General features: G+C 44.4%; 1 protein-coding gene across 1 annotated transcript; it reads left to right on the top strand.

Annotated features, from left to right (window-relative positions):
- The first annotated feature begins 146,264 nt into the window (after positions 1-146,264).
- LOC144505331 (follistatin-related protein 5-like) lies at positions 146,265-507,400 on the top strand. The gene is made up of 14 exons (XM_078231451.1): positions 146,265-146,364; positions 146,818-147,066; positions 297,659-297,849; positions 303,334-303,454; positions 448,949-449,115; positions 452,536-452,656; positions 464,429-464,590; positions 467,388-467,522; positions 475,613-475,639; positions 480,427-480,545; positions 481,944-482,093; positions 483,964-484,071; positions 493,977-494,101; positions 506,698-507,400. The coding sequence occupies exons 1-14, from the start codon at positions 146,265-146,267 to the stop codon at positions 507,398-507,400; spliced, it is 2,478 nt and encodes an 825-aa protein (XP_078087577.1).
- The last annotated feature ends 69,316 nt before the right edge of the window (positions 507,401-576,716 follow it).

Genomic DNA, 576,716 nt, shown 5'->3' with positions numbered 1-576,716 from the left:
TTTTACGAAGCCTTCTTCTGGTTCAGCGTAGCATCTATTGGGTTTTTAAAGCTTTGGCTTCTCAGCACAGAAGCCTGCTTTCAAGAGAGCTTCTGTTTCTAGCTGGGTGTGGCTATGATCTTAGTTGCTCATCAGCTGTGCTTCTCTCTGCAGTAGCTCTCCCTGCCACTGATATAGAGTCATAGAGGTTTACAGCATGGAAACAGGTCCTGCAGCCCAACTTGTCCATGCTGCCCTTCGTTTATCTCGCTTATCTCTTTTGGTCTTATCCTATCCAAATCACTCATCTCAGAAGTCATGATTCAGCATGTAAGTGTGACATGCATTCTTATATTTACACTTTAAATTCCCACCTTCTATAGTTTTAACATCTATGATTCTATATTCTATTGTTCCCTACTTCACTTAAGTGAATATCTGTTACCTTGCTGCTAAACTACTTCAATATTTCCTTTTATCCAATTCTTTAATCTTTATTTTATCCAAGGTCTTGACACTCAGTTAACTTGACAAATTGCAGTATAATGTGGATAAATGTGAGGTTATCCACTTTGGTAGCAATAATAGGAAGGCAGATTATTACTTGAATGGGTGTAAATTGAGAGAGGTGGATACTCAGCAAGACCTTGGTGTCCTTGTGTACCAGTGGATGAAAGTAAGCGTGCAAGTACAACAGGCAGTAAAGACAAATGGTATGTTGGCCTTCATAGCGAGATGATTTTAGTATATGGATATTGATGTTTTGCTGTAATTGTATAGGGCATTGGTGAGGCCAGACTTGGAGTATTGTGTACAGTTTTGGTGCCCTTATCTGAGGATGGATGTCCTTGCTATAGAGGGAATACAGCTAAGGTTTACCAGGCTGATTCCTGGGATGGCAGGTCTGTCATATGAGGAGAAACTAAGTCGGTTAGGATTATATTCACTGGAGTTTAGAAGAGTGAGAGGGGATCTCATAGAAACCCATAAAATTCTCACAGGGTTAGACAGAGTAGATTCAGAAAGAATGTTCCCAATGGTGGGGGAATCCAGAACTAGGGGTCATAGTTTGAGGATAAGAGTTGAATCTTTTAGAACCGAGGTGAGGAGAAATTTCTTCACCCAGAGAGTGGTGAATGTGTGGAATTCACTACCACAGAATGTAGTTGAGGCCAAAACATTGTCTGATTTCAAGAAGAAATTAGCTATAGCTCTTGAGGCTAAAGGGATGAAGGGATATGAGGGGAAAGGGGGGATCACAATATTGAATTTGATGATCAGCCATGACCAAAATGAATGGCGGAGCAGGGCTTGAAGGGCTGAATGGCCTACTCCTGTTTCTAATTTCTATGCTTCAGTTGGAGAGGAAATATCCAGAATGAGGGACAAGTATATTAAAGACAGTGTTATGATCGATTTGAATATGTTTTTGGCCTCAACTACTTTCTGTAATAGTGAATTCCACACAATCTCCTCAGGATGAAACCTACCACAGGTTCATAGAATCATAGAAACCCTACAGTACAGAAAGAGGCCATTCGGCCCATCGAGTCTGCACCGACCACAATCCCACCCCGGCCCTACCCCCATATCCACCCACTAATTCCTCTAACCTATGCATCTCAGGACACTAAGGGCAATTTTTTTTTTAGCATGGCCAACCAACCTAACCCGCACATCTTTGGACTGTGGGAGGAAACCGGAGTACCCGGAGGAAACCCACGCAGACACGAGGAGAATGTGCAAATTCCACACAGACAGTGACCCAAGCCGGGAATCGAACCCAGGTCCCTGGAGCTGTGAAGTAGTAGTGCTAACCACTGTGCTACCGTGCCGCCCGGTTCTTCCCAAGGAGCAGTTCCACTCCGCCCACATCACACAATTCCTTTAGGAGCCAGTGGTACATTGAGAGTGGCCTCTGTCGAAGTACAGCCTCTTGATTCCAAGTCATTCATTAACATGTCTACGTTTTGTATTTTGTGTTCATCTCAACAGCAGCAGTCAGCATAGAAAGGTAAATGAGAGCCTTGGGAATGAAACCCCAAGCCACGAATACAAGAGAAAAGATGAAAGAACTTAGTTAATGGCAACTCTTAAAATCTGTCTATTTGCTGCCTTATTTATTTTTGTTGTTCATTGTGTTCGATATCCTTGAAGTTAAGATTAGTTTGAAGGTTTACAAGTGAGATTAATCATAGCCTGTTGTTAAATCAAAGCTCTGTCACAATTTGCATTGACACATAATACGTATCTTCAAGAGGCTGAACAGTTGGCTCACAATTTGAAAACTGGCACGTCAGTAATTATCTACCTTTTGGGTGGACAAAATCTGTCATCCAATGTGCTACTGTTATTTTTACATTTAGCACGTATCATTTTTACGCTGTGAAAAATGTCTAAAACCAAGCTCACATTTTCAGACAATATGTGCCTTTGTTTCACCCAAACTCTCCCCAAAACATTAAAGTGCTGAATTTGCATAAAAACTGGAGTAATTCCTGCTGTTTTTTTAAGCGGGATTTTCAAAATGTATCTCCCACATTCTGAGCACTGCAGAGCGCCCTAGCAAAATTCACGTTGAAAATCTGTGGGCGGGGCTTGTTCCTGCTGGAGAGGCCGGCAGCATAGCGCAGAGTGGGCCACTGCGCATGCACCCGATCTGTCAGAACGGAGATCGACACACGTGCAATGGTCCACACTGCTGGCCTCCCGATCGCTGGCCAGCTCAATTGCTGGTCAGCATGGCAACCCCACATCACAACCCCACAGTGCCAGGGGGCCAGACTGGCATTGCCAGTGTGGCAGTGCCCAGGGGCACCCCCCCGCCCCTTACCCCTGAGCTCCTGGAGGGCCTCCATGGCCTCTGTTCACTCCAGCAGGGAGCTGTTGTAAATCTTGCTGGAGTGAACCATTCCTGGCCGGGGGGAGGGGTGGGAGGTAGGAGATGCTAGCGAACCCGGAGACACTTGTCCTGGGCCCACTAATTGGATTCAAAATCAAATTTTAATATTTAAAAAACTTGGAGCCGGAGAGGCGCGGAGGCCATGGCGCCCAGCAGTGAGCCTGTTAACCGGCCTCCACTAGAGCAGCGCAGTGGGCTGGGAGAATCGCCCCCATGATTTTTCATTAGGGGTAGGCTATTTAAGAGTGTGACGGTGGCAAATTTCTTCACTTAGAAGATGATGAACCTTTGGAATTCTCTGCCTCAGTGGGCTGTGGAAGCTCAATCATTGAACATGTTCAAAACTGAAATCAATAAATTTCTGGAGACTAATGATATCAAGCAATGTGGGGAAAGCACGGGAAAGTGATGTTGAGTTGGATGATCAGCCAAGATCTAATTGAATGTTGGAGCAGGCTCGGTAGGTTGAGTGGTCTAGTCCCATTCCTATATTCCTTTTGTTCTCATCAAGCATGCATTTGGAGCACTTCTTTTTTCTTTTAAACTTCTGAAATAATTTAAGATATTTTGTAGTTCACCTCTGAAGTTCAGTGAAATGTCACCAGTGAAACAAAAGCTATCTTTGTCTCTAGTTTCTCTCCTTTTCTTTTATACTACGCAGAAAGTGATGATTCGTACCTGACTGTGATTCCACCCAAATTGCTATTATGGGTCCAGACAGTACTGGGGTAACTTTACTTAACTGCTGGCTGAGAACCCTGTGGAATTGGGTGGAGTGCTGATTGCACAGTCTGCCCAACATTACTTCGATGGAGAGTAAAATTGGACAAGGTGTTGAACCAGAAGTGCACTGGATGTCTCCGATTCCTGTTGGGTGGTGGATTTGGTTCAAATAGCTCCAATAGATGACAGTCCGTCATTGATCACGGAAAAGCTTGATCTTCAGATATCAACACCTTTGCTTTCCTGTGAAATGTATTTTCCAACATCAATTGAGCCTAATGACAATTTCTTACTCTCAGGCGCATATGTCCACCCCAACTTCAGCTCATGCCTTTGATAGACAATAGAGTGGTTTGCATTTTATACATTGAGGAAACTATGGAATGCATTATATTATCTCATATTATAATAGTGATTGTGATAATAGAGTGGTTAAGGATTTAAACCAATGAGGACCCCATGGTAATCATGCTGTCCTACGTTATACATTGTTTCCATCAGCCATTCAGCCTGAGCTGTCCTATCAAGTTGACTGCTTGTTTTTATTTGTCAGTTAGGTAGCGTCTAATGTGACCCATCTATCCAGTTTTGTTTTAATACTCTGGTCAAATTGGATGTTCAAACTCTATACAGCCTTCTGGGTTTCCTTTCTTAAACTGATTAACTCCTGAATTGTGTACCCCTGTAGCATTGTGGACATTGTGGGGGCCAGGTTCAAACTTGTAATGATGCTAAACTAAGTTCACTATTGTTACACAGTATCACTCTGTCCCTGCGTGTCTGTACCATGCTCATCTGATTTCTGGTAATTATTAGGGGAGCTAATCTTGGGTGGACACTGTTCTGAGTGACACATACTGACACATCCATGCTCCTTTGATCTGAGCGTAGCAAGATCAATTTCACGCTACCCAGGTTTCACCATCCTTTGCCAAAATCTCTGGAGCATTAACCACTTCTTTACGTATGCCAGCTGCTGCCACTTTGAAGACCTCTATCGGCCTCTGATTGAGTGGAAGGTGTTGAGTTGCAAATAGTCGCAGCAAAATATTATCCTTCTTCCCATCCTTCACAGGAAATTTTATCATAGAATCCCTACAGCGCAGAAAGAGGACATTCAGCCCATTGAACCTGCACCAAAAACGATCCCGCCCAGGCCCTATCCCTGTAACCCACGTATTTACCCTGTTAATCCCCCTAACACTAAGGGATAATTTAACATAGTCAATCCACCTAACGCGCACATTTTGGACTGTGGAAGGAGGCCGGAGCACCCGGAGGAAACCCACGCAGACACGGGGAGAATGTACAGGCACATAATATTGCAATAATTTCCTCCACCAGCCAATTTTATCATGTTCCCACTTGCATTCTATATCTATTCCAAGTGGTTCTCCCTGATGTAGCCCCTATACAGTACAACAGTGAAAGAATTAAGGGTTATGGTGAGCGGGTGGGTAAATGGAGCTGAGTCCACAAAAAGATCAACCATTCTTATTGAATAGCAGAGCAGGCTCGAGGGGCAAGATGACCTACTCCTGCTCCTTGTTCTTATACACAACCATTCAGTCACTTTCTGTGTTCTCTCTGTATAATTGAGTATGTGGTGATAGTCTTTGGAATTGCATCTGTATCTTGACCTGAATTTCTCTCCATAAACTGAGTTTTTCAGACAACATTTGTTGGTGGAGCCTCTCCAGTTTTATTTCACCCAACATGACAGCAAAGCAATTACTTGACCTCTTATCAGACCTGCCCGAGGTCTACATGTTCTCACAACTTCACCCTTATCTTGAAACTTGAAATGTAAGCAGCTTTCTGCCATCGTTCTTGATTCTGAGTCATTTTAACTTAGCTATTTCTTACCTTTAGCTATTATCTTATGGTTCCTAGCTAGCCTGTGTTTATAAACAAGTGCCCTTTGTGTATTAGGATGCCTAATCTAAATCTGAGTTGATTATAATTTCAAAATTAAAAACATCTAATCTAAATGCAAGTTTTATATGCAGGGGTAAATAATTTTTGACCCCTCATCCTTTAATCAAAGCATGCAATCCTACATTCAGCATCTTCTATAACACTCTCAAATGAGTCATCTGAACATTTGAACTAATGCACTGCTCCAATTAAAATATTAGGAATATTATCTGGACTATGACAAAGCTCCCCTATTCTAGTTTATACGTACTGAGCTGTGTAGTAAACCATCTCCAACCATGCATAATTTCAAAGGGTAGACCTCCCCACTTTTTAATGTCAGCATTACTTTAAATAATAGGGTATTTAAACTACAAAAGTAATTAAAGAACATGGTTTCCTTTATTACTTCATGGTCTTACTCTCAAAAGGATTTTTAAAGTTTATTTGTGTCACAAGTAGGTTTACATTAACACTGCAATGAAGTTGCTTTGAAAACCCTCTACGGCGCCTGTTCAGGTACACTGAGGGAGAATTTAGCATGGCCAATGCACCTAACCAACACGTCTTTAGATTGTGGGAGGAAACCGGAGCACCCACAGGAAACCCACGCAGACACTGGGCAAATGTGCACACTCCTCATAGACGGTGACCCAAAGCTGGGAATCAAACCCGGGTCCCTGGCTCTGTGAGGCAGCAGTGCTAACCACTGTGCCACCATGCCGCCCAATCTCTGGTTACCCTGCATGGTAAGAAATCATAGAAATCATAGAAACCCGACAGTACAGAAAGAGGCCATTCGGCCCATCGAGTCTGCACCGACCACAATCCCACCCAGGCCCTACCCCCATATCTACCCACTAATCCCTCCAACCTACGCATCTCAGGACACTAAGGGCAATTTTTAGCATGGCCAATCAACCTAACCCGCACATCTTTGGACTGTGGGAGGAAACCGGAGCACCCGGAGGAAACCCACGCTATCCACTCCATCTGACAAAGGAGCAGCGCTCCGAAAGCTAATGGCATTTGCTACCAAATAAACCTGTTGGACTTTAACCTGGTGTTGTTAAAACTCTTACTGTGTTTACCCCAGTCCAACGCCGGCATCTCCACATCATGACTACCCTGCATGGACATACCTAACTTGTTAGGACATACCTTTCTTGAACCATTCGGTTTTTCAGTCTGAATTAATTTAATTAATGTTATGATGTAGACATAAGAAAATCGTAATATGTTTAAGTTGCAATGCACCATATTATCAAGAAATCATGGACATGAAGAGAGAGCTGGAGAATATTTTACCATCATCCATCTTGTGGATAATTCATGCTGAGTATTCTCCTTTGGCTGTTCCAATTTCATTGTTAGCTCAAACGAAATGAAACCTAAATTTTGGAAACCCAAATTCTCTGTCCCTCTTTTTAATTGGCCACTCTCTCTGTAGAGGATGTTTTAGTGTGTTGATTTGAAAGATTTCAACACTCTCCGTAGCCCCACATCGACCATTTTATCTTGTGCTGTCAAGAAACTAAGCATATCTAAGACTGAATCTACAGTCCATCTTCAGTCCATTTCTGCATGCGACTTGCCATATAGCTAACTGGCAATATTGTTACATGCATTATTATACAAAGGAGTGCAGTGTAAATAACTGACAAATTTGTGTGCATACCAATTTCCCAAGATCATGCCACACTTCACATCAAATACGAGTTACTCCTGGGCTTTCAAGCTATCTTGTCAGGGTTGTAAGTAGATCTTTGCAATCTTCCTTTGTATGGTGCAGATGTCTTGGTTAGTGGCCAGGCTGTCAAATGCAATTTTCATGTTGGTCAATACAGGCAAAGATACAAACATCTCCATGGGGAAACCATCAATTAACTATTCTCAACTACATTTCTTTGGCTTACACTAGAATCTATTCATGACGGCATTAACACATCTTTCAGACACCTAGGGTAAATGACTCTATACCTTATTTGGTAGTGCTTCCATCACATACCTTGAATCACTTCCTGTTATGCTATTACATAAATTTAATTCATGGTAATTAAAGCATGTCATTCACTAGCTCTGGAGGAACATTATTTTCCAATCCAATACTATGAATAACCTTTTAAAATATACGCAATGCGCCAAACTGTTTGCTCCTCAGGCTGCTGGCTCGAGTTGAAAAATTTCCAATCCCAGGGGAACACGCTAATAACAACAAAACCGCATTTGTCCAGATTAAACCAAACATTGCAGCAATTAAGGTCAATTATGTTACTGCAGTAACAATAGAAGATGCCAGTCACAGACAAAACGGCACTGATAATAACTAGAACAGATCCTGCACCAGAAACATGACAAGCACATTTCTTAAAGGCACAGTATCATCACAGCGGATATGGACTAGGTATGGGGCAGTGGAAATGGAGTGGGTATGGTGGGGGTGAGGGAGAGTGGGAGTGTATGCGGTTTAGGGGTGAGGATTAGGGGGCCTCACTCATTTACAGAACTGGCTGAATGTCTAGTGAACAGAAACAGGCTTTGTAATCTGCTCATCTTGGCATATGCCTTCCTGTATTTCCACCTTAGGCTTGTTTCCAAAGACAGCAGTCATGATTCCACCTGATCACCACCACCCCATTCTACCCTGCTATGAAGATAGTGTGGGTGGGCACAGCTGTGCAGGAGATACGATCACAATGTTGGAAAATGGCTTCACTTCCAGTTCTCGTCTCCAGCATGAACATCCAGCTCAGAGTGTCTTATGACATGAACACAACATTATAATAATTTATTAAGTTAACTGAGGGAAGAAATATTCAACGGAAGGCCATTTTCTACAGACAACTTGCTTTTCTTATAATCGAGGGAATCAAATCAAGGGGTGCAGCTTACTATGAGATGCAACCCTAGGGATCATCATAAGTCATGGGAAGAGGGTGGAAAGGTTTTGGTCGTAAACTGCTCTCCCTTCATATGGACTGAAGACATTTGATCTTTTTAGGTCTTGGTCTTTCAGAAACACTCTGTGTTTCCTGCTCACCCTCCCCCTTTAACTATTGAGTGTTCTCTCCTGATGCTGCTGTGGTAGTCCTGCTACAGTATTACCAGATATCTGTGGCCTTGCACCAACAGGCTCACTTTCGATCTTGGGGCTCCTATGCAGCAAATTATCTAAATCCAGGGATACTCATTGAATTCCCTTTCCATTCACTACACTGTCAAGTGGAAAATCTAGCCCAAAGTCGTAAATTAGGATTATGTGTGGAAAATGGACTGCGTGCAGTGATAATGGAGTCAGACACTTTAGGAACATTTAAGCAGTTATTGGATAGGCACATGGAGCACACCAGGATAATAGGGAGTGGGATAGCTTGACCTTGGTTTCAAATAAAGCTCGGCGCAACATCGTGGGCTGAAGGGCCTGTTCTGTGCTGTACTGTTCTATGTTCTATGTTCTATGATTATGGGGCTTCAGGATCAGCTACGTAAGGATGAGGAATGCACAATGATTATTATAGGCATTTAGAGCAAACGATTCATTCATAGTCAATTACCAAATGCCTATAATTTCACATTGGGAGAGTGACTAGCTATCCATGAAGAGGAGCAGTTAATCATTGGTGAAGCAGAGAGTGGAATGTGCAAAAAACTAAGACAATATAATTTGATTTGATTTGATTTTTGATTTGATTTGATTTATTATTGTCACAGGCATTAACATACAGTGAAAAGTATTGTTTCTTGCATGTTGTACAGACAAAATATACCTTTCATAAAGAAGGAAACGAGAGGGTGCAGAATATAGTGTTACAGTCATAGCTAGGATGTAGAGAAAGACAACTTAATGCAAGGTAAGTCCATTCAAAAGTCTGACAGCAGCAGGGGAGAAGCTGTTCTTGAGTCGGTTGAAAAGCGACCTCAGACTTTTGTATCTTTTCCCCGACGGAGGATGGTGGAAGAGAAGAATGTCCGGGGTACGTGGGGTCCTTAATTATGCTGGCTGCTTTGCCGAGGCAGCGGGAAGTGTAGACAGAATCAATAGATGGGAGGCTGGTTTACGTGATGGATTGGGCTACATTCATGACCTTTTGTAGTTCCTTGCAGTCTTGGGCAGAGCAGGAGCCATACCAAGCTGTGATACAGCCAGAAAGAATTGAAGCTATTGGGATTGAAAGAGGTTTCAAAAGCTGAACTGAAGGGATTTGAAATACTAAAGAGCAGTTGGAAAGCTCAGTTGGCTAGATGGCTAGAGTGTGGTGCAGAATAATGCCAACAGTGTGGGTTTAATCTGCGTAGTGGCACTTCTCAGGCCCACATCCTTGCGCCACCCCTATAGTGATATCATGGCTTAAGCTGAGCTATCCTGAAACAATGAGGATGCTACATGGAGAGGGAGAAAGCATCAAGTCATGTACAGAGACAGTTAGCTGCAATAAGAAAGGAGAAAGTGACGTGAATAAAATTAATGCAATCTCAAAGTAAGAGGAAGTGGAGAATGGGAGGTGTGGGTTTTGGAGCACATGTGGACAGTTCAAGGTGACTGTGGCACACACCTGTGTAGAGGTACTATGAATTTAATGTATTGTTCCTTGTCCCAATTAAATTTCAAGATTCCTACTTCCAGGCTCCACTCATTAACTAGTTTCATTATCTCAGCTGGGATGGTGGGGCTGCTGAACTTCAAACTCGTTGGCGTTGTAATCTTGGTGTTTATTACCTGACTGTGAGGAAATCTATCAAGCAGTGTGTTTGTTTTACAAGGTGGGAAAAAATAATTAGCAAACAGCTGTCTTGAAAGCTTATGGGTAACTGCACAATATGCTGTAAGCCATAAAGACTTTAATATTCATTTGTTCAGTTCTGGTCTATGCTGAATTTGCTGAACTGGTAGACGGGTGGATGTGCTTCAGACTGGATTCCCACTACACACTTATTCAAGACTCGATACTCACTGTCTAGGTTTAAATATGTAGAATGGACATTCAAAGGAGTTTCTAGAGGGATTAAATGTTATGGGGAGAAAGCAGGATTAGGCTGTTGAGTTGGACGATCAGCCATGATTGTAATGAATGGTGGAGCAGGCTTGAAGGGCCAAATGGCCTCCTCCTGCTTCTATCTTCTATGTTTCTATGGAGAGGTTGCTGATGACCAAGGAACTGCTTTGAGAGAATTATAAGTACTTGCAAAAATAATTGCTTATTTACTTCTAACAAGTAAGCAGAATTTCAGCTTTTAATTAGAGAAAACGACCATATGAATTAACCATTTTAACCATGAGCAAAAGAAGCTTAGCATTCAAGCAGTCTTCTGCAGTCTTCTAATTAATTTCTAAAACTTGTGACAAGGAAGGATAGAGTTCACAACAGAGTGCTGATGTGCCTGTGACAATATCACACTAATAAAATAATGGTCATGACAGTAGTGGATAAGTTAATGTATGTACAATTATATATGCCAAAAATCATCAGCTTTATTTTATAGCATGGAATCCAAGTCTATTCAAATCGCCTTTTGTGTTGGTATGCTGCTGTCTAGTCAGTCAGTGATTACAGCAATAACATATGTTTTATTGTAGCTTCACCCAGATAAGGTAAAGTCATCATAGTTCTAGATGACCAGAGGCTGCTCTCCACTTTGAGGGGGAGAGCTGACTGGTGTTGATTTAAGCTGAGGATCACCACACCTCAGGCGAGGGACAAGGTTGAGAAGGCAGGGCCTTCCTGAATAGCCTCAGCCAGTATGGGAATTGAACCCACGCTGTTGGCCTCATTCTGCATCATGAACCAGCCACCCAGCCAACTGATAAACCACCAGAGCCAATGTGGCTCATCACGGATGGGGAACCGGTCAGCAGGGCTTTGTGTGGTACAGCATGGGGGCAGCAGAGTTTTTGATAAAGCAGAAGCTCAATGAGGTGAAAGCTGAGGACACCTACTCGAGGTGTATTGAAATAGTCAAGTCTGAAGATGACAAAAGAACAGATGAGCGTTTCAACAGGAGTTGGGCTTAGGCAGGGCAGCAGTGAACAATGTTATAGTTATTTTTCAGAGAGAGGATATAGGAAGCTCAGCACAAAGTTGAATAGGGTGCAGATATTATGGAGGTTCAGCCTGCGATTGTGGCCCAAAGAAGAGACTGGTGGTAACAATATAGTGTTAATGGCTAGGGAGCCGAAGAAAATAGCTTCAATCTCAGCAGTGTTTACCTTACACTAGCTGAATGTCAGACAATTCGTGGGATATCAGAAACTGTGGAGTCGAGAGAAATCCCTGGAGCTTGATGTTGTCAGCATGCCTGTGGAAGATGACTCCCACAGTTACAGGTATCACAAAGGGGAGGTTATGGATGGGAGAGGGTTGTCAGAATTTTAACTTGACACAATTGTTTGCAATAAGCCTCTTTAATTGTCACATAGCAGAGATCACCACATTACGGTCTTTAGGTGGTAATTTGCAGCTCCAAGTAGATCATATATTATTCATTTGGTTTCTTGACAGAATAGTACACACTGTTCCTTACTTTTCCTCTTTTATCTTCTTCCTTTACCTTCTTACTTTTAGGTAGATGTTGGTCCCCAGCCAGCAATTTCTCCGCATTTCCATTCATGGGATATGGAGCAGGACAACTCACTCATAATTGACTTGGGAATGTGATGAGATGCCTGCTTGAATTGCTGCAGTCCATATGATGTAGCTACACTCATAGTCCTTTTAGATCGGGGTTCCAGGATATCATCCCAGCAAATGCAAAGGAACAGCAATGTAGTTCCAAGTTAGAATGATGTGTGGAATGGAGAGGAACTTACAGATGGCAGTGTTCCCATGTGCATGCTGCCTTTTCTTCTTCTACTGGTAGAGATACATCTAGATGCACCTGCAACAGGAAGATCAGTGAGCATAAGAACAAATAGATTCTTCCCTCTTGTTAGTTCTTTCACCACCTTCTGCAGGCCCAGTCCTTCAGGACTCAGCCAGTACTGGTGCTATGGAGACATTTGGTGATGGGCATCCATTATCAATGGGATCCTCCACCCAGAGTACATTCTGTGCCATTGCTACTGTTAGGGACCAGATTAGGAACTCAGAGGTATCTTATGCAGTTAGCCTAGACCCTAACTTTTACTTTTGATTTTGACATTAGGGTGAGCATAAGATGTTTTGCTCCAGGTATGATTCAATTGACCCACTAAGAAGCTTTTATCAAGACAACCTTTATATAAGAACACAATTAGAATATAACAAAAATAATTAGCATACCTTTTACCAAACAAACTACTTAAACATGACAAGTATGATTCTGAACAGCTATCGTCTCTGTTGTTCCAACTTAAACAGTACCCCATAGACACAAATCCATTTTTGAGAGTCAGTTAACACCAAAACCAGATATACTCACATGGATGCTAGATTTCCAGCCTTTCAATACTTCTGGACAGAGATCCAGGCCGCAGTTTCCAGAGAAGGATATATCCTCAAACATCAGATTTTCAGAGAAATAAACCTCATCTCTGGCAGGTTCCAGTCTGCAGACTTCAGAGAGAAAAAGAGAGGCACTGCTCTCTAAGAGTTGCTAGAGCACAGTGCCACTCTTTTTTTCTCTGAAGTCTGCAGACTTCATGTAAGCTTGATTTCTCTGCGTAGGCCTAGCTCCACCCAGTCATATGACCTTACCTATCAATCAACCCAATCAAGTCCTGCTCTGCAAAACCCCAAAGGAAAACACTAAAAACAACAGAACAGCATTAGTATGGATTAAAACAAACGCTTTAGCAACTAGAAGCAATTATGCTGCTGCAGTAACAATACAGGGCTGCCAGGCACAGACCCAGTGACACCAGTAATAAAGAAACTGCTAAAACAGATCCAGTACAAGAAACATGACAAATACATTTCTTAAAGGCACAGTATCGTCACACTACCGTCATTACTTCTTTTTCAGTACTGTTTCTTCAGCTGAAGGAGTGTAGAAATTGGTAATCAGTGAAAATTTCCTTTCCTATCCATTCAGCGTTCTTCTGACTGCCTTCTAATTCTGCCCTGTTTATCAAAAATACCCGCTCCTTTACATACCATTTTCCTTGGCCATGTGATGCTATGGGTAAAACCATTTTCTCCTACTTAGGGTATTTTGCAGTGTGAAACCTTCCCTGCATAAATGTTTTTCCCACTTCTCTGTTGCTTGTCTCACATCTTGCAGTGATCTTCTGCCTTCTTTTTAGCCTTGGCTTATGTGGTCCAAGTATCGTCCATTGTGACAGTTAGGAGCTTAAGTTGGCAATTTGATATAAACAGTGGCAATTCCTAATGAGGTTTAGAAGTTGAGGTTCGTTATTAATCATAAATACTTCACTAAATATAACAGCTTGCCTGGATAGTGAGCTTAAATGGGTCATTATCCAAATGTGTCATTTATATTTCTAAGATTACTCAGATTACTTTTCCATTAGAGCCACAGTCCTCTCCATATGTCTGAATATTGGTAAATGAATCAATAAAACAACTATTAGTAAATGAATTCATCCACAATAATCTTACAGCGGTCAGGGATGCATCTGAGTAGGGACTTGCTTTCATTTGATCTTCACTTGTTGAGAGTTGATAAGAATAAAATATAACATTGTTAGAGATTCCCTGAGTAAGGCTCTTTATTATTCATTATTTATTTCAATGTCCCATTTGTAAGGGGCGGCATGGTGGCACAGTGGTTAGCACTGCTACCTCACAGCACCAGGGACCTGGGTTTCGATTCCCAGCTTGGGTCACTGTCTGTGTGGAGTCGGCACTTTCTCTCTGTGTCTGCGTGGGTTTCCCCCAGGTGCTCTGGCTTCCTCCCACAGTCCAAAGATGTTAGGTGAATTGGCCATGTTAAATTCTCCCTCAATGTACCCGAACAGGCGCTGGAGTGTGGCGACGAGGGCATCTTCACAGTAACTTAATTGCATGTGAATGTAAGCCTACTTGTGACTAATAAATAAACTTTACTTTTACTTTAAATATAGGAGCAGCCTCCTTTGCTGCCTCTTTGAATGAGGAGATAAAGAAGAGTACCCCCAGGATGATTTTACATTGAAGTCCTGGCTTCCCTGGAGAGCATCAGAGTGTTCCTGTCTGCATTTCCCTATTACCGCGGCAACCAGGGACTCAATGTGTGAGAACCTTAACTTCTTACTTTCTCCTGGTTGGAGCCGAGGTATACGAGAGTTCAATAAATCTCTTCCTGGTTGATGAATGCTGGAGAGATTGATGCTGGATCTAAATTTAATCATTCTGGACAGCTGTTCTGAATGCCACAAAGACGACAACCAATGTTTTGATTTACACAGTTCCAAGCCAGTTTTGCTGGGGTTACTTCAGAAGGACACTCATACAAGCTGTGGCCTCACTCAATTTTCACCATTAGAATTGAGAAGGAACACTCTGTTGCTGTAAGGATTATATATCTCTGGTATATTGAAAAATATATTGACCTTGGAGAGAGTGTAGCACAGATTAACTAGAATGATATCAGGGCTTAATGCATTAAATTATGAAGGCAGGTTGAATACATTGTATTCCCTTAAGTTTAGAAGATTGATGGGTGATCTAATTGAGATGTTTAGAAAATATCAAAAAGATTTGATAGGGTAAAAAAAACAGGATGTTTTTTTTCACTGCTGTCATCAGGAGTGAAATTAAAAAACAATATTGAACATAAAGAGTAGTTGAAATCTGGAGCACACTCCCATGGCTGTACCCCCGTAAAAGGCTGCGGATACTGAGACATGTGGACCAAACCTTTATGCTGCCCTTCCCCCATGCAGGTTCCGAGGTGGGGGAGGGGGGTTGGTGGGGTGTGTTGGCTGGGGGGTGTAAAATTGCATGGATGAGATTCTCTCCCGGATCCCACCTGTCCCGACCTAAATGCAATGTCATGGTAGGGTGGAAAGGACCTCAGATGGGAAGCCTCCCCATCCAGCCCCTGTTAAGGCCCTTAAATTGTCACTTCCCGCTCAGCCTCAATATTTCAGCTGGTGGGCACCAGAGTGGGAGAGTGGTGGGGTGGGGCACTTAGAATTTTGGGTGCCCTCACCTCAGGGACCTTGGAGCTCCATCCCCCCCATCTCTCTCCAGCCTAACCCCTGACACCGAGATCGCGCCAAACCCCCAACCCCACAGGGCATCCCTACCCTTCCCACCCCCAGGATTCTGGGAACTTACCTGAAGTGTGGTCTTGGAACTGAAGCTCAGGCACAGCATTGCAGTATCTCTTCTGGCCACCATTGAGCATAAAATGGCTTCCCGCTGACTGAGAGAGATTTTGAGTAAGGTATCAAGGGATATGGAGCAAACACATTGTAAGTGGAGTTGACGTACAAATCAGTCAAGATCCAATTGAAATCGTTCTACAATGATAACACTGTCCTCAGTTCCAGAACAAAACCAATACAGTGAGTAGAACAATAGAGAAGCTGAATGCCAAGCACTACAGAAATAATGACAAAATCTAAGGATACGCTGAGATAAAGTATGGTTGTCCTGGTGTGTATAAAAATATTGCCATTAGACTCATTGGCCCAATTAAGTAGATAGGTCAGAAGGGTGTTGGTAGCTGAGGAACAGTGCGAAGAGGGGGCTTTGGTTACTCATTATGGGTTTCCCTAAAATCCTGATAAATCAAGTAACAGGACCTAATTCTTTTACAAATTCTCTGCGTTTTTTATTCATTCATGGGATGTGGGAGTCACTGGCTCGCCAGCATTTATTGTTCATCCCTAATTACCCTTCTGAAGGTGGTAGTGAGCTGCCTTCTTGAATCGCTGTAGTCCATGTAGGTACACTCACAGTGCTGTTAGGGAGGGAATTCTAGAATTTTGATCCAGTGACAGGGAAGGAACAATGATATATTTCCAAGTCAGGATGGTGAGTGACTTGGAACTCACCTCCAGGTGGTGGTTCCCATGCATCTGCTGCCTTTGTCCTACTTGGAAGCGGTCGTGGGTTTTAAAGGTGCTGTCAAAGGAATCTTGCTGAGTTCCTGCAGTGCATCTTGTAGATTGTACACATGGTTGTCGCTATGCATCGGTTATGGAGGGATGTTTATGGATGGGGTGCCAATCAAGAGGGCTGTTTTGTCCTGAATGATGTCAGTTTCTTGAGTGTTGTCGGAGCTGCACTCATCCAGGCAAGTGGAGAGTATTCCATTACGCTCCTGATTTGCACCTTGTAAATGGTGGACAGGCTTTGGGGAGTCAGGAGGTGAGTTTTTGTCACAGGATTCCTAGCCTCTGACCTGCTCTTGTAGCTACAGTATTATATGGCTACATTAGTTCAATTTCTGGTCAATAACAAGTCCCAGAATGTTGATGGTGAGGATTCAATGATGGCAAGGCCATTGAATGTCAAGGACGATGGTTAGATTCTCTCTTGTTGGAGATGGCCCTTGCGAGGCAGATGTGTGGCACGAATGTTACTTGCCACTCGTCAGCCCAAAGCCTGGGTATTGTCCATGTCTTGCTGCATTTTTACATGGATTGCTTCAGTGTCTAAGGAGTCACGAATGGTGCTGAACATTGTGCCATCACTAACAAACATCCCCACATCTGACCTTACGATGGAAGGAAGTTAATGAATGAAGCAGCTGAAGATGCTTGTTGTCTGGCTGTAACAAACATATTGAATGTTGGCTGTCTGGGTGGTTAGAGCTGTTGCTCTAGGCCACACCTGGGGAACAAGCATCAGCTAAAGGGTTGACATTGGACGGGGTTCTGTCAGATTATTAGGGGAGATGTCAATGTCCAGTCAGACTATTGGGGTGCTCAGGGGTTAGTCAGATCTTGGGCAAGTTCACATGGAGACCTGTCCTACAGGTGTTCCAAATAAAAGTGATGTTAGAATGTGGGCACACAGCCTCACTCGAATATTTTAAGGAGTGACTGGCGTCCTGGGAATGAATTGGTTACTCACCCAGGTCCCAGCTCTTTTAAAGCTGTCTGTGGATAGTTTGGGGTCCGTCTGCCCACATTTTTATTTCCACTCCTCCCAACCGTTCTGGGGGTTAAAATTACCCCCACTGTGACACCTAAAGCCCAGCACCTGTGAATATTACGCAAACAAAATTCACAATAACTACAGCAACGTGTAAGCCATTAACAAATAATTCTAAAAATTCACAGCGAGATAAAGAGAAATACGAGGAAGACAGCACCGTGTGGTGTGTGAGGGATCAGCAAATACTGTCCAGTAAAAACTAGACAAAGTAGTGAAGGACTAAAATTTCAACAATTTGATTTACATTGTGCCTCAAAAATAGTCTGCATTAATTTTCACACAGATCTAATCATTAACAATTTGCTAATTTGATTAATTCACATGAGCTTGGCATTTAACTAACAGTTACTTAGGATGGACTTTATCTGGAATATAAATAATGTTCAAAGACAACCTTTGTCCACGACTTGAGTTACCTCCTCAAAGAAATGAATCAGGTTTGTCAGACAAGACTTATCCTTCATAAATCCATGCTGCCTCATACTGAGGAGTGAACATTTTCAAGGTGATCAGATCTTCTATCCTTAATTTCCCCAACTATTAGGTTAACTGGTCTCTTTCACCTATCTTATGCAGCAGAGTAACATGCACAGTTTTCCAATCTAAAAGAATTGTTTCTGAATCAAAAGAACTTTGGAATATTATAGTTTGGGCATCTGCAATGTTCTTCCATAGTACATTTAAAGATATGGTATGGAAACCATTTGGTCCTGAGGACTTTTTATTCTTTGGTGCAGTCATTTTCTTCATTGCTATTGGTTTTCTTACGTTAATTCCTTTGAGACCCTGTCCCTGATTCAACATTAGGTTCCTTGGGACGTCTGGGATTCTAGGATTTGAGGTGTCGATTCTAGGATTTGGCAGGATTCGCCATGCTCATTTCCACAACTCCACCCCTTGCTCCACCCCCTCCTCCCCCACCCCCCCACTCTCCCTCACCGCTGTCCAGCAGGAGCCCCTCCAAGTTCCCGTTCTCAGCACCAGACCTGGATCTGGAATGGAAAATCCCAGCCAATATTACCGTCATCACTGGGGGCTTACATTGCTTCTGATTAACCTCCTTTTCCTAATAAAATTGTAAAACTTGCGTTGACCCTAATACATCTTCCAAGTTCCTTTTCATATTCTCTTTTTGTAGTTCTTACTGCCTGTTTCGCCACCCTTTGATGTTGCTTTTGTATTTTCCCATTCACGAGCATCTGTACTTGTTTTTACATTTTTGTATGTGTTTTCTTTTATATTACCGCTTCGTTTTTCAATGGCTGTTCTTTTGGCTAGGAAAGCTCTTGCCCCTTAGGAGTATGAATTGGCTCTGTATCACATTAAATATATTTTTCAACTTCCACTGATCGTCTGTCATTTTACCCAGGAACAGATTTGCCCGGTTTACTGTGGGTAGTCTCCATCTCATCAATAGAAATCAACTGTATGTAAATGTAGAAATTTAGTAGCTGTTTTGCATTTGTTGCACAGTACGCTCCATCATAACATGATCATCTTTAGACAAATGTTCATGAATTCAAGGTTGCTAACTAACTCCGGCGCATTCTTCATTATTAAATCTAATATGGTGTCCACCTTATTGTTTTTTTCTTGGCATTATCCTTTCCCTTGAATATTGGTGCTACTTTGATGCCAGTGGAATAGATGAACTTTCTTTTATAACCTCTGTGCAGTACTTAAATCGTACATTACAAAAAAGGTTTCAAGACAACAATAGGAATTGTATATCGATCCTCAGTAACAGCTGTAAACTGGTAGCATGTACAGATAGGACAGAAAACTGTCCTGAACTCACTCAAAAACCCCTGACATGGTGATCTGAATTTTCAGTCCGGATTTGGGAATCCAATTTTGGCGCCATGTCTGGGTCCTGTCCCCACTACAGCACTGAGTCATACAATGAGATTTTGATGGAAAAATGCCCTAATTGGTTTTGAGGCGGGTTTAGCGGCTAATTAGGGGTGGTGAGTGAAGGGGGGGAAGCAGGAGCTACTTTTAGAGGGTAAATTTAAAAGGCAAGGAGCCATTATGGGCTTGTCGTTGCTAGGAAGCATGGAATACACCGAAGAGCAGAGAACCAGCAGCCTGATGGCCCACACGAGGGTCCCTCACTTCTCAGAAACTCAAGCCGTCCAGCTTAAGCAACGACAACTTTGAGCCACTGCATCAGCACCCCAGTTTGGTTAACCTTTTCATAGAATCATAAAATCCCTACAGTTCAGAAGGAGACTATTCATCCCATTGAGTTTGTAGTGACCACAATCTCACCCAGGCCCTATTCCCATAACCCCACACATTTATCCTGCTAATCCCCCTGACACTAAGGGTCAATTTTAGCATGGCCAATCAACCTAACCTGCACATCTTTGGACTGTGAGAGGAAACCAGAGCCCCCGGAGGAAGCCCACTCGGACACAGGGAGAATGTGCAAACTCCACACAGACAGTGATCCGAGGCCGGAATTGAACCTGGGTCCCTGGTGCTGTGAGGCAGCAGTGCTAACCACTGTGCCACCGTGCCGCCCTATACAGGATTTCTCATCAGCAGCCACAATCAGTCTTGGCTCCTGATAGCTATGCACTAGCATGTCTCAGACCCTTCACTCTTCCTGTTATTAACTTTGAAGATTTAATTTGGTCCCTCACCAGCCTGTCAACACACTCTTCAACAAGCTTAGCAGCAAGTTAATTGGAGGCATGCAGCATGTGGCTACCCTGCTCCCCATCCCCTTAAAAACCCCAGCATGTTACAGAGACACCGGAAAAATAATGCCATCCTAGTGCGCTATTTTTAGAGAATATCCGGATCCAATCTCACCTTTGTGGAAGGTTGAAAATGCTGCCCTTGTCTATATGAAAGTTAAAATTCATCATTACTAGAACTCTGCCTTCATGTCATGCTTGTCTAATCTATGCATTAATACATGCTACCAGCTTACAGCTGCTATTGAAGAGCCTATATACCATTCCCACAATAGTCCTGAAACCTTTTTGGAATGCGCGATTTAAGTACATGGACAGCACAGTGGTTATAAAACAAGGTTCATTCATTCCACTGGCACCAAAGCAGTATCAGCACTCGAGGGAAAGGATAACGCCAAGAAACAAATTATTTACAGAGAATGTTTATTGTCAATATTCCAGATCGCTATCCTATTTGGGACTTTGGCGTCTCAATGCAGTCACTCACCAGGTGCTTTCAGGCTGTCCTACTGTCCTGCTCTCTCATTCGTTCTTTCATGAGGCTTGGCAGCTGACTCAGGGATGCTGCCAGCCAGCCTGACCAGGTTTCCAATACCCTTCCTGCCTCCTTAGCCTCCCTCAGAAGCTTCAAGCTGCTCCAGGCTCCTGCTGCACTGCCACTCACAAGCCCTGGCTTTCACCTGGCTAGTTCCACCTTCGCCCCATGGCATCTGGCGCAGTCCCTCAGCTTGTCAAAGGCACTGCTTCCTGCAACGAGGGGCACATAGGGGCTGGCCAATTTTCCTGCTTGATGCTCCACCAACATCACCACCTCTTGCTAAAGGCCCCACTACATTTTCTTAATTCTATCTATAAGGTCTCCACACCTTATCTCTCATTATATACGCTCTCATTATTAAAATAATTCCATTGTTAATCACTTGGACTTCTTCTCCTCCTCTACCATTTTCCCACTCTTTCCTTTCGATCTTACAACTTGGTACATTTATTTCCCAGTCCTAGCTGTGTTGCAGTTATATCTTATGAATGGAATTCATTCAATCTGTTCCTTCATATGCCACACATTTTAAAAAGATATTGGGCGATATTTTACGACCGCATCGTGCCCGTTTTCGGCCACACGATTATGGGAGGAGGGAAGGGGTCCGCGATCGGTCTGGGCAGTAGGGCCAGGTGGCAGGGCCTGCATCTCAGGCCGAGGGCCCCCGCAATTGTGTGGGGGGGGGGGGGGGGGGAGACTTGAGGCAGCCTGCAGTAGCAGGGGCCTGACAGCGCTCTTGGTCAGTCAGACCCCTGCTACTGTTCATGCGCATGTGCAGCATGTGCAGCATGTGCAGGCTTTCAGGCGTGTTAAGCTCCGCCCACCAGCTTCTGCAACGAGCAACAGGCTCGCTCAAAATATTGCAGCCAAGTCCGTGTAGGGGAGCCTAAAAAGGTGCCCGAAAAACGGATCTGGAACTCACTCAGTTCCATGCTGACCCGGCACTTAGACTAAATGTGGTAAAATCCCAACCATTGTGCTTGTTGGATAGGATCCGTTTCTGGGGATCTTCATTCTTGAGCTCACCTGGTTCCCCCTTTGTCTGTACGCTACCGTCCGTGTTAACCCTGGCTATAATACTGCATCTCTTCATGAGGTGTTACTGAGCTCTGGAGAAAGCAGTCTGGATTCTTCTCACCCTCTTTTAAGTGTCAAAGTGTCTCCAACTCGCAATTTAGCTCAACAGCTCCAAGCTGGAGAGATCCAAGATAGAGCCATCTAGCGCAGATATGTTCCCTCGAGACAGTCTTGCTGGCCACAAACCCCCAAATTACACTGCAATTATTTTGGCAGAGGGTTCAGACTCACTATCAGGCTGAGATTGCTCAGTGACATATAGAGAGCTGCAGGCATGGGAACAAGGAGAAGGATGGCAATTGCTTGTTGATAATAAGAAAAGAGCTTGAGCCCAAGCATCTTTCGCCTTTGTCGCCCGCTAAGGTTATTAAATGAAGGGAGACCGAAAATGTTAAATACAATATACTGCTGCAATTTGTTGTGCACTTGGCAGGAGCCTGTACTTAAACAATGAACCACCCGTGGGATTTATTTTTCAGAAATCAATTGAAATTAGACGGTAAAGTTGTGTTAAAGCATCACAGGAAGGAAATCGTGTGAACAAAGTGATGGCTGCCCTGAAAACAGTAGACACGAGGAAAAAGAACTTCATTCAGGCTGAAAAGAATTACCACGATTCTGAAAGCCTTTTCTTTGTATCCAATTCTGTGAAGTTTTGACTATTTATTGCACTGTTTAACACTGAAGACTGGAAGAAACAGCTTGAAGGATGTGGTGCTAATGTTTTTGTGGATCACAATTACCATTAACATAAATATTAACTTGGAAATTACTGTTGACGATCAGTATATGAATGCTCAATATGCTCTTACAAATTTGTTAATTTCAGCTGAGGTCTAAACCATCTAAAATCGCCTGCGTTCAAATTACAGCCCTCTGGTATCAGGAAAAAGTAATTTTTCAGCTGGAATCTGAAGCCCAGCAAGAATTATTAAGGCATCAGTTGTGCACGCTCCTTTAACACCCTCACAAAGTTAGAGCTCAGTAGATTAATGAAGCCGGTACAAGCATGATTTTTTAAAAATTAGCTGCTCCCACACCACCTCTGTGACTTTGCCAGAGGTGTTTCAGAAACCCTGGGCTGGATTGGCTGGTGAGGGAGGGAATGAGTACAGACTCGAGTTCAAAACTGTGTTCCGGAATATGGCACCAGATCCCACCAGCTCTGGAATACGATGTGATTTTTGAAGGGCGGGGGGGGGGGGGTTTCTGAAATCTGCACGCTTTCAATTAAGTCCTTGTTGAGCTCATTGACAAGGCTCAGGGGAGCGGTTTTAAACTTTCTACTGCTGGGCACGGGGAACATGTCGGCCTGAATTTTCGCCACAATGGAGGGGGTTCCCGGATTATTTAGAAATAGCGCTGGAGACCCAAATCCAGAAGACCCATCCCAAACCTGTTCCCCCATTTTCCCAGGGGGTTGAACATGGCCCAAGTCACACTTTGGACAGGCACGTTTCATGGAGACTGCTGTATATAAAAACCTGTAGCTGCCTTCAGTCAGATCTGATTTTCACAAGGAAGGAGCCAGGAACTGACTTATTCGCTTTAAGGCTATTCGGACAATAGATCAAGTTTTGGGGAGTTCTTTGACGAGATAGGGTATCCTGTTGGATAGGTCAAGGGACTTCTTTGGGTAATGCTGGAATGGCGCAGCAGCTGCCAAAGATGTGGCAAGGAAAAACATTCACAGAGTATAGGAGAGCGGAGCTACAGGATCTGTAAGGGCAACATTTTTTGTCTGTGCTGACTTGGGCACCCAGGTGACAGGAAGGAGGGCGTGCCAGAGAAGGGAGCATTGCATATTGTGCCAAAGAAGAGACGGAATGGGGATCTTCACCCATTAGTGCCAAAGAGGCCAATGAACATGACCTCAGAAGTCATATTTCATTATGACTGAAATGCAAAAAGTAGCTGAAGTTAAGGGCAGCACGGTGGCACAGTGGTTAGCACTGCTGCCTCACAGCGCCAGGGGCTCGTGTTCAATTCCCAGCTTGGGCCACTCTCTGTGTGGAGTTTGCACGTTCTCCCCGTGTCTGCATGGGTTTCGTCCGGATGCTCCGGTTTCCTCCCACAGTCCAAAAATGTGTGGGTTAGGTGGATTGGCCATGCTATATTGCCCCTTAGTGTCAGGGAGACTAGCTAGGGTAAATGCATAGGGTTATGGGGATAGGGCTTGGGTGGGGTTGTGTTCGGTGCAGATTCGATGGGCCGAATGGCCTCCTTCTGCACTGTAGGATTCTATGATTCTAAGCTGAGATATGCTCACCAACATATGTGGCATGGTCCATGGTCCATGTGAATCACAGTCTGTCGATTCTCATGAAACATCCCCAAAACATCCAGAGCACTTTTTCCTGAATTGGGTGTGTGGAATCAGGGATTTTCCCAACTGTGCAGGCCTGACTTTGGAGTGAGAATTCAGGCTGTAGTGTCCAGATTCTGGCACGCACACCGTGGGCGAATGGATACCCTGCTCAACTCATTTGAAACAGGTAGAATAAAGCCGACTGCTGAATCAGTGGCACAGAGTTACCATCACGTGGTTACCCTGGGCCAGCTGACCTTGTTCTTCAGCGTGATAGTGACTGTGTGTTTGGAAGGTGCTGTCAAAGAAGCCTTTGCAAATTGCTGCACTGCATCTTTTAGGTATAAATTGCCACCATTGTTACCCAGACTACTAATAAGACCATAAGACCATAAGACATAGGAGCGGAAGTAAGGCCATTCGGCCCATCGAGTCCACTCCACCATTCAATCATGGTTGATTTCAACTCCATTTACCCGCTCTCTCCCCATAGCCCTTAATTCCTCGAGAAATCAAGAATTTATCAATTTCTGTCTTGAAGACGCTCAACGTCTCGGCCTCCACAGCCCTCTGTGGCAATGAATTCCACAGACCCACCACTCTCTGGCTGAAGAAATTTCTCCTCATCTCTGTTCTAAAGTGACTCCCTTTTATTCTAAGGCTGTGCCCCCGCGTCCTAGTCTCCCCTGTTAATGGAAACAACTTCCCTACGTCCATCCTATCTAAGCCGTTCATTATCTTGTAAGTTTCTATCAGATCTCCCCTCAACCTCCTAAACTCCAATGAATATAATCCCACGATCCTCAGACGTTCATCGTATGTCAGGCCTACCATTCCTGGGATCATCCGTGTGAATCTCCGCTGGACCCGCTCCAGTGCCAGTATGTCCTTCCTGAGGTGTGGGGCCCAAAATTGCTCACAGTACTCCAAATGGGGCCTAACCTAATGGTGGGGGGAGTGAATGTTTGTGGTGGTGGAAGGGTTTACAATCAAAGGGGTCACTCTTGGATTCTTTCCAGCTGTTTTTGGAGCTAGACTCACCCAGGCAAGTGGGGTGTATTTTACACACCCCTGACTTGTGTCTTGTAGATAGTGACTGAGGCATCAGATTGAGTCACTTGCCACGGAATGCCCAGCCTTTGACCTGCTCTTAGAGCCACATATTTATAAGGCTGGTTTCTGGTCAATGGTGGATGCTTCAGCAATGAGAAAGGCATTGAATATCACGGGGAAGCAGTTAGACACTTTGTTTTGTATCAGGGCATTGCCTGGCACTTGTGTGTCATGAATGTTATTTGTCACTTATCAGCTCAAGCCTGAATTCTCTGAAGCTTGCGAAAGGAAGTGAACACTGAGGTAGAAGCAAGCTGTTCAGTTCCCGGCACTGACTGCTGAGATGCCCCTGGCCATGATCCTGGATGGAGCCAGTGAGACCCTGCCAAAGACTGCTCCAGCTGTGCAGAGCAGACTTGGTCATTGGGTAATGAGGCAGCATGTTAGATACTGTCGGAGTCAGAGATGGCAGGGGCACAGGTGCATAGAGGGAGCACTTTGTATGTAATTCTCAGTTCCATGTTCCCTTTCACCATCATTTTTATCCTGGACCAGTGCCACATTATTCCTACTGTACTGCTGCAGACAGGATGGGGGATGGTAACTGATGGAGATAAACTATGGACTTGACATCTGCCATCCTGATCAAGGCCGCACACAGTATGGTATCTGAAGTCTGCATGGCTGCAGTCATGTCCTGCATGGACTGATTTGAGAATCTTGCTTGAAGCTCCATGAAGACAGTCTATATGTGGCAGAAATTTTCATAATTCCCTGCACCACCAATCCTCTAATGACCAGTTGGACTCCCCAGTCATCTCTGCGAATGTGGAAAGTGTGCGTGGTGCATCTGTCAGTATCTGCCTACCTTGCTGATGCACTTTCCAGTATTTTCCTCCTCACCCGTAGCCCCTGGAGGTCAGTGTCTGTGAACAACTGAGTCGAGATTGGAAGGGATTGCACCTCCCAGCGTGTACTCTCCACAGCAATCTCTGCTGCCAATGACTACTCCTGCTCAGTTTCTATATTTAGGAATAACCAAATCCCCTGTAACAACAGATGCTCTTGAAGTTTATTTTTAAAACTTTGATATTTATTTACTTGTGGTGGTGTGACTTTAAGTTACTCAGAAATATACCCTTCACAATTTCACTGTTGGCTTTTCTGCATATGGCTCTGAGCCCTGCTTATAATGGTTAAATTGCTTATCCATCTGCCCTGGGGGAAATATTAAGTGAGTTGAACGGTGTGGCTGTTGCTCTGCTTTCCTTCTGCTGCGTTGCGTTGACTCTTGTTTGCTCCCAAATTATGGCGAGTATTGGGATGATTTTAATTTGTTTGAATTTGATGGGGGTTAACAAACTTCTTTCTGTAAGCGTGCAAACGCACAGAGCCATCTTTGGAGGTAAGTGAAAGCAGTGGTGTCCAGATTGTGATAGCAGTTACGAAAATTGCTGTCTCGAAACAGATGTTTTGCAGCTGGTCCTGAGCAGATCTGGTGACCCAGATGAGCTGAATGCCGCAATCCAGTGATTTGATGAAGGACTATTTTCCCTGCCAGCATATGACTTGACAGATGTGATGATTATAGCCGTTACTATTTTGTGGTTAATGAGGCTGAAAGAATCACCGGCCAATAGTAATAATGGTTACAATGCTCGCTGCAAAGCATCCATCATTAGTAAAATAGTGAAACTATTTATGGTGAGTGGCAATAAGTAAATACTGGCAGACTGAAAATGTGGAAGTGTTTGCTAATTGTTCTCTGCATCTGATTGGCAGAGCTGGGTATGTTAGTTAAAAGCTTCCACCATATCTGCAGTGCACACATTCCATAAACGGCCCTTGTAACTCATCTAGATGGATGACCTGCCAGGCAAGGTCGTCTTCATACATCAAAGAAATGTAGCTTCCGTACATCCTGTAGGGATAGGGAATAGCTGATAGATTCTGGAGAAGTGATGTATCCCCATATCTCCACCATTGCACTTGTTTGTTTTGACCATCGGCTGCACTGAAATTAATTGACGATTTAACGCTAACTTTCAAAAGAACAAAGAAAATTACAGCACAGGAACAGGCCTTTCGGCCCTCCAAGCCTGCACCGACCATGCTGCCTGACTTAACTAAAACCCCCTACCCTTCTGGGGGCCATATCCCTCTATTCCCATCCTATTCATGTACTTGTCAAGACGCCCCTTAAAAGTCACGACCGTATCCGCTTCCACAACCTCCCCGGCAATGAGTTCCAGGTACCCACTACTCTCTGTGTAAAAAATCTGCCTCGTACATCTCCTTTAAACCTTGCCCCTCACACCTTAAACCTGTGCCCCTCCAGTAATTGACTCTTCCAACCTGGGAAAAAGCTTCTGACTATCCACTCTGTCCATGCCTCTCATAATCTTGTAGACTTCTATCAGGTCTCCCTTCAACCTCCGTCGTTCCAGTGAGAGTTCCTTCGTAAATGCCCTGCCGTGACAGATAAGGGCGATTGCGCCAAGCATTCTGCGTTCTACACACATTATAGTTGTCAGCTTGCGTCACCGGACTGACCCTAGGTGGTCGACAAGGAGATTCAGAAGGTTGCGGGAGGCTAATCCTGAGGGAATGTGTAACAGTTGCTGAGATTGTTTTCTGTGAGAAACACATAATGGAACGGCTTTTTCAAATTGCAGCATTACTCTTAAACACGGTGGGTTGGGCGGGGGGGGGGGGGGCGGGGAGGGGAGGGGAGGTGGGGGTGGAGGGGGGGGAGGTGGGGGGGGAGGTGGGGGGTGCCGCGAAGAGCCTGCCAACTGCAGCTATGTCATATTTTATTTGCTCCTCACTGACCCTGTATTGTGTGTTATTTGCCACCAAGTCTCCATACTTTGCTTCTATAATTGTTGCACTGTTGGGTTGTGCTGTGCTTTTAGCTTACTGATGTAAAATGGCTGCTAGGTCAGCCGCATTCTGACCATTCATGAAGTAGTTTTCTGGAGGGTGATTGAAAAGGGCTTGAACAAGAATTGGCAACCATATTTGGCAATGCAGTCGACACAGGAGGTGCACTCCAGTTCCATATTCATGGAAGTCCTCTTTCAAACTTATCTTTTTAATGGCATTCCCAATTATCCCTTGAAGGAACGCAAGTTAGCCTGCCTATAGGCTACAGCCGGAATTTTCTGGCCCTGCCCACAAGCAGAATTTCCATTCCCGCCAAAGTCAATGGACTTTTGGCTGACTCGTTGCACGCACTGTGGAGCAGCCCACCCTGGCGGGACTGGAAAATCCCACCCCACCATTTACTGAATTCAGCTGGTCTGCCTGCACCCATACCAGTGCCTAGGCACCTGTTTCACAGGTGAAGTGAGTGGATGTTTAAGCTGGTGATTGAGTGCCAATCAAGCAGGCTCCCTTATCCTGGATGTTGTCAATTTCTTGGGTATTGAGCTGCACTCATTCAGGCAAGTGGAGAGTAGTTCATTGCACTCGTGACTTGTGTCTTCTGGATGGTGGACAAGTTTTTGAAGAGTCAAGAGCCTCTCACCACGGAATAAAATTGTAGAATCTCAACAGTGTAGAAGGAGGCCGTTTGGCCCATCGAGCCTGAACTAACAACAATCCTACCCAAGCCCTATCCCTGTAACCCCACATATATACCCTGCTAATCCCCCATTTACCATGGCTAGTCAAACTAACCCGCACATCTCTAGAGTGTGAGAAGAAACCGGAGCACCCGAAGGAAACTCACGCGGACACAGGGAAAATGTGCAAACTCCGCACAGACAATGACCCAAGGCCGGAATTGAACCTGGGTCCCTGGCGCTGTGAGGCAGCAGTGCTAACCATTGTGCCAACTTGCCACTCAGCCTCTGATCTGCTCTTATAGCCATTGTATTTATATGGCTGCTACAGGTACATTTTTATCAATGGTGATTTCCAGGATGTTGATGGTTGGGGATTCAGCGATGGTAATGCCACTGAAACTCAAGGGGAGGTAGGGATGGGCAGTAACTGCTGGCTTTTCTATTGAAGTTAATATCCCAAGAAGGAATAAAAAAGTTTGCTTTACATTGTCAATTTCTGTTTCTCTCTCAATTTTATTTGACAGTGTGAGGAGTGAGCTTGTGGTGGAACGATAGCGCATCTGACTTCAGAGCAGAAAGCTGCATGTTCAAATCACGTCAGGCTCACGGAGCTTTTAGTTGGTGCAGATTTGGAGGGCCGAAGGGCCTGTTCCTGCACTGTAATTTTCTTTGTTCTTTGTTCTTTGATTCCCTGGAGACCATAAACTTTTTAAATAAACATGAATTTCCAGTGACTGACAGACAGCATAGTATGGCAAGGATACACGTTTTACTGTAACAAAATAAAATCAACATTGACTAAACACTGGGGATGATTTTCTGGCCCTGTTCGATGAAGGTGCAAATCTCGTTATGGCCAGGAACTCTCAGGAATGAGATTTTCCCCACCGCCCCATTGGCAACATAATCAGGCTCCTGCCCAGTGAGGGTGTGAAAGTGATACCATCCACTTAAATATATATAAATATATATATTATATACAAAATTGGCTTAATGTCATATCTCCCAGGAATGTCATATGTTCCCACCCACCAGAGTGGCGTAACACCATCAGGAATCACTCCTGGTCTCCAAAAATGGAGATCAGACAGGATGACCATGCTGGGAGTTGGGGCACCCTAGCACCCCAGCAATGCCAACTGATTTGATTTATTATTGTCACATATATCAGTATACAGTGAAAGGTATTGCTTCCAGCGCGCTACACAGAAAAAGCATACTGTACGTAGGGAAGGAAAGGAGAGAGTGCAGATTGTAGTGTTACAGTCATAGCTAGGGTGTAGAGAAAGATCAACTTAATGCGAGGTAAGTCCATTCAAAAGTTTGATGGCAGCAGGGAAGAAGCTGTTCTTGAGTCGGTTGGTATGTGTCCTCAGACTTCTGCATCTTTTTCCCGACAGGATGAAGGTGGAAGAGAGCATGTCTGGGGTGCGTGGGGTCCTTAATTATGCGGACTGCTTTTCCGAGGCAGCAGGAAGTGTAGACAGTGTGAATGGGTTTGAGTGTTGGACTGGACTTCGTTCATGACTCTTTGCGTTTTCTTGTGGTCTTGGACAGAGCAGGAGCCATACCAAGCTATGAAACAACCAGACAAAAAGAACTGGGCAGTGACAGGGTCAGGGCCTACACGGGGAGGGGCCTGCACGTGACCCAATATCAGGGATTCACTTAACATGGGGGAGAAGGGAGGGTACTCTTGCCCTGAAGGCCTGATGCTCATGATTAGAGAGGGCGGGGTCTGGAACAATGCCGGTGATGCCAGCGGTAATGGGGGAAGGGGGATCTTTAATATGGCACCTTGACCTCTGTAGAGCTGGACTTGCTTGCGTGTTAAGCCCCCACCCCTCACAAAGACGGTGCAAAACACACCCCTCCCCCTCACTTTAAAATGTCAAAGTATGGGAGGATCTGGATGGAAAACCTGACTATCTCTGGGAGAAACACACCACTTCTCAGTCTGAAGCTGGCACTTAGCCATTTTCTGAGAAAAAGCCACTCAGAGTAAGCAACTATTACACAACAAAAAAGTACTTCCCCCATTAACTAATTAACACAACTGAAAACCCCCACACCCCACTTATATATCATGCTACACTGTCAGCAAGTATGTCAGTCACAGCCTTCCAGCCAGTCCCACTGACGGCGAAACCCTGCCGTGGTTTTCCCATCACCAGCCAATAGTGGGCTGGCTTCACCGCCGCATGGGCATGGGGAAAACTCCTGCCCTGGGTGTTGTGGATAAATCTTTTCCAGGATATCAACAGGCTCCCCTCTCCCTGTCATGTCAGTGTCCTTTTGAAAGTCACTTCCCACTCTGCCTTCCAGGGTTATCAGCAGCAAGGCGCCCCTTAGTGACTCCTTGGTTCTTAAATCACCACAAGTTCTGTCTCTTCAATCTGAGTACCATTTTCCACTCACATTCTGCTTGGTGCTAACTCCAAGATAACAATCTTTGTTGTCCTTTGTTGCTCACAGCAGCATCGTTCTCTTTATCTCTCTCTCTCTCTCTCTCACTCTTTTACTCTCTGTCTCTCTCTCCTCAAGTCTCAGACTGAATCTGACTGAGACCCTGCGAGCCTTTGACCAACAAACCCAGTTGCCCCTCTTGTGTCAAGGTGTGAAAACTGGCCCTTCGGTTGAAATGACTTCTAACTTGGGCCTCTGTCCCATGACAAGCAAAACACGTGGTCCTGTCTCAGGGCAGAGTTCAGTTCGATCTCAGGACATTCTGTTTCACCTTAAATTAAAGGAGACATTTGAAAACACGACCGCCTGAAGACAGCCAGCCTTTAAATATTAAGTGCTGGTGACCTCCCTGGGCAAGCATTTGCTGAAATGAGTTATTGATACTGGAGGGTCTGTGAGTTGAAATAACATCAGTGGAGATACAGTTAATAACATGAGTGTTTCAGCATCCTCTCTTTATGTGAATCTAGCTCTCAGCCAGGCTTTTTCAAGCTGGTAACCACTCCAAACCTTATAATGCCACCAAGTAATCATCATTTAAACAAAAGCATCCAACAAAATAAAAACAAATGTTGCAATTAATCAGTATTCTTTAAATTGTTTGGTTGCTGGAGGCTTATCTTCCTTTCTTATTCCCCCTGTGTTTGCTTGTTAGTGTTCCTGTTTTCTCTGTTTGATTTAGTTTACATGACTTAAATTAGATTCTGTGAAACAAAATGTAGGATGCTCTTCGTAACTCAAGCTGATAATTTCTTAACTGGACTAGATTGGCAATTTTGAACGAGAAATCCACACAGGACTCTACACCAAGGTGACCAAAATGAATATCCTTTCACCTATTTCAGTAATGTTTACCCGTATATAAATTGCCTGGGTGATTGCAGATTACACAGCATGTATATCTGATTTGAAGGTGTACTATTAAGCAAGAATGAAGACTGTAATTTTCTGCCACAGACTTTTTCTTTGCCAAATTAGAACTTGGCAGAAAGAGAAAGTGAGTCGCTCTGAGGTAATGTTCAAAGCTGAATTGAATTTAAATCTAGGATCCTAAAGTCGGAATCCATTCAGTATCATCGACCCTAGGAATAATATTGCATCCCAAGTATCTCAGAGTGCAATGGTGATTTACCCCATATGACTTTGTAACGGCTATTATGAATACAAAATGTATCTCTGTATTTTTGTTTCATTATGCTGTAAATGTTTTTTTTCTTTCATTAACCAGATGTCCATGGTGGAATCATGTCTTCTCTCTATAATATCCCATTGGAATGCCAGATGTTCATTGGATACTAGAATGCTTTGGCAGTCATTTAATGCGAATAACCTCACAATAATTTGTTGTAACGTGCAAATCAAGTTTTTATACAAACCATTTGAAGGGAAATTGCCTTCTGGCTTTCAGCAATTCTCAGTGAAGAGCATTTCTTTAAAATTTTGGAGTCAAACGTCACTCATCTAAATGCTACAGTTTTGATGTTGAATTTTCTAATGGCATTGTTACACTGCACCGAATGATGTACTATGGATTGGTCATTTCAGTCCAATAGAGCTCTGGCTATATTAGCTGATTCCATTGCAGTTGGGTGAGGGAAAATAAATCTGTGCACAGAATACTAATTCTCAGCTTCACACTGCCAGCAAGATTTTTCACGATCTGAAAAGATTTGATAGGACAAGTGTTTTGTTTCAAAGATTAGAAATTGAAAAAGTGGTCATTTAAAACAAAATGGTTAAGAACTCGGCTGCAAATCTATCACTCATTTATTATGCACCTCATTCAGGTGAACTTAATAATTGCAGCGCAATGACAGAAACATTTAAAAGGAGCTGATAGTATGATAGCAGGTGACTGATGCAATAAAACACCTATCAGATTATCTGTACGGTGGCACAGTGGTTAGCACTGCTGCTTCACAGCGGCAGGGACCTGGGTTCGATTCCCGGCTTGGGTCACTGTCTGTGTGGAGTTTATACCTTCTCCCCGTGTCTGCGTGGGTTTCCTCCGGGTGCTCCGGTTTTCTCCCACAGTCCAAAAGACGTGCCGGTTAGGTGCATTGGCCATATTAAATTCTCCCTCAGTGTTCCCGAACAGGTGCCGGAATGTGGCTACCAGGGGATTTTCACAGTAACTTCATTACAGTGTTAATGTAAGCCTACTTGCGACTAATAAATAAACTTCACTTTCTTTACTTTGTTACGGAGGCCAACTTACCTAAATTCCCTGGTGTGGCCGTCCAGCACTATGTACACAGTTCATTAGAGTTCAATTAAGAAGCTTCTTAATGTGATTAAAGATTCCTGCATTTGGAATTGATGCAGGGTACAAGGTCCTAATCGATCAATGTTTTATATTTCCCTGGCTTCCCTTGCCTTTGCCACTTTTCCCCATTGCAAGCCTGCCCCTGTATCCTATGTGCACCCATGCCGATGCTTGAAGATTTGATCACACAACAAGTGCTTCCAGTATATCATGTGTTACATGCTCGGAGTGCCATACAATATTAATGAGCTGACCATACGTTATCGAGTGATGTCAGCTTATTCCTGTGGAAGCAAGGAAAGTGCCTAACCAGCGTGATCATCGGTGGCATTGTGTGGGAACCACACTAATGCAGCTCACCAGGCCCCCCATTCTCCCACCCATCAACAATATGAGGCCATACTTTTGGTATTACGATGGGAAAATTTGTGATGCATCACAGTCAAATGTCTAGTAAATGACTATATTATTGTTTGACATTCTAGATGTTTCCCTCTCCTCAGCTCCCTGTTTTTTCCTTCAATTAAGCATTGGAAATCAAAAACATGTATCGGAATTTTCCCATCCTGTCAATCACGGGAATCAAGGAGGGTGGGCCATGCAAAGATCCGTTGAGCTCGGGTGGGATTTTCGGGTTTTGGGGTGAGCGTGGTGGGAAAATCCCACCCATAATATTCAGTTCCTGCCACAAACTCCAATTCCTTTGATATCCATTCGTCGCCGACCCTAATACTGTCCTCAGCTCAACCAGGTTGCTTATGATCTCATGGGCAGCATGGTGGCACAGTGGTTAGCACTGCTGCCTCACAGCGCCAGGGACCCGGGTTAGATTCTCGGCTTGGGTCATAGTCTGTGCGGAGTCTGCACTTTCTCCCCATGTCTGTGTGGGTTTCCTCCGGCTGCTCCGGTTTCCTCCCACAGTCCAGAAGACTTGCTGGTTAGGTGCATTGGCCATGCCAAATTCTCCCTCAGTGTACCCGAACAGGCACCGGAGTGTGGCAACTAGGGGATTTTCACAGTAACTTCATTGCAGTGTTAATGTAAGCCTACTTGTGACACTAATAAATAAACTTAAACCTTGGCGTCCACATTGACTCCAAGCTAAGCTTTGAACACATTTCATCTCCATCACCAAGAATGCCCACTTCTAAATCTGTAACATGGCCTGTCTCTTCCACGATCTTAGTCACCAGCTGTAACCCTCATCCACATTCTTGTCAATTCCAGACGATACTATTTCATTACTTTTCCAATCAACCTTCGATCCACTGCTTGCATGAAATTTTAAGTCAATCAAAATTCCACTGCCCATATCATATCCTGCACAATATCTAATCCACTTGTTACCACTGCCTTTACTGATCGATATTGGTTACTGGTCCCTGGTGCCTCCAATTTAAGATACTTATCTTCATTTTTTAGATCCCTTTAAAGGCCACATTTCTCCCTATTTCTGCGTCCTCCTCCAGCCCTACAACCTCCCATTCTCTGAGTGGAATTTTCCAATTTTTCTGCGGAGTGGTACAGCCACAAGCTCTAAAAGCGGCTTTCACCACCATATTGTTTGGCTGATAGCTGACAAATAGTGAGGGGTGGGTCCCACAATGTAATGATTGCGCCCACCCCAGCAGCAAGTTGGGTTTTAGCTTGGGGCGCTGTTTTTAAAGTGTTCTCGATACAAAAACTTAAAAAATGGAACCCCATTCCCGAATACCACCTGCACATGGAAAATCACCTCTGAACCCCGACCCTCCACAAGGAACAGAACCCCCCCCTGTCCCCCTTCCCCCAACAGAACCCCCCACCAATCCCTGGCACTGTGTCCTGACGCTGTGTCCTGGGGCAGTGCCAGGGGGCAGTGCCCGGGCATGATCCTCCTCTTCCCCCCCCCCCCAAGCAATGCGCTAATCTAAACTCCTCTGGTAGGTTCTGCTTGCCAGGTGCACGCCATGGGAGATCTGTCACCATTCACACTGGTGTACCCTCATGCTGACGTGTATGGATTATATAATGGCACAGAGGATTATTAGGTGTAGAGGTGTGATAACGAGATGACAATCGCAACAGGAAATCGCACCGGCATAGATAGCATTTTGGGTCTTTCATGCTATCTTGCATTCCAGTCACTATTCATGGCCACTGTGAGCGGGAGCGCAAAATCCCAGCCTCTGTCCTTGCAATTATGACATTTTCTTCACCTCTTCATTCCACTTCCCCTGTGCCTGGGTCCTGTGCTTTTAAATTCCCTCTTCTAGCTCTCCAACTCCATGTATATATCCCATCACACTGATTAACCTTTTAATCACTCTCCCAATTACCAATCCTTTGACTTGGCTTCCCTGTTTGATTATACACCACAAAATGTTTTTCTACATTAGAGACACATTTTAAGGAGCATGATAACAGCCATCCCTGAGGAGAGTAGAACATGTCAGGCTTCCAAATGTCCGCTGAGGTTTCTAACTCTGGACGTATTCTTGGAGATTTCATCAAAGGCTGATCAGCCGTGCCCTCACACTCCCAACATCTCAATTCTGTTAACCTTCCCACGCTAATTAGAATGTAAAAGTCCCTGCATTGCCCAATCCGTTGATTCCCGACCTTCAGTCAAACAGACTTTTTTTTCTCCATCTTCAATATCTTTATAATAAGGAAAATATATAAAACACACTTTTGATATCATGCCTCTATGATTTTGCCCCAGGGTAGCCTGCAGCGGTTCTGTGGAGACTCCTGGAGATGCTAAATCAATCAGAGAGGAATGGAAATTCTGCTGTCCCCTTTAGGGCACTGTGTAGGATGTGGGACCAAGCTCCTGGGAGCACCCCTCAGGGATAGCATCAGCAGCGGCTGCAGCACAGAAGCCAGCCTCCATAGGACGAAGTTCACCTCAGCCCCAGCACTTTCCTTAGTCGGATGAGGGAAAAAACCCACCAATGGCAGCTGGATCCCTAATCCTCCAATGGCATTTGGAACACAGATACAATAAGGTGCTCATAGGGATGCCACATCTGCTCCTGAATATCCTTGCTGCAGGGTGCTGCATGATGTGCGTAGGTGGCGGTTCAAACATCTGACCCCTGCAAAGCACTTGAGAGCAAGTGCAGATGCTTGCGGGCAGAAAACAAAAAAGAGAATTCTTTAAAAAAGGAAGGTTTCCAATCTTAAAGAACTTCAGTAAAGGTTCTGCATGCTCTTCGAAACTCAATTGCATTTTTAGCGGTTAATCCTGACAGTTACCGTGTCCAACTAAATGTTTACCCATAGTGGCCAAATCCAGGAGACTGCCAGCCACAATGCCTCTGGCTCTCAAGCAACATAGGCTTATTAAGCTGTGGCTGTGCTCTGAAACAGCCCAAAAACTACCAGCAAACTTGGGTGGTACAAGCATTGGAAAGTATTCTACAAGTATATTCTCCAGCTTCCTGGTGTAAATAAAGGAATTTCCCCACTATCTCATTGCTGTTTGGGGGAACACCTCAACAATATTGACTTCACTTTTAAAGCATTTTATTGATCTACAAGTGCTTTGTGGAATCTTGGGGACATGAAAGGTACTCAACCAATGAAAGTTAATTCTTTAATGGTGTTAGTTATATACGGGAATTGGGAAATTGCTTTTTTTTTCAAGTCCATGATGTTTTATGAAGAATTGCACATTTACAGGACATTGATTGATGTTCTGGAGTGTTCATCACTCAAGGGTTATGGGGAAAAGGCAGGAGAATGGGGATGAGAAAAAAATCAGCCATGGTTGAATGCCGGAGCAGACTCGATGGGCCGAGTGGCCTAATTCTGATCCTATGTCTTATGGTCTTATGGTCATTAGCTGGGGGACTGGTGGCACGTTTAGGCGTGAGTTTTACTGATTAGTGGCAAGTTCTGCTATTGGGGCTAAAAGTATGAAGCAACCCCTGTTTGACAAGCAGAGGGACTCAAGGTGGCATGTTACCACTGGTGGCCAGTTCAGAGGCTGGAGCCATTGTCCAAATAAGGGTGGCTGCATTTCCAAGAGTATTAACCTAAGCGGCACCACCACTTAGGATGGCCATTTCTGAGGCTGCAGCTCCAGAGAGAGAGAGACTGCCTTAACAGAATTGAGGTAGGCAGGGAAAAACCAGGGTGATCGTAGGAGTCATGAAGTAATGGCTGCCCAGGAAGCCCCCTCACTGAAGCATGGCATGTACATAATGCTTCCCCCCACCACCACCTCAGCCCAAAATTGCCAATGCCTGTGGAAGCAGGAATGGTCCTTAATTGGCAGCCTGACAGGCATCTGCTGCCAGATTTGCAGTTGCCATCCCCTTTTGCCAGCATAGGAATGGCATCGGGTCCTTTCCCGATGCCTTCCCCCACCATTTTACCAGAGCACCCCCTCCCCACACACACAGCCTGTCCCCATGCAACCTGAAAGATTCAGCCTTATTTTGCAGTGCTTGTATATGGATATTTTGCTGTGTGTGTGTGTGCACCTGTTTTGTTACTGTCCTGTTTTAGTACACTGGCATCATGTTCTGCGATTAAGTATGCACAGATGTTAAGCAGATGTGGATGTTAAATAACGGTTTATATTTGGTGCAGGAGTAGTTTCATAAATTATTAAATTAACTTTCATCTTCCAGCTTAAGGGTGACATGATGGCACAGCAGTTAGCACTGCTGCCTCAGAGCGCCAGGCACCCGGGTCCCACCTTGGGTGACTGTCTGCGTGGAGTCTGCACATTCTCACCATGTCTGCTTGGGTTTAGTCCGGGTGCTCTGGTTTCTTCCCAGAGTCCAAAGATGTGCGGGTTAAGTGGACTGGCCATGCTAAATTGCCCCTTCGTGTCAGGGGGATTAGCAGGTAAATACGTGGGGTTACGGGGATAGGGCCTGGTTGGGATTGTTGTCGGTGCAGACTCAATGGGCCTCGAGTCCTATGATTATCTTCACCAAACACCTTCGTAGCAGCATTATTCTGTGCTGCCCAAAAAATCCGGTATATAACATGCCTAAACTTAAGAATATTTCGAGGCAGAGATCCCCAACATCTCACTCATTGAAGTTAATCCTCTTCATACTGTTCATCTGCTTGTGCTGTCTCTCCGAAACACGAACAGTCATATACACCTATGAGATTTTATCACTGTAAACCAACTGAACACATCACAAAGCAAACAAAAATGGCAACATTTCAAGTGCAAATCTTTCCTTATATGAATTCAGTTTTGTGAGTTAGGATGAGCAGTAATCACTCCGGTATTTCTGCTTAATGCAATCAAATTCCTTTGTTTGTGGGGGGAGATTCTCCGACCTTGCCGTGCCGTTAGTAGATTGCACCTGTCCCGGAGAATAGCATCTGAGCCTAAAAATCCGTTTCGCGCCCGGCGCAAAATAGTTTGCAATTCTCCTGGCTCCTTTCCAATGGCGGGCACCGTTCCACGCTCATTCTCACCCAGAAAGAGCGTGAAGCTGATTAGCACACGATTGGCTGCATTTCAATCTCATTAGCGAGTTTGTCAGGTGGCCCGCCGTGCTCCCAGAATGCACCGACCTCACTGGCATTGGCGTCACATGGACACAGATCACTCCTGCTCCTGTGAAGTGTGGTTCCGGCACAGCAGTTGTGAGGCAGAGTGAGGAGGTGAGTACCGCTGTGCACCAACCTCCAGGGTGTAGGAGAATGGGTCAGCTGCTGCCATGGTGCGGATTGAGGTGGGAGCCCCCATGGGGCTCGGAGGGGGGGGGGGGCGGGGGGGGGGGGGCCTGGGCTGATCCATGGGACCTCAGGTCAGGTTGGAATCGTGTGGCAAGCATTCTCCCTGCCTGCTGAAAGACCCCCGAAGGGTTGCAGAGGGTGAGGTCAAATCCCACTAATGTTGCACCCTCCATGCTGCCACCTCTTGGCTGGGCAGGCCCCGTGGTTTAATACAGACATCCCATCCCAGGCCCCACTAACAGTCACATGCACCTGGCAACTGTCACCCCAATCGGAAGGTGTTAACACAGCTCTGCACACTGCATGGGCTCTGCGGTGCTCCCTGCAATGATCACCCATCTCATGGAAGTCAGGAGGGTGCTTCCCTACTATCTGTATGAACTGAATGCCATTCCGGGAAGTTAGTTTGCACTGAATGTCCAGGTGGATACACACAGGTTTATACTGCATGGATTCCCCATTGAGGACCTTCCCATAGCCACCCTTATGCCCTATGTGAGTGCCAGAGCACTGAGCGCAGTCTGCCGTCTGCCTCATGCTGCCGCCACTGGCCTATGGTATCAGGGGATTGTATCCAGGGAAGCCGGCCATCCGGGGTTGTGGGCAGCTCTGCGCCGCGCAACATTGATCACGCAACTACACTAGGGGTAGAGAAGGCATCGTCATGGGAAGGGAGTGTACAGCCATGTGGGAGGCTATTGGTGACTGTGTGGCGGCATGGGCAGTGCCTATAGCCATTGAAGCTAATCCCAGCCACCCAGGTGTATGTCTCTGCGCTGATGGATGATGCTGATGATGCCTCTGCCGGTGGTTTCCTCGGTGCTTTCCTCCTCAGTGCTGGTGGGGGTCGCGGGGGTGTCAGGGGCCTATATGGGATGCGTGGGGGGGGCACCAACTCCTGAGGGCCTAGCCTAATGCAAAGTTGCGCCTGCAATAGAAGACACATGGGTAAGTGCTTTGGGGGGATGAGTATCTGTGCAAATTGGCACTTCAGAAAGTTCTAAATGGATGAAGGATTTGTGGATCTTCACTTCTGTGGCACACTCCGACATCACAGTCACTCACAGCCCTCTCAGATGGCTCTCCTGTAAGCTCCTCCATGCGTTCTTCGAAGGGAGCCAGGAGATGCAACTCAGGGTTCCACCCGCTCTCTGAGAGTATGCGCCATCTTCTCCTGTAGAGACATAAGGGGATGATTGAGAGCTAGGTATGTGGTGGGCATTGGTTGGGTGTGGGGAGCGGGGGGGGGGGGGTTGGGGGCAGAGGAAAATGGGTGGTGTAGCTTGCCCCTGTGCCTCACCAGGCAGAGGTTGTGACTGAGGTTGCCAGAGAGATTGGAGGAGGATAATTGGTGGTGGGGTGCTGGACGTTCACAAGACGTCAGGGAGTGGGTCAAGATGGACATTCCAGGTGTGATGGACGGGACTGATGCCAGGATGAGATGGGTGGGCACTCACCTTTGCAGCTTGAATTAGATCATTCATCTTCTTCCGGCATTGGGCACCGGTCCTCAGTGTCAGACCACAGGCACTGACTGCTGCGGCCACTGCCTCCCAGACTGCATTGGAGTCCCTGCTCCTGAGGGGGGGTACAGGATAGCCCGCCTCTCCTCCATGCTGTCTAGCAGTCATCAACCTCTCCCTCGGTGAACCATGGGGCTGATCTCCACGCTGCCATCTTCCTGGTGTGACTGGCTGTGAGGACAGTGGGAGTATTTAAATGCAGCTCCCACTTGTTAACGGCGCAGATCTGCGGCCACTCCGGGTGAGCCACGCACCCGGAGACTCCACAACGGCGTCTTTCACATGGCGGCTCTTTCAGTGCACTAAGTGTCAGTGGATTGTGCTGTGGGGTGCACCAAAGAGACCGGCACCGATCACTCCACTATTCTCGCTGCTGTGACACTTAGACGTTTTGGGGGGAATTCCACCCTACGTGTTGATTGTCTAGGGGCTGATAAAGAAAAAAAAATTATCTTTATAGATATAAATATACATATATATCGTGTGTTCTTTGTCTTGAGCTTCTACCTTATCCTGAAGCTGCAGCAGGTTAGCTGTAATTACTTACACACCTAATCTGATCATCAAATCCTTCCATTCTGTAGTCCTAAAATTAACTCCAAACAGGTCTTTTTACAGGGATTGTCAATCTATTAAATCTCAAATTTTCCCATATTGTAAAAATCCAGCTGCTGTCATCAACTTCCTAAAATTTAATTTCTGGAAGTAAAGTTTTGACACTTTATTTTCTGACCTGTAATATGTATCAGTAACAGTGCGATACAAAAATGCTGTTTTCCTTATCTCTCTCCCTCCTCCCATCCCTTTTTGAAAAGGTTGGTTTGCTTGAGCTAATATAATTCTAATCTACTCAATCCTTGTACTCTAATGGAATCTTAATCAATGCACGCACAATGAAAATGTGCCCCGACAGGTTGATGTGATGCGTCTAGTGTGTGCGTGAAGTGAGGTAGCCTGCTTTCCACTTTTTATATGCTAGTTTGCTTCACATTTTCAGCCTCCACCACAGTCTAGCAGCAATGTCTCTGTCAGTTTACAGTTCCTCAACTGTGCCTCTTTGTGCTAATTCATGGAAATTGCCCTCTTAAGGCCCAGACTAAAGCTTCAGAGTAACTTGGAGGAGCGTTGGCCTCCAAATATGCAGATTGAAGGCCCATTGGTATGTGGACATGCCTGGGCATTTGTGAACCAAATTGCCAGCTATGGATGAATAACTCCACTGCCTTGTGGATATTTCGGGAGAGTTGAAGGCTTAGGGAATGAACCCTGACAAAAGAAAGCCTGCAGTGGAACCGAAAGGCAGACTGAGAGTCTAAATATGTCAGCTTTCCAGCAACAATTGCAAAAGAACCACTGCTAAAAATAGTGCTTTGCATTCCATTAAACCGAACCAGGGAGGTTAATGGGGGGGAACACTGACGTATAGTCCGCCCAGGGTCTCCTTGAGTTGTTCCCAGGCTGGCACCCTGGAGAGGACATTCCAGTTTCACTGCAGAATATTAACACAACATGAGAGACAGCAGTTATCACAAGAGTTGACCACCAGGACGCAAACAGTCACCTCACAAGACAGAAGGCTGTCCGACTGAACAGATTGAAAACTTATTGGGCAAGATTTAATGGTCCTGCCCACTGTGGGAATGGTAACACAGTAAGAAGTTTAACAACACCAGGTTAAAGTCCAACAGGTTTATTTGGTAGCAAAAGCCACACAAGCTTTCGGAGCTCTAAGCCCCTTCTTCAGGTGAGTGGGAATTCTGTTCACAAACAGAGCTTATAAAGACACAGACTCAATTTACATGAATAATGGTTGGAATGCGAATACTTACAACTAATCCAGTCTTTAAGAAACAAAACAATGTGAGTGGAGAGAGCATCAAGACAGGCTAAAAAGATGTGTATTGTCTCCAGACAAGACAGCCAGTGAAACTCTGCAGGTCCACGCAACTGTGGGAGTTACAAATAGTGTGACATGAACTCAATATCCCGGTTGAGGCCATCCTCGTGTGTGCGGAACTTGGCTATCAGTTTCTGCTCAGCGACTCTGCGCCGTCGTGTGTCGCGAAGGCCGCCTTGGAGAACGCTTACCCGAATATCAGAGGCCGAATGCCCATGACCGCTGAAGTGCTCCCCAACAGGAAGAGAACAGTCTTGCCTGGTGATTGTCGAGCGGTGTTCATTCATCCGTTGTCGCAGCATCTGGTAACAGGCAGGACAGAAAGTTCGGCAGACCATGTAAAGGTTTATTGACCATAGGGAGGGCAGGGGGAAACTGGGACGTGTGTGGCCAGAAAATCCCACCTCCTGTGTTTCATGGATGGGAGGGGGATCTAGAATCTCGGTTGATCTTTGATACATTCTCTCAGCGTGTTCACTTGTTCGCTGTCCCCTAACAGGAAACTGAGTAATGTTGCAACCTCCTGTCATACTTGGCTCAGTTTTATCATTTTTCAAATGATCTGTATATAAAATATACAAAGATACGATGGCCACACATTGTAATAAAGACCATTCAGAAGCTAAAACCTAACCATGAATAACAGTCCAATGGCTAAAAGAATTGCTGTTGCTTCCAATATGTATAATTTCAATGGTTGAACTGCTTTCCTCTTCAGTGCATTTGTACAGGACCCCTGATCTAAGTGTTGCAACAGGTTTTAAATGTTCAGTAAAATCCTGTCAATCGCCTTGTAATTTTCACTAAACAGCAGGTTTTATATGTGAAATCAATTGCGTCTGTGTTAATTGTTTTCTGCTGGTTTTGTTTAAGTCAGTGAGCTGCATTCTGTCAGAATTTTATGGCACTCTTGGAGTAAGTAGAGTGTTGCTTGGTGAATAAATGGTGTATTTCCATTGCAGAGAGCCATTCGGAACTTCGGCAGATTGGAGAATGGTGAAAAGGGAATAACTGTAGACTTAATTGATTCAATGACTCAGTTCCCTTAAATTGCTACGAAAATTGAACATCTTTCCTGTCCAAAACAATGATATTTTTCTTCATGCTGGGAGGTTGGAAACTGGGTAGCATAGTGGGTTAGAATCTGCCCTTTCAGCTCTGCGACCAGGAGGGAGATGATAATCTTTGTGTGCTCCTCATGTTAAAGTAGGTTTTCCAACCTCTAAACTTGTGGGCTAATGCTGTCGAAAAAGGCAAATGAAGTGCAGCCACTGGGCTCCCAGTCCAACTGGTAAAAACCCACAGGAAAATGGTTTCTGTCAGAGACAACAGAGGTGAGAAACAGGACCAGCAACAAGAACATAGCAGCTCAGCACCAAAAGCCTATCCGGGATAAAACAGGAGCCACTTGCAAAATAATTCTCTGATAGAAATGTGGACATAGCTCACTGTGAGGTGAGAAATCAACCTCACAGCCCACTCCAGCCGTCGAGTCCACATTCCTGGGTACCGATTCCTTCCCAGCAGGGATAACAAGGTGTATGGCCTCAACACCTGCATCAAGATAACAAGGTGTATGGCCTCAACACCTGCATCAAAGATGCAGAAATCCTAAAATCTGATGGCTTCTATTCCATCTCCATTAAAGTAGGTAAGCCGAACATCACAAATGTCTTCAAGCCACCAAATGACCTGTGGCCTCACATCATAACACAACCTATAGCACACCTAGCCATTGACACTGACAACTTCAACAGCCAACACCACATGTACGGGTTGTTAAAAATACCATGCTGCATATTGAAAATTAGTTTATTTAGTTACTGGGCTGAAACCACCAATTGAAATTTTAAAAACTGAAACAGCATTCCAAAGACTTAAACCAACAGGTTCTAACATTTGCGTGACTGTACCTTACACTTTCCAAAGTCATTTAAATGGAGTCAGCCAGTCTTGAAGAACCCATCAAAGACAATCACCTCACAGGAAGGTGAATCAGCCATCGCTCCTGATCTATTCACTAAACATCCAGACAGCACATAGGTCTTCAGTTTGGTGCAGAACAAGCCATTAGATGTTTGGACAATGAACTCTGGCTCAGAAAGGAACTCATCCAGCCATAATCTAATCATATCTAATCTCTGGACCTAGAATCAACTTGCTATGACTATGTTTGGATAACTGGGGTCAGTTGATGAGAGGGGATCATGTGATACAAAAACCCTCTTTTGTACTTTAAGAAATTGCGTTTCTCCATGTTATAGAACAGAAGCTGAAGCGATGCTAAATAAGTAAGAACCTGAGTGGGATTCTCTCTCTCTCCATCCAGCCAGCAAACTTGAGCCCTGCCTGCTATTTTGAACCTGTAGATTCAGCAGGCAGTGTTTAAAGAATCAACATTATTTTTTTCTATCTTTCCATTTTGCGTGTGCGTGTGTGTGTGTGAATGCACCCTTGAATGCATCTGTGTGAGAGTTGGAATTTAAAAAATTTTAAAATTGGGCTGGGTGTCAAGTTTAATAAGTAATATTCTCTTTTTCAAAAAACACCTACAAGGAAACCTGTAGGTGTGTGTGTTTTGTTACAGTAAAAGCACGTACAAAGTTAAACACTCACTAAATTTGTGAACCATATCCTTTAAAAAAATAACCGTGGTCAAACATGCAGTCGGCAAAGCCATTCTCATCCTCCTCGCCTGTGACATGGTGGCACAGTGATTAGCACTGCTGCCTCATAGCGACAGGGACCCGGGTTCGATTCCCAGCTTGGGTCACTGTCTGTGTGGACTTTGCACATTCTCCTGTGTCTGCATGGGTTTCCTCCAGGTGCTCTGGTTTCCTCCCACAGTCAAAAGACATGTGGGTTAGGTGTATTGGCCTTGCTAAATTGCCCTTTAGTGTCAGGGGGACTAGCTAAGGTAAATAAATGGGGTTATGGGGATTGGGCCTGGGTGGGATTGTGGTTGGTGCAGACTCGATGGGCCGATTGGCCTCCTTCTGCATTGTAGGATTCTATGATTCTATATCGTGGTACCTCAACAACAGCACTGCGGGAGAACAAGTGTCAGAACAACCATCCATAAACTCAAAGCAAAGTGCATGCAGGAGGGCAGCGGGAATGCTTTTAGCAGATACTTAGAAACCACCATTAGCCAGATTCCACACCTCCTTGAAAACTACAATTGCTTTACTTAATCACTTTACTCAACTTCCCAAGAGCTTCAGCAAAAACTTTCAACCCCTTCTGGACCCTGGAAAGTAAATGTGTCCCAGAAGAATACAGGGAAAATGAAGACCCCAATTTAGCAACAGCACTTCTCGAGTTCCCTGATGAAGAACACCGCATAAGATGACAGGAAACAGCAGAGAAGATTGACTTCAGGCACTCAAGCCCAAAAGGCATGGAAACCTCTATATGGGCCACAGGGGAGCATCTGATAAGGAAAACATCCTCAAAGAACATCACTGGCAGAAGTACTCCCATTGGCGCGGGACTTGAAAAAAATACCTACGCTTTCACCTGAAGTCCTGTAATCCCTACAGGAACACACTGCACACCTGACTAACTTGATGGTAACAGCCCCACTCTCGATGGCTCACCGTCTGGTTGACTGCAAATATCAACAAGCACAACCTGGTAACTGACCTGAGTGGTGAAGTGCCTAGCTTCAACTTTCCATGGCAAATGGGGACAACCCTCAACTGCATGTGGACAGGCCGGGGAAGATGTATCCCACTTGATCTACAAGTGGGACATGAAGAATATTTGAAATTGCGGCTGTGGCCATCTAAGTCAGACCATTGTTCACATACTGAACTTCTGCCCTGAGAGGTCCATTCTTGGTGGCATCATAGCCATTAACACTGCGTCAGCTAAAGCTGTTGAACGTATTGTTTCCTCAACATTGAACTATAAAACTGTTAGATCAGCCATACAAATGAAAAAATGACCTCTGGGACCTGAATTTAAATCCAGCCCAGACCTCTGGGACCTGAATTTAAACACAGTAAGAAGTTTCACAACTTCAGGTTAAAGTCCAACAGGTTTATTTGGTAGCACAAGCCACAAGCCACTAGCTTTCGGAGCGCTGCCCCTTCATCAGGTAAGTGGGAGTTCTGTTCAGCGACTCCGTGTTGTCGTGTGTCGTGAAGGCAGCCTTGGAGAACGCTTACCCGGAGATCAGAGGCCAAATGCCCATGACCGTTGAAGTGTTCCCGAATCACGACACACGACAACACGGAGTCGCTGAACAGAGACTGATGGCCAAGTTCCGCACACATGAGGATGGCCTCAACCAGGATCTTGGGTTCATGTCACACTATCTGTGGCCCCCACGACTTGCCTGGCTTGCAAAATCTCTCTAACTGGCCTGGATGGACACAATACACATCTCTTTAACCTGTGCTTAACCCTTTCTCCACTCACATTGTCTGTACCTTTACGACTTGATTACCTGTAAAGTCTCGCATTCCAACCATTATTTTGTAAATTGAGTTTGTGTCTTTATATGCCCTGTTTATGAACAGAACTCCCACTCACCTGATGAAGGGGCAGCGCTCCGAAAGCCAGTGGCTTGTGGCTTGTGCTACCAAATAAATCTGTTGGACTTTAACCTGGTGTTGTGAGACTTCTTACTGTGTTTACCCCAGTCCAACGTCGACATCTCCACAACCTGAATTTAAATCCAGTCCAGACCTGTGGGACGAATGTCTCCTCTATCTATGTACCCTATAGGGCATCTTAAGTGAATTTCGAATGAGCAAGAATCATGCAACACCAAAATCATTTGGCACTAGTTGGTATTGTCCCTTAAGTCGGTGGTTGGTGCAGGAAATGGAAAATAAGCCATGTTACAGTTATCTGGAGATTAGGGGTCAGAATATATTGTCAGAGAAGGGGACAAAGTTTTGTGTGTTGTATCAATTCTGGGAACACTAAATGCTGATAATGGGTGCCTGAAATGTAAAGTAACCCATCCCTGATCTCTGACACTCCTCACCTTGATGAGTACAAAATAGTGGTGGCCAGCAAAAACAGAGAAGAAAACACATAGGCAGCAAATGCATTTTAAAGCATTCGCTCAGCTTAGAATTAGCATTTTATGACCTTTATCTTTTAACTACTGCTGATGCTGATCATCTCTCCTTTTAGCATCTCGTACAGTTTCAAATTGAATGGCAGGAAAGACTTTAGAGATTGCCTTTGGAAAATTATAATGTTTTTATCCCAGCCTCTGCGCAAATAGCAACTAGATTTAAAAACACAGTCACTGAGTTTATAATACTTCTGCGTGTATAATGTTTATCATTGGGACCTTTGAACAAAAGATTGTGATCTGGAATGCTGAAGGCTATTGCCACTGCCACACTGAGGTTAATCAATGTGGTGCAATTGACCAAAATATTTTTCATCCAGACAAGAAAGCAATATATAAGATGTGCTGTTCAGAACCATCTGGAAGCTAGACTAACATTTCTTTAAAATGGGTTGAGTTTTGACTATGTTTACTTGTTTAAATATTTAACGAATCACATCCCTGAGATGATTGTTGGTAATTCTGATGGTTCATTGATTTAAATAGTGAAATGGAGCTGGACTTATATATTTAATACTCAGTTAGCCCTGTGTAGAATTTCCTGAAACCTGTACTGAAATAACGGCAAAATGCCATTTGTTTCAGCGCAAAAGATTGAAGAAATTTGGGCACAAGTCATTTATGTAGATATTCATTAGGTAAGGGTATCTAGGGAAATGGATCAAAGGCAGTTAAATGGAATTGAGCTACAGTTAGCCATGATATGAATGAATGATAGAAGTGGCTCGCAGAGTTCCAGCACTTTTTATTATTCATTCGTGGGACCTGAGTGTCACTGGCCGGCCAGCATTTATTGCCCGTCCCCAGTTGCTCTTGGAGGGCAGTTGATTTGATTTATTTTTTTGATTTGATTTATTGTTGTTGCATTTATTAGAATACAGTGAAAAGTATTGCTTCTTGCAACAGACAAAGCATACTGTACTTAGAGAAGGAAAGGAGAAGACACAGTCATAGTTAAGGTATAGAGAAAGATCAACTTAATTTGAGATAGGCCCATTCAAAAGGCTGATGGCAGCAGGGAAGAAGCTGTTCTAGAGTCGGTTGGTACGTGACCTTATGTGGTACGTGCATGAGAGTCAATCACATTGCTGTGGCTCTGGAGTCACATGTAGGCCAGACCAGGTAAGGACGGCAGATTTTCTTCCTTGAAGTACATCAGTGACCAGGTGGATTTTTCCGACAAACGACAATGGTTTCATGGTCGTCATTAGTTTCTTAATTCGAACCCAGGTCCCCAGAACATTAGCCGAGTTTCTGGCTTAATAGTCTAGTGATAATACCACTAGGCCATCGCCTCCTCTGGCCTAGTCTAGTTCCTGATGCTTTGACTGGAGTTAAGGTACCTCGATCTTGACTCCTGGTGGAATAGATCAAGGGAAGTGACTTATAAGATTGCCGGAAAAAGTGGTAAGTACAATTTGGAGCAATTTAGAATCCAGTAAAGGGGGATCACAAAACTGATAAAGAAAGAGAAAAGAACATATCAGAGCAAACTAATGAGAAATATAAAGGCGGACTGTAAAGGGCTCTCCCGGTATGTGAAAAGGAAAAGTTTAGCAAGGATAAATATGGGTCTATCATAGGCTGAGCCAGAAGAATTTACAATGGAGAATAGGGAAAAGGCAGAGAAACTAAGCAATTACTTTGGGTGGAATTTTCCCTAAAATATGCAGATTGTCACAGAGGGTGGGAAAATCGGCATTGAAGCCACCAGCACCAAGGTGGCTTTCTCTGCCGTACTGTTAGCCTGATGGAGAAATAAAAGGCGAGGGACGTGTCCCACAGGTAACTTAGCTTTTTACTGGTCTTGTCCAAGGTGCTGCACCATTGAATTTGTTAGAGATCAAAGGGTTCTGTTGGAATGGAGAAGGTTTAAAAGAATTCAGCTTGCGAGGAAGCCTCAGCAACTTCAAATCAAAGCTGTGTGCATACATTGGGGCTGACTGCACAACAGTGAAAACTAGAACTCCACCCTACCGTGCCCCACCTCCCCCGCCAGGTGAAATTGACATCTCTCTGTCAAAGGTTTCAAAGGGGGGTCTGCTCACACGTGCAGCTTCTGAGAGGGAGAAAGGGAAATCTCTGCTGCAGATTGGGGTGCTGCAATGATATGAGAGCCTGTCGGATAATTGGGTTAGGTTGCATGGAGGTTAAAGTTACCAGGCCACTTAAGAACTTTCATAGCTGACAGGCAGGAATGCAGATGTTAATCACAGGCTGGCTGAAATCACCATGATGTGGAGATGCCAGCGTTGGACTGGGGTAAGCACAGTAAGAAGTCTCACAACACCAGGTTAAAGTCCAACAGGTTTATTTGGCAGCACAAGCTTTCGGAGTCTCGCTCCTTCATCAGGTGAGTGAGGACTTGTGTTCACTAACAGGGCATATACAGACATATAAAAATCCACTTCTCCAGCTTCCACCCTAAACACATTAAAGAAGCCATCCCCTACGGACAAGCCCTCCGTACACACAGGATCTGCTCAGATGAGGAGGATCGCAACAGACACCTACAGACGCTGAAAGATGCCCTCATAAGAACAGGATATGGCGCTCGACTCATCGATCGATAGTTCCAACGTGCCACAGCAAAAAACCGCACCGACTTCCTCAGAAGACAAACACGGGACACGGCGGACAGAGTATCCTTTGTCGTCCAGTACTTCCCCGGAGCGGAGAAGCTACGACATTTTCTCCGGAGCCTTCAACATGTCATTGATGAAGATGAAGATCTCGCCAAGGCCATCCCCACACCCCCACTTCTTGCCTTCAAACAACCGCACAACCTGAAACAGACCATTGTCCGCAGCAAACTACCCAGCCTTCAGGAGAACAGTGACCACGACACCACACAACCCTGCCACAGCAACCTCTGCAAGATGTGCGGATTATCGACACAGATGCCATTATCTCACGTGAGAACACCATTCACCAGGTACATGGTACGTACTCTTGCGACTCGGCCAACGTTGTCTACCTGATACTCTACAGGAAAGGATGTCCCAAGGCATGGTACATTGGGGAGACCATGCAGACACTACGACAACGGATGAATGAACACCGCTCGACAATCACCAGGCAGGAGTGTTCCCTTTCAGTCGGGGAACACTTCAGCAGTCACGGGCATTCAGCCTCTGATCTTCGGGTAAGTGTTCCCTAAGGCGGCCTTCATGACACACAACAACGCAGAGTCGCTGAGCAGAGACTGATAGCCAAGTTCTGCACACATGAGGACGGCCCCAACCGGGATCTTGGGTTCATGTCACGCTATCTGTAACCCCCATGACTTCCTGGGCTTGCAAAATCTCACTAACTGTCCTGGCTGGAGACAATACACATCTCTTTAACCTGTGTTTAACCCTCTCTCCACTCATATTGTCTGTACCTTTAAGACTTGATTACCTGTAAAGACTCGCATTCCAACCATTATCTTGTAAATTGAGTTTGTGTCTGTATATGCCCTGTTTGTGAACACAAATCCTCACTCAGCTGATGAAGGAGCGAGACTCTGAAAGATTGTGCTGCCAAATAAACCTGTTGATCTTTAACCTGGTGTTGTGAGACTTCTTAATGAAATCACCATGTCAGGGGTGATCTTCAGGTCTGCCAGGGCTGGAAGGATTAATCCAACCATGACAACCCCATCCCAGGGGAGAGTGGCAAGGTCAGGCCCTTGCACCCAGCCCGAGCCCACCCAACGCCTAGGACACCTCAGGGACCCTTTCTCTGAAGCCCAGCAGCAGCAGCAGCAGCAGAGGGCGCGAGCCCTCTTGAAGCCCAAGGAGTTTGGTCAGGGTGTCAGTGCCAGAGGACTGGCGAGGGGGGGGGGGCTGAGTAGAATGTCTGAGTGAGGAGGGGTCTGAGTGGAGAGGTCTGAGGGAGAAGTGGGGGGGGGGGCCTGAATGGAGGGTCTGAGGGGGAGGGGGAGGGGGCTGAGTAGGGAGATCTGAGCAGGAAGGGGGCCTGAGGGGGTAGGAGAGCTGATGGGTGGGAGCCTGAGTGGGGGGAAGGAGGTGGGTCAGGTTACCCTCATGCCTGCATGGTGTGGTGGAGGGTTGGTGGGGGGGTGGGCAGTTACCCATTATTTGTGGGTGGGTGGGGCAGGATGCTCCTCTTTGGTGATGGGTTGGTGATGCTCCCCTGGTCAGTGTGGGAGGAAGCACCATTTCATTTCTGGAGGAGGGGGGTGGATTCCTGTTTCCCAGGACAGAGGTCAGGCTGCTGTTACAAAAGGCGGCCCAGATTCAGAACAGTGAGGCTGGCTGGCGGGTTGCTCGAAATGAGTTTATTAGCATCTTTCAGCTGGGTTAATCCACATCACCAATGGCAGCGGAAAAGACTCTTGTTTTCCCACCTGCGTGGTCACTTAGGCCCAATTCTCCTGTTTTGAGGCTGCATCATTTTGGATGAGAAACTCGGTATGATTCACGCTGGCATGTCCGACACAAATCAGATTGCAATTTTCCCACACTTCGTCATTTTTTGGGAGAAGGGCAAGTTTTGCATGAGTTCAGAGGGACAGGGCCTAAACACGCCGATAAGTCTGGCTTCACAGAGATTAGGCACCAGAAGGGCATCCAAATCGCAAAGTGAAATTAATCCCCCTTCCTCCCCCCCTCGGGTATCAGAGATCTTCCCCTCATTGAAGGCATCTTTCCCCACCCCTTCCCCAACAAAGATTGCCAGTATCGGGGAATTGGGGCTCTCCCAATGGGTCCCCCTTCATGCATTCCCCCTTCATGCCCTCCCTCATGATCCTCTTCATACCCCTGCTCCATGGCACCCACTTCATGAAACCCTTCAGGCGCCCCTCCTTCATGCCCTCCCTTCATATCCCCCCTTCATGACCCCCTACATGCCCACTCATCTCACGCCCCACTGCCACTCAGGCCCCATCCACCTCAGGCCCATCCACTTGAAACTGCCCCCGACAACCAGATACTGCTCACCTGGCAGTGACAACTTGGTACTGCCCACCTGGCACTGCCAGAGTGCCAGCTGGCACTGCCAGATGGGCACTTCCTAATGGGTACTGTCCAGCCATGTCCCCGACCATCCAGAGGCTTTAGTGGTTCAATGGCCTATGAACCGCCCCCCCGCCCCCCCCCCCCCCACCCTGCCCTCCACAGTGAGAGCGTCACTACTGATCTCTGTTTGAGGAGAGCAGTAGTGATTCTCTCACCAGGTTCCTGTCCCGCTGCACCTAAGGGTCGGAGAATCCCGGGAGCAGGGAGAATCCAGCCTCAGATGGACTCGACATATTTAAATGAATGTTTAAATATGCTAATCTGGTTCCTGCCCTCACTGAGCAGGAACGAGTTTATGTCCGGGCTTGATGGCTGGGAGAATTCCAATGGAGTTTTGCGCTGGCATTGAATGCGCTAGACCCCTCACCCGCGATTCTCTGACCCTGCTTCGCTTCAACATCATCTGCCCTGCACAACACGGCCAGAAAATCACAGCTACACTCTCAGAATAAAGGGTAGGCCATTTAAACTGCGAGGTGGAGGAATCTCTTCACTTAGAGGGTGGTGAATCCTTGGAATTCTCTATCCCAGTGGGCTGTGGAAGCTCAATCATTCAGCATGTTCAAAACGGAAATCAATAGATTTCTGGAGACGAATGACATTGAGGCATATGGGGATAGAATGGGAAAGTGGTGTTGAAGGAGATTATTAGCCATGATCTAACTGAATAGCAGAGCAATATCAATGGGTCAAATAGCCCAGACCTGCTCCTATGTCCCTCAGCCTCTTTGCAATAGATTTACTCTGACTCACAATAAGCAATATCATTGGGTATCTATTAGAGACACATGAACATTAGAAAGCTTGACTCCAATCCTTTGAAATCAATGAGTAATGCTGTGAAATATAGAAGTACTGCTAATACACTACAATCCCACTCAACCTTTTATGATACATTCATTAAAACATCATACCTATTAATTGTGGGCATGACAGTGGAGATGTCCCAATGAGAAACATCTTAAAATTACTGCCACAGGGTCCAACCGTGCTGAGTTTGTCTTCTATACACATTATTTACCGGCACCTACCTGAAGCAGCTGCTGAAGATATTAAAAGTATGTGAGGCCTTGACATTGGTGCCTGTGGCCAGAAAAGCCTTGCTGAGTTTCATTCTGCGGTGACCTTGGCACAGTGTGAATGGTCAAAATATTTAAGAATGAATCAAAACACTTCAAGCTGAGGATTGGCAAGTATTTAGCAAAGCTCTCCTGGTAATAGCCTCGCTCCAAGCTGCTGCCTGCTATTTCAATGCTATTTTGTTCAGTTACTCTTTTGGCACATTCAGGAGGAATTATAGAAACAGTTTATCATCAGTAAAATTCGGACGTTTGGACAGTATCGCTGAACTGCTGCTGATTGCATTACATATAAACAGTTAGAATCAATGTCATAACTTAAATGCCAGGTTAGAGCAGCCCCAGGAGTCAGCGCAATGGGTTCAAGGTGGGTGGGAGATTGGAGGTTTGCCAAGAGAATATTATAGTAGCCAAGGGGGAACTTTGGTCACTTTCAGTAACACATGACCAAGGACATCCTGCTCCCTTTGGACATCAACACTTCCCAACCTCTCACCACTTAAGAAATACTCTGGCAAGAACCACCTCACCCGCCACGCAATTGGAGCGGGCAGGGGTCCGACAGCGGAGACCTCCATTGACCTCGGGTGGGAATTTCCAGTCTCGCCCGAGCAAGGCTGTAAAATCCCGTCCTCTGTCTTTCTGTTTTCTCCACCAAAGTGGATAACTTCACACTTGATCACATTATTTTCCATCGGCCATGTTCTTGCCCATTCACTTTGCCTGTGCAGGTCCCAAAGAAGCCTCCTTGCATCTTCCTCAAAACTCACATTCCCATCAGCAAATTGCCAAATATTACATTTGGTCCCCACATCCTAATCATTGGCAGATAAGCTTGAGCAATGGTGGAGTTGGGCAATGTCATGGAATTGCAAGTGAGCAGTCTTGGTGATGGTGTAGGTACGTGATTGGAAGCTCATCCAAGAATCAAATAAAATATCAAGGTTGTGAGCAGCTTGGTTCAGCCCAGGATAGTGATGAGGGAGAGGAATGGAACCAATAGTTAGAGAATTAAGTTTGTAATAGGGACCAAAGCCATTGAGCTCAGACTTCCCAATGTTTTATTGAAGGAAATTTCTGCCCATCAAGCACTGGATGTCAGGCAAACAGTGTGACAAATAAAACAGGAGACAAGACAGATGGTGGTGAGGTGGAGCCGCATGTTATCTGTGTAGCATGACATTATGTTTGCAGATGATACCACATGACACAATAGAGCACATAGTTGGGAAATAAGCGAGAGCCAAGGACAGACCCTTGGGAATACCAGAAGTAAGATTGATGCAGTGGAAAGTAATGCCAGTGTAGGCAATTCTCTGGTATGACTGGACATATAAAAATGGAACAAGGTGAGGACAGTGCCCACAGCTGAAAACAGGTGGAGTGGCATTGGAAGAAGATAGTGTGGTTAACTGTGTCAAAGGCGGCAGACAGATCCAGACGATTGAGGAGTTATAGATCAACGTGGTCACAGTCACATCGGATGTGCTTTGTACCTTTGATAAGAACCATTTCAGTGCTGTGGCAGGATAAAAATGGTCCTATGGCACAAGTTGAGAAAGAGCAGAGCTGTTATTCCGGTGTCATGGTCAACATTTGTTTCTCAACCAACACTGAAAAACAGATTAATTGATTATTTAATTTGTTTGTGCTCAGCACATATTGATTCCCACATTTCCCTGCATTTCGACAGTAGCTGCACTTCAAAAATACTTCATTGCTTGCTGAAGCCGTTTAGTGATGTCTTGAGACCATGAAAGGTATTATAAAAATGCAAGTTCTCTCCTATTGCCTTTATTTCTATTGTGGGTTTTTTTTGGGTGTGCTTTTCAGTGTATTGTACAGTTTTACTTGGAGCTGGTGTACTTAGTTGCTGCCTTTGTCCCTTCCGACATAGCATGCTTGGCCAGTTCCCTGGGCAGTACCTGGCACATGGTGGTCTGGATCTCCCAGGAGCCGATGGTGCTGCGCTTGTCATAATGGGCCAGGTGGGAAGCCTCGCCTGCAATACGCTCGAAGATGTCATTGACGAGCAAGTTAATGATGCTCATGGCCTTGGAGGAGATGCCAGTGTTGGGGTGAACCTGCTTCGTCACTTTGTAGATGTGGATGAAGTTACTCACCTTCTAGGACTTCCTCCTCTATTTGCCGCTTTTTATGGTGGCTTTGTCTGGGCTTTCTTGATGCCCTTTTTGGAAGCTCATACTTTCTTGTCATTGGGCATGGTGAATGCAGATGGTGGGATGGCAAAAAGCAAAGCACTAGTAATGTAACATAATGAAAACAGGAGCTGGTGGAAACACTCAGCAGGTCAGGCAGCATCTGTGGGGAGAGAAACAGAATTAAAGTTGATGATCTTTTATCAGGTTGTTACATGATTGGCTATTCCAACTACTTTTATCATTACCTACATTGGTTAATAAATCTTTCAAATCTATGAGAAAGCTTAAAAGAGTTACAGGCATTACACATTTGTATCTAGGTTTCTGTTCTTTTAAGCAAAACGACAATTTAAATACGTTAATCAAAAGGAATTGGAGTAGATACTTTTTTAAATTTGCTCGGTGGATGTGGGTGCCGCTGAGAGCATTTATGAGTCAACCACATTGACTCTTGTCAGTCTAGAGTCATAAGTAGGCTGGACCAGGTAAAGACAGCAGATTTCTTTCCCTACAGGACATTAGTGAACCTGATGGGTTTACAACAACCAACAATGGTTTCATGGTTATAATTAGACTTTCAATTCCAGATTTCTATTGCATTCAAATTTCACACATCTGCCATGGTGGGATTTGAACCCAGATCCCCAGAAAATTACCCTGGGTTCTCTGGATTATTAGTCTAGCGACAATGTTGGGGGTGTACTACAGGCCCCCCAACAGCCCAAGGGAAGTGGAAGAATGGATATGTCAGGAGATACTGGATAGGTGCAGGAAAAATAGGGTTGTTGTAGTGGGAGACTTCAATTTCCCTGGTGTAGACTGGAAATCGCTGAGGGCAGGGACTCTGGATGGGGAGGAATTTGTAAAATGTGTACAGGAGGGTTCGTTGGAACAATATGTAGACAGCCCGACTAGAGAGGGGGCTATACTGGACCTGGTACTGGGGAATGAGCCCGGTCAGGTCTTCAAAGTTTTGGTAGGGGAACATGTGGCAAATAGTGACCACAATTCTGTTAGCTTTAGGATAGTGATGGAAAAGGATGAGTGGTGTCCCAAGGGTAAGGTGTTGGATTGGGGGAAGGCTAACTTTAATGGGATCAGGCAGAAATTGGCAGCTCTTGATTGGGAGAGGCTGTTTGAGGGTAAATCCACATCTGGTATGTGGCAGTCTTTTAAGGAACAGTTGTTAGGGCAACAGGACAAGCATGTGCCTGTAAAAAGAAGGATAGGAAGGGTAGGATTAGAGAACCGTGGATAACCAGGGAAATTGAGGGACTGGTCAAAAAGAAAAGAGAGGCGTATGTTAGGTCCAAGCAGCTAAAAACGGAGGGAGCTCTGGAGGAGTACAAAGAAAGTAGGAAAGTACTCAAATGGGGAATTAGAAGAACAAAAAGGGGTCACGAAATGTTCTTGGCAGACAGGACTAAGGAGAATCCCAAGGCATTTTATTCATACGTTAGGAACAAAAGGGTTGTTAGGGAAAAAATCGGACCTCTCAGGGACAAAAGTGGGGACTTATGCTTGGAGCCCAAAGAAGTAGGGGAGATCCTAAATGAATACTTTGCGTCAGTATTCACAAAGGAGAGGGATGTGTTGACTGGGAGTGTCTCGGAGGGGAGTGTTGAACCGTTGGAGAAAATCTCCATTACAAAAGAGGAAGTGTTAGGTTTGTTAGAGAATATAAAGACTGACAAATCCCCAGGGCCTGATGGAATCTATCCAAGGCTGCTCAGGGAGACGAGAGGTGAAATCGTTGGGCCTCTGACGCAAATCTTTGTCTCGTCACTGGACGCAGGTGAGGTCCCAGAGGATTGGAGGATAGCTAATGTGGTCCCGTTATTTAAGAAGGGTAGGAAGGATAACCCGGGTAATTATAGGCCGGTGAGCTTGACGTCCGTGGTGGGGAAGTTGTTGGAGAAGATTCTTAGAGATAGGATGTATGCGCATTTAGAAAGGAATAAACTCATTAACGATAGTCAGCATGGTTTTGTGAGAGGGAGGTCATGCCTCACTAACCTGGTGGTGTTTTTTGAAGAAGTGACCAGAATGGTTGACGAAGGAAGGGCCATGGATGTTGTCTATATGGACTTTAGTAAAGCGTTTGACAAAGTCCCTCATGGTAGGCTAGTGAAAAAGGTTGGATCTCATGGGATAAAGGGGGAGGTGGCTCGATGGGTGGAGAACTGGCTTGGTCATAGAAGACAGAGGGTGGTAGTGGAAGGGTCTTTTTCCGGCTGGAGGCCTGTGACTAGTGGTGTTCCGCAGGGCTCTGTATTGGGACCTCTGCTGTTTGTGATTTATATAAATGATCTGGAAGAAGGAGTAACTGGGGTGATCAGTAAGTTTGCGGACGACACAAAACTGGCAGGACTTGCAGATAGTGAGGAACATTGTCAGAGGCTACAGAAGGATATAGATAGGCTGGAAATTTGGGCAAAGAAATGGCAGATGGAGTTCAATCCTGATAAATGCCAAGTGATGCATTTTGGTGGGAATAATGTAGGGAGGAGCTACACGATAAATGGAAGAACCATAAAGGGTGTAGAGACGCAGAGGGACCTGGGTGTGCAAGTCCACAGATCTTTGAAGGTGACGTCACAGGTGGAGAAGGTGGTGAAGAAGGCATATGGCATGCTTGCCTTTATAGGACGGGGCATAGAGTATAAAAGTTGGGGTCTGATGTTGCAGATGTATAGAACGTTGGTTCGGCCGCATTTGGAATACTGCGTCCAGTTCTGGTCGCCACACTACCAGAAGGACGTGGAGGCTTTGGAGAGAGTACAAAGGAGGTTTACCAGGATGTTGCCTGGTATGGAGGGGCTTGGTTATGAGGAGAGATTGGGGAAACTGGGGTTGTTCTCCTTGGAAAGACGGAGGATGAGGGGAGACTTAATAGAGGTGTATAAAATTATGAAAGGCAAAGATAGGGTGAACGGTGGGAAGCTTTTCCCCGGGTCGGTGGTGACGTTCACGAGGGGTCATAGGTTCAAGGTGAAGGGGGGGAAGTTTAACACAGATATCAGAAGGACATATTTTACACAGAGGGTCGTGGGGGCCTGGAATATGTTGCCGGGCAAGGTGGTGGAGGCGGACACACTGGGAACGTTTAAGACTTATCTAGACAGCTATATGAACGGAGTGGGAATGGAGGGATACAAAAGAGTGGTCTAGTTTGGACCAGGGAGCGGCGCGGGCTAATTGTTCTTTGTTTCTCGTTTCAAGGCTTCATTCTATGATCATCTTGCTGGTGCCAGTACAGAGCGAGACTGCGGATAGTTGGGAACCTGTCTCGGGGGCAGGGAATTCAGATGGTGTTCGTAAAGCAGAAGTGGAAATGAATAGGGTTGGGAAGCATTTTCTGATCAGGGCCAGTGTGATCTCCTGGACTCGTTTCAATCGCCTCAGGGGGTCGGAGAGGAATTTCCCAGATTTTCTTTCCCCATATTGGCCCTAGGGTCTTCACTCTGGGTTTTCGCCTCTCCCTGGAGATCACATGGTCTGGAATGGGGGGGTGGGGGTGAGTTAATAGGTTGTGATGAACAAAGCATCGTAGCTGTGAGGGACAGCTCGGTGGATAGGATATTAGGATGTAGATAGGCTGGAAAATTGGGCGGGGATCCTGGATTCAGGATTCAATCCTGGACCGGGGAGCGGCGCGGGCTTGGAGGGCCGAAGGGCCTGTTCCTGTGCTGTATTGTTCTTTGTTCTAATACCACTGCGCCACTGCCTCCTTCACTACTGAAGGAAGTAAATTAATACAGGTTGAATTACAGTCCAAATACGGCTGGCTCAGAAGATCTCACCACTTCGACCGTGCAATTTTAATACAGGGCCTATTTCATCGGCAAAGTCCAATTTTAACAACACTGACTTAAAAATGAATTTTTAAAGATTACGACAAATGGCACTTTAATTGGGAAATTTGGGGAAAGGGCTGATGGTGCAAAGAATCACAGTCGCAACTTGAGTTCTTGTGCTAGCGATGGCAGAAGTGCCGAATATAATTTTAAAACATTAATTGTGATAAGATTGGCAGTAATAAAATTGCAGTAAACATAAATTATTGGCATGCAAAATTTTGACTACTCTGTTTCTTTTTTTTTGCAGCAGAGTGGACCTTCAGACATGGTGAAGAGGAAAGGTAAGGCACTCTAATTTAAATATGCGGTATACAACTTGCAGTCAAGGTCCGATCATCAGAGCTAGAACCTTGATTCAAACATGCAAAATGCCTCACTGCTATTTCAGTTGGGGTGCCCTGTATACCTGAGGTTTCTAATTTTGCAACCAATTCCCCCAGAATTTATTCCCCTTTCATTCATTTCTCATCCAGAGAGTGGGCAAATCGATGTTGAGTTCCTGTCCTCGGTTGTATTTAACCTTTACTCAGCACTCAGACACGAGAGACCTGACTTCAATCCAACCTGTCTGACTGGAACAAGATTGAAAGCAGGCAATGATTTGCCTCACTTTGGGTGACTGATAGATTGAATGGGAATCCTATTGTTCCTATTGAAATAATAACTTGGCATTAAGGGCCTATGCTAGTGACACCTTTTGTGGGGGGGGGGGCGGCGGCGGGGTTGGGGGGGGGGAGAGGATGGAGGAGGGGGGGGAGAGGATGGAGGAGGGGGGGGAGAGGATGGAGGAGGGGGGGGGTGGTGCAGTGCCACTTGCCCCGTGCCATTCCTATTCTATACTTGCCCTGGGTTCAATTTGGCACGTAGAGATCAACCTTGAGATCCCATTTTATATTGCTTCTTGCCATAAATGTTTCTCCTGTGTCTCGGTGACCAGAATTGAATGTGCTATTCAAGAGCATTGGATATTATATCAGTGCGGCTTTTTCCATTCACACCAGTTTTATTTGAGGCTTCTCTGAGTGTGGCAGGCAACTTAGCACCAATTGTGATAAAGCAAGAATTAATACACGCTGTAAATTTATGCGCTTAAGAACTGAGTTGGCGATACCTTCAGCTTGATTGGCTTGCAGCCATTAAAACCATCAGGTTAAAACTTCTGTGCTTTCATTCTCGATTAGGTTTAAATCACAGTGCCAGAGGTGAAAGGTCCAATGACCAGCCACGCCAGCTAGTCATTGATTTTCCACAGGTATTGTCTGGAAATCTTTCACTTTTTAAACAGGTGGAAAGTCAGTACTAATAGGGGATTGGAAACAATTTGCTTTGGCAACAAAATCTTTTTCGGTGTGTGAATCCTATTTTTAATGCTTTTACTTGACGAACCATTGCAGATATAAGGTTATCACAAGTTAAGCTGACAGAATCATTCACTTCTCATCCTGGATTTGTATTGAGCGTGGATATGGTACTTCTGACTTTTCTGTGCACACTTGAAAGGCAAAATACTTCAGATGCTGAAAATTTTCAATACTTTAAGTCGATGATTGTTAATAATGTCAGTTATGTTTAGTGTTTATCTAGCTGCATTTCTTTCTCTCTCTGTCCATCATTCCACCTATTTATTGGCCTATTTCTCTCCCCTACTTACCTATCTCTATCAGCCACAGCATCTCTTTCTTGTGTCTTTTTACATTTTCACAATCACCTTATAAAGTACTTATAACAAAGAAAATGAAATGGTTACAAGGTGCTTCACAGAATGTTCAACTGTTAGTCAAACTCTTTCCTGCTATGGTTTAAGAGAGTTTGCAATACTTGATGGTGGAGTTGTTGATATAGACGATAGGTGATCTGTAATGACTTCAATCAGGCCATTGAGGTTGGCCTAATGGAGTATGAACTCCCTGATTAAAGATCCAATTGATGGGCCAATCAGGGAGTTTTTGCCTTATACTTACCCAGGAGTGGCAGTTCCTCTGACACCCCCAGAGGTAGACAGCTAACTACTAGCACTCTGTGTACTGCTGTTAGAGTTGTAAATAAAATGACAAATAAAGTGATTTGGGTGAATCATAGAATCCCTACAGTGCAGAAGGAGGCCATTCGGCCCATCGAGTCTGCACCAACCATAATCCCACCCAGGCCCTATTCCTGTAACCTCACATATTTACCCTGCTAATCCCCTTGACACTAAGATCAATTTAGCATAGCCAATCAACCTAACCTGCACATCTTTGGAGTGTGGGAGGAAACTGGAGCACCCGGAGGAAACCCACGCAGATACGGGGAGAACGTGCAACTTTACACAGGACAGTGACCCGAGGCCAGAATTGAACCTGGGTCTCTGGCTCTGTGAGCCAGCAGTGCTAACTACTGTGCCACCCACGTGAAGAGACTTCTGCCTCTGCAGACTTATTACATGATCAATCTATACTTTAAAAAATGTTTTACTCCATTCTTAAAGTTACAAAGCCAATGGGCAGAGTGAACTGGGCAAACTCAAATCCATTCCTTGCTTGCTCCAAAAACAAATTCGAAATCCAATTGGATCCAATTCATTGTCCCCACAAGAGAGACACACAAGATCCAAGCTGACAGGATGAGGCACTGTGCCTCATCTGGTCTTGATCTGATGCTTGACCTGAGCCAAAAGGCCGAGAAGTGATCAATCCATACAGCAAGTCCCTTTTTAACTTTGCCCCATTTAACATTGTTTCATTTTAACGTTGGTGGGGTTTGTGTTCTTGTTTATTGTCACGAGATTTGTTTTAACATTGTTTCTCATCGCCTGTGTAACCCCATGAATGCCATTTTGAAATGGCCTCTCTTGCTCACTGACTTACCCTCCTGCTGCTGACCCTCAAACCTGCAGCCTCTCCCTCTTCCTGACTCAACTTCTCACTGCTGACCCCAGACCTGTGGCCTCCCCTGACTCAACTTCTCACTGCCAACCCCAGACCTGCGACCTCTCCCTGACTCAACTTCTCACTGCCAACCCCAGACCTGCGACCTCTCCCTGACTCAACTTCTTACTGCTGACCCCCAGACCTGCGACCTCTCCCTCTTCCTGACTCAACTTCTCACTGCCGAACCTTCGACCTGTTACCTCCCCCACTTTCTAACCCACTCTCTCCTGATGCATCCTCTGGCTGATCCTCCTGCTCCCTGCTTCCCTCTCCTGAACCCTCACTGTGAGGGAAATGAGCGGCAAGAGGCAAGAGAGATAAGTTCTCTTCAAGTAGGGTTCTGATCAGCTTCACCCCTTTAGATCAGAAATTTCCCTTCCTGTGTTTGCCTGGATTTTAAACCCCCCGGGAGTGGCTCCCTCATCCACTGAGCAGGCGGAGATGGTGTAATGTGAAGCAGCTGCCCCACAGCTTTTACCACAGTGGAGAGGAACAGTGTTCCTGCTGTTCCTGAATATATGCAATCCATCGTTGAGTAACTTGTCTGATTGTTGGGATCAGGGATCAGTTACCGGGAGATTTCTGATCAAAACCTGTGGGCAGCATTGTGGCACGGTGGTTAGGTGGCATGATGGTATGGTGGTTAGGTGGCACGATGGCATGGTGGTTAGGTGGCACGGTGGCACGGTGGTTAGGTGGCACGATGGCACGGTGGTTAGGTGGCATGATGGTATGGTGGTTAGGTGGCACGATGGCATGGTGGTTAGGTGGCACGATGGCACGGTGGTTAGGTGGCACGATGGCACGGTGGTTAGGTAGCACGATGGCATGATGGTTAGGTGGCACGATGGCACAGTGGTTAGGTGGCACCATAGAACATAGAACATAGAACAGTACAGCACAGAACAGGCCCTTCGGCCCACGATGTTGTGCCGAGCTTTATCTGAAACCAAGATCAAGCTATCCCACTCCCTATCATCCTGGTGTGCTCCATGTGCCTATCCAATAACCGCTTAAATGTTTCTAAAGTGTCTGACTCCACTATCACTGCAGGCAGTCCATTCCACACCCCAACCACTCTCTGCGTAAAGAACCTACCTCTGATATCCGTCCTGTATCTCCCACCACGAACCCTATAGTTATGCCCCCTTGTAATAGCTCCATCCACCCGAGGAAATAGTCTTTGAACGTTCACTCTATCTATCCCCTTCATCATTTTATACACCTCTATTAAGTCTCCCCTCAGCCTCCTCCGCTCCAGAGAGAACAGCCCTAGCTCCCTCAACCTTTCCTCATATGACCTACCCTCCAAACCAGGCAGCATCCTGGTAAATCTCCTCTGCACTCTTTCCAGCGCTTCCACATCCTTCTTATAGTGAGGTGACCAGAACTGCACACAATATTCCAAATGTGGTCTCACCAAGGTCCTGTACAGTTGCAGCATAACCCCACGGCTCTTAAACTCCAACCCCCTGTTAATAAAAGCTAACACACTATAGGCCTTCTTCACAGCTCTATCCACTTGACTGGCAACCTTTAGAGATCTGTGGATATGGACCCCAAGATCTCTCTGTTCCTCCACAGTCTTCAGAACCCTACCTTTGACCCTGTAATCCACATTTAAATTAGTCCTACCAAAATGAATCACCTCACATTTATCAGGGTTAAACTCCATTTGCCATTTTTCAGCCCAGCTTTGCATCCTATCTATGTCTCTTTGCAGCCTACAACAGCCCTCCACCTCATCCACTACTCCACCAATCTTGGTGTCATCAGCAAATTTACTGATCCACCCTTCAGCCCCCTCCTCTAAGTCATTAATAAAAATCACAAAGAGCAGAGGACCAAGCACTGATCCCTGCGGCACACCGCTAGCAACCTGCCTCCAATCCGAAAATTTTCCATCGACCACCACCCTCTGTCTTCGGTCAGACAGCCAGTTACCTATCCAATCGGCCAACTTTCCCTCTATCCCACACCTCCTCACTTTCATCATAAGCCGACCATGGGGGACCTTATCAAACGCCTTACTAAAATCCATGTATATGACATCAACTGTCCTACCTTCATCAACACACTTAGTTACCTCCTCAAAAAATTCTATCAAATTTGTGAGGCACGACTTGCCCTTCACGAATCCGTGCTGACTATCTCGGATTAATCCGCATCTTTCTAAATGGTCGTAAATCCCATCCCTAAGGACCCTTTCCATCAATTTACCAACCACCGAAGTAAGACTAACCGGTCTATAATTATGGCACGGTGATTAGGTGGCACGGTGGTTAGGTGGCATGATGGTATGGTGGTTAGGTGGCACGATGGCACGGTGGTTAGGTGGCACGATGGCATGGTGATTGGGCGGCGTGGTGGTTAGCACTGCTGCCTCATTGCATCAATGACGTGTTCAATTCTGACCTTGGGTGACTTTCTGTGTAGAGTTTGAACATTCTCCCTGTGTCTGTGTGGGTTTCCTCTGGGCGCTCTGGGGGTTTCCACTCACACTCCAAAGATGTACAGATTAGGTTGATTGGCCATGCTAAATTGACCTTAGTTTCAGGAGTGGGGGATAGCAGGGTAAATATGTGGGGCTACTGGGTGGGATTGTTATTGGTGCAGGCTCGATGGACCAAATGGCCTCCTTCTGTACTGTAGGGATTCTCTGAAAAAGGGGTGAAGCTGATCACAAACCCACTTGAAGAGCATTTACCTCCTGTAAGTCAAAGCTGCTCCTCCTGTCACTCGCTGCTCACCTCCAGAGCCCACGCTCAGAGTGAGGGTTCAGGAGGGAGAAGCGGCACGAGGGAGAGTCAGGGAGCAGGAAGGTTGATAAGAGGATGATTCAGGGCCTGCCAGAGGCCGCGAATTGCAAGGTCAGCAGGAGGAAGTGTCAGCAGCAACCGGGGGGGATCAAGAGAATGGAAGGAGAATGTGGCCACCAGGATTGAGAAGAGAGTGGGAGGAAAAGGAGAAGTTTCGTAAGGAGAAGGTAACCAAATTTCTTTTATAGTTTTAAGTCTATTATATTTTTGAAGTTATTTCATTTACAAATGTAGGGGGGAGGATTCATCGGCCCCGTTCATCGCTGACGGGAATCCTGATGTCCTGCCGAATTAGGAGCCAGGATTAAAACGGGATTACTGAGGTGCATCAATTCCATCGGCATTCACCTGGCTCACCTTGCCGGCCCTGATCAGTTTCCCGCTGAACCATTGATTATTCTAAGCAGTTTATTAGTGGGTGTGAAGCCCGATTCAAAGCCCTCCCACCATTCACCCACCTCCCCAGCGGGATCTGCATTGGGTGGGTTTGGTGCAGCCCATGAGCATCGTGGATCTGGCATATTGGACTCCCAGGGGGGTCAGCGCAGTACCCATATGCCCCTCTGCCACTGCCAGGCTTGCAGAGAGAGGGTCCCCCAAGGGTCCAGATGGCTGGGTGCGCTTGGGCTGGAGGAAAGGGGCTGAACTCGGCACTCTCCCCTGGTTAAAAGGCTCACCTCAGTTCTCTGGAACTACTTTCCAGTTGTTTTGTTCAATATTCGGCTCTCACTACCCACAAGCCCTCAGCCCTGCACCACCCCTATGTCCCACCCATGCCATCTCATACCAACTCACACCCAATAGCCCCTGATATCCTCCATGCCTAACCCATGCCTCCCACAAAGCCCTGAAGGTCCTTCATACCTTCCATGCCAACACACTGACCGATTCTATGCCCCTTACAGAATCAACGAATCCTAATGTAACAATGACATGCGTGGAAACACTTAAAAAACACCATTCTTTTAAAAAACCTACTGTTATTGCAAACCCGTGAAAGAATCAATCAACCGATCGCTAAAGTTTCACAAGCAGAAACTATGAGCACATGACATCCCTTATTTGGGACCATTGACAAAATAGATCTGAGAAAACAAAACTGCCAATTGAGTAGTTTTTACCCGAGTGTGCACTTCCCTGCCGTACTGTACTTTATCCAAATCGCTACACTGCTCTTTTGCCGAGACCTGAATGAATCCTCGCCTTCCCTTTTTAGTTTAAAGCCTTGTCAGCAGCCCTAGTTCAGTTTTTAAAAATTTTTTTGTTCATTTATTAGTGTCACAAGTAGGCTTACATTAACACTGCAATTAAGTTACTGTGAAAATTCCCGAGTCACCACATTCCGGCGCCTGTTCGGGTACACTGAGGGAGAATTTAGCATGGCCACAGCACCTAACCAGCACATCTTTCAGACTGTGGGTGGAAACTGGAGCACCCGGAGGAAACCCAGCAGACATGGGGAGAATGTGCAGACTCTGCACAGACAGTGACCCAAATCTGGAATCAAACCTGGGTCCCCGGCGCTGTGAGGCAGCAGTGCTAACCACTGTGCCATCCTATCAATTTGCTTGGACAACCTGATATAAATGGAGGCCGGTTCCAGTGAAACAGCTCCCTCTTTTCCAAATACAGGTGCCAGTTGGCCTCATGAATCAAACCCCCTGATTCCCATATTACTCTTTGAGGCACACATTCAACTCTAACCTGTTTGACACTCTGCCAATTCTCACGCAGCTGAGGAATTAATCCAGCATTAATATGTTTTTGATGTTCTCTTTAATACTTTGGATACTAGCCTCTCAAACTCACTCCCTCAGTGGAACCTCGTTCACTGATCTGCCTATGTTGTTGGTGCCTCTATGGATCATGAGAATTAGACCCAGTGTCCTTTTAAACAAAGTCACCTTCGCTCAATCTTTTGAGCGTAATTGAATCGTATTTTGTCCTTTAGCTCACCGCAAACTTTGATTCTTCAAACTGGAAATCCATCCTCACCAGCACTCTGCTTGGTGATTAACCCAGAAACAAACCTTCTGTTGTCATAGCAGTGCCTGCTGTGGATTTTCTCCCCCAGCTCTCTGTCTGGCTGACTCTGATCATCTGTACACAGCAAGGCCAGCTGCCTGGTGTTAAAATTGCACCTTACCTTCAATAAGCTTTGATTTGAGTTTCTGCCTCCATAACAAAAAGGTCACATGGGCTTGTCTCCAGGCATATTTAGTATGAGGCCACATGTGCTTGTACCTGTGCAGATTCCTTTGGAGGTGACAACCTCCTCTTCAGATTACTCTATTTTACCTGATATTGAATGATGTAATTTAAAACATAACAGCCTTATAAGGTCCAGCATTTGTAACAGTGTAAATTGCTCTCCAGCTGGCTTGGGACCACTTCCTGCTGTTCCCTGGATTTAGATAGCATTTGAATATTCATATTTCAAGTGTAACAAAATAAAGTTGGCAAGACATGCAATGAAGGTACTTGGGAGAGAAATGAAAAACCTAGCAATGTCTCAGCTTTAGCTTCTTGCTGCCTTATGTCTGCAGAATAACAGAGGCATAAAGTTCTATTTAAAAAGCCCAGCAGAAATTCCCTGCTGCTTCAGCTGCTTACACAGTTGTTCCCCAGTTTCACACCAATGTTTGAAGTAATCGATTTGCACATAAGCCTACTTAGGAAACTTGTTTGTCTCTCCTTCTGGAGTCCAACAACGGGCCTAACAATTTTATCTAAAGGTGCTATGCCAGTGCAAAATTACACTGAGGAACTTCCAGATTATATGCCTTCCTGATGTCTTTCACAGATTTCCTCCGTGTTTATCTCCTTATTCAGAGAGTGGTTAGAATGCGGAACTTCCCTCATGTACTTTTTTAACATCATTGTCTCAACTGGACTCGCCATATAAATACTGTTGCTACCAGAGCAGGTCAAAGGCTAGGGATCCTGCAGTGAGTAACTCACCTCCTGACTCCCCAAAGCCTGTCTACCATCTACAAGGCACAAGTCATGAGTGTCATGAAATATTCTCTACTTACCTGGAACAAGGCAGCTCCAACAACACTGAAGAAGCTTGGCATCACTCAGGACAAAGTAGCCCGCTTGATTGGCATCCCTTCCCCAAGCATTCACTTCCTCTACCACCAATGAAGTGTGTACCATCTACAAGATGCACTGCAGGAACTCACCAAGGCTCTTTAGGTAGCACATTCCAAACCCATGACTACCAGCATCTAGAGGACAAGGGCACCTGGAAATACCGCCACCTGGATGTTCCCCACCAAACCACTCACCACCCTGACTTGGAAATGTATCGCTGTTCCTTCACAGGCGCTGGGTCAAAATCCTGGAACTACCTCCCTAACAGCACTGTGAGTATAGCTACACTACAGGGACTGCAGTGGTTAATGAAGAAAGCTCATCAACACCTTCTCAAGGGCAATTAGGGATGGGCAATAAATGCTGGCCTAACCAGTGATGTTCACATTCCTAAATAAATCCAATGAAAACAATGCTGCCTGTCATTTCTGTGGGGAATTTTCCAATCTTCCTCAATATAACCAACATTTTTTAACTGCAAGTTTTCTTTACTTTTTGCCTTGGAAGCCACAGGAAAATCACACAGCCACCAAACCGATTCATGTTAATTGCAAACGGATGCTACCAAAAGATCCTTTTACATGATTTAAACCATGGTCAGCAATTTCTTGGAAGTTCCTCCTGTTTTAGTCAGAACTTCACCAGAAACTCCGCACAGACAGTTGCTGCTGGCAATCAGGGTGATGTTTTGACAGTGAAATGGGAAGCCCCCAGGAAATTCCCAGCCCATGTGTTGTGTTTATCTGAGAATTTGTTTATTGCAATTACTCTTGAAAGGAAACAACAAAAGCAGTTCATTGGAGTCAGAATTTTTTTCCAGATCGCTCCAGTCACTTAGCAACTGAGACAAATGGCATTTAACATTGAGAAATGGTAGGGAATTAATTTCAGTCCTAAACTAGTGCATGTAATTACACAGCCAGGGGTATATCATTAAACAAAGTTCACCAGGTCAAAAGATTTACCTTAGAATCCCTACAGAAGGAGGCCATTCAGACCATTGAGCCTGCACCAAATCTCCTAAAGAGCATCTTACCCAGGATCCCCCCTCCCCTATCACCCCACGCATTTCTATGGCTAATCCACCAAACTGATACATCTTTGGACACTAAAGGGCAATTTAGCATGGCCAATCCATCTAACCTGCACATTTTTGGGCTGTGGGTGGAAACCAAAGTACTCGGAGAAAATGCATGCAGACATGGGGAGAAAGTGCAGACTCCACACAGTCAACCAAGGCTGGGATTGAACCCAGGTCCCTGACACTGTGAGGCAGCAGTGCTAACCACTGTGCCACCATGCCGCCCGTGCCTCGTGTGTCTCAATGTTCAACATCACTTCACCATAAATTATCAATTATCAAGGTGGATTGAATATTAGGTTACCATTTTTTGGACGCAGTCAATGAACTGGTTGGGTTGTAATGCGAAGATTAAAGCTTGACTGTGGTCACACTTAAATGTTATCCATTCCTGGACACTACAATTATAAAATGACATGTTTGCGTCAAAAGTTCAAAAGTTGTTAACCTAAGAAAGTGTTGAATGAGACGAGCACATTGATCCCACCAAACACATTCTTCTAAAGGCCACAATTGATAATCACCAATGTTAACTCCATCCATTTAATCTCATGATTACACAGGTTGATTATCCTACAAACTTTCTTTCTGGTCTCCACAGGTGAAGGTCCAGAATACTCATCTAATATTACATCTATGGCTGTTTGTCTTTCTTGGTATAATATTTGCACAGATCAGGACTCAAAGAAGAGCAATTAATGTAAACGTGTTTCAAGGAATGCTGACAGAGATTTAGTAAACCTTTTCCTGAGGTTATTCCAGATCCACCACCTTAAAATGAAAATCACAATGAAACATCCATTTTAAATCATTTTGAAATCATGCAAAAAAAAATGAACGACTTTTTTCCCTGCCAACATTAACATCATACCTTAGACTTATAATATGGCTAGTTTCACTTATGGAGACATTGCCTCTTTGTTGCAATACAACCCAATCTTAAATAGCAGTTTAGTTGGATTTGTGCAGTCTTCTTCTTGAAAGGCAGTACCTCGGAGTCAAGGATGACTTGCTTCCAAACTAAAAATGAATTCTCAGATGATTGAGGAGTCCAATGTTGACATAAAGTCTCTGTCACAGGGGGGGCAGACAGTGTTTGGAGGAGTGGGTGGGAGGGGTGATGGGTTGCCACGCGCTCCTTCCTCTGTCAATGCTTGGCTCCAACTTGCTCTTGGCGATGAAACTCAAGGCGTTCAGTTCCATCCTGATGCTTTTTCTCCATTTCAGGCAGTCTCCGGCCAGGGATTCCCAGATATTAGTGAGGATGTTGCACTTTTTCAAGGAGGCTTTGAGGGTGTCCATGAAGTGTTTCCCCTGCCTTCCTCGGGCTCACTTGCCGTGTCGAAGTTCCAAGTAAAGCGTTTGTTTTGAGAGTGTCATGTCAGGCATATGGACAATGTGTCCCGCCTAGCGGAACTGATTGAGTGTGGTCAATGCTTCAATGCTCAGGATGTTGGCCTGAGCGAGAACAGTGATGTTGGTGTGTCTATCCTGCTATTGGATTTGCCGCATCTTGTGGAGGCAGCGCTGGTGGTACTTCTCCAAGGCTTGGAGGTGCCTGCTGTACATAGTCCACATCTCTGAGCCATATAGGAGGGTGGCTATCACTACTGCGCTGTTGAGCATGAGCTTGTTGCTGGGTCTGCTCTCCTGGTATTTAAACACTCTCTTCCTCAGGCAACTGAAGGCCACCCTGGTTCACTGAAGGTGATGTTGATGTCTGGCATTGTTGACAGTTGGTTTCCAAGGTACGGAAAGTGGTCCATGTTGTTCAAGGCTTTGCCATGGATTTTGATATTTTGGGGCAGTGCTGTGTGACAGGGGCAAGTTGGTAGAGGACCTTAATCTTACGGATGGCCTCGGTGAAGGTGTTGACGATGGCTTGGAGTCCAGCCTCTCAGTGTGCACAGACGCAGGCCTAGTCCGCATCCTGTAGTTCGACGTCAGAGGAAGGGATGACCTTGGATCTGGCCTGCCGGCATGGGAGGTTGAACAGATCCCCATTTGTTTGTTGTTCAGGCCCACTCCAGAGGAGAGTTTGCTGTGGATGGAATGGAGCATTACAGCAAGGAAGATCGAGAAGATCGGTGCGATGACACAGCCTTGTTTGACCCCACTCTGAGCATGAATGGGGCCTGTGGTGGATCAGTTGGGCCAGGATTTGCAATGGATCCATGGCAAAGCATTAGAGCTGGCATGAAATGGGTGCACACAAATAGAACAAAGAAGAATCGAATGAGCAATGGGCAGGTAGGTAAGGTGTGGCAGTGAGACACAAGGAGGAAAAAACAAGAAATTTGCATTTATTTAGCACTTTTCAAGATCACTGGGCATCTCAAAGTGCTTTATAGTCAAATAAATGCTTTTGAAGTATTGTAATTGTGAAATGTAGAAAGCAGAACAGCCTGTTTGTACACAGTAAACTCCCACAAACGGCAATATCATAATGAGAAGATGATCTGTTTCTGTGATATTGAGGAATAAAATATTGGTCAGGGATAATACCCCTGCACTTCTCATGAAATACCCTCTTAGTGCAATGTGATCTTTGACAGCCCACATCATCTTTGACATCCACCAGAGAAGGCAGATCGTACCTCACTTTAATGTTTCACCCAAAAGATGAAATGTGTGACATTACAACACCCTCTCATTATTGTACTGGAAAGCAGCATTGATTCTTGTGCCTAGGACTGGAGGAGGACCTGAACCCAGAACCTTGTAATTCAAAATCAGAGTGTTACCAACTCTGGCAGCCAATGACTGAATTTCATTGCAGGCAATAAAAAGGGACAGTACGAAGTCTCACAACACCAGGTTAAAGTCCAACAGGTTTATTTGGAATCACTAGCTTTTGGAGCACTGCTCCTTCATTAGGTGCCTGTTGGACCTGTTGGACTTTAACCTAGTGTTGTGAGTCACCTTATGAAGGAGCAGTGTTCCAAAAGCTCGTGATTCCAAATAAACCTGTTGGATTTTAACCTGGTATTGTGAGACTTCTTAATGTGCCCACCCTAGTCCAATGCCGGCATCTCCACATCAATAAAAGGGGAGGTAATGCAATTTAACACAGCATATAGCTCAGAATGGATGTCACTTACTGGATGATCTTGCTGAAGAAATGTCAGGTATTATTTTCCAAGTACCAGGCAATGATCATCTCCAACCAGAAAGAGTCTAAACAAATCTCCTTGACATTCAATGGCAGTACCATTGCTGAATCCCCCACTATCAACATCATAGGCTTGTGATTGACCAGAAACTGAACTGGACCAGCCATAAAAGCCATATAAAAACTGTGACCAAAAGAGCGGGTAAGAGGCTAGGAATTCTGTGGCGAATAACTCACGTCCTGACTCCCTAAAGCCTGCCACCATCTATAAGTCATAAGTCAGGGGTGTGATGGAATGCTCTCCACTTCCTTAGCGGAGTGTAGCTTCAACAACACTCAAGAAGTCCAACCCTTCCACCACTTTTAATATCCGGCGGCATGGTAGCGCAGTGGTTAGCACTGCTGCTTCACAGCTCCAGGGTCCCGGGTTCGATTCCCGGCTCGGGTCACTGTCTGTGTGGAGTTTACACGTTCTCCTCGTGTCTGCGTGGGTTTCCTCCGGGTGCTCCGGTTTCCTCCCACAGTCCAAAGATGTGCAGGTTAGGTTGATTGGCCAGGTTAAAAATTGCCCCTTAGAATCCTAAAATGTGTAGGTTAGAGGGATTAGCAGGTAAATATGTGGGGGTAGGGCCTGGGTGGGATTGTGGTCGGTGCAGACTCGATGGGCCGAATGGCCTCCTTCTGCACTGTAGGGTTTCTATGATTTCTATGATCCGCTCCCTCCACCACCAATGCACAGTGCCAGCTGTGTGTGCCATCTACAAGTTGTAGTGCAGCAACTCATCAAGCCGCCTTCGACAGCACCTTCCAAACTCGTGACCTCTACTACCTAGAAGAACAAGGGCAACAGTCACCTACAAGTTCCTCTCCAAGTCACTCACCATCCTGACCTGGAAATATATCACCGTTCCTTCACTGCCACTGGGTCAAACTCCTGGAACTCATTCCCTAACAGCACCGTGGGTGTATCTACACCACAGGTACTGCCTCGGTTTAAGAAGACGGCTCATCAGCACCTTCTCAAGGGCAGTTAGGAATGGGCAGTAAATGCTGGCCCTGTCAATGACGCCCACATGCTGTGAAAGAATTTTTTAAAAATGAATCAAGTGATCAGTTGGGAATATGTGGGTAGTAGTTCACTGCAGTGCTCATTTATGAGAGCATGAAGAGAAGGTAATTTCTGTCAGCAAGTAAATAGATTGGCTGTACTCCTTTCTGTGGCACTTTAGATGGTGGGCTAGTGTGTAGGCTGCGAAAAAAACCTTTACTCCAACATCAAGCAACATTGTGGTCATCTTGGAGATGGAATATTTTAATCAAACAGCTATTGACACCTGCAGAAATTCAGTATTAAAATCCATAATAAGTATAATCAGGGCATAAAGCATGTAATTTGTGCTTCCTTTACAAATCAAAATACTATGTTAAGAAGGAATTCAACTGTGACAGATTATATTTAATATGAGTAATCTAATCATAGACTTTTCCATTACTTCTTGTCTGGATGCTCATCTTCCTGGTTAATGTGTTTGCATTCTGCATATGCAAGCAGTAGGATATAATAAATGTGGATTGTAATTCTGAAAAATATCTCCATTATAATGTATTGTGAGCTTGATTCAGTGTCATATCTGTGGAGCACCAATGCAAAGGCAATTACTTTCATTGTGTTATGGTAAGTCCTCACTATAAGTTCCCCATTTTCATTTGAATGTTGTGTTTTTAATGAGACCTGATTCATGTTGTGTTGTGTATTCACACTAACCTTGTTTCGCACCGGGTATAAAATAGGGCTGTATGCCCGATCGCTTCCATTTTTGTGCAACCTCACCCGCTCCCTGGCCCTCTGGCTTCCCGATCCTTCTGCTGGCTGCTGCCATCCTGATCCTGAAATTCCTGCTCCCGACTTTCTCGCTCGTCATCCTCCTCCCGGTGTTTAACCTGGTGTTGTGAGAATACTTGCTGTGCCTATCCCAGTCCAATGCCGACAACTCCACATCATGGCTCCTCTTGGTCATCACCTCTCCAGCTTACTTCCGCGACACTGCAACTTGAAACTGCTCTCACTCCATAAGGTTGCTTTCTGCCTCTCATCCCTCGAGCCTTCACTCAGAGGGTCGGCGAGCAGGAGGGTCAGGAGCAGGAGGGTTGGCCAACGGGTGGGTGGTGAGTGGCGAGGTGGCTGGCAGAAGCATTGAGATGGGAGAGGTGGGCAGAGGGAGGGTTGCTGGGGAGTGGACAGGTTGAGGAGTTGGAAGATTGGGGAGCAAGATAGGTGTGAGTCAGTGAGTCAGGGAGTGGGGGAGAGGGAGTCAGTGGGAAGTAAATAGAAACTATTCGCATATTTCTTTCTATTTTTAATTTATTTTATTTTAAATGTTACTTCATTTGGAAATATAGTAATTTTGCAATATAGAGTATTTCATCTTACAGTGTTTGATGTTTTCAGGTTTTTTTTTATGGGAAAAGACATACAGAACCAATCCAAAGCTTTTACATTGGTTGTAGTGGGAAAATCTGATTCACTCAACATTGGTTCATTTAAAGTTGCACTTTTCAGGAACACAATTACAATGTTAAGCGAGGAAGTACTCAAAGTACTGTTGCATACGCTGGGATTGTGGGCAGAGGATTTAAACTTGGGAAGAACACAGGCATGAAGATAAGCCTTGTTTGTGCACATCCACGTATGTGTGCTTCCAAATCAGCAGCAGGAATCTGGAATACTTCCTTCTGCCTTGGGAGCTGAGGCTAATTGCAGCACCCTGGTTGCTGCTGTCTCTGTTGAGACCAGGTAGCGCAGCTCTCTGACCTGAATCCTTCATTTATCCAATGGATAAACTCCCTTACCCTTACCTGGATGGCGCGGCCAATGGTAGAGCCCTTACAGATGCCCCAATTAAGATCAGATAACTCTGCATCAAATGGGAGTCAAACCAGGGAATGTTCAGACTGTTGTGGCTCAGATGGCCACTTTAGCTTAGATTTGCCAATTGGTGAAAGCAATATAACATATAGTAGAAAATCTCTCAAATCATTTCAAACCTTTGTGAAGGGTCATTAATGTAAAATACCAACCTGTATCTTATATAACCAACTGTTATTGTTCCCTCATTTCTGTTTCCCTATGAGCTCTGGAAGCTAGATTTTGAGTATGTCTATTCTTGGGATGTGGGCATCGCTGGCCACTTGAGGGTGATGGTGAGTCACCTTCTTGAACCATGGTAGCCCAGTTAATGTAGGCACACCCATGGTGCTGCTCGGGAGAAAGTCCAGGATTATGATCCAGTGACAGTGAAAGCGCGGCAATATAGTTCCAAGTCAGGATGGTGTTTGAGGGGAATTTGCAGCTGGTGGTGTCCCCATGCCTCTGATGCCCTTGTCCTTCTAAGTGGTGGAGGTTAGGATTAGAGTGCTTATCAAGCAAGCTACTTTGTCCTGGATAGTGTTGAGCTTTTTGAATGTTGTTGAAGCTGCACTCATCCAGACAATTGAGTCACGAGTATTCCATTATATTCCTGGCTTATGTCTTGTATATGGTGGACAGGCTTTGGGGAGTCAAGGGGCGAATTACTCGCTGCAGAATTCCAAGCCTCTGACCTGTTCTTGTAGCCAGCAGATTTACATGGCGAGTCTAGTACAGTTTCTGACCATAGTTACCCCTGGGGGTGTATTTGATGGGGGTTTCAATGATGGTAATGCCATTGCGTGCAGAGGAGAGATGTTGGATCTTCTCATGTTGGAGATGGTCATTAGCTGGCATTTGTGTGGCATGAATATTACCTGTCACTTACCAGCCCAAGCTTGAATGTTGTTCAGGTCTTGCTGCAAGCAGACATGGATTGCTTCAACACCTGAGGAGTTGGGAATGGTACTGAACATGGTTTAATCATCAACAAACAACCCCTACCTCTGACTCATGATGGAGGAAAAGTCATGTATGTACAGCTGAAGGTGGTTGGGCCGAGGACACTACCAAGTGAATGAGATTCCCTTGCTCAAGACCACGACAAGAAATAATTCCTCTCTTTCAATATGCAGCCCGTTTGTGCAGGTAGCTCTGGATAATGCAAGTAAATGCTTGGTTTGCTGACAACCGGCACTCTTTCTTCACTTAATGCAGTTCAATGTGCCAGCACCCTGTGACCCAGGGGAGCCAGTTTCAAGTCGGTGCCCATCTTCTGCAGCAGCATTTCAAGGCATAAGCTGTATATTGGTGTGGGGTACATTAATTCACCCATGTAATCATTGAGCGAACCTCTGAAATACTGAAGGAATTAAAGTGCAGGCTTAAGGGGCCAAATGGTCTACTCCTGCCCCTAACTCATATGTATGTTTGTTTGTAAGAATATGGATTGATTTGGGGCAAACTGCAATATAGTCTGGCTGGGGCCTTAAAAATCATAGTACTATTGTTGCATTCAGTTGAAATATTTTTGTCACTAGTCAACAATCTTTTCAGGTTTCATGTTTTAATGTTATGCTGAGGTTGAGTAGAGACAGTGCTTTATACGACACCTCTGTTTTTAAATTAACTTTATTTGGATCAAGATACTTGAGACCTATAAATCTGTGGTACAATCAATGTGAATCTCTGTGAAGCGCCAGAGTCTCCTTTCTTTCACCCATTTGAAATGTCATTTCTGCAAATTGGATCGTGTTTCAGTCAGCAAATCATTTCGTACTCAGAGAAACAGCTAAAGAAAATGACTGAGAGAATGTTGTCAGCACAGGTCTGCTCTGGGTCGGCCATTGGAAGTAGAACATTTTATTCCACAATATGACTAAGTTTTCACTACAGCGCTATGCAATCCTGTGGAGTAATGGAATACATGTCGCTAATCTTGATTAACCTATTGAGCTATGACAGCAAGCGCATGGATTTGCCACGTGGAATCAGGGAGGTTGATTCCCAGCCTGGCTAGTAATGGCCTGGGGACTGAATCACTGACTGTCTTCTCATCAGTGGTTGCTGAGTGACATTGAGCAAGAAGAACTAGGGGAGGAAAAATTAACAAATTGTCCATAACCCCACAAAGGGGATGGGTTGGGGAAATGAGTATTTGGTTGTCTTACTGAAATTCTTGTGCCGGACAATTGGTAAATTCTGACTTCTCACATTTTGTCACATTTATTGTCTTCAGTCGACACAAAGCATTCGTCCTTTGGCTGGGCATTGCTCTTTTGGGGACATTTGTTTACATGTCCATTGGGAATTAATTGTTTTTGAAAACCATTTGTTTAAAACCATTTCTAACATACATAATGAAGAAACATTAATGTCATAAAACATCTCTTTTCATATCACAGCCTTGTTGTCCACGGGTTGCTGATCATGGCTAATGCCATGATATCACTATGAGGCCAGGAGAAGAGGCAGGCCCCAATAACTATCTCAGCTAATACAGGGATTGAATAAAAGTTGTCGTTATTCATGCTCTAGCCATCCAGCTAACTGAGCAATCCGACCGCACCCCTTCTCCATAAAGTATGATGGGGATAAATAAAACTAAAGAAGCGGCACAGTGGTTAGCACTGTTGCCTCATTGCGCCAGCAACACTGTTCAATTCCAGCCTTGGGTGACTATCTGTGTGGAGTTTGTACATTCTACCCATATCTGCGTGGGTTTCCTCTGGGTGTTCCGATTTCCTCCCATAGTTCAAATGTGTGCGGATAATGTGGATTGGCCATGCTAAATTGTCCCTTAGTGTCTCAAGAAGGATAGGTAACAATACCTCCTCCACGATCATCTTCAACACCGGTGCCCCCACAGGTTATGTCCTCAGCCCCTTATTCTTTATGCAACTTTGACTGTGTGGCCAAATTTCCCTCCAACTCGATTTTCAAGTTTGCTGATGACACCACTGTAGGGGGTCAGATCTCAAACAATGGTGAGACAGAGTACAGAAATGAGATAGAGAATCTGGTGAACTGGTGCAACGACAATAACCTCTCCCTCAATATCAACAAAACAAAGGAGATAGTCATCAACTTCAGGAAGCATAGTGGAGGACATGCCCCTGTCTACAGCAATGGGGATGAAGTAGAAATGGTCGAGAGCTTCAAGTTTTTCGGTGTCCAGATCACCAACATCTTGTCCTGGTCCCCCTCATGCTGACACTATAGTTAAGAAAGCCCACCAACACCTCTACTTTCTCAGAAGACTAAGGAAATTTGACATGTCTGCTACGACTCTCACCAATGTTTACAGATGCACCATAGAAAGCATTCTTTCTGGTTGTATCACAGCTTGGTATGGCTCCTGTTCTGTCCAAGACCATAAGAAACTACAAAGGGTAGTGAATGAAGCCCAATCCTTCACTTAAACCAACCTCCCACCCTTTGACACTGTCTACAGTTCCCAATGCCTCAGAAAAGCAGCCAGCATAATTAAGGACCCCACGCACCCTGGACATGTGCTCTTCCACCTTCTTCCATCGGGAAAAAGATACAGAGGTCTGAGGACATGTATCAACCGACTCAAGAACAGCTTCTTCCCTGCTGCCATCAGACTTTTGAATGGACCTACCCCACATTAAGTTGATCTTTCTCTACACCCTAGCTATGACTGTAACATTACATTCTGCATTCTCTTGTTTCCTTCTCTATGAACAGTATGCTTTGTCTGTATAGTGCGCAAGAAACATTACTTTTCACTGTATACTAATGCATGTGACAATAATAAATCCAATCAAATCAAATCAAAAAGATGTGTAGGTTAGGGGAATTAGCGAGGTAAATATCTGGGGTTACGGGATAGGGCCTGAGTAAGACGCTTTCTCGGAGAGTTGGTGCAGACTCAATGGGCTGAATGGCCTCCTTCTGCACTGTGGGGATTCTATGATTCTAAATTGGTCTATGTAGCACACGTTTTTCAAGGCATTATCTGACCACCCAATGCTCAAAAATGCGTTATGCGATGCTTGCACACACTTATTCCTTATATTCATTTATGTTTTACTTTAGTTTTAATCTTACCTGTGATAAAGCAGAGTGATGAACTTGAATGGGTAATAAAGGCGATGTACATGAGGGTACATGACATCATACCATTGGTGCTGTACTAATATCAGGATTTGTTTTCTCAGCTGCAGGTGATTATGAAATATTTTATTTCACGATATGATGTGCATTTTATACTGTATGTGGTATACACAACAAGCATCAAATACATCAATGATCTATAATACGAAAACTGCATTAAAAATGCAGAAACAGGAGCTAATTTTTATACAGTAAGTTATCACAAAAAACAAATGACAGATTAATCTGTTTTGAAGAACTTTGGAGATAAATTTGGTCAGGATATCTTCTTGCTCTTTGAAAAATGTGTGATGGAGCCTTCTGCAATTAAATGAACAGACACAGATGGCCTCGATTCAATATCCCAGCTGACAATACAGCATCCGCTCAGAACTTCACTGAAGAGCCAACATTAGATTATGGACTGAAGTACATAATGGGGCCTGAGCATACAAATTCTGATCAGAGGCAAGAATACTTTTGTCTAAAGTTTATTTATTAGTGTCACAAGTATTCTTACATTAGCACTGCAATGAAGTTACTGTGAAAATCTGCTCGTCGTCACATTCCAACGCCTGTTCGGGTACACTGAGGGAGAATTTAGCATGGCCAATGCACCTAACCAGCACGTCTTTTCAGACTGTGGGAGGAAACCGGAGCACCCGGAGGAAACCCACGCAGACACGGGGAGAACATGCAAATTCCACACAGACAGTGACACAAACCAGGAATCAAACCCGGGTCCCTGGTGCTGTGAGGCAGCAGTGCTGACCACTGTGCCACCGTCCGCCCATGCTGGCATTGGAACAAAGAACTCATAATAAATGGCACACTACACCCACAATTTTGCCCTGTCTTTTACCTTTTCAGAGACTGACTTCCTTGCAGTAGAGTCCAGGTTTTGTTCATGTCTCGGATTGCCAGTGTCGGCAAGTTGTGAAACTTCCATTTTCTTTATTTGGGTTTGCTGAAGCGAGTGTTCTGTAACGTTATTTTCCACATATCCAAAGCATCGATATATCCTCCTAGCAAACAAGGCACCCCGCTGAGAGTGCAAAGTCTGGAAATCTTCCCATTTTCTAATCTTATTGACAACTTTTCATGTTACCAAAATAGCCTAGGAAATTAAGAGCTGTTAGAATTAAGAGTGTATATATTTAGGTAGCAGTGGGATACCTTTTTACAGTTAAAAGGTGAGTAACTATCTACCTGTAGTATCTTTCACAATACAGGTGCCACTCGTCCTTACTTCACTGGAGAGTTTTCACTCCCCAATCCCAAGTTTTTGACAATATCACAATTGGCACCAAGATGTGTGTGGAAATTGCTGAGAATGAAATCTTTCTTTGTCTGCCTTGTAATGACTAGTAAGGAGTCTAACAACACCAGGTTAAAGTCCAACAGGTTTATTTGGTAGCAAATGCCACTAGCTTTCGGAGCGCTGCTCCTTCGTCAGATGGAGTGGAAATTTCCACTCCATCTGACGAAGGAGCAGCGCTCCGAAAGCAAGTGGCGTTTGCGACCAAATAAACCTGTTGGACTTTAACCTGGTGTTGTTAGACTCCTTACTGTGTTTACCCCAGTCCAACGCCAGCATTTCCACATCTTGTAATGACTACTCAGAGCTGATCAACATTAATCAAACCAAGATGGAGAATTAAGGTGATATGTGAATCTCCGTTCTCCCACCTAGTGGCATTGAGTTGCAAACCAATATATGTTTTATACCGATTAAACACTAAGCTAGTCTGGATAGGCAAGTGACATTGCCGCTGTTCAAAAAAATGTTCTTTAATCTCCTGGAAACCCATGGAATATTTTGCATTTAATTTGGAATGCAGTAGGATAAGTAGTTTATAACACTGAAAATCTTTTATGGATTTCTGAATTCAGTAGGTTTTTCCAGCAAGGCGATCATTATTAAAAGGGAAATCCAACCTCTCTCCAATAATTCAAAGTATTGTGTTATAATCCAGGTCAGAAACTCCAAGATGTTTTATAGAGTCAGCCTAGATCATAGGTTTTGCACTTTGAAGCTTGGCATAGGTAAGCATAAAGGGGGCAATTCTCCAAGCACGCGGCGCGGAGCTGTATAATTGACGGTAACTCTCACTTGAATGTATTTTACATGTAATTAGCGGGCCCGGGACTGAGTCTCCAGGCCCGCTAGAGTCTCCCTCCACCACCAGGAGTGTTTCACTCTAGCGGGGTTTACAATAGCTCCCCACTTGCAGGGAGCTGGCGGCCAGACCCCGCTGGAGTGAAGGGGGGCCATTGAGGCCCCGCAGGAGGTCGGGGGTAAGGGGTGTGCCCCCTGGACATTGCCAGCTTCGCAGTGCCAGGGGGTTAGAGATCGAAGTGGGCTGGTGGAAGGGGGGGGGGGGGGGGGGGGGGGTGGGGGGGGGGGGGGGTGGGGTGTCGAGGCTGGCCTGGACACGTCCAGGAGGCCAGTGATCGGGCTGTGGGAGGGTTGGAGGGGGAGTGTTGTGGGGTTGCTGTGCTGGCCAGCAATCGAGCTGACCAGCAATCGGGAGGCCGGCAGTGCAGGGGCCACTGCGCATGCACCAATCTCGGTGCTGACAGATCGGCGCAAGCGCAGTGACCCGCTCAGCGCTATGCTGCCGGCCTCTCCAGTGGGAGTAGGCCCCACCCCCTGATTTTTCATGTAAATCACGTTGGTGCACTCTGCAGTGCACAGAGTGTGGGAGATTCATTTTGAAAATCCCACTGATAAAACCAGCGGGATTCCCTCAAGTTTTCACGTGATTTCAACACTTAGAATATTTTGGGGAGAATTGGCTCCAAGATATTTCACTCTAGATATGATTCAAATTACCCACTAGGGAGCTTTTAGCAAACAAAGTTTAATTAAGAATACAGTTAACATATAATAAGACAATTCACAATAAGTTTTACCAATTACAAACAAGGAAAAAACCAACCATGTTATTGTGTAAACCTTAACATCTATGAATATTGTTCCAACACAAGCACCCCTGCAAAGATACACCCCCATTCCAGACTTAACACAGAAAGTAATTATACTCATGTGATGCTGGGTCTTGCAGCTTTGCAACACCTGCTGTGACTTAGTCCTTTGGATGGAGAATTGAAACTCTGACTTCCCTGACTTGGAGCTCCCAGAAGACCTCGAGGTAGAGATAGGGCCACCGCTCTCCTCTAACTTTTAGAAAGCGAACCACATCAAGAGATAGAGGCATTCCTTGCCTCGAGTTACTAACTAGCCAGCCACCAAGAGCTAAAGTTCTAATACCAGTGAGATACCCAGAAACATACTGCTTGCAGTCTGGAGTTCAACAACTTCTGACTAGCTAAACTGAAAGTGAATCTTTAGATTCCTCTGTGAAGGAACCATCTGACCATGACTTGTCAACCAATCTTCCCCCAACAATCCAAAAGGGTTTGTAAAACTTGTAAAATTCCAGGACAATGCATTAGACCCAAATTAAAAATAAACATTGCTGCAGTTATCCTGTTACAGCAACCATAAAAGATACTGGTACAGACAGTACGGTAACAAGCACAAAAGGCCAGGCCCTCTTAAAAGAACTGCAGGGGAACATTATTAAAATACATTCCTTAAAGTACAGTCGCATCACAATTGCCTAATCCTGAACCAGGAAGGTTCCCACTTCAATCATTGATCTGCTAGCAGATCTCAGCTGTGGTCTTGGTGGAAATTATATTCAGTGTCTGTTTTCCAACATAGGAAAGAGAGAGAGAAAGAATCAGACAGATGCTTGCTCCTGATTGACTGATTGTTTATTCCCCAATAATCTAGTTGCCAAAGGGCAAGTTTATTGATTTTCAGTAAGGATATAATTGGCCTTAGCTATAATACTCCCACAGTTGAATTATCTGCAGATGCTGAATGTCTGGGCATATGGGTGATGAATAGTCAATTGGATAAGGCGACTCTTGAGCCATGAGTCACTGCATTCAGGAGAGGAAAAGAGAAATTGAGGTGCATTCCTTCAATGGGAGGCCAGGCCTCACAAACCAACACCTTCTCGGGACACGGTCTGGCTTCTTTGTTCTCTAACTCTGTTCCAATCCTCTTAGCTCTCCTTTAAAATCCTTGTTGTCTACCGTTCCCCAAGCCCCCTGAGTATTTCTTGATATATTATCCTTTCTTTCTTCTCTTAGCCCCCACACTGAGTGAATCCTCATCATCGTTGATTCCATCTTTCAACTCAACCATACTTGCCTTTGCCACCTTGGAACTCAATACCTCCTGCGCTCTCTACAGCTGTCCCTCCATTTAAACTCTTCTACCTATATTTATAATCATCCCCTCAATTGTGCCATCTTACCCACCACCACCTTCAAGTTCCTCTGCAATGCACATCACACTGATTTGGAACTATATCGACATTCCTTCCTTGTTGCTGGGTCAAAACCCTGGAACTTCCTTCCTAACAGCACTGTGGGTGTACTTACATCACATGAACTGCAATTGTTCAAGCAGTTGGCTCACTACCACTTTCTCAAGGGCAAATAGGGACAGGCAACAAATATTGGCCTTGCCAGCAATTTGAGACAGAGCAGGTCTTTGTGTTTGGATGAGAGGCCATCACAATTCATTGATGGGTTGATGAGGTCCATTTCACATTTGTCACATGCCCACTTTTTTGTCCCTAGTGAAACATGAGGTTGAGCTGTCCGCAGACCCCATTGTCTGAAGTGTGAATTTCACAAGTGGCTGTGAAGTTCCTTCACTCAAGTCCACATTTAATCAGGTATTGCCACGGGCTCTACTGTCTACAGTTCACATGCCAAAAGTCATATGGCATGCTGCATCCATCTTAAGAGCTTTAATGTTCACTTTTCAAAATGTAGCATTAAAATTTATAATATCGTCCATGCCTGTGCTGAGCACCCTTTCTTCATATCACTCATCCCCTCAGCATTCTTCGATACATCTTTCCCTTGGAAAAGCTCTTAAGTTGTTTAAAACTGCATTTTCAAATTTGTAACACATGAACTGTTATGAAGATTCAGACTTGAATAGAATAAATAATGATGCTGACAAAGGCATTGAATCAAAAAAAATTCACACTAATTTGATTGAACTGTGTTTTAAAATGACAAGGATATGAACAGCATACTGATAGCTGATGAACTGGTGAATAATCATGCAGAACCTATCAGTGAAAAACAACATTTTCAAACTATTTCTTTCAATTCATTTGTGTCCTCATTTTATAAATACCCCACAGAAGCTGAATCCTCCCAATCCACTTCACGTTTTATCTTTTAAACTACAGGACAACTGGTTGCTTTCACCCAGCTCCCTGTATTACTTCAAAATATGAGATCAAAGTTTTCCACAATCGCCTGTAAGATATCCACAAAGCTTAATATTGCACACGGCCTTGCTCTTCAATCTCTCATCCACAGTATGACTGGCAACTTCCCCTCCAGCTCTCTGCTTTATCTGAACCAGGAGACTGAAAGGTTACACATTTCCTGAATGATACTCGCAAGCTTTCCTCTTACCCAGTCCAGCTGGTCCCTTCCAATTCCTGTTAACACCTAAATTGCTGTCACCCAGCTGTACAAGGAGCAAAGGAAAGGACGCCTTTGTTATACCCTTTCATACGTGTGTTCAAAACCTGTGGTGATCAGGGATTAGTCACACTGTATGGTCAATTGTGTAAGGGGTCAAAGTGGTGTCACCCCTCGTGGACAGAGTCCCCATGAATTGTTTCAACATCTCCCTTTTGACTTTACAAGACGCCCAAAGAGGCCTCGCATTTATGACGATACCTTGTCTTTAAGAAATGTATTTTAATCATGTTTTTCTGCAGGATGATTCAAGCAGTCTCTGGCATTTTGTCAGAGCTATTTTGTCTGCAGCTGGTATCCTCTATTGTTACTGAAGCAGTATAGCTTACATCATGACCGAAATTTTACCGCCACGCTCTCTACTTGAACCGGAGCGGGCGAAGGGCAGAACATGGAAAGGTCCATCGACCTTGGGCTGGATTTTACGCTTTCAGGGCGAGCAAGGCTTTAAAATCCCACCCCATGTTTGTTTTAATCTGAACTAATACAGTCTTCTGTTGTTTTAGTGTTCCCTGGGATTGTGGAGATTGTGGGTGGCACGGTGGCACAGTGGTTAGCACTGCTGCCTCACAGCGCCAGGGACCCAGATTCGATTCCCGGCTTGGGTCGCTGTCTGTGGGGAGTTTGCATGTTCTCCTCATGTCTCCGGTGGCTCTGGTTTCCTCCCACAGTCTGAAAGATGTGCTGGTTAGGTGCACTGACCCGAACAGGCGTCGGAGTGTGGTGATTAGGGGAATTTCACAGTAACTTCATTGCAGTGTTAATGTAAGCCTTACTTGTAACTAATAAATAAACTTTACGAGAGTAGAGCTTGATTGGGATGATTGACAAGTTAGGTCATATGACTGGGAACAGCTAGGCTTTCACAGGCAATTCCAGCTTGGTTGTTTTCAGATGTTGTTTTGGAAGATGCAGAGAGAGAGGTATTCTATCCTGTCTATGAACTCTGAAGACTGGAAGCTGCTGGAGACTAGGTTTACTTCTCTGTTTTGTTGCCTTGCGGATATATACTTCTCTGAAAACTGTTGCTTGGATCTCCAGTGTTAAAAGCTGGAAATCTAGTATCACGTGAGCATACTTTTTTTAGTGCTAACTAATTCTGAAGAAGGGTGTATGTTTATGGGGTATTGCTTTTAAATTGGAACAACAGAGATAGCTAGCTGTCAAGAATTATACTGTGTCACGTTTAAGTCTTGTAATTGATAAAGTCATGCCAATTCCTTTTGTTATCATAAAATCTACAGTGCTGAAAGAGGCCATTTGGCCCATCAACCCTGCACCAACAACAATCCCACCCAGGTCCTATCCCCGTAACCTCACATATTTACCCTCCTAATCCCTCTGACACGAAGGGGCAATTTATCCTGGCCAATCAACCTAACCACAAATCTTTGGACTGTGGGAGGAAACCGGAGCACCCAGAGAAAGCCCATGCAGGCATGGCGAGAATGTGCAAACTCCACACAGGCAGTCAGCCGAGGCCGGAATTGAACCCGGGTCCCTGGCGCTGTGAGGCAGCAGTGTTAACCACTGTGCCCACCTTGCCGCCCTATATTCTAAGTGTGTTCTTAAATAAACTTAGTTTGATAAAAGCTTCCTGGTGGGTCACTTGAATCATACCTGAACTGAAGAACCTTATCCTCACCAATGCCAAAATCAACTGTAAAACTTAGGGTCCAGGTTGACTTCACAAAACACCTTGGAGTTTCTGGCCTGGGCCCTTAACCCATTCCACAAGGTTGATAAGCATCACCCAAGTAAATCCTCACACTTTGTCAAAGTTTTTGCTCCCCTGAACACAATGAAAATCTATGAGATCGGAGGTAGTTTCAGAGTTTCCTTTATGAAGTCCTTCCTGTCTCTGTTTTCATAATCTTAAGCATTTGTACCATTGGAATGTTTGCAAGAAGGACAAACCAATACTTGACCTCTTATAATTACAAGCATTTGGTCAATTTACAGCTCATAAAGATTTCCATTCCTGCTTCTTTGCACAGGTGAATTGACCATTACTATTTTCCACTCACTGAACCTTTGTGTTCCTACTAAAATCAAGCTCACAAGCCGATTTAAGGTATCGGGCGGAATTTTCTCAGAAAAATTGTAAGTGTCAAACGGGTGAGAAAATGGGAGGTTTTCTCACCTGCTTTTTCTGTGAGGTAGATCGCTGTGATTTCCTTTCAGATTTTTTCCCCTCTTTCTGTCTCCCTCACGATTTGGAGACCCCAGTAACATACTCATGTACTTGTTGTTTCTGAGTGCTAATGAAATATACTGTCTTTACCAACTCGCGGGCATCCTCTCTTTCCAACAATATCTTCCCTAATCAGTAATTCTATCTTATCTTCCCCTCCTTATCTTTGCTGAACACTCTTTTTTTTATACATTCATGGGGCATGGGCATCGCTGGCTGGTCAGCATTTATTGCCCATCCCTAGTTGCCCTTGAGAAGGTGCTGGTGAGCTGCCTTCTTGCAGTCCATTGTTTATGGGTTGATCCACAATGCCGGTAGGGAGGGAATGCCAGGATGCCAGCGACTGCAAAGAAACGGCGATATATTTCCAAGTCAGGCTGGTAAGTGGCTTGGAGGGGAACTTGCAGGTGGTGGTGTTCCCATTTATCTGCTGCCCTTGTCCTTCTGGGTGGCAGTGGTCGTGGGTTTATATCCTTGAATATACCAAGTGCCCAGTCTACGTCATTTCAAGCCATGTTTCCATTATTGCCCTAACTCATATTCTCACCCAGCTGTTTGCACCTGCAGCTCACCAATCTCATTCACCACAATTTGTGCATTAACATTGATTCATTCTTTGATAGGATGTGGGTGTCACTGGCAGGGCCAGCATTTCATGCCTGTCCCTAATTGCCCTTGAACTGAGTGGCTTGCTAGGGCAGTTAAAAGTGCTGTGGGTCTGGCATTGCGTATAGTTAAACCAGGTAAGGATGGCAGGTTTCTCATTAGTGAACCAGATGGGTTTTTTAATGTTTTTAATTCCAGATCTTATAAATTGAGTTCAAATTCCACCAGTGGCCATGGTGGGATTTGGATCCATGTCTCCAGAGTATCAGCTTGGACCTCTGGATTACTAGTCCAGTGACATTACCACTATGCCACTGTCTCATGTAAACCTGCCTTCTTTGTTTGCTCTATTTAATATGCTACTACTTCCGTCTCTCGTACTCTCCAACACTTTCAGTCTTTGCATCTTATTCCTCCTTTCTAATTTTGTTTACTGCTGCTTTTGCCTCCCTGACAATTTCGTTTAGACCCTCACCAGCCACACTAGTGAATCTTGCACATTGGTCCCAGTCCTATTGTGGTGCAACCCTCTCTCTTTCAATTGGGTGCCTTCTGTTTCAGAATGGTCCCAGTTATCAAAGAATCTGAGCCCTCTCTCCTGCATCATTCCTCGTGGCACATTGATCCACCTCAACCTCTTATTTCTACTCTCACCACAACATGGCACTGGGAATAATCCAGAGATTACTACCTTGGATATCCTACTATTTAACTCCCTTCTGAGCTCCTGACAAGCCACAACCATTGTATACAATATTTTCCTCACTGACAAAAGAACGCTTGTTATTGTCTATTTTATTTTGACAACTAATTGACAGTTCTCATTCTTTTATGAAATTACCACTGAGATAATGAGGCTTAAACATGTATTGCAGAATGCTGTATCCATTAAACCAAAGTCTTCCATGTTGTGGTGTTACTCAAGTTAATTTAGTGCATTGTCTAATGCTTAAATTCACAAACACATTTTCAAGTAAACATGGGTGTATTTTTCAAAAATGCCTAAGATACAGTAATGACAGCCTACAACCATAAAGCTTTATACCAGTTTTTGTTACAACGTGATTGGGGAAAGAATTATTACAATTATATAAGTTTTGGTGAAATTACACTTGGAAAATTGTGCGCAGTTTTGGTATCCTTAAAAAAGACCGACTTGCATTAATAGTGTTTTCCACAACCACTCAATATCTCAAAGTGCTTTACAGCCAATGAAGAATTTTGGAGTGTTGTCCCTAATATAATGTAGGAAATACATACCTCACAGGAGACATATTTACCCTAGAGGGTATTAAACAACGGTTCACTGGACTGGTTCCAGAGATGGCGGGATTGTCCTTGAGGAGCGATTGAGTAAACCTGGCCTATATTCACTAGTGTTTAGAAAAACAAGAGGTGACCTAATTGAAAAATATTAAATTATTAAAGGACCTCGCAGGGTGGGTGCTGTTAACCTGATTCCCCTGGTAGGGAAATCTGGAACATCGAGCCAGAGTCTCAGAGTAAGGAGACATGCAGTCAGTTGGGATTGAGGCGAGGAGACATTTCTTCAGTCAAAGTGTTGTGAATCTGTGGAATTCTCTATCCCAAAGATCTGTGGATGCTCAGTCTTTGAGTGTATTCATGGCAGAGTTTGGGATACCAAGGGAATTAAGGGATATGGAATAGTATGAGAAGGTAGAATTGAGGTAGATATTCATCCATGATCTTGTTGAATGGTGGGACCAACTGAAAGAACCATCTTATGTACATCTTATATTCTTATGTTCCTTCTTGACCTTGTGGGGTATAAATCTTGTCCTGCGTGGAAGAGATGTCTTGGGAATGAAGAAGTTGCCACTCACTATTGTGTTACTTTGTTTCATGTGGAGCTAGCTGCTGTATTGGCAAGTTTCACGCTACCCACTTGGACTGGCATTATCCTGTGCTTATTTCCAACGAGTAGAAGATTTATATCACTCTTTGAGAAGCTTACTACTCATTGTTCTTGGAATTATATGTTCACCTTCTAATTGCTGATTCTAAGAGCAGTCCATGCTGCAGAAGTACTTCCACTTACCCCTAGATAATGCCCATGCACCAATTGCTCATTAACCCCATGCCTCTTCTGCTGGGTAAGATACTAATGAGCTGACCCCGTGGTTTCTGACATCAGTCCATCAGTAGGCGAGCAGGAGTTCCAGCTCACTGCATTTCTGGCAGAGGGCCACGGGACTCAGAACATTCGTTTCTAACCTTTTCAAACTTTGTCATCTGCTACATTCGCAGCTAAGCAGAAATGCACAATCAATAAATAAATAATGCTCCATGCTCTTCAATCGCCAGCTTCTGTCAAAGACCTCGCATGGAACTGCACTTTGTAAGCCTACACAATGCTCCTGCGCACTTAAGCACCAGAGGATAAACGTACTGCCTTTCTGGTCTTTGTGGCACTAAAGTGATGCATGACATGGAAGCTGGGGAGGAGAAAACAAATACTTCTTTTAAATTTTATTTATTAGTGTCACAAGTAGGCTTACATTAACACTGCAATTAAGTTACTGTGGTAATCCCCTAGTCGCCACACTCCGGCACCTGTTTGGGTACACTGAGGCAGAATTTAGCATGGTCAATGCACCTAACCAGCACGTCTTTCAGACTGTGGGAGGAAACCAGAGCATCCAGAGAAAACCTATGCAGACGCAGGGAGAACGTGCAGACTCTGCGCAGACAGTGACCCAAGCAGGGAATCGAACCCGGGTCCCTGGCGCTGTGAGGCAGCAGTGCTAACCACTGTGCCACCATGTCTCTCAAAGGGGGAGCCTCCTGTTCTGTGTGCCTTTTGATAGCTGATTAGTTGTTCGATTGGTTGACAACTTTGCAGCACTTCTCCCTCAAGTGCAAGGGACCCATATCCCAAAGGGAACCCTGTGAGGATATCAAGCGACTGGGAGGAAATGGGCAGAGGTTGCACATTCCCATAACAAAACAAAATCTGCATTTCATCACAGAAAATCTTTTGGCTTTTTGTTCACTTTTAATTCAAAAATGCTTCGCTGCTTTGCAATTTTGACCTCACAATTATTTGGCTCATAGGAAGGACCTCGATACTTGTTCTGAACAAGATAGGTGCCAACGGCATGGGATTTGATCACCGTTCTGGCTGGTGTGGATTTGGAACCTGTCTCTTTGCTCTGTGGTGGACGCTGATGCACCTTTATCAGACTTGTCTTCAGGCAGAGAGCTGAAGGAGACTCAGTTATAGTTGAATTAAATCATAGTTAATTTCTACCATGTTGAAACTGCAGTGTGTAGCAATGCCAGCTTGGAAAAGTTAACATTTTTGATCACGGTAATGACGTAACTGAACCAATTTGTTTTTTTTTAACAATTCCAAAGAGAAACCATAGTACAGATTCTGGCTGCAATTTTCAAGGATTGATTATCTTAGTCTGCTGGACATTGGAAAATTGTCCAGCCAATTTCTTTCCTCGGACTGGAAATGTCGGACAGCTGAGGTAGAATAGCAGTGGATCACATTGCTGGAGTGTTCTTTCAGGCACAGTTCACCTGTCTGGCCATTCAATTGCCTTTTCCCAGAATTTAAGATGGGGCAGATGAGATTTCCACTCTGCCGCACCTGCACCTGACAATTTCAGGGTTCTTTGCCATAATAACCAAATTATAATATCAAATTAAAATAACTGTTTTGGAATGTAATTAAATTGACTTATGAATTGATCACATAAACCAACATGTTAGAGTTTACATATGCCTAGGGAGACATAGCTAGAAAGGAAGCAAGTTTTAGTGGCACAGTGGTTAGCATTGCTGCCTCACAGCTCCAGAGACCCGTTTTCAATTCCAGTCTCGGGTGACTGTCTGTGTGGAGTTTGCGCATTCTCCCCGTGTCTGTGTGGGTTTCCTCCGGGTGTTTTGGTTTCCTCCTACAGTGCAAAGCTGTGCAGATTAGGTTGATTGGCCAAGATAAATTGTGCTTTAATGTTTAGGGGGATTAGCGGGGTAAGTACGAGGGGTGAATATGAGGTAGAACGGGGGTGGGATTATTGTTGGTGCAGGTTTGATGGGTTGAATGGCCTCCTTCTGCACTGTAGGGATTCGATGATTCTAAGTTGACAAGTAAAGCTGTTTGTATCATTTGAACTAGGAAAAGGTGGTCAGTTAGATATATTGACAATCTGACTGTTCAACTAAACTGAATAGGTACTTGATAATAATCCTTTGGTGTTAAATTATATGCCATCACGTTCTTCTTCAACCCTTTCAGGACATTTACTTACTTCACTTCTTAAAAGTTGCAACAGTCTATTTAAACATCTCATGTACATTTAAAACCATTAAGTGTAATTATAGTAAAGTGTCTTCTGTGTAATGACCCACTTTTTTGTCTTCACATTAATAATTAAAACTGTCAGGACCATTGAAACATAGGAACAGGAGTAGGCCATCCAGTCCCTGGAGCTGGCTCCGCTATTCAATTAGATCATGGCTGATCTGTACTTCAAATCCTCTTTCTTCCTTATCCATTGATACACTTAATAAAAATTGATCAATCTCAGTCTTAAAAATTTCAATTGATCCAGCATCCGTTGCCTTTAGGGGAGGGAGTTCCAGTTTTTTACTATCTTTTGTGGAGAAAATGCTTTTTGATGTCCCTTCAAAATGGCCCAGCTCCGATTTTATGATTCGGTTCCATTGTTCTAAATTCCCCACAAGAGGGAATGACTTATCTGCATCTACTCTTTCCAATCTCTTTATCATTTTAATGATCTCATTTAGATTCCCCCTCGAGTTTTTTAGCTCAAGGGTCGTCAAACCAAATTCATGCAACCTGCCCTTATAATTTACCCATCTAAGACCTGGTAACTTTCTGGAAAATCTGTGTTATTCTCCATTCAAGATCAAAATGTCTTTCCTAAAGCTTCACTGCCCAAAGTGGAATGCGGATTCCACTTGGATTCTGAACAAAGCTGCGAACAATTGAAAAATCACTGCCTCCCTTTTGTATTCCAACCCCCTTTAACCAGAGGGCACCAACAATTAGATTGTTTTCCACTGTGAACTGTGCACATAAATACTCAAGTTCCTTTACTCCTTCACTGCTCCCAGTTTCACACCCCTCATGTGAGTGATGACTTATAACTGTGGATAACATGTCACAATAATAAATGATCTTATGGCTTCAGAACATTTCTAAGCACTTTACAGCCATTCAAGTACTTTAGAAGTGCAATTACTGTTGGCATGTAGAAAATGTGCTATCAATATGCACACAACCATAAGTGCAATAAGTCCCATAAAGTGCAATGTGGGTAATTGCTGAAAAGGGTTAACGTGGGACTGAGTACAGTGCCATCCATAGAGTGATGTCAGAGAATACATGACCCACACCTCGGGGTCAATGTTGGACAGAGCTGTGTGTAGAGGCAAACCTGGAGAGCAAGATATGGAAGGGTTATAAGGCCTCCAGACTGCCTGAATCTATGAACTCAGAGACTGGAGGGGGTGGAGATGGGGTAGTAGTAATGATGTTAATACGTGAGGTAAACTGGTATAACTTATAAATACGTTGGATAAAGACTTGGGGGGATGTGTAGTATAAAGTGCTGGCACACAAATGGTTAACGTGGGATTGTGTATAGTAGTGCCCACACAGTGGTGTAAGAGAACGCTTGACCCACTACACATGGGGCAGTGTAGTGTTGGACAGAGCCGGTTATAAAAGCAAGCATGGAGACAGCTCTGTGCTTGGACCATTACTGTACCTGTATATATGTATATAATTTCCATTAGTAAATCAATACCTACTGTTGAACAACCTAAGACTATGAATGCTTGAAGAGGACCCACTGAACTATGTCCAACTCCTTACAACATGGCGATAGTGAAGGGAACTGCTCAAAACCTCACAGAGACTGCAGCAGAAAATTAAAATCCTGGAAGAGTGAAGGAAAAATCAAAGAAGCACTCTGATCTGAAGAAAAGCTCAAGAAGTGAAGACACAGAAAGAAATCACCCGTCAAAAGCTCCAAAGAAAGGCTTGGAAGCTGAAAGCAGGAATTAAGTTCTCGCTGCAGCAGAAAACTCCATTGAATACCACAGAAGTCCAATTTCAATGAAGTGTGTAGAGTCAACAGACCTATTAAGGCTGAGCTAAAACTTATAAATTCCGGGACATCACAAGTCCTGAAAAAAGTTGAGTTTCGGCAGTACTCAGAAATTGTCATTTGAATTGCAATGTGTGAAACCCGTTCCTGAGCTGGCCCCTGAACACATCGCAGCCAAACTCACTCTAAACAAAAATAATCTAATTAATTAAAAGTTAATTATGGCTGAGTAGGCAGCTTTAATAACTCAGCCAAAGCCGTGATTCAATGCTTTCATGACCTGTGCTAAAGGCGGAAGACTCTAATTGTTGAAAAAATTAAAATACTGATATTTTGAACACTATTACGGCAGGAGCTCACCAAAACAGGCAAGCACAGGAGTTTGTGAAGAAGTGCACAATAATGCAATTCTTCATTTTTGGAAACCTCAAAAATGAAATTGAAATCAAAAAATTTTAACCATGGATTAGGAATTCTCTCTTCCAGACCACTTTGGAGTCATAGTAAGGGCCAAACCTGGCACAAAATTGGGTCTCCTGTTGCAGAAAATATTTAAATTATTGGAGTACTTGGAGTCCAAGTTAGAAATCAGAAGAAGTCCAGATTATAACCCATTTGGTGAATTTGCTGACAAAGTAATCCTCATGCAATGCATTGATGATGCCTCAGCCACTTTGATGAAATATTAAAAGCCTTTGATGAATGCTTTAACCTTCAAGTTGTGGAGTGCATATTGCATAAAAAGAGGGATAGAAAACCTCCAGTGAAGCTATGCAAAGGAAAAGGCACCACACATGCAAACCACACAAGGGTGCCAGGGGAGACAGAAAATATTCTGGAAGTCTTAAAAGATAAATCTCTTTGAAAATGCTGACATATTTCGTGATCTGCAACAGCAGGTGGCAGTGCTGAGTCAGCAGACTAGGGTCGAGGGGAAGTTGTGGACCATGCCACGCTGTAAGAGGATAATGAAGCCACATGCAGCACCATTACAGAACTGGAACAAGACTTCCGTTGGCTAACACTGAAACCAAAGTGAATGACAGGGTCTGATGTTGCAGATGTATAGAACGTTGGTTCGGCCGCATTTGCAATACTGCGTCCAGTTCTGGTCGCCACACTACCAGAAGGACGTGGAGGCTTTGGAGACAGTACAGAGGAGGTTTACCAGGATGTTGCCTGGTATGGAGGGGCTTAGTTATGAGGAGAGATTGGGTAAACTGGGGTTGTTCTCACTGGAAAGACGGAGGATGAGGGGAGATTTAATAGAGGTGTATAAAATTATGAAAGGCATAGATAGGGTGAATGGTGGGAAGCTTTTCCCCAGGTCGGTGGTGACGTTCACGAGGGGTCATAGGTTCAAGGTGAAGGGGGGGAGGTTTAACACAGATATCAGAAGGACGTATTTTACACAGAGGGTGGTGGGGGCCTGGAATGCGCTGCCAGGCAAGGTGGTGAAGGCGGACACACTGGGAACGTTTAAGACTTATCTAGACAGCCATATGAACGGAGTGGGAATGGAGGGATACAAAAGAATGGTCTAGTTTGGACCAGGGAGCGGCGCGGGCTTGGAGGTCCGAAGGGCCTGTTCCTGTGCTGTATTGTTCTTTGTTCTTTGTTGACACAGATAAAGCTCTGCAGTCGGCAGAAAAAGAAAAGGCAGAAGTAAGATCAGAAAATATTTGCATCAATGCTGAACTGAAAGATGAGAAGTGCAAGGTTCAGGCTGACTATGTACCTTTGGAAACATATGATAATCTAAGATCTTCAACAAACCAAACTGTACAAGATCTGAGCAAATTTCAGGGCTCCACACAGGCACAAAGGAGGCTTTGAAAGAAGTAGAAATGCTGAAGGCGGAGAAAGAATTGCTGATGCATCAAAACATGTGCTCGAAAGCAGAATAAACAACCAAAACTGATGAAATTCTGGAACTTCAATCCAATCAGAACAACATGCAGCATAGGATGTGCAAGATTGAAGAGCAACCCGAGATTTTCAAAACAGATAAGGAAAATTCGACAGAAAGTATTGAGATCCAACATATGAATTGAAAGGGTCAGAGGAGTAGTCGGTAACCATGGAAAAAGGTCTGAAGTGGAACCGAATGCTCCGGTGGAGTTGTTAAAAATTATATAAGAGATCGCAAGATAACGTTGCAACAGAGACAACTGAATTGATCAGAGTGGTTTCAGGGGTAAATGAAAAGGTTGGAAAACAACAGCTAAAATAGAGAGTATTTTTAAAAAAAGGATACAATCATGAAACAAGTGAGAATGAAGACTCCATTTTTGAAATGTCAATCTCAATGTGCATGACTCCGAGCCACATGAGGAAAGGGAGAGGAAATGCATTGTATACAGAGTTCATTCCCCCTTAAAGAATGGGATAAACTAACAATCATCCATAGCAAAAATGGGAATCAACAAAGAGCGATTTAATAGGTGGCACAGTAGCACTGCAGCCTCACAGCGCCAGGGACCCGGGCTCAATTCCAGCCTTGGGTCATTGTCTGTGTGGAATTTGCACATTCTCCCTATGTCTGCGTGAGTTTCCTCTGGGTGCTCCAGTTTCCTCCCACACTCCAAAGATGTGTAGTGTTAGGGGCATTGGCAGGGTAAATATGTGGGGCTACAGGGCCTGTGTAAAATAAATAAAAGGTGGGTCGGTGCAGATTCAATGGGCCGAATAACCTCCTTCTGCACTGTAGGGATTCTATGAATGCCAGGGAGCAGAAAAAGAAAATGAAAAGCTACCCAGATTCCAGAACAACCTCCAGTTCAACAAAGTTTACCTTCAGCAACAGAGCCTACCACTCCTCTGACAGTAGTGAGGGCAAGGTATGGAAGGGTTAGAAGATCTCCAGACCACCTGAACCTATGAACTCAGAGACTTGAAAGTGGGAGATGGGGTAGTAGTAATTATGTTAATACATGGGGTAAACTGGAATAACATATAAAGATAAAAGCAAATTATTGCGGATCTGAAACTGACTTTGACAAAGGGTCATCTGGACTCGAAACGTCAGCTCTTTTCTCTCCTTACAGATGCTGCCAGACCTGCTGAGATTTTCCAGCATTTTCTCTTTTGATAACATATAAAGACTTGGGGGGAGATCTGGTGGAGATCTAGTGTAAGGTTCTGGTGCATACAGAGTTAACATGGGACTGTGTGCAGCACCACCTACACAGTGATGTAAGAGAACGCATGACCCATACCTAGGAGTCAATGTAATATTGGACAGAGCTGTGTGTACAAGCAAGAATGGAGACAGCTCCTAGCTTAGACTTTTACTGGACCCATGTTTCTATTCATTTACTGTTGAATTACCTAAGACTACGAATACCTTAATAAGGATCTGGGGGTAGGGCCTGGGTGGGATTGTGGTCGGTGCAGACTCGATGGGCCGAATGGTCTCTTTCTGTACTGTAGGGTTTCTCTGATTTCTCTGAAGACTACCAAACTACACCCGACACTGTGCAACATTAATTCATGGATGATTTGCTTTAGTGATGTTGATTGAGGGATAAATATTGGTCAAAACTGCCCTGCTCTCCATCAAAACAGTGACATTGGATCTTTCATGTCCAACTGAGAAGGCAGATAGTGGTGCAGTTAACTTCCCCCATTAGTGCAGCACTGCCCGAGTGTCAGCCTAGATTTTGTGCTCCAATCTCTGGCACGGGACTTGAAGCAAAGGCAAGACTGTTACCACTGAGCCACAGCGGACACCTTGAATGCCAATCGAAACATCTGTGTCTGAAACCCGCAATTGGTTAAAATACTTTTTGTTATCTTTATCAAATTACGTTGAACATTGTTTTCAGAGATTTTGTGTGCATTATCATTGTAAATTTTGAAGGTTGAAGTGGATGCTGTGGGGGTTCAAATGTTCTTTTTTAATCTCCTAAATCCTGCATTGTGTTAAAATGTATTGGAGCTTGTAAAGTATTTAAAAACCAAAGCATTTGTGCTGACTGAAACAGACACTGCATAAATTACAGATAAGTGTCCCATGTTTCTGCTAAAAGCCCTTTGTGCTGGAGAGTGGCAGCATTGATTGTGAAACTGATGCTATTTCGATCCTTTTTTTGTCTTCAAGATTAGTCATGACAGATGAACAATTATCATTATAGTCGTACAGAATGATTTGGGCATTTATCTTCTGCGTTTTGTGTACTTTAGTCATAGCTCAGTTCACCTGAGTGAAAAAGAACAACCTTTGAGCTTTGAACGACAGGGAATGAAAGGGTCTGTTGCACTTTGGTTAGTCGAATACTGTGTTACAAATGGTGCTTTGTTTTAGTATTAAATTGGCAATCTTTTCCAGAGGGATCATAAGGAAAGCTGACACCATTGATTTACGCCTGTGAGCCAGTATCAGGATGGGTTTACGCCTGTGCGTGCTGATATTGCTCACCGCTTTAGCTCAAGGAGCCATCCTGTCTGCCCCTTCCCATTCGTCCCCTCTCCCCAACCCTTGCTACCCCTCGGCTGAACCCTCGACAACCTTTTCCTGTCCATTTAAATTTTCAAAACACCTTTCAGTCTCCCAACAAATCAGGCAGCTTTACAATCGCATCTTGAAATGATGTGTTCTAAATGTTAGCTCAGGATCTGTCCACTCAGGCAATAATTATCTAACACTCGATCTACTTAAATATTACCATTAGCACAAGTTTTTTTTTCCAGAGAGAAGGATACAACATAATTTGTAGTTCCTGGTTCATTGGTTAATTTGGTTAATCACGGTTAATTGCAAAACAGAGCATTAAGGATAATGATAATTAGTGTTTCCACTCAAGTCCAACTAATAGACGAATACAGTCACTGCCATCCCCCCCCCTCCCCACAAGCCTCGGCATCCCGTTCTCTGACCCTCTCCATCCTGCCTCCTACCCTTGTTAAACCTGCACCATCTCTGATGCTGGGAGTGGGAAGCATGCCCTCCGCACTTCCAGTGTCACCAAACTCAGCCTTATGAAAACTGAAGGAGGTGACCGGTGGAGGCTGGGTTTATGGTGCAAAGTTGGCTCCAAGAAAGAGCTTCACCTTGTACTTATTCCGTGTTATACCTGACTGGGGGATGCTTGATATTATTTGAAGTAGGAATGTGTTGCTTTCAGCAGTTATATCTGCGACATTGATAAGCACAAGAATATCACAAATAAATAATACAAATATGCATCAGTTCTGTTTTTTCTTCTCCTTCTGCTTAGTGGCCAAGCGTCAAGGCATATTTGTTTATGAAGGATTTGAGAAGTTGCTAGCAATATTACAAACTTGTACACGTGACTGGGTCAGTAGCTACCTCAGAACAAATTGTGACTCATTGCGATACATTGCATGATTTACTTTTGAGTCCTGTAGAAAGAACGCATAACTACACCCATTTAAAGATGTACCACAGCAAGATCAGGGTGGTTATTTGGAAGCTTCTGATTTTGACTCTGAGTTTTGTTGATGGCATGATGTTGAATTATTTACTTAGTTTGGTAAGTGAAGGTTGCTGATTGTTACATTGGCTGGAATTCTCTGTCCTCCCATCAGTGGGTTTCTAGGCAGTGAGAGACGGTGCGCTGTTCATTAGTGGTGGGATCTTCTGGTCCTGTCACTGTCGGTGGGATTACCCACTGAAGCCATCCCACGCAGGGAAATGAGCAGTGGAGGTGCCGCCACTAGCAAAAAACCGGAGAATTCCAGCCATTATCTCAGAATCACAACACACATGCAATGAGCTGGGATGGTTAGAATGAATAGTATTCTAAAGGGCAAATATTTATTGGAATAAACTTCTTCACTGACAGTATTTTCTGATGCTTTACCGATTTGTGCTGAACATACTCTGATTTAGCATTCCAAATGCTAGTTTAGCAATGGCAGATCTGTCTGTTCAATATAATGATGGTTATCCATCTAACTCCAGTATCCTGCCTTGAGTGTACCAGATTATTTTCACTATGAGGCTTTATACGCTACACAAGTGTAACTTTTAACTGTAGTTATTGTTTTGATTGCTTCTGATTGCAACACAGTTAAATTTTTGCAATTGCCCATCCAATATGAATCGTCAAATCAAATCTTGTCTCAGGCTCTTTGCTTTGCTGTGTTCTATGTTGACGTCTTCCTGTAAGCTAATTCCATCTGTTGCACCTCATGTCAGAAAATAAATTGTTCATGGCTTGCGCACACTTTCCATCTCTTGTGTTTTGTTAGTTTTATTATTTGTTCTTGGAAAGTAGACAACAGTAAAATACAATGTTTAGTGCCTTATCCAGTTTGGCATGTCAGCTACGACTCTCACCAACTTTTACAGATGCACCATAGAAAGCATTCTCTCTGGTTGTAACACAGCTTGCTATGGCTCCTGCTCTGCCCAAGACCGCAAGAAACTACAAAAGCTCGTGAGTGTAGCCCAACCCATCACACAAACCAGCCTCCCATCCATTGACTGTGTCTACACTTCCCGCTGCCTCGGCAAAGCAGCCAGCATAATTAAGGACCCCAGGCACTCTGGACATTCTCTCTTCCATCTTCTTCCTTCGGGAAAAAGATACAAAAGTCTAACGTCATGTACCAACCGACTCAAGAACAGCTTCTTCCCTGCTGCTGTCAGACTTTTGAATGGACTTACCTTGCATTAAGTTCATCTTTCTCTACACCCTAGCTATGACTGTAACACTACATTCTGCACTGTCTCATTTCCTTCCCTATGAACAGTATGTTTTGTCTGCATAGCGCGCAAGAAACAATACTTTTCACTGTATGTTAATACACGTGACAGTAATAAACCAAATCAAATCAAAATCAAAGTTAGTGTGAAAGGAGAGCCCATGGAGTCCAGAGAAGACTGGGGTGGGACAGATCATTAAAGAGCATGATTTAGTTTTTGTGACATCTCAGTGGTTTATGTTGTTGCTTCTTCCTGATCAAAGTCATTATTGTGAGTTCTCTGCCTGAAGGCACACCCTTGATAATTGATCACCAAATCACACTGTATGTATGCTGTGATTTTTCTATGGATAGTGACATGGAAGCAGTCCCCTCAGCCAGAACAAGAATCAATGCTGTTGGCATTAATCTGAACCACACATGAACCAACCAGCCAACTGAGTTACTCCCCTTCCTATTACCAGCTCACAAATGACCAGGTTAATTGAATTCAGGTTCACAACTTGCTATGTTCGCATCTGAATTCACAACTTCTAGGTTGCTGGTTCAGCATTATAACTACTAGCCTCCTGTTCCTAAATCATCTGAATTGTACTCCATTTTACAATTTTTACTCACGCAGCAGTGTTTTTTATTTTGACCATTAGTTTGGAGATTTCTTAAAGAGAAGGGTAATCAACTGAAGTTGTACCTAAGTTTTAATGGATGAAATTTGTAAACTTACTGGCTTCTCTCAATTTTGCCTCCATCCTGTGTTTTATGCTTTAGAACGATTGGTTAAAGGCAATCCAGGAAGATACTCTATGATGTTTCTTCAGCCCAAAGATGTGCAGGTTCGGTTGATTGACCATGCTAAATTGACCCGAGTATCAGGGGATTAGCAGGGTAAATATGTGGGGTAACCGGAATAGGGCCCAGGTGGGATTGTGACCGGTGCAGACTCGATAGGCTCAATGGCCTCCTTCTGCACTGTAGGGATTCTATCATTCTATGATTCTTTTTAATGACCTCATAGGCTGAGAACTGCTCCATGATCTCACTCAAAGTCGGCTGAAATGGCTACAGAAAATGAACAGAAACTCAGGCAGTAAAACCAACTATTTCCATCCACCTAACGTGCATTTCCTTCTCTCGCCCTCCCCCCCACCACTTTCCTAATTGCTGCTTCAGAGTGAGGGGATGGGCCTGAATCCTGGCCAGTTCTTCATATGTTCTTACCACTTTACAGAATTACAATGGGGAATATGGCAGTGGGGTGCCCCCATCCTCCACCTTCTCCCCATTTTTATTTGCTATCAATTTATTTTCAGTTCTTCCTTTGAGTCATTTTCCATCCCCTTTTTTTATTCCACTTTCCATCATTTTTTTCCCCTTATCACCTTCACCCTTTCCCCCCATCCCCAAATGAACAGGCTATTTATTACCTGTTCCAGGTTGTCCTTTGACACACTGCTTGTCTTTGTTCTGCCATTAACACATTCTGATCAATTAATGTGCCACTGTCAGCACCCTTCTTATCCATGATCGCCACCATTTTGTTTTCTCTTAGTCTTTTGGTCCATGGCATCTTTGTCAATCTCTCCCTAACTTCCACCTATCGCTGGCTCTCTACCCAGCCCCTACTGACCACTAATGCTACCGTTCAGTAGAACTGCCCATCTCTGATTGGCTGTGGATAATTCTGCTCCAGGGTCCTTGATCCTAGGGAAGGCCCACTGCTGTCCAGTTAACTGCCTGGGCGGCACCTAATACAGCAGGCCTTCCCAAAAAGAGGTGCTACAGTGCTTTTTCTGGCTCATCGGCCCTTTGCCTCCACTAAATAACACCCTCAGAGAGATTTGAAAGGGAAAGAGAAAACAAGAGGGAATTGAATTCATAGCTGTAGTAAATTTAAAATCTTACATCGGCACATAATTTCTGACTGGATAACATTACTGCCTCTCAAAGTACCAAAGAAGAGTCACATTGGACTCGAAACATTAATTCTGTTCCTTTATCCACAAATGCTGTCAGACATGCTGGGTTTTTCTAGTGCTTTCCATTTATATTTATATTCTGAGTCTTGGATCCCATGTAGGTCATCTTGGAAGACCAGTAACAAATATTTAAAGTGATGGTCTGGCTATTGCAGTGGTAATGTCAGCAAAATTGTCAGCCTTTTCCACTATTACTCCACTGCAACTGATGGAAGCTTTGGGAGTCCACATGTACGTAGAATAAAGTGGAAATCCAAACGATGCTCTCCGTGATTCTATGCTCCGAACAGTTACTGTTGAGTCACCCCATAGTGCAATCTCGAAGCAATCAGGGAATTGATGAAAATTTTCACTTATGCCTTACGAGTCTTGTAGAAAACATTGAGTGGAATTTTCCAAATCCCCCCGCAACATGTTTTGTGGCAGTGGAGACAACTCACCATTGGCCAAAGGCGGGATCTTCTGGTCCCACCACAGTTAATGGGGTTTCCAATTATATGCGCCCCCTGCCACAGGGAATCCTGTGGCGAGGGTTCACCTTTGGCAGGACCAGAAGATCCCAACAAACAACAAATATGTATTTGTTACCAAATATTAACCATATTAAATAAGGTTTTTTCCAATTTACAGCAATCAACTTGGCAAGTGAAAAAATGCACATCTGATGTTCAGCCACCATGTTCCACAGTATTTCTGTTAAAATTAGTTTTTAAAGCAGTCATTTAAAAACAAGGTCCCATCAAGGATTCATGGCACTTCTTCTGCGTCATCATTACTTCCATCGATGCTGCTGCCCGTTGATAGATTTCCTTCATTCCATCTTTTTTCAGCCTCTTCCACTTCAGACACAGAATCAATCACATCTTGTGGTTTACTATTTCTGGAAGGGATTTCATTGTCCACTGATGTTTTGCTATTGTCCTCTGAAGGCAATATGCTGTCTTTTGATAGTTTCCCATTATCCTTTGGTGATGTTACACTGTTCATTGACGATTTGCCGTCATCCTCTGACAGTTTTGGCGGGAAGTCACACTTTTGAATGAGGTGTGATTGAGTTTGTAATGAAGTACTACATTCATCATTCTTCACTGTTAATCATAAAAATGTATTTTTCAATCTGAAAATTTAACTTAAGAACAAAAGGATTCACTGCTTTTAACTTTCTGGTTTGCTGACTGTGAGAATGCTTCTATGTGATTGGCTACTAACCCTACTTGCTGACATCCCTGCTGCTGGATGCCTGGCAATTCTATTTACTTGGTGCCAGATTTAAACTGCTGCCAGGGAAGGGGAAATCCACATTCCAGAGATTGCTAGATCTTTTGTGGCAGCTTTCTTTAAGGCTCAGCATTGTTACACTGTTGCTTTGCAGCTATCTACAAAATCCAGATGTGTGTAGGGTTATTGATCTCTCTTAGTCTAAGTATGGAATTGAGCCATGAAAACGAATCCCAGTCTCAGTCTCCAGTTTGTTTGAGTTTAGCTGAGCTCAGCTGGAATGGTGGTTGGATATTCCAAATAGCTTTAGTGCTGCAGGGCTGCCATCTTTTGTTTTAATCATCAGGTTAATGACTGATCCAGCAAAACCTACAGAACAACAGAGATTGGTCCACTACAATTTCCATATTTATGCAATAATGTGCAAATGCAAGAAGTTGCTGCGTCTCTCGAAATCACAGAATTGTTATGGCACTGAAGGAGGCCATTTGGCCCATTGTGTCTGCACCAGCTCTCCAAATGAGCATCATGGCACATAGAGCCATTCCCCTGACTTTTCCCCATACCCCCGCACATTGATTCTATACCATGCATCGTGAAGGCAGAAAGCTTTGTCTTAGTGGAGTGCAGCTGAGGACAGAATCAAAATTAACTGTTATTGTTTTTTGCTTGATGCCCTCTGACACATACAAACTAGATACTGGGAGCAACACTGGACATCAACGTCTGTAAGTATAGGAGGTGAATTATAGGAAATAAATGACTTGTAATGTGGGCAATTCATTTCCTGCATAGACAGCACAGGGCTAAGAGATGCCAAATTTGAATTTCAAATGCCAAATGATTATAAAATGACAAGATTGTTCCAATTTTGAGATTCTGCAAAAGAATAAGTTAGCCTGAGAAACAAAGCGATAAATCATGTTTCAGATATGGTGACAATTCAGCGAAGAGGCATTGCCGGCTAGTCTATTTGGAATTTAAAGGAACCAAAGAACAAGAAAGTTCAGAGGGACAAAGATGATCATAGAATTCATAGAGTGCAGAAGGAGGCCCTTTGGCCCAGAATCATAGAATCACTACAATGCAAGGAGGCCATTCGGTCCATCAAGTCTGCATCGAGTCTCCAACAGAGCATCTTACTTAGCCCACCCCAACCCTGCCCCCCCACCTCCCACACATTTACCCCGCTAATCCCTCTAACCTACACATCTTTGGACACTGAGAGGCAATTTAGCATGGCCAACCCACCTAACCCGCACATCTTTGGACTGTGGGAGGAAACCGGAGCACCGGGAGGAAACCCACTCAGACATGAGGGGCAGGATTCTACGGCAAGACTGGAAATTCCCATCTGAGGTCAATGGACATTTCCGTTGTCCACTTCTCGCCCGCTTTGATTCCATGGTGGACAGGGCGGTAGAATTTCGGCGGGGGAGAATATGCAAACGCCACACAGACAGTCACCCGAGGCCGGAATTGAACCCGGATCCCTGGCGCTGTGAGGCAGCAGTGCTAAGCACTGAACCATAGTGCTGCCTATGATGCTGTTAAGATAGAGATACCACAAAAGCTTGTGATGGAAGAGAGAGAGTGCTTGGCTTTCCAGATGGTTCAAGTTAATGCCAGATTGATGGGGTGAAAGTTTCCCTCTCTATCTACAAGCTGTATCAGCTCAGAATAAAATGATCTTGGCTCAATCTCATTCCTACTGGGTACAAATCCAAGTGCAAGATTGACCAACATTTGGCAGTAATTTGCTAATCTAACTGATGATGAAGCCATAATAATGGCCAATATGGGTGGGTAATGAAATGTGACATTGATCAGTGTTTTACTGATGACCAATTAAGCTACCTTGGACAGGATTTCCCTTCTTGAGGTGGCGTTGTAGTGGGATAGAACATGTACCTGCTGAAGTGCCATTGCATCTTGCATCTTGGTTCCCAGCTGGATTCATGTCATCAGTGGGAGCTTCTGGAACAATGCAGCACCCAAAAAGACTGCCACGGACTCTAAATGGGCAAAAGAGACAACAAAAAGGTGGCTGAACTTTTTTTCTCTGGGATTCGAAACCAAGACTTAGGCTTATGCAGCTAGCTAAACTGGTGAGAGAGAAGATCGCTATGAGACCCTTGCCATCAGTTAGCTGATAACATGACCTTAGGTGGAATTTTCAAATGCTGCTGGAGCCTGGCGTGGGCGCGATTTCAAAATTGCAGTGCAAGAGATTGTATCAGGATCCCGACACCTATGGGCTGGCTCGTAATTATCAAAAGGCTGATGAAGGGAGAGAGAACAGGAAATCTGCTCACCGCCAATTAATACTCCATTAGGCTCCTTGAGGAGTTTGTAAAGGGCGAGCGAGGGGGAGGACAGGCTTTTCAAAGACCAAAATGATGAAATCAAACAGAGCAGTATACAATAGTGACCAGCAGGGACATTAGAAAGTTTATTTCTGTTTGTGGAAAACTGTATTTTGATGGGGCAGCTTGTGCCAGCTACTGCATTTTCTGTACGTGGTCACTTTCCTCTGTGTTCCAGCTCTAAGGAATTGCCTATTCTATTTAGCGCGGTAGTGGCAGGTTCCAACATGTTGTCAGCTGACTTACTACTGGCATCAAGCAAACACCTCCAGCCTCCAGGAGGCGCTCTATACCACTAAATAGATGCCAAGTTCATCTCCTGTCCAATTAGGGTATTCATGATATGGAGATGCCGGCGTTGGACTGGGGTAAACACAGTAAGAAGTCTCACAACACCAGGTTAAAGTCCAACAGGTTTATTTGGTAGCAAAGGCCACTAGCTTTCGGGGCGCTGCTCCTTCATCAGGTAAGTGGGAGTTTCTGTTCTTTATATGCCCTGTTTGTGAACAGAACTCCCACTTACTTGACGAAGTGCTCCGAAAGCTAGTGGCTTTTGCTACCAAATAAACCTGTTGGACTTTAACCTGGTGTTGTGAGACTTCTTACTGCAATTAGGGTATTTGCATTCAAAATTAAGCGCAGGGTCGGGACCCGAAATTCATCTGGGTGTCAGGCTCCTGACTCCACTTTGAAAATCCGGCCTTTGCTTCAACTGCTCCAAGCTGTTGCTCCAAACGGCCCCAAACTGCTCAAGCTGCTTCAACTGCTCCAAACCATCTCCCACAAGTTGGCCCTGAGAAACAGTGATATAAGCAGATCAGATGTATCTAAACTTCTTTAAATATATCCAAATGATAGAAGAAAATCTCGCATTATGGATGGACATACTGAAATTTTAAATGTGACCTATGGTTTTGAACACGTAAAGTCAGTCAGTGGCTGAATTGTGGTGGGTGATACTACGAGAGAGGGAGCCAATGGAATCACACCCTATTTTCAGAAAACAATACATCAAAAACATTTAGAAATTAACTGTCATTTCCCTTTGATTTGATTTGATTTATTATTGTCACATGTATTAACATACAGTGAAAAGTATTGTTTCTTGCGTGCTATACAGACAAAGCATACTGTACATAGAGAAGGAAAGGGAAGGGTGCAGAATGTAATGTTACAGTCATAGTTAGAGTGTAGAGAAAGATCAACTTAATGCGAGGTAAGTCCATTCAAAAGTCTGATGGCAGCAAGGAAGAAACTGTTCTTGAGTCGGTTGGTATATGACCTCAAACTTTTGTTTAAAGTTTATTTATTAGTGTCACAAGTAGGCTTATATTAACACTAGTCGCCACACTCCGGTGCCTGTTCAGGTACACTAAGGGAGAATTTAGCATGACCAATGCACCGAACCAGCATGCCTTTCAGACTGTGGGAAGAAACCGGAGCACTTGGAATAAACCCACGTGGACACGGGGAGGACATGCAGACTCCGCACAGACAGTGACCCAAGCTGGGGATCGAACCCAGGTCCCTGGCACTGTGAAGCAGCAGTGCTAACCACTTTGCCACTGTGGAAAAAGGAGGAAGAGAGTATGTCCGGGGTACATAGGGTCCTTAATTATGCTGGCTGCTTTACTGAGGCAGCAGGAAGTGTAGACAGGGTCAACGGATGGGGGGTTGGTTTGCGTGATGGACTGGGCTTCGTTCACGACCCTTTGTAGTTTCTTGCAGTCTTGGGCAGAGCAGGAGCCATTCCAAGCTGTGATACGACCAGAAAGAATGCTTTCTATGATGCATCTATAAAAGTTGGTGAGAGTTGTAGTGGACATGCCAAATTTTCTTAGGCTCCTGAGAAAGTAGAGGCATTGGGGGGCTTTCTTAACTATAGTGTCAGTGTGGAGAGACCAGGACAGGTTGTTGGTGATCTAGACACCTTGAAGCTCTTGACCCTTTCCACTTCTTCCCCGTTGATGTAGACAGGGGCATGTCCTCCTTTATGCTTCCTGAAGTCGATGACTATCTCCTTCGTTTTACTGACATTGAGGGAGAGATTATTGTTGCCGCACCAGTTCACCAGATTCTCTATCTGTTTCCTGTACTTGGTCTCATCATTGTCTGAGATCCGACCCACCACAGTGGTGTCATCAGCAAAATTGAAAATCAAGTTGGAAGCAATTTTGGCCACATAGTCATAGGTATATAAGGAGTATAGTAAGGGGCTAAGGACAAAGCCTTGTGGTGCACCGGTGTTGAGGATGATCGTGGAGGAGGTGTTATTGCCTATCCTTACTGATTGTGGTCTGTGTGTTAGAAAGTCTAGGATCCAGTTGCAGAGGGAGAAGCGACGGCGATCTCCTGTGGAGATAATGGGAGCTGATTATTATCTCAGCAGGCATGATATCCTGTGAGCAATGTCCCAGACTAGTTTGTGGATTTTCGCCTTCCAGACTGGGATAAAAGCAGCTACAAAACTTGGTCAGGGTTGACTAGTTCCGGATGTGTCAGCATGTGGCGCAAGAGGAAAGATGACAGCAAAATGTTTGCCAGTAGCTCTCACTCTCCTGATTGCTGAAGTGAGCCAAGTCACCAAATCCACAGCTATAAAGGAAACAGGGCAGCTTCTCAGCAGGGCACTGGAACCTCAAAATCAACTATTCACCTGCTGAAGTCGATGCTACTGATACCAAAAACACAACAGGCGCAATATTCCAATATATACTCTTCATGGATAAGTCAAAAACTGATTCATATTTCTTTTTTTATTTACAGTTGGACTCAATTCTCATTTCTACTTTGTGTGAATGTATCTGTGTGTGTTTTATCAATTTTCTCACATTTAGTGGCTGATAAACTAACTCTTTCTTTAACTCAAGAAAACCTGGTTAACATGGTTCCTTTTAAATTGTTAATATATTGGGCTGGGGAAGGGTATCCATCAGAGAAGAGACCCTTTGTAAATTACTCTTGTTGCGACTAACCGAGGGGGGCTGAATAAAGAAAGGGAGCCAGTTCAGGCCTCCTCAATCGCAATAACAAATTTGGGGAACCTCGTCTGGAGACCGGTTTCAAAGTATGTATCTATATTTCATCTGAATAGCTCGGCCAATCTCAGGCAGAGCACCGTGGGTTACTGTTGTTTATAATTATGGATTGGATCAAGTGTACTGAAGCAGCTTCTGAGTGCCAGCAGCTTACATCAACTATGTAATTTTGAATGTGGTCAACATCTGTGGTCAATGGGGCACATGGGGATTCCAGAAATGAAACAGAGATGTGGAATTCTCTTTTTTCTAAACATGAACAAGGCAATAGACTACAGTCCTCCCATGAAGAGTGGAGCCGCTACTTCTCAGCTGTTATGTAACTTTTTTACAAGTGCAGAATATTAAAGCACATAAATGAGGTTTCCCCCGCAAATCCGGTGGACGCACAATGACAGAGTGGCAGAAGCTCCGAGGAACTTGCCAACTATGGTCTACTGAAGCCCCACTGCTGGAGATTTGTTGAAGTTCTGTGAGAAGGGTGGTGTGATTAGCAACATCAGTAGCAGTGGTTTTGGAATTTTTAATGAAGGTTCATTGATTCATTCCCTCTCTGCAGCTCCACAAGTATAGCCTTCCATTCTGAACATTTTAAGTTGTCTGTTCTTGATCAATACGCCTCCAATGGACTAACTGAGCTAATTAAAACCACACAAGAACAATATAATTCACTTATATGGTGCACTTGCAGTTCTTGTCAATACATTCAGTTTTTAGTATTTATTTAAGTGCACAATAATGGAGGGTATTTGGGTCTACACAATGGGGAAGTGTCATCCATCTCCTGTCGGATTTATTTACTTAGCGTTGTTGCCGTACAGTGCAGAACACATAAGCACAGTATTAAAAACTATAACGGCAACTACAACATCAGACAACACATACATAGAAATCGTACTGTGAGGTGAAGTTTCTCATCCCAGCCGCCATGGGAATCGTAACAGGTGGGACAGAAAATTTGGCATACCATTTAAAGGTTCGTTGACTTGGGTGGGAATGTCCGGTCTTGGGACATGCGTGGCTGGAAAATCCCGCCTGATGTTTCTAACAAGTCACCTAAAAGTCACAACATTTTCAATATTGACAACAAAATCTGGCAAAAGATTTCAAATGTCAACAATTCTGTGTGAAAGAAAATTTGTGAGTATCATGACGTGAACCAAATTTCTATAATTTATACTGATAACCATCAAAATACTGTACTTGCAAGTAAATAACTTTTCAAGCTTAGAGGTAATAAGGCCTTGTATCAATTTTTAAAGTTCAACTAAATCAAAAATCAGTCTTTTTTTCTCTGAAGATGGTAATTCAAGAATTCTTTAATGCACCTCATAACCTATTCCCCTCATGCTTTTCATTTTCCCGGTAACACATCTTTGCACTCTCTCTATAAGCTGCATATCTCTCTGAATGTGAGGTTTCCAAACTCTGGATGCATACTCCAGATGTGGACTTACCATCTGCTTATAGAGTTTGAAATAAACGCTGACATCCCGACTCCAAAAGGATGCATTCAGCGCTCGTAAATAATATTCTGCCCGCTGTACTGCTTGAACCACATGATTGGTAAACTTCAGATGACTTGGAACAGTCACACCCAAATCATTGTCAATGGCTGAATGACCATCGATATGATACTGTGAATTAGGATTATTGTGGCCGAAATGGAGAACTGGACACTTTGCCACATAAGTTGCCACTCTTTGGACCACCGCACCATAGTAGAGAGCTCACACTGAAAAAGTACGATCGAGAGCCCTAGGTTATTTTTCTTAACTTCCAAATAGAGTTTAGTGTCATCCGCATAAGCTGAATCTGGCCATCAATGTCATTAATATAAGTCACATATAAAAGGGGACCTAAGACACTTTCTTGAGGGATTTAATTATTATCAATTAACAATGGCCACTTTCACTCGGGGGAGGCGATGGCCGAGTGGTATTAACGCTAGGCTCTTAATCCAGAAACTCAGTTCATATTCTGAGGACCCGGATTCGAATCCTGCCACGGCAGATGGTGGAATTTGAACTCAATAAGAAATATCTGGAATTAAGAATCTACTGATGACCATTGTCGATTGTCGGAAAACCCATCTGATTCACTAATGTCCTTCAGGGAAGGAAATCTGCTGTCCTTACCTAGTCTGGCCTACATGTGACTCCAGAGGCACAGCAATGTGGTTGACTTTCAACTGCTCTTGGGCAACAAGGGATGGGCAATAGATGCTGGCCAACCAGCGACACTCATATCCCATGAGTGAGTAAAAAAAGGTCCAAGAGAAATGATTGAATCCACTGGTAAAATTGGCCTTTAATTTGTAAGTAGCTCATGGAAATAGGGTCATTCGACTTCTCATGATTAAAGTCTACCACTAGAAATGGCACAGAGTACTTCTGAGAGCTTGAAGTGCATTTTTGCTGGTGCTTACTTAGGTTGGTATTTGTGAGCCAGTTCCTGGTATTTATATGAGTACTGTGAAATCCTGCTCTCTTATCCCAGAAACCAAATGACAGACCATTTTTTCTTCCAAGTTAAGGGAGATGAAGGATTTAGTCATGTATTTTACATGGAATAATTTACAGATCCCAAATCTCTTAGACTTTGGCCTGAACAAGTGGAAGTGTGCTTAATATTGCAGCTATTGTGAAGTAGCAGCAGAGCACAGATGCAGTACTGACAGAAACAACCCTTGTAAAAACACAAGACAGGTTGTACTCCGACTCATGTTAGCTTCATTCAGACGTGTCAGACCAAAAGAACAGTACTGTTCACCTTCCTGACGTATTACAGCCAGTTCCTCTCAATGGGAAGTTAATTGCTCTTAATAATCACCTTGCTGTGATTCCACATGTTCCCCACAGTACTTGTATCTGCCTAACCCGTTTGTAAAAATGCAATAATCATCGTCACCCAGGTTCCCTCAAACAATCTAACCTCCAGTATGATTTACCTCTTTTTCCTTACTTACCTTCTGTCACATATTTTTCAGACTCTGTCGCTCTTTTCACCACTGAAAGTACAAACGTTGCCATGGAATATGATTGTTTATTATATCTTTGTCATTATCTTTCTAGGCTTTATAGTTAAATGCAGGCTGGAAGGGTTTGATGGATGGTTTTGATGTTAAGCCAGAACATCAATTTGACTGGCCAGTCAGACATCTGAAGATGCATCATAACACTTAATGCAAATGTATTTACTCACCACAGATCCCTGAAGCAATACATAATCAAATGCAGATAGAAACTCAGAACCATTTCCTATTTGCTCTCTTTTGTCCAAAATCTTAGACATAGAATCATAGACATAGAAGCCTACAGTGCAGAAGGAGGCCATTTGGCCCAAGTCTGCACCAACCACAATCCCACCCAGGACCTATGCATGTACCCCATGCATTTACCCTAGCAAGTCCCCCTGACATTAAGGGGCAATTTAGCACGGCCAATCCATCTAACCTGCACATCTCTGGATTATGGGAGGAAAGAGCATCTGGAGGAAACCCACGCAGACACGGGGAGACTGTGCAGACTCTGCACAGACAGTGACCCAAGCTGAGAATCAAACCCGGCTCCCTGTCGTTGTGAGACAGCAGTGCTAACCACTGTGCCACCGTGCCACCCTTGTGCCACATACAGCATTTTGGCTGTTTTTAGGTTGCAATTGGGTATGGTGGCAATGGCAAGAAATGGAAAAATGCCCATCAAGCTCTGCGAATTCACTACAATAGGCTGAGCAGTTCAATTTTTAGAATTTTTTTTTGATAATGCTTCTGTGGGAGTGCTTTACACCAGCTTTATTTTGCTGAAGTTGCAATGCATTGGAATCTCCAATTCCAAAGGACATCCACCAACATTTCCCCAGATGAATACAGCACAAGACTCCTGAGCCGCAGAGTTTACTCTTTGGAAAGTCTTGAGAGAATTGAATCTTAGCCTCAATGTTGGGCTGCATCCCAGAAGTAAAGTCAACTGGAGGCAGACTTGCTCCATGCCAGCCTGCCCCGCAGTCACAACTCGCTGCGGGTGGACTAAATTGATGGAGAGTTGGACTTCCTTCCCTCATGCAGGAGGTTGGTCTGCCCTCGGGAGCTTCCAGCCAATTCGATTGGCCAACAACTCCATCAGTCTCCGGGAACGCCGGAGCTAAGTATTTGGAGCTGCTGGTACTGCAGCAAGATAGCTTGAGGGAACCTTGTTTGACCCAAGAAGGTAGATCCCGGGGTTTTAGAGTGGGGAGGGATCTCAAAGACCAGAAAGAGAGGAATGCGGGGTAAGGCTCTATCAGGCAGTTGATGCAGAAAGAAGTGGGGGGACATCTTGGGACCGGTGCCCTTGATGTACACAGGGACATCCTGCATAGGTAGATTCTTAATTGGTAAGGGGATCAATGGTTATGGGAAAAAGGCGGGAAAATGGATTGAGAAACTTATCAGCCATGATTGAATGGTGGAGCAGACTCAGTAGGTCAAATGGCCTAATTCTGCTCCTTTACTTCATGATCTTATGATCTTATGAATGATGTGCCCCCTTCCTTCCTGCCTTTGATTGTGTAGGTCTTTAAAAACTGCTCCCGCAAACCAGGAAATGGCATTGGCAGTGTATTATTCTGGCCTATAGGCTTGTTAACAAGTCTAAGTAACCCTTAATTATTTACCTGCAGATAGTTGCTGATTTCAGTGCCTGTCCATCTAGAATCTTGTTGGGTGAGCTCAGGGGTGGGCAGGAAGTTGGTGGACTGGCCACCCAACCTACTCTACATGCTTTCGGCAGGGGCATCAAGCCCATTGTTCAGCTTACCAGGAACTCCTTCTAGCAATTGATCCCTTAGTTGACAGACTCTTGATTTGTTGCATTCTGTTCCCCTAACTATAACTTCAAATAGCACTGGTTCCATAGCAAAATTCCTATAATTACCAGATTAATCTTTCTGCATCATTTTAAGTTTTTGTCAGGCATTAATTTATAAGCAGTAAGATTAGCACATGTTACATTTTTGTGGTACACACTGTCAACTGGATGCACTTGCAATATGCTGTTTGTGTTTCTTTGCTAAGTGATGGCATTAGCATTTCAGACCGATCTGCTTTGCTTCACTTTGCTAATCATTCCGAAGCCTGAATGAAATTATTGATGTTGTTTCCCTTTATTAACAGCGGTGTTACATGTGTCTCTGAGTCTGAATACTTTAGGCTCTAATCCCACGCCAGAGACTTGATCATAAAATCTGTGCTGACAATGAATGAGTACTACACTTTCAGAGGTGCCACTTTTCAGATGAGATGTTAAACTAGAGCTGCGTTTGACCCCTTAAGGGAATGTAAAAGGCCCCATGACACTACTGAGGAGGTGTTTGCTCTAGTACGCAGGTCAATATTAATTGTTAAATGTTTATTCTTAAACCCAATCATTAAAATGCTAAATCATAGTTTGTGTTGGCAGTTGGGTGGGCATGAGCAGGCCGTTTTTAAAGGCCTATATGATCAAAGCCTGGAAAGGAAAGGAGAGGCACATCATTCTGAGCATGCTCTGTGCACTTTGAGGTCACTGTCCCCAAGATGTCACCCTCCTTTCCTTCTGCGTCCAAGGGATGGACACCCATTTAAAAGGGAGATGAGGCAACATTTGTTTCACTCAGAGGGTTGTGAGTTTTTGGAACTCTCTTCTTGAAAAGGTGGTGGAAGCAGAGACTTTGAATATTTTTAAGGCAAAGCTGGATAGATTCTTGGTAAACGAGGGGGTGATAGGTTGCTGGGGGTAGGCGGGATGCATATTTGCAGTTACTATCAGAGGCTCGAAGGGCTGAATGGCCTACTCCTGCTCCTTCTTTGTATGTTCGTATTAGCTTGTTATTATCACATTGCTCTTTGTGATATGTTTCTGTGCACAAATTGGCTTCATCCCTACAACTTTTACTACTTTAGCTAATAAGAAAATTAACAGGGGGTTGGAGTTTAAGAGCCGTGGGGTTATGCTGCAACTGTACAGGACCTTGGTGAGACCACATTTGGAATATTGTGTGCAGTTCTGGTCACCTCACTATAAGAAGGATGTGGAAGCGCTGAAAAGAGTGCAGAGGAGATTTACCAGGATGCTGCCTGGTTTGGAGGGTAGGTCTTATGAGGAAAGGTTGAGGGAGCTAGGGCTGTTCTCTCTGGAGCGGAGGAGGCTGAGGGGAGACTTAATAGAGGTTTATAAAATGATGAAGGGGATAGATAGAGTGAACGTTCAAAGACTATTTCCTCGGGTGGATGGAGCTATTACAAGGGGGCATAACTATAGGGTTCGTGGTGGGAGATATAGGAAGGATATCAGAGGTAGGTTCTTTACGCAGAGAGGGGTTGGGGTGTGGAATGGACTGCCTGCAGTGATAGTGGAGTCAGACACTTTAGGAAAATTTAAGCGGTTATTGGATAGGCACATGGAGCACACCAGGATGATAGGGAGTGGGATAGCTTGGTCTTGGTTTCAGATAAAGCTCGGCACAACATCGTGGGCCGAAGGGCCTGTTCTGTGCTGTACTGTTCTATGTTCTATGTTCTAAGAACATCGATTAAACAGTAAAAGAGTCATAAATACTACAACTCTTATTTACAGTAGTTTTTCAACTTAACTTTCTCCTTAAGTAATGAAAATAAAAAATTCACAACAGCAGTGCTAAATTGAAATATGACTGGAACCAAATTGATTCAACTGCGAAACAAAAAGAATGGCCAATTAAATGCACATTCCAGGAAAATGCAAATAGTTAACTGGGATCTTACCTGATTTAGAGAAAGACAACTTTTGATAACCTGACAGCAGAACCTAAGCCCTCTGGAATCACTGCATTCCTTCCTTAGGGAAGCATCCTCAATAATCTTCAGCTGCCTCATTAATGACCTTCTTTCCAGTATAAGAGGAGAATTAGGACTTTCAGTGAAAAGGTCACTTTGTTCAGCTCCAGTCATAATGCAGGTGAAGCAGTCTATGCCAGCCGACAGCAGGACGTAAATAACATTCAGACTTGAGCTGACAAGTAGAAGGTAGCATTCATGCCAAATCAATGCCAGATAATATCCGTATCACAGAAGAGAAAACCAGTCATTTCGCCTTGGTTGTTAATGGTAACGCTATCATCAAATCCTTTATAATCAATACTCTTGAGGTCAAATATTGACCAGAATCAGACCAGAAATATCAATACTATGGTTGTAAGACTGTGACAGGGGCTCGGTACCCTGAAACAAGTGGTTCATAGAATCATGCAGTGCAGAAGGCGGCCATTCATCCCATTGAGTCTGCACTGACCACAATCACACCCAGATCCTATCCCCATAACCTCATTCATTTACCCTGCTAGTTCCCCCTGACTCTAAGGGGCAATTTAGCATGGCCAATGCACCTAACCCGCACATCTTTGGACTATGGGAGGAAACCGGACCACCCGGAGGAAACCCATGCAGACACGGGCAGAATGTGCAAGCTCCACACAGACAAACTCCACAAGCCGGGAATCGAACCCCGGTCACTGGAGCTGTGAGGCAGCAGTGCTAACCACTGTGCCACCACGTGGTTCATCTCCCAACCCTTCAAATCCTCTTCACTATCGATAAGGTTCAACTCACCACTGGCCTGACAGTACAACCACACCTACACTTGAGGTTTGACATCACCCAAAACACTTTCACCCTGTCACTGAACCCGATACCCACCCCCTCTACCACCAGGAAACAGGAATCAGTCTGCATTTTCTGCAGAACGCATTGTAGTAACTCCTGTCCTTCGTCCTCACCGCCACGAATTACAAGAATAGGGACAAAGGAGGGGAATTATGCTTAGAACCCAAGGGAATAGGGGAGATCCTAAATGAATACTTTGCATCGGTATTCACGAAGGAGAGGGGCGTGTTAACCGGGAGTGTCTCGGAGGGAGGTGTTGACCCGTTAGAGAAAATCTCCATTACAAGAGAGGAAGTGTTAGGTTTTTTAGGGAACATTAAAACTGACAAAGCCCCAGGGCCTGATGGCATCTACCCTCGACTGCTCAGGGAGATGAGAGATGAAATTGCTGGGCCTCTGACGGAAATCTTTGTCGCTTCTTTGGACACGGGTGAGGTCCCTGAGGTTTGGAGGATAGCGAATGTGGTCCCGTTGTTTAAGAAGGGTAGCAGGGATAACCCAGGAAATTATAGGCCGGTGAGCTTGACGTCCGTGGTAGGGAAGTTGTTGGAGAGGATTCTTAGAGACAGGATGTATGTGCATTTAGAATGGAACAATCTCATTAGTGACAGACAGCACGGTTTTGTAAGAGGGAGGTCGTGCCTTACAAATTTGGTGGAGTTTTTTGAGGAAGTGACAAAAACGGTTGATGAAGGAAGGGCCGTGGATGTCGTCTGTATGGATTTCAGTAAGGCATTTGACAAAGTCCCACATGGCAGGTTGGTTAAGAAGGTTAAGGCTCATGGGATACAAGGAGAAGTGGCTAGATGGGTGGAGAACTGGCTTGGCCATAGGAGACAGAGGGTAGTGGTCAAAGGGTATTTTTCTGGCTGGAGATCTGTGACCAGTGGTGTTCCGCAGGGCTCTGTACTGGGACCTCTGCTATTTGTGATATATATAAATGATTTGGAAGAAGGTGTAACTGGTGTAATCAGCAAGTTTGCGGATGACACGAAGATGGCTGGACTTGCGGATAGCGAAGAGCATTGTCGGGCAATACAGCAGGATATAGATAGGCTGGAAAATTGGGCGGAGAGGTGGCAGATGGAGTTTAATCCGGATAAATGCGAAGTGATGCATTTTGGAAGAAATAATGTAGGGAGGAGTTATACAATAAATGGCAGAGTCATCAGGAGTATAGAAACACAGAGGGACCTAGGTGTGCAAGTCCACAAATCCTTGAAGGTGGCAACACAGGTGGAGAAGGTGGTGAAGAAGGCATATGGTATGCTTGCCTTTATAGGACGGGGTATAGAGTATAAAAGCTGGAGTCTGATGATGCAGCTGTATAGAACGCTGGTTAGGCCACATTTGGAGTACTGCGTCCAGTTCTGGTCGCCGCACTACCAGAAGGACGTGGAGGCGTTAGAGAGAGTGCAGAGAAGGTTTACCAGGATGTTGCCTGGTATGGAGGGTCTTAGCTATGAGGAGAGATTGGGTAAACTGGGGTTGTTCTCCCTGGAAAGACGGAGAATGAGGGGAGATCTAATAGCGGTGTACAAGATTATGAAGGGTATAGATAGGGTGAACAGTGGGAAGCTTTTTCCCAGGTCGGAGGTGACGATCACGAGGGGTCACGGGCTCAAGGTGAGAGGGGCGAAGTATAACTCAGATATCAGAGGGACGTTTTTTACACAGAGGGTGGTGAGGGCCTGGAATGCGCTGCCAAGTAGGGTGGTGGAGGCAGGCACGCTGACATCGTTTAAGACTTACCTGGATAGTCACACGAGCAGCCTGGGAATGGAGGGATACAAACGATTGGTCTAGTTGGACCAAGGAGCGGCACAGGCTTGGAGGGCAGAAGGGCCTGTTTCCTGTGCTGTACTGTTCTTTGTTCTTTAATAGCAATATTCTGAGAACCCCATCACATCGAAGTCACACACCCTCCTGACCTGGAAATATATTGTTAATGCATCTATGCTGTTGGGCCAGGATTTGAAAATTCTATTCTAAACACCTTTTGTAGGACACATAAGGAAGACAGAGTTTAAGGAAGATGGCATGCCATTGACGAATCAGGGTAACTGGAGATGGGTGATTAGAAATAACCGTACCGGTATCCTCCATACTCCTGGAACATAGTCAAAATTAGTATTTGACTTGAATAGTTTGAGGCCTCTCAGATGCATGGGTTCAGAAAAGCTACAGAAATTTGTAAATTATTTGATCATGTTTTTCCTGTGAGTGAAGTCAATATCATGCTGCATCACAGCTGAAAATGCATCGTTTTTTGTCACACCCGCACAACTAAAACTCTTTCAACTTGACTGAAAACTGGTTGTAAAACTGATCTACAACCAACCAGAAATCTGATGACTAAACTGTAACTTGACTTTAATTTTTCCACCTCCCTTCTGTCTCAAATTCCCTTTTTGCTGAGAGCTAAAAGCAGGTCACCCGCTGATCCATTCATTATATAAATTTCTCTTTGACCATGGGATGTGAATGTTCCTCATTTCTCTGTGGGAATAAAGACTTCCACCGTAATAGATGTTATTTGATTTAAAGGGTCACTTTGGCTGCAATAAAATTGTTTAGCCAGCATTGGTCCACTTCTGTAAAGATATGGCACAAGTGAAAAAGGATTTGTTGAATTATTTTTTTCACTGAGAAACATTATCCTCTTGTCAGTATAAGGCATTATTGTAATGGATATGGTTCTTCCAGCTGTTTCAACCCATGACAAAATATTTTGTCACACATGCACTGCCACTTACAGGCAAAAGCAGCAATTTCAGGTCTCTCCCTCTGCCTGCCTCACCATCTCACCCTCTCTCCAACTTTCCCTTTCACTATCTCTCCGTCTCCCTATCTTTCCCACTGCACATCTCTCCCTCTCTCGGTCTCTCCCTCTCTTGGTCTCTCCTTCTCTCGGTCTCTCCCTCTCTCGGTCTCTCCTTCTCTCAGTCTCTCCCTGTCTCGGTTTCTCCCTCTCTTGGTCTCTCTCTGACTCGATCTCTCCCTCTCTTGGTCTCTCCCTATCTCCATCTCTCCCTTTCACCATAGCACCCTCTGACCATCTCTCCCTCTCCCCATCTCTCCCTCTCCATCTACCCATCTTTCCATCTCTCCCTCTCCCTGTCTCTCCCTCTCACCATCCCTCCCTCTCACCACCCTCCCTCTCACCATCCCTCCCTCTTCTCATCTCCCCCTCTCCCCGTCTCTCCTTCTTCCCGTCTCTCCCTCTCCCCATGTCTACCTCTCCCCATCCCTCCCTCTCACCATCTCTCCCTCTCATCATCCCTCCCTCTTCCTGTCTTTCCCTCTCCCCGTGTCTACATCTCACCATTCCTCCCTCAGGAAGTCAGCATTAGTAGAGAAATGGGTTTTGGGAAATTGATGGGATTGAAAGTGGATAAATCCCCAGGTCCTGATAATCTTCAACCCAGAGTACTTAAGGAAGTGGCCCTGGAAATAGTAGATTCATTAGTGGTTATTTTCCAAAATTCTTTGGACTCTGAAATAGTTCCTCCAGTTCAGAGGGTCGCTAATGTATGCCCGCTATTCAAAAAGGGAGGTAGAGAGAAAACGGAACTATAGAGCAGTGAGCCTAACATCGATACTGGGGAAGTTGCTAGAGTCCATTATCAAGGATTTCATATCTCAGCATTTGGAAAGCAATTGTATAATCAGACAAAGTCAGCATAAATTTACAAAAGGGAAGTCATGCTTGACGAATCTACTGGAATTTTTTGAGGATGTAACAAGTAGAGTTGACCGAGAAGAACCAGTGGATGTGGTTTATTTAGACTTTCAGAAGGCTTTCGACAAGGTCTCACATAGCAGACTACTATGTAAAGTTAAAGCATGTGGGATTGAGATGGATAGAAAGCAGGTTAGCAGATAGGAAGCAAAGGGTTGGCATAAATGGGTCTTTTTCTGATTGGCCATCAGTGATTAGTGAGGTTCCGCAGGGATCTGTGCTAGGACCCCAACTGTTCACATTATCTATTAATGATTTGGAAGAGGGAACTGAATGTATTATCTCCAAATTTGCAGATGTTACAAAGTTGGGTGGGAGGGTGAGCTGTGAGGAGGATGCAGAGATGCTACCGCGTGATTTGGACAGGCTGAGTGTGTGGGCATCTGCATGGCAGATGCAGTATTTTGTGGCTAAATGTGCGGTTATCACAATAATAGGGAGACAGATTATTACTTGAATGGCTATAAATTGAGAAAGGTGGATACTCAACAAGACCTTGGAGTCCTTGTGCATCAGTCGCTGAAAGTAAGTATGCAGGTACAGCAGGCACTAAAAAAGACATGGTATGTTGGCCGTCATAGCGAGAGGATTTGAGTATAGGGATAGGGTTCTTTTGCTGCAATTGTATAGGGCGTTGGTGAGGCCACATTTGGAGTATTGTGTGCAGTTTTGGTGTCACTATCTAAGGAAGGATGTCCTTGCTACAGAGGGAGTACAGCGAAGGTTTACCAGGCTGACTCCTGAGATGACAGGTCTGTCATATGAGGAGAGACTAAATCGGTTAGGATTATATTCACTGGAGTTTCGAAGAGCGAGAGGGGATCTCATAGAAACTTATAAAATTCTAACAGGGTAAGACAGGGTAGATTCAGAAAGAATGTTCCCAATGGTGGGGGAGGCCAGAACTAGGGGTCACAGTTTGAGGATAAGGGGTGAACCTTTTAGAACTGAGATGAGGAGTAATTTCTTCGCCCAGAGGATGGTAAAGGTGTGGAATTCACTACCACAGAAAGCAGTTGAGGCCAAAATGTTGTCTGATTTAAGGAAGAAATTAAGTTTATTCATTAATGTCACAAGTAGGCTTACATTACCAATGCAATGAAGTTACTGTGAAAATTCACTAGTCACCGCACTCAGGCGCCTGTTCGGGTACACTGAGGGAGAATTTAGCATGGACAATGCACTTAACCAGCATGTCTTTGGACTGTGGGAGATATAGTTCTTGTGGCTAAAGGGATCAAGGGATATGGGGGGAAGGGAGAGATTAAGATATTGTATGCAATGATCAGCCATGATCAAAATGAATGGCAGAGCAGACTCAAAGGGCCGAATGGCCTACTCCTGCTTCTAGTTTCTATGTTTCTATGCCATTTGTCTTTCTAATTGCACGCTGTATCTCATGCTAGCTTTCTGTGTTCCTTGTGCAAAAACATCCAAGGCTCTTTAAACATCAACACGTACAGATTTCACACCTTGTAAAAAATATTCTGCTTTTCTATTCTTACGACTTCACATTTCCTTTTCCCACATTCCACCTTGTTGTATGGATGTTAAAAATGGGCGATATACAGCTATCAAGAAAGGGAGCTCAACATCTTTCATCGCTGCTGTTTGCAGCACATCTCATGGAAACACAGAATTTCAGATGTGGCAGTCCTGTCAGAGGCAAAACTCACAAGTATGTTGCACTGATCAAGCAGAGGCGTCTTCACTGGCTTGAGCACATTTGCAGAAAAGAATAGAATCCCTACAGTTCAGAAAGAGGCCATTCGGCCCATTGAGTCTGCACCAACTTTCCAAAAGAGCATTTTACCCAGGCCCTATCCCCATAACCCCACGTATTTACTCCCCTAATCCTCCTAATCTACACATCTTGAGACACTAAGGGGCAATTTACCCTGACCAATGTACCTAACTCACAGATTTTTGGAATGTGTGAGGAAACCAGAGCATCCGGAGGAAACCCACACAGACACAGGGAGAACATGCAAACTCCACACAGATGGTCACCCAAGGCCGGAATTGAACCCGGGTGAGGCAGCAGTGAATGAAAGACAGCTGCATACTTAAGGATTTTCTGTACCGGGTGATAGCTGGATCCAGTAGGACATTGGGGCGGCACGGTGGCACGGTGGTTAGTACTGCTGCCTTACAGCGCCAGAGACCTGGGTTTGATTCCCGGCTTGGGTCACTGTCTGTGTGGAGTTTGCACAGTCTCCCCGTGTCTGCGTGGGTTTTCTCCGGGTGCTCCGGTTTCCTCCCACAGTCCAAAGGTGTGTGGGTTAGGTGCATTGGCCATTCTAAATTGCCCCTTAGTATCCCGGAATGCGTAGTTTAAAGGGATTCACAGATTCAATATATGGGGATAGGGGCTGGGTGGGATTGTGGTCGATGCAGACTCGATGGGCCTAATGGCCTCATTCTGCACTGTAGGGCTTCTATGATTCTATGATTCCAAGCTCCACTTCATGGATGCTTGCAAGCTTGACATGAAAGCCCTAAGACTTTCGCACCTAGGAGAGACCAGCTGTCGACCACGGAAAATGACAACATCACCTGTGTGTTGCTGTGCGTCACCATGACGATCAGTGGCTTATGTGGCTGAAGGCAACAACGCCGAAAATAAGAGCCCACACCGACACCTGACAAACTGTGGCAGCACTTGTGGCAGAATGAGGCTCCCATGGATTAGTCTCTTCAACCATCAGCGAATGTACACCCTTTGAAACGACCCCATCTCCAGTGGTTTTGATTTGCTGTCCTTCATCTCACATAGATGGAAGGATACCGCCGATGACAGCAAAGTCAACCCGATCCCCAATGAATGCGACAGTAAATTGGAAGGATTGGATTAGGCCAGCCTCCAGAGAAAGGCATTATTTAGATCCTCAGATCAGCCTTGATGGTGTATTGCAGAGTTAATAACTGCACATTGTGATAAATCTTTCAATCTCTCGAGGATGCATCTCTTTTGAACCGATTCGAGGACACTTTGTATCCTGACATCTGTACTTAACCTTTCAACTCTATTAAGGCTCCAATTTACATTGAAGCCAATGCTGCAAAACATTATTTACACTGTAAATGTAAATTAGCCGCATTGCTCTTGAACTCCCAGCTGTAAACGGTGACATTATTTGCACCATTAGATTATTTAAATGGTGGAGTAATTTGTTACGGCACTGAGCCACTTACAAGACAGTTCTTTTCTGGTTTTAGATGAGGAGGACTTCAGTTGCAACAGTCCAGAGGCTCTGCTTGGCAGCTGCTGTTGAATTTAAATGAAGATTTATGAATAAGAATTAGAGTAAGTGTGGTGTCAAAATGAAAATACTCTCACTGTGTTGTTAGGTGAAAATGGCTGGAAGGTGTTGTAATGTATAGGTTCACTGCTTAACCCAACCTGTTTAGATGTTAGAAGCTGAGGCTGTGTGATTGTGACTTGTGGTAAACAAATCAGCAACAAGTGAATGTACTCTGTGTCAGCTTCCTCATACGTGCCAACCCAGGAAATGTGAAAAAGCTGATAAACAGCTTTTAAAAAAATGAAACAGACAGGATTACCCTTGCTTTACAGAATCCATTGGATTTTTCATCCATTAATTTGGATGGAAGGAAAACCAGGCAGGTTCTTTAATCGAATCTCGGCACCAGATTGTCCTCCCTGTGCTCTAATTAGACGATGCTTGATATAAACGGAAAGCTTAGCCCATGGTCTATTGTGTTTTACGATCTGCATTGTGCAACATCAGGTGGCACTGTGGTTAGCACTGCTGCCTCACAGCGCCAGGGACCCGGGTTCAATTCTGGCCTCGGGTGAATGTTTGTGTGGAGTTTGCACATTTTCCCCGTGTCTGCATGGGTTTCCTCGACATGCTCTTGTTTCACCCCACAGTCCAAAGATGTGCGGGTTAGGTGAATTAGCCACGCTAAATTGCCCTAGTGTCAGGGGGATAAACAGGATAAATATGTAGGATTACAGGGATAGGGCCTGGTGGGATTATTGTTGGTGCAAGCTCAATGGGCAGAATGGCCTCCTTTAGCACTGTAGGGATTCTATATTGATGTTCCCAGCAATTAGCTACATTTCTCCACGAACACATTGCAAAAGAAAGGCTTGCATTTATTTCGCACTTTTCACAACCACTGGTTCGTTCAAAGCGCTTTACAGTGAATAAAGAACTTTCTGAAGTGTAGCCATTGTTGTAATTTATTTATCTACCTAACTTTCGCACTCTCAATTTCAGGCCAAGCAGCCTCAGAAGTAGCGCTGACTGGATTTGCCTCCGGGGCATTTAGCACACTGCCTGTCTAGTTTAAATATTCATGATGTGGAGATGCTGGCCTCGGGTGAATGTTTGTGTGGAGTTTGCACATTTTCCCCGTGTCTGCATGGGTTTCCTCGACATGCTCTTGTTTCACCCCACAGTCCAAAGATGTGCGGGTTAGGTGAATTAGCCACGCTAAATTGCCCTAGTGTCAGGGGGATAAACAGGATAAATATGTAGGATATGTAGGATGGCGATCCTAGAATCAGAATTTATGTCACACTATTTGTAACTCCCACAGTTGCGTGGACCTGCAGAGTTTCACTGGCTGTCTTGTCTGGAGACAATACACATCTTTTTAGCCTGTCTTGATGCTCTCTCCACTCCCATTGTTTTGTTTCTTAAAGACTGGATTAGTTGTAAGTATTCGCATTCCAACCATTATTCATGTAAATTGAGTCTGTGTCTTATAAGTTCTGTTTGTGAACAGAATTCCCACTCACCTGAAGAAGGGGCTCAGAGCCTCGAAAGCTTGTGTGGCTTTTGCTACCAAATAAACCTGTTGGACTTTAACCTGGTGTTGTTAAACTTCTTACCTAGTTTAAATATTAACAGAGAGGGAGAAAAGTCATAACAATCAGTGCATGGCCTCCTGACTTGTTGAAGCACACGACAAATAGAAACTGGTCAGCAGTGGAAATAGGAACCAACTTTTTGCTTGCCTAGACTGGGGAAGTTCAAAGTAAATGCAGTCTCCTTGCCACCACCCTTTCCGACTTTAGCCTCATCGGTTCAAATCAGAGTTGAAACCTAGGACCTGGGTATCTCAATGGTCCGTGGAGTCCATTTACCATCCAGACTACATTCGCTTCAGCAAAATGTGTCATCCAGTCCAACCTTAGTCTGTAGCTATGATATTTGTTCTTCATTTTAAGGCCACAGATACATATGTGTATACAAAAAGGCAGGTCAGAAATGACCATCAGGCTCTCCCCACCACGTATTCTAATAACTCCTGTGGATTAAAGAAAAGCAAGAAAATAAAAGAAAGATTAGCATTACTCAAGGCGTATTGAGTGAATTAAACCAAAAAACACAAGAGCCAGAATTTTGCACTCCCAGGCGGGATCTGAGGCGGGCAGGAGGGATGTAAAATTGTTTGGATAGGATTCCCTCTGAGATCCCGCCTGTCCCGATCCAGATGGGCGGGGTCCTGGATAGGAAGCCGGCCTTTTCCCTGTTTCAGGATCTTAAATGGCCACTTATGTTTCTTCATTCATTTATGGGTTGTGGGCATCGCTGGCTAGGCCAACATTTATTGCCCATCCCTATTTGCCCCTGAGAAGGTCATGGTGAGCTACCTTCTTAAATCGCTGCAGTCCATGTGCTGTAGGTATGCACATTGTCAGCAGTTATCCTAATCCCATATTTACCATCTGTGAGATTTCCAGTGGGGGCTCAAGATCCGGAAGCCGCAGTTCTCACCGGCGAGTCAGCGACATCGGATCTTCCCTGTCTCTCGCCAGCAGCGTCATGAGGGGCATGATTTACATACATTTCCATGGATTTTAAGATAATTAACACATCACTTTGCCATACCTTGATCCCTTGTCATATCTTCAAACTGTGCCGATGTGACGTCACGCCGGTGCTGTTTGCAATAGGTTCACACAAATGTGAACCTGACATGGGAATCTCCCAGTGGCGCAAAGGTAAGGATAGCCCCCAGGGGATGAGGTTCTTGGCCAGACAGTGACCTGTTAATGCCCCCTGGCAATGTCCCCTGGCACATGTTGGCACCACCAGGTTGGCATCATGCCATCTGGGCAGTGCCACCCTATGCAAAGGGGTGGACCCCATTGGGAACTTCATGGGGAGGGGGGGGTGTTCATGCAGATGGAGACGTAGACCGGGAGTGGACAGACGAGCAAGGAATGCCGGTGATGGCCATTACGGGGGAGGTGGGTGCATGGGTGCCTCCGACTGTGCTGGGGAAGGGGCCGATGTTCGTGGGTGAGGGGAGGAAGTGATGGGGCCAATGATCGTGGGGAGGACGGGGTGGGGGTGGGTGTCGGAATGAATACTGGCTCCAATTGGGGGTGGGGAGGGGAACCCCTGAGGCCTCCATGGGTGGATGGGGGGAGGTTTATTGCAGTTCTGATCGAGGTGAGGTTGATGTGGCAAACTCTGACAAATCATTGTACAGGTTGTGGGGCTTATTGCAGGGCTCCTGCAGAGCTCATCAGGCAGAAGTAGTGCTTCGATACTTCAATGGCCTGCTCAGTGACATTTCCAGTGACAGTATGGCTCTCATTATAGATATGTTGCTCAGATGTGTTTGGGTTGCACACTGGAGACATGAGGCAGATGATCAGTGAGCGGATAGCCTTTGTCACCCAGTAGACACCCTCTGTTTGATGTAATGTACAATGTGCTGAACAGGATCTCACACCAGCTACACATTGGAACATTTTGCATTTGTGGAACTCTGTGCTTGTCATGTACCTGGTAGATTTAGATGCAGCACCCGCGAGCAACTTGTGCTCAAATAATGAGATCTGCATCGTGGGGAACCCCGTTATCCTGGTGAAGCCACACTCTGTCTACTTCTGAATACTGAGGGACAAGGCAATATATTCCCCTCTCCTAACTCCTAGATATTACAGATGCCGCCTGTTTCAGCCTGGAAGGATCCTGACACTAAGAGGTTCATGGTTACGGTCATGTTTACAGTGACATCCTTGCCTTGCGGCAAGCCCTCTCCTCTCTTCGTCAAGGAACTTGTGCGGTTCTTTGTTGCCTCAATCATTCTGCCTGCCACGCTGCAGGCCTAGGGGGCTGTTAACTCTCACATCCATGGCTGCTGGTAAGTGATCTCATCAGAATCCTTGAAATGAGAGGCAAAGCCAGAGAGTCATGCAACTCCTCTCCCTGTAGATTTCACCAACATCAAAGTTTTGGAGCCTAGTAGAAAGCTCTGCATGACAATTCAGCCCCATGTTTGGAAGGTAAAAATTAAATGCAGGCAAAGAATCCAAACTGGTGTGCGGTGTTTTAAAATGATGACTATTACATCTTTGAATGATTAGCTTACAAAAGGGGAAATATGTGCACTCATGCGTGTGCACATACAATCCTCTATTATTTACAAAGGTAAGTCAGCTGTTTGTGAAGTACTTTTGACAGCCTTTCAGTTCACTAGAGCGATTACAGGCCTTTTCCTTCTGCATGGGTTGGAACCCAGCTGTTGCTGAGCAGTAATGGAGCTAATGGCCCAGCACTCAGTGAATTGCATGTCTGCCTCGTCTTTCTCTATTCTTAATTTAAACCTCACAATTTCAGATTTGTGCCTGGTCCCATTTCCAGCTCGAGACTCGGGCATTGTCCGGTCACGCACTCAGAATAACCCCCCCCCCCCATCTCACTGAATTATTAATGAGACGGTATTACTGACTGACTCAGTGGGCTCAAGGTACTCAACAATCTGAATCTTCAATTACCTTTGTACTCTAATCATTTAGATTGTACTTTGAGGCACTGGCATTTCTGAGCTGCTTGCCTATGTTTATACTGTGAACTCAAGTGTCCTTATTTTAGTGGCAGAATCAGGAAAGGTCTGCTACTCCACTGAACTTGTGCTAAACCCGCTCTGAGTGTTTGATATTGACGTTGGGCGTCAGAAATAGAAAAGTGTTCCATTCTTAAACCATGAGAGCGAAGAAGCTGAATGGCCTATTGTTGCTGCTAGTTTCAGAGAATCATAGAATCCCTGCAGTGCAGAAGGAGGCCATTCAGCCCATCGAGCCTGCACCGACAACAATCCCATCCAGGCCCAACCCCTGTAATGCCATTTATTTACTCTGCTGATCCCCTGACATGAAGGGGCAATTTAGCAAGGCCAATACACCTAACCCGCTCACCTTTGGACTGTTCAATTTTGTACAACTTCAATGACCGAAAAAGGTCCAAAATTAGCAAAAGGCAACAATTATATTTAAATTCCGAACATGTTTTTCTTCCAGTACAATACGTATCAAAGTAGAGGAGGATGGATAGCGAGAAAAAAATGCCATTATTGTTTAAAAAGAATGAAAATAGCTTGGAAAATCTATAACTCTTTAAGAATAAATCACCAGCTACTTCTGGAATTAATACACATTGAAAAGGCATTGAGACCTCCTTCGGTGGTTTTTGTCACAGAGAAGATGCTTTTGTCCAAATAAGCATGATGAATTACTGCCAGGAGTCCTGTAGATCGGATCTAATGCATCTAATAGGTAGAAAGGGCATTGAATTGGTTAGTATCTTTCTGCAAACCAGTAAATGATATTGGCTGGAGAACTTCAAGTATGAGTGAGATATTGGGCACAATTTCCCTGGCCAAGGACTGGCAGGTTCAGAGGTGGTGGTGATGATGGTGGAGAGGATGGTGCAGGTAAATAGTAGGGAACCACATCAGGGCAGTTCCCTGACTGTATCCTGTTCGTGGCGGGCAGGAATGCACAATGGGCAGGTAACAGGTAGACAGTTTAAATAATGAAGACCCCAAAAAGGGGCAATTTAGAGGGTGCATTGCCACATGGGGAGGCTGCTAGCTTAATGAAGGCACCCTACCTGCATCAGGTTGGGGTACCTTTGGAAATGAAGGCTGGATCCCCCAAAGAGGGGGCCACAGGTATCAAAGGACATTCCTGCAGCCCCAACAATACAAGTGGAGTGACTACCCTGGGAGCTGAGGGCCCTGTTGCCTTCACTGTTTAAGAATAGATCTTGACTGCTCCAAGAATGCCTCAATTTTAAAGTTGGCCTCTACCTGCCTCAACAATGCTCCCCTCCCTTGGTGGGATTCTGAAGGCTCAACGGCTGCCGGCACAGTGAGTGCCCACCGGCATCCTTAATGAGTGCACAGGCAGCCAATTAAGAGGTCACCTTTGGGAAAGTAGTTCCCTCAGTTTAGCTCCTGGCAAGTGCGGGCTCAGTGCCCCATTTAGTCCTGACATCAGGCCTCAAAGCCTAGCGGCAAACTTCTGCCCATTATCTACGTCAAAACAAGTAGAAAATTGGACTTCTAAGTAAGTGACTGATGACTAGATAGAGTTTTCTAAATGTGCAATGCAGTGTTAGGAAGCTAATTTAAACTCGAAGAGAAATGCTAATCAGCTGCACATTTGCAAAATTTTAATAAGTATTTAACAGTAATTAGAAATACTTCATCACAGCATACATACTTCTCAATTATAGCAGGGCTCACATTGTTAGCTGAGGAACTTAGACTGTGGAGAAGTGATTCTCTTGATGATTGCTGCTTTACCAGCTTCCCCAAGGTGGTGATAATACAGAGTTTGATTCTTTAAACTCTGATTATGTATTTTATTGAAGGTGCAAGAGAGATTACAACTGTATGAAATGTATTTTTCTTCAGTTCTGTATCCAGGTTGCTCATTAGTGACATATGAATACATTGTATTAGGAACAGTGGAATGATTTTTTGCTTTGATTTTCTGTTCAGAATGAATGAATAATGTAAAATAAAAGTTGAAATATAATTCCTGCTGGTGCTTTCAGTATGGCTAGCTGAGGGGTGGTAAAGTATATGCTTCACATAGGTCCAGATCATCCAGTCTCCAGATTGCTAGACGACCCAAAATGTGCCACAGAACTCATCAGAAGTCCCGATATGCTGCCTCAGTGGGAATTGCCTGGGAAGTTTGAACTTCCAATGGGCAGTTCCCTTGCTCCCCACGACCCTCCGAAAAAGTCTCCAACTCTGAGTTGTCTTCCATGGGCTGTGGGCATCACTGACCAGGCCAGCATTTATTGCCCATCCCTATTTGCCCTTGAGAAGTGAATATGAAAGAATGAGGGGTGATCTCATTGAAACATATAAGATTCTTAAGGGGCTTAACAGAGTAAATGCTGAGATGTTTCTCCTTATGGAAGACTCTGGGATCAGGGAGCATAGTCTCAGAATAATTGGGCGCTTTATCCTGGATGGTGTCAGGCTTCTTGAATACTGGAGCTGCACTTATCCAGGTAAGTGGAGAGTATTCCTTCACACTCCTGATTTGTAAGTGGCAGAGATCTCTTGTGGAGTTAGGAAGTGAGTTACTCTCTGAGAGTAACCTGCTTTTGTAGCCACAGTATTTAAAAGGCTGGTCCAGTACAGTTTCTGTTGTTGATAGTGTGGGATACAGCGATGGTAATGTCATTGAATGTTAAGCGGAGTTGGTTGGATTCTGTCTTGTTGGAGATCGTCATTGTCTGCCACTTGCGAGGCATGAGTGTTATTTGCCACTTATTAGTTGAAGCATGAACGTCACTGCATATGTGCACAGACTGCTTCAGTTCCTGAGGAGTCACAAATGACATTGTATATTGTGCAAACATCAGTGAACCTGCCCGTTTCTGACTTTATGATGGAGGGATGGTCATTGATGAAGCAGCTGAAGATGGTTGTGCCTGGGCCATTATCCTGAGGAACTCCTGCATTGATGTCCTGGAAATGAGATGATTGACCTCAACAGTCACAACGAGCTTCCCTTTGTGCTAGGTTAGACTCTAATCAGTGGAGAGTTCTCCCTAATTTCCATTGACTGAAGGAGCTAGGATTCCTTGCTGCTACATAAGGTCAAATGCTGTCTTGGTGTCAAGGGCAGTTACTCTCATCTCACCTTTTGAGTTCAGCTCTTTTATCTATGTTTGAACTAATGTTGTATCAGGAGCTGAGTGGCTTTGGTAGCATACAAATTGAATGCTGGTCAGCAGGTTATTGCTGAGTGAGCAGTGTTTGCTAGCACTGTCTAATGACACTTTCCATTACTTTGCTGTTTATCATGATTAGACTGATGTACGGTAATAGACTGGGTTGAATTTGTCCTGTTTTTTGTGGACAGGACATGCCTGGGCAATTCTCCACATCTCCAAGTGGATACCAGTGTACTGGAGCAACACCAGATGTACCTAAAAATGAGGTGTCAACCCGGTGAAGCTACAACGCAGAGTACTTGCGTGGTGAACAGCAGAAGCAGCAAGTAATAGCCAGAGCTAAGTAATCCCACAATCAACAAATCAGATCTAAGCTCTGCCATGCTGCCACATCCAGCCATGAATGGCGATGGACAATTAAACAACTCACTGGGGGAGGCTCCACAAATATCCCCATCCTCAATGATGGGGGAGCCCATAAGGGCGTAGCTAGCCCTGGAGCACAAGTACTATTACCAGAATATTGTCAGCACACAAAGTTTTTTCAGTATCCACTGCCTTTAACTGTTTTTGGTATTGAGTGAATTAAATTGGCTGAAGTCTGGCATCTGTGATGATGATGACTTCAGGAGAAGGCCCAGATGGTTCATCCACTTGTGACACTGAAGGTTGTTGTGAATGCTTCAGCTTTATCTTTTGCACTGATGTGCTGGGCTCCCCCATTATTGAGGATGGGGATATTTGTGGAACCTCCCCCAGTGAGTTGTTCAATTGTCCATCGCCATTCATGGCTGGATGTGGCAGCATGGCAGAGCTTAGATCTGATTTGTTGATTGTGGGATTACTTAGCTCTGTCTATTACTTGCTGCTTCTGCTGTTCATCACGCAAGTACCCTGTGTTGTAGCTTCACCAGGTTGACACCTCATTTTTAGGTATATCTGGTGTTGCTCCTGGCATACCCTCCTGCACTCTCCATTGAACCAGAGTTGGTCCCCGGCTTGACGATAATGGTATTGTGGGGGATGTGCCATGAGGTTACAAATTGTGGTTGTAAACAATTCTGCGACTGCTGGTGGCCCGTAGCACCACACCAATGCCCAGTTTTGGGCTGCTAGATGAAATCCATTCCATTTAGCATGGTGGTAGTGCCACACAACAGATGGAGGGTATCCTCAATGCAAAGACAGACTTTGTCTCCACAGGGACTGTAAAGTGGCAAGTCTTACTGATACTGTTATGGACAGTTGTCAAATATGTTTTTCTCTCGTGTTGCTTCCCTCACTACCTGCCACAGTCCCAATCTAGCAGCTATGTCCTTTAGGACTTGGCCAGCTCGGTCAGCCAAGAAACCATAGAGGTGGACAATAAATGTGCCTTTGTTAGCATTGTCCACATTCTAAGACCAGATGAGAGAAAGAGACAAAGGGACACTATGCTCACCAAATATGTTTAAATTTTGTTTTTGCTTTGGCAAAGCATTGGCAAAATAGCCATGTATCAATGGGAATTGAGGAAAGTTTCGGTCTATTATCTACTGCGTGCAGATGCACAGGGCAAACTTCTTCCCAATTCAGCGCTGATTGGAAATCTCACAATTGCCGCAAGGAAACTGGAAAAATTGAAATGACACACTAATGCAGGGAGAGCTCCCTCGAGATTAATGTGAGGCATGTCACTGAGGTAGTGTTGAAAGATGTTTGCTTGCTGCTGGCAATACTGTAAGTGATTTACGGAAACTTGACACTAAGACTGGATGAATAAAGTGGGAAAGTGTTCCAATCTCCAGCACAGTGTTTCTTACCTGGATGATTTTTTTTTTTAATTCCCAAAAGGAGAGAAAAAAACAGATGAAGGAGTACTTGAGAGTGAGTGGGTAAGCATTCCAGTCACATCCTCACAATTCATCACTTTAGCAGCTGACTGACCTCCTGAAGCCCTCTTTAAAGCCTCTGCTTAGCAATTCACTGCAAAATTGCATTTCTATACCACCATTTGGACAAATGTAAAGCAACGTGAAAACTGAAGGCTGCGTTTTTGTGAGGTTTTTCATGACCTGTATACCTGAAGCTTCAGTTATGCGACATAGTTATGCTCAAATATTGCAGGAAATTATTATTATTTACAGCCTATAGTCCAGGGTATACATTGATTGTTTACATCTAAACGATTTCTCTACCAGATTAACACTTATTTGCAATTCTGAAATCAAATTAAATGCCAGCGGGAGGAATCTGTTAAATTGACAGACGTGTATTTGTAACATGTGGTGCCTGGAGAATAATTGGCAACCCAATCACATATTACTTACAGCACAAAAATAAACAACTCGGCAAAACAGGTCTATGCCGGTGTTAATGTTCCGTGTGAACAACTCCTACTCTTCTTCAGCTCATCCTATCAACATATTTTTCTATTCCCTTTTCCCTCGTGTACTTATCTCACTTCTCGTTAAATGCGCCTATGCAAATTGTCTCAACTAAAGAAAGTAGCACCAACATGTTCAGGCTTTCCTGATAGTTAGAATCACTCAGTTCTGGTGTCCTTCTTGTAAGTAATGTTTGCATTTTCTCCAGTTGGTTTTATGATGGTCTTGTGGCTCACTAGGCCGTGTTCCTGTCTCTGAAGCAGCAGCTTTGGGTTCAGCTCCCACTCCAGGGCTTGAATTTTTAGGCTGATGGGGAACACGTCTCCACTGGCTCCAGCAGCCCCCATGCCATATTACACTCTAACGGTTGGCATAAGACGGGTTTTCCACCCTTCACTTGGAAGGAAGTCCTGCCTTGGAGAGTTGCTGGCCAATCTCTCCAGTCCCTCCAGGCACAGCACTGCAGTGGCCGGAAGAGGCACTGCAGGGAGCTGCCTGGCACCAACAGGTACCGGGAGCCAGGGAACAGGTAAATGGCAGAGGTTCCAGGGAGGGGAATTTAGCAGCTCCCAGGTGGTCGGTGACAAGGGTGGGGATATGATTGGGGTCTCAGGGGATAGACTGGGATGAGGAGGGAGGTCCAGATGTACCAGGCCATAAGGGGACAGTGCCCCCCAATTGGAAACATAGAAAATAGGAGCAGCATTCGGCCCTTTGAGGCTGCTCTGACATTCATTATGATCATCCCATTCAAGAGCCTGATCCTGTCTTTCCCCCCACCCTTTAATCCCCTTCGCCCCAAAAGCTATACCTAAAGCTTTCTGAAAACAAACAGGAGGAGATTTTCTGACCTCACCATGCCTAGCGCAGATCGTGCCAATTCTGGAAAATGGTGTGTGAGCCTAAAAATCAGATCCATGCCTGGTGCCAAATGCTTTACAATCATATTCTCCCAATTAGGCACCATCCACAAATTTTTATATTGTACGTTTGAAAATGTCCTTTATCTTTGAGTGCAAATATGATGTGGCAACATATTTTATTGTAGGATGGGAAGAACTGAAGGAACCATATTGATTACAATGATGCCGTGCATGTGACAGGATAATTCTTCTCATGGCAAAAATAAGTTAACAAATTACTTGTGTTATACATTCCAAGTTAATTTTCATGTAGCCAGTGTCCCTTTAACCAAATAATGCTGACGGAGCTCTTACTACAGAGAACTAGGAAACACCCAATCTCCATCGTTCAAATTGGAGCTTATGCAATGAATGAGCCAGTCGGTTACCTGCTTCTATCTCTCAGTCTTTTGGGCTATTCGAAAGTGCACAAGTGTGACTTGGAAATGGAAGGGGGAAATGGAAAAGTGATATAAAGCCGGGTCACATTTTCATGACCTGAATTATTGATCAATCGGGATCAACGGTAATAGCAGTAAGCTAAAGGGAAGAGTGTGTAACAGAAACAGAAAAAGACCATGCAGCAGCAGCAGGAATTGATGGTAGAAGTTAACGTGGAGTTTGAACTAAGCTGTTACATTAATGATGGTGGTGAAGCAAGTCACCCTGAGGAGGGTTTGAATAAAACTGTACATGAGAAAGGAAATAAGTTCAACAGGAATCAATCCCTTCTGCCCTTGGTAGCATCCAGCTAAGTGAATTAAAATGGTGGTACTGCGGTGACATTTTAAGTGTGACGGTAAATCTATCCCTTCGATAAACTTATTTCTTTCACTTTCACTAATATTTTGAGAATTCAACAGCTGATCTGTCCATGTTTTTAGCTGCAGGTAATACACAGCTGAAGAGAAATAGAAGGAAAACAAAAGACCGTAATTCATTTATTTTCAGACAAATACTTCAGAATAAAATAGATGTTGGGCTTTGTCCTGGAGTGTGCCCTAATGGATAACACAAAACTAACTAATCAAATCATCCTTATTCACAGTCCACGATGATAGCGAGGATGAAAAAATGAGTGGTGTTCACATTTAACATCTGCTAAATTATGGAACAGGAAGACATAAAAAAGAAAAACGTATTTCATCCACTCCATCATATCTTGTTGCATTCCCCGATGCTGTCATCTTTCAGCATTATCTCCTCCCCATGTATAAGTATCCTTCTGAAACTATTTGATTGTTTAATTGCGTCATTATTACTCTTTGCTGTCTTTAATGCGGGTGATATTACTGATTTCCTTTTCAAATGAACAGATCCATTTCAATTAACTGTGATGGTGTATCTAAGCCAATGCTCAGTTTTTTCAGTAAAACCTTGTGACATCACGTCATGGTTATGCAATGCTCTGCTCTGCCCCACTGCTGACACGGAGAAAAAATATTAGAAATTAGGGGCCCAATCTGAGCCCAGGAAAACCCGAGCTGCACACAATGGTGGATAACATAATACACATCAACCCATGTGTGACTTTTTGAGTAAATCCTGGAATTCCTTTCCTAACAGCACAGTAGGTGTACCAAAACCACACGGAGCGCAGTAGTTCAAGAAGCTGGCTTACTAGCACTTTCTCAAGGGCAATTAGGGATGGGCAATAAATGCTGGCCTGGCCAGTGACACCCACATCCCATGTTGGAAGTCAACAGCACAGTTTCAATTTCTAATTCCCCTCTTCCCCGAGGGATGTTCATTTGGCAATAGATGCAGATTTCCAATCCTAATGTTAATTACTGTAAAATACATGGCTAATTCTTGGTGCCAGTTCGAACAGTGGAGTGCATATCCTTTCCCAGCTGATCCTGGAGCCACGTTGTACCTGGTCCCTCGCAGTGGGGCAGAACTCTGCACACTAAGGGCGGGATTTTCTGGCTGCACTCGCCCCAAGACCGGAAAATCCTGCCTGAGGTTAACGGACCTGTGCATGGTCTGCCCCCGCCCACTACGATTCCTGTGGCGGGCGGGACAGGAAAATTCCACCCAAGGCCGGAATTTTACCGGCATGCCCGCCCGAGACTCATAAGTCCAAAGCCAGCAGAGAATGCCGTCTGCGAGCCTCGCCCGCCCCGATTTCGGGGCAGGTGGGGCCGGTAAAATCAGGGTCGAAGTGTCTGTTGCTGGAGCATGCATCCTTTGCACGCATGTGGTGAACCATCGTTGGTTCCCACTGTGGGGTTGTTCTAATGTTGTTGTTGGGCTAGGGTGTTCACACTGTGGGATTAATACACCTGTGGTTGTTGCTGTTGTGGCACATCCCAGTCGGGCCCCGCCTCCTGGGAGAGGTATAAGACCCCCTGCTCGGGCGGGACCTCGTCAGTCTGGAGTGGTGTACTTATGTTCTAATAGTTCCATTGTTAGGCAATAAAAGCCTTCAGTTACCGAAGCCTTGTGTCTTGTGCTCGATTGACGTGCATCAACGCGGCAAAACACATTCATGTTCCTTGAGGTAAAAGCGAAAAATGCTGGAAGTACTTAGCTGGTGAGGCAGCTTCTGTGGAGAGGAACAGAGTTAACGTTTCATCTAACAGGTCACTCACCTGAAATGTTACCTCTTTATTCTCCACAGGTGCCACCTGATGTTCAGGGTATTTCCAGCATTTTTCTGTTTTTATTTCAGATATCCAGCATTCGCAGTATGCTCCTTTTCGATTAGTGTCATATTCCTTGAAGGTCTGGGATGAAGTACGTATCTGATTACAGTCTCTCTGTTGGATTGTTGTACTGTCCTGGTATAAGATTGCATTTTCCCTTTTGTTCAGAATATAAATGGCCAAGAAATCAAGCGCGACACTGTTGTTATTTTCTAACTTTAAAGAATTTAACTTGACATGCAACGTGACAGTACCAAAAAGAAAGTATTAACTTTCCATGCAACCTCTTTCTTTCTGGCAAGCCTAACTCGAGAAAAAAATTGATCAGATTCCTTGTCCTCAGAGAAAATAAAAATACTTCCCAATATCATCTGATTTTGATGCTGTCTGCAGGTTCTCCTGAAAACCCTTGTAGAATTGATTGCTTTATGTGGTTTACTTTCCAAAGCCTAGGCTAAAAAATTGGCTCTGCTGTTGTCCAGTATTTGCTGCAAGCTGTCAGGCATTATTTTGATGCAGGCCAAACAAAAGAGCGACTTTAACCATGTCAGAAGTGGATGTTAGGCTATTAACATATGCAGATGTCGCCTAATCTCTACTCCTGATCCTCTTGCAACTTTCATCATGCTTGAGGAATCCAGGACCAGTGCTGATTGCCTCTGGAAAAGACAATGCATGGACCAAAGAAAAGGTTATTATTGATCTTAATGGCCGCCAATCCCGAAATCTGGTATCTTCCGAACTCTGAACTCCAGACCCTCCCCCGATCTCGCTCTCTCCCAGCTCCAGGCCCAACCTCCTAGCTCCGTCCCAACCCTCTGTCATATAGCCAGGCCCTCCCAATAATACTCCAACTCACCCCCCGTCCCCCACCAATTCTCTTTCCCAACCTCCTAATCACCCCCTATCTCAATCCAAAGCAGAGCTGTTCCTACTCCTGACCCTGGTGTTTTTTTTTACCAAATCATTTAACTGAATATTGGTGTGTGAACCTATGTCGGCTCCTATTGCTGCATCTTCTATAAGAAAATGAGGTCTGAGACCTAAAATCCTAGATGCCTCTGGCCTCCATATTTGGGTGTGGGTTGTTAGCACCCTAGAGGAGAGGTGTCCAAAAATGGACCTTGTTGAATTTCTAGACCCTATTGCGTAAGTTTCAAACATCAAAGACGTGCTTTACCAGTTTGCAGGCCTCGTTTCTTCAGCAATGTTTTCAGGTATAATCTTACGATCCTGACCTTCCCATTGCTTGCCATTTTAACACACGATCCTGCTCCCATGCCCACATGCTTGTCCTTGGCCTGCTGCAATGTTCCAGTGAAGCTCAACGCAAACTGGAGGAACAGTATTTCATCTTTGATTAGCTCTACCCCACCTCGACCCCTTTGGTTCACCAGGTTGATACCAGAGATGAGGGGTGTTGATTATGAGGAGAGACTGAGCAGATTGGGTTTGTACTCGTTGGAATTTAGAAAGCTGAGGGGGGATCTTATAGAGACCTATAAGATAATGAAGGGGCTGGAAAGGGTAGAGGTGGAGAGATTCTTTCCACTTAGAAAGGAAGCTAGAACTAGAGGGCACAGCCTCAAAATAAAGGAGGGTCAGTTTAGGACAGAGTTGAGGAGGAACTTCTCTCAGAGCGTGGTGAACCTCTGGAATTCTCTGCCCACTGAAGTGGTGGAGGCTACCTCGTTGAATATGTTTAAATCACGGATAGATGGATTCCTGATCGGTAAGGGAATTAGGGGTTATAGGGATCAGGCGGGTAAGTGGAACTGATCCACTTCAGATCAGCCATGATCTTATTGAATGGCGGGGCAGGCTCGAGGGGCTAGATGGCCTACTCCTGCTCCTATTTCTTATGTTCTTATGTTTTCATTTCATTTCATTTTTAATTGTTCACTACCTTTTATTTCTTTATTGTCTTTCTTTACTGTTCTTTAGAATCATAGAATCCCTACAGTACAGAAGGAGGCCATTTGGCCCATCGAGTCTGTACCGAACACAGTCCCACCCAGACCCTATTCCCGTAACCCTCATTTATCCTGCTAATCCCCCTGACATTAGGGTCAATTTAGCAACCTAACCCACACATCTTTGGACTGTGGGAGGAAACCGGAGCAACCGGAGGAAACCCACGCAGGCACGGGAGAATGTGCAAGCTCCACACAGACAGTGACCTGTGGCCAGAATTGAACCCGGGTCCCTGGCGCTGTGTGCCACCGTGCCGCCCCCACTCTTTCCCCCTATTTTATCCCCCCTTTCCTTACCTTTTCTCCCCCTTTGCTTCCCTTCCCCTCCTTTTTCTCAATTCTACCCCTCTCCCACCTGTCTCCCCCCCTCCCCCCACAGCTTCATCTGTCACAGTTTACCCTCTGATTTCGGTTTTTCTGCTGTGTGGCCATTCACGCCTTCTACTCTCTCGATGGACTGCCATTAGCAACCTTTCCCCTGGTTTCTGTGGCAATGACTCATCTATCATTCCCTCACCTTACAGTATAAATATCTCCCACTTTCTATGCCTTTTAGCTTTGACAAAGAGTCGTGTGGACTCGAAACGTCAGCTCTTTTCTCTCCTTACAGATGCTGCCAGACCTGCTGAGATTTTCCAGCATTTTCTCTTTTGGTTTCTGATTCCAGCATCCGCAGTAATTTGCTTTTATTTTATGATCTTACGAACATTCCTACATGACATAAGTTTCTCTGTCTCAGTATGCTGAACAATGTGTGCCCTGGCTTCAGCTAATCTGATTGCTGGGTTCTTTACCATGAGGGGAAGCTTTTCATTCTAAGTCAATTAGTTTACTCTTTAAGACACGTATTAACAGCGCACAATTCTTCATTGGCGAAGCACACATCCAGTTCCTGGCGGCATGGGATAGATCTGGTTCAAATTTTCACCCCCAACTCAAATTTGCTTTAGTGTCTTTACCACTGTTCAGGTCAACCAACCATAGCAGTTGGCTTTGTAGATGTGTGCCTTAGAATTTTGTTGGGGCTGAGGAATTGTATATTGCAATTTTAAATATTTTAATTCAGATGTCTGATTAATTATATCTTTTCTTGTCTGCTAAATGAACCCAATATCCTTTGCACAAGGTGATTCTGAAGCTCATAAATAGTAAAACCAGTTAGTGCACAGTCTCTTGTTGATCACACTTTCCATTAATGCATTTTCCAATCCTTGTGGGTCCAGAAATTCATTCAGTTTTAATAATATGGAGGGAGATGTTGATGCTAGGCCTGTTTAATTAGTCAGTTACATCTGAATTCATGTTCATTACAGGGAATATGCAGAGACCTAATGATCCTGCACTCGGGTCTGCGTTCTCCGAGTAAGGTCTTTTTACACTAGGGATTTACCTCGGCTTTTAGTCCAACTCTGCCTGCCAGTTCTGGCTGACGATTTGGCAGATGCAAAAAATTGTTAATAACCTTGAGAAAGAGATCACAAGAAAAAAAAAATCCCTGGGAATATAAATACCTCAACCCAGACACAGATATCAATTATTAAAGCGAATGAAATTTTACCATTATTCCTCCCAGGACATGTACCTTTTACACTGCCTGCTGCTGCACAGACCTTGGACTACATTGTTGATGGAATAAAATTTAGGGGTCAATTTTAATCTTACACGCTCAAAGGAATGCTTGAAACTCTCCCCTTTGATCTTGGCGCAGGATTCCCACGTTCACGGATTTTCAGCCCTCATGTGTAATCCTGAAAAATCTACTTTTGTGCAGATTTTTGATGCAACCCTGTGGCTGACAGCAGAGTGCCTGCAAAAAAAAAGGCTCCAACTATTGTCGGGTTATTAAACCGTATGAGACATCATCGCTGTGTTTTGGTTGGACATCCAGTTGGCATCAATAGGATAGTAATCAGAAGTTGCAACCTTTCGTTAACTCCCCACCCATCCCCCCTTAACTTGAAGCACCGAAGCCAAGTGTATGAATACCTAATGCCTTTCTGGCTGAGATCGGCTAATTCAGTTCTGTTCCCGTTCCGTATGCCTCGACTGCACCACTATCTTTCCAAGTGACAATTAAGAGCTAATCCATGCTGGTTTCACTAGTGACCTTAATACCTGAGCGTTGCCAAATCTAAATGTTTGCCTGCAGTGGGTTAAGTTGCCATTTAGAGCACACAAGAGTGAGTTTACCAAGGCACTGTAAATACTAAACCGAGCGAAATGGGACATGGGTTGGGAAAAGAGTTCCAGTACTGGAGAGGCTCAGTACATTTCAGAATCCACTCTGAGGTGCATTCTACTCTACAGCACTTGAACTGTGATTTGTCTTCCTGCCTACTTTATGTTCTTGCGATGTGAACAATTAACATGAATCCAGCAGTAACTGAATGGAGACTGCCTAAAATAGTTTTAAAGTAAAGTTTATTTATTAGTCACAAATAAGTCTTACATTAACACTGCAATGAAGTCACTGTGAAATTCCCCGAGTCGCCACAGCCCGACGTCTGTTCGGGTCAACGCACCTAACCAGCACGTCTTTCAGAATGTGGGAGGAAACCAGAGCACCCAGAGAAAACCCAAGCAGACACGGGGAGAACATACAAACTCCACACAGACAGTGACCCAAGCCGGGATTTGAGCCCGGGTCCCCGGTGCTGTGAAGCAGCAGTGTTAACCACTGTGCTACTGTGCTGCCCATTGTACTCAGGATCCTTAAAGTTAGCAGGGAGGAGACTTTACCTTCACCACTTGAGTTACTTTTCAGCATCTTTTACAGTATTCACTGTCAGTTTAGTAACTAGGGGTGGGATAATCCGGACCCACCAGCCCTGAGACCGGAAATTCCCATCCGAGGTCAACAGAACTTTCAATGGTCCACCAAATTTTCTGTCCCACCATTGACAATTCGCACAGTGGGCAAGGCTGGAAAATTTAAACCTAGTTGTCGAAAATATGCTTGAAACTCCCCCTATCCTTTTCCTTTCCCCCTATGTACTTTATGAACGGTGTGTTTTGCCCGAATAGTGCACAAGAAGTAATACTTTTCACGGTATCCCAATACATGTGACAATAATAAATCAAATCAGAAAATAATTTATTTACAATAGACCTGCAATATATCTGTGACTACAGAGGTCAAGCTAACAGATATAGAATTTTCTGTTTCCAATAGCTGACCATGTGAGGAACAGAACAGGAGTTATTTTCTATTCCTCAAATAGTGTCTTTTCTAATTAATGAGCTGTCAAAAATATGAAACCACAAATCCTCTACCTTTGTTTGCTGAAATACCACACCTTAGGAAACATTTCATTGTCCTGATTTCTTACGAATGTTCCAGCACTCCAGGAATAATGCCCGTTCTTTCGGTCTTTACTCTCTCTGAACTCTGATATATATTCCAATTCTCCGACCACCGAAAGGAAGAACTTATTTTTCGATAGTTAAAAACCACCGCAATTCAAAAAAAGATATTCTGAGTGATTTTTAATGTCAGTTATTATTTCAACGGTTATTTTTTGAAGTCTTCTTTATCTCCCCTAAAACGGCCAAAGATTATTTTAACAATTCATTTTTTAGAATATATTTTATATATTTCCAAATATCTCTCCTTCCTTTCTGTGTACCTTTTGCAGCATTGGTATTTTTGTTACATTCTAATTCAGCTTTCATTAAGGAATTAGACCTGTGTTTCGATAATTTACCATCAACTTCCGCTTGGTGCACTTCATTGACATTCGCACCAGTATGTGTATAAAACATGTTTTTCTCTCAGCATTGTTATCCAAATTGACTGTTTCACTTCAACTCTCATGGCTTTAGAAGGTAGTTTTCTTAGAATCTACTTGAACTGTTTGAAATAAAGAGAAAGTAGTTTTGGAATTCCTCCTGGACACCCGAAGACAATTGAGTGAGATATCAGAACAGTACAATGTACGCTGTTCAATCTGCCACCTTGCCAGAGATTTCCAATAAATAATCCTTCAGGCTCATTGTTGAGGATTTTTTTCTCATCTTTTTATTAATGCTTTGTTGAATGTGCTTGAAAAGGGCAGTGATATTAAGCATCGGTCTGTTTTTTCAGGTAAATTATTGCCTTACATGAGAAAGCACAGAATAAGAAAATACCTTTTAACCTACAGGCCATGACAGGTTTTCCCTTTTATAAATTCTATCCTATTTATTTAACCTCTCGTGGTAAAATTCAGCAGAAGTACACCAGGTTTTCCAAAGATAATCGAGCAAATTGCTGGAATATTTATCCTCTCCCATTGCTAATTAATTAATTGTCACCTAGTGCCATCAATGTTCAAATATTCCAGTCAATTCCCCAACCCCTCTTGTGAACCATTATGTCCCGTTGAGTGTTCGATCATTTCAGTCAATACTTATTACCAAAACACACAAGACTATTCAGTTTAAGTATTAGTGTCACAGGTAGGTAGACATTAACCCTGCAATGAAGTTACTGTGAAAAGCCCCTGGCCGCCACACTCCGATGCCTATTTGGGTACACTGAGGGAGAATTTGGCATAGCCAATGCACCCTAACCAGCCTGTCTTTCGGATTGTGGGAGGAAACCAGAGCACCCGGAGGAAACCCACACAGACACAGGGAGAATGTGCAGACTCCACACAGACAGAACCCCAAGCTGGGAATCGAACCCGGGTCCCTGGCGCTGTGAGGCAGCAGTGCTAACCACTGTGCCAAATTCTCAACTAGATATTAGTTTATCTTGTTTTAAGAGGGACGCGTCATGAACTGCTTTTGATGACAACCTCCTATTTATTCATTACTCTGTGGAGTGGAAATTCTTCTAATTAGCCTCATTTCAGGCTTGTTAATTTTAAGCCTATATTTTTTATGTTATGTGCTGAGAGCCTCCTTAAGTTTACATCACCTCTACCTCTCAGTATTCTAAAGATGTGAATCATGCCACTCCCTCCCCTCTCCCTCAACCCCTACAATTTTATAATCTGTAACGTAAACAAATTTGTGAATCTGCCCTTGGCAGCATCCTTGTCCTTTGCATTTTAACCTATTTCCAGTGCATCAGTGTTCTTTTGAAGATAGCATGTCCAATTAATATTCCAAATGGAGCTTCACCAGTGAATAACAACAAGGCTTGTTATCAAATGCCTCAAGATGCATCCTTATGTTTGATTAAATTTGTTGATTATAGTTTTCAATTGTATTCATTTGCTTTCTCTGCATGGTAAGAAAATCAACAATTCCTTGGGTATGGTTAGATTATGGTCACATCACTGACTTTTTCCAGTTCTGACAAGGAGATATGAGCCTGAAACATTAACTCTGGGTAGAATTTAAAGCCCATCGTGTTTGGGGGAGGGGTGGGGGTGGAGTGGGGGTAAGCAAGGCAGGGGGGCGGCATTTCATCAGGAAGGTGGCAGGTATAGACCCTTCCCGCCAGCATCTTGACTAAGTCCATGACGGTGGGAAGGCCCATGGTCAGCCTTTCCGCCCCAATGTCAATTAACCCTAGCCCTAGCCCTTAAATGGACAAATAATTCCTGCCTCATCCGGCCCAGGGCATTAACCCCACAGCTGGCAAAGGAGTCGCCATATTGTGATCACGACAAACAAACATACGTGTTGCATGCAGGCTCCCAGAAGTGTTGCGGGGACGGTTGGGGAGGGGGGGGGGGCACATTAAAAGGCATTCAATGTCTGATCGAGGGACTCAGCGTCAGAAAGGGGAACCATTTGAGAGCCAGCCCGTGCACTTGCTGTCATGCCCTGCAATCCACCCACCTCCTGCCCCACTGCCATCAATCACCTGTGGCCTGGAATCCAGTGATGTTGCTCGACCTTGGGTGGGCATTGTAGCAGCAGTAGCCACTGCCTGCCAGATGATACTGCCACTCAATGGAGCTACTGTCCTCTGATTAGCTGACAGCTGTAGGCAGATGTGACTTCCACCCCCAGGACTCTTAATCATGAAGAAAGGCCTTCTTGGGTATCTGAGTGGCCGTCCCTATTAGAGAAGTTGGGCTCTTCTTGGCTCTCGAGCCAGTGGGCAAGTCCTCCATCGCCTTGATGAGCTACCAGCCCAGTCTCTGTGTAAAGATGCTTGCTGTCCCTGTTGGCAGTAAGAATCTTAACGAAAATGATTTTAGAAAGATCTCAACTTATGGGGAGTGGCTCACAGGACAAAATTTCCCCAAGTTGTGGAATAATAATCTTGTTCGAAAGTCACAAAGGTGGCTAGTGCAAAGAATAGAAATACCACACAAATATGGGAGAGCTGTCTTTTGGTGTTTTGGATTTCATGCACTGGTGGGACAATTTTCACCAAATGAAATAATGTTAAAGTGTAACGACTTTAGTAATAAGCTGGGAAATACACCAGTTAACCTGAACACAGGAAGGACTCAGCAGCAGCAAAATAACGGCCAGATAATCTGTATTTGTGTTGTTGCTTGAGAGGTAAGTATTAGCCAGCACACAGGGGGAAGTTGTGCCATGGGATCTACATAATACAGCTAGTGGGGTGGGGTGGGGGGGTAGGGGTGCAGAATGGGGCCTTAGTCCCTCATCCAAACGACAGTGCTGCACTTGGGTGACAGCCTGGATTGTGTGTACACGTTTCCGAGTGCCAGGCTTCAATCCACTCCGGCAAGATTGCTATCACTGAATCCCAGTTCACATTGATGCTCATTCGAACCCACGATTGTTTAATCCCCAAGATAATTTTAAATTTGTTAAAGTTTAATTCTTCGCAGCATCTTGTAATAAAGTTGCATGCAGTCTGCAATGAGAAGTCTCTGTCAGACACGGGTAATTTTGCAGATCTGGAAGACTGTTTGAACCTCTCTGCAAAGAGATTAAATGTTATATATTTTTTCCTTTCTTATAGTGTACTTGGGCCAGGATGGTCTGTACGGGGCTTGTGAAAAGAACTACTGTGGCCGTGGGCAACAGTGTATCGTCAGTAAAGAGACGGAACTGCCAGAGTGTGTATGTATTCAGCAGTGCAAACCCAATTATATACCGGTTTGTGGGTCAGATGGGAAGTTTTACGAGAATCACTGCGAATTGCACCGTGCTGCCTGCCAACAGAAAAAGAGAATCCACATCGTGGACAATAAAGAGTGCTTCTTCCAAGGTAAGCCACCGTGGAGCAGCAAGCATGAAGTTTAACCATGGATCATCATTGTTCAGTCTTGCCTTGTGTTCACTCCCAGAAGCAGATGTAACCTGCCCTGGGAACCAGGATACGAGCTCATTAAGCCACATGTGACTATAAGTAGTCTAGCAGCATTTGTGCAGTGATATTTTCTCAAATTATATCATTGCTTTTCTTGTCATGAAAAAAAAAGTCAATAGCTATGCCAAGGGCTTTCCAGAAATGAAAAAGATGCTTGACGTAGATAGTTGCCATATGTTCATATTAACAAAAGTTGCTATTGGAGGGCCTTAATCGTGTTGTGATACATTGGACACAATGTAAGTGATAAAAATCAATTATTTATTTTATAAGTTTTTGACTAAAAGCTACAGATTTCCATGTGATTGGTGATAGCGCCATGATGTTCTTTGCCATTATGCGCTGATGAATTATTTCTTTCATCTTCCACTTTTGTTCCGTGTACCCATACTTAAATATTTTTGAGACCATTCTAAAATCATTTTGAATAGAACCTTTGTTGTTGACAGAGGGGGGGTAAACCCTCACTGTGTACTCACGCCTTAACCAAAATGTGAAGGGACTGTACCCAATCCCCTTCAGGGTTTGTTTTTGGAATGTCAGACAACCAAAAGCAAGATACGGGGGCTGCAGGAAATGCATAAATGCCACCTCGGTTTGGTTTGGCAATTTTCCAAAGCTGTAAAGGACCAGAACAAAACATAGTACCAGAGACACAGTGGTTAGCACGGCTGCCTCACAGCGCCAGGGACCCGTGTTCAATTTCGACTGTGGGAAACTGTCTGTGTGGACTTTGCACGTTCTCCCCATGTCTGCGTGGGTTTCCTCCGGGTGCTCCGCTTTCCTCCCACAGTCCAAAGATGTGCGTGTTAGGTTGATTGGCCATGCTAAATTGCCCCTTGAGGGTGGGACTTTACGGCTTTGCTCGTCCCGCAACTGTAAAATCCCGCCCAAGGTCAATTGAATTGACCTTCCCATTGTCCGCCCCACGCCCAGTCCAATTCCCATGGCGGGCGGGGCGGTAAAATTCAAGCCACAGTGTCAGCAGGATTAGCAGCGTAAATACATGGGGTTATGGGGATAGAGCCTGGGTGGGATTTTTGTCGGTGCAGACTCTATGGGTTGTTGGGCTCCTTTCTGCACTGTAGGGATTCTATGATCCCACAATTAAATGAAAGCAGATACTATAATTAAATGTTACTGTACCAAAATAATTCAAATTCAAACCCTTTTTCTCATGAAGTTATTGTTCGCCCGTCGAGCAGACCAAGCTCAGCCAAATGCACATAAAACATGTTGGAAATGTGAAACAAAAGAGTAAGTGCTGCAAATACGCAGCAGAAGTGCCAACAGATGGCGCGTCTTTCTCCCATTGGACATGCTGTTGAATCCGTTATCTCATCCAATTAATGCTGAAAGGCACAGTTGCGAGTGAGTCGTGACCATGTATCTTCTTGATAGTTGTTGGGTCTGCTGGATGAGTAAATACTGTGTCAAACATGATATGACATCTTTTGTATTGATCTGTGCCGTAATACGTTATCAGAGATTGTGTCATGTAATATGGAAGATCTTGTCACGCTCGGTTAATGCAGTTAACCGTTTCTCTTTTATGTGGCACACTGTTATCATGGCGGCTCTCAGGTTATGTCACAAGCATGGTGGGGTATGTTTTTCAGTTGCGATGATGAAGCAACAGAATGAACTTTCTCCCAAGTCAAACCCCTGGAATTTTCCAGGGTTAGTCAGAATGAATTGTTCATGTAGAACATTGATCAGTATGGCTGGGAATTCATCAAAGAAGGAGGGAGTCCATAAAAACATTATGCTGTGTAAAACTGAATGGATGATAAAAATTCATTTTGAAGATTTAGAGGGTGTTGGGTGCCTGGAACTCACTGCCGGGGAGGCAGTGGAAGCAGATAGTGACCTTTAAGGGGTGTGTAAACAAATACATGAATAGGATGGGAATAGAGGGATATAGTCCCCAGAAGGGTCAGGGGTTTTAGTTCACACGGGCAGCATGGCCAGTGCAGGCTTGGAGGACATGTTCCAGTGCTGTAATTTTCTTTGTTCTTTATTGTCAATGTATTTAAAATATTGATACCGTTGGTGCGCAACCTCACCAGCTGTGGGCATGGATCAAAGATTCAATGCTACTGAACGACCGACCTAGAAAAGCATTGCCCTGGCACAGAGAGGTTTGTGAAATTACCTCTTGTATTGCAGGCTTTCCAAAGGCTTAACAGAACCATGCTGGTAATACATATTCAGGCAGCAAGCAGAATCTGGGTGAGTAATGGAGAAGAACTGCCCTCACAACGCCTGCTTGGCAACTGCCAGAGTGGAAATGCTGTACTAAGTCTTCAGTGCTAGAAGGATTCCCCTGTGTGACACTCCAAGGCAACCTCCTCAAAGAGCAGCAGGCAGTGCCAGACATTCTGCGTATTGTGTACAGTAATTGCAGTACCTGGAAATAACAATCCAACATGGAAGCTCTGCTTTAGAAAACTACCAGAAATCAAAGACAAATCCCAGAGTCATTTGCCTTGTGTATGTCCCACAAAATGTTGCATTTAAACTTGTTTTATATTTAGTGCAGGCCCTCTGTAAGACCAGAATGAACCCAGGTTTGATTCTCAACAACTTATATCTGCAGCACATTTCACAGAATGAAATGCCTCAAGGCACTTCACGAAAGCATTATAAAACAAAGCATGACACCAAGCCACATAAAGAGATATTAGGGTCATATGATCAAAAGCTTGGTCAAAGGGGTAGGTTTTAAGAAGTGTCTCGAAGGTGGAAAGTGAGGTAGAGGGACAGAGAGGTGTAGGGAGGGAATTCCAGAGCTTGGGGCCTAAACAATTGAAGACACAGCTGTCAATGGTGTAGCCATTATAATAGGCAATGCACAAGAGACCAGAATTAGAGGAGTGCAGGTGACTTGGAGGGTTGTGGGATTGAAGGAGATTACAGTGATCGGGTGATAGGGCAAGGACATGGTGAGATTTACAAGGAAGGATCAGGATTGAAGGAGGACATGGGATTTTTGATGACCTCAAATTAACGGAGGAAGAATGTGGGAGTGTAGTGGAGGTGAGTCTAGAGTTAATGGAGGTATATGAATGAGGGTTTCAGCAGCAGATGAGTTAAAAGAACAAAGTTGAACGATGTTATGAGATGGAAATAGGTGATCTTAGTCCTGGCATGAATGTGAGTTTGGAAGCTGTCTTTGGAATCAAATGTGACACCAAGTTTGTGAATCGACTCAGCTTTTTAAAAAGTTTAGTCTTTTACGGGATAGCCATCGTTGGCTAGGTCAGCATTTATTGCCCATCCCTAATCGCTCTTGAGAAAGTGGTGATGAGCTGACTTCTTGAACCGCTGCAGTCCATGGGCAGAATTTTCCACTCCCGCCCAGTGGCTTCTGAGGCTTGATAGTGCTGTGGACGACACATTCCATCTCTTTGCTGATGATGGAGAGTAGACAGATGGGGCTATTGACTCGGCTCAATTTGTCCTTTTTGTGGACAGGATATAACTGGACAAATTTCCACATTGCTGAGTAGATGTCAGTGCTGTAGCTGTGCTGGAACAGTTTGACTAGGGATGCAGCTAGCTCTGAAGCACAAGTCTTCAGTTCAATTGCCGGAATATTATCAGGGCCCATAGCCTTTGCAGTATCCAGTGCCTTTAGCTATTTATTAGAATGAATCAAATTGGTTGAAGACTGACATCTCTGATCCTGGGGATTTCAGGAGGAGGCCTTGATTGATCATCCAGTTGACATAACTGGCAGAAGATGGTTACAAATGCTTCAACCTTGTCTAGTGCACTGAAATCCTGGGTTCTAGCATCATTGAGGATAGGGATATTTGTGGAGCTTCCTCCTCCAGTTAGTTGTTTAATTGTCCACCGCCATTCACAACTGAATGTGGCAGGACTTCAGAGCTTAGATCTAACCCATTGGCTGAGGGATTGCATAATTCTATCGCATGCTATTTCTGCTCTTTGGCATGTAAGTAAACCTGTGTTGTAATTTCTCCAGGTTACCACCTCACACTTAGTTTTGGCTGGTGCGGCTCCTAGCATTGCTCACCTGCACTCTTCATTGAACAAGAGTTGATCCCCTGGCTCTCTGGTCGTGGTTGACTGGGATATACTGTCCTTTGAGGTTACAAATTGTGGTTGAATACAATTCTGCTGCTGCTGGCAGCCCACTGTACCTTCATGGATGTCCAGTTTTGAGTTGTTCTGAATTTATCCCATGCAGCACTATGGCAATGCTGCAATAGGATGGAGGGTATCTTCAATATGAAGGTGGGACTTTGTCTCCGCAAGGACTGCCTGCTGTTCACTCTTACCACACTGCTGAGATCCATCTGTGACAGGTAGATTGGTGAGAAAGAGGCCAAGTAGATTTATCCTTCTTCTTATCCCTTACTACTCACCATAGAACCAGTCTAGCAGCTGTGTGCTTTTGGATTCAGGCAGCTAGCTCAGTGCCAATGCATCCCAGCTTCTCTTGGTGATGGACATTGAAGTCTTACACCCAGAGTAATCAGCAGGAGGTTTTCTTGTCCATGTTTTAATTTAATGTCATTGGCTTCATTGGATCTAGGGTCAATGTTGAGGTCTCCCAGGGCAACTCCCTCCCTATTATGTATCACTGTGCTGCCACCTCTGGTGGGCCTGTCTTGTCGTTGGGACAGGACATATCCAGGAATGAATACAGTGGTAATATTATAAGGTATGATTCGGTGAACATGACTCAGGGTGCATATAAGGGTCAACAACATTGTTGTGGATCTGGAGTCACATGTAGGTCGTACTAGTCAAGGACAGCAAATTTCATTCCAATAAGGACATTAATGAACCAGATGGGTTTCTACAACAGTCAACAATGGACAATAATTTTATGTTCACCATTACTGAGACTAGATATTAATTCAGATTTATTCCGGATGCTATGGGGGGGATTTGAATCCGTGCCCCCAGAGCATTGGCCTAGGCCTCTGTATTGCTAGTTCTGTAACATTAAGAGTATGACACTGCGGCCCCATGTTGCCAGGGAGATAATTTGAAACTAACCCAAAGTATGTTGTCCTTATTATTAATGTGGCGTATATCTAGCTGTAAGAAGCTCAGCCACATTTTCTCTTCCCTTAGTGCTTGTTATAATCCTGCATTACTAAACTTGGTAGCTGTAAACCCTGCAGTGCAATCTCAATTAAAATGAGCACATATCCATTTCTGAGATGAAGAGTCCTATGTGTCACGAGGCTATGCCCCTTTGATTTTGAAAATATGGGGCTATACTTTCCTCGGAGTGGCAATCAGCATCAAATTGCTACTCCATACTGACTTACTTGTGCTTAAATTCTACATTGCTTGCCTCGCCGGACCTTCCTGACTCAGGCTGGAGTGAGATTCAAGCAGCGAAGAACATTCCCGGCTCCAGGAGAGGTGTAAGAGAAGCATAGCAAAGGAGGACAGGCCCCCTTTTTAAAGCACTAGCTGCTGTAAAGTAGGTGTTTAATTGTCCCAATGGAAATGACAGGCCAGGGAGTAGGTAAGTGTTTCAGGAAGTGAATTGGAGGTAGAGGGTGGAGGCCTGGACATAAGATGGGGGATGATAGACATCAGTGGAGGGAGTCAGACATTGGGGGGGGTGAAAGGATATTGGGGGGATCAGATATGGGGGACAGCCAATCGAACATTGGGGGAGTTGGATGTCTGGTTGGCGTCAGAGTTGGGGAAAGTTGGACATCGCGGGAGAGTCGGACATTGTGGGGTGAAATTGGACATCGTAGGAGTCTCGGGTTGGGTCATGTCATGGGGGTGCTGGTGGGGGTCATTTGAGTCATGAGTGGTCGAGTCACGAGGGGGTTGAGTCTGATCGGGTCAAGGAGTCAGGTTGAGGTGAGAGTGAGAAATTCTGTATGGTGCGGTGGGTGGGGGGGTGGGGGGGGTAGTATCTTAGGGGGGTGGGTGCTTAGTTGCGGGGGGGTGGGGATTGTAGGGGTGTCAGGGGTATGGAGGGTGTCCCATGTGGGGCTTGGACTACATGTTTAAAATAGTTCCTCTAAAGTTAGAAGTGCTTTTATCTCTTCTAACTCTTTCAGAGTAACTATTAATGCATCACGGGCAAAATCATCCAAAGTTAGTGATTTTAATAACTTTGTCAAATTGTTCCAGGAGAAGTTAGCACTTCTGAACAGTTGCCATGTAAACCCTTAGCTGGGAACTTCTGAGAGGGATTCCCTAGCACACCTTTGGGTACCCCACCAATCCCCCAAATCCAACACTGCGGAGCCGGGGAGTTATGGGTCCATGATTTCTTTTACTTTCAACTGACTGGATATTTTGCAATTTGAACTGAGACAAAGCAAAATGCTTAAAAATGCAAGACCACATTCCAATGTGAAGATGAGGAACAAACAAATCACCCTGAGGGGATCATGAACTGATCCACTTCAGATCAGCCATGATCTTATTGAATGGCGGGGCAGGCTCGAGGGGCTAGATGGCCTACTCCTGCTCCTATTTCTTATGTTCTTATGAAGCAAGAGACATTTCCTATAATCTAGACACCCATCGAAAGTTGTAACTGTCTAAGGAAGAGACAAAGTACTGGATTTTGAAACAATGGCTGCCACAAACAGACCAACTCAAAATCTCTTGGAAATACACAATGGGTGAAGTATTTCAAGGCAAGGCTACCCAGCCACTTGAGAGCAATTGCAGGCAATATCAAAAAAGTCTTCAACAGAAGAAACAGTCTGAAGACTGGTCTCTCCCCCCTCTGTCACCCAGTTCATGAAGCCAACTCTACCAGTGAACCTAGATCGCAAAATAATTACAATATCTTCTACATCTGGCCACATCCAAGAAAGCAGCTAACTCAAGTTCAATGCAGCTATGCCTCAAGGACAATCAAAGGACACTGAAACATATATTCCTATTTCTTATATGTGTGTGGTGTGTGTGTTTGTGTGCGTATTTTTGTTATTTTTCTTGGATTTAGTGGCTAATGAATCTATTCTTTCTCTGACTCAAGAAAACCTTGTTTAATGGCTCCTTATTGCTTACAGTCTGAATAATTAAATACATTTTGATCTAGAAATGGCATATTCTCATGAAAAAGAAAATTAGTCCTTTGTTATGACCGGATGAGGAGGTTGGATAGGGGGAAGCAAGTTCACCCTTTTTCACCTGGTCTTAATGTACGTAAAACTGTATCATGCTATTAGCAAGGTCCCCAAACTGCAAGATAGGAATTGATTCTCTAATTAAATCTGTTGTGAGCTAAATCTTCCTTTTCTTACAAAGGCACTGAAGTGACACACATTGTAATATTGTGCTTATGTAAGTCAACTATTGCCTCCATATCACACATAAATATTTTATAGGATACTGAATTAAACAAGAAACCCATCTTAGTAGTTGTGTAAGCACTCTCGTCTTTCTGCTCAGCGAATTAGAAAAAATAAAGTTAACAGGCATTCATTGACATCTTGCGGATCAGAGAGAGTTGAAAAAGTATCTAATGCAACTTTTCCAGAGAAAAAAAACATTACCTGGGAAAAAGAAAATCCTTGGGACATGGAAACAATATGCCCAGCTTCCTTCTTGAGATAGAAGATAGCCAATTGAAGAGGAATATTGGAACCGGGATGCTTGAAAAGGCAGCAGGAGATATTTCAATCCATTAGATTGAAAGTCAAGGAGGAATACTGAATAAGACTCAGAAATTGCATTTGAGACTTTGATTAGGATCCTTCCACTGTTGTGTAAAGGGCACAAACTTCATTGGAGAGATACAAATGGAGTTTCAAGAAAGATGGGTGGCACGGTGGCACAGTGGGCTAGCCCTTTTGCCTCACAGCTCCAGGGACCTGGATTCAATTCCGGTCTTGGGTGACTGTGTTGAGTTTGCACGTTCTCCCCGTGTGTCTGCGTGGGTTTCCTCCGGGCGCTCCTGTTTCCTCCCACAGTCCAAAAATGTGCAGGCAAGGTGGATTGACCATTGTAAATGTGTGGGGTTACAGGGATAGGGCGAGGGAGAGGTTGTAGGTAAGATACTCTATCAGAGAGTCGCTGCAGACTAATATGGCCAAATGGCCTCTTCTACGCTGTAGAGATTCTATGATTCTACAAAAGATGATCATGGATTTGGGAAAGAAAGGTAGTTTGGATATGGAAATAGTGAGCAGTCCTGGCAAGGAGAACATAGCTCGATGGTGCTTTGTGTGATCTGATCCGTCCTGACAATGGGTTAAACCAGTTGTCTGCCGGATTAACATAATTCTGTGCCTCTTGGACATGAAGGAGCAAAAATGACCCTAATGCTTGGGGGAATGACTAGGGTTTGAAAGATTTTACTGTGGACAAGGACATTAATGTGGAGGTGAAGGAGTGGTTCAGGACGTTAACAGCTGTGGAAACATCATGCTGAATGAAACTTCAACTACAAAAGTAAATTCATAATTTTGTCAAGAACTTCCCCCTGATTAGCTGTTAGGAATTACAACACAGCAGCTCAGGACTGAGATCCTTTAATATTACTACTGTTTATTTTTCCTTATTATTTTATTACATCACCCAAACTGATAAACATATTCCTGGCTTGTGCAATATAACAGGCCAATTTTTTTGGTCTTCTTTCTCCACACTGATATCATGGGCCAAATTTTCAAACTGCACACTCATGAGGCTCACAAAAAGAGCACTTGCCCCACTTTTCACATGGGGATTGGGTCAGTGCATTTTGTGAGTTTGTGAGGAGTGTGAACACAGAGGCAGGCTGGCAAGAAGGCCAAACTTGGTTCTCCAACACAACAGCCCAGCTCTCCAAACTTTTTAAAGGCCGTCTAAACTTAATTCCTCACCTCCTCACACCCCCACCCACCTCGAGGACACCCCATGACCCCTCATATTCCCCCATGTCACTACATGTCACCTCACATTCGTCCACGTTGCCTCATATTTCCCCATGCCCCCTCCCATTCCCATGTGCTCCCATTCCTCCTGGCATTCCTCCATGCCACCTCAATGTTACCGACTGTGCAAAATACACAGTTCTCAGGAACCATGCAACAGTAATGGGAATTACTTTAAATTCTTTGGAGAATCATTAAAACTCATAAAACCATCCAATCCTGCTTGGAATCCAGAGGAATTACCTGAGTGGAAGCATGTTTCCACCCTGTTCCAAAACGTTGTTGTGAGAATGTAAGAATGCCTTTTCTTGTTGGCATGTAGATGCCTTGAATGTCATTTACAGATTATTTGTTGAGATTTATAGTTGAGCACAGTCATGTATGTAATGGTACTCTGGGGAAAGTAGTGGTGATTTTGATGTTCAGAATAGAACGCCTCAGGGAAGCAAGGACCATGGTCTGTAATAAAGTAGTCCATAACAATTATTTGTTTTCTACCATTTATTGTCATAGCTAATAGTGTTTTACCACGCAAAATCTTCGCTGCATCAGAGAACAAATTGTGATCAAAATTAAAAATATTCACAGCACTTTTGAGAAATTTGAAAAACACTGAATTATTCCTGAATGGATAATTTTCTTCATATTTTATTTTTGTCCGTGACTCAGAGAGAGGGAACAGTTTATTTCAAGGACTTGTACCCTATACAAAAATTACACTCCAAGACTACGATTACACTGAGAAACTTGACCCCAAAATTACATGCAATCCAGTTGCTTTGGACAGACATAGTGCTCTACATGCCAACCACAGCAAGATAAGTTATTAGAACATAGAACATAGAACATAGAACATAGAAAGCCACAGCACAAACAGGCCCTTCGGCCCACAAGTTGCGCCGATCACATCCCCACCTCTAGGCCTATCTATAGCCCTCAATCCCATTAAATCCCATGTACTCATCCAGAAGTCTCTTAAAAGACCCCAACGAGTTTGCCTCCACCACCACCGACGTCAGCCGATTCCACTCATCCACCACCCTCTGAGTGAAAAACTTACCCCTGACATCCCCCCTGTACCTACCCCCCAGCACCTTAAACCTGTGTCCTCTCGTAGCAACCATTTCAGCCCTTGGAAATAGCCTCTGAGAGTCCACCCTATCCAGACCCCTCAACATCTTGTAAACCTCTATCAGGTCACCTCTCATCCTTCGTCTCTCCAGGGAGAAGAGACCAAGCTCCCTCAACCTATCCTCATAAGGCATGCCCCCCAATCCAGGCAACATCCTTGTAAATCTCCTCTGCACCCTTTCAATGGCTTCAACATCTTTCCTGTAATGAGGTGACCAGAACTGCGCGCAGTACTCCAAGTGGGGTCTAACCAGGGTCCTATAAAGCTGCAGCATTATCTCCCGACTCCTAAACTCAATCCCTCGATTAATGAAGGCTAGTACGCCATACGCCTTCTTGACCGCATCCTCCACCTGCGAGGCCGATTTAAGAGTCCTATGGACCCGGACCCCAAGGTCCTTCTGATCCTCTACACTGCTAAGAATGGTACCCTTCATTTTATACTGCTGCTCCATCCCATTGGATCTGCCAAAATGGATCACTACACACTTATCCGGGTTGAAGTCCATCTGCCACTTCTCCGCCCAGTCTTGCATTCTATCTATGTCTCGCTGCAACTTCTGACATCCCTCCAAACTATCCACAACACCACCTACCTTGGTGTCGTCAGCAAACTTACCAACCCATCCCTCCACTTCCTCATCCAGGTCATTTATGAAAATGACAAACAGCAAGGGTCCCAGAACAGATCCCTGGGGCACTCCACTGGTCACTGACCTCCATGCAGAGAAAGACCCCTCCACAGCCACTCTCTGCCTTCTGCAGGCAAGCCAGTTCTGGATCCACAAGGCAACAGCCCCTTGGATCCCATGCCCTCTCACTTTCTCAAGAAGTCTTGCATGGGGGACCTTATCGAACGCTTTGCTGAAGTCCATATAGACCACATCCACCGCTCTTCCTTCGTCAATGTGCTTGGTCACATTTTCAAAGAACTCAACCAGGCTCGTAAGGCACGACCTGCCCCTGACAAAGCCGTGCTGACTACTTTTGATCATACTAAACTTCTCTAGATGATCATAAATCCTGTCTCTCAGGATCCTCTCCATCAACTTACCAACCACTGAGGTTAGACTCACCGGTCGGTAATTTCCCGGGCTGTCCCTGTTCCCTTTCTTGAATATAGGGACCACATCCGCAATCCTCCAATCCTCCGGAACCTCTCCCGTCTCCATCGACGATGCAAAGATCATCGCCAAAGGCTCCGCAATCTCCTCCCTCGCCTCCCACAGTAACCTGGGGTACATCCCATCCGGTCCCGGCGACTTACCAACCTTGATGCCATTCAATAGTTCCAACACATCCTCTTTCTTTATGTCCACATGCTCGATCCTTTCTGTCCTCCGCAATCCAGCAGTACAACCACCCAGATCCCTTTCCACCGTGAATACCGAGGTAAAGTATTCATTAAGCAGCTCCGCCATTTCTAACGGTTCCGCACAAACTTTTCCCCCTTCACCTTTTAAGGGTCCTATGCCTTCACATCTCATCCTTTTACTCTTGACATATTTGTAGAAAGCCTTGGGATTCTCCTTAATCTTACCCGCCAAGGTCTTCTCATGACCCCTTCTCGCTCTCCTAATTTCCTTCTTAAGCTCCTTCCTACATCGCGTATACTCCTCTAAATCCTTAACACCTCCTAGCTCTCTGAACCTTCTGTACGCCTCTCTTTTCTTATTCACCAGGTTCATCACAACCTTCGTGCACCACGGTTCCCGTACCCTACCAACACCCCCCTGTCTCATCGGAACGTTGTCATGCAGAGCTCCAGACAAACATTCCTTGAAAATCCTCCACTTTCCTTCGGTACTTTTCCCCAAGAATGCCTCCTTCCAATTTACCCGTCTAATTTCCTCCCTGATGACACTGTATTTCCCTTTACTCCAGAGAAACACTTTCCTAGCCTGCCTGACCCTATCTCTTTCCAATGCTATCGTGAAGGAGATAGAATTATGATCGCTATCCCCAAGATGCTCACCCACCGAGAGATCCTCCACCTGTCCAGGTTCATTAGCCAGCACCAGATCAAGAACAGCCTCTCCTCTAGTAGGCTTATCCACATACTGTGTCAGGAAACTCTCCTGGACACACCTAACAAACTCCTCTCCATCCAAACCCCTAGCCCTAGGGATATTCCAATCTATGTTTGGGAAATTAAAATCTCCCATCACGACAACTCTGTTATTCCTACATCTCTCCAGGATCTGTTTCCCCATCTGCTCCTCAACATCTCTGTTACTATTGGGCGGCCTATAGAAAACACCCAGCAAAGTTACCGACCCCTTCCTGTTCCTAACCTCCACCCACAGAGATTCCGTAGTCAGTCCCTCCACGGCGTCCACCTTCTCTACAGCCGTGACACTATCCCTGATCAACAGTGCCACTCCCCCCCCTCTCTTGCCTCCCTCCCTGTCCTTCCTGAAACATCTAAAACCCGGCACCTGAAGCACCCAGTCCTGTCCCTGAGACATCCAAGTCTCCGTAATGGCCACCACATCACAATTCGAAGCAGCAATCCACGCTCCAAGCTCATCCACTTTATTCACTACACTCCTGGCATTAAAATTGATGACTAATTCATGCTGTAACATTAGCATATCCTATGTTTAGTATGGAAGTGGCGCGTTCTCAGTGATTGCACACCAGTTCAATCCATTTCATTCAATCCCTTTCAATAAATTTAAGCTCCATAAATTTTAAGCAACAAATACTGCAGCTGGCCATCTGAAGGGACAATTGTAAAAGTTAAATGCTTTGTGAGACCCTAATTTTCATTTTTCTCAATCAATCTGGCAACATTCGTGTAGTTTAGCATTACTAAATGTAGGGAAATGGTGCAGTGAGGCAATGTACCTCAAAATCAAACCAAAAACAGGCAGTTTTATCCCAGTCCACCGCATTTAAGTGGCAGCATACTCAAGTTTGTTTAGTGGTCCCCACTGTTTCCTTTGCTCCTTCCTTTATATGTCCCGCAGGAAACAATGACAGCAGTAAAGTAGTATTGTGAAGGCCAGTACAGTGTCTCAGAGCTGGTCCATAGTACTGATGATCGTAGTGCAATTGATATCAATATATATATATATATTGTTTTTTCCTTTTGTTTATGGGGAATGTTTAAAATTCAGCTTTGTTCTACAGGCAGTCGGTATGTCTGTAAAACATTTAGCTCAGATGCTGTAAAAGTAGGATAATTACTGATTTCAGCTCAGAGTTCTTTACTTTGATAGAGCTAATGGACTTTTGTCTATACAAGCGATCCTTTGGGAAGTTGATTGACAGGGTCATTTGATGAAGTGGTTAATGGACACAGCTGGGTCTGTAGCAGAGAGAAGAAACTTTTGCAGTTTAGAGTTGGAGTTCTATATGGGAATTGTTTGAAGACAAAGGCTCTGCAAGCTGCTTTGAAACTCATTTTCTCCCCGAAAACTTCAAGACTGGCTGCACTCAGTATAGCAAGTATATTTATGGTTGCTAACTGTATTTAAAGTGACATATAAGTCTGTAAGAGGAATGTTGTTTATTTGGAAAAGGAACAGTCATGGGCTAGAAAGTAAAGTTGCTTTCTTTGATTTGTAAGTATTGTTCAGCTATTAATGGTTAAGCTGCTTCATTTGTTAGAGTTATATTTACACTCTGTAATTAAATAATGTTTGTTTCACTGTAAAGGATCCCTGATTTGTCAGCGGAATTACTCCTGGAGTGAAGCATCCTATCCTCACATTAATGCCTAAATAGAAAAATTGTAGGGATCTAGTCCGGCATCCATATGTAACTTGGGATTCTTGTCCAGTAGTCTAACAAGATGAAGAAGTATCAACATGGGCGCAGGCCATTCAGCCTAAATATCTCAGGTTGCTGTTTACTCTCCACACAAGAAAATAATCTTAATCACACTCGTCTTGTTCCTACATCTCATTTCCTTCATCCACTCATCTCTTGAATGTTGGTATGTTGCTGTCTCAGTCATTAACCGGCGGAAAGAATTATATGGCATGTTAACTCCCGATAAAGATGCTCTCTGCTCTAAATATTCTATTTTCCTGTAATATTCAATAGTGGACAACAAGCCATAGTTTCTGGAATTTCTTTGCCTTCAGATGTGTGTGAGAAGCTGTGTTTTGTTTTTGGAATGGCTTTAAGTCCAAGTGAGTACAGGAAAATAGCAAGAGATTTTCAGGGAAATAGTTTATGGAACTTCTTTTATTCCTTCATTACAAAGAGCGTAGGATGGTTGCTAGAAGCACAAGGTATCACGGAAGATATTTACATCTGGCCACTCAACGCAATTTACCAATCGGGGAGCTGGAACCTTGGCTGCACACTGACACTATATTAGAAGGATGTGCTTCTACTATCCAGGACTCATGTCAGCTGCCAATTAAAGTGTTGCAATCCATATTGACAAGTAGCACATTGTTATCAATGAATATCAATACAGACCTGAACCTTTATGTCTCCAGATTCTTCCCGTGTACACCAGATGACCTTATCCATATCAGTCTATCGTTGGATTAAGAAGAATGGAGCCTCTTCATAAACCTTATTCACAATGGACCCTGTAAAGCAAGAGGGAAAGAATCCAACCTATTGTGGACAGAACAGATTCTCCCTAATAGAAGTGCTCTTGATTGTTATTGTGCGTTTCAAGGCATCTGGGAGTCCCTTCAATTCTATAAACTCGAAGAATTCTATTCAATCAGTGTTCAAATATTATGGCTGGAAATTCCCGGCCATTCATCACGGCGGGATCTTCCAGTCTCACCACGGTGCACCCCTGTCACAGGTTTCCCAGCAATGATGGGTGCATTCAATGGCAAACCTGTTGACAATGGTGCACCAAAAGATCCCATCACCGGCGATTGGCAGACTGCCTCCACTGCCACAAAATACGTGACGGGTTGCATGGGAAGTCCTGCCATATGTGTCCAATCATTTCACATTGCACGTTATGAAGATGTCCTGACTTATTCATATTTTGTCAATTCTCCCTGAATTGATGAGCCATTCCTCAGGTGGATGGAGCTATTACAAGGGGGCATAACTATAGGGTTCATGGTGGGAGATATAGGAAGGATATCAGAGGTAGGTTCTTTACGCAGAGAGTGGTTGGGGTGTGGAATGGACTGCCTGCAGTGATAGTGGAGTCAGACACTTTAGGAACATTTAAGCGGTTATTGGATAGGCACATGGAGCACACCAGGATGATAGGGAGTGGGATAGCTTGATCTTGGTTTCAGATAAAGCTCGGCACAACATCGTGGGCTGAAGGGCCTGTTCTGTGCTGTACTGTTCTATGTTCTATGTTCAAAGCACTGCATCGGGTTAGTTGACTGGAGACAAGTGATGTCACCTGCTGCTCTGACTTAGAAACTTTCTAAACCATTCACGCCAAACAAAGGCGATACATCTAATTAGGCATTTGAAACAATTTGACTTGTATTGAGTGGACAGTCAGAAAACAAAAGTCTCATTTCACATCATTTCTCAGATCTGATGAAACCCCACAGTACAACTCCCAAGCGTATCAAGAAGAATTGTGGCCTGCTGCATGCTGCCCTAATGCAACATTCAAGAAGGTATCATACTTGGAACAGTATGTCGGAAAGACATAGAACTAGGAACAGCATGTCGGAAAAACGTAAAACTAAGAACAACATGTCAGAAAGGCATAGTAATAGGAACAGCATGTCGGAAAGGTATAATACTCAGAACAGTGTGTCAGAAAGGTATAGTAATAGGAACAGAATGTCAGAAAGGCATAATACTCAGAACAGTGTGTCAGAAAGGTATAGTAATAGGAACAGCATGTCAGAAAGGTATAGTAATAGGAACAGCATGTCAGAAAGGCATAGTACTCAGAACAGTATGTCAGAAAGGTATAGTAATAGGAACAGCATGTCAGAAAGGCATAGTACTCAGAACAGTATGTCAGAAAGGTATAGTAATAGGAACAGCATGTCAGAAAGGCATAGCACTCAGAACAGCCAGTTGGAAAGGTATAGTAATAGGAACAGCATGTCTGCATTCTACCAAGAAAATGTATTTAGTCAGTAGAATTTACATGTGATTTTGATGATGTGACTAAAAGACCTGATAATAACGATGGATGTCTGGATCTTCTAATAGCTGCCTTTACTGTAGACAGTCCCTTCATTTACCAATTGATTCCTGCAGTTCACTTTTTAATCTCCTGCATCGTCAGTGTGTCTCTTGAAGAGCTGAAGTACTTTTTCCTCGTATACACTTGAAGATCTGATTGTTGCTATTCCCACCTTTGTCAGCTGTTGATAATCACAAAAGCTTTTCTTTGCAAGGAGAAAATGGATTGGAAATGACAACATTTAACATCACAGTGAGAATGGTTTCAGATGCAGGTTAACTGCAATCACTTCTGTTTGGAGTATGGCATGACTACACTTTGTCAGGGATATTGGGATGCTGCATAAAAATTATGTGCATTTTGGGGAGAGGGGGGTTAGGTTATGGTGTATGAAGTTTCCTGAGAATATTAACCAGCACATTTATTTTTGGGGATCTGATATTTGTGGAGGTGAGTCTTACTTTGAGCATTCTTTCAGGCTGCGCATGGGTAGTTGTGTCTTTATTTACCAGTTGTGAGATCATGAAACTGTTTCCAGCACTGTATGGCCATGTACATTTTCCAGTCCCGCCTGCCTTGGGAATTGTCACAGGTGGGAAGGAAAATGTGACGGACCATTTGAAGGTCTGTCGACTTTGGGCGGGAATTTCCGGTCTCGGGGGACATGACCAGAAATCCCACCCACACGCTGACCAGCTAAGATACCTGCGTAACCATCTGCAAACTTTAAGAGATGATGATTGCAAAAAAAAATGGATCACTGCAATGGTGTGAATCTGACACCAACAACAGCACTGCAGCTTCCATGTTTTCAAAGAAGGGCACAGTGGCACAATGGGTAGCATTGCTGCTTCACGGCACCAGGGACCTGGGTTCGATTCCGGCCTTGGGTGAGTGTGCATTTCCTCTGGGTGCTCCAGTTTCCTCTCATACTCCAAATATGTGCAGTTTCGGTGGTTTGGCCGAGCTAAATTGCCCTTCAGTGTCCAGAGATGTGCAGGTTAGGTGGAAATTAATATTATAGCACTGTCCAATATTGTACTTCTATTTGGACAACATACAGAGTGGTTAGCACGACTGCCTCACAGCACCAGGGACCTGTGTTCGATTCCTGGCTTGGGTCACTGTTTGTGCAGAGTCTGTATGTTCTCCCCGTGTCTGCGTGGGTTTCCTCTGGGTGCTCCAGTTTCCAATCACAGTCTGAAAGATGTGCTGATTAGGTGCATTGGCCATGCTAAATTCTCCCTTTATGAAGAGGCTCCATTCTTCTTAATCCAGCGATAGACTGATATGGATAAGGTCATCTGGTGTACACGGGAAGAATCTGGAGACATAAAGGTTCAGGTCTGTATTGGAGTTAAGTGCTCTCTTGCAATTCTCATCAGGAACTAGATTGAAAGATGTAAACTCAATCCAAAAAGCATTTGTTAAGCAGCAGCAAAAAGGAATTTTTATTTCAGGAGTATGTGCTGATTTTAATCTAAAGCAGTGGGGCGAGAAGACATCATCCTAACCCATGACACCACCCAGGATGTTCTCGTAGCACTTTTGCTGCATCACAGGAAGAAGAAGAATTGCTTTTTAAATGTAAAATTCTGGACTATTTCTTCACAGAAATGATAAATGCTTTGAGAAAGGACAAACGGGAAGACACTTAGAAAGCATCTGTAGCTTGATCACAAAGGCAAATATTATTTTAAAAATAGGTTTGTGTACTAATAATACTCTTTAAAGCTGCAGACTTTATAATGTTAAATTATTATTTGTTTTTCCAAATATAGTTTGAATAATTTTCTCTATAAAGCCACAACATTGACAGATGAACCCTGAAACTGGTCCTTCGCTACATAAATACACACAACAATTCTCATAATCATTGAATCCCTGCAGTGTAGAAGGAGGCCTTTCGGCCCATCGAGTCTGCACTGACCACAGTCCTACACAGGCCCTATTCCCATTACCCCCACATATTTACCCTGCTAATCCCCTGACACGAAGAGGCAATTTTGCATGGCCAATCAACCTAACCCACACATCTTTGGACTGTGGGAGGAAACCGGAGCACCCGGAGGAAACTCATGCAGACACGGGGAGAATGTGCAAACTCCACACAGACAGTAACCCGAAGCCGGAAATGAACCTGGGTCCCTGGCACTGTGAGGCAGCAGTGCTAACCACTGTGCCACCATGTCGCCCATGGGTTATATCAATACAGCTTTCTGATTGGGGAGCCGGGAGACATACAGGGGTAAGATTCCCATTTCATTCCACACGTTTTGTTCATCCTTCAATGAAAGCCACGATGTATGAACAGCAGATAACCAGCTCTCAACTTCCATCAATGCTTTTATGGATCTGGTTGCTCCAGGCTGGGATTGGGTGTTGGGTGGGGAAGGGGTTTTGGGAAGAGAGCGGTATCACTCCTATGTTTCCCTTCGCACTCACTCATCAACCCGTCTCCAGCAGCCTGGGGAAGGCATGAGGGGCTCTTCAAAATGGGTCAGCATTGTTGTCTGTTGTGTAAAACAGCTGGAGTAGGTGGGAGGCTGGCTTTATATGAATATAAGTCAAATATCATTTATTAGATCAAATAATAGTCAGGAAAATAAGTGCAGACACATAAACATTTTTTTAAAAAGAATAAAATTAAATAAAAATGACAGAATTGCCAGGGGAATTGAGATATTTCTGCTGTTATCATTTGTTTTTATAGATACATTATAATGGAGGGAAGTATTATCAGTATTTTTTGTTTCATGTTTAGAACTGTCCTCCATCACAAACTGACTGCATCAAGAACACAATTAAATTTAGTGGAAGGAAGGAGGAAACCTGCTAGTTTATTATAAATGGAGTGACTCAGTGGCATTAATAAATTATTTTTGATTTCATATATTATTTCATATGATATGACATTATGTATATTGTACAGCAGAAGTGATCACAAGGTTTCTCATCAACCTTTCTTTTACCGCTTTGCTCCTTACACCAGGAGAGGGGTGAGATTGTGGAGCTGATGTCCCATCCATTTTCTGCTCATAGCTAATTTTTCCTGAATTTATTTATTTCCTGAAATAAATTTGAGATGTGACAATTCTGAATTCTCAGAGGCCCTTGGTTCATTCAGTTTCATCGCTGTTCAAATCTGGCCCAGACTAAAGAGTGAAGTAATTCTCTTCCAGTCAGCTGTGTGCGATTTTAATCCAGTAACTTGTTGACAATTCCCCATGAAACATAAATATTTAGAATTGGGCACTGGTTGGCAGGACACCAGCATTTTTATCTTAACTTCAGGAACATTAAGATATGAGAGATAGTTTTATGATTGGTTTATTTTAGTGATTAACCTTATGCACTCACAGATGCCTGATTAAAGTTGAGTTGTGCCTTTTTCAAGCCTCCTTGGGCTGCTGTTTAAAGTGGGAGTTAGGCCCTTTACTTGTGTCCTTGGATCATTTTAGGATCCCTTGCCCGAGCTTCACATGTGGCCTAAGAACTGAGCACTGTGGGAGCCAGTATAAGCAGATGTGCTTTAAGTGGTTCATCAGCCCTGTCAATTAAAAGTAAAGTTTATTTATTAGTCACAAGTAGGCTTACATTAACACTGCAATGAAGTTACTGTGAAAAGCCCCCAGTCGCCATGCTCCGGCGCCTGTTTGGGTACACGGAAGGAGAATTTAGCATGGCCAATACACCTAACCAGCACGTCTTTGGACTGTGGGACGAAACCAGAGCACCTGGAAGAAGCCCATGCAGACATGGTGAGAACGTGCAGACTCCACACAGTGACTCAAGCCGGGAATCGAACCCAGGTCCCTGATGCTGTGAGGCAGCAGTGCTAACCACCAACAAAAACTGTGATTACCTCATCCTCCGGTGTGTTCCCAAACACCCCCTACATCTCCCACAAGCCCTTATATTGCTCTTGCCTGAAGACCACTGCTGTGAGACAGATTTACCAAAATGCGCAAGGGTGAGTTGTCAGTGCAGGGGTGATAGACTTACAGCTTGCCCAGGGGTGATAGACTTACAGCTTGCCCAGGGGTGATAGACTTACAGCTTGCCCAGGGGTGATAGACTTACAGCTTGCCCAGGGGTGATAGACTTACAGCTTGCCCAGGTTTAGTTCAATGAAGCACGAGCCTGTGCTTGCCTGGTTTGGGTATAATTTGTGGTTCCATCACTGATAGGAAATTAGCAATGCAGACGCTAACTAAAGGTTCTCGATGACATTCTGCTTCTGCTCATACTCAACCCACTGTGCCCCAGGTTACCTGTCAGCAGTTTATATAATGAAGCCCTCCTTTGAATCCTATTAATAGTGAGACAAACTCTGCTATTCAACAACCATACTAAATACACACCTGAGAAGGAAAACACAGACTTTAGTCCATCAGACCTGGCAGCGCTTCATCACATGGACCATTACTCACTCACTCACTTGCAAGCACCAGGCCAGAGACATTTGTTACAGGAGAATTAGGGAACAAACTCGAGAAGAGGAATTTTACGGCTCTGTTGTGGTGGGGGCAGGGCTGGAAAACTTGTTCAAAAGTCCACTGACATCAGCAAGACCAGAAGATCGCCACAATAGGGCCGTAAAATTCCTCTTCCAGAGTTTGTTCTCTAATTCTTCTGTAACAAATGTCTCTGGCCTGGTGCTTGCAAATGAGTGAGTGAGTAATGATACAGCAGGAAGGGCAGTGAAACCTTTCCCCTAGATATGTGCTGGTAACCAAGATAGAATCATAGAATCATAGAATCCTACAGCACAGAAGGAGGCCATTCGGCCCATCGAGCCTGCACCGACCACAATCCCACCCAGGCCCGATTCCCGTAACCCCACACATTTACCCTGCTAATCCCCCTGACACTAGGGTCAATTTACCATGGCCAATCAACCTAACCCCCACATCTTTGGATACGAAAGCCTGAGATTGCGTACCAACTGATTCAAAAACAGCTTTTGCCCTGCTGCTGTCAGACTTTTGAATGGACTTCCCTTGCATTAAGTTGATCTTTCTCTACACCCTAGCTATGACTGTCACACTACAATCTGCACTCTCTCGTTTCCTTCTCTATGAACAGTATGCTTTGTCTGTCTCGCGCGCAAGAAACAATGCTTTTCACTGTATACTAATACATGTGACAATAATAAATCAAATTAAAAAGAACAGGAGCAGCTTCCCTGCTCTGGTGCCTTAGTTTCCTTTGGGAAGCAGATTGGATCATCAGATGTGGAGAACGAGGCAGCATCTGTTGCCTGCTTTAAGTATCTGTACACAGCTGTTGGGTCAATGTGACATATGTCCGATGGAAGTCTGGAATGATCCTGCAACATCAAATTTCAGGGTGGTAGTGATCTGCTGAACCATCACAAAATGCTGCCTGTAGTGTAGTCAGGCCATAGGTCTGTTTGCAGCCTGCCTATAATGCAAACGAGCTGTGGGACTGTTTGCAGTATGTATGTAACTCTGTAATGGCTTCCTTTCGTAAGTGCCTCCATGTCCAGTCCAGCTCAATCAACTGCAGACAGGAAAACACATTCCGATATGGTAAAGTGAGGGGGTACCTTGCATCTGGTACTTCCTGCCTCCACTGCTGCCCCTTCAACCTGATCCCTCTCTGTTGCGCTCCCCCGATGGCACCAAAGCTAGAAGGGAATTCTTGACTGAAGAACCATTGTGTTCTGACTGAAGTGGAAGCTGGTGAAAGAACGCAGTGTTGGCGTTTCAGCAAGTGGCACAAGACCAAATTGGAAAACACCCAAAGAACACCACAGGAAATTAGCTTTTAACCACACCTGTAAAATTCCACCTCAGTTTTAAATTCTCTTCTGCCTTTTTCGTTGATGCCTAGCAACCCTGACAGTCACCTTCTTCACATTCATGTGTTTATCATCTCTGCTTTGTTCAATTACCCCAGATTAAACCTGCTCACCCCACCTCCCCCATCTGTAAAAGTCTTGTTCAAATTCTGCTCCATTTCCTACCACAACAATTTGCTTACCCATGTTTTAATCCTGCTCCCAAAATTGCCACTTTAAATGATCACTTGCCTTATCTCACTAATACAAATTGTGGTACAGAGGGATCTGGGTGCCCTTGTACATGGCTCGTAAACATTAGAATGCAGCTGCAGCAAGTATTTTGGAAGGCAAATAGAATGTTAGCCTTTATTGCCAGGGGTCTGAGTATAAAAGAGGAAGTCATGCAAAAGCTGGGCAGGGCATTGTTGAGATCACTCCCAGGGCCCGATTTTACCATTTTCATTCTAAGTGCCGAATCTGGGCGTAATGCAGATCTGACTTAGAAATCTGCTTTCAGGCGCCCCCACACGCTCTCAGCCATCTCCAGTCCCATTCGCGCTGTGGGCGGGGCTTAGCGCTGCCGGAACAACCGGAGCTCTGAACTGCGCATGTGCAGTTAGAAATAAATTGAAAAAAGCTCGCCCGTGTCGGATCGCTCCCGGGCTGCAGAAAGCAGAAAAAGTGGCCCGGGAGTGACAAGCAGGAGCGAGGGTGTATCTCGAGGCGTGGGGGGAGGGGTGCAGATGGATCTCTGGTGGGGAGGGGCAGATGGATCTCTGGTGGTGGTCTGGGGGGCGCAGGGGGGTCCGCTGCCACTCTTCAGGCGATCGGTGGGGGAGTGAGGGGGGCAGGGGTGGCGATCGGTCTGGGTAGCGGGGGATGGTGGATAAGGGGGACAGTGATGTGTGTGTCCCCCTTATTCACCCCCCAACTACCCAGACCGATCGCCACCCCTGCTCCCCTCCCCCCCACCGATCGCCCGCAGAATGGCAGCTCCCCTGCCCCCCCACCAGTGATCCATCTGACCCCCCCCCCACCAGAGATCCATCTGCCCCCCGCAACAGAGATCCATCTGCCCCCCCCCACCAGAGATCCATCTGCCCCCCCTCCCTGAGATACATCTTACCCACCTCCCTCCTCCGCCCCCCCAAGACAATGACCTGACCTCACTCCCTCCCCCACCCCCCCCCACCCCCAAGACAACGGTCTGGCCTCACTTCCCCCCCCCCCCCCAAGACAATGATCTGGCCTCACTCCCTACCCCCCCCCCCCCCCACTGATCTGAGTCAGAGAGCTGTTAGAAGCTCTGAATGCGCTCTTCAGAGGCTGGAGCGCCCGACGCAGACTTTTATTCAGCAGGTCCCTAAAAGCACGGTTCTGGATCGGCAAACGCGGTGGTAAAGGGGGAAATGCTGATAGAGTTGGGCGGGCAGTTCATTAATTCAATTTAAATGCATGCAAATGCATTTAAATCGTCGCTGCGCCCGATTTGGGCGTGGGACGGATCCCCGCCATTCGCGGGTCTTGGTCAAGTGGCGATCTGAGCGTTCACGGGTGCAGATCGCGATAAAGGCCTCACACCCGACTTTACCGCGATTTCACGCCCGAAAACGGGTGCAAAGTGTTGGTAAAATCGGGCCCCTAGAGTACCACGGACAGTTTTGGTTTCCTTAAGCAGGGGTATATGTAACTGGAGGCAGTTCAGCGAGGGTTGACTAGGTTCATTCCTCTGATGATGATGTTGTGTTATGAGTTTGAGCAGGTTTGACTTATAGTCATTGGAGTTTAGGAGGATGAGAGGTGATTTTATTGAAACAAAAAAGACCCTAAAGGGGGTTGACAGAGCCGAAGCTGAGAAGATGTTTCCCCTTGTGGCCGAATCTAGAACTATGGGGGCACAGTTTCAAAATAAGAGAGCCGGAATTCTCCCATCCCACCCGCCGCAGGCTGGGGGGAGGGGAGCGGGGGGGGAGGTCATGTAAAGGCCTATTGAGGTCGGGCAGGAATCTCCGGTTTTCAGGTGAGTGTGGCCGGAGAATCACGCCCGTGGTCTTCCATTTAAGACGGGAGTGAGGATGAATTTCTTCTCTCAGTGGTTGTTAATCCTTGAAAGTCCCTACCCTAAAGAGCAGTGATGGCTCATTGAATGTATTCAAGACTGACTTAAATCTTTGATCTTCAAGATGTCAAGGGTCATAGTGAACTGAGAGAAAACTGGAGTTGAGGCCATGATCAGACCAGCCGCATTGAGTGGAGAGCAGACTCGAGGGGCTGAATAACCTCTTCCTGCTCCTTGTGTTCTTGTGTTTTTAAATTCTTCCTCACACCTCAATTTATCCCCGCTGCAAGGATGATGGTTTCAATTCTTGTTAAATGAAGCTTTGTGTTGTCATATTTCGTTTAGGTATCATCATGAAAAGAATCAGTGCTCACTAGAGTAGAACATTCTGAAATCACATGAAGGAAGATTCTTTACAAGGTCACCTTGACCCAAGGGCTCAACACAACATTTGACGGATTAAAGTGTACAAATAATGTCCGCTGTGATTGTAAGTCAATTCAGTGGCATATAACACACTGATGAATATGGCTACAGAGGTGTTCACACAATGACAATATCAATTTCATGTATGTGTGTATTGTGTGGCACACTGTGCTTTCACTGTAGTAAACATTCTGGAATTTTGAAAAGGCTTTCTTTACTAAAGTGTCACAGTGAGGGTCATACTTGCGAAGCAAAATGATACTGACCACGCTGTATATTTAGCATTGAAATGCAACGACATGGTTTATAGAATTACTTTTTTTGTGTGAGTTCTGTTGTTTATGCAAAGGTAAACTGGCCACATAAAGTTCTGAAGGAGATGTGGAGGTCATTCAGAATTCTCCAGCCGACATCCTAACCACTCCTTGTGGAAGAAACTGCACGTTCTTTGTGGCTGTACTTCATGTGAGATGGAGGTCAATAACTTGGCTGCACTGGAGGGAATTAATTTGTCTTCACCTGAAAAATGGCCAGAGGAATATTAAAATGCAGAACTTGCTAATTTTGACTGCTCTCAAGTACAGATGCCAATTTTCTGACAGAAGTCCAAAGATCATATCCACTACCTCTGACTGACTTTGGACTTTCTTTATTTCTCTTTCTTTCAAATGACCTTCTTGGTTTCAAGGAATCAAATACTTTGTCCTAAAATAATACAGTAAACTGGAAAATACTGCTTTCCAGTTCACTTAAGCAGTCACATTGTTGTACTTAGGTTAAGGTTGTAATGATTCTTCAAAGGGTTTGTTGCTAAATAGATTGGAAAATGTGTCACTCACGCAAGCAAGATCTCAGTTTCAGTCTCTGGCTGTAATCATTACTGGAGCAGTAATGGTCTTACCATCTTACTTCCATGAAGAAAACAGCTTTTTTTTTTAAGTTTGTAGTATTTGTTTCTGTAAATCTTGCTTGCGGTGTTGGTCTATTCCTCGTTATGACTATCAAAGAAAAATTGCTTGTGATCTTGAAGGTATAATTCACTGGTCTTAGAATTGCAGTGAAATATTGTACACTCAGTACAGTACATGACTCATGGTTCTTGATCATCAATTCATCTGATTTGTAGGATGTTTAGAAGTCTTTATTGAACACCATGATATTCAGCAAGAACAAACTTCAAGAAACTCTAACGTGTGTTCTAATATCAGAGATCATAAACCTCTGAAGAACATATTACACATTGTGCATGATGTGGTAGAGTAAAAAGCAACATGCTAATGGAATATGAAGGTAATTAAACCAGCGTGGAATTTTTTTTTAAAAACCTGCTTGCATACACGTGCATGAGGTTAGAAATTAGTGTGAATATTCTTCTCAAATTCCTCTCTCTTCTATATTAATGGACACATAAGCCAACTTAAAATGAACAGGTTAGCATGCTGAATTGAAATAATGACCTTGCCTAGAGTAATTTTGGGGTCTTATTTATGTGCTTTCTTGTTGCCCTTACTGGTCTATTCCATAGAGCTGATGTGAGCAGAAGAAATTATCTGAGGGAGTGCGGACTAGATTAAGAAGGTGAGAGGAACCAGCATTGTTTCAATAAGGTTAACTGAATTTGAATGGGGCCTGGGATGATCTTCACACAAGGGCTGAATTTAACGGCCCCCTGGGATGTGTTCAAAATTCTAGAATATTTACTCACAGCACTGGGAGAGGCATCAAAAGACCACCCTCCCACCTCTGGGCCAGTGGAAACTAGAAACAGGCAAGTGTCAATTTTCCAGCGTGCCATGTCTCTCTGGGTGAGCTGGTGGATGGTCAGGTGTTGGTGGGAGGGGACGGAGAGAGGAGTTGCCTTCTTTCCCCTGGGTTCTGCAATCCCAATGTTGGCCACTGCACCTGGTGGCGCTGCTAGGAACAAAACGTCACCACCCGTCTCACTGGCCGGTAGCTCTCAAAGGCGGGGCTTCCACCCCAATGTGCGTGGAAGGCATTCCTGTTGCCAATTAAAGGCCTGATGGGTGTGGATTTGCCCCATACTGGAGTGGGGGACAGACGGGGGCACCTCTTCTTCCACGCTCCCCCTTCACCTCCTCGCACTGTTTCCCCACCCCACTCTGTAAAATTCAGCCTTTAATGTGGACATATGAGACATATAGATGCGGATAATTTGTGACATGTTCGCTAGTAAAGAGCTTAGAAAGTTTCAGAAAAGATTCATGCCTTTGCCTGCTGTCGCCAAGGGAAAGGCAACTGTCCCTTTGAGATATTAATGCCCTAAAAAAAAGGAAAAGAAAATAAAGACTTGCATATATATTACACCTTTCAGGATATCCCAAAGCACTTTATAGTCAATTAAGTAGTTTTTTAAAAATTTAAGCACTATTCTAATGGCAGCCAATTTGTACACAAAAGGGGGGAATTTTCCCATCCCGCCTGCCACGGGAATCATAGCGGGCAGGGGGCAGACGATACAAAGGTCCATTGGCCTCAGGAGGGATTTTCCGGTTTTGGGACGAGCGCGACTGGAAAATCCTGTCCCAGATCTCACAAGCAACAACAGAATAATAAGCAGGTCATCTGCATCTTTCGGTGATTTATGTTGACAGATAGGAATTGTCCAGGTCATTGGGTAGAGCTTTGCTGCTTTTCTTTGCAATAGTGCCATGAGATCTTTCTGTCCACCCGGAGGGCAGCAGACTACGCTTAACATCTCATCCAAGAGATGCTTACAGAAGCTCATAAATATTAAAGTTTCACAAGCCACAGTGATTACACCCAAGCAAAAGTTAAAGATTAGAGGATTTCCCACAGTGCTGAATGTTAGTTTTTGATTGAAAATGTATGAAGGAGTATTTTTCTTCTATTCACAAGGAACATTCCAGCTCATCATGGTTGAATTTCCATTTAAAGTTTATTTATTAGTGTCACAAGTAGGCTTACATTAACACTGCAATGAACTTATCGTGAAAATCCCCCAGTCGCCACACTCTGGTGCCCGTTCGGGTACACTGAGGGAGAGTTTAGCATGGCCAGTGCACCTAACCAGCACTTCTTTCGGACTGCGGGAGGAAACCGGAGCACCCGGAGGAAACCCATGCAGGCACAGGGAGAACGTGCAAACTCCGCACAGACAGTGACCAAGCTGGGAATCACACCCGGGTCACACCCGGGCCGAAGGGCCTGTTCCTGTGCTGTAATTTTCTTTGTTCTTTGTCCCTGGTGCTGTGAGGCAGCAGTGCTAACCATTGTGCCACCGTGCCACTTAATTTAGGTATTAATTAAGAAGTGTTCTGTCAACTTCTGCATGACTGGTAGTGTGCTTGACTTTTGTCAGGGTCAGATTAATTATGGGTAAAATTTAGGTTGCTGTACTGGGAACTCAGTCAGAGAGCGCTCTGCAAATCATATGTAAATTACAAGGACTGATGAATAAATGTAAATTCTCTAACTTTAGAATAGTCAACAAAGGGTAACACAAATGCCTAGTAAAACCTACTGGCTGGTAGAATACATAAAGATGCAGGAAACTGATGAGTGAAATAATATTCCAACCTCTTATTGAGGGCTATCAGAGTGGAGGAAGTGGGCTATTGTCTTTTTGTCAATTGATAAGGAACTGTAACAGGATGGTTGTGTTACTAGACTAGGAATCCAGAGTTCAGAATGCTGATCCAGAGATGAGATAAATCTGGATTAATAAACTACTGGCCGGAATTTTATTGCCCAGCCTGCCATGGGAATCGGAGCGGGCGAGGGGCAGAACATGGGAAGGTCCATTGACCTCAGGTGGAATTTTACGGTTTGGGGGCAAAAGAGGCCATAAAATCTCACCCGCTGTGTTTGCATGCTGACCATGAAACTCCCAGATCATTGTAAGAACCTATTGGCTCATTAACGTTCTTTAGGGAAGGAAATCTACCACCCTTATCTGGTCTGAATCACAGACCCAAAGCAGTGTAGCTGACTCTTAATTGCTTTTTGAAATGGTCGAGCAAACCATTCAGTTGTATGAAATGCTATGAAAATGACTTAATTAAAAATAAAACCACATGTATTACTTGGCAGCAACCTAACCTAAGCGACAGGCATGACAAAGGCACATTCAGCTCAGTCACCCTTGCAAAATCCTCCTCACTAACATGTGTGGAATTGTGCCAACATCGGGAGAGCAGTCCCACAGACAAAGTAAGCAATGGCCTGATTTATTATTGTCACATATATCAATATACAGTGAAAAGTATTGTTTCTTGCGCGTGAGACAGACAAAGCATACCGTTCATAGAGAAGGAAACGAGAGAGTGCAGAATGTAGTGTTACAATCATCACTAGGGTGTAGAGAAAGATCAACTTAATGCAAGGTTAGTCCATTCAAAAGTCTGATGACCGCAGTGCCCCTAACCAAGCTGTTCTTGGACAGCTACAACATGGGCAGTCAGCCCACAATAAAAATGAACAGGCACAATGGCCAGGATTCTCCCAAAGAAATTCTAAGTCCCCAATTTGCGGGAAATTGGGAGTATTTTTCGCTGGTTTTTCAGCATGATTTCCAGAGCGAGTCTCCGACACTCTGTGCAGCGCAGAGTGCCTCAGCGGGATTCCCTCTGAAAATCAGAGGGTGGGATCTATTCCCGCCCGAGAGGCCGGCAGCTTAGCATTGATCCGGCCACTGCACATGCCCCGAACTGTCAGTGCGGAGTTCGGCACATGCACAGTGGCCCCTCATTGCCATCGCTGGCCTTGCAGAGCCTCCCACCCCTCGATCGCTGGCCTCCCAGACTTCTCTGGGCAAGCCCTGATGTACAACAGTGAAGGAACAGCGATATAATTCCAAGACAGGATGCTGTTTTGCTTGGAGAGTAAATTAATAGTTGCCAAATAACAAGTACCAGCCAATGACCATCTCCAACAAGTGAGAGTCCAACATCTCCTTTGACATTCAACAGCATTACCATAGCTGAATCCGATAACATGAACATGCTGGGGGGTCACCATTGACCAGACACATAATTGGATGAGCTACATTAATACTGTGGCTACAAAACAGCAGATCAGAGGCTTGGTATTATGTGGTGAGTAATTCACCTCTTAACTCGCCAAAGCCTGTCCACCATCTGTGAAGCACAAGTCAGGATTGTGATAGAATAGTGTCTGTTTACCTGGATGAGTGTAGTTCAAGTAGTACTCAAGAAGCATGACTCCAAACAGGCCAAATCTATTTGATTGACAGCCTGTCCACCATGTTAAATTTTTGCTCCTTCCATCAATGGCATTGCTAGTCAGGGAAAATGTTACAGCAGTGCTCAGGCAGGACAGATTAGAGGGCTTGTCTACCGAGGCCATATGGGTGGAGCTGAGAAACAGGAAAGGTATGACCACATTAATGGGGTTGTATTATAGACCACCCAATAGTCAGCGAGAATTGGAGGAGCAAATCTGCAGAGAGATAGCAGACAACTGCAGGAAACATAAAGTTGTGATAGTAGGGGATTTTAATTTTCCACATATAGATTGGGACTCCCATACTGTTAAAGGTCTAGATGGGTTAGAGTTTATAATATGTGTTCAGGAAAATTTTCTAAATCAATATATAGAGGTACCAACTAGACAGGATGCAATATTAGATCTCCGATTAGGAAACGAGTTAGGACAAGTGACGGAAGTGTGTGTAGGGGAACACTTTGGTTCCAGTGACCATAACGCCATTAGTTTCAACTTGATCATGGATAAAGATAGATCTGGTCCTCGGGTTGAGGTTCTAAACTGGAAAAAGGCCAAATTTGAAGAAATGAGAAAGGATCTAAAAAGCGTGGATTGGGACAGGTTGTTCTCTGGCAAGGATGTGAATGGTAAGTGGGAGGCCTTCAAAGGAGAAATTTTGAGAGTGCAGAGTTTGTATGTTCCTGTCAGGATTAAAGGCAAAGTGAATAAGAATAAGGAACCTTGGTTCTCGGGGGATATTGGAACTCTAATCAAGAAGAAGAGAGAGATGTATGACATGTATAGGCAACGGGGAGCAAATAAGATGCTTGAGGAGTATAAAAAGTGCAAGAAACTACTTAAGAAAGAAATCAGCAAGGCTAAAAGGAGACATGAGGTTGCTTTGGCAGACAAGGTGAAGGATAATCCTAAGAGCTTCTGCAGGTATATTAAGCGCAAAAGGATAGTAAGGGATAAAATTGGTCCTCTTGACGATCAGAGTGGTCGGCAATGTGTGGAATCAAAAGAAATGGGGGAGATATTAAATGGGTTTTTTGCATCCGTATTTACTAAGGAAACTGGCATGGAGTCTATGGAAATAAGGCAAACAAGTAGGGAGGTCATAGAACCTATACAGATTAAAGGGGAGGAGGTGCTTGCTGTCTTGAGGCAAATCAGAGTAGATAAATCCCCAGGGCCGGACAGGGTGTTCCCTCGGACCTTGAAGGAGACTAGTGTTGAAATTGCAGGGGCCCTGGCAGATATATTTAAAATGTCGGTGTCCACGGGTGAGGTGCCGGATGATTGGAGGATAGCTCATGTTGTTCCGTTGTTGAAAAAAGGCTCAAAAAGTAATGTGGGAAATTATAGGCCGGTAAGTTTGACGTCAGAAGTAGGTAAATTATTGGAAGGAATACTAAGAGATAAGATCTACAAATATTTGGATAGACAGGGACTTATTAGGGAGAGTCAACATGGCTTTGTGCATGGTAGGTCATGTTTGACCAATCTATTAGAGTTTTTCGAAGAGGTTACCAGGAAAGGGAAGGCAGTGGATATTGTCTACATGGACTTCAGTAAGGCCTTTGACAAGGTCCCGCTTGGGAGGTTAGTCAGGAAGGTTCAGTCGCTAGGTATACATGGAGAGGTAGTAAATTGGATTAGACATTGGCTCAATGGAAGAAGCCAGAGAGTGGTAGTGGAGGATTGCTTCTCTGAGTGGAGGCCTGTGACTAGTGGTGTGCCACAGGGATCAGTGCTGGGTCCATTGTTGTTTGTCATCTATATCAATGATCTAGATGATAATGTGGTAAATTGGATCAGCAAATTTGCTGCTGATACGAAGATTGGAGGTGTAGTGGACAGTGAGGAAGGCTTTCAAAGCTTGCAGAGGGATTTGGACCAGCTAGAAAAATGGGCTGAAAAATGGCAGATGGAGTTTAATGCAGACAAGCGTGAGGTATTGCACTTTGAAAGGACAAACCAAGGTAGAACATACAAGGTAAATGGTAGGACACTGAAGAATGCAGTAGAACAGAGGGATCTGGGAATACAGATACATAATTCCCTAAAAATGGCGTCACAGGTAGATAGGGTCATAAAGAGTGCTTTTGGTACATTGGCCTTTATAAATCAAAGTATTGAGTATAGGAGTTGGAATGTTATGGTGAGGTTGTATAAGACATTGGTGAGGCCGAATTTAGTGTCTTGTGTGCAGTTTTGGTCACCTAATTACAGGAAGGATATTAATAAGGTTGAAAGAGTGCAGAGAAGGTTTACAAGGATGTTGCCGGGACTTGAGAAACTGTGTTACAGAGAAAGGTTGAATAGGTTAGGACTTTATTCCCTGGAGCGCAGAAGAATGAGGGGAGATTTGATAGAGGTGTATAAAATTATGATGGGTATGGATAGAGTGAATGCAAGCAGGCATTTTCCACTGAGGCTCGGGGAGAAAATAACTAGAGGACATGAGTTAAGGGTGAGGGGGGGAAAGTTTAAAGGGAATATTAGGGGGGCCTTCTTCACACAGAGAGTGGTGGGAGTGTGGAATGAGCTGCCAGATGAGGTGGTGAATGTGGTTAAAATCACTTTTAACATTTAAGAAAAACTTGGACAGGTACATGGATGAGAGGGGTGTGGAGGGATATGGTCCAGGTGCAGGTCAGTGGGACCAGCCAGAAAAATGGTTCGGCACCGGCAAGAAGGGCCAAAAGGCCTGTTTCTGTGCTGTAATGTTCTATGGTTCTATGGTAATTGCACATCATGGCTCCAATGTGTACCATCTGTTGTGGTGGACTTCTTACAACTGATCACAGGAGACTCGGGGACAATTTACAATTGTTTATTCATAATTCAATTATGGAGGACCCTACCCCAGAGAAACCTCTGGTACAAAACTCTCCTCAAAACATCCCTCATCTCAAATACACCTTACAGAGGGAGAACATTCTAATATAGCCGTCCCCTTTAAGTCGCAGATACACACTGTTTATACAGTTCATCAGTACACAAAACATTGTTTTAAAATTCCGACTTATCATTATTAAAACTTTCACTGTTACCTCCTCCTAGTTAGAGACTATCTACTCTGACGTAACCATACAAGGCCTTGCTGGAGGGGTCTTGTTGATCTCATCCTTGAGGGCTTGTAACGTTCATTTGGGGTATAAGCCTTTGACTAGCATGTGATTTTTGCAGGAGTATTAGTTCTATCCCCCTTTTATTAAATCTCTTCATTTACCGTAACAGCATCTAAAAAGATGCACTGCAGAAATTCACCAAAGTTTCTTTGACAGGATCCTCCAAACCTGCGACCTACACCACCTAGATGGAGGAAGGCAGCGGGTGCGTGGGAACACCACCACCTACACATTCTCATCTAATTCACACACCATCTGATTTGTAACCCTATCCCTATTCCTTCATCATTGCTGGGTCAACATCCTGGAACTCCATTCCTAATAGCACTGCAGGTGTACCTACATCACCATATTCTGCAGCCATTCAGGTAGGCGGTTCAAGCTCACTTCCTCAAAGGCAATTAGGGATGGGTAATAAATGCTGTTTTTTCCAGTGACCCCCACAGCTTTTGAATAAATAAAATAAAAATCCATGGCACCCTGTCTCTGGACAGCATCGCAGTCTGGAAAATTGCATAGGAACAGTGTCACAAAATGATAGGATGCTATGAAAATGAATGGGGTTTTTTGCACAAATAAAATCAAACTGCCGTGTATCTTGTAAACCATGTCTGGGCAGCAACTAAGGGAAATAAAGGCAAAGGAAAGAAGAGGGAACCGGGTGTTCTTTGCAATTGATACAATTAGTAGTCAGAGTGCTGTGAACCAGGAAACAGTTTAGACACAGATGAGGTGTTGAAGAAGCAGCAGCAGAGAGAGAGAGAGATAGCCATCCCCAGGAACCAGTTCAGCCAGAGATTAGGAGCTCAAGACAGCAGAAGGAGAGGGGAGAGGGGCAGACATCTTCAGCAAACAGCTCAGCTAGAGATGAAGTCCTGAAGGCAAAAGACAATTTGTATAAAAATTGTTTTCTTCGCTGAACTGAAGACCATTCCCAAGTCCTGCTCACTTAAGCTGTACAGTGTGGTCATCACTGGCTAGATTGACCAATAGGTTTATGATTGTTGTTTGGGAAACAGGGATCTCAGCAGAGTTTAGGATTATAGGGGAAACAGATACTCTTGGGGTTTCAGTCTTAGAGGGACTAAGTGGTTACTGTTAATTTACCCAAGTATAAGATTGTTCATGTAGTGTTTTATTATCTTTCTTCTACGGTATGAAATACTCTTTATTTCTGGTTTAATGAAAGAAAGGTCTGAGTTTTCACTGTTTCTGCAAACATTTCTCACTAATATTCAAAAAACCACAGGAAACTGGGGCGGGATTTTCTGCCTGCACTTGCCCCAAGACCGAAAAATCCCACCCGAGGTCAACGGACCTGTGCATGATCTACGATTCCCGTGGCGGACAGTACGGGAAGATTCCGGCGGCACGGTAGCACAGTGGTTAGCACTGCTGCTTCACAGCTCCAGGGTCCCGGGTTCGATTCCTGGCTTGGGTCACTGTCTGTGTGGAGTTTGCACATTTTCCTCGTGTCTGCGTGCGTTTCCTCCGGGTGCTCCGGTTTCCTCCCACAGTCCAAAGATGTGCGGGTTAGGTTGATTGGCCAGGTTAAAAATTGCCCCTTAGAGTCCTGGGATGCGTAGGTTGGAGGGATTAGCGGGTAAATTAGCGGGTATAAAAAAAAAGGGATTAGCGGGTGGGGCCTGGGTGGGATTGTGGTCGGTGTGGACTCGATGGGCCGAATGGCCTCCTTCCGCACTGTAGGGTTTCTATGATTCCGCCCGCAATGTTTAAGTTTGGAACACTCTCGCACATAACATCAGCGGGATTTCATAACAACAGTTATTGATGACATTGCTGCCCATTACAGGAATTGGCACTGGAAGATCTGTAGAACTTGTTATCTCCATGTGTCCATTACTGACAATGAGTCTTGGACAATGGGAGACGTATCAGAATTTGGTGATGTAAGTCAGGCTTTCCAAATGGCCCACACGATCCCCTGTTTCAGATGGTACAGCTCTGTGCCTGACTGCTAGCTGGCCTGGGGTTCTGCAGCATTATACCACAGGCAAGTGCGCACAATCTGAACCACCTTGTATCCCTCCATTTCAGATGAAAGCATCCAGACACAGATCACATTTGCCAGATGTCTGCCCATTTTTATTTGCTCACAGGATTATCCAACAAGAAATATTGTTGGCGGCTCCTTTCCAAGGTTGTAAAATGTTATGTAATGAATGATGGCATTTAGGCATTTACGCAATTTTTCTGTATTTTCTCATGAAGAGAACTGCTTCCACAACTCATCCACAGAAATTCAGCATAAGACGCACTGGGGACTGAATGTGTTCAATGTGGATTTAAAGGAGCAAATGCAAAGAGACAATACTGTTGTTTAAGATAGCTATGGAACCATTACTTTTCTTGGCACAGTCAGAAGGTTTCGTGCATTGTGTGGCTGGACTTGCGGATAGCGAAGAGCATTGTCGGGCAATACAGCAGGATATAGATAGGCTGGAAAATTGGGCGGAGAGGTGGCAGATGGAGTTTAATCCGGATAAATGCGAAGTGATGCATTTTGGAAGAAATAATGTAGGGAGGAGTTATACAATAAATGGCAGAGTCATCAGGAGTATAGAAACACAGAGGGACCTAGGTGTGCAAGTCCACAAATCCTTGAAGGTGGCAACACAGGTGGAGAAGGTGGTGAAGAAGGCATATGGTATGCTTGCCTTTATAGGACGGGGTATAGAGTATAAAAGCTGGAGTCTGATGATACAGCTGTATAGAACGCTGGTTAGGCCACATTTGGAGTACTGCGTCCAGTTCTGGTTGCCGCACTACCAGAAGGACGTGGAGGCGTTAGAGAGAGTGCAGAGAAGGTTTACCAGGATGTTGCCTGGTATGGAGGGTCTTAGCTATGAGGAGAGATTGGGTAAACTGGGGTTGTTCTCCCTGGAAAGACGGAGAATGAGGGGAGATCTAATAGAGGTGTACAAGATTATGAAGTGTATAGATAGGGTGAACAGTGGGAAGCTTTTTCCCAGGTCGGAGGTGACGATCACGAGGGGTCACGGGCTCAAGCTGAGAGGGGCGAAGTATAACTCAGACATCAGAGGGACGTTTTTTACACAGAGGGTGGTGGGGGCCTGGAATGCGCTGCCAAGTAGGGTGGTGGAGGCAGGCACGCTGACATCGTTTAAGACTTACCTGGATAGTCACATGAGCAGCCTGGGAATGGAGGGATACAAACGATTGGTCTAGTTGGACCAAGGAGCGGCACGGGCTTGGAGGGCAGAAGGGCCTGTTTCCTGTGCTGTACTGTTCTTTGTTCTTTGTTCTGGCACTGCCATAGTTATGATACATCCATAGATTTGGAACATGGATTTCTCAATGGGAAAATTGCTCTACTTATACCTTCTAAAAGAGAGGAAAATGCAGAGGAGAAGCAGAGGTTTGGTAGGCCATTCAAGGCTGCACCAGCAAGATATAGCATCTAATTGTCATTATTCTTCCAACTGCATTTACAGACAGGGAAGCAGCTAGCTAGATTTGCCAAAAATGCTTGTTCCTGTACAGTCAGATTCAACAGGGAGACAGGAACAGAATCCTGCCACATACAGCAAGCTGACCTGTACTCTAACTCCTCCACAGCAAACAGGTTGAAGCCAACAAGCTTCAGCAAAGGAGCAATGAAGACAAGCAGGAGAGATCTGACCATTCTGCTGCACAAACTCTTGTTCAGACCACTTGGAAGTCCACATTTGCATGAACTGCTCTCATGCTCTGACTAGATACACCATCATGTACAATGTCTTGAGCTCTTACTGAACTACCGAATGTTTCTCACCTGCCCATGGGCGGCACGGTGGCACAGTGGTGAGCGCTGCTGTCTCACAGCGCCAGGAAACCAGGTTCAATTCCGGCCTCGGGGTGACTGTCTGTGTGGAGTCTGCACGTATTCCCCATGTCTGCGTGGGTTTCCTCTAGGTGCTCCGGTTTCCTCCCACACTCCAAATATGTGCAGGTTAGGTTGATTGGCCTTGCTAAATTGCCCCTTAGTGTCAGGGATATTAGCAGGGTAAATACGTGGGGTTACAGAGATTGGGCCTCGGTGGGATTGTTGTCAGTGCAGGCTCGATGGCCTCCTTCTGCACTGTATGGATTGTTATGATTCTATAACAGAACAAAGCCATTTTCATCAGGAAATTAATTCTGGCTTTCCTGTGGTTTCCATAAAATTATCTACAAACGCTGTTCTAGCTAACCCAGATTGATGGGTGGAATTTGTTTCCATGAATAATGACTAAGTGATCTCAGGATAGTTCCTAATAGTAGAAGGCACAATTCTAAAACATTAACTCATTCCCACGCAGGGAATAGCTAGCATGTAGGGTAGAAATGTCATACTAATGTCATGGAGCACATTATCAGAGAATGGATTAAGGCATGTTGCTAACACAGAGTAGTAGACCCTCTGACTTTCTGTGCATTATACTTTTTCTACAGCTGCTTGGTGCCAAAAGAAGAAAAACGTTCCATTGCCAAACACTAAAATGCCTCATTGTGATTAACAAACAGTTCATCAAGTAAAACAACATTTGATTGTGATCTGATAGTTCCATAAGAGCACATTTGATTTCTGCTTTGAGTACCCAGCTCTAACTCCTAGCCTCCCTGTGCATGTTTCATCATTAATCAGCTGTGATCCTGGAGATTAATGGTAATGAAATATCTACCTCCGAGGGAAGGTGGAAGCAGCCTGTTATGAACTTGTGCCAACCATTTAGGTGACTACATCAATCACAAAATATGGAATCTGTCTAACTGCACTATGAGCAGGGTCAGAAAGAAAAGTTGGCAAATGAAAGTCCATATTTTGTTCATATTTTCCTCCATTTTTTCCTCCTTCCCATGACTTCTTGCAAATATCTGTTTCCAAAGTCACCAGGCAAACTGATGTTGCTTGCCATGTTCCACATGTAGACAGTAAGTCTAGCCATATGATTCTGAGTGGCAGAGCGGCACAGTGGTTAGCACTGCTGCCTCACAGCGCCAGGGACCCGGGTTCAATTCTGGCTTTGGATGACTGTCTGTGTGGAGTTTGCACATTCTCCTCGTGTCTGCATGGGTTTCCTCCGGGTGCTCTGGTTTCCTCCCACACAGTAAGAGGTTTAACAACACCAGGTTAAAGTCCAACAGGTTTATTTGGTAGCAAAAGCCACACAAGCTTTCGGAGCTGCAAGCCCCTTCTTCAGGTGAGTGGGAATTCTGTTCACAAACAGAGCATATAAAGACACAAACTCAATTTACATGAATAATGGTTGGAATGCGAATACTTACAACTAATCCAGTCTTTAAGAAACAAAACAACGTGAGTGGAGAGAGCATCAAGACAGGCTAAAAAGATGTGTATTGTCTCCAGACAAGACAGCCAGTGAAACTCTGTGGGGGTCACAAATGGTGTGACATGAACCCAATATCCCGGTTGAGGCTGTCCTCGTGTGTGCGGAACTTGGCTATCAGTTTCTGCTCAGCGACTCTGCGCCGTCGTGTGTCGCGAAGGCCGCCTTGGAGAACGCTTACCCGAATATCAGAGGCCGAATGCCCGTGACCGCTGAAGTGCTCCCCAACAGGAAGAGAACAGTCTTGCCTGGTGATTGTCGAGCGGTGTTCATTCATCCGTTGTCGCAGCGTCTGCATAGTTTCCCCAATGTACCATGCCTCGGGACATCCTTTCTTGCAGCGTATCAGGTAGACAACGTTGGCCAAGTTGCGAGAGTATGTACCATGTACCTGGTGGATGGTGTTCTCACATGAGATGATGGCATCTGTGTCGATGATCCGGCACGTCTTGCAGAGGTTGCTGTGGCAGGGTTGTGTGGTGTCATGGTCACTGTTCTCCTGAAGGCTGGGTAGTTTGCTGCGGACAATGGTCTGTTTGAGGTTGTGCGGTTGTTTGAAGGCAAGAAGTGGGGGTGTGGGGATGGCCTTGGCGAGATGTTCGTCTTCATCAATGACATGTTGAAGGCTCCGGAGGAGAGGCACAACCTCAAACAGATGCACAACCTCCGCACAACCTCAAACAGACCATTGTCCGCAGCAAACTACCCAGCCTTCAGGAGAACAGTGACCATGACACCACACAACCCTGCCACAGCAACCTCTGCAAGACGTGCCGGATCATCGACACAGATGCCATCATCTCACGTGAGAACACCATCCACCAGGTACACGGTACATACTCTTGCAACTCGGCCAACGTTGTCTACCTGATACGCTGCAAGAAAGGATGTCCCGAGGCATGGTACATTGGGGAAACTATGCAGACGCTGCGACAACGGATGAATGAACACCGCTCGACAATCACCAGGCAAGACTGTTCTCTTCCTGTTGGGGAGCACTTCAGCGGTCACGGGCATTCGGCCTCTGATATTCGGGTAAGCGTTCTCCAAGGCGGCCTTCACGACACACGACGGCGCAGAGTCGCTGAGCAGAAACTGATAGCCAAGTTCCGCACACACGAGGCCGGCCTCAACCGGGATATTGGGTTCATGTCACACTATTTGTAACCCCCACAGAGTTTCACTGGCTGTCTTGTCTGGAGACAATATACATCTTTTTAGCCTGTCTTGATGCTCTCTCCACTCACGTTGTTTTGTTTCTTAAAGACTTGATTAGTTGTAAGTATTCGCATTCCAACCATTATTCATGTAAATTGAGTTTGTGTCTTTATATGCTCTGTTTGTGAACAGAATTCCCACTCACCTGAAGAAGGGGCTTGCAGCTCCGAAAGCTTGTGTGGCTTTTGCTACCAAATAAACCTGTTGGACTTTAACCTGGTGTTGTTAAACTTCTTACTTTGTTTACCCCAGTCCAACGCCGGCATCTCCACATCATTCCTCCCACACTCCAAAGATGCGCAGGTTAGGTGGATTGGCCACGCTAAATTGCCCCTTAGTGTCCCAAGATGTGAAGGTTAGAGGGATTAGCCATGGGAAATTTGTGGGTTTACGGAAATAGGGGTGGCAGGAGAGGGTTTGGGTAAGATAATCTGAGATAATGCAGACTCAATGGGCCGAATGGCCTCTTCTTCACTGTAGTCATTCTGAGAGACATTTGCAGGCAAGTTCAGTGTTGTCCTCCGCTGATATCTTTGTCCAGCAAAAGACATTGCAAAACCATCCTTTTTCATCCCTTTCCACTCAGGGCGTCTGAACCCAAATGTTGTATCAGCTCCTGAACTGGATGAAACCAGACAACTCAGTACAGAATTGAGAGGAACTTGGAAAATTTCTAAATTTGCATGGCTCAGCTATTTCCAATTTTTTAAATGAAAATGATCTTGGACTCTGAGTTGGTTGGCCAGGTCGATGTGTTGTCAGGTATGTCAGATTAAAAAATGTTCAGATCAGTACTGAAGCGCATCAGATTAAAGCTTGATTTGAGTGACCTTCACTGAATTAAATGGGGATACCCTCCATTAAGTTCCCAGGAACTTTCAAAAAGTCATCAAAATAATGGAGTGTGAACCTGTACTGAACCTTGAACGTGTAACCATAGGAATAGGAAGTTTATTGTTGGCAAAGAGCAAACTTCCCTCGCTAGATTCCAGTGAGTAAATTCATAATCGATAGGCAGGAAGTCTAGTCATTTTAAAGCTAGAATGAAAAAGGCCAGTCAGAGGTCAATTCACATTTCAACTTGCAAGGAAACATATACGCTTCAACAAACTGCATCTAACCTTGGACGGCACAGTGGCACAGTGGTTAGCTCTGCTGCCTCACAGCGCCAGGAACCCAGGTTCGATTCCCAGCTTGGGTCACTGTCTCTGTGGAGTTTGCACACTCTCCCTGTGTCTGTGTGGGTTTCCTCCGGGTGCTCCGGTTTCCTCCCACAGGCCAAAGATGTGCGGGCTCGGTGGATTGGCCGTGCTAAATTGCCCCTAGTGTCAGGGGACTATCTAGGGTAAATGCATGGGGTTATGGGAATAGGGCCTGGGTAGGATTGCGGTCAGTGCAGACTCGATGGGCCAAATGGCCTCCTTCTGCATTGCAGGATTCTATGATTGTCATTAAGCTTTGCTGTTTAAAGGGTCCTTATGCAGAAACAATGGAATCAATAGGCAGGATTTTCTGGCTGCGCTCATCCAAAGATCGGAAAATCTTGCCTGAGGTCAATGGACCTTTCCATGGTTCTTATCCCGCCTACTACAATTCCCGTGGCAGGCGGGCGGGACAGTAAAATTCCATCCAATAAATAATAATGTCAAGTTGAAGTATTGTACAATACATGCCCTGCTCCGGGGACCTACCAACACCATTTCTCCCTGCTGACTCCACTTAGTGTGGACACGTGCGCCGGGAACCTCCAACCTCGCCCATGGCTGGAATTCTCCAGTGCCGCTCAGTGAATGAATGGCTGAGCGCCAAATTCTCCATTCTCACTGGCAGTGGAGAAGATCCATTCTCTCACTGGCAGTGGAGGCGGACAAGATCAGAGAATCTGATCTGTCACAAGCAATCGAAGAGTAATTAAATAACGCCCAAGTATATGGCTGCAAAGCTAGACTCTGTAACTTTGTAAGCTTTGGCTTTACAGGAACTTATTGATGAAAACAGTGACTGGGGAGGTCAACTCGCAAAGACATCTGGCACAGCCCACACCCATTCCACATTGGGAAGGAAGTTAGCAAGTGCATCCCATTTGTGAACTGGGTGCATGCAGAGAGGGCAAATCCTGCCATCAGCCAGCACCCAATCTGCCACTTTTGACCTCACAGGCCTGAAACATACGTACAGCTCTCTGAGGGTCTTCTACAATAGCCCTATTTAAAAGGATTACAATGAAACTTTCAGATAAGGTGCTTTTGACTTTCTTTTGGTGCTGCAGACGTAGTGGAAGTGATTGTGTGCTGTGTTGTTGGAGGAGTTCACAAAAGTTCTCTCAGTCAAAAGGGAGGGCTGCTGGATCGACTGGTGTAGATTTGAAAGGCTTCTGAGCAGAAAGCTGGGGGGCTAGTATTGCAGTCCCTCTTGGGCTGCACTGTGACAGAAAGACCAAGCAGTAACAGCAGAAAGGAGAAGCTGAGTACAAAGAGAAAAGGAGGACTCTCAACAAAGGTTAAGCTTGTAGTTTCCTACTTTCTTTCTCCCTTCCTTTTTGAATAAAAGAATCATAGAATCCTACAGTGCAGAAGAAGGCCATTTGGCCCATCGAGCCTGCACTGACCACAATCCCACCCAGGCCCTATCCCCGCAACCTCACATATTTACCCTAGCTAGTCCCCCTGACACTAAGGGGCAATTTAGCATGGCCAATCCACCTAACCCGCACATTTTTGGACTGTGGGAGGAAACCGGAGCACCCGGAGGAAACCCACGCAGACACGGGGAGAATGTGCAAACTCCAAACGGAGAGTGACCTGAGGCTGGAATTGAACCCGGGTCCCTGGCGCTGTGAGGCAGCAGTGCTAACCACTGTGCCACCGTGCTGCCCACACTATTTTCCAATTTAATGGAACCTTCCCCAAATCTATTTTAGAAAATTAAAATAAATGCATCAACTATCTCATTAGCCACTTCTTCTGAGGTACTGGGGTGAAGTCCATCGGGATCCAGGGACTTGTCAGCTCGCAGCTCCAAGAATTTGCTCTGTACCACTTCCCCGATTATTGTAATTTTCTGGAGTTCATCCCTCCCTCCCATTTCCTGAGTTACAGCTATTTCTGGGATGTTACTTATATCTCCTGTAGTGAAGGCCCATGGAAAATGCATGTTCAGCTGCCATCCATCATTGTGCTTTTTCGTTAAGTTTGATACCACCATTAACTTTTCTAGTTAACCACAGATGCTGGGTCTACCCCTTGGAATTTTTCTTTCTCATTGGAATGTATCTATTTTGTGTATTCTGAAATAGCCCCTTAAATGTCTGCCACTGCATCTCTATTGACTCATCCCTTAACCTAATTTGCCATTTTGCTTTTTGCTTCATGTTTTTACCCTCATAATTGTCCTTATTTAAGTTTAAAGTATGAGGGCAGAATTTTCCCAGAAAATTACAAATTGCCAGGTTCAGACAGAAAACCGATGTGCTTCTCCCCAGAGATACACGCAGATTTTCTGTCCAGATCCTCCTACACTTGCTGTTTTATACCAGGGAGGCATGTCTTATGCCATCATTATGAGGGCAGGGCTTAAAGATGCCGGCAAGCCTGTCTTCACAGAGATCAGAATATCATTTTTAAAGTACAAATGAGGTTATAGAACCCCTCCTCCCCCCATGGATATTGGGACCAACCCCATCATTGATCGCTGGCATCAACCTGTCTCCTCCCGAAGGATCGCTGGCTTTGGGGCCCTCCCAATGGGTCTCCCTATAGGCCCCACCCTGGCCCCTCCCCATCAGACCCTGCCCCCTTCTCATCGCACACCCTTCTGGTCCCATCCCTTGGCACTGCCACCTGGCAGTCAGGGGCCAGTGCCAGGGCTATGTCACTCACCACCCAGGGGCTACACTGGCTCCCAAAAGCCCCCAGTGTGGTCATTATGTCTGGTCTCCATTTTTGGATGTAGCTGGAAGATCCAGCATTAAGTTGGTTTTGAATATTTAAGCACATGTTAATGAAAGGCAATCAGCTTCATTCCCTCTCAGGTGTGAATCTGATGTTGTTGACGATGGAGGGGGCAGAGAAGGTTTCATTCTGAGACCTTCCCACCACAAGTCCCATTATGGCCCTCTTGTGAGAATTTCCAGCCATAACGGGATTTGCACCTGCGCTGAATGGGGCCAGAAAATTGCCTCTCTAGTCTTAGACCCATTGTTCTCTCCCTCGATCTGAATGTAAAATTTCAGTCATATTGTGATCACTGCTACCTCAGGGTGCCTTCATTGGGGTCAATAATTGATCCTATCTCATTGCACAATACCAGGTCTAGTGTAGCCTGTTCTCTAATTGGCTCCAGACGTGCAGTTCTAAAAAACTATTCCATAAACTTTCTATGAATTCCTCATTTAGGCCAGTTTCCCCAACAGATTTTTCCAGCCTATATGTAGATTAAAAACCCCATGATTATTGCCGTATCTTTCTGATAAGCTTTCATTATTTCGTCCTTTATGCCCAGTCCTGCCATATAGTTGCTTTTCAGGAGTTTGCACACAATTCCCACAAGCGTCTTCTTGTCCTTACAATTTCTCACCTCTACCCAAACCACTTCTACATCCTGGTTTCCTGAACTTAGATCATCCCTCTCTATTGTGCTAACATTAATTAACAGAGCCACCCCTCCCCCTTTTCCTAGCTTCCTAAATATCATGTACCCATCAATATTGAGGTCTTTAACTAAGTCATCCTGCAGCCATGTCTTTTCCTTTCCACTTTCTCCACCACTGCATTGGAGAGCCTGGGAGCCCTCTCTCTCTCTGCTAGCTGCACCAATACCCCTCTTCCTTTTGAGAAATGCTTTCAAAGGAATTTCCAGCCCCTTTAGAAGGTGTACACAGGTTTTAAGAATTGCAGGGTTGCTAGCTTCATTTAAATCTGGGCCCCCTGCTGAGAAGGAACCCATGACCGGCACACGCAGTGTTGGGCTGCATGTCGCACTGGTATAAATGGGCAATGTGCTGCCTGCAATGCTTTCCTTAGAAGCAGAACAATTGTGGATCATAACCCCAGTGCTCACCAACAGGCTTTATCCAATTTTTAGCCCTATATGTAGAAATAGAGGGCGGCACAGTAGCACAGTGGTTAGCACTGCTGCTTCACAGCTCCAGGGTCCCGGGTTCGATTCCCGGCTCGGGTCACTGTCTGTGTGGAGTTTGCACATTCTCCTCGTGTCTGCGTGGGTTTCCTCCGGGTGCTCCGGTTTCCTCCCACAGTCCAAAGATGTGCGGGTTAGGTTGATTGGCCAGGTTAAAAAAAAAAATTGCCCCTTAGTGTCCTGGGATGTGTAGGTTAGAGGGATTAGCGGGTAAAATATGTGGGGGTAGGGCCTGGGTGGGATTGTGGTCAGTGCAGACTTGATGGGCCGAATGGCCTCCTTCTGCACTGTAGGGTTTCTATGATAGAACCAGAATTTATGACTTTAAAATGGAGACCGGATCATATGTGGTCAAGCAGTGAGAACATTTATTGACAATAATTTAAGATAACAAATTACCTGTCTTGGCTCAGTGTTATACACCACTCCAGATATTAAACAGTGCAGCACTCTCATATGAGATGCTAAACCAAGGCTTCATTTGTGCTCTCAGGGACATAGGGACTTAGGAACTATTAGATTAAAAATCAAGGGCTGAGATCAGTTATTTTTCAGAATTCGTCATTGACTGGGAAAATACCATTATCCTAATATAGACTGGGTAAATACTGATGTAAAAAGGGAGAACTTGCAGCGTGGATCAGTACCTGGGACTTTGATGTTGTGGCTATTTCAGAGACATGGATAGAACAGGGGCAGGAATGGATGCTGCAGGTCCCGGGGTTCAAATGTTTTAGTCGAAGTAGGGAAGGAGGTAGAAGAGGGGGAGGGGTAGCATTATTGGTCAGAGATTGTATCACAGTGTCAGAGAGGAGGTTTGATGAGGACTTATCTGTTGAGGTAGTATGGGCGGAGATTAGAAATAGGAGAGGAGAGGTCACCCTGTTGGGAGTCTTTTATAGACCTCCTAAAAGTTCTAGAGAGGTTGAGGAAAGGATTGCGGAGTCAATCCTGCTTAGGAGTGAAAGTAATAGGGCAATTGTTATGGGGGATTTTAACTTGACTAATATTGACTGGAATTGTTATAGCTCTAGCTCGTTAGAGGGGTCAGTTTTTGTTCAAAGCGTGCAGGAAGGTTTTTTGACTCAGTATGTAGACAGGCCAACTAGAGGTGAGGCTATATTGGATCTGGTGCTGGGAAATGAGCCAGACCAGGTGCTAGACTTGGAAGTTGGTGTGCATTTTGGTGATAGTGACCACAATTCGGTTACGTTCACCTTAGTGATGGAAAGGGATAGGCATGAACCTCGGGCCAGTGGTTTTAGCTGGGGGAAGGGTAATTATGAGGCTATTAGGAGAGAATTAGGAAACATAGGTTGGACTAGGAGATTACAGGGACTGGGAACGTCCGACATGTGGAGTTTTTTCAAGGAGCAGCTACTGCGAGTCTGTGATAGGTATGTCCCTGTCAGGCAAGGAGGAATTGGTAGGGCTAGGGAACCGTGGTGCACCAAAAAAGTTTCTTTGTTGGTTAAAAAGAAAAAGGAGGCTTATGTTCGGATGAGACGTGAGCACTCGGGTAGTGCACTAGAAAGCTTTAGATTGGCTAAGAGGGAGTTGAAGAGCGAGCTTAGAAGGGCTAAAAGGGGACATGAGAAGACTTTGGCGGATAGGGTTAAAGAGAATCCTAAGGCGTTCTATAGGTATGTCAAGAACAGAAGGTTGGTTAGGGCAAGTTTAGGGCCAGTTATAGATGGCAGAGGGAAGTTATGTGTGGAACCGGAGGAGATTGGTGAAGCATTGAACCAATATTTCTCTTCGGTGTTCACGCAAGGGGACATGAATATAGCTGAGGAGGACACTGGGTTGCAAGGGAGTAGAATAGACAGTATTACAGTTGATAAGGAGGATGTGCAGGATATTCTGGAGGGTCTGAAAATAGATAAATCCCCTGGTCCGGATGGGATTTATCCAAGGATTCTCTGGGAGGCAAGAGAAGTGATTGCAGAGCCTCTGGCTCTGATCTTCAGGTCGTCGTTGGCCTCTGGTATAGTACCAGAAGATTGGAGGTTAGCGAATGTTGTCCCATTGTTTAAGAAGGGGAACAGAGACTTCCCCGGGAATTATAGACCGGTGAGTCTCACTTCTGTTGTCGGCAAGATGTTGGAAAAAATTATAAGGGATAGGATTTATAGTTATTTGGAGAGTAATGAATTGATAGGTGATAGTCAGCATGGTTTTGTGGCAGGTAGGTCGTGCCTTACTAACCTTATTGAGTTTTTTGAGAAAGTGACCAAGGAGGTGGATGGGGGCAAGGCAGTGGACGTGGTATATATGGATTTTAGTAAGGCGTTTGATAAGGTTCACCATGGTAGGCTTCTGCAGAAAATGCAGATGTATGGGATTGGGGGTGATCTAGGAAATTGGATCAGGAATTGGCTAGCGGATAGGAAACAGAGGGTGGTGGTTGATAGTAAATATTCATCATGGAGTGCGGTTACAAGTGGTGTACCTCAGGGATCTGTTTTGGGGCCACTGCTGTTTGTAATATTTATTAATGATCTGGATGAGGGTATAGTTGGGTGGATTAGCAAATTTGCTGATGACACCAAAGTCGGTGGTGTGGTAGACAGTGAGGAAGGGTGTCGTAGTTTGCAGGAAGACTTAGACAGGTTGCAAAGTTGGGCCGAGAGGTGGCGGATGGAGTTTAATGCGGAGAAGTGTGAGGTAATTCACTTTGGTAGGAATAACAGATGTGTTGAGTATAGGGCTAACGGGAGGACTTTGAATAGTGTGGAGGAGCAGAGGGATCTAGGTGTATGTGTGCATAGATCCCTGAAAGTTGGGAATCAAGTAGATAAGGTTGTTAAGAAGGCATATGGTGTCTTGGCGTTTATTGGTAGGGGGATTGAATTTAGGAGTCGTAGCGTTATGTTGCAACTGTACACAACTCTGGTGCGGCCGCACTTGGAGTACTGTGTGCAGTTCTGGTCCCCACATTACAGGAAGGATGTGGAGGCTTTGGAGAGGGTGCAGAGGAGGTTTACCAGGATGTTGCCTGGTATGGAGGGGAGATCCTATGAGGAGAGGCTGAGGGATTTGGGATTGTTTTCGCTGGAAAGGCGGCGGCTAAGAGGGGATCTTATTGAAGCATATAAGATGATTAGAGGTTTAGATAGGGTGGATAGTGATAGCCTTTTTCCTCTGATGGAGAAATCCAGCACGAGGGGGCATGGCTTTAAATTGAGGGGGGGTAGTTATAGAACCGATGTCAGGGGTAGGTTCTTTACCCAGAGGGTGGTGAGGGATTGGAATGCCCTGCCAGCATCAGTAGTAAATGCGCCTAGTTTGGGGGCGTTTAAGAGATCCGTAGATAGGTTCATGGACGAAAAGAAATTGGTTTAGGTTGGAGGGTCACAGTTTTTTTGTTTTTTTTTAACTGGTCGGTGCAACATCGTGGGCCGAAGGGCCTGTTCTGCGCTGTAATGTTCTATGTTCTATGTTCTATGTTCTATTTCTGAAATGCATACTTTCTTTATCAGTATGTCAAGGAAGGTAGCATTGCCAAAACTGATTCTGGAGAATGAAATGGGGTGGCAAAATGGCACAGTGGTTAGCACGGCTGCTTCACAGCACCAGGGACCTGGGTTCGATTCCCGGCTTGGGTCATTGTCTGTGTGGAGTTTTCACATTCTCCCTGTGTCTGTGTGGGTTTCCTCTGGGTGCTCCAGTTTCCTCCCACAGTCCAAAGATGTGCGGGTTAGGTGCATTGGCCATGCTAAATTGCCCCTTAGTGTTCCAGGATGCATAGATTAGCGGGTAAATACGTAGGGTTACAGAGATAGGGCCTAGGTGGGATTGTTGTCGGTGCAGACTCGATGGGCCGAGTGGCTTCCTTCTGTACTGTAGGGATTCTATGGATTCTTCTTAAAAAGAAATGGGGTAGATGGAGCATGTTTCAGCAGGGAGTATATAGGAAAGAATGATCATAATATCATTAGTTTTAGAGTACTTATAGAAAAAGACAGGGAAGAATCAAACATAACAATCCTCAATGGGAGAGCAGTTAAAGGGTGATTTTAAAGGGTGTCTTGTCCAGATGGATTGGAATCAAAGATTAAAAGATAAAACAACAAATGATTAATTGGAAACCTTTCAAGAGGAGATAATTTGAGTACTGACATTCTGAGCCTCATGAGAGGAAAAAGAGAAAAGTCCAAAGCTCTCTAGATGACTAAGTTTCAGAAATTAAAATTTATTATAAAATGGCACTTTGGATAAATATCAGGCTCATTACAATGTATAAAATCAAACTGAATACAGAAATTACAGCAAACTGAAAAAGGAGTAAGAAGAGCTGAGAGAGTACATGAGAATAGATTAGTGAGTAACATAATCACGATGGCACAGTGGTTAGCACTATTGCCCCACAGCTCCAGAGACCTGGGTTCGATTCCCGGCTTGGGTCACTGTCTGTGTGGAGTTTGCACATTCTCCCCGTGTCTGTGTGGGTTTCCTCTGGGTGCTCGGGTTTCCTTTCACAGTCCAAAGATGTGTGGATTAGGTTGATTGGTCATGTTAAATTGCCCATAGTGTCCTGGGATGTGTGGGTTGGAGGGATTGGTGGGGTAAATGTGTGGGGTTGTGGGGATAGGGCCTGGGATGGGATTGTGGTCGGTGCAGACTCGGTGAGCCGAAAGGCCACCATCTGCACTGTTGGGTTTCTATGATTCTATGATTCTATAAAAGGGAAATCTGGTATAAACATTTAGATTGTAAAAGGATAATCAAAGGAATATTGAGGTCAATCAGGGACCAGAAAGGAGATTTATTCATGGATGTGCCACAATAAAGGAGGAAGTCGTAGAGAAATTGGATAGGATGAAAATAGATAAAAAGTAAGGAATTGAAAGGTTGGCAGCTCAAAGTAGAAAATCTAGATGGCTGCATTCTAACGTACTGAGGGAAGGAAAGATTGAGATTATAGAGTTGCCGCAATCTTCTAATCATAGAAATCATAGAAACCCTACAGTGCAGAAGGAGGCCATTCGGCCCATCGAGTCTGCACCGACCACAATCCCACCCAGGCCCTACCCCCACATATTTACCCACTAATCCCTCTAACCTACACATCTCAGGACTCTAAGGGGCAATTTTTTTTTTAACCTGGCCAATCAACCTAACCCGCACATCTTTGGACTGTGGGAGGAAACCGGAGCACCCGGAGGAAACCCATGCAGACACGAGGAGAATGTGCAAACTCCACACAGACAGTGACCCGAGCCGGGAATCGAACCCGGGACCCTGGAGCTGTGAAGTAGCAGTGCTAACCACTGTGCTACCGTGCCGCCCCATCCTCCTTAGATCCTCCTTAGATATGGGAATGGATCCAAAGGGTGTGAAGATTGCTAATCATAACAACTCTCTTTGTCACCAGTCTGACTATGTCCTCTTGAAGCAAAAACAGAAAATGCTGGAAAATCTCAGCATCTGTGGAAGGAGAATAGAGCCAATGTTTCAAGCTCTATTCACTGCTTCAGATTCCAGCATCCACAGTGTTTTGCCTTTATCCTATGATCTCCTGAAGTCCTGCATTGGATTTGTGATTTGTTGTGTAACAAAAAAAAACAAATATCAGAACTTGAAAAGGACTGGAGTCATTGGCATGGAATAGACATCCTCTTACCCAAAGCAAAATACATCCTCACATTAATGTATGCATTCAGATGTTACAGAGAATGTCAGCTGTAGTAGCAATAACTGGAAACATATCACTGAAAAGGGCGGCACGGTAGCACAGTGGTTAGCACTGCTGCTTCACAGCTCCAGGGACCTGGGTTCGATTCCCGGCTTGGGTCACTGTCTGTGTGGAGTTTGCACATTCTCCTCATGTCTGTGTGGGTTTTCCCGGGTGCTCCGGTTTCCTCCCACAGTCCAAAGATGTGCGGGTTAGGTTGATTGGCCATGCTAAAAAATTGCCCCTCAGTGTCCTGAGATGCGTAGGTTAGAGGGATTAGTGGGTAAAATATGTAGGGATATGGGAGTAGGGTCTGGGTGGGATTGTGGTCGGTGCAGACTCGATGGGCCGAATGGCCTCTTTCTGTACTGTAGGGTTTCTATGATTTCTTCTATACTGTGGAAAATATCCACCTTTGTCAAATATGGTATAAAAAAATCTTGACCTTTTCTGAATTACTGGTTGCAAGCTGATTCTGCCCAAGTCAAGTTCATTATCAATAACTCAATAAATGTGGAAAGCACTTCATCACCTGTAATGAAAAATAAATCTTGACCCAATGATAATCTGAGAATATAATTTTCATCATATTCCTTTCGAGTATTCAACTTTCTTTTACGGTTTTCCTGTAAACTTATATCATTAATGATGTGTAAACTGTCCTGTGGAAGTTTGGAATATTGTACCATGTTCCTATTGGGAATCTTAAGGACAGCGACAACACATTGCTGCATTCCATACTTTACTCAAATAATCCAATAACAACAATTTGCTTTTGTCTCAGACTTCTGTGATGTGGAAATATTTCCAAGAGGTGTAATCAGAGGGGAAACAATGGGCACAGAAACAAATAATGATACATTAACAAATGTATCGAAAAGATTGTTAAATGGGTTAGATTTATAAAAATGAGGCGAGATCCTCCAGCCTCCCAGCCATGTGTTTCCTGGTGGTGGAAGGCGATGTGTTGTTCGCTGGCATCGGGATTCTCTGATCCTGCCTCCATCAATGGGATTTCCCATTAATGTCAGCCCACGCCAGCACGAAAGCCGTGGGCGTGGTGAGCTTCCAGCGGCACCGGAGAATCCCACTGGCGTGAATAGCCGGTGAATTCCAGCCATTGTGTCCCCTCATCAGGTTCTATTGCCAATTATTTGAAGTATGCATCTGCTGGTTACCATAAAACCATAAGACCCATAACACATAGAAGCAGAATTAGGCCATTTGGCCCATCGAGTCTGCTCTGCCATTCAATCATGGCTGATAAGTTTCTCAACTCCAGTCTCCTGCTTTTTCCCTGTAAACTTAGATCTCTTTACCAGTCAAGAACATAACTATTTCTGTCTTAAATACACTCAATGACCTGGCCTCCACAGCCTACCAACTGCCCTGCCAGTGAGAACAGTTTATCCTTATTTATTCTTACTCTTCGTGGCTGTACCTGAGACACAGGCTGCAGGGAGGAATCAGTAAGGAATGAACAGAGTTTGTGGCTGAGGCAGAAAATGATGGCCATATTGTTCACAGTAATAAAAAGTCCTGGGGAAGACCAGTCTGATTGCCTCCTGAGGCCTTGGTGTTTCAGGATTGTACTCCCTCCTGGTGCAATTAAATTGAGGAGATGTACTTGGCAAGGTGCTTTGAATTTCGATATTCCCTATTGAAATTTTGCATGATACTCTAAACCTTGCGCTTAAAGCCCGAGTTATCTTGGCCACAGGAGAATTCCTTGACTTGTCAACACCTTTATGAAATGGCAATCTTACAGATGGTCTGAACAAGCTGCTGTGTACACAGCAGAGAATAAAGGATGGCAAGGAGCATTACTAGGCTGTAACAAGGCAGAAGGTTCAAACTGAATTGTAAATTACAGAACAAAGCTCAAGCAGTTTACACAGATATCCAAACGTGTGACATTCTAAAGGCACAAGCTTTTGACAATTTCCTGGCGATATAGATACAATTGATTTTTACATTTTTCTGTTGGGTTTTTTACATTAATCACTCATAACAGTTAGAATGCCTCTCTTTATATGTGACTTCGAGCTGTTTAACAGGAAGGAAGGTGTCTCACAGCATTATGAAGCCGGAGCAGTGGCATAACGGAGTCAGCACTGAAATATTGCCGATTAAGCAATGCGCTGCCTAAAACAGTGCTGATTGAGGGAAATCTGAATTAAAGGGAAGTGAAGTACCAGTCACCACCTCAAAAATTAACAACTCACCACAAATGCGCACACAACCTTTTCCTTTCTAACCAGCTCAAACAGACATAAGCATTTCTCTCGCAAGTATATGTGTAAGAAAATATTCTAGAAACGTATCTGAGGGCTAATCCACTGCAGCAAACATTGATAAGTGCGCTTACGATTTACCATACGGCAAATTTTTGGTCTTGGCTAGATTTCAAACTGAAACTTAATACCTGAACAAATAGGACATGAGCGAGCATTGAGGAGGGAAGTGACTATTCACACAGCAGCACAAGCAAAAGCCTGACAAAAATGTCACCCACTTTTCTTAAAAAGGGATTGAAACAGGAGTCCGCTACAGTGCAGGTCATAATTAGTGACGTTTCCCATGAAGGTAAAATAGAACAGGCAATGCTTTAAAAATACACTTTACCGCAGAATGTAAAATTGAACACATAATTAAATTTCAGTTCATTGTTCCATGCATTAGTTATAAATGAATCATGTTAGTCCTGATAAATATGCGAGTTCTGCCATTATACTTAGCCCCTGCTATTTAACTTGTGAATAAAAGGGCCATTCTGAAGTGATTAAGGTGAACCATATACTTGTTGTAAAATAGATCTGTTGTTATTGTTATCTAAGGACGCAAATGAGATTATTATTGGTGACATGAATGAATTGATTCAAGTATATTCTACTTGAGTGACTATTATTTCTGTGCAGGCTTTGTACACGTAGCAAAGGTAATGCTTCCCTTAATCACCAGGTGAGAAATGAGCAATAGCAAATTTGCCTCCATTTTACACACACACCGCAGGTGCGATTTTTGGGTCTGTTAGCTGTGGGTGCAAATTCATTCTGTGGGCACACGGAGTTGGGGGTAGTGTGTTAAAGTGGATTGGGGACTGGCTATCCGACAGGAAGCAAAGAGTCGGAATAAATGGGTGTTTTTCCGGTTGGAGGAAGGTAACTAGTGGCGTGCCGCAGGGATCGGTACTCGGGCCGCAACTATTTACCATTTATATAGATGATCTGGAGGAGGGGACGGAGTGTAGGGTAACGAAGTTTGCAGACGACACAAAGATAAGTGGAAAAGTGAATCGTGTGGAGGACGGAGAAGATCTGCAGAGAGATTTGGACAGGCTGAGTGAGTGGGCGAGGATATGGCAAATGGAGTATAACGTTGAGAAATGCGAGGTTATACACTTTGGAGGAAATAATAACAAATGGGATTACTATCTCAATGGAAACAAATTAAAACATGCTACCGTGTAAAGGGACCTGGGGGTCCTTGTGCATGAGACGCAAAAGCCCAGTCTGCAGGTACAACAGGTGATCAAGAAGGCAAATGGGATGTTGGCCTATATTGCGAAGGGGATAGAATATAAAAGCAGGGATGTCTTGATGCACCTGTACAGGGCATTGGTGAGGCCGCAGCTGGAATACTGTGTGCAGTATTGGTCCCCTTATATGAGGAAGGATATATTGGCATTGGAGGGAGTGCAGAGAAGGTTCACCAGGTTGATACCTGAGATGAGGGGTTTGGATTATGAGGAGAGGCTGAGGAGATTGGGTTTGTACTCGTTGGAGTTTAGAAGGATGAGGGGGGATCTTATGGAGACTTATAAGATAATGCGGGGGCTGGATAGGGTGGAGGCGGAGAGATTCTTTCCACTTAGTAAGGAAGTTAAAACTAGAGGACACAGCCTCAAAATAAAGGGGGGTCGGTTTAAGACAGAGTTGAGGAGGAACTTCTTCTCCCAGAGGGTGGTGAATCTCTGGAATTCTCTGCCCACTGAGGTGGTGGAGGCTACCTCGCTGAATATGTTTAAAGCGCGGATGGATGGATTCTGGATCGGTAAGGGAATTAAGGGTTATGGGGATCAGGCGGGTAAGTGGTACTGATCCACGTCAGATCAGCCATGATCTTATTGAATGGCGGGGCAGGCTCGAGATGGCCTACTCCTGCTCCTATTTCTTATGTTCTTATGTTCTTATGCAAATCCTGTTATGGCCGCTAAATCTCGTGAGATTTTGGTTTGAGATATTCCCCCCCCCCACCTCCAGTGGTGTGATCAGGTTCATAGAAACATAAAAACTAGAAGCAGGAGTAGGCCATTCGACCCTTCGAGCCTTCATTTTGATTATGACTGATCATCAAATTCCATATCCTGATCCCCTCTTCCTCCCATATCCCTTGATCCCTTTAGCCCCAAGAACTAGATCTAATTTCTTCTTGAAATCAGACAATGTTTTGGTCTCAACTACATTCTGTGGTAGTGAATTCCACTCATTCACCTCTGAGTGATGAGATTTCTCTCACCTCAGTTCTAAAGGTTTATCCCTTATCGTCAAACTATGACCCCTAGTTCTGGACTTCCCCCACCATTGGGAACATTTTTTCTGGATCTACCCTGTCTAACCCTGTTAGAATTTTGTAAGTTTCTATGAGATCCCCTCTCACTCTTCTAAACTCCAGTGAACATAACTCTAACCAGCTTAGTCTCTCCTCATATGACAGACCTAACATCTGAGGAATCAGCCTGGTAAACCTTCACCAAACTCCCTCTATAGCTAGGACATCCTTCCTCAGATAAAGACTGCACACAATACTCCAGGTGTGGCCTCACCAACACCCTATACAATTGCAGCAAAATATCCCTAGACCTATACTCAAATCCTCTCACTATGAAGCCCAACATACCATTGCCTTCTTTACCACCTGCTGTATCTGCATGCTTAATTTCAGCGACTGATGCGCAAGGTCTTCAAGGTCTCACTGAGTATCCACCTCTCTCAATTTACACCCATTCATGTAATAACCTGCCTACTTATTATTGCTACCAAAGTGGATAATCTCACATTGATCCACATTATACTGCATTTACCATGCAGATGCCCACACACTCAACCTGTCCAGATCACGCTGAAGCATCTCTGCATCCTCCTCACAGCTCACCCTCCCACCCAACTTTGTATCATTTGCAAATTTGGAGATAATACATTCAGTTCCCTCTTCCAAATCACTAATATATAATGTGAACAGTTGGGGACTGAGCACAGATCCCCATGGAACCACTAGTCACTGACTGCCAATCCGAAAAAGGCCCATTTATGCCAACCCTTTGTTTCCTATCTGCTAACCAGCTTTCTATCAATCTCAAGACATTACCTGCAATCCCATGTGCTTTAATTTTACATAGTAGTCTGTTATGTGAGACCTTGTTGAAAGCCTTCTGAAAGTCTAAATAAACCACAACATGTCCAGAAAAGGTGTAAACCTGATTTCCATTAATTAACAGCTATTTAAATATCATTCAACGGCTTTACACTGTAGCATCCGGCCAGGTGACGTTACTCCACACTAGCATCAAACACAACTGGTTTTCAAATACTGGCACTGCGCCCAAGGGCAGTACAAGAGGGAAGTGCCAGGGAGCACTGAGGTGGGCAAAGAGGCGGGCACTGCCAGGGGACGTGGCCGGAATGGGGGGAGGAACCCCTCAAAGGCCTTCCAGCAAACCTGGATTTGCCACAGCCAACCAGGTGTATCCCCCACTGACTGGCACTCAATTGCCCAATCAAGCAACCTGTTATCAGGAACGAGGCAGGAGGGAGGGGCTGGAGGGGGGTGGGGGGAGGGGCTGGAGGGTGGTGGTGCTTGTAGCTGTCACCTTTGCATCCAATGCCCCTGACCCTCTTGTCGGCAACCCCTCCTTGTGACCTCCCCCATCCCACCCCACTCACCTATCTCCAGGGATGCACCAATCATCCCTTGTGAAGGGTTCAGAGCAATAGCAACAGCAGCTCCCACTCCCGCCTCTCTGATGGCAACTCACAGAGGGAGGATTTCCACCAATCTCAGGCTTCGATTACAGGCGAGGTCCAACACCGCCCAGCTAAGTGCCTGCTGGACAGAAAAGACTTGAAGCTCTGCCAGTTCTCTAAACGATGGGCTGTGGCGGGGGGGGGGGAGGGGGTGTTCGGGGGGAGATAGTGGTGGCGGGTTTGGCGATTGGTGGGGTGGGGAGGGTGGGGAGATGGTGCTGGGGCCTTCACATGAACTAAACTTCACCGTCTGGGAGTTTCTGGGAGTTGTGAAATTTCATGGGCTTTGTTCAAATTAAATGAAGGTAGTAGGTGGAGCTAAAAGAAAATTGCAGATGTGATGGCCGGAGTGTGACAACGGGCAGCACGTAGGCTCCCAGGTTTCCCATTAAAAGTCTCTATTCATCAAGCTTTTTCCACTCCTTGCCTTTTTTAATTGATCTCTCTTCACCAAACCAGTCACTTATCTCTTTCCATTCCTGCAACACTTTTCTCTTGTGTCTACAAGATCTATAGCATTAACCTGTTCTAATTTCAAGCTAGTGGTTCCAAGACTTCCTGGGCTTGTAGCCTATGTGCCTACAGTGCAGTTTTTGTAAAGTATCTGAAACTATCCAGAAAGGCAAACTTAGTTTCATTTTCAATCATATATAAAGGTTGAAGAGTATTTAAAAATCATATCAGCAGAGGAATTGAGCGAGTCTAAGTAATTTTTCTGTTGAGGACTTTGATGTGTTAATATCACAATGATTTGTCATTCTATCTGTAAAGCCATTGTTTTGAATATCTCTTGCTCTGTCTACAGCACTCTATAACAAACAAAATATTTACAAAGAGCAGTTTATAAGAGATAGATAAAATTGTTGAACCAGAGAGTTTCAGGACAGCCTGTATTGTTAATTGCATATTAATAGTGATTAATTTAATCTGGGTGGCAGGCATTGACTGGGATATCACAAGCACATGTAAAGAGACACATACTGACATTTAATCAGAAGATGTACACTTGTAGGCTGGTTTTCTCCGATCTTGCTCATCCTACCACCACTGCCGGTGAGAACGGAGAACTTGGCGCTTAGCCAAAACTCCATTTACTGCAGCGGGACTGGAGAATCCCAACCGAGGGTGAGGTCGGAGAATTTCGGCCATAATGGGCCCGATTGTACCAAAATTTCCGGGCGCGAAATCGTGGTAAAGTTGGGCGTCGGGCCTAAAACGCGGTCCAGACCCGACCCAAGGCCAATCACGCCTTTAACAACGGCTGATCCGGGCGCCGATCCGGTGTGCACCCGAATCGGCCAGGCAGGCCGATTTAAATGCATTTGCATGCATTTAAATCGGTATAATGAAGCCCACGCCCAACTTACCCAAGGATTCCCACTTTACGAGGCTCCGATCCGATCGGCGCCTGCGCATTTACCGTGTTGCTGAATTCAAGTCCAATAGGGCTTCAACTCAGCAACTGAACCGTCGAATCGCCCCCGACCACCCTTCGCGGACCGCCCCCGCGAACCACACCGGCAGCCCTCCCCCCCCCGCCCCCCCTGATCGGACCACCCTGGGACGCAGGCCCCGCCAGCAACCCCCCCCCCCCTGGGATCGGACCCCCCGATCCCCCGACCTACCTTGATTGCTGGTGTCCGTCAAAAGCATCTTGCGATCCTGGATCCTGGCCTTGCTCTGGGGGTCCTGATGGGTAGGATGACGTCTCTTCACTGGGGGGGGGGGGGGAACGGGTACGGGGGGGTTGTGACATCTCTTCCCTGAGGGGGGGGCAGGGGGGGATGTGACTTCCCTTCCCTGAGGGGTGGGGGGGGGGCGGGGGATGTGACGTCTCTTCCCTGAGGGAGGTGTAGGGGGGGAATGTGACATCTCTGCCCCTGGGGGGGGGGCGGAGATGTCACATCCCCCCCCAACCCACCCCCCCCCCCAGGGAAGAGACATCACATCCGCCCCCCCCACCCCTACCCACCCCCCCCCCCCCCCCCCACCCCCCCTCCCGTCAGGGAAGAGATGTCAGATCCCCCGCCTCAGGGAAGAGATGTCAGATCCCCCTCTACCTCCCCCCCTTAGGGAAGAGATGTCACATTCCTCCCCCCCCCCCGCCCCCCCACCCACCCCCCACTCAGGGAAGAGACGCCAGATCACCCTGCCCCCCCCCCCCCCCCCCCCGCCCCCCAGGGGAGAGACGTCACATCCCACCACCACCCCCCCCCAACCAGGGAAAGTCAAAGGCAGTGCAGATAGCAGTGCAGACAGCAGTGCAGACAGCAGTGCAGACAGTAGTGCAGACAGCAGTGCAGACAGCAGTGCAGATAGCAGTGCAGACAGCAGTGCAGACAGCAGTGCAGACAGCAGTGCAGACAGCAGTGCAGACAGCAGTGCAGACAGCAGTGCAGACAGCAGTGCAGACAGCAGTGCAGACAGCAGTGCAGACAGCAGTGCAGACAGCAGTGCAGACAGCAGTGCAGACAGCAGTGCAGACAGCAGTGCAGACAGCGCTGCCTTTGACTTTCGCGCTCGGGCGCGCTGAGTGCTGCTGAGTGCTGAGCGCATGCGCAGGTCGGCGCTCCGACAGATGCAAATGCGCTTGGCCCCGCCCACTGGACCCACGCCGAAAAAAGGCCTATGGGGGCGCTGGAGCGCGGTTGCCGGGCGCGGGTCTGATTTACGACCGCAACCGGCACTTAGAGCCGATTTGGTAAAATCGGCCCCAATGTGTTGGTAGTTTCAAATCTCGAGTTTTAGTGTGACTATCATTTTGTAGTTTGAATTAATAGGTTCTTAAGCATTTTCTGCTAAAATTGATGGAAGCCATTTTAATAAAAACTAAACCAGTATCATTGGAAACTAGCCAGATTAGTTAAGCAGACAGCTTAAATTGTGAGACACTTCAAGATTAATTAATTCATTAATAGATATATCAGAAAGGTTGTAATTTGGAATACTATTCTTTATAACTTTTAAGATTATGAGCATATTATTCACATTTGATTGTTAATACAGATTCTGAAAGTGCATGGATAGGATGAACACACATGCGCTGGGAATCTACCATTCCGCCCACCACGGAATCGGAGCAGGCGAGGGGGCGGGGGGGGACAACAGAAATGTCCATTGACTTCGGGTGGGAATTTCTGGTCTCGTTCGAGCAAGGCTGTAAAATGCTACCCATAGGGGGCGATTCTCCCATCCCGCTGCGCTAATTGTTTTCGCGCAGCAGGCCAGGACATTCGCGTGTTGGCCAATTTGCGGGATTCGCGCATGCGTTCCCGCCCTGATAGTGTCTCCCAACCCGAGTATTTTGGTGCCAATGGAACCACGCTGAAAATCAGGGTAACCAACATTTGCATGCGTTTGCATACCTTACCATCTGATTAGCAGGTCCGCGACAACAATTTCCACCCTCATTAAGATCTCCCACCTCTCTGGTGTGATGTCACTTTGGCGCGGTTTACAAATGCTGTATAAAAGTCGGGAGTTGGCGTGGCAACGTTGAACATGAGTAAGGAGGTAAGTTTTACGGAGCTGCAGCCCCCGGAATGCTGGGGAGGTTGGAGATGGGGCCTGGAGATTTGGTGCTCGCTGTGGGGAGCTTCCTGGAGATCTTCAGGTGCTGTGCCCTGGCTCTGTGGGGTGGGGTAGGGCCCTTGACAGAGCGCTGGCCAGGCTGTACTCTGCGGCCACTGTGCTGTTCCTTTGTTCTGGCTGTGGGGTGTGGTAAGGGACTGGACTGAGTGTGGGCAAGTTTCTTTCCAGCCATCTTCCTGGCTTGACTGGCTGTGTGTCCATAATTGCAGCTGATATACAGCCCTGGCTTGTTAGGGGAATCCAGGTGCAGTCAGTTTGGGCCAGTCAGGGACCCGTTAGTAAAATGTCCTTGTGAGAAATGTAAAGGGAACCTGGTTTCAATAGAGGGTGAGCCATCTCCCAAGGTGCTGACTGACTCTCATTCAACAAGGTACTGTGTCCAGGGGGTGCAATGCTCCAGGCTCTCAAACAACAAGGGGGAATGCTTGCAGGCAGGGATTGTGCATGATAGCACAGCGCTATTTGTGTGCAAGGCAGCAGTGAGGCCAGTATGTGTGAATTGGGGGAAGGGGAATGGGGAGTCCAATAATGTCTGGCTCACTGGGGAATAGGGAGGCCAGTGATGTCCATGGGGGGTGGGGGAGAGGGGTTGAGAGGCCAGCGACGTCCTTGGGGAGCGGGAGTCAGAGGCCAGCAATGTCTGTTAGCAGCGGGGGTGGTGGGGGGTGGGTGTGGGGTGTGAACTGGCCAGTGACATCCATCGGTGGGGGCGGAAGGTGGGTGAGAGGCCTGTGATGAGGCCAGTAATGTCTGTAGGAGGTTGAGGCCAGCGATCTCAATGGTGGGAGCGATCTCCCAGAGATGTGCGCATGCGCGGGGTCCTGCTCATCATGCCGATTTCAGCAGAGGGAATAGGCTCAGCCCCCTGGTTTTTAATGATAATCACACTGTGCACTGCAGAGGTCACTAGAGTGTGGGAGATTCATTTCGAGAAACACGCTGAAAAAAAGGTGTGATTTACTCCAGTTTTCACGCGATGGGACCTGAGGGGCAACTTCTTCACATAGAGGGTGGTGTGTATATGAAATGAGCTGCCAGAGAAAGCGGTTGAGGTAGGTACAATAGCAAAATTTAGAAAGCATTTGGATAAGTACATGGATAAGAAAGGATTAGAGTGATATGGGCCAAACACAGACAATTGGGACTAGCTGGGAGGCACCATTGTCGGCATGGACCAGTTGGGTCGAAGGGCCTGTTTCTGTGCTGTATTACTGTCTGACTGTATGGCTCTATGCTGTGGGAATCAGAATTTTGTGCAGTTCTCAGACTTTTTTTCATTCATTGGTGGGACTTCGTGTCGTTGTTTGGCCAGCATTTATTGTCCATCCCTCGTTGCCCAAGGTCAGTTGAGAGTCAACCACATTGCTGTGGATCTGGAGTCACATGTAGGCCAGACCAGGTAAGGATGGCAGATTTCCTTCCCTAAAGGACATTAATGACATGGGTTTTTCTGACAATGGTTTCATGGTCGTCAGTAGATTCCTAGTTCCAGATCTTTTTTATTGAATTCAAATTCCACCATCTGTCATGGCAGGATTCATACCCGGGTCCCCAGAACATTAGCTGAGTTTCTGGATTAATAGTCTAGCGATAATACCACCCTGCCATCACCTCCCCTTAGAATATGAAGCCTTAGAATGTAAGAAATCACGTAACTTGTTAACCTTGACTAGGAGGACTGAATCGGCCTTTGTTTAAGAAGCCTCAATTCTAAATGACAGGCAGCTATGTTAACCAATTAATAATTGGCACTCAGCCTACCTACAGATAAAAGGTATAGTTTGAGAAGAAGCGTTGCCTTAAAGCTGAAACGACGTGCGTATTTAGCTAAAAACCAATGGGCTAATGGACTCTGATGAAGGGTCATCCAGACTCGAGACGTTGGCTCTATTCTCTCTCCACAGATGCTGTCAGACTGCTGAGATTTTCCAGGATTTTCTGTCTTTGGTGGGCTAATTCTTATTTCCGTTTTGACAAGTTATGGACTATTTTCCAACAATTAGCTAAGGTGGGCTTTCAGTTTGTAAGGTATAAAAAAGGATTTTGGGGCAGAGAAGCACAGGTCTATGGAGAGGTGCTGACAACTGTTTCAATGATTTTCGGAGTCATCACTTCATGATTTTGGTCTGAGGAAGGTGGTGAGAAGTCTGTTAAATTGTTAAAGTCTTACCATCTCCTCATACTGCTAATTGCTATTAATTGACACTTTGCTTTTTATTTTTCTGACTTCTCAGCTTTTTAACGGTAAATTTCTGAATTCATCATGAGTGTCTTTTCTTGCCATGTGGTTCGGTCTCTAGAACCTGGTGTGATTTATCATTGGGGGTGTTATTGCAAACAAGGAAATCCCATGAATCTTAGTTCAAATAAATCAAAACATTTTTATAAATATAATCAACTGTTAATAATTATGTTCATAATTAAACAAGTTATAAACTTTTGTGCTCTAAATTATATTTACAGCCTAAGATATTTATTAATGAATTACTCATTCTTTAATTGTCTCACAATTAAGGCTGTCTACTCAACTAATCTGGCTGCTTTCCAATAATACCAGCTTAGTTTTTATTAAAATGGTTTCCATCAATTTTAGCAGAAGATACTTCAGAACATATTAATTCAAACTACAAAATGACAGTCACACTGAAATTAATGATTTAAAACTACCAACATCAATAAATAAATACAAGACTGAGTAAAGGGGCGGTACAGTGGCACTGCTGCCTCACAGCTCCAGGGATCCAAGTTCGATTCTCGGCTTGAGTCAATGTCTGTGTGGAGTTTTCACATTCTCCCCGTGTCTGCATGGGTTTCCTCCGGGTTGCCTCCCACAGTCCAAAGATGTGCCCCAAAGTGTCAGGGGGACTTGCTAGGGTAAATGCATGTGGTTATGGGGATAGGGCCTGGGTGGGATTGCAGTCGGTACAGACTCGATGGGCTGAATGGCCTCCTTCTGCACTGTAAGATTCTATGATTCTATGATAAAGAAGACTCCAATACTAGCCTTCACCAGTTGACTTTCCAAAGTATAACAAAGTAGCAGAGGTTAGTTGATAAAAAGTGTATGATACTCCACCTGCTCCAGAAAGTACTCCAGTTCGTTCCATTTTCGCTGTACATGTGAATGTTTTACATGCAAGGCTGGCATCTCGGGGAAAATTCAGAGAGCACTGAGGCAACAAAACGAAGGAGATTGTCATCGACTTCAGGAAGCATAAAGGAGAACATGCCCCTGTCTTCATCAATGGGGATGAAGTAGAAAGGGTCGAGACCTTCACGTTTTTAGGTGTCTAGATCACCAACAACCTGTCCTAGTCCCCCCATGCTGACACTATAGCTAGGAAAGCCTACCAATGCCTCTACTTTCTCAGAAGACGAAGGAAATTTGGCATGACTCTCACCACCTTTTACAGATGCACCATAGAAAGCATTCTTTCTGATTGTATCATAGCTTGGTATGGCTCCTGCTCTGCCCAAGACCGCAAGGGACTACAAAAGGTCGTGAATGTAGCCCAATCCATCACGCAAACCAGCCTCCCATCCATTGACTCTGTCTACACTTCCCGCTGCCTCGGCAAAGCAGCCAGCATAATTAAGGACCCCATGCACCCCGAACATTCTGTCTTCCACCTTCTTTCAAGAGCAGCTTCTTCCCTGCTGCTGTCAGACTTTTGAATGGACTTACCTTGCATTAAGTTGATCTTTCTCTGCACCCTAGTCATGACACTACATTCTGCACTCTCTTGTTTCCTTCTCTTTGAACAGTATGTTTTGTCTGTATAGCGCGCAAGAAACAACACTTTTCACTGTATGTTAATACATGTGACAATAATAAATCAAATCAAATCAAATCAAAATATATGGGACCATTTCTTATGTTCTTATCTGAGACAGAATCCAATTCAAGAGATATTGTGCATTATAAAAGAGAGAGCCGTAGAGGATGGAAAGGCCCTGGTAAGGTAGTAGGCCATGATGGAAAGATTACACTTCTCAAACATGACAGACTGTTAAGGTTCATTCCTCACAATGAAACTGGGTTGGTTACTGAAGCGCTATCAATTAGGCAAAAGACTACTTGTGTGCCAATACAACTGTAGGCTTTTATTCATTACAGAACTAGGAGCATATCCTAACAGATAACCGACCCGAACTGAACAAGGGGAAGGAAACAGCCACCTTTATACTAGGTGACAAGGGGAGGAGCCGGCAGGGGATGTGTCCAGGCATGACAAACACAACAACAGTGGTCCAGACAGGACAAAGGCGCAACTGTAGTCCACCACAGTTACAAAATTGTGGACTGAGCAGCTGATAGAAGTACGCAAGTACCTTGTACCTCAAGTGCTCATGTACTTGTGCTGAAGAACCTGTAGAACAGGATATGGTAGATCAAGGGCTGGATATGGTAATGTGACTGTTTGTAATGCGCAGGACAGATGCATCCGACGGTCAATTGTCCAGAGTGGGTATTCGGTGATCTATATCCCAGAGGACCTGAGTAAATAGAGGGATGTGACAATTGTAGAATGTGCGGAAAAAGCTACTGGCATGTTTAACTACTGCTTGAATGTTCTGGATTATGGCCAAGAAGAGAGGTCCATGGATTGGCAGAGTATGGTGAAAGAGTGGAGAGTACAAAAGTGGAGTGCAAATACTCATAGTATATCTGTGAAAGAAAGAACCTGCAATTGTGTGAGAGAGTGATTTTACAGTAATCAGCCTCACTGACACAAAATTGCAGTAGAGGCCATAGCTTGATTAGATTATGCAGTGAAATGAAGGCTTCAGATCAGAACAAGCCAAAATCCTTATGATTGTGAGTTTGTGGTTGCTGCCAACTAACATGAGGATAAACTAATATGGCAAAAGAAAAGGCAATGAGATAAATCAAGAGTGTCTGGAGTTTATTTGGAGGTACCAGAGAATGGACAACTTATCATACAGATGGATTTGTACCGAAAATGTCCTTGCAGATGAAATTTATATGGCTAAAGTGTGGCTAGTTACTATGGTATTTCAAGAGAAACTGGGAGATACAGATATCAGAGTGGACTCTCCCACAATTGGAAAAGCCATCTTGAACGTTTTTGGATATTTTGGCCACATGTTCATGGAAGTGTAGATCTATTAATATAAAAGTAATGTCTTTACAGGGTGATACTCCTTAGCAAAAAAATTCTAAAACCATCAAAGTGACAGCAGATGCAAAAGGAGATCTCTGGAAACGAAGCAAATGCATCTATAACCTATAAGTTGCCAGTAGGCTATGGTATTTTTGGGCGGGATCTGTTTTGCTGAGAAGAGGTTGTACTCAACTAAACGCAGATCCCACAATATTCTACTGCTATCACAAAGAAAAACTTACAGGCATGTCCAGAAGTGTGAAAACCCTCCAGTTGACCAACTCCATGATCATTAACCAACAGTTCTGTGCATAACTTGGAGTTCAAATTAGCTACCCATGTGTAACAACAATGGGTCCCCATTTGCAGTCCACATACCAGCTCTCCTAAACATATATACCAATGACCTGGGCATTACTATATATATTACCATTACCTTATAGACAAATACAGGCATTGGTGAGACCACATCTGGAGTACAGTTTATAGAACTGGCCACCTTGTTCAAGGAAGGATGACTGATAGGGCGGTAATTGGCTGGGTTGGATTTGTTCCATTTCTTGTGTATAGGACATACCTGGGCAATTTTCCACATTGCCGGGTTAATACCAGTGTTGTAGCTGTACTGGAATATCTTGGCTAGGGGCGCAGCAAGTTCTGGAGCACAAGTCTTCAGGACTGTTGCCAGAATACAGGGCCCAGAACCTTTGCGGTATTCAGTGACTTCAGCCTTCTTGATATCAAGTGGAGTGAATCAAATCGTCTGAAGACCGGAATCTGTGATGCTGGTGACCTCCGGAGGAGGCAGAGACAGATCATCCACTCAGCACTTCTGGCTGAAGATTGTTGTGAATGCTTCAGCATTATCTTGTGCACAGCTATGTTGGGCTTCTCCGTCATTGTGGATAGGGATATTTGAGGAAGATGCTCCTCCAGTGAGTTGTTTAGTTGTTCACCACCATTCGCGACTGGATGTGGCAGGATTGCAGAGCTCAGATCTGATCCGTTGGTTGTGGAATGGTCTGGTGCTGCTTATTACTTGCTGCTATGCTGTTTGGCACACAAGTATTCCTATGTTGTGGCTTCACCAAGTTGACACCTCAATTTTAGGTATGCCTGGTGTTGCTCCTGGCATGCCCTCCTGCACTTGTCATTGAACTAGTGTTGATCCCCTTGCAAGGTGGCAGTAGTGGATATACAGTGCCATGAGCTTACGGATTATGGTTGAGTACAATTCAGCAGCTGATGGCACACAGTGCCTCATGGATGCCCAGTCTTGAGTTGATAGATCTGTTCGAAGTCTATGCCATTTAGCATGGTGGAGTGCCATGCAACATGATGGAGGTATCCTCAATGTGAAGACGGGACTTTATCTTCACAAGGACTGCACGGTGATCATTCTTACTGATACTGTCATGGACAGGTGCATCTGCAGCAGGCAGGTTGGTGAGGATGAGGTCAGGTATGTTATGTTTTTCCCTCTTATAGCTTATCTCACCCCCTGCAGCTGACCCAGTGTAGTTGTGATGTACTTTAGGACCTTGCCAGCTCGATCTGTGGTGGTACTATCGAGCCACTCTTGGTCGAAGACATTGAAGTCCTCCATCCAGAGTACATCGTGTGCCCTTGCCATCGTCAGTGCTTCCCCCATGTGATGTTCAGCATGGAGGAGTACTGATTCATCAGCTGAGGGGGTACGGTACATGACAATAAGCAGGAGGGGTGGGGTTACTCAGAACAGGAAAAGAAGCATAACGGCCATTGGACAATGGTGCTGCGAGTTGGTATCTAACAGAAATACTCTTAATAGCCAATTTGCACACAGCAAGACCCCACAAACAGTGAAGTAAATAAATGATCAATTAAATTGTTATTGATGCTGTTAATTAAGGGAAAATATGAACCCACTCTTTCTCTCCAAATAGTGCATTTGAATGTTTTGATGGGGGCCTCAGTTTAACATTGTGCAGGATTACAGGAATAGGGCGGGGGAGAGGACCTGGGTAAAATACTCTCTCAGAGAGTCGGTCCAGACTTAATGGGCCAAATGGGTCTGCATTGTAGGGATTCTATGATATTCCATCCAAAGGATGAAACAATGATGATAACAATGTGGCATTCAGTTAGAATTACAGTGTAGGTTTTGTGCTCAAATGGATTTTGAATCCGACCTTCTGGCTCATATGTCTGAGTGGTACCACAGAGTCAAACTGAAAAGTATTGCTAAAGGCAAGCTTTTTTGTTGTCTTTGCTATTGGCAAAGTTTGTCAAAAGGTATATTCTGTTGAACCACCATTTATTTCAGAGGAATATATTTTTAAAAAACACTTCATTTTTCGATGTGCCCACCAGGTCTCTATTGTTCCTATATAATTTGTTTTCAAACAACAGAATTCTCCAACCTCGCCTACAGCTAGGATTCTCCAGTACCACTGCGGCAAATAGTCATTAGCCTGAATGCCAAATTCTCCGTTCTCACTGGCAGCGTTGGGAGGTGGTACAACATCGGAGAATTCCAGCCAACATAATGCTGAAGCTGTTAAAATCGGAAAAAGGATTCCTGTGCAGAGATTAGACAAAGCTGCAGAGGAGTTTCTTTAGCCAGAGGGTGGTAAATCTATGGAATTCATTGCCACACAAGGCTGTGGAAGCCAGGTCACTGAGTATATTGAAGACAGAGATAGATAGGTTCCTGATTGGTAGGGTAAGGGGATCAAAGGTTCCGGAGAAAAGGCGGGAGAATTGGATTGAGAAACATATCAGCCATGATTGAATGGGGGAGCAGACTCAAAGGGCCAAATGGCCTATAATTCTGCTCCTATATCTTATGGTCTTAGGAGCCAAAGACAACATGCAGAAATAGAAGCGAACATGGACAGCAAGAAAATTGATCCTAGTACTGTTGGCCAGATATGCAAGAAAAGGTCTAATCGCTCCTGATTATGTTGGAGCTGGTGTATAATTGTGATTGCTCAAGAGCTGCTGCAGCTTAATAATTTTATTTTCAGTAACAGTTTTATTGACCCATACCTTCTACAATATATATTATGTTGCAATATTGATGAGCAATGCATCCCTGAAGGATATTATCAAATATCCCATATTGAAAAGCGATGCACATTTTCCTATGGTCGTAGCTGAAGGCATAGCCAGAATCTCACTCAAAATTCCCCATAGACCGACAGACCATTTCAAAGTGAATGGGAAACACATTCTGGGTCGGGGGTTGGGGTGGACTAGGTGCTGCTTTATACATCTATTCATCATAGAATCTACAGTACAGAAGGAACCCAGTATTGCAGCATTTATTTTGTAAGAATGCCCAAACTATAAACGGATCTTTCTCAATTGAGTGCCAGAAGGCCAAAATTTCTAAGGCACGCTATAAATAAGATACTTTATTGTACTGGCTGACGATGACTGTGCCACATAAATTTCAAAAGCAATTTGAAGTTTAAAAGAATCAAGAGCTAAGTAATGCATTTGAGCAATTTTCAGTTTTTTTATAAGGAGCTAGCTCATTCATGCCTTTTCTTTTAATTTGGTGCATTTATGGCAGTGAAGTGTTATCAGACCAAAAACAATGATGAAGGTTGTGATTTTCTGCCCACTGTGCCCCCTGCCCTGACGCGGTTTTTTCCATAGTGGGCGCGGTAAGTCATTGGCTGCCGGTGGGATCTTCTGGTCCCACTTAAGTCTATGGACTTTTGTGTGGCTCTGTCCACACCATCGGGAGTGGGACTGCATTCAAGTCCCTGCCTGGGAACCCACCACGATGGGGAGGGGAGGGGTGGCGAACTTTGACGGGACTGGAGACCCTGCCTGTGGGTGTGCCCAGAAAGGCCCACCCCAAATCTTTGCTCTTAACATAAAAAAGCAGTGTGCTTGACACCTGTACCGTGAAAATACATCTAGAACATAGAACATAGAACAGTACAGCACAGAACAGGCCCTTCGGCCCACGATGTTGTGCCGAGCTTTATCTGAAACCAAGATCAAGCTATCCCACTCCCTATCATCCTGGTGTGCTCCATGTGCCTATCCAATAACCGCTTAAATGTTCCTAAAGTGTCTGACTCCACTATCACTGCAGGCAGTCCATTCCACACCCCAACCACTCTCTGAGTAAAGAACCTTCCTCGGACATCCTTCCTATATCTTCCACCATGAACCCTATAGTTATGCCCCCTTGTAATAGCTCCATCCACCCGAGGAAATAGTCTTTGAATGTTCACTCTATCTATCCCCTTCATCATTTTATAAACCTCTATTAAGTCTCCCCTCAACCACCTCCGCTCCAGAGAGAACAGCCCTAGCTCCCTCAACCTTTCCTCATAAGACCTACCCTAATGCTGTAAGACTTGTTTTTTTTATTGGTGTTGCTACTCTTGGACTGTTATGAAATCTACAGAAATCTATTTGTTCTCAGCGCAAATGATACTCACTGAGCCAAATGATTCTTGTGGATTAGAGATGTTCAATGAGTCAGCAGAGCTGCCTCCCCTCCAACCCTAGTCAGTTCTACGCCAGCAGAGGATAACTGAGTGCCACACATCATGCTGATAGGCGGAACACACAAAATGCTATGGGCCTCTTCCTGGCCCTTAGTCATCCGTCCCTGCCCCTGCCACGGTTTTATGGGTGGTGGGGGGTCGGCTGTGAGGTTATGCATCAGACTGTTGGGGTGACAATTAATGTCCACTTAATTGCGGGCTGAAGCCAATGATGTGACACTGGCAGGAAACACTACTCGGCTTCAAGCAGAGAGTGGGAAGGGGGTGGTAGCATCTCCTTTACGGGACCCCTACTTCGATCAGAGGCCTCCGCAAAAAGCCTGAGACAACTCTCCAATTCCATTCTCCGCTTGCCTCGTCTACCTTGGACTTGAGCCCACTCATCAGGGTCTGCGAAACTGGCCCCAGCGATGCCCATCTGGTGCCTCACTTACCTTACCTCCAGCTCCAGTGATGTGTGTTGTCGGGGACCTGAATGCAGTCCCACTCCCGATGATGGTGCTGGGACCAAAGAACTGCCAACCTTCTGAGTGTCTGGCAGCTCTTGGAGGCAGACAGGGGTAGAACACTTGCCTCAAGGTATTCCATTTCTGGAGGGTCATTAATTCACTGCTGGACCATGGGATTGGGCAGAGGCAGAAGATAGCCTGACTTCGACATTTGGCCATGGCACCCACTGGCTGATTTAGAATTCAGCCCTGTGTGTTAATGGCACTGACAATTCATGTCATGATTTCATCTATCTCATCCAGAATATCACTTTCCCATTGGCACCTGGGTGATGCAGCACTGTCTTGTAATCATTTCCTGCCTCTCCCTTCGTTATCAATCAAGTTATCTGACATTGTAAATACAAAATTATATTTCTTCTGCTGTGCACACCAATATACTGTTGATTAATACGGTAATTCTGAGTCTATGGGTCAGTAATTCACCAACAGGTCAGCAAACCTCAATAGTACCACCATATATCCTTCGAGCACTAACGTGAAATGTTCGCTGGAGATATACAACTTCTCAAATGATCAAGGAGAGTATTGGCTTTTGGTTTTAACCGTACAAAACATTTCACACCCATTGACAGTTTGTTTTCCTGCATTATCCAGATTCATATCCCTCCTGTGCAATATCAAGCACAATATTGATTTTTATTCTTGTTATTTTCATGAGCAAATATCACACAAAATAGGTTTCAGGGCTGAGAGAGAATGTAAAACTATCGGCATGTATCAGCTTGTTTCTTCAAAACTTCAAACACATTAACAGCAAAGAAAGAAGAGAACATGAATCTATGTAACACCATTCACAATCTCAGGGTGTTGGAGTGCATGTCTGAGCCAATAAAGTATTCCTGAGGTTGAGTCACTATTGTAATGTCGGGAAGTGCTACAGCCAGTTTATAGACCACAATGCCACACAAACAACAATGCCCTCCAAACAGCAGTGAGATAGATGATCGCAAGGACTGCTTTTCAGTGATATGGGTTGAAGGCCAGGAGTAATGGCCAGAACCTTGCTTTTCTTCAAATATACCATACATACGTACAAATTAGGAACAGGAGTAAGCCACTCGGCCCCTCAAGTCTGCTCTGCCATTCAACAAGATCATGGATGATCTGATCTTTTATATCCATTCGAAAGGGCAGATGGGGGGGCTGTCTCCTTAGAAAAGAGCATCTTCGATAGTGGTAACACTCCTTCAGTCTTAAACTGGGCCATCAACCTCGATTATGTGCTGAAGTCTTTGGACTGGGACTTGAAGCTTTGTGACTCACAGTAAATTGTACTATCACTGAGTTGGTGCAATAATAAGTTAATGGGTGGGATTTTCTGGCCGCGTTCGCCCCCCAAACCTGGAAAATTCTGCCCAAGGTCAACGGACCTTTGGTGGCCCTGTCACGCCTGCTACGATTCCCGTGGCGGGTGGGACAGGAAAATTCCGCCCAATATTTCTCCTGTTGAAGCACATTATTAACTATTTAATCCAAATGGAAGATATTCTTGTCGGTGGGTATGATGGGTAGGTGGATAAGTGGATAGTCAGGTCAGGGATAATCAGATTGGGTTTGGAGGGTACTTGAGTGATTTGGAGGGTCAGCCAGCTTGGGAAGGTAGTCAGCTGTGGCTGAGTTGAACGGGGAGTTGGGTGGTCGGAGGTAGCTGGGTCAGGTTGGTGGGTGGTGGGGTGGGGTTGCATGGGGGGGGTATTGGAAGGGTCAGTTGTATAGTTACTCAGTTGTTAGACTAGGTTTTAATCTGTCTAACACTTACTGGGTAAATATCCAGGTAAGTACGTTGGAACTATCCAAAGTCTCTGAGCCTGAGTTAGAGACAGACATTTGCGGAGGGTCTCGGGGAACAGGGAAATTGTCCATCAGAATCTGAAACCTACCAGGCAATTCCCATGTAGATCCACCCATTAGGATTTCCAAAGGGTCTCGAAGTGCATCTTCAGTTGTTCGTCCAGTCTCCGATGGTCTGGAGACAGAACGATTTGGCCAATTGACGTAAAGTTTTCAGGGTTGATATTGCAGTTGAGAATGATGCTTATAGCGAGCATGGCTGGACAAACACAAAACCATAATGCTTGAATTTAATCACATAATTCAAATGACAGCATTTCTGTTGCAATTCAAACAGCACTGTTTTATATTGGGAACACTAAGTCAGATAGTCACCCAGTTCTATCTTACAAGAGGAACTGGACTGAATTTTGCATTGCATTGTGGTCTTCCAATTCCTGGCTAAAATGTTAGGTGGGTAGGGCTGCCCACTAGGAGAAGTGTTCATTGCTTTAAGCCAAGACTTCTTGGATTGACCAGCTGGGTTGTAGGCTCAGCAGCACCACCAGGAAAGGTGGCCACTACTAGAATTACTGGCAGTCCCCAAAGCTGAGGAGCCCAGCTAAGCTAAGTCCAGAGTTGGTTGAGGAGGATGGAGAGCTGTGTGCCAGATTCAAGAGGTCAGGTTTAAAGGTGGGGTGGCGGGGGGTGGGGGAAGGGGGTTGGTGGGCTGCTGATGTGATGGAAGGTGCCTCCAATGGGTCCAGGGGACCTCCAAAGGAGGTTTCCCTCTGATTCCCCCATCACCTTGCCCGACACTAGTCAGTGCAACCAAAGCTGCCGGCTTCCTGCATGGCATGGGTCTTCCCCGGCCATGGGTAACATACCAGGAGTGGCAAATTGATGCCCTTTAAGGGCCTCAATGGGCCCAAGGGTGGGTAGGCCAATGCCACCCCCACACCCCCTAAAATTTGAAACAGTTCAGGGAAGAGTGGGTCGGCAGCAGGAAGGCCATTCCTTGGATTTTACATGTTCCCCGCTTTCAAATTCACTGGGCCCGAGAACATAAATCCAGCCCATTGCTTTTATCAATAATTTTCCTTGCCAGAGAGACACACTATTTGATTTGGAGACATTCTCCTGAGTATCCTTTCAGGCTACGCAGACATCCTAATCGCACAGGTTATAAGTACATATGAGAGTGGTTTCACAATATGAGCCAGAAACTAACCACTAACTGGACAGTGACCAAGAGGTGGGCACGTTGAGAAAGTTGTTACCCACTGCGTATGCTGGTAACACCACGGTTGAATCTGCTGGAAGAGTAATTAGGTGCTGGTTTCTATTCATTTTATAACAGAAGTGCTGCTGAAGATGTATGTCATCCGCACAGCTCCATGGTGCATGACGAGCTCCTAAAGCAGAACTACATTGAGTAAAAGGTTACAAGTCAGAGGAAATCCTTTGTAGTGAATCCTTTGTGCAACCTCCATCCTTTGTTGTGCTCAGCTAATGAAATAAACTGGAAGTTAAATGGAATCCTGCGACCTATGTCTCTAATATTGAGTATCATTCACCTGGCACTCAGTGGGTTCACTCGCGGAATAACAAAAAGCATGAGAACTTTCTACAAACACTGTTTGTATAATCTGTTGTCAGACATTCTGCAAAGGGGTTTTGCTTGAGTTGCAAGACTAGCGCTGTGAGATATTTTTCTGGCCAGCTCATTTCTTTTCAGCTCTCTTCAGAATTTGGTTAATGTGTTTTTGGAGGTACTGAATAATGTGAGTGTGAAAAATTAATGAGGAATGCAAAATAAAAGAGATGAATCCTGGACATTTATCCAAAGGAAAGCTTGTTTGTAACTTTAAAGTGGCTTTATGGAGCGTGTGTCTGGTTTATTTTAATGGATTGTAGGTGCTGTTTGCTAGTTCCAGTGAGCCATCATTAGTACATTTTCATTGACAAAAAGTTGGAAAAGGAACCATTTTTTTTTTACTATCATTTCTGAGTTTAAATAAATTTCTCCCTTGATTGTAAAACTTTCATCCTTGCTTTCAAATCCCTGCTTCACCTCCCTCCCTGTCTCTATAATCTCCATGATGTGGAGATGCCGGCGTTGGACTGGGGTAAGCACAGTAAGAAGTCTCACAACACCAGGTTAAAGTCCAACAGGTTTAAAGTCCAACACTGCTACCAAATAAACCTGTTGAACTTCTTACTATGTCTATAATCTCCTCCAGGCCCAACAACCCTCCCAGTTCTCTGAGCTCCTCTGTGGGCAGCTGTGCCTTCAGAATTCCCTCCCTAAACCTCCCCACCTCCCTCTCTCTTCCTTTCAGTAATCATAAAATCCCTACAGTACAGAAGGAGGCTATTCGGCCCATCGAGTCTGCACCGACTCTCCATAAGAGGATCTTACCCAGGCCTAACCCCTTGCTCTATCCCTGAAACCCCACACATTTCCCATTGCCCATTTCCAAATTGCCAATTTAGCATGTCTAATCCATCTAAACCACACATCTTTGAAATGTGGGAGGAAAACTGGTACACCCAAGGCCTGAATGGAACCCGGGTCCCTGGTGCTGTGAAGCACCAGTGCTAACCATTGTGCCACCCTGCCGCCTCAGTCATTCCTTAAAACCTAACTTTTTGACCAAGCTTTGGGCTTGCCTGTCCTAATACCCCTTTAGGTGGCTCAGTGTCGAAGTTTGTTTGATAGCCCTTTTGATGGAAGACTTTGGAGTATTTTACCATGTTCAGGCACATGAGAACTGAGAGTTGTTGTTTTTCGTTGTTTTGCTGGATTGACATTAATTCACATGACTTTCTCAGGACTTAAATTCCTGCTTCTGGCTGCACCCTAAGTTTGTGCAGTGTCATCAAAATTGAGTGAGATTGGAAACTTGGTTATATTGTACAAAAGGTGGTTTAAACCAATACATAATTCATAATGCAGCCATCATATTTCTTGCATTCATGGTGCGCATTATTTTCTACAAGCACCATTTTACTATCTCATTCTCTCTCTCTTGATCTGTATTGCCTCTCTCTCTTCCACATCCCCATTTTCCGATATTACACTATTTCCTTCTCTTGCGCTAAATCCGCAACAGAGAAAAAATTGCAATAGGTAAAAATTTTTCATGCTATCATTTACACTTTTTTCTGACATTACTGATTATATACAGAATCTCATTGCTAACCTAATTATCGCACGAGGTCCTGCAGTTATAACCATGTCAGAATCGCAAGAAGATTCAGGAAATGAAGTAACTATGAAAATGTTCGCAACTAAAATAATGTGCCATTACTATTCCTGACCACAATTAATGCCTGGCAACAATTTCAAAGGAGTTACATTTCCAATCATCAGAGGTCAGGTGCTGTGAATTTACACAACACTGTCACCAATAACATTCATCTACAGGGATAAGATAAAGGAGGATGCAAAAACACTGTGTTAATTTAAGTAAAGTAATCAACAGAACGCATTCTGCAAGTGAACATCACTTGTCAATTTGGTACCAAGTTTTCCCTGTACATCCAATTAAAAATAATGTGATCATTTATCTTAGTATTCAGGGTGTTCCTCTTGTCTTATTGTTGCAAAGTGTATTCTTCGAGACTCTTTCAATCCATTTTGCTCAGAATTTCAGCTGACAGAGAGAAATAAAAAGGATGGCTCCTTGCTAGTTTAGCATGCATGTTCCGTATTAGGCCTATGCAATTTATCTTGCTGAAGAATTGTTCTTGCTTCACAAACTAATGTCCCCGTGCATCCCTCTCTCAAAAATACAAACATACCATTGTACTTTGTTACCTTTTAACAGATAGCAGAAAGAACAGGGTATAATTAATTTCCCGTAAATTGAAAGCCTGAAGGACAATTTATTCTGTTATATGAATAGAATTTTAAAATTACGATCCTTTGTTGAGTTTCCAGCTGTGAAGCAGAGGGAAACTTCACCTATGCTCAGTGTTGTTACTGTCCCGACCTAGATTTAAGGAGCAGCCAAGATACAACTGACCTTGAAATGGTTCAGCATACAGCTTTGGATAATGTCCGCCACAGGTTTCACTCATTGTGTGGCGTTATCACAAATTAAACAGCCTTCCTCTGAAAACAGAATCACAGAATACTTCAGTGCAGAAGAGGCCCTTCGGCCCACCGAGTCCGCACCGACGCACGAAATGCCCTGACCTGCCCACCTAATCCCACTTGCCAGTACTTGGCCCATAGCCTTGAATGTTATGACGTGCCAAGTACTCATCCAGCTACTTTTTAAAGGATGTGAGGCATCCCGCCTCCACCACCCTCCCAGGCAGTGCATTCCAGACCGTCACCACCCTCTGAGTAAAAAAAAGATTTTCCTCAAATCCCCCCTAAACCTCCCAACCCTCACTTTTAACTTGTGTCCCCTCGTAACTGACCCTTCAACTAAGGGGAACAGCTGCTCCTTATCCACTCTGTCCATGCCCCAAGATTATCTTGAACACCTCAATCAGGTCGCCCCCTCAGTCTTCTCTGTTCCAACGAAAACAACCCAAGCCGATCCAACCTCTCTTCATAACTTAAATGTTCTATCCCAGGCAGCATCCTGGTAAATCTCCTCTGCACCCTCTGCAAACATTTGCCACATTTTCTTTAACCTACAGCTTTGTGACGGGGATGAAGCAAAATGCACAAATAAAAAGAATACAAGGGGCAAAATTCCAACCTGTACTAGTTTCCAACAAGAAATAGGTGATACAATATTAATGTCAAACTCAGATCCGATCATAACTGGACCTCCAGCCCCGCTTCCATTACATCAATAAGCCTCAGAAGGTAAGACGTTATCCAGGTGTATCTCTCTAGTCAGGGCCTGACCAATCCTGTTGCCTCCAATAGCAAACCAGCTTAAAACAGCAAGGCACCTGCTCCTCCTGCTTCTTCAGCAGTGAAGCCACGAAAAGACTTTCTTGTCCTGTGTGAGTGACCTTCAGCGTCTGTTAGTCAATTGATAAGTATCATACCTCTAAATGTAATTTAGGGTTCAGCCCTGTCAAATCTGACACAATGCTGCGTGCAATTTTAAGAAAGAAAATCAGTTTAGTCGTTATTTATGACAGACATCAAGTACCAATAGAACAGGAATATGACAATAGCCGTACTCTAGATATCTTCTTTCTGAACATTCCCCATTGTTCGTGCTCTGTCCCATCTGCCAAATTTTCTTTCTGATTCAACAAATGAATGTGTTTTGCAGAAAATGCTAATGAAGGCTGTAAAGATTTATATTCACTCTTTTACAGCAAACCAAATGATAATTACATTTAATTGTTCTCATGTGTGTACATAATGAACGCATTGCTTGTTATATATTTCAACCAGCTCCTTCAGATTGCTGCCTTAATTACAGGATTTATTCTGTGCAGAGTTTCTCTGAACTCTCCAATGCAATATATATATTTTTTACAGACATCGAAATAGAAACATAGAAAATAGGAGGAGGAGGCCATTCGGCCCTTCAAGTCTGCTCTACCATTCATTATGATCATAGCTGATTAGCCTGATCCAGTAGCCTGATCCAGCCTTCCCCCCATATCCTTTGATCCCCTTCACCCCAAGTGCTATATCTAACTGCTTCTTGAAAACACACAATGTTTAGACCTCAACTACTTTCGGAGGTCGTGAATTCCACACGCTGACCACTCTCTGGGTGAAGAAATTTCTCCTCATCTCTGTCCTAAACAGTCTATCGTGCATCCTCAGGTTGTGACCTCTGGTTCTGGATCCCTCCAGCATCGGAAACATCCTTCTTGCATCTACCCTGTCTAGTTCTTTTAGAATTTAATAAGTTTCTATGAGATTCCCCTTCATTCTTCTGAACTCCAGTGAATACAATCCTAACCGACTCAATCTCTCCTCAAATGTTAGACCTGCCATCCCGGGAATCAGTCTGGTAAACGTGTCTGCACTCTGTCTATAGCAAGAACAACCTTCCTTAGATAAGTAGACCAAAACTGTAAACAATGGATCAAAACTGCACACGATGTTGAACAAATTAATACTCTACATTGTGGCCTGAATCTAGATTTAACAAATTTTGCAGGATCTTTTTGATTATATAGAATCTTATGCAAACTGGACATTTGGCCCCAGATATTCCAGTGTCCAGGTGGTTGCAGACAGGTTGGATCCAGACAGATGTAGTAGGGGACTGTTCGGAAGTCCGAATGCAAGGATTCCATTGGAATTGCCCAGGAAGTTTCAACTTCTGAAGGTCAATTCTCCAGCTATCTAAGATCCACCAAAGAACTCTCCAGTTCTGTGTTGGTGTTGGAAACTTTGGAGGGTTCAAACTCATTAGCCTGGGTAGTTACCCAGGAAAATAGACTCAAAAAAATCATGTCCACCTCCTGGGTAACTAAAACTTAAGTTCAACTCTCGTCTGACCCCATGTCAACAAACCCTAGTGCTCCAATTCCTCAACGACATTTCTGATCTTCTTACTGGTGAGATTTAAAATGTTATTAATAATTGAAAACTCGTATCAGTAATAATGACCATGAAACTACCATCTTTTCACCTTACTATTAGAAACCCTTACCAGGAATTTTCCAGCTCCGGCAAAGACTGGCAAAATGGTGCAGAAATTTGGGGAGGGGGTACATGATATTTTCCTGCCGTCATGTCAATTTGCCAGCAGTGGGAATGCTGGCAACCAGGCCACCCACCCGGAATGCAATTGAGCCACTTAAGTGTCCAGTTAGGCCTCTTTCCTGCCAGGGCAGTTATTTTTTTCATGGCAGAGATGCCTGCTGTCCAGTGAAAGCCGGCAGCCTGCCAATGGCCTTGGGGTAAGGGCCCCTTTTTGGGCACTCACTGGCCCATTGATGGAATGCCCCCAGCACCAAGAGTTGCTTCCATGGAAACAGCAGCACTTTCCTTGGCAGCACCATCCCCAACCAACCTCTGAGGCCTGCCTGCCTAACCCAGGAGTCCCTAGCCCTCCACATATCACTTTCCAAGGGCAGCCGATCATCAGTGCATATTCATCCTATAGCAGCAACCTTCGCATTGACCACCAATGGCTGAGGCTACTGAGCAGCCACCCCTCTGATTGGACCAGCAACTAAAGGTAGGCTGCCATCCATAACAGGGCAGGCATCTCCAGCAGCAGTAGCTTAATTGGCTTCCCTGGGTCCCACGACTGGCCAAAGCAGGGTTGCTTCCAGCTTTTGGCCCGAGCAGTCAGATTTCAGACTCTGTGAGAAAATTCAAACCCCTGTAAAAAGTGAAGCCTGTTCAAGGAGGTATAATTGGGTTTTCAATGGTGACCTGAGTAGTAGCTATCATTGAGCAAGCAGGTTCTTTATACAGAGGGTGGTGGGTGCCTGGAACTCGCTGCCAGGGGAGGTAGTGGAAACAGATACGATAGTGAGTTTTAAGGGGCGTCTTGACAAATGCATGAATAGGATGGGAATGGAGGGGTATGGTCCCGGAAGTGTTGGGGGTTTTAGTTCAGTCAGGCAGCATGGTCGGTGCAGGCTTGGAGGGCCGAAGCGCCTGTTCCTGTGCTGTAATTTTCTTTGTTCTTTGTTCAATATAGCATTTAAAAAATAATATGGAATATTATTAGATGATTCCATTATGATTAATTACTTGGTTTTAAAAATTGGACTTTTTGATAATTATATTTTGTTACTTTTGTTCATGATATTTCCACTTCGACCTTCACCCATGTGAATAACCAAATCTTGGTTTTGCATAATGTTTTGAAAAAAAAAGATTTGATTATCAATGCTCTTTATTTCATAGAATATAATCCCTACAGCGCAGAGGGAGGCCATTCAGCCCATCGAGAATGCACCGACCACAATCCCACCCAGGCCCTATCCCCATAACCCAATGTATTTATCCTAGCTAGTCCCCCTGACACTAAGGGACAATTTCGCGTGGCCAATCCATCTAATCCGCACATCTTTGGACTGTGGGAGAAAACCGGAGCACCCGGAAGAAACCGACGCAGGCATGGGGAGAACGTGCAAACTCCACACAGACACCGGCCCAAGCTGGGAATCGAACCCGGGTCCCTGGCGCTGTGAGGCAGCAGTGTGCCATTGTGTTGCTCCTAGTTGTCTGTCTGTGAAAATCCTTTCATGTGATTGGACAGCTCGATGACACCACTGCAACTCAACACTGGCAATCCATTTTAAAGGAAGCTCCATGTTGCTTCATGCTTGGAGAGTTAAAATTCTCGCCACAGGCTTTCTTCTAGGTCAGCAACAAGTGCCCTGCTGACCTCAAGATCCAGGCCAATGTGTCACAGGATCAGCACTCCTTTACATCTGCATTTGGCCAGCCTGGAGGTGGGCGTGAAACACACTTCCGGCTGCGATCGACCCCCGGAATGCCAATTACTGGCAGCCAGCGTGAAAAGTGCACTCGGAAAGGTTTAGCGCTAGCAGGGTGAGCGGGTAGAGGGCGGGTACTGAGAAAAGAGAGAGTGTGAGCTGGTGCATCCTCAGGGGTACAGCCACTGCGGAGCTGCCACAGGGAGCTGCAGACCTGTAAAAAAAAACTTTGATGGAGAAACGTGGCAAAGAATGTCAAGGCAGCACACTCAAACATAAACCACAGTCCCCAAACACTGTTTAAAATTTTGTTTCAGCCCTGACAGCTCATCCTGCCCTGGATCGAGGTCGCAGCTAAACGTAAAGGCCGCCTTGTCGACTGACTCAGATGGGCCACGTAAAATTGCATTCAATTGACGCCTTAATGGGCTAAGTTGCCAACTTGATTGTTGGTGGCCGTGCTTCTGACTCTCACACCGACTGAAATAGCGTGCAGGTGTGCAATGACGTTCAGGACAAGCGCCCAACATCTTGTGCAATTTCAAGTGCTTCGGTGTCAGGTCTACGCCTGCCTAAGCAACATAATATTCTGGTCATTATGTACATTGCACCAGAGACCATGTGAGATGTGTAATACAGTCTGTTGTCTGCTATGAAATGTAGCACTGTCAACCTTTATATCTAGGCTGAAATAAAGTCAAATACATTTGCAAGTCACAAAATGCACAGCAGCAGTTAGATGCAGGAAGTTATTATTGGCACAAAAACTTAGAAATCAATAAAAATAGAATCCATTCACAAAGAATTGAAGTATTGTTATTTATAACAATAACATGATGAGGCTTTTATAGGAAACATCAAAGACCTACACAATGCAACCGTTGTATTTGGATAATGCAACGTTTCTGCCCAGTGCACAAAATCGATTGTCTATTAGACTGAACCATAGATAAAAGAAAGATCTGCAGAATGTATCCCACTTTAAATGTCTCTAAATAAAGAGCTGTCAAAATAATGAATTATCAGTCAGTCAAGTTGAAAGTCGGAAGACATTTCACTCTCTAATACATTTAGGGCATGTTTTAGCAATATTTTTGACTGTCAACTCCCTTATTACCAGGCTGCTGAAACATTGGCACTGAAAGTTTCACACCCTCAATGAAGCAAGCAAGAACATATTACATGCCTCACCTTTTATTCTTTATGGTGCTCGACGTCCTCTTGTAAAATTTCCAGAACTAATCATTCACCATGCTTTCTGGTTGAGGGCTGCTCCAGCTCAGGCCTAACCCAATAGCTGGATACCTATTGTCACACCAGTTATTTAAATGTATAACACTAAAATGCATTTCTCTACCTTATACATCCACACCTCTACTTCACTTCAAGAACAGCTTCTTCCCTGCTGCCATCAGACCTTTGAATGGACCTACCTCTCGCTAAGTTGATCTTTCTCTACCCCTAGCTATGACTGTAACACTACATTCTGCACCCTTTCCTTTCATTCTCTGTGAATGGTATGCTTTGTCTGTATAGCGTGCAAGAAACAATATTTTTCACTGCATACGAATACATGTGATAATAGTAAATCAAATCAAATCAAATCACTTCTGCCACATCAGTTGGAATACACAACTAATCTGACTTTTATTCACTCTATTGCCTTACAAGACAAATTAGTGTGCAATATTTTCTGAAGGCAACCCACCAGAGAGGGTGTCCCACAGTTTAAGGACTTCACTCACTTTGAGGACAAGATGAGGCCTTGGAGCTTGTGGGTACCTTAGCTTTACTCATCAGAAATGCTGAGGCCAGCAGATGCACCAAAGACAGAATTTACCGAGGTTTCCCCACTGGAGAAATGTCCTGCACTATCCCGATGTGCTGGAAACAGCAAGAAGCTTCATTTCCAAAGATTCCTGTGATTTTTCAATTTTCTGTGTCTCCAAGGAGCCTGGAATTTGATTGCCCGGGCAACAAACCAATCACATACTGTGACCGTCACAAAACACGGGTTCACAAAGATAATAGATGAGGGATGTGCTTATAGACGCGGGAGGGTGATTCAAGCCAGCTGGAACATCCTTTCAGGTTAACCAACAATCACCACAAGTCTTAAAGATTCTCCAAATTTCTCATCTTTATGGAGAAGAATGCTGTACATTTGTTTCATAATTATAACCTTCAATAACACAGTGCATCGATTTTCTTCTTTAATGTAAAACCTGTGCTGGTTTGCCCTGATAGGTGATCGGAATGAGCTGAGCAGATTAATCAATGTGAGCCTATTCTGATGGGCACTGAGGGGTGTCACATCGCATCTCACCTATGAGGTATAGCTGCTATTTTCTGTAATGCGAAATGTACCTGACACTTAAGGCTCCATCATCTTTGAGGTTAGCTATTTCAGCAAATCATTGGTCAAAGAAAATTAAGTACGGCGTAGGAAATGAATAAATGCAAGATTAGATCGAATGTGTCGTCGCAGATTTGTCCCTCACTACTTCCTGCCTCTATTGTGCCCTTCACCCATAGGCACACTCTGCCACTGAGCATGTTAAGACTCATACTTGACAAATGGTGTTTGAATGAGTTTTTGGAATCCCGCTGCTGCTTATGAAAACATCCCCCAGCATGAGTCACTGCCTTCAAGAGAAGCAAGGCAAGGAATACAGCAGAGCGAACTGAAAAGAGGAAAAATTATGGTACATATTTTATCTAATGAATTCACGAGTGACAGTCTTTCAGAGTCGCTGTACTCTGGTGAAAATTCTATCTGCATAGGAACATTTTTTTTTTAAATGCTTATTTATAAATGGTTCTATTTAAATGCACATTTTGATATCCCAATGTTCCATCGGCAGAATTGCATTTACAGATAATCCAATAGTAAGTGGATTTAACATTTTTTCAGCCTAATGGTTATCATAGCCAAATTAAAGGAGAACCTTGTCAAACAGTGCCTGGCAAACATTTTTCATTTGCATGCAAAACTGCTGGGTGAGCCACATCAGAACATGTCACTGCATCCTTTGGGTATAGCATTAATACAGAAATGTCAAAGGGCTTTTATTTTCTTCACAGCAAAAAGCTATACCAAGCACCTGTTTTTGACGTGACCCTTTTAATATTATGGAAATATCAACTTAACATTCAGATTACATTTCAGAAGGACTGCTGGTTTTTGAGTGGTGTGAAATGTGCAAAAAAACCTATTGATACTTCATCAGTGAGACTTGAAACAGTCGTATCACGGCTTTTAGTTATAAAACTACTGCTGGCTTGATATTAAATATTGCATCAATATCCATCCAGCAATTATAGTACAAGAGGAGGTAGCATTGTATTACCCATGTTTGCTATACTTTCTGCTGAAAGGGTGGCACGATGTCAGAATGGTTAGCATTGCTGCCTCACAGCGCCAGGGACCCGGGTTCGATTCCAACCTCGGATCACTGTCTGTGCGGAGTTTGCATGTTCTCCCTGTGTCTGTGTGGGCTTCCTCCCTCAGTTCAAAGATGTGTAGGTTAGGTGGATTGACCATGCTAAATTGCTCCTTAGTGTCCAAAGGTGTTGAGGTTAGGGTGATTAGTGGGGTAAATGTGTGGGGTTACGAGGATAGGGCAGGGAATGGACCTGGTAAAATGCTCTGTCAGAGATTCAGTGCAGACTCGATGGGCTGAATGGCCTCATTCTGCACTATGATTCTATGAGAGCTGTACATCAAAGTTTCAACAATGCTGATATTCCAATGACATTCTTACACAATTCAAAGTTAATACCTACATTAACAAAATCTTTAATGGCGCCATATGTAAATTATTTTGTACCTTTGGGGCGGCACGGTAGCACAGTGGTTAGCACTGCTGCTTCACAGCTCCAGGGACCTGGGTTCGATTCCCAGCTTGGGTCACTGTCTGTGTGGAGTTTGCACATTCTCCTTGTGTCTGCGTGGGTTTCCTCCGGGTGCTCCGGTTTCCTCCCACAGTCCAAAGATGTGCGGGTTAGGTTGATTGGCCATGCTAAAATTGCCCCCTCGTGTCTTGGGATGCGTGGATTAGTGGGTAAAATATGTAGGGATATGGGGGGTGGGATTGTGGTCGGTGCAGACTCGATGGGCCGAATGGCCTCTTTCTGTACTGTAGGGTTTCTATGATTTCTATGATTTCTCTTTCTACCAGTTCTGTCTTAACAATTAGCCTCTATTTATAATCATAGATTTACCATATTTAGTAACATATAGAATACAAGAGCAGGGATGTACTTCTGAGGCTGTATAAGAATCTGGTCTGACCCCATTTGGAGGTTGTGAGCAGTTTTGGGCCCCGTATCTAAGGAAGGATGTGCTGGCCTTGGAAAGAGTCCAGAGGAGGTTCACAAGAATGATCCCTGTAAGGACAAGCTTGTCGTATGAGGAACGGCTGAGGACTCTGGGTCTATACTCATTGGAGTTTAGAAGGATGAGGGGATCTTATTGAAACTTATAAGACATTGCGAGCCCTGGATAGAGTGGATAAGGAGAGGATGTTTCCACTTGTAGGAAAATCTAGAACCAGAGGGCACAACCTCAGGTTAAAGGGACGATCCTTTAAAACAGAGATGAGGACATAGCTTTGAGACATAGCTTTAAATTGAGGGGTGATAGATATAGGACAGATGTCAGAGGTACGTTCTTCACTCAGAGAGTAGTAAGGGTGTGGAATGCCCTGCCTGCAACAGTAGTGGACTCGCCAACATTAAGGGCATTTAAATGGTTATTGGATAAACATATGGATGATATTGGAATAGTGTAGGTTAGATGGGCTTTAGATTGGTTTCACAGGTCGGCGCAACATCGAGGGCCGAAGGGCCTGTATTGAGCTGTAATGTTCTATGTTCTATGAATTTCTTCAGCCAGAGAGTGGTGAATCTGTGGAACTCTTTGCCGCAGAAGGCTGTGGAGGCCAGGTCATTGAATGTCTTTAAGACAGAGACAGATAGGTTCTTGATTAATAAGGGGATCAAGGGTTAAGGGAAAAAGGCAGGAGAATGGGGATGAGAAAAGTATCAGCCATGATTGAATGGCAGAGCAGACTCGATGGGCTGAGTGGTCTAGTTCTGCTTCTCTGTCTTATGGTCTTATATAAAGTAATGCTGATGTAATCGATATGGAGGAAAGAGTCGGAATAGAAATGTGCCCACCTTATTATGACGATGTACCATGCACAATAATAGAAAAAATCACAGTCTCTCTGGTAAAGACAGATATCAAAGAACACCAGCTGAAATACAATTCTACTTGTGTGACCCAGTAATTATTGACTTTTGCCATGTCCCATACTTTCACAAAAGTTGAGACTCGTTTACAAGTCTACAAAGAGTGAATTAAAAGTATGACAATGGATTCTGAAAGTGACCATTAACTGCAAACCTATCCTTCTAAGTTTGTTATTTAAAATTTCACAAGTAATAAAACCTGACTCGATTATGAGTTGCAGACATAGGGGGCCTGGTTTTAATGGCATGTAAATAATTAGGTTTTGAATAAGTTAAGTTCAATGACTCTATAAGCAAAACAAGATTATGAATGATAAGCAACACACTGCAGATGTTGGAACCTGGAACAAGAACAGAGGATCCTGGAAAATCTCAGCAGGTCTGGCAGCATCTGTAGGGAGAGAGAAAGACTGAGCTTTGAGTCCTTTTGGTTCTTCGTCAAAACTGAAAAGAGGGAGAAATGTGTTAAATATTAAACTGTGGCTGAAAGATAATCATTGATTATGGATGAAGTGTGTGCTTAGTTGCTTAGTTTTCATTATGAAAATCTATGGCTACTTGTTTATGTTGTAACTATATGGGTTAGCAACCATCATGATAGGGGCAGCTCGGTGGCACAGTGGTTAGCACTGCTGCCTCGCAGCACCAGAGACCTGGGTTTGATTCCCATTTTGGGTCATTGTCTGTGTGGAGTTTGCATGTTCTCCCCGCGTCTGCGTGGGTTTCCTCCGGGTGCTCCAGTTTCCTCCCACAGTCCAAAGGACGTGCTGGTTAGGTGCATTGGCCATGCTAAATTCTCCCTCAGTGTACCCGAATTGGCGCCGGAGTGTGGCGACTAGGGAATTTTCACAGTAACTTCATTGCAGTGTGAATGTAAGCCTACTTGTGACTAATAAATTAACTTTGATTGTCTTAATAAACAAAAATGGATCCCTTCAGTCAGGTGTACAGAAGAAGTCTGAATCATCAGTTAATATTCTTCTAATGGGCAGTGTCACAGTGAATCTTCCTTCCGACCATTGGCGGGTGGTGGGATCTTCTGTTCCCACCATTGTCAATAGATTTTCCATTAAACTCACCCATCATAGCCATGGAATGCTCAGCACAGATGCTCTGTCAGCAGGACTGGAAGATCCTGCCAGAGTAAACAGCTGGAAAATCCTACCATACATCTTTGAAAGAATACTAAAGTCCTTGAGAGGGTACATAGAAGATTTACCAGAATGGCTACAACAAGGGGGAGATATTAGTTACAAGATTAGCTTTGAAAGGGATTGTTCTCCTTGGAGATTGAGGTGACATTTTATTAAGGTTTACAAGATTATAACAGGCTTAGGCCAGGTGGACAGGGAAAAGCTCTTCCCATTAGCTTGTGTTACGAAGACTAGGGGCCACAGATTTAAGATTTTGGGAAAGAGATGAAGGGGCAATGTGAGGAGAAATTTCTTATGCACTGAGTGGTAATGACTTGGAACTCACTGCCCATGAGGATGGTGGAAACAGAAACACTCAATGATTTCAGAAGGAAATTGGATTGGTATATGAACAAAATGAGTTTGCAGGCTAGGGGATTGAGCAGGGGATTGGGACATACTGGATTCTTCTGTGGGGAGCCTGCATGGATTTGATGGGCTGAATGGCCTCCTTCTGTGTCCGAACTGACTTTATGCCTGGAATCCTGTGGAGGCGACTGGTGACCTAACCATCTGCTAGAGAGCAGGACAGAGCCAGGTGTTGCCTCTTTTTGAGAAGGTCCGGCACATTTTGTGCCACTCAGGCACTTAAGATGCCAATGGCGGGCCTTCAAGGATTCCAGGGGAAGAAGTACTGCTCACCAAGGGCTGCTGAACACCCAGAACGAGGAAACTCTAATATATTCAGCAACTCAGGCAGGCAGTGTCTGCTGCTGGTATGGCAACCATCTGAGACCTTGGATTAAAGAGGGGCCCAAGCCGCAGGTGAGTGATGGCTCCAGTTCTTGGGAGAACTCACCTCAGTGCATGCCCTCAGATCCCACAGCGAGATCGCCAGATAAGAGAGACCTGGCGAGCATCTTTCCCACAACTCCCCTCCAGTCCTGTGGTTGCTTCAGCCTCAAAACATCATCGATGGAGGGCCAGAGGGCCTGTTCCTGCGCTGTAATTTTCTTTGTTTTTTGACCAGTGAGCTCTTGTAACCCACACCATGCTCCCTTTAATTAGAATTCTTCCATTCACTGAATAGATACATTTTCCCTCATTGGCTGGGGGAACTCAGGAACGGGATGGCAGTTAGTTTGCTCTGTTAAAGAACATCAGCCAGGTGCCATATTCAGTAAGTTGGGTTTCTGAGCTCCCACCATTCCAGCAGAGACTAAAGTGTGAGAAGGGGGGCGTTGGGTGGGGGCACATTTCAAAACTTTTCTCACTCAAGGGGCCGATGAGCAAATTTCGGAAAGTAGAGTTTGGCACATTAAACGTGAATTTCAAAAAATAAACTGAGATATACAAAACAACAATGAAATAAATAAAGCAAAGCATTAGAGTGTAATAGGCTGCAAATGTGTGTTTCAACCTCACTCCCAGTGTCGGAGTGCTCACTCACTCACCCACTGTGAGTGCCGATGAGAGGGTATGCGTGGGTGAGGGTAAGTGAGAGCAATGATATTGGGAGTGAGAGTTTCCTGAATGGAGTGAGACAGACTTATGAACACAATCTGCTCCTGTATTCATTCCCATCCCCTCTGCACTAATACAGTCCCCCCCGCCCCAATATACTGCCTCACACTCCCCCGCACTCTCTTATCCCAAACACTCTCACCCCCCTCACATTCTCTACCATCCCTCAAACTTCTGTCTCGCCTCACACTCTCCCCCTCACGGTCTTTCTCTTGCCGCACATCCTCTCTCACACAGTCTCCAGTTAGTCACTCACTCAGATGCTAGTTAGCCCTGCTCCTGATGCCTCATGCTCGGCGTGCCTGAGCCCAACTCCAGCCCTTACTCTAGAAACCTGAGCCCAACTCCGGCCCTTACTCTAGAAACCTGAGCCCAACTCCAGCCCTTACTCCAAAAACCTGGGTCCAACTCCGGCCCTTACTCCAAAAACCTGGGTCCAACTCCAGCCCTTACTCTAGAAACCTGAGCCCAACTCCAGCCCTTACTCTAGAAACCTGAGCCCAACTCCAGCCCTTACTCCAAAAACCTGGGTCCAACTCCAGCCCTTACTCTAGAAACCTGAGCCCAACTCCAGCCCTTACTCCAAAAACCTGGGCCCCAATCAGGATGCTCCGGCTCCATCCTGGCCTGCCAGAGCCACATCTGCATCCAGACCACCTCTACTCCATGGTACCTGTGGTGAACCATCGGTGGTTCCCACTGGATAGTACTGAGCCAGGGGCTGGCCAGTACTACAAGGATGTAGATATGTTACTGTTGGGTTGTGCTATTGTTGCTGTTGGGGTTAGCGTGGGGTTGTTACACCTTTGTACTGTAGTGTTGTGGCACATCCCAGTCGGGCTCCGCCTCCTGGGAGAGGTATAAGAGTCCCTGCTCTGGCCGGGACCCCTTCAGTCTGGGATAGTGTATATAAGTTCTGGTAGCTTCGTTACAGTAAATAAAAGCCTTTCATTTACTGAGCTTCAAGCCTCGTGTTTGAATAGCGCATCAGTACCCATGCTCTCTGTACCCCGCACCCCACAACCTCTGCTCCCTGGGCCTTACACTCAGACCTTGGCTCCCTGGCCCTGCTCCTTGGTTCACTGGCCCTTCTCCTTGGCCCTGCTGCTTGGCTCCCAAGCTGTCATCACCTAGGCCCCAGTGCTTGGCTCCCCAGCCTTCGGCTCCCCACTAGTTTGCCTAACAGCAGCAAACATGGGAAAGAACCGGCCTGTGATTGGAGGAGCAGCTCCATGCAAACTCATCCATTCAAATTTACCTGTTTGATGGGCCACTTGAATATGGCTCAGGGAACTGCGTAGAGGGGCTCCAGCAGCTGCATTTGGCCCTCATGCCACACATTGGACAAATCTGCCTGAAAGTATCTGTGGCACTAAGTGGTCTTTGCATCAGTTGTGGACCAGGTTCTGTAAAACAGGCTCTGCATGCAAAGCCCACTCCCAAATGCTATGTCCCTTGTTTTGAATAGAGATGTTATTATTCACATTTGCTGAACCATAGAACCATAGAAAATTACAGCTCAGAAACAGGCCTTTAGGCCCTTCTTGTCTGTGCCGAACCATTTTTTGCCTAGTCCCACTGACCTGCACTTGGACCATATCCCTCCACACCCCTCTCATCCATGAACCCGTCCAAGTTTTTCTTAAATGTTAAAAGTGACCCCGCATTTACCACTTTATCCGGCAGCTCATTCCACACTCCCACCACTCTCTGCGTGAAGAAGCCCCCCCTAATATTCCCTTTAAACTTTTCTCCTTTCACCCTTAACCCATGCCCTCTGGGTTTTGTTTCTCCCCTAGCCTCAGTGGAAAAAGCCTGCTTGCATTCACTCTATCTATACCCATCAAAATCTTATACACCTCTATCAAATCTCCCCTCATTCTTCTACGCTCCAGGGAATAAAGTCCCAACCTATTCAATCTCTCTCTGTAACTCAGTTTCTCAAGTCCCGGCAACATGCTTGTGAACCTTCTCTGCACTCTTTCAACCTTATTTACATCCTTCCTGTAGCTCGGTGACCAAAACTGTACACAATACTCTAAATTCGGCCTCACCAATGCCTTATATAACCTTACCATAACACTCCAACTTTTATACTCGATACTCCGATTTATAAAGGCCAATGTACCAAAGGCACTCTTTACGACCCTATCCACCTGTGACGTCACTTTTAGGGAATTCTGTACCTGTATTCCCAGATCCCTCTGTCCAACTGCACTCTTCAGAGTCCTACCATTTACCCTGTACGTTCTACTTTGGTTTGAAAGTAGCTCCTATATTACTTTCCATTGATCTCAGTGTTTCCCCAATCTGCTTCCCCTTCTAATTTGTCCGGCTGCATTATGATTTAGTTATCCCTGTAGAATTAAAGATACTGTCTGTTTCTAAAAGCTATCATTGCTATTTTTACTTCAGGAAAATTTCACCGCGAGCTCTCTGTCTAGATATCCCTCTGTGTATCCCTTTGTAGTTTCCAGTTCTGGAGAAGAAGGGAGGGGAACCAAAGACATCCGGTTTCAGTCTAAGGGATTCTCTTTATTCAATATTTTTCTCAGGTTCAACATCTCAGCTCACTGCCACAGGGAATCCTCCACCTGCTGACCTAGAATGTTGTTTCTCCTGCCCAACATCTGGGTAATTTGTATTGATCAGAGAAATCTAACTTTGTCATGTACTCCAGCTTACTTGATGCATAATTATCCTCAATTACAGATGTGGTGAAATAGGTTGTTAACTGCTGCATAGATTCATTAAACAGTCACTGTGTAAGTGAGCTGAAGCAATGATGTATTAGCTGCTCTTTTACTGAATATTTGACCTTTGTGTGATAGTTTGCTCGTCATGCTAATGAGTCCAGTGTTGCAGGTTAGATGCCACCTTCTGTCAGCAAGTAGAAAGGGAACACGTGTCAGAACTTGAGAAAGCGAGTGCGTTATCCAGGAACACTTTCAGGTGGACAGTATGCTTGATATTTGTTGGCTAACTGCATTTAAGCAGCAAATGCATTATGATGGTGGATACTCTGTGTGATCGGAAAGTATTTAAACAGTTGGCAGATTTCTGTGAGTTTTCCCTTTGTGATATTGCAGCAAGCTTACAGTGAAACACTGTTAAGATGCCTCATAGGAGAGTATTGAAAAATGAAGTAGAACGTAAGCAGTACTTGGCTGGGCAAGCTTCGAGCCCAACCTGTTTATGCTTCAGCTTGGTGCAGAGGTGAGACAACATCGACTCATGCAACCATATTAAACGTGACTGCCTGAGCACTGCTGAGAGCTGGAAGGTGTTTCTGCATTCCAAAGAGATCTATCATTCTTCCAAAAAGCTCAGGAGCAGTTCCTGTAAGGCTGCATCTTTGGATGGTGTTATTCCCCTTGTGTAACATGATTCAGACATTTGGAGGCATTTCCCCTTTAAGAGTGACTCACAACCCTTTGAGAAGACCTGCTACTGTAAATTATATCCCCTCAATCTAATGTGCTCCCAGCACATTATTATAAAGAACTAGTCTCATGTTATATAATGGGGGCCTGCCTCCCACTCCACAGCTTTAAGAACTTGATTTATTTATTAGTCACAAGTAAGGCTTACATTAATGCTGCAATTAATTTACTGTGAAGTTCCTCTAGTCGCCACAGTCTGGCACCTAATGCACCTAACCAGCATGTCTTTCAGAATGTGGGAGGGAACCAAAGCACCTGGAGGAAACCCACACAGACACGGGGAGAACGTGCAAACTTCACATAGCCAGTGACCCAAACTGGGAATTGAACCCGGGTCCCTGGCGCTGTGAGGCATCAGTGCTAACCACTGTGCCACCGTACCGCTCACGATACTCATGATAACCTAAGACAACAGAGTCCCTAACAATCAGATCTATCGACCAGAATTTTCCATTGTGGAGTCTAAGTTTGGTGGAAGATGGGGAAGTGAGAGTGTTTCCCACTATGGGGTGAAGTAGCTGACCACATGCGATCTTGTGCTGTTCATCTCGTTACATATGCAATTGCGAGGAGACCACCGAGTTAGCCGGATATGTGCAGGATCGTGCCTGTGCTGAAGGCAAGATGGGGCTTCCCAGAGAGTCAGTGAAGATGCCTCCAGTCTGCATTTGTCAGATATGCCCAGAGTGTAACACAATGCTTTAATTAAGGAGCCTGCTTAATCATTCACGAAAACCTTTTTTCTCCATTCCACATACCAGCAAGTAAAGAAGGAGACCCACAATGGAATCCAGCCACCAAACCTGTCCCAACCCCATCTCTAAGGATGATGCCTGAGAAACCTCAGAGGATGCACCACCACTGCATTCACCTACCCTCCACCTCCACCTATCAGATACAGTCACCTCAGCAGATGCATGTTCTAGAGTAGGCTCGGGATCACAATCTGGTGAGCACATCACTGATGCAGCTGGCAGAGGAAGTGGTCTCTGACACTGGAATCAAGGCCCTCCTCAGCCCCTTGAAGATAATGAGCCTCTAAACGCAGCCCTAAGAGACATGTTGGAGATTCAGAGACAGGGGGGGGAAACTTAAGGCAGAGTTGCCAGAAGCAATACACAGACTGGGCTGAAGGCTAGAACAGTCCATCCACAATCTGTCTGTTGTTGTGGTTCCAGCATGCAAGCAGTTAGCTCCCTTCCAGGAAAGGGTGGCAGCTGCGTTGGAGATCCAGGTCCAGCAGAACGCATATTGGCTGCCAGATATGTGCCCGAACTTGCACTGCATCACTCTCGCCATGATTACAGTGCAACAGCGGCCAGGCATGAGGGGCGGGACACCTTGACTTCCCTGCAGGTACCTCTTCTCCTCAAGGAGTCAGGGAGGTGCCATTGGGCACCCACAAGAGGAGGATCACCCACCAGGCAACCAGTGAGTTTCATCCCAGGACACTCCAACTATGCCCTGCCTCACGAGCTGCCCTCTGCCCGTGACCAGGGGAAGGCATCCCAGATGTCTGTATCTTTTATCTTTATTTTCCTTCTTTGTAAGGGGAAACCTGGCCTTTGCAACATCCTTCCCCACACAAAAAAAAGGAAATGAAGAACTCAAGTGATATCAGCTTTTGCATCTCTACAATGTCTTTAAGATAAAACACACCATATGATGAGAATGAAAATCCTTCCAATTTTACATGTGTCGAGTACCAAACATTTTCCACTCACTATTTATAGATGATGTTTAATTTGTGTTGAATTGAATGGAGAGCACTCATAACACACATGACCATGGTCTGATTAAACATAACCACCTTTGAATTATCCTGAGCTTCGAGTCTGTGTTTGCACTTTCTTTTCTTTGCTGTACAGTTTAGCACAAAACATGCCAAACTTTTTCTGAGGCATAATCACAGTATTGATTGATAAGTTTTATGAGTCACACAATTGATTTGTTAATCTTGTCACTTGCTTTTCTCTTAACAGTTTGAACTGTTATCTCCCTTGTGCTATTTTTCTATGCAATAGCATTGTAAGTGTTGGCAAGGAAAATCAGCTTGTGCAAAGAGTTAGTACTGTGTCAATGCTCCACTTAATCTAATATACAAAGAACAAATAAAAGCACAGCACAGGAACAGGCCCTTCGGCCCTCCAAGTCTGTGCCGATCATGATGTCCTAACTAAACTAAACAAAACCTTCTGCCCTTACTCGGTCTGTATCGCTCTATTCCCTCCCTATTCATGTACCCATCCCGATGCCTCTTAAATGTTGCTAATGTGCCTGCTTCCACCACCTCCTCTGGCAGCGCGTTCCAGGCACCCACCACTCTCTGCATGAAAAACGCAGATTCCATCAGTTCTTCAGATTCCGTTCCTTAGCACATCCTCTGAACCTCAATTCAGGCAAAGCTGAGAGTGTAAGAGATGAGGAAAAAGGGTGCGGACTTTAAGAACAAAGGGACATGGAAACAAACCTGCTGGGCTCAAGCTACTGCTTCAGTTCATTCCACACGCTTGTGAAGTCCTTTATTCCTTATCCAGGAATTATGAGGAGGTCATCCACATCTAATAAACTCAAAGTCTTCAAATAAATTCTATCCAGTGGAATCTTGAAGGATAGGCAGTCAAGTAATCTATCAAATGAGACAATTCCATCAAAAGGACTCTTGATCTGTACGATACTCTGATGATGGCTAAAGCAATCATGTACTTTCACAGCATACTTCATGGTTTCTCAACCCTTCCTTTAAGCTTAATGATCAAGAGAGTTATTGCAACTCACCACCTTAGTAATATCTGGCGTTTCTGTCTGCTAACACTCTAAAACAAAGACAGACTATATCAGATATTGTATTTTCTATTTTCCATTTTCTGATTTATGTTATCACATTTCCATTTTATTTATCCTCCTTTAATTCTCGCTTTCTCCAGGTTGTTTTTAATATTCACTCGCCTCAGTGCACTCCTTTGGTAAATTTATTTTTCAGCTAATGCTCCTTTTAAGATTTATTATTACCTGCTTTGCCCATTTTTTTTTTGAGGAGTCTTTACTTGAGCCCTGAACCTACACACCATTTATGAAGCTCTCTCGCACAGGGAGAGTTTTTTGGTAATTACCAAGGTTTTGGTAATGCTGTGTAAATTCCCTGCTGGTATGAATAGCTCCTATTGCTGATGCTTCCAGCTTCAGCAATCTTCGCACTGGGCCACATGGGTGCCAATGGATTGGTTTCATAGCTGCAGAAACCCCTCTGAGGAACAGCATGCTCCTTCAATTCATGCTGCACTCTTCACACTTCCAGGGTCCAGATTCTGCCATTGCGTCCTCGGCCCAGACATTCTTTCACACTAAAAAAAAGGAAGTATAATAAGGGTAGTATTTGAGAGTCCAGGAGAGGAATAAAGAGACAGTGGGACACAAGTACAGATATGGAGACTCAGAATATGTAAGACAATGCAAAAGAAACAAACAATTCCATACCATTGAAATGCAACTTATAGCATAGCATTATGCCAGTTAGTATTATGCTTTCATGTGCGTTATATTATGATACATAATGGGTGGAATTTTACAGGCTCGTCCTGCCCATCGATGGGCAGAACGTGCCGGTAAAATTGCGCGAGAGCCAATAAATCAGGATCACGCCCAATTTCTCGGCTTCTGCAATTTTATGAGAGGCCAGTCTCTCAGAGGTCTGCGCATGCGCAGTAGCTCCCTCTGCAGGCTGGCTGACGAAGTAAGCCCAGCCCACCACTGCCTGCAGCAGTTCGAAACATTTACACCATTTTTTCAATGACTCAAGTGCATAAAATTGCGCGTGAAAGCTCGCCCAAAATAAGGATCAGGAACTCTCCCATTTTCATGCAAGCTGGACACTTAGGCACTGATTTTACCAGCACAAGCCGCCCAAGGCTCATAAGATCGTGCCCGAGGCTAATTGGGAATGCCGTTCTGCGAGTCTCGCCTACCCCCCAATTTCAAGGCAGCCGTGCCGGTAAAACCAGGGCCTTAGAATCAATCTCGTAAAATTTTGCCCACTGTGTTGTGTGTAGTACAGTCTATGAGAAAATATCTTTTTCATCGGTTCACTGTGTGTGAGATCAACTAGATCATCTTAGAACATCTTTGCTAGTTTTTCCTCTGAACTTTCATGGAAATGCAGCACATGCAGTTAAAAAAAGCCTGAAACATTTGAACAAGTGAGGTGTTTAAATAGGATATAATTTTTTTGTTATAGTTTTCAAATATATTCTATCTAGGCCAATAAAGGGATACTTTAACTTTTAAAATTAGAATAGCCTCAGGAACACTTTTATAGGAAGAAATTGTATTTCCCAAATGGCTTTGATGGTGAAAATAACACTCCTTATTTTGCTTTTGTTAAATGGTCTGATGTTGGTCTTGTTAAAGTGACATGCTTCTCATTTTCTACCTCCACTCCTCAGAGAATAAAAATCAGTTAATCGAAAAGGCAGTTGGTCTGGAACATTTCTTTTCTTTTTTTTTCAAAATAAGATGACTTTGATTTATGATTAACCCACATTCCTCTCAAGGTCCGGAGCCGCAATGGAATTAATAGGAGCCATCATCATAGACACTTTATCCAGAGCCTCTTTTTACCTCGACAGTTTTCACTGATGATGCAAGTTTCAGAAGTGTGAAGTGTCGGAAAATAGACTAGTTCGCTAACTGAGGACACAGCCAAATTGTTGGAATCCTTTATGCACATCAGTATTCTGGGAAATGTTCTTCCAAAAAGGGGAATTTATTCAGCTACATTCTCTCAAAACTTTCATAACTTATACAAAGCTGTGCACGCTTTAAAACTGCGCTTCAGGCAATCTGGGTACAACCATTCCTTGTAAATACCAATTCCAGCTCAAATAGTTTTAAAGTTTATTTTAAAGTATATTTATTAGTGTCACACTAATTACGTTACGTTAACACTGCAGTTAAGTTACTGTGACAATCCCCTAGCCGCCACACTCTGGCGCCTGTTCAGGGTACACCAAAGGAGAATTTAGCATGGCCAATGCACCGAACCAGGACGTCTTTCGGACTAGAGAGGAAACTCGAGCAACTGGAGGAAACCCACACAGACACAAGAGAGAACATGCAGACTCCGCGCAGACAGTGACCCAAGCTGGGAATTGAACCCAGGTCCCTCACTGCTGTGAGGCAGCAGTGCTAAACAATGTGCCACCCCATGCTGCCTCATATAGTATCGTGAATGAGAAGCTTTTATGCAGAGCACTACATAAAAGGAGGACAAATTTACATTTATATAGCAGCTTTCATTTGTTTAGGATGTCCCGATATGGAATCACTTTGGGCACGGTAAGGTGGCACAGATACAGACATAATGATAATGACCTGATCATCTCATTTGATATAGGTTGACGCAGCAATAAAGATTCCTGCTCTTCTTTGAGTAGCGCCTTAAATTGGTGGTACCATTTGGAGATGGTCTGTTTAAAAGGTGTACCTCGGACCATGGGCTGGATTCAATGTTCCCTAGGCTGGTCCTGCCTTTCAGTTGGAGGACCAGTGGGAAAACTGTGTTGCTTTGGTGTAGAAAGACCTGACCAAACTAAGTGCCTTAACTGGCCAGCGTTGCCCCTTCCCCGAGATTTACCATCTCGACTGTGGAAATCTCACCTTGGAGAGCTGCCAGCCAATCAGAGGCCAGGTGTTCTGTCTTGCTGACAATGCCACTGAGAGTTGGCCTGCCTGAACACATGGACACACATGTACACAAACACTTTTGCACAATCAGCTCTTTAGAACAGAAAAAATTGCAAACCTGGTTTTGACAATCAACAAAGGTTTGACACTTTCTCTATCTTAACATTAATAGTCAGTGCTTTGATAATGGTTGCTTCCATAGACAACGAGCTAAATCCAGCAATGTCAACATTCTTTACTCACCTGAATTATAAAGAGACATCTGTTTCATTGCCTAATCAGTGCCTCATTATTTATTTGTAGGCCGTTCCGTTCAACTCCAAAATCTACAAAGGAGTACTTGTCCTTTCTGATGAGAAGCTTTCTAAAGTTTTTACTGTCTAATTAGTCAAATCTAGACGGGCAAATGAAACCAAATTAATATGATTGATTGAATATGCTACCCTTCTGAATATAATGGATGTAATATCTAAGTTTTATAATTATAAGAGACATCTTTTATTTGATGATAAATGAGAAAGTAAAAACATTTGTGCTTACAGAGGGCAACTTTGCTCCTCGCATTCTGCTTTTTTCTTTCAATTTTGCATGATACTTTCCCTTCTAGGTTAAAGGTTCTAGGTTAAAGTAGGTTGTGTGTCAAAGCAATCCATTTAGTGTAGATGCCAAAATATTACATGTGTATTTTTTAAAATCTGAAAAGGGCTAATTTTCTGTTCAAACCGCCTCATGGGAAGAGGTGAGTGCTGCTGTAATCCAGTTGCATAGCATTGTACCACAGAGTGATGAAACTTGAATTCATGTCATTCTTCATCACAAAATTGAGTTAATGGGATGGACTTCCATGGGGGATTTGGAAACCGCAAGTCAGGCCATTTCCCAACATTGTGTTCTGGATATGTTACTTGGCCCTCAGGAAGACTCAAGAATAGTTTCTTCCCTGCTGCCATCAGACCTTTGAATGGACCTATCATATATTAAGCTGATCTTTCTCTACACTCTAGCTATGACTGTAACACTATATTATGCACCCTCTTCTTGCGTTCTCCCCTATGCGCTCTATGAGTGGTATATTTTGTCTGTATAGCGCGTAAGAATCAATACTTTTCACTGTATACATGTGACAACAATATATCAAATCAAATCAAAATCAAGGCTGGCTAGAGTTGAGTCGCTGTCTCCCAAACAGCCTGAGGTGGGAACAGAGTTGGGCACTTGCCAAGGCCAACAGGTTAGAAAGTCCACCACTGTTCATTGGGACTTTGGTCCAGTTCAGTGGATGATTGTCAAGCCTCCTGGCCCTCACCCCTTACATCATCCACCTCCAGTCCCACCACCGCCCGCTGCCCCCCCCCACCCCCCCCACCTCCCCCCACCCCCCCCACCTCCCCCCACCCCCCCCACCCACCCCCCCAACCCACCCCCCCACCCCCCCTCCCCACCCCCCTCCCCACCCCCCCCACCCCCCCTCCCCACCCCCCTCCCCACCCCCCCTCCCCACCCCCACCCCCGCCCCCCCACGCCCCCCTCCCCCACGCCCCCCTCCCCCACGCCCCCACCCCCCACACACACCACCCCCCACCCCCACACCCCCCACCATTCTCCTGCATTTCCTTCACACACTTATGCATCCTCTAAACCCTTTTCATAAGTCCATGCATCTTCCTATTTCCCATGCCTCCTCCATTCCCCTGTATCTCCCATCCCCATCCCAATCCCAATCCCAAATCCTCGATACCTACTTACCCAAAATTCACTGTGGACAGAACTCATGAGCCCTCTAATAACACTGGGAAGTCTTTGAAATGTTCATGACATAAATAAACAATCCTCTATTCGAACTCCATTTGAAAAATTGCCCTGCTTAGGAGCTCATAAACTTTTCAATCAAACACACAACCAATCAAATCCCCCTTCAAAGAAACTTACTCCTTTTAAGTGCTTATTTGTCAAAATAAACAAACAGCCATTCAAATTCAAAATGCTTTATTCCTATTGACTGCTCATACAACTGTCAACCAAACAAAGCTGTCAGTCCTCTTCAAAGCTTTTTAACCAAGCTCTGATGAGCTAAATCCATTAGTGAGCTTGGAATTCAGCCAGGAATTCATAATGAGATTTCATTGTACAACTGCACAAACAAACCCTCCAAAGCTCAATACAATTGAAACATTGGAGCTGCCTGAAGCAATGGCCATCTGTTATTTTTTTTCCAAAGGCTCAAAATATGGACTTACAATCAAAAAGGTCAGGCATCATTTTAGCTATTTCAAAGGCTTAACAGATGTCTAGATTTTAAATCAATATAAAAAATCAAAACACAGGGCCCAGGTAACACATTAGCATCTAATTGTCAATACTGTTGGATGTAGAAGAGCTCCATTTTGAGAAAGTACTCTAAAACCTTTGAACACTTGCACATTATCCATATACTCTTTATACTCTTTGGATACTTACACAAAGCTGGTCAATTTAATAGTTATTCTCTTTAGGACATAGCCCTATGATCAATCACTGCACTGAAAACACACTTAACTTATCATACAGAATCTAATTATGACATTTGAAGTTAGCGGGGTCTTTTAAGCTTATCTTCCAAAGGTTTTAGGATTACTCGACAGACTTCCCTCAAAGTTCGCACACTGACTGACCTTACATGTTCACACAGGTTTCCAGAACCCACTCGCCTCACTGAAGATCTCAAACTCAGGAAGAGTCAAAACTGAGGCAGGCATTTAACAAGCTGAAGCTGATGTTACTCAGTGTGCAAGTCGAGTCACAGGGTGGAATTACCCTGTGTTTCTTTGAAGTGTCAGGCTCTGACTGAAACCCAGTGCGCAGCTCTCCAGACCTTGATCCTCTCAGAGAAAACAAAAATCAGTGGGCAGGGTTTACGACGTTCGCCCTCGTGGTGCGGTGTCTGATCGAGCAGTCAAGGCCGTCTCCACAGAGACCGCAGCACCGACTTTAAAGGGTGTCCCAATCAACACAGAAGCTGAACGACATCCAGCCCTCCTCCCCACCTTCTAAAGTATCCTTCAGTCTGAGGATACTCTCCCCCTCTCACAGGCATCAGCCCTCCCCAATACAAATGAGGGGAACCCCTCCCAAGGGGCTGCCCAGAGAGTCCACCCCAGCATTGTCCCCTGTCACAGGTTGGCATTGCAGGTTGGCACAGTGCCACCCTGTGCCAGGGGCATTCCCCCAGGGAGGGCGTCCCCTCAACTGAATCTTATTTTTCAAAACCTGTTGTACATCTTGCTGACGTGACATCACTTTGGTGTGGTTTGAATAATCAGTGAATGGGCGGGGGGGGATCACGTGGCGGGGATTTGGGGAGGGGGGAGCTGGGTATTAAAATTTATTCAAGAACATTAAAATGACGTTCTCGCCCTTTGTGGGCATGAACCTCATGACGTCACCTGCGAGGGGCTTGGAGGATCAGGAAATGTAATCTCTCCGAAGAGAATTGCATTTCCTGATTCTCCCTGAATTATCAGCCCGTGACGTCATGCTCTCTAACGGAGAACATGAGCTGAAAATCGCTTTCCCCTCCCCCGTCTGCCACGTTTCCCGACCCAATCAAAATGGCAGTTGGTGAGAATCAGAGGGGAAATTTAAATTTACGGTCTCCGTTTTTGGCTGCCCGATTTTCCCAGCAACAGGGCAGCAAAACTCAGTCCACTATCTCAGCTAAGATGCCAATAGCAAGGGAGTCCAAGCATTTCCCTGTGAGCAGGGAGAGTTGTCACCAAGCGCTGTCTCAGAGAATCACCAAAATAAGTGGGAGCATGGCATGGTTAGAAATAATGCATGCAGTCCAAAAATGTGCAAGTTAGGTAGATTGGCCATGCTAAATTGCCCCTTATTGTTCCAAGATGTGTAGGTTAGGGGGATTAGAGGGGAAAATACATGGGGTTATGGGGATGGGGGCTGGGTGGGATACTCTGTCAGAGGGTCGGTGTAGACTTGATGGGCTGAATGGCCTCCTTGGGATTCTATGATTCTAATTCCAGTTGCCACAAACAAGTCTTCAGTAAACTAAAGATAAAAGGAAGCATAACTTAAAAAGAAACATTGAGAAATAGGCCTCAATTTTCATAGGAAGATTGTAGAGAAACCCAGCAGCGAATGAGGAACCCGGTGAAGCTTGGGGCACTTATGCAGTGGCCCTTATGATCCTGACAGTGTGGCCTTGGTAAATTAAATTCTGCAGCGACCTGCTCAACATCTGGCCAGATTGGTTACCGAACAAACGTCACGCAAGTAGTCGGGGCCAATGTGAATGGTCCCTGGGAGTCAGGTGTGGGGTGGAGCCTGTGGAGCAGTTGGCAGGGATTCGGCAGGCGAAAGGATCTGGCAATAATCAGTAGGGGGATACAAGGAGTGAGATTTGGAGGAACATTATTGCCCCCCCCCACCCCCCACCCCCCACCCCCCCTCCCCGCCCATGAGGAAACCTAAAATAAAAGTTGCATTCAGGGCCTCTTGCTGCCTCTTTGGCTCCTGATACTTTGGCCTGAAGGGAAATCTGCAACTGCTCCCCTGTGCTCAAATCTCAGATTGAAATTACAGATCAGGTCCTGACGAAATCGCGGGATTCGATCTGCCTAATAGTGTTGTACCTCCCTTCATTCCCGGAGGTGTCCCATCCACATGGTCAAAAGACCGGGTTAAAGCTGGACATCATGGGAAGGTTAGGTGGCTTGCTTTTAGTTTATTTCTGTCCCTGCCTTGTTTCTGTCAGGGGAAGAAGGGAAGTTAAAATCGGGGCCTCACTCTCAGTAAAAAATATGTGGAAAAAGCTCATAAGTGCAAAGAGAAAATGGCAAATTCTGGAATTACTCACAAAGTCAAAGGAAAGGGGTCTTGCTGAATAATCTTTATCAAATTAACAACTATTGTCATAATAAGATTTAAAAGAAGATATTTTAGGTTTATGGGGAGAATGTTCCAACTATAGAGCAGGAATTAACCTGTTCAAGAGCTTATGTAAAGTAGTTTCAGCTGCTAGAATTCCCAAGGAAGGATTTTTTTTAAAATAGAAATGAGTAAGGTGGTAGCGAGTGCACATAACCTTCCAGTTCACATTGTGCAGTAAAATGGTGATTTTAGATACTTTGGGATTAATTTAGACCCTTTGCTCATCTACCTCATGGTCTGGTTTCACCGATTACTAATGTCAGGAGAGCAACTTTTAATCATTCTCTTGTTAGCCTGTTAAGCATTGGCTCGCTGAGGCAGATGTTCAAGAAGCAAGTGTTATCTGATTATACGCAGGAAAGCACAGCTCATTTTCTATTGTAATCTAATGGGCACATTTAGGATTAGACAAAATCCTTGAGGGCAAATTGTTAATCATTCAACAACCACATATTTTAACCAGTACAATGGCTGCTTAAAGAAAGACTGTGTTGGACAAGGGTTTAGCATAGCACCAGTGTACAAAATTGTCAGAGTGTGCATTCATTCCTCCAAACGGTGAGTTCATTATCCCCAGTGAGATAGGAAGGTTAAGGTCACATTAAGAAGAGATGATTTTCCACAGGGAATGGATTAGGTGGGAATCCAAACCTTACACTTCCTTGCACAGCATTGATTGCCTTAACTCAGGTTGTCAGTTTGTCCATCTACCCCCTGCTAAGAATCTGTAGCATTGGCTTGGCCGGTAATAGGGGTCGGTTTAGCTCAGTTGGCTGGACAGCTAATTAGGACACCAACAGTGCGGGTTCAGTTCCTGTACCAGTTAGGGTTATTCATGAAGGCCCAATTTCTCAACTTGTCCCTCTCGCTTGAGGTGTGGTGATCCTCAAATTAAATTGCCACCAGTCAGTGCCTATGGTCATCTGGGACTATGGCGACTTTATTTAATAGGTTTGGGCATTGCTTCTTATAGCACAAAAACATTGGCTCCCTGATTTGTGATAAGCTACCAGATTACAGCCAAGGCAGGGGGGAAGGGTCAAGAATTGAACCATGTTTGGAATGCGAGAGAGGAGAAATTAAAATACAGTTCCAATTTTCAATTAGCATTTTGAAAAAGGTGTATTAGATATCAAACATAAAAAGGGCAAAATTCAATTATGACACCTCTCTCCTCCTCTCCCCTAATAATGAAATAATGTGACACCCTTCAATCCTAGTTCATAGTTGAAGAATAATTTCTCCATGAGGAACGAGAGAGCTGCTACTACCTGTAGAAACGCACAAAGCAGTAACGACAAAGAGGAAACAGGGATTTTAGAAGTTTTTACTTGGATAGGTGGAAATTGGACTTTGGTGCACCTGTTTTATGGACATTAAATGGGCGTAACAAGGCCTAACGTCAAGGACCAATATCCGTGCGACCGCAGATGTGCCTGATAATCATCGAAATAATTTAGCTCAGCTATTGTTTAAGCATGTGGAGCAGCCGACTAAAACATAAATTATGGAACAAGCATATAGTAATGAGACAACTTGTTAAAAACCCCTCTGAGAAGCTGAGCTGCCCCCAGTGGTTTAGGCTTTAGGCTTGTTGTGCCTTGATTTTCAAGATATGGCTGTGACTGCCACTTACTGCAAGGTCAGCACAATTATTTTATTTAAAATGATGGCAAGTGATGAGGAATAGTAGTAGGCCCCCACCCCCCAGCACCTCCCTCCCCTCCACTCCCCCAAGAGTTCTGCCATCCTTAAAGGATTTACCTGAGGGTTGGTGCTGGTGAGGCAGGAGACCAGAGCCTAGCGCATCATTTAAAAAGGAGTGGAATAAATCTCTGTAAAGGAGGAAGGCTCTCTCCAATGCTGTTCTTTCTCTTGTATGAAAATCTGTATGAAAGTCCTCCTGTCCAGAGTCCAAGCCAAAGAAGCAATTGAGAAATATTGGTACTGTGCTGAGTTTGGGATAATCATAGAATCATCGGCCCATCGAGCCTTCACTGACAACAATCCTACCCAGGCCCTGCCTCCATAACTCCACGTATTTACCCTGCTAGTCCCCTGACACTAAGAGGCAATTTAGCATGGCCAATCCACCTAACCAACACATCTTTGGAGCATGGGAGGAAACTGGAGGAACATAGAGGAAACCCATGCAGACACGGGGTGAACATGCAAACTCCACACAGAGAGTAACCTGAGGCTAGAATTGAACCCGGGTCCCTGGTGCTGTGAGGCAGCAGTGCTAATCACTGTGCCACCGTGCTGCCCATGCCCTAACTTTAAACCCACTGCTCACCCTGCGATCAAATGTCCAGGAATGCACTGTCCACTCAGACTAAATAGAGTTGGCAACCTTAGACAAGTGCCAACAGCTCACCACAATTATTTAAATGAGTCCCAAGGAACAATTGTTTGCAACTCTCCCACCTCCCATCTTTGGGATTATTCCCTGCACCCACTTAGTGGTTGAAAACTGACCGAAACCAATTTCCAGACCACTGTTTTCCATTAGTGAATTAGAATTGACTGGATATATTGCTTTGATTTAATTTGCAATTGCTAAAACATTGATCTTTGACCTATGTATTTAACTTGCTTGCTAATTTCATGTCGCTGAATGGTTCATTTTTCCCTTCATTAGCCGCTTCCCCATGAGACAGCTTCTCTCCTGAATGAAAATCCTGACCACATTAACAGCTGTCATTCCAGCACTCAAATAAAATGACGGTGCTCATGTCGAAGAAGCTTATTACAGCTATTAACTAAATAATTTAACACACAGCAAGTCTTTATATTCATTAAACCTGTTAAGTAAGTAAAAAATTCCATAAATACAGAACTTGATCTGCATTTTACTAACATCTCCTGAATTGATTTGAATTTGAATTTCATTTTTGGTATATCGCAAGGCTGTGAGATTTTTACACATTGTTATATATTTTATATATTGTTATTTTTTCCCCAAATTACCCTCATACTTGATCACTTTGACCCAGATCTTTCAGTCTCTAGATCGCTGGGATCTGGCCGTACCCCCTAAGATGCTGTCTGATACCCTTGGAAGTTCCATTGCACTGACCCTCCACCTACCTACACATTCACTCATTCTTTCACCTATTCACTTATACACTGACACACTGAAAGGTTGTTTAAGTGTCCCAACTTTTCAGTGCGTTAGCGAACACTTACCAGAATACAGCAGCTAGTGCCATAAAAAGGGGAACATGGCTTGTCTTCCCCCAATGTTTCAGCATTACGAGGAAGCAGTTGGATTTTTTTTTAATTCATTCATGGGACATGGGCGTTGCTGGCTGGGTCAGCATTTATTGCCCATCCCTAGTTTCCCTTGGAGGAGTCAACCACATTGCTGTGGCTCTGGAATCACATGTAGACCCGACCAGGTAGAGACAGCAGATTTCCTTCCATAAAGTTCATTAGTGAACCAGATTGGTTTTTCCGACAATGGTCTCATGGTCATCAGTAGATTCTTCATTCCAGATTTTTTTAAGTGAATTCAAATTCCACCATCTGCTGTGGTGGGATTCGAACACTGGGTCCGCAGAACATTAGCTGAGTTTCTGGATTAATAGTCTAGTGATAATACCACTCGGCCATCGCCTCCCCTACAAAGATTGAAGGTGTACTCCGCATTTTGAAGAAGGTAGGGTGGGAAGTTCCAGCCAGAAATGTGGAGTTGGCATCGAAAAGTAGGAACAGAAAGGTAATCCTATGGTGATTGCTGCTCCTCGAGAGATTTGCATCATTACTATCTTTTTGGTATCTCAAGTCATACACCACTATCATACACAAAACACTGAGCAGCCAAGTCATTCTGCATTACACCAGTAATATGCTGTCACTAGGCAGAAGACGTCACTTGAGGGGAATCCAGTTGTGCTTGACCATTTTTTGATGCTTTCTCACAGGCAGTGTGGCTAACAGCTGGGATTACAGTTGAATTTTGATGTGGTGTATATGGAATTCAGTAAAGCGTTTGATAAGGTTCCCCACGGTAAGCTATTGCAGAAGATACGGAGGCATGGGATTGAGGGCGATTTAGCAGTTTGGATCAGAAATTGGCGAGCTGTAAGAAGACAGAGGGTGGTAGTTGATGGGAAATGTTCATCCTGGAGTTCAGTTACTAGTGGTGTACCGCAAGGATCTGTTTTGGGGCCACTGCTGTTTGTCATTTTTATAAATGACCTGGATGAGGGCGTAGAAGGATGGGTTAGTAAATTTGCGGATGACACTAAAGTCGGTGGAGTTGTGGACAGTGCGGAAGGATGTTGCAGGTTACAGCGGGACATAGATAAGCTGCAGAGCTGGGCTGAGAGGTGGTAAATGGAGTTTAATGCGGAAAAGTGTGAGGTGATTCACTTTGGAATGAGTAACAAGAATACAGAGTACTGGGCTAATGGTAAGATACTTGGTAGTGTGGATAAGCAGAGAGATCTCGGTGTCCATGTGCCTAGATCCCTGAAAGTTGGCACCCAGGTTGATAGGGTTGTTAAGAAGGCGTACAGTGTGTTAGGTTTTATTGGTAGAGGGATTAAGTTTCGGAGCCATGGGGTCATGTTGCAGCTGTACAAAACTCTGGTGCGGCCGCACTTGGAGTATTGCATACAGTTCTGGTCGCCGCATTATAGGAAGGATGTGGAAGCATTGGAAAGGGTGCAGAGGAGATTTACCAGGATGTTGCCTGGTATGGTGGGAAGGTCTTATGAGGAAAGGCTGAGGGACTTGAGGCTGTTTTCGTTAGAGAGAAGAAGGTTAAGAGGTGACTTAATAGAGGCATACAAGATGATCAGAGGATTAGATAGGGTGGACAGTGAGAGCCTTTTTCCTCGGATGGTGATGGCTAGCACGAGGGGACAGCTTTAAATTGAGGGGTGATAGATATAGGACAGATGTCAGAGATAGGTTCTTTACTCAGAGAGTAATAAAGGCGTGGAATGCTCTGCCTGTGACAATAGTGGACTCGCCAACATTAAGGGCATTTAAATGGTCATTGGATAAACATATGGATGATATTGGAATAGTGTAGGTTAGATGGGCTTTAGATTGGTTTCACAGGTCGGTGCAACATCGAGGGCTGAAGGGCCTGTACTGCGCTGTGATGTTCTCTGTTCTAATTGTCCTGCTTAACTATCACCCCAGTACTCACTGACCTATATTAAATCCAGTAAGAAGTTTAACAACACCAGGTTAAAGTCCAACAGGTTTATTTGGTAGCAAAAGCCACACAAGCTTTCGAGGCTCTGAGCCCCTTCTTCAGGTGAGTGGGAATTCTGTTCACAAACAGAACTTATAAGACACAGACTCAATTTACATGAATAATGGTTGGAATGCGAATACTTACAACTAATCCAGTCTTTAAGAAACAAAACAATGGGAGTGGAGAGAGCATCAAGACAGGCTAAAAAGATGTGTATTGTCTCCAGACAAGACAGCCAACAGCATGTCACTTTTAAAATTCTCAGCCATGTGTTGAAGTCCCTCCACTGCCTTTCACTGCCTATTTCTGTAATCTCTTCAGCTTTAAAGCTTTGTGAGATATCTGTGCTCCTCCAAACCTGGCATCTTGCACACCCCAATGTCTCCCATGATTGGCTTGTTGTTACAATGGCCTAACGCTGAGTATAGGGGTCCCTGCCTGTTTTGGGTGGTAAAAATTATTTTGCTATGCAAAATCGACTTCTAAAACATACATTGGACACCAGATTGCCACTTTGGACTGAGTTTGAGTTTCCATCCGGCCGTCCTGACCAGTTTGAGTGGCAATGGAGCTGAAAAGATGACTGTATTGAAGTTGGGGAATAATGAATTCTAATTGAGGACTAAAAGAAAGAGTTTAATTGTGTTGTATAGAATGGCAAAGGATGTGGAATAGCTAATCTAGAGGAATTCTATACAATGGGAATGAATGGGATGAGGCGTGGCCTGGAGAAATGTGTGTGATGTATATGACAGAATGGAAGGACATTCAGGCCAAGGAAAGCCCAACCCTTTGACCAATCTGGTTCCATTTAATCCTATTGTGACCTCCATTTTATGCCTGTGGGGAATACATCAATTAACTATCTGATCAATGCCTTCCGCCTGTATGTGCTTAACCTCAGTTGGTACAATTAACTTATATTACTGTGCTGTGTTATACAACCTGAGCAATCATTCATCAGTTCTATAAGTTCCTTCATGACTGTATTCAACAGTGAATTCATTAATTGCGCACATAATGGGCTGAATAATATTATAGGGTAGGCATTGTGTAATCCCTTACCCACCCAGGAAACAATATTGACATGGACCTGGCATGCTGACCCTCCTTGAGGCATAGAGTGCTGTGGGTTGGATTAATGAGAGCCAAGTGAGACTTCTGCCCCTCAATGGGGAGGAAGTCCTGCCTCTGGAGTTAGCAGCTAATCCATCCATCCTGGCAGTATCATCAGTAGTCGCTACTGAGACTGCAGAAGAAGACCAAGGCCCAAGGATTCCCGGAGCAGGTAAGTCCAGAGTCTTGGGATAGGAGGGTTTGGGCAGATCAGGCAGAAGGGTAAGGGAGGGAGAAGGGTTTAAGGAAGGGGTGAGTAGGAAGGATGGGAGGGTTCGACCATAGGGGAGCAGCCCTGCGATTGGCAAAAGAAAGCCCCTGAGGAGCAATCCTCTACTTCCTTCCTGCCCTTTAAGCATTTCAGTGAAAGAAATTGGGCTGCTGCTGCTGGGCTGCCCATGCCAAGTATTCTATGGCGCTTTAGGCTTGTTTGATAAGATGCCTAATTGACCCCTGATTATTCACTTCAATATAGAACGGGGCGGACTACAGATTTCAGTGTCTGCCCGCACCCTCCTTCCTGTAATATGGGGGTGAGCTCAGGGGTGGGCGGGAAGGCGGTGGGGTGGGTGCCCATCGTGGGTTCCTATCCTATTTTAAAGCCAACCCTCCCCCCAGATGAGTGTAGTGTAGACAAAACGATATCACTATAAATCTCAATAGTTCTCTGACATGGGTGATACTGTAGGTATATTGCGCAGTCTTGTTACTGAAACATTAGAGGAACATTTATTTTTATTTATTAGTGTTACTAGGTTTACATTAACACTGCGATGAATTTACTGTGAAAATCCCCAGTCGCCACACTCCGGCACCTGGTCGGGTACACTGAGGGAGAATCTAGCATGGCCAATGCACCCTAACCAGCACGACTTTCAGACTGTGGGGAGGAAACTGGAACACCCGGAGGAAACCCACGCAGACACAGGGAGAATGTGCAGACTCTGCTAAGACAGTGACCCAAGCCAGGAATCGAACTCGGGTCCCTGGCACTGTGAGGCAGCAGTGCTAACCACTGTGCCACCGGTTGAAGGCAATGCTCAGAATAGTTACTTGATTGATCTCTCACTCAGAGATATAAGATAAAAGAAACCTGCACTTGTTAACCTTGACATGAGGCAACGATGTGGAGACATCATAGAGGTGTGCAAGATGGGTTCACACTGTTGAAGGGCCCCTTTACGGACTGATGTTAAGATATTCATCCAACCAATTCCTGGTCGGCTAATAGAAGAAAATAAATCTTTGGAATCACTTAATTAACAGCTGGGTGCTGTGATGGGTGACTGAAATATCTCTGGTTGGATGGTCTGATGGTTGTTCACAAGGAATTAACGAAAAAAGTGCAAGAATGCCTTTATATAACATACCAATGGTGACTACTTTCCAGGGTAGTGTGTTTCTGGCTCAGTATTTTGAATATTGTTGCTGAGAAACATTACTAATCTGGAATGCTCATGATACCAGTAAATAGCAGCAGCCCTTGACAGTGAGGGAAATTGATTTCTTCCAACAAGGGAGTCTAATTTAAACTATGAGAATCATCAAATGATATCCTAGGTGTTGCATTTTGACAACCTGTCAGTTCTGTTTTAGTAAACTATTCATTTAGTGTATCCCTTGATACAGAAACAAGGAACATGATAAGATGTATTTTATTCTTTGCAAGTGAAACGACCCAGAAGCATTTAAATCTGATGATCTGCTCTATTTATTTACATCGCATTGCATTATATGCTTAACTTTCCACACATGCTTTATCTAGTTAAGCCTCACTGTTACAAATCTGTGGAGACGGATCAAAGAATCAGTGGGTTCATCTCATTGAGACTTAGAGACAATCATGGAACTTCATGTTGTCTGGAGTAATCAGAACATATTAAGATCAGGCCCTGTTGTGAAGTGAATTCCTTCTGTTCGATAAGGGGTTAGATCTCTGAGGCTTTAGGATCGAATTCCATTTTTCCTGTGACTGGGACCAATTGAATAAATGTTCACTTTTCCTACTAATCTCTGAAAAAAGCCCTATTCTATAAATGAGGTCTGAATAAACAAACCACCAGATTCTTCTAACCTTGTTTAATGTCAGCCAGTTATGAATCTTATTCTTTGAATTTATCTTGGCCAATATTAATCATTGGCCAACAACATAGAAATAGATTATCTGGTCATTTATCTCATTGCTGCGTGTAAGTCTTTAATGTGTGCAATTTGGTACTGCATTTGGTGACGTTGTGAAAGTGACTGCGCTACACCCCCCCCCCCCTCCCAACACCCTTAGCGTACAGTAACTGAACAACAAAACACTTTTCAACACTTCAGCACCCACAATGTATTACTTCACCTTTCCCACACTACTTCATAAAATCAGAGAAAGTTTATGACATAGAAATAGGCCACTTGGCCCATCGTGCTTGCGCCAGCTGAAAAATGAGCCACCCCAGCCTAATCCCACTTTTCAGCATTTGGTTCATAGCTCTGCAGGTTGCTGGATTTGAGGGGCTTTCCAGACGCCTTTCAAATGTGTTGAGAGTTTCACCCTCTGAAACCCTTTCAGACAGTCAGTTCCAGACCACCACAACTTTCTGATTGTAAAAGTGTTTCCTTATCTGCCCTTTAATCTTTCTACCAATCACTTTAAATCCATATCCTTCAGTCACTGATCTTTCTGCTGAGATAAATATATCCTTCCCACCCACTCTATCCAGGCCCCTCACAATTTTGTACATCTCATTCAAATCTCCCATCAGCCTCCTTTGTTCCAAGGAGAATAACCCAAGTCTATCCAATCTTAGAAATCTTAGAAATCTTAGAAACCCTACAGTGCAGAAAGAGGCCATTCGGCCCATCGAGTCTGCACCGACCACAATCCCACCAAGGCCCTACCCCCATATCCCTACATATTTACCCCCTAATCCCTCTAACCTGCGCATCCCAGGACACTAAGGGCAATTTTAGCTTGGCCAATCAACCTAACCCGCACATCTTTGGACTGTGGGAGGAAACCGGAGCACCCGGAGGAAACCCACGCAGACACGAGGAGAATGTGCAAACTCCACACAGACAGTGACCCAAGCCGGGAATCGAACCCAGGTCCCTGGAGCTGTGAAGCAGCAGTGCTAACCACTGTGCTACCGTGCCGCCCAATCTTTCCTCATTGCTGCAATTTTCCAATCCTGGCAACATCTTCGCAAATCTCTGTACCCTTTCTATTGCAATTACTTTGTTTCTGTAATGAGGTGATCAGAACTGCACACAGTACTTAAGTTGTGGCATAACTAATGTTTTATATAGTTCCAGCATAACCTTTCTGCTCTTACAATAAATGCCTTGGCTAATAAATGAAAGGATTCCATATGCCTTTTTAATCACCTTTTGACCTGTCCTACTACCTTCAGGGATCTGGGGGCATTCACTCACACCTCTATTCCTCTCAGTATCTTCCCATTTATTGTGCAATCCTTTGGCTTGTTTAACTTCCCCAAGCGCATCATGCCAAACTTTAGTGGGCTGAATTCCAGTAGCCTCTTTTCTGCCTATCTGACCAATCCATTGATGTCTTCCTGCAGCCTACAACAATCCTCCTCACTTTTACTGCACAGCCAATTTTTGTGTTCTCTGCAAACATCTTGAACATTCCCCCTCGCCCATGTCCAAATTATTGCAATATATCACAACAACCAGGGTACCTTCTACTAAGCCCTGTGGAACTCCAGTGGGAATAGTCTCCCAGTCACAACACCCATTAACAATTACCCTTTGTTTCCTGCCACTGAACCAACTTTGTATACAGCGTGTTACATTCCCTGAATCCCATGGCCTTTAATTTTTTTAACCAGTCTGCCACGTGGGTCAAAAGCTTTGCTAAAATCCATGTAGAGTACATCAACTGTGCTGCACTCATCAATCCTCTTTGTCACTTTCTCAGAAAATTTAATCAAGTTTTTCGCCTTTGTCATGTATGGTGTGGAGGAGTAGGATGAGGACCAGTCCGCTCATCATTTCCAGTTGCCCAGAATTGGATACAACACCCTTATTGAGGCCAAACCAATTCATTACACCTTCCTTGCCATCTTTTTATTTTTTCTTTCATGGGATGTGAATGTCATTGGCTGGGCCAGCATTTATTGTCTATCCCTAATTGCCTTTGAGCTGAGTGACTTGCGAAGCGATTTCAGAGAGCAGTTAAGAGTCAGCCACATTGCTGGGGATCTGGAGTCACACGTAAGGGAGACCAGATAAGGATTGCAGATTTCTTTCCCTAAAGGAGATTCATGGATGAGATGGGTTTTTGTGACAATCAATGATAGCCTCAGTAATGGTGACCATGAAACTAACTTTCAATTCCAGACTTTATTGATTTGAACCATGTCCCCAGAGCATTAGCCTGGACATCTCGATTACTAATCCAATGACCTTAACACTACCACACTGTCTCTCTATATACCTCTATAAAGCCCAGGGTCAGCTTTGCCTTATTTACCACTTTCTCAACCTGTCCTGCCACCTTCACAAATTGCCCTGTCACTGCACACCTTTAGAATTTTATCCCCTTAGATTATGTTCTGTCTTTTCATTCTTCCTATCAAAATGTATTTCTTCTCGCATTAACTTTAATTCACCAGTTGTCCACTGATTTCACCAGTCCGTCTGTGTCCTCTTAAAGTCTCTCACTATCGTCCGCACGGTGCACAGTACTTCCAGCTTTTGTGCCATCTGCAAATTTTGAAATTGTGCCCTGCACACCCAAGTCAAGATCATTAATTATAAAGCAAGAAAAGCCATGGTCTTAATAGTGACTCCTGAGATGTGGGGTAATTGAAAGTTGTAATTGTTGAGTCTCCAGTACTCCCTTGTGGTCACATAAACTCAGTCTTCCTTTCAGATTATAATGCAGAAATCAGCAGCTGTACTTCACAGCAAATGTCTAGCTCGGCCCCCACCTCCCTCTATGAAAGAACAAGATGAGTTTAGAGAGTGGGAGTGAAGGGAGATGTTAGAAACTAGAAAAAGATACAGATTTATGACAAGGAAAGGGGAACTGGGGAACAGTTTTAGCTTGCTAAAACTAAGCTAGGGTTATCTTTGCTTTCCTGGAGCAGTGAACAGTTCTTGTAGAAAAGCCTGTGGCTTGATAACACTTCACGTGATGACCAGGCAGATCTGGTCTTGGGTTGTACACTCAACGTAATTAACTCAGTATCAATCGGAGAGCAGGGATGTGGGCCGTAGCAGGAGGGTTGGCGACGTGGGTGAGAGTGAAGATGGGGACAGGGACATTGTGGGCTGGATTTACCGCGCAACCAGGTGCATGTTCCACAGTGATGGGAGGCGCTCCGCCATTGACTGGCGGCGGGCGGGACCAGAAGGTCCCGCCATTGTCAACGGCTTTTTCCATTGAATGTACCCCTCGCCGCCATGAAACCCACAGTGGGGGGGGGGGGGGGTGTGCCGTCGGTGGGACCGGAAGACCCTGGCGGCATGAACAGCCAGAAAGTTTGGGCCCAAATGTGAGGGGATGGTCATGCAGGTTGATAACTGCACAAATACTGTGGCAAACAGAATGTGTAGGTTATCCAGTTGGAATTTATTAAGTACAATGGTGCACAATTTCAGAAAGTTTTATTTCTGGGTTGGGCGCAGAAGGATTCTCGGAAGGAGGCGGGTGGCTATGGGTGGGTGAGGGACGTTTTCAGAGATGGTGTTATCTGTAGGAACATTGGTGAGGTCACAAGACAGAACAAGCTTCAAAAAGGTGGCCCTGAATGGGTGCAGGTTATCAATGAATTCAGAAAAGGAAGTGGAGCTGAGATGGAGATTGAAATCCAGAGGATGTGAAGTCACTCAATTATGCAGACATGAAGGAGGGGGGGGGGGGGGGGGGGGGGGGGGAGCTGGGATTGGCGACGGGAGCAGGAAATCCCGTGGTGGTTTACATTGTATCATTGGAGGTGACGTGAACCATGACAGGTCACCCAGAGTGTGTACCTGGCAAGTAGAACCCACCAGAGGAGTGTGAGTCACTCAGGGGCCAGAGGATCATGCCTGGGCATTGCCCGAGGACTGCCAGGTGGCAGTGCCTGAATGGGGAAGGTGGCGAGGTGAAGGTGGGGTACTCTATGTGAGGTGCGGGGGGGGGTTTCATGGCGGGGGTGGGGTGGGGGGGTTGCGGGGTTGCTGTGGGGTGGGGGTTCTATTTTATTTTTATTTTGAAACCGAAGTTGCTGGTGGGGTGGGCACAATCAGAGCCTGTCCCTTCAGTGTGACGTGGTGAGAACCTCACCCCTCCTTTTATTTTGACTATGAGCCGAACAATACAGCAGGGAAAGCCACCCGAGGGCGGCACGGTGGCACAGTGGTTAGCACTGCTGCCTCGCAGCGCCAGCGACCCAGGTTCGATTCCCAGCTTGGGTCACTATCTGTGTGGAGTCTGCACGTTCTCCCTGTGTCTGTGTGGATTTCCTCCGGGTGCTCCGGTTTCCTCCCACTGTCCAAAGGATGCGCTGGTTCAGTGCATTAGCCAGGCTAAATTCACCCTCAGTGTACCCGAACAGGCGCCGGAGTGTGGCAACTGGGGTATTTTCACAGTAACTTCATTGCAGTGTTAATGTAAGCCTACCTGTGACACTAAATAAATAAACTTTAAACTTTGGGGCTAGTGGCTTCCCCTCACTTTCTTCTTCCCACCCACTGCACCATTCTGCTTAATTTTAAGAAACTTCTGCCCTTAGGAAAGAGGGGAGCATACCTCAGGGAAAAGGAATCCTCAGAGTAAAGCTTGGTGGTGGGAGGGTAAAGTCAGTAACAAGAGACTTTCAAAGGAGAGGTGAAGGGATAGAACATGTGCTCGAAGAAGGAGAAGCTATCAGAGGATAGACTAAAGTATGCTTCAGTCATAAAGGCCAGACCTGCATTGTGGTAGTTTTGGGAAAAGTTTGGAGTGGTAATCACATCCAGTTTGTCATTTAAGGATTATTTTAAGTTAACAATCATTCAAATATCTAGATTGGTGTCCAGATGTGCCTGTGCCTACTGATTGTGAACTACATTGTCTTAACGTACTTGTGATATACTGATGAATGTTGATACTATCAAAGCTTGATGGGAAGCTTGACATAAAACCAAAGCACTGATCGAAAATGCTGGTCTTTGGAAGATTCATCTCTTCAAATAAGAACATAAGAACTAGGAGCAGGAGTAGGTCACCTGACCCCTCGAACCCACTCTGCCATTCAACAAGATCATGGCTGATCTTTCTGTGGACTCAGCTCGACTTACCCGCCTGCTCACCATAACCCTTAATCCCTTGACTGTTCAAAAATTTATCTGTCCTTGCCTTAAAAACATTCAATGAGGTAGCCTCAACTGTTTCACTGGGCAGGGAATTCCACAAATTCACAACCCTTTGTGTGAAGAAGTTCCTCCTCAACTCAGTCCTAAATTTGCTTCTCCTTATAATGACGCTATGCCCCCGAGTTCTAGTTTCACCCGCCAGTGGAAACAAAAGAAATAACATTCCCATAGAGTTGCAATGTGCCCACTACAATTTCCATACATGGAATGTGCCTTATTCCAACTTTGTTTGAGAGATGGATCAATAGCTCCCTTAACAAATGCAGACACTTACCCAACAGTTCACATTACCTACCTGTGATCAGGTATTAGGTAGACTGGAGTGAGAAAATTGGATTATAACAGCTGCAATAGTTGTTAAGTCACAGCCTACAAATTTCATAGAGGAAATGGTGCTTTGGACAATTCCACAATATAACAAGTATACAAATGTTAACTAAAATTCCAGTATAAGGACATCAGAGCATATTTTTGTTTTTAATGTTTTATGGCCTCAAGCCATATATATAAATATACACAGCCTTCCAAAAGAGTTGGATGACTCATATATTTTGTGTCAAGATTACTCTGGCCATTTATAAACCTGATTTTCTGCGCAGTTGATGCTAAGCTTAAGACACAACCTGGAATTTTGCTAAATTTCTCTAAGACCAGTCAGTGGTCAAACATTTCCTGTATTTCTTATGGAAAAGTGTGGCACTAACCACAATTGAATAATAAACATCTCACATCAATTGCATTCTATTTTACATTTATTATTTGACGAAGGCTCAAAAAAGTAGTCACCAATATGCGAAGATCAGTAATCTTAGTGCCTTTATAAATATCACTAGCTTGCCGTACAGGGCAAAGCTGAGAACTTAATTATCTTAAATATTGGTCTCAACATACATTGTGTTAATCTGCTTGCCTCAGAATATGCTTCACTTGCAGATGGGTATTCCAGTTCCAGTTCAAATGCATTGAGAAATCTGTGTATAAAGCAGGAATTCAGGTCGCAACTCAGCTGGTCTTGTCAGTTCATTGAGGAGGAGTGTCTCTGAGGTTAACTCAATGTACCTGTTATTGTTGACACTGATTTTTTACAGATAAGCCTTTTATAGCAGGTCAACAGAATTATTAAATGTAGAGAGGCACCAGATGCCAGTAGAATAACAAGACACTGTTCAGCAAACATTATAGACATTTTCTCACCCGCCATTAGGAATGTTTGGATGCTGAGATTCAGAGTTCATGATATCCAAACGCTGATAATGACTAATTAAAAATTAGGGTACGAATTTGGCATGGCCTGTTTTTGGTCCGATACTCAAAGCTGTATGGGCAAAGGTCTAGGAACAGACTAAAACTGGGTCTCAGGCCTTATCTAAAAATTTTAGGTTAGTTTTCAGTGCTTACTCCTAAGGAGAATTGAATTTTGGGTCACTTGCCTTGCCTGGCAGTAGCCTTGGTTACATTCTAGGCCGAGGATATGCAAACCGAGGTCAGGGGGACAGCAAAGTGGAACCGATAGTGGCTTGGAGCATGAGGTCATGAGTGCGGCGGAGCTGGCAGTAGATTTCAAAGTTTGCTGAACCGTCCTCTGATTGGAAAGGCCACCTTGAGATCGAGGCCCCCGTCCTCAATTGGACAGCCACTGGTAGAACGGCCTCTGCGCTCCCGCCATCTGCCAGCACGGGCTCGGGCTCCACTTCCAGTCCCAATGGCAGGACTTCCCTGCTTGCAGTAAAATTCAGCCCTGGGCGCTGGTGGGTTAGTTAATTGTGAGAGGTATCAGGGCGGAGTCCATTTTTGACACATGCACGCACACTCACTACAACATCTATCACTGGAGAGCGATTAGGAGCCAGGACCTGGGGCCGGTTTCTCTTTCCTCCTTAAACGATGTTGCTACTTTTCTCCTGGCTGGATCGTTCATTGGAAACCAGGAAGTAGAGCCTGGTCTTTTCTTGAATTGTAAGCATGCGGAGCCCAGTGCATTTATCCACAAACATTGAAGGAGACCCGAAGACTGAGTTCTCTGATGTAGCAATTTTGCAAAGATAACCCAACAAACAAACCAAAAAAAAATTGCACTCCAAAATTAGTGTGATGTTATTTGCATACATATTGCTTCGTCCATGGAGCACGAACATTAATTAATTCTCAATGAATATTAGATTTATTGCCTGGGATTGGATGATGCGGCAGCTGTTAATTGTCCATGAAAATGTGAGCATTGGTTGCCTCTCCTAGGAGTCTGAGCAATTTGATTGCAGTAATTGGTGCGAGATGCTACATTGTAAATGTCAAACACCAGTTTGCATGTTGAAGATAATTGGCCCGTATCAGAGAAATAAATAGATTTATTTACCTGTTTGTCTATTGGAATGGAAAGAACATAATTATTTTTATAGAGTCTTACTGAGATTGCTTCCACTCAAAGGAAGAATAGAAATACATAAGAAGTTCATCCAGCCCATAGAAAATGTGCAGTGAGCACACAGAATTTATGGATTCATTAAGGATAAACCAAAGAAGAGAGAATGAAGTAGCATTAAAAAAAGCCTACATGTAATTTTTAAAAAATCATTCATGGGTTATGGGCGTCGCTGGCTGGCCAGCATTTATTGCCCATCCCTACTTGCCCTTTGAGGGCTGTTAAGAGTCATTGCTGTGGTTGACTTTAACCCTGGAGTCACATGTAGGCCAGACCAGGTAAGGACGGCAAATTTCCTTCCCTAAAGGGCATTAGTAAGCCAGATGGGTTTTTTTGACAATTGACAATAATTTCATGGTCATCAGTAGATTCTTAGTTCCCAGATATTTTTTCTTCAATTCCACCATCTGCTGTGGCGGGATTCAAACCCGGGCCCCCAGAACATCAGCTGAGTTTCTGGATTAATAGTCTAGCGATAATACCACTCAGCCATCAACTCCCCTTTGTAATGACAAAGGCCCCGTGATAGTGTTAGATTGGGAAGTCCAAAACATTTACCCAGTAATGATGAGGGAAAGCCAGTAAATTGTACGTAAAAGTCAACCTGGTATATGAGATGATCCCAATTTTCCAGAAACAATCCTTTTGCATATAGTCGTTGTATTAATTAATTGATTATTAATTGATCCCTTTTCAGCCACGAGAAGGTGACCTCACATTAGCACCCAGCCTCAAACCTTTGCCCCACAACTGCCATGTTTTATTGACCTTATGTCTGGGATTAAGCAGGCCACGCAGGCTGTGTTGCAAAGATGCGGAACTTGTCAAATAACAGGGAATTCGGTGCGAATGAAAGATTGGTGCCATAAGGGAAGAGAAAAGGGATCCTGAAGGAGATGCCCAACACCAAACATGTCATGAGAGCGAGGACCAGCCACTAGCCTGATCTTGAGAATCAGTCCTCAAATTGTCAGATTGCTTTCACCATAACCAGAAATGCAATGCATATGTATGCACTTAAATGGGCCAATTCCAACCCTGATTCCAGGAAATGTTTCAGAGCAGCGGTAGTTGCTGTAGCTGCTTTATGGAATGAAAATGTCGCACGTTGTGGTAGACCGCTCAGAGACTACCATAAAAACCTTGATATTAAAATGACCAATGTCCAGCGATTCATCATCAGGCAGTGGCAAAACCATGAGCTCCTATTATGTCAGTTCAGCAACGTGGATGAAATGCCCATTAAATTCTGATGTGCCCGGCAACCAAACTGTTGATTGAAAAGTCTCAAAAACAGTTCCAGTGCAAAATACAGAATACGAAGACAAGATTCACGGTGGCGTTAGTTTACAAGCCAACAGAGCAACTTGACTTGAATGTGCAGCATTCCTTCAATTGGGTAAATGAACTCAAAGTTAGGGTTGCGGGTAATGATGATGCAGAATTCATGGCTAAACTCGCACACCAGAATTTCCTTATCACACAGAAGAGGCAGGGGGAGTTGGGGGAGTGCTTTCAACAGTTCCGATTTTGGAGACAATAATTACATCTGCCTGCTAATGACAGATTTGTGTCTCAGGTTGTTTGATTTTAGTTTGTAACTCAATACCTTGCTCCAAGTGTGGTCTAACAATGATAGAGTTTGGAGAAAAAACTATCATCTGCCTCCTGTTTCTGATATAACTGATTGTTTAGAAGAGGCATGCTCTCCTGCCAGCAATCCGTTCCATTCTGCAGCTTATTTACCAGTTCCCTCAACTCTTTGCACTTTTTACTGAGTTGTAAAGCACCAGGATGTGCTGTAGGCAAACTTATTCTGGATTTTTTGCAACTCGCTGTTTCCTCTCTGAACTTCAGGGATACATTCGGAATTTCCATCATTCTTCTACAGCTCCCAGGGCATCTTTTGCTCCTGATGTTCCTGTCTTTGTTGTTAAATTGTCAGTCGCACTGAAGCATATGCTATATTTGTTTTCACTACTCTACAATCTAGGGTGTTGTTCTGCTATAAACCTCGTGATGGAGTCCTCAGCTCCCCAACTGAAGTTCATGGTACTCTCTTGCACTTTTGCTGATGGCTTTCTTTCTCTGCCCGTCTCTGTACAGTTTGTTTTCAAACCTGTGCAGTTCTTATTAACTTGTTTACATGCGGTTTCATTTAAGGGTCTATTTTTTTATTCATTCATGGGACATGGACGTTTCTGGCTTGTCAGCATTTATTGCCCATCCCTAGTTGCCCTTGGAGGGCAGTTGAGAGTCAACCACATTGCTGTGGCTCTGGAGTCACATGTAGGCCAGATCAGGTAAGGGCAGCAGATTTCCTTCCCTAAAGGACATTAGTGAACCAGATGGTTTTTTCCAATAATTGACCATGGTTTCATGGTCATAAGTAAGTTCTTAATTCCAGATATTTTTTAATGAATTCAAATTCCACCAACTGCCATGGCGGGATTTGAACCCGGGGCCACAGAACATTAGCTGCGTTTCTGGATTAATAGTCTAACGATAATACCACTAGGCCATCTGGCCTCCAGCGCAGCTTCAGCTACTGTCTTTCCCGACTGTAACCCAACAGCCCCACTCTGCCTCCTCAACATTCACACAGTAGTGGTCCGGACTATTTGTACTGCATCGGCACTGTTAACTCACCAACATGGCTCTGCCTCCTTTTCCTGCGCCTCCTGTCCTGAGTCCTCCTGACAGATTATTTCATTACAAGACCGGACCATCCTCAGGCAGGCTTGCTGCACTAACTATGAAATATACTCACCCTGTTTTCAGAGCCGTTCTGATGATCTGATACGGATATCCTGCCAACTATGCCAAATTGTTGTGGTGGACTTCTTCCAACTAACCACACAAGTTCCAGAGACAGGTTACAATAGTTTATTCATGATTCAAGAATGGAGGGAACAGCCCAGAGAAACCTCTGGAGGAGCACCCTCTGGCAAATCTCTAACTGAACTCTCTAACACAGCAATTATAGAGACAGCTCGAATATAGCTCTCAGCTCTAAGTCACAAATACAGACTGCTAACACAATTATTCAATGCGCAGAACATTGTTTTAAAATTCTGATCTTACCTACATAGGTTTATATTAAACCTCCCTTCAAAAGCTTGTTTGTAATCTGGCTCGAAAAGGGTTGGTTCTTCTACAAACTAAACAACCTTGCTGGCAAGTTCTGCTGATGTCAGAACCTTGAGGCATAAGCATTTGACTGGCATATGATTTTACTCTAATATAGGGGTGTCAGACCTATCCCCCTTTTACCAAATTCATTAAGTCACTTTTACATAGTGCTGGACATGTTCAGATCCCATATAACAGATGAGATCAACAGGCACCTGTAAAGAAATAACACCCACACTGGTGTTACACTGGGAGTCTAATGTCTGTAGTTCAACCTTTGGATGTGTAACTTCAACAAGCCATTCAAGATTCATGCTTGTGCCAAATGGAACAGGTGGGTGACTGACCCACACAAAACCTTTACAAAGGTTGCAAACATGAACAGTGCCCGTCATGATATTTTGTGTAATGTTGTCATCAAATTGTGAGGTGTTATTTGTTCATAGAGTGTCATTAGATTGTTCAACAACTGCAGAATATCCAGTTTGATGGATGGAGAGGAAAATGACTTCTTGTGAAGGAATGATTTTGAAACCAAAAGTGCCACGTTTGATCCAGAGTGGGATCCTTCCGATTACAGCATAGCCAAATGACTCAAAATGAATTTGGCAAACTCTGCATCAGATGCCAAATAAGTTGGATGGGAGTTACTGTGCAACCCATCGTGTGTTTCATGGTGGTGGGGGAAAGTCTGCCATTGGTCATTGGGAGGATGTTTTGGTCCCGTCATTGTCAACAGGGTTTCCCGTTGAATGCATTCCTTGTCGCCGGGAAACCGCTGGAAGACTTAGCCAGCGTGAACAGCCAAACTGTTCCATCCAATAAATTTGACGGGTTTCAAAACATTTTAATTGTGGTTAAAGATGCCTTTGTAAATTAACTTATTCAATAAACCATGCCACTTTAACCCACTATGAATTATTGTATTTCTTTTACATTTCAAAATGATGTGATTCACATTTTATATCTATTTAAATTAATCCCCATTTTTGGAGGCTTCAGAGATTGACTTATATGCCAACATATATGTTATGTCCAAGGCAGGAAAGTGCGTGACTTGGAGGAGAACATTGAGAGGATGTTTTGACACTGAGACATTGCTTTGACACTGAGAGGTGTTTCCACTGGCTGGGGAATGTAAAACATGGGGGCACAGTCTCAGGGCAAGGAGACAATCATTTAGGAATGAGATGAGGAGAAATTTTTTCACTCAAATGGTTGTGAATCTTTCGAATTCCCTGCCCAGAGGATTGTGAATGCTCCATCAATTAACATATTTAAAACTGGAATAGACAGAATTCTGGCCTGTAAGGGGAGCAGATGAGAAAGTGAAGTCAAAACCCCAGATCAGCCATGATTTAACTAAATGGTGGGTGGAATTTTCCCATTCTGCCCGCCATGGGAATCATAGCGGATGGGACAGGAACACGCAAAGGTCCGTTGACCTCAGGGAAAATTTTCCACTCTTGGGGTGAGCACCACTGGAAAATCCCACCCAGTGCATCAGATTCGGCAGGCATTTTGATCTACACCTGCTCTTGTTTCTTGTGTTTCTGTAGAACATTGCTGCTCTTACCCTTGTTGCTGGTTGAAGTCACAGAAGATGGAGGTGCATTGAGTCACATTGATGAGGTGCTGCAATGCATCCTATAGATCAGGAATATTTGAGTCACATTGTGCCAGTATTGGAGGTGGTGATGCCCCAATTTAGCAATGTCTTGGATACTAACTCCTTATCTACAGATAGCTCTGCGGAACAAGTTTCAGAAGTCTTTGAGCTGATCTTTTGCCATTCTGTACATACAAAATTTAAATTTGCCACGGACCATTTACTAGTTGTCTAAATAATTTTCCAGGCACATTCAATCGTGACGGGCATTTCAAGCACTTCAGGCACTCAATTGATGTGACACCGTGATGATTTTGTCTTTTGTATGTTATGTGTTTGAGCCACCCATTGTCTAGATGTACAATCACACTGACATCCATGCAGCATACCCTATTTGTTTGGAGTCAGGCTAATTTCATGTTATGGGTTCTCTGAGTCAGCGTGTGATCTGATGGTAGCAATTAAGGTTAATTGCTACCTTTATATGCACTTGATCAGTGAGTTAACTAATGGACAAAGTTCTATTCTTCAGCAATGTCAGTTCATTCATTGCAGGTCAGAGATGTAAAATACATTGATCTTTCATACCATAAACTTAGTCAGAATTAATTTTGGGCCTGTCAGTCTCAGGTTCACAGGTCATAAAATGTGGAAGGGTGGCTAATTCATTATGTTTTATGGCTTTCACAATGCTGGTAGCTGATGCTGGATAACTGTTCTCTGTCTTCCCGAAAAGGTATTTAGCAAATGTTTCACAATGTCATGTTGTTATTACAGTGTACCTGCACTTTGTGTAACAGTGAAATGAAGGAGGCATGTGGCGGTTGGAACTGTTTACAGTCACAGAAACATATGCATGGAGCTTTTTAAATCGGTTACTGAGACTTGTTACTGATTTGAGATAAACTGAAACAGTGGCCATCTCTCTTAATCCATAAAAATAGAACAACTGTCGAGAAAGCCACTTTAGTAGTAGGTTTTGTTTCTTCTAAACAAATTAAAGCATTATTTCCAGCAGATCAGAGAGAGTCAGCATGGGTTTGTAAAGTGCAAGTCATGCCCGCCGAACCTGATTGAATTCTTTGAAGAATTGACTAAAGTAGTAAACACAGGAATGTCTCTGGATGTTACATGGGTTTCCTGAAAGCATTTGATGAGAAACTGTTGGCTAAAGCTAAAGTTCGTAGAATTGAAAGTAAGTTTTTGACCTAGATAGAAAGATGGCTGAGGGATAGGAGACAGAGATAATGGGAAAGTATTCTAATTGACAGGATGCATCTGTTCGTGCCCGACAAGAATTTGTATTGGGGTCGAAACTAATTATTGTAGTTATTAACTATTTCATGGTAAAATAGAAGATTAAGGGCGGAATTTTACCAGGACGTCTGCCCGAGGTTCATACGATTCTGCCCGAGACCAACGGAGAATTCTGTTCTCCGAGCCTCGCCCGCCCTGGAATCGGGGTGGGCGTGCTGGTAAAATTCCAGCCTAAGTATCCGTGCTTGCTGATAACACAAGGAGAGAGGGCATTGTAAGCAGCGTGGATGGAAGACTAAGATTGAAGTGAATGGACAAAATGTGCAGATGGATTTCATTGGAGGTAAATGTGAGATTGCACATGTTTGACCTAAAAGGATAGGGTACTTTTCAAATGGTCAAAAGCTAGAAGCAATAGCGGTCCAAAGAGACTCTGGAACCAGATACATAGGGTGGGATTCTCCAGCCATTCATGCCAGCGGGATTCTCTGGTCCCACTGCAGGGAACGGAGATTTGGCTGAGCACCAAATTCTCCGTCCTCGCTGGTGACGGTTGCAGGGCATGAAAAGTCGGAGAATTCCGGCCATATTATTAAAATGTCATGAACAGGTACAGCAATTAATCAAAAAGCCAGGGGTTTACTTCTACAGGACCGGACGTCAAGAGGGTAGGAGTCACACTCCAGCTATAGAAGCCCTGGCTGCAACACTCCTGGAGCACTGTGAGAAGATCTGGGCACCACACCATGGCCGCAATTCTCCCAAAAAATCCTCAGGGTGGGATTTTGTGATCTCATTAATTCTCTTGGAGAATCCAACTGTGGAAGAAATCAGAGGTTTTTGGTGTGAGTGTTGTTCTCAATGGAAAAACCGACGAGATTCCCGCATGGAAGGTCGGTTAGATTCAGTTCCCAATTCAACCACACTTAGTTTTGGTGTGGGAACTTAAAGATGCCAGTAAGACTGGCTTCTCAGATGTCAGAATCTCTAAGTTAAGTTGAAGGCTTCCTCCTCTCACTCCCCGCTCCCCCAACAGACATCATGACACTCCCCCCACCTCCCCCCCACCCCCACAGACATGGGAAACACTCCCAATCTTTGACCTCATCACTAAATGTCACCTCTTCCCCCATCATATCACACACCATGCAAGCAAGCAGTTGACCTGTCCAACTCCCATCCATTCTTGCCGGCATCAGGGCATCGGCGTCTCCCCCCAAATGAGCAAAATGCTGCTATGGGGTTGCCTAAGGACTACTGCCTTCAGTACATCTCCCCACCCCTCCACTCTACTTCTGTTTATGGAACCAGTAGTGATTCGCGCTGGGTTCCCGTTGCCCCTGAGGGTCGGTGAGTCGCAGGAGCCAGTAGAATCCAGCTCCAAACCAACCCTGCAAATTTAAATGATGGCTGAGGGAAATGAGTCCATTCTCTGGAGTTTAGAAAAATGTATGTAATTCTGAAGGGGCTTGACAGGGTAGGCAGTGCGAGGTCGTTTCCAATGGCTGGGGAACCTAGGATATGGGGGCGCAGTCTGAGGATAAGGGGCCAATCAGTTAGGACTCAGATGAGAAGAAATTTCTTTTTTCAAAGGGTTGCGAATCTCTCCCCAGAGGATTGCGGATGCGCTGTCATTGACTATATTTAAGGCTGGGAGTGACAAATGTGTTTATTTCAGCAGTGTTAGGTCAGAATTTTGACTCAAGGGTCAAAAATGCACAGCAAAGAAGGACCTTGATAAATACACGTGCTGCCCTTTTGAAAAGATCGACGCGCAGAAGGCCAGAGTAATTGGATCACCCCACCACTTATTATATTTTGCTTACTGACCTTGCAGGTTTTGGCTGAATAAACATCAGCCTTTCACCTTCATTGCTGAGCCCCAATCTGATTCAACAGCAGTTGGCTCGATGAATCAGAATGTGATGGATCAAGAAAGAAACAGAGCATAGTCTGCTAATATACACCATTTGTAGTGTTTAAATGGTTATTCTGTTGACTCATTGAAAAGCACTCAGCATCCTGCATCTGCTCTTCAAAATGACTACATGGAATCTCTCGGGGTGCCATTATTGTGTTTACTTTTCTTAAACAAAGAGCTGATCACCTCCTCAGGACCAGTCCTCTTTCATTTAGAAGTAATAACTTATCCATACAACAACTGTTATGTAAACCTTCACACACATTTAAAATGCATCCACTGAGTGTTTCCAGCTGGTTGATTTATTTTTCTTTTCCCTTTTTCTTTCATCTCAGGGCTAGATTGATTAACTCTTTTAGCCTTGATATTTACGTGGAAGCTGGGAAGGTGTTGGGGGAGACCTGAAACCACCATGAAACACGCAAAAGTTGTGTTAAACTCAACAGGAATACCAGCAGCAGGAGGCAACAGTTAGGGTTCTTTAGCAACTGTACCTAACAATCGGGAGTGCGGAGAAGTCCAGATATTGGGTCCTTTAAAGTTTAAAGTTTATTTATTATGTCACAAGTACATTAACACTGCAATGACATTACCGTGAAATTCCCCTAGTCACCACACTCCAGCATCTGTTCAGGTACACTGAGGGAGAATTTAGCATGGCCAATGCACCTAACCAGCACGGCTTTCAGACTTGGGTGTTGCCGGGGGAGAGAGACCATTGTGGTAATTAGGAAGGCCAAAGATTAGAGCTTGGAGGGAGTTACAAGATTTGGAGATTGAGGCATGGAGAGAGGTTATCACTGGCGGGTGGGGGGAGCAGTGGTTGAATGTCTTGGCTGAGGGTGGAGTGGGGATAGGAGGTTGTAATTGAACCATGGAGGGAGCAAGAGGTCATGACAGGAAGGGAGGAGGTCAAATGCTTCCTTGCAGGAGTGGGGTGAGCACTTCTGCTATTCCTTGCCCATAGTTAATTGCTAAGGTTGTCATCACCTGATCTCCCTCATAAAGCAGTCTGGTCCTTTGTTACTGAAATTCACAATTCTCGTAGATGTATCATTATTTGAGATTCTGAACCATGGGCAAAGACATCCACTGGCACACTATTTCAGTAAGTGTTGATGGATGCGAATGTATATTTAATTCTAGTGGGGTATATTGATGGCGATGGAATGCTACAAAGGCAGTGAAGGTAACAATAAGTGACTAATGTGTTCATAGGCACCCCTGGATCCCTCACCATCCTGACTTGGAAATATATCGCCGTTCCTTCGCAGTTGCTGAGTCCAAATCTTGGAATTCCCTCCCTAATGGCATTGTGGGTCAACCCACACCACATGGACTGCAGCGGTTCAAGGAGGCAGCTCACCATCACCTTCTCAAGGACAACGAGGGATGGGCAATAAACGCTGGCCAGCCAGTGATGCCCATGTCCCACAAATGAATTTAAAAAAACATTCATGTAGCTTGGAAATATTTCATTCCTGATCTATGCAGAGTTAATGGATATCACGTAAGTTGTCACCAGGGGTGCTAAAATCGACTCCATTTCTCCAATGCTTAAAAAATGGAAAGTCTGCCAGAGTTCTCACTTATTGGTTTTTGATGAGCCCCACTTGAAATAGAAGAGAATGGATGTATGGTGAAAGCCGAAATCAGGCTCTGCATTTGAGTTATGGCTAGGGTAACCCACAAAAGTGTATAGCTAGGGAGCTCTGTCAACCCCGATAAAGAAGGAAAGGTATTCTGGGAGCATTTCACTGCAGCCCAACATAAATCGACAGTCAGGAGAGGAGCAGTGTGCAAAAGGGCCAGAAGATTGACAAACCAAATATTTTTAATTAAAAATATTTCAGGGGAGATAAACTGTATATTTCTGTTAGTGCTGAGAAGGTTAAATAGTCGGGCAACCTGATAAAAGCACAACTGGCAGCTTGCCCAGTACTTGCAGATAATGCCACCTAGGGTAAGGAGCCTAGATGAGGAACAGGAGGGTTTTAAGTTCTGAGAATGATATTTTCTCTAAAAAAGCGATAGAGATTTGCATTAGTCATAGTCTGCCAGAACATAATTCAATCAAATAAGTTAATGTCCGGTATTATGGCACAAATCTGTCCATAATTCAATTGAAATGTACTCCTCTTAATTTGCTTTCTTGTTATTTATGTTCCTTCATTCAAATTATAGATAGTTCGATTTTTTGAAGCACAAAAATGTATTTGACTTATCAGTAATAGACTACATTGTCTGTTTCACTGATAAGCAGTTTGTATAGTAAAGGAAGCTGACTGAGGGTAGGATCAAGAGACAATGGGGAAATGTAATTACTTTCAATTCCAATGTGTTTATGGTGTCACCACATCAAGTAATGAGAATAATTCTCCCTCCAGAGTATAGAATCCCCACAGTGCAGAAGGAGGCCATTCAGCCCATCGAGTCTGCACCAACTATTACCCAAGCTTACCCTGTAACTCCATGTATTCTACCTCACTAATCCCCCTAACCTATATGTATCTTGGGTCACTAAGGGCAAATTTAGCATGGCCAATCCACCTAACCTGCACATCTTTGGACTGTGGGAGGAAACTAAAGCACCCGGAGGAATCCCACTCAAACACGGGGAGAACGTGCAAACTCCGCACAGACAGTGACCCGAGGCCAAAATTGATCCCGGGTCCCTGGCGTTGTGAGGCAGCAGTGCTAACCACTGTGCTAGCGTGCAAGAAACAATACTTTTCACTGTAGACTAATACATGTGGCAATAATAAATCGCATCAAATCAAATCAAGGTAGATACGTTTTGATCTGTGGTAAAGTAGAGCAGCATTCACTCAACGCTAATACCAGAAATCAAGCCCCAGAAGAAAAAAATCTGTATAACTGGAACGGTTGAATCAAATGCAAACAAGTACGTGAGACCGGTTGGCAGCAGTTGATCCTGGTTGCTGGGCCGACCGAGCTTTCCCAGTTGAGAATGGAACAGCTGACACTGGTTGCTGACCAGTGGTTATTGCTGGTGGGAAATAATCACGACCAGTTGCCTTTTCAAAGGTGAATAAAGAACAGTTGTCACCGGCTGTTTATTACATAGCCTAACTTATGGAAGGTAATTAGTGAACCTTAAAAAACACCTTGAGTGGCAGCACGATGATGTGTGAAATTGTGAAAATCTCGTGAAGGAACTGGAAGACACTGGGGTAAATTTTCCAGTCCTGCCCGCCATGGGAATCGTAACGGGCGAGACAGAAAATTTGCGGACCATTTAAAGGTCCGTTGACCTCAGGCGGGAATTTCCGGTCTTGGGATGCCCGGAGCCGGAGAATCCCTTCCATTGACTGTTGGTCATAAGTTTCAAACTTTTATTGGGGAAATACAATTAAATTAAACCTTGCAAAAATCATATATGATTTCCTATGATATAAATTAATTCATGAAAGGGAAATATATAGTAGGCCTGCTCTGAATGAAGGACGGCCTTGCACATGAGCATGAGGATAGGTACAATTGTGGAAAATCGACTGAAGAAACAGTCTTAAACTTTTATAGAAAAGCACAAAGTAAATGGTAGTATAAATAAGTAAATACTTTGCAAAATTTGAATGGACCTAATTTGTCTCCAGGAAATGTTGTTTCTTGTTAATGCCTATATTTTGTTTGAGGTGTAGTTATCCATCTTGACCTCTCTTGTTACATGCTCCTCATGTAACACCTGAGGTGGTGCATGAATCATGGAGGTGGATAGAGAGGATAAGAGGTTTAACTAAGTAATCGGGTGGCACAGTGGTTACCACTACTGCCTCACAGCATCAGGGACCCAGGTTCAATTCCGACCTCAGGTGACTGTGCGGAGTTTGCATGTTCTCCCTGTGTCTGCGTGGGTTTCCTCCGGGTACTCTGGTTTCCTCCCACAGTCTAAAGACGTGCTGGTTAGTTGCATTGGCTATGCTAAATTCTCCCTCAGTGTACCTGAACAGGGGCCATAGGGGATGTGTGGGTTAGGTTGATTGGATATGATAAATTGCCCCTTAGTATCAGTTGGAATAGCAGGGTAAATATGTGGGGTTATGGGGATAGGGTCTGGGTGGGAATGCGGTCAGCACAGATTTGATGGGCCAAATGGCATCATTCTGCACTGAAGGGATTCTATGAATTATTTATAATCCTCAACATAAACTCAAGAAACAGTACCTTACCTTCCAGACTCAACACTAAAGTTCCAACAATTTCAAATCATTATGTTTGCCACCATTCTGTTATGGGCAGCAGCTATGTTAATGATTATACAATTCACATTTATATCTCTTCCAGATTCAATTGTTGTCACCGCACCCTTTTGCCTTTGCATTATCCCTTTTGTCACTTAATCTCTGCTGCCTTCCACTCTATCGCAGATTCCTTCTTTCCCTCCCCGCCCCGACTCCCATTTCCTTGCCTCTGCTATTGCTGTAAGACTTGTTGCATCTCTAACTTTTTCCCGTTCAGTTAAAGGGTCAATGGCCTGAAACATGGAGCAGAATTTTATTCTCCTCCTTCTGGCTCAGAGGCAGGCTGGGTGGGGCCCACTTACTCAGGGAGGAAGGGGGTGGGAAGAAGGTTCCATCATCTTCTTGTCTAGCCCAACCCCCTCCCCACCCAACCTCAATTAAATCCAGGGTGGGAAGGCCTGAGGATGGCCTTCCCACTTGGAAGCCAATTGAGGAGCCACTTAAGGGCCTCCCAGCAGCGGGCAGAAGCCACATCATGTGAACTCTGCTGGATATGCCTATGGCCTGGTGGAGGGGATCCCTTGTACTTGGTCAGCCCATGTCCAATGGAGAGACCCACCAGAGACGTGGCCTAACCACCGGTGAAGACCACAGGCTGCCCTGAACTAACCCTGCTCCCCTCCACCTTTGTTGAGGTTTCCCTGACTGACCCTGGTAAGCCTGCCTTACTTACTGTCAGTCCAGGCTTCAGTCAAGATCCTGCAGCCTGGGCCTCCTGCAGTATCTGCACTGACCAAGGCACACAACATTGCTGCCGATTGTAAAGCAGCTCTCAGAGGTGAGGTGTCTGCCCTGAAGATAATAAGAACCCAAACTTTGACCAGGTAAGTGCCTGAGGTTGGGGTGGAATAGACATGGTGGTATTGCCACTGACTGTCCAGCTAATGGATGGGCCCATTTCCGCGAACATCAAATCCCGCCAGTTGGCTCAGTTTCTCTCTCCAGAGATGGTGCCAGACACATTTGATTTGATTTGATTTATTATTGTCACATGTATTGGTATACAGTGAAAAGTATTGTTTCTTGCCCGCTATGCAGACAAAGCATACCATACATAGGGAAGGAAAGGAGAGAGTGCAGAATGTAGTGTTACAGTCATAGCTAGGGTGTTGAGAAAGATCAACTTAATGCAAGGTAGATCTATTTAAAAGTCTGATGGCAGGAGGGAAGAAGCTGTTCTTGAGATGGTTGGTAGGTGTCCTCAGACTTTTCCTGACGGAAGAAGGTGGAACAGAGGATGTCCAGGGTGCGTGGGGTCCTTGATTATGCTGGCTGCTTTTCTGAGGCAGCGGGAAGTGTAGTCAGAGTCAATGGATGGGAGGCTGGTTTGAGTGATAGACTGGGCTTCATTCACAACTCTTTGTAGTTTCTTGCTGTCTTGGACAGAGCAGGAGCCATATCAAGCTGCGATACAACCAGAAAGAATGCTTTCTATGGTGCATCTGTAAAAGTTGGTGAGCATCATAGCGGACATGCCAAATTTCCTAAGTCTCCTGAGAAAATAGAGGCATTGGTGGGCTTTCTTAACTATAGTGTCGGCATGGAGGGACGAGGACAGGTTGTTGGTGATGTGGACACCTAAAAACCTGAAGCTCTCGACCATTTCTACTTCATCCCCATTGATGTAGATGTTCTCCACTGCACTTCATGAAGTCGATGACAATCGCCAACGCTTTGTTGACACTGAGGGAGAGATTATTGTCATCGCACCAGTTCACCAGAGTCTCTATCTCTTTCTCATCGTTCTTTGAAATCCGACCCACTCCGATGGTGTCATCAGCAAACTTGAAAATCAAGTTAGAGGGCAATTTGGCCACACAGTCATAGGTGTATAAGGAGTATAGTAGGGGGCTGAGATCACAGCCTTGTGGGGCACCGGTGTTGAGGATGATGAGGAGGAGGTGTTGTTGCCTATCCTTACTGATTATGGTCTGTGGGTTAGGAAGTTCAGGATCCAGTCACAGAGGGAGGAGCCAAGCCCCAGGCCATGGAGTTTGGAGATGGGTTTTGTAGGAATAATGGTGTTGAAGACTGAGCTGAATATTCCAAGTATTTTCAGATTTCCAACATCCGCATTCTTTTGCTTTGATATGGAAAGTCCCTGCTGCTGATGGCATTCAGCTCGTTATGGAAAAAATCTAATTCTCATTAAATTAAAGCTATTAAATTAAATTAAAGCTTAACCCTAGACCCTATTCAAAAGGAAGAAAATGGTACCATAATTCCCAATTGTTGATGGTGTCCATTGTATTTTAGTTGCTGCGCACTATTGCTACAGGCTGTTCTAAGAAATATCTTGCCATCACTGCACTGATATACAGTTCAACTGATAAACTGATCTAACCCATACAGATCAGCAAAATGAAAGCAGAATAAATGAAGACATTGTAACCTCTTACTAAGCCTCATAAAGATCTTCCTCTAATCAATTCACACACAATGAAAAAGGGAAAATATAAAAGCACCTTCTGGAAATCATTGCAAGATGTGAATCTTGCATCAAGTCGGGAATTTTTGTTTAAACTTCCTTTCATTTTTAAAATTCATTCGTGGGACATGGACATCGCTGGCTGGCCAGCATTTATTGCCCATCCCTAGTTGCCCTTGGAGGGCAGTTGAGAGTCAACCTCATTGCTGTAGGCCTGGAGTCACATGTAGGCCAGACCAGGTAAGGATGGCAGAATTTCTTCCCCAAGGGACATTAGTGAACCAGATGGGTTTTTCCGACCCTTAATTCCAGATTTTTTTTATTGAATTCATATTTCACCATCTGCCGAGGCAGGATTCAAACCTGGGTTCCCAGAACATTAGTTGAGTTTCTGGATTAATAGTCTAGCGATAATACCACTAGGCCATTGCCTCCCCATATGGTATTTCATGCATTACTTTTGAATAAGAATATGTCAAGCAGAATTAATTGTTTTCATCTGTTGTGCTTTGATGCTGAGGAAAGGATGTCAACTGATTACATGAACTCAGGAAATATTTCTCATAATAACTTTGCACTTGATAGGGATTGTACTAATCGCAAGGATTGGCGACCTTCAGTTAGTATAACAAACTATAAACAAGCATGTCTGTTTGGAGTTTGCACATTTCCCCCCCTGTCTGTGTGGGTTTCCTCCGGGTGCTCCGGTTTCCTCCCACAGTCCAAAGTTGTGCGGGTTAGGTGGATTGGACATGATAAATTGCCACTTAGTGTCAGGGGCTAGCTAGGTTAAATGCATGGGATTATGGGGATAGGGCCTGGGTGGGATTGTGGTCGGTGCAGACTCGATGGGCTGAATGGCTTCCTTCTGCACTGTAGGATTCTATGATACACAGAACACTTCCACAATGTTCTCACTTCCAGCTCTGGGATCTATTCTGGCTGTAAAAGCCCATGCTCTGCCCTGAGGTCCTTGCGCTTGTTCCCCATTGATTTGATTTGATTTATTATTGTCACATGTATTAACATACAGTGAAAAGTATTGTTTCTTGCGCTATACAGACAAAGCATACATTTCATAGAGAAGGAAACGAGAGAGTGCGGAACATAGTGTTATAGTCATAGCTAGGGTGTAGAGAAAGATCAACTTAATGCAAGGTAAGTCCATTCAAAAGTCTGACAGTTCTTGACAAGGTTGGTGCGTGACCTCAGACTTTTGTATCTTTTTCCCGAAGGAAGAAGGTGGAAGAGAGAATGTCCGGGGTGCGTGGGGTCCTTAATTATGCTGGCTGCTTTGCAGAGACAGCGGGAAGTGTAGACAGAGTCAATGGATGGGAGGCTGGTTTGCGTGATGGATTGGGCTACATTCACAACCTTTTGTAGTTTGTTGCGGTCTTGGGCAGAGCAGGAGCCATACCAAGCTGTGATACAACCAGAAAGAATGCTTTCTATGGTGCATCTGTAAAAGTTGGTGAGAGTCGTAGCTGACATGCCAAATTTCCTTAGTCTTCTGAGAAAGTAGAGGCGTTGGTGGACTTTCTTAACTATAGTGTCGGCATGGGGGGACAAGGACAGGTGATCTGGGCACCTAAAAACGTGAAGCTCTCAACCCTTTCTACTTCATCCCCGTTGATGTAGACAGGGCCTATCCACGAAAGTAATCCCTCATTGAGTGATTGGGTCACATGATCCTCCCAGTGTATGCCCTTAAAGGGACCAGCAATTACCTGGATATTTGTTCTTTTGCAATCCTCAGCAACGTTCGATAAGGTCCCCCATGCAAGACTTCTTGAGAAAGTGAGAGGGCATGGGATCCAAGGGGCTGTTGCCTTGTGGATCCAGAACTGGCTTGCCTGCAGAAGGCAGAGAGTGGCTGTGGAGGGGTCTTTCTCTGCATGGAGGTCAGTGACCAGTGGAGTGCCCCAGGGATCTGTTCTGGGACCCTTGCTGTTTGTCATTTTCATAAATGACCTGGATGAGGAAGTGGAGGGATGGGTTGGTAAGTTTGCTGACGACACCAAGGTAGGTGGTGTTGTGGATAGTTTGGAGGGATGTCAGAAGTTGCAGCGAGACATAGATAGAATGCAAGACTGGGCGGAGAAGTGGCAGATGGACTTCAACCCGGATAAGTGTGTGGTGATCCATTTTGGCAGATCCAATGGGATGAAGCAGCAGTATAATATGAAGGGTACCATTCTTAGCAGTGTAGAGGATCAGAAGGACCTTGGGGTCCGGGTCCATAGGACTCTTAAATCGGCCTCGCAGGTGGAGGATGCGGTCAAGAAGGCGTACGGCGTACTGGCCTTCATTAATCGAGGGATTGAGTTTAGGAGTCGGGAGATAATGCTGCAGCTTTATAGGACCCTGGTTAGACCCCACTTGGAGTACTGCGCGCAGTTCTGGTCACCTCATTACAGGAAAGATGTTGAAGCCATTGAAAGGGTGCAGAGGAGATTTACAAGGATGTTGCCTGGATTGGGGGGCATGCCTTATGAGGATAGGTTGAGGGAGCTTGGTCTCTTCTCCCTGGAGAGACGAAGGATGAGAGGTGACCTGATAGAGGTTTACAAGGTGTTGAGAGGTCTGGATAGGGTAGACTCTCAGAGGCTATTTCCAAGGGCTGAAATGGTTGCTACGAGAGGACACAGGTTTAAGGTGCTGGGGGGTAGGTACAGAGGAGATGTCAGGGGTAAGTTTTTCACTCAGAGGGTGGTGGGTGAGTGGAATCGGCTGACGTCGGTGGTGGTGGAGGCAAACTCGTTGGGGTCTTTTAAGAGACTTCTGGATGAGTACATGGGATTTAATGGGATTGAGGGCTATAGATAGGCCTAGAGGTGGGGATGTGATCGGCGCAACTTGTGGGCCGAAGGGCCTGTTTGTGCTGTGGCTTTCTATGTTCTATGTTCTAACGTTTGAAAAGTAAGTAGAATAATGTTTAAGTTGGCTGTTGGCTGCTGATGCACTGTGTTTGGAAACTTGAGAAACTTTGTAAAATGCTGCAGCAGGTTTGTGTTTTGCGATGGTTGATGTGTCTGGGTCAATGATATTGATGCCATGCTATTACCCATTAATTCTATTCAGATTCAAAACAGTGTTATCGGGAATTCTCACCATTTTTTTTTAAGAGGGAGCCCGATGCCACACTGCATGGAAATAATGCAAGAACATTTTTGGGCTGTGAGTGCATCTTCTGATTCAGGTTCTAAAATTGCCATTTCACAAAGGAACCTTTGCCTCCAACTTTCCTCAATCAAAAGTAAGAATAAAGTTACAGAAGAGGAAGGCTGTTTGTGATGAAGTTTCACAGACACGGATTTTTCCACAACAGGCATCGGCAGCCTGTGGCAGGGGATTGTTTCAGAGATGACCTCGACCTCCACAAAGATGTCCCCAGCATTGCCGCTGTGTTCCTTCGTGCCAGTCATCGCTTCTGTGATCTTTTAATTGAAGGTTGATTTTAGACCTCATCTATTTTCGGCAGTGCAGTAAATGCAAAGCTTTACATCAAACTCCAGAGACAGAGCAAATTGCCTCTTCAATGTTAATAGTGTGTTTACAATGAGAGAGAATTTAATGTGCAAGGTGCTGGCAAGGTCTATAATGGCCATTTCTCACTTTGATGTTGACAGTTTCTATTATATGGTGGAAAATCCAGAACTGTACTTCTGGTACCTTCCAAAATCAGGGGAAGTAATATAACTTCGCGACTCCAGTTTCCAAACTTTAGTAACTAACCTTTATTTCCCTCAGACTCCGAGCAGTTACTTTAAAAAATAGAAAAAAGGGCATATATACCTTCATGTATTTCAGTGAACATTGAGCAGATTTGCAGTGTAGGTTTATAAAGGGTCACCATGTACCCTTTGCAACACTTTGCCCACTGCTGTAACAAGTTTAGTCAGTGAAGTGGCTGCTCATAGTGGATGTTGTTAAAAATAGTTGGCATTTCAACAGAATAAAACCAAAGGCTATTTGAAAATCTGCGCAAAACCTTTCTGAGGTGTTTTTCAGCTATAAAGCAGCAACTGCCAGCATCCAAACAGGAAACTGGAGCTAAACTTTTCCTTGCCATATATATATATATATATACATATATCCTCTTGTTCAGATGCAGGCTTTATATTCGAGGGATAATTTGCTGCCACAGATTTTGATTTAAAGCAAGGCACTTGCTCTGTTTCAACAATTGTGTCACAGGTTAGATGTAACGCACATCTTCAACGAAAACATTGTCAAATAAATGATTGGTTTCAAGAAGAATGGTATTATTTCACACAGAGAGATGGATGGTTCATTGCTCACAATGATGGAAAAAGTACTGTTGCTTGTGGATTATGCCATTGTATCACGGATTAGAAACAACACAAAAAAATGCCAATTTTTCATGGCTGATGGTTATCTTTTGGGGAGTTATTTCAGTATGCTAATCGCCAGCTGACACTTTTGATTGGATGGCTGCTATGCCTGCACCATGACAGTTGTTATATGCACCACAATTCAGATATTTTGTGGTGACTGTTTTGTAAGTTTGCTTTTCATTCACATTTTAAAAGAAACAAATGTAGAATTTTCCCATCTGGGACTAAGTCCCATGGAATGTTTCCCATTGCGGGAAAACATGCCTTTAGCCCTGACCTTATTAATTATGCAAGTGGGTGTTTTGCACTGTGTTCAGTGGCGGAGCAGAGCAGATGGCACAAAGCCTGCCTTCGTATCCGGGCACCATATTGAAAAGGCGTGCATCATCACCTCCATTGAAGTATAAAAGTGGACCTCCTGAAAATGGAGAAGGATCTCCGCGATTACTCTGGCTGGAAGATGGACCTCCACATGATACTGAAGCCGGAAGATCCCCCTGCAGATGCTCCCTCAACTTCCGACTGTGGTGTTCCAGGGTCCAGAGTTGCTGGGCACCCCCAGGCATTGTTCAGATGGTGACAACAGAGACAACTATGGAGACTCAACATTGGAGACCACAGGACTCTCCACGCTCTGCTCAGATGTTGCTCCCATGATGAACTGGATACTGCTACCAACAGCAATAAATAACTTGTGATTTACTGGCAGGCTTCCTAGTCACAGTGTGCACACTTGCTAAAGATTGAAGGATGCCGTCTCAAGCCCAACTGGTATGATCTGCAATCCTTTACAATGATGGCATCATCTATGGAAGAAGAGGCCACCTGCATGGAACACAAATTCAGCAATCAAAAAGTACATGCAAGTCCTCCGCAATGGTCTACTATTATTGTCACCTTCAATAGGATGAATACCCTAACACTGGCCATTCAAAATCCCACTGATCTGCAGTGAAGTGCACATTGCTTGCAGGGAAGTACAGGTGAGCTATGAGAGAGGAAATGGCGAAAGGGGATATGGCTCAAAACACATCCTTTGACCTTTTTCCCCACCTTTCCCAGTCAGTGTCCCACACTCTGTGTCCACATGGCTGAGGTGCAGGGGGCACAATCTCTTGCAGGATGCTCAAAGACTCTAACATCCAGAGATCTCAGCAGTGAGCATAGACCTGAACAGTCTGCCTCTAACCATATTGAAGCCGCAGGGCTTACCGTGCACAGGTGCTAGGAAGGGGAAGAGTCCAGATTTGTAGTCACACAGTGTTAGATTAATGTTTCCATTTTACTTTTGAGCCACATAAATATTATTTCTCTCCAATACTTTTCCAGGTTGTGCATTTTTGGTTGCTGCCTCTTATAGTAAGACGAGGCTTGATGATGGGTAATGTGGTTATTTGTCGGACTGCTTCTGTTCATGTCTTTGGCAAATTTGCGCTTGCATGTTCTTACTCTAAGTGGCGGAAGCTGAATAAGATGCTAATGAGGCAACCAGGCAGCTGCAAATTCTGGTGCATTAGTTGCATTCCCTTCTTCCTCCTCCCTATCCTCCTTGAAATCTTCTGAAAGGGCTCTGTGCCTTGTTCCTCCTGCAGGTCCAAGCTTCATGGCTGTTGCAATGGGCAGCACAATATGACAATTCTGGAGACCTTGGTTGGTGTGTGTTGAAGAGGACCTATTCAGGCATCTGAAGTGGGTCTGGCTAACATATAGTTTGTGTTGCATTGTTCTGGGCTTCATCTGTTGGGTTCCTCATGGGTATCATTAGTAATATGTAAAGTGGGCCTCCTTTGTCTCCAAGCAGCCGGCCAGTAAATCTGCCTTGATGTGTGAAGTGATCAGGGAGGGTGGAGTGTGGCAGGATGAACGCATCATGCCATCTTTCCCAAAATCCTGCCCACACCAAATAAATATTTTATTGTGCTTGCACACAAACTTCACATTGTTGGACTAAAAGGGTGATCTAGGAGTGATTTAATTGCCATTTATATGTAGCCAATGATGCTCAGCGCCCATGGAAAGACCAGCACAAGTTGTAAATCTGAGTGCACACTCATTGTGACAGGTGTCATTACAACGAAAGTGACCATAATTACCAACCCTGGCAAACAAGCCATCAGATGCTTTAATTAGTCATTAGTATTTGGAATTCTCATCCCCTCCCAGAAAGCAGTGGAGGATGGGCCATTGATTCAAGGCAGAGTTAGATAGATTTTTGATCGACCTGGGAGTTAAGGGTTATGGGGATGTGGGGCGGCGCAAAACGAAAAATGAAGTTGAGACTATAGACAGAGCAGCCATAATCTTATCCAATTGTTAAGCAGACTCGAAGTGTTGAATGGGCTACTCCTCCTCCTCCTAAGTAAAGACTGACTGCATTCTTTCTTCACCAACCGGCCATAACAAGACACTATAACAGAAGATAAAACAGCTGCGAATTCACCCCCGCCCCTGCAGTTTTGCGGCAGTGGAGGTGGCCCACCATTAACCAGCAGTGGGATGCTCCAGTTCCGCTGCTGTCAGCGGAATTTCCTGTTGTTTGCACACTCTGCCTCTGGGGAACCCATGATGTGGAGATGCCGGCGGGGGGGGGGGGGGGGCCCTGTCCCAGGAACCAGAAGATCCTACCGGCAGGAAAAATTTGGCCAGCAAGCCGACAAAGCTTATTCTCAGCCTCTAGATCCTTTGTGTTGGGTATAACCTCCTGCAGACTGCTTCTCTCTCTCTTGTAGAGCTGGAAACTGGTTGCTGTTACTACTCCTGTTCACTCTAGTTCTCAAGCAAGGACACAGTGACATAACCCAATTAGCATGCTTGCAGGTCAGGTAGATCAGAGCTGCAAAGTGCAGATCGGATATACATTCCTCAACATGTAGGTGACACTGCAAAGTTGATCTCTCAGCACAATTAATTGTGAAAAGAAAATCTTTCATACAAGCCGCTGAGAAAGTATCTGTGAGGGACCAGTACTCATCAACAATTGTCCCTGTTGCATCTTCAGCCCCCTCATTGCCATTGTGTTCTCAGTTTGCTTTCACTGACAAATTCTAGGAAGTCCATTGGCCCAGTTAACAAAAGCCACATGAACGTTACTATAATTGAGTAATTTGCATATTAAAATTGATTATCCATCTCTCATAGAATCATAGTATCCCTAAAGTGCAGAAGGAGGCCATTCGGCCCATTGAGCCTGCACTGACAACTATCCCACCCAGGGCTTATCCCCATAACCCCACGTATTTACACTGCTAGTCCCCCGCCACCAAGAGGCAATTTAGCACGGCCAATCAACCTAATCCAGACTGTGGGAGGAAACTGGAACACCCAGAGGAAACACACGCAGACATGGGGAAAATGCACTAAAATCATTACTTTTATTTACATTGCCATGGATAAATTTTACCTCTGCCACCTGACCACCTGAGAACTACCCATACTGAGATCCACAAAAAGCAATGAGGAACGCCAACCTTCAGCATCCCAAAACAATGCTTCTGCTGGCTGGACTGCTCGGGAGGATGGCGGGGGGAGAGGGTAGGGGGAGAGATGAGGCAGTGGCGGTGGTGGGGTGAGGTGGGGGGGGGGGGGGCGTTGGTCCAGATTTGTGGTTTTCTGCATCCTCTGCAACTTTGCTATTAGTTGGACACAGCCCCTGCCAGAATGCATTCAGAGGCCACTTCAGGAGAAGGAATAGGACACAGGAAAGAAGTGTCTCCACCTGGGCTAACTGAATAAATCCTCAGACTCCCATTCTCTTAAGGTGTTATCCCAACATCACAAATTGCTCCAAAATGTGCCACCTTTCAATCCATCTGCTGTGTACTCCCATAGTAGCCTCTTCACCAAAAATCCTGAAAAAAAGCCACCAACAAAACACAACAACTTTATCGAAGGACACTTTCAATAAAATATACAAAACAGAAGCATTCTCCTGTGTGAATTTTCTTAGTGGCTGTCATATCAGTGCCTTTTCCTGGCATAATGCTCCTAATTAGTTTTATCTCAGGGCAACAACATGGCTGGTGGCAGGTTGCTGACTTTCACTGGTAGAAAAGACTAGTGTGCTGGCAGGATGGCCCCAAGCAGCTCCAGACCTGTGGGCCAGGCTACACTTCCGTTTGCAGCAGTCCCAGTCGATTGCCTGAAAGGCAGCGGGCACGAGATATGATGGGTATGAGATATCAATTGAAGATGCACTTTCGCAACTTGAATGTGATGCCATTGAACATCGACCGGCATTGCTGCTGGGCCCTCGTGGATAGGCTCCAGGAATTGACCTCCTTTGCCACCCTGCTCCCATTCCTTTTGCAGGGCTTGTTTTGAAAGCCTGCTGGTCTCCAGTGGAAACTTGGCATCAGTCCTCCTTTCTACGTCCCAGTCTGAAAAAATGAAGAGAAATTCATCACACTGTACACGGCTGAACCATCAAGGGAGCTTTGTTCTAAAAGAAGTTCAAATCTCATACTGTTTAAAAACATTGATATGAACACAAGAACTGAACAAAATGTAATTTCAATTGTAAGTAGGTGCCAAAACCAAATAGACTACTGGGGAACCTGCCTTTGCAGGAAGGGAAAATTGTTCAATATAACTTATTCTTCGGGGATTCGGTCTACTTACGGAAACTGTTTCTGTCCCAGAATGAAAAGATGTAAATTTTGAAGAAAGCCCAGAGAAACAGATTGATATGGCCCATAAAGAAAATATCTGTTCCAATAGTGTGCATTGCTCTGTGCAATGAATGATTCTTTATGTGTGTTTGACACCGAGGCACGTTGCAAATGACCTGGGACCACCCCAGAGTATTCCAGTGCAAGCATTAATAACTCACTTTAGTGAACAAAATAAATCGCACCCCCGCCCAAAAAAAACACAAAACTAAAGAGAAGAAGCTAGGAGAGTTAACATGAACAAAAATGTAAGCCACATGGTACATGACCACTGAATGTCACTAGGACCTTCGCCGTTGGTGAGTTATGTATGTCTTTGACATCTCCAATCACATTGTACCTTATATTTAGCAGTTTTCATTTGATCAGCTATCATCCTAATGGTGATGGAAATTCTCAGTCACTGCCACTTACAAATCCTCATATTCCTGTTTCTCGAGGTGTTGCCACCTGATTAGAGTAAAGTCCTTTGAGTTATCAACCCCATTTAAACAACATCTGTTGTTATTCTTCCTCAGTATATCCCTGGCTGTGCAACAACACAGTTTGTTCTTATCGTGTTCCTTCTGTCTGTACCTGCACATTCTACTCAAAGTGCTGAAATTTAAAGTCTTAAAATTTATTTACTAATGTAACAAATAGGCTTACATTAACACTGCAATGAAGTTACTGTGAAAATCCCCCCCCCAGTCATCACACCCCGGTACCTGTTTGGGTACACTGAGGGAGAATTTTAGCATGGCCAATGCATCTAACCAGCACATCTTTCAGAATGTGGGAGGAAACCGGAGCACCCGGAAGAAACCCACGGAGACAGGGGGAGAATGTGCAGACTCCGCACAGACGATGGCCCAAGCCAGGAATTGGGTCCCTGGCGCTGTGAGGCAGCAGTGCTAATCACTGTGCCATTGTGCTGCCCATTAACATGGAAGACACTGAAAACATTGTGGAGTTTATTTTGTCAGCAGTGAGGCAATATTGTGTTTGGGCCAATGCTGGATTTGAGAGGAGAGAACCTTGTATCACTATTCTGTTCATATATTATACGATGAACTCTTGCATTCTTGATTCAACAATCTAACTTAGATTAGTTTATTAAAGTCATCGACACTGGGAGTTGAATACTTACCAATTTAAAATGCCCAGTGTCAGCATAATACACTGCAAAGGAAAACGTCTCTACTCCACCACAACTTGAGAAATATTTCCATTTTCCACATTATTTGTGAGTCTCAGTCCAATACAGGTTAGATAAAAATCTTGCTTGATCCATATGAGATGCTTACAACCAAATGAGACATTAATTGCAACAGCCTAAACTGCGTCTGAGTTGATTAATGTCTAACCCATTATCATAGAAACCCTATAATGCAGAAGGAGGCCATTCAGCCCATCGAACCTGCACCGACAACAATCCCACTCAGACCCTATCCCCATGACTCCACGGGCGGAATTTTCCCATCCCACCATGCAAAGGTCCATTGACCTCAGGTGGGATTTTCCAGTCCTGAGCGAGCAAGGCCGGAAAATCCCACCCCACGTATTTACCCTGCTGATGCCCCTGACATGAAGGGGCAATTTTACCATGCCCAATCAACCTAACCCGCACACCTTTGGAGTGTGAGGGGAAATCCACACGGTATGCCACCCAGTCCTCCAGTGAAACAAGCTTTCATGTCATATGGCATTTCATTTTTGTCTATCTCCCAGACGTGCAACATTAGGGTGGGAGGTTTAGGAGGGATTTGAGGAAAAACCTTTTTACCCAGAGAGCAGTGACGGTCTGGAATGTGCTGCCTGGGAGGATGGTGGAGACAGGATGTCTCACATCCTTTAAAAAGTACCTGGATGAGTACTTGGCACGCCATAACATTGAAGGCTATGGGCCAAGTGCTGACAAGTGGGATTAGGTGGGACCTTTCATGCGTCGGTGCAGACTCGATGGGCCAAAGGGCCTCTTCTGCGTTGTAGTATTCTGTGATATAATGCTCCACGCGGTTTACGAACAAAAAAAAAAGTAATTATTAAGATTGCAATGACGTTCAAATTTTATTTATATTTTATTTCTCCACCGAGCATTAGAGCTGACTTTTCAGATAGAATCCCATTTCTTACGCCGGCACCACTCACCACTTGCAAAGGTCATTGCTTGCACTCGCTGCATGAATAGTTATAAAGGAAAGACCTTGCGGTAATTGTCAGCTACAATTTATAGAAGAAACTGGATTTCTCCACTTGAGCTCGAGACCTCTCAGCGAAGAAGATAATTGAAGAGTTCAGATTAATGATCTGTCATAACAACTTAGTTTAAATCATTACTGACCTTTATGGTAGTGTGCCGGTTTGATAGATGTAGTTCATTATTGAGTTTTGACTTGAAAGTAAGGGAGTCTTGCATATTATGTCAAAAAGAAAACTATCGCCCTTATGGTCCTTCACAATTATCAATAAATTATCTGCCGAAGGATGCAGAAATACTAAGTAGAATGTATTGTGATGTTTTGCTGACTGAAATAGCCATCTACAATAACCCTCAGCATGACTGAAATCCTTTCAAACACAATTATATATTGTCGATTACAAGCCCATTTTCAACCTGATCCATTTAACTGTAATGTTTGTGCCAATATACATTATTGCACAGTATGGCACATTGGAGGGGGAAACACACAGTGCCAAATATGGCAGCGATGCTCTTGATGTGAAATCAGTGGAAAATGATGAATCAGGACTGGTGCCCTTTCAATTTATTTTTATGGGAACTCCCCCGGAACAATGCAGCGTGCTTTTTCTTTGAAAAATCATGGAATCAAATCAAAGTACAAGTGCCACGATCTGGTGTCACTGCTAAGTTGCAGACCAAATGTATCGCTATTTTCTTTTTGTCTGTTGGACTTAGAAAGGTGACTTAAATTTTCAAGGTTCATAATTTGCTTGCAAGATTTCAGTGAGGATTGACACAAAAAAATGATGACATATTTGGTGGTCCCCGCACAAATAAATCACATCTTCTTTCTAAATATTGTCTCAAAAAGCTTTAAAAAAAAAACTTCTATTGAGAAATGGATTTAGTTATTAATTTATCACAATTCTGTAAAAACATGCTGTATACCATCACAGCGATCCTGGAACGTACATACAATTATTGTCAATATGTTTCTCAAAGATCAAAGTTTTTCCATGCTCTTGATCAATCGCAAGAAGGAAAGGCCTGAGGAACCTGGGTTTTAATCTCAGATGAATTTAATATATCGGAGTTGGAGAGCTTATTGCTCTTCCATGACCGGGTATCTGCTGATGCTATTCTGCACCTGCAATTCTGTCCACTAGGATGACCCAGCCCTTTGCTCTACCTGAATTTCCTTCATATCCATCATTAAATATTCAGGCTGGGCCCGCAGCACTCTCTGGGCTTGCCAGCATCATGGATGCTCCATCTGCAGCTCCAGAACTGTCAAGCAGTCTAACAGAAGCTGCAGTTGGACACGTTTCTTGCACGTGAAGGAGGCAGGGACACTGGAAGGGTCCCTGGATTCCCACATCGCACAGGAGGAGCATGACATGGGCCTGGGATATCCTGCCATCACTTAACACTTAAGTTAGCTTACAACAACAACTACAATGCCAAGAGAACAAAAGAGAAAAAAGAAAAGAAAAACTACTTACCAGTCACCAATCACTTACCTGTTGGCTGTGAGGTCATGGTTTAATTTCTTTCTACCTCTCACTCGCCCTTGAGTCTCCCTCGCACTCCTCCCTAAGGTGAGCACCTCTTTCCCCTCAGCTCTGAATTTCCTATACCCTCACTCCAGCTGAATCTCACTCCGGCTGCAGTCACTCACCCACTGGCATGCGCGAACTCACTGGTCGTGCACTTGCTAAAATCATTGTCTTCTATACCGCTGAGGTGAGCTGAGATGACTCACACACCAGTTTAAAATTCCTAAGTGTTCACACCTATTGTGGCCCTAATCAGACTTCAGTTGATTGACAGATAACTGCCACTTAGCTGACTAGGTCAGTTGCTTATTTACCTTTAAACTAGACTACTGAATTTAAAGAGAAAAAAGAGAAACACTTACCAACACTTACCCACTCAGCTCCAAATTTCTGATACCCTCACTCTGGCTGAATCTCACTCTGGCTGCAGTCTCTCTCCCACTGCGGTGCGCAAGCTCACTGGCCATATGTAGCCAGATATAGAATCCTCATTCTTATTGTTGAGAAATGACATTATGGAAGCAAACTGGAGTCACGGGCTATAGCTGTAAAGGGTATTTCTGATGCTGAATGGCCATCCAGCCTCCTCTCACCAGTAAGCAGTGAGTAGTATGTGAATCAGGGAGTCATAGAATGGTTATAGCACAGTAGGAGCCATTTGGCCTCCTCTGTCTCTGCCAACCTCTCTGAAGGGGCAGTTCACCTTGTGCCACTCTCCTGTCTTTTGAGTCATTCCTGAAGTGAAACATATCATGCTTATCCTAGCCAAATTCAAGAGACAAAACCTAAGATCCAAGCGGCCTTCATAAACTCTCTGGAGTTTCTGACCTGAACCATAACACCTGTTGCTGGGGACCATTGGTGATCCTCGCCGGTGAGGACCTCCACCTTCAGAGCCATTAAAGCAAGTGAGCCCAAACGATTGTGACCTGGGCCCACTAATCATATTAAAATGATGTTATAAACATTTCAATCAGATTCGCGCCCGGGCTGATGATGCTGGCAGAACAGGACCAGTAATATTGCAAGAGGCGAAAACCCAGGTGCAAACCCGGTTTTCTGCCTCTCACGTGATCTTACCGGCTCGCCATGCCGATTGCCCCCTTAGAATTTTTAGAGATTCTGTAATAAAGGACAGAATCTTGTGCTCTTGCTGGTGGCAAGCTTGGAGGGTATCTATTTAGTCCAGATGATGACGTGCCCAAACCCTGCCCAAATTAAGTTCTGTGTGGGAAGGCCCATAGTAAACACTTCCCGCCACACTGCCAAATGAGGCCTTTAAGTGGTTAATTAAGGACCCTTTAAGGGCCTCAATGAACCACCGCCAAGATTAACTTAGCTTATTATATAACACAACATTTAATTTAATAACACAACACGCTGATCGGCGGTGGTAAGACAAATAGCAGCAAGATTGAGATTAAGATAAAAGCAAAATGCTACAGATGCTGGAATCTGAAACAAAAACAGAAAGTGCTGGAAAATCTCAGCACGTCTGACAGCATCTGTGGAGAGAGAATAGAGCCAACGTTTCGAGTCTGGATGGCCCTTCGTCAGAACTGATTAACTTTGCTGCTGTTTGGCCTGTCGCCATGTGGTGTGCATGACAGCTACTAACTCGCAAGCAGCTTCTCACACAGGGTTTAGGTTAGCGGGGGCGGGGGGGGGAGGGGGGGCAAGGGGACTTTATCAATCAAAGACAGCCAGTGCTTGATCGAGGGACTGGATTTCAAGGAGGGGGTGGGTGTGAGGCCCGTTGAGAACCACCCCACCCTGCCTTGGATTCTAAACCTCCTGCGCCCCTTCTCCCCATGACCCCTGCCCCATGAAGCGAAGCAGAGGAGCTGCCGACCTCTGATCAGCCAGCAGGTCTGGTAATGCAAGACTCCTGCCCCCGGGGGATCTGATTCCAGCGGAAGGCCTGCTATTGCTGACGGACCTTCTGGAGAAGAGGCAGCATGGGTCTCTGACCCACTCTCTTGCTGGCAGTCTCCACAGGATTCTGCCCAGAGTTTAATATTGTTGTTGCAATGACAGCAAATAGCAGCTCTGTTATAGATGTTCCAAGTTTAAGTTTATTTATTAGTGTCACATTAACACTGAGTGAAGTTACTATGAAAATCCCCAAGTCACTCTGGCGCCGGTTCGGGTACACTGAGGGAGAATTTAACACGGTCAGTGCACTGAACCAGCACGTCTTTCGGACTTTATTGTATAGCTTCCAGTGGCTGGGGTTGAAACAGGAGTTTAGCAGGAGTATATTCTCTTTTCATTGAGAATTACTCTTTCTGATTTGAACTCAGTTAAGATAAAGATACTTTGATAGTACAATAACTATCCAGGGGAGGTGATGGTCTTGTGGGATTATCACTCAACTATTAATCCAGAAACTCAGGTAATGTTCGGGGGGCCCGGTTCGAATTCCACAACAGCAGATGGTGGAATTTGAATTCAATATAAAAAAAAATCTGGAATTAAGAATCTACTGATGACCATGAAACCACTGTTGATTATCGGAAAAACCCATCTGGTTCACTAATGTCCTTTAGGGAAGGAAATCTGCCGTCCTTACCTGGTCTGGCCTACATGTGACTCCAGAGCTACAGACTCTCAACTGTCCTCGGGCAACTAGAAATGGGCAATAAATACTGGTCAGCCAGTAGGACCTGTAGAAAATGCATGTGCCCTGATTACTAAGTGAGCAGATAAAGAGAAGCACGCGTTTCCTAACGTTGGGGGTGATTTTCCCATCCCACTGCGCTGCTTTTCTAGCACAATGAGAGACTTGAGCAGAGGCTGTTTTGCAGACTTGCCGCTGGGCCCCATGGTCTCCGCGAATCACCGAGCACCGGATTTCCGGTGCCAGAAATCAACGCGGAGCTGTATAATTCATGGTAATGCTAACTTGAATACAATTTAAATCCCATTAACGGGCCCACTCGGCCCCCCCACCCCACCCCTCCCACCCCACCCCCCCCCCCCGCCAGGAGTGGTTCACTCCAAAGGGGTTTATTATAGCTCCCCACTTACGGGAAGCTGGCGGCCCAAACCCGCTGTGAAGGAGCATGAACGGAAGGCCATAGATGCCCCCCCAGAGGGTCAGGGGTTGGGGGGAGGTGCCCCCTGGGCATTGCTAAGGTGGCAATGCCCAGGGGGCACCTCCCCTGCTGACAGACACCATTGCAGAGTTTTCCCTGCAGACTTCTAATTGCTCCGGTTTCCTCCCACAGTCCGAAAGCCGTGCTGGTCAGGTGCATTGGCCATGCTAAATTCTCCCTCAGTGTGCCTGAACAGGTGCCAGAGTGTGGCAGCTAGGGGATTTTCACAGTAATGTCATTGCAATGTTAATGTAAGCCTACCTGTGACACTGATAAATAAACCTAAAATAAACATTGACCTTTCACCTGTTTGTAAGGGGCATGAAGGGGTATGGAATAAAAGCACATGCAATTAAAATTCAGATTAACCATGATCTCATTGAATGGCAGTAAGGCTCAAGGGACGAATGGTCTACTTCTATTCCCATATTCTGACAGTAAAGCTTGTTTCCATGTTCCTAATAACAAGGCCAGAATATTCCAATAAAGTCTTTCACGAGCTTTTTGGAGAAAGAGGAACGAAACACAAATTGTTTTCATCTGTGTAAGCAGGAAAAGTTATGTCATTGTGATATATACCACCTTCTCACAAAAACCACCCTGAAATAAATCACGCTGATTGGTTCCCTACAGCAACAGCACATTCACCGTGCCTCTGGTCCCAACAATTACGGTTGAAAAATTTTTTCTAAAGATACACAACAGAACAGCAATACGCTGTTGTGATAACAAAGCGACCATAAATCATTTTAGGGATTCTGTGACTTGCAAAGTAAATAATACAATATCCTCCACTAACTGGAAGATGAAGCAAATAAATTGAAAATCCCTTTCTATATCCCCTATTAAGCATCAATATAATCTTGTAACAAATGAACGATCGTTATTGTGTTAATTTATGTAGATTAGTGCTTCGCATTGGTCTTCAGATTCTGTTTTTTTTTTAACTTCACTATTTTCAAACCAAAACCGCTCGGGTTTGACTTTCTCATGTGACTTTCCAAGAGATTTCCTCGGTTTCTTACTTCTAAATGGGATTAAAAATGAAAGAGGAATACTTGTTATTTAAATTGAAAGGTTGTCTCTGTGATTTTAATATGCTAAGAACTGTTTGCACATGTAAGTTCTAATTGCCATTTTAAGCGAGTGTGTATCTTTGAAGAGTTCATCCACAAATAATAGAGAAAAGATTAATCCATTTGTTTATTTTTAATTGAACTGTTTACATTGTATGGTTTGTACATTCAGGGATTGTTTAGCATTCTGGTACTAATGCTTAAACCTTAATGTTAAAATCATTGCTAGCGTTCCTTTCCCAGGTTATCCAGTACTAAAACTAATGCCACCACCAGAAATTGTGCAGGAGTGACCTTATACACTTTTTTGTCCTTTGGTCTGAGGGCGGCACGGTGGCATAGTGGTGAGCACTGCTGCCTCACAGCGCCAGGGTTCTGGGTTCAACTCCCGACCTTAGGTGACTGACTGTGTGGAGTTTGTACATTCTCCCCGTGTCTGCGTGGGTTTCCGCTGGGTGTTCTGGTTTCCTCCCACATTCCAAAGGTGTATGGGTTGGGTGGATTGGCCATGCTAAAGTGCTCCTTAGTGCCAGGGGGACTAGCAGGGTAAATACATTTGAGTTACAGGGATAGGGCCTGAGTGAGATTGTTGTCGGTGCAGGTTCGATGGGCCAAATGGCCTCCTTCTGCACTGTAGGGATTCTGTGATTCTATTACTGGTTTGTTTGGCAATGCAACAAGGTGGCAATTATGTGCATAGACTTTCAATCAGCTGTCACAAACCTACTAACCCAAACGTAGATGATTTTCCCGGATGATATAGAACTGTAGAGGGATGATTTTGTTTTCCATCTGTCCCAGATCCAAAAGGGAGCATTCTGAATCTCTCTCATCACTGGATCCCCAACAAAATAATCATAAACAATCTGAAATTTGTCTTTTGTCTAGGTGAGCGATGTGAATTGGCAGAGTACAGCAGACTGAAAAACATATTACTGGACCTACAGAGTCAGAGGTATTTCCAGCAAGAAAATATTACAATGGACACGATAACACTGAAGAGGATTTTGGTAGAGAACATGTTCAAGTACTTTGACATCAGTGGCGATGGCCTTATAGACAACAGTGAGCTGGCACAGGTGAGTGTCATGGTTTGTGAATGTAAAAGCTTGGTTGCTTAGTTGTTTATTTTACTTTAGTTCCGCACTAGATCCTCTTGGTAGTGTCAGCTCAGCTGGTAGCACTCTCATCTCTGAGTTTTGGGTTTAAGTTCTATTCCTGGGCTTGAGGACAAAAGTCAAGAGTGACCTCCAGTGCAGTGTTGAGGTGCTGCACTGTCAGAGGTGTCTTTTTTAAGATGGGGACTGGGGACATCATTTACCATCAACTGAAGACATCATCAGTGTCCTGATCAATATTTGTTTCTCAATCAACATCACAAGAATATATCAACATATTAAGGTCATATCACCTTGCTGTTTGGGAGAGTTTGCTGTGTGCATGTTGACTATTGCAATTCCAGTATTACAATAATGATTACACTTCAAAAATTAGTTCATTGGCAGCAAAGCGCTTTGAGATGTCCAATGGTCACAAGAAGTGCTAAGTCTTTCTTTTCATTTAATAGTGAGTTGGAAGATTGCAATTTGCCAATGCATCATTGCCAACTTTTGGAGAGTTTGATAAGAAGCAGAAATTCTGGTAATGACTATTTACATTAGTTACTCTTGGGATAGTGCCCATCTCTGGTTATGCAGAGGGCATTAAAAATCAACCATATATAGTGTTGAATTGGAGTTGTACCCATCGATTCGACATTTAGGACTACCAGGTTCCCTGAAAGACATTAATGAACCATTTGAGCAATTATACTAAACCAGATAATGCATAAATTACCACATTTATTGGTCTGTTTCTTGGTGGGAATTGAAGGCTAAATCTGAGGGTTGCCAGTCCACTAATACAAGCACTAGACTGTTAGTGCCATCCTAGGAATGGCATTTTCAGAAAAACTCTTCACTAATAGTAACAAAACAGTAAGTGTGAGTACAGAGTAGACAACTGCCCAGCCCAATGGAGACGGGGCTGGAGGTGGCAGGATAAACGGGAAGTGGAACAATAAGGGGGTTCTGCCTTGGGATTGCAAGCCAGGGAGGACAACTCCGTGTTCAGACACCCTCATGGATTTCACCTCCCTCAGCAGCACCCATCATTCGTGGTGAGGTTGTCAAAGCTCCAGAGTTGCTGACCCTGTGACTAGGCCTGCAGCATCAAAATCATTAGAATCATAAGAACCAAGAGTAGACAATTCAGCCCCTTGAGCCTGCTCCGCTGTTCAATGTGATCATGGCTGATCTCATCTCGGCCTAAACTCCACTTACCTGCCCGTTCACCGTAACCACTCAACCCATAACTAAACATCTGTCCACCTCTCCCTTAAATTTACTCAAAGTCCTGACATCCACAATGCTGTGGGGTAGAGAATCCTGGAAGGTAGTGCCACTGCTTTCATTGTCATTAAGGGTAGGCTTGGGACCCACATTTAGATCTGACATCGGGGTTCTTAATCCTGTGGGTAAATCCAACCCATTACTTTACAGTCACATCGATTTTCTCTCTAAAATTAGCAGAGGAAAATATATCTTTAACCTGGTGTTGTTAAACTTCTTACTGGGTAGAGAATCCCACAGACTCATGACCCTTTGAGAGAGATAATTTCTCCTCATCTCTGTTTTAAGTCTGCCACCCATTATCCTAAAACTATGGCCTCTTGTTCTGGATTACTGGGCAAGAGGAAACATCCTCTCCACGTCGACTTTGTCAATCTCCCTTATCATCTTGTACACCCCATTTAGATCTCCTCCCATTCTTCCAAACTTCAGGGAGTATAGGCTGAAAATGCCCAGTCCCTCATCTCTGCAATTAATCTCGTGAACCTCCTCTGAACCACCTCCAATGCAACTACATCCCTCCTCAGGTAAGGGGACCAAAACTCTACACAATATTCTATTCTTCAAACATGAATGGACAGGCTAACATATAGAAGGCCGTCTCCTGGAAGATAGTGCCACTGCTTTCATTGTCAGCAAGGGTAGGCTTGGGACCCACATTTAGATCTGACATCGGGGTTCTTAATCCTGTGGGTAAATCCAACCCATTACTTTACAGTCACATTGATTTTCTCTCTAAAATTAGCAGAGGAAAATATATCTTTAAGTTTTTAATTGTGATATTTCTGAACCATCCTCACCATCCTCTTTGATGGTCAACTTAATTGGATCTCCTAACTCATTCTGCAGCTCAAGTTAGATATAGCTCTTGGGGCAAAGGTGATCAAAGGAAGCTGGAGGAAGGCAGGATCAGGCTACTGAGTTGGATAATTAGCCATGATCATAATGAATAGTGGAGCAGGCTTGATGGACTGAATGGCCTACTTTTGTTCCTATTTTCTATGTTTCCATGGATCTGCTTAATTGATAACTGGGGAGTGAAAGTTAAAATGGTTCAATAATTTGCAAGCAATACAATTCACTCAATTGCCACCAAAACAGTGAAGATGAAAAGTGCGCTACCAGTTTGCTGCATTGCCCATTTTACACTTTAATGGTCATATTCACCGCTATGGAATTTGACACCACTGAATTCCAGTCATTGTTGCAAGTCTGAGAGGTTTGCAGCAGCAATGATAGAATAGAATAGAGTCCACTAAAGGGAGGATGCTGAGAATGGTTGAGAAATATCACAATTAAAAACTTAAAGATATATTTTCCTCTGCTAATTTTAGAGAAAAAGTCGATGTGACTGTAAAGTAATGGGTTGGATTTACCCACAGGATTAAGAACCCCAATGTCAGATGCAGAAGGAGGCCATTTGGCCCATCGAGCCTACACCGACAACAATCCCAACAGGCCCTATTCCCATAAGCCCACATAAGCCCTGTTAGTCCCACTCGCACTAAGGGGCAATCTCCCATGGCTAATCCACCTAACCTGCACATTTTTGGACTGGGGGAAGAAACCGGAGCGCCCGGAGGAAACCCATGCAGACACAGGGAGAACGTGCAAACTCCACACAGACATTGAGCCAAGCTGGGAATTGAGCCCGGGTCTCTGGCGCTGTGAGGCAGTCGTGCTAACCACTGTGCCACCGTGCTGCCCTATATCTGCTAGATATCTGCTGGATTTAGCTTTCTAGCGTCTGTCATTGCTTTAGAGAGAGTTCTTGTGTTGACACTTTTTTTTAAGATGAAGCTTTGCTTTTTCAAACTTTTTGGCTTTGCTGACCTGAGCGGTGTATCTAATATATTTACAGTCTGAACCCTGACCTTTGGGAACCTCATTGTTTACATCTTTGTTCAATAAACATCCATAGCCACATTTCTGTTTTCTGTCCTTCCGCTGACTTGTTATCCATGCTGTCACATTTTATCAATGAGCATTGTATAGGGTACCTCATCAAATGCCTTTTACAAACCCATGTACATGGTATTTACAATATTTAATTTCCTCGAGGAATTCCATTAAATATGTCAAAAGTGACAGCCTTTTCAAAACCCATGCTGGTTGTTCTTAATGAATTCAGTCAATAAGAATCAGGAATACTGCCAATCAGATTGACTTAGCAAAATTACATGGGGCTGAATTTTCCATTCCGGTTCTTCTCAGGTGGGTTTTTATGTCAGGAGCAGACAATCTTGTGAGTGGCTCATTTTACATTGGCAGGAAGTTTCCCTGCGATTAACACCACACACCCGCCAGTGACGTAATGGGAATCCCAACATTCAACATTGGGGACACCATTATAATAAATTTGAATCTCATTATCAGGCCTGATCATCTACCTCCTCCCTGCACCCGCTCACCTAGCTGTGAGGGCACCTCAACGTGCATTACGGCTACTCTCCCATGGCAGGCAACTAGCAGGTATACCTTTCAGAGGAACTTAGGGGAGATGGTCATGCCCGAGCAGTACTCTGGACACTGCTGCAGTGCATTGGGAGATTGGGACGCCTGCGCAATGGTGCCGCTAGAGCTCAGCAACCGGCTTCCTGGCAAGAATGGGCTCTCCCACAGCTGCAAGAATCACATCTGGGCTCTTTTTTTCAACTAAGTGTCGTACGATTACATCTGGGAGCTCACCCACAAAATGGGCACAATTCCCACCCGTTTTCACATTCGTTTGGCGCTTAGAAATTTTTGGTAAAATCGGCCTCTAAGCTACTGGTAGGCTCAATCAGAGCCTGCCCATCAGTGTGACATCATGAGACCCACCCCTTGAAATTCTTTACACTATAATTTTAACCGTATTGCGGAGAACATTGCCGTTGGTGCTGGTATCCTCAGTGCCACTTTTCCCACCCACTGCCACACACACACTACAAAAAAATGGTAAAATTCTGCTGATAGATTATTTCTGCCTCATATTTACTTCCTACAAGCTGTTCTCTTCCACTCCGTTTTGTCCTTGCTGCAACAAACCTTCTGTGTGAATTATTCAAGCAAGAATTGTTATGATCTGGAATGCTTTGCTTGAAACGGTGATGGCAGCAGATTCAATAATATCTTACAAAATCAAATAGATACTTTCTTGAAAGAAATTGCAGGCCCTTGGGGAGGCAGCAGGGATTAATTAAGTAGGTCTTTCAAAGATCCAGCACAGATACACTGGATCAAATGGTCTCCTTCTGGACTGTGCGATCCTGTGAATGTTTTTAGCCTCCCTGGACTAGAACTCCTATTCATAGATTGAAAGATGTTGACAAAAGCAAGAATGGAGACAAATCTCAGTGTGCAAAGAATAAAATTAGTTTACACTGCACAGTGCTGGACATCTGTACTATGTATACATATATGCGTGTGTGTGAATGTGAGAAAGAGGTGCGAAAAACAGACAGAACGTGTATCTGTGAAGGTGAGAATGATAGACTGTGGCAGAGAAAGAGTGATATGGTGGAAGGTACTGCAGTCTGGAACAAATACTGCCAGTTTCATTTTTAAATGTATCTTGATTGTATCTTGATTATTGCTGTTAAAATAATCACAGTCAGTTGCAGCACAAAAAGAGGTTCTTCAGCCCATCCTGCCTGCATTGGCCATCAAGCACATATCTACTTAATCCCATTTCCAAGCACTTGGTCCGTAGCCTTGTAAACTATGGCGATTGATGCTATGATGATTTAAGATTACTGAAGGTTGTTAAGTTAAAATATCTGTACCTACAATCCTTTCATCATGGGTGCTGTTGGAATGCGTCTGAAACAGGCGCTGTGCGCAGGGCTATCCTGTGATGCTATGAATGAATGTATGAAACCCTACACTATCGATGTAGCAATCTGCTTACACCATGATTTATTGTAAAATGAATTTCCAATCTGATCCAAGGAAGGAAGCAAAAGCGTTCTGCTCGGAAACCACAAGAGATTCACTTTCTAGGGCTATTCTCGTACATGGAGCAGAGCAGAAGGTTGCGAATGATGCACTTGCTCTCTTTCAGTCAGGAGTGCTGCACAACATGGTCTAGATGAGAACGGTGTGGGAAATTTAACTCTTCCACTAAATTCTGGTTGTAAAAGTGAAACCTTTGCATTTGTTAAAGTTTACTCAAACCATGTTTCATTTTGCCAGGCAATGACGGAAGATGCCCTTGATAGTGACCCATTTGACTGCAATCTATTTGATCTTCTTCAGTACGATGACTACAATAATGACAGGGTGTTGACACTCGAGGAACTCTACACAGCGTTCCGTAAGTCTTGACTAAGGAGAGTCTGTTTGTGGTCTTGTGTAAAAGCGCATCTGGTGCAAATGATTTATCTGGTACAGCACAAGTGTAATAATTTTCAATCACCAACTTATCTGCCCAGCGTTCAAATGTCAGTCCATCTTGTTCCATTACTTAGGAATGCTTCAATTCAGGAAATTTAAGTAGAACACTGTCAGAAGTCAGTCCAGGTGCTGTGGTGTGATTTCCATACAGTAGTCTTATCATAGAATCTGATTTCTGTATGCAAGGCAGCGCGACTGTGGTGGGACATGGAGTTTGACCTCCTCCTTCTGTCCTCACACTGTTGAGTCTTATCTTTGATGATTTTGTTAGTGCAGACTACAAAGGTGGCAGAACAAAGGAAGGTTCATTGCTGACATCCTGTTTTGTGTCTCCTGTCAGCCACTTCCAGAAAGAGGTCACATACTAGATTCTTAGCTGAGGTTGTATACAGCTTAGAATGAAAATAGGGAACATTAAATGATATTCACATCATTTCAAATGAAAAAAATACTGAAGTCATCAGCTGCAGATTGAAAATTTGATTAAGTACTCTACCCCATTCAAATGTTGTTCTTAACGTCTTCAAATTTAATACTAATGTTTCCAGTTGGCAACCCAGGCCTGCCTGGATGCCCATTGATTCCGTGTGTAGCCACACGGTAATGTTCTATGTTGCTGGAGGCAAGACAATATTTCCCTGAGAGAAGGGGAGCATGAAAATCTAAGTCTCCAAAGGAAATGCAATGAGTTGTAAGGCCAGGAATATTAGTGAGGGGAGGGTGGTTGGTCAGGGGATTGGTTAGGGATTTCATGGTGACAATATCCACACCCTCACATTTGTCTGCTTTAATGCCTCTTAGACCCAGTTTTTGCCCGAGAGAATAGATATGAGCTTTCCTCTTGGGCTTCCAAAATTAGCAGCGTTTCATTGTCTTTTGAAGAAACTTATTCTACCCAGTTAAAAAATAAGTCATGTCCTCCTAATTCCAAGGGAGTTCAGAAACTTTGGGCACGATTTTGCGGGTCTGTTAGCCACGGGCACAAATCCCACAATGGCTGCTAAAATCACACGAGAGGCCAAGAACGGGATTTGCGCCAGCAAGATTGCTGATCGTGAGGATGGTGCAGTGGCTCCTCACTTTTCTCTCGCAGGCCCACCTCGCTCTCGAGTGCAGGCCCGCTCCTGCTCCTCCCCTGCGAGCTTCAGGATTCTCCCCTCGAATGGAGTTGGGATCCTCAGCTCGGGCATCCCACCACCCGTTTTCTCTCTCTCCGGTTGTGGACTATCTTCTCCTGCAGGGACCCAAAAGGGGATAATGTGAGCCGATGCCTGGCGGGTCAGAGAGTGATGACAACTTGCACAGCACCTGAGCAGTAAGGGGTTCTGATGAAGAGTGTTGGGGGGATTTGAGGATAATGCTGGGATGTTGGGTGCTGGGAGCCTAGGAAGTGGCGGCTTCCAGGGGTCATGGAAGGGTGGAGTGCCAAGAGGAGACAGGGAGTACTCTGATCATTGGAGGTAATTCATCTTTTTGCTACATTGCATTCCCATTCCACTTGGTCAGGCTGCTAGCCCTGACTAGTGCTGCCACCGTCTCCCAGCCGGGACTCATGGCCTTGCTGGAGGGCCTCCTGCCAACTCAAAGGTAAATTGTTTCCCGCCTCTCCTCCGGAGAGAGGTAAGGGCCCCCCCTCTGCAAATCGAAGAGCTGGTCTCCTCACTGCCATCCTCTTTGCTCAAATGAAGGCAAGTGCTCTCCCCGGGTTTGATTCCCAGCTTGGGTCACTGTGTGTGTGGAGTCTGCACGTTCTCCCCGTGTCTGCATGGGTCTCCTCCGGATGCTCTGGTTTCCTCCCACACTCCAAAGCTGTGAGGGTTAGGTGGATTGGCCATGCTAAATTGCCTCTTAGTGTCAGGGGGCCCATTTAGGGTAAATGCATGGGGTTATGGGGATAGGGCCTGGGTGGGATTGTGGTCAGTGCAGACTTGATGGGCCAAATGGCCTCCTTCTGCACTGCAGGATTCTATGAATCTATGCTGTGGAGCTGTTTAAATGCAACATCCCCTTCACTGAAGCACTCGGATGACCCAGGGGATGGGTAAATCAGATGCTTCGTGTCTCAGGTGTGGCACAACGTGGGGAAAATAAAATTTTTCGAAGAATGCAGTCCAGCCACTGGGGTCGAAGGAAATCACACCTTTCCTTGCTGGAAATGACACTTTGTCAATTTTTGGGAAATTACTGCCCCCTGGCCGGAATTCTCCAGCTAGCCCACCAATGGGTTTCCCACTGCCCATTGACCTCAGCAGGACTGGAAGATCCCACTGGTGGACGGGCATGGAAAATTGCAGCCATAATATATCATTTTCGAGATTCCCTTGCATGTATCCAATTCCCAGCTCTCCAAGGCACAGTGTGCCAATCACCAACTTTCAATCACTACGGCCGGAATTCTCCCAAAAAGATTTGAAGTGATGAATTCGCGGGAAAACTGGAGTAATTCACGCTGTTTTTTTCAGTGGGTTTTCAGAGAAGAATCTCCCACACTCTGTGCACTGTAGAGGCCACCGGCTTGAATATCATTAAAAACTAATGGATGGGGCCTATGACCGCCCGGGAGGCTGAGACCCGCGCCGAACTGTCAGCCTCTCGTTTGCTGGCCAGCCCAATCGCTGGCCAGTCTGGGACCTCAGCAGTGCTGCCCCTCCACCACCACCCCCCCCCCCCCCCCCCCCGCCACACAGCCCAGTTGCAGCCCCCCTGACCATTCCTGGGCCAAACCTGACCACCCCCCCGCCCCCCCCCCCCCCAAGAGGCAGACCTCCCCCTTTCCCAGCAGACCCCTTCTCCTGGCTGACCCCCACCCCAGCCCGCCACAATTGCTGGCCTCCCTCCTGAGCCATGACTGAGCCCAATGGCAAAGTGGCAGCGGGACCCTCCACCCCCACCGATCACCCCGGGCCCCTCCCCCATCAGGCCCCAGCCCAGGCCTTGCCCCCATATACTTCACCCTCTTGGCACTACCCAATGCCTGGTGGACAGTGCCAAGCTGCCCCCTGGGCATTGGCGTTTTGCCCCTTGGGCCAGTGCCAGGGGGCACAGGCTGGCACAGACAGGATGCCTATGCCCAGGGGGCGCCACCTCACCGCCAGGTCCTCTGAGAGGCCCCAATTGCCCCTCCCTGCACTCCAGCGGGGTCGGGCCGCGAGTTCCCTGAAAGTGGGGAGCTGGTGTAATCTCCGCTAGCATGAAACATTTTGGCGATGGGGGAGAGGCTCGTGGGCCCAGAGACTTAAGTCCTGCTAATTGAATTTAAATTACATTTACATAAAGATTTAAATAACTTAGCTGTCTTCCTGCCAGTATCCAGCGCAGATCTGACGGTGCCAGAAATCTGGCAGTGGAGATGCATTCACGGCCCAGCCGCGAGATTCTCCCACCCCCTTGCGTTAGAAAATTAACGCAGTGGGGTGGGAAAATCTTCCCCTACATCAAGTTATAGGAAAGCAATGACATTTCTCATGAAGATTCTTGCATTGGTCTCACTAAAGAGGAACACTCTCACCTTTAATGCCTTTCTACCCTTGTTCTGCTTGAGAAGCCATACTATTTTTGTAGGCCAGACAGCAGAGGACATGACTTGCTCCTAGCGTATGGTAAGGCTATTTATGGTCAGAATCCAGAACAGTAACAAAAATGTCATGTTCCTGTTGGCCAGACATTTTAGAAAGTGCATTTAAGATTCAGCAAATGAGCAGTGAATGTTTCAGCTTAATAATATAATCAGTGTGGGAAGAAAGTACTTAGATAAAAGTAATCTAAAAATCATGAGTGTATCAGAGGGAGGACCATCCAGTGTTATAAGCAAGAGCTGACATATACAGATTACACATAGTTATGGGTTGAAATTAGGCCACACAGTATTAGTAACAAATGCAATTCCTTGGTATGTTATTGCAATAAAATATTATTTGATTTATTTTAAACAGGTCAATATCTTTAAGATGGGGCTAAATACATTTAATATTCATTATAAAAGTACATTTGTTATTCATATTGTACAATTTCAATCCATTAGACAATTTTCCCCATCAGTGAGGAGTAATAAGATAAAATGATCTCTTTGGAGTAACGGTCTATTGGCGTTTTTCTCATTGAATGAAGTGGTTATGTTACCTGTTTGATTGTGAAAGCCATTTCAGCATTTTATCTCAGCTGGGTGGCTTATTTTCACTTGCTGAGTACACAGGGATCAGTTTAGCTGAATTCTCATGTTGGTGACAATAATCAAACTCGTGCTGTGGCATTATGTGTTGAATGTCACCTGCCTGTTAATGATACAACCTCCGACACAATGGGTGGGATTTTATGCCCTCGCTCGTCCTGACACCGCAAAATCCCACCTGAAGTCAATGGACCTTTCCATTTTCTGTCCCTCGCCCGCTCCGATTCCCGTGGCGGCCGGCACGGTAAAATTCCAGCCAATGAGCCTGAATATTGCTTTTGGATGTGGATATTCTGGACAATGATGCATGTATATGAGTTAGGTTATTCATGTCTTTTTATCCTGATATCAAAAGAGGTTTAAAAGTCACCATGATTTGAAATGTTGCTGTCCTTTAAAACTTGTCAATGGATATTCCAACCCACGGTTCTCCTTGTGATGCATGGAGTTTCGTTGCTGATTCTGTTTTGCTTTCCCCCTTTCTCTGTTTGTCTCCCTGTACATGTAGCTGATTGCCTGTTCCTGTTTCCTTCTTGTTTTCTATCACCTTGTGCAAGAGTTACAGGTGATAGCTCTGCATAAAATGCATCAACAATAGGAAATTAGTATGGTAAGTCAAGCAGTTGACATCCAAAGCAGGAGCGGTTTGATTGCGCATGCAAGTAACCAGTACCACAGAAAAGAATGTAATCTTGGCACGTACTCCTGGATGAGTACATGGGACTTAATAGGATGGAGGGTTATAGGTAGGCCTAAAAGGTAGGGATATGTTCGGCACAACTTGTGGGGCCGAAGGGCCTGTTTTGTGCTGTAGTTTTCTATGTTTCTCTGTTGATCTGAGTTTAACTCCCTCCGCCTGTATACGTCTCCATTTTCTACACACCTGTGTTCCAAGCTATTTCTTTCTCAGGGCTGGTTTTCTCTGCTCCTCCCTCTGCTTCCTCTTTCCCCAGATATTCTCTGCTGAGTGATGATTCGATGCTGATATTAACTCGGTTAAGTGTCTATAGAATGTTGAATACCTCTCATTGAACGGCAAAACAAGAATCTATTAATGGCTTTAAGGGGCATCACATATCGCAAGTACATGCTTTCAAACATTTTATGATCGTCATCGAAATCCTGAATTTCACTAAGTTTAACTCATTGAGAGATACACCTTGCAATTTAAATGAGTGATTTCCCCTTTAGTGTAAAGATTTTCCCAGTTCCATTCTAGATGTGACAGTAGTGGGACATAAAAAATGATACAGGACGTAGAAATGTTTTTACAACATAGAATCTGAAATATCTATCAGATCGTGCCACGATGATCTGAGGAAACAGTGATCTACCGCTATCTCCTGTCCGATTACAAAGTGATTCTCTATAGTTCTGGATTCTGACACTAGAAATGGATCAAATGTAGGCTTGCGTATTTTAGCAATGCCTGCTGTGCCTCAGAATGGCTGCCATGGGCTTTGCATCACAATTCCCTTTTATGTGGAAGTCTTAGTTTAAGACATAGTACAATAAAAAGAAACTCCGATTTCTGGCAAGGAAGTTTGTATGGGGAGTTACCTCTCTTCAAATGGCCTCCATCATGGTGGCCACTTTGATGGTGCCAATGATGACAGTCAGGAAAGATTCTTCACCTGACCTCTTGGCTCCAGCTGATGAGAGGGGATCAAGAAAGGGAACAAGAGTAACTATTTTTTGGGAGGGAAAACCTTCAATCGTTTTCTCTGGTAAACAGATTTCATGTTTATAGAAGTTTGATCTTTTTCAACATTTTGTAGTTGGTCAATTCAACCGTAAAATTAAAATGTCAACCATGAAGAATGCGCAAATGAAAGTTGAAACATAAACATATGTTCCAAGTCCCAAATTGCCTTACAAATAACACATCGTAATCGGGACTGAATAAGGTTTTCACACAACATAGTTATCACTGCAAGAAGATGTTATAGGATGAGTTGTCTGTCTCATTGCGCATTATGTTTTCAGTGTTGAAATATTCAATGCTTCACACAATACACTAAACCTTTGCAGTGCAGTAGCCAAATATTTGAAAGTCTGTTCCATGTGGCAGACATTTAACAATGAATAAAAGCGAAACACTGCGGATGCTGGAATCTGAAACAATAACAGAAAATGCTAGAAAACCTCACCAGGTCTGACAGCATCTGTGCGAAGAGAATAGAGCCAACGTTTCGAGTCTAGATGACCCTTCATCAGAGCTTAAGACCTCATCAGAAGGATCACCTAGACTCGAAACGTTGGCTCTGTTCTCTCTCCACAAATGCTGTCAGACCTGCTGAGATTTTCCAGCATTTTCTGTTTTTGTAACAATGGATAACTTGGACTAAAATAATGAGGGACTGGTTAATACATTATATATGCACACTATTCTTTTATCTCTGTGGCATGAGACAAAATCTAGGTTCATGTTGATTGGGATTAAAAACCTCCTCTCCTGCATGGCTTATTTTCAACTCAGTTGTTCATGAACGTGGGTCCCCAGCAATAAAAATACCTACAGTTCAGCAGAATGTGATGCCGAGTGATTTCCTTTTTCATTTAAAGAGGCCTAAGCCTTGGGAATACATCCCCGCCACCACCCAAGAGCTCCACTGACATCCTACACTCGAACGAGCATTGCTTGGTATGAAGCAGAACTTCCCTCAGTTGGGAGAAAGTCCAGCCTTAGCTGAGCATTATTTGGAATAAGGGGAGACTTCTGCCCACAGTCGGAAGGACGTCACACCTATCAGAGCTGCCGATCAATCTGATTGGGGGCCGGATCTCCAGCCCTTCCTGCAAAAGCGCTGCAGTGACCAGGGGAGGAAAATCAGGACTCTCAGCCATGCGAGAGAGGAGGTTTTTAGCGCAACCGCCTAAGTCCTGCGAACTGGAGGCCCAAGAAAATATCAGGGGTCCAGGACAGGAAGAAAGGGAAGGCAAGATGTGCAGTTCGGTCGCGGGGGAAAGGCCAGGAGATGGAGAGGGAGGTCCAAAGGTCACTGGGGCTTTAAGGGTAGGATGGCCCAAGTCATAAGAGCACTTTTGACGGAGTCCATCCCCTCACCCCCACATTTCGCCTTCCTGCCCCGGGGCCATCCTATCTTATTTTCTGAGATCCCCCCCCGCTGAGCTGTCGTCTGCCCGCCAGCCAATGAAATTGAGTTTTTCACATCTTTTAGCTCGAAGGTGCTGAGGCCATAAAAACGAAAAGGACAAGAAATAGGAGCAGAAGTAAACAATCTGGTCAATTATTGATCATGATGTGGAGATGCCGGCGTTGGACTGGGGTAAACACAGTAAGAAGTTTAACAACACCAGGTTAAAGTCCAACAGGTTTATTTGGTAGCAAAAGCCACACATAGGAAATTAGTATGGTAAGTTAAGCAGTTGACATCCAAAGCAGGAGCGGTTTGATTGCTTTTGCTTTTGCTTTTGCTACCAAATAAACCTGTTGGACTTTAACCTGGTGTTGTTAAACTTCTTACTGCAATTATTGATCACCCAGCTACCATCAGGACGGATCAGGGACTAAATGTGACATCTTCCTGGTCTGCATGGCGCAGTGGCAAACTGGGAAATACACTGAGATGGAACGAATTAAGTTATTTCCAAATAACATATACTGTATCGTTTGTGAAGCCGTTCATGGTAAATATTCAGATGAATGTTGGTAGAAAGGCTTGGAGGAGGGGTTTCTGTCAATACAAACTCTCGGGTGATTTAAATAACAATGCATTGCGTAAATTGGAACAATTCAGTTTCATTCAGACGAAATCAAATTTAAAAGGATGAGATACCATAAATCAAACCGAATAAAATTGAATGTTCCCCCTCCTTGAAGTGACATCCAATGGGAAATTATTTCTTAAATTGGTGTTTAGTGAGCTTAGGCCTAAACAACACAAGATTAATCGAATTGTCACAAAGTTGTGAAGCTCATTGAGAGAAGCCATACGGTCTGTTGGTGAGACAGTAAAGCCTTTTTACACGAGTACAGTAGGGGGTGCTTTCCTACTATTAGGCATACAGTTGGGGAAGAGTGTAGGGTGTCTTAATCTGCTCCTGACTGTGCATTCCCTGATCTGGGAGTAGTTGATGGTCTCATTGTTGAACAATGTGGGAGGTGTTACATTCCATTTTTTCCACTTTGTTGAACACCAAACTTCATCCAACATTGTTCTTAGAAAGCATGTGGTGCAGCAGACATATTGCCCTTTTTAAATTCTTCTTTTTTCATTAGTGTCACAAGCAGGCTTACATTAACAAAGCAATGAAGTTACTGTGAAAATCCCGTGGTCACCACACTCCGGCGCCTGTTCATGAGTATTTAGCATGGCCAATGCACCTAACCAGGATGTCTTTCGGACTGTGGGAGGAAACTGGAGCACCCGGAGGAAACCCACGCAGACACGGGGAGAATGTGCAGACTCCACACAACAGTGACCCAAGCCGGGAATCGAACCCAGGTCCCTGATGCTGTGAGGTAGCAGTGCTAACCACTGTGCCACCGTGATAATCACGCTACCATAGATCACAGTGTATAAACCAAACTGGCATATAAGACGACCTAAGTTTCTGACACCAAAAGTCATGTTTAGGCCAATACTTGATGTGCATGCCAACCCACTCTTCTGCTATGGTATGTCAGACTCACTTTAGGAGTTGGCCTCAGAAATGCATTTTTACTCGCCTTTAATTGTTTTGCAGGATGTGGGCGTCGCTGGCTAGATCAGTATTTTTATTGCTCACCCCTAGTTGCGCTTCAGAAAGTGGCGGTGAGCTGCCTTCTTGAACAACTGCAGTCCCTGGGATGTAGGTACACTAAGAAGTCTCACAACACCAGGTTAAAGTCCAACAGGTTTATTTGGTAGCAAATACCATAAGCTTTCGGAGCAATGCTCCTTCGTCAGATGGATCCGCACACATGAGGACGGTCTAAACCGGGATGTTGGATTTATGTCACATTATCAGTAACCCCCACAGCTTGACTCCTGGACTTGCACAATTTCACAAGCTGTACTGTCTGGAGACAATACACATCTCTTTAACCTGTGTTGAATGCTCCCTCCACCCACATTGTCTGTGCATTTAAGACCTGGCTGGCTGTAGAGATTTGCATTCTAATCAGTATTCTGTAATTTGATTTCTGTGTCTGTGCCCTGTTTGAGAACAGAGACCACTCCATCTGACGAAGGAGCATTGCTCCGAAAGCTTATGGTATTTGCTACCAAATAAACCTGTTGGACTTTAACCTGGTGTTGTGAGACTTCTTACTGTGCTTACCCCAGTCCAACGCCGGCATCTCCACATCGTAGATACACTCACAGTGCTATTAGGGAGGCAGCTCCAGGATTTTGACCGAGCAACAGTGAAGGGACAGCCGGTATTTTTCCAAATCAGGATGGTGAGCGGTTTGGAGGGAAACTTCCAGCTGGTGGTGTTCCCATCTGCTGCTTTTACCCTTCTTGATGGTTGTGGTCATGGGTTTGGTAGGTGCTGCCTATGGGACTGTGTTGTCAAAAAGATGTGTTAGAGGCTACACAGAGCAGGCCGTGTATGATGACTGATGAACAGAAATAGATCCTATGGCAAAAAGAAAATGAAGTTATATAACTGCAGCAGCGAGGGAATTCAGTGTTAATGTGTTAAAACTGGGGCAGAAATGGAAGAAGATGAAATCTGCCCTGAAGAAGATGCCCAAGATCAAATGTGCCATGAAAACGGGAAGCAGCCACTGGCCTGAGTTGAGAAGCATGTATTGGAATGGGTCCTTGAAAATCATCAGTATTGTTACTTCATCACCAGAAAGGCAATGGATTTATAGGCACTTAAGTGGGCCAAATCAAATCCTGGGTCTCGCAAAGATTTCAGGGCAATGGCTAGTTAGTTTAGCCACTTTGTGGAACAAAACTCAATACCAAAAATACCAATTTCTAGCAATTCATCATCCAACCATGGCAAAAAATGAGTACCCATTATGTCAAATTGGCAACTTGGATGAAATGCACATGAATTTCAACATTTCCACAGCCAAACTGTGGAGTGGAGTGGAGTGAAAACCACAGGGTGTGAGAAAACAAGATTCATGGTAGTGCTACAGTCTATTTGACCAATAGAATTAGAATAAAGCCAATGGTAATTTTCAAACATAAAACCATGCCAAAAATCAAATTCCCTGCAGGGTTTTTTTTACATTTCCATGACAACGGTTGGATGGAAAGAAATTGTGGATCCGGTGTCATTGTGGCCGAAGCAAAGAATGCAACTTATTACCATGGGACATGTTCAAATCCCGCACAACTGATGAGATCAAGAGATACCTGCAAAGATGTAACAGACAGGTTGCAGTTTTACTCAGGTGGTCTCATACCCCTGGAGTTCAACATTTGGATATGTGCCTCAGCAAGCCATTCAAGAATCTTTGATTTATCATTGTCACAGGTATTATTATGTTATACAGTGAAAAGTATTGTCTTTTTTTATTCATTCATGGGACATGGGCATTGCTGGCCAGCATTTATTGCCCATCCCTAGTTGCCCTTGAACTGAGTGGCTTGCTGGACCATTTCAGAGGGCAGTTGAGAGTCAATCACATTGCTGTGTCTCTGGAGTCACATTTAGGCCAGACTGGGTAAGGACGACAGATTTCCTTCCCTAAAGGACATTAGTGAACCAGATGGTTTTTTTCCAACAATCGATGATGGTTTCATGGTCATCAGTAGATTCTTAATTCCAGATAATTTTTGATATTGAATTCAAATTTCACCATCTGCTGTCATGGGATTTGAACCCAGGTCTGCAGAACTGCTGGATTAATAATCTAGTGATAGTACCACTGGGCCGTCGCCTTGCTGCTGAACAGACAAAGCATACTGTTTATAGAGAAGGAAACGAGAGAGTGTTACAGTCATAACTAGGGTGTAGAGAAAGCTCAACTTAATATGAGGTAGGTCCATTCAAACATCTGATGGCAACAGGGAAGAAGCTGTTCTTGAGTCGATGGTACGTGACTCAGACTTCAGTATCTTTTTCCCGACCGAAAAAGGTGGAAGACCGAATGTCCAGGGTGCGTGGGGTCCTTGATTATATGGGCTGCTTTCCTGAGGCAGCGGTAAGTGTAGACAGAGTCAATGGATGGGAGGCGGGTTTGCATGTGCATGGGCTTCGTTCACGACCCTTTGTAGTTTCTTGCGGCCTTGGACAGAGCAGGAGCCATACCAAGCTATGATAAAACCAGAAAGAATGCTTTTTATGGTGCATCTGTAAAGGTTGGCAAGAGCTGTAGTGGACATGCCAAATTTCCTTAGCCTCCTGAGAAAATAGAGGTGTTGGTGAGCTTTCTTAATTATAATGCTAGCGTGGAGGGACCTGGACAGTTTGTTGGTGACCTAGAAACTTGAAGCTCTTGACCATTTCATCTTCATCCCCATTGATGTAGACAGGGGCATGTCCTCCATTACGCTTCCTGAAGATGACGATCTCCTTCATTTTGTTGACATTGAGGGAGAGATTATTGTCGTTGCACCAGTTCACCAGATTCTCTATCTCTTTCCTGTACTCCATCTCATCATTGTTTGAGATCCGACCCACTACGGTGGTGTCATCAGCAAACATGAAAATTGAGTTGGAGGGGAATTTGGCCACACAGTCATAAGTGCATAAGGAGTATAGTAAGGAGCTGAGGACACAGCCTTGTGGGGCACCAGTGTCGCGGGTGATTATGGAAGAGGTGTTCTTGCCTGTCCTTACTGATTGTGGCCTGTGGATTAGGAAGCCTAGGATCCAGTCACAGGGGGAGGAGCCGAGCCCTAGGCCATGGAGAATAGAATAGGTGGATGGCTGACAGAGAAAAAACCTTCCGAAAGACTGGAAATATGTGTGCATCTTGTTTGACGGTTTGTTTGGTTTCGTCAACAAAACATGGGATGCTGTTGATGCACAAACTAGAACATAGAACATAGAACATTACAGCGCAGTACAGGCCCTTCGGCCCTCGATGTTGCGCCGACCAGTGAAACCAATCCAAAGCCCATCTAACCTACACTATTCCAATATCATCCATATGTTTATCCAATAACCATTTATCCAACTTAATGTTGACAAGTCCACTACTGCTACAGGCAGGGCATTCCACGCCCTTACTACTCTCTGAGTAAAGAACCTACCTCTAACATCTGTCCTATATCTATCACCCCTCAATTTAAAGCTATGTCCCCTCGTGTTAGCCATCATCATCCGAGGAAAAAGGCTCTCACTATCCACCCTATCTAATCCTCTGATCATCTTGTATGCCTCTATTAAGTCACCTCTTAACCTTCTTCTCTCTAACGAAAACAACCTCAAGCCCCTCAGCCTTTCCTCATACGATTTTCCCACCATACCAGGCAACATCCTGGTAAATCTCCTCTGCACCCTTTCCAACACTTCCACATCCTTCCTATAATGCGGCGACCAGAACTGTATGCAATACTCCAAGTGCAGCCGCACCAGAGTTTTGTACAGTTGCAACATGACCTCCTGGCTCCGAAACTCAATCCCTCTACCAATAAAAGCTAACACACCGTACGCCTTCTTAACAACCCTATCAACCTGGGTGTCAACTTTCAGGGATCTATGCACATGGACACCCAGATCCCTCTGTTCATCCACACTACCATCCACACTACTGTCATCAGATGGTTCAGAAATTACGAAACATTCAGTTCAGTGGATGGAGAGGGAGGTGATTATTTGAAGAGGAAGGATTCTGAAACTGAAGCACCAAAGGGGATACTAAGGATGATGCCATATCTCAAGTGACTCGGAATTAATTAGATGAACTCTGTGTTGGATGCCAAAGACAGTGAATTTAACAGTTTTTTTTAAAACATTTTTAATTGCGGTTAAAGTATCCTTGTAAAATTAATTCATTCAATAAGAGCTGTCACGTTAATTTAGTTTGAATTACCGGTGTTATTTTTTTTTGCATTTTAAAATGACGATCACCCACACCAACACCGGTGGTTCACAGTTTATACTTGGTGCATAGGTCGATGCATTTCCCAACACTTCAAAGGTTGATGCCACAATCTATGGTAATTTTTTAAAAAACTCCATTCCAGAGGATAATTAAATAAGACTTGGTGAATGGGAAGCGGTGATCATCGCAGCTCTGCTAGTTGTAACTGTATTCAGTAGACAATGCTGATTAGTCAGAAAGAAGACAAAGTCCAATGAACTCCGCAGTCTGAGAGCCCCATTGTGAATTGCAGTGACAGGCTGAGAATGATATTTGCATCCCAGAAGATAAAATGCTGGAAAATCTCAGCAGGTCTGGCAGCATCTGTAAGGAGAGAAAAGAGCTGACGTTTCGAGTCCAGATGACCCTTTGTCGACAAGGGGTCTTCAGCCCTCAAAACGTCAACTCTTTTCTCTCCTTATGATGCTACCAGACCTGCTGAGGTTTTCCAGCATTTTCCCTTTTGGTTTCAGATTCCAGCATTCGCAGTAATTTGCTTTTATCCAATGGTATATGCATATTTGTTTATGAATATATATTATATATTCACATGGCTTAAAGGTTTAAATATGCCTGAAGGTCACCTGAATCTAGCATGACAGAACTCTTCGAATGTTTCTCAAAGTCCTGGTGAGCACGAAAAGCAGATTAAAGCAGTGTTTTCAAAAGCCCTGTGATCAGAGGGAGATTACCACCTTCCTGCAGAGGCAAATAACAAGTTGAGCCAGGATGGTCAATTGAAGCTGAGGAAATCAGCGATCATTTTAAGTACTGCCTTTATTGCGTGCAGCCGTACACATACTCCAATCAGTTCCTGACTGCGGATTTTCTAACCGGCAGTTTATTCATTATGTACTTTTTTTGTTTTTGCCTGGTGAAAATGCAAACCTGCCGCCGTGAGTGTCTGTAATGATGGAGGGTAGAACAAGCTCCAGTTCTGATTAAGGATGACAATGCAGCAGTGTCTTGTATGTGATAACCTCGTCAAAAGCACCATAGAACCATAGAAAATTACAGCTCAGAAACAGGCCTTTTGGCCCTTCTTGTCTGTGCCGAACCATTTTATGCCGAGTCCCACTGACCTGCACTTGGACCATATCCCTCCACACTCCTCTCATCCATGAACCCGTCCAAGTTTTTCTTAAATGTTAAAAGTGACCCCGCATTTACCACTTTATCCGGCAGCTCATTCCACACTCCCACCACTCTCTGCGTGAAGAAGCCCCCCCTAATATTCCCTTTAAACTTTTCTCCTTTCACCCTTAACCCATGCCCTCTGGTTTTTTTCTCCCCTAGCCTCAGCGGAAAAAGCCTGCTTGCATTCACTCTATCTATACCCATCAAAATCTTATACACCTCTATCAAATCTCCCCTCAATCTTCTACGCTCCAGGGAATAAAGTCCCAACCGATTCAATCTCTCTCTGTAACTCAGCTTCTCAAGTCCCGGCAACATCCTTGTGAACCTTCTCTGCACTCTTTCAATCTTATTTACATCCTTCCTGTAACTAGGTGACCAAAACTGTACACAATACTCCAAATTCGGCCTCACCAATGCCTTATATAACCTTACCATAACACTCCAACTTTTATACTCGATACTCCGATTTATAAAGGCCAATGTACCAAAGGCACTCTTTACGACCCTATCCACCTGTGACGTCACTTTTAGGGAACTCTGTACCTGTATTCCCAGATCCCTCTGTTCAACTGCATTCTTCAGAGTCCTACCATTTACCCTGTATGTTCTTCTTTGGTTTGTCCTTCCAAAGTGCAATATCTCACACTTGTCTGCGTTAAATTCCATTTGCCATTCTGTTATTATTGTCCTGCCACTTTCTTCCAGGATCAGCCTGGAACCAAAATGTACAACCAACCCTTCAACATTTTTAATGTACTTTCGTATATTTGTGAAGCACCTCACCCAGCTCCTCTTCCACTTAGCTCGAAGGCAGCTTCTCTCACAAACCAACAGTACAATCTACTTGATTCTGAAATTTTTGCTGTGCTCAAATGAGCCGGTTCATTTAGGCATTGAACCAGAAAAGTCTCCCCTCTAATCCTTTAACACAGGGCCGGATTTTATGCCCCCCTGGTGGACATGTTTTTGACAGGGGGCACATTAAAATACTCGGGATGGCAAGCTCACCATCTCCCCGCCCACCATCTTCCCACCCACCCTCCAGCTGCCTCTGTGGCATGATAGGTGGGCAGTTGCCGTGATCGGCAACCCGCTGACCATATAAATAATTAACAGACAATTGAGCTTGTTACCAAGCCAATTGACCACAATAACATGTTGCACATTCCATAAGTTGGTGTGAGAACCTAGGCAGGCCTTTTTAAGGAAACTGCTTAAATCGCTGGAAGGAAGGGGGTGCCCGGTGCACTTAAGGAGAAGCACACAAGGTGACACCAACCAAACAACCCCCCCGCCACACTTTCCTTCCTTCCCAACCCCCGCACCACTAAGCCCCTTCCCCAGGCTCCTGATCCCTCCCCATCCATTTCACCAACTTACCTCTCTTCAGGATCCATATTGTCTTCATCCATAGGCCCAGAAACTGAGTTTCGGTGCCATTGCGACTGCTAGGTGGCAGCCAATACTTGAGTGGCAGGAAATCCTCACACTGAGAGGTGGAAGTCCCACTCTTCACTTGTTTAGCACACCGGCAGTGCACTATGGCAGTGGCATGGGCAGGTGCATCGGTCGGCTGCCAACTCTTGCAATGGCGAGGGGAAATGGTGGGCAATATGCCCTCCTCTGTGAAACCTAGCACATAATTTAATTGGAGCGGGCTTAACTGTGTTTTTGAGCTACATCAGAGACAAAAATTTATGTTTCCACCCTCAGCGGGTTCTGAGGTGGGGGTGGGGAACGTAAAGTAGCGTGGATGGAATTCCCTCTGAGATTCCATCCACTCTGATCCAAATGCAATTTTACAGTGGGACGGACAGAGCCTGGGACAGGAAGGCGGCCCATCGCCAACTAAGGCTCTTAAGTGACCACTTAAGGGCCTTTCCTGTACAGCATCAGGAAGGTGGGAAACAGAGAAAACTCTCAATCTCGATCTCCATCAGAAGGCTCCTTCGGACAGGGGGCACCCTCCCCTCATGGACCCGATTCAGCTGCTCCACCCTCCCCCCATGGCCTACCCCTGACAGTGGGATCATCCCCACTCAGGATCCCACCCAGGACCTGTGCTCCTTTCCATCACTGCATTTCTCAGGATTGAGAGGATTTTTGCAGAGTGCGACAACAGGTGGAGAAAGCGATGTTGCAGCTGTCGGCACCAACAGCGGCTTTCTCCGCCATGTTATTGGAAACCTTGGGCAGGACTTTCCAACCGGGGGTGCCCCAAGACTGGAATTTCCAGTCCGCGCTCAATGGACCTTTGAGTGTTCCGCCGAATTTTCTGTCTCTTCCTGTGGGCGGGCGGGCGGGCGGGACAGGAAATTTTCAGCCGTTGAAAAAAACGGCAAGGAATGGGTCCCACAATGTCATGTTGACTGGCTGGGCTCGACCACCAGTAACCTAGTGCTTTAAAGATTGGGGCATCATTTTTAAAGGCCACCCCAGTGTGTTAGTGGAAAATCCCCCTGTTATCTCAGACACTGCAATAATGTTTCCAGTCAGGTTGGTTGACAGCTCTCCAAGGCAGGACTTCCTTCCAAGTGAGGACAGAAGTCCCACCTGATGCCAATGAGCTCTCAATTGAATTTGAAATAGCAGCGCGCCTGTTTGATTCGGTGGGGATGTGTTAGAATCATAGAATCCCTACAGTGCAGAAGGAGGCCATTTGGCCCATCGCGTCTGCACCGACCACAATTCCATCCAGGCCTTAATCCCGGAACCCCACATTTTTTACCCTACTAATCCCCCCGACACTAGGGTCAATTTAGCATGGCCAATCCACCTAACCTGCACATCTTTGGAGTGTGGGAGGAAACCGGAGCATCCGGAGGAAACTCACGCAGACACAAGGGAAAAAGTGCAAACTCCACACAGACAGTGACCTGAGGCCCGAATTGAACCCGGGTCCCTGGCATTGTGAGGCAGCAGTGTGCCACCGTGCCGCTCACCATTCCTTGCCGACTGTCCGAATGACAAGCACCGAGCACTTGCCATCCGGAAAATTCAAGCCCAGTAATTTCTCCTTGTAATAGAAACGAGACTTGGTGGTACAAGCTTAGTGGCAAAAGGATTCGTCAAACATTGTATTATTTCAGTAGGGTGTCAAGGCAAGTAAGAAATCATAACAATTCCTGTTAGTGATATAATTTTCAAATAATGAAATGATGTTTTTAATATGCACTTATGCGATTGTGTTAAATTTCTAAACAAGGAAAAAAAAGATTTGAAATGCGCTTTCCGGAATAGATTGACATTTTAAATCTGCATGCGAGGCTTGTGCTTTTTTTTGTTTGCAGACAACATGTTGGTAATTTCTTTAAGCAATTATATATCCCGTGGAGTCGTCGCTGTGTAAATGCAATACATTAGATGTATTTCTAGGGTGTTAAAATATCTCAGTTGAGCTAATGAGATGTTTTAATTAAATCAGACACCTGCAGTTTAAGATAAGGCGCAGCATCCTACATCCAAATCAACACCTCACAGTAGTCTTTGAGATAATCCTAATCTTGGATTGTACTTTGCTTTAGACAGATATCTAATTACTTTTCGACCTTCGGTTTGGCTCATTTACTGCACCATTGTAATACAGAACAGGGAACATGGTCTGGATTCCGTGGTGTAGAAAAGCAGCATAATCGCCTTTTGCTACATTTCTGTTCATATTCTGAATAGATTTTATCAGTAGCTTTCAGCATATTCGGCTTGCATTAGATTTACAAGTGGATTATTTACATATGTATCCAGAGATGTTTAGCTGATTAGAATTTAGCCATTTGTAAAATTTGTTAAACTCTGTGCAGGGGAATCGTTTTGTTATCCAGGTTGTTTTGCAAATCCACATTATGTGGATTGCTCATCGACATCACCTCAGAACTCTGCTGCATGAAACCTTTATCCTTTGCATTTTAATTTCAAAAGAGCAAGGGAAGAAGCAGTCATTGAAGGCAAATGGTAAGTTGATTAATTACGTTATTGCTTTATTCAAATTATCAGAAAATGAAAGGCTGGAACTTATTAAAAGGTTAAGGCTCCATTTTGTTAAAATGGACCTGATGCTGTTAAAAAAGCTTTGCAATGCTTATTCATCCATTTAATGGAAGGCCTTCTAATAAAATCAATAGTGCAAAAGCAATGATACAAGCAAAAACGCTGGGAATACACAGCACGTCCGGCTGCAAGAAACAGTTAACAGTATTAGATTGATGACCTTCCATCAGATGCTGCTGAGTTTTTCCAGCATTTTCTGTTTTATATTTTGGATTTCCTGCAAACGTGCAGTATTTTGCTATTGCAGAATATAACCATGTTTCCATAAATTGTCTGTACGCCTGATACCAAACTCCCAAAGCAACCGCTTTACTTGAAACTCCACTGTGGCAGGAGACTCCCAAGAGGACAGTGGAAATGCCTTTGGGCTTTCCTCAAAAGCATCCCCGAAGAAGTCAAACATCTCTGTCAACTCATGGGAGATTTTGGCTTGCAACTGACCAAAATGGTGAACACTCATTCAAGAAGGTGTTGTGTTTTTGTAATGATATAAAGGCATCAATCGCATAAGGTGACAATTGAGGAAATTCTGTCCTGAGAAAGGTCGAAATTGATAAGGGGGAAGTGTTGAATAGACTGTCGGTACTGAAAGTTGGCAGGGCGCCGGGACCAGATGAGATGCACACAAGGATATTCAAGGAAGTGAGAATTGAAATTGCAGTGGTGCTGGCCATAATCATCCAGTCTTCTCTAGACTCAGGGGAGGTGTCAGAGGTCTGAAGAATTGAAAATGTTATGCCCTTGTTCCAAGAAGGTTGTAAGGATAGCCTCAGCAATTGCAGGCCAGTCAGTTTAACATCAGTGGCGGGCAAGACATAGAAATAACTATTCAGGATGGAATTAGTAGTCACATGGAAAAATGTAACTTGAATAGGAAAAGCCAGTCTCGATTTCTGAAAGGGAAATCGTTTTTAACTAACTTGCTGGAGCTTTTTGAGGAAGTAACAGAAAGGGTCGATGAGGGTTATGTTGCTGATGTGGATTTTCAGAAGGCATTCAATACAGTGCCACACAACAGACTTGTGAGAACTGTGATAACTCATTCAATAAAGGGACAGTAGCAATGTGGATACAAACTTGGCTGACTAATGGGAAGCAGAGTGTAATGGTCAATGGATATTTTTGAACTGGAAGAAGGTTTGTAGTGCTGTTCCTCAGGGGTCAGTATTGGGTCTCTGGCTTTTCCTGATATATAAATAATGAGCTACATCTTGGTGCACAGATGACCGTTTCAAAATTTGCGGATGACACAAAACTGGAAAGTATTGTAAACTGAAGAGGACAATGTAGAACTTCAGAAAGACATGGACAAGTTGGTGGAGTGGGCAGAAAGGTTGCAGATGAAGTTCAGAGGGGAGAAATGTGAGATGATGCATTTTGCTAGGAAAAACATGGAAAGACAATGTAAAATAAGGGGTAAAATTCTGAAAGAGGTACAGGAACAGAGGGTCCTGAGTGTATGTGTGCATACATCATTGAAGGTGACATGATAGGTGGAGAGAGATGCTAATAAAGCACATGGTAATCTGGGCTTGAATAATAGGGGCATAGAGTGCAAGGGCAAATAGGTAATGCAAAAATTGTACAAGACATGAGTTAGATCTCAGCTGGAATATTGTGTTCTGGCTGCCACACCAGAAAGATGTGAACATATTAGAGAGAGTGCAGAAGAGGTTTACAAGATTGGTTCCAGGGATGAGAAACTTCAGTTATGAAGATAAATTGGAGAGGTTGGGACTGCTTTCCTTGATGTGAAGAAGGTTAAGAAGAGATTTGATAGACATGTTTAAAGTCATGAGGGGGCTCCAGAGAGTAGACACGGAGAACCAGCACGGTGGCACAGTGGTTAGCACTGCTGCCTCACAGCGCCAGGGACCTGGGTTCAATTCCGGCCTCGGGTCACTGTCTGTGTGGAATTTGCACGTTCTCCCGTGTCTGAGTGGGTTTCCTCCGGGTGCTCCGGTTTCCTCTTACACTCCAAAGATGTGCAGGTTAGGTTGATTGGCCATGCTAAGTTGACCCTATTGTCAGGGGGATTAGCAGGGTAAATATGTGGGGTTATGGGAATAGGGCCTAGGTGGGATTGTGGTCAGTGCAGACTCGATGGGCTGAATGGCCTTCTGCTCTGTCGGGATTCTATGATCCTTCTATCATTCTATGAAGCTGCTCCCCCTTGTAAAAGGATCAAAAATGAGAGGGCACAAAATTAAAGTGATTTGTAAAATAAGCGAACATGATGCATGGAAAAAATCTTTTTCACATAACGAATGGGTCAGGTTTGGAATGCACAGCTTGGAAGTGTGGTGGAGGCACGTTTACTCGAGATATTCAAGAGGTCATTAGATGATTACATGAATAGAGACAATGCACGGGTTAGGGGAAAGGCAGGGAAATAGCATTAAATCATGATGCTCATTTGGAGAGCTAGTGCAGACACAATGGGCCAAATGAAGTCGCATGGGATCAGAGGTGAGCTGGCAAGGTGGATACAAAACTGGCTTGGTCAAAGAATGATGTGGAGATGCTGGCGTTGGACTGGGGTAAACACAGTAAGCGTTTTAACAACACCAGGTTAAAGTCCAACAGGTTTATTTGGTAGCAAATGCCATTTGGTAGCAAATGCTAATGGCATTTGCGACCAAATAAACCTGTTGGACTTTAACCTAGTGTTATTAAAACTCTTACTTGGTCAAAGAATTCAGAGGGTAGCAGTGGAAGGGTGTGTTTCTGAATGGAGGGCTGTGACAAGTGGCATTCCTCAGGGATCAGTGCTGGGACCTTTGCTGTTTGTAGTATATATAAGTGATTTGGAAGAAAATGTAACTGGTTTGATTAGTAAGTTTGCGGACGACACAAAGGTTGGTGGATTTGCAGATAGCGATGAGGACCATCAGAGGATACAGCAGGATATAGATCGGTTAGAGACTTGGGCGAAGAGATGACAGATGGAGTTTAATCCGGACAAATGTGAGGTAATGCATTTTGGAAGGTCTAATACAGATAGGGAAATATACAGTAAATGGCAGAACACTTAAGAGTGTTGATAGGCAAAGGGATCTAGGTGTACAGGTACACAGGTCACTGAAAATGACAATGCAGGTGGAGAAGGTAGTCAAGAAGGCATACGGCATGCTTGCCTTCATCGGCCGGAGCATTGAGTTTAAAAATTGGCAAGTCATGTTGCAGTTTTATAGAACCTTAGTTAGGCCACACTTGGAATATAGTGTTCAATTCTAGTCGCCACACTACCAGAAGGATGTGGAGGCTTTGGAGAGAGTACAGAAAAGATTTACCAGGATGTTGCCTGGTATGGAGCGCATCAGCTATGAGGAGAGGTTGGGAAACTTGATTTGTTCTCACTGGAACGACGGAGGTTGAGGGGTGACCTGATAGAAGTCTACAAGATTATGAGAGGCAAGGACAGAGTGGATAGTCAGAAGCTTTTTCCCAGGGTGGAAGAGTCAATTACGAGGGGGCACGAGGTTTAAGGTGCGAGGGGCAATGTTTAAAAGAGATGTACGAGGCAGAGCTTTTACACAGAGAGTGGTGGCTGCCTGGAACTCGTTGCTGGGGGAGGTAGTGGAAGCGGATACGGTAGTGACTTTTAAGGGGCATCTTGACAAATACATGAATAAGATGGGAATAGTGGGATATGGTCCCTGGAAGGGTAGGGGCTTTTAGTTAAGTCAGGCAGCATGGTCGGTGCAGGCTTGGAGGGCCGCAGGGCCTGTTCCTGTGCTGTAATTTTCTTTGTTCTTTGGCCGCCTTCTGCGCTGTTACAATTCTGTGATTCTGTGAGAAGGGATTGTTTAAATGCATTGTGGATTCATTTATTGAGACGAATGTATGTGAGAACACTTATACCTAGGTTTGAAGATATCAGAGCTGTCTGCATTCTGCTCAAAGTAAAAGTGAACCTGAGACTGGATCACATGACATGCTTCCTTTCTGGTGATGTGTTGTTGCTGTCTCTTAAAGGCAGATTACAACAGAAGACAGTGAACAAATCAAGACATTTCATCAGGAACATGCAGAGGCAAAATTGAAGTGTCAGAGAGAGAGCACAAATCTCTAAACACCACCTGCCCTGCATGTGACAGTCTGAAGATTGCACATTGCACTCATCAGCTACCTCAGAACCCACCAAACTGGAGTGGAAGCAAGTCATCCTCAATCTCTTGGGATTACCTCTGAAGAAGACAACATATTAATTGACTAAACTTCCATCAGCAGAGCCTTTCCTATGAACCCAACTATGTTCCCCCAAAAAATTGAAACTATTTATTTCTGCACACATCCTGTCATTGCTACTTGACCTCCTGTTGCCATGTTTCTGTCCCCTCTCCTTTCTTCCCATTTCTCCCTTCATCCTCCATGTCAGCTCCACTCCAGTAAGCTTACCCCATTGCTGCAGTTAACCATGACTCTTCTTGTGCAATAGAGGTGTAAGTGAGATCCTGCTTTGTGCCCATGAGGCTAGTGGTGGAATCCTGACTAATTGGTCCACTGGCCTCATTGGGATGAGCTGTGGATGTCATTTCCCCAGAGGCAGTTCATGGGTTGCGATGGGCAGTAGGATGAGCCAGTTCGCAGACTAACTGAGGGTCTTAGGAGAGCACAGTGGATGAGCCAAGTGACACATAGCTTTCATACGGAGCTGAGACAAACAATTCTGCACTTCCTGGCTTCACAGTGAGATAAGCAAAATTCTTTTTGAAAACCTTTTTGGGTGGCAACTTCCAGTATTTCCTTCAAGCTGAACACATGAACAAACTCCTTGCATCATGCACAGCACATGATATGGTTATTGACAGTCAAAATTGGCATTAGAACTTTGATTTGCACACAGACTGGATCAAAGTCTGTTTCAAGCATCCTGAACACCTGCTAAGCATAATACAGTGGATGATACACTTCCAACAAGAAGCAAAAGGATGTACTTTGCCAGCCATATTTGATCTTCAGGTACCTGCTTTATTCCTCAGCGCAATTGAATTTCCAAGCTGATGCATGCCTCTCAGCAACTTTTACAGAGGCACCATAGAAAGCATCCTTTCCGGATGGTATGTTTTAGTATGGCTCCTGCTCTGCTCAAGACCGCAAGAAACTTAAACGGTTGTGAACGTAGCCCAGTCCATCACACAAACCAGCCTCCCATCCGTTGATGCTACCTGCACTTCCCGCTGCCTCAGAAAAGCAGCCAGCATAATTAAGGACCCCACACACCTCAGAGGTACTCTCTTCCACCTTCCTCCGTCGGGAAAAAGATACAAAAATCTGAGGTCATGTACCAACCGACTCAAGAAATGCTTCTTCCCTGCTGCCATCAGACTTTTGAATGGACCTACCTCATATTAAGTTGATCTTTCTCTACACCCTAGCTATGACTGTAACACTACATTCTGCACTCTCTTGTTTCCTTCTCTATGAACGGTATGCTTTGTCTGTAGAGCGCGCAAGAAACAATACTTTTCACCGTACTCTAATACATGTGATAATAATAAATTAAATCTAAAACTGATTGCCAAATCCTATCAGATTTTAGGTTTTCTTGTTATTTATTTATTACTGTCACAAGTAGGCTTACATTAGCACTGCAATGAAGATCCCCTGGTCGCCAAACTCCGGCGCCTGTTCGGGTACACTGAGGGAGAATTTAGCATGGCCAATGCACCTAACCAGGAAACCAGAGTACCCGGAGGAAACCCACGCAGACACAGGGAGGACGGGCAGACTCTGCATAGACAGTGATCCAAGCCGGGAATACGAACCCTGGTCCCTGGCGCTGTGAGGCAACTGTGCTAACCACTGTGCCACCATGCCACCCTGTTAACATATCAAAACAGCACTTAGTGCTGAGGCAGCCCTGTGCTCGACATTGCTTTATTGTGACCACAGCACACATGCACTGGAGGTTCTCAGGGCTTTCAATGGGGAGGGGAGAGTGGGTATAAATGGCAGTTCAGTTTGACTTGCATGGTTTGTGGTGATTCATTCCTCAAGGGACTAATTTGCACATTATTAATCTTTTTTAAAGGAGAATCCTTGTTTTTTGCATGGGAGAACCTGGAAAAACATTCAGAATAACATTGCAACATAGATTGTCATCAGTTCAAACACTTTCTGCAGAAACAAAAGCTTTCCCAACAAATTATAATGAACAAGAATTAGGTGTTGGGCAGGATCTTGAGTCGGCACTGTCCGTCCGCAGATTCGCCCAAGTGTGACATGGTGGCACAGTGGCGGTCTCACAGCGCCAGTGACCCGGGTTCAATTCCTGGCTTGGGTCACTGTCTGTGTGGAATTTGCACATTCTCCCCATGTCTGCGTGGGTTTCCTTTGGGTGCTCCGGGACTCCCACAGTGCAAAGATGTGCAGGTTAGGTAGATTGCCCATGTTAAATTGCCCCTTAGTGTCAGGGGGACTAGCTAGGGTAAATGCATAGGGTCAGAGGGATAGGGCCTTGGTGGGATTGAGGTCGGTGCAGGCTCGATGGGCCGAACGGCCACGTTTTGCACTGTAGGATTCTGTGATTCTATCCAGTGAAACCTGGAATTTACAAATCTCGCCGGCGAGATCACCATTTCCAATTTTTTGCTGCCCCTCGCTGGTGATGTCATCAGGTTCACAGTCACAATGGGCAAGAACCTGATCCGGAATGTTCCGGCCACTCACGCCCTGCCGCTGCTGCAAGCAAGGACGTTCCGCCAAATCTCCGGTCACTGCAGCGGGATCAGAAGATTCCGGCCCTAATTTACATTCATTTCAATAAATTTAAATCTAATTAAAGACCTCCCTCACCAGACTGATGGCGCAAACCATGCCCACACTTTTTTTTGGAAGTGTAGGTCACAAGATCTGGAGAGAAAACTGGCCAGTGGAGCTGGAGATTTCCACACCACTTTTCTCACCAAAACTGAGGCTCTGCCAGATTCTCGTAAGATTCCACCCATTGTAAGAATCTGGTGCTGTCAGAGGTTGCTATTATTTTCAGTGGGTAAAGAAGTTGGTAATATGATATGCTTTTAAATGGATTGAGTTCCAAGAAACGAAGTGGAAAATCCCAGGAAAGGAATCACAGTTAGGCTGGAAACAAAAGGAAGTATGTAGGGTTAGATGTACTGTAATGTTAAATGGATAGTTTTGCAGAATAATCTCGAAGGCAGATTAGTTGGGTAAAGAGAGCATGAAACTGGAATTGATAATATTAACAATGCATGGATAGATTTAAATTATAATGGGATCATTTACTGTAAAAAAAAAGCTAAATCTAATTTGCAATGTGTATAGTAGCCTGAAGAATTGATTAAAAAGCAAGTTTAAGGGGAACTTAACCTAATTTTTGTTTGTTGCAAATTGCTTTCTATTTCCCCTGTCACTGTCACATATAAAAAAAACTCCAGAAGGAGACTTGGAAAGTATGTAAAAGATGAAGGGAGATGTAAAAAGAGCACAACTGACCATCCAAAATAAAACCAGTGTTTGCTGGAAAGACTCAGCAGGTCTCGCAGCATCTGCGGAGAGAGAAACAGACTTAATGGGTGGGATTTTACAGCCTTGCTCAAGCGAGATCGGAAATTCCCGCTCAAGGTCAACGGACATTTCCATTGTCCGCCCCGCGTCCGCTCCGATTCCATGGCGGGCTGGGTGGGCAGAGTTCCGGCGAGTGTTTCATGTCCATATGATTCTTCAGTCAGACAGACTTGAAACGTTAACTCTGGCTGGGATTTTCCACTTCCTTTCACATTGGGTGCGTTCAGCAATGGGAGCAGAAAATATCATGAGAAGTGCAAAGTTCGTGCCAAAGCTTCCCATGATTGTCCCTCCCCCATCAGTGGGAGACCGTGTTTCCCGCCATTAAGTGTCGGGAACTTCATTAGCATCACATTATCTGGACTTATGTGGTGGCACCCTGCAATAAAATCCTCAGAGGATGTCACGCATCATGGTCATTTCCTGCACAATCTCCTGTAGGAGGAGATGGAGAAGTCCCACATTTCCTCAGATGAGGAGGATGTCGAAAAGGATGAGTCTGAGAAGGTTCTCAAGGAAGGATGTCAGCCATGAGGCAATGGCGATGTACAGATGAGCATTCATTGCTGTTAGATTCATGGAGGGTGATGAGGAGATCCATTGAGGACACCCATTATTTTCACGTCTTATGGGAACGTTACTCTCCTGTCTGACTGATAACAGTGCACACTCTCAGCGATAAAACTCCTGTCATGGGGACACAGCGGTTTCCCATAGTCCCTACATTCCAGCATGATGATGACTGGCAGGCAGCTCATTTACTCTCAGTGACGAGGGTCATATCATGGTGATGCAGCGGGAAAGTTTCACCTGTCCTGACTCTACAGCATCCTCATGAGCTGCACCTTTGAGGTTCAGTGTCAGGCTGAGGCAGATGGGGTGAGGAGGGGGGGGGGGGAGGGGAAAGGGGGCATTTGCACCTCAAAGATGCAGAGAGCGCACATTGACAATGACTGGGCTGAGTGACATTAGCTCTGTATATTGTGGAAGACAATCTCATTTACATTGAGATACAGATATGACTGATATGTTCACTCGCTGTGAAGGGATGCCATCAATGTGCTGGGAATCTTGCACAAAGCACATGGAGGAAGCCCTGGACTGAGCACCCTGCCTTTATTTTGTGCAGGAATCAGGTTTATAGGTCGGGATTAGATTTATAGGTCGGACCCTCAACACAGCAGCGGTCAATGTCTTTCCCAACCAGCTGGATGGCTCTGTCCTCAAAGTCATTGAGGACCTTCTGCCCCTCTGGGATCTCTCCCTCTTGATGTGAGCCAGCTTGTCCTACATGATGACAGATGGCAAGAATGTAACCAGGACATGTGCCAGGGGAGTTACTAAGGATGCCTGGCATGTGTGGATGGTGAGTGGGATCAGTGAGGTGATGAGGAGACGACCCGCAGGGGAGTTGAAGATGTGTGTGGGAGAGTGAGTGGTGGTGTCCCCTAACTAGCAGTGAGTGGGATCCTTGTGGATGTGTCATAAGTGAGTGAGTGTGAAGTGAGACTGATGAGAAGAGTGACTTTTCCTGGCAGAGTAGAAGAGATAATTCATCCTCCTCTTCTACAGGGTGTTAGCGCTGACCACCGTTGCCACTGCTTCCCATGTTGGGTTGGTGATCTTGCCGACAGGCCATTGCCCAAAGTGCGGCTATGTCACATCGCAGTGGACAGCCACTGCATTCAGCAGGCATTCCAGGGAAGCATCGGTGAATTTCAGGGCAATAAGCTTTGTTGCTTTCACAGCCACGACTTCCTAGTGACAAGTGTGCTGGCTGTGTGCGCAGAGGCGATCTTTAAATGTGGCGCCACGATCATTAGAGCAGTGAGGTGACAGCAAAGCGGGCGAATTAGATTCAGTGACACGGCGTTGAACCCATGCATGAAGGTTTTGCCACCGACTGCTATACTATATGGAGTGATTGCCATCAGCGGGAGCGGGCTAAATGCTGCTTTTCCTTCCTACCTGCCATTTAATACCATTTACTGCTTTATCTGGCTGAACCCTCTTGTTTATATGACGGTTCTTCCATTAGGTAGATGTGGTCAGCTATCTGTGCAAGTTGTAAGTCAGCTGTCATGAAAGTGTATGTGTGAGATGAAGGATGGGGGAGGGGCGGTGGAATGTGTGGGACATAGCCAAATTTGAAATTATTCATCGTGTTACGCTGTGCTGTTTGACAAGTGGGATGCAAGAGGTCTTGGAGCATTATTACCAATAAGCTTCTGAATTTGTTTCTGAACTGGTGGTTATTTTAGCTTATTTTAGATATGTTATTTAAGGGATGGTGAGGAACCCTCCTGTATAACACAAAACAATCTTTGTGTGAATGTTATTAGTCACAAAAGCAGGTCATATAAAATTATCTCAGAAACATTGTCACCATTGGATTAGTCCTTGGTTCTGGGGTTGGTTGTTGAAGAGACAACGGCTTTGGTTTTTGCCCTCTGATACTCACAGCAAACTGGTCACAGAAATGTTATAGCTGAACCTTCACAGATACTAAATTTTCAATATAAAGCAGAGGCCAAGTCATCGATCTTCGAGGATTATCCTACAGATTGATTTAGTATGTCGTTGTTGGAATGGAACTGTGATTGAATACTTTTCTTCTTTTTACGCTTTCCCCGTCGATTATGCTACCTGGTATTATAAATGCATGTATCCATTTCACTTCTTGTGGTAAATCCAGACCATGTTTATAATAAGCCAAATTATGCAGGAAGTGTTCAGAGGGACTGTGTCAGGAAGGATCATGTGGCTCAGAAGATTATGCACTCGCCATGTATCTGAGCTGATTTTAAACGGAATATTTTCACTCTGTCTCTTATCTACTGCACTGGATAAACTCTGAATTGAAGGAACTGTCATGAATAAAGCAAATTAAAAGACAATTATACGAGTACCTTATGAAATCGAAATGTGATCATTTTGTGTTTGTCACCTCAATTCCAGGATAGGATTACGAGCTTAAATCTTCTTACCAGCTTCTCTTATCTTTTTTAAATATGAAGTAAGTAGTGGATATTTTATTGCAGAATCATTTTTCTTACTGTACCAATGAACCATTTCTTCACCGTGATCTTTGAGGAGTAAATACATCACAGGGAAAATAGCATAGCTGATTACAAAGCATACAGGAGTTGAAAATGTATTGGGTCATTTATTGACAGGAGATTGTATAGCATCAAGTTTTTCAGAGAGTTGATACCATTTATGCTACTGTGTTCCTTAAACTTAGATCCTCCAGTGTCGTAGAAAGGTCATCATTCTCCGTAAGTCAACAACTGGAGAAATTTATTTGTTCTCACTGGAACGACAGAGGTTCAGTCTACAAGATAGAAGTCTACAAGATTATGAGGGGCATGGACAGAGTGGATAGTCAAAAGCTTTTTCCCAGGGTGGAAGAGTCAATTACGAGGGGCATAGGTTTAAGGTGCGAGGGGCAATGTTTAAAGATGTACGAGGCATGTTTTTTACACAGAGGATGGTGGGTGCCTGGAACTCACTGCCGTGGGAGGTAATGGAAGCAGATAAGATAGTGACTTTTAAGGGGTGTCTGGACAAATACATGAATAGGATGGGAAAAGAGGGATATGGTCCCCGGAAGGGAGGGGAGTTTTGGTTCAGACAGGCCGCATAGTCGGTGCAGGCTTGGAGGGCCGAATGGCCTGTTCCTGTGCTGTAATTTTCTTTGTTCTTTGTTATTCTGCTAGGCATTCCTTATCTACCATTGTTAACAGTAGCCCTCCATCTAGGACTGGAATGCACTGCCTGAATGGATGGTGGAAGTCAATTTAATGGTAACTTTCAAAAGAAAACACTTCATAGAAATCATCATAGAAATCATAGAAACCCTACAGTGCAGAAGGAGGCCATTCGGCCCATCGAGTCTGCACCGACCACAATCCCACCCAGGCCCTACCCCCACATATTTACCCGCTAATCCCTCTAACCTACACATCTCAGGATTCTAAGGGGCAATTTTTTTTTTAACCTGGCCAATCAACCTAACCCGCACATCTTTGGACACCCCAGACACCACTTCAAAAGAAAAAAATCTGCATGCCTGGGCAGAAAAGGAACGGAGCTAATTGGACGGCTCTTCCAAAGATCAAGAACAGTCACATCGGGCTGAATGGCCACCTTCTGTGCCAAATGTTCAAAAAGATTCGAAATGATAGATTCTCTGTTTTCTCCCAGCAGCGAGACATAGATAGAATGCAAGACTGGGCGGAGAAGTGGCAGATGGACTTCAACCCGGATAAGTGTGTGGTGATCCATTTTGGCAGATCCAATGGGATGAAGCAGCAGTATAATATGAAGGGTACCATTCTTAGCAGTGTAGAGGATCAGAAGGACCTTGGGGTCCGGGTCCATAGGACTCTTAAATCGGCCTCGCAGGTGGAGGATGCGGTCAAGAAGGCGTACGGCGTACTGGCCTTCATTAATCGAGGGATTGAGTTTAGGAGTCGGGAGATAATGCTGCAGCTTTATAGGACCCTGGTTAGACCCCACTTGGAGTACTGCGCGCAGTTCTGGTCACCTCATTACAGGAAAGATGTTGAAGCCATTGAAAGGGTGCAGAGGAGATTTACAAGGATGTTGCCTGGATTGGGGGGCATGCCTTATGAGGATAGGTTGAGGGAGCTTGGTCTCTTCTCCCTGGAGAGACGAAGGATGAGAGGTGACCTGATAGAGGTTTACAAGATGTTGAGAGGTCTGGATAGGGTAGACTCTCAGAGGCTATTTCCAAGGGCTGAAATGGTTGCTACGAGAGGACACAGGTTTAAGGTGCTGGGGGGTAGGTACAGAGGAGATGTCAGGGGTAAGTTTTTCACTCAGAGGGTGGTGGGTGAGTGGAATCGGCTGACGTCGGTGGTGGTGGAGGCAGACTCGTTGGGGTCTTTTAAGAGACTTCTGGATGAGTACATGGGATTTAATGGGATTGAGGGCTATAGATAGGCCTAGAGGTGGGGATGTGATCGGCGCAACTTGTGGGCCGAAGGGCCTGTTTGTGCTGTGGCTTTCTTTCTATGTTCAGCCTAGATTTAAGTACTGACATGTCTTGCTGCCACTGCCAGCTTCCTCAAGTTCTGGTTCATCTATCCTTCATTTTTTGATCAAATTTGGTTCATTTTTAATTTTGCTTCTTCCCTTGTTTGTTCCAACTTTTCCCTTTTCATTTATACCTTGTGATCTTCACCAGGTGCAAAATAATGACATCGTGCATTAAGCAGGAGCAGTGAAGAAAGTCGGATACTTGTAATGTGTGTAATGTTTTTTTCCTGGTGGAAAAGCAGATGAACCACAGAGAAATTATCTAACCAGTTAAAAACAGTAATTCCCAGTTAGTGCTAAAACATCACTAAATATATGCACACATGTGTATCAGTCAAGTAAGGATATGGGTGAGAAGGGGCGAGATCAGGCTATTGAATTGGACGGTCAGCCATGATCAGAATGAATGGCGGAGCGGGCTCGAAGGGCTGAGTGGCCTCCTCCTGCTGCTAGTTTCTGTGTAACCTGTGACTGATATGTCAGTCAGTATGGCCAGCACTTGCATCTTATTTCCTATTTAAGAACCTGACCTGCTGCCCAATGTCACTCCACTTCTCCATTTCCAAAAGGACATTACTGGCTGCCACGTACCTACCCGGATCCCAGCCCAGCTGTCAGTGTGACCATGGTTTTGTTATAACGGTTTGATACCTGAAGCCTTTTTTGAAATGGTGAGCAGCGACAAAACTTCCAACTGTAAGTTATTGCTTGAATGTGAGGATGTGTGTCCTTCTGAAGCTTGGGTATTATGGAAGCATTGCAAAGGCTATAAGACCGTGCGAGGGATTGACATAGGTGAGCAGCAGTACATTGGGAACAGACATGGAAATCTGATACAAAGCAATCTTGGACCATTATGTTTTTGGAAGTCATTTGGAATGTGGACATTGCTGGCAAGGTTGGCATTTATTATACTAGTTGTCGTGAGTAATTATTTTTTGATACAACTGAATGACTTGCTGGGCAATGTCAGAGGGAAGTCTGAAAGAGTCGACTGTTTTGGTGAGGGACTGGAATCATATATCAGCCCCGTTGTATAGCTTTTGGAATGGATGACAAACATTTTTGAAACATTATTAGCCTTTCCAAAGGCTCAAAAAATATTGCTCTCCAGTCACCCCATACAGCCACTTACATTTACAATGTCCTTTAACGATCCTTGGACTCTGTGTATACTGCCAGTCAATCAATGCAGCTCATATATCTGAGCTCTTGAGAATGTGCTCTAACTATTTTTACAGCCCAACCGTACACATTCAAGTAAGGTCAATGTGCAAGGGTACCGGGAAAAGGAAGGGAATGGCCATGATGCTCATTTGGAGAATCGGTGCAGATACAATGGGCCAAATGGACTCTATCTGCAACGTAATAATTCTGTGATTCAGTCAGTGAGCTAGTGGAAGCATTAAATGTGAGAAACAGTAGTCCTACTACCACCTTCATTTGTTTCATTCATTCTTTTGACATGCGGGTCACTGGCTAAGCCAGCATTTATTGCCCATCCGTAATTGCCCTTGAGAAGATGATGATGAGCTGTCTTCTTGAACCACTGTGGACCATATGGCATAGGTACACCCACAGTGCTGTTAAGGAGGGAGTTCCAGGATTTTGACCCAGTGACAGTGAAGAAACAGCGATAGATTTCCAAGTCAGAATGATCGGTGGCTTGGAGTGGAACCTCCAAGTGGTGATGTTCCCATGTATCTGTTGCCCTTGTCCTTCTAGATGGTAGTGGGTTTTGAAGATGTTGTTCAAGAAGGCTTGGTGAATTCCTGCAGTGAATTTAATAGATGGTACACACGATGACATTATGTGTTGGTGGTGGAAAGAATGAATGTTTGTAGATGTGGTGCCAATCAAGCAGACTGCTTTGTCCAGGATCGTGTCGAGCTTCTTGAGTGTTGGAATTGCACTTATTCCAGTCAAGTGGAGAGCATTCCATCACACCCCCGACTTATACTTTGTAGATTGTGAATAGGTTTTGGGGAGTCAGGAGCTGAGTTACTTGCTGCAGGATTCATAGCCTCTGACCTGCCCTTGCAGCCAGGGTATTTATATGGATAGTCCAGTTCAGTGTCTGATCAATGTTAACACCAGTTTGTTGATAATGGGGGATTCAGCAATGGTAAAGTCTTGAATGACAAAGGGCGATGCTTAGATTTACTCTTGTTAGAGATGGTCATTGCCTGGACTTGTGTGGTCCGAATGTTACCTGCCTCTTGTCAGCCCAAGCCTGCATATTGTCCAGGTCTTGCTGCATTTGGACATGGACTGCTTCAGTATCTGAGGAGTCACGAGTGGTACTGAACATTGTGCAATCATTGGCTAACATCCCCACTTCTGACCAAATGATAGAAGAAAAGTCATTGATGAAACAGCTGAAGATGGTTGGGCCTAGGACACTACCCTGAGGAACTCCTGCAGTGATGTCCTGAAACTGAGATGATTGACCTCCAACAACCACAACCATCTTCCTTTGTGCCAGGTATGACTCCAACCAGTGGAGGGGTTTCCCATTGACTCCAGTTTTGCTCGGGCTCCTTGATGCCACAATTGGTCAACTGCCCACTTGATGTTAAAAGTACCCACTCTCACCACACCCCTGGAGTTCAGCTCTTTTGTCCATGTTTGAACCAAGATTGTAATGAGCGGCCCTGGTGGAACCCAAACTGAGTGCCAGGTTATTGCTAAGCAAGAGCTGCTTGATAGCACTGTTGATGACCGCTTTTATCACTTTATTGATGATCGAGAGTAGATTGATGGGGTGGTAACTGGCCGGATTGGATTTGTCCTGCTTTTTGTGTAGAGGGCATACCTGCGCAACTTTCCACATTGCCAGTGTTGTAGCTGTTCTAGAACAGCTTGGTTATGGGCGTGGCAAGTTTTGGAGCTCAAGTCTTAAGTGCTATTACTGGAATATTGTCAGAGCCGATAGCTTTTATAATATCCAGTGCCTTCAGACGTTTCTTGATAACGCATGGAGTGAATCAAATTGGCTGATAACTGACATCTGTGGTACCAGGGACCTCCGGAGGAGGCCGGGATGGATCATCCACTTTCGCCGAAGATTGTTGAGAATGCTTCAGCCTAATCCTTTGCACTGATGTGCTGAGCTCCTCCATCATTGAGAATGGAGATATTCATGGAGCCTCCTCCTCCGGTGAATTGTTTTTAGTTGCCCACCACCATTCACGATTGGATGTGGCAGGACTGCAGAGCTTGGATCTGATCTGTCGGCTGCGTAGCTTTGTCTATCTCATGCTGTTTCTGCTGTTTGGCACACAAGTCCTGTGTTGTAGCTTCATCAGGTTGACACCTCATGTTTAAGTATATCTCTGCGATGCCACAGAATCAAACCCATATGCTCAGATTGCCATAAATTCCAGTTCGCTGAAGCGTCATATCCATAAATAAAATCAAAAAATACTTCATGTTGAATGGAATAATGCTCATTTGTGGATGAGGCTGATCAAATCAGTTAATTATAGCTTGCCTTGTACCTTTGTGCCAGATTGATGCTCATAACTATAGGTTTGTAAATTCTGTGTTATACCCTGGTCCTTGAAAACAAATAAGCCCTCACATGTTGAATTATTTTCCAATAAGAATGATGAATGTAGTGGCCTGCGCATCACTCAGTTTATACAAAGCGTCAACATTGATGTATTGTGATGCCAATAATCTCACTGTCATATTATCAAGGTAAGGATGGAAAACTCCAGGGGGTTGGAGTTGGTTTCATGCCAGTCGCACATAGTGGGTTGATAGAGAATTAGCCGTCCATTTTACACCTTGTTCAATTGTCCCCTCCATCAACTGTAACATTAGGTGCTGACCTATTACACTCAATTACTTGCGTAACTTTGCATTCATGGGGCCATTTAAATCTTGAGTGCACTTTCCAGATTTAATATACAATAAATATAGATTGACTGTTATTTTATGACAAACTCATAACCTCAGAATGATCAAATCATATAATTCACCCTTAGGTGTAAAGTCAAATACCACTCTCAGCTGTCAGACAAAATATATAAACCTATTGCAGCCTAACTACCTTTTAACTGCTTCAGTCTGATGATATGCCATGCTAAATGCTCTCTATTTTTAATACACAATTTAAATAAAAACTGAGTAAAATAGCTGTTTGAGCATTCATGAAATTTCAGATATAGATTTTACAGCCTCACTCGTCCCGAAACCGTAAAATTCTGCCTGAGGTCAACGGACCTTCCCATTGTCCGCCCCTCGCCCTCTCCGCTCCGATTCCTGTGGCAGGCGGGAAGATAAAATTCCAGCCAGTCTGTGTAAATTTCTGACCTGTATTTCCGGTATAGACTCCTCTTTAAATTGATTCCCATTTAAAATCTCTGTCACACCTTGCATTTGGATGATGCAAATGTGTCATTCAATAAGTTCCCATCTTATGCTCAACATGTAATATTACAGAAATAAGTTGCTTCATTCTACCTATTCTTTTAGATATCCACCCACCTTCCACGGACAGCAAACTCAGTTGTCCAGAAGCTGCTGTTGTTGTTGATGTTTCTGAGGGAATCTTAGTGCACTGGTGTTACATTCCTTTGTCTGAAACTTTAAGCAATGGGTGGCATGGTGGCACAGTGGTTAGCACTGCTGCCTCACAGCTCCAGAGACCTGGGTTCAATTCCCAGCTTGGATCACTGTCTGTGTGGAGTTTGCATGTTTTCCTCGGGTGCATGGGTTTCCTCCAGGTGCTCCGGTTTCCTCCCACAGTCCAAAGATGTGCAGGTTAGGTGGATTGACCATGCTAAATTGACCTTAGTGTCCCGGGATGTGTAGGTTAGAGGGATTCGTGGATTTAATATGTGGGGTTGCGGGAATAGGGCCAGGGTGGGTTTGTTGTTGGTGTGGACTTGATGGGCTGAATAGCCTCCTTCTGCACTGTAGGGTTTCTATAGTTTCTATGACATCATATGAACACGTTGGAATGATCTGATAATAGCAGCAACAGTCATAAGTATGAGGCTTGTAATTGAATACTTATGACTATCACCACTGACTCTATTCAGAGAAAATTGCTGGAATAAATCTTATTTTAGAGTTCAGACGAGGCCTAATCTATCTCAGTTTCACTACCCTGGTTATAATGTCATCTAAACCACTTTGTGAGGCTATATGGTGACCACCCCCACTCGTTCCTGTTTGTGTAATGAACACCCCTTCCTGACATTCTGGAGTTGATGCGCGACAATCAAGCACGTGGAACCAAGGCTTCGATATTGAAGGCTTTTATTGTGTAACAATGGAACTACTAACACGAATACACCAGTTCAGACTGAAGGGGTCCTGCCGGAGCAGAGGGTCTTATACCTCGCCACCGGAGGCGGGGCCCCACTGGAATGTGCCATGATAACACTTATCACAGGTAAACACCCTAACCCAACAACATTGTACAACCCCCACAGTAACAACACCCTAGCCCAACAGCAACATAACAACAACCCCCAGTGGTAACCAACGATGGTTCACCACATTCACCCCTCCTTTAAAAACAAAAGGCGGCGGGGTGCAAGAAAAAAACAGGTCATATATACAGAATTCACAAGTCCAGACGGTCTGGAGGACCGCACCGACGCTGTGATCTCCTCAACACCGGTTGCGAAACCGGAGCAGGTGCTTGCGGTGGCGTTCTCTCCAAAACAACATCCGGCTGTCCCCTCAAGGACTCCCGGGCCGGTTGGCCCTGGTGAGGCGATGGTGCAGGGGATCCTGGAACCTTCGGTGGTGGCGCCGATCTCCGAGTCTCAGGCAAGCTGTACATGGGAGTAGAACTGTTATGCACTGGTCCCGGTGCTGACCGCGCCACGTCTGGGGAAGCAATGAGGAGTAGTGGATTCGTGACTGGGGGAATAGGAGCGACAGGAGTTGCTACGTCCCCTGCGGGCGCCAGGTCTCTAATGGAGACAGTGTCCTCTCGCCCGTCAGGATATGCCACATAGGCATACTGAGGGTTGGCGTGGAGGAGTTGGACCGGTTCGACCAAGGGGTCGGACCTGCGAGCCCTCACATGTCGCCGCAGAAGGACGGGTCCTGGGTACGTCAACCAGGCTGGCAATGAGATCCCCGAGGACGACTTCCGAGGGAATGAGAACATCCTCTCGTGGGGAGTAGCATTGGTTGCCGTACACAGGAGGGAGCGGATAGAATGGAGCGCATTTGGAAGGACCTCCTGCCAACGGGAGACTGGAAGGCCCCTGGATTTCAGTGCCAGTAGGACAGCCTTCCAGACTGTAGCATTCTCCCTTTCCACCTGTCCGTTACCCCTAGGGTTGTAGCTCGTGGTTCTACTAGAGGCAATCCCGAATGAGAGCAGGAATTGCCTCAAGTCGTTGCTCATGAACGACGAGCCCCTGTCGCTATGAATGTAGCAGGGGTACCCGAACAGGGTAAAAAGCTCACTGAATGCCTTGATGACGGTGGCAGTCGACGTGTCCGCACAGGGGACAACAAACGGGAACCGGGAGTACTCGTCTATTATGTTGAGGAAATAGATGTTCCGGTCCGTTGAGGGAAGGGGGCCCTTAAAATCCACACTCAGCCTCTCAAAAGGGCGAGTGGCCTTGACCAATTGTGCCCGGTCTGGTCGATAAAAGTGTGGTTTGCATTCTGCGCAAATCCGACAGCTTCTCGTCACTGACCTGACATCCTCCACCGAGTAGGGCAGGTTGCGGGCTTTGACGAAATGGTAGAGTCTGGTGACTCCAGGATGACACAGATCATTGTGGAGGGCCTTCAAGCGGTCCTCCTGCATGATGGCGCATGTTCCGCGCGAGAGGGCATCCGAGGGCTCATTGAGCTTCCCTGGACGATACATAATATCGTAATTATAGGTGGAGAGCTCAATTCTCCACCGCAAGATCTTATCGTTCTTGATCTTGCCCCTCTGCGTGTTGCTGAACATAAACGCCACGGATCGTTGATCCGTGATCAGGGTGAACCGCTTCCCCGCCAGGTAATGGCGCCAGTGTCTGACTGCCTCCACAATGGCCTGAGCCTCCTTCTCCACCGCTGAGTGCCGAATTTCGGGGCCTTGAAGGGTGCGGGAAAAGAACGCGACGGGCCTGCCTGCCTGGTTTAGTGTGGCGGCTAGGGCGAAATCAGATGCATCACTCTCCACCTGGAAAGGGATGGATTCATCCACCGCGTGCATCGTGGCTTTCGAGATGTCGCTTTTCAAAGCCTTGAAGGCCAATTGGGCCTCCGGCGTAAGTGGGAAGGTCGTGGACTTGATGAGCGGACGAGCTTTGTCCGCGTAGTTGGGGACCCACTGCGCATAGTACGAAAAGAATCCGAGGCTTCTCCTCAGTGCTTTCGTGCTAGCGGGCAAGGGAAGTTCAGTAAGGGGGCGCATATGGTCTGGATCAGGGCCAATGACCCCGTTTTCCACCACGTATCTGAGGATGGCTAACCTGCGCGTACGGAATACGCACTTCTCCCTGTTATAGGTCAGGTTCAGGCGAAATGCAGTGCGCAGAAAGTGTTGGAGATTCGTGTCGTGGTCCTGCTGGTCATGGCCACAGATGGTGACGTTATCCAGGTACGGGAAGGTAGCCCGCAACCCGTTCTGGTCCACCATTCGGTCCATAGCACGCTGGAAGACCGAGACCCCATTGGTGACACCAAATGGAACCCTGAGGAATTGGTATAGACGACCATCCGCCTCAAAAGCCGTGTATTGTCGGTCCTCTGGGCGGATGGGGAGTTGATGGTAGGCGGACGTAAGGTCTATGGTAGAGAACACTCGGTACTGCGCAATCTGATTGACCATATCAGAAATGCGCGGGAGAGGATACGCATCCAGCTGCGTATAACGATTAATGGTCTGACTATAGTCGATGACCATCCGAGGTTTGTTCCCGCTTTTGACTACCACGACCTGCGCTCTCCACGGACTAGCACTGGCCTGTATGATCCCTTCCTTGAGGAGCCGCTGAACCTCAGATCTAATAAAGATCCGGTCCTCAGCGCTGTAACGCCTACTTTTAGTAGCGATGGGCTTGCAGCCTGGTACCAGATTCTTAAAGAGGGATGGTGTAGTGATTTTCAGAGTGGAAAGATTGCATGCGGGGCGCTTTGGACAATTTGGAGGCTGCGGCTGATTCCCTACTGCCAGTGAAGGGAGTGGCCCACCGTACTGTAGGATCACACTCTTCATGTGGACCATAAAATTTAGTCCGAGGAGAATTGGCGCACAAAGGTGAGGTAACACAAGGAGCCCGTATTGCTCGTAAATTGTGCCCTGTACCTCAAGAGTTACCATACATCGTCCTTGGATCGGTACAGACCGGGACCGTGATGCCATGGAAATTGTCTGCCTGGCAGGGAGAACCCGGAGTCCACACCTTTTAGCAGTTTCAGGGTGTATGAAACTTTCGGTGCTCCCACTGTCAAACAGACAATTCACAGTTCGACCATTTACCTTTATATCCATCATGGAATTCTCAAGCCTGTGGTGCTTAGTCTGGTCCAGGGAGATCGACGCCACCGTTGGCCCCTGGGCGTCACTGCATGCCGCCGATGTTGATGCTGAGGACCCCTGCTGGTCACTCCTAGTCGTCGTGGACCATGATGGCCGCCCCCATGAATCGCACGTGGGCGAGGGCGCCAAACGCAGCGACTCCTGGTGGTCTTCCTCCTCCTCCGTCAGCCACGATGGCGCCGTCCTGGGTTCGCACGTGGTCGGACCTCGTGGGTACTGCGACGCCGAAGGAGATTGTCTCCGTTCTGGAGGGTTACAAGCTGCACTGCCGTTTTTAGACTTCGACCTGCAGACTTTACCGTAGTGGCCTTTTTTACCGCACTGGCTGCAGATAGCCGTTCTTGCCGGACACTGTTGCCGTGGATGCTTGGCCCCACCACAAAAATAGCATCGCTGGCCACCTGGAGCTGCCGCCGTCGTCGGATCGATCTGGGAGCGCGGGTTAGCGGGGCGAGGAGGGAGCTGAGCTCGCTCCTGCCACGTTGACTGCACGTGGTCCTCGGGGTACAGCGCCAAGCTTTTCGACGCCGCTTCCAGCATCTCAGCCATCTCCATTGCTTGGGTCAAGTTGAGGTTCCCCTTTTCCAGCAATTTAAGCCTGATGTACGAGGACCCTACCCCTGCTACGAACGCGTCTCGGGCGAGGTCGTACATATATTGTTCGGCTGATACGTCTTTACAATCGCAACCCCTGGCAAGCTGCAGGAGCTCATTGGCGTAGTCCTCCATGGTTTCGCCCGACTGCCGACGTCGTGTAGCGAGGAGGTAACAAGCGTGTATCTCGTTGGGTGGTTTCGTATATCGTTTCTTCAGGAGCTCGATGGCCCTCGGGTAAGTGGGAGCCGCACGAATCGCGAGATAAATCGTGTCGCTTACCCTTGCGTGGAGGACTTGGAGTTTGTCACTGTCTGTAGTGATAGCTACAGAGGCAGCCAGGTAGTCTTCGAAACACTTCCACCAGTGGTCGAAGGTGTTAGCGGCACCGACCGCACGTGGATCCAGCGCCAGACGATCTGGTTTTAAGATCTGTTCCATACTCTTTTTTTTGTACAGCTGAGAGTTTTCTGTTACACAATAAAATTGATGCGCGACAATCAAGCACGTGGAACCAAGGCTTCGATATTGAAGGCTTTTATTGTGTAACAATGGAACTACTAACACGAATACACCAGTTCAGACTGAAGGGGTCCTGCCGGAGCAGAGGGTCTTATACCTCGCCACCGGAGGCGGGGCCCCACTGGAATGTGCCATGATAACACTTATAACAGGTAAACACCCTAACCCAACAACATTGTACAACCCCCACAGTAACAACACCCTAGCCCAACAGCAACATAACAACAACCCCCAGTGGTAACCAACGATGGTTCACCACAGGAGTAATGTGCCGATGATTGTTCCTGACATCGCGATTGTCAATTCTGCTGGAATTGATTGGGCGGATTTAATTTCTGCCCAGAGGCAGGCTGGGAGTTGAGGAGGGCCTGTATAACCAGGTGTAAAGTTGTGAGGAAGAGCCTCCATTGTATTCCCAACTCCCCCTGAGTAAGTTGAAAGCGGGAAGGCTCGAGGACAATCAGCGAAAGATGGGGGTTTCAGAACAGGTGGCGCACCCCCTTTGCACTTTATCCTAAATTAAAGACTCAGTCCCAAAATATAACAATCCAGTAAACCTCAATTATAACAAGCTGTGCAGTAAGAATGCAAAGTGTGTGCTGACACTCATTAAACACTCACGAGTGAAACCCAAGTGTCCACCATTGACTGCAATCAAACAATTACATCAAAGCACCTGCAGTGTGTCTTACAAAGAGATGAAACTATGATCATTAGAACCTTGTGAACAGCAAAGGAGAGCTAATGAAGACTCTGTGGCGTTCTCCTTGACTCTGTAACGGAGTCACATCTCTCCAGTATAGAGCAGTTCAGCTTATTAAGCTGCAGTGGTTTAGAACAGAGCCCCTCACAAATTGCAGCCTGGATTACAGTGAGAGTGATGGTTCTCGACATACCTGCAACAAGCGTGCCAACTCTGCTGCAACGACAACCTATATTTAAATTGCACCTTTAACATGGTAAAAGCTCCCAATGTGCCTCACAGGGATTGTTATAAATTAAAGCAAGTGACACTGAGCCATGTAAGTGATAGTTGGTCAGAGGGTAGAGTGATTAAAACCTGGGGATGCACAGAAGGCCAGAATTGAAGAAATGCAAATAACTCAGAGGGTTGCAGGCTGCAGAAGATTATAGGATTATTGGGGCGGGTAGTTGCTGTGAGACCATAGAGGAATTAGAAAACGAGGATTATGTTCCATGCCTGTTCTACAAGCAACAGAAACATGGGAACCTACGTAACAAATACATCAGTTTGCAGCTGGAGAACAACAGCAGATGAATGTAGCCTTTTCAAAAGGAAACACAGGCTGAATACAAAACATCACTGAAATGATAGCTCTTAGCTCCCTGACAGTAAGCACTAAAAAACCTGGAATAAGTGTAATGGCCTGGAAATTGCTTTCTAAATTTAATATTGTCGAAATGTGAAGATCTCAATGGTTGAAGGCACTAGGTGAGGACTGGGTATCAATTGCTCCAATTTACTTTAAAGGCCTCTGTTATTACTTAGAAACAGGAGTGGACCATTCAGTGCATTGAGCCTGCTGCGCCATATTTTTTTTATTTATGGCGGCTCTTTAGAGACATTTTTACAATGACGTCCTAGTCACTGGCTGAGATTGCAGCCCACAACATTTAAAAACCTCCAATTTTATGCTAAAAGTGCCCTAAATAGAAAGTGCGGTGTGAAAATGACCTGGATTCTTAAGAATAAGCAGGCTTATTTAAAAGTAAGTATCACTTCTTAATTTTTGGTTGGCTTGTCATTGTTTGCGCTAATTATTAGCGGATCTCCTAGTGCATTGCTGACTATAAGTTGGAAGAATAGAGCTATGTCCAAAAACACATTGCTAAAAGCAGTCAGCATTTGATTGAGTGAGATTTTCTGGATTGGTAGAAATCATAGAATCCCTACAGTGCAGAAGGAGGCCATTCGGCCCATTGAGCGAGCACCGACAACAATCCCACCCAAGCCCTATCCCCGTAACCCCACATATTTACCCTGTTAGTCCCCCTGACACTAAGAGGCAATTTAGTATGGCCAATCAACCTAACCCGCACATCTTTGGACTGTGGGAGGAAACTGGAGCACCCGGAGGAAACCCACGCAGGCACGGGGAGAATGTGCAAACTCCACACAGACAGTGACCCGAGGCCGGAATGGAACCCGGGTCCCCGGTGCTGTGAGGCAGCAGCGCTAACCACTGCGCCAGCGTGCAGTTTTCTGTTTTCTAATAAACTAAATATACAAATTTATTTGACATTTTCATGTTCTGAAATGTGAAACACATGGGTAGAAAAAAATCAATCCATCACCTTCTGTAAATTGACTGACTTTGATGATTAAAAACTTGCAATTTCACAATCATTACCTCTTCGCAAAGAGTCAGAGGAACTTCAGAACACAAACTGAGAATCAAAAGCTATTCTGCTCCAGTAGTTTTAAATAGAAATCCTACTCAGTCACCTTTTAAAATTGAAACTGACGTGCCGTAAAGTTGAGCTCATGGTTGTAATATCAGCAGAGACAGGTGCACCAAATAGAGTAGGAGTGAGTGAGAACACCGACATCAACTGAAGCAACCATTCAAAGTCAAACCAGTCAGAAAAGAGATGAATGAAATGCAAGCATTTTATAATGTCAGACAGGAAAGGATCAACTGGTCCATCGGGCCTGTACCCTATAATCATGTGGAATTGAGTATTGTGATTTGTACAGAAACTGCCCACACACAGACATATAATAAAAAGGCAAAATCCACAACCAATTCGAAGAAGTAAACAGTGAAATCCCTCTTGCAAACCACAGTAACTAATACACCTATCACTCTACACTCCGCGTTTTTGCACAATATGATATCAAAATAGCACCAAGAACTTGTACAACTCCTTCTTGAATGCTTACAGTAAATCGTTTTACAATCCATGTCGAGACCAATAACTTTGCATGAGAGATTTATTTCCCAGCGACCAATAGAAATTACCCAAGGATGAGATTTTACATTTTCAGACTTTTACTGTAACAAACAAACAAGCTAAAATCAACATCAATCAAACATTATTTAACAAACAACTAATAAACCAAACTGAAGAGAAGTTACTTTTGCATTTACTACTGCAATTAAAATACCGTTGCTATGCGCTGCACGCCTAACAGATGTAAAAAGCATTACAGCAAGTATCCCCTGTGATTTCCAGCTCTCCAGCAGGCTCAATTCTTCCTGCCAAGCTAGGTGGATATTTTCAATGTCCTTCCACTCAGTCTGAATCTTCCATCTTCACCAGCAAGGCCCACCTTAGTGACTCCATGTTCCTTAAATCTCCAGAAGTCCTGTGTCTGTTTGTCTCCTTTCTTTGAATAGAAAACAAAGTCTCCCAAGCATCTTCCTTAGTTCTTAACACAAAATAGTCCGTCTGCTTTTCTCCAACAGTAGCTGTTTTGTTCCTCCACACAACAGTATCTATTAGTATCTCTTTGTTTCTCGGATAACAGCTGTCCACTTCCGATTAGTTACTGTGTTAAGGTGTGAAAATTGTCACTTGGATCTCAACAGGTTCGAGTGTCTCTCTCAAGGCCACCAGATCATATGGGTGTGTCTCCAAATGAAAGTGTTTTGTATGATCCCACCATCCCCTTTTCTGAATATTGTATTTCACCTTAAGTTAAAAGAGGCGTTTTAAACCATAACCATCTTGTAAAGTCCAGCTTGGTTATAATCTGCACTCACTACATGGGTCTAAAGATCACTGACCGCCTATAATGGGAGAAACCTCCTGATATTTAAGTTAGTTCCATGCAATCACCAATACAGCTACATGCACCTAGGGTGGAATTTTCCTGTCCCACCCGCCACGGGAGTTGTAGCGGGCGGGACATGGACCATGCAAAAGTCCGCTGACCTCGGGCGGGAATTTCCGGTCTTGGGGGCGAGTGCGGCTGGAAAATCCTGCCTCTAGAGTTTGAAGCTGGTGAGGAAAGGACACTGAGCAAGGCAGAGCACACAGCTAAAAAGGAATAACTGATGATGGTGGAGGAGATAGAACCCACTGGTCAGAGTAGTAAGAGCCATTATGACTTTATTTGGGAACATCCTTGGAGTTTACCCGGCTTGACAAGGTGACATTATTTATTGTGCACTACAGCAATGTTTTTTTTCACCATTTACTGTGCACACCAGCGCAGGTTCCAAGCGACAGCGCACTGAACGCCTTGAACTCTTTGGAGTCAATGCTGGGTCAGTTGAAGCTGATGCCTGTTGTCAGATCTTGTTTCATGTGTTTATTGTATTCTGCTTCAGTGGAAACTCACAAGCACGAACAGTCATTGAGCTGAGTCCGTGATCTTAGCAAACAGCAAAGAGAGCAGTTTCATGGATGATGCGAAAAGTGCACTGAAACTGACTGTCTCTGTCATTGCCTCAGTCGTAGCTTTGAGCTCAAGGTCAGCCTCCAACAGTCATAAATTGATTTTTGCCACTTGGTCCTCTGGTAAGTTTTATCTTGTTTTTCCCTGTCATTTAATAGCCTCAAGAATTGTAATGAATCTTTTCTGTGAAATCAGATGCACAATGAGAACTTCTTTTGGCCGCTATCATTACATACATTCTAAAAACATCTGAAAACATCTGTCAGGGGGAGTTAGACTTCAGTCAAAATAAACTCCTTTAGAATTGAAGGTGGCATTTGAATCAGAGTATTAAGAGACTTTTGCCCGCTCCGAGTAATCTAAGATCCTTGACCAGACAAAATGCCTTTGGCCCCTGACAGAGATAAATAATACTTTTATTTTGCAAAGACAATGGAGGGTGTTTCCACCCCCTTCTCTCACCTGTAAAATGGGCACCAACAGAGGAAAATAGGGAGACAAACTGTGACCATCCAATTAAATGACATGTTCAGCAATGCTGGTTTTGGTTAGGTGGCTGTTTAACTGTATGAATCAGCTCCCTATGACATTGTAAAACCCCAACCGCCATTCTGAAGGACAAATAGGCAATCACTACGCCGATACTGGACAGCATGGTGGCAACTGGACAGCATGGTGGCACAGTGGTTAGCACTGCTGCCTCACAGCACCAGAGAGCTGGGTTCGATTCCTGGCTTGGGTCACTGTCTATGTGGAGTTTGCACATTCTCCCCGTGTCTGCATAGGTTTCCTCCGGTGCTCCGGTTTCCTCCCACAGTCCAAAGATATGCGGGTTAGGTGGATTGGCCATGCTAAATTGCCCCTTAGTGTCAGGGGGACTTGCTAGGGTAAATGCATGGGGTTCTGGGGATAGGGCCTGGTTGGGATTATTGTCGGTGCAGACTCGATGGGCCGAATCGCCTCTTTCGGCACTGTAGGGATTCTACGATTTAGATAAGGTGGTCAGCAGCTTAACCAGCAGACCTTAGAGTAATTGTTGGTACCAACCTCATTCAAATGGGCCCCAAAACTTCACATAGAAACATAGAAACCCTACAGTGCAGAAGGAGGCCATTCGGCCCATCGAGTCTGCACCGACCACAATCCCACCCAGGCCCTCCCCCCACATATTTTACCCACTAATCCCTCTAACCTACGCATCCCAGGACTCTAAGGGACAATTTTTAACCTGGCCAATCAACCTAACCCGCACATCTTTGGACTGTGGGAGGAAACCGGAGCACCCGGAGGAAACCCACGCAGACACGAGGAGAATGTGCAAACTCCACACAGACAGTGACCCGAGCCGGGAATCGAACCCGGGATCCTGGAGCTGTGAAGCAGCAGTGCTAACCACTGTGCTACCGTGCCGCCCAATCTTCTTCCATTTTTCTTGGCCAAGGGAGGAAAAATGCTCTTCCTGGCCGCAAAAGTACTGGCATCCTCTGTCCCCTCCCTAACCCCATCACCATCAAGGTTCCCTCAACCTGGAAATCAGGTTTTGACAAACCCGCTGGAGTCTGTTGAGGATGTAACGGGGAAAACAGATAAGGGTGAATGATGTGGATGTGGTGTATAGAGACTTTCAGACAGTTTTTGATAAAGTCCCACATCAGAGGTATGTTTGCAAAATTAAAGCACTTGGAATTGGGGGTCAAATGTTGGCATGGATTGAGAATTGGTCAGCAGACAGGCAACAGAAGGTTGGAATAAATGGGTCTTTTCTGAAGTGGCGGGCGTTGACTATCGCGGTCCCGCATGGATCATTGCTTAAACCCCAGCAATTCACAATATACATCAAAGATTCGGATGAGGGAAGCAAATGTAATGGGCGAGATCTTGAGCCCACATTTGGCGTCTGCAAGGATGCTGGTGGGGGCGCTTGATACAGAAGTTGAAGTTTTCACCAGAGAGAACGCAACTTCGGATCTTCCCCGCGTCTTGCTGGTGGCATCGTCAGTTTCACAGCAATAAAGGGAGTGAACCTACTTTATGCATAGCATGTATTTCCATACTATTAACCTGACCTTCCTCGTCTTATCTTGAACCCCGCCAGATATTGACACCGTTCTGAAGTGATGTCACGTCAGTGTGGTTCACATCAGGTTCACGCAGTGCCCACCTGTGCCAAGGTGCCTCCCCACTGGAAGCCTCATGGTGGAGGGGTGTTGGGGGGGGAGGCGGGGGGGGATGTTGTGGGGAAGATTACTGATGATGTGCTTGTGGATCGGGAGCAGCCCAACGAGTAGGGGATGCTGAATGGCGGCGATGGTCGTTGCAGTGGGTGTTGCCGGCTTCGACTGTTGGGGGAAGGGAAAGGGATGATATCAGGGGGTGGGGGAGTGGCAGAGAGAGAAGGGGCTGGTGAATAGAGCGGGGGGGGGGCCAGTGCGGAGAGAGAAGGGGCTGGTGAATACAGCGGGGAGAAGAGGCCGATAATCGGGGGGTCAGAGGGGAGAACAAAGGGTCTGCAGAACATTGGGGGGGGGTGGGTGGGGAGGAGAGAGAAGGGGTCAATGATCGGGGGCGGGAGAGGAGGGGTTGATGACCCTGGGTGGGGGAAAAGGGACTGCTGACCATGGGGGAGGGGAGGGAGAAGGGGCCGATGATCGCTGTGGGGGGGGGGGAATGGAGGTCGGAGAGAATGTCCTTTCCGATAGGAGCTGTGGAGGGGAACCCCTGAGGCCTCAGTGGTGGGGTGGGGGATGTTTACTGGAGTTTTGATTGGTGCACCCTTTAAAGATGGCGCCCTGATCTCTGGGCAGCCAGGCTTTGCCGGCATATTTAGGCCCTGCCCACCTCTATGACGGCGTGAATCATGCCCCCTTGATTTTTTTTGGCAGGGTGTGGTAGGGTCAGGAGAGATAACTGACCGGTTTACTGGAGAGAAACACACCGGTTTTCTTGCCAAAAGCAACACTGTCATTTTCTGGTGAGATTTCGCCCAATATTTCCAGGTTTGCTGACATCATGTGAGTGGTGATGAGGATGTTGAGGGTTGAAAGTGATTCAGAAATGTTGCGTGAGAGGGCCAATTCATGGCAGATGCAGTGTGAAGTGGATAAATGTGAAATTATCCACTTTCAGATGGAGAAACTGAATGGCAGAGTATTATTTCAATGATGATAGATTGGGAAATGTTGATAAACAAAGGGACCCGGGTGCCCTCGCACACCAGTCACTGAATGCAAGTGTGCAGGTACAGCGAGTAGTTAGAAAGGCAAATGGTAGGCAAAAGGCTTTCATTGCAAGAAGACTTGAGTGTAGCAGCAAGAATATCTTGCTGCAGCTGTCCAGGCCTTGTTGAGACCACACCTGGAGTACTGTGTACAGTTTTGGGCTCCCAATCTGAGAAAAGATATACTTGCCATTGAGGGAGTGCAGTAAAGGTTCAGCAGGCTGATTCCTGGGACAGCAGGATTGTTGTTTGAGGGCAGACTGGGTGGACTGTATTCACTGGAATTTAGAGAATGAGAGGGAATCTAATTGAAATGTATAAAATTCTGACAGGGCCGGACAGGCTGGATACAGGGATGATGTTTCCTCTGGCTTGGAAACAGAGGATCACAGACTCAGGATATGGGGTCGGCCTTCAAGGACTGAGATGAGGAGAAGCTTCTTCAATTAGAGGGTGGTGAACCTGTGGAACTCTCTACCACAGAAGGCTGCGGAGGCCAAGTCACTGAATATATTTAAGAAGGAAATAGATTGCTGGACTCTACAGGTGTCAAGGGTTTTGGGGAGAATATGGTGCTGGGATACAAGATCAACCATGATCAAGTTTTTTTTAAATTTATTTATTAGTGTCGCAAGTAGGCTTACATTAACACTGGAATGAAGTTACTGTGAAAATCCCCTAGTCATCACACTCCGGCACCTGTTCGGGTACACTGAGGCAGAATTTGGCATGGCCAATGCACCTAATCAGCATGTCTTTCGGACTGTGGGAGGAAACCGGAGCACCCGGAGGAAACCCACGCAGACACGGGGAGAACGTGCAAACTCCGTACAGACAGTGACCCAAGCTGGGAATTGAACCCAGGTCCCTGGTGCCGTGAGGCAGCAGTGCTAACCACTATGCCACCGTGCTGCCCCTCATGTTGAATGGCAGAGCAGGCTCGAATGGCCAAATGGCTTACTATTGCTCCTTTTTTTTATGTAACCCAGCTCAATCGCTGTGTTAGCCCAGGAGCAAGCCAGTTTCCCACCTTTTCTCAATCAGCAAACTGTAGCAAGGAGCCCATTTGGCATCTGAAACCCATTGAATGCTGTCAAATGAGGCGTGAAAATAGTTTGCTGTTTGCATGTCCATTTTGGGTGGAATTCAAAAATCACCCATGCCTACTGTCTCCTTATAATTACAACATCTTTTAAATTGGTAGTAGGTACATAAACCATTTATTATGTTCACTGCCTTCTAAATGCAGTGACAGGCTTTTTCAGGACATGTCAGATTTGATGAATAGGAAACCAAAGGGTGCAGGTTGATTGGAAAAAGAAACGTTACTGATGACTATATATAGGTCTCCATGTGAGAAAATAAACCTTTAGAGTGGACAATGAAATTCTCACAGCTATTGCAAGGGATGATCTCAGGCCTGCCATCCACAATCAAATATCTACAATATCCATTGCTAGTTGAATGCCCTCACACAGTTTGTAAGAGCTATTATGTGGTTAGCATGTCGTGCGTTCTATGGTCTCAGCAGGCCTTATTATACAATAGGCCTACAACAGGCTGGCAGCAGCCAGAGAGTGAAAAATGTAATCCCATGTGAAGAAATAAGAACATTGTCTGTCTTAGTTTCAAGGAAACATAGTAAATTTAAATTAGGGAAATGGCAAGTTTGTAAATGCCTCATTCAGTTTCCAGAATGGATGATAATTATTTTCTTTCAATCTGTCTTTTTTAGAAACCTCTATTCATCAAGTGGACAAACTTAATTTGACAAAGTTTATTCTTTAATATGTTGTGATTTATTATCAGCAATAAAATTTAATTTGAATGTATTGGCAATTTAAGGCACTTGTCAACTTGTAACTGTGCCTCACTCTTTAGTTGTTCATCACGGCAGACATTTTTTTTGCCCTTTGATCTTCCAATTCAATTCTCCAGATTTTCTCTCGACGGATCTCTTCTGCCCTCCCTCTCCATGGGCAGAAGCCTCCCATGTTGAGACTAAGTGCGATCGCGGGTGTCTCCTGTGGCACCTGTCCTACCACAGTAAGAAGTCTCACAACACCAGGTTAAAGTCCAACAGGTTTATTTGATGGCACGAGCTTTCGGAGCACTGCCCCTTCATCAGGTGAGTGGGAGTTGTGTTCACAAAGAGGGCACATATAGACACAAACTCAATTTACAAGATAATGGTTGGAATGCAAGTCTTTGCAGGTAATCAAGTCTTAAAGGTACAGACAATGTGAGTGGAGAGAGGGTTAAGCACAGGTTAAAGAGATGTGTATTGTCTCCAGCCAAGACAGTTAGTGAGATTTTGCAAGCCCAGGCAAGTCGTGGGGGTTACAGATAGTGTGATATGAACCCAAGATCAAACCCAAGATGAACCCAAGTTCATATCACACTCTCTGTAACCCCCACGACTTGCCTGGGCTTGCAAAATCTCACTAACTGTCCTGGCTGGAGACAATACACATCTCTTTAACCTGTGCTTAACCCTCTCTCCACTCACATTATCTGTACCTTTAAGATTTGATTACCTGTAAAGACTCGCATTCCAATCATTATCTTGTAAATTGAGTTTGTGTCTTTATATGCCCTGTTTGTGAACACAACTCCCACTCACCTGATGAAGGGGCAGTACTCCGAAAGCTTGTGCCATCAAATAAACCTGTTGGACTTTAACCTGGTGTTGTGAGACTTCTTACTGTGGCTTACCCCAGTCCAACACCGGCATCTCCACATCACCTGTCCTACAAACCAGAAAAGTAGGATCGCACACCAGATTCCGCACTTGGAACTTCATTAATTATGCACAAGTGAGTTCCCCTCCGATTCCACTGGTGAGCTAGCAGCTGATTCATCCACCCACCCTCAGCTGACGAGTTTGAAGGTCCCAACTCCATATTGGAATACCAGTCCAGCATACTCGTATCACTCTCTCCAATCCAACTGTCTTCACCAAGCTGTGCAGGATGTCAGCAACCCAGAGGGAAAAGGTAGTAGCTTCAAGAGGAAGTCTGTTCCTTTATTGAACAACTCACCACCCACTCCCCCCCCGCAGAGCCCATCATCAGTACAGGAGCCCATGCCCCGCTTGGACCGCTACCCACTTCATCTGGAGTGTTCATCCATCCCTTTCCAGTAAACCATGAGGTATCCCTTTGACATCCTTGTACGTGAGCCTTTCATGCAGCCTTGTCAAGATCCAGCATCCCTCCCCTCAGTTTCCCTCTGCCTTCCATTTTTCAGCTTGCGTCCTTATCCCTCGGCCTGCCATCATGAGCCCATACCCTTCTCCCCTCCTACACAGCTCTCCTTTCACATTGTACCCCCCACCCTTACCTTCATTAGGTCATACCTCCCTCATCTCCCCCACCTCCTCCGAGCCTCGGCTCGCACTGCACCCCTGGTCAAACTTTGGACCTTTGTTGTGTGGAAGTATGAGTCCCACAGTACAGGCCTGTCCAGATAAACACTGCTGTGTGACACCAGGGGCAAGAAGATCCCTGTACTTGCCAAACCCAGGTGCAGTACTGATTCAACTCGGTAAAACAGGATGGTCCATGCACCCAGCAGCATGGCGCTGTCCATGAACTTCTACGAGCTCGGCATGGAGGTAGATACAGGAACTGGTCTGCCCTGGCAGAGTCATGCACAGTGCATCGGAGCAGTGCAGCACTCTGGCAGGAAGTTGTTGCACTCACCCCAAAGTCTCTGCTGAATTGAGGACCTGTGAGCAATCGGATTTGATGCCACTATGAATTCCTGCTGGCGTGATGCAAGCTTGAAAGGCCCACTGGGCACTGGAAGGCAGTTGTTTTAATGAGGACCCATGTTATCCAAATGAATGTAAATAGTATTTGTGCCACCAGCCAGTGGGAAGAGTGACCTGCCATTAACCTGCCATTGGGCGAAATGCAACCTAATTTTATACCAGCAGGTTTATACTTTTTGGCTCCCTCCAGATGCACTTTGCCCGCCTGCCACCAAGCCCTCCACAAGTTGGTTGGAAGAATTCTGCCCCCATGTCTTTGCAAACGGAGCAACTGACCAGCTCCTAGTTGTCCATTTATAGTCATTGCTATAACCCTGCTTTTTAGTTTTATAAATCGCCTATTTTGAAGTCACACCCTCCACTCACTGACAGGAGAACAACTGAACCTGTGTATTGCCAAGTACGACACTCCAGTCAGAACGCAGCACCGTGCGCTAGCTGGATTTGTGAACCTTCTTTGTAAAACATGGGAATAAAACTTGCGAATTTTCTCTCTATCAAAGTGTTAGCACAAACAGCTGAGTCATCGATCTTTATTGCTAGCTTTCTCTCTACCTCGTGTTAAACTATCAATTCTTCAACAAGTGCAGTTAAATCATTCACACTGACTCAGTATGTGCTAAATTGTTCAAACCTGCCAATATCAGGTGAAGTAATTGATAAAATTATCATTCATTCTTCACAGTAGTTGTGGCTTACATCTTTAGAGCCAAACAAATAATGATCAACTTAGCTGGGAACTTCAATATCATAATTTAATTCCTGTCATCAAAGATGGAAAAGTTATCATATCATCTCCAGTGGTATGTACCACTGAAGAATTAGGTGACATACTTTCCTGATAGATTGGTGAGTAACCATACCCCATGGTGTAATAGCAAGCTATAAACCAGAAATGAGAAAATTCCCTTTATCCCTGGTTGGAAAAGTGCAAAGTTGAGCAAAACTGGGCACATCTATCCATCATCAGATCCCCCAGGCATCAATCAAAGCTCATTGCTTTTATATCCTCTGCCAAAAAGGCCCACAATTCTAGGATTATGTTGAAAGGCAAATTAAACCTCAGCTTCTTTCTTCTACTCCCTGACACCACCATAAACCTTGATGCTCTTCTCTCTCACGGCTAACAAGTACAAGGAGCTTATAGGTATCCTCATCACCAAGATAGGTCATTGTGCTGCCATCCTTCTCTTGACTACAAAGCTGACACACAAAAAATTCATTTCTACAATGGTAGGTTTTTCCCCAACTCTCTCCCACTTTCCTCATGTTCATCACATTGATAGGGCCTATCTTTTCTTCCTTGACTCCATTCTCAATAAACTTGTGGCAGCCAACATCCTATCCTGGCTCCTTTTTCACATGAGAAATGGATCACTCTCCTTGGGATAAAAAACCCCTGACGTTACTCCTGTCAAAAAAAAAATTGACCTCTCCATCATCACTACCATCCTATCTCCAACCTCCCTTTCCTCTTCAAGTCTTTGAATATGTTTTTGCCTCCCTGATCCAAGGCACTTTCTGTCTCAGCTCTTTAATCAGGTTTCCAGCCCTGTCACAACATCAAAAAAGCCATACCCAAAGTCACAAAACAATACATATAATAAAAGGAGATTACTGCGGATGCAGGGATCTGAAACCAAAGGAGAAAATGCTGGAAAGTCTCATCAAGTCTGGCAGCATCTGTAAGGAGAGAAAAGAGCTGACGTTTTGAGTTCAGATGACCCTTTGCCAAAGCTGACCAAAACAATACTCTCTGTGACCATGACTATGTCCTCCTGAACCACACTGCTGCCTTTGACACGATCAATCATGCCTCCTCCAATACCAGTTCTAGTTGTCCAACTCCTTGTGACTTCCTTTGCCTAATTCCAAATTTATACATCCAATGGTAGCCAGAGAATCTCCAGCGGTGACTTCTCTTCCCAACTGCACATTTTCATCTTGAAAGTTCCCCAACCAATCTCTTCATTTTCATTAGTTTGCGAACAAACCTCCGAGCATGTATTCACTTCAATGTTAATAATACATCCATCTGTCTACCATTTCTTTCTTAACACCTCCTTCTGTTGTGTTGACAGGCCGAATGTCCAACATTCCCAGCATCATCAATTTGCAATTATGTGATATCTTTATCATAATACTATCTCCCTAACCCAGGAACATTATCACCTAGAAGGACAAGGCACATAGGAACACGAATACCTCCAAATTACCCAACAAGTCAAACAACCTCCTGACTTGGAAATATCTCGCTGCTCCCCCATTGTTGCCGAATCAAAATTGTGGAGCAACATAGTTACCAGCCGGGGCATAGGGAGAGGGGGTTGCAGACGGTGCTAAACACCAGGGACTGGGACTAGGGAAAGCCTAGTTTTAAATGGAGTTTTTCATTATTCAGCCAGAGCCACAGACCAGCTGTAAAAAATTGGATCAGAGAGTTCCGATTCTTCAAAGTAAGTCTGTCAGTGTCAATTTCACTGAGTTGCTGCACTGCTGCCTTTGGGCATCTCCATGGGTCAATTTTTTTTTGAAAGCCTGATAGAAATTCACAAAGCTACCCGAAGGCAATGCAACAATTGTCAAAAGTAGAGTGTATGTGTGCATGTGTGTGTGCGTGAGTGTGTATGTGTGCGTGAGTGTGTGTGCGTGAGTGTGAGTGTGCGTGTGTGAGTGTGCGTGAGTGTGTGTGCGTGAGTGTGTGCGTGAGTGAGTGTGTGTGCGTGTGTGTGTGTGAGTGTGTGTGCATGAGTGAGTGTGTGTGTGTGAGTGTGTGTGCATGAGTGTGTGTGTATGTGAGTGCGTGAGTGTGTGTGCGTATGTGTGTGTGTGTGCGTGAGTGTGTGCGTGAGTGTGTGTGTGCGTGTGTGTGTGCGTGAGTGTGTGTGCGTGAGTGTGTGAGTGAGTGTGTGTGAGTGAGTGTGTGTGTGAGTGTGTGTGCATAAGTGTGTGTATGTGAGTGTGTGTGCATATGTGTGTGTGAGTGAGTGAGTGTGAGTGAGTGTGTGAGTGAGTGTGTGAGTGCGTGAGTGTGTGTGCGTATGTGTGTGAGTGAGTGTGTGTGTGTGCGTGAGTGTGTGTGCATGAGTGTGTGGTGAGCGTGTGTGCGTGAGTGTGTGCGTGAGTGTGTGTGTGCGTGAGTGTGTGTGCGTGAGTGTGTGTGCGTGAGTGTGTGTGCGTGAGTGTGTGTGCATGAGTGTGAGTGTGCGTGTGTGAGTGTGTGTGTGCGTGCGTGTGTGCGTGTGTGTGAGTGAGTGAATGTGAATATGCGTGTGTGTGTGAGGTGTGAGTCTGCGCGTGTGTGAATGTGTGTGTGTGAGTGTGAATGTGAAGGTGTGTGTGTGCGTGTGTGTGAGTGAGTGTGTGTGAGTGTGTGTGCATGTGTGTGCGTGTGTGTGAGTGAGTGTGAATGTGAATATGGTGTGAGTGCGTGTGTGAGTGCGTGTGTGTGCGCGTGTGTGTGTGTGTGCGCGTGTGTGTGTGTGTAAGTGTGTGTGTGCGCGTGAGTGTGCGCGTGAGTGTGTGTGTGAGTGTGCGTGTGTGTGTGAATGTGAATATGTGTGTGTGTGAATGTGAATGTGTGTGTGTGAATGTGAATGTGCGTGTGAATGTGTGTGTGCGTGCGTGTGTGTGTGCATGCTTGTGTGAGTGTGCGCGCGTGTGTGTGAGTGCGTGGGTGTGCGCACATGTGTGTGTGTGTGTGAGTGTGTGTGCGTGTGTGAGTGAGTGTGTGTGATTGAGTGTGTGCGTGTGTGTATGTGAGTGCGTGCGTGTGTGCGTGTGTGAGTGTGCGTGTGTGCGTGTGTGTGTGTGTATGTGAGTGTGTGTGTATGTGAGTGTGTGTGTGTGCTATTCTATATAACTAAACTGTGTACAGCTCTGACGAAAACTGGATGTTTCGACAAAGGGTCATCCATACGTGACAACAATCCTCTCTCCACAGATGCTGTCAGACCTGCTGGGATTATCCAGCATTTTCCGTTTTTATTTCAGATTCCAGCATCCACAGTATTTTGCTTTTATGTACAGCTAATAATGATGAGGTATTACACAGCGGAAGCTAGGAACATTCACCCCTGGATTCTTAGTCAAGTGATCTCTTACACCATCATTATAGGATGTAATTTCTCTCTGAGCTCCTTTTTCTTGACTTGGTGATCTTCATTGAGAGCTATAATGTCTGTTTCTTTATTAATTTCTTACTCAACATCTGATTCTTTCAAATGTATAACTGGTTGTCATCTATGATGAATAGAAATTAAATTCCTCCGATTGCTAAAGCCACATAAGGCAATTTTAGAGCAGATGACCAAAAACTTGGTCAAAGAGGCAGATTTTCCTGAACATCTTGAAAGAGAGGCAGAGAGGTTCCGGGAAGGAATTCCGAGCTTAAGACTTAGTCGGCTGAAAGCACAGTCAGCATTGCTGGAGTGATAAAAATCATTGGTGCTCATGAGGCTGGAATTAGTGGAACAAAGATATCTTGGAGTGTGGGGCTGGAAGAGATTACAGGGATAGGGAGGGGGTTGGGGAGGGGAGATCATGGAGGGATTTGAAAACAATGATGCGTGTTTTAAAATCAAGGCGTTGCTTAACCAGTAGCCAGTGGAGGCCAACAAGTACAGGTGTGATTGGTGAATGGGTCTTGGTAAAAATTAAGAGAGAGGCAGTAGAGTTTTGAATGACAGACTGGTTTAGTCTCACACAGTTGGGGGAAGTAAGATCAAGTTGTTAACTGGAGAATGGTGTCTGCAGCCATTGTCTTCAGTCCTCCCGTTGTTTAGTTTTAAAGGAATTTCTGCTTAATCCAGTTCTGTATATCGGACAAGCAGTCTGATAACTTACTGACAGTGGTGAGGCGACAGGAAGATAATGCTGATATCATCAGCGTACATGTGAAATTTAACACGTTGTTTCCTGATGATGACCCCTGGAGATCACAGATAAATGAGAAACTGGAGGGGACAAAATATAGACCCTTGGGGCACACCAAAAGTAATGGTGTGGGCTTGATTCACGGAATGAGAGGGCTATCCTATGAAGAGAGGTTAAGTAGGATGAGTCTATATTCTCTGGCGTCTAGAAGAATGATAGGTGATCTTATTAAACCATATAAAATACATTGAGGGTTTGGCATGGCAGATGCTGAGCGGCGATTCTCCAGGCTGAAGATTAGGGATCTTCTTTGGCTCAGTGGATAGCTTTCACATTTCTAAATCAGAGGCACAGGGGATAAGATATTAAACAGAGGCCCTTACTGCTCCCTCACTTGGAAGTAGAAGGTCCCAAAGCACAATTCAAAGTGTAGAAGGTGAGTTAACCCCAGCACCCTAGCCAAAATTTACCCTTCAACTAACATCACTAAAGCAGAGTCCCTGATCAGTATCACATTACTGCAGGTGGAAGTTTGTCAAGTGCCGATTGACATTTCTTGCATCACGTTGACTACACTCCAAAAGTACCTCATGGGCTGTAAAGCACTTTGGGATGTCCTGTTGTCGTGAAAAGTGTTATAGAAATAAAGCTCTCTTTCTCATAATCTCAGGATAAGGTTTGCTGGATTTTTGGATGGATTCCAATTGGAATCAACCCTATTCACTGTTAATTAATTTTAACTCTCAGGTTTTGAATGAGAATTAAACCCTGAAGGTAAGGTGAGAATCCTCAAATAGTTAATTCAAAGCAGTTTTATTTGAAGAAAATGTAAATTACTACGGAGTTATAATATAGAATTATGGAATGGTAATATAGAATTATTTAAATCAAAATATATAAGAATCACACATCCACAAAATTAAATCTCATAATTATCATTCTGTCTTTTTTTCTACACTAAAATAATTTCAAATGCATCACCTGAAAGAATACAACCATACTCATCGTATCCAAAAAAACTCAGTGAACTTCAATAGGTGATCAGTTTCACAAAAGCAATTCCTTCTTTTGGATTAGTATCTTCAGTCAGAATACAGCGAGCCAATGGTACTTCTACAGATGGGATTTTTAACCCTTAGAGAAGGTTTTAAGAACCTCCTGCTTCACATGATCCTTCATTGGGATCTTGTCACCCATTGATTGGCCGACATATTCTTTAATTTAGGGAGGGGTTGGCCCAATGGTATTATCGCTTGACTATTAATCCAGAAACTCAGTTAATGTTCTGGGGACCCGGGTTCGAATCCCGCCATGGCAAGTGGTGGAATTTGAATTTAATTTTAAAAATCTGGAATTAAGAATCCAATGACGACCATGAAACCATTGTCGATTGTCGGAAAAACTCATCTGGTTCACTAATGTCCTTTAGGGAAGGAAATCTGCCGTCCTTCCCTGGTCTGGTCTACATGTGACTCCAGAACCACAGCAATGTGGTTGACACTTAACTGTCATAGAGTCATAGAGGTTTACAGCATGGAAACAGGCCTTCGGCCCAACTTGTCCATGCCGCCCATTGTTTTTTAAAAACCCCTAAGCTAATCCCATTTGCCTGCATTTGGCCCATATCCCTCTATACCCATCGTACCCATGTAACAATCTAAATGATTTTTAAAAGACAAAATTGTACCCGCCTCTACTACTACCTCTGGCAGCTTGTTCCAGACACTCACCACCCTCTGTGTGAAAAAAACTGTCCTCCGAGGGCAACTAGGGATGGGCAACAAATACTGACCAGCCAGCGACGCCAATGTCCCACAAATTAATTTTTTATAATTGGTCTTATGCTTTGTGCGCAATTAATGTTGATAATCAAACATTGAATTTGTTCAAAGTGTTTTTTATCATCTTATTTCAGACATGTGACTTTGGCTGGGATTCTCTGGCCCCACAAATTGGCAGAATGTTCTGGTAATACCGAAATCAATGGCTTTTGGCTGATTCGCCACATCTTCCACAGCGGGTCCCATTGCACCGGGGACGGAAAATTCCAACCTTCATATTTTGCATAACTTTGGCTTTGAGGTCTTATTCTAATCTGATTTAAATACATTATACTGTAGCCATTTTGTGTCTACATTTTAATTTAAGATTTGGAAGACTTAATAATCTCTGAGGAACATAGCTAGTTTTAACCTGTTTAAGTTTAAAGATCGATCTTGCGCTAAAACCACTAATTAACGAATAGTTATTTAATTATAACTTGGGCTCACTCCTAATTTCTGGGCTGGGGTCCAACTATTCATATGAGTTGATGGATCAAGGTCTCAGCTGTTCTTATCTGTTGTTTCCATAGTTACATACATTCTAGTCATGCAGATTTGTCTTATTTGTTTTTAACTTTAACGGTGATTCAAGCGAGTTAATCTTTATATAAGCGTAAAGACGTAAAAAGGTAGCAACACAGTTAAAGTTATACACCTTTAAAAAGTAAACTAATATGCCAGTTCTCTTAGCGATCAAGGGTTAAATCTTTGATTGTTATTAAAAGACAAAGGGCGGGAATTTCCGGCTGCGCTCACCCCAAGAATGGAAAATCCCGCCCGAGGTCAACAGACCTTCGTATGTTCCGTGTCCCACCCGCTATGATTCCCGCGGCGGGCGGGACAGGAAAATTCCGCCCATATTGTTTGCAGTTTCGATTCTTAAAAACTCATTCAAGGGAGGTGGGCACTGCTGACCATGCCAACATTTATTGCCCATCTCTAATTGCCCTTGAGGAGGTAGTGGTGAGCTACCTTCTTGAACCGCTGCTGTCCATATGGTGTAGGTACACCCACAATGTTGTCTGAGAGGGAGTTCCAGGAATTTGACCCAGTGACAGTGAAGGAACGGCATTCCTGGCACACATTTTAATTCACTGTAATACATTGCATCACTGTAAAATACATGCAACAACTATGTTGAATTTAACAGAAGTTTTTCCAAATTGCAGTGTAATGAATCTTGTTAAAAGACTTATTTTCATAAGGAGTATTAACGTAGTCAAGCCTTTTGAAAATCATTATTCTTCATCTAATATCTCCAATTAAAATTAATTGCGGTCCATTACCTTAAAGTCATCTGTCGATGGCTTTTCTAATTCATTGTCAGTATAATAATATATAAAATCAATAGTGTCCAGGAATTACATCTTACTTCTAAGATTGCTTCCTTTGGCCCTATTAGTTTATTTGGTAAATAATGATTACTTTATATTAAAAATCCTACTTACATGGTTGGCCATTTAAATGACACATTTCTTCACTCAGAAGGTTTTGAATCTCTGGAATGTTCTACCCCAGAAGGCTGTGGATGCTCAGTCATTGATTCTGTTCAAGATTGAGGCAGTCAGATTGTGGGGCACTCAGGGAATCAAGGGATTGGGCGTAAAAGTTGAGTTCATCAGCTATCAACTTTCTGAATGATGGAGTCGGCTTGAGGAGTTCCAAGGCCTAATCCTGCTGCTATTTTCCATGTACTTATGTTCTTAACAGATATGCATTATAGAAAACCAGAACATGCACACCCATATAAGATGGCTTATCAAGCAAAACCATAACCTAATCAGAATAGCCCAGCATATCAGTATTTGTCCGACACCACAGTGACCATTGCTAATCATTGATCAAGTCAACGGTTTAGGGCTTACATTGATATCGCCACAGTTTTTGTGACTATGAATACTTAACACTTTTAATGTGCAAGTTAATTAATATTTTGATCTAACTGTGATAGATGTGGAAGCTGAAACATGCTGTTGCGTAGGAAGGTGAGTGCGATTCAAGTAATAATTGTTATTACGAGAGATCGAGTACTTCCTTTCTGAGAAGCATGTGCTTACCTTTTATTTGAAAGAAATGCACAGGCGCTCAGTCGACAGGCTATTTTTTTGTTTCACCCTTTCTTGGTGTGTTTCAAGCTGATGTGTTATTTGCACTGGCTTTAATGACCTATTGTCACATCTTCCTGCTATAAAAGTACACCTGTGAATTTGTTTTTGTCAAGTTCAACTTGCAAAACATGACCAATATTAAATGGTGTCTGATGTGTCTGGAGTCTCTGGAAGCAATAAACAGACTTCAGGATATTGCTTCTTGGATTTATTTGTGAACAGAAAATGAGGGGTTACTTACAGGAACGGGCTTTTCTAATGGGTGCAATGAAAAGTTCCTCGGGAAGTCCAGTTCCAAATAATAAGATAATAATTCAGCTGCATATTTCATTGTTCAACAAGATTGAAGATCTGTTGGTCTGTTCTCCAACCTGATGTGCAGAACGTAAATATTTACAAGGCAGTCTGAGCCTGACTGAAGTGGTGAAGAATAAAAGGTTGCTCCAGCTCTCTTGAAAGCAGTTGAGTGGGTGGATGGATGGGCTGCTCAGCCATGAGAAGCACTGATTAATTTCTAGAAGACACTTCCAGGAATATGGTGAGGTTCTGGTATCACTTCAAATAATAACGGTTATTTGGTTAGATTGGCCATCAAGGAAGGAAGAAAATCAACCAGGCCTCCGCTCCCGAGCATTACCTAAAGGTTTTTTTTATTTACTTGTGGGACATGGGTGTTGCTGGCTGGGACAGTATTTATTGCCCATCCCGAGTTGACCTTGAACCGACTGACTTGCCAGGCCATTTCAGAGGGCAGTTGAGAGTCAAGCACATTGCTTGCTCTGGAGTCACTTGTCGGCCAGACCAGGTAAGAATAGTAGATTTCATTCCCTAAAGGACATTAGTGAACCAGTTGGGTTTGTTTCGACAATCGACAATGGTTTCATGGTCATTAGTAGATTTTTAATTTCAGAATATAAATTCGATATATTTATCGAATATATCGATATTCGATAATTCGAACCTGGTTCCCAGAACACTAACTCAGTTTCTGGGTTAGTAGTCTGGCGATAATACCACCAGGCCTTTGCCTTTCTGCCAGAAAAGGACATATATAAGATTGGATTGGGTTTAGCTGGGAAATTCTCCCATAATCAATGTCACAACACTGGAGATTATTGAGTATTTTTAACAAGAAATGTTTGATTCAAGCTGCATTATGTTCCTGATACAGTGTCAGATAAAGAATTTTTGAGGTTAATTCTAAAGTTTTTGACAGATTTCTATCATTTGACAGGGTGAGGCAATCTTGCACCATCCAGGCAATGAGAACAGGAGTTAATGAACCAGTCATTGAAACTGATACCTATCTGGGACAAGAGCTCAAATATGATCTTCCATTGAAGTTCATGTATGAGATGGTGGGAGCAATTGTATTCCTCGACATATAGCATGGGATTGTCAAATAGGAATCCACTGGGGCAATAGCTTATTTGCCTAATGGTCAATCGCCTTGGCAGAGAAAGAGTCAGGTGTCAAACTCTCTTCCTTGCCAGAGAGGCTTCAAAAGAACAAATATCTGCATATTTAAGGTCACTCAGCAAGATATGTCAAGTGATAGATAAGGTATAGGTCAGCTACCTTAGGGAAAGGGCAGATCTCATCCAAACTCTGCTTTGTTCTGGTTCAGTGACAGTGCTAACCAAAATAAATTGTTATTTGGACAGCTAACGAAGACAGTATGACACATTTGTTATTTTGTTGTTTATTGCAATGTGGAGGGAGGGGGGGTGAGTTGGGGGGGGAGACTGAAGTGAAGTTGAAGTAAGCTGAAATGTTTTACGCCACTATATGCTCACTGGCTGATGCAAAGTTAATGATTTGGGCCTAATTTCAAATCACACAAGTGCAAATTAGTCCACCTCTTAGAAATTTGGAAAGAACCAAGTGAGAACACACTTATATCATCTAACGAGGGAGGGTTTTGATTGTTAACCTCACTTCCCTGAGTTAAGCTGTCATTTGTCATGACACAAAAAGTAATGAAAATAAGCTCCTGATGGAATGCAGGTCTATTTATGAGATAAATTGGTGATGCTGTTCTGCGAGAATAATTAGGATAGGCCCAATATTTGTAATCATCAAACAGCCTGGCAGCATTTACTATGATGTGGAGATGCCGGCGTTGGACTGGGGTAAGCACAGTAAGAAGTCTTTACTACAGCATTTACTATTCCAGCCTATAAACCAGCCACTTATTTCAGGTACCTGAAATGAACCATCCAAAAGCATAAATTGTCTACTTCAGCGGAGGACCACTAAGGAGAGAAAATTGCAAGCAAAAAATAACTTGGCTGCACACGAAACAATATACATACAAACCCATTCATCTACAAGTCGATGTTGTTGATTATTTAATGAATATTTTGGTGACTGTTGATGATGAAAAGGAAAACTTACATTTATATTGCAGCATGTTGTGTTCAGGAACAGCTACAAAATGCTTCACAACATGAATTGTTCTGACCGTTATTATGCAGACTGAATTGATGGCTACTTAAGCCCCTCATAATTTTGCAGTGCTCTTTAATATTCTTTCAATACAGTGACCGTAGAACTGATATTCATTTCTGCATTTGCGACTTTTAATGTGACTACACTGCATGTGTCTCCCACCTCTTCTTCCTTTATCTGTAATTATGGACACTCAAGACTAAGCCAAGCAATACTTTATGTGCATAACTTTTCTTAAAGTACCTTTTCAGTACCTTACTGGAGTTTTAAACCAGATTTCTCATCACAAATCTTGGAGTTGAACCTACAAACTTCTCTCTGGGGAACGAGTAAGATCAACTGAACCACAATTGACACCGAGGGAGCAATCTTATAAAAAAAAGATTCTAAGTTCAGAACGTGCGTGAAAAGGGGAGAGTTTCTGATCCATATTTTGGGCAAGTGCAAATCTGCGATCTTATGTACTTAGAGCAAAAATAAACCTCAAAACCCATTTCCCGCCAGTAGGGGGAAGGGCGGGGCTTAAATCACCAGAAATGTTGGCTGAGAGTAGCAGAGGGCGCCATTGTGCATGTGCAGGTCTCCCTCGGCTGTAGGAGCAGAGAGACCTGTCACTCAGCCTCTGTTGCTCTTAACCAGTCTCCATGGCATAAAGCAGACACCCCCCCCACCCCCCCCACCCAGCTAACATGGGGGCCTTCTGCCCATAGCAACCCCCCCATCTGCCCAGACATATCAATCCCTGCAAGCCCCACCCTGCCCGAACCAATCCCCCCCCCTCCCCCCGCCCGGGCCAATCCCCCCACCTCTCCCAGAGTTGCAGCAGGCCCCCTTCCTCTTCCCACTGATTGCATTGCAGAGTGGAGTGCCCCCCCCCCCCCCACAAACACACTGATCAGCCCACCCAGGTCTGGCCTCACTGCCCCCAGTAGGCCCCGCCCCCTCACATCCTGCCCTGTCCAGCTGAGGAGCAGGATGAAGTTGGAAAGAAGAGGCAAAAGTCAAAGAATGGAGAGTCAACAGAACCCAAGGCAGAAGCTTAAGCATTGCTCTGTTAGAATTTTTATATCTGCCTGGTGGGCAGTGCCAAGGTGCCAGGCTGGCATTGCCGGGCTGGCACCAAACAAGGAACATCATCCCCCCAACCTCCCTTGCCCCCTACCTCCTAGGGGTGCTTCAATGACCTCCGGTTCTACTGGCAAGGCCATCACATCTGGTCCCCATTGATAGGGACCAGCAGTGATTCTCGCTGGAGAGAGACTCTCCCAGTGAGGCCACAGAGGCAAGTGAGTCTGAAAGAGTGACTCCCGGGCTCGCTACTTTCATTTAAATAAGCTTTACATATATTGAAATCATTTATTCAGTCTCGCACCTGAAATGGGCACGAGGCTATTTGCGCCGGATGTCCGGTGCCAGCAAGATGGCAAGAGGCAAGAAATCGAGCGCGAACCTGATTTCTCGGCTCTTGCATGATCTTACTGGCTTGCCCCACCCCTCAGCCAGCAGGGTACAACAGTAAGATCGCACCCCACCCCCCACCCCCAATAAGGACTTATTAGCTTTGTAGAGGACCTCGGTGAGACCATAAGAGTGATTCTCCCAGTCCGCTGCGCTGCCCTAGCAGCTTAACGGGTTAGGGAGCATCAGCAGAGGCCATTCAGCGGGTTCCCGGCTAGGTGCCACGACCTCTGCGTGTCTCCGGCTCCAAAAGCTTTGGAGTGATCAGCTTCGCACCGGAAATCGGCACGGAGACTGATTGCCATATTTAAATTTGAATTTAAATCCCACTAACGGGCCCGGGACTGAAGTCTCCGGGCCTGCTAGCATCTCCCTGCCCTGGCAGGAGTGGTTCATTCCAGCAGGATTTGCAACAGCTCCCCACTAATGGGGAACAAGCGACCTGACCCCACTGGAATGAACAGAGGCCATGAGACTCCCCCAGGAGGTTGGGGGTAAGGGGGGTAACCCCTGTGTAATGCCAGCCTGACAGTGCCAACCTGGCCCTGTGGCACTGCCCAAGGGGAAATTGGCAGTGCCCAAGGGGCTCCTAGAGGGGTTGATCAGTGGGGGTGGGGGGGTTCCCGCTGCCACTCTGCAAAAGGATAGGTGAGTCTGTGGCAGAGCGATGGTGGACAGCGATCAGGGCTGGCCATCCACATCGGGGGGAGGGGCGGGGTTGGGGCGGTCAGGACTTTGGGTGGGGGTGGGGGTGAGGATTACCCGAGAGAGGGGGTGGGCAGGGCTGTCAGTGGGGGGCCGGGGCTGGTCGGGGGGGGGGGGGGGGGGGGGGGGCGGGGGGGGGTGCAGGAGGTGAATTAAAATGTTCACCGCTACATTTTTGGCCTTCAAACTAGACTTGTACCAATACGCCTTGAGTTGCACCAACTGATGCTTTACAGAACTGAATCTACAAGAATATTGTCGTTGGCTCATTTGTATTCCTCATGACCCCACAAAAACCATATAAAAAAAGGAACATATCTGTAAGTGGTTTGTAGTGATCCTGCTCGGGACCGGTGGCTGGGTCACCCTGTGCCTATTGCACAATTTGCCCATTCATACCTTAAAATTTCATTGTGCTCTTATGTTCTATTTCCTAATAAATGAGTAACGCCAGCCCTAGATAAACGCTCTCTCCCCGTTACAGAATCAATAAGCTTGAAACCTTTTAGTGAATTTGTCAATTTAGTGGCAAATTACATCAACATTTTTGGACGGGTTCTTATCAACTGGAATCTGGGTTGAAAACATGCAAAAAATCATTTGTACTTGGCAAATAGGGAGAATTTTATCTCATAAATTTAAAATCCATTAATGTGCAGGGTATAGAATTAATGTAGAGAGTTCCATACCATCCCATATTACTGATATATTGCCAATGTTTGACATGTGGTTGATGCAATTTGTACTAATATCAATGACATTTAGTCAAACTTGAAACAAAATAAGTTAGTGAAACCTGGAATTATCTCATTTTGAAATCATTCGCTAACTGGAATAGAATGAATGACAGCTAATTTCATTTGTAATGCTGATTGTTTTATAGGGACACTAAATTAATAAGAATTGTAAAATACTACTTTTCTTACAAACATTCAACTTAGTAAGATTAATCAGATTTAAGTGCATCATTCCATCATTTAAACATTACACCATTGTTAAAAGCAAAATGCACACCTAACTCCCAAACAGTGAAAGGTTTGATATGTGCTTTACAAGACCACAACATAATTACCAGTAAAAAAGGTTCTTCCACCCATTTTAACTCATCCATCCAGAAATAGTTTAGTATCTCCTTACTGTAACAGTTTGTTATTTCTGAGATAATTACATTGCCACAATTAAATAATTACAAGATCATTAAAAAAATTGGAAACGTTGACAGATTCGGAGCATCAAAAATCAAAACTTGCAGGGAATTACACCGCCCATACTGCAGTGACTTGAAGTTAATAATAACATCCGATTTTACATGGCATCACTTAAATTTCACAGATTACCATCTACTTATCACAACACTTTTACAGTTGCCGAGTTATGGAAGATGAACTGAAAAACAGTATGTAATGAGTTGGTTATTACTTTGTTGTAAATATAAGGTAGCTTTGTTTCTCATGATCAATGTGTCCTGCAGTTCATAGTCATTCTCGTAGCTAGCTGCATTCTTCACTGATGCACGAACCAAGTGATCCACCGCAAAGAGTTGTACAGGCTTTGATTCATTCCTCCCAGAGGGTGGAACCTGGACCTCGTGAAACATTCACTGATGTTTCTTACCTGTTTGGAATCGTAATGCATCAAAAATTGGGACATTTCATAGCACTGCTTTGTAGAATTTGTAATCATTTTTCCAACTGTTTGCCAATCCTAGCTTTTTGAATTCCTCTCCAACATTGCATCATTGAACAAATGGCCAGCTAACTTCCATCCACTTCAATGTAGCCACATGTATTAAGACATTGAGAGAGAGTTGATTGTTGTGAAATTGCCCTCTGCTTTATTTTTAAGGCCTCCCACTCAATAGGAGGGTGCTTTGTCTTTACTCCTCATGTTTCCCCGGACAATAACATGGAGCTACAGCGAACTCATATCCCAACACTTCGTGAAGTTAGCACACTGGGTGGGATCTTCCAACCGTGCTCATCCCAAGGCTGAAAATTCCTGCCTGAGATCAACAGACCTTCGCATGGTCCACCCCCGCCTGCTACGATTCCCGTGGCAGGCAGGAAGGGCAAGTTCCGCCCACGCCATCACCCAATGATCAAAACATGCAAAGCTGAGAACAAGAACTCACTTGAGCGCCGCATTGCTCCGCATGCGAAAAAATGTGCAGATGTGAGATTCTGGATAATTGTCCATGATGTATTAAGCTGCAGCCATTGAGTATACAGTGCTCCCTGCAGTTATTGTGTTCAGTGACAGAAATATCAGTAATAAACTCTTTTGATTATGGAAAAGTCAGAAAATGTGCTTGTGCCTCAGTTTAGTTTTCAGGTAAGCTACAGTTTCAAGCGTGGGTATGTTGAGAACGAATCCTGGGAAGAGAATAATGCAAAATCAGGGACTTATGATGAACTGTAAAATTTATCTCCCATGAAGGTCTTCCAACAGATTTAAAAGAGAGAATCGACACTAAAATCCTAATTAATTCATGTTCTGTCTGCTAAAGATGAATGGCCTACTTGCATAATGGTCAAAAGAATGACCTTTAGTTAATTGCTAAATCCTCGAATTACAGTCGCCACAGGGAATTGTTAATAATTCATATCAACTAAACAGAGTTGTTGGGAAGTATGGGTAATGCTGTGGTCGGATGTGATGCGTATAGTTTTGTGCCACACTTCACCGTTCCCAGCTGAGAAATATCTGATCTGAATTTAGAGCTTTGGATTCTCTTTCTGGTCTCTCAGTTTTTCTCTCCTGCGGCAGGCTCCAACCACAGCTCGGAGGATGTTTTAGATAACTTGCTCTGAGCCATCTACGTTGTACTGAAGCCAAAAGTAAAGTTTATTTATTCGTCACAAATAAGGCTTACATTAACTCTACAATGAAGTTACTGTGAAATTCCCCCAGTTGCCACACTCCGGTGCCTATTCAGGTCAATGCACCCTAACCAGCACGTCTTTCAGACTGTGGGAGGAAACCGGAGCGCCCGGAGGAAACCCATGCAGACACGGGGAGAATGTGCAAACTCCGTACAGACAGCGTCCCAAGCTAGGAATTGAACCCAGGTCCCTGAGGCTGTGAAGCAGCAGTGCTAACCACTGTGCCAACATGTCGCCCAGTTGTTCGGAAATGCACAAAACAGGCCTGGGAACTTTGATTTATCTTTTCCCCCCCCATGGGGGAAAAGCATCCACTTTCAGATTGGGATTTTCCCATGGCAGCATGGGTAAGTTCAGCAATTTAGCAACAAGTGTAAAGTTTTGTTTCAAACCGAACCTTATACACAAGTCTACACCCATTAGATAAACTCACTCTCAAAAGCACACAAGCTGAGGAGAGGCTGTTTTGCCTTGCTTCAGGCAATAGGAATATTTCATTTTTCCATCATTTTTGAAGTCTTTGGGCGAGATCTTCCAGCTGTTCATGCCGGCGGGATCTTCCGGTCCCATCAATAGTGCACCCCCGACCGTGGGTTTCCGGTGGTGTGTGGTGGATTCAATGGTAAATCCCATTGACAATGGTGGGATCAGAAGATCCCGCCTGCCACCGAGAAACACGCCCTGGGGAGGCCAGGGAATCTCGCTCTTTGTTTTTGCTGTTTCCAAGAGATCCAATCCACAGCAATGCTTCAATAAAAGCAAAATACTGTGGATGCTGAAAATCTGAAATAAAAACAGAAGCTGCTGGAAAAACTCAGCAAGGCTGGTAGTATCTGTGGAGAGAGAACAGAGTTAATGTTTCAATCCATATAGCTAGAAGAATCATATGGGGGGGGGACAACAATTCCCCAGCCTGCTGCGCTGCTTTCCGATCTTCTCCAACAGCCGTCAGCTCCGTGCTGCAACTCACCAGGGCTGCCGGTGCGGAGGGGGGAGTTCGGGAGATCGGGGCTGTGTAGGGGTGGTTGGTCGGGGGCGGTGGGGGGGGGGGAGGAGTGGGGGGGGTTCGAGGCTGGCCCGGGTATGTTTGGGGGGGCCAGCGATCGGGCCATGGGGGGGGGGATGGGAGGGCCGGCAATGCAGCGGTCGTGCGGCTGGCCAGCAATCGAGCTGGCCAGTGATCGGGAGACCGGCAGTGTGAGGCATGCGCCAATCTCGGCGCTGACAGATCGGCACATGCACAGTGGCCCGCTCAGCACTATCCTCCCGCCGGCCTCTCCAGTGGCAATAGGCCCCGCTCACTGATTTTTGGATTCATGCTAGTGCACTCTGCAGTGCACAGAGGGTGGGAGATTCATTTTGTAAGTCCCGCTGAAAAAACCAGCAGGATTTACTTCAGTCTACGCAAATTCAACACTTAGAATTGTTCTGGGAGAATCACCCCCATGGACCCAAAACGTCAACTCTGTTTCTCTCTCTCCACAGAAGCTGCCAGACCTGCTGAGTTTATCCAGCGCTTTATGTTTTTATGATAACAATGCTGTTATTTGTGTGGGATTTTACGGCCTCACTCGTCCCGAAACCGTAAACTCACGCCAGCGGTCAACGAACCTTCCCATTGTACGCCCCTCACCCGCTCCAATTCCCATGGCGGACAGGATGGTAAAATTCCAGCCTATGTCTGTTAATTGTGAATGGAGCTGAGCTCAGCCAATCTCCGTTCACTGCAGCAGGACCAGAAAATCCCATTCGTGTGAACAGCAGAAAAATTCCGCCCAGAATGTGGTTTCCATTGGACCTAACAAAGACACATTGGGGGAAATTTTCCCATCCCGCCCACCACGGGAATCGTAGCAGGCGGGGGAAGTGGGGGGGGGGCGGGGGGGGGGGGGGGGCAGGGGCGGGGGGGGGGGGGGGGGACCATGCAAAGGTCCGTCGACCTTGGGCGAGATTTTCCAGTTTGGGGTGAGCGCAGCCGGAAAATCCCTCCCAATGAGTGCAACTGCCAGGGTAGCCTAGGAATGTCTCTTAACAAGCCCAAATAGCTGGCACATTCAGGGTGAGGGATTATATGAAAGACAGACCTCCCAATTGGAATATGAGTTGTGGATAGATAGAATAGATTCTGCCCCAAATTCATGTCTCCTTCTGCGAACATTTCACAATCTCCTTCTCGAGGAAGTATATCCCTGGAGTCTAAGATTGAAGATCATTTTAAAGATCAGAAGTATGTGGCAGAAAAATATTTTTTTACTGAGAAGATTCCCTTGTTATGAGTTCTATTAAACAAAACTTGGATTCCTGCTCTACTAGAGTACAGTTATATCCAAGTATATGGTTTTAGCATTATAATTCAGATGCTTTCATAGTCACCTATCAATATATCATTCGCAGTTGTCATTTTGGTGCCTGATAGCTTACTGAATCATAGAATCATAGAATCATAGAAACTGGACTGGGATGTCCAAGCTTCAGTCTTCAAACTAAGACATTCCAATCTGAAAGTCAAGGCGATTAGTCCCATTTAAATTGACACCTCTTACTCACTGGTTTCTCCTGTTTGCATTTCAGATCATGGAGATTTTGAAATTGCTGCTCTTAGCATTGTTGCTTCATTGCCAGATAAGTGCTAAATCAGGACACCAAGGTCTGTTAGTGCCAGCAACAGGTGATATATGGTACATTAGTGTCGCTCTCATTATTATATGTGGCCCCTGGGGTTGCACGAGATGTTTTTATGTGACTTAACTTGCTGCCTTATCATCACTGAGACCTGGATTTCACCCAGCTTTAGGCTGATATTTGAGTGTCTTCTCCTCTCCGTCTAACTTTCTCTTGTAAGAGTTGTGCATAAAATGAATTTAATCTGGCACATGCGGAGGCTCACTGCGCAAAACTGCTCAGATATTGAGATAACTGGGCATGTGGTGAAATCCGAGGATAGATCGGCATCTTGTTATTCCGTGTACGACAGATTTTCAATGAAATTCAAAAACATCAAGTAACTAAAACATTCAAGTATCTGAAGCATTCACCTCCTACTGTGTGACGCCTGTCTTACATTAAGTCATGAGTGTTATAAATATTTTACCAGCAAGTTGGAATAAGTGAGCACTAGATGTGATCATCAGAATGTGCAAGTCATTACATTCCTTCAGCACTGATTATCTTTTATTGTGATAAAAACAGTAAAGTGTATTTATGGCACGCTTTTATTACCATTTCACTGATCTGCTTTGAGTAAGCCTACACAAGTGGTAACAGCGTGTGAAATTAATAACTTACACATAATTGGCAAAGGCATTATCATTAAGCTTTTATATTGACTATTAAACCTCAGTGAGATTCGCAGTGCTGATGAAGTATGAATGCTGAATAAATGGATGCAGGAATGTAGCTACACAAGGTAGGGAAGGTGGAATTAGAGTTAACAGGAATAAAGGTCACTAAGTTCAAGAAAACAAACTATCTTCCCCAGAGCACCTTTCATTCAGATAAAAAAAGATGTTAGCCTGAATCTTTGTCCTGGAGTCAGGACCCCCATGTCAGGTGCATTTCAGGATCCCTATCCTGTGACTGATGGCGGCTGATGCTCAGCGACAAGTTTTGAAGTGAAGGCCAATTAGTTGTCAGGGTGCAAGCTCACCATCCAATGAAAGTGGCTGATTTAGCACTTATCTGGCAATGAAGCAACAATGCTAAGAGCAGCAATTTCAAAATCTCCATGATCTGAAATGCAAACAGGAGAAACCAGTGAGTAAGAGGTGTCAATTTAAATGGGACTAATCGCCTTGACTTTCAGATTGGAATGCCTTAGTTTGAAGACTGAAGCTTGGACATCCCAGTAAGCTATCAGGCACCAAAATGACAACTGCGAATGATATATTGATAGGTGACTATGAAAGCATCTGAATTATAATGCTAAAACCATATAATTGGATATAACTTGGAAAGAGACCCCCCCCTCAACACTGTCACATGAGCAGTCTCACCATCAGAAGATAAAGAGTTGTTGCCAAGGTAGGTAGATAGAAGTGAAGGTCCCTCAAGATGAAGACACCCTCTGAAGACTTCAGAGAAACTTGCTAGGCTGTTATCATGGAAAGAGTATCCCTCCACAGGATGGCCTCTGAGCCCAGCTGTGATCATTTAACAACTGCGGCCACTGGGGTGGTTCAAAAGGACGGATGGAGTATTGTCTTCACCAAGAGACCATCTCCATTCATCAGCCTTAGCCCAATGGCTGACCTGAAAATTCTAGCTGACCTCTGCACATTGGCCTTAATAGGCCCATGAAGGGCTTTAATCAGCTACCCAGCACTTGCAAGTGGGCAGCCGTCCCTTCCCCCAACCAGCCTCGGCAACATTTGCCTCGAGGCAAGAACATGCCTACAAACCAGAATGCTGGCCAGAGGTGGGAATCTAAGAACCCATCCGTCTCCACAGCAGTTTAAAAATTCTGCCCATTCTCTTTCTTGTCTTCATATTTTTGTCTGCCACCTTGCGCTAAAGGTGATAACTTATTCCAAAGTGAACAAAAGGAAGGGCCTGGTTGAGGTATTGTCTTTAATATCCACAGGATGGCCCAAATTCTTTCACAGTGAACAAAGTGCTTCTGAAAAATAGCCACTGTTTTTATCGCAAATACCGCCATCAAATTAGGCACAGCAAGGTCCCAGAAGCATCAAGTCAACAGTTAATCTGTTTTATTACTTCTGGTTAAATGATAAATATTGATCAGGATACAGGGAAAAGTGCCCTTACTCTTTCTTCAACAGTTCCATGTCGGCTTTTACATCTAAAACAACTGCAGATGAGTCTTATTGTAATATCAGATCTGAAGGTCAGCACATCTGATGATGCAAGCTTGTTGCACTGGTGACTCAGTCTAACTTATGAGCTGGATCCATAGGGATGAATTATATGGCTCTGATATGGAGTTATAATTATAAGCTGTTATATGGAGTTATATTTCCTCGCACACCCCCCTCCCCCCCAACGCCCCCCACACCGCCCCCCTCGCCCCAGTTCAGGAAGGAGCTCACCAAGGGGAATATCGGTTATCCACCGCCATTTAACAACTGTTAATAGGCATAAGGCGAGACTTCCACCCTTCTGGATCATCAGGAGATCCCACCTCAGAGTGATATTCAACATGGATCGGGACCAACAGCTGAGTCGATAAGTCCCTAAGGGATCTCGCCAGGACCAGGCTGGCAGCTACTAGTGAGAAGGGTGGGAACAGAGCCAGAACAGGGGTGGGGTGGGGTTCAGGGGGGTGGGGGTGGTGTAAAGACAGGTAGGCAAAACTGTTGGTGGGGGGGTTGGAGGGAAGGATCACTGATTGCCTCCAGTGGCCCAGAAAGGAGCACTTGCCCTCTTTGACCAGCCAGCCAGAACAAACATGCTGGACTAGCCATTGGAAACCTGTCAAATTGCAGAAATGGCAAAATGAAGCCCTTAAGTGGGCATTGATTGGTCACTCAATCAGTTCTCAGGCAGAGGCCCTCCTGACACACCTTGCCTGCTGCTCATAAAATGGCGGGGGGGTGGGGGCAGGTGGGTGAGCAGCAGCCATGATGCCAATGGCATGGCACTCTATTTTAAGAGTCCACCCAGCTATGTTTTAGAACAAAGAACAAAGAACTATACAGAACAGGAACAGGCCCTTCGGCCCTCCAAGCCCGCGCCGCTCTCTGGTCCAAACTAGACCATTCTTTTGTATCCCTCCATTCCCACTCCGTTCATGTGGCTATCTAGATAAGTCTTAAACGTTCCCAGTGTGTCCGCCTCCACCACCTTGCCCGGCAGCGCATTCCAGGCCCCCACCACCCTCTGTGTAAAATACGTCCTTCTGATATCCGTGTTAAACCTCCCCCCCCCCCCCCCCCCCTCACCTTGAACCGATGACCCCTCGTGAACGTCACCACCGACCTGGGAAAAAGCTTCCCACCGTTCACCCTATCTATGCCTTTCATAATTTTATACACCTCTATAGGTCACACCTCATCCTCCGTCTTTCCAGTGAGAACAACCCCAGTTTACCCAATCTCTCCTCATAACTAAGCCCTTCCATACCAGGCAACATCCTGGTAAACCTCCTCTGCACTCTCTCTAAAGCCTCCACGTCCTTCTAGTAGTGTGGCGACCAGAACTGGGCGCAGTATTCCAAATGCGGCCGAACCAACGTTCTATACAACCGCAACATCAGACCCCAACTTTTATACTCTATGCCCTGTCCTATAAAGGCAAGCATGCCATATGCCTTCTTCACTACCTTCTCCACCTGTGACGTCACCTTCAAGGATCTGTGGACTTGCACACCCAGGTCCCTCTGCGTATCTACACCCTTTATGGTTCTGCCATTTATCGTATAGCTCCCCGCTACGTTAGTTCTACCAAAATGCATCACTTCGCATTTATCTGGATTGAACTCCATCTGCCATTTCTTTGCCCAAATTTCTAGCCTATCTATATCCTTCTGTAGCCTCTGACAATGTTCCTCACTATCTGCAAGTCCAGCCATTTTCGTGCCGTCCGCAAACTTACTGATCACCCCAGTTACACCTTCTTCCAGATCGTTTTCACCTGGGGTTGGCCCGTAACGTCCAATCCTTAGAGTGGAATTTCAATCCAGAGGTGAAAGTATTATCGCTGTGTTAGCCCCCACCCACTCCATTTCCAAAAGATCCCATTTTCACTGGTAGCAGAAAGGAGTGGGGTGTGACTCATACAGAAGGATAACTCCAACTCAGGAGTGCCATCTGAACCCAGTGCTGAGTTCAAATATATCCCATTTTCACTGCAGCAATAGCTTTAACCCACTGTGTGGGAGTCACAACGTTTTAGGTTAGATGGAAATGTTCTTCATTTGCATAAGATCTGTAGAACTGTCATGATGTGAGGTTAATTAAATCCCCAGCACTTTAAAGATTAAAATAAATCAGACTGCCAATATCAATGAGAGTTGAAAAAAAAACTCTTCTAGAAGTTACAATGGTGGTTGGTTGACATTTTCCCTTGAGCTATTATTATGTCATTGTGAATGCATGGCTGCTTTCCACATGCTATAATTATCTCAGCAGGGGGGCCTATGTTCATAGCTTAGTTGACAGCACGAAGAGGTTGTTAAATTATTTGCTGTCTTTGATGTTGGGTTATGAATATAAGTTTGTTTTAAAAGGGACTAAGCACTTGGGAACATTTAAAAGTTTTGAATGGACTTTCATCAATGAAAGAGTTTTTAAATATCATGAAGATTGTAATAGGTATTTAGAGTTTTATTATATTTCATCTCAACGTGCTTCTGCAAATGGTCGATACTGAGTGAGTTGGCAGGGTCAAGCGTGGTGGTTGGGTTGACATGTTGGTATGGAGTCTCTAAGGAGCCAAGTGGTTGGGTGGGAGCATGGGATGAAATGAGTTACCATTAAGTTGGCAGGGGCTATAAGGAGACATGGTATGGGTAAGGGGCAGGGGTTGACATTAGGTTGACATGGGGGCATATGGGGGTGGCATGGGCAGTGGGTGGAGGGTTATAGGATCAGAAAGGTGAGAGCTAGAGGCTCTAAAATTTAATTAAACAACTGAAACAAAGTCCCAAAGAATCAAGATGGGCATTTTAAACAGCCTGCCTCAGCACCCAGCAATCTCTGTAACTGTCTTGATCTGTGTTTTGGGCAGTGGGCCTGGCTTTATCCCATACCTGCCCAACCCCTCCAGGGCACTCCCTGAAATGGAGATCACACCATTTGGGGCGCTTTCTCCCAAGATGGATGCGGCGAGCTTGGAAATTTCCTGACTGATGAGTCTTTGGGTCAAAGTCACTGTTAATTTTCTTGTATTCCATCCAAATTGCCATACTTCAGATATTAGTGAATATTATTGGGATATTCCACCTTCTGGGATATCAAACTAATCCCCATGATATCCTCATTTAGCCTTCACACCAGTGACAAGAGGTTTTTGGATAACTATGAGGTGCAGGAACAGCGTCTGTCCAAGGCTGACTGAGACCAATTTAAATACCACCTCACACCCGATGGAAAGCTTTTCCAACTATTGCATAATGCTACAAACCAAGATCAAATTTAGGTTCTTGCTGGTATAGCACAATATAATGACCAATTCAACCATCAGGGAGCACTAACACTGTTTTCAATCAATGTTATGTTCTGGCACTTAATTACATATGGTTTTAATGCTTGCGACAGTTGAATGTGGAGCCAGCAGAACATACATGGCAATCTAGAAAAAGTGCAGTAGCTAATCAACAATTTGTATCTGACACAGTCCCAGTAAAACTGACAACTAAAAAGACAAACACCTCAAAAACAGCCCTCAATCTCAGTTTCTGACCAGAGCCACTGCTTTATGGTGAGTGAAAAGTTTAAAATTGTGTTTTTATTGCGCTCCATTCCAAGATTTTTATAGTGTTTTGGGATCATATTTTACTATTTACTCAGAGCTTTTTTTCCCCCCTGAGAGTTGAATCCAAAAAGCCTTACCTATGATGTAAAAGTAATTGGTTGCGATAAGGGTGCGACGGAGCTTAGCTTTATCATCTGCAGTTATGCCAAATATATCCTTTCGTTGTAAAACGTAGAATTAAAATGCCCAAAAGTTTGGGTTTTTTTATTTAGAAATTGCTGAAGGAGGCAGTGATCGCTGAAGATTTGAGATTTACTTCCATCTGAGTGTAGCGACAAGCTATCTTGGGAAATTTTGATTTTCTTTACCATTTCTGGTGTATTTTGGGAACTACTGTAATTCAGCCTTTGGAGAAAAAAATAATTATATAGGTATTTGAAAAAGGTCATTACAAATCATAAGTGATTACTTTTATACCATCAGAAGGTAACATACGGCGAGTAAACTGTGTTATAACTGCTAAACCTTATAGGATGGTTTTGTTTTAAATTGTCTCTTCTAACTTAAAGGAAAACAGAACGCCCTAGAATGGAGGATGGTGTGAAATTGTAATGAACTCTGCCTGTTGTCAGGCCAATGTGACCTAGTTGCCCTGGAGACAGGTCCCAGGTCAAAAACGATTGAAAGTCAGACTTTCAGAGTTAGTGGGCGCAATTCTCCAAGAAAATAACAAAGGGCATGATCTTACGACCTCATCCTGGCCATTGTTTGGCGAGGTGAGGTGGTACGATCTGGTGAGAGGTGAATAATCAGACCCAGTTTCCCACCTCCCCCGATCGTACCAGCCCTGTTTTGCCAGGAAAATCGGCTTCGCGCCCAAAAAGAGGGAGATCTTGTGACAAAAGAATGGAGTGCTTAGATGGAGGGATGTGCATAGATTAGAGTGATATAAACAAAATCCAAATTCAGCCATTTGACCTCATAGATTCTAGCTTCTCCAAGAGTGTGGGATGAAACACTTGAATCAAGTTTCTCCTGAGCTTCATGGCATTCATTCATGTCAAAATATCACTGAATTAAAAAATTATTATGGTGCAGAAGGAGGCCATTTGGTCCATTGTGTCTGCACTAGCTCTCCAAACAAGCACCATGACTTAATGCCATTCCCCTGCCTTTCCCCTGTACCCTGCACATTGTTGCTATTCAAGTAATCATCTAAAGGCCTCTTGAATGCCTCGATGGAACCTACCTCCACCACACGTCCAGTCTTCTTTTGCAAATTACTTTAAATCTGTGCCCTTTCATTCTTGATCCTTTTACCAATGAGAAATGTTACTGCCCCCCCATCTACTCTGTCGTGCCCCCTGATGATTTTGAACGTCTCTATCAAATTTCCTCCTAGCCTTCTTCTCTTCAAGGTGAATAGTTCATAGAGTTCATAGAATCCTACAGTGCAGAAAGAGGCCATTCAGCCTGTCAAGTTTTCACCTACTACAATCCCACCGAGGCCCCCAACCCATAACCCCATGCATTTTACCCTAGTTAGTTTCCCCCAGTTTCCCCAATATTAAGGGGCAATTTATTATGGCCAATCCACCTAACCTGCACCAAAGATGGACTGTGGGAGGAAACCGGAGCACCCGGAGGAAACCCACGCGGACACGGGAAGAATGTACAAACTCCACACAGACAGTGACCCAAGCCGAGAATTGAACCCGGGTCCCTGGCGGTGTGAGGCAGCAGTGCTAACCACTGTGACACCGTGCTGCCCCAATAGACCCAAGCTCTCCAATCTATCCTCATAACTGAAGTTTCTCATCCCTGAAACCATTCTGGTAAACCTCTTCTGCACTCTCTCCAAATGCTCTCCATTTCTACTTGTGAGTAAAATGCAACCTGTCCCTTTCTGACCACCCCAAAACATCCAATGTCTGCCCCTCAACAGCCTGTGGAACCATTCATAGTAGAAAGGTTTCTCACTAATTTTGAGGTTCAATTTTTAGGATTCTCTTTCTTTTGGATAGAAAACACAACTGTGCTCTGAGCACTGAGTGCAAGTGTGCCTCAAGCAGAATCCTATTCATCAGCCTTAGAATAAACCTCAGTCAGCTCACTAAAGAGTGGTGGTGGATTGGGGACAGAGGTGTTGGGGAGGTGGGTGCAGTAGTGGCAACGCTGGTGGAACAATTGTCCAAAGGTCCAGGCTCATGTTCCAGAAACATTTTTCTTTATTCGTTCAGACGATGTGGGTGTCGCTGGCTGGGCCAGCATTTATTGCCCATCCATCCTTAATTGCCCTTGAATATATATTTCAGAGAGCATTTTAGAGTCAGTCCCATTGCTGAAATCACACGTAGGCCAGACCAGGTAAGTATGACAGATTTCCTTCCCTAGAGTAAACCAGGAGGGGTTTTTTCGACAATGATTTAATGGTCATCAGTAGACTTTTAATTCCAGATTTTTATTGAATTCAGATTTCACCATCTGCCATGGTGGGATTTGAACCTGGATCCCTGGGTCTCTGGATAGTCCAGTGACAATACTACCACGCCACTGCCTCCTATCACAGCAACTGGTGAAATTGAAATTCAATTAATAAATATGGAATATGGAGCTAGTCTCAGTAATCGTGACCATGATAACCGTCATCAATTGTTGTAAAAATGCATCTGGATTACTAATGTTCTTTAGGGAAGGAAATATACCATCTTTGCACAGTCTGGCCTACAGATTGACTCCATATCAATGTGTTTGACTCTTAACTGCCCTCTGAAATAACCTAGCAAACCATTCAGTTCAAAAGCAATTAATGAAGGGCATCAAATGTTGGCCTTGCCAGCAATGCCAACATCCCATGAAATAATAAAGAAAAGAGTGACTTAATTTTAAATGTTGTATTATTCGAGTCTGTGTATTTTAGGACTGTCCAGTCAGATCACCCCTTAATATATTTCACATCACTCTGTCTCCTTACTATCTCCTGAGACAGTCTCCTGTATATATTTCTGTGAAAATCGGAAGTACTTACACAACACTGTCCAGTGGATTTCACTGCCACCAGGGGTCGACAGGTGGGTGGGCCAACTAATTGTCTGCAATGCCATTCCTGGTTTTCACCACATTTTACTCGCAGAGAGGGAGGCGTTGCGAGTTCCCCCCTCCCCCGTCCTTGGGCAAATTGAAGCCTCTAAGTGGCTAATTAATGACTAATGGCCTCCTCTTCCTGCTGCTGTTGGGATTTAACCCAAAGAGGGAGAGGCTCACACCACGCGTGCAACCTGGCAGGTTGTTAGTCGGTCAAGAGGAAAAGTGGATCTTCTTTACCCTGTGCCTACTGGAGGCCCTCCCTAAAGTCTTCCCACCTCCACATTTCCCCTCCCAGAACTGACCACAAACCCCCCCCCATCCTGATTTCAAGGGATTTCTAGCCTGGCACCGACATTGCTGCCTCACTTATCTTCATGTTCAGCTCTCTCTATCGATGATCGCTGTTTGGGACTGGCTGCCATGTTAGCAATGGCCACCATTCCCAGTGGTGCTGCTGGGAGTGGGGATCTGTGAACCAATTGATTGGCCATCAGCTTTTAGAAGAGAGGTGTCCGATTGGCCCTTAAATGGCTGTGGAGCAAGCCGGGCAAGCGAAGGGTCTCTGACATGCCCCCCCCCCCTCCCCCCCCCACCAAGATCCACCCCCCCCCCCCCCACCCCATGATGTGGAGATGCTGGCATTAGACTGTGGTAAGCACAGTAGGAAGTCTCACAACACCAGGTTAAAGTTAAATAAGCTTGTTGGACTTTAACCTGATGTTGTGAGACTTCTTACTGCCCCCACCCCAAGCCATTTAACTTTCAGCTAGCATAAGGCTCACAAAACTGTACAGGTTCTGCTGTAAGCATGTGTAGGAAATAGTTTTAGGGCATTCTGGAGTCACCTCAGAAGACTGCTCAGGTAGTGTTGGAACTGTAGATTTTTAGCAGCAAGCACTGACACAGCACTATAGATGCTAAGCACGTGTGTGAAACTCTGACTGCTGGCATGTAAACTGGAAGGAGAAAGCTTCAGAAACTGCTGAAAGAAAGCAGGAATGGGGGAAATTATCATTTACAGAATGAGGCTCTTTAAAAAACAAATGGCAGCATATGTTCAGCCTATGCAGCACAATGCAGCCTCTGCTGTTCTAATTGGATTTTTTTTAAGGTTTAAAATGGCTCTTGGGAACATATGCGAGCTTTAAAGTTACTTTATCTGGTTATATTGCCGTTTTAGACATGACTAAAGAATAATTGACTTGAGCAACATTCAATTAAAGACTTTAGTGACAATGCCGAAAGATCCTGGAATTTGTTACCAGGGTAACCTGACGTAATTTAAACTTGTAGACAAAGGCGATGTTTAGTGAGTTGATATATTATGCAACAAAAATGACCAAAAATCCTCTGCCCATTACAGTGCAGTTATCATGAGTTACTGCTAATTAGAACAATTGAAACCAACATTCATTGTTCTGATTTACCCTGAACCTCGCTGCAATTCCTCGCCAACATCGCTCAAACATCAAATCTTTCAACACAGAATCATTGATTTTTGACCTGATAACATCACTTAACACATGCCACACGTTAATGAATTTAACCGTGATAATGTATATGAGAGGAAGCAAGTGCAGCAATTTCCCATCCTGCATGTTCAGCCACTCCATTTCTCATGCGCACAGGCATTATACAAATTCCCAAAATAAGTTTTTCCAGGTCGGGAAATGAATTGGGAAGGATCAAGTCCAAAGCCAGTTTACAGAGTACGAATAATGTGATTGAAACGATGATAAAAGCACAAGAGCTCGCAGGATTAATTTTGATTGAAACAGCAATCCTGTCTACCCCATATAAACCCACTCAGTTAGATAAGTATATTTTTACCAGTCTGCATATTATATTGCATATTACACAAATTTACAAATGCCATTACAATAGCAATCCGATAAAGATGTCATAAGCAGCATGACAAGGGATCAAAGAAATACTGCGGAAAAAGATAATCCGATAATCAGGAAATTTGTTATTTGTCCATGTAAAGCTTTGATTACCTTTCACAGGCAGATTCAACACTCATTACATTTCCTTATAAGATGAAGTCCTGCTGAATCAACAGGAGGTGTTGTTCTTGAAGTGATGTGTGGCTAATGAATTTAAGAGCTTGTTTATGATTTAGATCACCATTTCACCTTTGTTTCAAACAGTGCAACTGATTAGGAGAGCTCCTCAATTGCAAGGGGATGGTATAAAATCAGCCCTATGCTGTGGTTTGATTGTGGCTCTATCATTAGATTGGATGAAGAAAATTATCCCAGCCCTTCATTTTAATCCCTCTTCACCATTTACGTTAGCTACATAACATTGCGGATGCATGATGGTGACTGCTATTGGTTTAGCTGATGTATCTGTAATGTATTTGAATGGTCTATGTTTGAGTTAACAACCATCTTTGTCAGTCAAACTTTTCATCGAATCGTAGAATCTCTACAGTGGAGAAAGAGGCCATTCGAGCCTGCACCGACCACAATCCCACCCAGGTCCCATCCCCGTAACCCCACGTATTTACCCTGCTAGTCCCACTGACACTAAGGGGCAACTTAGTATGGCTAATCAACCTAACCCTCACATCTTTGGACTGTGGGAGGAAACCGGAGCCCCCGGAGGAAACCCACGCAGACATGGGAGAATGTGCAAACTCCACACAGACTGTGACCCAAGGCTGGGATTGAATCAGGGCGCCTGGTTCTGTGAGGCAGCAACGCTAACCACTGTGCTTCCCGACCGGCAGTTTTCCTTTCCTTCAGTTGAGTCTCACGTCTTTGTTATTTATCCCTGTGTGGATCCTGCATGGAGCTCCCTTCACACTGAGACTGGCTGCTTAGTGAGTAGACTGCTTGTGTTATGAGCTCGTAACCAACCCACTTAGTGCCAGTGCAGTGTGACCAATCCAGAAAATGACAGGATTAATTTAATTTCAACATTGTCACTGGGGAGTGGTGGCATGGGGAACAATGTGATAAATTGGTGGAAAAAGATTTCCTTGAAAGGAAAACTGAGTAAGGTGCGTGATAAATGGTCAATCCCATGCCATTAGTTTTACATATCACTCTAGCTGAAAGTTACCCCAATTTTCTTTGATGGATAGGGACATTGGATTGGGTACAACGATCCATCAAAATTTTCTTTATTGTGTGCGACCTATTTATTTAAATGAGCGGTACCATTAAGTTTTTTTGTTCATATACGGCACCTATATGATCACTGTGTGGACACCGACACATACAGTTCGGAGAAATAAAAGCTGTGAATGCTGGAAATCTGAACTAAGAACAGAGAATGCTGGAAAAATTCAGCAGACCTGGCAGCATCTGTGGAGAGAGAAACAGAGTTCACGTTTCAAGTCCATATGATTCTTCTTCAGAGCTTGAAGAAGAGTCTGAAGAAGTCATGCAGACTCGAAAAGTTAACTCTGTTTCTCTCTCCACAGATGCTGCCAGACCTGCTGGGTCTTTCCAGCATTTCCTGTTTTTAGTGCAGTTTCGGGAACTTTGGTTTGGTCTGACCTCTGCCTACATACTTCTGTAATATCTTCCTGCCGTACTGTGGTGAACCATCGTTGGTTCCCACTAGGTAGTACTGAGCCAGGGTCTGGCCAGTACTACGAGTCTGTATATATGTTGCTGTTGGGGTTAGGGTTGGGTTGTTCTACTTGTTACTGTTGGGGTTAGGGTTGGGCTGTTCTACCTGTATTATAGTTATTATGGTACATCCCAGTCAGGCTCCGCCTCCTGGGAGAGGTATAAAGGTCACTGCTCTGTCTGGGACCCCTCAGTCTGGGATCGTGTACTATATATGGTAGCTTCGTTGTAATAGTAAATAAAAGCCTTTATTTCCTTGAGCATCTCAAGCCTCGTGAGTAATATCGCGCATCACGTACAACCCCTAGCTGAACTCTCTGTTCATCCAACTCCAGCCATTGAGGTATGAATCCTGCTTTGTCCTACCATGATGGCTGTGCCTTCAGCACCTATGTTGCACTATCCAGAAATCTTCCACCTCTCTGCTTTTCTCTCCTTCTTTAAGACCTTCCTAAAAACATATTTCTGATCAATCTCTTGATCACTAAATGAATCTGAAATCACCAGGTTCATACTGAAAATTGCTCTGACATTTCTAACTTTGCTCCAATAAGGCCAACTCTTTCTTGATGCACTGATGTCACAGAATCACAGAAATGTTATGGTGCAGAAGAAGGCCATTCGGCCCATCGTATCTGCACCAGCATTGGAAACATTATTAAAACCACACTTAAGTATAGGTAGAAATACTTGCAGTGTGAAACTGGGTTGCTAAATAAGATAGCAGTTTCCCAATTTGCAAATCATGACTGCGTTTTAGGATAATCAGAGATGCACTTTAAGAAAGATTTACTGCTTACCTAATATTAACCACTTAACATCACTCATACTCAATTTTCAATTGTTTGCATCCTCAGTGCCTTATTTAGTCAGCAGCTACATATTTAACTCTTTGCTGCCTTTCATCCTGCAACTTCTGTAAACTCCGGCTCATCAAATCCTTGCTGCTTATATTTTGCCGCATATCGCACCTTCCTCATTTCCATCCTTGTTCACAGACACTGGCTCCCACTCCCCCAACATTTCCAATTTAAAATCCTAATTCTTGCCTTTAATTCCCTCCATCTCCCTCTGCCTACGTCCTTCTGTAATATCTTTCTGTCGTACAGCCCCCGCCTGAACCCTCTGTTTATCCAACTCCAATCCTTTAGGTACGCACCCTCCTTTGTCCTACCATGGTGGCTGTGCCTTCAGCTGCCTAAGTTGCACAGTCCAGAAATCCTCCACGTCTCTACCTTTCCTTTCTTCTTTAAGTCCTTCCTAATCGCTTGGTCACTAAACTAATCTACCGTTCCAGCTCTGCATTTGGCTTTCTTCCCAGGTACGTTCTAGCCTCCCGTGTGAATCAATCGCGCATCACTCTCTGAAGGTTTTAGGAACTTTTTTCTCTGGTAAAGGTACTACACGCAAATTGTTGCAGATATCAAAGGAAATTAAGCTTGCCCACAAAGGCAACTTCATATCATGACTTACTGTTACATAGAATCCCCTTGATCCATTGTTAGAACTAATCATTTGGAGATGGCACATGCTCTTAACTGAAGAATCTTAAAACACCCAACACATCATTTGTCTGAAGGCACAGTCTTTCCAGATAACAGTGAGATGATCTTGTGGGTGAGATGTTAAACAGAGGCTCGTCTGACTTCTCAGATAGACATAAAGCTCCCAAAGTACTATTTCAAAGAAAATTGTTCCCCCCTGTCCCTGGCGAATGTTTACCTCTCAATTAACATAACTTAGGAAGATAGAACATAGAACATAGAACATAGAACATAGAACATTACAGCGCAGAACAGGCCCTTCGGCCCACGATGTTGCACCGACCAGTTAAAAAAAAACTGTGACCCTCCAACCTAAACCAATTTCTTTTCGTCCATGAACCTATCTACGGATCTCTTAAACGCCCCCAAACTAGGCGCATTTACTACTGATGCTGGCAGGGCATTCCAATCCCTCACCACCCTCTGGGTAAAGAACCTACCCCTGACATCGGTTCTATAACTACCCCCCCTCAATTTAAAGCCATGCCCCCTCGTGCTGGATTTCTCCATCAGAGGAAAAAGGCTATCACTATCCACCCTATCTAAACCTCTAATCATCTTATATGTTTCAATAAGATCCCCTCTTAGCCGCCGCCTTTCCAGCGAAAACAATCCCAAATCCCTCAGCCTCTCCTCATAGGATCTCCCCTCCATACCAGGCAACATCCTGGTAAACCTCCTCTGCACCCTCTCCAAAGCCTCCACATCCTTCCTGTAATGTGTTCCTGTAAGGGCGGCACGGTAGCACAGTGGTTAGCACTGCTGCTTCACAGCTCCAGGGTCCCGGGTTCGATTCCCGGCTCGGGTCACTGTCTGTGTGGAGTTTGCACATTCTCCTCGTGTCTGCGTGGGTTTCCTCCGGGTGCTCCGGTTTCCTCCCACAGTCCAAAGATGTGCGGGTTAGGTTGATTGGCCAGGTTAAAAAAAAAATTTGCCCCTTAGAGTCCTGGGATGCGTAGGTTAGAGGGATTAGCGGGTAAATATGTGGGGGTAGGGCCTGGGTGGGATTGTGGTCGGTGCAGACTCGATGGGCCGAATGGCCTCCTTCTGCACTGTAGGGTTTCTATGATTAATGTGGGGACCAGAACTGCACACAGTACTCCAAGTGCGGCCGCACCAGAGTTGTGTACAGTTGCAACATAACGCTACGACTCCTAAATTCAATCCCCCTACCAATAAACGCCAAGACACCATATGCCTTCTTAACAACCTTATCTACTTGATTCCCAACTTTCAGGGATCTATGCACACATACACCTAGATCCCTCTGCTCCTCCACACTATTCAAAGTCCTCCCGTTAGCCCTATACTCAACACATCTGTTATTCCTACCAAAGTGAATTACCTCACACTTCTCCGCATTAAACTCCATCCGCCACCTCTCGGCCCAACTTTGCAACCTGTCTAAGTCTTCCTGCAAACTACGACACCCTTCCTCACTGTCTACCACACCACCGACTTTGGTGTCATCAGCAAATTTGCTAATCCACCCAACTATACCCTCATCCAGATCATTAATAAATATTACAAACAGCAGTGGCCCCAAAACAGATCCCTGAGGTACACCACTTGTAACCGCACTCCATGATGAATATTTACTATCAACCACCACCCTCTGTTTCCTATCCGCTAGCCAATTCCTGATCCAATTTCCTAGATCACCCCCAATCCCATACATCTGCATTTTCTGCAGAAGCCTACCATGGTGAACCTTATCAAACGCCTTACTAAAATCCATATATACCACGTCCACTGCCTTGCCCCCATCCACCTCCTTGGTCACTTTCTCAAAAAACTCAATAAGGTTAGTAAGGCACGACCTACCTGCCACAAAACCATGCTGACTATCACCTATCAATTCATTACTCTCCAAATAACTATAAATCCTATCCCTTATAATTTTTTCCAACATCTTGCCGACAACAGAAGTGAGACTCACCGGTCTATAATTCCCGGGGAAGTCTCTGTTCCCCTTCTTAAACAATGGGACAACATTCGCTAACCTCCAATCTTCTGGTACTATACCAGAGGCCAACGACGACCTGAAGATCAGAGCCAGAGGCTCTGCAATCACTTCTCTTGCCTCCCAGAGAATCCTTGGATAAATCCCATCCGGACCAGGGGATTTATCTATTTTCAGACCCTCCAGAATATCCTGCACATCCTCCTTATCAACTGTAATACTGTCTATTCTACTCCCTTGCAACCCAGTGTCCTCCTCAGCTATATTCATGTCCCCTTGCGTGAACACCGAAGAGAAATATTGGTTCAATGCTTCACCAATCTCCTCCGGTTCCACACATAACTTCCCTCTGCCATCTATAACTGGCCCTAAACTTGCCCTAACCAACCTTCTGTTCTTGACATACCTATAGAACGCCTTAGGATTCTCTTTAACCCTATCCGCCAAAGTCTTCTCATAGAAACAGTTTAAGGCCGTTCAGCCCATCATGCCTGCTCCACTATTCAATATGATCATGACTGAGTGGACACTTCAATGTCTTTTACATGCACTATCGCCGTAACCCTTTACGTTATTGTAAATCAGAAATCTATCAGTCTCTGCTTTAAACAGAGTGGACAGAGTGGTGAAGAAGGCATTCGGCATGCTTGGTTTCATCGGTCAGAATATTGAATACAGGAGTTGGGACGTCTTGTTGAAGTTGTACAAGACATTGGTAAGGCCACACTTGGAATACTGTGTGCAATTCTGGTCACCCTATTATAGAAAGGATATTATTAAACTAGAAAGAGTGCAGAAAAGATTTACTAGGATGCTACCGGGACTTGATGGATTGAGTTGTAAGGAGAGGCTGAATAGACTGGGACTTTTTTCTCTGGAGCGTAGGAGGCTGAGGGGTGACCTTATAGAGGTCTATAAAATAATGAGGGGCATAGACAAGGTAGACAGTCAATATCTTTTCCCAAAGGTAGGGGAGTCTAAAACTAGAGGGCATAGGTTTAAGATGAGAGGGGAGAGATACAAAAGTGTCCAGAGGGGCAATTGTTTCACACGGAGGGTGGTGAGTGTCTGGAACAAGTTGCCAGAGGTAGTAGTAGCGGTGGGTAAAATTTTATCTTTTAAAAAGCATTTAGATAGTTATATGGGTACGATGGGTATAGAGGGATATGGGCTAAATGCGGGCAATTGGGATTATCTTAGGGGGTTTAAAAGAAAAGGGCGGCATGGACAAGTTGGGCCGAAGGGCCTGTTTCCATGCTGTAAACCTCTATTAATAAAAAACATGACTGAGCTTCTCCAGCCCTCTGGATAGAGAATTGCAAAGATTCACAACCCTCTGTGTAAAAAAAAAATCTCTCCTCATCTCACTCCTAAGTGACATGCCCCTTATTTTGAAATTGTGCCCCTTGGTTCTAGACTCGCCAATCAAGAAAAACATTTTATCTGCAACTACCTTGTCTATGCCCTTAAGTATTTTGTAGGTTTCAGTTAGATCACCTCTCATTCTGGAGAATACAGGCACGGTTTACCCAATCTCTCTTCATAGGACAATCCTGCCATCCTCAGAACAAGTCTGGTGAACCTTTGTTACTCTCCCTCTATGGCAATAGTATCCTTTCTACAATAAAAGGACTCAAAACTGCACATAGTTCTCCAGGTGCAGTCTCACCAAATTGCAATACAATTACAAGCTTCTATACAATATTCGAACAATTTATTTGTTCATTATAACATTGTTGTTTGTGGAACTTTTCTCTGCGTGAATTAGCTGCACATTTTTTACATTACTGCAGTGACTATGCTTCAGAGGTGGTTAATTTGCTGTAAAGCACTTTGCGATGTCCTGAGATCAAGAAAGGTGCGACATAGGTACAAGCCTTTCTTTCTATAATGCATATCATATTGTCGGGAGTGAAGAACATAAAACAATATCATTTCATTAGTACTGGCAGGGTTGGTCTGATCTGTACTCAGCAACATTCCGATTCCCTCTGACACTCCGATAAGCACTATGTACTTATGCATTGGCATGTATGAATGATTTGATTTGATATGATTTGATTTGATTTATTATTGTCACATGTATTAACATACAGTGAAAAATATTGTTTCTTGTGCGCTATACAGACAAAACATACCGTTCATAGAGAGAAAGAAACGGGAAAGTGCAGAATGTAGTGTTACAGTCATAGCCATGATGTAGAGAAAGATCAACTTAATGCAAGGTAACTCCATTCAAAAGTCTGACAGCAGCAGGGAAGAAGCTGTACTTGAATCGGTTGGTACGTGACCTCAGACTTTTGTATCTTTTTCCCCAACGGAAGAAGGTGGAAGAGAGAATATCTGGGGTACATGGGGTCCTTAATTATGCTGGCTGCTTTGCCGAGGCAGCGGGACATTTAGACAGAGTCAATGGATGGGAGGCTGGTTTGTTACTTCAGCTAGCAGTACATATGAAGATCAATTTCCCAGTATTTTGTCTACTGTATATCTTGAGAAGCGTGTGGGCAGAATTTTCCAATTCATATTGCAATGTCTAAGTTGATGCAAAGACTCATTCCTACTTAGCAACTGAACTGCTGTACTTAAAAACTGCCTATCCTTTGTTCTTAGACTTTTGTCTTCACTCCTGTCACTGTGCGATGCAGAAAGTAGACCATTCATTCTGTGACAATAATGGTTGTGTAGCATTTGCCTGTCAGATTCTAAGAAGTCTGGTAGATGCAGGATCAGCAATGTGGTTACAGCGATGTAGTATTAGCCTGTCAAATTGTCCTGTCACCATAATTCGATTCTCACCAAGCAAAATGTAGATATCTGAAAATATAACCTTTTCTTCCATGCTCAGCCTAACAGATCACAGCTATGTGAGGGACGGAGATATTCAGTATAAAATCTGACTGCTCATTGATGCGATAATGTTACACGGTTCCTTTCTTTTTCATCATCTAAATCTCTGTTCTGATCAGTGACAGCGACAGGGTGATCTGTCAAATGCCGTCTGTCACCTATTTGCAAGCACTAACATGTCACCTGAGCTTTGCTTCCAGTGACAGCATCAAGTAGTTCTTGATTCAGGTATTCTGCAGCCCATTGCAGTGCAAGTGATGTGCCTGCATTTAGTCCCAGAAGGATTATTGTCTATGATACAGCATTGTAAGATTACCATGTCTCCAAAGTGACTGTTGAATTATTCATTACTATTTGTGAAATTCAAGGAAAACCTTGTGTTAGGACAATTATGTGTATTTTGTTGCTTTAAAATAAGGAAAGGATTGATATGTTGGTTCCTGTAGAAAAATGGGATGAGGTAAATGGAGGACGTAATCAAGATAAACTTAGATGAAGAAACATTTTCTTCCAACTGAGAGTTATCTGTGGTCTAATGTAGTAATACCGGCCTATTTGGAGAATTGAAAAACCAATTGGATTAATTTCTCATTCAAGAATATGAGTTTGCAACAGAACAGAGAAGAATAATTAGCCTGAAACAGGGACTTGATGGCAAAAGCTGAATGAAGTTTTGTTCTAAATGCAGTTTAATATGAAGTGCTCTTCTGCCCCGCACTGAAGAACTGCACTCTGGGAACTAGAATGAAAACATAGAAGATAGGAGCAGGAGGAGGCCATTTGGCCTTCGCGCCTGCTCCGCCATTCATCACGATCATGGCTGATCGCCCAACTCAGTAACCTAATCCTGCTTTCTCCCCATAACCTTTGATCCTATGCGCCACAAGTGATATATCCAGCCGCCTCTTGAATATATTCAATGTTTTGGCTTCAATTACCCTCTGTGGCAATGAATTCCATAGGCTCACCACTCTTTGGGTAATGAATGTGTTGTCTGAATTATATATCCTTGTTGGACACGTGATTATCCAATTCATGAAATGCTTCATTTCAGCTGCTATAGATTGCAGCGAGAAAACTCTTAAACTGCTGCCACATAATACTCATCAAAGGAAATGGAACTTTGTGGTTGGCTATCTTGCACATTTGTAGCTCAGTTGTCATTAATTTCTTATTAAGCCCGCAGGCCATATGATGTGGTGGGCTTGTGCAATGACCTTAAAGTTGTATTCCCTGGGTTCAAATCCAACTCAGACCATAGGAATAATAGTCCCTGCTGAGTGCAAGCAGTGCATGTTTTCAAGATTACAGTTACCGATGAGGAATGTAATTTGCCCCATCTTAATCTGCATCCAGAAAGAACCTAAAGTTCCCCTCACTTGGCATCTGATTGTTTGTTGAAAGATTCACAATTTTATAGTTTGGGATCCTAGTTTATTAGGAGCTCCGGAGAGACTGGTCTGGAGTCATTGATCCCAATATTAATCAGAAGGTAGCTTCTAGGTGGAGGGGTTGGAATTGTGTGGGGGAATCTTTAAGTCAGCTGAATAGGTGGAAATCTGTGATCTCAACTTAACTGTACCAGTAAACTTTGACTTTCAGATTTTGTGTCTCCAAGCACTTGCATAGCAAGATCCCAGCTCCATTTAAAGAGACAGTCCACACATTTTATTGGAAGGGTACAGAGTGAATGATACATAAAGCACTTTAATTCTGTGTTCAGTATTCTCCAACACATCATTCCCCACACTCACCTTCCATCCTGTCTTCACTTTCAATGTACTTCCTAACCTCCTCATTTATCCATCATCCACCTCAGACCTTATATAATCCTTTTGTGATGTGATGCATGTGCCTCACAGTCAGCTTCACTCAATGGGCTGTATCCAATGGGTGTAAACCAAATCTTCGTGCACTCCCAAGTCTGTAGTAGAAAAGAGTGCAAGGAAGAAGGCCAGGATGGGGAGGTGGGTCACCACAAACAGTTTATCTATTAGAGAAATAAATCCTGTAGATAAGTGGCAGTTGGAGATGGGAAAAATGAGAAATTCGCAGATAGCTGGAGACAGAATGACAAATATCCCTGACTCACATATTCTAACTTAATTGTACCAGCGATTGAACCATGAGAAGGCTGGGTATAGCCAAGATTGCGGCTTTGCCATGGCTAAATCATATTGCTTTCCTTTATCATTCAAGATCAAAGGACTGACATGAAGATCATTTCTCAAAGGATCTCATTCCCTCTGAGAACTACCAAAGGACCTACAACCATGTGTCAGTGCAAATATTTATCACAAAGAAACAAAAAATAGAGGCAGGAGTAGGCCACCAGGCCCTTCAACCCTGCCCCGCCAATAGATATGATCATGGCTGATCTATGCCGGCCACAACTCCTTTTCTGTGCCATTTCCCCATAGTCCTCTATTCCTCGATCTATCAAATATTTATATCTAGCGGATATTCTCACTTTGGTGGGTCCATTTCAGGAGTTGGTTCGATTTTTTTCTGGGGATACCGACCTTACACCTGAGCACAAGAAGACAATGGTCACAGAAACAGCTGTGAGGCGTTTGCATGGAGGGTAGAGGTCACAATACTGTCCTCGCTCTGCTCAACTGGACTAGATTGCTGAACTCCAGAAAAGGACAAAGCTGGAGGTGCATCAACAATAAAATTCTGTATTTGTTTAGGGCAGCACATTGGTTCGCACTGCTGCCTCATAGCGCCAGGGACCCAGGTTCAATTCCACTGTCTGCGTGGAGTTTGCACATTCTCCCCGTGTCTGCGTGGGTTTCCTCCGGGTGCTCCGGTTTCCTCCCACAGTCCGAAGATATGCTGGTTAGGTGGATTGGCCATGCTAAATTGCTCCCCAGTGTCACGGTGACTAGGTAGGTTAAATACATTGGGTTATGGGGAGAGGGTCTGGGTGGGATTGTGGTTGATGCAGACCCGATGGGCCGAATGGCCTCCTTCTGCACTGTAGGATTCTCTGATAACAATTTAGCCAGACACTGACAGATGTGTCAAATAAACACACAGAGTCAGCCTGGCATCATGAAGGGGAAATCATGCCTGACAATTTTATTAGAATTCTTTGAGGTGATGATGAGCAGGATAGATAAAGAGAATCCAGTTGATGCAATGTATATAAAATGGAAGGGAAATGGAAAGTTGGCCTTTATTTCAAAGGGAATGGAGCATAAAAATATAAGCACGAGTTAGACTGCACCTGGAATACTGTAAATGGTTTTGGTCCCCTTATCTCAGGAAAAATATTCTGACATTGAAGGCAGTACAGAGAAAGTTCATTGGATTGATCTGGAGTATGGATGAATTATGAGGAGAGGGTGACCTGGGGGTCCTTGTGCATGAATCACAAAAACTCAGTTTGCAGGTGTAGCAGGTAATCAAGAAGGCAAATGGAATGTTGGCCTTTATCGCGAGAGGGATGCAGTATAAAAGCAGGGAGGTCATGCTGCAACTGTACAGGGTACTGGTGAGGCCGCACCTGGAGTACTGTGTACAATTTTGGTCCCCTTATTTACAAAAGGATACATTAGCTTTGGAGGGGGTACAGAGAAGGTTCACGAGGTTGATTCCGGAGATGAGGGGGTTAGCTTATGAGGAGAGATTGAGTAGACTGGGCCTGTACTCATTGGAGTTTAGAAGGTTGAGGGGAGATGTTATAGAGACATATAAGATAATGAAGGGGGCTAGACAGGGTAGAAGCAGCGAGGTTATTTCCACTTACAATGGAAACAAGAACGAGGGGGCATAGCCTCAAAATACGGGGGAGTCAATTTAGAACAGAGTTGAGGAGGAACTTCTTCTCCCAGAGGGTAGTGAATCTTTGGAATTCTCTGCCCAATGAAGCAGTAGGGGCTACCTCGTTAAATGTGTTTAAGTCACAGATAGATAGATTTTTAACCATTAAGGGAATTAAGGGTAAGTGTATCAGTGTGTATACCCGACAGACTCACACACACTGACCCACACACACACAGTGATACACACTGACCCACACACACACAGTGATTCACACTGACACACACACACACACACACACAGTGATACATACTGACACACACACACATTGACGCATACTGACACACACACAGTGATGCACACTGACCCACACACACAGTGACACACAGTGACACACACACACACACACACACAGTGACACACACTGACACACACACACAGCGACACACACTGACACACACACACGGGTATGTGAAACTGAACCCACGATCAGATCAGCCATGATCTTATTGAATGGCGGAGCAGGATTGAGGGGCTAGATGGCCTACTCCTGCTCCTATTTCTTATGTTCTTATGTGATTGATTGGGCCTGGTTGCTGAATATATTTCAATCAACAGGCAGACATACACATTTGCCTTTGTTATTTCTTTGTCTGTCTCAATCACTTCTGTAAGATCTCTCAGGTGCCTTCTAAAACTTTCCTCACAGCTCATGTCTTTGATCCTCTGGGTTGAACCTTGTGACTTTGTTCTCTCGACTGCCTGCACAATTTGAATGTAGCCTTTGCAAGTTGGCAACCAGAGCCTGACTTGACAGAACATTCTGTTGTGTTTATTCCAAGTTTGGAAAGCGATGAAGTGCACTCAATATCATAATATAGCTGTAATCTATTTGAGTGACTCAGCTAATCTGAGGGAAACAAAGTTCAAGCAGTGCATAGTTATTCCTTGAATGCTCAGATTGCTCCCCTGTCTGCTCTCCCATTTGTCATCTTCCTTAACCTTGAGGTCATGCAAGTGTTTGCTCTCCATCTTCTATGGCACACCGCGTCCAGATCTCCATTATTTCCAATCTAAAAATATAATTACTGCACTTAAATTCCTTCATGGCCTCACCCTTCCCTGTCACTGTTACTTAATCTATCCCTGCAACCCTCCATTGCAAACTCTCTCTTCCTCTAGGTTTGACTTACTTGCGCATCCTCATTTTTGCTGCCTTTTTGGTGGCCATGTTTTCAGTCAATGAGCCCCCCCCCACCCCCACCCCGCCACCCCCACCCCACCACCACCTCACACCATTTGAAATATGAAAGGAAAACTCCTCTGCCTCGTCACTATCACTTTCATTTCCTTCTTTAGAACACTTTATAAACCAATTTTGTCACCACTTCTCATACCTTCTGCTTTGGCTTAGTGTCCATCTTCTCGGATCATGCCTCCGTAACCTGCCATGGGACATTTTCTATGCTAACGGCACCATGTAAATGTCAAATCTTGCCATTGTTGTTGTCACCTCACCAGAATAAGTAAGAGCCACTGAAGTTTACAGTACAGAAGGAAGCTATTTTACCGGCTATTTTACCGGCACGCCCACCCCGGAATTGGGGCAGACGAGGCTCGCAGAACGGAATTCTCTGTTGGACTCGGACGGGATTTTACGAACCTCGCCTGAGCGAGGTCGCAAAGTCCCGGCCATCGTGTCTCTGCCAGTTCTCACCTAAAACAATCAGACAACAAACTTGCTTCTTCCCCTCACCCCGTCTCTACCTCTGCTTTACATATTCAGAGAATCATCGTCATGAGCAATAACAATTAACTCCGCAATCATCGGTGATCTGTTTGTCCTCCGTTTTATTATAAATTCTGCATACATCAGCGAGTGCTGCATGTCTCTCATTTTCTTTTTATATGGCTATTTTTATGTATCATTTAATGTCCTTTTCATCTCACAGATAATTGTACTATTTAAAAAATCCTCCCACAGCTCCTGCCTTTGAGCGGCTGCTAGAAAGTAGAAAGGATTATACACAATAATAGTTTGTTGCTGAAGCCAGTGAATTAAAAAAAAAAGCCCTTTACCTTGTGACAAGATCAAATCCAGACTGTTAATTTAACCGTGCTTTCGGAAACCCCTATCAATCTAAATTTCAGCATTTTCTCCCATCCCTCTTTTGGAATGTGTCCCATCACCATCCCCACTCCTTTTAGTGTTGTTGTGAAAGAAGGAATGTGTGATACAGTGCAGGTCACATCAGGGTGCCTGCTACTTGTCTCTCTGTCTCTCCATAGCCAATCTTAAAATTCTCAACATCCATTGGCTTCATTCTGCATCCCTCACCCCTCCCCCCGCCCTCCGCCACCCTGCTCCCGATATTCCAACATTTCAATAACGATAAAGAACAAAGAAATGAACATGATGTGGAGATGCCGGCGTTGGACTGGGGTGGGCACAGTAAGAAGTCTCACAACACCAGGTTAAAGTCCAACAGCTTTATTTGGTAGCACGAGCTTTCGGAGCGCTGCTCCTTCATCAGGTGAGTGAGTCAGTGAGAAATGTACGGCACAGGAACAGGCCCTTCGGCCCTCCAAGCCCATGCTGATCATGATGCCCTAGCTAAACTAAAAAAAAAACTGCCCTTACTCGGTCCGTATCCCTCTATTCCCTCCCTATTCATGCATCTATCCAGATGCCTCTTAAATGTTGCGAATGTGCCTGCTTCCACTACCTCCTCTGGCAGCGCGTTCCAGGCACCCACCACTCTCTGCATGAAAAACTTCCCCTGTGCATCTCCCTTAAACTTTCCCCCTCTCACCTTGAACCTGTGCCCCCTTATAACTGACACTTCCACCCTGGGAAAAAGCCTCTGACTATCCACCCTGTCTATACCTCTCATAATTTTGTAGACCTCTATCAGGTCTCCCCTCAGCCTCCGTCTTTCCAGTGAAAACAATCCTAGTTTATTCAACCTCTCCTTGTAGTCATAGGATATGAGAAAGCGAACACCCTGAGCGACTGTGCTCCCTGTCAATGCCCATGTTAAGAGTTCAGTAGTTTATATTCTTCTACAGCACAGGGTGACCAAGATAGTTTGTGTTCAAACGTGTTTCAATCCGAGAATTCTGGATTTAAGCCTCGATATGAAATTGATGAACTGCGCAGTAATTCCTGTAGCACCATCAGTGCATTTGACTGTTAAAGCTAAAAGAATTAAAGTCTGAACTCACCCAGCAATGTCCTAATGTATTAACTGCATTAAGCCGTATGTGAGTGAATCTTCCACAATTACTAATGGCAACCAAAGTGGGTAAATGTGGTAATGGAGTAGGTTTAAATCCATAATCCCTCTGATGGCCTGAATAATGCTGTGCCTGGGAGATTAACTGAGTCGGTGGACAGAAGCAGCGCCATTGATTTTAACAAGGCTGGAATTTGTTTCCGCAGTGAAAATCAATTTCAGATCTTCACAGTTGGATTGCTTGCTCTTTTGATCTGTTGCTGTATGAGGTTAAAAAAATAAATGATGTGACCGCTGTCAGGATTTGTGGTTTGAATATATAGAGGTGTCTCGTTCTAAGAATATGGGCAGAATTTTTGTGATCGGACCCAAGGACTAAAGACGGGACCAGTACCAGTGGAACCCTGAGGTGGCATTTGCCAGTGGTGGCCAATTAACAGGTTACCATTGGGGTCACTGTCCAATTGAGTATCACCGCTGCAGTAGCCACTGCTGAGACTGTAAGAGGGAGGAGAGGGAGGTCCAGTACCAAGGTGCCTGGAAGACAGGTAAGCTTGTTTTGGTGAGCCAGGACCAGGCAGACGTGCCCAGCAATTAAACGCAGGATGGGAAGGGCACCTTCAAGCGGCAGCATGCAACCACAAGGCGAGCCATTGCTGCCAAGGGCCCTGGTGCAAACAGAAGGGAGGGCTCCACCTGGACACCCTTGAGCGGCACGGTGGCACAGTAGTTAGCACTGCTACCTCACAGCACCAGGGACACGGGTTCAATTCCCGGCTTGGGTGACTGTCTGTGTGGAGTCTGCATGTTCTCCCCGTGTCTGCGTGGGTTTCCTCCAGGTACTGCAGTTTTCTCCCACAGTCCGAAAGGCATACTGGTTAGATGCATTGGTCATGCTAAATTCTCCATCAGTGTACCCGAACAGGCACCAGAGTGTGGCGACTCGGGGATTTTCACAGTAACTTAATTGCAGTGTTAATGTAAGCCTACTTGTGACTAATAAATAAACTTTAACTTTAGAGGCCTCATAGGTTTATCAAGTGGTGGGTTCTACCAACATGTGTAAGGTGCTGGCAGGGTGGGAAGTGGCCCTTAATTGGATTAAGTAGCTCACTGGACCACCCAATGGGCGCTCATGTTGCTGAGGTTCCTGCCACTGATAAATTGCCTTAGTGATGGGCAGGTATCAGGCTCTGTTCCCACACTATATTACCAGTCTTCTCACCTCCCAGCCCAACACCAAAGGGCTGGGAAATTCACCACTGAGCGTACAAGCTGTCCTTTAGAACTGTATTTGATTTCCATAACGGTAAAGTCGCCATTGTTCCAGATGACCATAGGCTGCTCTCCACTTTGAGGGAGAGAGCTAACTGGCAGTGATTTGACCTGAGGGCCATAAGGAATGGGTGTGTACACACATTGGCTGCAATCTTGTGGAATATCCTTACATAGCTGTACCCTAAAGCATGAGTTGACTGGAGGAGCCTAATGGATTGGAGAAAAGGCACAAGAGATAGTTTGGACATTCAGAAATAAGTTCCACAGTCTTATCTGGGTGGAAATAGTGATGGCAATATTCTGTAAAAAAGATTATATTGCGCTGCAGCAACAACAACTTATATTTATATCGTGCCTTTTACATAATAAAATGCCTCGAGGAGACCCAGGAAAATCTGACCTCTGACCTCCAAATAGTTTAGGTTAGACATAACTTCTCATTCAAATTGAATTATATCATCAATATAACACTGAAAACTGAAAGTTGAAAGCTATTGTTTCCTGAATTTGATATGCCTCATAAAAAAAAAACTAGTTACGGGGAATTGGAGGAAGAATAATGTAACAAGACTTTGAGTGGCAGCCATAACGCTGTCAGCCTTATATCTTTCATTCTCAAGGTCAAAGATGATCATTAACCTCCAGTACCACATCATTTAAAAAACCTTTGAATGTTTCCCTTCGCCTCTCGATTATAATAATGATGTGTGAATGTATTTAATGCAGTTTTCAAATTGTCAATTTGCCTTTTGTGTTTCGAAATGACTTAGCATGTTCAATAGTAGCTCAAAATAGGCAATGAACACAATAAAAACAATGCTTTTGGAAAAATGGTTTTTTTCCCTTACAATTACTTATTTTTCCATAAGGAATGCACTTTCTCTAAATGATAACATTGCATACACTAGCAGCCTATTTATATTCAGCCAGCTTCACTAAATCAGCAAAAATATCATACTTCCACAGGAACAAAATTAGATTTAATTTGTGAACACTTTGAATAACCGGAGGGTGGATGATATTAACCAAACTGTTCAATGATCTACACAAAAAAATGTACATACAAGCAAATAAAAGAAAGTAAAGTAAGTTGCCTCAATTCCAATAACAGCTCACCATTCCAAGAAACAAAACAGATAGCCCGGCATCGACCAAGGCACCGGAAAAAACAACAGCACACCCAAGACTGTCAACTTGTAACGTCCTCCTTACTAACATCTGGGGCTTGTGCAAAATATGGAAGTGATGCCCCACAGACTAGTCAAACCACAACCTCCCATTGTCACACCACCATCACCATTCTTGGGTATGTTCTGTCCAGCCGATAGGACAGGTCCAGTATGGCTCCTGCTCTGCCCAAGACCACAAGAAACTACAAAAGATCATGAATGTAGCCCAATCCATCACGCAAACCAGCCTCCCATCCATTGACTCTGTCTACACTTCCCGCCGCCTCGGCAAAGCAGCCAGCATAATTAAGGACCCCACGCACTCCGGACATTCTCTCTTCCACCTTCTTTCTTTGGGAAAAAGATACAAAAGTCTGAGGTTACGTACCAACCAACTCAAGAACAGCTTCTTCTCTGCTGCCATCAGACTTTTGAATGGACCTACCTCGCATTAAGTTGATCTTTCTCTGCACCCTAGCTATGACTGTAATGCTACATTCCGCACTCTCTCGCTTCCTTCTCTATGAACAGTATGCTTTTCACTGTATTCTAATACATATGACAATAATAAATCAAATCAAATCAAATCAGCAGAGGTGGCAGTGTGGTGTTAAACAGTTGGGAAAAATTTGCGCTGGGAGTTCTTAACATCAACTCTGGACTCCATGAAGTGTCATGGCATTAGGTCAAACATGGGAATGAAACCTCCTGCTGGTTACCAGCTACCATCCCCCTTCTACAAATAAATCAGCACTCGTCCAAGTTGAACACCACTTGGGGGAAGCACTGAGGGTGTCTCAAGCATAGAATGTACTCTGGCTCGGGGATTTCAATGTCCATCACAAAGTGTGGCTGGGTAGCACCACTACTGATCAAACTGGCCTAAAGGACATAGCTGCTAGACTGGGTATTCGGCATGCAGTGAGGGAGCCTACAATAGGGAAAATCCTACTTGGCCTCCCCTTCACCAATCTACCTGTTGCAGATGCATCTGTCCATGTTGATAGGTGTGACCAGCACACAGTCCTTGTAGAGACAAAGTCCCACCTTCACATTGAGGGTGCCCTCCATCATGTTGTGTGGCACTACCACCATGCAAATGGGATCAAACAGATTTAGAAACTCAAAAGCGGGCATCCATGAGGCACTATGGGCCACCAGCAGCAGCAGAATCATCCTCAACCACAATCTGTAACCTCATGGCCCGGCATATCCCCCACTCTGCCGTTAACATCAATCCTAGGGTCAAATCTGGCTCAATGAAGAGTGCAGCAGGGCATGCCAGGAGCAACAGCAGGTATACCTAAAAATGAGATGTCAACATGGTGAAGCTACAACACAGGACTACTTCCACACAAAACATTGGAGGTAGCATAAGCAGCAGGTAATAGACAGAGCTCAGCAATCCCTCAGCCAACAGATCAGATCTCAGCTCTGCAGTCCTCTCACATTCAGCTGTCTATGGTGGTGGACAATTAAACAACTGACTGGAGGAGGAGGCCTTTGCAATTATCCCTATCCTCATTGATGGGGGAGTCCAGCACATCAGTAGAAAAGTCAAGGCTGAATCATTTGCGGCCATCTTGAGCCAGATGTGCAGAGTGGATGATCCATCTTGGCATCCTGAGGTCCCCAGCATCACAGATGCCAGTCTTCAGCCAATTCGATTCACTCCACGTGACATCAAGAAATGGCTGAAGACAGTGGATACTGCAAAGACTATGAGCCCTGACAACATTGCAGGACTCGTACTGAAACCATGTGGTCCCGAACTTGCCATACCCTTAGTCAAGCTGTTCCAGCACAACTACAACACTGGCATCTACCTGACCATGTGAAATATTGTCCAGGTATGTCCTGTCCACAAATAACAGGACAAATCCAACCCAGCCAATTAGCGTGCCATCAATTACCTTCCAACAGCAAAGTGACATTTCATGCAGCTGGTTGTTATGAATTGGAATTATTACCTGAAAGGGTAGCACAAGGAAATTCAATGGAAGCTTTCAAAGGAAATTTAATAAATCCTTGAATGGAAAGAAATAGCGCATAGGAACAGAGGACTTAGGAACAGGAATAGGGTATCCAGCCCCTCAAGCCTGCTCTGTCATTCAATAAGATCATGGCTGACCTAGTTGTGGTCTCAACCTTACTTTCCTGTCTTTCCCTCATAACCCTTGATTCCCTTGACTGTAAAAACTATTGTCTATCTCTGCTATGCATAAATTCAATGCTCCAGCCACCACTGCCTTCTGGGGAAGAGAATTCCACACACTAATGATTTTCTGAGAGGAAACATTTCTCCTCATCGCATTCTTAAAAGGGAGACCTTGTTCTTAAACTGCATCCCCTTGTTCTAGTTTCCTCTACACAAAGAAATGTCCTACCATTATCTACCCTGTCAGTCCCTTCTGGATTTAACATGTTTCAGAAAGATCGCCTCTCATTCTTCTAAACTCTAATGGGTATAGGCCCAACCTGTTCAACCTTTCTTCAAAAGATAAACCCTTCATCCCAGGAATGAGCTGAGTCCACCTTCTCTGTACTGCTTCTAATATAATTATCATAGAAATCATAGAAATCATAGAAACCCTACAGTGCAGAAGGAGGCCATTCGGCCCATCGAGTCTGCACCGACCACAATCCCACCCAGGCCCTACCCCCACATATTTACCCGCTAATCCCTCTAACCTATGCATCCCAGGACTCTAAGGGGCAATTTTTAACCTGGCCAATCAACCTAACCCGCACATCTTTGGACTGTGGGAGGAAACCGGAGCACCCGGAGGAAACCCACGCAGACACGAGGAGAATGTGCAAACTCCACACAGACAGTGACCCGAGCCGGGAATCGAACCCGGCACCCTGGAGCTGTGAAGCAGCAGTGCTAACCACTGTGCGACCGTGCCACCCATTATACCTTTGTTTGAAAATTAGGAGACCAAAACTGTGCACAGTCTGGCCTCACCAATGTCCTATACAACTACAATAAAACTTCCCTACTTGTATTTTCCATTCCCCTTGCAGTAAGTGCCGACATCCAGTTTGTCTTTTTTTTTGCTCATGGGCTGTGGGTATCGCTGGCTGGGCCAACATTTATTGCCCAACTGAGGGGATTTAAGAGTCAACCACATTGCTGTGGATCTGGACGTGGTATATATGGACGTGGTATATATGGATTTTAGTGGTATATATGGACGTGGTATATATGGATCTGGACGTGGTATATATGGATTTTAGTAAGGCGTTTGATAAGGTTCACCATGGTAGGCTTCTGCAGAAAATGCAGATGTATGGGATTGGGGGTGATCTAGGAAATTGGATCAGGAATTGGCTAGCGGATAGGAAACAGAGGGTGGTGGTTGATAGTAAATATTCATCATGGAGTGCGGTTACAAGTGGTGTACCTCAGGGATCTGTTTTGGGGCCACTGCTGTTTGTAATATTTATTAATGATCTGGATGAGGGTATAGTTGGGTGGATTAGCAAATTTGCTGATGACACCAAAGTCGGTGGTGTGGTAGACAGTGAGGAAGGGTGTCGTAGTTTGCAGGAAGACTTAGACAGGTTGCAAAGTTGGGCCGAGAGGTGGCGGATGGAGTTTAATGCGGAGAAGTGTGAGGTAATTCACTTTGGTAGGAATAACAGATATGTTGAGTATAGGGCTAACGGGAGGACTTTGAATAGTGTGGAGGAGCAGAGGGATCTAGGTGTATGTGTGCATAGATCCCTGAAAGTTGGGAATCAAGTAGATAAGGTTGTTAAGAAGGCATATGGTGTCTTGGCGTTTATTGGTAGGGGGATTGAATTTAGGAGTCGTAGCGTTATGTTGCAACTGTACACAACTCTGGTGCGGCCGCACTTGGAGTACTGTGTGCAGTTCTGGTCCCCACATTACAGGAAGGATGTGGAGGCTTTGGAGAGGGTGCAGAGGAGGTTTACCAGGATGTTGCCTGGTATGGAGGGGAGATCCTATGAGGAGAGGCTGAGGGATTTGGGATTGTTTTCGCTGGAAAGGCGGCGGCTAAGAGGGGATCTTATTGAAACATATAAGATGATTAGAGGTTTAGATAGGGTGGATAGTGATAGCCTTTTTCCTCTGATGGAGAAATCCAGCACGAGGGGGCATGGCTTTAAATTGAGGGGGGGTAGTTATAGAACCGATGTCAGGGGTAGGTTCTTTACCCAGAGGGTGGTGAGGGATTGGAATGCCCTGCCAGCATCAGTTGTAAATGCGCCTAGTTTGGGGGCGTTTAAGAGATCCGTAGATAGGTTCATGGACGAAAAGAAATTGGTTTAGGTTGGAGGGTCACAGTTTTTTTTTAACTGGTCGGTGCAACATCGTGGGCCGAAGGGCCTGTTCTGCGCTGTAATGTTCTATGTTCTATGTTCTATGTTCTACATGTAGGTGAGACCAGGTCAGGATGACAGGTCTCCTTCCCTGGAGAATATTAGTGAACCAGATGGGTTTTAATGACAATCGACAATGGTTTCATGGTCATAATTAGACTGTTAATTCCAGATTTTTATTGAAATCTACGATTCTATTCTATGACATGCTCTATGAATTGGGGTTACGAGGAAGAGGCATGGGCTCAGAATGAACTAGATAGCTCTTTTAAAACACTGGCAAGGCATGATGGGCTGAATGGCCTTCTTCTGTGTTGTATCAGTGTATGATTCTAATTAACGCCTTTTAAGCTTGGGCATCACAGTGGATTCGCGCGATGAATCTTTCCTTGAGATATGGGTCTGAATCCCTTTCACATTGAAGAAACAATATTGTCTTTGCCGGAGGAAGGGTTCAATGCAAAATTAGCTTAGGACATCAGATTGAAAATGATGATAAATAAGTTAACCAAGAGCAATTGCAATGCTAGTGAATGTTTCTGGAGATTAAGACACAGATGTAAAGGGAAGCAGATATTTGAAAAATATGGAAAGAGAAAGACATAATCATTACACGTGTAGAAACACACAGATAATATAGAACAGTGAACATAATTTTTCCAGTGTTGTTAAGGCAGTGAAAATATCTGTGAAGAGAGTTACATAAAGGCGGTGTAAGAGTATTGTAGATTTTGTATGAACCACTCTGAAGATCAGGAAGAATGTGTGCAACATTTGACCTTAGGAGATAAATAAGTCAGTTAAGATCCACAATGAAAAGTCTGTGAAAATCCCACGGCGAGATCTTCTGGTCCTGTCAATGGCGCATCCTGCCACAGGTTTCCCGCCGGTATGGAGTGAATTCAACAGGAACCACAATGGGGACCAGAAGATCTCACTGCCAGCCAATGGCAGGCTATCTCCCACTGCTGAAAATCACGCCACGAAGAGGCCAGAGAATCTTACCCTTAATGTACGACGTAAGTGGCCATTTTTGATTCCACAGTTTCAAATGACCTTCATTTGAGCTGTAAAATATAATTTCAACATTTCCCTGTTAAATTCATCATAATTGCGTCTTGAATGAGAGCCTTCAGCATTGGATAAATAAAGAAAGAACATGCATTTATATAGGGCTTATCATAATGTCAAAAGTGATATACAGCTGGTAGATTCCTTTAAGCAACTTATAATATGTTGTAATATGGGTAGCTATTTTTTAATTTATTCATGAGATTTGGACATCATTGGAAAGGCCAGCATTTATTGCCCATTCCATATTGCCTTGAGAGGGTAGTGATTATAAATGCACCTAGAAATTGGACTCATATTATTAAAAAAATGGCCTGCAGTATTTGGTGATTTGGACTAGTTGAGGAACAAATGTTAACAGAAGATTGTAGCTTACGGAAGCCTTAGACCCCAACTCAAAGGTAAACTGCTTGATGATTCTCCACGCAGTGAGTTTTATCAAATTAAATATACCATCTGAAGGCAATGGGAGTGATTTTGATCCCCACACTCTCCGTGCGCAGGTTTTCCAGAGTGGTGTCAAAATACTTTGAGAACTGAAAGTGCGATTCACACCAGCATAATTGAGGGGTGCGATTTTCAAAGCCCTTCGCCTGCGGAGTAGCACAGATCACGCTGAGGAAGGTCGAGAAACTGATTTTAATACATTTATTTCTCATTATCAGGCACTCACACGGGATTTTCACTCCTCACGGAATATTCACAGGACACCAGAGTAACGTCACATCGCCGCCAATTACAACAACTCTGATGCGCTATCAATAAGGCGAAAGACTACCGATATGCCAATATAAGTGTAGGCTTTTATTCACAACAGAATCAGGAGCAGATCCCAACAATTAACCGACCTGGACTGAACAAGGGGGAGGAGACAGCCACCTTTATACTAGGTGCTGAGGGGAGGAACCAAACTGGAAGGGGATGTGTCCAGGTATGACAAACACACACAACGGTGGTCCATATAGGACAAAGGCACAACTGAGGTCCACCACAAACTCTACAAAAGTGTGAACACTAGGTGGACATAACCCTATAGGGTGCTCAAGGCTCTGAGGGCACAGGGGAGATGCAGTTAAGTGTAACTCATGGCCAATGGTGGGAGGGGTTTAGTCCGGGGAGGGGTCCTTTGCAGCCCCCACCTTCCACTCATCTTGCCTCAAAAGGCTGGCTTGCAGGCAGTGCCTCCCATGTCTGCCCTGCTTGGCTCATTTTCCATTCTGCACCAAGTGAGTGCCCTACCTTTGTGTGATCTTGAAGTTGGGTCACATGAGAGGAATGCATAGGTCAGTACTGGTTTCCACTCTGAGCTGCTATGCTTTGGTTTGACAGTAGACTCCTAGGGCACAGTGGGGGGTCTTAGTTCCTGCTGCATGAAGCCTCAAGACCCTTCAACATGGGGGAGGATGGATGCAGTGTGTTTTTAACCCCACACTCAGGCAACAGTGTGAACCCAAATGAGTTTAGTTGCATGGAAGTGGATATCCACTTCTCAGGGAAGTTCGACTGTCAAGAATAAGTCTGGGTGAGCATGGCTGTGGCTGATGGAAGGCAGTTCAACTCTACAGCCCTTGTGACCTGAGAGAGCCCTCTCGGAATGTATCTGACATGCTAATTGCAGTCTTATCAGGAATTAGCTGCGCCTCACCATAACTCGTTATGAGTTATCCAGATTCAATTTGACCTTGCTAAGTTAAAAAGTATTCGATTTCACAAAGATCGCTGCATTTCCTGCCTCTGCTGGTCTCTCTTTGGAACTGTATTCATTTTTCTTGGGTAAACTGCCACGTTATCCATGCAATAGCTACTTATTGTACACTCATCATCCAACTCCACCCAGGTCCTGTGCCAACTCCTCTGGGGAATAAATCCCAGAGGTCCGTATCAGTGTCAGATTTCTTTAAAGTCCTAATTTCACACGTTTTGAGAAAAATCTAGCTGATAGTTTGGAATCTGTAATTTTGGAGTTCAAAGGATTAGGTGGATTGGCCACACTAAATTGCCCCTTAGTGCCAGGAGGACTAGCTAGGGAAAATGCATGGGGTTATGGGGATAGGGCCTGGGTGAGATTGTGGTTGGTGCAGACTTGATGGGCCAAATGGCCTCCTCCTACACTGTAGGATTCTATGATTCTATCTCCTCCATCTGCTTTCATTAAAAGAAGATACTTGGGAAATCAGCAGGTATGGATGTTTAGCACAAACGCTACAGAGCTGATTGATTCGTATTTATGTTTTATTTGATGATTAAAGCACCTCGGGGTGTTTCACAGCATTAATGGGCAGCACGGTACCACAGCGGTTAGCATTGCTGCCTCACATGCCAGGAACCCGGGTTCAGTTCCGGCTTTGGGTGACTGGCTGTATGGGCACCCTTCCAAAACACACCCGACCGCTTTGCAGCCAGGCTCACCGGCATGTTTACGCCATCCCTTCCCCGTCCCAGAACCGGTGCGCAACTGTCCGCTCTCCCAAAACATGACTGAGTACAGGACGATTGCGCCGGTCGCCCCTGTTTTCTGGACATTATGCCACTGAGGGCAGGACTTTTGACCCACACGCGCCCCCAGACTGAAAATTCCCAACCGAGGTCAACTGACCTTCAAACATTTCGCCAAATTTTCTGTCTCATCCGTTATGATTCCCACAGTGGGGGGCGCCTGAAAATTTACCCCTTAGATATTTTTGGGAAAATCACAGCCATTGTTTCTCCAATACATGGAAGTGGTAAAACGCTTTTATTCATGCACTGTGCTGAAATTCTCATGGTCATCAAATTGAGAAGATAGCAGAGCACATTTATCTCAAATTGTCAAGAGAAAAGCTTGAGGCATCTTATCTCTCTTAAGTTACAGTAGGCGTCCACAAAGGGAAAATAATCGGACTGGCCCAGTAATTAACAGACATGTCAGTCTACAGACTAAAACTAATCTAACGGCAACTTCAGAACACATTTAATGTGGCAGCGTAATGGACAGTGAAAAAGCGCAATCACTGAAAGGTACAAAATAAAAAGTGCGTTTACATGATTAAAGATAACACAATTATTCAAGCAAACAATAATGTCAGGTTGTATCTGCCATTTAAACCAAAGCCTTGCTGAACCATTGTCAATCAAGGTGGTTTAGAACAAAAAGGGACTGCAGGGCAGGAGAAGTGAATAGCAAAGCAGGCTGCTGTGCACGTTGTCCAGACTTTGAACCTGGCATGTCTGACTCTGTGATTTGATTAAGGAATATGATCTGTTCATGGTAAATATGAGCAAGGCAGACACGATCTTCTGTGTGTGAAATCACTTAGTTTACATTATAGGCTGGTTTCACCAATAAAAATTGGGCTGCCGTCAGATTTCTGGTTCTTTTGAATTCTCTCACACAGGGCATGTTTTCAATATCTTTCCCCTCAACATTATCATGAACCAAAATGGTAACAGCTAGTCAAATCTTGTGCACGTAACAACTTGAATCAGGTAATATTTTAATGCCGGTGCATTTCTATTGTTTGAATGTTTATTTTAAATCTAGATTGATTTTGCTAAGATGCTGACAATGCCAATGTAGGAGGCAATACTTATCAAACAACATTGTTTGTCACAAATAAATCCACAAAATAACCTGTTTATAGATCCTAACCTCTCCCCTGGTTGATTTTCCATCTATCTCTGTATGCAATATATTAGAAATGTTTGGACAGTGAAGGACATTACAGTAAAGTTCAACAGATTCCATTCCATGTTTACCAATCAACTTCCATTTTACTTTTTACAACAGTTGGACTCCATCAAGTTGTACAAAATGCGAGGGTATAGCTGCGGAGAATGGTGTAATGCTTATCCTGTGCCCAGGGCATAGAACATAGAACAGTACAGCACAGAACAGGCCCTTCGGCCCACGATGTTGTGCCGAGCTTTATCTGAAACCAAGATCAAGCTATCCCACTCCCTATCATCCTGGTGTGCTTCATGTGCCTATCCAATAACCGCTTAAATGTTCCTAAAGTGTCTGACTCCACGATCACTACAGGCAGTCCATTCCACACCCCAACCACACTCTGCGTAAAGAACCTACCTCGGATATCCTTCCTATATCTCCCACCATGAACCCTATAGTTATGCCCCCTTGTAATAGCTCCATCCACCCGAGGAAGTAGTCTTTGAACGTTCACTCTATCAATCTCCTTCATCATTTTATAAACCTCTATTAAGTCTCCCTTCAGCCTCCTCCGCTCCAGAGAGAACGGCCCTAGCTCCCCCAACCTTTCCTCATAAGACCTACCCTCCAAATCAGGCAGCATCCTGGTAAATCTCCTCTGCACTCTTTCCAGCGCTTCCACATCCTTCTTATAGTGAGGTGACCAGAACTGCACACAATATTCCAAATGTGGTCTCACCACATGGGGAATCATTGACTGACCTCCCTGTTGGCATCGTTGAATACGAGCTCCCTGAATATTGGTAATTACCTTACCAGGTGGAACTGGTATACCGAGCCCCGCATAAAGCAGGCCCCTGAGTGGGTCCATTATTCAATTGTCCCGATTGGGACCTGTTTGTGTTCACCACAGCCTTGCGGTTTTTGCTTCACTTTATTTTGTGCAATCAAGCACCGTCCCTTTAAGGCTGACTCCTGGAGTTATTGCATTGTACGAAATATCTGAGTTATTTTAAACTGAAGTAAAAACAAAAAGTGCTGGAAAAACTCAGCAGGTCTGGCAGAATCTGTGGAGGGAGAAACAGAGGGAAACCCCAAGATTGGAAATTCTCGCCCGAGTTCAACGGACCTTTGAATGGTCCACCAAATTTTATGTCTCGCTAGCTACAATTCCCGCAGCAGACGAGGTGGGAGAATTTTGGCCAGAGTTAATGTTTCAAGTTCAATATGACTCGAAATGTTCTGTTTTTCGCTCTCCACGGATGTTGAGTTTTTGCAGCGCATTTCTGTTTTCTATTACAGATCTCCAACATCTGCTGTATTTTAGCTATTTGGGAGGCATGGATGCACAGTGGTTCGCACTGCTGCCTCACAGTGCCAGGAACCCAGGTTCAATTCCAGCCTTGGGTGACTGTCTGTGTGAAGCTTGCACATTCTCCCTTTGTCTGCGTGGGTTTCCTCCGGTTCCTTCAGTTTCCTCCCACACTCCAGAGATCTGCAGGCTAGCTGCATTGCCCATGTTAAATTGCCCATTAGTGTCCCAAGATGTGTAGGTTAGGGGGATTAGCGGGGTAAATCCGTGAGGTTACAGGAAAAAAGGGCCTGGATGGGATCCACTGTCGAAGAGTTAGTGCGGACTCAATGGGCCGAATGGCCTCCTTCTGCACTGTAGGGATTCTCTGAAGGCTGTCATGTCTCCATGGCTTACTAGAGGGAGGGCAACTAAGTTAGGAGCTAGCATCTAGACTTCCACATCTCCCCCGCTAATCATTATCTGTGGTTTCCACACTGCTAGTTTATTTACCTGGTGGCAAAGAAGGATAATCTGGATTTATTTTATTTGCACAAATTTTTAATATCGATGCTTCAATGTAGGTATTTAAATGGATGATCTGCATTTCGCCCCTGTCATTTTTCTCTTTTTTCCCTTTTCCAAACTGCCTGGTAGTCTTTAGTTGAGAAGTACAATAATTGTGTTTGGAATTTAACTGAGCTAAACTGAGTTCATGTTTGGAGGAGACATTGTAAACTAATTATTTTTAAAATGTCATATTCCTCCTTCCTTCAAGAAATTTCTTCTTGGAATTCACCAGAAATGCAACAACAGAACGACTCATAATCTAGATGATAATCAATTGTTATGTAAGCCTCCTGCAGAACATCTCTGTAGAGCTGAAAACCTACTTGAATAAAGGGGTGAAATGCAGAACACACATTTAAATATCTATATTGAAGCATCTATATTTAAAAATCTGTACAAATAAAATAAATCCAGATTATCCTTCTTTGCCACCTGTTTAAATGATTTTTGAATGCATTATTTACAATTCCGAAACGTGACTGTTAATTTGGGCCAAATCATGGGCATTATTTTGGTGTGAGTGAGGACGTTTGGATGAGTCACTTTATATTTCACAGCTTCTGATGTAACACTTAATGTCCATAGCTTTCCTCTTAATGCCAAAGCCGAGTGAACAGTCCTTTTTCGGCAATGCTTTTCAGTGAGTTCACAAGGTCATTTATACAAGTGGCTGATGGTGTAGCAAACACACTTATATAAAAAAAAGTAATTTTTTCAACTGGTGTCATTTTTTGAGTAAGTGTGTGCCCTATTTTAAAAAAATGCTTTTAACTCTGAAATAACTCCTCCGAGGTCGGTGTCTCTTCACCAAACTTAGATGTATATGCATAGCTAGCAACACTCAGACATGCATTTTCTCTTTCAGGGTATAAACCCGGAGTGCCAGTATCCCTTACATTCCGCATTATATACACATGCTGGGCTCCCTGATTGAATAAACCATTACTGCCCTAATCAGGGAGCTTGTATTCTAAGAGGTCCACCTCATTAAAGTGCTTACAAACCCAAATTATTTTGATGAAGGTGCTGATTTTCCAGCTTTACTGCTATCTGTGATCTTGAAATTGGTTGAGAGGATTAAATCATCTACCAAATGGAAACCAGAGTCTGAATCCAGCTCGACAGATAGGTTCAGTGCTGCTTATAATTGCTGCCAAGTGACATTCTGTAACCTCAGTTTCAGTGTTCATTGTAGCAAACATGCAATCAGCAAGGGTCCATAACATCGATAGTCCATGGCCGCGCATGTCCATGGCTTTGTTCCAAGCATTTGAGAATTAATTGTACTGTTGCAGATCTGATAGAGAAAAGTTAACCACATGGCCTCCTCTTATCCAGAGCACATTGTTGTTCCTTCCCAACCTTGACTCTGATGATCAGTGTCAGATGTGTGCGTGTGCACTCACCTAAGCAACTGATAGTGAGGATTTCAGCAAGATGTCAAGATGGATCATACACTCAGCACTTCTGGCCGAAGATGGTTACAAATGCAGCATTCTATTTTGCACTTACATGGTGGGCTCCGCCATCATAGAGTCATAGAGTGATAGCGGTTTACAGTATGGAAACAGGCCCTTCGGCCCAACTTGTCCATGCCACCCAGTTTTTACTACTAAGCTAGTCCCAATTGCTTGCATTTGGCCCATATCCTTCTATACCCATTCGACCCATGTAACTGTCTAAATGCTTTTTAAAAGACAGACTCATTGAGGATGGGAATGAGCATAATGTCTTGTCCTCCTTTTAGTGATTTAATTGTCTATCACCACAGAACTGCAGAGTTTTGATCTGATCCATGCTGTTTCTGCTGGTTGGCATGCATGTGGTCCTGTATTTGAGCTTCACCAGGTTGACCCCTCATTTTTTACCTGGTGTGCACTCCTAATTAAATCTGGGTTATCCTCTGGTGGAGTGAGGGATTTGCCAGGTCATAAGATTACACATTGTGGTTTTATATAATTCAATGCTGTTTATGGCCCACAGCGCCTTGTGGATATGCAGTTTTTGAGTTTATAGGTCTGTTCTGAATCTATCCCATTTAATAATAATGCCACACAACACAATGAGGCTTACAAACCCAAATTATTTGGATGAAGGTGCTGATTTCCCAGCATTACTGCTATCTGTGATCTTGAAATTGGTTCAAAGGATTAAATCACCTACCAGGTTGGTGAAGTTCGAATACAGTAAAAAGACAGGACTTGTCTTCTCAGGAATTTCTGGTGATTACTGCTACCAATACTGTTACGGATATAAGACCATAAGAACTAGGAGCAGGTGTAGGCCATCTGGCCCCTCGAGCCTGCTCCACCATTCAATAAGATCATGGCTGATCTTTTCATGGACTCAGCTTCACTTACCCGCCCGCTCACCATAACCCTTAATTCCTTTACTGTTCAAAAATGTATCCTTGCCTTAAAAACATTCAATGAGGTAGCCTCAACCGCTTCACTGGGCAAGGAATTCCATAGACTCACAACCCTTTGTCTGAAGAAGTTCCTCCTCAACTGAGTCCTAAATCTGCGTCCCCTTATTTTGAGGCTAGGCCCCCTATTTCTAGTTTCACCTGCCAGTGGAAACAACTTCCCTGCTTCTATCTTATCTATTCCCTTCATAATCTTATATGTTTCTATAAGACCTCCCCTCATTCTTCTGAATTCCAAAGAGTATAGCCCCAGTCTACTCAGTCCCTCCTCATAAGCCAACCTTCTCAGCTCTGGAATCAACCGAGTGAATCTCCTCTGCACCCCCTCCAGTGCTAGTATATCCTTTCTCAAGTAAGGAGACCAAAACTATACACAGTACTCCAGGTATGGCCTCACCAGCACCTTATACAGCTGCAACATAATCTCGCTGTTTTTAAACTCCATCCCACTAGCAATAAAGGACAAAATTCCAGTTGCCTTCTTAATTACCTGCTGCACCTGCAAACCAACTCCTTGAGATTCCTGCACAAGGACACCCAGGTCCCTCTGCACAGCAGCATGCTGCAATTTTTTACCATTTAAATAATAGTCCATTTTGCTGTTATTCCTACCAAAATGGATGACCTCACATTTACCAACATTGTACTCCATCTGCCAGACACTCGCCCACTCACTTAGACTATCTATATCCCTTTGCAGACTTTCAGCATCCTCTGCACACTTTGCTCTGCCACCCATCTTAGTGTCATCTGCGAATTTTGACACACTACACTTTGTCCCTAACTCCAAATCATCTATGTAAAGAAGCATCAATGACACTTGGTGAGGATGTAGTTAGGTAGTTTTCCCCTTCTTGGTTCACATAGCACCAATCTAATGGCTATGTTCTTCAGGATTCAACTAACTCAGTCAATAGTGGTGTTACCGAGCTACTCATGGTGATGGACATTGAAGCCTCGCATCCAGAGTACATTCTGTGCTCTTCCTGCACCCCCGTGCTTCTTGCAAGTACATGGAGGAATATCAGTTTATCCTCTGAGAGTGGTTGGTAATCTGCAGGAGGCATTTTTGCCCACATCTGAACTTCTGCCATGGGATTTCTTTAGGTTTAGAGTCAATGGTTAAGACTCCCAGGGCCAGTGCATTCCAACTGTATACCACTAGCCACCGCCATCTCTTGGGATTATAATAGAGGAGTCTGGAAATGTACGATGGGTTGAGTATGTTTATGTCAGGTAATTGCTTGATTAATTAGACTTTTTGTTAATGGTTGATACAACTGAGTGTTTGCTAGGGCAATTCAGGAAACAGTTAAGAGTCGGCCATATTGCTGGGGGTCTGGAATCACCAGGTAAGGATTGCGGATTTGTGAAGGGGCTGGGTTTTATGGTGCTCATTTCTTTTATTTGTTCATGGGATGTGGGCATCGTTGACTGGGCCAGCATTTGTTGCCCATCCCTGAGGGCATTTAAGATCCACATTGCTGTGGATCTGGAGTCACATGTGGGCCAGGCCAGGTAAGGGTAACAGATTTCCTTCCCTAAAGGACATCAGTGAACCAGATGGGTTTTTAAGACAATCGACAATGGTTTCATGGCCATCAGTAGACTTTGAATTCCAGATTTTTATTGAATTCAAATTTCACCATCTGCCATGGTGGGATTCAAACCAGAGTTCTCAAAGCATTCCTCTGGGCCTCTGGATTGCTAGTCCAGTGACAATACCACTACGCATCCCATTACTGATTATAGATTTTTACTCCAGATTTATTCAACTACCTGGAATTAAATTGTACAGCTGCCATGTTGGGGTTTAAACTCACATCCCCTGATCATTGGTAATCCACTATGCTACTCTACCCTTAGATGTAAAACTTGAAATGGGCCCACAAGAATTGCAGGTTAGAATGGTAAAGCACTCAATTGGACATTTGGGCGGCACGGTAGCACAGTGGTTAGCACTGCTGCTTCACAGCTCCACGGACCTGGGTTCGATTCCCGGCTTGGGTCACTGTGTGGAGTTTGCACATTCTCCTCGTGTCTGCGTGGGTTTCCTCCGGGTGCTCCGGTTTCCTCCCACAGTCCAAAGATGTGCGGGTTAGGTTGATTGGCCAAGCTAAAATTGCTCCTTAGTGTCCTGGGTTTGCATATATTAGAGGGACTAGCGGGTAAAATATGTAGGGATATGGGGGTAGGGCCTGGGTGGGACTGTGGTTGGTGCAGACTCGATGGGCCGAATGGCCTCTTTCTGTACTGTAGGGTTTCTATGATCTATCTATGATTTCTACCAATCAGATCAAAACCTGGTTCAGAGCTATATATCTGACTACCAGAGAGTGTAGTTGTATTTGTCCAATGTCTACTGTCCATAACAGATAACGTGATAAGGTAAGATGACTAAGTGACAGGCATCTTTAAGTAACATCTCCTTTTCTGGAATTCAGGATTCAGCTGCATAGTTGGCATAATTTCAGGAGCAATGATTCGCAAATCTAAATTAATCGATGGTGGATATCCGGTGAACATAATTTATTTGGATTTTTCCATAAGGTTTTGTGCGTGAAACTTTTAAAGTTGAGCAAGACTTATGAATTGATGTGATTTATTCAGCAAGACAGAATTGATTCATGAATAGGAAACAGAAGGTGACTATAAATGGAGAAGGTTTAGCAACTAATAGAGTTCTGCAGCAGTGTTTTACATCTCCTGCTGTCTATGCTAGTCATAAACTATTTGGGGGAGAACACATGCAATATTTTAAAGCTTTTGATGATAGCAAGCACTTGGACCTGTTGACAAATAAAAAGATCATATGGAAAAAATGCTGAAACTGCAGGTGAATTATAATGTGAATAATTTGAACAGGAAACCTGAAATATATGCACAATGTATAACTGTAATTTAAAAATAGACAAGTAGATAATTGAAGTATAATTTTTGATGACGAACTGAAAATTTCCAACCAATTTGAAGGTTACATTTAACAAAGCTTATCAAATATGAGTGTTTCTTGAAAACATTTGACAATGGGATTGTTAATGAAATGAGAATGCCTTTGATGCACTATAGTACATTGAGTGCTGGCTGCTTCCATTGTGGGATGTGCAGACAGTAAGATAGTAATAATATTACTGGAATAGTAATCCAAAGGCTTGGGCTAATGCTCTAGAAATGTGAGTTCACAACAGCTGGATGAATTTAAATTCGATTAATAAAAATCTGCAATGAAATGGTGGCTCATTAATAATGACATGAAATTAGATGATTGCTGTATAAACCCCTTTGTTTCACTCATGTTCCCTTCTGGGAACATTTGGAATATTGTGTCCCGTTTTGGTCTCCTTATTTGAGGAAGGATGTGGTGGCATTGGAAGCAGTTCAAAGGAGGTTCACCAGATTGATTCCAGGGATGAAAGGGTTGACGTATGAGGAGAGATTAAACAGTTTGGGCTTATACTTGCTGGAGTTTAGAAGGATGTGAGGGGATCTGATTGAGGTATATAAAATACTAAAAGGGATTGATGAAGTAAATGTTTCCCCTTGTGGGACAATCTATAACAAGAGGTCACAGGTATAGGTTGAGAGGTGGTAGATTTAAAACTGAGATGAGGAAGAACTACTTCTCGCAGAGGGTGGTGAATTTGTGGAATTCGCTGTCCCATAGTGTGGTGGAGTCTAAATTATTAAATGGTTTCAAGAAGGAGATAGGTATATTTCTATTTTTTAAAAAAAGGATGAGGGGATATGGGGAACAGATAGGGAGGTGGATTTGAGACCAGGAAGAGGTCAGCCATGATCTGATTGAATAGCAGTACAGGCTCGAGGGGCTGAATTGCCTATTTCTGCTCGTAATTCCTATATTCCTTTGAAATTTGCTATCTTTACATGGTCTGACCTACATGTGACTCCAGACTCACAAAAACATTATGACCGGCATGGTGGCACAGTGGGTCAGCACTGCTGCCTCACAGCGCCAGGGATCCAGGTTCGATTTCCAGCTTGGATCACTGTCTGTGTGGAGTCTGCACGTTCACCCTGTGTCTGCGTGGGTTTCCTCCGGGTGCTCTGGTTTCCTCCCACAGTCCGAAGGTGTGCCGGTTAGGTGCATTGGCCATGCTAAATTCTCCCTCAGTGTACCCGAACAGGCGCCGGAGTGTGGCAACTGGGGGATTTTCACAGCAACTTCATTGCAGTATTAGTGTAAGCCTACTTGTGACACTGGTAAATAAACTTAAACAAAAACATTGTTAACTCTTGAATGGCCTAGCAAGCTACTCAGTTGTACAGAACCACTACAGCGAAAAATACTAGAAATCTAAACACCAGATGGAATGCAGCTGTTCACGAAGGCAGCTCACCATCACCTTCTCGAGGTTAATTTGGGATGAACAATGCAGTTCTTGCCAGTGACACTCACATCCCAAGCACTAATCATAAAATGGCCTTTCATTTTGCATGTGCCTCGTGTACTAGTGACTGAAGAACTGAGACCCTACATTCATTTTACTTGGGAGTAAGACCATAATGTAACTGGAGCCAGCTAGCAATGTTCCAGTCAATCAACACCCGTTTGGGACAGGCTTTTCAGTGGAGACCCTGAAATAGGGGCAGGCATTTTGTAAATGGTTAATTCTTTCCCTAATATTTGGTCTTCAGTGGAATATATCGCAGATAAACTTATGCCCCCAGTGCCTGTAATTGTTGACAGGTTCATGAAGGTTGGCCCCAAAATAATTTATAATAGCTCAAATGTTGAAAAACAGATCTATGCAAGATCAAAGTAATTTAATTTGACCTATAAGGGTTATTAAGGAATTTCCCATGAGATATTGCTTTCAACACCCTAATAGTAATAGTGTCCCAAGATGTGTAGGTTAGATGGGATTAGCCATGGTAAATGTGTGGGGTTACGTGGATAGGGCAGGGAGATGGCCTGGGTACAATACTCTGTCAAAGAGTTAGTGCAGACCCGATGGGTCAAATGGTCTCTTCTGCACTGTAGGGATTCCATGAATAAGTCTTACATTCAGTTTCTGTACCAGCTCACAATGATTTAATCACTGGTCAGCTACAATGCTTCATCAGGGGAACAGTGGATGTGTGGAGTGGGTGTCAATCCACCTTGTGCCATAATGTAATCTAGGCAGCTGGAAGCCAATGTGTTTCAGTGCACAAAATGCACCCTGATTACAGTATGATCCCTACCTGTGCCACCTTCCTACCAGCTTGGGTCACTGTCAGTGTGGAGTTTGCACATTCTCCCCGTGTTTGCGTGGGTTTCCTCCGGGTGCTCCGGTTTCCTCCCACAGTCCGAAAGACGTGCTGGTTAGGTGCATTCTCCATGCTAAATTCTCCCTCAGTGTACCCGAACAGGCGCCAGAGTGCGGCGAATAGGGGATTTTCACAGTAACTTCATTGCAGTGTTAATGTGAGCCTACTTGTGACTAATAAATAAACTTTAACTTTACCTTGGCCTCTTCTATGCCATTACTGACCTGTCGTAAGTATACATATCGGTAACGCCATTAGCTTGAGTGAACTGAGCTGACATTTTGCGGAGGTCAGCTGAAATGTGTGTCGCCACACAGTGCACCTTAACAGAGCCCGACCCAGCAGCACTGTGCAGGGAATATATTATTTATTACCTTAACCTTTATAAAGCTGCATCACACTTTGAACCACAACCTCTTAACGATGAGGCAGAGCGATGTCAGAGAAAGAAAAGGAAACTATTAACTCTATTAATTAAGGATGACATGAGGACAATATTGAGCAATCCCCTTAGTTCTAAAGATCAAGGTGTAGAATCAGTTTGGGTGGAGAAAAGAAATAGCAAAAGTAAGAAGTAACTTGTAAAGTGCAGTTTATGGGCTTCCTAAAAGTAACCACAGTATAGGAAGGGGAGTTGGTGGGGTTTTCAAGGTGGCTGGGTACCGTCAGAAATTTCAGAATTACAAGTCTCACGAAGCCAGTGTCTCAATTTAAAGACATAACCTTTATTTTGACCAGCAGCCGCAAGGAGAAACCATCAAAGGGTTGGAGCAGCTCCTGAGATGGAGAGCTAGACCTCTCCAATGAATTCTAACATATACAATTCAAAGCAGATCAATTGTAGATTTTCTTATCAATTGCTCCTGCCTTTCATTAGCTTTAAATCAATCATCTTCAACACACATAAATCAACGATAATACCTGTCATATACTTCAGCCAATTGCATCTTACCCTCCAGCATAAAGGCATTTCATTAGTCCTTAAAATCTGGACGCTTCCTCCCCTCTTGGCTAACCCAGCTTCTTGTATCACTTAGCAACCAGATGCCTGGGGGGGTGGGGGTGGGGTGGGGTGGGGGGGTGGTCGGGGTCAGGAGGGGAGGGGGGAGGTTGTTGCAATCAGAGTGAAAATGAGAACTGGAGTGAGGCTTGAGGCTTAGTCGCACCTGGGTGCCGGTGCATGGCGAGAGCTGGAGGAAAGCAGTGTGAAAGCCAGAGGAAAGGTGACAGGAGGCAGGAAGGGTGGTGGCAGCAGGCAGGGAAAGGCAGACTAGTCAGCCTAGCAGCACTGGGGGAGAAACAGACAGTGACTGGAGGAGCAACCCCTTGCAGAAATCCTCAATCTCATTGACCTGTCTTACTGGCAATTTGAACAATTGTTTCAGGGGCCACAAAGATGGGCTTTGTAGCCACAGGCCCTGGGTTGGACAAACCTGAGCTATATTCAATGAGTGGCAAAAATTTGGCAGATTGAGCATGATGTGGGAAAATGTGAACCCGCCCACTTTGGTCGAAAGAATCGAAAAGCATTGTATTATTTAAATAGCGAGACTGCTGATCTCCACAGTACAGAGGGATCTGGGTGTCCCAGTCCCTTAATCACAAAACATTAGTTTGCAGGTACAGCAAGTGATTAGGAAAGCAAATGGAATGTTACGGTTATTACAAGGGGAATGGAATACAAAAGTGAGGACATTTTACACATCTGAGATGCTGTGTTGTTCTCCTTACTTAAGAAAGGATATCATTGCATTAGAAACATTACAGAGATAGTGCACTTGACTGATTCCTGTGATGAAGGGTTATCTTATGAGGAAAGGTTTGACAGGTTGGGCCTGAATCAATCAGGGGTAATATTATTGGAAAATATAGGATATTGAGGAGATTTGACAGGATGGATACTGAGAGGATGATTCCCCTTCTGAGAGAGACTAGAACAAGGGAACACAATTTAAAATAATCTCCCATTTAAGATGGAGTTTAGGAGAATTTTTCTCTCTTTGAGAGTTGTTAATCTGTGGAATTCTGTTCCCCAGAGAGCACTGGAGTTAGGAACAAAGTTGAAAGTTTATTTATTTATTAGGATCACAAGTAGGCTTACATTAACACTGCAATGAAGTTACTACGAAAATCCCCTAGTCGCAACACTCCGGCGCGTGTTCAGATAATTGAATATTTTTAAGGCTGAGTTAGATAGATTCTTGATTGACAAGAGAGTCAAAGGATAGAGGGGGTAGAGAGGTAGTGTTGAGGCCACAATCAGATCAGCCATGATCTTGTCAAATGGCAGAATAGACTCCAGGGGCAGAATGGCCTACTCCTGATTCTAATTAACATCTTCATATGAAACAACTCATGCACACCGGATCACACTATCTCGCAAGACATCCTGTCCTGCCTGCCCGAAGATGTGTGGGTCGAGAATTGACCTGTTCAGTTCATAAAGATCCATGGCTCAAATTCACGGCCCTGAGTAGACATCATCCTCCAATCGAAAGGCAGCCACTGCCCATGATGAGATTATGGATGAGGCTATATTTGGCATATCAGTCTTGATGTTAATTGTTGTTCCTGTCCAGCTTCAGAGGAATCTAGAATGGGTGTTTGACCCAAACCTACTCTTTAGCTGGCAGGTGCATTGAGATAGCATTGGGCCTATTATTTGCTATTTTGAGGATCTGACAGCTGAAAAGAACAATGGTGCAAAGAACAATGACAATTCCAGGATTAGGGCTCTACATTCTGGGCTCACAATACCAGAGTGTAGCCAAGCATTGTTGATATTCCTAGCCCTCAGGCATCAATACTGCACAGCAGCTGGATACCTTTAAAAGCAATGCAGAGTGACATCAGTGATATGCAAAGTGGCAAAAGTGGTAATGTGTCAAGCTTGACTTTTGTGTCAGAAGTTTATGGCTTAAAGTTCGATTCCTCTGGAATAGACTTGGGTACTTAATCTAAGCTAACTAGTTACATTAGTTGCACCTTTCCAATCCCAAAATGACCCATTTATCCCTACTCTTCGCTTCTTGTTAGCTAACACAATCATCGATCCGTGCGAATATGTTACCCACTACACCATGAATTCTTATTTTGTGTCGCAATTCTTGATGTGACACATTAATGAATGCCGTTTTGGAAATCCGAGGGAGTGCTGCAATGTCAGAACTTGTCCTTGGAGGGAATGCAGTATAAATTTACAAGATTGATACCTGGACACTCGTGTTAAATTACAAGGAGAGATTACAAAACATAGGATTGTATTTGCTCGACTTTAGAAGGTCATGGGATGATTTAATCAAAAATTTCAAGATATTAACAAGAAGAAATGGGTTAGATAGAAAGAAATAATTTCACTAGATGGAGGACTACAAGAAGGGGGATATTTGAAAAATTAGAGCTGGACATTTCAGGAGTGAGATTTGAAAATATTTCAATAGTCAAAATCTGGACTTGCTTGGACATTTCTTCACAATTCATCCTCAACTAATTGTTAATTTAAAATCTGAGATTGTTAGATGTTTTTCTTAACCGGAAGTATGCAGGGGTTTGGGGAAAAGACAGGTATCTGGAGTTAGGTCACAGATTTAATTGATCTCCATGCATAGAGGAACAGGTTGAAGGGGCTAAGTGGTCTATTGCTCTTCCTATATGCCTTCTTTTGAATGCAACACTAAACAAAGACCCTGAGTGCTCATCTTAAGCACACAGAAATACCCCACAGCAGAATTTCAAAAAATTAATTAACTATGTAATCCTGACCAATATTTATCCTTCAACTGACATGATTTAAAAATTATCTAATCATTGTTAAGTTGCTGCTTATGGGGGACTTTAATCTCCATATTTGGGAAAGGTGGTAGCCTAGTGGTAATGTCAATGGACTAATAATCCCGAGGCTCAGGCAAAAGCCCTGAGGACATGGGTTCAAATCCCACCAAGGCAATGGGTGGAATTTCAATTCAATAAATCTGGAATTAAAAACATATAATAGTCACCTTGAAATTATTGTTGATTACTGTAAACCCATCTGGTTCACTAATGCCCGTCAGGGAAGGACTCCGGACCCCATAACCTCAGACATGGATAAGGAAACCTCCTGCTGATTACCATGTGCTGTCCCTCCTCAGCTAATGAATCAGTACTCCTCCATGTCGAACACCACTTGGAGGAAGCACTAGGGGTGGCAAGGGAGCAGAATATCCACTATTCAAAGTCCATCAGCAAGAGTGGCGCCACTATTGACCGAGCTTGCTGAATTTTAAATGATATAGCTGCTCAACTGGGTCTGGAGGAAGAAACCTACTTGGCCTCATCCTCACCAATATACCTATTGCAGATGCATCTGTCCCACGGCAGCCTTTTTGGAGTGACCACCACATAGTCCTTGTGGAGACAAAGTCCCATTGAGGATACCCTCCATTGTGTGGCGCTATCCCCATGCTAAATGGAATAGACCTCAAACAGAAGTAGCAACTGAAAACTGAGCATCCATGAGGTACTGTGGGCCATCAGCAGCAGCAGAACTGCATACAACCGCAATCTGTAATCTCATGGCCTTGCATATCCCCCACTCTACCTTTACTATCAAACTGGGAAATTAACCCTGGTTCAATGAATAATGCAGAACAGCCTGGCAGGAGCAGCACCAGACATACCAAAAAATGAGATGTCAGCCTGGTGAAGCTACAACACGACTTGTACGCCAAACAATGGATGTAGCAAGGGACAGAGAGAGCTAAGCGATTCCACAACCAATGGAACAGATCAAAGCTCTGCAATCCTGTTACATCCAGTCATGAATGGTGGTGGACAATTAAAAAAACTAACTGGTAGAGAAGGTTCCACACATACTCTCTTCCTCATATTGTGTAAGCCCAGCACATCGGTGCAAAAGGTAAGGCTGAAGTATTTGTCATCATCTTCAGTCAGATGTTCAGAGTAGATGATCCATCTTGGCCTCCTCCTGAAGTCCACAGCATCGCAGATGCCAGTCTTCAACCAATTCGATTCACTCCATAAAATTTCAAGAAGCAGCCGAAGGCACTGGATACTCCAAAGGCTCTGGGCCCTGACAACATTCCAGGAATTGTACTGAAGATTTGTGCTCCTGAACTAACCAAGCCCCTAGCCAAGCTATTCCAGTACAGCTACAACACTGACATCTACCCAGCAATCTGGAAAATTGCCCAGGTATATCCTGTCCACAAAACACAGGACAAATTCAACCTGGCTAATTACCACCCCATCAGCCTATTCTCCATCATCTGCAAAGTGATGGAAAGTGTCGTCAACAATGCTATCAAGTGGCACTTAGTCAGCAATAACTTGTTCACTGATGCTCAGTTTGAGTTCCACCAAGACCACTCAGCTCCTGACTTCAATATAACTGGATGGTATCCAGGCTTGGGGCTGAGAATGGCACATTCGCACCAGACAAGTGCCAGGCAATGATCATCTCCAACAGGAGACAATCTAACCATCGCCCTTGACATTTAATGGCATCACCATCACTGAATCCCCAGTATCAACATTCTGGGGGTTACTGACCAGGAACTGAGCTGAACTAGCCATATAAATACTGTGGGCGCAATCTTACCTGATGTCCACGCCACACCCCCGCTGCAGCTCGGTCGGAGAATTTGACAGCCAGTCAAATCTCTGTTCACTGCAGGGGGATGGGAAAATCCCGCCAGTGTAAACGATGATAAGATTTTGGCGTGTGGTTAGCAAAGCTGGTCAGCAGCTAGGAATCCTGCAGCTTGTAACTCACCTTCTGATTCCCCAAAGCCTTTCCACCATTTGCAATGCACAAGTCAGGAGTGTGATGGGATACACTTCACGTGCCTGGATGAGTGCAACTCGAATAAAACTCAAGAAGCTTGACACAGTCCAGAAGAAAGCAGCCCCCTTGATTGGTACCTCTTCCAAAAACATTCACTCCCTCTACCACCAACACACAATAGCAGCAGTGTGTACCAGCTACAAAATTCATTGAAAGAATTCATCAAGGCTCCATAGGCTGCAGCTTCCAAATCCATGACTGCTACCATTTAGAAGGCTAAGAACAGCAGATGCCTGGGAATGGCACCACCTGGAAGTTCTCCTCGACGCCACTCAGCATCCTGATTTGGGAATATATTGCTATTCCTTCATTGTTGCTGGGTCAAAATCCTGGAATTCCTTCCCTACCAGCATCGTGGCTGTACCTACACCACATAAACTCAAGAAGGCAGCTCAGCACCACCTTCTCAAGAGAAATTAGGGATGGGCAATAAATGCTGGCCAGCCAGTGACGCCCATGTCCCATGAACAATTTTTTTTTAAAATTAAACTGGACCAATCAATTTGGCAGAGGTGGTCTGGAAGATGACTTTGTAGAATTTGTTTTGATAGTTCAGTACATTGTGGAACCAACCTCTGGCTCAGTCCCTTCATTGCCTCTGCAGAATATTTGGCACCCGGTAATGTCTTTTACCTTGACACATGCTGGACATAACATCATGGTTACAGGAATGTCTGCCTGTCCCCCAACAATGGTATTTCATATAATGACTGCATTTTACTCTTTGCTGTTCCCGAGTGTGCAGTCTGTTCTCTGTTGTTGCAATGGTCTGCACTGCACCCTTCCAAGGTGTTATCACTCCAAGCAGTCTTCAGTGCTGAGTACCAGTTTGAGAGTGTGAAGCAAAGGTTATAATCTCCTCACTTCCGTCTTGGGATCCCTACAGTGCAGAAAGAGGCCATTTCGCCCATCGAGCCTGCACTGACAACAATCCCACTCGGGTTCTATCAATGTAACCTAACATATTTACCCTGCTAGTCCCCTGACACTAAGGGGAAATTTAGCATGGCCAATCCACCTAACTCGCACATCTTTGGACTGTGGGAGGAAACCGGAGCACCTGGAGGAAACCCACGCAGACACGGGGAGAACTTGCCATCCTTCCAAATGGCTACCTATCCATTATCCTGAACTCTCACTGCCTGTGTGGTGATACTTCCAGGAACTGTCATCCACCCTGTCCCAGTGACTCCAGCTCACAAATCCCGAACTTAAGCACAAGCCGCTGGAGACACTTCCTGTAAACAGAGCTTCGTCCACGACACATGAAATGTTCTGAAGTTCCCGGACGTGACACGAACTGCAAGCAACTCAGCTGCCCGATTATAATCTAGCCAATCCTGTTTTAGGATTTAGGTACTTTGTTTAAAATATTAATTTTAATTAATGCCTCTGGACCTGCTCTGTAGCGCTAATACTTCTATTAATTCAATCAGCGGTATACTTAACCCGATTGAAAGCTTTAATTTCCAAACTCTGAATTTAAATGAAGTCCCGAGTTTAGGGAGAAATACTCAAATGTGCACTTCTCTGCTTTCCTCTTCGATCATACTTAGATTTTCTTCCTCTTTTTTCCCCAAACACATTCCCTTCATCTGTAGGTCTCCATCCCTGTTCCTCATCAGGTTCGCTCTTTCTGTCTAAATTTGTTTAAAAATGTACTCTTTCACAGAATGTGGGTGTCACTGGCAAGGCGAGCATTTGTTACTCATCCTTAATTGCCCTTGAACTGAGTAACTTACCATTTCAGAGGGCATTTAAGAGTCAACTACATCACTGTGAGTCTGCAGTCACATGTGGGCTAGATTTGATGGCAGATTTCCTTTCCTAAAGGTCATTGGTTATGACAATTGATGATAATTTTATGGTCACTATTGCTAAGACTAGCATTCAGTTCCAGATTTTATGAATTGAATTTAAATGCCACCAGTTGCGGTGGTGGGATTTGAACCTGTGTTCCAAGAACATTGGGCCTGGATCACTTGCCCAGTGAAATTACCACTACACCACTATCACCTCATATCACAATGTAACAACAGTGACTACACTTCAAAAGTACCTAATTGACTGTAAAGCACTTTGGGATGCCCTGAGATTGTAAAAGGTGCAATATAAATGAAAATCTTTCCTTTTGGACAAATATAGTCCAAAACTAACATCAGTAAACTGTTGGAAAACATTGGGCAGAGTGTAATGTTGGCAAACAGTTTCTCACCTGCCGGTGGACAATCAGCAGGAGCCCTGAGTTACTGCACTGGGGAAGGCCCGACAAAATTAAATGCCCATCAAGCAATTAACTGGCCAACACTGAGCCTTCCCCAGAGTTCAGGATCCCAGGGGCCAACATCAAGCCCTCCCCAGGGGCAGAACCCCACCTTCGGAGAGCTGCCAGACAATCAAAGCCAGCAGCTCTCCACTGTCCATTTGTGCCACTGGGAGCAGTGGCTGCTGCTGGAAATGCGCCCAGCAGAGGTCCACGATCGATGACAGACCACTTTCCCAATGCCAGGTCTCTTGATCAGGCACTGACCGCTTTTGAACGAAGGCTCCCCATCCCCACACCCCGGAAGTCGACAAGCAAACCTGACAGAGTTTGCTTTTCAGTCCCCATCCGGTTAAATACCAGCACGGTGATTTAAGGCTGTTAAGCGGGCACTAATTGCCCACTTAGTGGCCTCAAGTCTGAGGTCACATACTAACCGACTCAAGAACAGCTTCTTCCCTGCTGCCATCAGACATTTGAATGGGCCTACCTCACAGTAAGTTGATCTTTCTCTACACCCTAGCTATGACTGTAACATTACTGTAGTAGGCAAAAAAATACCTCTGAGGCTGGTATGAGTCAAAATAGAGTAGGCTTTATTTTCACAAGCTTGCGGGAGAACTTGACCCCTTGAAAGCGGAAGCCAAAGTTCTCTCTGAACACAGAAAAGTGGGGATAAATATACATTATGGCTCCCAGCACCAGTCACGACACAAACACTGGTCTGGTCATGAATCAAAGTCCATACAAAAGTCCTTGATCACGAAGCAGCAGTTCTCTGGCAGCTGTAGTCATGATACAGTCTTAGGTTTCCTGCTCTCCCACGGCTCTTCCTTTGAAGTTACCGGCACAATTGTAACTGGCCCAGCGGGAGTCCTCCTCTAAACAGCCATTATCATGCCCCACATCTTGTAATTGCCTTCCTTCCTCAAACCACACACAAGCTTGTAGAAAAGGTAAGACTTTACAAACATTACATTTATATTTAGCTGTCTGTCTTTATAAGAATGAAGTTAAAGAATGAAACCGTGAACAAATAACTTATATTCATGCCAGAAGCAGTATAAACAAGGGGATTAGCCATAATGAGGGGTCACGCTTATGATACATTCTGAGTACAAAGTTCAACCTTTTAGGTACAAAATACATTAACCCTTTCCCTTTAGGTACAAAATACATTGAGTACAAAAAACATTAACCCTTTCCCTTCTTCAATTACATTCTGCACTCTCTCCTTTCCTTCTCTATGAATGGAATGCCTTGTCTGATGGCATGCAAGAAACAATACTTTTCACTGTATACTGACACATGTGACAATAATAAATCAAATCAAATCAAAAATTAATTAGTATGCAGGTGGGAATGCTGTCCACAGGCTTTCCCACCCAGTCTTAATCATAAGGTGGAAAGGTAGAAGAGGTCTTCACCTGGCACCCTCCCCCCACACCCCCCTCAATTAAATGCACCTCTCTGCCTCCAAACCCTTTACCAGCAAAGGCATTAAATCCCACCATGTTTTTTGCTGTTTCTGAGACCATGAGCGGGATTTTCCGACTGCGTGCGCCCCAAGACCAGAAGCTCCCGGCACACCTTGAGGTAGAGATAGAGCTAGCAAAAGCTAGCAAACCACTTGACCGGTCAATCATTCTGCCCCCCCCCCCAAAAAAAAATTCCAAAAGATCAAAACCTCCAGCAGAGTGCATTAAGCCCAAATTAAAAATAAACAAAAGGCCTATTATATTACCCTAGCAACAATAAAAGATGCCACTACAGACCTCACAGTGCCAATAGCAAAAAAAAGGCTTGCTTACAAACTGCAAAGAACATGATTAAAAACACACTTCTTAAAGGCACAGTAGCATCACAGTCTGTTATCATTGAAATCCATCTGTCCTTTAGGGAAGGAAATCTGTCATCCTTACCTGGTCTGTCTGACCTATATGTGACTCCAGATCCACAGCAATGTGGTGGACTCTTAAATGCCCCCAGTGATCGGCAATAAATCCAGCCAGCGACGCCCACATCCCACGAACGAATAAAAAAATTGCTCCTTCACATCGTGCTGAACTAATTTTCCCCATGAGAATGAGGGATTATTTAGAACCTTCCTTCAGGAAATTAAATGGATGGGATGTTAGTGATGATGTGGATTGCACATGGTCTGCTGTGGAAGAAGTAGACTTCGCAGGTTAAATTACCAACCCTCATTCTGCCTAACTGGTGCTTCTTACAATTATGGGACAATTCAGTATAATACGTTTGTCCTTCAAATATAAGTTGTTTGAAGTTACGAATATCACAAATGCTGTATACAAAAAGTACTGTGAGATTAGTATTGGTCACCAAATGGTTAAGAGCCATTTTGACAAGAAAATAAAGTCTAGCCTGTGGGCAGCATGGTATATGCTAACTTCTATTGCACTCATTTTGTGATCTTTATTCCTGGGCATGGTAAATCAATGTGCGTTTCTCCACCATGGCCTGTTTGTGGATGATCCAAGCGCTGACCGCAATTACATAAAAGTCCTCATCCCAATATTAAACGTTGCCTGTAGCAGGCTGCAGATCACAGCAACCGAATGATTTCCATGTTAAAACAGCATGACAAGGAATAACTGCAAAGATTAACGTTGAATTCAGATGTGGTTGGTATGTAGGGTGCAGAAAAATAAATATCCAATAGTCTCATGAAAATAAACATCAGGTTTGATTCAATATGGGAGAGTAGCAGGAAAGTCTGCAATCAGCCAGCCTTGTTTTACAAGCACCCCATGTTCAAACAGTGCCTCTTTAATTGAAGCATTCATTACTTCCCTATCTTATTGCAAACGTCAGGAGCTTTGAGAAGTATCTTTCAGCATTGTCTGTTATAGATTTTTCCTGGAATAACAGGGTTATATTAGGGTGGCACGGTGGTTAACACTGCTACCACACAATGCCAGGGACCCGGCTCGGGTCACTGTCTGTGCGGAGCCTGCACATTCTCCCCGTGTCTGCGTGGGTTTCCGCCGGGTGCTCTGGTTTCCTTCCACAGTCCAAAAGATGTGCTGGTTAGGCACATTGGCCATGCTAAATTCTCCCTCAGTGTACCCGAACAGGCGCCGGAGAGTGGCGACTAGGGGATTTTCACAGTAACTTCATTGTACTGTTAATGTCAGCCTATTAGTGACACGAATAAATAAAATTTAAGCTTATATTAAGAGAGAAACTAGCTCGCTATTACTAACACAAACTATTGTTCGAGAAAAATAAGCAATAACGAATGTAAAACACGAACCTGGAGAGGGGAGCAAGAATAAGTAACCAGAAAGCACTGAAAATGTATTCTAGCCTCTACCTGAGTATCAATGACTGGCAAGATATCTGCCAAAACTCTCCATACAATAATTAACATGCACTTTGAATTGGACCAAGTATTTTCTGAAGTGTCTTATTGTGTATCGTATATACAGGGGGATTCAGTGAATAAACCCATCCAAAGTTGAGTTGAGGATTATCACGTCAGATCAACCATGATCTCATTGAATGGCAGAGCACCCTCAATGGGCCAAATGGCCTACTTCTGCTCCTATATATTATGGTCTCTTCCTTTCTTATCATCACCCTCAAAATGGCCATTGGGTGACAGCACAGTTACTAAGATAAACAACGTGGGAAGTTCAGCCTTGACAAAGAGTTATCCAGGCTCGAAACATTGGCTCTAGTCTCTCTCCACGGATGCTGTCAGACCTGCTGAGATATTCCAACATTCTGTGTTTTTGTTTCAATTTCCAGCATCCGTGGTAATTTGCTTTTACCTGTATGGGAAGTTCGGTGTTTGCTGAGGGTGGGACTTCAATGCAGATGGGGAAGGAGATGACCCTTTCAGCTAAACTGATATGTTTTAAATAAATCAAGCGAATTAATTATGTAAAAGTCAAATTAAATATATAAAACGAGGTAGCTAGAGATGGCAGCGCATGAGGTGTGCCACATTGCTACGCGCCTGTAGTCACAGAGTGATCAAAGTTGAAAACTAAATATTCCAGAACACTTGACTTTTAGGAAAGTCGGCAAGATGGAAAAGGAGGTGATGTTTCCTTCATTACATAGGATGAAATAATGACAGTAAGGAGAAATGCAATGAAGAACAGAATGTAGAACTAGTATTGGGGGGCTGGGGTGCATGGTGGCACGGTGATGATCACTGCTGTCTCACAATGCCAGGGACCGGATTTGATTCCAACTTTGGGTGATTGTGTGAAGTTTGCACGCTCTCCGCATGTCTGCTTGGGTTTCCTCCGGGTGCTCTAGTTTCCTCCCACAGTCCAAAAATGTGTAAACTAGGTGGATTGGCCATGCTAAGTTGCCTCTGAGTGTCCAAAGATGTGTAGATTGGCTGGATTAGCCATGCTAAATGCATGGGGTGATGAAGATATGGCGGGAAGTGGATCTCGGTGAGATGCTCTTTTGAAGAGTCCATGTAGAGTCGATGGGCCAAAAGGCCTCTGTCTGCACTGTAAGGATTCTATGGAGTTACAAAATAACAAAAAACACTGCTGAGACCCCCCCTCAACAATAATCATAATATTGAGAAGAATATAAATCAGAAATTAGAGAAGCAATTAACAAAACTAATGTAATAATCCTGGGGGATTGGTTAGGCTAGGCAAACCAAATTAGCAAACTAACTTGGAGAAAGAGTTCATCGAATGAATTCAAGAGACTTTTTGAAGGGTCAGGTAACTTTCAGGAAAGGAGTTTTGGGAGGACTTTGGATGCACAGAGTCTCCCTGACCTTCCCTGTAAGCCCTGGAAGAGTACTATTATACTGAGCCTCACAATGGATCATTTTACACTTATCTCAATGCAAGCTGCAGATTTGCTTCTGCCCAATTGGAAAGCTTGGCTACTGAACTCAGGCCCCAGTTAAAATGTAATTGGGACTGGCTTTGCATATAATGGATCAATTTGCATATGTTTGAGGCCCCCGCTTGCTTTAGCTTCAGTTAAAATCGTGAATGGAGAAAGGATTGAGTTGCAAGCTGGTAAGAAACCCCTTTGCTTTTAACTGCCTATGGACCAAGGCCCCACCAAGCTGATGGGGTTGAAGTTGACCTCCTCATAGACTCATCAAATGAAATGGGGAAAGAACAAGGGGTCTTGCAATTTGTCCAAGTGTTCCAGGAAGGGAGAAAATGGAAATAGGAATTAAAACAGGAAACAGGAAAACAGGATAGGGCAGGAGCTCAAATGGGTGAGAGGGAAATGAAAAATAGTGGAGGCAGCAGAGATACCTGAATGAATGGTGTTTACCTTTGCAATTAAATAATCCATGAGTTCCTCACATTTGGTGTTGGAAGTAAGTCAAAGAAGTAACAATCTTGCAAGCTGGGAGATTCGGGGCATTATCATTTTACAAAGGTTTTCTGTGATCCAAGAAGTTGTGGATGGCACCAACATTACTTGGTCAATACCAATATGCACATTACGAAAGGATGTAGTGCATCGGATCTCAAACAATAATGAGATGGAGTACAGGAAAGAGATAGACAATCTGGTGAAATGGTGTGAAGACAATAATCTGTCCCTCAATGTCAACAAAATGAAGGAGATAGTCATCGACTTCAGGAAGCATAGTGGAGGACACGCCTCTGTCTACATCAATGGGAAGGAAGTGAAAATGGTCAAGAGCTTCAAGTTTCTGGGGGTCCAGATCACCAACAACCTGTCCTGGTCCCTCCATGCCGACGCTATAGTTAAGAAAGCCCACCAATGCCTCTACTTCCTCAACAGGCTAAGGAAATTTGGCATGTCCACTACGACTCTCACCACCTTTTATCGATGCACCATAGAAAGCATTTTTTCTGGTTGTATCACAGCTTGGTATGGCTCCTGCTTTGTCCAAGACTGCAAAAAAACTGCAAAGGGTTGTGAACGAAGCCCAGTCCATTGCGCAAACCAGCCTCCCATCCATTGACTCTGTCTACACTTCCCGCTGCCTCAGAAAAGCAGGCAGCATAATCAAGGACCTCACGCACCCCGGACATACTCTCTCCCACCTTCTTCCGTTGGGAAAAAGATACAAAAGTCTGAGGACACGTAGCAACTGACTCAAGAACAGCTTCTTCCCTGTTACCATCAGACTTTAGAATGGACCTACCTCATATTAAGTTGATCTTTCGCTACACCTTAGCTATGACTGTATGTGGTGAACCATTGTTGGTTCCCACTAGGTAGTGCTGAGCCATGGTTTGGCCAGTACTATGAGTCTGTATATATGTTACTGTTGGGGTTAGGGTTGGGCTGTTCTACCTGTTAATATAGTTGTTATGGTACACCCCAGTCGGCTCCGCCTCCTGGGAGAGGTATAAAGGTCACTGCTCTGCCTGGTGACCCTTTAGTCTGGGATCGTGTACTGTATATGGTAGCTCTGTTATTGTTGGCAATAAAAGCCTTTATTTCCCGAGTACATCACGCCTCTCGTGTGTTATATCGCGCATCACTGTAACACTATATTCTGCACTCCTTTCCTTTTCTATGAAAAGTATGCTTTGTCTGTATAGCATGGAAAACACAATACTTTTCACTGTATACTAATGCATGTGACAATAATAAATCAAATCAAAACAAAAAGATACTACTTTGACAGGTTGGAGCTCATCTGTGTTCAGCAACAGAACATCATCCAAGTGCCTTTTATGATTTCAGGATGTCTGAAAGCTCTTTAGGAACAATTAAGTACTTTTAAATTGTAGTCATTTTTATAATGAAGGAAAACATGGCTACAAACGTACACTCAATGGTCAATGGGCATTCGATTTTCAAAGTAGGGCCCTGAGTCCTGGATATTTATTCAGGCAAGGGACAAGCTCTCCTGTTTGCAAATCTCTCCCAGCTAATAGGACATGAATTTTCCTTTTGAAAGAAGTGTCGAAAGTATGAATCATCTTTTGTTACCAATAGATATGCTAAGATATAGACATCAGTATGCAGCTCAGAATTCACAAGATGGGGTTGACAGGTACATGTACCAGATTCACAGTAAGCAGTCTTAGGGACTGCTTCTCTCAGTTGATGTTGTAAATCGATGAACTCTTTGTTAAAACTAGATAAAATGGATATTCAGGATTATTTCCTGACTCCCCGCAGACATCGTGATTCACACACTGTGCCTGATTCTCTGACCACTAATGCTTCTGAGCAAAAAAATCATGCACAGCGGACAACCAAATCTATGATATGCCCTGAATCTCCATTCGGAGATCCTGTGAATGAGGCTTCCTACCAAGAGTGCAAAATCAAAGAAATGCTCCAGATTAATCTCAGGATTAAATGCCGCGCCATTTACATTTCAACATGATGGTGTATGATTAAATCCACTCATACCTCAGTATCCAATATCAAGTGTAGATTATCATGCAATCCTGCTTTATTGTAATCTCCATTGAAAGGATTGGTAACAATTCATGCTGTGGCTATATATACTGACAGGCTAGCTAACTGGCCAGATGCAGATTCTCCCTATGGATTCCTACACAATGATTCCAGCAGGATCATCTGTGACCCACACTGACCTTAGAACAATTTCTCTCTCCATCTTGGTCACGAAGGCTGTGGCCAGGCGTAACCCCAAATATATAGATCTTTCTGAAAATAAATCCAAAACGCAATAATACCAATGTTGATTTTTATATGTCCCCAGTTATAATCAAATGATACAAAGAAACAAAGAAAAAGCAAAGTACGGTGCGGGAATAGGCCCTTCGGCCCTCCAAGCCTGCACCGATCATGATGCCTGCCTAAATTAAAATCGTTTGCACTTACGGAGTCCCTATCCTTCCATTCCCATCCTATTCATGTATTCATCTAGTTGCCCCTTAAATGCCACTATCGTGCCTGCCCCCACCACCTCCCCGGGAGTGATTTAGTTTCTGGGTTCTCAAGAAATTATGGACTAAATCCGCTTATTTTTGAATCCACATTTATCAATGTTGCTCAACCCTGTTTGAAATCTTCAGTGCTGAGCTTCATGGATTGAAACATATTGTCCCACATGCAATTATCATATCCGAAAGTTAAATTATGATGTTATATAATTCAGCTTCATTTAATAATCCTAATTTACACATCTCGGTCATATCATCAAAAACTATAGTCTCTGGTGAATCTTAATCCTCCTACTTAACTTTGCCTTTTTCTCTTTTTGCTGATAAACATAATTTCTTATTAGATAAAAATTCTTTGAATAAAGGCTATTTGAAATGTTAGATAAGTTGATCCAAGCTGAGCCTTGGGCTGATTGCAGACATTTTATACAAGAAGCTGCATGTTCGCTTCAATGAAAGAGTATGTCATCTTCATCCCACTGTTGTAATCAAATGGTGGGCTATAGATCTAAGTAAATGCTGCAGACATCTGTGCAATTAGAACATGTTAAGACAGTTTAATGGGTAGTAACATTTCGCTTTGAGATCCGTACGAATTCTGAGCTAGTCAACCAGAACAGACAGAGGATCCTTGAAGTAGAACCTATTTTGAATTCAGCGTCAATCCAAAGAATGAAACATTCCAGGGGAATAGATGATTTAATGAGGTAACAGATTGTTCTTTTACCTCTGCGCCTGTGATCCTACTCACCATAAATTGATGGGATGCAAATCTCTGCTTTCTGTCTAGGCCAGATGAACTGAGTTCAGTCAGCTTCAATTTAAGAGTGGATCCACGGAACAAAATTGCCCTGCATTCAATATTATTATGCATTAGTAAGTAGGTTAGTTACAATTAGAAAGATCATAAGGCAGATAGAATAAGGGTACTCCAAAAGCACATTTTCAAAGGAGAGCAGAGGGAGATTCTCTCAGCAGCAACTATATTTAACCAGATTTTGATTCCAACACTAACGCAAATAAAAATGGAAAAGAGTTCCATACTCGATGTGTTCAACAGCACTCTATCTACAGTTTGTCCTTTGGTAGCTTCAATATTTACCAGAACATAGGAACAACAGGAGGCCATTCAGCCTGTCAATTCAATTAGATCATGGCTGGTCACCTACCCAGAACCCCTTGCCTGCATTATCTCCATATCCCTTGCTGTCTATTGATTTCTGTTTTTGAACATGCTCGATGATTGAGCTTCCACAGCCCTCTGGGATAGAAAATTCCAACCATTCAACACACTTTGAGTGGAGAAATACCTCCTCATCTGAGTCTTAAATGACCTATCCTTTGTTCTGAGGTTATGTCCCCTGGTTTTAGACTCACTAGCCAGTGGAAACATCATCTCTACATCCATCTGTCATGCTCTTTAAAAATTTCATAAGTTTCAATGAGGTCACCGCTCATATTTTGAAACTTAAGGGAACACAGACCTGTCTTCCCAATCTCTCCTTATAAAACAATCCCTTCATCTCAGGGATCAATCTGGGGAACCTCCATTGCATTCCCTCTGTGGCAAATATATCCCTTCTTAGTCAACAGCATCGAACTGTACACAGTACCCCAAGTGAGGTATCACCAAGACTTTACATAACTGCAGCAAGACATCTTTAGTCCTGTACTCAAATCCCCTTGTGATGATGGTCAATGTACCATATGCCTTCCTAACTGCTTCCTGTACAGACTTGCATGCTAATTTTTAGTGACTCATGAACAAGGACACTAAAATCCAGATCCCATTTGGACACTCATACTTCCCAAACTTTAACCGTTTAAGAAATATTCTGCCTTTGTGAAGTTATTCAGTTTGTTAGATTAATCACATTAGATCATAGAAGATCACAGAAACCTACAGTGAACAAGGAGGCTATTCAGCCCATCGAGTCTGCACCGACAACAATCCCACCCAGGCTCTATCCCCGCTTAGTTACCCTGCTAATCCCTCTAACCTAGCACATCCCGGGACATTAAGGGTTAATTTAGCATGTCCAATCAACCTAACCCGCACATCTTTGGACAGTGGGTGGAAACCAGAGCACCCAGAGGAAAGCCATGCAAACACAGGGAGAATGTGCAAACTCCACACAGACAGTGACCCAAGTTGGAAATCGAACCCAGGTCCCTGGAGCTGTGAGGCAGCAGTGCTAACCACTGTGCCACCATGCCGCCCACATTATATTCCATCTGTCCTGTTCTAGCCCATTCACTTAGCCTGTGCAAGTCCTCTTGAAATATCCTTGCATCCTCCTCACAACTTACATTCACGCCCAGCTTGACGTCATCCATCTACATCTAGAAACTCAATTTTTACTGAACCATATTTTTAGATGGTCGTATACTTGTACAGGACATACCCATAAGTACATGCCCATACACCAAGTAGGCATGATTCTTCACTTAAAATAATTTCATAGAACAGTACAGCACAGAACAGGCCCTTCGGCCCACTATGTTGTGCCGAGCTTTATCTGAAACCAAGATCAAGCTATCCCACTCCCTATCATCCTGGTGTGCTCCATGTGCCTATCCAATAACCGCTTAAATGTTCCTAAAGTGTCTGACTCCACTATCACTGCAGGCAGTCCATTCCACACCCCAACCACTCTCTGCATAAAGAACCTACCTCTGATATCCTTCCTATATCTCCCACCATGAACCCTATAGTTATGTCCCCTTGTAATAGCTCCATCCACCCGAGGAAATAGTCTTTGAACGTTCACTCTATCTATCCCCTTCATCATTTTATAAACCTCTATTAAGTCTCCCCTCAGCCTCCTCCGCTCCAGAGAGAACAGCCCCAGCTCCCTCAACCTTTCCTCATAAGATCTACCCTCCAGACCAGGCAGCATCCTGGTAAATCTCCTCTGCACTCTTTCCAGCGCTTCCACATCCTTCTTATAGTGAGGTGACCAGAACTGCACACAATATTCCAAATGTGGTCTCACCAAGGTCCTGTACAGTTGCAGCATAACCCCACGGCTCTTAAACTCAAACCCCCTGTTAATAAAAGCTAACACACTATAGGCCTTCTTCACAGCTCTATCCACTTGACTGGCAACCTTTAGAGATCTGTGGATATGGACCCCAAGATCTCTCTGTTCCTCCACAGTCTTCAGAACCCTACCTTTGACCCTGTAATCCACATTTAAATTAGTCCTACCAAAATGAATCACCTCACATTTATCAGGGTTAAACTCCATTTGCCATTTTTCAGCCCAGCTTTGCATCCTATCTATGTCTCTTTGCAGCCTACAACAGCCCTCCACCTCATCCACTACTCCACCAATCTTGGTGTCATCAGCAAATTTACTGATCCACCCTTCAGCCCCCTCCTCTAAGTCATTAATAAAAATCACAAAGAGCAGAGGACCAAGCACTGATCCCTGCGGCACTCTGCTAGCAACCTGCCTCCAGTCCAAAAATTTTCCATCCACCACCACCCTCTGTCTTCGATCAGATATGATGTGGAGATGCCGGCGTTGGACTGGGGTAAGCACAGTAAGAATTCTCACAACACCAGGTTAAAGTCCAACAGGTTTATTTGGTAGCAAATACCATAAGCTTTCGGAGCACAGCTCCTTCGTCAGATGGAGTGGATATCTGTTCTCAAACAGTGCAAACAGACACAGAAATCAAATTACAGAATACTGATTAGAATGCAAATCTCTACAGCCAGCCAGGTCTTAAATGTACAGACAATGTGGGTGGAGGGAGCATTCAACACAGGTTAAAGAGATGTGTATTGTCTCCAGACAGAACAGCTAGTGAAATTCTGCAAGTCCAGGAAGCAAGCTGTGGGGGTTACTGATAATGTGACATAAATCCAACATCCCGGTTTAGGCCGTCCTCATGTGTGCGGAACTTGGCTATCAGTTTATGCTCAGCGACTCTGCGCTGTCGTGTGTCGTGAAGGCCGCCTTGGAGAACGCTTACCTGAAGATCCAAGGCTGAATGCCCGTGACTGCTGAAGTGCTCCCCCACAGGAAGAGAACAGTCTTGCCTGGTGATTGTCGAGCGGTGTTCATTCAGCCTTACTAAAATCCATGTATATGACATCAACTGCCCTACCTTCATCAACACACTTAGTTACCTCCTCAAAAAATAAAGAACAAATAAGTATTCAGTAAAGAATAAATAATTTTCAGGAAAGGATTTTAGTTATAACACTGAGGTCAACCCTGATTTATGGCTGATCTTTCTCTGGACTTAAAAAATTGGGGTGAAGAATCCAGTAGGGCCACTCCATCGGAAAATGTGAGAAGAGTCATGCTATATCTGCAATGCTAAAAAAGTAAAAGGCTTTTCAAGGATCAATGTGAGAGACTCAATGGATGGAGTAATTGGTGCTGGTTCACCAGACAAACTTACTTCCCTGTCAAAATTTGGACAACCACTGATGAAGGTTTGCCGGATGACTGGCAAAAGGAATTATTTCACTTTTCAGGTTTTCATTAATTGTGCCCAATCAGCTCACTGATCTGCTGAAGGACAAGTCCTTTCCTCATTTCTCTGTGCCTCGCAATCATTCAGTTTCCTCTTCAGTTGCTCCTGAGAGCCTCCTATTTCAATTTCAGTTAGCAATGAGGAACCTGAGTAGGGAAAAGAATACATGAGAATACAAAAGAATACATGACGCATTAAAGGAAATGCAAATCCTCTTCCCAAAGGACCCTCGTCCTTTAAACAAGAATTGTCCCTGGAACTTTTAGCTCTTCTGCCTTCACCATTGCCAGTTCACTGGTTCCCCACTGTTGCACATGGCTCTCATCTGGGCCTGGAATGACTCGCAAAAGCGTAGGAGTGACCACTTCCTGAAGTCTCAAATGATCCTGGTGCCCTACAAATCACTCTGTCCATACCACGTTGGTTATGGGAAAGGTGGATAATGTTCCAACAATTACACTGTTGAGGTCGCAAGTCAATTAGAATCACTGACATGAGAAGGTCTGGCAGTTAGAACGCTTGCTATTGAATTTAGTTTCCTGTCTCACCATTGATGTTAATCTGAGGCGAATGATGATTTTCAAGCATAAAATCATGCCCAGAAAAAGTCCCCTTCAAGCATCTGTATAGTTGATGAAAGAGAGATTTATGCAGATGTTGATAGCTAGCTAAATGCTGGTTGATGCAGCCTGCTTGTACTATAGATACCTTTCTGTGCAATGATTTTATGACTAGGCACTATAAAATTAGAAATGTCTGAAAATAGACGTGATGATTGTTGTCACTGGTCTCATTTACAAACTGCAGTCCTTTGATGTTTTAGTTAACTATTCCTTCCAAAGCGATCCATGGGCGCAGTCACCACACTCCGGCACCTGTTCGGATACACTGAGGGAGAATTTAACATGGCCAATGCACCTAACCAGCATGTCTTTCGGATTGTGGGAGGGAACCAGAGCACCCAGATGAAACCCACGCAGACACGGGGAGAACGTGCAGACTCCGCACAGTGACGCAAGCCAGGAATCGAACTCGGGTCCCTGGCGCTGTGAGGCAGCATTTCTAACCACTGTGCCACCATGCCGCCCCACAGCTGATGTAGTACAACTATAAGATGAAATTGATGACCATATAGCAAACAGTGGCTTGGTTTTCTATTCAAAGTACGAATTTCGCCAAGTTATTTTTCACACAAGGCTGACAAATGTTCAGTCAAATAAAACACACGTAGTCATTTTCTACCAGTTCCCTTTTATGTCTGTTGCTGAAATCAGATTTGCAAATAGAGTTATTTTGAAGCAACAGTTGCAAATCTAAAAACCATGCAAATATTAACTGCACCCGGTGCTTTAAAATAGAAAAGTATGGTCTAATTTGAAGCTTGTAGTCACAAAAATGTTTAGTTGTAAATTGCTTATTGGTACTGACACAAATAGTTCATTGCCTTTTCCTATATGTCCTGATTTGCTTTGTGGTAGAGGATGGTTGGTTGCTAATTTATTGACCAATTCTGCAGTGAATTAAACAAGGATTAATCAATAGAAAATGGGTAACTGTGTACTTAGCATTCCCGTTGTGTTGCAATGATGACCCACACTGACTTCTGGTCCAGGGGCACCTCCATTTTAAAATTCTCCCGTGTTCTTTGGCACGTTCATACTAATTGTTTTTCTTGACAAACGAAATGGTGTGTACTGTGAGAGAGAAGACATTAAGGGCAAATTTCACCATCTGGGCAGTAACTTGGCAGAGTAAATCAATCGCAGTATGTATTCATTTCAAGGGAACAAAAATCAAGCAGGTTCTACAACACTTTGCTCCTCCAGGTTGCTAGGTAAGTGCTGAAGTTGAAAGTAATTATTCCCATTATTCGAGAAGGGATATTATATATGACCTTCCTTCCTATATTTCTAACAGAGTGCTTTAAATTACATGGCAAATTACTTGCTCCCAGACTTCTACAAAAGTGTGCCATTAGTAGGGAGCACACAGCTTCTGATTCTGTCCCGCTGACCATTAATGGATGGAGTGTTACGTGCCTGTGATTTCTTGCAATGAGCTCTTGAAAACATGGCTGGGAATACACATCTTTTTAGCCTGTCTTGATGCTCTCTCCACTCCCATTGTTTTGTTTCTTCAAGACTTGATTAGTTGTAAGTATTCGCATTCCAACCATTATTCATGTAAATTGAGTCTGTGTCTTTATAAGCTCTGTTTGTGAACAGAATTCCCACTCACCTGAAGAAGGGGCTTAGAGCTTCGAAAGCTTGTGTGGCTTTTGCTACCAAATAAACCTGTTGGACTTTAACTTTAAACTTCTTACTGGGATTATAGGAGTACAGAATTGGCCATTAAAATTGCTTCCCACCTTGATGATTGTTCCTCTTTAACAAAGGACTTCTTTTAACACTGTGTCCAATTGGGCCATCTAAAATGGCGATTTGTAAAGCACTCTGGGACAATTGGGCAAAACGACAGGCTGCAGTTTAAAAGACCAGAGACAAACAGGCTGCAACCCGGACGTGTGAATCCACAGGATATGGGTCATCTCCAGGATCAAAGAGACTTTCTGGTCATACTGGGTTGTTTACCAGACGTAAGGGCACCGTGACCCCTTATTTGGGAGGGAGGTATGTGACCTATGTGCCTCCAGCACCTACAGGCATGGCCGTTGGGTACGCACCCAGAGATCGGTGTGGCAGCACCTGATTGGACTCTTATCGAACAGGGTGATCAAGCCCTGATCGATTGATTGACAAGAATCTGGAGACCGCCCAAAAGGACACGAAACCAGGCAGGGATAAAAGCTGCTGCACAACAGAAGAAGCTCTCTCTCTCTCTCGCTCTCTCTCTCTCTGACCCCATGAACGAGCTACAACAACAGTGACCATTGCCAGTGACGACCAGCACGAGGAGAGCCACCACACCCAAGAAGGAAGGAAGACCAGAGCCAGAGTGTCAGACCAGACCAAAGGACCGGACTACGCAGAGGACTACCGAGACCAGCGCACAGATAAAGGCCAATATCTGCTTGGGTAGTTGCCAGTCACGCAAAGTTAAGTCAAGGTCTTGTATTGGAGTTGAACTTTAGTATTTTCCTGTAAGATAACTTATCGTTGGTTGGGTGGGTGATTATTGATTGTGTGGGTTTAAATAAATATTGGTTGTACCAATAAGACGTCTGCTCGTAGTTATTTGTCCACCGTATAAGGGTTAAAACAGACTGTGCGGCAGACAAGAAGCAACAATACTTTTCATATTCATACGTCACGTGATCTCAAGGTTCAACAAACTTTAATAGCATTGGACTTCCAAGACTAACTCAGAATCTTGAATAAAAGCAAAGTACTGTGGATGCTGGAATCTGAAACAAAAACAGAAAATGCTGGAAAATCTCAGCAGGTTTGACAGCCTCTGTGGGGAGAGAATGGAGCCAACATTTTGAGTCTCGATGAACCTTCATCAGAGCTAAGAGCAAAGAGAATCAGCAGAGATTTATACTATTGGGGTGGGGAGGTGGGTGGCAGGGAGCAGGTGTGGAGTCGGATATTCTTGGCACCTTCTCAGCCTTCTGTATCCTCATTTGCATTCCCTTTGTTCAATTCCACCCCCACTCCCCCCCGCCCACCCCAATAGTATAAATCTCTGCTGGTTCGCTTTGCTCTTAGCTCTGATGAAGGGTCATCTAGATTCAAAACCCTGGCTCCATTCTCTCCCCACAGATGCTGTCAGACCTGCTGAGATTTTCCAGCATTATCTGTTGTTGTTTCAGCATCCTGAACGACTTTTTGGTGTCTGTAGTTTTATACTATAAATCACTTCAATTACTTGTGAGCACTTTATTCACTTTTAGGACTATTGTAAGGCTGGGTGAGAAGTTCTGACAATAATGTCCTTGTTGTTGGTGAGCAATGACACTCACTCCACAGGACTAACGATTAATCTACTGCTGATGAGATGATGCAGTTGATTGTTGGGAATAGGAGGTGATATTAGAAATTCATTAGCAAGAAATTTATGAAAAACAACTCACCCTTTTGTGGTACCGAATGTGCCTCTCCTTCTGTGTAATTTTGTTTGCTTGATTCTCAAATTTATTGGGCGACAAATTTAGACAGGACCTGAAAACAGACATGGGTAGCATGGTAAAGGATCACTCTGCGCCTGTTGTAATTCTGTTTATTTGAAAGATTTCAACATGAAACCAGTGCTAAGTGAGCTGTTGAGTGGATGCACACTTGGGTGAGGGATGCAAAATTGCGTGAGGGAATCATGAACTAAAGCTAACCTGCACCATTAAAGCCAGCTTCTGAAAGGGAAGCTGCACCCAAGCTTTAGAATGTTCTGAAAGGGAAGGCAATGGCCTAGTTGTACGATTGCTAGACTATGAATCCAGAAACTCAGCTAATGTTCTGGGGACCCGGATTCGAATCCCACCACAGCAGATGGTGGAATTTGAATTTAATTAAACAAATCTGGAATTAAGAATCTACTGATGACCATTGTCGGAAAACCCCATCTGGCTCACTCATTATGAACGGCAGGGTGGCGCAGTGGTTAGCATTGCTGCCTCACAGCTCCAGGGACCTGAGTTTGATTCCAGCCCCGGGTCACTGTCTGTGTGGAGTTTGTACCTTCTCCCCATGTCTGCGCGGGTGTCATCCGGGTGCTCCAGTTTCCTCCCGCACTCCAAAGATGTGTGGGTTAGGTTGATTGCCCCTTAGTATCAGGGGGACTAGCAAGGTAAGTGGGTGGGGTTAAGGGGATAGGGGCTGGGTGGGATTGTGGTCAGTTCAAACTCGATGAGCCTCCTTCTGCACTATAGGGATTCTATGATTCTATGTCCTTTAGGGAAGGAAATCTGCCGTCCTTACCTGATCTGGCCTACATGTAACATTCCCTTACAAGCAAATAACACATTTCTATTAAATACAGAACAGTGCCAGGTAAAGTCACATTATCTTGTCAATATCATTTAATCATACAAACAGAAAATAAAGGCTTCCTTCTGGTACAGATCAATTAAAGCAATATGTGGGTTTTGTTTATGTCATTCTAAGTTCAGACTGCTTTAGTCTTTTAATGATTAAAAAAAACATCAAATTGTCTTGTGGCAGAACAGCTGTTCTGCTCAGGAACTTAAAATCATGAAACAATTCTGATTCTCACAAGCAACTGCCTGCCTGTAATGAATTCCAACTAGCAGAAATTCAAACTGAGCCATTGAAGATAAATTATGGTTAAAGATTAAACTCCAAATATTTTACACACCCTAAAAATTAGTAGAATTTTCAAAATCTTAGCGTATTGGTCACCTTATTTAAGGAAGGATGTATTTGCATTGGATGCAGTTCAGAGAAGATTTACCAGACTAATTCCCGGATTGAGTGGATTGTCTGATGATGAAAGGGTGTTCAAGTTAGGCTTGTATCCGCTAGAATTTAGAAGAGTAAGAGGTGACTTGATTGAAACATAAGATCCTGAGGGGTCTTGACAGGGTAGATGTTAGGAGGAAGTTTCCTCTTGTGGGAGAATCTAGAACTACGGGCTCACTGTTTAAAAATAAGGGTCGCCTACTTAAAATGGAGATGAGGCAAAATATTTTCACTCAGAGGGCTGTGAGTCTTTGGACCTCTCTGAAAAGGTGGTAAAAGCAGAGACTTTGTATATTGTTAAGGGAGAGGTGGATAGATTCTTGGTAAACAAGGAGATGATAGGTTATTGGGGGGTTGGTGCAATGCAGATTTGAGGTTACTGTCAGATCAGCCATAATCTTATTAAATAGTGAAGCAGGCTCAAGGGGCTGAATAGCCTACTCCTGCTCCTTATTCATATGTTCACATGTTTCTGTTCGTTCTACTCTATCATTACATCTACCCATTAAAATAATTACCACTAAATGCCTCAAATCTCTGGGTGGTTGCGAGAGAGATCTAAGATGAAGATATGATATTATCTAAGGGTCTCCCACTTGCCGGGATGTAGCTCCAACAACACTCAAGAAGCTCGGCACCATCCAGGACAAAGCAGCCCACTTGTTCGGCACTCCTTCCATAACATTCACTTCTTCCACCACTGATGAACAGTGGCAGCTGTGTGTACCATCTGCAAGATGCTTGGAGGGAAATCACCTAGACACTTTCAGCAGCACTTTCCAAATCCATGACCACTACCATCTAGAAGGACAAGGGCAGCAGACTCATGGGAACACCACCACCTGGAAGTTCCCCTCCAGGTCACACACCACCCTGACTTTGAAATATATCAGCATTCCTTGACTCCACTGGACCAAAATCCTGGAAATGCCTCCCTAACAGCACTTTGGATGTACTGTGGGACTGCAGTCATTCAAGAAGGCAGCTCACTACCACCTTTTAGGGATGAGCAATAAATGCTGGCCTAGCCAGAGATACCCACATCCTGTAAATGAATTAATAAAAAATAGAGTTTGATGACACGGTATTATCTAAGCATATTGGGGTATGATGTGTCTCAGTAAGATTCTACTTGTTGCTCTATAAACCTACTGAAGATACTTTCTGCAAGTAACCTAGTCAGGATGTTGTCCCCTTGCTGTCTTTATTAGGTCGCGGAACAGTATTGTAATGACAAAATAAAATCCATTCAATGTGTCCTGAGAGACACACTCTGTACATTGCGGCAGACAGTTTTTGATTGACTGAAAAAGCATTTGGACTAAGCTGTAAAGAGTGACCGAAGGAGACTTTGCAAGCATGCGTGTGCACCATATTTTATGATCTTCAATTGTTCTTTAGAGAAAGCACCATCTCTGTTATGGTGCCACTGTTATATCAAAATTGGCATTTCAGCTACCCATGCCAGACACCGTCAACCATTTAAAAATAGAAGACTGCAGATGCTGAAAATCTGAAATAAAAGCAAATGCTGGATAAACTCACCAGGTCTGGCAGCATCTGTGAAGAGAAAAGAGAGTTAATGTTTCACGACCATCTGACCCTTCTACAGTATCATTTTCCTTGTTTGTTTGTTTGTTTAAATAAGTGTTTCTCAGTCAACAGTCCCTTCATCCCTGGAAAATTAAGATTGTTGGCTCGGTTGACCACTTGTTAAGAAGTTCCAATGTGTGCTTAAAATCCTCTGTGAGTTAGGATTACTTTTGATGTACATATTGTTTTTAAAATTGCTTGAGATTGTAAAAGAAAATGCTCAATTTAATGAGATCTCAATGCTATCTTTTTTCAGAGGTTATTCAGCTGATTCTCCCTGAAGATAAGAAGATCAGTGTAACCACAGTAACCGTGGGACTGAGCGCCGTATTATCGTGTGCTATTCAGGGCACCCTGAGACCACCGATTATCTGGAAGCACAACGGGATCATATTAAATTTCTTGGATCTAGAAGACATCAATGTACGTGACCTACTGAACTTGCCCTCAGTGGAATTTGTTTGCCTTTTTCACATAAGACCACAAGACATAGGAGCAGAATTAGGCACCTCGGCCCATCGAGTCTGCTCCACTATTCAATCATAGCTGATTTTTTTTCTCATCCTCATTCTCCTGCCTTTTCTCCATAACCCCTGATCCCTTTATTAATCAATAATCTATCTATCTCTGTCTTAAAGACACTCAATGACCCGGCCTCCACAGCCTTCTGTGGCAAAGAGTTCCACAGATTCACCACTCTCTGGCTGAAGAAATTCCTCCTCATTTCTGTTTTAAAGGATCGTCCCTTTAGCCTGAGGTTGTGCCCTCTGGTTCTAGTTTTTCCTACCAACGTGGAAACATCCTCTCCACGTCCACTCTATCCAGGCCTTGCAGTGTTTTGTAAGTTTCAATAAGATCCCTCCTCATCCTTCTAACTCCCAACGAGTACAGACCCAGAGTCCTCAACCGTTCCTCACACAGCAAGCTCTTCATTCCATTTAAATGAATATAACACATTCATTTAAAGCTTTGTTGATAATGTAAAATGGACAGTGTGAAGTTGGCTGTCCATTATATATCTTGCCATAGTTCAACTCCCAGTGAAGTCGAAGGAGATACAAATGAGGAGTGATATATAATGGATGACTGATCTAATATAATCTGTTTCAGGCCATCCTCAAAAGATGGTTATCAAGTGAGATGTAAAACTGACGGCCGAGTCACTATCGCCTGTTTTACCCCTCCCGACAAGGTTGAAAGTCCTGCTGAATGTTCCATTCTCTAATGCTATCATTCATCTCTTAATTGTCTATGCTTTCTTCAGTCACTGTGCATCAAAGCAACCAATTATTTTAAAATAACCGCAAGGCTTTAAGGAATATTAATTTATTTGCCTTATAGCTGTACAAGTATTTTAGGACTACATCTCATTTACTTTTCTATGTTTCTACATCCACAATAATAGGATCAGAGCCATGTAATTAAGTCCCAGTTGTTCTCCCCTCACTTCCCCGAAGCAGGTACTGCGGCGCTGGAGCTCTGTTTTTGCAAACATTCTAAACCCGTGGGTTGGCATGGTAGGTTAGGATCAGCATCTGAACTGGTGGGATTATTCTTTCCCAAAATACCTCCGTACCTAAAATGTTAAATGAGCTTCATAGCAGGATTTAAATGACCTCAACACAGACATCAAGCAAAAAGGAAGAACGTATTGGCGTAGGCTTCACGTCAAGACATCTCCTAGGGTGAACAATTGCCCATTTTCATGCAGAGCTATCATTAATCAACAAGTCATAAAATGTGAGATAAGTGCTGATAAACTGTATACTTCTGGCACCACTTAGAATAGAATCCCTACAGCGCAGAAGGAGGCCATTTGGCCCATTGAGTCTGCACCGACCACACTTAGCTCCAAACAAAATACCACAGCTTGCACAACTGCAAGGTGGGTTGACGCAGCACGGTGGCACAGTGGTTAGCACTGCTGCCTCACAGCACCAGGGACCCGGGTTCGATTCCTCGCTTGTGTCACTGTCTGTGTGGAGTTTGCACATTCTCCCCATGTCTGTGTGGGTTTCCTCCGGGTGTTCCAGTTTCCTCTCACAGTCCGAAAGACATCTGGTTAGGTGCATTGGCCATGCTAAATTCTCTCTCAGTGCATCAGAACAGGCACCAAAGTGTAGCGACAAGGGGATTTTCACAGTAACTTTATTGCGGTGTTAAGACCATAAGACATAGGAGCAGAATTAGGTCACTCGGCCCATCAAGTCTGCTCCTCCATTCAATCATGGCTGATATTTTCCTCATCCCCATTCTCCTGCCTTTTCCCCATAACCTCTGACCCCCTTATTAATCAAGAACCTATTTATCTCTGTCTTAAAGACACTCAATGACCTGGCCTCCACAGCCTTCTGCGGCAAAGAGTTCCACAGATTCACCACTCTCTGGCCGAAGAAATTCCTCTTCATCTCTGTTTTAGCCTGAGGTTGTGTCCTCTGGTTCTAGTTTTTCCTACTAGTGGAAACATCCTCTCCACGTCCACTCTATCCAGGCCTTGCAGTATCCTGTAAGTTTCAATAAGATTCCCCCCTCATCCTTCTAAACTCCAATGAGTACAGACCCAGAGTCCTCAACCGTTTCTCATACGACAAGCTCTTCATTCCAGCGATCATTCTTTTGAGCCTCCTCTGGACCCTTTCCGAGGCCAGCACATCCTTCCTTAGATACGGGGCCCAAAACTGCTCACAATACTCAAAATGGGGTCTGACCAGAGCCTTATTCAGACTCAGAAGTACATCCATGCTCTTGTATTCTAGCCCTCTCGACATGAATGCTAACATTGCATTTGCCTTCCTAACTGCCAACAGAACCTTCACGTTAACCTCAAGAGAATCTTGAACAATGACTTCCAAGTCCCTTTGTGTTTCTGATTTCCTCAGCATTGTCCCATTTAGAAAATAGTCTATGCCTCCATTCCTCCTTCCAAAGTGCATAGCCTCACACTTTTCAACATTGTATTCCATCTGCCACTTCTTTGCCCACTCTCCTAACCTGTCCAAGTTCTTCTGCAGCCCCCCTGCTTCCTCAATACTACCTGTCCCTCTACATATCTTTGTATTATCTGCAAACTTAACAACAGTGCCCTTCAGTTCCTTCCTCCAAATCGTTAATCTATATTGTGAAAAGTTGTGGTCCCAGCACTGACCCCTGAAGCACACCACTATTCACCGGCTGCCATCCTGAAAAAGACCTACTCTTTGCCAGTCAGCCAAACCTCTATCCATGCCAAGATCTTACCATTAACACCATGGGCACTTAACTTATTTAACACTTCCAAGTATACTGCGATGATAATAATAATGCTAATACTTTAATAATGGACTCTAAAATCTTGCCAATGACCGAAGTCAGGCTAACTGGCCTATAATTTCCTGTTTGTTGTTTCCCTCCCTTCTTAAACAGCGGTGTTACATTCACTACTTTCCAGTCCTCTGGTCCCCTTCCTGCCTCCAGTGATTCCTGAAAGATCACCACCAATACCTCCACAAGTGTTAATGTAAGCCCATTTGTGACACAAATAAACTTAAACGTGGATGGGATCCTGGGATGGCCAAATATATCATTCTTGCCTACAGTCTATTCGCCCACGTCCTCCATGCACCGTCTTGCTTATTTTTAACAAAACCATGAGATTTGCAATTGTTTTCTTCTAGTTTTCTCTCACCATAATCAATTTATATTAAATCACTGCAACAAGTAAGACAATTCTCAGTGCTTTAGGGCTTTCTATTGATCAGCAGTGTTGTACTTTTCTGAAGAGCATATTTCACTTTTGTGCTTATTTCATGCTTGGGCTACCTGCTGTTCATTATAAAACTGTGGGTTTTTCTGTTGACTTTGCAGGATTTTGGGGATGACGGCTCCCTTTATATTACTAAAGTTACAACGATTCACATGGGGAATTATACCTGTCATGCTTTCGGTTATGATGAGCTTCTCCAGACCCACATCCTGCAGGTGAATGGTTAGTAAGTGTCTTACCTGACAGTCATAGACAATCTTCAAATATCACATAGCATGTAATCTGATTATTTTCTAATCACAAATTAAGTTTTATAACACCTGGATTACCTGCAATGGCAACTTGACTCTTCTGGTATTTATAATTCACATATACCTTGAAATGGATCAAATATGTAATAAAGAGCAAGATAATTGATTTTATTTATTATTGTCTCATTTATTAACATACAGTGAAAAGTATTGTTTCTTGCACGCTGTTCAGACAAAACATACCGTTCATAGAGAAGGAAACGAGCGAGTGCAGGATGTAGTGTTACAGTCATAGCTAGAGTGTAGAGAAAGATCAACTTAATGTGAGGTACGTCCATTCAAAAATCTGATGGCAACAGAGAAGAAGCTGTTTTTGTTTCGGTTGGTACGTGACCTCAGATTTTTGTATCTTTTTCCCGATGGAAGAAGATGGAAGATGGAAGAAGATGTCCGGGGTATGTGGGGTCCTTGATTATGCTGGCTCCTTTTCTGAGGCTGCGGGAAGTATCGACAGAGTCAATGGATGGGAGGCTGGTTTGACTGATGGACTGGGCTTCGTTCACGACCCTCTGTAGTTTATTATGATCTTGGACAAGGCAGGAGTCATACCAAGTGTGATACAACCGGAAAGAATGCTTTCAATGGTGCATCTGTAGAAGTTGGTGAGAGTTGTAGCAGACATACCCAATTTCCTTAGTCTCCTGAGAAAGTAGAGGCATTGGTGGGCTTTCTTAACGATAGCTTCAGCATGGTAGGACCAGGACAGATTGTGGGTGATCTGGACACCTATAAATTTGAAGCCCTCGACCATTTCTACTTCATCCTCATTGATGTAGACAGGGGCATGCCCTCCACGATGCTTCTTGAAGTCGATGACCATCTCCTTTATTTTATTGACATCGAGTGAGAGATTATTGTCATCGCACCAGTTCACCAGAATCTCTATTTCTTTCCTGTACTGTGTCTTGTCAGTGTTTGAGATCCGACCCACAATGGTGGTGTCATCAGCAAACTTGAAAATCGAATTGGAGAGGAATTTGGCCACACAGTGAGAGGTGTATAAGGAGTACAGTAAAGGGCTGAGGACATAGCCTTGTGGAGCACTGATGCTGAGGATGATCATGGAGGAAGTGTTGTTGCCTATCCTTAGTGACTGCGGTCTGTGGGATAGGAAGTCTAGGATCCAGTTGCAGAGGGAGAAGCTGAATGCCAGGCCACGAAGTTGGAGATGAGTTTCGTAGGAATAATGTTGTTAAAGGCTGAGCTGTAGTCTATGAATAGGAGTCTGACATAGGTGTCTTTGTTATCTAGGTGATCCAGGGTTGAGTGTAGGGCTTGGGAGATGGTGTCTGCTGTGGACTTTTTGTGACGGTAGGTGAACGGTAATGGATGCAGGCAGTCTGGGAGGAAGGAATTGATTTGTGCCATGACTAATCTTTCGAAGCACTTCATGATGATGGATGCCAGAGCGACCGGACAACAGTCATTAAGGCACATTGCCTGGCTTTTCTTTGGTACCGGGATGTTGGTCGTCTTCTTAAAGCAGGTAGGGACCTCAAATTGGTGTAAAGAGAGTTTGAAAATGTCTGCGAATACACCCGCCAGCTGGTCTGTGCAAGACCTGAGTGCTCGTCTGGGTACTCCATCTGGGCCAGCTGTTTTCCGCAGGTTGGCTTTTGAGAAGGTTACTCCGACATCAGCAATGGTGACCGCGGGTACCAGTTCGTCCGAGGCTTCCGGGATGGAGGGCGTGCACTCGCTGACCTCTTGCTCAAAATGGGCCTAGAATGCATTGAGCGCATCGGGGAGGGGTGCATTAGAGCTGGCGATTTTACATGCCTTCATCTTGAAGCCTGTTGTGTCTTGCGGACTTTTCCATATTCGGTGGGAGTCCGTGTGCCTAGCCTGGGATTCTAGCTTGGTCCGTACTGTCATTTGGCATCTTTGATGGATCTCCACAGATCATATCTGGCTTTCTTCTATAGGTCAGGGTCGCCTCAGACCTAGATTTCAGCAAACGGTGAATATCCCTGTTCATCCATGGTTTCCGGTTGGGAAGCACGCGGATTTGCTTCTTCGGCACACAGTCTTCTACACACTTACTAATGAAGTCAGTTACTGTAGTGGCGTACTGGTTGCAGAGTTTTTAAATATTGACTCTAAGCAGTCCTGTAGGAGATCATCCGATTCCTCAGACCAACATTGCACGATTTTCTTTGAGCAGATTGTGACAGACCTTGAAGGAAAAGTAATATTGTGTTAATGATGTACACCATTATTAATGTGCATAAAAGAAAAAACTACTGTAGATGCTGGAATCTGAAACAAAAACAGAAAATGCTGGAAAATCTCAGCAGGCCTGACAGCATCTGTGGAGACAGAACAGAGCTAATGTTTCAGGTCTGAATGCACCTTTGTCAGAGCTAAAGAGGTCTGGAAATAGGTTGAGATTTATACTGTTGTGGTGGGGGTGGAGCAGTAGGGGCTAGAAAGAGGCCAGCAATAGGTGGAGGGTAGGGAAAGATTGACAGAGATGCCATGGACAAAAAGACAAAGGAAATGTAAATGATCACGATCATGGCTAAGAAGAGTGCTAATAGCGTCCATTAGCATCCTTAGCCACGACAGCTGCCATTTCCATTTCCAAGAGATCGGAATATGTCAATGGCAGAACAAAGACAAGCAGTGTGACTAAGTACAACCTGAAATGGGTAACAGTTGTAAGGGAAGAAAAAAATGGAAAGGGGAATAAAATGGGATGGGAAAATTAATCAATGGAAGAAATCAAAATAAATTGATAGAAATAAAAAATAGGGTGAAGATGAAGGAGGGAATTCACTGTCTGAAGTTGTTGCCAACACAAACTGGAGGAGCAACAGCTCATCTTCAGATTAGACATGTTCCAGCCTTCTGGATTTAAAAGTGAGTTCAACAATTTCTGACAGTAGCATCATTGTCAATCTGTCCCTACCCCCCACCTATCGCTGTCCCTCATTAATGTGACTGACTAATTCAGGGGATTAAGAAATTAAGAGGTGGGTAAATCGACTCTGCCCCTTTGTTTTCAAAACAGACATTTTGCCCTTAGTTTCCCCATTATTTTAAAAACCTGTTAGGTTCTATTATATATTTAAGTGGTTGCAGATTGCTTTAAGAGCTAGTCACATGATTTGATGTCAATAGGGTGTTTCACAGGTTGCTGTTTTACTTTCAGTTTGTACTCTGTACAGGCAAAAGCTGCTAGAATAAATCTATTGCTGTTAGTTTAAATCTATGCATGCAAACCACTTCCTTTCTTTTTGTTAAAACCCACAACCCCTAACATAGTTAGGACATCACAGGTTCCCACATTAATTGCCCATTAGACCCACCACAGATTAAGAACTGTTCTAACAATGTGGTATTTGTTAATGCAGTACCAGCTAAACTCTCTAATAAGGAAATTAAGTCATTTAAACTCATTCATTCAGGTGCAAAATTGTTGTTTTGAAATTCTTAAAATCTCACTTTTTAAATGCTTACTTTTCTTTCTTATAGAGTCAAAGAGACACAGAGGTTTACAGCATGGAAACAGGCCCTTTGGCCCAACTTGTCCATGCCGCCCCTTTTTTTAACCACTAAGCGAGTCCTAATTGCCTGCGCTTGGCCCATATCCCTCGATACCCATCTTAACCCATGTAACTGTCTACCAACGCTTTTTAAAAGACAAAATTGTACCCACCTTTACCACTACCTCTGGCAGCTTGTTCCAGACATTCACCACCCTCTGTGTGAAAAAATGTCCCTCTGGACCCTTGTGTATCTCTCCCCTCTCACTTTAAACTTATGCCCTCTGGTTTTAGACTCCCCTACCTTTGGGAAAAGATATTGACTATCTAGCTGATCTATGCCCCTCATTATTTTATAGACCTCTATAAGAGCACCCCTCAGCCTCCTATGCTCCAGAGAAAAAAGTCCAAGTCTATCCAGCCTCTCCTTATAACTCAAACCGTCAAATCCCGGTAACATCCTAGTAAATCTTTTCTGCACTCTTTCTAGTTTAATAATATCCTTTCTATTATAGGGTGACCAGAACTGTACACAGTATTTCAAGTGTGGCCTTACCAATGTCTTGTACAACTTCAACAAGACGTCCCAACTCCTTATTCAATGTTCTGACCAATGAAACCAAGCATACTGAATGCCTTCTTCACTACTCGTCCATCTGTGGCTCCACTTTCAAGGAGCTATGAACCTGTACCCCTAGATCTCTTTGTTCTATAACATTCCCCAATGCCCACTGGCCCAATTGATCAAGGTCCCACTGCAATCCTCGATAACGTTCTTCGCTGTCCACTATGCCACCAATCTTGATGTCATCTGCAAACTTACTAATCATGCCTCCTAAATTCTCATCGAAATCATTAATATAAATGACAAATAAAAGTGGACCCAGCACCAATCCCTGAGGCACACCGCTGGTCACAGGCCTCCAGTTTGAAAAACAACCCTCCACAATCACCCTCTGGCTTCTGTCGTCAAGCCAATTTTGTATCCATTTGGCTACCTCACACTGAATCCCGTGAGATTTAACCTTATGCAACAACCTACCCTGTCAAAGGCCTTGCTAAAGTCCATGTAGACAACATCAACTGCACTGCCCTCATCCACCTTTTTGGTTACCACTTCAAAAAATTCAATCAAATTTGTGAGACATGATTTTCCACTCACAAAGCCATGCTGACTATCCCTAATCAGTCCTTGCCTCTCAAAATGCCTGTAGATCCTGTCTCTGAAAATATCTTTGAACAACTTACCCACTACAGACATTAGGCTCACTGGTCTGTAGTTCCCAAACTTTTCTCTGCAGCCCTTCTTAAACAAAGGCACGACATTTGCTACCCTCCAATCATTAGGCACCTCACCTGTGGCTGTCGATGATTCAAATATCTCTGCTAGGGGACCCGCAATTTCTTCCCTAGCCTCCCACAACGTCCTCGGATACACTTCATCAGGTCCCAGGGATTTATATATCTTGAGGCGCTTTAAGACTTCCGCCACTTCTTTCTCTGTTATATGTACACTCCTCAAGACATCACGATTTATTTCCCCAAGTTCCCTAACATCCATGACTTTCCCAACTGATGAGAAATATTCATTTAGGATCTCGCCCATCTCTTGTGGATCCGCACATGGATGACCTTGTTGATCCTTAAGAGGACCTACTTCCTCCCTTGTTACTCTTTTGCCCTTTATGTATTTGCAGAATCACTTTGGATTCTCCTTTGCCTTATCTACCAAAGCAATCTCGTGTTCCCTTTTTGCCCTCCTGATTTCTCTCTCAATTCTACTCCTACACCCTCTATACTCTTCAAGGGATCCACTTGGTCCCAGCTGCCAATGCATGTCATGTGCCTCCCTCTTCTTCTTGACCAGGGCCTCAATATCCTGAGTCATCCAGGGTTCCCTACTTCTACTAGCCGTCCCCTTCACTCTAAGAGGAATATGCTTACCAGGGTAGCCTCCCACTTACCAGACATCCTTTTGCCTGCCAACAGACTACCCCAATTAACTTTTGAAAGTTCCTGTCTGATACCACCAAAATTGGCCTTGCCCCAATTTAGAATTTTAACTTTTGGGCCAGACCTACCGTTCTCCAGAGCTATCTTAAAAGTAATGGAATTATGGTCACTGGTCCCAAAGTGATCCCTCACTAATGCTTCTGTCACCTGCCCTTCCTTATTTCCCAAGAGGAGGTCAAGTTTTACCCCCTCTCTAGTCGGGCCATTCACGTACTGAATGAGAAATTCCTCCTGAATACACTCAACAAATTTCGCTCCATTCAAGTCTCTAATACTATGGCTGTCCCAATCAATGTTGGGAAAGTTAAAATCCGCTACTATTACCACTCTACTTTTCTTGGAGCTATCTGTAATCTTCTTACATATTTGCTCCTCAATTTCCCATTGGCTATTTGGGGGCCTATAGTACCACCCTATCAAAGTGATTCCCCCCTTCTTATTTCTCAGTTCTGCCCATATAGACTCAATGGGCGAACCCTCAGATATATCCCCTGTCAGTACTGCCGTGATGTTTTCCCTAATCAAAAGTGGAACTCCCCCTCCTCTCTTACCTCCTGCTCTGTCCTTCCTATAGCATGTGTACCCTGGAACATTGAGCTGCCAGTCCTGTCCCTCCCTTAGCCATGTTTCAGTGATAGCTATCATATCCCAGTTTCAGGGCGGCATGGTAGCACAGTGGTTAGCACTGCTGCTTCACAGCTCCAGGGACCTGGGTTCGATTCCCGGCTCGGGTCACTGTCTGTGTGGAGTTTGCACATTCTCCTCATATCTGCGTGGGTTTTCTCCGGGTGCTCCGGTTTCCTCCCACAGTCCAAAGATGTGCGGGTTAGGTTGATTGGCCAGGTTAAAAATTGCCCCTTAGAGTCCTGAGATGCGTAGGTTAGAGGGATTAGCGGATAAATATGTGGGGGTAGGGCCCTGGGTGGGATTGTGGTCGGTGCAGACTCGATGGGCCGAATGGCCTCCTTCTGCACTGTAGGGTTTCTATGATTTTCTATGATGATTTCATGTTCCTTTCTGTCACTTTTCTCTTTCTCTTAATGCAATCTTTCTTTCCCCCTCTTTATTTCCCTTTCTCTACCTGATTTGGCTAAAGTACTCCCCCTGCCAGTTGTTCCTTTGTTTCTTTCTCCTTCCTTATATCCTTGGGTTAAGTATCCCCATTCACTGAGGTCCCAACTGATCTGTTGCCCTCCCCAGGCACATTATAAGATGACTCGCTCCGGCAATTAACGGTTGAGAAAAAGCTGAGATAAGGATTAATAACAACAGCCGTCATCTTCTATATTCAGCCTAGTGACTCATGATAGATTCCACATCTGCTTTTACCATCTTAATCACAGCAGAAAACTGACTTGGAAGTTTTTTGGGTTAAATTTACACAGAATAATTGTCAGAAGAATGACTTCAATGCTGTAGCATTGGTCGCTCATCAAATCCCAACTTCAGCTCGAATTTGCACTGGTTTTCTTTAAAGATAATTTTCCCACGCATACTTCCAAAATTGCTACAAGCATGAAAATATATAACAAAGAACAGTACAACACAGGAACAGGCCCTTCGACCCACCAATATCAGACTGCAAAGGACCATTCTGGTCTAATGCTAAAGCAAAATATTCTGGATACTGGAAAACTGCAAAAACAGAAACTGGTGAGAACACTCAGCTAGTCAGGAAGTCTGGCAGCGTTGGTGAAGAGAGAAATAGAGTCCATGCTTCAGGTCCCATCATAGTCATTGGACAATCCAAACCACAACTCTCCAAGATCTCTGCACTCCTCTGTTGTTCCACTATCGTTGGCATGCCTTCAGTTCCCTCGGTCTCAAGCTCTGGATACCCTCCCCACATCTTCCTGCCCCTCTACCCCTATTTCCACGTTCAAGGCACTCCTTAAAACCTGCCACTTTGACAAAGCTTTTGGTCATCAGAACTAACACCTTCTTATGTAACTAACTCAGTGTCATACTTTGGGCTGATCATACCCTCCCCCGTCAGTGGGTTTCGTGATGAGGAATACATCAAATCCAGTGGGTGCCCTTCCTGCTGCCTACTCACCCACCCCTGACCTGCCTGGGGTCGAGGAAGAGTTGGGTGACTCTCCTGCCATTGGGAAATGGGCTGTCCCATTCCACACAGAACGACTGGCAGCTTTAGCTGCTCAGTCAGGTATCGGGCAAGGGGGAGGCACCTCCTTTGTGAGCCCCCTTGGTCCATCTCCATCGGAGGAACGTCCCTCGCAAGACCATTCAGCCCCCCCCAATCTTCCCTCTAAGCTTCTCGAACCTGGCCCCCTCCCCCCAATGCTCCTTACCACCCCCCTCGCTGAAACCCTGGCCCCTGAATTACCTGGGCTGCTCAGCATGATGGGACTGCCTGCAGTCCCAGCAGTGACCACCAACCTGAGCTGGCACTGCTGAGACTACAGAGCTGCCGGTCATCCAATTGGCCGACGGCTCTCTAAGGTGGGGCCGATTCCAGAGAAACTTGCAGCATTCTGCTCCCGGCATTAAATTGCTGCGAAGCAGCCCATGGGATTGTGCTGGGCTATCCCACAATCTTTAAGTTGGGGGTGGAGTTGGGGACCACACCACCCCCTGAAATCCAACTCTATGTTTTGTAATGTTCCTTTATATCGCATCTTGAGACATTTCATTACATGAAAGATGCTTTATAAATGTAAGTTATTGTTGTAAGTGCTTCCCAAATTGGCTTTTGCTACTGGCTTATTGCATGAAATGTAAATTAATCAGCTATTATCTGGATTCCACATCTTTGCTAATGCCCCAAGAGTGTTCAATTTAGTTTGCACCCACGGCAAAGCTTCTTTATCTTGACTAATTTCCAGTTCAATAAGTAAGAATGAATACTTCCACAGGGAGTAGTTGAGACAAGTAGCATGAATATATTTAAGGAAGGGCCTGATACGCATTAACGATATGAGGGAGAAAAGAATAGGGGGTTATGCTAATAGGTTTAGATAAGGGAAAATGAGAAGAGACTCAAGTGGAGAATGAAACCAGCATGAACTACAAACACATCAAATCTGAGCAGAGATGGGCCATTCAGCCCCTCAAGCCTGCTCCGCCATTCCATAAGATCATGGCTGAGCTGTTTGTTTATCGAGTTCCACATTCCCATTTACCCCTGATAACTTTTGATTCCCGAGCCTAACAATAATCTGTCTACCTCTGCCTTAAAAATATTCAATGACCTCCACCACCTTCTGAGGCAAAAAGTTCCAAAGTCTCACAACCCTCTGAGAGAACAAAATTCCCCTAATCTTGGTCCTAGAACGGCAACTCCTAATTTTAAAACAGTGACCTCTAGTTCTGGACTAACCCACGAGAGAGGAAACTTCCTTTCCACATTCACCTTGTCAAGACCATTTGGGATCTTATATACTTCAATCAAGTCACCTCTCACTCTTCTCAACTCTAGTGGAAACATGTCCCACCTGTCTAAACTATCCTGATCAGACAACCAACTTCGTCCAGGTATTTGCTTGGGCCAAGTGTCCATAGTGCATGGTAATATTATATCATAATCTGTCTTGGTTCCGACAGAAAACTGGTTCCTATTTTGAAACATATTTAAAGACAAGGCGCAACAATTTGGACATCTGGGGATAATTTTAAGCAATTGTTACCATCCTGACTACATTTGAATAACCACCCACTGAAAATATTGCACAATTTTAACTGGGAAAGCTGTGAAAAGACGCCAATCAAATTCCATCAGTTTCTAGTCTAGTTGGTTAAATTAATATCCAATAGTTTCATTTGAAGTTCCCTAATTGTTACCCGAGAAACTGCGATGATCCAGCAGGTGGTAGTTGCCACGCAAACCAAATCCCAAACAGAAACTTGGTAAGCTTATCACATCTATTTTCTTTCTGTATGTTGACCATGAGAAGATACATGTGCTGAAGTCAGAAGCCACAAGTTCCAGTAACGCTTTTAAGGATTTAAAATATTAAATTTATTAACAAAAGAAAAGAAAACTTGAACACAAAAGATTACATTTACACAGGTGAAATTAGTCTTACAGAACATTCCGCCAAAAATCTACTGGGTTGGACTCAAAATAAATACCCCTTTAGGCAACAATCCCTTATGTTTTAAGTTTAAAAATGTCAGTAAAATGACCACAAGGCAAAGCCAGCATTGCTGTAGGGAAGGGATGTCACTGGGCTTCTCACCTCCCACTCGGCTGTGGAAATTTAAGAAACTGTAAAACAAAACACTGCTTTCTGAAAAAAAAACAGAAATTTTTCTGGGTTAGCTGAAAGGCTGCTCATTTTCTCTACAACGTTTTCCAGCACAGAGCAGCATCCCAGGACGTCTTACTGGTCACTTACTGGTCACTTCCAAAGCAGTTCTCAACCTCCTTATTTTTTTCTCTTTCATCTTTATTTCATGGTCCTTAGCTCTCTTTGAAACTCACCTTTCCCAGAATCTAATTTCTTTTATGTTCCTCCCGTACTACCCCCACTTTCAAGTAAAATAAAATTTAATAACCTTGTAGTAACCTTGTTACTTGTAGAAAATTCAACTTGGCTATATTTAATTCAAATGCATGTCTTGCACACCTACAACCCTTTGATGTCCTAAACCTTGCAACTAACTGCCTTCTGTTTAATTAAATTAGGCAGACATTGACACACACTCAGACAAACAAGTCTACTTCAGAGAATAACACAATAAACCCCAAAATATTGAAAATAAACTATATTTCTTCACAAAACCAAATTTGAAAGATCATTTTTAATTCACCCATGCTTGACTTTTCAGGTGCAAATCAGAAAGCAGCATTAAGGGTCCAAACCCACTTCAGCATAACAGAGCATTACATACAATGTATTTATGCATCATAGTTTTATCAGATAATACATTACAATTAATCCAAAAAGTTAAACTTTCTCTTTGAACTTTATTGGCTGATATAGAAAATCTAGAAAATAAATAAAGAACCTTGCAACATTGAGTAAGGAAGGTTTAATGACCATTTGCAACTTGTTCAGTCAGAGTCCCTTTGTAGCGTCATAGAGTTTCACAGCACAGAATGAGGCCCTTCAGCCCATTGTGTGTGCGCCGGCCATCAAGCACCTATCGATTCTAATACAATTTCCAGCACTTGGTCCATAGCCTTATATGCTATGCCATTTCAATTATTCATCTATATGCTTCTTGATGCAGTGAAGGTTCCCACCTCTACCACCCTTTCATGCAGTGAGTTCCAGATTCCCATCACTCTCTGGGTGAAAAGATTTTTCCTTAACTTCCTTCCAAATCTCCTGCTCATTACCTTAAATCTATGCCCCTTGGTTATTAAGGGGAAAAGTCCCATCCTAAATCCATCCCTCGTAATTTTGGACAGCTCAACCAGGCACCTCCTCAGCCTTCTCTGCTCTAAGGAGAATAGACTCCAGAGCTACCAGCCTCTCTTCATAGCTGAAACACTCCAGCCCAAGCAACATCCTAGTGAATCTCCTCTGCACCCTCTCTAGTGCAATCACTTAAGTTAAGGGGTTTTATAATTAGTATCAGTTTTGTCTCTCATGAGAGGCCAATTAGCTCAGTTGCTTAGATAGTATTAGTGCCAACAGCGCAGGGTTTGATTCCTATTCCGGCTGGGCTAGATTCAGGGCCTGCCTCCTCACCCTATCTGCACTATAAAAAAATCATGGCCTTTTGTTGCAACTCAACGAATAATGGCCAAGGACCTGCCTTCAGGCAGAGGACTGAACAAGAAGAATGTCTTGCGCAACCTGTTCTGTTCAAATCCCACCACGGCAGATGGTGAAATTTGAATTCAATAAGAATCTGGAATTAAAGTCTAATGATGGCAATGAACCCATTATCGATTGTCGTAAAAACCCATCTGGTTCACGAATGTCCTTTAGGGAAGGAAATCTGTCATCCTAACCTGGTCTGGCCTACATTTGATTCCAGAGTCACAGCAATGTGGTTGACTCTTAATTGCCCTCAGGAATGGGCAATAAATGCTGGCCCAGCCACACCCACACCCCATGAATGAATAAGATAAAAATGCAGTGCGCGCAACCTTCTATGAGAAATACTATATTATCATGATGTGATAAGGTAAATTCTGTCATTACCTGTTGTTTTTACACTGATCTGAGATATTCATTGAGTAACTCTTTTTTTTCATGTTTCTTTAGTCCCTCCAGTGATCAGAGTGTACCCAGAAAGCCAGGCACAAGAGCCTGGTGTGACTACCAGCTTAAAGTGCCATGCTGATGGAATCCCTAACCCCAAAATTACCTGGCTGAAGAATGGTCTAGATATTACTTCAACATTACCTAACCAACTTCTGCTACTAGGTAGTATCTAATGGCATGAGCTGTTCGCAAACTTGTTTCAGCAATTAGTCTTATAGTAGAAATATTTCAAAGATATGAATTGCGAATTAATCATCATATTTGTGTCACAATGAACACTGTTTATTGATACACTCTGCATTTTAATACTAATGTACATGCAGAATCAACAACAGAAATTTAAGTGTAAGCATTTGGCAGTGGAAGTTCCCTGTTATAAGTTCCCCATATAGTTAGGTCATTGCCATTATCTAAAAGGACATATGCCCACTGAACCACCAGCTAAATGGAAGAAGTGAGCCATTATCTAGAAGGACAGTGGAGGCAGTGGCATAGTAGTATTGTCACTGGACTAGTAATCTAGAGACCTAGAGTAATGCTCTGGAGACACGGGTTCCAATCCCACGATGACAGATGGTGAAATTTGAATTCAATAAAAATCTGGAGTTAAAATTTTAATGAAGACTGTGAAACAATTGTCGATTCTCATAAAAGCCCATTAGGTTCACTAATGCCCTTTAGGGAGGAAATCTGCTGTCCTTGCCTGGTCTGGTCTACATGTGATTCCAGATCCACAGCAATGTGGTTGACCCTTAAATGTCCTCAGTTCAAGGGCAACAAATGCTGGCCCAGCCAGCAGTGTCCACATCCCATGAACTAATTTAAAAAAACCTAACCACTAAAAAAAATACCTAAATAGGCACCTACAGGAGCATCATCTGCAAGGCCACATGCATAATGAACTCTCACCCAAAATTAATTAAATCTTAAAAGCAGCTAACTTTGCAAACCATCTCAGTGCCAAATTGAAACATAGGACTGAATTCTACAAGGTAAATCAGGACCCTGATGTTGGAGTAAAATGTGGGTTCTGAGCCCACACTTGCCGGTAATGGAACCCACTCAGCAATTTTACCACTGACAGCCTCTGAAATGGCCACCTGTGGGCAGGCTTCTGATGCTGCTGGCCCAATAACAGGGCAGAAGCTCTGAAACCTCAGCAATGCCACCAGTAGAGGTGACTACTGCTGAGGAATGTAGGCCTTAGGCCTACGGTGGGCAACTACAAAGAATCTTGAACATTCACAGGGCTAAGGGTCAGAAGGGAAACCATTGCAGGGAGGTCGTTGGTGCAGGAGGTGCTATTTTCCCTTCCTGCGGCCCCTTCTTTGTTCCACATAAACCATCTCCACCGGATATTGCAACAAAGAGGCAACTTCCATTTATCTGGTGACCTCCCTACACAGCAGGGGGGATTGCCCCACCCCTCCTCCCCAATTATGAAAATGCCAACGAAACTCTGAAATTGTCTTTAATTGGGCATTTAATTGTATAAGTTGGCTTCCCCTTTCCTTGGAATTGGCGGCATTTTAACATCTGCTGATGCCATCCCTGATGGCTATGATTTTACCAGGCCCCCGACACCTCCTTCCCTGCCTCCCGAGGCAGTAAAGTCCTGACCAAATTGGAGCAATGGACAACAAAATAGAGTTTTCAGTGCTTAAAGAGATCAACAGATCTAAACCCAATCTAGTTTGAACTCAGCGAAACAGAAGAGTTTTTTCTTAACTATACAATAATCAACCAGAACATCTGAATCTTAATTGATTTGCATTGGAGATATTTCCTCTAAATAATTTCACTTCATTGTAACACATCTCTTGGGAATAGCATGTGATACATGGGAGTATAAAGATGCTGCAATTCGATAACAATATCTTAGTTGTAATAAAATGTAAATGATGCACTTTCAGAACCACATTGCAGCTTTAAAAACTAATGTATGAAACTCATCTGATGGGCAATTGTGTCATTCAGGGTAGTATAGGCTGGATTCTCAGGAAGAGCATCGCATTGCAGTGTACCTGTTGATACTGTGTGCCAGTGCTTTATCATACAAAGCCCCAAAATTCTCCAATTTCAATCAATTGGAGAATTGATTGAAATTCTCAATCCCGACAGAGAAACTGGACCACCCTGCTGCTATACTAGATTTTACTAGATTGATGAGTACCGACAGTGTAAAGAGGCAAATTAATATTTATTGAATCATCATTAACCCAGCATGTTTCAGCTTCAACTGCGTGTGCCAATCAACTTGTACCACTGGTGCCTGTAACTTCCCGAAATCCACCTTCAATTATTGCATTGGTTCAAACCTAAAAAGGGCAGAGATCAAAAAAAATTGGATGCATGACTGAGGTGATTCCAAATCTCTTCTAACTTGTTAATATTTGAATTATGATCTTGGGTGGCACGATGGCACAGTGGTCAGCACTGCTGCTTCACAACACCGGGGACCCGGATACGATCCCCCCCTTAGGTCCCTGTCTGCACGTTCTCCCTGTGTTTGTGTGGATTTCCTCCGGATGCTCCGGTTTCCTCCCAAGTCTGAAAGATGAACTGGCTAGGTGCATTGGCCGTGATAAATTCTCCCTCAATGTACCCGAACAGGCACCACAGTGTGGCGACTTGGGGATTTTCACAGTAACTGTATTGCAGTGTTAATGTGAGCCTACTTGTGACACTAATAAATAAACTTTATTGTGAGACTGTCACTTTACAAAACAACACCTCATTTTAAAATTCTCACCCTTAATATCAATCCCTCCATGGCATCATCCCCCTATCTTTGTGACCTCTATCAACCATACAAATCTCCAAGGTCTTTTCATTACTACGTTAAAGATGCTATGTAAATAATTGCAATTTCGTGTTAAGTCCGTGTTTCTGAATGAAGGCTATCAATGCAGAATCACTTTGTTTTGTGCATTTTTGTTTGTGTTCCAAATTTCTCTAGCAAATGGAGGTGAAATTCACATTAATAGTGTGCGTTATGAAGACACAGGGGCGTATACTTGCATTGCGAAGAATGATGCAGGAGTTGACGAAGATATCTCATCTCTATTTGTCGAGGATTCAGCTCGAAAGACTCGTATGTCTAAAACGCATGAAATCACTTGTCATTATTGAACTTGCTCTGAGCTTAATAGGTGCACGAAAGAAACTGAATTAACACCAATTCTTGATCGTATTGATAGTTACCATAAGGGAAGTGAATGTCACAGAGAGTTGGAGCACTATTTTTTCCAGCAGTCCAGTTTGGCCAGTTGAAAGTCTACTGTCTTTGCCAACTGTTTGAAATGAGTTTAGAAAATTTCCTCAGAGTCCACAGTACCAATTGATATAAAATTCAAGTTTTCAGTCCGAATCAGAGACAATTTAAAATGGCTAATGAAGGGATAGCAGTGTGATAGAGGCAGAATTTTCTTTTAGAGCTATTAGGATGTGAGTTTGTCAATCAAAACAGCACTACTTCAAAACATGTTTTTTTCAAATTAATATTAACAGTAACATTCAAATAGGAAAAATCATGACTTCCACTAACACATTAAACTGGGGGAAGTAAAGTCTCACGTTAAAATTCAAAAGCACAAAGTCAAATCTTCTGACTTCTTGAGCTGCAATTTACTGCCCCCACCCCCCACCTGCTGCCCCTCCCTCCCCCCTTGTGTGCATCTTTCTGGCGGGTGGGGGGACATGTAAAATAAGAGGGCTAATAAACTCACCACCTTGCCACCCACCCTCAGGCTGTCTCCCATAGTATGATCGGTGGGCACTCACCAATACTGACAGCCTACCTGCCCTTTTTAAATAAATAATTAACTTGCAATTGAACTTGTTACCAAGCCAATTGAGCCGAAGGATATGCCGCACACACTATAAAAGCAAAGTGGTTAACAAGCCGGATGGAAAGGGGGGCATCCTTCAGAAGGTGCCCCGTGTACATTGGGTGTACCCCTGCTCCAAGATGTTCCCCCCCACTTTTGTTCCTCCCCATGCCCTTCACTTTATTCCTCCCTGCCTAGCCTCCAAAACTGGCCCCCTCACAACCCCCGTACATAGGCTGCCTGATCCCTCCCTGCCCTAAAAGCAAGGACTTACCTGTGATCCATCAAAACTCTGCATGGGCCTGCTTGCTGTCCTAGCAGCAACTACTGCTGAGCTCTGATGCTAAAACAGCTTCCTTCCGTTGAGGGTTGGAAGTCACACTCTCTCAGCCTATTTAAGAGTGCATTCTGGCTTCAGGGCGGGCTTTTTTTAGGTGGGTCAGTTGTCAGCCATTTCTTGCAACGTGGGGATGAGGCAGGCAATACATCCCAATCCCCCATGAAATCCAGCCCCAATTTCCTACACAGAGACCAGATTATTTCCCTCTCCATAATGTCTTCTGCGTTCATCAGACTAGACCCTATCCATTCTTCTGTTAACTCCAGATTATTCCTTCTGGTTGACTCCCCATCATACACCCTAAACTTGCTTAAAGTTCAGCTGAATTCCATACCAGGTCATAATTACCAATTACCCCAATAAATGGCACCCAACCACATTGGTTTCCAACCCTCCATGCCTCCAATTTAAAATTCTGATCAATATGTTTAAGTTCTTTCATAGCTTTGCTACTTTTTATTCATGCAACCTCCCCTCTTCAATAATCCTGTCAAACTCCTCCAGGGAACATCCTATCTCTCAGATGTAGAACAGAGAGCTGTTAGTTGGAAATCTGAAGGAAGAGCCTCAACCACCCAAGGCCCTCTTGCAATTTTCAAGTGGGTCTGTAAATGGGACAGCAGCATACCGACCCAGTTCAGGCAAAAGGCCACTTGCATACGCTAATCAAATAGAAACTAGAAGCAGGAGTAGGCCATTCGGCCCTTCAAGCTTGCTCCGCCATTCATTTTGATCATGGTTCCCCCCTTCCCCCCCATATCCCTTGATCCCTTTAACCCCAAGAGCTATATCTGATGGTTACTCTTCTGTTTTTTTTTACCTGATGTAAACGCAATGCTCATTGATCGCCTTCACATTAACCCTCATTTTTGGATGTGGTGGGTGGTTTTAACAGCCAAATGTCCTTGCTGCTTCAGCTCCCTATCTAATAGTTGCAGTCTCCCATTTGCAATGAGAGCAATATGTGTTAAGCATGTTTTTCCCATTTACACTGGGTAGTCAGCTGTTTAACCAACAGCCCTAAAAGGTATTTCCACAAAATGCCCAGAATTTCTTTGCAGGGGGTATTTTTGTTGGGCCAGAAGGAACAAGTCTGCTCGTCCGAAATAAGAAAAAAATACTTAATCCCACTAGCAACCTGATCTCGGTCCCTCGCAGATTAGCTTCCCTGACCAGACCCAGTGTGCGAGCTGAGGCTGCCTTTTATTTTACATTGCCTCTCCCCATTCTTCCTGCAAAATGAATCCTTCGCATTTCTCTGCATTAATTTTCATTTGTCTACCCATTCCATCAACCAGTCCATATGCTTTTGAGATTTAACACTATCCTCCTCATGGTTGATAATACTACCAAGTTTCACAGCACCCACAGTAGACAAGGTACAATGACAAGGTACAATCAACTCCACATCATTACAATGAGATTGTACCTTGTATGCTTTACCAAAAGGTCCTCAATATATATCAAGAAGAGCAGGGGCCCTAACATTGACCAACGGGGCACGTCACTTACAAACCTTCCTCCAGTCTGAAAAACAACCATTCGTCACTACTCTCTGATTCCTGTCACAGGATATTGAATTCGATGATCAGCCATGATCAAAATGAATGGCGAAGCAGGCTCAAAGGGCCGAATGGCCTACTCCTGCTTCTAGTTCCTATGTTTCTATGTTAAGTAAAGTTTGTATACAATCAATAACATCCTCCGAGCAACTGTATCTGAACCAAAATATTCCCAATTTTTGCCAATTTCATATCCATATTACCACTATCCTTTATATTCCATGAGCTTTAACTTTGCTCACAGGTTTGCTGCATTTATCAACATTTATGGAACTCCATATGCTCCATCTGCAATCCCCTCATCTACCTTCTTTGTTACCTCATCAAGAAGCTCAAGGAAGTAAGTTAAACATGAATTACTCTTAACAAATCTGTGCTGGCTTCCTTAATTAATCTCCATTTGCCCAAGTGGCAAATTATTGTTGCTAAAAGTCTCCCGACCACTGAGATTAAACTGGCCTGGCCTAAAATTTCTGGGCTTATCCTTGCACACTTTTTGAACAAGGGCACAACATTTGTGATTCTTCAGTCCTCTAGAGGTTTGGAAAATTAATGCCGGGGCATCTGTAATTTCCACCCATCCTTCCCTCTGTATCCTTGGATACATCTTACCTGTTCCTGATGACTTATCGATTTTAAGTACAGCCAACCTATACCTCCTCCTTCTCAACTGTGAACTCGTCAAGTGTCTCAAGTACTCCCTCTTCATCATGATTTTGGCAGCATTTTCTTCTTTGGTAAAGACAGATGCAAAGTATTCATCACCTATCCCAGCCCTGCCTCCATGCAAGGAGTCCCCTTTTTCAGTCAATGACATCCTCCTAGCAACAGCTTAAAATTAATTCGATGGAAGATTTTTGGTTCAGATAAAATTAAGGGTGTGACAAGAATGCTTACTTGGACAATCAGCTCCAATCATCCTTTGACCACCTTTTTACTCTTTATATGCCTATCAAAGATTTTTGGATCCCATTTTATGTTTACTGCTGGTCTCTTCTCATGCTCCCTCTTTGCTCCTCTTATTTGTTTTTTTCAATTCCCCTCTGAACCTTCTATTTTGAGCCTGATTCTTGATCGTATTATTCACCTGATACCTGCCATATGCTCTCTATTCCTGCATCACTTTTCTTTCTATCCTTTTCCTCACCCAGAGAGGTCTGGATCTGTTTGCCTTACCTTCCCACTCTTTGACCAAGCTTTTGGTCACACTTCCTCATATCTCTTCCTTTGGCTCAGCAACATTTGTTTCTTTGATTGCACCCCTGTGAAGGTTCTCAGGACATATTTTACACATAGACAGTGCTATATGAATCCATATTGGTGTCACTGTTAAAACATGTTACTCAACTGGGTCAACATTCATCCAACTGGGCAGGACCTACATCCACATCTTGTCAGTGCTGGGGAAGGATTCAATAAAGGGAGCTAACAATTTTCTAAATAAAGGAAGAATCCGGATGAAGAAAATTCTAACCTCATAATTAAAACAAAGTACCAGTTATGTTTTTATATTATGTGTAACTGCTCTGTACATTGCCTTTGTTTTCTTACTGCCTATTAGACTTGAAGGCTTTTCATTTAATTTTGGTTGTGGTAGAATTTAATTTATTGATGTTTTATAAGACATGTTGTTCTATGGCTTATAATCTCCACATGCTCAATCCGAGGAAGCATTCTTTGTCACACCCTTAATTTTATCCGAACCAAAATTTTCCATTGTATTACTTTTAGGCAGGTGTTAGGAGGATGTCATTGATTGTATATCAGCTTTACTTAACATAGAAACTAGAAGCAGGAGTAGGCCATTCGGCCCTTTGAGCCTGCTCCACCATTCATTTTGATCATGGCTATTATCGAATTCCATATCCTGATCCCCCCCTTTCCCCCATATCACTTGATCCCTTTAGTCCCAAGAGCTAATTTCTTCTTGAAATCAGACAACGTTTTGGCCTCAACTACTTTCTGTGGTAGTGAATTCCACACATTCGCCACCCTCTGGATGAAGAAATTTCTCCTCACCTCAGTTCTAAAATGTTTACCCCTTAACTGATGGCGCTTAATATTGGTTGGAGAGTGCAGCTGATTCTTGATGTATCTCACTTTGTTTTCGATGACTGGCAAATACATTGATTACAATCAACAGGTCTGATTAGAAATGTGCATGTTTGGTAATGCTGCAAGTAGCTTTTAAGGGGACATTGTCACTACCATCTCAATTAGAGAAGTCACAAAGTTTTTCGTAAGTGTTTTCATTGTAGTGATCACATATTCAGACTGTCACTCTTTCATCATAGATGTCATGAAATTCAGAAATGTAGTAAACCGGGTGCCAGTCACCAGGAGAACTAAAACAGACTGGTGAAATGGGAAGAGGTATCGCAGATAAGGTTTAATGTGGAGAAATGTGAAATGATGCACTTTGGTATAAAGAATGAGTGGAGGCAATATAGACTGAATGGTACACTAGTGAAGACAATGCTGAATCAAAGAGATATGGGGCATATGTACACAAACATTTGAAGATGGTAGGCTAAGAATGTTGTTAATAAATCATTGGCTTTATAAGCAAAAATGCAATGAGTACGGAAACTGTTAAACTTTTATAAATCACTGCTAAGGCCCCAGCTGTCATGTTGTGTCAAATTCAGGGTGCTACACTACAGGAAGAATGTTAATTCCTTATAGAAAGTGTAAAGGAGATTCACAGGAAACATACTAGCGATGAAGGATTTCAGTTTCTTCAAGAATTTAGAAAAGCTGGAGTTGATCTTAGAGGAGAGAAAATATAAAAGGGAAGTTAAAAGTAACTTTAAATGTGTATCTTCTGGTTACTGGCTCTTTGCCAATGGAAACAGTTTCTCCTTATTCTAAAATTACTTATAAAGAACTGAACGTGACACGGAGGGATTTTCTTTTAATGTAGCAAGTTATGATGATCTGGAATGCTCTGTCAGATTGGGTGGTGGAAACAGATTCAATAATAACTTTTGAAAGGGAATTGTGACAGGGGAGTGGAGCTAATTGGACAGCTCTTTCAAAGAGCCAGCACAGGTATGATGGGCCAAATAGCCCCCTTCTGTGCTCTGTCATTCTGTGATTCTATGATCCATGGAATTCATTTGATACATTTTTGTTGAAAGACTTGGGATTAGAAACATAGAAACATAGAAATACTACAGCACAAAACAGGCCCTTCGGCCCCACAAGTTGTGCCGAACATATCCCTACCTTTTAGGCCTACCTATAACCCTCCATCCTATTAAGTCCCATGTACCCATCCAGGAGTCTCTTAAAAGACCCTATTGAGTTTGCCTCCACCACCAATGACGACAGCCGATTCCACTCGCCCACCAATTGTACGGAACAATTACTATGAGCAGTGAAAGGAGACTCTCAATATGTCATACTAGGCTGAATTTTAACCTAAGTTTCCAGGGTGATAGTGTACTATACATCACCTAGTTCCCACTTTTTTAACTCTTGTGAATATTTCCTATCTTGCTTCTTCTCCGTAAAAGGGCACCATCTTCTTGAAAATGTGTATCACAACGTTTAGAAAGAACCAGAGAGAACAATATCATTTTTATCATTGCATCATAAAGGACAAAATATATTTCCGTGGGATATGTATCACCATGGCTTTTGGGTATCAATAAGAAAAGATTTTCATGAAACGAATAGCTCTTTTTGTAAAAAAAAATTTCTTTTGTTCTCCAGATATCCCAAGACAATTCCTTAAAACTGCTGTGCAATGCCACATGGGAGTTTCCTTGCTGTGGTATTTCCCCACAGTTTGATAGCTCTGTAATCATAAAACTCTTTGCAGATAGACAGCGGCTCCAGTTGTCTGAATGCAGTCTTCAAACTCCAAGGCACCATATTTATCAATGACTGGCTAAACATTTCATTCCCAATAAAAATCAAAAGGAATATGGCCAACAAAAGTCAATTACCTGTAGCTTTATGGCAATTTTACATTAATACTATGAACATTTGAGAGTGGTTTAAAAAGTTTTAATATTGCTGCAGTTTTGAGTAATTCAGTGGTATTCCTTGAAGTGCTGAAAAGCGATTATAACCTTGAAATAATCCTCTGGTCCCTTTTTTAACAACATTATAGACTCAAAGCTTCATGGTGGTTTCTGGAAACATCATGGGTATTTTTAGTTCTTCACTGTTTCCACAGCAATGACTGAGTTGTGATTCAGCAGTTAAAAAATCGGGAAGGCTTTCATGTATATATCCCTTCAGGAGCACAGAGCGTCTCAAAGTTCTTAAAGCCAATTAAGTACTTTTGAAGTGTGGCCACTGTTATAATGCAGGAAATCTACACTTCAGTTTGGCGATTATCAGGGAATCAAGATGGAAGGAAAGTCTAGTGAGAATGATTTCACTTAAAAGAAATGATGGATAAAAATATATATGTTACAGTATATGGCAAAAAGTATTTGATAAACTTGTTGCCTCAGAGGGACCTGACATTTGGGCTCTCCTGCTTTCCTTGGTTGGCTTTGACACATTTTACTGTGCATCCGAGACCAACTCCATTCACACTTTGAACTCCATCCACAATATGGTGGACTGAGCCAGATGACCCCAAGCGATCTAATAATCACTAAGTGTATCGCAATACCCAGCTGGCAATATGCAGCATCCTCCTTTCATGATGCTTAAATTAAAATTCAATTCAGCAAGTGTCCTTCCCCTTTAATTAAGTCTGTTAAATGGGTGGCATGGTGATACAGTGGTTAGCACTGCTGCCTCACAGCTCCAGGGTCCCGGGTTCGATTCCGGCTTGGGAGTTTGCACATTCTGTCTGTGTGGAGTTTGCACATTCTCCCTGTGTCTGCGTGGGTTTCCTCCAGGTGCTCCAGTTTCCTCCCACAGTCCAAAGATGTGTGGGTTAGGTGGATTGGCCATACTAAATTGCCCCATAGTGTCAGAGGGACTAGCTAGGGTAAATGCATGGGGTTATGGAGATAGGACCTGGGTGGGATTGTGGTCAGTGCAGCCTTGATGGGTCGAATGGCCTCCTTCTGCACTGTAGGATTCTATGATTCTAAACAATTGATAAATCACTTTGGTTTCGTGCGAAATGTGATGAAGCCAGGTCATTGTTCTGAGCCACATGGCTGAAGCTCTTTGGAGGGATAGTAGCCCACTCTATATCCATTAGTTCAGAGCAACATTTGCATCCAGCCAGGAACCTGCTTCCCTTTCCCATCTCTCCCCTCCAATCTATGGAAGATAAGAGGCGTGTTAACGAATTTGAATAAGGGGTTAAAACAATCATAAATGTATTTATGGTTAAAATTGATCTTATTTTAAATGAATATATATATATATATATAATATGAACAGAATTTGCATGTGTGAATGAACTGAAATTTTTGACATTTTTTTCCCTTTTTTTAAATCATTTTCTGGCTTTCTCCAATCTCTGATGCTGCAGTTGCAAACATACTGTGGCGAGAGGAAGGTACTGCAGTGCATTGTTGTGTTGTAGTGATCATGTGCTTGTCCACTGTTTGTAGCACAATTTATTACTTCTAATAACAGGTCCTTCTCCGTACTGTGCCTCCAAGTCTAGTATTCTCACTACCTCTGAGACAGGCTGCATCTTTTGAGAACATCATCCTAAATATTACTTGCTCTTTTAGATACAAAGAAACTCTAGATGAACCTTGGATCTACTAACAACTGAGCACCTTGCAAGGGGATATTTCTGTTACCCTGATATCAAATCTAAAATCATAGAACCAGTCTCTATCTATAAACAGTAGATTCATTCATAATAAATGGATGCTTACTTTAATAAAATAAGAAGTTTTATTAGCAATTTTGGATTAAAAGTTGCATATGTTTTTATCACAATTATGTAGAAGATCTTGTGGCTCAGTTGGTAGTGTCCCTGCCTCTAAGTCAGAAGTTTTGAGTTCAAATCTCACACCAGGACTCAGTGCCCTTAGGTGGAACATGTATGATCTGGTTCAACAGCCTGATAATTCTTCCAACACTTCCCCACTATTCATCATTCCTACTCATGTCATTGTGTGCTTGCAGATGAACCAAAGGCTTCCCAAATTCTTCAGTGACAACAGTTTCCATTTAATTGAATAGCTTTAGTGCTTAGAATGCATGTACCATGTTTGCAGCCCAGATAGTGCCCAGAGTCACCGGAGAATGGCATTTGTCTCCAATACTACAAAATCAGGGCAAATGGAAAGAAATATCTAGCTTTCAAGTGGACAATTGTTCAATGGCCCCAGATAGTCAAAGAAATAAAATCAAGCTGCGTTTCTGATCCAACTCAGTAACCAGTGCCCTTTTCGGGCAAGTAAATGCCAGTATGGGACAGATTGAACTGTAATGTCATTCCCATGGCAAACAACATGCCATCTTGGGTAACTTAAAAAATATGTAGCAGAGTCTTATCAGAATTCATAGAATTATAAATCAACATGAAAGTAAGAAAGGGGAAGGATGCAATCATTATTCATAGAAATATGCTACTTCTTGAACAATCGTGTTACAATTAAGACGAGGAAGAAACTATATTCCGCACTTAATTTGACAATATTATTTATAGTGCACTGCAAAATGCAAAGATCCAAATGGGTAATGAAATGAGCATTAATCAGTCACATGGATATGTAAATAGGCATTAGTTGGCTGTAGTACTGTTTCAATTCCCTCGGTTGTTGCTGAGGATATTGACCAGACGCCAAAATTATGGCAACAGCTTTGAATGAGTTTTCCCCCATGATGTGGACAGTATCTCTGAAATCAAAGCTGGCAGCTGAATCAAAAACCTTTATGGTAATGGTAACCTTTATTTTCAACTTTAAATTGATTCTTACCTCTTGGGTTTTGTCATCTTCCTGCACTTAGATCCCCACACTATTCCCCTGCCAAGAGTTTGGATGAGTGACCTGCTGCCAAACCCTGATTTGGAGCTAACCATTAAAAGATGCAGCAGAAAATCTCCTGACGTCTCCCTTCCAATTTCCATCATTTTCCAATGCAAAAATGTCGAGTTTCATTACTTAACCGCTCCCTTGACAACATGCCTTAAGTCTTAGGAATTGTTGCCATGCGGGAAATCATGGGATAGTACTCTGTCCCATATCCCACAATTAAGCAAAATGTAGACACAAACCTCCAAGGTTCTGATCTTGAAGACAATATGCTTCTTACCTGTGGTAATTTAACATATATCTTAACGAAAGACAGAACAGTAATGGAATGTCAGTAATTCTTAATCGTATCTGGCAACAGAAGAATGGGCATCCCAAGATATGGATGGGAATGTGAGGCAAGTCATTCATAGATGCATCTGTCCACCTCCTCATGCATATTTTTACAAAGACATTGGCAGAGGTCTGAGAACAGACTCTACAACTGGCAATGGTGTATTCCACAGAGGGAACAGGGAGACACAGAAGCCAGCTAAATAAAGAAGGATCCTGACCTTCACAAAGTAGGAAAAATCTATTTTTGATTTTCGGTTGGTATAGAAAGGAGTGTTAATAAAATCTATCAGCAATATTTCACACTATTGGCAAAATGTCATTTTAGATGAGAAAAACATAATTTTTTTACCTTCTCTGCCCATTCATTAAGGTGGTAAATCACTGTTGATATAATTTAATGGGTAAAGGTACCTTTCTAGGATCCTGGCCAAACAGTCATTCTGTGTGTGTGGAGCAGGGGAGGCAATGGTCTCATGGTATTATTGGTAGCTTATTATTTCAGAAACTCAGCTAATGTTCTGGGGACCCGGCAGCTAGTGGAATTTGAATTCAGTAAAAAAATATCTGGAGTTAAGAATCTACTGATGACCATGAAACCATTGTCGATTGTCGGAAAAACCCATCTGGTTCACTAATGTCCTTTAGGGAAGGAAATCTGCCGTCCTTACCTGGTCTGGCCGACATGTGACTCCGGAACCACAGCAATGTGGTTGACTCTCAACTGCCTTCCAAGGTCAATTAGGAATGGGCAATAAATGCTGACCAGCCAGCGTGCCTATGTTCCACGAATGAATTATATAAAAAAGCAATGGACTATTTTCCCACAGTGAGATTTTAACTAAGCCTCGGATAACATCCACACACATCAATCTCCAGCAGAATGGGTAACCCTGAATATTTTTTTCCTCAGACCTTTGATGACAGAATGGTCAGTTATTTGCCCCTGACTGCCTTCACGGATTAGATCAGCTAACCATTTACCTACTGAACTGCGGGGACAGTTGTACTCTTAAATACACTGTACTTTATTATTTGTATCATGTTCCATTTGAAGCTCTTCAAGGAGTTTCATTTGATTTCCAAATTTCCCGTTGACTAGGTCAATGAATGATTTTGTTTTAATGTCAAGGTACATGAGATATTAGCTGAAGATGTATTGGCAAAATCAATTGAATCTATCAACCAATTCTAGACAAAGTATGACAATCTGTCACTTACATCTTAACAAATCATTGCAGAAAACTAGCCTCTGCCATAAATCAACAGTTATTTCATAGCATCCTTGGGTTTCCTTGTTTCAAATACATTAAAGATCTGGGTAAATTACAGAATTATTGATAGTCTAAGAATTACTTTTAACAAATGTTGATGAACTTTTTAAAAACAGTTGGGGACAAAATATGAATTACATGAGTTACATGAATTTTCATAATTAACAACTGACAAAATATCTTATTATGCAGGTTATATATATACATTAATACTATTTGAATTTTATACAATATTACAGGTTGAATATAGTGTACAACAGTTAATATGTATATAACACAACCCATATTAATTAGATAACATCAGTCTGCATTAATAGCAATAGTTCAAACCTATTACATAAATCAGTAAATTACTGGTACAAATTCCAATATGTAGTACATATATAATTGCATGTAACAGTATATTTTATAAACTAAAGCTATATATGGTTTGGACAGTATAAGTTTTGCACATGTCATCTAATAGTAGCCCACTTATACTGTCAAAAAGTCTTTATATCTTCTGCCTGTTATATATACCATATTTTTGGCGGGGGGGGGGGGGGGTTAAGACTGAATTATCATTAATAATTAACCTTCTTTCTGCCCCCTCCCCAATGAAAGATGAAATCCAAAATTATGGTTAACTGGGTAAACTTGGAAAACTCAGCATCAGAGTCATGCATTCTGGCTACAAAGCATGCAGCCATTTGCTCTGCCTGATGTCTGACCTCATCTTCTCTTCCAACTAAAGGTTAGCATTAATGTAGACAGTACTCTTGGTCACCTAAGTTGTTTATAGGCGACTGAGCCATGTCACAGTAACAAGGAAGGGTTGAGGCTGCTGCTGCATAATTAAATCCAATTAGCAATTACTCTGTGAAGATACTTAATTCATTTTTTTTCACTCAAGATTCAAGAAATAGTTTGCACCTTTGTTCATCCTATTATTTGACCAAATTTCAGGGGGGAAAATCCCTAAATTAGAAAGCCCACCTTTACAATAAACCATCCTTAAATATATATAGGGCTTCCTTCAACAGTTTACATCTCCCAATGCAGAACTATGTATGACAGAAGAACATAGCAGAAACTTGGACAGAGAGGCAAGAAAGCTTGCTTGCAGAATTTCCCATCCACCGTACAGGTGTAAGTTCATGGGTAATAATACAAGGAAGCTGACCTCTGCTTCTGAATCACCAAACCTGCCCCAACACTGTGTTTGAAGCACTAAATCATAAAATTTGCCCCAGAATACATAGTACTAAGGCAGTCAATAAGAAGACGGCGTATATGGACTGTGTTATATCAAACCCATGTCGATCTCAAAATAATTTGTCCATAGATTTGCAAAACTTTCAATAAGGGTTAAACTTTTAGATGGTCAATAATACAAATGAAAATGTTCTTAGAGCCTGTCATCGAGGTATTGTGGGTGTGTTAATGTTATGCCTTGAGATTGCACTGATGGAAAATGACCCAATTACATTTTCTCACAAATTCACTGAATGCAGTTGTTTTAATGCCTTTCTGATGCCAAGTGAGACTTGCCATAGAAAGTTGTTAAACTGACAAACACATCTCTGTGATTTCTCTTTTTCTTTGGAGGCTGCATTTCTGGTGCCTTCAACATTGCTTTTCCTTTTTACCACTGTTTCCAAAATCGTTTCAGAATTTTTGTAAAAGATTATGCTGTCTAAAAATTTCTACGTATTTCATTTTACAGAAATGCAAATGAAGCATTTTTGTGTTTTGTCTTCAAGGACTAAGTGTTGGAAATATGTTCTATGTATTCTCTGATGATGGAATCACAATAATTCAGCCCACAGGATGTGAGATTCAAAGACAGATCAAAGCCAATGACAGGATCATTGCGAGCTTTGTAAGTTTTAAATATTTCTACGTTGCAATGCCTTGATCTTGTACATGCTGTTTGTATTCACCCTGTTGCTTAAACATGCTGCTTTGTTGACTGACCTTTGCAGCCCTTTGTTTTAAATCCCTGCTGCAAGTTTGCTTCATTCCTGTTTACCTAAGCAAGTTGATTGGCACTGGCCGAATGTCTGTTCCACTTGAATTATACCTGACCACAAAAATTGATCTGGCCTCCCGCCAACATTATCAGGTGGGTGGAGCTATTGTCCGGTAACCTCCTGCACAATGTATGTTAAAGTGAAAATGAAAATTGGATGCGTGCTTGTTAAAGGACATCTTCATAGAATCCCTACAGCGCAGAAGGAGGCCATTCGGCCCATTGTGTTTGCACCGACCACAATCCCACCCAGACCCTATCCCCATGTATTGACCCTAGCTAATCCCCCTGACAGCAAGGGACAATTTAGTATGGCCAATCCACCTAACCCGCACATCTTTGGACTGTGGGAGGAAACCGGAGCACCCAGAGGAAACCCACGCAGACACAGTGAGAATGTACAAACTCCGCACAGACAGTCACCCAAGCCAGGAATTGAACCAAGCCCCTGACACTGTGAGGCAGCAGTGCTAACCACTGTGCCATCGTGCTGCCGATGATGCAAGATGGGCAGTTAAATGTGTGAATCCTTCCTCCACTGCAGTACTGCTTTTGGACAATTATATGCAGACAATTGTGGTTTCTAAGATGCAGGAGGAAATGTAAGCGTTCGGGTTTAAAGAATGAGAGTCAAGTTTAGCAATTTTATTAATGCCTTCTGAAGCTCAAATAATGTCAGTGCTTCTAAGCATGGTTAGAACTGTTTGAGAGGTGACTTTTTTCATGGGATCTTCTGCAATTTTTATAGAAGGCAGGTGGAAGGACCCCAAGAAAATTCTCCCCTTGTTCTTAAGGCAACAAGTGTTGTTGGTGTCATGGTTTAGAATACGATTCCATCAATTGCTGAGTACTGGCTCTATCCCCAGCCATGTGGGATTTAAGTTTCACTCTGCCTACTGCAGGCTTTCAAACATAAAGGAGATTAGCTTCAAAGGCAAGATTAGCCCAACCTATACTTGTATAAGCCTAAATGACAGCCTTTTCCCCATTGTATCATACTTGCCCAACAATTGATGATGTATCAGCTCTTCCCTTTCTTCCTACATAGAACATGTACACAAACATTCAAAGGTTTTAAACATTTATCAGGTTCCTGCCCCATCTATTGCGACTATACTTTACAGTGTCTACTTAATTAGAAACCAGAGCTGATCAGGCATTAGTCAGGCCAAGTTCCCAGATGAAGATTTATTTTGTAATAAAAACATCCCCAACACCAACAGCTTCAAACATTATCTTTCTCCACAGGAAGAGATTTGTCCCTGCAATGAAGGGAAAAACACTCCGCACTGTGTTTGGGCCTCTGCTGTAAACATCAGAGATAAGTACATCTATGTCTCCCAACCCACGCAGAACCGCCTTCTTATCGTTGACATTCCGTCTCAGAAGGTGTTGCAGGTAACTTTAAGAAATGTATCTAATGTATTGGAAAATAATTACAGGTTTTAAAAAGTGGTTTAAACATGCCTTAACCTCAGGGGCATGAGTCTGAAGGCGGATCACTCTGACAATAGGAAAGCCTGTTCTTTGATGGCTACAATGATCCAATGTCAAATTGATTTGAACAGCCTTGCTCCAGTTCCTAGTAGGTGGTGCACACCATAACATTACTCTTCAATTGGCCATCTGATTCAGAGAGACCACAAGCAAGGCTGTTGTAGGAAGTGGAAATGTCACATCATGTGGAAGGATCCACACTCTTTTGAGGTTGTGTCTGAATAGAGGGACAGAATATTCATCATTTAATTTGTACCGTGAGAAGTATTTGATGCTAAATCTGATTTTTTTATAAAGTGACAACAGTTCCAAATCCATTAGCACCTAACATCAGTCGGGGTTTGAAAGCAATCTCAAACTCAATGGGTGCAAGCAATGGTAAATTTCATACAAGTGAAACATTAAAAATAGGGGGCACAGTAGCAGAATGCCCTCTTCAAGCAAAGGACTTACGTTATTTCCTCCACCCTGAAGTTTATATTTTATATTGCAAAACTGACAAATTACTTCAATTCAGAAAATAACATAGAAACATAGAAGATAGGAGCAGGAGGAGGCCATTCAGCCCTTCGAGCCTGCTCCGCCAATCACGATCATTGCTGATCGTCCAACTCAATAGCCTAATCCTGTTTCCTCCCCATAACCTTTGATCCCATTCACCCCAAGTGCTACATCCAGCCGCCTCTTGAATGCATTCAATGTTTTGGCATCAACTATTTCTTGTGGTAATGAATTCCTCAGGCTCGCCACTCTTTGGGTGAAGAAATGTCTCCTCATCTCCGTCCTAAATGATCTATCCTGTATTCTCAGGCTGTGACCCCTGGTTCTGGACACCCTTGCCATCAGGAACATTCTTCCTGCCCTGTCTAGTCCTGTTAGAATTTTGTAAGTCTCTATGAGATCTCCCCTCATTGGTCTGAACTCCAGCAAAAACAATCCTAACCTAGTAAATATCTCCTCATACATCAATCCAACCATCCTCGGAATCAGCCTGGTAAAACTTCGCTGCACTCCCTCGAGAGCAAGAACATCCTTCCTCAGAAAAGACCATAAGACATAGAAGCAGAATTAGGCCACTCGGTCCATCGAGTCTGCTCCGCCATTCAATCATGGCTGATATTTTTCTCATCCCCATTCCCCTGCCTTTACCCCATAACCGCTGATCCCCTGATTAATCAAGAACCTATCTATCTGTCTTAAAGACTGTCAATGACCTGGCCTCCACAGCCTTCTGCGGCACACAGATTCACCACTCTCTGGCTGAAGAAATTCCTCCTCATCTCTGTTTTAAAGGATTGTCCCTTTAGCCTGAGGTTGTGCCCTCTAGTTCTAGTTTTTCCTCCCAGTGGAAACATCCTCTCCATGTCCACTCTATCCAGGCCTCGCAGTATCCCGTAAGTTTCAATAAGATCCCCCCTCATCCTTCTAAACTCCAAAAAGTACAGACCCAGCGTCCTCGACCGTTCCTCATGTGACAAAGCTCTTCATTCCAGGAGACCAAAAGGAGACCAAAACTGCACACAATATTCCTTAAATGTAAAATAATCTTTAATTCATGAAAAGATAGTTTGGTTCAAACCATGATCTGTAAGAAAAACTTCGATTTTCTTTGTTTTAGCTTTTTGTAGTCTTTTAGGTTGCGAGGATCCTGTGACTGGAAGGCAGTTACTGACCATCTCAAAATGAATGTCAAGCTCTCCTAATATGTACCCAAGAAGCAGAATCTGGGACTGAATGTATATAACTGTCTGTCATTGTAATTCTTTTCTAGGCTGTATCGACAGACCCTGTCCCAGTGAAATTGCAATATGACAAGTCACATGACCAAGTTTGGGTCCTTAGCTGGGGAGATGTGAGCAAAAGCAATCCTACTCTGCAGGTATGAAAGAGTTAATACGTCTTCCTTTCCTGAAGAATAGTAGCAGGTAGGCCACCGACTTTAAATTAATGATTAACTAATTTTGCAAGGAATTTTTAAATGTAATGACAGATTTTTGATTGACCAGGGAGTCCAGTGGTATGGGGGTCAGACGGGAGGGTGGAGTTAAGACCATAATCAGATCAGCCGTAATCTTATTGAGTGGTGGAGCAGGCTTGAGGGGCCCAGTCATCTACTTATGCTCCTGTATCTTATGTTCTTAATATTTAAATGTAGAAAAGACCCTAATTCTTCCTAATTAATTTGCACACATTTATTCCGGAGTCTTTTTCTTTCATTCATTAATGACATGTGAGTGGCAGTGATGATGCCAGCATTTGTTGTTTTATTTTATTTATTCATTTATTGTATTAAACTTTGTTCCAGGAGGCAGTCACACCCCTTGGGCTGGATAGAACTTTAAAGTTGACCAATGGTCAGGGGCAAAAGATTGTGGCCGTGATCTAATGGCCCAGTTGACCACGGGCACAAATTCCATAATGGCCACTAAATCTCGCGAGAGCCCAGAAATGGGATTTGTGCCAGCGAGGTCTCAGAATATGTTCTCCTCCTCCCCTGACCTCCTCCCCCCACACCCCCTCCACCAGCAATTTAATCAGGTTCCCGCCCAGGAAGGGCCTAAGCCTGATTTTCATGAAATGGCACCACATCAGCCGGCTTTCAAAAACAAAAACCAGTCGAGATGACCATGCCGGGGGCACAAGGTAACCATAGCCCCCGGGTAGTGATTTGATTTGATTTGATTTATTATTGTCACATGTATTGGTATACAGTGAAAAATATTGTTTCTTGCACACAGTACAAAGCATACTGTTCATAGAGAAGGAAAGGAGTGCAGAATGTAGTGTTACGGTCATAGCTAGGGTATAGAGAAACATCAACTTAATGCGAGGTAGGTCCATTGAAAAGTCTGATGGCAGCAGGGAAGAAGCTGTTCTTGAGTCAGTTGCTACGTGTCCTCAGACTTTTGTAACATTTTCTCGACAGAAGAAGGTGGAAGAGAGTATGTCCGGGGTGCGCGGGGTCCTTGATTAAGCTGGCTGCTTTTCCAAGGCAGCGGGAAGTGTAGACAGAGTCAATGGACGGGAGGCTGGTTTGAGCTTCATTGGGCTTGGAGTGGGCTTCATTCACAACCCTTTGTAGTTTTTTGTGGTCTTGGACAGAGCAGGAGCCATACCAAGCTGTGATACAACCAGAAAGAATGCTTTCTATGGTGCATCTGTAAAAGTTGGTGAGAGTTGTAGGGACACGCCAAATTTCCTTAGTCTCCTGAGAAAGTAGAGGCGTTGGTGGGCTTTCTTAACTTCCGCATCAGCATGGAGGGACCAGGACACCTGGTCCCTCCTGAATGTTGGTGATCTGGACACCGAAAAACGTGATGCTCTCGACCATTTCTACTTCATCCCCAGTGATGTAGACAGGGACATGTCCTCCACTACGCTTCCTGAAGTGAGAGACATGCCCAATACCCTTTGGTACTGCACCCTGGCACTGCCCCCTGGCAGTGGGGGGGTTTGCCCTTCCGCATGTGGTGGGGTGCCTTTATCCGAGGGGAGTCTCAGTATTCATGGGCGGTGGGGGAGGTGCGGGGGGGGGGGGGGGTGGTTCAGTGTCTTTGTGAGGGGGTGGGGTGCCTTTTATTGAAATTGGAGATCAACTCAAGATTCCCAGTGTTGCCAGCTTCCTCAGGCCCTATCTCTCCAGCTGACTATGTGAATCTAATTTCCCCTTTGAAATTGCAAAGAGTGTTATTCAATGCAGCGAGAACAGCCAGCTGTACAGCCTGTGAGCTTCACCTGGCTCTCTCGCATGATCCAACTCTCTGTACATTTTTGGGAAGATTGCATCTGTATGGGATCCGGTTCGTATTGATAGAGGAACTTTAACCTTAACTTTGCCCAATCGATATGAAGCACTTGCTATCTGTGTGGATGAGGAGGAGGAATGCTGGATGGATGAACCAACTGACAATGGCACTATGGTGCCAGATGCCATTTAAGTGGTGGGGAGGGAAAATGAAGTGGTAGAGATTGGGGACAATATAGTTAGGGGGATAGTAATGTTCTGTAAAACCATGACCAGGAGTTCAGGCTTGTGTGGCCTGACTGGTGCCAAGGTTAAGGACATGTTTTTGCAGTTAGAACAAAACTTGGAGTGGAAGGGGGCAGGTCCACTTGTTGTTCTCCACATAGGAACCAACAACATCGGTAGAATTAGGAATGATTTTCTGTTGAGTTTGAGAAGTTAGAGTCCAAGTTAAAAAACAGAACATCAAAGGTGATCCATTTGCCAATTGGCATATGGGGTTAAACAGATTAGAGAAATAAACACCAGGCTCAAAGAGTGGTGTCGTTAGAAGGGGCTTCCATTCGTGGGGTACTGGCACCAGAACTCAGGAAAGAGATAGCTGTTCAAATTGAAATGGGCTTCACATAAACCAGGCTGTGATCAGCGTCCTGGCAAATCTTCATTGTGCTTAGAGTTTTAAACAAACAGGGGTCAGGGAGTATTCTGGGTGAAGAGTAACTTGAAAATCCAAAGAGAAAAGTTGAGATCAAGTGTATGGTCGGCACCCCATTGTCGGCCGCACTTGGTCGAGGTCATTGGGTTACGCTGAGGCTTCATATGTTTCATATGAAGCAATTTTTAAAAGCGGCATCTCGGCCTTTTGGCTAAGATGCAAATGAGCTCAAGTCTTGGAGGAGGAACCTCCCCCTTCTCCAATCAGCTTGGCTCATGTAGATAGGCCCAGGACAGGGTGGTTTGGTCGCTCGCCCTGTCTTGTCAGCCTGGATCTGAAATGTCTCAACTTGTTGAGACTTTGAATTGGATTTGATTTGATTGAATTGGAAAAGTATTTAAAAAAACAGTGTAGCAAAGTGAGTAAAGAAAAGTAGAATGGGATAGGAAGGGACAGAGAGTTTAACAATAACTTTGCATGAGTGAGTGAAATCCATGCAGAGAATAGCACTAAAACACAAAATTAAAGCACTTTATCTTAATGTGTGCAGCATGTGCAGTAAGATAAGCTAGTAGCACAATAGAGATAAATGGTTTAGATTTAAGAGCCATTACAGAGACAGATTGCATCTTCACCAAGGATGGGAAATAAATATTCCAGTGTACACAATATTTTGAAAAGACAGACAGAATGGCAAAGGAGTGAACATAGAACATAGAACATTACAGCGCAGTACAGGCCCTTCGGCCCTCGATGTTGCGCCGACCAGTGGTACCAATCTAAAGCCCCTCTAATCGACACTATTCCAATATCATCCATATGTTTATCCAATAACCACTTGAACGCTCTCAACGTTGACGAGTCCACCACTGCTGCAGGCAGGGCATTCCACGCCCTTACTACTCTCTGTGTAAAGAACCTACCTCTAACATCTGTCCTATATCTCTCACCCCTCAATTTAAAGCTATATCCCCTCGTGCTAGCCAACACCATCCGAGGAAAAAGGCTCTCACTATCCACCCTCTCTAATCCTCTGATCATCTTGTATGCCTCTATTAAGTCACCTCTTAACCTTCTTCTCTCTAACGAAAACAACCTCAAGCCCCTCAGCCTTTCCTCATACGATTTTCCCACCATACCAGGCAACATCCTGGTAAATCTCCTCTGCACCCTTTCCAACACTTCCACATCTTTCCTATAATACGGCAACCAGAACTGTACGCAATACTCCAAATGCGGCCGCACCAGAGTTTTGTACAGTTGCAGCATGACCTCCTGGCTCCGAAACTCAATCCCTCTACCAATAAAAGCTAACACACGTACGCCTTCTTAACAACCCTATCAACCTGGGTGCCAACTTTCAGGGATCTATGCACATGGACACCCAGATCCCTCTGTTCATCCACACTACCAAGTATCTTATCATTAGCCCAGTACTCTGTATTCCTGTTACTCCTTCCAAAGTGAATCACCTCATACTTCTCCGCATTAAACTCCATTTGTCACCTCTCAGCCCAGCTCCTCAGCTTATCTATGTCCCTCTGTAACCTGCCACTTCCCTCCGCACTGTCTACAACTCCACCGACTTTAGTGTCATCCGCAAATTTACTAATCCATCCTTCCACGCCCTCATCCAAGTCATTAATAAAAATGACAAACAGCAGTGGCCCCAAAACAGATCCTTGCGGTACACCACTAGTAACTGAACTCCAGGATGAAAATTTCCCATCAACCACCACCCTTTGTTTTCTTACAGCTAGCCAATTCCTGATCCAAACCACTAAATCACCCTCAATCCCATGTGTCCGTATTTTCTGCAAAAGCTTACCATGGGGAACCTTATCAAACACTTTGCTGAAATCCATATACACCACATCAACCGCTTTACCCTCATCCACCTCTTTGGTCACCTTCTCAAAGAACTCAATAAGGTTTGTGAGGCACGATCTACCCTTCACAAAACCATGCTGACTATCCCTAATCAAATTATTCCTTTCAAGGTGATTATAAATCCTATCTCTTATAATCCTTTCCAATACTTTGCCCACAACAGAAGTAAGGCTCACCGGTCTATAATTACCAGGGTTGTCCCTACTCCCCTTCTTGAACAAGAGGACAACATTTGCTATCCTCCAGTCTTCTGGCACTGTTCCTGTAAACAATGACGACACAAAGATCAAAGCCAAAGGCTCTGCAATCTCCTCTCTAGCCTCCCAGAGAATCCTAGGATAAATCCCATCCGGCCCAGGGGACTTAACTATTTTTGCCCTTTCCAGAATTGCTAACACCTCCTCCTTATGAACATCAATCCCATCCAGTCAACAGCCTGCATCTCAGTACTCCCCTCGACAACACTGTCCCTCTCCAGTGTGAATACCGACGAAAAATATTCATTTAGTGCCTCTCCTATCTCTTCAGACTCCACGCACAACTTCCCACTCCTGTCCTTGACTGGCCCTAATCTTACCCGAGTCATTCTTTTACTCCTGACATACCTATAGAAAGCTTTAGGGTTTTCCTTGATCCTACCCGCCAAAGACTTCTCATGTCCCCTCCTGGCTCTTCTTAACTCTTTCTTTAGGTCCTTCCTGGCTAACTTGTAACTCTCAAGTGCCCTAACTGAGCCTTCACGTCTCATCTTAACATAAGTCTCCTTCTTCCTCTTCACAAGAGATTCAACCTCCTTAGTAAACCACGGTTCCCTCACACGACTGCTTCCTCCCTGCCTGACAGGTACATATTTATCAAGGACGCGTAGTAGCTGTTCCTTGAACAAGTTCCACATTACAATTGTGCCCATCCCCTGCAGTTTCCTTCCCCAACCTATGCCAGCTAAATCTCGCCTAATCGCATCATAATTTCCTTTCCCCCAGCTATAACTCTTGCCCTTTGGTATATACCAAAGGCTGTAGCACCATGCTGAGGAGCAACATGCCTACTCTGTAACCTGTTTAGATGCAACTTTGGTATAGGGCGGCACGGTAGCACAGTGGTTAGCACTGCTGCTTCACAGCTCCAGGGTCCCGGGTTCGATTCCCGGCTCGGGTCACTGTCTGTGTGGAGTTTACACATTCTCCTCGTGTCTGCGTGGGTTTCCTCCGGGTGCTCCGGTTTCCTCCCACAGTCCAAAGATGTGCGGGTTAGGTTGATTGGCCAGGTTAAAAAAAAAATTGCCCCTTAGGGTCCTGGGATGCGTAGGTTAGAGGGATTAGCGGGTAAATATGTGGGGGTAGGGCCTGGGTGGGATTGTGGTCGGTGCAGACTCGATGGGCCGAATGGCCTCCTTCTGCACTGTAGGGTTTCTATGATTTCTATACCTATCCTTTTCCATCACTAAAGTAAACGTAATCGAATTGTGGTCACTGTCACCAAAGTGCTCACCTACCTCCAAATCTAACACCTGGCCTGGTTCATTACCCAGTACCAAATCCAATGTGGCATCGCCTCTTGTTGGCCTATCTACATACTGCGTCAGGAAGCCTTCCTGCACACACTGGACAAAAACCGACCCCTCTAAAGTACTCGAACTATAGCTTTTCCAGTCAATATTTGTAAAGTTAAAGTCCCCCAGTACAACTACCCTGTTACTTTCGCTCCTATCCAGAATCATCTTTGCAATCTTTTCCTCTACATCTCTGGAACTTTTCGGAGGTCTATAAAAAACTCCCAACAGGGTGACCTCTCCTTTCCTGTTTCTAACCTCAGCCCAAACTACCTCAGTCGACGAGTCCTCATCAAATGTCCTTTCTGCCACCGTAATACTGTCCTTGACTAACAATGCCACACCTCCCCCTCTTTTACCACCTTCCCTGCACTTACTGAAACATCTAAAACCTGCAACCACCGTTCCTGTCCCTGCTCTACCCATGTCTCCAAGATGGCCACAACATCGAAATCCCAGGTACATGAAGGAGACATGGAAAACGCAGTTATGGGGGATGGTAGCCCTGATAGTAAATGATAACATGAGAGATGCTCCTTCAATAACATCTTCCAAACCTGCAACCTCTAACATCCAGAAGGACAAAGGCAGCAGATGGATTGGAACAGCACCATCTGCAAGTTCCCCTCCAAGCCACACACCATTCTGACTTGGAACTATATCACCTTTCTTTAGCTCTCGCTGGGTCAAAATCCTGGAACTCCCTCTTTAACAATGTAGTTTAAAGGATAAACAGATGGGCTATGCTAATCTATGATGTAGATAGAAAGAAAGAAACCCTACAGTACAGAAAGAGGCCATGATTATGTATCACTGTCATCAGTCAGTTGAGAGAAAGAGAGAGGCTGTAGCACCATGCTGAGGAGCAACATGCCTACTCTGTAACCTGTTTAGATGCAACACTAATAAACAAGAGTTGAGTCAAGTACCAGGGTATGACTACAGTCTGTCCAGAAACCAAGTACCACCTCTCGGGCAGAATTTTCCCGTCCCGCCTGCCACGGGAATCATAGTGGGTGGGACAAGGCAATGCAAAGGTCTGTTCACCTCGGGCAGGATTTTCCGGCCTTGCGGCGATCACAGCCTGAAAATCTCACCCCTGGAGTCTACAAATTAGAGGCACCAGCGCAGAACAAAAAAGACAATGGGTGTACCTGTACCATATGGACTGCACCATTCAGGAAGATGGGTGACCATCACCTTCTCAAGGGCAATTAGGGACGGACAATAAATACTGGCCTGGCCAGCAACACCCACAACCTGTGAAAGAATAAAAAAATAAGGACATTAGTTATGAAATATCTTGGCTCAGATGATCATGAAGTGGAATCAGTATAGGTGGCGATTAGGGATAGCAAGTGTAAGAAAAAATGGTGGGAGTAATTTTTAGGCTGCCTTATAATAGTCATACCACTAGACAGAGCATTAAGCAAGAGTATGTACCAGAGGCAAGGGAATAATTGAGGGAGACTCATGGGGCACGATCTTACCAGGCATTCGCACCACGCTACAAGCCAAATCTCCATTCACTGCAGTGGGATGGGAAAATCCTGTCTGCGTGAACAGCCGGAAAATTCCAGCCTTCATATAGACTGTCCAATCAAATTGGCAAGGGTGGTCTAGAAGGTGAATTTATAGAACGCTTTTGTGAGAGTTTCCTGGAGCAATGTGCTGTGAAACCAACGAGGGATAACGCTATTTTAAATCTAATATTGTGTAATGAGGCAGGGTTAACAAGCAACTTCAAAGTAAAAGTTCAACTGCGAAATCGTGATCACAATTGAATTCTATGCTAGGTTTGAAAGTGACATACTCCAATCACAAACAAGAACCTGAAACTTAAACAAAACCAATTGAATAGGTATGAGGGGGAGAAGTAAATACGGGTTATTTGGGTAAATAGACCAACGGGTATGGTGGTAAATAAACAGTGGGAAACATTTAAGCAAACAATTCAAAAGGTTGAACAAAAGTACATTCCGTAGTAAAACAAAAAAACAGCCGCCCCTGACTGCCTACCCAATGATTGTTGAACTGCCCGGTATTCAGAGAGCCAGTGTCAGTGAGCTGTCTCTGAGTGCCTGATTTGGATTGACAGCTGGTCAACCAAACATTGATGGAGCCTGGCCAGTAAAATGGACCAGGCCTCCCAGTTCAGCTCCCAGGCAGGTGGCACAAATGTTTCCCCAGCTTTCCACAAGTGGAATTAAAAGTCCCTCTATTGTTTCATAGAATCATAGAAACCCTTCAGTGCAGAAGGAGGCCATTCAGCCCATCGAGTCTGCACCAACAACAATCCCACCCAGGCCCTGTCCTACAATCCCACACATTTACCCCGCTAATTCCTCTAACCTACACATCCCAGGACGGCAATTTATCATGGCCAATCAGCCTAACCCACACATCTTTGGAGCGTGGGAGGAAACCGGAGCACCCGAAGGAAACCCACGCAGACACAGGGAGAACGTGCAAACTCTACACAGACAGTGACCCGAGAGGGAATCGAACCCAAGTTCCCGGAGCTGTGAGGCAGCAGTGCTAACCACTGTGCCACCGTGCCGCCATCTGTGGGTATTGTGAGTTGGACACTTAACCGCACAATTTGGGTTCAGTAAGAATTATAGAATCCCTACAGCGCAGAAGTAGGCCATTCGGCCCATTGAGTCTGCACTGACAACAATCCCGCCTAGGCCCTATCCTCTATACCCTGCTAATCCATCTAACCTACACATCCTGGGACACTAAGGGGCAATTTAAGATGGCCAATGCACCTCACCGGCACATCTTTGGATTCATGGTTGACCTGCGGATCTCCTTTCAAACCAAATTGAATAACTTTGGGCCAGAATTAAAATCAATGTATTCTGAGATGATAATTAGCTTGGTCAGGTAAACGCAGATCCTAAAAAGAACTCATGTTCAATTGGAGGTTCAATTGGAGTTAGGAAACACATAACTCATGACCATCTCAACATATTCATTTTCCAACTTAATCAGTGAAGTTAATTGAAGATAAACAGCTAGAAATTCTGTACTGTTACTAAAGAATTAACTGTTGCCTAAAAATTGTGCATACAGAAATGTCTTAAGAATGCATAGAGAATTTGTACACGAACTTTGCCACTGGGAATTTCTATTCTCTGTTGAATAGATACATCAGAAATGGTAACTTTCTGAATGTGTGCTGCCGGAGGGAGCCTTGACCATCAGTAGCACGTGTGGGGAATTAAGTTGTCTGAGGCATGTCATTTTCTGCTCCAAATTGTTTGCCATGCGATAATGGCAGGTGAAACACAGTTGAAAAATGGACTCCAGTAGAAACCAGCTGTACCCTTTCTGGATCATTAACCTGTGTGCCAGGGCCTGACAATGCAGTTGTTCAGTGGCGTGGGCCAACATTAGAAAGTACAGGACTTAATTTCCTTTATCATCAACAGGAATCAAACCAACTATCTCTCAAAGAGCCAGCATAGGCACTGTGGGCCAAATGACCTCCTTCTGTGCTGTGGGTTGCTAAGATTCTGTGAAGTTAATGAAGTATTTAATTCACTGATATTTCTTTCTGTGGTGGTGATATTTCATGCATATTTTCCAGCTAGACTGATAAATTTGGCTTCAATGTATTTCTACAGCTGCATTTTCAACTAATGCACTCAGCTATGTTGACCTATTGGCCAAATACCCTGCTCACTATGGAGACTTACAATTGAATGTCTGTTTGGGTTAGATAGTTGAATGATGTCAATACCTATTTACATTATAACCCGGAGGAAAATGGAAAATATCTGTAACTAAGTCAAGAACAAAAAAATGACCTACAAGAAATCAAGGTCACATTAGAGTGATTAGAGTTTTCAGGTAATAACATTGGAATTCCAGACTTTAATTTGGAGACACATAGCTATGTGACTATGTTGATTATTCTGGCTCTTACCTTTACAGATCATCACCCAGGCAAGTGGAAATGGAGGCCATCACACCATCCACACACAACCAGTTGGCAAGCAGTTTGATCGGGTGGATGACTTTTTTATTCCTCCAACTAACCTAATCATCAATCACATTAGGTAAAATTCTACAGACTTGTTTTACAGAGAGATACTCGTGACAATGCAACAGCAGGGTATGTTTCTCATACAGAGTGTCTTGTGTGAGAAATATACTATATGCTGTACGGTTGTGTAATTTCCTCCAAATACTCGAGGAAGAATGGGGAATGTTCTGTTGGAATAAACATGAGGCAGTGTTTGCATCATTTGTAGCACTTGAAGGCTATTCTTCCAAACAAACAGAATAATTGTGCGACCACACTAGTTCCGAATAGCAATGAGACGTTTGTGGATGATATTTGAGGAATGTAAAATGAGTCCAGAAAGTGTGAAATGATTAATTAACACCTGTACAAGCTTCACTCAGCTTTAAGTTCCAGTCCATGATAGATTCAGTAAGAGCTCCCCCTTCCCCCACTGCCGCACATCTATATCCATTTATCACAGTTCTACTAGTAATACGGTCTTGTGGTTGGCGTATACATCCCCATTTAACATTTTAAAGCAACCCTACTACAGCGGGAGAAATGGGTAAAATAGTTTCATGTAGTAAAAAGTCTCACAACACCAGGTTAAAGTCCAACAGGTTTATTTGGAATCACAAGCTTTCAGAGCGCTGCTGCTTCACCTGAAGAAGGAGCAGCGTTCCGAAGCTCGTGATACCAGATAAACCTGTTGGACTTTAACCTGGTGTTGTGAGACTTCTTACTGTGCTTGCCCCAGTCCAACGCCGGCATCTCCACTTCACAGTTCCATACAATCATGGGTTTTAATACCACCAATATTTCATTAAAAAGAGCAATAGTTTTTTAAAATGGAGGGAGCAATGAAAAGATATACCCAGCGTGTTGCATAATACAGATTATAACATGGCTAATTTATTTATTCATTTCACTCCAAAGCCAAAATACAATGGGTGGGACTTTCCTGTCATTCCTGCAGGTGGGACCTTCTGGTCCTGCTGACAGTCATCGCCCCCCCCCACCCCACCCCACCAACAACTGTGGGTTCCCCGGCGACAGAGGGTGTGAACAAAGGGAAACAATGTCGACAGCGGTGGGACTGGAAGATCCCACCACCGGCCAATAGTGGGCACCCGTCCCATGTAAGAATCAATCATGTTTCATTGGGATATATAGAATCCTAGAATCTCTACAGTGCAGCAGGAGGCCATTCGGCCCATCGAGTCTGCACTGACTCAGCACCTTATCCAGGCCCATACCCCCGCCTATCCGATTCCCATAACCCCCAATCCATCTTACTTACACACCTTGGGATACTAAGGGACAATTTAGCATGGCCAATCCACATAACCTGCATATCTTTGGACTGTGGGAGGAAAGCAGAGCACCTGGGGGAAACCCAAGCAGACACAGGGAGAATGTGCAAACTCCACACAGATAGTCACCCAAGGCTGGAATTGAACCCTGGTCCTTGAAGCTGTGAGGCAGCAGGGCTAACCACTGTGCTACCATGCTGCCCCACATGAGAATTAGTCTGTAGATTGATTTTCCACATTTTTGCATTGACCATAAGCCAAACATTGTTATGCTAATGCGGCTGATAAAATTAAATTATAGTTTATGGAAGATTATTTGTCCAATATTTGGCACTGCTGAGTTCCAGGGAAAGAGTGAATGTTAGATTAGATTTTAGAATGAGCCAAATGTCATACAGCAGGTGTAGGAACCAAGCAGCAAGTCCAGATAAACTTCAAGCTCTAACTACATCATGCCAAGATGGAACATTGGTCAGGTTCGCTCCACTGTGTATGCTTCCTATGGTGATTGCCCAGCAACGGCCAAGGCATCTTATGCCTATGAACACATGTAACATTGGCCTTGCTGAAGCACTTTGGTTTTTTTTTAACTAGATAATTGTATCTAATACCTATGTAATCCAGTGTTAAATCTGTATATGACCAATAATAAAAAGACAGATAAGTAACTGTTAATATAAAAATAGCTGACAAATGGGTGGCAGAGTAGTTAACACTGCTGCCCCACAGAGGCCTGGATTCAATTCCCAGCTTGGGTCACTGTCTGTGCGGAGTTTGCACATTCTCCCCGTGTCTGCCTGGGGGTTTCCTCTGGGTGCTCCGGTTTCCTCCAAAGACGTGCAGGTTAGGTGCAATGGCCGTGCTAATATTCCCCTTAGTGGCAGGGGGATTAGCAGGGTTACAGGGGTAGGGCCCGGGTGGGATTGTTGTCGATGTAAGCTTAATGGGCTGAATGGCCTCCTTTTGCACTGTAGGGATTCTATGATTCTATTCTATGATTCTATGGAAATGATCAATGATAAATTATTAGCATTGTATAGGCATCCTCTCACTGACTATCTCAGGACTCCATCCAATTGTATGAAATGCACAGTCCTAAGCATCCTCTCTGCATGCGGGAAATTATGTCACTCATCCCAAGTGCTGTCCTTATATCGCCACCAAAACAAATTGTTGTTGAAAAATGGTAACCCAGCTACATATTCACAGCAGCATAATCAATCCAAACTGCATAATCTGCAGCTGATTGTTAAAAGAGTCTATATGTGGAGATGATGCATATTTATTCTCTATGTCAGAGCAACACAGAACCAATTTATTAATCTGCATTCACCTGATATTAGAATAATATTTGTAAGGTTACCTGTTCAACTCATCACTAATTCTGGGTGTCCACAGGATGTTATTGTTGAAGCCAGTCACCAAGCTATTCTTGCTGGTTCTGAATCCCAAGTGAAACTCCATTACATGCTCGTCCACTTATTTCCCTCTGATACAAAGCATCTCTTTCATTGCTCGGTAAATTTTATGTTCATATCTAGCTCAACAAACAAGCGGTCTCAGCTGATGTATTTATCATGAGCAGAAAACTTGGTTGTTTAGTTGACCTAAATACAATACTAACACAGCAACTCATTAGTCTATCCTTTATACCAACATCAGAGGAGGCTATTTTTGTTACATTTTCCCATGCAATTGACAGTAAAGCCAATGTGAAGGGCACACAGGCCAAACTGTTTAATTGGTAAATCTATCATTCCTATTGCTCAGCAGTATAAGATACCAAATCCACGATGTATAAAAGTTTAATCAAAACTACTAAAACGTTGAAAGATGGTGATATAATTGAAGATGGAAATTGTAGAATCAGGGTCTGGCACATACAGGGTTAATGTGGGACTGGTGATAGTACCCTCCACACAGTAAGGCATATGACCCAGACCCGAGGTCAGTGTGGTGTTGAGCAGAGACTGATAGAGACCTAAGTGTGGAGATAGCTCCCAGCCTTTATTCCCTTCACTGTATATACCCTTTACTGTAAACCCTTTATAAACCCCTGACTGTACATGTGTAATAGTTCTACCTGTTAACAAAGACTTACAGTTAACCTACTGAAGGCTACAAAGACTCCTTTAAAGGACATTGTTCTGTATCCAACCCCCTTCCAACACGACGGCAGATTGGGAACAAAAACCCTCAACCTGGCTAAAATGCTGAAACAAGCCCAGATGCTGGAAGATTTAATGAAAACGTCATCAAAAATTCTGAGCTGAGACAAGCTCCCAACAGAAGCTGAAGGCACAAGTCCAGCTTCAGAGAGTCCATCGAACCTGCAATGCTGAGCTAAATCTTTTAAAGTTCCAGGCTGAAGCAAGACCTGAGAACCCTTTAATGTATTCAGTGTCAGAGGCACCATTGAAAAAAAACACTGCGAAAACCCAATTCCCTAGTCAGAGCCCCAACACATGGCCTCTGAACTCATAAGAACAAAAAACAAAGAACAAAGAAAATTACAGCACAGGAACGAGCCCTTCAGCCCTCCAAGCCTGCACCAATCATGCTGCCCAACAAAATTAAAGCCCCCCTAACCTTCCGGGGACCATATCCCTCTATTCCCATCCTATTCATGTATTTGTCAAAATGCTCCTTAAAACTCACTATCATATCTGCTTCCACTACCCGCCTCCACCCGCTCCCCCCACCCACCCCCCGCCCCCCCCCCCCTCCCCCCCGCCACCCCGGCAGCGAGTTCCAGGCACCCACCAACCTCTGTATAAAAAAACTTGCCTTGTACATCTCCTTTAAACATTGCCCCTCGCATCTTAAACCTGTGCCCCGTAGTAATTGACTCTTCCACCCTGGGAAAAAGCTTCTGACTATCCACTCTGTCCATGCCCCCCTATAATCTTGTAGATTTCTATCAGGTCGCCCCTCAACCTCCGTCATTCCAGAGAACAAACCAAGTTTCTCCAACCTCTCCTCATAGCTAATGCCCTCCATGCCGGGCAACATCCTGGTAAATCTTTTCTGTTCCCTCTCCAAAGCCTCCACGTCCTTCTGGTAGTGTGGCGACCAGAATTGAACACTATTTTCCAAGTGCGGCCTAACTAAGGTTCTATAAATCTGCAACATGACTTGCCAATTTTTAAACTCAATTCCCCGGCCGATGAAGGCAAGCATGTCGTATGCCTTCTTGACTACCTTCTCCACCTGCGTTGCCACTTTCAGTGACCTGTGTATCTGTACACCCAGATCCCTCTGCCTATCAATACTCTTAAGGGTTCTGCCATTTGCTGTATATTTCCTACCTGTATTAGATCTTCCAAAATGCACATTTGTCCGGATTAAATTCCACCTGCCATCTCTCTGCCCAAGTCTCCAACCAATCTATATCCTGTTGTATCCTCTGATGGTCCTCATCATTATCTGCAAATCCACCAACCTTTGTGTCATCTGCTAATTTACTAATCAAACCAGTTACATTTTCCTCCAAATCATTTATATATATTACAAACAGCAAAGGTCCCAGCACTGACCCCTAAGGAACGCCACTTGTCACAGCCCTCCATTCAGAAATGCACCCTTCCACTACTACTCTCTGTTTTCTATGACCGAGCCTGTTCTGTATCCACCTTGCCAGCTCACCTCTCATCCCATGCGACTTCACCTTCTGCACCAGTCTGCCATGAGGGACCTTGTCAAAGGCCTTACTGAAGTCCCATGTAGACAACATCCACTGCCCTTCCCTCATCAATCATCTTTGTCACCTCCTCGAAAAACTCGATCAAGTTAGTGAGACACGACCTCTCCTTCACAAAACCATGTTGCCTCTCGCTAATACGTCCACTTATTTCCAAGTGGGAGTAAATCCTGCCTCGAAGAATCCTTTCCAATAATTTCCCTACCACTGGTGTAAGGCTCACCGGCCTGTAATTACCTGGATTATTCTTGCTATCCTTCTTAAACAAAGGAACAACATTGGCTATTCTCCAATCCTCTGGGACCTCCCTTGTAGCCAGTAAGGAAAATATATGATTATTTAAATCTCTTGGGTATGTTGCAAATGTCCAGCTCGGAAGACAGGGAGCATAAGTTTGAATCAGACCATTATTACTTGGCAAACCATTGAGAACAAAAGCCAGCAGACAGCCAATGCTAAAGATTTTCTTCAAGAAGCACACCATCACCATTTTGTGGAGCCCAGAAAAACCGGCAGAGTTAAAGGTTTTAAAAAGAACACAAACATTCCACAGCCATTCTTAAAAGGAAAATTACATAAAAAGCAGTTCCTGCGAAAAAGCAGAGAGGAAAAGGTGGTTACAGCACAGCCATTCTTAAAATGACAACAACATTTAAAGCTGCAACTGCGATATTAAATGACCATAGATCAAAAATCTAACTTACTAGATCAGTTTGAACTTATCCAAGGGCCAAACCCAAAGGGAAATGTATGCAGCATCCTTGAGAAGCAACTTTTCTGCCTTTCTATCTTGGTTTTGTGATCTTGCAAATCGTATTATCCTAATGCAAGGCATTAATGAATCTGCAACCAGCCTTGAGGAACTATTAACAGCCTTTGACAAATATTTTAATCTTCAAAATGAGGAGAATGTGGAGCTTAAAAAAAGGAATAGAAAATCCCTGGCAAAGCGATGAAAGACATAAAAAAAAAGGTCCTGAGCATACCACACAACGGTGGTATGGGAACTTTCTAGAAGTCCCAGATGAATAGGTTTTTGAAGGCCCTGACATGTTTCTAGAACTGTACCTGCAGCTGCTGGTTAACAGCAAAGAAAAATCCTACAACCGGTAGAGGAATTAAAGCAGGAATAAAATCAGAAAATGTTCATATCAAAGCAGAACTGGAAGATTTGAAATGCAAGATGCAAACTGAGTATACCTTTGAAAACATTCGATAAACTGAAGTCTTCAATGAACCGACTGTGCAAGATCTGAACAAATAAATTTCAGTGATATCACAAATGTACCAGGAAGAAATAATTACCCTCGATTTTACAATTGGCAAATCAAAGCTGGAGTTGGGAAAACTCAGTCAGCTGTACAAGCAAGGACAAAACAGACAGAAGAGATACTCAAAGAAGTTACGGCCTTGAAAGACTCTTTGAAGAATACATACGGGCCCCTTGAAAAATATGAAGAGTTAAAAAAAGGCATTAAATGCTCCTTCAGAAAAATCTGTGATGGAGCTATCAGCAGTGACAAAGCAAGACACTGAAGCACAGAGTGAGAAGACAAAAGCTGAGCAAGAAAATAAACAGTTGAAAAAACAGCTAATTATCCTTCAGGATAAAATTCAAAAACACTACATAATCCTTCAGCAGCATGGTGGAATAAAGAATACATTGAGCAGCAGAATGGCACAACATCAGAACAAGCTCAATGAGACTCTGATAAATTACAATGCAGAGCTGTCTCAAAAGATTCGAGCATGTCTGAGGTTAATTTAATGTTAATAAGGCAAGCAAGATCAATGTTGATATCAGATCTGTGTGATGGAATGCCAAGAGGCCCATAGCTAGTTCCTCTAATTCTCTCATGTTCTCTGAAGAGCCATCAAGGCCTCCTTACAAGTAGTTGCCTCCTTACAAGCAGTATCGCCCCAGCTTTCCCATTCTGTTCCCATCACTGACCTTTTCACCCAGCATGTCCACTGAGGGTTACCTTACCAATCTACTTCCCATTCTGCTCACCACTACTTCCCTTCTGAGCTTTGCTAATAGATCAACAATCACCACCCCTTTCATTTTTTTCCCTCCAGGATGTCCGATGATTCATTAATATAAATATTCGAGCTTTGAGAGAAATGGGTTCACTATTGGTGACACCTTGCCTTTTACTGAAGCCTCCACACCTGGCTATGGGTTTCACCACCTGCCCTACCTACATCACTGGAGTGACAGTGTAGCCCTTATCAACAAACTGTACTTTGTTCTCTCTCCTAAATCCTTTAATATTTTCCTCTCCTCCAAGCACAGTGACACAGTGGTCAACACTGCTGCCTCACAACACCAAGGACCCAGGTTCAATTCCGGCCTCAGGTCACTGTCTGTGTGGAGTTTGCATGTTCTCCCCGTGTCTGCAGGGGTTTCCTCCAGGTGCTCCAGTTTCCTCCCACTATCTGAAGATGTGCTGGTTGGGTTGATTGGCCATGCTAAATTGCCCTTAGTGTCAGGGGGATTAGCAGAGTAAATATATGGGGTCACGGGAATAGGGCCTGGATGGGATTGTGGTCGGTGCCCCCATGGCCCCCATCTGCACTGTAGGGATTCTATGATTCTATAAAGCACCTCATCTTGTGCCAACTCTGACTCTTTTCTTTACCATGTTTATTGTCGACGGTAGACCTGTGCACATTAAGGACACTAAGTAAGCTCAGTTTGTTGCTGTAATCAAAGCCAGTTTTGGTCCACCTCACACCTGTTATTTATGCCTGTTGGTAACTCAGTTCCAGTGAGCAACATCAAGAATGAGTCCTGGTAATTAGATGGGCTGGGCAAAGATGTTATCTAACTATCTATGATTGGCAATTTACTGCACTTGCAGATCATAAGCCTTTCATCCCCGTATTCCCCAAGGCACAATCTAAACCTCTCAGATTCAATGCCAACTGCTACAAATCCAGCATTTTGATATGATTTTTAACTTCTGACCTGAATCTGAAAATCTTGCTGATCAAAAATCAGTCAATATCTCCACTATCATCCAGATGCTTCCTCAGATTATTATTCAGGGAAAGCTGAAGAATTCATTCATTTGGTCAGGTGATATTCTGCACCCGGGTGAATCGTTCTAGCTGATATCAAACAAACAAGACAGGAGAATCGTACACTGAAAACCATGATAAGGTGTTTACACTTAAATCAATGGCACCAGTTGAAAGCAGCTTTCTGATAGCTTTGGGTGAGTCAGCTTGAGATATTTGTCACTGAAGATGATATTCTACATGGTGAATATAAAAGGGGCGATTTTCTATCCCCCAACTAAAGCCTCCCTACCTTTCACGGTGATGTAGGTGAGGCTGTTATAACCAAATCTTAACTTAATCAGTCCCCTGCTCCTCTGAACAATTTTTCTCCCTTTGAACAGCACCCTGTGTTGCACCCCTCACCCCTCTCACTGAAAATACTGGTTCACTGCCACACTCCGCACCCACTTAGTGAGAAAATAGCCAATTTTCTCACTAAGTTAAAGGCAAAATACTGCCGATGCTGGAGTTTGAAACAAAACCAGAAAATGCTGGAGGCATATCCACAGATCTCTGAAGGTTGCCACTCAAGTGGATAGAGCTGTGAAGAAGGCCTATAGTGTGTTAGCGTTTATTAACAGGGAGTTGGAGTTTAAGAGCCGTGGGGTTATGCTGCAACTGTACAGGACCTTGGTGAGACCACATTTGGAATATTGTGTGCAGTTCTGGTCACCTCACTATAAGAAGGATGTGGAAGTGCTAGAAGGAGTGCAGAGGAGATTTACCAGGATGCTGCCTGGTTTGGAGGGTAGGTCTTATGAGGAAAGGTTGAGGGAGCTAGGGCTGTTCTCTCTGGAGCGGAGGAGGTTGAGGGGAGACTTAATAGAGGTTTATAATATGATGAAGGGGATAGATAGAGTGAACGTTCAAAGACTATTTCCTCGGGTGGATGGAGCTATTACAAGGGGGCATAACTATAGGGTTCATGGTGGGAGATATAGGAAGGATGTCCGAGGTAGGTTCTTTACTCAGAGAGTGGTTGGGGTGTGGAATGGACTGCCTGCAGTGATAGTGGAGTCAGACACTTTAGGAACATTTAAGCGGTTATTGGATAGGCACATGGAGCACACCAGGATGATAGGGAGTGGGATAGCTTGATCTTGGTTTCAGATAAAGCTCGGCACAACATCGAGGGCCGAAGGGCCTGTTCTGTGCTGTACTGTTCTATATGAACTCAGCGGGTCTGAGAGCATCTGTGGAGAAAGAATAGAGCCAGCGTTTCGAGTCAGGATGACGCTTCGTCAGAGCTCTGACAGAGGTAAACTAATCCACTTCATCCTTCCTGACCTCTCTGCATCTTTGAGATGGTTGATCACATCATGGAATTTTACAACCCTTACGGTGCTGAAGGAGACCATTCGGCCCATCGAGTATACTCCAAATATCTTACCCTGGCCCTCTCCCCTGCCCTAACCCTGTAACCCCATACGTGGCCAGTCCACTTAACCTGTACATCTTTGGACAGTGGGAGGAAACCGGAGCACCTGAAGGAAACCCACACAGACACAGGAAGAACATGCAAGCTCCAAACAGATAGTCACCCAATACTAGAATTGAACCCAGGTCCCTGGCACTGTGAGGCAGAAGTGCTAACCACTGTGCCACCCCAAGTTCTTGCACCCCACCCCCATTTCTCATCTACTCACTGCCCTTTGGCGGAATGATCCAAAAATCCAATGTCAGTTTCTAAGTGTAAGCTGACAACACTTAGCTTTACCTCACCACCACTTCTCTCCACTCTCTAAATTGTTAGACAGTTTGTCCAACATAGAGGATTGGATCAGCAGAAATTTCCTCCAGTTCAACATCAGGAAGACTGAAGAAATTGCCTTTGATCCTAGTCACAAGTTCTGCTCCCTCACCACTGACTCCTTACTTGATTTTGCGTCTCTGTGCCCTGTTTGAGAGCAGATTTCCACTCCATCTGACGAAGGAGCAGCGCTCTGAAAGCTAATGGCATTTGCTACCAAATAAACCTGTTGGACTTTAACCTGGTGTTGTTAAAACTCTTACTGTCCTTCCCTCTCCCCAGCAACAGGCTGAGATTGAACCAGACTGTTTGTAACTTTGGTGTCACATTTGCTCCTGAGATAAACTTCCTATCGCATTCCACGCTGCCACTAAGGCCGCCTATTTTCATCTCATAACATCACTCAGTGGTGCCCATCTCAAGTTATCTTTAGCTGCAACCCTCATCCATGGCCTTTACTACTTCTAGACTTCGCTATTATAATGCATTTGAGGCAGGCCTCCTATGTTCTACTCTCTGTATTTGAGATCATTTAAAACTCTGCTGTCCTTTCCTAACCATTCACCCATCACTCCTGTGTTTGTGACCTGCATTGGCTCTTACTTAAGCAATGCCTTCATTTTAGAATTCTTATCCATGTTTTCATGGTTTGGCCACTTCCTATTTCTGTAATCTCCTCTAGGCCTGCAACCGTCCAAGATATCTGCGCTCCTCTAGTTCCAACTTATTGAGCATCCCTGATTTTAATCAATGGTGGCTTCAGTTGCTTAGGCCCCGAGCTTTAGAATATCCTCCCTACACCTCTCTATTTCTTGCACTTTACTCCTTTAAAACCTACTTCTTTGACCCAGCTTTTGGTTATCAATCCTAACATCTCTTTATTTGGCTCAGTGACACATTTTGTTTAACAATGTCACTGAGAAGCACCCAGGATGTTTTTTGACATTAAAGGAACTATATAAATACTAATTGTTGCCAGGTTTTGGGGTATGAACATACGACTTAGGAGCAGGAGCAGACCATTCAACCCCTCAAACTTGCTCTGCAAGATCATGACTGATCTGATAGTGTTGTCAACGCCACATTCCCATCTACCCATAATAACCTTTGACTCCTTTGTCAAAACTCCATCTACATCTGCCTTAAATATATTCAGTAACCCTGTCTGCTGCTGTCTGGGGAAGTCGGTACCAAAGGCTTACAAACTTCTGAGAGAAAAATATTCTCCTCACCTCCACCTTAAATGGGAGTCTCCTTATTTTAAACTGTGTCCCCTAGTTCTGGTCTCTCCCATCAGGGGAAAAATCCATTCACCATCCACCTTTCCAAGTCCCCTCAGATCACGTCTCATTCTTCTGAACTCCAGTGGCTACAGGCCTAACCTTTCCACATAAAATAAACCCCCATCTCAGATAGCAACCAAGTGAACCTCCTCTGAACTGCTTCTAATGCATTTAAATCCTTCCTTAAATAAAGAGACCAAAATTGTTCACAGTACTCCAGGTGTTTGAAAAGGTTTCTTTATTATTGTCACAAGTAGGTTTACATTAACACTGCAATGACGTTACTTTGAAAATCCCCTCGTGGCCACACTCCAGCGCCTGTTTGGGTACACTGAGGGAGTATTTAGCATGGCAATGCACCTAACCAGCACGTCTTTAAAACTGTGGGAGGAAATCGGAGCACCCAGAGGAAAGCCAAACAGACACGAGGAGAACATGCATGGTCTCACCAACATTCTGAACAACTAGAAAAACATCTTTACTTTTATATTCCATTCCCCTTGCAATAAACGACAGGGGACCTGGAATGTCTACATGAAAAGTTAATGAAAGCAGTTTCCTTAAATAATTTTCAAAGGAAATTGGACAGATAGTCGAGAAACCTACTGAGTTATGGCCAAAAAATAGCGGTGTGGACTAAGCATGATGCCACTTTCAAAGAACCAGTTGAGATTCAACATGGTCCGCTTTTGTGCTGTGTTTTTCTTATTCTATTATTGCTTTATTTAGAAAGCTCTCTCTTAGGCCTGACACTGCAGGCTGTTACCACACAAAGCAAGGAAGAATCTGTAAGGTAGCCAGCTACATAAAGTTTCATAAGCAGATACTTGTGTCTATCACAGAAATGGCCTCTTAACCAAATGTATCATCAATGTTCAACTCTATGATTTTTAATAGATGAGTCTTCTATCTAACTGCAGCCCAGTAGAATAGAAATAGATGGCAAATTGATAACAGGTGATACTTCTCTTTGTTAGATTGCAATTTAAAACAAATTATCTTTGTCTAACAGGGAGGTGTTTCTCTTGCTCATCTGCCTTAACTTGGGTGAAAAGCTGTGGAAACCCCAGAAGCCATGTTTTTATGAGAACTTCCATTACTTTTCTGCCATCATTACAGTGAATGAATATACAAAGCCAGTGCAAACCTACAGAAATTTGCCCCTATGTATATAGGGGTGGCACGGTGGCACAGTGGTTAACACTGCGGCCTCACAGCGCAAGGGACCCAAGTTCGATTCCTGGCTTGGATCACTGTCTGTGCGGAGTCTGCATGTTCTCCCCCTGGTCTATGTGGGTTTCCTCCGGGTGCTCCGGTTTCCTCCCACAGTCTGAAAGATGTGCATTGGCCGTGCTAAATTCTCCCTCAGTGTACCCGAACAGGCACCGGAGTGTGGCGAGTAGGGGATTTTCACAGTAACTTCATTGCAGTGTTGACGTAAGCCTACTTGTGACATTAATAAATAAACATTAAACTTTTATCTTTACTTAAATAATGAATACTCTATGCAATTTGTGTTTTAATTTTCTATTTTAGATTTGGATTTATTCTGCACAGATCAGAAGCAGCACTTCATAAGATTGATCTGGAGACAGTGGCCTACATTAAAACCATCAGCTTAAAAAACTACAGCTGCATTCCACAGGCAATGGCCTACACTCATCTCGGTGGCTATTACTTTATTCATTGTCTGGCGAATGACTCAACCACATCCCGGCCACAGATCATCGTCAACAGTGTCACTGATTCTGTAATCGGATACAATGATGAGGTGTCAGGTACTCCATACATCTCCCCCGATGGACACTACCTTGTCAGCACGGATGATTACAAGGGGTTAATTAGAGTCCAGTCTATAAGCTATAGGGGTGAGATCAAGACTGCCTTTGATATCACTACAAACCTACACATTGTTGATGTGACCTTTCAGCCGTCTTTCACAGAGGCCAACCAGTACTACATCTATGCCAGTTCTCACGTCCAGACAGATCTGCTGTTTCTGGAGCTCTCGACGGGCAACGTTAACATCATTAAGGGGCTAAAGGATCCCATTAAACAAAATGACTGGCTGTGGAATAGCAACAACAGGGCCATAGTAGGCAGTGGCCTGTTTGGACAGCACCTCATTACCCCATCCAAGGATTCCTTGTTCATCATAGGTGCAAGACAAAACAAATTGAACTGTGAGATAAGCAACATAATACGAGGTAACACAATCGTGTGGGTTGGGGAAGCATGAGAGGCCACAGAGCGGAGCTTATATTCATCCAATGACCTTTTACACTGCTTTTAAGACAACTGTACAGTTAACATCTGCATTTTTTTACACTGGAAAGCAATCTCAATGTACACAATAACTGCTGAACTTAACAGTGTTTTGAACATTATTAGCGTGAGCGTTAGGATGCAACTCTTAGTTGAATAATAAATTAACCCTTTGAGTGTTAACCCTTTGCGTTTTGTAAATCACTTAATGTGTATCCCATACCTGCAAAAAAAAGATGTATATTTTCTATAACTTTTCACTGTGGATTATCATAGACGTAGACTAAGAGACAAAAGGAGCTGCAAGATATTTCTTTTTCAATCCTTTTGTAGTCTAGAAACTGAAACTGTGGTTATTATAATTTTACTTTGATATCAATCTCGTCGTTTCATTTCTTTTAATTCAGTGAAATGATTATATCGAGTCCTCAAAGGGTCACAAAGCAAAAACAATAAAGGTACATGTTAATTGAAATTATTCAGCTAATTGTTGTTTAAATAGTTGGCTCTGCCCCACTAATTCTGTGACTCCTTTACTATGTTTATCAATGTAGATGGTATGGTATTCTAAATTTGGCAAACTTGCTTCTGCAATGTCATGGCATATGGTGAACCTATTGTTGCAATGTACAGTCCTAAAATGGCAGAGGTAGAAGCTGGTGGGGGAGGTAAGTTCACAGTGTTGTTAATGCGTTAGTTAACCCTGATGGCATAAGAGCATTGCTCAGTGTTGGATGACATGCTGGAGGAAAACACTTGCAGCAGAATTTTGACCATATTTAAAACAAAGCTGTAAGGATGATTGGCGGTATCTGAAAGTACAATGTTCCAATTAGCTGAATGCTGCACCTGAACTGAATGGAGTCTGACATCGGGACCCGCTCCAGCACACCCTTAAACATTAGCCAGTCAGAAAATGCATGTGTCCCCAATGGCTTTGAAATGTTCCCTTGCGACTGATCAACCAACATTTGCCTGACCGAAAGAAACTGGACATGATCATATCCAAAGAAGTCTCTCGCCTTTCCCTCCCCCACCCTGCCTCCAAGAAACAAACAGTCTTAAAACATATCTTTTAACTACGGTCTGTCTAACAAACAACTATCCAAGGAAATGATCGTGAATATTTTAACCAAAGGGCATTTACATTCTGCAGGGTTCCTTAAAGATTAAGTACCTTATTTGTTTTCCCATTTTAAGATTCTTTTACTACTGTAATGTGATGCTGTGTGATGGAACTGTGGGTCTCCCCATTTTATTTGTTATTACATTGTCAGAATGAACTGTTGGAATACACCTAGTTTAATAAATAAAGAACTTGAAGGCAAAATTTATGCAGAAACTTTGGCTAGGAGTGAGTTTTTCAACTTCACTGTAATATTATTAGATAGGTTAATTCTATAATTTAAAATATTATCGAGTGCAACTTAATAGTTTATTTCTTTTCTTTAACAACTTTGTCATCTTTTTCTTCACATAAAAATGATTACCAAATGCTGAGGTGTAAGGTACTCCAGACATTTCCCCCGATGGGCACTACCTTGTCAACACGGGTGATTGCAAGGCGTTAATTAGAGTTCACTCTATTAGCTATACGGGTGAGATCATGTCTGCCTTTGATATAGGGGAGGCGATGGCCGAGTGGTACGATCGGATGGTAGACTATTAATCCAGAAACTCAGCTGATGTTCTGGGGACCCGGTTCGAATCCCAACATGGCAGATGTGGACTTTGAATTCAATAATAAAAAATCTGGAATTAAGAATCTATTGATGACTTTGAAACCATTGTTGATTGTCGGAAAAAGCCACCTGGTTCACTAATGTCCTTTAGGGAAGGAAATCTGCCATCCTTACCTACTCTGGCCTACATGTGACTCCAGAGCCACAGCAATATGGTTGACTCTTAATTGCCCTTGGGCAACTAGGGATGGGCAATGAATTCTGGCCAGCCAGCGATGTCCATGTCCCAGCAATGAATAAAGAAAAACAGTTTTGTCGAAAGCAACCATAAAAAATTTGACAAATATAACGAGGTGGGATTTCCGCCCCATTTTTCAGCGGCAGGAATGGCGACAATGGTGGAGAATCCAGCGGGAATCCCAAAATGGCTTTTACGCCAGTGGCATTTCCTGTAGAGATTGTCTCCCCCACCCCCACCCCGCCGCCTCGTCCTTCACACCCACTCCAATGATGCAATGATGTTCCCAACATGAAAGGCCAAGAACCACATTAGTGTCCATTCAAATCTACTTAACGGCCTGCCTACTGTATCATTCCCCCATGTAGGCAGCTCTGCCCACCACCACCCGTCCCCCCGTCCACACACCCCCCCCCCCCCCGCCCCCTCTGCCGTCAGCATGGAGCTTACAACAGGTTTTATAAAATGGGGAATTGATTAACAGAACCTGCTGGTAACTACAACCCCCAGGAGGGAGGAATGCATGCTCCAGCAATGCCCAGGAGCACTGCCAGAAACGGAGTGGTGGGGCTTCTATTGGGGAGGTTCGGGAAGGGGGTTTTCTGTAAAGAGGGGGGGGGGTCCAATGTCCATTGGGATGGAATGGGGTTCCAAGGAGGAGGTCTGTGTCCATGGGGGCATTTCCCTATTTTTAAGATCAGGAGGGTGCCCCAATCTGTTAGGAGTCGAGGTTGCAGGTGGGGCATTGTGTGACCCACCTCTTAATGTTTTCTTTCATCAAACTGTTTGAAAATACAATGGGAAAAGGCACCTAGTGAGTGGGCTGCTCTCTGCTTTCCACACCGGAGACAACACTTTGAGAATAAATTGAAAAATTCCACCCCACAAGTATCTTAATGATGTTTTTAAGAATTACATTGATCCTTTGCATGCTTCCATAACTAAAAGGACATGTTACAAGCTAAACCTAACATTGTGATGATGCTCCATGCCCTTTCCATTACAAGGCATTGCCACTGTACGGTAATGACTGATTTTAGCTCTTTAACATAGTGATTAAAGTGTATACTGAGGCTCAGTATTTGTGAAGCACATTAAAGATGGATATGGGCTTCTCAAGTTGACCATTACAAATATTGACTGAGAATGTGCAGTGAACAAGCCTAATGATACAAACATCTACAAACAGTTTGGGAGCCATTAAAGTAAGAAAATGTCACATGTGAAAAACAACACAATAAACCACACTGTCAGTTTAGTTGGACTTGGGATCTTGAATTAGCACAAAGCCAGAAACAAAGTATAACAAGCGCATAGTGATCTTTTACTGACCAGTAAAAACACAAGACAATAAATGGAACTGTCATCCTTTTATGTTTGTCTAATTCTCTATTCTCTGAACAATTGTTCCCTCTCTCCTACACCCAAAAAGTCTTCCTGTCAAAGGGATGAGGTAATAAAGTTGAAGAAAGCTCTGTTTATTCATAGAACCATAGACGCCTACAGTGCAGAAGTAGGCCATTCGGCCCATTGAGTCTGCACCGAGCACAATCCCACACAGGCCCTATCCCCATAACCCCATGCATTTACCCTAGCTAGTCCCCCAGACACTAAGCGGCAATTTAGCATAGCCAATCCATCTAACCCACACACCTTTGGACTGTGGGAGGAAACTGGAGCACCCAGAGGAAACCCACGCAAACACGAGGAGAACGTGCAAACTCCACACAGACAGTGATCCAAGGCGGGAATCGAATGCGGGTCCCTGCTGTGAGGCAGCAGTGCTAACCACTGTGCCACCACGCCGCCCTCTTGGATATTAATCATCCTCAGCCCAATGGTTTCTTACAAGATTAGAAATTTGTTATATGGGGCAAACTGTAGGTTTAAACTGGAATAAAATGGTCGATGAACAGGCAAAATGTCTCCATTGCCGGTGAGAGAAGGGAAAAACATACAGAAGAACCATGTTCCTCTCCAGAGGTGACTCAATTGTCAGTTTTCTTTTGGAATGAAGAATATCAGCATGTGTACAAACATTGCTGCAAAAGTTTTAATGCTGTGTTTAAAGGGAAGTTTTTAAGATATGACCCATCGAAGTTGCTGGGTTGTACAGACTGGCATCAAAGAACTAACAAACAGAAGGGTTTATTCAACAATAATAGCAGCTCTTGCATGCTGTTTGCCTGCCCATGTTGAGGAAGAATTCCCGCACTACTGAAACTTCCGATGTCTACATCATCCTTATGTACACGTGACCACCCGAACTACATGATCTATTCATTCCATTGTTGCCATTTTGACCAGATTTACCTGAAAGCATAAACCAGTTGCAGCAGATTAGCCCATACTCTGACAGCAATTTAGTTATCTCTTCTCCCCTAATATTTTAATAATCGAAACTTCCAAAAGGTTAGATATGAATTATACTATCAATGGCAATACCCTTAGGAACATTAACATGCAGAGGGATCTGGGCGTGCAGGTCCACAGTTCCCTAAAAGTGGCAACACAGGGTGGCCAAGGTGATTAAGAAGGCCTATGGCATGCTTGCCTTTATCAGCCGGGGCATTGAGTACAGGAGTTGGGAAATCATGTTGCAGTTATTCAAAAGCTTGGTTAGGTCGCGTTTGGAGTATTGCGTGCAGTTCTGGTCACCACATTATCAGAAAGACGTGGACGCTTTGGAGAGAGAACAAAGAAGTTTCACTAGGATGTTGTCTGGTCTCGAGGGGGTGTTGGCTACGAGGAGAGATTGAATAAACTCGGATTGTTTTCACTGGGAAGGTGGAGGCCAGGGGGAGACCTGATAGAGATCTATAAAATGATGAAAGGCATAGACAGGTTGGATAGCCAGATGCTTTTTCCAATGGTGGAAGTGTCAATTCCAAGGGGGCACAGGTTCAAGGTGAGAGGGGGAAAGTTTAAGGGAGATGTGCAGGGACATTTTTCACACAGAGTGTGGTGGATGCCTAGAATGTGCTGACAGAGGAGGTGGTGGAAGCAGGTACGTTAGCAACACTTAAGAGGCAGCTGGATCCTTCCATGAATAGGGTGGAATTAGAGAGATACGGACTGATTAAGGGCAGAAGGTTTTTATAAGTTAGGGCATCATGATCGGCACAGACTTGGAGAGCCACAGGGCCTGTTCCTGTGCTGTACTTTTCTTTGTTCTTTTTTAACAGTAGGTTCCAGTTGCTATATGGGCATGACCTGTGCTGGTTAGCGAACACAACATGGGCCAGAGATCAAACCTGAAACTTTCTACTTTGTTTGCTTTGGAAGCAAACCACATGTTGCATTTATCCATTGGCCAAAAAGGAAGTGAAGGATAACTAGCTATTTGAAATCGGAAGAATGAAGTTCCTTATTTTTAATAGATTTGGTCATATTTTCTATTCAGGACTTTTCTTTAAATCAGATTCATTCCTCCCTATATAAGCGTCTGCCTGCAATTCATCCTCATTGTAGTTACAGCCCAAAACTTTCTGGTTCCCCACAGTCGGATTTGATGATGCACTGGAGAATCCCACTGGGAATTTCCCAGGTAGGGGTTTACCCGGCAACTGTCCAGAAATGCTCACTTTCCCTGGGTCGGGAACCGCCTGACAAAGCGATTTAAATCGGTAACCTTGGATTAGGGGAGTCTAAAACGAGAGGGCATAGGTTTAAGGTGAGAGGGGAGAGATGCAAAAGGGTCCAGAGGGGCAATTTTCTCACACAGAGAGTGGTGAGTGTCTGGAACAAGCTGCCAGAGGTAGTAGAAGAGGCAGGTAGACAGTTACATGGGTAAGATGGGTATAGAGGGATATGGGCCAAATGCAGGCAATTGGGACTAGCTTTGGGGTTTAAAAAAAATAGAGCAGCATGGACAAGTTGGGCCAAAGGGCCTGTTTCCATGCTGTAAATCTCTTTGGCTCTATGAGTCTATGATTGCTCAGCCAGTGTTATGCTAATAGTTACTCTGAAGGAGTTGGAAGAAATAAAATCACTTTCACTTTCAGCATAACTATTTTAAACACCCAGACCAGGCCCCGCACAGAAAATTCACAACTTCCCAGGGGACCCTCAACACCACCCCCTCTGCCCCATTAAACACCCTACGCCCTAAGGTATCCTCCATATACACAGGATTCACACACACCCCGCCCACAACATGACCCCCAACGCAAGAGGCTCATCATTCAACTCGGTATCAGTCTCTGGATCATCTCAGACACTCCTCCGACTGCACAAGGCCTACTCCACTGCTTTCTCCAGCAACTGCACATGTAAGTGTGAAGTGCCCTCACCCCAGACTGTGCATGCCCCCATTCCAACGAGCAAAATCCTGCTGAGGTGCCAGTGTCTGCACTGGCTTGGGCCAGTGGATGTGACGCTGCATCTTCCAAGGGTTTTTCCTCATCCTCAGGGGAGAGTGATGGCCTGGCATCCTGAGGAGGGTCAGTGAAAGAGGCTTCGCCTGTGACAGTGCGACAGAAGTAAAAGGGTTAGTGATCTTCACAAATCTTCCCACAGCCGGACAAAATCGCAAAGCTCAGCAACATTAGTCATGTCCAACTTGAGAAATGAGACAATGCAGACACAATAAACACTTAGGGCAAAATGTGGAGTTTCTGATTATGAAGCTTGCCTGGCCTTTAGTGTCAGAATGCTATTTTCCAGTTTCATTGCATCATGTCAATCCTCCGGCCTCTTCCCACTTGCCCTCTCTCCTTTTCTATCAGTTTCTGCCGATTGTGATCTCCCCGGATCCACACCACCCCTCCTCCATTTTCGCCTCTGCCAATGGACCTGAATGACTCCAACTCCGAGAGCAGCGAAACCTCCTCCTCAAATAGAGTCAGCACAACAAGGCCTCCAGTCTGGCCTTGCTCTCCAGCATTATGGCACACTTTTCTTGAAAATTGCAGCACCCGTGCTATTACTTTATTTGAAGACATGCTGCCAAAGCATTATTAGCAGAATGATTGGCAGCCTAGATTTTGAGTGCCTTCCTCATCTGCACAGCCTGTCAACCACGCACGCTCCAAGTGAGCCACAGATTATATATACAGATATATATATAGGTGCACACTGATATTGGCACTTGAAGTAAGATTATAACTCGAGCCCCAAATACAGACCACCCTGAATTGGGAGCACTCCCTCAACAATCACCCTCATCTGAGTTCAAGACAGCAGCTTCACACAGACACGTAGGCCTGAATTTTACCACCCCATCCGCCAGGGGAATCAGAGCAGGCGAGGGGCAGACCACAGAAGGGTCCATTGACCTTCTTGACAGAAGCCAGAGGGTGGTTGTAAGAGAGCTGTTTTTCAAACTGGAGGCCTGTGACCAGTGGTGTGCCTCAGGAATCAGTGCTGGGCCCACTGTTATTTGTCATTTATATTAATGATTTGGATGAGAATATAGGGGGCATGGTTAGTAAGTTTGCAGATGACACCAAGGTTGGTGGCATAGTGGACAGTGAAGAAAGTTATCTCCAATTGCAATGGGATGTTGATCAATTGGGCCAGTGGGCTGACGAATGGCAAATGGAGCTTAATTTAGACAAATACGAGGTGATGCATTTTGGTAGATTGAACCAGGGCAGGACTTACTCAGTTAATGGTAGGGCGTTGGGGAGAGTTACAGAACAAAGAGATCTAGGGGTACATGTTCATAGCTCCTTGAAAGTGGAGTCACAGGTGGACAGAGTGGTGAAGAACGCATTCGGCATGCTTGGTTTCATCGGTCAGAACATTGAATACAGGAGTTGGGACGTCTTGTTGAAGTTGTACAAGACATTGGTAAGGCCATACTTGGAATACTGTGTGCAATTCTGGCCACCCTATTATAGAAAGGATATTATTAAACTAGAAAGAGTGCAGAAAAGATTTACTAGGATGCTACCGGGACTTGATGGATTGAGTTATAAGGAGAGGCTGAATAGACTGGGACTTTTTTCTCTGGAGCGTAGGAGGCTGAGGGATGACCTTATAGAGGTCTATAAAATAATGAGCGGCATAGACAAGGTAGATAGTCAATTTCTTTTCCCAAAGGTAGGGGAGTCTAAAACTAGAGGGCATAGGTTTAAGGGGAGAGATACAAAAGTGTCTAGAGGGGCAATTTTTTCACACAGAGGGTAGTGAGTGTCTGGAACAAGCTGCCAGAGGTAGTAGTAGAGGCGGGTACAATTTTGTCTTTTAACGAGCATTTAGATAGTTACATGGGTACGATGGGTATAGAGGGATATGGGCCAAATGCGGGCAATTGGGATTAGCTTTGGGGTTTAAAAAAAAGGGCGGCATGGACAAGTTGGGCCGAAGGGCCTGTTTCCATGCTGTAAACCTCTATGACTCTATGACTTCGGATGGGATTTTATGGTTTCGGGACGAGTGAGGTCGTAAAATTCCCCCCTTACTTTGGGTCTAAGAAAGTGAACCGCATCTCCCCAAGGAAAGAGATATCACCTTTTTCCAGAGAGCCTGATAAAATAGTTTGTTGGCAAAGTTATAACTACTATATTATTAAGCCGGGGGGGGGGGGGGGCGTTCTCTCCTCAAAAGTTGTATCTTCCCACTTTCAGAAAATATCCGAGAGGTGAGTGGTGTGTTTTTATGCAGAAGACTACAACAGATGTTATACTTTACCAATATATTTACAGGTTTATTACAGAACTAATTAACGCGTAATTTCCAGTCGCTCCTGCCAGCGGGACACGAAGATTCCACTGCCAGCCAATGGCGAGCCACCTCCACCACCACGAATCACGCCGAGGGGGCGTGGAGATCCCACCCAATAGTTCTAATCCAATCAAACTTTAAAAATACAATGGTCAGAATTCTCCAATTGTTCACACCGGTGGGATTTCCTGGTCCCTCTGATGACTCACCACCGCCACTAATTTCCTGGCAGCGTGGGGTGCAATCATTGGGCAATCCCATTGACAGCGGTGGGACCAGAAGATCATGCCACCGGTGAATGGCAGGCATCTTCCTGCCACACGGAAACATGCTGCGGGGAAGCCAGACAACCCCTCCCAATGCCGCAGCTAACATCAATTTAAGAATACAACATCAGTATTCAAAGTAATGCTTCACATGAATCCCTGAGTAAATCAGTTGTTGGGTAGTTGGATCGGAAAGCTGTCTGCTTTACAACTAGAGGAATCCTTCCACAATATCCCAGATTTTCTGCAAGAAGACTGGAACACTTACACCCTTCTCAACCAGATTATATCATTCTTTAGCAGCAACAGGTATTGCCTCTTTAACTCCTCTTAGATGTGTCATTATTATTCATTATGATTTGATTGTTAAAATGGTTTTGTTATCCATACTGTGAGCCTATCTACAGTCATGATTTTCATAAATATGCCCTTGATATCTTTTCTGTTTACTGCCAATTGTTTCTATGCTTTATAGAAGCGATTTTAAACTTTTAATGGAGGAATAGATTTTTTAAAGTCTGTATTTCTAATTTGCTGAGGTAAGTTCTAAGAATGTCTTCTCAACAGGTAAGGAGAGGCAACACCATTAAAAAAAATTTAAAGCTCCTTTGAAAATGACTTTAGGACTTTTTCTTATCTTTCCTTCATGTGAAGAGAGCTTGAAAGACCCTGGTGTGACTTTATGCATGGTGCAGACACCGTCTATTTAACACCTATTGAAATCAAAGCTGTCAGCTAATGCCGTCCATGTTTATGTGCTTTAAGGCTTCTGGGTAAAAATGGCTATACATGAATATGTATAAACTTTCTCAATTATAAAATACAATACATATCAATTCTATCTATTTATTCAAGATTTCCTTCACAATGTATTTGTTGCATCATGCTGCTTCCTGCGCCTCCTGTATTTGTGACACTGCACGGTGGCACACTGATACAAGATAGCTCACACTGAGGACTTTCTCATCCTTAACAATCCTTATAAGGTCAATGAGCCTCTTCTGGCATTGAGACCAAGTTCCCCTCACCAACGCAAACATTGATGATCCCCGCAGATACCTCCCCCAAGCAGCACAAGTTTTGTGGGGTTTCTCTCCCGATGGCATGAGCTGCTCATGAAAGTTTGAAGCTGTGAGGAGGTGTGTTCATAGGGAGTCTTCATTAAATCGAGGAGCTGGTTTGGTCCTCCTCCCCTGCCTCTCCCCTCAGACCAATAGCTCTGACATCTCCTGAGGGAAACATGCAACAACTGGACAACTCCTCTATGTTCAAATGTGGAAAACTTGTTCACGTCTCGCCTCCCCAAGCAAGCTTTGCTGGGGGAAGCAATGTCTTAGTGGTATTGTCACTGGACTAGTAATCCAGAGACCCAGGGTAATGCTCTGAGGACCTAAGTTCAAATACCACTGTGGCAGATGGTGACATTTGAATTCAATAAAAATAAAGTCCAATGAAGATCATGAAACCATTGTTGATTGTTGTAAAAACCCATTTGGTTCACTAATGTCCTTTAGGGAAGGAAATCTACCATCCTTACCTGGTCTGGCCTACATGTGACTCCAGATCCACATCAAGGTGGTTGACTCTCAAATGCCCTCTGAAATGCCCTAGCAAGCCATTCAGTTCAAGGGCTGCTAGGGATGGGTAATAAATGCAGGCCCAACCAGCGATGCCCACATCCCATGAATGAATAAAAACAAATTCAAGAAGAATGCCACCCCTGCTCAGTGGCAAACTTTGGAGAATTCAGGTCTCACAAAAATGCACACTCACATTCAAAGCTTGCAAATCTCTGAGATTTCAATGAACTACAAAATTCTGATGAGTCCCAATGTTTTCTGGGTCCCCTGGCACTAACCCATGTCAAGGGCCCTTTAAGTTACTAACCATGGCTTTGTTCCAAGTCATGATGTGGAGATGCCGGCGTTGGACTGGGGTAAGCACAGTAAGAAGTCTCACAACACCAGGTTAAAGTCCAACAGGTTTATTTGGTAGCAAATACCATAAGCTTTCGGAGCGCTGCCCCTTCGTCAGATGGAGTGGATATCTGTTCTCCAACAGTGCACAGACACAGAGATCAAGTTACAGAATACTAATTAGAATGCAAATCTCTACAGCCAGCCAGGTCTTAAAGGTACAGATAATGTGGGTGGAGGGAGCATTCAACGTAGGTTAAAGAGATGTGTATTGTCTCCAGACAGAACAGCTAGTGAGATTCTGCAAGATCAGGGGGAAAGCTGTGGGGGTTACTGATAATGTTTGTTCCAAGTCACAGCTAATGACATCAGAGGCTGGACACCGGCCGTCCAACACTGTTTGGGTAGAATGCTCATCACCTGAAGGTCTCAAACTTATCCTCTGAAGTCCATTGGTCCAATGTGCCTTTCATTGGGCACATTTCAGCCATGAGCAAGGAAGTCAAAAGGCCACCCGCTTCTGGGTGGGGTCCGGCCCTGGAGTGTGTTATTCAGCCCATTGCCTTTTCTGTTAAATCATTTTCATTTGTTGACTTTACTTTGCGCATTTCTATTCATTCCTCCCAGGATGGAGTACTTTCCAGTGCAGTAAATCTTTGGGAACAGCAAGTCCATCATCTTCAGTTGCTATCAAAAATGTAAGCTGTGAGGAGACTGTGAAGAGGCCGCAAAGGGACGTAGACTGTTTAAGTGGCTGGGAATAAAGCTGAGAGATGAAGTATAATGTGAGGAAGTGTGAAATGATCCTCTTTAATGGGAAGAATGGAAAATATTTTTTTAAGTTGAGAGACTCGTAAATTCAAAGGGATTTGGGTTCCTTGTACATGAATCATTGAAAGTTTACATCCAGGAGCAGCAAACAATTAGGAAGGAAATTCAATGTTAGCATTTATTGTAAAATTTAAAGGAGGAAGTCTTGTTTCAATTTTATAAGGTTTTAGTGGAAACCAAACTGCAAAACCGTTTACAGTTTTGATCTCTTTATCTAAGGGAGAATATCTACTTGTAAAGGAATATGGGCTATAATATATGGGATATATACAAGAAATTAATTTTAAAAATACTTTTCACTAAAGCTGACAGCAAGCTGCATTTTCTGAGCGCCAAACTGACCAAGCATAAACATGGTCAACTCCCTTCACATCAATGTGACATTGCTGATAAAGATTACACACATCAAGAAGCCAGTATCCTAAGGGTCCTTACAATGATAACCAGCGCGAAAGTACAATTCCAGCTTGGCAATCTGATAAAGGAGCGCTAAGCCCCAAATCCTATTATCTTACAGGATGCAATGCATTGATCAAGCGCTTGCACCAGCATGCCTGTTATCCAACCCTAGTTTTTCAAGAATACAATCTGGAAAATATTTATTAGAAATTAAATCATAGAAAGAAGAATCATAGAATCCCTACACTGCAGAAGGAGGGCATTCGGCCCAATGAGCCTGCATCGACAACAATCCCACCCAGGCCCCTATCCACATAACCCCATGTATTTACCTTGCTACCAACATCCCCCCCCCCCACCCCCCCCGACCCTCGACACTAAGGAGCAAGTTAACATGGCCAATTCACCTAACCTGTATATCTTTGGACTGTGGGAGGAAACCGGAGCACCCAGAGGAAACACACACAGGCACAGGCGGAGGAGGGGGGGGGGAGGTTCTCCCCCAAAAAATTCCAAATGTCGAATTCAGGTAAAAACTGGAGTAAATCCCGCTGTTTTTTTCAGCAGGACTTTCAAAATAAATCTCCCACACTCTGTGTGCTGCAGAGTGCACTAGTGTAAATCTCACGAAAAATCTGTGGACAGGGCCTATTCCCGCTGGAGAGGCCGGCTGCACAGTACTGAGTGGGCCACGACACATGCGCCGATCTGTCATTGCCAAGATCAGCGCATGAGCAGTAGCCCCGCACTGCAAGCCTCCCAATCACTGGCCAGCTCAATCGCTGGCCAGCCCTGCAACCCTGCGCCGCTGCCCCTCCGATCCCTCCACACCCCGATTGCTGGCCAGCCCCATGACTCCCTCATCGCTGGCCATGCAAGCCCCCATTCCCTATTCCCCGATATGCGGCCGCATACATGAGGACGGCCTCAACCGGGATCTTGGGTTCATGTCACACTATCTGTAACCCCCACGACTTGCCTGGGCTTGCAAAATCTAACTAGCTGTCCTGGCTGGAGACAATACACACCTCTTTAACCTGTGCTTAACCCTCTCTCCACTCACATTGTCTGTACCTTTAAAACTTGATTACCTGTAAAGACTCGCATTCCAACCATTATTTTGTAAATTGAATTTGTGTCTTTATATTGTGTCTTTGTGAACAGAACTCCCACTCACCTGATGAAGGGGCAGCGCTCTGAAAGCTTGTGGCTTGTGCTACCAAATAAACCTGTTGGACTTTAACCTGGTGTTGTGAGACTTCTTACTGTGCTCCCTCCCTCACAGCTCGCCACAGCTTTCCCCCTGATCTTGCATAATATCACTAGCTGTTCTGTCTGGAGACAATACACATCTCTTTAACCTGTGTTTAATGTTCCCTCCACCCACATTATCTGTACCTTTTAAGACCTGGCTGGCTGTAGAGATTTGCATTCTAATTAGTATTCTGTAACTTGATTTCTGTGTCTGTGCACTGTTGGAGAACAGAGACCACTCCATCTGACGAAGGGGCATCGCTCCGAAAGCTTATGGTATTTGCTACCAAATAAACCTGTTGGACTTTAACCTGGTGTTGTGAGACTTCTTACTGTGTTTACCCCAGTCCAACGCCGGCATCTCCACATCATGACTCCCTCCCTCTGTCAGTGATCCCAAAGTGCAGAGTGGCAGCAGGGTCCACCCGCACCAATCTCCCCCCAGAGGCCCTGCCCCCTACAGACCCCACCCACACTGTGCCCCCCTACTCATGGCACTATTGCTTTGATGTTTGATGGATATCCGAGTTCTCTTTTAAAGTTTAGTATTTGTGTTAAATAAAAGATGACATTTAGGATCCTCTCATAGAAATAAAAATTAGTTATCTTTTCTTTTTGAGATATTGTGATTTATATTCTCTGCGTAACTGCCAGATTACATGCTTTTTCATAATATTAAATTTGTGTTTACTTAAAATTTCAATTTTCTCATCTAGTCATCTGTATCAAGCATTCTGCAAACTCAATTCCCCTTTGATAGGGGAATAATTTCTGAGGAGTTCTCACCTGGAACTTCACAAAATCTGGGAAATTACAATCTAGCTAAGAAACAATTATTAGGAGGAAGGTAACGCACTTGATTGATTTTTTTTCCTTTGAATGGGGGGGCTAGTTCAACTCTACAGGCCCGAATTGCTTGTCCTGGAGTTTAGCTCCCTGCAGCTGAAATTATGGGAGATCAGTTTAGCAATACGCTAGAGTCTGTTGACTTCAGGTTTCATAGCTACGATTGTAAAAACGCCACATACTTGCCTTAGTGGGGCACAACAAAGATTCACTAAATTGATTCCTGAGATGAGAGCGTCATCTTAATGAGGAAAGATTTATGTGGGATGTTCCTACATTCTCTGGTGTTTAGAAGAATGTGAGGTGATCTCATTGTAGAATGTAAAATTCTGAGAGACCTTGAGACGGTAGATGCAGAGAAGCTTTTCCCCTGGTTGGAGATCCAGAACTAGAGGCCATAGTCTCATAATGAAGGGTGAGCTTTTTAGAATAGAATTCAAGAGAAATTTCTTCACGCATAGATTTTCAGCCTTTCTCTACTCAGATCTGGATTCTCTACCATGGATGTTCAATTGTTTAATGTATTCAAGACTGGATTCAATAGGTTCTTGAACACAAAACGAATCAAGCAACAGAAGGGTAAGACAGAAAAGTGGAGTTGATGTAGAACTTGAGCCTTGATATTACTGAATAGAGGAGGCGCAGACTCTGAACCATATGGCTTACTATTGTTTAAGTTTGTACTATAAGACCATAAGATACAGGAGCAGAATTAGGTCATTCGGCCCATCGCATCTGCTCCACCATTCAATCATCACTGATATGTTTCTCAACCCCATTCTCCCACCCTTTCCCCATAATCTTTGATCACCTTACCAATCAAGAACCTACCTGTCTCTGTCTTAAATACACTCAGTGACTTGGCCTCCCCACCTTCTATGGCAAAGAATTCCACAAATTCACCACCCTCTAGATGAAGAAATTCCTTCTCATCTCAGTTCTAAAAGGTAGTCCCTTTACTCTGAGGCTGTGCCCTAAGATCCTACTCCCTCTTATTAATGGAAACATCTTGTCCACGTCCATTCTCTCCAGGCTTTTCAGTATTCTGTAAATTTCAATGAAATCCCCTCTCATCCTTATAAACTCCATTGAATACGAGTAATGTATTTTGTGCTCTTCCCTTGCTACTATTGATAAACTAGAATTTATATTTTTCATAAGCATACAGGAAATGGTGTTCTTTACTGTTCATTTCCCACAACAAGTATAAAGAAAGGAGAAAATAGATGTGAGATGGATCATTAGTCCCATTCCAGAATATATAATTTATATGCTTGCAAAGATGGTGACGATTATAAACAGTCCTAATGCACAAGACATGTATGCCAAATTATTGTCTCAACTGACTGAGGTCTCACGGTGGCACAGTGGTGAGCACTGCTGCCTCACAGTGCCAGAGACCCGGGTTCAATTCTGGCCAAGGGTGACTGCGTGGAGTTTGCACGTTCTCCCCGTGTCTGTGCGGGTTTCCTCCGGGTGCTTCAGTTTCCTCCCGCAGTCCAAAGATGTATGGGTTAGGTTGATTGGCCATGATAAATTGCTCCTTAGTGTCAGGGAGATTAGGACTGTAAATATGTGGGGTTACAGGGATGGGACCTGGGTGGGATTGTTGTCAGTATAGGCTCGATGGGCCAAATGGCCTCCTTCTGCAGTGTAGATTCTATTAATATCTTGCAAACAGGTCTAACCCTTATTTTTGGAGAGAGGGCAAAGGAAATGTTCTTTCCATCAGGATTCAGGTGGCATTTTCAACTCTTCACAGTCTTTGGAAGATATTTCCACCCTCATTTAAATTGGAAAATAAAGTTGAAAATAAAATCTTTAGATTCATTGATTTAATTTTATGAACCATTTTGGAGAAAATTACATCTCCTAACTGTAATATAAAAATAACAGACTAGTCTTTATTCACTAAAACAGCATGTGCTAATGGTGACAATTAAGAGATATGCTTAATTAAATCACAGTGAGACCAATCACAGAGCTTTCATTTGTTAAAATCACTTTGTGCTCACACCAATGCAGTTCCCTTTAATCCCTGAATCTTACATCATTATATTATTCTGCTTTCCTGCTGATTCTAATACGCCAGCCATTTGCCACCAGTACAAGTTTGATTACACACGTTTTATGTAAGGTTGCATAACCCAAAAGCAATAATTAACTCTAACTTATGTAAGATGAATGTTGGGAAACCTCCTGAAGTCAAATGGTCCGACAAATTGGGCGGCAATGCGGTGGCACAGTGGTTAACACTGCTGCCTCATAGCAAGAAGTTTAACAACACCAGGTTAAAGTCCAACAGGTTTATTTGGTAGCACCAGGGACCCGGGTTCGATTCTGGCCTTGAGTGACTGTCTGTGTGGAGTTTGCACATTCTCCCCATGTCTGCGTGGGTTTCCTCCGGGTGCTTTGGTTTCCTCCCACACTCCCAGGTTAGGTGGATTGGCAATGCTAAATTGCCCCTTAGTGTCCCAAGGTGTGTAGGTTGGAAGGATTAGCCATGGTAAATATATGGGGTTACGGGGATAGGGTGGGGGAGAGAGGGCCTGGGTAAGATACTCTGTCGGAGAGTTGGTGCAGACTCGATGGGCCAAATGGCTTCCTTCTGCACTGTAGGGATTCCATGGTTCCATTCCACGAAACCCATTTAAAGGATATTTTCTCTGAAAATGACTGCCGTGTATCACTCATGGACCATATCATGCAGCAGACAGCTGGGGTGGGATTCTCTGATCTTGTTCATTCCCAACCTGCTGCCAGCGAAAGTGGAGAATTTGGCATTCAGCCAAAACTCCATTCACTGCAGCGACGCCGGAGAATCCCAGCCATGGGCGAGGTTGGAGGTTCCTGGTGCTGATGTGTATAGTAGTGCTTTGCAAGACAGATGAGAGACACTAAACAGAAGCTGTGCATTCCTCACAAAAGAGCTAAAAGCTGATGAGTTGTTGCAGGTCACTCTTGTCTCCTGTTTATCATTCTTTTGAATAACAGCAGAAAAGGAAAAAGGAACCTGCCCACTTTGCTAAATGATCTTGCCCTGCCTCTGTTTTTATGAATGAGATCTCCTGCTTCAGCTTTCCTCGCCTTTCTCTTCAGTCCAGCAACTCACATCCACTTTTAATTGTATCTTTTGACACTCAGGAACAGCTTCCTCCCTGCTGCCATCAGACTTTTGAATGGACTTAGACCATAAGACCATAAGAGCAGAATTAGGCCACTCGGCCCATTGAGTCTGCTCCGCCATTCAATCATGGCTGATATTTTTCTCATTCCCATTCTCCTGCCTTTTCCCCATAACCCCTGACCCCCTTATTAATCAAGAACCTATCTATCTCTGTCTTAAAGACACTTGATGACCTGGCCTCCACAGCCTTCTGCGGCAAAGAGTTCCACAGATTCAACACTCTCTGACTGAAGAAATTCCTCCTCATCTCTGTTTTAAAGGATCGTATCTTAAGCTTGAGGTTGTGCCCTCTGGTTCTAGTTTTTCCTACTAGTGGAAACATCCTCTCCAGGTCCAGTTTATCCAGGCCTCGCAGTATCCTGTAAGTTTCAATAAGATACTCCCTCACCCTTCTAAACTCCGATGAGTACAAACCCAGAGTCCTCAACCGTTCCTCATGCGACAAGCTCTTCCAAGACTTACCATATATTAAGCTGATCTTTCTCCACACACTAGCTATGACTGTAACACAATATTCTGCACTCTCTCCTTTCCTTCTCCCCTATGCACTCTATGAGCAGTGTGTTTTGTCTGTATAGCGCGCAAGAAACAATACTTTTCACTGTATACTAATACATGCGACAATAATAACTCAAATCAAATTGAATCAAAACACTCAAGAGCAGGATTTCACCAAGTTGGACTATGCCTTTTAGCAAAGACTGATCTTCAAATCCAAGACTCCCACTTTGCGACAGACGGAATCAAATCAATGCACCAGCCTGGCTCATCTTCTGATGATTTGATTTGGTTCAGTGAGTTAGAAAAAATCCTGTGAAAATAATTGATTTTGTTTAGACTGCTAACAAGGACAAATGAGCATTCTTAAATTTGAAAGGCAATATCAGCTTGATGTATTTTGATAAGCTGCTTATAGATGAAAAAAACAGTGACTGAATCACTGAGTTGCATTCTATCAAGTTAAGTGCTCACTTTCAGACTATCATAGCAGGAAATAGTTTTCCTTTCTCCTGTAATTTAGATGTTAGGAGGTGCATCCCCTCCCCTGCCCCACCCCGCCAACTCTAGTTAAATGTATCACCGGTGATCATAGACAAAGGACAATTTCTCCTCACTGCTGCCTCACCACGCCAGGGACCTGGGTTCAATTCTGGCCTCGGGTGACTGTCTGTGTGGAGTTTGCACCTTCTCCCCACGTGGGTTTCCTCCGGCTGCTCCGGTTCCCTCCCACAGTTCAAAGATGTGCAGGTTAGGTTGATTGGCCATGCTAAATTGACCCTTAGTGTCAGGAGATTAGTATGGTAAAAATGCGGAGTTACGGGAATAGGGCCTGGGTGGGATTGTGGTCGGAAAGACTCGATGGGCCGAATGGCCTCCTTCTGTACTGTAGGGATTCTATGAATCTAGACTAATAAGAAATGCCCTTTTACAATAATAGGGAAATAGTTCAATGGTACTTGCAATATACAGCTGTTCACACCATGCCCCCATTAATATAAATGAGTCATTGAAAATCAGCATAGATCCCATAATGCTGAAATATAAAAGATAATTCACTAACTGTGTACTATCAGTGAGCAGTGATACACACAGGGAACGCTGATTGGGAAATGAAAATCTCTCAATTACAGTCAGATAATGGATAGAAAATCAACAGTCCCCAATCAAACGGTCTCCAATAGTTATGTACTTCTGTTTTTTTTTAACATTGATTGCCCCTTCCTTTCATTTGACCTTCTAAAGATGGCAAAACACAGAAGAAGAAGATTCCATAAGAAACAAATGATCCTCCAGCTCTTTGGCAGTGGGGCAACATAACAGTCCTTATCCTTTCTTAAAGAAGGCCATGATTTCCTAAACTATTTAGGCATATAGAAACATTGGGCGGGATTTCACAGCCCCGCTTGTCCCGAAACTATAAAATCCAACAGACCTTTCCATGGTGCGTCCCTCTGCCGCTCCGATTCCCATGGTGGGCAGGCCGGTAAAATTCTGGCCATAGAAACTCTGGCCATTCAGCCCTTCGAGCCTACCCCGCCACTCATTTTGATCAAGGCTGATCACACAGAATTAAAACAACAGATTTTACATGTTTACATATGCCATACCTTAGATGACATTTACTCATTATAGGTAGCATAAAAAAAACAAATATTGCCTTTATAACAATTATCCCAAATTCAAATGGTGACATTATAAGCTGCGAATGTGTGTAATCGCTCTTCAAACAACAAAAAGTTTTATTTTTTCTCCTTGATATTCAAAAACCATCCAGACTATATTTCCATTATCCTTTATCTGTCACAAATTATCATTTTTTTCACCCCTTGAACTTTAGGTAGTTTTCCCTTTTATATGAGTTGCTATTCCATACACTCAATGGCCGGAACTTTACCACCTCGCGAAACGGAATTCTCCGTGGGATTTTACAAGCCTCCGCCCGAGCAAGGTCGTAAAATCCCGGTGAATGTATTCAAGCAATTCACTAGCAAGAGCAATTATATCCAGGCATAATGGTTTTTAAAAAAGAGCAACATTATTAGAAAAGTGAGGGCGAATCTCCCAGAAGTGCTGAATTGGTGAGAAAGCGGGTCGAGACCACAACTGTTTTTTCAGTGCAGTTTCAGAGCCGAATCTCCGCACTCTGCAATGCAGAGGTCCCAATCATGAATATCATTAAAAACCCAGGGGGCGGGGCCTATTCGTGCCAGAGTCTGACAGCTCCAGAACTCTGTGCATGTGCAGTGATCCCGATCTGTCAGTCTCCCCGTTTGTTGGCCAGCTCAATCGCTGGCCAGCCCGGGACCCCCACAGTGCTGCCCCTCCCGACACCACCACGGCCTGAGCACGGCCCCCACGACAATTCCTGGGCCAACCCCGACCGCCCCCCACACCCCTCCACCCCCCGCCATCCCGGAGCACTTTGATCTCCAGGCCCCCAGCCTCCAGCCCCCAGCAGTGGTGATCGCCCCACCATCCCTCCCCCCCACCACAGCAGACCCCCTCCCCCAGCAGACCAACTCCCCCCCACCCCCCCACCGGAGGCAGACCCCCTGATGGGAGGCAGATCCCCCCCTCCCCCAGGCAGAGCATCCACCCCCAGCCGGCCCCGATCGCTGGCTTCCTTGCAGCTGATCCCCATGCAGAGTGGCAGGGAGATGCCCCACCCCCACCGATCGCTCCTAGGCCCAGCCGACAATAGGTTCTGCCCCCTTGGTACTGCCCAATGCTCGCTGGACAGTGCCAAGGTGCCCCCGGACATGGGCACTTTGCCCCAGGGGGGTACCACCCCCCCCCCCCCTGCTGCCCGACCCCAGGGGGCTCCAATTGCCCCCCACTTCATTCCGGCAGGGTCTCCCATTAGTTACCTGAATGTGGGGAGCTACTCTAAACCCCGCTAGGGTGAAATACTCCTGACAGGGTGGGAAATGCTACCAGGCTCAATATTGACATTTGAAATAGATTAAAAATACATTTAAAACAGATTAAAATCGCTTACCTCTCTTCCCGCCTGTTTCCAGCGCAGTCCTGACTTCCCTGTTCGGGAACGTATGCGCAAATCCCGCGAAATGGCCGACACGCGATTCTCCCGACCTGATCCGCCAAAAAATTTGCGGGTCGCGATGGGAGAATTGTCCCCAGTTGTGGCCACAATTGGTATGGAAGAAAAGTGTAGATAATCACAAACATGTAATTCAAAAGGAAACAACTAAAGTATATTTATTAGTCACAAGTAAGGTTTTACATTAACACTGCAATGAATTTACTGTGAAATTCCCCAAGACGCCACAGTCCAGCACCTGTTCAGGTCAATCAACCAGCATGTCTTTCAGAATGTGGGAGGAAAGTGGAACACCCGGAGGAAACCCATGCGGAGAACGTGCAAACTCCACACAGACAATGACCCAAGCCAGGAATCAAACCCGGGTCCCTGGCGCTGTTAAGCAGCAGTTGCTAACCACTGTGCTAGCATGCCGCCTTAAGGCTAAATGAGTTAACTTTTTACACTTTTTCGTCCCCAATTATCACTAGGTTGTGATAAACAATCTTGAAGTCTTGAAGTGCTCGAGTTCTTTGTTGTCTGTGATCCACTTTCCACCTATTTAAAAAAAAACAAAAGCATAAAAGGTACATTTTGCTCAGAACCAAATTAGTTAACTTGGTCTGGATATATCTGTCAATTTAAAAAAATGTTAATCTCCATTCAGCCAGCAAATAAGAAGTGTAATGAATTAAACTACAAAACAGAAGATGGTTAAATCTCTGCCAGTTGGAAATAAAAGAGACAGATCAAATGTTTTTAAACGTAATTACATCAGGCTTACACCCAAGTACAAAGGAACACAATGTTCTCCTTAAAGAGAATTACAAATTGTTCTTCAAATAATGATCAATATTGGGTAGTTACTTGGAGCAGAATTCTCATAATGGAGCTGGAAAAATTTTAAAATCAAAGAATATAAATTAGAATTTTAAATAGTTTGTTTAGTTTTTTAGATCCGGGGCGGCACGGTAGCACAGTGGTTAGCACTGCTGCTTCACAGCTCCAGTGAACCTGGGTTCGATTCCCGGCCTGGGTCACTGTCTGTGTGGAGTTTGCAGGTTCTCCTCGTGTCTGCGTGGGTTTCCTCCGGGTGCTCCGGTTTCCTCCCACAGTCCAAAGATGTGCGGGTTAAGTTGATTGGCCATGCTAAAATTGCCCCTTAGTGTCCTGGGATGCGTAGATTAGCGGGTGGGATTGTGGTCGGTACAGACTCGATGGGCCGAATGGCCTCTTTCTGTACTGTAGGGATTCTATGATTCTTCCAAACAGTTTGAACTGAGGGTACCCAAGGTTTTTCAGAGCACAAACTATTTAAAATTCTCATTTATATACTTTGATTTTACAATTTTTCCAGTTCCGTTACAAGAATTCTGCTCCAAGTAACTACCCAAATATTGATCATTATTACCCGTATCTCATATCTCAAGTGGTGATTGAGGCCAGCAACCAAACCCAAGATGAAGGAAATTTAAACATTTAACTTGTTTCAAATTATACTTTTTAATCCAGCTCACAACTCTCATTTGATTTTCAATTTGGTGCGAAACTACGACTGCAGAATCACAACTGAGGAACAAAAACATTAAATCTAGAAACACAATGGAAAATCCACACAAATTATTTATTAGACGCACACACTCATTTACTAATGGAAGCTCCCATATTCACACATCACCACGGTATTTACTTTGCTTTCATTCAATCTAAACAATTTAAAATTGAAATTACAATAGGATAGTCAATGGAAATTGTAGTTTTTCTATGTTTCTATAGCCTAAAAGGGAAGGATAAGAGGTCCCAGGGGGACCAACATCCTGGCGGGAAGGTTGGCTAAGGCTACTGGGGAGAGTTTTGTGGTGAACCATCGTTGGTTCCCACTAGATAGTACTGAGCCAGGATCTGGCCAGTACTACAAGTATGTATATATGTTGCTGTTGGGGTTAGGGATGGGTTGTTCTACTTGTTGCTGTTGGGGTTAGGGTTGGGTTGTTACACCTTTGTATTATAGTATTGTGGTACATCCCAGTCGGGCTCCGCCTCCTGGGAGAGGTATAAAGGTCTCTGCTCTGTCTGGGACCCCTCAGTCTGGGATCGTGTATATAATTAGTAGCTGCCTTGTTACAGCAAATAAAGTTGATGCGCGTTATCACACACGAGGCTTGATGCTCAGGAAATAAAGGCTTTTATTTGCTGTAACAAGGCAGCTACTAATTATATACACGATCCCAGGCTGAGGGGTCCCAGACAGAGCAGAGACCTTTATACCTCTCCCAGGAGGCGGAGCCCGACTGGGATGTACCACAATACTATAATACAAAGGTGTAACAACCCAACCCTAACCCCAACAGCAACAAGTAGAACAACCCATCCCTAACCCCAACAGCAACATATATACATACTTGTAGTACTGGCCAGACCCTGACTCAGTACTATCTAGTGGGAACCAACGATGGTTCACCACAAGTTTAAACTAGATAAGTTGGGGGGAGGGGATCGAGACGAGGTGACTGGGAGCGAGGAAGTTAGCTCGCAAACAGAGAAGGGTCATAGATGGTGCAAGAGGGAGGATGGATGGGGGATAGAGAAGGGGAGAGCTCAGACCAAAGGATTGAGATGTGTTAACTTTAATGCTAGGAGTATAAACTATTTCCTCGGGTGGATGGAGCTATTACAAGGGGGCATAACTATAGGGTTCATGGTGGGAGATATAGGAAGGATATCCGAGGTAGGTTCTTTACGCAGAGAGTGGTTGGGGTGTGGAATGGACTGCCTGCAGTGATAGTGGAGTCAGACACTTTAGGAACATTTAAGCGGTTATTGGATAGGCAGATGGAGCACACCAGGATGATAGGGAGTGGGATAGCTTGATCTTGGTTTCAGATAAAGCTCGGCACAACATTGTGGGCCGAAGGGCCTGTTCTGTGCTGTACTGTTCTATGTTCTATGTTCGGCACAACTTGTGGGGCCGAAGGGCCTGTTTTGTGCTGTAGTTTTTCTATGTTTCTTTCTATGTTTCTAAATGAAGGGTCTAAATGGAAATAGGTCTTCATTCTTCTCTCTTCAAAAACTGTAATTAAAATTCAAAGAAAAAAGTAAATTCTCAAGAAATGTTAAAAACGTTCATAAGTTTAAGAATCAGGTTGAAATTCTCCGACCGTTCACACCCCGCTGCCGCTACAAGCGAGAACAGAGAATTTGGCGCTTAGCCAAACCTTCGTTCGCTGCAGCAGGACTGGAGAATCCCGTTGGCATCAATGGCTTGAAAATTCCAGCCACAATCTTCCACAGCCACGGATAACCTTTGAAGTTACACCAAAGTGTAAAGCATTACATTTTATTGCCCCATACATCCACCTGCCCGCCAAAACAAAGCAATTGCTTTAACAACTTCAGTATCATTTTATCACAGCCTATCCTTCTCCTCACTTAACCAAAATCAAAACCCAACTATACACACACACATTGAACAAGCAACTTTAAAACAACTAACAGAACCAGGCCATAAAGGGTTAACTAATCAACGACACAGGCACTAGACACAGACTCACAAACAAGAAACAAAATCACACAGGACACTGCGACATGGACAGAAACTTACTCAAACCTAAATTTTCCTTCTCACACAGCATTTTAGCTTTACTATTAGATCTAACCATTCTCAATGATGTTTATATATGTAGCACCACCTCTTGGTATACAAACAATAGCTACAGCTGCATAAATGATCAGTTTAAACTGATAAACACATGATCAACATTTAAGTCTTTTTCCTTTACATTGAATGGATGCCAAAACACCTTCGAACAGAACTCATATCTCAAAGTCTGCACAGGTAGTACACACACTCAGTAATTCCTTGACGTCATCAACTATTCGCACCCTGTCCAGCTTTTCCTGGAAGGTAAGCTTGCCTCTTATCCTCTGAATTAGTCCTGTGCTTCTGTACAAACTATTACCTGGCATTTTCAATGACAGCTTATTCACTGGCCTGGTGGATCTGTGCCCTGCTCTCCCTTTATAAACCCAAAAAGCTGACCAAGGTCCCACTTAATATCATTGCCAGTCATTCAATTTTAGCCTTTCTCAACATTGAGCCCCACGTTCAACTTGTAAGATTTGGGGTTGAGATACAAAACGCTCGTCATTAACACAAAGCTCTCAAGGTCTGAATTTTTAATTTCTAACACTAGGGTCCTCAGTTGTGCTTGACGTACAAGGTACGAATAACCAGTATTTATGAATCAAGTAAAACTTATTCAGCAAGATTTTCATATAGTTACCAAGAAGAAGCAGCGAAGACAACACAGAAGGTTCTGGTCTCTCAAGATCACAGGTGTTGTCAGCACAGATGATGTCCGTCTTCTTTGTCTTCATCTGTGTTGTGAACTGTGTCCAGAAGAATCGTATCCCAGTAACCATGGTAACGTGGTGCCAACAAAAATGATGATTTCTCAACTTTCATCCTAAATCCACAGTGTGTTTAGCCATTCCTTCAAACTGATTTAAAAACAAACACCTATTAATAATTTGGCCATTAAGGCAGCTCAGGATTCTAATGAGTTCCGTCATAAAATGACAAAACAATTTTGTTCCTTCACAAACAACTTATTTTCCTGTTCCCCAATTACCTTGACTGTTAACTGTCTAACAGGAATTCAAAACTCAACCAATTAATTTTAAACTATGGCTACAGAATAAAATCCATAGTTATTACCAATTCTAAAAATTAGTCGAATGATCAAAATCTTACACTGAGATCTGAGCATTGCTGTCAAGTCCAGCAACTACAGCACATCTCTAATTGTCCTTGAGATAATAATGTTGAGCTGTCTTCTTGAACTGCTGCAATTCATGTGGTGTAGGTACACCCACAGTGATGTTAAGAAGGGAGTTCCAGAATTTTGACTGAGTGACAGTGAGTAATCACCTATAGTGGCAAATCATGATGATGTGTGGCTTGAAGGGGGATCTTTCAAGGGCAATTTTCCCATGTTTCCTTCTCTTGTCATTTATATTAATGATTTGGATGAGAATATAGGGGGCATGGTTAGTAAGTTTGCAGATGACACCAAGATTGGTGGCACAGTGGACAGTGAAGAAAGTTATCTCCAATTGCAACGGGATCTTGATCAATTGGGCCAGTGGGCTGACGAATGGCCGATGGAGGTTAATTTAGACAAATGCGAGGTGATGCATTTTGGAAGATTGAACCAGGGCAGGACTTACTCAGTTAATCATAGAAATCATAGAAACCCTACAGTGCAGAAGGAGGCCATTCGGCCCATCGAGTCTGCACCGACCACAATCCCACCCAGGCCCTACCCCCACATATTTACCTGCTAATCCCTCTAACCTACACATCCCAGGACTCTAAGGGGCAATTTTTAACCTGGCCAATCAACCTAACCCGCACATCTTTGGACTGTGGGAGGAAACCGGAGCACCCGGAGGAAACCCACGCAGACACGAGGAGAATGTGCAAACTCCACACAGACAGTGACCCGAGCCGGGAATCGAACACGGGACCCTGGAGCTGTGAAGCAGCAGTGCTAACCACTGTGCTACCTAATGGTAGGGCATTGGGGAGAGTTACAGAACAAAGAGATCTAGGGGTACATGTTCATAGCTCCTTGAAAGTGGAGTCACAGGTGGACAGAATGGTGAAGAAGGCATTCGGCATGCTTGGTTTCATCGGTCAGAACATTGAATACATTGAATGGTTAGGTCTAACAGTAAAGCTAAAATGCTGTGTGAGAAGGAAAATTTAGGTTTGAGTAAGTTTCTGTCCATGTCGCAGTGTCCTGTGTGATTTTGTTTCTTGTTTGTGAGTCTGTGTCTAGTGCCTGGAGTTGGGACATCTTGTTGAAGTTGTACAAGACATTGGTAAGGCCACACTTGGAATACTGTGGGCAGTTCTGGTCACCATATTATGGAAAGGATATTATTAAACTAGAAAGAGTGCAGAAAAGATTTACTAGGATGCTACCGGGACTTGATGGTTAAAGTTATAAGGAGAGGCTGGATAGACTGGGACTTTTTTCTCTGGAGCGTAGGAGGCTGAGGGGTGACCTTATAGAGGTCTATAAAATAATGAGGGGCACAGATAAGGTAGATAGTCAATACCTTTTCCCAAAGGTAGGGGAGTCTAAAACGCGAGGGTGTAGGTTTAAGGTGAGAGGGGAGAGATACAAAAGTGTCCAGCGGGGCAATTTTTTTCACACGGAGAGTGGTGAGCGTCTGGAACAAGCTGCCAGAGGTAGTAGTAGAAGCAGGTACAATTTTGTCTTTTAAAAAGCGTCTAGATAGTTACATGGGTAAGATGGGTATAGAGGGATATGGGCCAAATGCGGGCAATTGGGATTAGCTTAGGGGGTTTTAAAAAAAAGGTGGCATGGACAAGTTAGGCCAAAGGGCCTGTTTCCATGCTGTAAACCTCTATGACTCTATGACTCTCATTTTTCTAGTAAGAGTTTTAACAACACCAGGTTAAAGTCCAACAGGTTTATTTGGTAGCAAATGCCATTAGCTTTCGGAGAGCTGCTCCTTCGTCAGATGGAGTGGAAATCTGCTCTCAAACAGGGCACAGAGACACAAAATCAAGTTACAGAATACTGATTAGAATGCGAATCTCTACAGCTAACCAGGTCTGAAAGATACAGACAATGTGAGTGGAGGGAGCATTAAGCACCGGTTAAAGAGATGTGTATTGTCTCCAGACAGGACAGCCACTGAGATTCTGCAAGTCCAGGAGGCAAGCTGTGGGGGTTACTGATAGTGTGACATAAATCCAACATCCCAGTTTAGGCCGTCCTCATGTGTGCTGAACTTGGCTATCAGTTTCTGCTCAGCGACTCTGCGCTGTCGTGTGTCGTGAAGGCCGCCTTGGCCTTCCCTGATAGAAGTCTACAAGATTATGAGAGGCATGGACAGAATGGATAGTCAGAAGCTTTTTCCCAGGGTGGAACAGTCAATTACTAGGGGGCATAGGTTTAATGTGCGAGGGGCAGATTTTTTACACAGAGAGTGGTGGGTGCCTGGAACTTGTTGCCGGGGGAGGTAGTGGAAGCGGATACGGTAGTGACTTTTAAGGGGCGTTTTGACAAGTACATGAATGAGATGGGAATAGAGGGATATAGTCCCTGGAAGCGTAGGGGGTTTTAGTTAAGTCAAGAACGCTTACCCGAAGATCAGAGGCTGAATGCCCGTGACCGGGCATTTTTCTGAGCAGTGAGTGGTTAGAATCTGGAATACACTGCCTCATTTTTATTCATTCGTGGGACATGGGCATTGCTGGCTGGCCAGCATTCATTGCCCATCCCTAGTTGCCCTTGTTCAGAGGGCAGTTGAGAGTCAACCATATTGCTGTGGCTCTGGAGTCATATGTACACCAGACCAGGTAAGGATGGCTGATTTCCTTCCCTAAAGGACATTAGTGAACCACATGGGTTTTTCCAACAATCGACAATGGTTTCATGGTCATCCGTAGATTCTTAATTCCAGATATTTTTTATTGAATGCCAATTCCACCGGCTGCCGTAGTGGGATTCAAACGCAGGTCCTGAGCTGAGTTTCTGGATTAATAGTCTAACGATAATACCACCAGGCCATTGCCTCCCCCAAAATACATTGGGCAGGAATTTATGGCCTCACTCATGTGGCCTCACCTCACGCAGGTGGAGAAGGTAGTCAGGAAGGCATACGGCAGGCTTGCCTTCATCGGCCGGGGTATTGATTTTAAAAATTGGCAAGTCATGTTGATGCTTTATAGAACCTTAGTGAGGCCGATCTTGGAATATAGTGTTCAATTCTGGTCGCCACACTATCAGAAGGATGTGGAGGCTTTGGAGAGGGTACAGAAAAGATTTACCAGGATGGTATGGAGGGCATTAGCTATGAGGAGAGGTTGGAGAAACTTGGTTTGTTCTCACTGGAGCGACGGAGGTTGAGGGGAGACCTGATAGAAGTCTACAAGATTATGAGAGGCATGGACAGAGTGGATAGTCAGAAGCTTTTTCCCAGGGTGGAAGAGTCAATTACTAGGGAGCATAGGTTTAAGGTGCGAAGGGCAGATTTTTTACACAGAGAGTGGTGGGTGCCTGGAACTTGTTGCCGGGGGAGGTGGTGGAAGCGGATACGGTAGTGACTTTTAAGGGGCGTTTTGACAAGTACATGAATGAGATGGGAATAGAGGGATATAGTCCCCGGAAGCGTAGGGGGTTTTAGTTAAGTCAGGCAGCATGGTCAGTGCAGGCTTGGAGGGCCGAAGGGCCTATTCCTGTGCTATAATTTTCTTTGTTCTTTGTTCTTTGTTCATCCTGAAACCGTAAAATCCAGCCCAGATCAGCGGACCTTCCCATTGTCCGCCCCTAGCCTGCTCCAATTCCCATGGAGGGCGGGGTTGTAAAATTCCAGCCATTCTCTCTCGCTGAAAGCTTCAAGACTGACTACACTCATGATAGCAAGTATATTTATGGATCTCCTAAAGGTGAAGTCACGTCACAATCCCAATGTCATTCCACTGTCAATTGTCTCTGTTTCACCCAGGTGGGTTTGCAAGCGCCATTGGAGCTATTGGGTAAGTAACTGCAATGTTTAAATAGGTTATTAACCGTTATTTGGATCAAAAATTCTGGCTTTAATAGTTAGTGCATTTATTTTCCAAGCTTTCAGAAACTTGCCATGGTCAACCAGGCAAGTAAACAGTAACTCAAGTGAAACTGACAGGCTGGGAAACCTTTCAGCAGTGAAATGGAAGAATTCCAGCTCTGTTCAGGTGAGAGGCTGCTGTTCACTGCACTTCTGAGAGCGTGCTCCCACTGCTTGACAGGTGATTGCCAACTTCTTGGAGATCAGTTCTCCTGTCTTCACTCACCTCCAGCTTGCAGTTTCCTGTTGTCAGCCTTCACTGTGGCATGTGTGGCATTTTTAGCACAGAGTAATTCTCTGATAAGAGCCTGACACACCTTGTCTTGGACTTCAGGCAAGTCGGTATTCCATCAGTTCTGGGGTGTAAGTCGGCACCATCTGTAGATGACTTAAAGGTATCTGACAACAGCAAAATGAATAATATGCCAAAAGGTTTAACTGACACAACACAATGCTGTTTGACCCCACTGAGAATCTCAAAGGGTTGCGATATTGCCCCATCTTACCCCTTATGTTGTCATGTAAGGATCACATTGAGCAGCTTTGGCTGGCAGTACATTTCTCCAGCAGCTTCAATAGACGTCCTCTGCTCACATGGTTGAATGCCTTAGTGAGATGGATGAAGGCAACATTTAGTCTTCTTTGTTCAAGGCATTTCCCTTGCAGCTGCCAGACTGAGAAGATAATGTCAATGTTCGATTTTCCAGTTCTGGAGCCACACCAGGATGGATATATTCAGCCAGGATCTGCAGTCTTGCAAGAGCAATATGGGCAAATACTTTTCCCACACTGGATAGCAGGGAATGGCCATACTAGTGTCGCAGTCATTATGGCCATCGTTGTTCTACAGAATCACAATTTTGGCAGCACATTTATCCTGAGGTACTACATCTCCCTCCAGCAGAGACAGAGATGTTCATGCCGATGCTGCCAACATGCTCACTTCACATGAGTTCAGGCAGTGCAGCATCAGCATCTGGAACTGCATCAATGAATAATGATTCAAGATGGCGCCGGAGCCTAATGACTCTTGCGAGCTGTCCCCAGCATATCCTCTAATTGTATCCTTTACTCTTAATCTATGCTTTTAATTAAGTTGATCTTCCTCTACACCCTAGCTATGACTGTACGCTACATTCTGCACCCTCTCCTTTCCTTCTCCCTTATGTACTCTATGAACGGTATGCTTTGTCTGAATAGCATGCAAGAAACAATACTTTTCACTGTATACCAATACATGTGACAATAATGAATCAAATCAAATCAAACCAAATCAAGCAGACCAAGGAAATTGGATGAATCTGTCGTAGAGACCAGGGCAAATGTATTACTTCTTAGGAAGATACAACTTCAAAGCATACCACACCAAAGAAATCCTGGGCTGATATTTCCTGCTGTATGGATAACTAAACAATGTGTCATTGACATGGTCTTCATACTTGACTGGACGATAATTTTGTGTGCAAAACTAATGTTTCAAGAACCAATAAACACATTAAGCAAGCATAGATAATTATGATAGATTCCAGTTACAACAGTCAATGAGAAAAGATTATTGCTACATCAGCAAACAGAGCTTCATTACAGAAATGTATTCCACATTATAAACAGTGTAGTGGGAAAAATCACAAAGATGGGTACCTGACACACAAAATGGTTGCCTGGCACATAAAATGGTCACCTGGAAAGAGACATTAAGCAGGCACTGACGTTTAGCATAGACAGCTACTTAAAATTTTAGCACAGACAGTTATTTAAAGTTAAACTTGCAGGGAACAAATACTGCAGGAAGCCAGTAAGAGCTTGAGGCACTTTAAAGATAAGGACAGACCTAGGACAATAAGGTCTGATAAAGAGATTAGACCATAAGACATAGACCATAAGACATAGGAGCGGAAGTAAGGCCATTCGGCCCATCGAGTCCACTCCACACAGATTAGCCATAGATGAGGACAGAAACACACAAATGCAGCAAAACCAATCACTGTATGTATAGACCGAAACTAGTTATTGATTGTCATTGAAAGAGGAAATGTATCCATTCTATGAAACAATGCAATGTTAAATGCCCACGTCTGTATCTGTCTGACTGTAACGATGTGTTAACCTATCGATCACCATGATCTGTCTACTCAACTATAACGATGTGTTAAATGGCTAATGTCCGGACTATCTATTGTATGAAAAGTATAAAAGTGCTCAACTCCTATTGTATAATTGAGAAGGTAGCTGCCAAGTACTGCGGAGTACCAGCGCTTTCTCCCTCGAAGCTTCGTGTCCGAAATAAAGCTGTATTGTTGAACCTCCAGTCTGACTCCGGTGGTAATTTTCCCACAACAAACAGCAAAGGAACTGACAATTAATCCTCAAGCCATTATGCAAAATATTTTCAAATAGAGCATACATGGAACCAAACTTCGACGTTAAAAGTGATTTTCAGTTTCTTTTTATTCTTTCATGGGAATTGAGTGTTGCCGGCTAGGCTGGCATTTGTTGTCCCTTCAAACTTCCCCTGAGAAGGTGATGGTGAACCATCTTCTTGAACCACAGAGCTGTTAAGGAGGGAATTACAGGATTTTGCTCCTGCAGCAGTGAAGGCATGGTTCCAAGTCAGGATGATGTGCAGCTTGGAGGGGAAATTGTCCATGAGGAAAACCCAAAGGGTGGTGACGGTGTGAAATGCACTGCCTCGTAGAGGCAGGTTGCCTCACATCCTTTAAAAAGTACCTGGATGAGCACTTGGCACATCATCGCATTCAGGGCTATGGGCCAAGTGCTGGCAGATAAGATTAGATGGGAGTTCAGTGTTCCTAATGCGTTGGTGCAGACTCAATGGGCCAAAGGTCCTCTTTTGAGCTGTATGATTCTATGATTCTATTTGCTGCCTTATCCTTCTAAGTGGTCTGGTTCCAGTTATGGAAGGTGCTGTTAAAAGAGCATTAGTGACCTGCTGTAGTGCATTCTTGCAATGCAGACAGTGCATCGGTGCTGGAATGAGTGAATGGTTAAGATGGTGGATAGGGTGCCAATCAAGCAGGGGTTGTTTTGTCCTGGGTGGTGCCAGTTTTTTAGTGTTGTTGGAGCCACACTCATTGGAAGTTGATCGAACCCAATCCATTCAGACACATCACCAGCAAATAGAACTCATTGTTTTACAGGAGATTAATCAATCCATGTTATCTATATTTATGCACGAATCAAATGCAACAGAGAAGAGAAAGTTGATAAACAGAGATCAGGGGCAGGATTCACTGGTCACCTGAGCTCCAACGCCGGAAATTCTCACCCGAGCTCAACAGAGTTTTGAATGATCCACTGAATTTTCTGTCTCGCCCACGACGATTCCCGCAGCGGGCAAGACGGGAGAATTTCGGCTTGGATTTTATCCAATGTAGTTTTTCTTGCACTACGATTACTACGTAGAACACAACTTCCCTGTGGCAACACTGATCATAGAGTCAAAAAGTAATCAAATTATAGGTGTACGCCTTCCAAACTCTACTTGCTGACTTCAATGGAGAACACAATTCTGCAGGTTTCAAAACAGGAGCATAATGGAAGCCAAGCACTTTCCCATGAAGAAGGAAGAGGAACAGAAAGTAGACAGGGTTGCTTTCGTACATCAGACTGCCAGTTGTGAAGGTTTAGCATCACGTCACTGACCTGCCCTGTCAGCAAGGCAGTGCAGTAAAACACAGAAGTAGGAGAAATAGAGAAAAGAATTTCAGAAGTAGAAATAAGGAGCACCAAAGTTATTTAGACAATCCTATCACATTGTTCTGACATGGCGATATGCATTCCAATAAAATGATGCTCCCATTGGTTCTGGTGGAAGTCACTGATAAGTGGCTCTACATTCCTTTCTCTGAAATATAGAAACATAGAAACAAAGAAACATAGAAAACTACAGCACAAAACAGGCCCTTCAGCCCCACAAGTTTTAGGCCTACCTATAACCCTCCATCCTATTAAGTCCCATGTACTCATCCAGGAGTCTCTTAAAAGACCCTATTGAGTTTGCCTCCACCACCACTGACGGCAGCCGATTCCACTCGCCCACCACCCTCTGTGTGAAAAACTTCTCCCTAACATTTCCCCTGTACCTACCCCCCCGCACCTTAAACCTGTGTCCTCTCGTAGCAGACATGTCCACCCTGGGAAAAAGCCTCTGAGAATCCACCCGATCTATGCCTCTCAACATCTTATATACCTCTATTAGGTCTCCTCTCATCCTACGTCTCTCCAAGGAGAAAAGACCAAGCTCCCTCAGCCTATCCTCATAAGGCATGCCACTCAATCCAGGCAACATCCTTGTAAATCACCTCTGCACCCTTTCAATCTTTTCCACATCCTTCCTGTAATGAAGTGACCAGAACTGAGCACAGTACTCCAAGTGGGGTCTGACGAGGGTCTTATATAGCTGCATCATTATCCCCGGACTCCTAAACTCAATCCCTCGATTGATAAAGGCCAGCACACCATATGCCTTCTTAACCACCTCCTCCACCTGCGGGGCCGATTTTAGAGTCCTATGGACCTGGACCCCAAGGTCCTTTTAGTATTGTAGAGGATCAAGAGTCTTTCCCTTAATATTGTACTCCTTCATCCCATTTGACCTGCCAAAATGGACCACTACGCATTTATCTGGGTTGAAGTCCATCTGCCACTTCTCCGCCCAGTCTTGCATCCTATCTATGTCCCTCTGTAACTTCTGACATCCCTCCAGACTATCCACAACCCTACCAACCTTCGTGTCGTCGGCAAACTTACCAACCCATCCCTCCACTTCCTCATCCAGGTCATTTATGAAAATGACAAACAGCAAGGGTCCCAGAACAGATCCCTGGGGCACACCACTGGTGACCGACCTCCATTTAGAAAAAGACCCATCTATACACACTCTCTGCCTCCTTTGGGCAAGCCAGTTCTGGATCCACAGGGCAGTAGCCCCTTGGATCCCATGCCCTCTCACTTTTTCTAGAAGCCTTGCATGGGGGAACTTATCGAACGCCTTGCTAAAATCCATATAAACCACATCTACCGCTTTCCCTTCGTCAATGTGTTTAGTCACCTTTTCGAAGAACTCCACCAGGCTCGTAAGGCACGATCTGCCTTTGACAAAGCCATGCTGAGTATTCTTGAGCATACTAAACCTCTCTAAATGCTCATAAATCTTATCCCTCAGGATCTTCTCCATCAGCTGACCAACCACTGAGGTTAGACTCACCGGTCGGTAATTTCCTGGGCTATCCCTATTCCCCTTCTTGAAAATAGGAACCACATCCGCAATTCTCCAATCCTCTGGCACCTCTCCCGTCTCCATCGACGATGCAAAGATCATCGCCAGAGGCTCTGCAATCTCTTCCCTCGCCTCCCACAGTAACCTGGGGTACATCCCATCCGGACCCGGCGACTTATCTATCTTGAGGTCATTCAAAGATTCCAGCACAACCTCTTTGTTAAAGTCCACATACTCAATCTTTTCAGTCCACCGCAAGCCCACAGTACATCCACTCATGTCCTTCTCCTCTGTGAAAACCAAGGCAAAATACTCATTAAGCACCTCTGCCATTTCTACTGGTTCTGTACTGATTTTCCCGCCTTCTCCTTTTATAGGCCCTATTCCTTCATGTCTCATCCTTTTACTCTTTACATATTTATAGAACGCCTTAGGGTTTTCCTTAATTCTACTTGCCAAGGCCTTCTCATGACCCCTTCTGGCTCTCCTAATTTCCTTCTTTAGTCCCTTCCTACAAGCTGTATACTCACCTAGATCCCTATCTTTGCCAAGCTCTCTGAAACTTTTGTACACTTTCCTGTTCTTCTCATCTAGGTCCCGCACAGCTTTCGTGCACCACGGTTCCTTTAACCTACCAACTCCTCCCTGTCTGCTCGGAACATTGTCCTGTAGAACCCTTGACAGACATTCCTTGAAAAACTGCCACCTCTCTTCAATAGATTTCCCCAAGAATACCTCCTTCCAATTTACTCCTCTAATTTGCTGCCTTATGTCTTCATATTTCCCCTTACTCCATATAAATGCTTTCCAAGCTTGCCTGATCCTCTCTTTTTCCAATGCAAGCATAAAGGAGATAGAGTTATGATCGCTATCCCCATGTTGCTCTCCCACTGAGAGATAAGTTGATCTTACTATTCAGTTCTTTTACACAGTTTTATTTTGGTGAGGCATTATTTGATGTTCAAACTGGAAACCCACCCAGTCACCTAATAAGGTACTTAATGGCCACTTAAGAGCCTTATCTGCCAGACTTCAATGTTTAGGCAGGTACGGGTAGGTTGGGAGAATGACGTTTACACTTTTCCATATCTCGAGCAGGTAGACATGGGTGCTTCACTCTGAAGGCCCTCTCAGAGTTTGGGTGGCCTCCTTCAATGAACGTCGAAGCTTTCGGACACCCTCCCCCTCCACACCCCCTTCCTGCCCTGCGCCACGACCACTCCTCTCCAGCCTCCCCTGGACTACTTCTAACTCACCCTCCATCCCCCCCTCCCTCACCCTCCCCCTCTCTCTCCCCCTCCCCATCCCTCTTCCCATCCCCCTCCTGCTCCCTCTCCCCGGGACCCCTGAGACCCACCTTTTCAAAGATCCCACGACTTAGTTCCAGGCAGAGTACTGCAGCGCTGTGCCTGGCCACTGCAGCGCTGTGCCTGGCCACTGCAGCGCTGTGCCTGGCCACTGCAGCGCTGTGCCTGGCCACTGCAGCGCTGTGCCTGGCCACTGCAGCGCTGTGCCTGGCCACTGCAGCGCTGTGCCTGGCCACTGCAGCGCTGTGCCTGGCCACTGCAGCGCTGTGCCTGGCCACTGCAGCGCTGTGCCTGGCCAGGATGGAGTGCTGTCAGTCAAACTGACTGGCTCAAGTGAGAGTTACAAATGACAGTGAGAGTTAGAAAGTCAGCGACTGCAGGTTTGGCGCTGATTCTCAGGATGGCAAACGCCAATCACTTGCCATTCTTAAAATCTTACCCTCTCCCCCCCCTCAGAAGCCCACTCAGGCCCCCTTCCACCTCAGATCCTCCACTCAGCCCCCTCCCTCCTCAGACCCCCTACTCACCCCCCTTTCAGGCCATGTACCTTGGCAGTGCCCAAGATTCAGGTCATACGTCACAGTCAGTTTGGCTGTCATAGGTTGTATCATTGTCTCCCAGTGCTCCAGATACATATCCTTCTGTTTCTCCTGGGCATCAGCCCGTTTGAAACTGTAACTTTGATACTGTAACTTCTTTCTGCACTGTAGGGTTTCTATGGTTCTATGGTTTCTATGGTAACCTCATAGTCTCACTGCATACTTTTGATGCTTTCGTGGGTAACCAGGTTCCTTGTGTGGGATGTTTGGTAACCTGAAGAGATCATATTCAGGATGAGTGAGAGAAGACAGATCGCCATACTAGAGTTTTAGCATTGGGCAGAGGTAATTGTACAGGCCTGAGGAAAGAGTTGGCCCAAGTAAACTGAGCACAAATAATTGAGGGCAGGATAGTTGAGGAACGGTGCCGGATTTTCAGAGAGATATTGAATATCTCTCAACTAAAGTATATTCCTGAGAGGAAGAGAAATTGTGAAAGAAAGAAATCTGTTCCATGACTAGACAAGGAAGTCAAAGAGGACATAAAAGCAAAAACTAGGGCATACCAAACTGCAAAAGCTAGTGATGAGCTGGAGGATTGGGAGAACATTAAGGTTCAGCAAAAGGCGACTAAAAATAGAATCAAAAGAACTAAGATGAACTGTGAAAGGAAACTAGCAGAAAACATAAGCACAGATACCAAATAAGTATCTAAAGAGGAAGAGAATAGCTGCAGTAAATATTGGCCCTTTAAAGGACAATACTGGTGAGGTACTAATGGGAAACTCAGAGATGATGGAGGCACTAAACCAATATTTTGCCTCTGTCTACACAGTAATAAAGATTTTCCAAAAACTGTCATTAATGCACAGGAACTTGGTGCAATAACCACCACTAGGGAGAAGGTACTGAATAAACTAATGGGATTAAAGGCAGATAAGTCTCTGGGACCTGATGGCCTGCACCCGAGCGTATTAAAGGAGGTGGCCGCAGAGATAATGGATGCATTGATTGTGATATTTCAAAATTCCTTGGATTTTGGAAAGATCCTGGTGGATTGGAAACATGCTAATGTGACACCCTTATTCAAAAAGGGAGAGAGGCAAAAAGTAGGAAATTATTGGCCGGTTAGCTTGACCTCTGCGGTTGGGAAGTTGCTGGAGTCAATCATTAAGGAGGAGATGAATGAGCATTTGGAAAGGCAAAGCTCAATCCACTATTGTCAGCATGGTTTTATGAAGGGTAAATCATGCTTGACAAACTTGCTTGAGCTCTTTGAGGACATAACCAGCAAGATGGATAGTGGGGAACCTATAGATGTGGTATAGCACAGGGGATTGGGGATAGAGTACTGGATTGGATTGAGGATTGGCTGACTGATAGAAAGCAGAGGGTCGGGATAAATGGGCCTTTCTTTGGCTGGTGAAATGTAACTGGCGGGGTGTCGCAGGGGTCACTCCTCGGATCTCAGCTGTTTACAATCTATATAAATGATCTGCAAGCAAGGACAGAGAGTAACATAGCAAAATTTGCGGGTGATATCAAAATAGGTGGGAAAACAGGCAGTGAAGAGGATATAAAGATTTTACAGACAGATATAGAAAGGCTAGGCGAATGAGTCAAAATTTGGCAGATGGAGTTAAATGTGGATAAGTGTGAGGTTGTCCATTTTGGCAGAAAACATAGAAAGGCAAATTATTAACTAAATGGAAAGCATTAATCGTGAAATGTAGTGAAACAAAGTAAGAACTCTGTATTACCATGTTACTTTTGAGAGTGACACCTTTAGACACGGGCTTGCTGCCACCAGCAGAAATTTGGTTTGGTAGCAGATTAGGACATCCTTAGTATAATTCCCAGGAAGACAGGAGAAACCTTTCATACATGCTGTTGTCAAACTGCCTAGCCTGCACATGGGACAAAAGATTCAGGCCAAACGTCACAGTTAGTTTGCTGTCATAGGCTGTATCATTGACCCCCAGTGATCCAGATACATATCCTTCAGGATTCTGACTAGTTAGTAGTCCATGAAAATACCCATGTAGACTTGTGTTTGTGCGTGTTTGCTGCCTTTCTTCTGGTTGATGGTAACTAAAGCATCTGTTTGATTTAATCAATACATCACATCACAATCACAATGTGGAAATTTTGTTCACATTCCAGTTGAAACTTCACCCTGGAATGTCTAGCTGTTAACTTTATGCATGTGCTTACGTTTATGTGGATCTCTAGCGCACTCCCTTGGATTTGCCGCCTGTAGCTGCAAATATTATTATTTTTTTGGTCATAACTTATTGGAAGCTCTGGTCACAACTCCAGAACTAGATTTCGTACATTGTTATCCTCTTACACCAGATGCATCACAAAAGTCTTGGAATGCAGGACAGTTTTGTTTTGGGTGCAGCAGACCTCATTTGCCATGTGGCTTGCTTGTTTCCTGTGTCTTGACTTATGCACCAATACCAATGGCTGCACCCAATGCTTGCAGGTATAGTTGTTTGGTCAGAATGACTTCAGATTTTCCGCAATCTTTTAGCAGTGTGTCAATATTGAGCTGGGGTTCCATTCTGGGATCTTCATGTCCATTTATAACATCAACTGGGATTTTAACAATGTACATTGAGCTTCTGTATTGCACCAAATATTGTCTGTGGCTCCCCCTGTAATCTTCTAGCTCATAACATTGCCTCCATGTTTCATTTTATTTCCTTTCTCTAAACTCACCAATCTCACACACAGAACTGATAAACTACAAAGAGATTTGATTTATCTGAAAACCCCAACTGATATAGCTGACCTGACTCAACAGACAGATCTACTTTAAGGATTCAGTTCCCATTACTCACAGCCACAGCAGCAGCTACAACACCTCCACTACTAACTAGCTCCTAGGCACATGCTGCTTGCCATCCTGGCCCTTTGATCAGTTGTGTGTTCTCTTAAAGTGATCGCACAGCATCCTTGATGCCACACTCAGTCAAATACTGCCTTGATGTCAAGGGCAATTAATCACACCTCAATCTCTTGTCAGTGGTGGTGGAGGTCAAAAACTGAGTGCCCAAGCTGAGTGTCAATGAGCAGGTTATTAACAAAAAAGTGCCACTTGATAGTATGGCATGGTGGGCATGATGGTTAGTCCTGCTGCCTCACAGCGCCAGGGACCCAGTTTTGATTCCCGGCTTGGGTCATTGTCCGTGCGGAATCTGCACATTCTCCTCGTGTCCGCGTGTGTTTCCTCCGGGTGCTCCGGTTTCCTCCCACAGTCTGAAAGACGTGCTGGTTAGGTGCATTGGCCGTGCTAAATTCTCCCTCAGTGTACCTGTGGTGGACCTCAGTTGTGCCTTTGTCCTATATGGACCACCGTTGTGTGTGTTTGTCATACCTGGACACATCCCCTTCCAGTTTGGTTCCTCCCCTCAGCACCTAGTATAAAGGTGGCTGTCTCCTCCCCCTTGTTCAGTCCAGGTCGGTTAATTGTTGGGATCTGCTCCTGATTCTGTTGTGAATAAAAGCCTACACTTATATTGGCATATCGGTAGTCTTTCGCCTTATTGATAGTGCATCAATTTTATTCACAACAGTTACTAGTATGGAGCAGTTTCTAAAACCCGACAAGTTAGCTTTAGACCCTCAAGAGGTTGGAGCCTCTGATAAATTTGATCATTGGTTGGACTGCTTCGAAGCATTCGTCGACACCGCTACGGCCATCGACACCGACGCTGCTAAACTCCACGTGCTCCGCGCCCGGGTAAGCGAAACTGTCTATGGAATCTTCCGGGACGCTGCTACTTACGCGGACGCTATCGAACTCCTAAAAGGGCAGTTCCGAAAGAGCCCTAACGTGGTTTACGCCAGACACCTCCTAACTACCCGCAAACAGCAGCCAGGAGAATCGTGCGCCCAATTTCTGCGCGCCCTGCGAGTCCTCGCCCGAGCATGCGACTGTAAGGCTGTTTCAGCAACTCAGAACACGGAGGATCTGATTCGCGACGCCTACGTTGCGGGCATTGAGTCTACATACATCCAGCAGCGTCTGCTGGAACAAGATGACCTAGACCTCCGGAAAACGGCCACAATGGCTGAAACGTTAGAAGCAGCCTCCCATAATCTCGGGTCTTACCTTGGATCCCGTTCCACCGAGGGCTCCACTGCGACGGCTGCTCCAGCAGGGCCCAAATGTTACTTTTGTGGCCTCCCTAAGCACCCTCGGCGTCACTGCCCGGCAAAGGACGCGATTTGCTCCGGATGCGGTAAGCTAGGCCACTTTGTTAAAGTCTGCAGAGCAAAGCCGCTTCTGAAGACTCGTGGAGCCATGTGTGCTCCGAGGGCGCGGCCATCTTTGATGCAGGCGGCGGCTGCGCGCGAATCGCCATCTTGGATGCGGTCACCGGAAGTGCGGGAATCGCCATCTTTGATGCGGTCACCGGAAGTGCGGGAGTCGCCATCTTTGAGACTGGCATCAAGGCAAGCTGAGCAGGAAGCTTCATCCGTGATGTCATCAGACGGCGACGAAGATGGATTCTTCTTTAATTCAACAGTGGCATCGATTTGCCTGGACCAGTCGCAGACACATCAACTCTCCAAGTCCATAATGGAGATCAAGGTAAATGGTTATGCAGAAAACTGCCTGTTTGACTGTGGGAGCACGGAAAGTTTTATACACCCTCGCACAGTGCGTCAATATGCCCTTCCCGTGCGACCCTGGAGCCAGACCATCTCCATGGCCTCGAATTCTCACTCAGTGGAGGTCCTCGGGTGCTGCTTGGTGACGCTGACGGTACAGGGCACAGTCTACGAGCGTTTTCGGCTCCTCGTGCTGCCGCGACTCTGCGCAGCTGTACTGCTGGGGTTAGATTTCCTCAGCCATCATAGAAGCGTCACCCTGCAGTATGATGGCCCTTATCCCCCGCTCTCCGTCTGCCAGGCGCCGTCACGGCAGCGCCCCTCGCGCACCACCTGCAGTCTCTCGACCCTCAAGATCACCCCCCCCCCGTTATTTGATAACCTCACCCCGGATTGTAGGCCTATAGCCACCAAGAGTAGGTGCTATAGTGCGGATGACCGGGCCTTCATTCGGTCCGAGGTACAACGTTTGCTCCAGGAAGGGATTATCCAGGCCAGCACCAGCCCCTGGAGGGCGCAAGTGGTCGTAGTTAAATCGGGGGAGAAACACCGCATGGTGATTGACTACAGCCAGACCATAAACAGGTATACCCAACTAGATGCATATCCTCTTCCCCGTATCGCGGACATAGTCAACCACATCGCGCACTATAGGGTTTTTTCAACGATCGATTTGAAATCGGCTTACCACCAGCTCCCTATCCGCTCGGAGGATCGCCCATACACTGCCTTTGAGGCGGATGGCCGCCTCTACCAGTTCCTCCGAGTCCCCTTTGGTGTCACCAATGGGGTCTCAGTCTTCCAACGGGCCATGGATCAAATGGTGGACCAGCACGGACTATGGGCCACTTTCCCGTATCTGGATAACGTCACCATCTGCGGCCATGACCTGCAGGACCATGATGCCAACCTACAAAAATTCCTTCGTACGGCCACTCTCCTGAACCTCACATACAATGAGGCGAAGTGTGTTTTCCGGACACGCCGCCTCGCCATCCTTGGGTACGTGATAGAAAATGGTGTCCTTGGCCCCGACCCAGCCCGTATGCGTCCCCTTATGCAGCTTCCCCTCCCTACTACCCTCAAAGCACTGAGGAGATGCCTGGGCTTCTTCTCCTATTATGCCCAGTGGGTTCCCCGTTACGCAGATAAAGCCCGTCCGCTCCTAAAATCAACCTCTTTTCCCCTGGCGGAGGAGGCCTGTCGGGCTTTCGGTGACATCAAAGCGGACATCGCGAAGGCCGCGATGCACGCTGTGGACGAATCCATCCCATTCCAAGTGGAAAGTGATGCGTCTGACTTTGCCCTAGCTGCCACCCTTAACCAGAGGGGCCGTCCGGTGGCCTTCTTTTCCCGGACCTTACAAGGCCCTGAGATTCGACACTCCTCGGTCGAGAAGGAGGCCCAGGCCATCGTGGAAGCCGTCCGGCACTGGCGCCATTATCTCGCGGGCCAACGATTCACCTTAATTACGGACCAGCGGTCAGTTGCCTTCCTGTTTAACACCAGGCAAAAGGGCAAGATTAAGAATGACAAGATCTTGCGGTGGAGGATTGAGCTCTCCACCTACTGATATGACATCATGTACCGGCCCGGGAAGCTCAATGAGCCCCCAGACGCCCTGTCCCGTGGATCATGTGCCAGTGCCCAACTAGACAAGCTACAGTCCCTCCATAACGACCTCTGTCACCCGGGTGTCACCAGATTTTTCCATTTTGTCAAGTCCCGTAACCTGCCCTTCTCCCTTGAGGAAGTCCGGACGATTACCAGGCAATGCAGGGTCTGCGCTGAGTGCAAACCGCAGTTCTACCGGCCAGGTAGGGCGCACCTTGTAAAGGCCACTCGCGCGTTCGAGCGCCTTAGCGTTGATTTTAAAGGCCCCCTCCCCTCCTCTAACCGCAATGTTTATTTCCTGAATATCATTGACGAATACTCACGTTTCCCTTTTGCCTTCCCCTGCTCGGACATGACCACGGCTACAGTGATTCGGACCCTGAACAAGCTCTTCACCCTGTTCGGCTTCCCAGCCTATATTCATAGCGACCGTGGGTCCTCTTTCATGAGTGACGAGCTGAGGCAGTACCTGCTCACCAAAGGCGTTGCCTCCAGCCGCACCACTAGCTATAACCCCAGGGGCAATGGTCAAGTAGAGCGGGAGAACGCAACCGTCTGGAAGGCCGTTCTATTAGCATTACGGTCTAGGGGCCTTCCAGTCAGCCGTTGGCAAGACGTCCTTCCGGACGCATTACATTCCATTAGGTCACTCTTGTGCACAGCGACCAATACGACCCCTCACGAGCGGATGTTTTCATTTCCCAGGAAGTCCTCCTCGGGTACTTCGCTCCCGGATTGGCTGATGTCCCCGGGACCCGTCCTGCTTCGGAAGCATGTCCGGACCCATAAGGCAGATCCCTTGGTCGAGGAGGTCCAACTGCTCCATGCTAATCCCCAATATGCTTATGTAGCGTACCCTGATGGGCGGGAGGACACGGTTTCTGTCCGTGACTTGGCACCCGCGGGTGCCCCGGAGGTCACCACGTCCTTCCGCCCCACGGTCCCTGGTGTCGTCCATTCGGAGACTGCTACGCCTCTTCCTCCCTCAGTCCCTGTCCCCAATGTAGTGTGCCCAGAGCCTATTGCAGCCCCCCACCCCCGAGCTGCGGTTCCCACTGTTCCCCATACGCCACCAGGGCCACAACCCATTCCTCTCGCCCCTATGTACAGCTCGCTTGAGTCGCCGGAGCCGTCGCCACGCAGTACCCGACGACTGGACGGGACGACGGATCGGTCCGCTTCACACCACCCAGCGACTTCTCTCGACGCTCACTGTACGGAGCCTGGGCCGACATCGCTCCCTGCTCGGACGACTCTGCGACCTGCACTACGACGATCGCGACGACGGATCAAGCCACCGGTTCGTCTGGACTTGTGATATTGTTTCCGCTTCACCCCCGTGTTGTTTTTTTAAAAGGAAGGGGTGAATGTGGTGGACCTCAGTTGTGCCTTTGTCCTATATGGACCACCGTTGTGTGTGTTTGTCATACCTGGACACATCCCCTTCCAGTTTGGTTCCTCCCCTCAGCACCTAGTATAAAGGTGGCTGTCTCCTCCCCCTTGTTCAGTCCAGGTCGGTTAATTGTTGGGATCTGCTCCTGATTCTGTTGTGAATAAAAGCCTACACTTATATTGGCATATCGGTAGTCTTTCGCCTTATTGATAGTGCATCAGTACCCGAACGAGACGCCGGGGTGTGGCGACTGGAGGATTTTCACAGTAAATTCATCGCAGTCTTAATGTGAGCCTACTTGTGACACTAATAATGAACTTTAAACTGTTGAACAATTTATTACAGTAAATGTATCTGTTCCTTCCAGGATCTTGAAAAAACATGTTTGCCTCGAGTCTTTTGTCCAGGGTTAACATTTCCACTTCCTTCAATAAATTTTGCCTGACTAATATTCACAAATGAAGAAACAATGGCATTGGTGAACAGGGTGGTTCTTGCCCTTTCTCGGCCTCCAGTTGTTTTCCTTCTGTGCAGCTGTAAAAATGAACAATAGCCCTTTCAAAGCAGTTCGTCCCAGATAACCTGCCCTGACCTTACAGCACTCTTGGTAAGTCTTGCGCGCTGCGCTGAGGGGGACAGATTTTATTATAAACAGCTACAATACATTATATGATTAACAGGGAGTATTGCAAGTGACAGCTCCAAAGAGCAGCTGTTCTAGTATCACAACCCCAGGACTGCAATATCGGTCCACATTACTATAGAATAGACTGTGGAACAGTCTCATCGACTGAAATGCAAGCACCACTTAATACTCTTGAGGCCAGCGTAGCTTATTCATGCACAATGAATGTCATTATTTATTGGTGGTAAAATTCCACTTAAATTAACTGATCCTTGAAAATGTAGTCAAAGGTTTAAAGATGAGCAGAAGGTAATAGGCTTCCATTGCGACATGCTGAATCTCAAAGTTTTATTTTTATTTTATAGCAGCTTTTTGATTGTTATATCAGAGTGAATGACAATGAAATGATTATTAAGTCGTGGTTATCCTGTGCAGATCTCTCAGCGATGTTGAACACCTGATAGTGACAGGCACAGGCCTTGACTCAGATGGTATTCACAGTTCTTCCCACACAGCACTACAAATTTTCTTGGTACTGTTCAGAGGTCTTGTTACAGTGTCCCTTAAATGTACAGGATATATTCAATAGGGTAAGGATTGAAGCATTAGGCACCTTATTACTGCGTAAACATTTTATTCAGAAGGATTAAGAAATTTCATCATTATGACAGTACAGACTTCTTAGTTCTCCAGCAAGGTAATGGTTGCTTATTTTGTGACAGTTCCTCAATGGCGTAAAGGTGACTCATTGACCGGAATTTTACATCCCCGCTCGCCACGGGAATCGGACGAGCGAGGGGCGGAAAGGTCTGTTGACCTCGGGTGGGATTTTACGGTTTTGGGATGAGCGAGACCATAAAATCTCACCCATTGTCTATCAATCCAGAATTCCTCATAATTCAGCTATAATTGCCGAAATCTTGTTGTTGTTATTGCCGGCAGGGTCTTCAGTCCCGCCGATGGCACCCCCCGCCACAGGGGTGTGTTCAGTGGGAAACCCATTGACAATGGCGGGACCATACGATCCTGTCACCAGCGAATGGTGCGCTGCCTCCCACCACCATGAAACACGGCGTGGAAAGGGAGAAAAATCCCACCCAGTGGCTTACATTTATATGGTGCATTTAAATAGGCAAATGTACCAAGATGCTCAATGGGGACAGCCAAGAAATTACGTATTGGGTAGAATCTTCCCAGGAACATGAAGGCAGCTTTGGAGGTGGGAGAAGGGGAAATTTATAAAATATCTTTCTCAGGTCTTCTGGCCGATGCACTCGCCAGCAATCTTGCCAGGGGCTGAGTGATAAGGGAATCAGCTACTTATCGAGCAGTGACACATAGCTAATTTTAATTGATGAAATGCCCACTTAGGAGAAAATTGGTGATGACACCAACATTTTACCAATGGTGAGTGAGGCTCCCCACTGAAGCCAAACCCTGGCAGGTGTCTTGACAGACTAAGGTGCAATGAGACCTTCTTTCATTTCCACCCCCTCCTCCTTGTCGGGACGCCTTGGATGTTAGAGGGCCACAGCTATGGCTAAAGGACAATCTCGCTTCTGTGGCCTCAGTTTTAACTTTTTGAAGACTTCAGAGGGTGCCTCCACCTTGAGGTGTCCTTGTGGTCACCTTCAGCAGTACCAACTTCTCCTGAAGGATCTGCTAGTCACTCAGTGTGAGTACCTCGGGCGTTCTCGGTTCAGAAGGTTGTAAGATGCCCAAACTCTCCTAAATTTAGACAGTTTAGGAGAGTGGTCCAAGAAGTGGCTGATGAAATTCAACGTGGGCAAGTGCGAGGTCTTGCACTTTGGAAAAAAGAATAGAGGCATGGACTATTTTCTAAAGGGTGCCAAAATTCATAATGCTAAAGTGCAAAGGGACTTGGGAGTCCTAGTCCAGGATTCTCTAAAGGTAAACTTGCAGGTTGAGTCCGTAATTAAGAAAGCAAATGTAATGTTGTCATTTATCTCAAGAGGCTTGGAATACAAAAGCAGGGATGTACTTCTGAGGCTTTATAAAGCACTGGTTAGGCCCCATTTGGAGTACTGTGAGCAATTTTGGGCCCCACACCTCAGGAAGGACATACTGGCACTGGAGCGGGTCCAGCGGAGATTCATACGGATGATCCCAGGAATGGTAGGCCTGACATACGATGAACGTCTGAGGATCGTGGGATTATATTCATTGGAGTTTAGGAGGTTGAGGGGAGATCTAATAGAAACTTACAAGATAATGAACGGCTTAGATAGGATGGACGTAGGGAAGTTGTTTCCATTAGCAGGGGAGACTAGGACGTGGGGGCACAGCCTTAGAATAAAAGGGAGTCACTTTAGAACAGAGATGAGGAGAAATTTCTTCAGCCAGAGAGTGGTAGGTCTGTGGAATTCATTGCCACAGAGGGCTGTGGAGGCCGAGACGTTGAGCGTCTTCAAGACAGAAATTGATAAATTCTTGATTTCTCGAGGAATTAAGGGCTATGGGGAGAGAGCGGGTAAATGGAGTTGAAATCAACCATGATTGAATGGTGGAGTGGACTCGATGGGCCGAATGGCCTTACTTCCGCTCCTATGTCTTATGGTCTTATGGAAATGCTGTTCCACAAGCTTGCATTCAGCTTGACTGGAACATTGCAGTAGGGCAAGGTTAGAACTTTGGGCATAAGAGCAAGATGTAGACCCCACAGACTAGGTGACTGCTTTGTGGAACACCTTCGATCAATCCGCAAACATGACTCTGACCTTCCGGTTGCTTGTCATTTTAACTCACAACCTTGTACTCACACTCACACTTCTGGACTCAACATTGAGCTTAACAACTTGAAACCATGAACTCTGTCTTCCGTTTTGGTTTGGAGCTTCTTGTTTTCATAAAGAGTCATATTGGACTCAATCTCTCTCCACAGATGCTGTCAGGCCTGCCGAGCATTTTCAGCATTTTCTGTTGATATTTCTGGATTTGTTTGTTTCGCAAGCTCTTTCTCCAATAAGTAATTGAGGACCCTATTTCCAGGAAGGGAAGATTGGTAGATTTTCCACTCCTCTCCTCATGGCCGCACCTATCAATTGTCACTTACATGTAGCTAAATGATTTGGCCTGATGGTCTGCCTCCCTGCACAAGGGTGAAGTAATGTCAATGTTGGTGTTGATGGGAGCTGGATATAATAGCAGTACTGCCCCCACAACATCTCCCCACGTCCAAGTCCAGCACCTGTTTGGGTACGCTCTCTCAGTGTACCCAAACAGGCGCCGGAATGTGGTGACTAGGGGATTTTCTTGTGACACTAATAAAATGAAGTAAAATTTTAAAAAATCTTCTAAATTCTGCATGATGTCAATTAAATCAAAATTTCGGCTCTTTCCTGTTGGAAGTCAGTGCTTGAGAAATAAGAAATTATCCATTACAGTCCAATGCATCAAATATACAAAACAATTACATTGAAATGCTTTGTTAGCATTGCCTGATAATGTCATGGAAACTATTTAATGAGCAAAAGAACTGGGCTGGAATGAATTGGTACAGACCACTAACTTCAAACGTGCAGAGCTATCGCACCATTGTGACATTTCACCATCCCTGAGACAACAAACTGAAAAATAAATGAAAATAAACTTTTTTAAAAACTGCAATGCGAATTATTGATGTATTTGGTGGTTGTACAAAATTTAGAACTTAATGTCTTTTAGTGCATGCTGTTGTGGTAAAAAGATGACCACTTGAGACTGTAAGCTTCTTGTAAGCAGTTTCTATTCAAGCACATGTTGAAGAGAGAGCACCTCAGCCTGCCAAACTGCCTCTCTCAATGTTATAGGGTTAATAGCACATATTTATGATTCTTATCTTCCTACTTTTCATTATAATGGGCAGGATTTTCTGATTACTGTTGCCCGAGACTGGAAATTTCCAACCAAGGTCAACAGACTTTTTGCGTGCCTGTCAAATTCTCCGTCCCACCCGTGATGATTCCCGTGGCATTTCCCGCGGCGCATGGGACAGAAAGATTTCCATGAATGTTTCACATTCATTTCTTAACTAACTTGAGTATTCCACCAGCAGATGTTCCCATTAACTCACCCTTCAGGGCTATGCCCTTCAGACCCCCCTTACCTCCTTTTCCTGTATAGGCAGCGATTGCTAATGATTAAGCCAATATCCCATAGTCACTTTGGTCAAGTATTCCATCATGCTTCGAAAGAGCTCTTTGTCTATTCTAAAGTATTACTGTATGCCTTAACATCAATCTTAGTATGAAATGTTACACTACTTCAATACAATTAAGTTATATACTCTACAGATAAGAATAATGACAGTTATGACGCCTAGAAAGCACTCATTACTGTCGATTGATATTCTCTCATGTTAGCCCACTATGGATCTGATTTAACTTTGGATTCATGAGCAAAAATATTGTGAGTTCCCAATCTTATCTGAGCAATCAAGAGAGGACTGGAGAAAAAGTGTTTCCCTGAAGATAATGAGCAGAAAAATAATTGCATGAATTAGATCGCGCCCATCATCACAAGTATCTTGTAATGGCTAATGTCAGAGTTTCATCCATTACTGCCAGCAGAAGATAGGAAATGGCATGGTAAATCCTTAATTCAAGGCAAGTTTTGTGCATCCTTATCAACACTCGTTATGGTTCAATGCTTAGACACACGGCACTGTGGCATAGTGGTTAGCACTGCTGCCTCACAACGCCAGGGACCAGAGTTCAATTCCAGCCTCGGGTCACTCTCTGTGTGGAGTTTGCACCTTCTTCCTGTGTCTGTGTGGGTTTCCTCCAGGTGGTCCGGTTTCCTCCCACATTCCAAAGATGTGCGAGTTAGGTTGATTGTCTTTGCTAAATTGCCCCTTAGTGACAGGGAGATTAGCAGGGTAAAAATGTGGTCCTATGGGGATAGGGCCTGGGTAGAATTGTTGTTGGCGCAGACTCAATGGGCCGAATGGCCTCTTTCTGCACTGTAGGTATTCTATGATTCATAGTATCAAGAAAGCCAATCAGTCTGGTATTTAGACAACCCCCACCCCTTCAAAGTATTCAATTTGTGTCTCATGAAAGTGTTACTGCAGATATCCTGTTTTCTCACAAACTGCTTACTTATTTTATCCACCTTGTGAATGTCTAAAATGGATATAAACATTTTAAGTCAATGTCAACAAACATTCCTCTTTACATCTTCTGGGAAACAATGCTGCCCTTTATAGCTCTATTCTTGTGCTGATACCTAAGTGCTTATTCAGCACACTCTATTAAAGTTTGACAAGCGGTCGGCTGACGTCAGAGATGTAGTTTTATCACACTCATTTTGGGACCTTGCTTCCTAATGCACCTGAGCTACATGGAGGGTGATCACAGGCTGAGGCCAGATAAGGTTTCAAGAGCTAAAGATTACAGAGAGAATTAGGTCAGGTGAGAGAGCAAAAGACAGATATGAAGCAAACACATCAAATCCAAAACAATCGAAAATAATCTCTGTCACGTGATGGCTGAAGCAAGGAGCAGTTGTCAGCACTGGATACACAAAAGGCCACGGGCCCTGCCAACATTCTGGATGTAGTACTTGTCTTCAAAAACTAGTCATGCCCCTAGTCAATCTGTTCCATACAGTTGTAACACTGGCATCTACCCAAAAATGTGGAACTCAGGTATGTCCTGTCCAGACAAAGCAGGACAAATTCAATTAACGTCCCATCAGCCTACTCTCAATCATCAGCAATATGATGGGAGGTATCATTGATAATGCAAATGCGTGGTACTTACATCGCAATAACCTGCTCAATGATGCTTTGTTTGGGTTCACCAGGACTCCTGACCCCATTACAGCCTTGGTCGAAACATGGAAAAAAGAGCCAAGTTCCAGAGGTGAGGTGATGGCACCAAAACAACATTTGACCGATTATAGCATTAAGGGTTATGGCAAAATTCAAGTCAATGGATACGAGGGGGAAAATGCTCCTCTCTTTTTTTAAAATATTCATTTATGGGATGGGAAAAGTGTTAGCGTGGATTGAGGATTGGCTATCTAACAGAAAGCAGAGAGTCGGAATAGATGGGTGCTTTTCCGGTTGGCAATCAGTGACTAGTGACGTGCCGCAGGGATCGGTGCTGGGGCCTCAACTATTTACCATATACATAGACGATCTGGAGGAGGGGACCGAGTGTAGGGTAACAAAGTTTGCGGATGACACAAAGATGAGTGGGAAAGCAAATTGAGTGGAGGACACAGAGAGTCTGCAGAGAGATTTGGATAGGCTAAGTGAGTGGGCAAGGATCTGGCAGATGGAGTATAATGTTGGTAAGTGTGAGGTTATCCACTTTGGAAGGAATAATAGTAAAATGGACTATTATTTAAACGGTGAAAAATTACAACATGCTACTGTGCAGAGGGACCTGGGGGTCCTTGTGCATGAATCACAAAAACTCAGTTTGCAGGTGCAGCAGGTAATCAAGAAGGCAAATGGAATGTTGGCCTTTATCGCGAGAGGGATGGAGTATAAAAGCAGGGAAGTCATGCTGCAACTGTACAGGGTACCGGTGAGGCCGCACCTGGAGTACTGTGTACAATTTTGGTCCTCTTATTTAAGAAAGGATATATTAGCTTTGGAGGGGGTACAGAGAAGGTTCACCAGGTTGATTCCAGAGATGAGGGGGTTAGCTGATGAGGAGAGATTGAGTAGACTGGGCCTGTACTCATTGGAGTTTAGAAGGTTGAGGGGAGATCTTGTAGAGACATATAAGATAATGAAGGGGCTAGACAGGGTAGAAGCAGCGAGGTTATTTCCACTTACAATGGAAACAAGAACTAGGGGGCATAGCCTCAAAATACCGGGGAATCAATTTAGAACAGAGTTGAGGAGGAACTTCTTCTCCCAGAGGGTAGTGAATCTTTGGAATTCTCTGCCCAATGAAGCAGTAGAGGCTACCTCGTTAAATGTGTTTAAGTCACAGATAGATAGATTTTTAACCATTAAGGGAATTAAGGGTTATGGGGAGCGGGCGGGTAAGTGGAACTGAACCCACTATCAGATCAGCCATGATCTATTGAATGGTGGAGCAGGCTTGAGGGGCTAGATGGCCTACTCCTGCTCCTATTTCTTATGTTCTTATGGGCGTCGCTGGCTAGACCAGTATTTAGTGTCCATCCTTAGTTGCTCTTGACAAGGTGGCGATGGGCTACCTTCTTGAACCACTGCAGCTCCTGGGGTGCAGATACACCCACAGTGCTATTAGGGAGGGAGTTCCAGGATTTTGATCCAGCGACAATGAAGGAACGGTGATAAATTTCCAAGTCAGGATGCCCCGAATGAATTGGAAACACGTGACAGTGTTCCCAGGTTTCTGTTCACCTTATTCTAGGGGCCGTGGGTTTGGAAGGTGCTGCCTAAGGAGGTTTGGTGAGTTCCTGCAGTGCATTTTGTAGATGGCACACACTGTTGCCACTGCTTGTCAGTGGTGGAGGGAATGTATGTTTTTGGAAGGGGTAACAATCAAGCAAGTTTCTTTGTCCTGAGTGGTGTCGTTAAAGCTGTTCCAGGAAAGTGGAGAGAATTCCTTCACAATCCTGACTTGTGCCTTATAGATGGTGCACAGGCTTTGGGGAGTCAGGAGATGAGATATAGCAGGATTCCTAGCCTTTGACCTGCTCTGACCACATGGCTACTCCCCTTCAGCGTCTGGTCAATGGTAACCCCAGGAGGTTTATAGTGGGTCATTCAGTGATATAATGCATTGAATGTCAAGGGGTAATGGTTAGGTTCTCACTTGTTAGGGATCATCATTGCCTGGCACTGTGTGGCACATGTTGAAGTCATACCTAGCATAAAGGAAGATTGTTGTGGTTGTAAAGATGGTCACAGACTGTTTTGTGATCCAAATACAAGTAGAACAACAAGTACAGTGAATCAAGTGAGTGATAAGTAATTAAGTAATAATTCAATACTTAACAAAATTAGTGATCAACATCAATCCTCGGTCCTTGTCCCTCTGTATTGTAGCATAGGCAATGTCTTGTCCTCTTCTCTCTTCTTCTGTCTCTCTTTCAACTGTGCCGTTGCTATCTTTCAGATTGCTTCTTTCATCCTTTTCCTCAAGCCCCTTCCATATCTTATTCAGTCATGTTCCAACACTATCTGTTTGGCTTGTCAGGTATCTTTCTTGATTAGTTTAAACAACTGTTATCTCAAGGCTGATTCTGCTTGCTCAGTACTTTCTATTTCCCTTTGCCGAACACCATGAACTCACTTTGACATAATTTGAGCAAGATTATCAGTGATGCTTTGCCTTAGTGCTAAACGAATGATTGAAAACATAAAATGAACATTCGAAAAAAAAACAGCAAATCCTAAATGGTTGTTGGAGACCAGCCTCAACCATCTTCAGCTGCTTCACCAGTGACATTCCCTCCATTATAAAGTCATGAGTGGGGGTGCTTGCTGATGATTACACCTTGCGTTCAGTTCTATTTGCTACTCTGCAGGTACTAAAGTAATCAAATGCAGCATTATCTGGACAACACTCAGACTTGGGCTAAGTGACATGTAAAGTTTGCACCACACAAATCCCAGGCAATGACCATCTCCAACTGGAGAGAATCTAACCATCTCTCCTTGACATTCAATGACATTATCACTGTTGAATTAAGCACAATCAGTCGATGATTTATGAAAAGTCACTCGGGGTTGTTTTAACCTTATTACTCGTCACCAAACCAACGGTTTTGCGTTGGTGGTCCACTTTACACCTAACAAAACTTCTACATTTGCTACCCAACGGATTATGTTAAAATTACGTATACGTATCAACTTCACGAAAGTATTGACAAAAACATTCCATTTGTTTCAAGACATGAAGTGATGGAAGTCATGTTGAAATTCATCCTTAGGCACAATGCTCATGTTGACATTGCAATGAAAATGACATAAGGCTCTCTTGGGGTTTTTGCTTCATCCTCTACAAGCAATAAAAAGTAAGAGAAACTATTTTTCATGAGCGCAATCTCATTTGAAGACTCATTTACAGACATGCACTCTTGCGCAAAGGCAACCAAGGGCATTGCAGCGGAAGACATTCAGACCTCCTCAGACAGATAATAAAAACCAGAGGAGAACAAGCGACTGTCACTTTTTGGATTAATTCTTTGCAGGATCACACGATTTTTAAAATAAAACACAAGTAAACTTCAGCAACATTTATTTTTGAAATCAGCTCATCAATACCAATTTTGTTCAGGCACTTTCAGCCTCTCCAATCTATTTTTCGGTCTTACAAGTTGACATAAATAACTGACATTACTTCTCCAATCCTTTGTCACCGCACTTATTTTTGAGCTTGGTTTTGCTGTACTAGCAAAGCCCGTTCCATATTTCACCTGTTAAATTTCTCGATTGTTATTTATATTGTTGAGATTGCAGTGTATTTCTGTTAGGCAATCCTCTCCTCAGGTCCGAACACATGCTCAAAACCAAATTTGCACAACTTGTTTCACAGTCCCCAGTCATCCCGTATCACTTTTATTGATTCAATTTCTCAGGGAAATAAAAACAACTTCCATCTTGACCACAATGTTTAGAAATAAAAAAAAACACTGCGGAGATGTTAAAGCATTACAAACTATAGAAATCTGACTCCGCAGTACAACGGCAGCCAATGCTACCCAAAGCCAGAGGCTCTCAGAATGGCAAGCGCCGTGCTTCTAGTGGGGCAGACCATGTCAGGAATGGTACCAGGTAGGGCGTGTCAAACGTGTACTGGAAACATCCCAACTGGCCATCCCGTGACACCAAAAAGCCATACCAGCAGATTTGACACACATTTTTAAAATTTGGATCGCCCAGGTTGATCGAACGCATGGACTATTCCCTCACAAAACAACACGCATTCAGCTGCAAGTGGGGGAGGACAAGTTATTAAAAGGGCATTCCATCCAAACTTGCAGGTCATGAGATTTTGACGAGTTCTAGTGCATTTCTCTGGAATTACTGTGAATTGTTTTTGGAGGTGATGTGGTGAGTTGCTGGATTTGGCAGGGAATGTTCTTGCCTTCTCACAAGGAGATCAGTAAATTTGTTGGTTTGTCCTAATAAAGGCTACAACAGCTATGGAGGCCATATTTGCAGCACCTCTCGGTCTGCAATGTGACAGGGAAAGGCAGCAGAGGCTGCAGAGAGTGGACATTCTGCATGGTTGGCGGTGGGTTCTCATCCTAACTGGTAAACGGTGCCAGTTTGTGAGTTCACAGCTCTTGTGCACCTTCTTCAGTATTTTCCAAGGGCAGCACTATTGTTAATCAGAGTGGGGAATCATCCCGGGAGAGGAGTTCTCCTCGGCTGAGGTATTTTAGAGCTAGCTGTAAACACGCTGCTGATCTTGAAGATCACTAAATAAATCCCTATTTGTTCACTAAGGAAGTGTCTGAAAGAGCATCATTTCAGCCTAGGATATCACCCCCTGGGGTGATTCCCCACTCTCCCTCCCCCTTGGTTACCCAGGTCAGGTGACCCTTACTCCACTGTGTTGCCCTTCAAAGGACAATCACCACAGACAGTTTGGATCTGAATCGCCCAGATCCATGTTGTAACTTCTATGTATTTCCATAGTTTAAAATGAATACAAAACACCGAATGTATAAACTGTATAAACTGAAACTAATACATGAACTAGACCTTTGAACGGTATCTAAGGTTCAGCATGGTGTGACAGACTTGTTAGTCTATGAAGATGTTTCCTTTAGAAGGATCGAATAATTCTTAATGGTATCACCCTGAAGACATGTTTCCATATTTCATAGTCCTTATTCACCTATTCTTCAGAGTGCAGAAAGCACTATTTCTGTGCATTATATGGAAACTCCACACCACTCCAACTACACAAACTAAAAACTGTTAATCTCATTGCTTGAAAGAAGAAAATGCTTTAAGAATAAAATCAAAATCATTATTTGCAGTTTTCAGTACAGACTTTGCAGGAAGAGGCTTTCATTTAGCTAAAATGTGGAATCATAGTATGAATATTTTCAAGCATTTTCAAGCAATATTTTGAACATTGTCTGGTGGTCAAATGCACCAACATGGTGTAGCATTCAGTTGTGTCGGCTGGAATAGCACCTTGCTCCCTAATCAGTAATGAATGGACGGGTGTTATCTATGGTAGCAGTGCGACAATTTGGCTCGCTATCTCCCAGGGTTGAGACAGAGAAGGGTTGGAATTCTCTGATGTTGTATGCCCCGCCATCACTGACAGCGATAACGGAGAATTTGGCGCTCAGCCAAATCTCCATTCGCAGCAGCAGGACTGGAGAAGCCTAGCTGTGGGCGAGGTCAGAGAAGTCCGGCCAAATTATTCGGCATCTCCAGTCTTAATCACCATCTAATGACGCTGCTGGAACATTTGAGTTGGGAAAAGAGGGTTAGGCTCCCATTCTGTGGGCAGTTCTTGGAATCCATAGAATCCATAGAAACCCTCCAGTACAGAAAGAGGCCATTCGGCCCATCAAGTCTGCACCGACCACAATCCCACCCAGGCCCTACCCCCATATCCACCCACTAATCCCTCTAACCTACGCATCTCAGGACACTCAGGGCAATTTTTAGCATGGCCAATCAACCTAACCCGCACATCTTTGGACTGTGGGAGGAAACCGGAGCACCCGGAGGAAACCCGCGCAGACACGAGGAGAATGTGCAAACTCCACACAGACAGTGACCCAAGCCGGGAATCGAACCCAGGTCCCTGGAACTGTGAAGCAGCAGTGCTAACCACTGTGCTACCGTGCCGCCCCTTGGGTTTAAAAGTGAATACGAAGGCTGTTAATAAAGACTAATAACTGTTAGGTTGTAATGCTGGTATGACAGTATTTCATTGGCTACCTTTTCTGTGCCTGGTAGATAGTCGGTGGAACTGAATAATAGCTGGGGGATAAAACAAATGGCTGAGACAACATACCCCATTTTCCACTACTGTCCAAGCCACATTTCTACTCCCCAGTCTTAGTTCACAGCAGTAAAGATCCAAGATTTTTCTCTGATAGCAAATTCGGAGATTAATAGACAAGGAGAAGGAAATTTGGACAGGATTAGAAAATGCCAGGATATGGCAGGTATAGGGAGTGAGTTTCCATGTGCCCCTGTGGCATGTTTCTCAGTGGACAAAGGCTGCTGTCAGTAAAGTTTATTTATTAGTCACAAGTAGGCTTACATTCACACTGCAATGAAGTTACTGTGAAAATCCCCTGGTTGCCACAAACCGGCACCTGTTCAGGTACACTGAAGGTGAATTTAGCATGGTTAATGCATCTAACCAGCACATCTTTGGAGTGTGGGAGGAAACCACAGCACCCGGAAGAAACCCATGCAGACACATGGAGAACGCGCAAAGCCAAGAATCGAACCCGGCTCCCTGGCGGTGTGAGACAGCAGTGCTAACCACTGTGCCACTGTGCCGCCCCTGGTCATTGGCTGGCAGTGGGATCTTCTGGTCCCACTGCTGTCAATGGGATCTCCTGGAAGATCCCGCTGGCGGGAAGAGCCAGAAAATCATCTCCGTGGTAGAATGAATAGAACAACTCTGGGGAAATTCCAGATTCTCAGAAACACCGAGGTCAATAAAATTTACGTTAGAAGAAGGCAGCTAAAGTGCCACATATCCACAGGACAATCAGTTCTTGCCCCCAGCCTGGTAGAAAACTGCTGAGAGGCAATTAAAATAAGGTGAGTCATTTACTGGCTCTTCCCATGGTCTCCCAAAATCAATCTACCCTTTGAAGCAAGACATCTGCAGGCGGTAAACAGGGCATCCTTTAAATAAAAGAACAAAGAGAACTAAAAATATTACAGCACAGGAACAGGCCTTTCAGCCCTCCAAGCCTGCACCGACCATGCTGCCCGTCTGAACTAAAACCCCCTACCCTTCTGGGGACCATATCCCCCTATTCCCATCCTATTCATGTATTTGTCAAGACGACCCTTAAACGCCACTACCGTACCTGCTTCCACTACCTCCCCCAGCAGCGGGTTCCAGGCACCCACCACCCTCTGTGTAAAAAACTTGCCTCGTACATCTCCTTTAAACCTGGCCCCTCGCACCTTAAACCTATGCCCCCTAGTAATTGACTCTTCCACCCTGGGAAGATAGATAGTGCCCCCATCAGGCAAATGGATCTGGATCCATATCACGGGCCAGAAGAGGCCTAAAAAGGGAAGTTTAACAATTTTATTTTGTGTTTCCTAATAGACTAGGAGAGGGAGAAGAGCTTTTCAGGACCCCACAATGAAGTCAATGGCCTCCAGATGAAAATCAAGACATTGGACACTGGTTAAAATTATTTTAAATTCTATTGAATAGAATTTCTGGCAGTATCTGAAGATCGGCAATGGTTCATAAGAGCATAGATTTGTAAAGGAATGATATATGAATCAGAGAACTGTAATTGTGTTAGTCTGCCAGCAGTGTTAAAACACTTAAGAGCACTTTACAGGATTGTCATACTGTTCATCTGAAGAGCCTTGGAGACCTTAAGGGGTATCACTATGGTTTCAGAAGCTGGAGTGAGCACTTCATGAAACTAATGAAGATTAGTTTTTTTTTTCCATCAAAGCTCTCAACAAAAATTATTGACTGACATAATACACACGGACTTCCAAAAAGCAATCGCGTTTACATCTGAGTCTTGAAAGAAAATATGGATTGGGTGAATGTTGTGTTAGTAACCTGTACTAAAGCATGGCTTGGTAATAGAAAGCAGAAGGCAATGATTAACACACAAGTATCCTTGATTATACGTGATTTGAAAAAAATCAGTTGCAACTTTGTCTGTTGGGCGGGAGGTGGGATTTTCTGGCCATGCTCGCCCCAAGGCTGGGAATTCCTACCCAAGGTCAACGGACCTTTGCATAGTCTGTGTTCTGCCCACTGCGATTCCCGTGGTGGGCAGGACAGTAAAAGCCTCCTGTTGTGTCAATTGTCCAGTAATATCAGATTCATAATTACACCCTATGGATGCAAGTTATTCGCCCCTGCTGGGCGTGTTTTTGATGGAGGGGTGCAAGTAAAATAGGGCAGGTGCTTACCCCACCACCTTTCCACCCTCCCCAAACTCACCCCCATTCTATGGGTGGTGGGCAAGTGCAAAATAGGCAACACGACCACCAAATTTAAATCGGTAATCAAGGTTCAATTAGGCTTGCTATCAAGCCAAGTGACCCCGATAATCAACAGCTCATTCCATAAAATATTTGGCGTGGGCAGCTAGGCGGGAGGGAGTAACACAATTTTTAAAATAAATTCTTCAAAGAGCAGGAAGGAAGGGATGCTTTCTGTATTAGGGGGCTGCTCTTTGTCAACCCAGGAGCAGTTCCCCTAATATAGAACCCACCCTCACCCTGTTTTCTCCTATGCACCTGCAGTCTTAAACTCCCTGACCCCCTCCCTGGCCTGTTCAAACCCTCCTTGCCTAAGACTCCGACTTACCTGAGCAGTCTTACAGGTAAGCCAATCTGATTGGCTTAGAACAAAAGGTCATAGTTTTAGGATAATGGATCACAGATTTAAAATTGAGATGAGGAGAAATTATTTCTTTCAAAGGGGCGTGAGTCTGTGGAATTTACTACCCCGGAGTGGGGTAGATGCTGAGACATTGAGTAAATTTAAGGAAGAGATGGACAGATTTTTAATTCGTAAGGGTTTGAAGGGCAATGGTGAACGGGCAGGTAAGTAGAGTTGAAGCCGAGATGAGATCAGCCATGATTGCATGAAATAGTGGAGAAGGCTCAAGGAGTTGAATTGCCTACTTCTGCTCCTAGTTCTTACAATTCTTATGATTTCTCCCCAGTGAGGGGTGGAGGTCCCACTTAGTCCTTTTTAACCCACCCGCAGCACTTTATGGCTGCAAAGTGAGCTGATGCGGAGTAGGTCAGCTCCATGCCAACTTTGTGAGCCATCCCCCCATCCCCCACCGTAATATGCAGCCTCAGGTTACATGGCCAAATGATAAGTATAAATATTTAAAAGGATCTAGAAACATTGAGTAATTAGGCTAACAAATAGCATTTGAAATGCAAGGAATAGAAGGGAGTCCCACTTCACTACAAAAAGGGACGTGTAGCAAGCAGAAGAAGCAATATTGCCTGTTGGGCATCACTGCTTCAGTTGAAAATAACCCTCTCTACTTTTGATATCCCTCTTTCCCTTTCCTCTCCTGCTCAACATCCATTTTTCTGATGTTCTCCGTCTGATTTTAACCTGGCCCGTTTGATGAGATGGGGCAGACGAGCAGTTAAAATTGCAAAAATGACTGCCCGTCATGATCCTGATGGTGACCCACTAGCCACCATGTTAACTTTGGGATTGACTCAAGGTGCAAGCCTTACTGAATATCTCAGTAATATCTTAGGGAAAATATAATCTTATAAAGTTACAGAATAACACTAATCTTTGCATGCCTTTTTCGTGGGATCAAGGCAGGGATATCTCTCAATCCTGCTCTTCCTCTACTCGGGTTAACATTACCGGAAGTGCAGTGAAAACCCAGCTTATGCTCAAGTTATTCATGCCTTCCTATTCTTAAAATCTTCCCTTTTAAGGGCTGCTGCTTCTTCCCATTGCGAGCTCAGTGTGCCAGTAAAATACCATTGGGGTTCAAGCTATCACAGGACCCGATTAACATATACATAACTGTGTCCCCTTCTTGTCTCAAGTGGACACCTTAGGTGGCGTGTGAAACATCAAGGCTGATTCAGTCTGCTGTGAAGCAGAAATGAAATGTCAAATAAAGCTGATTAATTTTAATCCTGCTTCCACACATTTACATGGCGGTGAGAGGTGATCTTGACAACAACCAAGGAGGCCAACAGAAAAGAAATATGGGGCAGCAAGACCAACAATCATTACATGGGATGATTCCAGTGTATTAAACCTTGTATCTTCAGTTTGTCCATAGCCAAAGCATAAAATTGACTTACTCATATCTTGGAGCAATCTCACATTCTCCAGGGGGTCCTATATTTGAGATTTGTCTGTTCTGTCTTGCAGTTGAGCATGTATTGAAGCCAAGTCTTTCTTATCATGAAGTGTTTGAGCTACATTTTAAATGGGATTTCATAGCTTGGTGGTTGAGTACACTGTACTTCCACCTAAGGAGTCCCGTGTTGGATTCAGTTGAGATAAGTGGGACAAAAGTCTCCTTTTTCTGATGCTGTAAGAATCTTACATGGAATGAACTTGGGGCAGGCTGAATCTCGTTGGCGAGGCCAATAATAAGGAACCGTTATAATTCAGCACCTGTCAGTGTGATCATGTCAATTTTCGAAGAATTCCTAGAGTGCAGGAGGGGGCCATTCAGCCCATCGACCACAATCCCACCCAGGTCCTATCTCTGTAACCCCATGTATTTACCCTACTAGTCCCCCTGACACTAAGGGACAATTTAGCATGGCCAATCCACCTAACCCACACATTTTTGGACTGTGGGAGCACCCGGAGGAAACCCACGCAGACATGGGGAGAATGTGCAAGTTCCACACAGACAGTGACCCAAGCCAGGAATCGAACGCTGCGTCTCTGATGTGGTGAGACAGCAGTGCTAACCACTCTGCCACCATGCTGCCCAAGCATCGCCTGAACAGGGACTTGAACCCTGCATCCTCAGATTAAAAGTCTGATGCTCTACTGACTGATGCGCGATTAAATCACTCGGGAGGCTGGATCGTACCCGGGAAATAAAGGCTTTTATTAGTAACAAGAATGGAGCATACTATATAACAATACAATCCCAGACTAAAGGGTCACCCGGCAGTGCAGTGACCTTTATACTCCTACAGGTAGGCGGAGCCAACCGGAGTGTACCACAGAACAATACCAACAGGTAGAACACCCCAACCCTAACCCCAACAGTGACAACAGTAACATATGTACAAGTACCCATAGTGCTAACCATCTATGGTTCAGTACCCATAGTGGTAACCATCTATGGTTCACCACACTGACTAAGCTATCCGGGCTCTGTCAATTTACAATGTTGACTTTTAAAACAGGATTTCCAAGCTTGGTGCTGTTTTCAAATAGAAGATAAAGGCCAAAAGGAAGCACGGAGAATAGGTGTGTAAAATATTAAAACTTAGTTTTAAGGAGAAAATGATTAGGACATGAACAATATTTAGCAGTTCACTGGAAAAAATAAATCTAAAGGCTGGGATTTTCCACTTCTCTTCTGTTTGGACACGAATGGCGTTGGGAGTGGAAAATCTCACGAGAGGCCCTAATTGCATCTTCCATCGGCGTGGAGTTTTGCCGCAATTGTCCCTGCCGCCTCCCGCCAGTGACGTAACAGGAATCCCAAAGTTCAGCATTGGGAATCCAATATAATAAATGTGAATGTAATTATTAGGCATCTATGCCTGATCACCAACACCCCCCCACCCTCACCCCCCCCCCCCCCCCACCCCCGCAAACCCCCACCCATTAGATAATCCATTCATGCAGGCATGAGGGCACACTGGCGTGAATTACAACTGGTCTCCCATGGCATGCATCTGGCAGGTATACCCACCGAAGCAGCCCAGGTGAGTGCATCACTCAGAGGGAGAGAGACATGCCTAGACACTTCCGCCTGATACTACCTGCTGGCACTGCCCAGACATTATGTACAACACTGTCCTCAGCGGCAGTGTCCAACATTGCTGGACACTGTCGCTGATCTCTCTCTCTCTCTCTCTGACTGTGGAAGTCAGCCCCAGCCAGAAAAATGATCACAGCTGGAAAGAGAAATGGGGAATTTCTCTGCCAAACTACTGAACACTGAAATAAAAAAAAACAACTGTTCGCCTACCGAAGTCAACGCTACTGGAATCTCAAATCATAATGGCCTCATGCTTCATTATCTATTCCACACAAGTCAAGGACCTCACTTTTAATCTGTATGAATGTATATGCATGTATTTTACTATTTTTTCAGCTTACTTTTTTATTTGTTAATAAACTCACTCTATCTTAACTCAAGAAAGCCGGATTAAACTGGCTCATTTTAAAGCATACAAATTGGTTCTGGGAAAAGGTGTCTGATAAAAGGGATTTTTTTAGATGGGGCAGCAGTAAATCACGCGGGTATGAAACGGGATAACAGCTTGTTTTTACCTTTAACGCACGGGCACCAATGATTAATTTCAGTCCCAAACATTGTTCTTCAAAATTTTGTGTAGCTTTTTCTAATTTTAGTCAAAGATTTTATGGCCAGAATTTTCCGCTTCCCATTCCTCACTCCCCACCGGTGGATTCTGATATTGTAGGGATGGGATTTCCTCTGGATTCCAAGGATTTGGGGCGGCCAGGGTTTTGGACAATGAGGCTGTCCTTACCCCAACTAAGGCCCTGAGTGGCCATTTAATGGCCACATAATTTCTCACCAAGTCTCAATTTTTAGGCTGGCAGGCAGATGGCAGCTGAGGGTGAGGGGGGGTGGGGGGGGGGGGGGGGAAGAAGGCATGGGAACCAGTAAATAACAATAACTTCTGACCGAGTCTGTCATCCCCTTAAGGCCGTGACCTCCGGACCACCCTTACCCCCACCAGCCTATCGCCCTCTTGACCCTCTCTCACTACTCCCCAAGCATTCCCTACCCCCTTCATTCTGGAACCCTTGCCATTTGCCTTATCCTCCAGTTTCCAGGATTTAGTGCCAGGCCGCTCCCTGCAGTACCTCTTCTGATGTGGAGATGCCGGCGTTGGACTGGGGTAAACACAGTAAGAAGTTTAACAACACCAGGTTTTGCTACCAAATAAACCTGTTGGACTTTAACCTGGTGTTGTTAAACTTCTTACTGTGTGTACCTCTTCTGGCCATTACAGTGCTGTGCCTGGAGGGACTGGAGAGCTGCTGGCCAATCTGGTTGTCTGGCAGCTCTCCCAAGCGAGACCTTCTCCCGAGTGAGGGGTGGAATTTCCCTCCTTATGCCAATCAATGCTCATTAGAGCGTAATATACCGGGCTCAGCCCCTGTCAGCCTGAAAAATCAGGCCAATGTTTATTTAATAGTTTATGGTTGAGCTATATAAAGCTACTCCCGAGCTTTAAGTCACTTTATCACTGTGAAGTTTGTGTTACATACAGTGTGAGCTGAAAACCAACAAAACCAGTGGACACAATGGACAGGAACTTCATGGAGGTAGGAAATTTCCTGGGCTTACCAGCTGGCTAAGGACTAACCTTTACTTAGAAAATTCCATAATATTCTTTGGCATCTAACTGAAGTAAATTAGATATAACTCCTGGGGCGAAATCAAAGGATGGGGGGGCCGGGGGGGGAATAAAGATATTGAATTTGATTATCAAAATGAAAGGTGGAGCAGACTTGAAGGGCCGAATGGCCTACTCCTGCTTCTGATTTCTATGTTTCTATGTTAAATATTGAAGTAATTTCCCTTTCACAGAAACAGTTATGAATATTTCTTATGAATTAAATAAGTTGTTGAAGGATATCTAATTTCCAAAGCTCCCAGCCTCACTATAGAATTGTAGATGATTTCACATAATTTTTTAATTTGCCCACATTTTGCAGAATCCTTCTGGACTCAACATTGAGTTCAATAACTTTAGACTGTAAATTCCCCCCCCCCCCCGCGCCCCACCACCCCTGACCATTTTGTAGTTTGTTGTCAGTCATATTTCAGCTCCCTGACCTGCCTTAACACAACCTGTTAACACTTTCCATCCCTCCATGGTATCCCTAACATTCCTTTTCATATGTCCATGACAAACTTGTCAATATCTGCTTTGCCCCGACCCTATCCCTGTTCTTCGATTCTGCCCCACCTCCTCGGCCTCCTCTGAAATGTTTTGGGGGCAGCATTTTTTTACAGCCTCACTCGTCACAAAACCGTAAAATCCCACTCAAGGTCAATGGACCTTCCCATTGTCAGCCCCTCGCCTGCGGCGGGCAAGGAGGTAAGATTCCGGCCTGTCACTCTGCACGTTTCTACCTTTCCTCAACTCAGGAGTAGGCCATTCAGCCCTTTTTTTCTTCAAGGCAATGGGCCAAGTGCTGGCAAGTGGGATTAGGTGGGCAGGTCAGGGCATTTCATGCGTCGGTGCAGACTCGATGGGCCGAAAGGCCTCTTCTGCGCTGTAGTATTCTGTGATTCTGATTCTGTCATTTAGACTCGAAACCTTAACTCTGTTCCTCTCCACAGATACTGCCAGACCCTGCTGAGTTTATCCAGCATGTTCTGTTTTTAATCACAGAAGTCTACACTTGTAAGCTATGAAGTATGAGAAGTATTTGTGCAAAACTTTGACAAAAACCCTCTGTTTATGACAAAGAAGAGACATGCTGGACGGGAAGATCCATTTGTCCTAATTTTGTAGAGCCGGAGGAGAACTCACAAATTTTTGCAGACAACTTCCGCAGACACGTAATGGACCTTGCTTTCTAACCCAAAGCTTAAAAAATAAGGAGCAAGCAGCTGATAGATGATTTCATTAGAGAGCTGTCTTTCGGGGCTGAAACAGCTGTTGGAGCCAAACAGGTAGTTTTCCATTTTTAAAAAAAGTCAGGTTTGTTGTCCAGAGAGAATTTAATTGATTTATAATACTGGATCAACACAACAGTTTATGTTAATCATATGTACTTTAGTTGATGACAGGAAATGAATCAATGTAAAAGACCAGATAAATATCCTCAACTCCTCTATGTAAGAATATTTGAGCTATTTAAGGTGAAAATTCATAGAAACTAGAATCAGGAGTAGGCCATTCAGCCCTTCGAGCCTGTTCCACCATTCATCTTGATCATGGCTGATCGTCAAATTCAATATCCTGATTCACCCCCTTCCTCCCACATCCCTTGATCCCTTCTTTTAGCCCCAAGAGCTATATCTAATTCCGTCTTGAAATCAGACAATGTTTTGGACTCTCAGAAAGTAACAGGAGCTATGAGTCAGTAGAACCATTTGAAAAAACATCATGAACTGTGAAGGCAAAATAAAAAATAACTGATAAGTGTTGTATAAATACTTGGCAATATTTCATCTATCGCTGGATGCAATGTTCTCTTTAAATAAGCTGATGTAAATATAAATGCGTTTGAAGTTTGGATCACATCAAAGTCAATGAGATCACTGCAGGGGAGTGGAATACAGTCCACGGACTAGTTTCAGCAGCAGTCACTCCCACATTCAATACAACAGAGCCAACTACAAAGAAAGCTGCTTCTGTTAAACCTCCAGTCTTTAAGTATACTCGAGGCATTTTTGAACTCAGGGGGGGATCGTAGGAAATGGGGACCGGGTGGGAAATTGGAATTGAGTTCAAAGGTCATGAGGATTAAACTTTGGAAATATAATAATCTTGTCATGATTTGCTGAATAGGGTCGTACGGTCGATCCCTGTTCCCTGGGAAGGCTAAGAGAATGATGTGTGTAATTGTTAATCTTCATAACTTATTACAATGTGGAATAGTGTGAGGCGCGACTCGATGTGGCTCAAGGTACAATGGGTTTTATTGCCAGTGATAAATAGTTATTTACAAACAAGGGTCCGATATAGGGGCGGCACGGTAGCACAGTGGTTAGCACTGCTGCTTCACAGCTCCAGGGTCCCGGGTTCGATTCCCGGCTCGGGTCACTGTCTGTGTGGAGTTTGCACATTCTCCTCGTGTCTGTGTGGGTTTCCTCCGGGTGCTCCGGTTTCCTCCCACAGTCCAAAGATGTGCGGGTTAGGTTAATTGGCCATGCTAAAAATTGCCCCTTAGAGTCCTGGGATGCGTAGATTAGAGGGATTAGCGGTTAAAAATATGTAGAGATATCTGGGTGGGATTGTGGTCGGTGCAGACTCGATGGGCCGAATGGCCTCTTTCTGTACTGTAGGGTTTCTCTTCTATGAAAGCCTGACCTTGTGGCCCTCAGGGAACGCCCCCTTTAAAGGGACCACGCTACCAAAGGAGCTTAGGAGACGAAGACCAGGAATTTCCCCAGAATCAAACCGACTTCACCACTGTCACTTTGGCAGGAGAGTCCAGCCAGAATGGAAGATTAATTTGTCCTAATTCTGTTGAGCCGGAGTAGGACTCTCAAATGCAGTATTTTTACAGGCAGCTTCCACAGATGTGCAATGTCTTAAAAATGCTCAAGACCAACTCTACCATTTTAATTTTACTTCTTCCTGTGAACGATTAAGTATTGCTTGTCATAATCTCTCTTTAAATTACATTTTAAAGCTTTGGAGAACCCCTTTTAAGCCTGTAGATAGGATTTCTGCCACACCTAAAGAGAAGTTGGGGCAATGGGATCAATGGTTATAGGGAGAAAGCAGGATTAAGCTATTGAGTTAGACAATCAGCCATGATCGTAATGAATGGTGGAGCAGGCTTAAAGGGCCAAATGCCACCTCCTGCTCCTATCTTCTATGTTTCTATATAAGTCATGGTGTGGAGTGAGTGCCGTTCCCAGGACATTTTCATCAATTATATGATTTTTATAAAAACACACACTGTAACTCAGAAATCCCAAAACATGCCCTGTGGATCCAGAACTGGCTTGCCCAAAGGACAGTAAGAAGTCTCACAACACCAGGTTAAAGTCCAACAGGTTTATTTAGTAGCAAATACCATAAGCTTTCGGAGCACTGCTCCTTCGTCAGATGGAGTGGATATCTGTTCTCCAACAGTGCACAGACACAGAAATCAAGTTGCAGAATACTAATTAGAATGCAAATCTCTACAGCCAGCCAGGTCTTAAAGGTACAGACAATGTGGGTGGAGGGAGCATTCAACACAGGTTAAAGAGATGTGTTAGATTACGCCACTCACAGGTTAAAGAGACTTCTTACTGTGCTTGCCCCAGTCCAACGCCGGCATCTCCACATCATTGCCCAAAGGAGGCAGAGAGTGGGTATAGATGGGTCTTTTTCTAAATGGAGGTCGGTCACCAGTGGTGTGCCCCAGGGATCTGTTCTGGGACCCTTGTTGTTTGTCATTTTCATAAATGACCTGGATGAGGAAGTGGAGGGATGGGGTTGGTAAGTTTGCCGACGACACGAAAGTTGGTGGGGTTGTGGATAGTCTGGAGGGATGTCAGAAGTTACAGAGGGACATAGATAGGATGCAAGACTGGGCGGAGAAGTGGCAGATGGACTTCAACCCAGATCTATGCGTAGTGGTCCATTTTGGCAGGTCAAATGGGATGAAGGAGTACAATATAAAGGGAAAGACTATTAGTAGTGTAGAGGATCAGAAGGACCTTGGGGTCCGGGTCCATAGGACTCTAAAATCAGCCCCGCAGGTGGAGGAAGTGGTTAAGAAGGCGTATGGTGTGCTGGCCTTTATCAATCGAGGGATTGAGTTCAGGAGTCCGGAGATAATGATGCAGCTATATAAGACCCTTGTCAGACCCCACTTGGAGTACTGTGCTCAGTTCTGGTTGCCTCATTACAGGAAGGATGTGGAAAAGATTGAAAGGGTGCAGAGGAGATTTACAAGGAAGTTGCCTGGACTGAGTGACATGCCTTATGAGGATAGGCTGAGGGAGCTCGGCTTTTCTCCTTGGAGAGACGGAGGATGAGAGGAGACCTCATAGAGGTATATAAGATGTTGAGAGCATAGATCGGGTGGACTCTCAAGAGGCTTTTTCCCAGGGTGGAAATGGCTGCTACGAGAGGACACAGGTTTAAGGTGCTGGGGGGTAGGTACAGGGGAAATGTTAGGGGGAAGTTTTTCACACAGAGGGTGGTGGGCGAGTGGAATCGGCTGCCGTCAGTGGTGGTGGAGGCAAACTCAATAGGGTCTTTTAAGTACATGGGACTTAATAGGATGGAGGGTTATAGGTAGGCCTAAAAGGTAGGGATATGTTCGGCACAACTTGTGCGGCCGAAGGGCCTGTTTTGTGCTGTAGTTTTTCTATGTTTCTATATTTCTATGATAAGTACCAAACCAATAAAAACTATTCCCTGGAAGTGAAATGTTGCATTGGAGTTGAACATTAGAATGTGGTACATGCTGTTCCCTAACAGCAGCGGGAACGCTGCATGCTCTTAATTAATGAGCATCTGTAGGTTATTAGAATTCATAAAACATCTGTGAATTAGAACCATACTGGTATTGATAAAGCACAAGTGTCTGCAATACCCTGGAGTGATAGAGGAATTTCAGATAATCGCCACTTGTGCATCATTTCACTCCTGTTCCTTCTTTGCAAACTTCGATCCTCCCCAAATTGGAACTTTGGCCCAGATTTTTGGCTTTTGGTCATGGCAAAGTTCCCGGAGCTGGTCAAAATTTCTAAGTGCTGCCCCCGAATCCAGCATTTTCCTATCTTCACTGGGCAGGAGCTAGGTCGGGCCTGGGTTTATTTAAATCACCAGCTGCAAACACTGTCCTAGCTGCGTTAACCCCGGAGTGCACATATTAGACCAGAAAGTGGGTCATGGCTATCTGATTGTAACCTCGACTTCACATTCCCATCTATCCCCAATGACCTTTCACTTCCTTGCTTA

Source organism: Mustelus asterias, chromosome 16 (genome assembly GCF_964213995.1).
Source record: "Mustelus asterias chromosome 16, sMusAst1.hap1.1, whole genome shotgun sequence".
NCBI lineage: Eukaryota > Metazoa > Chordata > Chondrichthyes > Carcharhiniformes > Triakidae > Mustelus > Mustelus asterias.
This window is presented reverse-complemented; position numbering and strand designations above follow the sequence as displayed.

Excerpts from the sequence above, each read along its gene's own strand:
- LOC144505331 (XM_078231451.1), top strand. The coding sequence starts at position 146,265 with ATGTTAAAGTGTAACGACTTTAGTAATAAGCTGGGAAATACACCAGTT. Across the intron at positions 464,591-467,387 it reads TAACCAACTTCTGCTACTAG|CAAATGGAGGTGAAATTCAC; the intron begins GTAGTATCTAAT and ends AAATTTCTCTAG. Across the intron at positions 467,523-475,612 it reads GGATTCAGCTCGAAAGACTC|TTGCAAACATACTGTGGCGA; the intron begins GTATGTCTAAAA and ends CTGATGCTGCAG.